At 52.0% G+C, this 529,344-nt stretch overlaps 2 protein-coding genes and 2 long non-coding RNA genes across 26 annotated transcripts; 1 reads left to right on the top strand and 3 right to left on the bottom strand.

Moving 5' to 3' along the window:
- The first annotated feature begins 14,644 nt into the window (after window positions 1-14,644).
- MSI2 (musashi RNA binding protein 2) lies at window positions 14,645-412,043 on the top strand. 23 transcript variants are annotated; one of them, XM_051824830.2, is made up of 15 exons: window positions 14,645-14,896; window positions 15,185-15,225; window positions 15,548-15,629; window positions 16,386-16,470; window positions 20,058-20,099; window positions 158,429-158,521; window positions 270,300-270,348; window positions 334,418-334,500; window positions 352,776-352,890; window positions 362,621-362,695; window positions 380,677-380,700; window positions 382,052-382,114; window positions 402,259-402,467; window positions 404,170-404,242; window positions 406,891-412,043. In XM_051824830.2, the coding sequence occupies exons 1-14, from the start codon at window positions 14,835-14,837 to the stop codon at window positions 404,209-404,211; spliced, it is 1,065 nt and encodes a 354-aa protein (XP_051680790.1). In that variant the 5' UTR covers window positions 14,645-14,834; the 3' UTR covers window positions 404,212-404,242; window positions 406,891-412,043. The 23 variants fall into 23 exon arrangements, with proteins under 23 accessions (XP_051680790.1, XP_051680792.1, XP_051680796.1 ...); XM_051824832.2 differs by having other exon boundaries at window positions 406,949-412,043; XM_051824836.2 differs by having other exon boundaries at window positions 402,313-402,467.
- A 42,538-nt stretch (window positions 412,044-454,581) lies between these two features.
- On the bottom strand, window positions 454,582-455,493 carry CCDC182 (coiled-coil domain containing 182). The gene has a single exon (XM_002719097.5). The coding sequence runs from the start codon at window positions 455,349-455,351 to the stop codon at window positions 454,890-454,892; it is 462 nt and encodes a 153-aa protein (XP_002719143.1). The 5' UTR covers window positions 455,352-455,493; the 3' UTR covers window positions 454,582-454,889.
- A 10,080-nt stretch (window positions 455,494-465,573) lies between these two features.
- LOC108178576 (uncharacterized) lies at window positions 465,574-501,170 on the bottom strand. The gene is made up of 2 exons (XR_011383530.1): window positions 501,123-501,170; window positions 465,574-465,799 (listed from the first exon to the last, which is right to left on the bottom strand). It is a non-coding gene; the product is annotated as an uncharacterized lncRNA (long non-coding RNA).
- LOC138846143 (uncharacterized) lies at window positions 481,851-485,906 on the bottom strand. The gene is made up of 2 exons (XR_011383526.1): window positions 485,745-485,906; window positions 481,851-482,282 (listed from the first exon to the last, which is right to left on the bottom strand). It is a non-coding gene; the product is annotated as an uncharacterized lncRNA (long non-coding RNA).
- Window positions 501,171-529,344: the final 28,174 nt, after the last annotated feature.

Below are 529,344 nucleotides of genomic sequence, written 5' to 3' on the forward strand. Positions count from 1 at the left end.
AGGGCCCTGAACCCCAGAATCTGGGGCTCTGTTAAAGTGAGACGGCTTCTCTTTTGCTCTGCCGGTAGAGGGAACTGAAATGCATAGATGCAAGAAGACGTTCCCAATGTCCACCAGACGAGGGCGCTTATACCCACAGTCCACCAAAGTTGGCATTCCCTATGCCAAAACCGATCCTAGGAACATCCCAACAAGGGTGGAATGAGGCTAGAGCCATGCTGTGGCCATCTCCTATACTATATAAATGGTAAAAAGCAAAGAGTTTTTTTTAAAAGCCCAGTGTTTCCCTAACTAATGTGTAGTTTGTGGGTCTCCGAGTTGTTACCGATAGGTGGTCAAGGTGGGGGACTAGCAGCTGGGTGCTGGGGATGACCCCAGCAAGGCTGCAAGTTCACAAACACATAGAGTGTGTGAGGGGGCTGGGCGGAGCGGCCCTGCCTATTTGCAGCTGTGCTATTTAGATTCCTGTCCTGCAAGGCACGTCCCCGTGGCCATGGGGCACGCCCCAAGGCTGATGGGGAGGGTGAGGGAAGGTGACCGTGGCACCGTGTCAACTGTTTCCAGGTGGAGTTAAAAGTCCTAGCTCTTTTCTTCTGGCGCCCTGGCACCTTTCATCAAGACTTAAGTTGGTGACTGATTAATACATGAGAACTGGAAGATGCAGCCGTGGGGGAAATGGCTTCCAGGTGAAAGAGGCTTGCAGAGCGTGGCTCTTGGGCTGCTCCTGTATGGACTGTGGCCCTCTGTCCTCCATGCTCCTGGCGGCTCTGGGCCATGGCCGGGGGAAGCAGGCAAAGGGCTCCCTAACCACCAAGCAGGGAGGCTGTTTAATAAAATAGTGACCTCCATGTGTAAGAACTGTGGCGGTAGCTAAACACCTTGCAGGGGCACCGACAGCAGCCCTGGCATATTTTTAATGTGAGTGGTAACTTCATGTTTCTCAAGGCCTGTCATTAATGCCTACCATACCCTGAGAGCGCCAGCGTTGGGGGGGGGGCTCGCCAGCCTGGCAGAGGTGTGCCCTGTAGGAGGTTGAAGGCTGCCACTGGAGTCAGGGGGAGATGGGAGAGCCAGCCTCACCACCAAGCCAACCATTTGTGACCCTTCAAGGTCCCCGCCCTGGCTGCACATAGAAGGGTCCTTTGCTATGGCCATCCAGTGAGTGACACTGATTAATTAGGAATCGAACTCTTTCTTTTTAACTGTTACCATTATTGTTCTTTTAAAAAAATATTTATTTTCATCTTATCTGAAAGGCAGAGAGAGCCACACAGACAAAGAGAGATCTTCTATCCATGGTTCACTCCTCAAATGCCTCCAATAGCCAAGACTGAGCCAGGCTGATGCCAGGAGCCAGGAACTCCCTCCATGTCTCCCATGTAGGTGGCAGGGACCCAAGTACATGAACCATCATCTGCTACTTCCCAGGTGCACTTTAGCAGAGAGCTAGATGGGAAGCTGAAGTGGGACTTGAATCCAGGCACTCTAATATGGGATGTGGGTATCCCAATTAACATCCTTACCTACTTGTACCACAATGCTTTCCCAAGTCCAGCCCTTTCTTGGCCAGCTAGACTTGCAGACAACATGTACTTTGGTTGGGTGTGACATTTTTGAGTTGTAGACAGAAGGAAAAAGGAAGAGGGAGTTGAAGTGGAATAAACTCCACAACCCCAACACAGATTTCTAGCTGTATGCAATGTGAAAATGGAAAACAAAAAAGGGAAGAAAAGATAAAAAAAAAAACTGGCTAAACATATTTCAATTTTTCCCCCTTCATTAGGGAGTATTCTTAAAAATTTTTCTTCCACAACGTGGAAAAGCAATAAAAACAGAACAAATTCCTCTATTACTTAAATAAAACAGAAACTTTATGTCTCTAAGTATATCAATGTTAGGAACAAAGTCTACACAAAGATATTGGCATGTCAGATCAGTAAAGCATGTTTGAAAAACATAATTTCACCTTCTGTCAACCTTATGCCCTGTTCCTTTCCGTGTGTGTTTTCACACTTTCCAGACATTTCATAGCTCCAACTATGACTCTGGTAGATAGCGACCATCTTGGCTTTCCCATACTAGACAGACATAGGATCTCTACACACTGGCTTATTTTCTATTTCTTGGAAGAAAACAAACTTGCCCTGATTTCAGAGCATGCTGAGAACCCAGAATTCTTGAGGAAAGAAGGTATTTATGGATTTAAGGGAAATACAAAGGGCCCATTACTTTGATATGTGCGATTTATACTTGGAGAAGTTTTCATGAATAAAAACTCATTTCTGGGGCAGGTATTGCGGTGTAGTGAGTTAAGCTGGGATGCAGGCCTACCTCTGCTTCTGATTCAGCTTCCTGCTAACGTGCCTGGGAGGTAGCCGATGATGGCCCAAGAGCTTGCATTCCTCCCACCCATGTAGCTTCAGTCTGGCCCAGCTCTGGCTGTTGCTAGCATTTGGGAGGTGGATCACTAGAAAAAAGATCTCTCCTCCACCACACCTGACCGAGTGTCTCTCCCTCTCTGTCACTCTGCCTTTCAAGTAAATAAATAAATAACTCTTAAAAATAAACTCATATCACTAAATAATTTCTAGTAAAATATGATTTGCTTTTTGGGTGCATAGTCTGTGTGTTCTCAACGTGAGGTCTGCGGGACTCTGCGAGGCGGATCCGTGAACACATTCTGTAATAATACAGGCACCCGACATGCTGGTGCAATGCAATCCCACACAGTAAATAAAGGGCATGGTGTGGAGAAGAGCAAGTAGAAATTACTCTTGCTTTTCCAGTTGGAAAACATGCTCATGGTTGTTAGTGACTGAGTCAAGACGTTTAAATCATACGCATACTTTTCTGTCTTGACAGTGACCTTTTGTAAGTGTGCAGTGGGGATGAGAAGATGAGCAAAGGCATGCTCTAGAAAGAGCATTTCACTTAATTGAACATGAAATGTGTTGCAATCTGATACCATTAATAATATGCAATCACTACTTTATATCTAATATGCAGTTCATTTGGTCACAGTCTAACTAAAGCCTTCTCTAAATGTTAGCCCAGGAATCCTGTTGCAAACCTATATCCTAAGCAGCTCTTTTTTCAGCAAGCATCCCTGTTTTAGCTACCTTTGTCGTGTAACAAATTACCCTCAAACCATTACCTCACACAGGTTCAAAGGACAGGAATCAGGGACAACTCAGGGGGTGCTTCCTGGCTCAAGGCGCTTCATCGGTCAGAGTTAACAGTCTGCCTGGGGCCACAGGCGCTCTCCTGAGGCAGGGCTAACTCAGAATCCCAGCAAATCAGTTCAGGTTATTGACAGGAAAGGGCGATTCTCCATGTGGGGTCTCCACAGTGCTGCTTGGGCTTCCTCCAGGCATGGCAGCTAGCTTCCCTTTCCTCCACATTCTACCCATCAGAAGCCACTTACATGGCCCACACTCCGCTGTTTGGAGTGTTCAAGAACTTGTGGACGTATTTTAAAACCATCCGATCCGATCCCCTGTGTAGAGCTGGGGCAGTTGAGACAGAGGGTGGCAGTGTGCGACCAGGAAGTCACTTTCCTTCCCCTCTGCTCTGTCGTCCACTTACAACGCACAACAGAGAACCACACCCTGAATCACTGCACACAAACCCAAACTCTCTCTCTCCCACATGTCCCCCATCTTCTATAAGCACCGGGAGGCCTGGCGCGGGGTGAAATGGACATTAGCCAGGAAGGTAGGCATTAGCCTTCCTCGCACCCATCTCCAGCATCTTGAGCGAGAAGCCCTTTCCACAGGCATCATGAAAAAGCTCCAGGAGTCTAGTGGACTGTCACACCGACAGGAGGAACCGCTGCCCCAGGGTCTCCTGGTTCCATTCAGAATAAAGTCTTCCTTTGTGCCAGAGAACATCGTGGGTTCTTGGCCCTCGCTACAATTATCCGGGGGATGTACAGAACAGGTGATGCCTGGGGCTCTCCCCTGGCAAACTAAAAGACATTCTGGGGTGTAGCCCAGGTCTCAGTATGTTTAAGTTCAACCCCGGCTGCACCTGAGACTCACTCAGGGAGCCTTCTCAAAGCCTGCTGCACCCGCCTGTCCCCCAAACCAGTTAAACCCAAGTCTCCTGGCTGGAACCAGGTACCAGTGTTTTTAAAAATGACCCAGATGATTATAACGTATAGCCAAATTGACCTGTTTTTACTTCATTTGAGATCATTCCAATGCTAACTCACCCATAAAGGATTATTTGAAAGAAAAGTTAAAATTTAGATGCCTTAATATTTTAAGAAAAAATGTACTTGAGATGGAAAATATTAAAATTTTGAAATGAGAGATATTAAAAATTAAATGGAAGTGAATTCTATTTCTGGCAAGACAGAGTGACTTGAAAGTTCTCCCACTATAAACCAGCTATAAATACTGGTCAAGGGGTCGGTGCTGTAGCACAGCGGGTTAAGCCACTGTCTGCAGTGCTGGCATTCCATATGGGCGCCAGTTCGAGTCCCGGTTGCTGCACTTTCCACCCAGCTCCCTGCTATTGCACCTGGGAAAGCAGTGGAAGATGGTCCAACTCCTTGGGACCCTGCACCCACGTGGGAGACCTGGAAGAAGCTCCTGGCTCCTGGCTTTGACTTGGCATAGCCCTAGCCTTTGGGGCCACTAGGGAGTGAAACAGCGGATAGAAGATCTCTCTCTCTCTTTCTATGTTTCTCTTCTCTCTGTCTCTGTAACTCTGAATTTCAAATAAATAAATAAATCCTTAAAGAGAAATACTGGTCAAAACGCAGTACACACCCATTGAACTGGGCTTATAGCACAGGAAGGAAAGACTACCCCAAGGTCAGAAGGAAGAGGGAGATGACAGCATGGGTCGCAAGTGAGAGGAGGTGGAGCTGGCCTTGGAAGCATGAGGTCTGAGCTTCAAACCAGGAAGGCCACGAGGCTCAGGCCCATTAAGAGTGGGGAGGTGAAACTGAGAAGCCCCAGTGAAGCTGAAACCCTCAAAAGGCTGACTCACTTTTTTAGTCATTTTTTTAAAAGATCTATTTTATTCATTCGAAAGGCAGAATTACAGAGAGAGGCAGGGACACAGAGAGAGAAAGAGAGATCCTTCCTCCACTGTTTCACTCCCCAAATGGCAGCGACGCCCAGAGCTGAGCTGATCCGAAGCCAGGAGCCAGGTGCTTCTCCTGGTCTCCCATGGGGTGCAGGGCCCGAGCACTTGGGCCATCCTCCACTGCCTTCCCAGGCCACAGCAGAGAGCTGGATCGGAAGAGGAGTAGCCAGGACTGGAACCAGTGCGCATATGGGATGCGGGTGCTGCAGGCTGGGGCTTTAACCCGCTGTGCCACAGCGCCAGCCCAGGCTGACTCATCAGAGCAGTAACCTCCCCCGTGGCACAGGAACATAAGATGTGCCTGTCTTGGCATGGGTTGAGGGTGGGGAGTCCAAGGCCCACAACCCTGCCATTGATGTGAGTCGGGAATAAAATGTATGTGCCACATTCTTGTCTAGGAACTCCAAAGCTGAGAATTAATAAGAAAATACCAACCCAATGTCAGAGTATCTAGGATTCAGATATGATCTCTACAAGCAAGATGTGGTAGACACAAGATTCTCAAAAACTTCAAATGACAGAACTACCAGATGCACGATAAAATGAGTTAAGTTTAACATTTGAAACCATGAGAAAATAACACTATATTAAATGGTATCTATTTGAAATAGAACTAAACAGAATCTCTAGAAATGACATATAGGAGTATAGACATTGAAATGAAAAGTTCACTGGTGGGTTAAATAGCAGACTAGACACAGCTAAAGAAATAACTGCAGATGGATCTGAGCAAACTACCCAGGAAGTAACACACAGAGACGAAGCCAAAGGATGTCTGAAAGATGTGGGGCTGGCACTGTGGCAGGGCGGGTTAAGCCGCCGCCTGTATCACCGGCATCCCACAGGGGCACTGGTTCAAGTTCCAGTTGCTCCACTTCTAATCCAGCTCCCTACTAATGCACCTGGGAAAGCAGTGGAAGATGGCTGAAGTGCTTGGAACCCTGCACCCATGTGGGAGACATGGATGAAGCTCCTGGGTCTGGGCTTTGGTCTGGCCCAGCTCCAGCTGTTGTGGCCATTTGGGGAGTGGAGGGAAGATCTCTCTCTCTCTCTCTCTCTCTCTCTCTCTGTCTCTCCCTTTGTGTAACTCTGCCTTTCAAATAAAATAAATAAATCTTTAAAAAAATAAATAAAAAGAAAGATGCAGAGTGTGTTTGGTAGGAAGAGGAGGTGCGTCACACATCTCAACAGTAGCAGAAGGCAAGAGCGGGAGGGAGCTTTATTTGAAAGTTCACCAAGTGATGAGAAACACGAATATCAAGATTATGGATGTTCCTTTGAATTCTGAATTAGCTAAACAAAAAGAAATTCACACTTAAACATAGCGTAGTAAAAATTCAGGAAATCAAAGGAGAAAATTTTAAAACCCAAGAGAAAAGACCGATTTCCTATAAAGTAATAATGATCAGATTTGAGAGCAAACATCTCAACAGTTGAGAGATAAGAAAACATGGTTTGTGTTTTATTTTATTTTTTTGACAGGCAGAGTGGACAGTGAGAGAGAGAGAGACAGAGAGAAAGGTCTTCCTTTGCTGTTGGTTCACCCTCTAATGGCCGCTGAGGCCGGTGCACTGCTGGCGGCGCACCGCACTGATCCGAAGCCAGGAGCCAGGTACTTCTCCTGGTCTCCCATGGGGTGCAGGGCCCAAGCACTTGGGCCATCCTCCACTGCCCTCCCAGCCACAGCAGAGAGCTGGCCTGGAAGAGGGGCAACCGGGACAGAATCTGGCGCCCCGACCGGGACTAGAACCCGGTGTGCCGGTGCCGCAGGCGGAGGATTAGCCTATTGAGCCTTGGCGCCTGCCACATGGTTTGTTTTTAAAAAGTGCCAGTGTAAACTAATAGTCACTCTAGGGTAGTATGCCCACAGGAACCATCATCCGAGCTGAGAGTGAAATATGATGTTTCTATGTGAATGCAGAGAACACGCCGCCCAGAACCTCCCTGAAAGAACTACTACCAAGTGAGTTTCAGGGGAAAGGGTGTATGTCACAAGGGAGCCAATTCACAAACAGAGGCAAATACAAGCAGTAAGTTATTGTCCATAAAATAACGATTAAAATTAGGGGTCTGTTGAGGCAGTGTTTGGTCTGGCGGTTAAGACACTAGTTTCCCACAGGGGAGTGCTTGGCTTCATGCCTGCTTCCCGTTCCCGATTCCAGCTTCCTGTTAATGTGTACCTTGGGGGGCAGCAAGTAGTGGCTGAAGCAGCTGGGTCCCTGCCACCCACGCAAGAGACCCAGTTTGAGTACCAAGCTCTGGCCAAGTGTGGGCTGCTGCAGGCGGTGGGGGAGTGAAGCAGTGGGTTGGGAACTCTTCTGTCTCTCTATTTCCATGCTTCTCAAGTTAAAACAGTCTTTTTAAATAAAAAAATTAAAGAAAATAGTTTTTTTTTTTTAAATCAGGGGTATACAAATGAGGTGGATCTCAAAGAGCAAGCAGCTATAACACATAAAATGGGAGGAAGTTGCATCATTCGTTGTTTATTGTGTAGTCATACAGGATTTGACCTATTTAGATCAATTATCCATGTTAGAAACTGCAATCACTGAAAGAGTGGAAACAGAAGTTAGAACTCCTAAAATAGTCAAAGAGGAAAAGGGAACAAAGAATTCTTGATCAATCAAAAGAAGAAAGGAAATAAAATCATAAAGCAGAGTGAGAGACATTAAATGAGACTCAAAACATAAATTCCAGAATTTCAGAAATCAATAGAGCGATAGGCTCTCTTACACATTGCTGGTAGGAGTACACACTGGAATCCCACTTGGGGAGACAGCTTACCATTACCTTTTAAAGTTTCACATTACATACTTTATGGCCCAACAATCCCTCCAAAGAGAAAGTCTGACCCACGGATTATTCCCAACAGCAAAAAGCTGGAACAACCCAAAGGTCCACCAAGAGGAGAATGGACAGGCTAAACTGTGAGAGAGAGTCACACCATGGAACATTAGACAGTTATGAAAAAGAACGACCTTCATTACTAACATTGATTCTTAGCCATTTCATGTTGTATACAATAGTAAGTCTCAGAAATTTTTCATGAGGCTTTAAAACAAGTAAAAAACAACAGTATATTATTTTAGTCATTGACATGTGTGATACAACTTTTTTAAAAACAAAAGAATAATGAACAGAAAATTCAGGGGCTGGCTACTTCAGTTGGGGGAAGAGAAGGGCAAGAGCCCATAGGTGAGCTGTTAAGTCACAGTTTTTGTTTTAGTTCTCTGTTTGAAGAGTAAGTTAAAGGTGTTCATCATATCAACAAACAAAATAAAACAGGGCCACCAGTATACCTGATGATGACAGAAAGCTACGCCAGAAATTGTGATCAACATACTTTGTGCCCCTAAGATCTATTTTAAAAATCAGCAAACACAATAAATGTAAATGGACTAAAACTATTAGATAACAGAATAAATGGACAAGAGTCAGCTATATGTAGCTTATAAGATACTTCTTTCCTGAAATGTGAGTGTGTACAAAAGTTAAAGGATGGGAAAAGAGGACCAGGCAAGGGATAACAAAACACAGTTATACCTGCCACACACATAGTAGCCTTTTTTTTTTTTTTTTTTTTTTTTTGGACAGGCAGAGTTAGACAGTGAGAGAGAGAAAGGTCTTCCTTCCATTGGTTCACCCCCAAATGGCTGCTACAGCTGGCGCGCTGCACTGATCCGAAGCCAGGAGCCAGGTGCTTCCTCCTGGTCTCCCATGGGGGTGCAGGGCCCAAGCACTTGGGCCATCTTCCACTGTACTCCCGGGCTACAGCAGAGAGCTGGACTGGAAAAGGAGCAACTGGGACAGAATCCGGTGCCCCGACCAGGACTAGAACCCAGGGTGCTGGCGCCGCAGGCAGAGGATTAGCCAAGTGAGCCACGGCACTGGCCCACACAGTAGCCTTTGAAGCAACAACTACTAGGGGTAATGATCACCTGTACCAATATTAAAGGAAAAATTCACTGAGAAAACAACAAACCACAGCTTGTATGTCCAATAACATATCCTCAAAACTCAAAGCAAAAAGTAAGGAAATAAAAATAAGTTTAAAAAATGCACAATTATAATAGGAAATCTTAAAAATAAAGAGCAAAGTTTGATTTACAGGAGAAACCAACAAAACCAGTCATATAGAAATTTTAATATCCCTCTATAAGTGTCCCCCTATCACTGAACAAGCACATACAATATTAGTAAGGAAACAGAAAATCTGGATAATATAGTTACTAGGCTTACCTAACTGACCCATAGAGACTTCTACACTTAACAATTAAGGCAGACGTGTTCTTTTCAAAATCAAATGAGGAACTTATAAAAATTGACCACACACCAAAGCAAGTTTCAGGAGCAGGTGTTTAGCCTAGTGCTTAGGGTGTCTGTAACTCCACATCAGAGTGCCTGGGTTTCATTCATGACTCCAGCTCCTGCCAGTGCAGACTGGGAAGCAGTGGTGATGGCTCAAATAATTGCATTTCTGTCACCCATGTGGGAGACTTAGATTGCATTTCCAGCCCCTCAGATTTGCTCTGGCCAAGCCAAGGTTGTTCCAGGCATTTGGAAAGTGTACATGTGGATGGGAACTCTCTCATTCTCTCTCTGCCTCTCAAAAAGGCGGGGCGGGGGGGGGGGGCGGCGGCAGCGCTGTAGCATAGTAAGTAAAGCTGCGAACTGCAGTGCCAGCATCCTACATGGGCAGAAGTTCAAGTCCTGGCTGCTCCACTTTTGATCCAGCTCCCTGCTAATGGCCTGGGAAAGCAGTGGAGGATGGATCAAGCAGTGGCGAGCTGGCAAGCCCTCCAGGCATCTAAGTGGGGCGGGTGGAGATGGGCCGACCGTTTCAGAAGCTACTGATGGGCCCTAGGTGGGATGTCTGGGATGCAGGAGCAAGAAGGATGGACTGGAAGGATATTTACAGGATGAAATACACAAACCCTTCCTGCTACCCCGGAAGAAGCTCCTGGCTGCTGGCTTTGGATCAGTTAAGCTCTGGCTATTGCAGCCATTTGGGGAGTGAACCAGAGGATGGAATCTCTCTCTCTCTCTCTCTCTCTCTCTCCATAGCTCTACCTTTCAAATAAATAAATCTTTTCTTTTTAAAAGGACAGATCTCTGGTACAACTGAACCAGATAAGGTAAGATACATATAAAATACTATTTGGAATGAAAAAAAACCTTGACATTATGGATAGATCCAAGCAGAGAGCAAACATAACTCAAAACCATGAGCAGTGTTCTGCCAATACATTTGAAAACCTAGATGGTATGGACAATTTCCTTGAAGAATAAAATATAAAAATGGATCAAAGAAGAAAACAGAAAATATGAGGTTTCTAACCATTAAGAAAATGGAATCAGAGGTGAAAAAAATCAACCAATGAAATATCAATCCTAGACTTTGACCAGCCATTTGACCAGGAAGTTCCGTTAAATAGTAAGGAAACACAGAATTCCAATCTTATACACACTGTTCCAGAAAATGGAAAGAGAAGGAACATTGACCAGTTCACCTTATGAGGCCAGTATGAGGAGGCACAGGCAATACGACTGGGGAAAAGTGCAGCCAGTTTGACTTACGAACAGATACAAGGGGATGGGTAATAAAGCAAGTGATCCCACAGGGGTAGGTACACAGACGGCATTCTGGCAGGTTCATGGTGTACGTACGACTGTTTGAGAAGCTACTGCTGGGCCCTAGGTGGGATGTCTGGGATGCAGGAGCAAGAAGGATGGATTGGAAGGATATTTAGAGGATGAAATCCACAAACCCTCAAGATGGAGCCAAGGAGAGGGTTCAGTGCTGTTGTCTGCAGGGAGCCTAGGTCTACGCACACTGATAGATGGGATTTTAAAAGAGGCTTAGTGGCCAGCACTGTGGTGTAGCAGGTAAAGCCTCCCCCTGCAGTGCCAGCATCCCATATGGGCTGCTGGTTTGAGTCTCAGCTTCTCCATTTCCAATCCAGCTCCCTGCTAATGTGCCTGGGAAAGCAGAGGAAGATGGCCCAGGTCTTTAGGGCCCTGCACTCACGTGGGAAGAATCTCCTGGCTCCTGACTTTGGTCTGGCCCAGTCCTGGCCATTGCGGCCATTTGGAAAGTGAATTGGTGGCTGGAAGATTGATCTCTCTCTCTCTCTAACCCTGACTTTCAGATAAATAAAATAGATCTTAAAAAAATAAATGAATAAAATAGGCTGACTCAGGGGAGAAGAGCATGGGTGTAGTTTTGGACATGCTGAGTTTGAAGTTCCTTCAGTTAGGCTACGTGGAAAGGCTGGGTAAGAAACTGAGCACGGCCCAGAGCTCTTGGGGAAGGTTAGAGCTGCAGATTCTATTTCAGTATGGCATCTGCAGTGGGCGCTATTGAAATCCATCTTACAGGGTCACCCAGGGAGGCAGTGTGGCTGCAGAAGAAAGAAGAGTTGAAGATAAACACCAGGATTGAAAGGAAAGGCAGAGGAGGAGTCAGGATAGAGAGAGAAGGGAAGGGAGCAGGAACAGTCTTGGCATCTGGACACCTAGGCAAGACGGGTTTCCAGAAGTGAGTGTCCAACGATGTCATGAGTTGTTGGCACCTGTTTTTAAAAATATTTATTTATTTGAAATGCAGAGTTAGAGAGAGGCAGAGACAGAGAGAGAAAAAGAGAGAGAGAGTCTTCCATCTGCTGGTTCACTCCTCAAGTGGCCACAATGGCTGGAGTTGAGCTCATCCGAAGCCAGGAGCCAGGAGCCTCTTCTGGATCTCCCATGCAGGTGCAGGGGCCCAAGGACTTGGACCATCTTCTACTGCTTTCCCAGGCCATAGCAGAGAGCTGGATGGTAAGTAGAGCAGCTGGGACCCAAACCAGCACCCATACGGGATGCCTGCACTGCAGGTGCCGGCCCCTAGGAGGTGTTGACACTTTTTAAGGGAAACAGAGCAACACTGTGCCGTTGGGATTCCTCCTGACTCAGGGGCTGCATTAAGAGAGCAAGCTGGAGAAGACATACATCATCACCATCATCATCTATTACTAATAAAGCAGTGCAGAGGGGCAGCATGGGTGGCAACGAACCGCTCGGCATCTTGATTTGGTGGTTACACGGATCCGCATTTGTCAGAACTCACAGGGTTACAGGGAGAGCAAATGTACTGTGTATAAGCTAAACAAGCAAACGCAGCCGGGCCCTGGAGACTTAAGAGCGCTTCCGTTTTCACCAACAATTTTGTCACTGCACTAAGCGCTTGTCCTTCTTGGGGTTCTAATTCAGTTCAGGATTGTTAGCTTGCAAAGGTCTACACCCCTGGAAACAGCACACCACCTGCGCCCTGGGCTGGGAAGCACAGAAGAGACACAGAGGCAGCAGAGACACAGGGCATGGAACCGATGTTCAGAGCCCCTCCTAGGAGCTGACTAGTGGGTGCGGGGAGGATAGCCTGTCACTTTGGTCCCTCCTGTGTAAAATAAGGGAAGTGATTAGGAAAGGCCTTCCCAGCCTGGGATGGTCTAAGGTTCTATTGTGAAAATCCAAAAACATGATTCAATTAGCTCTGTCGTCGGTATTTTGCTATTGAGAATAAATGATCATAATAAACCATCATCTGGCTTTTTCACACATGAGACCCCAGATGATCTGGCAAACACCTTGGAGTGGCGGGAAAACACTCAGGTTTCTAGTTTAAAGCCTTGTAGTGCCTTCCAAAAATCCTAAGTAGTAATGATTGATAACAAACATGACCCATATAGGTTTATAGTGAAAAAGGGACTTTGATAACATTTGTTCATTTCAGCCTTTCACTCCTATTTCATCAATCATGTCAGGGAGGAATTATTCCAATTTAGGGGACAAGGAGAATGAGAGACTGGTCACCTAAGGCTTTGGGTGGTGTTGAGATTTTCCAAATATTCCACTTTCCCAAGACCCACGGTGGATCTGTTGCAGTTTGGTGTCGAGTGCTTTGCATTGTCTCCTAATCCAATGAAAATTAATGGAAAAGTGTTAATTGAGTATCAATTCATGCTTAACATTAATCTGAGCATCTGATGAACCACAACTTTATGTTGCTCCTCATGCCATATTAACTCAGTTTATTGTAATAACCTAAAATAATAAGGAAAATTACATCCGTATTGTTTTAAATACCCCATAAATTGGATCCAGCCTGAATTTGGCCAGTTTGGCATCTGCTGAAATACACAACGCCTTCGGGAAGCTACAGACAGGGTCCTTTTGGAGTTTTCCGGGCGAGGGGACTGGCACCAGCATTTATGTAGCGCCTTCTGTGTGCCGGGACCTGTGTTGTACCACACTGCTCCCAAGGTGGCAGGCGACTCTGAAGCTGCTACCGCAGCTGGCGCCCCAGGTCGCGGAAAGCGGGGTGGTGGTGGTCTTGGGTTACTGCAGCCCCATGCATTTTACCATCTCAGCACAGAAAAGCTGGGTAATTTGAGAATTACAAACTACACAGCGGACGGGTCGGAGAGAGGAGTTTCCTGAAAAAAAAAAAAAAAAAAAAAAAAACCCAACCCCCTCAAACCCCAAAACTTTCCCTGCCATCCTAGAGACGCTCCCAAACTCCTCCTCACTAAAGACAAACTCGCCGGCAGCAAGCCCCGGCCGCCCGACCTCGACCCCCAGGAACCTGTTTTACTGTATTTTTAAAACGCCGTCCGACCCCGGCGGAAGCCCTTTCCCCCCGCACTTTCCAGCCGCTGGAACCGCGTCAGTTTCTCAAAGTTCGAGAATAACCTTTCCCGGGCACGGCTTCGTACCTCTGCCGGGGAAGGGCGGGGAGCCGCGCAGGACGAGCCGGTGGGAAGCGACAGCCGGAGAGAACTTCCAGCGCGCAGGGCCACTAAAGCGGGCGGCCGCGGTGTGTGCCGGAGGGTCTCCGCCCTCCCGAAGCCCGCGACCCTGGGGGGCGTCGGGGCCGCCCGGGGTAGCGCTGGGGTGGGGGGTTGCTCCCGACGTCCTTGACCTAAATTTCCGCGCGGCGGCTGCACACAGCAGGGCGGGCGGCCGGAGCCATCCCCGGATCCCGGCGGCAGGGGCGGCGGCGGCGGCGGCGGCGGCGGCGGCCGGAGCCGGCGAACTTGAATGGAGAGGCCGAAGTCGGGCGGCGGGGGCGGGGGGCGTCCTCGCCCCGGCCCGGGTGCGGGTGTGCGGAGCCGCGGCCCGCGGCGCGGCGCCTCCCCCTCCTCCGATCCACCCGCCCCCCGCAGCCCATGTGATCCGGGGAACGGGTAGGGGGCGCCCCTCCTCGCCCCGCGCCCAGCCGGCCCGGAGGCGGGGTCCCCCTTCGCGCCGCGGGGCTCGCGCGCGCCGCCCCCGTGGGTCCGGCCGCGGGGGGCCGGGCGTGCGCGCGCGGGCAGGCGGGGGCCGCTCCGGGTGCGTGACGTCACCGGCATTGGTTACACGACGTTCTAGAACTCCGCCCCACGTGCGCGGGGAGGAGGGGGAGGCGGAGGAGGAGATGGGGGTGGGGAGGAGGAGGGGGAGAGGTGGGGATGGGCCGGGGGGGGCGGGGACGGGGGGTGTGCGAGGCGGCGGGGCTGAGCTAAGCCGAGCCCACGTGTGACGGCTCTCGCCGCTGCCCCGGCTCCGCCGCTCGCAGAGCGATTCGGAGGAGCCCGGGCGGGGGGGAGGAGGAGGAGGGGGAGGAGGGAGCGGAGATCTCGGGGCTCGGAGCCGGCCGCCGCTCCGCTCCGATCGCTGTGGGGCTCGGCTTTTCGGGGGTGGGGGGGCGGGGGGGCTCCGCTATGGAGGCAAATGGGAGCCAAGGCACCTCGGGCAGCGCCAACGACTCCCAGCACGACCCCGGGTAAGTTTCCAGCCGCTGCCCACCGCGCCGCCGCGGGCTCGCTCTCCTTGCAGCGGCGGGGACGGCGGTGCGCGGCGCCCGGCATCGCCCGCGGCCCCCGGCCCCCCGCGCCCCCGCCGGGGCAGCCGCACACCTTTGGGTCGCGTTTCGCCGCCACCTTCTCCCCCACCCCACCTCCCGGCTCGCGCTCGCCGCTCCCCCCCGCTTTCCTTTTAGCTTTTGTAAGTTACACGTCAAAATGGCCGATCTGACATCGGCGCTCACTTCTGTTATGTTTTCTCCCTCTAGTAAAATGTTTATCGGCGGACTGAGCTGGCAGACCTCACCAGGTAAGGGAGGAAGGGGGGGCGCCCGGGTCCCCCCCTTCTTGGCTTCTTTATTGCTCTTTGTTATCCCGGTGTAGGAGCCCCCTCCCCGCCATTGGCTCCCCACTTCTCCTGTGCAAGGTTATTTTTTTAAATAGCAAATCCTTTCCGAGCCCTCTACGCGACCTCTGTGGCCGAATTCTCCCCGAGTGTGCACAAAATGCGAAAACAAAACAGAATAACCAGAGAAAACTACTTTTGGTTTTTGTCCTTGATCAACATTTGCATTGCTTTTTTTCCCACACCTTCTCCCCCCCCCCCCATCTCTCTCTTTCTCTCTCTACAGATAGCCTTAGAGACTATTTTAGCAAATTTGGAGAAATTAGAGAATGTATGGTCATGAGAGATCCCACTACGAAACGCTCCAGGTAAACCATTCCCTGCTGGATTTTGCCTTTATTTTAGAACAAAGTTTGAGCTTTATTTCTGGAGGTGACTCGGGAAGTAGCTAAGCGGATCTAGCGTGGGGCTCCGGCGCGGGGTGCCGTCTCGGCGTCGCCCCCGCGCCCCTGGAGCCCCCGGGGGTTATTGTGAATTGGGGCCGAACTCCGGAGACGGGGCTCGGGGCTGTGCGCTCTCAGTCATTCTCCCGTCGCTGCTTTTTCTCCTGGTTAATGTGACATTCAGCGTCATTCACTTTCCCCATAGTTTTTTTTTTTTTTTTAAACAAAAAAAAAAAAAAAAAGCAAAACCCCATGTATGCTTCCTGCACACTCCTTGCTCCCCGAACTCCTAAGCCCCCTTGCTAGAAAGGTGAGTGAGTCTCTGCCGAGTGCCGGGCTTTCTTCGGAATAAAACAAAGCGTGAGGAGAGCGGAGGGGAGGAGGAGGAGGAGGAGGAGGAGGAGAGGAAACTGAGGCGGCTCCGGAGGGGAGGCACCGGCCGTTCCCAAGTTGCCGCCGGGGCCCTGCCCCCGTCCCGCTTCCCCCGTTAACCTTGGCTTCCTCGCGTGCGGGGCGCGGGCTGAGGGCCGCGGGCGGGAGGGTGGGGGAGGGGCCCGGCGCGGCCGCCGGGGCAACTTTTGCTCGGCGTTGGGCGTTCGGTCGCCCGCCGCCGCGTCGCTTTCCACGGTGTCACGTTGTCTCGTTTGTCTCCTCTCTCTCCCTCTCTTTGTCTCCTTTCAGAGGCTTCGGCTTCGTCACGTTCGCGGACCCAGCCAGCGTAGATAAAGTGCTAGGTCAGCCCCACCACGAGTTAGATTCCAAGACGGTAGGTGGCTTTCCGTTGTTGTCCTACGCCCCTCTCCGCGAGCGAGCTGGCCGCTGACAGCCCTGTTTAAAGGGACAGCGCCCGCTGTGGCTGCTGCGTGGCGAGAGCCGAGTACTTTTTCCACAGGGCTTGGCGACTTGGCTCCAAAGTTTGCCGCGGCGGCCCGGGCTTGGGGTTCTGGTGTCCGGCGGGCCGGGTCCCGCCGCGGCCTCACGTGCCGCCGCCGGGCCGAGGCCGGGGCCCAGGCCCCAGGAGCTTGGCCGGGGAGCCCGTGCAACTTTTCTTTGTCAGCCGAGCCAATGGCCTCGCGGCAGGCACGGGCTGCGCTGCGCTCGGGGGGCCGGGGCGGCGGGCAGGGGAGAGGGCGCTCGAGAGAGGTCCGGGCAACAGGTCCCTGTGGGGGGGTGGGGGGCTGGGGATGCGGAATGCCGGCTTGGGGGGGGGGGGGAGGAGGCGCTGGCACCCAGATGGCCTGAAATCTAGGGCTGATAAGGCCTGGGGTTTCAAAGTGATTTTTTCTTTCTTTTTTTTCCTCAGATCCTTTCATTTGAGTGTGGGTACTTTGATAGCATTGGGGAGTTTTTCAGACTCTGCACTTGGAGTAGGGGGAGTGGGGTCTCTAGGGAGAGGTTAGAAGCTAGAAAGGAGGGAAGAGTGGGTCCCTCGTAATCCATTTCAGGCAGGGGGCTTAGCCCTGTGGCTCCTGGCTTTGAGTCTACCAGAATTTCCCCACCGTTTTTTGCAGACAGTATCTGCGCCAAACAAGGGCCTGAAATGACACGGGGACAGAGTGCTGGGCCGCTGTGGTGGGGCGCAGGACAAGGTAGAGATGGGGTCCTCGTTCAGGCTGCCCCCCTGAACTTGGACAAGTCGTTCCCTGCCCCTGGGCCTCAGTTTCCTCATCTGTAAGATCAGCAGAATGAGGTGATCTTCCCGGTGCCCTCTGGCTGTTAACTTTGAATGGCAGGGTCGGGAGAAGCAGGCAGCCCTCCCTGCCCTCGACTTGATTTTGCAAACTGGCGCTCTTTCTCTGAGGACAGAGGTCAGGTGTGTGCCCTCCGCCCCCAAGAGAAGGCCCCACACACTGAGGCTGCTTTTATTAGTGGCACTGGGCTTGTCGAAGCTGGTGGCCCTGCCTTTTTGTACTTGCAAATCATTTAATTTCAGGAATCATCATTGATAGAGTGATAACGGACGTCTGAAGAATTCTTTTTTTTCTTGATTTCTTGGCTGGACATTTCGGAAAGCTAGTGCAATGAAAGCGGGCCGTCATTTTTTTTTTAAGGCACGTTCAGGATTTGAGTGTCCAGCCCCTCGGTGCTCCTGAGAGGCAGGATTTTGCTGGTGTGCTGGCTGCCACAGCCGCAGTTTGCCCGCTGCAATTGTTTATGGACTGTTGTGGTCACTATTATTTAGTGTAACCTGGCTTCTGACTTTGTTTCAACGTTCAGTGCAGGAGGCAGGAGGCAGAAGCAGTTGGTTTATTGACATGGAAAGGAGGATCTTGTTTACCGTTACCTTAAAAGCTTTGTTTAGGTAACGGCCATTTCTGTCCAGAATAGTACCCTAGTCTCTTCCTAGAGGACTTGTAGCTACAGTGAGTAGAGCTGTACCTAACTAACTCGTGTTTTAATTTTTGGTAGTTTTCCCTTTTCGTTTGTGTCTACAAAGATAGTTGACAGGGATGTGCAAAAGGTGGGGATTTGCCATGCTTCCCCGGACTGCTCCCCTGCTCCAGAGACGCCAGCCCGCACGCCAGGCGCACCGAGAGCTTTGATCCTGGTGGCCTGTGCTGGGGTCCCCGCACACCACACAGCAGCTCTCAGTTGGCTTTTGGTTTTGCCACTGTAGACTGCTCTGGCAGTACTTCACCTTCCTCATTGCCCCTTACTCGCCCCAGCTCTCGGTCGCTTTCCTGACCTGCTCCTCACCTCTTAGCCCACAAACATGTGCTGGTTGGCTGAAAAAAAAAAAGTCGTTTGGGGGAGCCTCCAGGAAAAGACGTCTCCGTCTTAACTTTGGTGGCCAAAATGGAAAATCCACACCTGTTGTATTTCTCTAGTCTGTGCTCTCTCTCGTCAGTGCTGGCCGCCCCTGTAGATGCAGTCGCGTTAATCTCTACGGAAGGGTAGTTGCCTAGATCAGAGATTTTTTTTGTCTGTTTTAGTTTCTGAAAAGTAATCTCTCATTTCTCAGGTCATGTATAAAGGTAGAGAACACGACGCGGTCTGTAAAGGACCTTAATGAAGGTGGTGAATTTGGGCACATGTTACTGGATTGGGCCTGGAGAGTGTGGGTCAGGGAGCAAGGGACCTCCGATGGGCGGTCTGCCCCTGTGCTTGGTCCAAAGCATTATTCTCTGTGTACCCTCTGTGACAGAACTGAAAACAAGACTCAGACTTACTTTTTTAAAAGGAGCAATTTCCATGTAGAAGCTAAAGCCTATAAATAAATAACTTGTAGCCATATGCATGCCACTCTGCATGTTGAAATTTTACCCAAAGATTTGTGGCATTTAAAAATCTCATGAAAACCAATAATGAACTTTTAAAAAGAGCCATTCCCCTTTTATCTATCCAATAACCTCTTCCACCCTCAAATCAACCTGTTGGATTCAAATGCCTGTGTGGGAACTGTTTTTGAGTTGTAACCTCGTCCCTGATTGAGTCACGTGCCCTGCCTGTTCTTGCTGTTTTTCCATTCAGAGTGAGATTGGAGTAGGGAAGTACCCTACTTGTTGCACCAGATTCTGACTTTTGTGCAGCAATTTTTTTTTACAGCCTTATCATGATGGCTTTTCTTTTCTGATTTAGGTTTATTTTGCTCATGGATTTTTACCCTCTGTGGTTTTTAGAATCCAGGTGGATTTAGCTCATGCTTTCTTTTCTTTTTTTATTCTAACATTTTAAAGAACCCCATCAGATTACATAGTTTTTGACACTTGCTTTTGAAGTATAACTACAGAACAAATTATCTTTTTGATTAATCCTGGGTAACTTTACTTTTGCAAAAATGGTTTAATTCAAGCAGAATGTTACGTTGGCTGCTTACCGGCAGTTTTTAGATGTTGTTGATTCATGTCATTTTTGTAATTCCTTTCCCCTCTTGGTTGTTAGCATCAGAGAGAAGAAAGACCATCCAGTTACCTACTGCTAGCAGACACTTGCATTTAACGTTCACATTATGATTTTTTCCCCCCAATGCTAATGATGCTCCCATCTTTTCTCTCAACCATGCATCGCAAATTAGATGCAGGTACCATTTAATGTTCACTGTCTGTGGAAGAGAAACCTTTGCCTAAATAAGAACACATGATACCTGCTCTGGTTTATTAAGAGCATCACACTCTGGAATGCATGGTATAGAGCAGTTCAGAAAACCTTGCTGTGGTCGTGGCATTTTGGGAGGGATGGCTAAAGTTGCAATCAATTTTTGCAGAACTTTTTTAATTGTCCAAGAAGTTACTAGAAGCTGGGTTATAATATGAGCCTGAGAAATGAGTGATTAATAACTAGGTGACTCATTATATATTTTCTCCTCTCCACAAAGCACTTCATTGACTCTGGCTTTTCCTTTGTTTCCCCCAGATTGACCCCAAAGTTGCATTTCCTCGTCGAGCGCAACCCAAGGTAAGTGGGAGAATCAGTGGTAGGATTATAACAGTCGGAGATGGTGGCAAGCATTGCAGGTTGCAAACAGCCTTGCCGTGACCTGTGGAAACCTGGTGTCTGCTGTTACTTCGGGTGTCAGCGTGTGGCGGTGGAAGTCCAGGCGAGGACTTCCGTGAGATAATCGCAGGTGCCCATGGTAGCCATGCCAAGGTGGGTTCTGAGTGTCCGACTGAGGGCCAGGGACAAGTCTGACCCTAGCAGGAGAACTTGGCTCCGTGCGTTGCAGTATTTATGCGGGCGTTCTATTTTTGTTTTTCAGCACTGCTGAGATCATATCAGGAAAAGTTGAATGTTTCCTTGTGACTGGTTTTCGGAGGCTCCTCTTTTTGAGGCCTGACACCTTGGAGGGTTTTGGGAGAGGAGCAGCATTTAAGTTAACAGTTTGTCTTTTCTGAGCAAAAACAGTTCTGTAGACCCATAGAGCTCTAAGTCTGAGAGCAGAATGCTGAAGGTCTTGGATTCAGGTTGTTTGGCTAAATCAGGGTGCACTTGAAACCAACAGCATAGCTTATTTATGCAGGTGCTGGTGCCTGGGCGGAGAAGTGCTGAAAGCGTCGTAACCTTGTAGGAGTGGGACTACACGACTTGCTTAAAGGTTTGAGCCAGGGCTGCGCTTTTGACAAAGTGTACAGTTAGCGTTTTCATCGAGCTTGCCAGGTGTGGCGAGGAGCCCACAGCTGCACGGAGCCCAAGGCCAAGACTTGAAGGCTTATGGCTTACATGTTCAACTTGCTCATTTTCGCTAGCTTTTTTCTTCCCTGTACAACACTGGCAGAAATAGCTGTCCTGCCTCTGTGGCCTTGACAGTCTACTCGGGAAGGGGGAAAGTTGAAGCTTTTTGTGAGCGAAGGTCATCCCGGGAGAGGGCTGCAGTGGGCTGGGCAGATCTAGTTTCTTTCAGAGTAATGGCTCAAAAGTGGAACCTCTTAATTGTGTGAAAGAAGGAATGGCTTTGCTTATTAATAATGGCTCAGTTGGCCGTCCTGGATGATATGTTGAGAATTTCAGGTCCGGAACCTGCCATGTGATTTAATCCATTCTCTCTTTGGGTCTCTTACATAAATATAATGAAATATTTCCTTGAAGCATTTTTTTTCCTAATGCTTAAGCAAATGATAGGAATTCATGAACCAGCGAGGCTCATTTATTGCTGTACTTATGCAAACTTGGGAATTTGTCTTTACTGCTTCAATTGCTTTCCAAACTTCTCATTGCAGAAGTCTTAAGAGAGTTAGCAGTATTTCCTCTTGAGTTTGGAGGAATTGCTGTTTCTTCCATCCATGTGAACTTCAAATTTCCAGGTTAGTCATTTGATCACTCAGAACCAGGATCAGATTACCCTCGAGGGAAACTGGAAAAATCCCTGACTTGGTCAAACTATGGGTCTGACCTGTTTCCCCTCCCCCAGCTTTTTTTCTTAAAGTAGGCGGGCAATATTTCACTTTAATATACTCGGCTGTTTGGTTTTTCAGTGATGCATTCAACTTGAAAACGAGACGGACTATTTCTCAGACTTGTCAGAGTGTGCATCCATCCTCAACCCTGCATCTGGGATGTTTGTTGGTGAATTTTCAGATTTTCAGATGTGCGTTAACATCACACCAGTTGGGGGGCGGGACTGTTGCTGCGGAGGTCTAGGGATTTAATAATATTATCCTGTGTTTCATGGCACACTTCACTTTGCAAAGGACTCTGGTGTGTATTATCAGTATCTGAATCCCAGCTCATTCTGCATTTGACTGCTGTGCCTGCACTCATCACCACTTTTCAGCCTCAGTTTCTTGGTCTGTGAAATGGGAGTGATGCCGATAGTTCTGTCTAAAGAATGAAATTGCGTGGTATTTGGTGAGGGCTTTGAAACTGATGTATCACTGCCATTATAGTTGGTTTAATCATTGTTATTTGCAGACTTTTGCTGTGAGGATTTGGGCAAATCCTTTAACTTCTCTGAATCTCTGTTTCCCCATCTCGTAGAATTTTTTTTGTGCAGATTAAATAACATTGGAAAGGTAAAGGGCTTTAAAAATGACCTGGTGCATGGCACTACCATTTCAGTGTTCCTTGCTGTGTCTACTGTTTTTTCCTTAGGCTGTCACATCAGTCCTGTGAGAGGTTGAATAATAAGAATGATGTTAATTGAACGTATGTGCTCTGCACTCTTGTTGGAACTTGATGTGTACTGATTCCCGTTCTCACCATAGCCCTGTGAGGTGGGTACTAGAATTATCTCCATCTTGTGATGAGGAAACAGAGGCACAGGCGGGTTGAGAAGTGATGTCAGAGATGCACCCAGAACTGCATCTTTGACTGGTGTGCTATCCTGTGGGGGCACATTGGGAGACGCCCCCACCCTGGCTGTCGGGGAAGAGGACATAGGATCAGAGTGGTCCGTTGGCTGTGAGGAGCGGAGCCATGCTCAGAGTCTCAGGAACTTGAATTTCTGTGTTCTTGGGTATGGTGGACTCCTTCCCCCGCCCCCCGCCCTGCCCCCCACTTCCTGTGATATTATCCCATTGAGGGACACTGTCTGGTCCTTCCTCTCCATCTTGCCCCTCAGGGCATCCTATATGGTTCTGGGGTGGCCCAACCCTAGGAAGGCAGCCTGGGAACTGTTGAGCTGCATGGTGTGGGCATGGGAGCAAATTGGAGATAAGGTGCCTTTCTTCCCCGTCGGTGGTCCCTTTCCACTAAAACTGGGCCCGGTCACCCAGACATCAGACTGAAGTTAGTGTTGGGGGCCACAGCCTGGCTGGTAGGAGTGTAAAACTTGGAGTGAAGTCTTCTTTATCTCCTGTTGATCTCCCTTTGTTGGAACTTCTGTATCTGTGTCTAGGGGTCACAGTGGCAGGGTCAACCTTGCATCTGCTGGTGGCCCTGGTGGGAAGCTTGTAAATGATATGTCAGCAGGCATTTCAGTTAAAATCCATTTCTCTGCTTGCTGGCTGTCCCTCCTTGCCGACACTCGCCGAGAAATCTTCCGTGGAGGTGTTAAAATAAGACTCGAAGAAATTGTGAGCTAGGAGGGAAGAAAACCCGCAGCAGTCCAGGACGGGCTTCATAGGAGTGTGGTCACAATACTGTTTCATGTGTCATATATAGGAAAGTGTTTTGACCATAATTTTAGTGAGCAGCCAGGGGAAGAGTGTAGAGTCGCTCAGTTGGTGTATCACCCTCTGTGATGCGTGCACTCACGTCTCGGGTGAAGGACAACAGGGCTTTATGAACTAGTCCGGACCAACTGCAGACTGGTGGCCGTTAATTAGCGAAGCTCACTTTGATCGGAGGAGAAGATAGGTCCTTTCTGGACCTCCCTATTTCTCCAGATGATTATTTCATTTTGCAAAACATGTAATAAGAGTCTCCCTCACCGCACCGCAGCCCCAACATCTTCTTAAACATTAAACTAACCATGCTGCTCTAAAAAACCTGACTTCATTTGAGGCCATTGGGGAAGTGAGCGTGATGAGGGCCGATCACTCTGTATCTTTTCTTTGTTCCTTTTGGGAAGAAGTGCTGGCTGCCTGCAAGACTTTTGCTTGAGTTTGTAGGTTCTTGCGTGGATGAACCAAGAGACTCGATAAGCTCTTTCTGCAAGAGTAGAGTCTGGGCACAGCTCACCACCTGTCCTACTTGTCCTTGAGCTTGAGAAAACAGTCCCCACTCCTCCTGGTTGCCATACTCCTCCGGAAGTTTTGGAATGGCCAGAACCTTTCTATTTTGACCCCAGGAGATCTCATGTCTTCAACCTGTTTCCAGTTGCCTCCGTTGCCGCTGGGTGACCGTGGGCCAGTCCCTGAAGCCCTGCCACACCTCCTGCTTCCTCCTCTTGGAAAGAGGGAGAGGGCCAGGTGTTTGGTGCAGTGGTGAAGATGCCTATTGGGATGCCTACGTCACACGTTGGGTATCTGGGTTCCGTATGTGCCTCTGCTCTTGACAGCTTCCCGCAAGAGCTCACCCTTAGAGGCAGCAGGTGATGACTCAAGAGTCTGGGTTCCTGGCCCTCACATTGTGGGAAACCTGGATGGAGTTCCTACCTCCGGGCTTCAGCCTCGGCCCAGCCCTTGGCCATTTGGGAGTAAACCGATGGAAAGAAGTTCCCTCTGTCTGTGGCCGTCTACCTCTCAAAAAAACTTCAAAAACTAAAGCCACTAAAAGGATTCTAAGAGTACACGAGGGGCAGGTGCAATGGATTTAGCCACCACTGTGTATGTTTGTATCCCAAATTGGAGTGCCTGGTTTGAGTCCCAGTTACTTCACTTCTGATCCAACTTCCTGCTAGCATGCACCCTGGGAGGCAGCAGGTGGTGGTTCAAGAATGTGAGTCTTTGCCACCCATGTGGGAAATTGGGATGGAAATCTAGACTACTGGCTTCAGCCTGGCCCAACCCTGGCTGTTGTAGGTATTTGAGGAGTGAACCAGTGGATGGACACTTTGTCCCTCTATCTGTCTCAGCCTTTCAAACAAATAAAAATAAACATTAAGAAAAGACAAAGTCCCCGGATTTAAAAAAAAAATAGAAGTAAGAGGGATAATAGAGCACCCATTGTGTGGAGTTATTTTAAAAATGAATGCAAAACTCTTTTCTGGGGCCATGCACAAAATCATGCTCAGCAAATGTTGCTGATATTATTGGAGAATTATTTTAATAGAATTGGAGAATTGACGGTGGTAAAGCAACCTAAGGACAGTGTAAAGCAGACGTACGCTTGCTGAGAGCACGGGGCCGCTGAGGGGCTGCCGGGGAATGAAGGAGTTGGGGCCAGCCTGCCATTTTCACAGCAGAGGCTGCTGCCACCCAGTACAGTTCTGTTCCCTGCTCCAGGTCACACCATTCCATTGAGGCAGGGCCACGCTAGAAGCCAAGTGCCCCTGCCTGGTCCTCTGATGTGGCTGGAAAGTTCTGTCCTCAGCCTGCATCCAGGTTGGTGCCATGGTGGTGCACTCCTTCGTTTGCACGCCGCCCGTTCTGGGGCAGTGGTTTCTTGGCAGCTGCGCCAGGGCCAAGGGTGAGCTTCCCGCACCTGGCCTCCCCACTGTTGCCGTGGGTCGGTCACTCGAGCATCTTGCCATCTTGGATGATGTGCAGCTGTCATCTCAGCAGCCACAGTTAACTGACCTGCTGCTGGGTGTTCTCACTGCCAGCTGGGTGGCGGCCGTGGGGTGTCTGTGCCCCTGCTCCATCACAGCTGGGCCCTTGGAGAATCACAGGCCTAGCTTCTTGTGTGTTGGTGAGTGTGGCTCCGTCCTGTGTTCCCAGTTGGCAGCAGGTGTAGGCTCGAGGAGGAGGAGCACCGTGTCCTACAAATGTCCTTCCCAGGATTTTCTCTTTTCCCCTCTCTTGCACTGTTGTGAAGGTCAGCCTGCTCAGGGGAAGCTGCTGTTTTCCCTGTCAGGTGCATTTCGGCACACCCGTGAGCCTCCCTCTGCCCTCCTGGGAGGGAGGGGAGGAGGAAGAGGAAGCCAGGCTCTGCGGAGCCAGCTGGCTGTCTGGGGGACCCCTTGAGGTGGCATCCATTCTTCAAGGCCCGTTCTGTGGTTTTTAAACCTGAATGCTTGCTGGCTGGAAGCTTTGGGAGCACACACACAGGAGAGGCACAGTTCATCCTCCCTCCCTCTCCTCGTTTGACCTGGTGTGTCCGTTTTACAAGAGCTTGTGTAATCCTCATCAGTTGCTACTTCTGTGCGTGCACCCACTTCTGGGGCCGTTCAGGTAGCCCTCTGTGCTCCCCAGGGCCCATAAGCACAGTCTTAATTTCTGAGCCTCAGTGTTGCAGTTCTTTAGGGTCCACTGTGGGGAGGGGTCTCTGTCAGCTTGTCTCCTACCTCTTCCGCCTTTTGCTGCCTTGAAACTGCGTTCTGTGCCCAGCCTGCCCTTCTGTGGGTCCAGTCTGTGCGTAGCCTTCCCGCCCATCATACAGCTCACCTCTCTTTCAAAGCTCAGCCGAATCCTTACCTTTTCCATGAAGCTGTTCCTGCTCCCTTTGGGAAATATTCACATGTTGCATAACGTTAGGGATGCGTCCCGAGCCCTGTGTCGCTGGGTGATTGCATGCCTATGCGAACCCCATGGAGCCCACTGGGCACACACACGTTCCTGCAGCCAAGATGTCACTCAACCAAGTAATCTTAGGGGAGTCAAGCCATGCACACATACGGTCCTACGTGGATTGAAATGTGGTTATGTGGGGCGTGATTCCTTCCCTGGATTTCCAGAGCACTTTTCTTTGATTTTGACCTTCCAACAATAATAGACTAGTAAACATTTAGTGAGCACATCAGGTATTGTTACATATTCACTCATTTATGCCCTCAGTAAACCTGCCTTTTTTTTTTTTTTTTTTTTTAAGATTTAATTATGGAAAGAGAGAGGGGGAGAGATAGCTTCCATCCACTAGTTCATTCTTCAAATGGCCACAATGACTAGGGCTGGTCCAGGCCAAAGCCAGGAGCCTTGAGTTCCATGTGGGTCTTCCACGTGGGTGGCATGGGTGGCATCCTCTGCTGCTTTCTCAGGCACATTAACAGGGAGCTGGATTGGAAGTGGAGCAGCTGGGACTTGAACCGATGCCTATATGGGATGCTGGTGCTTCAAGCAGCAGCTTAGCTTGCTGCTCACAACACCTGGTTCCAAATGTACACAGTGTGCACACGAGATCTGGGGCCAGAGGGTAGAATAAAGTCCCTGCTGTCTTGGAACTGTCACTCTAGTGGTTCAGTAAGTGGTGAGCTCACAGGGGAGTGCACCATACACCATCAGGCGTGAGCACCAAAGCCGGCTGTGGGGAGGGACCTTCTCTTTCAATCCATTCACCACTTCAGTAGTTCCATAATCATTTACCAAGTTCTGTGCTAGGGACTGTGGCAGGCACTTTGTTCTGATTTTTGTGGCATTTTGGTTCATGCCTTGTTGCCTTCACCGGACAATAAAGTCTAAGAGCACGAGCATATTTTACCAATGAAGAACCTCCCAGCCCTGTTGCATATCCTAGACTTGCATTTAGAGCAAAGGGAGGAACAATTTCCAATGAGATGTGGCTGTCTTCAGCGCTGGTAGCCCCAGGTTGGGATGCAAGGAGGGATGTGAGCAGCTCGCTCACTCAGGGAAGGGCCAGCACTCAGAGAGAAGGAGCTGAGCTGCCTGGAGGAGATGGTCTTTGCCCCAGATCCTGAAGAACAGATAGGAAGGAAAAATGGCAGGAATGCAGCTCTTCCTTCCTGCTGGGAGTGAGGAAAGGTCAGGGTGTGCAGTGTCTCAGAGGGTGTGTGCTACAGCCTGGTCTGAGAGGAGGCTTGGAAAGTGGGCTGGGGCCAGGCTGTGGGAGGCCTTGAGTGGCAGGCGGAGCAAATGAGTGGTGATGTCTTTGGCACGATGGTGCTGAGAATCTGCTGTGTGTGTGTGTGTATGTGTGTGTGTTACATGTACGTGTGCATGCACAGGCTCCTGGGGAGGCTCTGGAGGGTGATCTGAGCTCCTTTGGACCTGTATAGATGTTGGGGTTACTGACACGCCCATGGCTGGCAGCTTCCTGGGACACTTTCCTCACTGGACTTGCAGCTTAAGCTTCGGCCTGACTGTCCTCTGGCTCCAGACCCTTCTTTGGGAGTGGTGCTCTTGACATACTCTCTCTGATCTTTCAGGTGTGGGGCAGCTTACAAGGAGTTCTGTCCTTCTCTTGTGTCCACCATTCACTCTTTTTGTCCTTCTTCATGAGGGACCATGATATAAACAAAATCTCAAGGTTCTGTACTTTGTCCTTGTCTAAGCTGTGATCACGACCTCACCATGTGTAAACAGATGTCCTTTCTCAATATGGAAATCATAGATGGCTTGCAGGATGCCAAAGTGCGTGTGCTTTGGCTCAGATATAAGCACCTGGCCTGTGACTTTGCAGGTGGTGTCTGTGTGGGGTCACCTTTGCTGGTGGTTGCTTTGTGTGGGAAACACACTTTGTAGGAATCATACTCTCTGCTTTCCATGTGGTGCCAGAGATGAGCAGGTGTGGTCTTGGGGCTGAGTCCCTGGTAGAATGTTGCAGCAGTAGCCTTAGTTCACTGGTTCACCTGGGACAGGTGTCCCACTGGGTCCCAGATATGACGTATCTCAGGTCTCCCTCTCATTGGAGGATGGGTAGCACTAACTTTCCAACCAGTGGCAACATACCTTAAGTGTGGTGTCTGGCTGCCATACTTCTTTGTTTTAGTTCTGAGACTGAGTAATTGAAAAGAAAAATCCTAACTCAAACTAACGGCTGTCACAAATTGTGAGCTAGTATGATTGTAGGCACAGTATAAATCTCTGTATCCTCACTCTCCTTTAATTTAATCCTTGCAGTGGTCCTTTGTAGTCTTGCAGTATTATCTCCACTTGACAGAAGGGTAAGCTGAGGCGTGGGAGGGTAAATAGCTTTCCTGGGACCACAGAAATTTTGGGCCAAAATCAGTGTGCTCCCAAGGCCCTGTCCCCCTAACCACTAGGCTCTGCTCTATGTAGTTAGGCTCTACTGTACGCAGTACAAGTAGGATGAGTTTAGATTCTTTCACTTTGCCTGACTGCTATGAAATGCTCAGGCTGAAAAGTAGAACCCGTTTCACTCTGGTCAAGGAACTTCAAGTTACTTTCCACCATCCTTTTTCTGAGAGCCTGTTGAGCGTAGTTAAGTGACACTTCCCCAGCCATACATTTTGAAGAAATCACTTCATGGTGTTGTGCCTCCATTTGTATCTGTTAAATGGGGGAAATCAGCAGTATCTACAGCATCGAATTGTTGAGGGCATTCAATGAGACAACACATCTGAATGGCCCGGGGTGACGTCTGTACCTTGCAGGTGCCTGTAAACGCTGGCTGGTTAGCTGTTGCTGTGCCCAGGATAGCACCAGCCACATCTGGGAGGGCTGTCCCTGGCAGCTCAGGGGTGACTGGCGCAGTTGCCCCCTTCTGGGGGTAATAGATGGAGCAACATCTTGAGACTGGAACATTCTGTTTTGGTGGCTTGGCCCACTCACAGGTCCTGGCTTGCAAGGCAAGATGGCAGGCTCCTTTATCTGGTGGGGTGCCTGGTGGGCATGAGGAATTCATTTCCTGTGCCACGTCTGATGCCTGTGTTTTTGCTGTCCCTGGGAGTGAGGTCCTGGGAAGCCTCTGGGGCAGAGCTGAGGCCTCGCTGTGTGAGAGGACTCCCTGGGAGCCTGCTGTCTCCCAATCTTAGTCTTTATCTGCCTGGGGGTAGTGCCACCCATGACTGATCTGAAAGCATCACATTCATTTATTTGTCACTGCCTGTGACAGGCAAGTTAATGCTAATGGATTCTTTTTTTAGCCTGTTGTCTGGGATGAGTTTCTCCCAAATGTCCTGAAATCGAAGGCATTAGGGGAACGTGTAACTTTTATGTCAGGCGAGGATTTAAAAAGATAAATAGGGTTTTGTGTGCAAGGGCCTTAAATTTAGGTTAGGGGCAAGAGCGGCCAAAGGAGGGGGGTTGTGTTGGGCCAGGCCAGCGTCATCTTTTTAAGAAATCCATTCAGAGCTCTAAATTGCTGTTTCTGTTTCAATTATGTGACAATTTCAAGGGTTTAGAAAAATCTAATAAAGTGGTCTTGATGATGCATTCTGGGCAGAGTGTACTTCAGAAGTTCCAAGGGAATAAATTCGTTGGGGGTCAAGAGATCCTCGCTTAGGCCACCCTGGCCTTCTTACATCTGGGATTTTACATTTTTATTGTTTTGGAGGGCAGGAAGCAGTGTAGGAATGTATTCAGGGCTCCATCAGTATCCTCCACCGAAGTGAATTCCTCTCTGGGCAGTTGCGAATAGTCGGCCCCGGCGATCTTTTTTTTCCCCCTCCTTCTTTTTAAGCTGACATATTGTAAACGACTTTCAGAGCATGATTTGTGTGTGTAGTGATGTTGAATAAAGCACCAAAGAGAAGGCACTGGGGGAGGAGAAGGAGTGAGAAGGGAGGCCCCATAAAAGTTTTTTCTTTGCTCCAATCAAAGCTTTTGATAGTTTCCCAAAGAATAGAGGTTTACAATGGAGGCTGGCTTTGGGGCTACCCACGGGAGCAGAGTGCAGAAAGACTTCGTGTTGCAAAATGTGATGCTGAGTGACATTAATGAGGTGACCGCTGTGGTGGGAGGGAGACGAGGAAGTGGCCAGATTGCCGTTCCCATGGCTCGCTTTCAGCTGAGGGCTCCTGCATGTGTGTGTGTGCACGTACCATTTTGTCCTCTGCCCCTTCCCATGGAAGTTGTAGTCCCAAATGCAGTTCGATTTGCAGCAGAATTCCCCACTGTAGACAGGCTGTGTGTGGTGAGTGCTGGCCTCTGTTTGCACCTGCTGAAAATTCAAATTGTAAACCAGGAAGACTTTAGTTTTACTTTCTAGGTAAAACTGCAGGAGCCTGGGTGGGTGGCAGGTGAGCAGATCTGGGCACTGTTGGAAGAGCTAAGCCAACTGTGTGAAAAGTCAGTATTCTTGCCTCTGGAATGCATTCCAGGGAGAGGGGAAGAGAAAGCCTGTTGGTGTACGGCTTTCTTTCTTTCTTTCTTTCTTTCTTTCTTTCTTTCTTTCTTTCTTTCTTTTTTTGGAACATGCAGGAACTGCTTCTTAAATATTTTGGTGTCTTAGAAAATATTTTGTATTTTCACTTGGTTCATGTACAAGAATTTCCAGGTTTTTTGTTTTTAAAGATTTATTTATTTACTTGAAAGTCAGAGTTATAGAGAGAGAGAAGGAGAGGTCTTCCACCCGCTGGTTCACTTCCCAGTTGGCCGCAATGGCCGGAGCTGTGCCATTCCAAAGCCAGAAGCCAGGAGCTTCCTCTGGGTCTCCCACGTGGGTGCAGGGGCCCAAGGACTTGGGCCATCTTCCACTGCTTTCTCAGGCCATAGCAGAGAGCTGGATCATAAGAGGAACAGTTGGGACACAAACCAGTGCCCATATGGGATGCTGGCACTGCAGGAAGTGGCTTTTCCTATTACGCCACAGCACTGGCCCCGAGGAGTTCCAGTTAACTCAAGAAAAGCTGCAACATTTTGGGTAGACTACCTGGGAAGGGAGTAAGCAAACTCGGCATTGCTGATTTCCTAGATAATACCTTGAAAGTACTTGGCTCTGTTACTCAGGAGGGAAGCCATGCCTTCATCTCCTTCCTGTCATGGCCTTGGCATGCTAACGGTGATAGGAAAATTGCTGGGAGATCTTAAGAAAAAAAGCTGGATAAAGCCGAGGGTGGACTATGGGAGAGGTATGCATAAGTGTGGATTAAAGATGTTTTTACACCAAAATAAACTTAGATTTTGATGTCATTTCCATGAACTTTTAGAAGGACCCATGTACTAATAGAACTTGATTTCTTTCTTTCTTTCTTTCTTTCTTTCTTTCTTTCTTTCTTTCTTTCTTTCTTTCTTTCTTTCTTTCTTTCTTTTGTTGTTGTTGTTGTTGTTGTTGTTTAAATCCCTTTCCACCAGTTCCCTCTGGGATATCTCTGGAATTATAGCTGGAGGCAAACAAACAAACACTGCAACTTATATACGTAAGACTTAATAAGAACCAAGTGGTAGGTTCACCATCTCTTTTGTCTGGGGGAAAAGGGATCAAATTAGGATGCGCGAACCTCGGAAAAAATTGGGCTGCGAATCTCCCCAAGACTGCTCCATGTATATGTTTCCTCCTCTGTTTTCAAAGCCGATAATTGGTTTTGGGAAGAACTTCCGACTTGATTAGGGGGCCCTTAGGAAATTAAAGTGTGTTTGAATTTCACAAGTATAATTTTAATTATACAAATTTTGCATTTTTCACTAGGGAGCCAGGTTCAGAACTTGTTTTCCTGTACTAATAGGGGTAGGAAAGCTGATTATGGCAGAATGCCTTCCTTACGGTGCTTTGAAACTAAAATTCCCTGGATTTGATTCCCATTTTCCCTGGCAGAACATGAGGTTCCGGTCAATGTCCATGCACGTCCCATGTCCCACACGACTGGAGAGCAGGCTGATGTCGTGGGGGTAGGGCGTGAGGGCCTCATTATGAATTTTTCTGCTGCACTTGCTGAAAGAACTCAATTACAGTTGCTCTGAGGCCGAGTCCTGCCTGGGCAGCCTGTGTCTGGCACACTGCCACGTCCACATGTCATGACTGCCTCCCACCACTCTGTCCTGTCGACTCAGTGCCCGTGCAGCTCTGCTGGCTGCCCCTCCTCAACGGGACCCCAAGGGATTGAAGTGAATGGTTCCGAGGGAGTGGTCACCTGAGGTCTTCCCCAACTGTAAAGAGAGCATGGCCCTGAGCACAAGCAGACCCCCTGTGCGTCCCGGGTGGGTCACTGAGTGTATCCCTGGGAAATGACCGTTTGTTTCAGAGCCACACAGATAAAACTCCCAACTGTCAAGGAGGTGCTTGTGGGCTTGAGCTCAAGAATCCTCCATGTTTGCCCCGAACCGAGGCTTCAGTGTGCTGCCTGCATGGACTGCTGACTGCTCGTTCCTCCTGGGAGATACTGAATGGAGCAATTGTTTGTGATGGAGAAATTGTGACCCTGGCTTGTGAGTGACTTAGTGTCATGCAGGTTGGGGCCTTAGAATATGGGAAAACAAAGCTCCAAATGTAGATCTGGTGCAACCTCATCTGCTCACCTTACATTAAAAAATTATTTGAGGGGTAAAGAGACAGAGCTCCCATCCACTGGTTCACTCTCCAAATGCCTCAAACAGCCAGGGCTGGACCAGACTGAAGCCAGGAGCCCTGAATTGAATCCAGATCTCCCATGTAGGTGGCAGGGACCCAATTGCTTGAGACATCACCTGTTGCCTCCCAAGGTCAGCATTAACAGGAAGCTGGAATTGGGAGTCCAAGCACTCCAGTATGAGACACTGGCATCTTAAATGCTAGGACAAACACTTGTAATCATGAACTTACTGTTTTTATCACTTTCTGTTTAGGTGGGATAGTTCATTGGCCTCTGGAACTAGAATCCTTGAGTTTGAATTCTTGCTCTGTTACTTACAAGCTGCATGACCTTGAGCAAGCCATCCAAATCCTCTATACCTTGGTTTTATCATCTGGAAAATGTAGAGAGTGAAAGTGTCTCCTTTATGGTTTGCTGTGAGGGTCGCTTATGCAGGAGTTAACATAATAAAGTGCTTAGACTCGTGTCTGGCCCATAGTGGATTGTGTGAGTTAAGGCTGTGACAGTGTCGTGTCTGGCCCATAGTGGATTGTGTAAAGGCTGTGACAGTGTCAGGACGTCCTGGGGCAAGCTGGGCTGAGTTCTCTGTGCCTGCCTTCTTCAGTAGTTGGAGAAGGGTTGTAAATGCTGCAGTTGACTATGTGTGTATTTTTTTCTTATGAACTTTTGGGAAATGCAAACATACACTAGCACGTGCATGCATGTGTATACATAGGAATGCATTCAGCCTGAGTGGAATTGCATGCAATTTGGCTTCCGACAGGTGCACATGTGGTAATAAATGAAGTCTGTGGTTTGTTGGGATCGTAAGCTTTGGACTCAGAGGGACCTAGTTTGAAACTTGGCACTGCCCCTAACTCTGGGACCTGAAGGAGGTGTCTGAGCCTTTCTGGGCTTCAATTCTGCACCTAAAGCAGTGAGGATGATAGAGTCTTGGAGGTAAGTGGGACAATATGAAGAAGGTACTCAGTGTCTCAGTGAGTCTTGGAAAGTGTTCGTTCATTCCTTCTTTTCTAGATAAAAAAAAAATTTTTTTTAATGTTCTTGAAAAGGGCAAGATCTGGGGCCAGTACTGTGGTGTAGAAGGTTAAGTCTCAGCCTGCAGTGCTGGCATCCCATATGGGCACTGGTTTGTGTCCTGGCTGCTCCACTTCTAATCCACCTCCCTACTAGTGGCCTGGGAAAGCAGTAGAAGATGGTCCAAGTGCTTGGGCCCCTGCACCCACATGGCAGATGCATTAGAAAAGCCTCACTTCCTATTGGCCCAGCTCTGGTTGTTGCGGCAATTTGGGGAATGAACCAGCAGAGGGAAGATCCTCTCTCTTCCCCCTTCTCTCTCCGTATCTCTGCCTTTCAAATAAATAAATTAAAAAAAAAAAAAAAAAAAAAGAGGGGGGCAAGATCCAAGTGTTGTACCCTTGTCTGAGTGGAGAACAACTGGAGTTGGTGGGTAAGTCCCTCAGTGCTAATACAGGAGGGCGGGCCATTGGGGGCAGTCGTCATCTCTCACCTGCACCAAAAGGGCTGGCTCTGGGGCTTCATTTCACAAAACTTGCATTTTCTTTTTTCTTTCTTTCTTTTTTTTTAAAGATTTTATTTATTTATCTGAGAGGTAGAGTTACAGACAGTGAGAGGGAGAGACAGAGAGAAAGGTCTTGCTTCCGTTGGTTCACTCCCCAAATGGCCACAATGGCTGAAGCTGCACCGATCCGAAGCCAGGAGCCAGGTGCTTCTTCCAGGTCTTCCCACGCGGGTGCAGGGGCCTCAGGACTTCTATTGCTTTCCCAGGCCATAGCAGAGAGCTGGACTGGAAGAGGAGCAGCCGGGACTAGAACTGGTACCCATATGGGATGCCAGCGCCACAGGCGGAAGATTAACCTACTGCACCACAGCGCCGGCCCCAAAACCTGCATTTTCTAAGCTGAGGAATTAATTGCATTTACTCAGGAGTCTTAGGCGCTGTCCACAGCTTTGAGTTTCCCTTGTTCCTTTAGGGCTTGGTGGGGACTGGAAGCACTGGGCCAGCTGCTCAGAGGAGTTGGGTGAATGCTTGGAGGGAGGCAGTGACTCCAGGAGGAGAAGAGCCCAGCTCTGGGTGAGGAGAGTAGGCAGGGAAGGTTGGAGAACTTTGGTGGGATGAGAGTTACCATTTTTTAAAAAAGATTTTTTTTTTTTTGACAGGCAGAGTGGACAGTGAGAGAGAGAGAGAGAAAGGTCTTCCTTTGCCGTTGGTTCACCCTCCAATGGCCACCGCGGCCAGTGCACTGCGGCCGGCGCACCGCGCTGATCTGATGGCAGGAGCCAGGTACTTATCCTGGTCTCCCACGGGGTGCAGGACCCAAGCACTTGGGCCATCCTCCACTGCACTCCCTGGCCACAGCAGAGAGCTGGCCTGGAAGAGGGGCAACCGGGACAGAATCTGGCACCCCGACTGGGACTAGAACCCGGTGTGCCGGCGCCGCAAGGTGGAGGATTAGCCTAGTGAGCTGCGGCGCCGGCCCAAAAAAGATTTTATTATATACTTATTTAAAAATGACAGAGACACACACACACACACACACACACAGAGACAAAGGCAGAGACAGAGACAGAGGTCTTCTGTCCACTGATTCATTTCCCAAATGGCCATAACATCCAGGACTAGACCAGGGTGAAGCCAGAAATCAGGAACCTCATCTGGGTCTCCTACGTGAGTGGCAGGGGCCCAAGCCCTAGGGCCATCCTCCACTGCCTTCCCAGGTGCATTAGCAGGAAGCTGGTTGGGAAGCTGAGACTGGAACCAGCACTCTGGCATGGGGTGCTGGCGTTGTGAGTGGCAGCTGAACTTGTTGCACCCAAATGCCACCCCCGAGGGTCGCCTTTTCATAGGAACCTTTGGCTTGGGGATGTGGAACACTAGGTTTTGTTCTCCAAATCTGTGAGCTCCATTGAATGAGTGGGAACAAGTTTCCCAGGGCCCCAGAAAGCAGCCACAGTTCCCAGCCACTTGCTTATGAGATCCACCCCCCAGATCTACTGTCAGGATGGGGAGTGCCCTCAGGGCACTGTGTTGGTCCAGGACTCTGGTCTCTTAGACCGCTGGGTGGGATTTACTGGGTGTTGTAACAGGGGACCAGATTGTGATGCTAAGTGGGTCCAGGGCAGAGATGGGGCGTGTTGAATGCCTGTGTGTGGAGGGTGGGGAGGGAGGAGGAAGCTAGCGGTGGATTACATTGACTAATTATAGGGAAAAAGCCATATTCGCTGCTTCATTAAGTGGTCGCTAGGCTATGAAGCAGTTTATTGTAATTAATGCAGAAAGCAAATAAGTGTTGGGCTTGGCGTGTGGGGTCTTGGGAGCCCCCCTCCCTGTGGTTCTCACTGCTCCCTCATTGCCCTCTGAGGAGAAGCGTTTGGGGGTGCATCCTCTTGGGAAGTCTTTGGCCAGTTTTCTACTGGTGTCTTTGCACAAATAAGGGAGCTCTCCTGCCTGACCTGCTTTGGATCCTCTGTAGGGCTTTTCTGTTTTCTGAGGCGCAAGGAGGGACAACTCACACCATCATTGTTATTCTTGCCACAGTCCTTTTAGTTTCAGCCCATGGACGTGGCGGGTTACACATCCAAGTCCACAGATCACGGGCCGTGTGGAGTTGTGATTGCTTTCCTTGATGATTTCTCGTTCAAATCAGCAGTGCTCTTAATTTTCCAGATGAAGTAGAAAGAAAATTGGAGACTCCCCTCCCGCCCTGTGTCTCTTCATCCGAGGTTTTCTGAGCATGACTTTGATTTGGAGGGTTAATATTAATTAGGAGCCAGCATAGACCTCGGGTGCCTGATGAGGTGGCTTCGACTTTTGTGACACGTGTGGCTCCCTCTCTGCGTGTGCCTGCTTTTTGAGAAAGTTTCTGGGCTTAGAAGCCAAAGGATAGAGAAAGGGGGGGGGGGGACAGAAAGAAGGAAAGAGAGAGAAAGATAGATACAAGGGGCTGACTTCTTTAACAGAGGCATGGCTCATTCCCTTGGTTTCCAAACTGAGTGACACTTGACCACCTCTGAGGCCAGTCCCTGGTTAGTGCCAGGTAACAGGGAGACGCCTCATTTTGTGCTGAGGCTTGAGGTCTTTACGTCCAAGCTTCACCAGTGCTGACTCCGTCTTTTGGGGATGGTGTCAGAAAGGACGAGGACAGAGAGAGCCAGTGAGCCCTGCTGTCCAGGGAAGGGAAAGGAGACCTAGAGAGAGAGGGAGTGAGCGAGCTGCTGTCCTCAGGCTGAGATCTCTCTTCCATGGCCTGCAGGTTGGGATTGGCTTTCTTTTTGAGGGGGTGGTTTACTGCGGGAGGGAAGCTGACTGACCATAGATGTGAATGTTCAAGAAAGAACAGGAGAGACCTTGGAGAAGTGGCCTTGCAGTTTCATGCCTCAGTTTCCCCATCTGCGGGCTGAGGAAGAATGGGGGTGTATATAGGGGGAAGCAGAAGATCTTAGGGTTTAAGAGGATATGCTTTGATGGTTTGTTTTTGGCCTAATAAGTTGCTTTCTGAGTGACCTTGGGGAGTTTACTTTGATAGACCTCAATCCTCCCCATCTGTGTGATGGGCTAATAAAATCTTAGAATCTGCTCTGCAGGGTTGTCGTGGGGTTTCTGTGGGACAGTCTTTGTAAATGGGGGACAGTCTTTGTAACGTGCTTAGCTCCTTTCCTGGGGAGCCCTTCACACTTTAGCCACAGGGGCTGCTCACTGTTTCCAGGTGACAGGGTGATTAGACGGATGTTTCTGGACTGAATGGGGCCGTATCCAGAAACAGCCTGAGTGCTGTAGACTGGCTCTCTGATTTGCACAGAACCTCCTGCGGAGGGAAGGGTTGGGAACTCAGGTGGTGAGGAGCCCCAGGCGGTGACTGGGCACAGATGAGGGGTTCTCAGTGTTGCATAGCAGATGCTCCCTGGCTGCCCTGTGGTGCTTTCCCGAGCAGAGGGAGGTGTGGACTGAGCCATTCCTGATCACCCAGCTTTGGGATCTTGCCTCACTTGGCATCTTAACCACTTCACCGCAAGAGAAGGGGAGGAGGGAGAAGAGGAGGCCCAGTCTCCAGGCGACATGGAAACCCACGTTTGTTTTTGGAACCCTGTCTGGTACTATGTGACATTCAACCGCCTTGCTTGACTGAGGCAGATCAAAGGCCATTTGCTATTTCTGAGTGTTCCTAAGTGTGGTTGGCAGCCAGAGTAGTGTCTTTTTATTACTTTCTTTCCCACTGAGTCCTCTCCGCTCCACCCCCTCCCTTGCTGAGATGGCTTGAAGTAGGCACCTGCACCTGTCTCTTGTGCCTTGTGTTTTCAGCAGGAACTGTCTGAACTTGGGGGAGGGCATGCCCTTTGTGGCCATGTGGATGTGGGGCTGTGGACATCAGCGCTGGTGCGGACATCAGCGCTGGTGTGGACAGTGGGTCCTGTCAGCTGTGTCTCAGCTTCCTTTTCTGGGACAGGCCTGGTGAGGTATTGTGGGTAGGAATAGCCTTGGCCTTGTGGTTGTTACACTATCATTGTTACTTTCTTGCAGGGACGGTAGAAAGAGGGAGTATGAAGGAAGGCAGCTTGCAGAGAGGGGAGGAAGGGGTTTATGCCAACGAGCACAATCCAGGCCGAGTGTTGGACAAAAATAAAGTTGCTCGGGGCCCTCCAGCGATGAAGATCAGACACGAACCAGTCCTCGGGCTGCAGCTCCCAGGCTGCTAGGAAGGCAGGTGTGTCAACAAGGAAGTGCCCTAGAAGGGAAGAGAGGCCATGCACAGGAGGGGCACAGAGGCAGGAGCTAGCAGCGCAGGCCTCAGCAACGCCAGGGAGCAGTTGGGCAGCTGGCCTTCTCAGGGGGTGGGGCATAGTCTTTCTCCAGGGCTGGTGCAGAGCCTGGCAGGGGAAAGATTGATTTGCTCATTATGCAACAAGTGTCTGGCACTGCTGTTCTGAGCCAGGCCCAAAGCTGGGTAGTGGCCATAACAGCTGTGATGAGGGTGACCCAGGCCCTGCCCTGTGGCCTCACATCTGGCAGGGGCACACTTGTGAAAGAACTTACTGCATGAGTTGTCACTGAAGCACAAAGACCCTAAATGCTGTAAAGATGCCTTGGCTGTGGTTATGACCAGGAAACCTGTGCTCTCTAGGGTTAGGAGGAGGCTTCCTGTAGAAAGAACCTTGAGGCTGAGCTTGAAGGGGGCTGAAAGAGTGTGTGTGGGGACAGAAGTGTCAAGGTGCATTCCACAGACCAGGAGAAGCCCGAGTGCTGGAAGGCAGGGGGTGAGGAGGGGAGAGGGCTGACTGGGGCAGGGGGTGGACAGACGCTGCGCCTGTGTCGGGGTTTAGTCTTACACTATTAGGGAGTTAACAAAGGAAGGGAAATGATCAGTTTTGGGTTTTTGACCCCCCTGACTGTGTACAAGGAGACTGGTGATGGGTGCTTTGGGCAGAGGTGAGAGTCAGTAAGGAAGTTATTGTAGTGATCGATGTGATGCTGGATGGCAGACTGGCTCAGTTCTGGGAGGTGGAAATTTGGGAATTGGAGTAACAGCTTGGTGGGTTGGTTAGCTGAGAAGTAGGAGTATTAATAATGGAGTTTTTGGCATACTGGTGAAGATGCCACTTGGGACGCCCCATGTCCCATTCTGGAGGGTCTGGTTCCACTTGCAATGCAGTTTTCCTGCTAATTAACACCCTGGGAAGCAGCAGGTGACAGCTCAAGTAGTTGGGTCCGTATCACCCAAGTGGGAGACGCAGATTGAGCTCCTGGTTTTGGCCTGGCCCAGACCTGGCTCTTGGGGGCATTTGGGGAGTAAACCAGCAGATGGGAGATCTGTTTGTCTCTGTCTCTGACCACTTGCCTCTCACATAAAGAAGATACCTACTAAAGGTGAAAGGCACATGTATCTCTCCCTGGGCCCCCCCTCAGTGAGGCTGGGAATACTGGCACATGTGGGAAACCTAGGAGGGGCAGGGGCCTGGCTCAGGGGGTGGATCTCAGCCCCTCAGCTGGAAGTCTGCAGGCCCTTGATGATGCACCCCAGTTGGTAAACTTTGTTTTGAATGTGCTTGATGCACTTATTTTAAACTACACACATATATTTCTGTACTAAATTATATATACTTAGTAAATCAAATAATAATAAAATAGCATGAGAAAAGAAAAGCTAAACATAAAAGTTCTTTAGCCTCCAAACCTTACTTTGGGGACTGTAGCTTTAGGCCATGGGGTGCCACTAGTGAGTTGGGGCATGAGATGGTAGTGTATTGTGCCCTGGAAATGATCTTGGCATTATCCCACCAGGTACTCAGTGGTGATTCCAGTTTGCTAAGTCTTTGTGAGTGAAGCTCCCTTCTAATGGTGCAGTGGGGCCTGTCCAGAGGGCTGAAGGCCACACTTGGCCAGGAACAGCCAGATTTTATGTTCCGAGCACCATATAGATTGAGGAGTACAGAGTCTGCTCTCCACTACCTGCCCTGCTGTCACCAGCCTGTTCTGAGCCCCTCGGAGCCCCTCTTCCCCTTTCTCTGGAGGGGTGATGATAACACTCTCCTTGTGAGTGCCGATGACTATCTTGGATCTGAAAGCCGGGCAGAACGACTTGTTTCTGTCTTTGTGATCCCAATATTCCTCTCTGTTGACTCTCCCAGTCTCTTCCAACAGGTTCGTGTTGCTGCTTTCACTCTGTCCCTGGGTTCTCTGTCCCAGTCCATTCCACACAGCCCTTCCTACGTGCAGAACCCAAGCTACCCCCTCACCTTGCAAAGAGTGCTGTAAAGAAGTATTGTCTTCCAACAGGCTGCATTTCAGACTTCCCTCAAGTGCAGCCAAGCTCAGTAGAGGCCTAGTGCTGGCTTTGCATGGAAGAAGCAAGTAAGTCAGAGGCGCCCTTTGTGCTTCTGTAAGGCCTTCTGTGGAAAGAGCCTTCTGGAGTCAACAGTTAGGTTCAGCCACAAAAGCCAGAGCTACTTGATGACAGTCCTGCTCTGTGGGATATGTGGGAGACGGATCGGGGCCAAGAAAAGTCCCAAGGATGGCCAGAAGTGGAGGTGGACCAGTCCGAGTGACACATAGCCGTCTGAACTTGCGTCTTGCATCCACGTAGGATGCTCTGTGGGATGAGGCCGGAAGAGCTGACTGAGGGTATCTGTGTTTAGCTTTTGTCCCTGCTTTGACTTGCCTTGGAATCAAAGCCAGGAGACTGGAGTTGTGGCTCCTGGGTTCTGTTCCAGACTGTGTGTGCTTTGTGACCTTGGCATTTGGTTTCTTTGCTTGGGGTCGACAAGTTCATTTCCAGCAAAAAGTGAGATGTGTTTACAGGCCTTTGGTCAGAGGCAGCTCTACAAAGCACCCCCCAGAAGGGCTTTGACAGGACTAGAAAGCAGCCTGGAGGGCAGTGCTGTATTTGCTGGGGACCCTGGGGTATCAGGAGTCTGGAAGTTTCTATCTGTTAGCCTCACTGCTCCTCCGAGGAGTAGGTTTAGTCCTGCACAGAGACAGGGACAGGCCTGAAGAATTCCTGCCCCCTGCTGCATAATAAATCTGATGCTAAAATTAGTGCCGGCCTCCCAAGCCGTAATTCTTGCTGAGATGATAAAGCAGTGCGTGTGTGGCCGGCTTGTCTTTCAGGATCGTGGGATGTCGCTTTATGTCACATAAGTATCCAGGTCCCAGCATCGATTATTTTTTTTTTTAATGACGGCTTCCTCCCTCTCCTCCTCTGTTTTGTAGGGTAGGAATAGGTAGGGCTAGAGAGCTGGCAAGTATTTCACCTTGTCTCTGTCACTGTGGGTAGATGTTCCATGAGCACCCTTCTGAAGGTTTTATAATTGAGTCTTTTACCTCCGTGACAAGATATTACTCACTTTGTCTGGAGCGTGTACTTTCAGCAGAGGGGAGGGGAGGCAAGACTTTTTCTCCTCCAGGGAAACCCGTTGCTGAAGAGGGCCGCCGGTGGTCAGCTGACAATGTTAATCATGGAGAAGGCAGCGGGGACCCTCGGTGCATGACAGGCCTCCTGGTGGGGATTATTTTGCTTTTAAAATAACACATTCAGGGCAAGTGTTATGGCACCATGGGTTAAGCCACCACTTGGGATGCTAGCACCCCGTATCGCAGTGCCTGGGTCAGGTCCCAGCTACTCTGCTTCGGATGCAGCTTCCAGCTGCTGCACCCTCGGAGGCAGCAGATGACAGTTCACAAGTACTTGGGTCCCTGCCATCCATGTGGGAGAAGGCGGGGCTGGAGTAGCAAACTCCTGGATTTGGCTTGGTCCAGCCCCAGCTCTTGCAGGCATTTGGGGAGTGAACCAGCAGATGGAAGATCTCTCTCTCTCTGTCTCTCTGATGTTCAAATAAATAATATAAATACCAAGGTAACAATATGTGTTTACCTTTAACTGCGGATGGCTCTGTCAGGGGTTGTATGTAGTTTTAAATTGCTCATGTCCAGCAACCGTCTGTTATTCTTTAAATGGTAAAATGGTTTTCATCTTGCTGCAGCTGTGCCCTCTGTGGGGGGCTTGTGACCCCCTTCCCTTCCCTGCCAGACTCCCCAGGACTTGTCAAAGGTACCCTGGAGCTGGAGGTGGCTCTGCAGAGTGGCCAGCAGGGAAGTTCATAAGCAGAGGCCACCCAGGGCCTAGCAACAATGTCAGCCTGGGGCTTAAGTGTGCTTCCTTTGTGGGCAGAACCCAGGAGTCAGTTTAGATGGCTGACCCTTCGAGAGTCCATAACATTTGCTACCCAGCTTTCCCCTGCAGCTTCTGGGGGCTTGATTTGTTTGTTATAATCAGAAACAGATTTTGGGCTCCTGACCCATTATAGATGTGTTTGAGACGAATGCCAAGCCTGAAGCCACTTAAAGAGCATGTAAAAATCTATATACATACAAATGGAAGGAAGGAAGAGAGAAAGGAGAGATAGCCTCTTCTAGATCCCCCCAAATCAGAAACACTCCTGAAAGGACAACACGAAACCAAAACAAAAAGAAGAAAAAACCCAGCTCAGGCCTCAAGAAAGCATGAGGAGGGAGAATCTGGCTCCAGAGTCAGCAAAACCGGGGCTCCATCTGGGATGAGCTGCCCGGGGAAGGACACACGTGCTGCCTTCGGGTGCCTGCCTCGCCAGTGACCAGCACCACGCATGTCCCCGGCTCTGGGTGGAGGGCGCAGGTCGCTGGGGGTGCCTGGTGGACATTCACCTTGTGCCCAGTGGGGCTGTGCTTTCCGCCCACATATGGGTATGGATTTCTCTGTATTTGTAAACAATCAGTGCCAACAAAAATAGCCAACTTCAGGCAAAGAAAACGCATTGGAGAGGCTCTCAACAGAGAAGCCCATTGCTCTGATTTTCCGCGTCAGCCCGGCCCAAGGTTTATTTTCCTTTTGAATTCTAAAAAGAGGCCCGCTGAGTTGACCAGTGTCCAAGTGTTGCTTCTTTTCAGCCCTGTTGAGTTTTTTCCCTTTTTTAATGAAAGAGTCAGCTGAGCTGGCTGGGCTGTGCCCTCCGCCCCGCTGCGGTTGTCCTGGTGACGCCTGGCTGCCGAGTGTCCAAGGTGGCCCTCGTTTCAGCTGTCCTTGAGCTCCAGCCCGTGTATGTCCCTGTGTCCCCCCCCCACCCCCGCCCCCATGTTTGCACCGCAGCTGCTGGCCCAGAACTCAAACTGATGTGTCTCTCACTCCAAACAAAAAATAAACCCGAGTGCTCTATGTATGTATTTTAGAGGTGTGTAAGGGAGTGTTTTCTTTTGACAAGTTTGTTCCCTGCAGCTGTGTAGTCACAGTCTGCTTTGAAATCTGGAAAATATATATTTTTAAGTGACTGGGGTAAGCTGGAGTTGATGGGGAGGGGAGATGGGTGTGGTTTGACTGTAATCACATATATAACAGTCTGATCCCAATTTAAAAAAAAAATCATTCCATTAAAATATTGTAAGAGACTGTTACTGAGAAGAAGAAAGTTTTCAAACTGACGGGATTCTTGTTTTTCCTAGTATAGATTTTCTTTTTGTTACCATAGAGTCGAGAAGCGTGGGGCCCAAGGATGCCATCCTCCTCCTCCTCTTCCGCTGGGGAAGGGCTTCTTGGCACAGGTAACCCCTGCATTGACCTTAGCCGAGCCTGCTGGTAGTGGGAGGAGCTCAGGTTGCCTAGACGGTTACCCTGTGCCCTCAGTCAGCTGGAAGAGTGTGTTGGTAACGGTCAGTGCTGGAGCCCTAGGGCTCAGCAGTGGTCAGCTCTTGTGTTTACTCTTTCTTCCAGTCCTCCCCTCTCTGCAAGTCTCTCCTAGGACGAAGCGGGAGTCGTCGTCGGTGCACAGATTGGCTTCATTTCAGAAGTTGTGTGCATCCCTGCATCCAGGCTCAGCTCTTGAGACAAGGACTTGTTCTCGGGAGCAGACCCACTCCAGGACTGGGACGTGCTCCATTCTCAAGGGCAGATAGCAGTGAACTTTCAGAATGGCCAGAGGACCACGGGAGGGAGAATTCTTTGGGTTCAAGGTTACTTATTTTTCTTCCCTCCTGGGGAGAAAGCCTTGCTTTTTGTTTTCTTTTGCTGTCTTCTTTCAACAGCTTAGAGTAAAAAGATTAGCAATGCAACAAACACCAAACAGATGAACAAATCCGGAGGGAGCTCTCCGCGGGCACAGAGATGGTGGCATTGAGGGGGCTGCCTTGCATTTTTGCATTTTCTCATTGAACCACGTTAGCTCAGCTTCCCTGGGTACTCGTGTAATGAGGAGGTGATGATGAGGGGCACTTTTCAGGAGTGTGCACGGGAACGGCTGCCTAGCTGTGAATTATTAGCAGCCTTCAAATAAAGTTTGTGGGAGACCCAGGCAGCCACAGCTGTCTGGGAAGCTTCTGAGCTCTTCATGCTTGTTTTGAGTTCTGTGGCATAGAAACGAACTTTAAAGACACTGACAGGGGCATCTCTCCAAGGAGGTTTCCTGAGAGTTCATTTGTAAATGGAGTCCTATTTCCCCAGCGAGTGTGGTTGATATTTTTTAAAAATATTTATTTATTTATTTAAAAGTCAGAATTAGAGGGAGAGACAGAGACAGAGAGAGATCTTCCATCCACTTGGTTCACTCCTCAGGTGGTTGCAATGGCCAGGGCTGGGCTAGGAGATGGTATCTTCCGGGTCTCCTGCATGGGTGCAGGGGCCCAAGCATTTGGGTCATCCACCGCTGCTTTCCCAGACACATTAGCTTGGAGCTGAATTGGAAATGGAACAGCTGGGTCTCGAACAGGTGCCCATATGGGATGTTGGCACTGCAGGTGGTGGCTTATCTGCTATACCACAGTGCTGGACCCAGGTTACATATTTAGTAATGTTTTCTCATTGCCTATTTTCAGCAAAGGCTGTTAACACTTTCTGTCCTGTAGGTTTTTTTTTTCTTTTTTTGAGATTTATTTATTTGTTTGAAAGGCAGAGTTATAGAAAGAGGAAGAGAGATCTTCCATCCACTGGTTCACTCCCCAAATGACCATAATGGCCAGAACTGGGTGGAGCCGAAGCCAGGAGCTTCTTCTGGGTCTCCAGTGCTGGTGCAGGGGCCCAGACACTTGGGCCCTTCTTCGCTGCTTTCGCAGTTGCATTAGCAGGGAGTTAGATCATAAGTGGAATGTGAACCAGCGCCTAGATGGGATGCCAACATTGCAGGTGGTGGCTTAACCCGCTGTCCCACAGTACCAGCCTCTGTCTTGTAGTTCCGATTTCCTGAGTAGGTGTTTGGATGATGGATGAGGGGTTACATTAAAAAAAAAAAAAAAAAAAAAAAAAAACCAACCTGAAGGATACGCCTTATCCTATGAATCAATACTTTTTTTTTTTAAGATTAATTTATTTATTTGAAAGAGTTATATGGAGAGAGGAGAGGCAGAGAGAGAGAGGTCTTTCATCTGCTGGTTCATTCCCCAATTGGCTACAGAGGCCGGAGTTGCGCCTATTTGAAGCCAGGAGCTTCTTCCAGGTCTTCCCACACGGGTGCAGGGGCCCAAGGACTTGGGCCATCCTCTACTGCTTTCCCAGGCCATAGCAGAGAGCTGGATTGGAAGTGGAGCAGCCAGGTCTTGAACCGGTGCCCATATGGGATGCTGGCGCTTCAGGCCAGGGTGTTAACCCTCTGTGCCACAGCGTCAGCCCCTGGATCAATACTTTTTCATGTAACATGGATAGAGTAGGGTTGGGGACCTGATCTGTTTTATGCCTCTGCCTTTCAGAGGGAGGATAAGAAAAAGGTGCAGTTGTTCCTGTTAGTTACCACGCATGTGTTCTCTCTCTCTTCCCCTCCTCCTTCCTCCTTCTCTCTGCCCCCCCCCCCCCCCCCCCGCTTCCTTTTGTCTGACACCTAATTCCTTGTCCCCTTCCTGGGATTTTTGAGAAAGTTTCACACATGCCCACAGAAACTGGGCTACTTAGTTTTCTCCACTAAAAAGAAACTACTTCGTTTTCTTCTTGTTAAAGGTTTTAGGGGGTGTTTTGCACAATTTTTTGAGTAAAGCTTCTCTGTCTCTTTTGGAAGCTCTGTGTCCTTGTGTTTTCCTCGAGGGTCGCTCCTGGGGGAGCTGCTGGTCTAAATCAGTGTCTGAGAATCATTGGTTCACTAATTGGTCATAATCGAGTCCTGGCTTCCCCCTCCTGCTGAGGACCCTTTTGTGTTCTGCTGTTCTGCAAGGAATTGGGCAGATTTCTGCAGTGTTTAAGAGGTGACCAATAAAAGGGTCCGGCGTGCCACTGTTGCTAAGTGTGCTTCTTGGAGGTGACTGCTTTGTTGGTTTCCGGCCTCCGTAAGCAAGAGGCGGCCACACCAGTGACCTTTCCCACCTAAAACTGCCTGGCCTCCGGTCACAGGTCTGCTGACCCTGGGTGTATTTCCCAGCCTACTTCCCAGGCCTCAACTTAATGTGTTCCTTTCCTAAGTCTAAGTGACCTCCCAGGATATCTGGTCCTTGTTTTTTTAATTGAACAGAGTAGGGAAAAGGTGTGCTTCTAGTGCAGCAGGCGGTGTGGGGAGGAGACCCCAGCGCTGCTCAGTAAGGTGCCAAGGTTAGGCCTAGTAGGCAGAGTGGGTCCTGAGGTGAGGATGAAACACCAGAACAGTGTGGACACAGGAACAAAGCGGAGGCCGAGGGGATGGCCGGCAGAGAAACGGCTTCCGCCGCAGAGATTTTCCAAGCTCCGTTTCTCTTGGTGCTGGAAATTAGAAATAAAAACCCCTTCACTCCATATTCCTGATCTCTCTAAAAACTCTACAGTAAGTGGTCTCCAAAAAGCTCTTTTCTTTTTCCTTTCTGCTTTGTGAATCTGTGTGTGTGCTAAACCTTCATAAGATGACCCCACAAGAAAGCCTGCTTGCTGGGTTTGTGTGGACAGTAAGAGCAGTGGCCACCTGTCCCTTCCATACTTCTTCTGCAGCTGGACTTGGCCTGGGGGAAGGGGTGCCAGGAAGACAGGAGAGCAGGTGGCAGGGTGCTTTTGGGTGGACAACAATCCAGGGGGGTGGTCCTGATTCTGTCTCAGTTGAGTCTGAAGTGGGGGTTCTCCTGGGACTGGGTCGTTGGTCTGTGTTCTGTGTCTGTGTTCCCATTTACCTGGAACCACAGGTGGGTGCAGGAGCCGGAGCTCAGGACTGGGTGCTGGTGGTGTCTCTCTGCCTTTGGGCTCTTACCTGGGGCATTAGAAAGCCACTTCGGGGGTGAGTGTTGGATTTAGCAGTGAAGCCACTGTTCAGGATGCTTGTGTTCCACATTGGAGTGCCTGGACTCATCACCCAGCTCTGGCTCCTGCCTTCTGCTAACGCAGACCCTGGGAGGCAGTGGTGATGGCCCAGGTGGCTCCATTCCTGCCACTCATGTGGGAGACCTGGCTTGATGAGTTCTTGGCTCTTGGCTTAGTCCAGACCCAGCCCTGGCTGCTGCGGGTATGTGAGGAGTAAACTAACAGATGGGAGTGCTCTCACTCTGTTTCTCTGCTTCTTACAATAACGAAGGAAAAGCTCTTTCTCTGCCTTGTTTAAAACTTCACAACTGTAGGCATGGCCAGCCCCCATTCTCAGCCTGCCTTCTGTCATTGATCAACTGTCACTGGGTTCCATTGCAGACCTTGCCTGGAGGGGAGGCAGAATGACTGAGAGTGCTTCAAAACATTCATGGGTAACTGGAATTAACACATCAATTTATTTTAGTGCCCACCCCCCCAACCCCCAGTTTTTCTTTGGAGATACCCCCGGGGTTGAATCTGGCTGTGTGACCCGGCCAAGTTAGATGCCCTCTCTGAGCCTCTTGTGCGTGTCGTGTTGACTGTGGAATGAGGATAGTAGACTTGCCTGTTGGCTGTGGGAACAGTTGCAGCCTTCGTGAGAGCACCTTGCACAGACCTGGCGCCCAGCAGCTGCTTAGTCAGTGTTTGTCATTCAGCCAGTCTAGAGCTAGCTGCTATTGTTCTTTTTGCTTACTTAAGCAATGAGCTTTGGTGTAGTGGGTAAGATGCCACTTAGAACACTTGCATCCCATGTCAGAGTGGCTGGGTTCGAGTTCTGGCTCTGCTCCCAACCCAGCTTCCTGCTGAATGCACACCCTGAGAAGCAGTGGTAATGGCTCCAGTAGTTGGGTCCCTACTACCCACATGGGAGATTCAGATTGAATTCCAGGCTCCCAGCTTTGTCCTGGCGTTGACCTGACTATTGTGGGCATTTAGGGTGTAAACCAGTGGATGGGAGGTGCCCCCCCCCCCCCCCCCCGCGCCTTTCAAATTAAATAAAAGTAAATTTTTTTTTCTTCTTGGGCTAAAAGCCACAGTGCCACATAGGCACCCAGACCCTAGAAGGGTAGTGATGCCCTCCTCTCTTCTCTGGAGAACCCTGACTCCTGCCCCCAGCCCCAGATTCTGCTGAATTGAGGGTCAGTCTCACAGTCCAAGTCCCAGCTTCTCGAGGCTCATCCTCCTGTTCTTTGGCCCCTGCCCAAGAGCAGCATGCACTAGAGACCCGGAGAGGCTGGCTGCAGTCAGTACAGGACCACGGCTCTCAGCGGAGGGTGGCTCTCTGTGTCCAGATGGCAGATGGTGTTGGTTTCTCATTGTTACTTGAGTCCCTGGAGTGGTGGGGAGGGTGGTGATAGACGTGACCATGGAAGACTCTGTGTTCATGTGTCATCACCTTCCATGCTGTAGCCCAGGGTTTTGGCACTGCTGATATTTGGGGCAGGATCAGGAGGAGATGGGGGGTACCTTGAGATGCACGTGCATCCTAGAGGATGCTTAGTAGCACCCTTGGCTACTCGCTAGCTGCCAGTAGTAATCTCTGGATTGCGACCATCAGCAGTGTTGACATTGCCAGTTGTCTCCTGGGGGAGGCAAGTTCACTCCTCATTGTGAATCGTGGGTCTGGCCCCTTCAGTGGCTTGGGTCCCTGAAGGAGAAAGGTTTGTATGTGTTGTGAGGTTCTGTTCTGTGTGGGTTGGAACCTGGGCCGTGAAATACTCCTGGAATTCAAGAGTAAGAAGGCACCAGGAGAAGTTGCCTGGCCCAGGGTCCTACAGGTGACCGCCCAAACGTGCTGGGTTTGATGGCCATTCTCCGTGTTGAAGTGAAAGGGCAGGGAGAGGGCTGTGTGTGCCCGGGCCAGCATCTCTGCAGCTCTTCAAAGTGGGGACTGCTTTGAGCAGAGTGACTTCACACTCCAGGGCTCTTGGTAGTGCTGTGTTGGGCCTCCCGGAGTTTGGTTATGAGCTCCTGAGTTTGATCTGCCCTCTCATCCTGGCACACACGGATTTATCCCTCAGTGCATCACTGAATGGACTTTGATTTGAACTGAATTCATTAAAGCAAAAAGTTTCGCCAGCCTGGACTTTGCCATCCCCATTTCCTTCTTACTCCTCTCTGTCATCTGTCAGATCAGCCTTGAAGGTGCTGTCTGGTGGGTGTGGTTGGCCGGGGATTTTCCTGGGCCCCGACTAAAGGTAAATTATTAAGTGAAAGTTGAATGTCACTGCTCTGCTGGTTAAAAAGTCTGTTATGTGCCATGGGATCTAACGCAGCTCTCTTGCTGAGGAGGAGGAGGAGGGCTGTGAAAAGGCCATGATGTCAGTTTAGTTCCCAGTGATGTGGCTCCCAGGTGGCGGGAATGCAGCCTGCCCTCCGCGTCTTCTGTATGCTTGGGCTTTTGCTAAGCGAGTGAGCAAGGTGCTTGTGAGTTGCGTCAGAGTGAAGCTCAGAGACCAGACCTAGGCGTCACCAGCAAGTTGCCTTGCAGTAGATTAAGATTTTGAACGTGGGGGAACAGGATGGTTTTAATGGGCTGGAAGTGGGGCCACCATGTCTGGGGGACTTTTACCTGCCTTTTATTTGTAACAAAGGCTTGTTGTCCAGTTGGAGTGGGTGTGAGGAACCTGACCTTGGTGAGGCAATAAAAATCTAGTGGTTGAGAGCATAAAGCAGAGGCTGGATTGCCCAGCCAGTTACAAAGGTGGGACATTGGGTTGGTTCTGTCATCTCTGTGACTCAGTTTTCTCATCTGTAAAGTGGGGATGGGTGTAATAGTACCTATTTTGGGGTGGTTGTGAGGGATTAGTGGAAGTAAAAGGCTGAGCCTAGAGCCCTACAGGGGGTAAGGAAGACATTCTCAGTTATGTTATAGATTCTTTGTTGTTTTTTAAGTTTTGTTTTTTTTTTTTTTTTATTTGAAAGGCAGAGATAGAAGGAGAGAGAGAGAGAGAGAGAGAATCTTCCATCCCCAAATGCCTGCAATGGCCCAGGCTGGGTCAGGCCAAAGCCAGGAACCAGGAGCTTCTTCCAGGTCTCCCACATGGGTGCAGGGATGCAAGTACTTGGGCCATCATCCACTGCTTTCCCAATCACATTAACAGAGAGCAGGATTGGAAGTGGAGCCACTGGGACTTGAACTGGTGCCCATATGGGATGCCGGCACTGAAGGTGGAGGCTTAGCCTTCTGTGCCACAGCACCAGCCTGTATGTTGTGGATTCTGCAGTGAGTGGAGAGTTTGTGCCTGAGGTTTTATGATAGAGTTTTTTACTATGCAGCAAAACCCCTGAGCCCTTCCCTGGGTCTGTTGGAATTGGAGTCCCCAGTGTGGGTGCTGAGAGTTTGTGTTTAATCTTCCGGGCCATGCTGGTGCAAGGTGTGTGTAGCAACTTGGCAACTCCTTCATGGCACTGTTTAGATTCTCAGACAATGATCTGCCCCAGTGTCATCACTTGGGGACATGTCCTTCTCCAGCCTAGATTCTCTTGGAGGCCTGTTCTGGATCCCGGGTCAGTATGCTGGGTGTGCATGGCTGCAGGCTGCTCGCAGCCACCCCAGAGTCAGGTCCTGGCTGCATCCTGTTGGTTGGTCTGGGGACAGCACCAGGCCAGAGGACAGTCATCGTCTTTGGTTCATGGAGCGTCCCTATCTGTGTCCCATACCACCCAGTCCTTGCTTTGTCACCATGAGCTAGGGCCTGTCTTGCAGGTTGTGTCATTTCAGTGGGTAACTGGTATGTGTGTGCACGCGTGCAAGAGAAAACATCCAAATGTTTGGGGAGTGTTTTCAGAAAATAGCAAGGAGCAGCTTGCCAAGTGCGCCTGTGTGTTCCTTTCCCTTTGCCTTTTGTGGTGTACATGTGTGATCAGCATCCCGGCATGTTCTGAGATCCAGCTTTGGCTCTCCTTCCCCCAACTGTTCTTCCTTACAGCGGGCAGGCTACAATTCAGCACCAATAATCCTGAGCAATAAATAACCCGGAGAAGATGAATAGCCTTGTGTGGTGGTAAATTAAAGTTGATTTATTACACATAATATATACAGGTGCTCCTAATGTAATTAAGCAGCGAGGCTTTTAGTGCTACAGAATCTGAAAGAAGACCCAAGAAAATTGGGTCTTAATAAGGCTTATTGAAATAACAGCTAAACATGCTGCTTAGTACCATTAGGGATGCTGCAAGAAGCGTCCACTCCACTGCTTTGTCTTCCACGTGGACATGACATGCCTGCCCTGTCGTCAGCGGAGCCTGGGTGTGAGTGAGGGTGTATGGAACTCAAGACCTCCTTAGTACCCTGTTTTCACTAACCTTAGCACCCCATTCTAACCTTAGCACCCTGTTCTAACTAGCCTTAGTACCCTAAGGTTTACTTAAGAGCATAGGCAGAGTGAGCATGAAGGGAGTAGTGAGTTAAGATCCCCAATGTGCCGGAGTCCTGAGGTGGGAATGGGCATGGTACCTGCAGGAGGAGGGGGTTAGTGCAGAGTCAGTACTGGAATAAGAACCCCTCTAGGGTGCTTGTTGGGAAAGGAAGTGGGGTGCCCCTCAGCCCTGGACCTCCACTGCTGGGGTGCTAGGGCTGCTACCACTATAGCCAGGCCCCTTTGTCTCACCCACAGAGGTGGCTCCAGGGTAACCCTTGGGAGCCAGTGGAGTTTCCCACAAAGTGGGAGAGGAGCCTCTTTGGGGCCAGGACGGGTGAAGGAGTTCCTGCAGCCTTTCTGTGAGTTGCCTTAGGGACTTAAGACTTTGGTTGTGGTAGGAAGTGCACACGTACATGGGCCCTCTGAGAAAGGGAGGTGTGTGCCCCGTGAAGAGAACCCACCAGCCCAAACCCCTGATTTCTGGAACCAGGCATGTCAAGGAGAGAATTCTTCACAGTAATATCCTTTTAGGTAATGAGCTGATCTTTCCAACCAAAAATTAGAAATCATTTTCTTGTCGAGGTCCTCTGTTGCGAAACCGAGGGCACTGCAAGAACTTACTGCTTGTGCTCATTGAGGTCACAAAAGGAAAGGCCAGGCTATTTGGTTAGTGATACTGAACGCCTGTGGTTTTCAGAGCCGCTCCTTGGAGGATCAGCGGCGTTGTTTGCTCCAGAACCTGAGGCCCCAGGTGAGGCCGGGGGAGAGGCTCAGGGCCCTGCAGTGGGAAAGGGCTTTTAACCAGACATTCCTGCTTCATCTTGGAGACCCAGACCACAGAGAGGTGCGTGCAGCTCCCATTCCAGCACAGGAGGCAGGCAGGCTCTGGGGCCAGGGCTGTGCGGTGAGCCTCTGGCACGGAGAGCTCACTGCAGAGCCCTTCCCTCTGCCCCAGCCACGCCTCCAGCAGGTGGGGTGCTCAGCTGGACCTTGCCATGACTCGATTATTTGCAGAACTAGAAGAGGCTCAAGGATCTGATCATAATTATTTTTTCCTGAGTATGTAGTACATTCTTGGAATAGGTGATGAGTGCTTTTGTTTTTTTAAAGGAAGAAAGGATGTGAGTTGTTGTAGATGGAGAGGTGACGCATGTTTACTTTCCCTGACGCTTGTTCAGGGAAATGGGAAGAAGTTCTGTGTCACCTTCCAGTGTGTTTGTGCAGCTCTGGGGTTGTGTTTCATCCTGGTGGGGTGGGGCTTGGGGGAGGGGTGTGGAGAAGACCCTGCAGATGACGCCAAGGAAGTCCTCCTGTGGTGGACTTGTTTATTTTTGTCAGATGGAATGAATTCTGGACATGGGAGTCTCCAATTCTGACCAGCAATAAATTGAGTATCTGGTTGACCTTTTTATTCCAGTGATTGGGAAGAGAGCCGGTGCCTCCTTTGTCATAAGTCTTGCTTCATTGTTTCTCGGGTACGGCACTATAGTTGAGTCCTCTTTGAGCATCTGTTTGAGCTTTGATTTAAAAAAAGATATTTATTTATTAGAGAGAGAGACACACACAGAGAGAGGTCTTCCATCTGCTGGTTCACTCCCCAAATGACCATAACGACCAGGGCGGGGCCAGGCTGGAGCCAGGAGCTTCTTCCAGGTCTCCTATGTGGGTGCAGGGGCTCAAGGACTTGGGCCATCTTCTGCTGCTGTCCCAGGTGCATTAGCAGGGAGCTGGAAGCAAAGTGCAGCAGCCAGGACTTGAACGTTGCCCATGTGGAATGTCAGCGCGCAGACAGTGGCTTAACTCACTGCACCACAGCCCTGGCCCCTTGAGCTTTGATTTTTTTTTTTTTTTTAAGGGAAAGTGTTTATTGGGGAACACCCTACAGACCGGAGTGAAGGGGCGGTGAAGGAAAAAGAGAGAAGGAGACTGTGAGAGAGAGACAGAGGAGGGAGAAGAGAGAGGAGAGAGGCCAAGAGAGCGCAGGAGAGAGCACGTGTGCAGGAACAGGCCCTTTTAAAACTTTGCCTGAGGGCAGGCAGGGAAGCTAGAGCAGCGAATCCCATTGGGATGGGGGTGGAGCCTGGCTCAGGTAGCTGGGCCATGTGGCCACCTGGCTACAACTGCACCAGTTTCCTAACATTCCCCTCTTTTGTTTTTTATAAAGCAGGGTTTGTATGGGATTACATTAGTCCCAAAAGTCCAAGAGGGGTAGAGGGACGATGATCTGTCTTTAGAGCTACTTCCTGCTGACATGGGGTGGTAAGGTACTCTTTGCTGGCATGGGGCGATGTCTCAGGCCGCTGTCTCCTGGGTGGGGAGCCAAGTATATCCCTGTAGCAGCATTTGGTTGCTGAAGGCCTTCCTTTGTTCCATTATCACCTGCTGTAAACACTTAGACACTGTAGTATAGAAGACAGGGTGAGAGTAGTAACCAATGATCCTAAGAGTAGCATTAACCAGGTAATAAGAGGATTTTATAGAGAGGAAATGGAGGGGGTCTCTGGACCCTTGTGGGGACAGTTTGATGGATGTAGCTTAAAGCTGATTCCAGCCAAGACTGGGAGAAAGGCCACTAACTTTTGCAGGTAGTGGTGTTTGTCTGTAGAGAAATTCTGAACAATCATACAACATTAAGTGGGGAAGAGGACCATCAGTACACACAGGTTGGGAGTAGAGCCATTGGTGGTAGAGTAGAGGCTATGGTTACAAAGGAATGAAGCTCAAGTGAGCTAGATACAGAGGACAGAGTTGTTATTAGAGGAGCTAAGAAAGGTGCTGTCTAAGCTACAAATAGGTTTTCTGATTGAGAGGCAAATAGAACCTGACAGAAGGGGCTTGATAATAATCAGGTGGGCTTTAAAGCCTTGTAAATTATGAGGCCCAGACTTATCCATCTCTTCATAGGGTACATCCTACAGGAGGTGTGAACCTCCTTGGGGAAGGCACCCTGTTGACTTCCATTACCTAGCTGGCCTGGGCGGAGAGCTGGCCAGGTAAAGGCAAGTGGCAACTCCAACAGGAAATATACAGCTCTGCCTGCAATGTTACTGACCCTACTTGGCCATTTCCTCAGTTGCAGTGGTCACTTTGAAAGCTGGGCCGAGTTAAGGGCTTTTCAGCTTAGAGTCAATAAGATCTGTGGCTCTGACCTGGGCGTCCTTCGACTCCAGGGCAGGTCCATTTTCAGTGATCCAACTCTTGGCAGAGCTGCCAGGGCTCTTCACAAGCTGACTTCTGCTGAAGCGCAGGCTTACCACATTGAAAGCCACTGCAGTGGACTGGCCTGTTGGGTCTCCTTGAGGGCAGATCACTGTACAGAGCAGCCATTAACAGGCCTGCCACCATTGCTTCTGATGCCTAGCTTTCTTTTCCTCCTGGTTTTTGTTAAAGCAGACCAGAGGATGCAATGAGCTTTGATTTTTAAGCACTGGCAGGTGCAGGGGGCAGGTACCTTTTGGAGGCCTATGGCTGATGAGCAAGTTGAGATGTGACACTGGTAAGGGAGCTGTGATGGGAGGAGGTGGAGTTGCGTTTATCCTTAAGACTCTCTTTGCTGCTGCTGTTTCTGAGTGTACCACACACCACTTCCAGGAGCCAGTTGCAGAGTGGCAAGGTGACGAAGTGAGTTCCTATTCACAATGTGATCAGAAACATCTCAGGGCACTGCCAGCTGCAGGGCCAGTAGGGCCCTGTTCTCCTTCCCTGCCTCTCACCCACTCCTTCAAGGCCCCTGGTCTAGTCTTTGAACCATTCTTCCTGAAACCACACGTCAGTGGATTCCTTCTTTGTGCGCCCGAAGGACTCGGCAACTTGGCTGACAAGGAGGCATTTGTGAGTTCAATTCTTCATTCATTATTCATGCAGCTAGGGGTAATTAGCATGTAGTAATGTGGTTTCTGGGGGTGGTGGGGCCGTGTTCATTCATTGAATAAACATTTGTGGATGCCCTGTTCTGGGCAGGGTCCAGGGCATGGGCTGGAGTTACAGGGTGAGGACAGGGCCTCACTTTTGCTGTGCAGTCTGTTGGGGGAAGACAGGTAATCAACAGGTGAAGCGCAGTAAAGGTGTTACAGGACCTGGAAGGGAGGAACCCACGCTGGGAAGAGCCGGGGAGGGCTTCCCAGAGGAAGTGACACTTGATTGGGCCTTGAAGAGTAACTAGGAAAGGATTGAAGAGGGGATAAGGGACGTGCTCATTTTCCAGGGCAGAGAGGTTGTGTGGGGTTTTTGTTTCTTGTGACGGATGGTCCTGCATCTTCCTGTCCCCCACCCCCTCTTCCCGCCCTGAGCCTCCATCTCTGGAGAATTAATGCGCCTTCTGTCCAGCATCTGGTGGCCCTGCCACCCTGCCTGCTCAGGGAGGCAGCTCACAGTTGGCGAGGAGGGGGGAGAGAAGGTTGCGGGCGACTCATCAGGCTCCCTGGGGCTGAAAAGAGAGCCAGCTTCAAAGCCTAGGGCATTTCAGAGATGAGTCGGGTCCCACCCACTGAGCATTTTACACAAATAAGAACCCACTTTCTAGTTCTTCAACAAAAACTTGGCCAGCTTTGGGGAGATTGTTTTGCTTTATTTTCTTTTACAAGTGGGGTTGGTTTTTAAGGGCCATTCATAGAAATGGGCCAAGGTGGTATTAAGGTGGTGGGGTGGGCTGTTGCTGTGTCTCTTGTTTAAACTTCATTTCTCTTTGTTCTAGTCAATGTTTTATTACCGATATGAATCACAGAGGGGCTTGGAGGGAGAGAGGAATGGGTTTCTGTACAAACAGCTGTCTTACTGATTCAATCTACAAAGGAGATTTTATAGCTAAAGTATTTGTTCTTGCTTTAAAAATGCCAAAACAGCACCGTCATTTCCTGAGCTAGAAAGAAGGGTCTTTGAGAATACGGGAGCCTTCTCCCTCCCCCCATTACGAACCTTTGTTGGGGGCAGAAGAAATTCCAGAGGTCTCCCTTTGAACCACTCATTTCTAAAATCATCTCATGTTTGGGGGAGAAAAATTTTCTTTGCAAAGTTTGAGTTACCAGTTCATGCAACCATTTTTTTTTCTTTTATCACATGTGCTGGTTAAAAAATAATAATAATAATCCTCTCTGTTCATCACAGCTGACTACCTGCTTAATGTTTGTGTGTAGATGTTTCATTTTCTTTCTTATGCAAGATTTCATCGTTGCATGATCTGAGATAGTTGGTTGCCCCGAGATTATTAATAAATTGGGACAGTTAATGGTGTGTGATTCAGAGCATACATTTAAAAACAAGTTAGAGTAGAAATAGGTCTTTTACAAAATTAATTTTTTGTGAGGCGCCTCTCTTGAGCCTTTTTTCTGAAGCCAGCTTGCTTTGTAGTGTTCATATATGCCCGATTGCAATTAACATAAATTACTTTTAAATACCAGTTAGTTGCTGTGGAGAGAGGTCAGGGTTGTGGCTGCTTGTGGAGGGTTAACAGGTTTGGTCATTGTCTGGGGTTTTATCTCCCCGCAGATCAAATTCTGTTCCCTTGGAGGCTGGCAGACTGGGTCAAAGATTGCCTTCTTGGATGGGGAGGAGAAGGATTAAGTGTTTGCCTTCATTACCAGGATTTTTTTTTTTTAAAGAAAAACAAAAAAACAAGGAAGAATAAATAATCCTAATATTTTTGCTTATTTAAAAGCAAGTTATATTAAATGTAATGTGGCATCATAGATTGGATCCTGTAACAGAAAAAAGAACATCAGTGGGAAACTTGGTGAAAGCCAAATAAAAAGCCTGCAGTTTCTGTTACTGTTGTCATACTCATGTTAGCTTCTCAGTGTGATAAGCATATTGTGGCTGTGTGAGGTGGGATTCCAGTCCATGGAAGTGGAGTGGAACTGTCCTTGCATTTTGTCTGTGATTCCAAAATTATTTCAAAGTAAACTTAAAAAAAAACCACAACACAGTGTTGTGCAGCAGATGGTTAAGGTGCTGCTGGCAACTCCAGCATTATTAGGAAACTGGCTCAGTTTCGCCAGGTGGCCACATGGCCCAATCTCTGTGGTCAAGTTCCACCCCCATCCTAATGGGATTCGCTGCTCCTGCTTCCCTGCAGTAGACGGTTAAGGTGCTGCCTACAACGCCAGCATTCCCTGTTGGGGCTCCAGTTTGAGTCCTGACTGCTCCACTTCCCATCCAGCTCTCCTGTTAATGCTCCTGGGAAAGCAGCAGAAGATGGCCTGAGTGCTTGGACCCCTTCCACCCACATGGGAGACTAGATGGAGCTCTGGGCTCCTGGCATTGTCCTGGACAAGCCCTGGCTGTTGCAGACATTTTTGGAATGAACCAGCAAATGGAAAATCACTCTTTGCCTCTGCCTTTGTCTCTCTGTCTCTCTCTGTATCTTCCTCTCTCTGCAATTGCCTTTCAAATAACTAAATAAATATTTTCTTTAAAAAAAATAGAGATTGTGTTTGGTTTGTGTACATTTCAAGCGATCCACCTGTGAGAAGGGCGGTAGGGGTGAGGGTGTGCTGGAAGCCCCTGACTCCTGGGCTGTCCCTTTTTCATGCTGTTCATCCTGCTCCTTCTGCACGCAGCGCCCACAGCCCCATAGCAGATACCTTCCCATCCACACACCTTTCTGAAGACTGGTGATCAGCTGAGGCCATCGGCATTTGTTGCCTGCAGTGGACAGCTGGCGTCTTGGGGTGGATACTCTTACTTTCCTGTGAGGACTGGTGGTTGGATTGTTTGTGCTGTCTTGTTCATGCTCTTCCTGTGTGTGCAAGCTCACTGTAGCAGTCAGATTGGAAGCTTCTTTAGAGCTAGAGATTTGTCTCTCTTTAATTAAACAAACAAACAAACAAAATGCCAGCACGAAATAATGCTCATAAGGAAAAAACTAAGCTGGAATTAGAGCATTGCAAGTTAAGGTTCCCCTAGGGTTGTCTCTCCTGCCACTACCACCATGGATGAAATAGAATATATTTCTCCAGATTTTTTTCTGTGTATATTAAAGAATACCTCAGAAAGTTCATGGAAAAAGGAAATTAAAAGAAGTTTGTTCTACATTAGATCAAAATATTTTGAAATTCATGCATAATTTTTTTTTATTTTTCTGCTTTTAAAATAAAGATTTTTTTTATTTATTTGAGAAGTAGAGTGACAGACAGAGAGAGGAAGAGACAGAGCGAAAGTTCTTCTATCCGCTGGTTCTCTCCCCAGATGGCCACAACGTCTGGAGCTGAGCCGATCTGAAGCCAGGAGCTAAGAGCTTCCTCTGGGTCTCCCACGTAGATGCAGGGGCCCACGCACTTGGGCCATCCTCCATTGCTTTCCCAGGCCATGAACAGGGAGCCAGATTAGCAGTGGAGCAGCCAGGTCTCAAACTGGCACTCATGTGGCATGGCAGCATCAAAGGTGGTGGCTTAACCCGCTACGCCACAAGGCTGGCCCCTAGATTTTTTTTTTTTAATAATACACATTTTCCTTGAATCTTTCGAAGAACTCCCATTCACATAAATTTCAAATTTTTGAAATTTGAAACTTTTAATTCCATTTTCCCACAGACTTTTAAAAAACTTATTTGAGAGACTAAGAGAAAGAGAAGGTAGCGAGACAGAGAGAGAATATCTCCAGTCTGCTCATTTACTCCCCAAATGCCCATAATGGCCAGGACTAGGCAGGGCTGAAGCTGGGAGATAAAAGCTCAATCCGGGTCTCTCACATGGGTGGCAGGAAGCCGACCACATCACCACTGCCTCCCACGGCACACATTAACAGGATGCTGGAGTTGGGGGTCAGAGGGAGGCCCTGAACCGAGGCGCTCCACCATGGAATGCAGGCCTCCCAACCGGCGGCTTAACTGTCAGGACGAGGAAGGGCGATGCGGCAGAGGTCGACAGGACAGCTTTCCTTGGCAAGGCGCAGGGCTTCCTCATCTGCCGAGCACCTGGGAGCAGCTGCCTTGAAAGATGCAGTGTGAGGAGCCCAGGACACAGGGTTGTGACTGCAGTGAGAGAGTGAGTCAGGAGAGGGGAGGGTGGGACAGCAGTCCTGTGTGCTTGAGGTGGGTGGAGGCAGGGCTGGCAGCCTATGGTTGATCTGAGATGACCTGAGACTAGGGGGTCTTCAGGGGGAGTAGTGGGGGAGCGCCTTGGGTAGGTAGCCTGTGAACATTTGGCTACCAGTGGCTCCTAGAGCTTCCGGGGTGGCGGTAACTAGTTGTAATTGGAACATTTTGTGAAATGGCAGAGCGAGCGGCACAGGACTGGGGATCTGATTTGTTGGTGTTGACGAGTGCACCGAGTCCTTGAAGAGCTGCTTGCAGAAGGAAGCGTGTGGCACAGGGTCCATCCTGGGATGTGCCCATCTCCTCTGTGTGGGCTGTTCACAGGGGGACCTTCCTTGTCAGGAAAAGCGTCCTGGAGGGCATTATCTGTGCAATTACAACCCTAGTTAGCAATGTGGGATGGATACAGAGAATTTTCTAGAATGGATCTTGCTTCGTCATGTGAATACATTCATTTCCCTTTTGGTTTTGTCTCTCCTCCGTGGAAGTTTGACTTGACTCAAGGGAATGAGATGTTGGTAAGCACTGAGAACCTTAACAAATCCAGTTCTTTAGAGAGAATGAGAGGTCCCAGAGGAAAAAGGATATACTCAGAGGAGAGGACGGTAACTTGAGTTTAATTTTTCTTCCCCACAAATAAAATATTGCAAATGTGGGAATGCCCACCTGTTTGCCAACACCCTTGACACTCCTGTGTGTTTCTGTCCCCTTCACCTCCCTGCACACACTCACCATGGTTTTTTTCATTCAGCTTGGTATTGGTGGCATTCATTCATGTTGACGTGTGCAACTGCAGTTGATTTATTCTCAGCGCTGTGCCGTGTTCGTCGTATGAATGGACGACCACGTGTCCGTTCTCCCCTCAGTAGACGTTGGAGTTGCTGAGGTTTCTCTTTCTGGTCCACCCACGTTGCACTGCTGTGAATATTCCTGTGTATGTCTCCTAGAGTATGTATGTGACAGTTTACTGGAATATAGATCTAGGAGTGGAGTTGCTGAATTGTGAGGTGTGTGCAAATTCAGGTTGATGAGAAATTGTCTTCTATGGGACCCTGCCATGCAGTAGTTGTACCGCAAATAAGATATTATAGTTCCTGTGCCAACAGGTGGTAATATCTGACGTGCAAAGCTTTTCCCAATCATGTGGAATCTTGTGCTTTTGATGTTTTTCACTAATCACTAGTATGGTTGAACATCATGCTTGTTGTGATTTTTTAAAAATGTACTTATTGGGGCTGGTGTTGTGGCGCAGCAGGTTAAGCTTCTGCTTGTGACGGCAGCCCATGTTAGAGTGCCAGTTTGAGTTGTAGCTGCTCTCTTTCTGATCCAGCTCCCTGCTAACGCACCTGGGAAGGCAGTAGAGGATGGCCCAAGTGCTTAGGTCCCTGACACTCACATGGGAGACCTGTTTGGCATTCTGGGCTCTTGGCTTTTGCCTGGCCCATCCCTTGCTGTTGTGGCCATTTGGGAAGTTAACCAGCAGGTGGAAGATCTATCTCTCCCTCTCCCCCACCTTTTCTCTCTGTTGCTCTGCTTTTCAATTATATAGACAAATAAATCTTTAAAAATATTTACGTATTTGAGAGAGAAATATCTGCAATGGCTGTGGTGGCACTGGGCCAGACTAAAGCTGGGAACCAGGGATTTAATCCAGGGTGCCAGGGACCAACTACTTGAATCATCACCTGCTGCATTACAGGGTCCACGGTAGCAGGAAGCTGGTGTCAGGAGCTGGAGCTGCTGTCAAACCCAGGTATTTTGATGTGGGACACAGGTGTCTTAACCATTAAGACAAATGCCTAGTGCTTATTTTTTAGGAAAAGGATTCAGGACACTAAAACACAGTCAGCTTGGGAATGAGTCACACAATGTTTTTTACTTCATCTTGAGACGGGAGTGCCTGCTAGCTTGCTGCATTTTTCTCAGGTTCTGTGTATTACAATTTGAGATCCCCGCCGAGGCCTGATTCTGTTGAGCCTGTACTTTATGAAAGCCCCTGAATGACAGCAAGCTGGCTTTGTCCTCCTTTGATGAGAGCGTGTTGTTCCTCTTAATGTAAATAGGCAAAGAAAGGAGGGTTCAGGCTGGGTCCCTGGGGTGTTTGGTGGTGACAGCCCCTGGGTGAGGGAAGGGCTTTGGGGAATGGTCCCTGGTGAGTACCAGTGCCCAGGATGAGGAAGGGCCGGCTCCCGGTGACGGAGACAAGGAGGGGAGAAATGGGCCAGGATGATGAGAGACCCTGTCAGGGCTGGGCAGGCCCTCTGCAGCACGATAGCCCTTGGATGGTTCCCCAGTCTGTAGGGAGGACCCCGTGATCAGGGAGGACCCCGCCGTGGCTGAGCTTTGCGGGGAGGGCAATCTGGTGTATTCCGCATTCCGGCGAGCACTTTCATGTGGAGATCTTTGATGTTCTGGAAAATGGGCAGGAAAGTCTGCGTGAGCGCTTGGGAAGAGACACTGCCTACGGGGAAAGAATATTCCGTTATGAGAGCCCAGAACCGCCCTGCTTGACATCTGCTGGCTTGGTCAGCTGTTCTAGTGAGCCCATGAGAATTGCAGGCAGAACATAGGCTTGCAGTCCCACATGAAAGCATGTTTAAAAACGCGGTGTTAAGGGGGAATCCAGAGGCCAATGCGGTATTTATAGAAGGACTACAAAGATAACGACACTCTTTGCCTGTGGACCTGCTCCAGGAGGGAACTGGAGAAAATCACAGTAGTTGATTTTGTTTTGTGCGATGGGATAGTGGATTTTTTTTTTTTTAATATTTATTTTTTATTTATTTGAAAGAGTTACAGAGAGGGAAGAGGAGACAGAGAGATCTTCCATTTGCTGGTTCACTCCCCAAGTGGCTGCAACAGCTAGGGCTGGGCCAGGCTGAAGTGGATACAGGGCCCAAGTATTTGGGCCATCTTCCGCTGCTTTCCCAGGCACGTTAGCAGGGAGCTGGATCAGAAGTGGGGCAGCTGGGATTTTACCTGGTGCCCATATGGGATGCTGGCATAGCAGGCAGAGGCTTAACCTGCTATGCCACAATGCTGACCCTGATAGTGGGTGTTTTAAAAAATGCTCATATGATTATAATACAGGAAGATGCTTTTACTAAGATAAGCCCAGACTTTATCAGACCACTCTGATTGCCTGTCAGCACATTTATTTATTGAGTTCCTAACACAATGGCCACTTTGGGGAAGAAGACCTGAGACCCTTCTTGTAAGAAGCACATACACTATTGTGGGGTGCCTGAGCTGTTAAAGCTGGTTAGAGGCATGGGTGTTCTGCAGGGGGCCATGTCATTAGTTGCCCAAGGAGGTGGACCTGAGTTCAGGCTCCCGATGGTTTGGGGAGGTGGCCTGGAGGGAGCTCCTGGAACATGGAGGCCCTGGGTAATAGGAGAGCAGGAATGGTGTCCTGGAGGGAGGGAGGGGAGCAGGAGAGGCAAGGCTAGGAAATGGGGGCCATCTAAGACCTCCTTGGTCATCAGGAGAAGGAATGACTGTTAAGGATGCACACAGAGTTTCTCCCCAAGAGCTCACCCTTGGTCAGGAGTCTGAAGCCATGTTTGGTTAGGTCCTCACTGAGTAGCTGATGAACCTGCTGGCCTCTCTTAAGAACAGTTACATCCTGGTGCATCTGGGGCCACAAGGGGCTCCCACACAGAGGATTTTGGAGCCGTCCTTGGGATCCCAGTTCAGTGTGGCTGGTACGGTGGAGCTCCTGCCGTGTGTTAGGGGTGTTGTGGGACGTGGCGATTCAGCGGAAATACAAGTGGACAAGCCAGGTCTTTGCTTTCAGGGACCTTCAGTCTCAAGGAGGGACAGACATGAAATGGCAGTCACAGGCTAGACAGTGTTAGTGGCAGGCAGAGCACGTGCCTGGGAAGAGGGTGGTCAGCAGCTCTAACCTCCAGAAAGGCCCTTGGTTAGGAGTCAGGGCTAGGAGGTGTGGGCAGGTGCAGAAATTTACAGTGAGAGCCCCAGCAGGGACCCGGGGTCTGTCTAGCAGTACCTCGTTGGTGTTGGAGGAGGAACTTTACTGACCAGTGTGGTCTGTTTCGCCGGGGTCTCGGGGAAAGCCAGGTGTCTGTGGAGCCTGTAGTGTTGAGGACAGGGTAAGAGGAGTACTGTTTTCTCAGGGCCCTTTTCACTTAGCAACACACACTCACCTGGTGCCAGTTGATTCTTCTTCCAAACAAACAGGCTTTGGGAAGACTTAATAAATTAATCTTCCTGGAGAAGAATCTGCAGCAGGGCCAAAGGCTCGGCTAATGTCAAAATGCACGTTGGTCATCGTGCCATGGTTATTGCAGCCAGCTCTGTGCCTTAGACTTTGTTAGTATATAGTTCAGGAAGGGGAGATGAAACGTGGGTTTAAGTCTCGTCCTCACAGCAGCTTGAGGATATATTCCCATTTTACAGATGGGGAGACTAAGACATGGGTTAAAATGGATGGGTTTAAGGTCAGAGCTTCAATTCCGTGTGGCTGAGGGTGCGTATACTGTTCCTTTTCTGCCATTTAGTTGGTGTTCCTTGATCCCCTTCTAGCTGCTTAGAACAGGTAATGTGACCTACAAGACTGTATACACTGTCACTTCTAGCTGGAAAGCCTTTCAGAGCATCTGGACTGTCTGTATTGAAAGAAAATATGGTGATGATTCTGTGTCAAGGTCCAAATGCATTTGCCCCCACAGTGTCTGCTGTCAGCTTCCGGGAGAGCTGGGGAGTGTTTTTTTCTGCCAGGGGCCATGTGGATATTTATAACATCATTCGCGGGCCCTACAACTTGAAAATTAGCCTGCTCTAGAGTTACTGAATTTCAGGGCCTGCCTGGGGTTGCCTTGTCAGAGCCAGACCCAGGAATTTTGTGGGCCTTACAGGGCCTGTAGGCCAGATGTTTCCCATCCCTGCCTAGGACGCATCAGCAAACAAAACTGACAAGGGTCCCAGACCTGGTGGGCCTTTCTTTCTAGCCAGCTCTACAGAGTACAGAGGAGCCTGGCCCCTGCCTCCTCTGGGGGCCTGGAGAAGTGACAGTGGATCAGGTCCCCCCTGGTCCTCTGGCTCATGAGGAGGAGTCTGTCCCTTAACTGTCCCCAGGCCTTCTGGGGCTTAGCGTGCACTGCTGCCAACTGCTGCCTACTTCCTGCTGACTAATGAGAGAGAAAGATTCCTACTGAGATGTGCTTGTTCAAAAGTAAGACTTATCCTGCAGTTTCATGGAACACATGACCTTATGGTGACAGAGTGACGAAACAGAGTCCTGTCTACCTGTTTACATACATCCGTGTCCTTTGTGGATACCTTCCTGCACCCCTTTGTAGTTCTGGTCTAGGTTCTGCACTTGTCTCAAATGAGGAGTAGGTTGGAAGATTCAGGGGCAGTTGTGCCTGTTGTCCTAAAGGGATATGCAGGGGGAGGTTCCTGGTGACTGTCAGTTGCAGCTACACCCTTCTTTTCCTGCTCGTCACTGTTTGGATGTACTGTTCAGATGCTCTGCCACGAACTTTGACAATCCTTAGTCTACACAACAGTGTCTCCCTTTATGAAGATGTTGTGTGAAAAAGCAAGCTGAAGGGCTGGGTGGGTGGTGCTCAGAGGGCTTCACGGGGCTTTTTTAATTAGGGCATCCCCAGAACGCTGATGTGAAGACTTGATCTTTGATAAATCCATTGGCACAGTTGTTGGAGAACGTTTTCAGCTTAAGATACCTGCTTCTGGGGCCAGCATCATGGCATAGTGAGTTAAGCTGCTGCCTGCAATGCCAGCATCCTATATGGGCCCTGGTTTCTGTCCGGTTTGCTCCACTTCCGATCCAACTCCATGCTATTATGCCTGGGAAAGCAGTGGAAGATGGCCCAAGTGCTAGGGACCCTGCCACCCATGTGGGAGACCTGGAAGAAGCTCCTGGCTTTGGCCTGGCCCAGCCCTCGCTGTTGCGACCATTTGGGGAGTGAACCAGTGGGTGGAAGATCTCTCCCCCTCTCTCTGCCTTTCAAATAAATAAATAAATAAATCTTAAAAAAAAAAAAAAGCCTGCTTCTTCCTTGGGTGTCTCGGCACCCTGACTCCTGATGTTCTTTCCCGCTGCGTTTCTGTAACAGTCCTTGTAGCCCTGGGTAGGCTAGCTTATGGTACGCAGTTGTTTGATGAAACTCTAATCTTATTGTTTGTGGATGTTATTAACATCTATAGTTGGTTAACTTTAGGCAATGCAGATGGCCCTTTGTGAGTTGGGGGGGGGGGGCGGGGAAGCTCACTGAGACCTGAAGGGCTTAAGAGCCAAGATTGAGGTTTCCTGAGGAAGAAGCACTCCTGTGAGGTCTGCAGCATAGACACCCTCTCCGGCGTCTTCCAGGCCATTCCTGCCCTGCGGACTTCAGACACAAGACTGCAGCATCAGCTCTACCCAACTGTCCAATCTGCTGGCCTGCCCTACACATTTCAGGCTTCTTGTTAGCCCGCACAGTTGTAAGCCAGTTCCTTAAAAATGTCAGTTAATCTCCCTGTCTCTCTCTCCTTCTCGCTCACTCTTGCTCTTGCTCTCACTCTTGCTCTTGTTGGTTCTGTGTCTTTGGATAATCTTGACTGATGCCTCCCTTGTCATGCGGTTGCTTGCAAGATTGTCTTCCATTTTCCTACTGGACCATAACTTGTCTGAAAGCAGGGACAGTGTTGTTCTCCACTCTATTCCAAGTGTTGTCTGGAGCTGGACACACAGTAGGTGCTTAGTAAGTATCTGAAGAATGAGTGAAGGCATCTGTATTCATTGTTTTCTTTTTTGCTGTCTGTGGTCAGGTCAGCCTGAGCTGGAGTCAGGTCTATCATTGATTAGCTCTTAGATCTCAAGTTCCTCATTCGTAACAGGGAGGGATAGGATTTGCCACCCAGTTGGTTTGAAGGATGAAATGAGGTGATGTGTGTGACATAAAGTGAATCTGTAGTAAATTAAACATTAGCTACTTTTGTGATCATCACCATCATCCTCCTCCAAAGTGGGTTTAAAAAGGAAATGAGATCATGAATAGAGCCTTCGGAGCACATGGCAGAGGGTCATAAGGGGTAGCTCCCTGCTAAGTACCAAGCTCTTTCCTATGCATATTTCCATTAGATTTCATTTCTACTTAAGTCCTATGAAGCAGTTTACGAGGAGGAAGCGGAAGCCTCAGTTAAGTGGCATACCCGGAACTCAGTAGACAGATTTTTATTGTGTGTCTATGTCATGGTTGTATTGAGGCCTGTGTTGGGCTGGCTGCAGTCCCTGTTCTCCTTACTCTTTGTTGTAGTGCTGTAGGAGGGCTGCGTGGTTTTTGACCCTGGTTTCCTCTTTCTTCGCAATTTCATGACCGTCAGCTTCTTCTAGAACTTGCGTACAGCTGTATGGGTTTCCATGGCTTTTCAGGCATCTGTAGACTGAAAAATGGGTTGTTTTTCATGCCAAAGGATTTTGAGAAGTTGGCTGTTGAGAGGTGGGAATGAGGATTCCCACAGAAACAATATCAAAAAGAAGGCTTCAGTTCTTAGGGATGTTTATGAAAGCCACCAGAAGACAGATCTTTTTCCACCTGCTTGCTAATGGCCTGGGAAAAGCAGGGGAAGAGAGCCCAGCCCTGGCTGTTGCAGCCATCCAAGGAGTGAACCAGTGGATGAAAGATCTCTGTCTCTCTCCCTTTCTGTAACTTTCAAATAAATAAATAAATACATCCAAAAGCTATTTTGAGGCCTCAGTCTCCTGTACCTTCCACTGGTGTAGGTAGCACTTTGGGCAGCTCCAGGTGATTTCCCTGGGCTTGGGTGTGGCAGGGTGGGAGGCTGGGAGAGGAAAGACTTTGGCCAGGCAGCCAGCTGCAGCTCTGTCAGGTGGGGTGAAGATGGGCGTCACATTGAGGGACCTCCTTGGACCTTCTGATAGAGCAACTCGGGCTACGTAGCAGGTGCCTGTCTTGAGGTGGCCCCAGGGCCTCAGCCGGCTCACCCACTCCCACCATCACCAGCCCCTCCAACCCTGGCATCTTCTCAGACTAGGGCCTGAGTTTGTGTTAATCATGGAAGGCTCTGGTAAGAGAAAATTTCAGTGCTGCCAGGGAGTGCGATTTAAGTGGGCTCTTTTATTTGTCCCATGGTATCATTGAAGATACTGAAACCCAGAGCCGAGTTCAGTTCCTTGCCCAAGGTCACCAGAGCCATCACCTGGCAGGTTTCCCAGGTGGAGAATCACCTGTGTTTTCATCACAGTGTGGGAATGTCACCTCTACAGCTATGAGCCTGTGCGATCCTACAGGATGGTACCAAACCTTCTTTGGAATATCAATCCTGCTTTTCTGTGGATTGGAGAAAGCCTTTGAAAAGAAATGTTAATCTTCTTTAATAAGTTTAAGTGCACTGCACAGGGGCTGTCATCTGTCCTTCCAGTCCTGTCTTCATCAGGAATGTTAGCCTCCGGTTTGGGACTCAGGAAGTTGTGGTTGTGACCTGTGTCCTGGGTGCTGTGTTTGGAGCGAGCCCTTCTTGTCCTGGGGTTGAGGCCTCCTGGGGGCCAGTTTTATTCTTTTTTCTTAAATTTATTTATTTGAGAGGTAGAATTACAGACAGTGAGAAGAAGAGACAGAGAGAGAGGTCTTCCATCCACTGGTTCACTCCCCAAATGGCCGCAATGGCCAGTGCTGAACCGACCTGAAGTCAGGAGCTTCTTCTGGGTCTCCCATGATGGGTGCAGGGGCTCAAGCACTTGGGCCATCTTCTACTGCTTTCCCAGGCCATAGCAGAGAGCTGGATCGGAAGTGGAGCAGCCGGAACTCAAACCAGTGCCCATAAGGGATGCCGGCACTGCAGGCGGAGGATTAACCTACTGCACCACAGCACTAGCCTCTAGTTTTATTCTGAAATTAAATTGGACTTCCTGGCAACTCCTGTTCCCCCTCTGCCACCAGTCAGCAAGGCCTGTTGGCCACTTGTTCTGTAGCCCTCCTTCAGGGAAACGTGTAATAAAACATGGGTATGTATCGGGGAAGTTGGGCATGTGTCACTTTTTGTGTGTGTTGGAAGAAAGGTGCATGCTGTGAGCATTAGGCAGTGTTTGCACACATAAACATGGATTTAGTCTTCGTGACTTGCTCATCCTGGAGGGGAATTCTTTCTCAGAAAAGCAGGTGTCAGCGCAGATGGTCACATGTAGGTTCCCTGAGTCGCTGGGGAAGGGGAGGCTGTGGGTGCCTTGCTTTGGGAGTCTCCATGGACGACAGCCAGAGGGAGGAGAGAAGAAGTCACGACTCGGTGGCAGGAGAGTTCTTGAGGCCAGAGTGGAGAGCTATTAGTAATCAATAGACTCAGAAGCAACCTGGGCCTGCTGTGAGGCATGGGCAGTTCTGTCCCCTGGCAGGTGCTGATGATGGCTGGCGGGGACTGGGGAGTGTGAAGGGTTCAGGCTGCAGTGAGTGATTTGTGTGTCTTCAGGATGTGTGTGTCTTCAGACCTGGCTCGCTTGCAAGACAGCCAAGGTGCTGTTTCCCTCCTGCTGCCAGGGCCAGCAGGCCTGCTCAGACCCGTGTCCTGCTTCTGCATCCTGGGCTAGGAATCCCTGCATTGCCTCCTGAGGGGGTGCCGCTGGCCTGGGCCCAGGGCCGTTGGCCCATTGCTTGTCTGCCTGAAGGTTCTTCAGCAGGGCACCTGGGAATGACAACAGGCCTGAGAGCTGAGCTCTGTGGAGACTGCACTCCTGTACTTGAAGCACAGGAAGGAACTTCTCTTCCCAAGTGGCGGCGTAGGGGCACTTTGGCCTTGAGCAGGCCTCAGTTTATCTACTGGTACCATGGGGATGTTAATGAGTGCTTTGCCCTCCTGTCTCCCCCACCTGGATGTGGTGCAGACAGAGGCTGGGCAAGGAGAGGCCCAAGAGTTTCTACAGGTCATGTGGCCTCCTTGGAGCCAGACACACCTGAGCTCAAGTCCCTCCTGCCCCCGACTGGGGACCTTGTACAAGTTGCTTGTTCTTGCTCAGCCTTGATTTCCCTGTCAATATAAAGGGAATAATTAAGTATTTTCAATGGAATGGCGATACTTGCCCGACCACGTTTTTGGGAGGATTTGATGAGTTTCTGTGTATCAAATGTCTGTGGCCAAGGACACATGGTGGCTCTTGTTACTGTTACTGTTGTCTGTAGAAAAGAGGGCTTGCAGACCCATCTCCTTGGTGGCTTATTCCTGCGAGCTTTTTGGCACTCACTGAAACCACAGGAGTGCTTTAGCCGTGGGCCCCTTCATGGGCATGTGTGAACCCTCAGGTCTTGGCTGACTTCTCAGTGAAGGATAAAGGGTTACTGAGGCTTTCTCCAACAGCTAGGGGAATAGAGATGCTGCTTTGCCAGGAGCAGGGTTCCCTGGATTTTTTTTCTCCTGTCTTTTTAGAAATTTTTGAATTCTTTGAAAGGCTGAGAGACAGACACAGAGAGATCTCCCATCTGCTGGTTCACTGTCCAGGTACCCCCAACAGCTAGGGCCGGGCCAGGCCAAAGTCTGGAGCTCGGACTTCAATTCTGGTCTCCCATATGGGTGGCCATATGTGCCATCACCTGCTGCCTCCTAGGGTACATACCAGAAGGGAGCTAGAATGGATGCAGAGTAGCTGGGACTGGAACCAGGCACTCCAGTATGGGATGCAGGTGTCCAAAGCAGAGTCTTAACTGCTGCATGAGAGGCTGTTCGGAGTCTGTGAATTTTGAAATCCCATTTTGCAAGGGATTATGGTTGGAAAAGAGGAATTGCAGCAGCCCTGCACGTAGCTCTCAAGAGGTTCTTGGGGAGTTCCTTGCAAGGCACTGTGGATGTTGGGGTTGGTGTACTAAAAGGACCCCTGCCTCCACCTGAGACTGGAGGAGCACATGAGAGCATGCCCGCTTTCTCAGGCTACAGGCCAGTGAGCTTACACCTGGAAGGGCCGTCGAGGGACTAAACACAGTCCCAGCAGCCAGACATCAGCCTGGGAGGGGGTGTGCAGCTTGAGGTAAGGGGTGCCCAGCTCTGCTGTTTTTTTCTGTTGCTTTTTGGTGATGCCTGAAGGCACACCTTTGCAAGAAGAAGAAAGTGCCTTCAGTCTGACTTCTGTGGGGGGGAGTATGGCAGTTCCTGCCTGCAAGCTTCTACACTCCCTTCCCAATTTTTCTTTTGCAAAACTACCAGGTGAAGGAAAACGGGCGAAGGGTGAGTGCTGACTTGGGGATTCGAGGCTGCAGGCTCCCCTGGGGGGCAGGGCTAGGTTGGGACGGATCCCCCAGGAGAGATGCCTGATGAGAGAGAACTGCCGTGCCTGCCAGCCTCCTCACCTTCAGAAGAGCAAGCCCTGCAGTCTACACAGTGGAACGTGACCCCCAAAGAGCAGGTGCCCCTTTCATATTTCAGGTTCCCTGTGAAAAGGACAACAACAACAAAAAATTCCATGAGGATGCCTGGGCTACTCTTTAGAAGCTTGGAGGACACCACAACTTGTAATTTCTCTCCTCTCTGCTGTTGGAACATGAAGGCTTTTGGATTTTATATGCGTGGGAATGAGTGGACCTGTTTTGGATCCTCCTCCCCTGAACAGGTTTCTGGGCACTGCCTTAGTTGCAAGAGGAGTTCAGATTTCCCCTTGGCAAAGGTGAGCTTCCCCTTTCTGATGTCTCTCGTGGGCTGTCAGCCCCGCTGGGGCACACAGCGAGCCCTGTACACAGCAGCCTGTGCACGTGCCTGGCCCTGTGCACGTGCCTGGCCGTAGTCCATGTTCAGACGTTCCTTCTGCCTCTCTTCCGTCTCCTCTCCCAGCAGCAGACGCCCCGGAGGATGGGAAAGCAAGAGTCCCAGTCTGCCCTTCACTCCCGCCCAGGCTTTTGACAAAAGAATTACTTTCTCTTCCTGGTTCTGAATTGTAGACCTTTTGTGTCTTTACTACAAATGTGATAAATGCTAGTCTGCAAAACCAGCTGCCCCTTATGGCTGGGGCAGCATGGTTAACACCTGGCAGTTTGCATTTCAATATGGTGGCATAAAGAAAACTCACACACACAATAAAAACAAAGCCCGACTCAAAGCAGCCATCATTCTTGCCTGTCTTGGGGGGAACAAGAGCAGGGGAGGCTGCCTTGGCCCTGGTGCAGGCAGGGGAATTGGCTTTCTCTCACTTCCATCTGGTCCAAGTTTATCTGCAGGCCTTTTCCATGGGCCATGCCCTGTGCGAGGCATTGGGTGCAGACACAGGTGGGATGGGGTCTCTGCCTCGAGGGGCTCATGAGTAGTTGGGAGTCAGAAAGATAAGCAGGTCAGGAAACCCTGGAGGCACAAAGGATGACCTAAGGGACAGGACTACTGGGGCAGATCGAGCTGCCTCCCAGAGGAGGTGGTGCTTGATTAAAAGATGGGGTGTCTGTCTCCTAGGCTGGGTAGCACAGTGCCACTGACCATCACCAACAGAAGATTATTGTCTCATAGGTCTGGAGGCTGCAAGTCCAAGGTTAAGGATTCCATAGGATAGGTTCCTTGCCGACTTCTGGATTCAGACCTGGGATCTGTTCTGGACCCCTCTCGCCTGTCCATGGTCATTTTCTTCTTGTGTCTTCCCTTCTCATTGGATGTGTTCATGTGTCATGTGTCCACGTGTCTGTCCACGTTTCTTCCACCTCAATGACTCCATTGTAATTTAAATCACTTCTGTAAAGGGACCTATAGTTCAGTCTGGTCACAGTTTGAGGGACTAAGGGCTAGGACAACATAGGGATTTTTGCAGGGGCCACAGTTCAGCCCATAAGATGGTAGGAGGGAGGAGGGATAGCACAGCCACCTAAGAGAATACTGTGTGAGGAGCTGCAAGTGCTGTTGGGTGTGTGAGTGGCCGGTGGCAAGAGATGGGAAAGACAAAATGGGGAGGGTGGTGTGGCGCAGCAGGTTAAACCCCGCTTGGGTTGTTCACGTTTCTCATTGGAGTGCCTGGATTTGAGTCCTGCCTCTGCTTCCAGTTCAGCTTCCTGCCAGTGCACACCCTGAGAGGCAGTGGATGATAGCTCAAGTGCTTGGGTCCTTGCCACCCACAAGGGAGACCTGAATGGAGTTCTGGGCACTTGGCTTTAGCCTGCCATAGTCCTGACAGTGGGGAGTGAACCAGCGATGGGGGCACTCCTCTTCCTCTATCTGTCTTACTCTATTGTTCTGCCTTTCAAATAAAATAATAAACATGAAAAAAAATTTTAAGGCAAAGTAGACAACAAGCCAGAGTTGAGATGGTATTCTAGGGGCTTAAAGGGTTGTGAACCAGCGTTCACTGGGGTCCTGGCAGAGATGCAGAGATGCAGACCTGTGTAGCCAACCTGTGCATTTGAACAAGACACCCCCCCCCCAAGTCAGGTGCACAACACAGTGTGAGAAGTGCTGGTTTAGAGCTGAGGTGCTCAGCCTTGGCTGCAGGTGGGAGTCACCTGAGAGGAATGCAGATGCCTTGACGACTCTGATTGACTTGACCTAGGTGTGCACCAGCTTTGGAGGTTCTTATTGCTCCCCATGTGGTTCTCCTGTGCAGTTGGGTTTGAGGGCTGTGGGGAGCCAGGGGGAGCTTAAAGCAGAGGCTGGGGGGGGGGTGGTGGAAGGTGAGAAAACCGTCTTCTGTCCTCTACCAAGAGCAGGATCTCACGGGCTCTGGAGCCAAAAGCAGTCCTGTCTTACCCCAGTGGCTGAGCACCCCTGCTGCCTTTTGCTTGGGGCAGATTAGCTGCACTCGAGACAGACCTAGGGGACTCTGACTGTGTCTCTGTCACCTTCAGGACACTGGGTGGGGGGGGCGTTTGGCCCTGGCGCTGGCAACATTTCTTCAGCCAGGGAGTTGGGTGGCTGTGAGCCTGTGGGGATAGAGGGGGCAGCTGTGCAGGCATAGGCAAGGAGCCTCAGCCATGTCTTCAGGAAAAAGCCTGCTCACTCCCCATCGCGCCAGGGCTTCTTGAAGCCTGAGCCTCCTGGCCGGGAAGGATGCTTCCCGATGCTGCTGCGTGCACACATAAGCTCTCCAAAGCCCGCTGGTGATAAAGGTGGTCTAGAGAAAACAAACATCAGTGAGAAGGCAAACAAAACCAAACACCCAAACAGCATTTATCCCAGTTTAGCGGCGTGGCGTGGATTAGGCGAGTCACGTGGCCGCCAACTTTCGTTCAATCCTTGGGAGATTTCTTCCGTGGAAATCTTTCGGCAGCTTTGCAATTTTGATTTTCAGTTAATTAGATTTGTGCTGTTTGGGAGACTTGGTTAATGCATTTCACCCCACAGAGCTAATTTGCCTCTGTCTAAATTAGGTCTTTGCGATGGCTCAGGGTGTACACAGGATGTGTGAATGCAGGCTCGCATAGGGTATTGAGAGACCGCTAGACAGTAAACAGCAGAGACCTCTGGAACCAGCACTTGTCATCCTCATCGCTGTTGTGGAATATCTAAGGCCCCTACCCCAGACTGACTGAAGGGCACCGTGTGACTACGTGATGGTCTTGTCCCTGCCCCTGAATTGTCCACCTAGGGCTATAACATTAATGAGAAAAGAAATCTACTTGGAGGGTACAAAGTAGTAGATAATGCTAAGTTATAAATTTATAATCTTGAAACCTCTTAGAGCTGAGGGGTACATTAGGCGCTGTCTTAGCCAGGACCCTACCAGCCCGGAGACCAGCCTTGGGTCATCGGTGCTTTTGAGTTTGGAAAATAACATCCTCTCTCGTGTACACTTGCCCTGCCCCCTCCCCGCCCTCTCCCACACACACTTGCCTCAGGTTTCTGGACGGACAAGTGGAGGGGAGCAAGGTTAATCTGATGGCAAGGATATTTGAGAGGTGACTGTCGGAGCTGAGTGAAGGTCTAGTTGTATGAATTCATTGCAAATTCTGTCCTTCTCCTGTGTCAGAGATTATGACTGTGTGTTAGCGATGTGACGCCAGGACTCATAATTTAATAATTTACATCCTGCTGATCTTCTCAAAAGGCTTTTAGGCAGCAAAAACAAAAAAAAAAAAGGGGGGGGGGAGGACCTATCAGGCTCTTTGTCTCCACAGCTCAACAGGAGTGCTCAAAAGCCATCTGTGAGAGGGGCTGTGTTTTCAGAGCACCTGTCAGTAGTTAGGATCTGTGCTAGTCAGGGGTCACGTGCACACCGAGGCTGGGGGCAGGCAGACGGCTTTTTACCTCCTTTGCTGCCTCTGAGGGTTGAAAGTGGCTTGCCTACTGGAGGACTGCTGATCAGTGGGTGGGCGTGTGCACTCGATTAGCCATGTCTGTCAAGGACTGGGCATGGGATGGCATCTCATTTGCTCTGTGGCCATCCTTTCAGCCTGTACCACCAACAGAGATGAGGATGTGTAGAGAATCCTATTTCAGGCATTTTGAAAAACGAAAGAGACATAACCTCTGTCCTTAGGAAAATTATAGTCCTGTCAGAAAGGTAGAATATATGCACAAAGAATGTGCTCCTAATACTTGAAGAATCACAGTAGGCAGTATTAGCATAACTTAGTGAGAGCAGCCTTTTGAACAGTGTCCCATTTTATGGTTTTGATACGTGGAGTAGGTGGGACAGAAATGAACAGGCGTGGCAGAGAAAGAAGCCCAGACTCTGAGACAGGGACCACACAGCTGCCCACCTGCAGCCAAAGACAGTGTGTGTTCAGGGCAAGGAGCCTCAGCCTGGTATTGTAGGGTGGAAGGCGGGCAGCATGGGGGCCAGACCTTAGAGATGAGGTGGACGGTCTGTTCACAACTGCTGGGTGGCCGTCTCCTCCAGTGTCACTGATGGGAGCCTCTGTCCTTCCAGGCTCTCTCCTGGGTTTGTCTGGGTCTTCCCATGTGCTGGTTTTTTGAGTGGGTGGTCTGAGGGCTCTTGCTGTACTTCAGTGCCCTGGGCCCTGGCCCTGGGGCACTGCTTCAGTTTTCATTTCCTTCACCTCTAGCCATGTTATTAAGGAGGATTTGGAATGGGCCAGAGAACTTGTGGGGTGTTGGGATGCTAAAGTTTTCTTAAGAAGCTTGAGGGGCTGGTGCTGTGGTGCAGCAGGTAAACGCCCTGGCCTGAAGTGCTGGCATCCCATATAGGTACTGGTTCTAGTCCCGGCTGCTCCTCTTCTGACCCAGCTCTCTGCAGTGGCCTGGGAAAGCGTAGAAGATGGCCCAAGTCCTTGGGCTACTGCATCCACGTGGGAGACCCAGAGGAAGCTCCTGGCTCCTGGCTTTGGATCGGCACAACTCTGGTTGTTGTGGCCAATTGGGGAGTGAACCAGCGGATGGAAGACCTCTTTCTCTCTTTCTTTCCTCTCTCTCTGTGTAATTCTGACTTTCAAATAAATAAATGAATCTTAAAAAAAAAAAAAAAAAAAAAAAAAAAGCTTGAGAGGGTATGTGATACCTGGGCCTGAAAAGGTGTTGGAATGGGGAGAGAGAGAGATCCTCTTAACAGTCCCCTGAGTGCAGGTCTCAGAGCAGAAACTTGGCCAAACAGAGAGCTTCCCCTTGTCTGCTTGTTTGTGCTGTTTGCCTGTTCCGTGCAAAGAAGGTGCCACGCTGCAGGAACATCTGTGCTCCTTGGGATTCTGTGGCTGATTTGTTAAATGTAAATTTCCTAATGTAGGTTATGGAGCTGTTGCAGGAGAGGAGGAGGGGAGAGGCCTGGGGGAGCAGCCCTCTCCATTCGACTTCATACTGGTAGCACGTGCTAAGGGAGCCAGTCTCAGCCCTCTGCCTTCATTCAGGTGCGTGGGTTTTGAAAGGATATTTGTCTGGATACAGGGCAGAGAGAGCATGGGCAGTTGCAGCTTGGGACTTGCCTGCTTCAGAGCCTGTCATTGTGCAGCCCAGGGCCTCTTGACCCTGGAGGGTTGAGCCAGTTGCTTAGATGGCTGTGCGAAGGGGTTCAGAAATGGTGCAGAGGGACAAAGTCTGCGCTGACACTGGTGTCTGGGGACCCCTGCTATCATTTTCTGGGGCTTCATGGTTGTCAGTCCATCCCTTCACTTGATGCCAGGCAAGCAGAGACTCAGAGAAGCAAAATGACCTTCTTAAGGTCACACAAGTGGTTTGGTGGGTTGGCATAGAGCCATGGATGTCCAGACTGTCATCGGAAATACAGTATTTCCTCAATTTGAGTTGCATTTTTGTGTCTAAGGAATCGGTGGCCATCTGTCAGAATCGAGTCTTACAACCTGTGGGGCCTCAGATGCAATCCAATATGGTGGGAACTGTTGGCCAAGAGCTTGCTTTCTGTCTAGTTTTGTACAAATTGCTTTGATCATGTTCGTGGGATTGAATCCCAAACAAAACCAAATGCTTTTGAGTTTTTTTTTTTTTAAAACATTCATATCTGGTGTGAAAGCCTTCAAGTCCTCTTTGCAACCCTGCTGCTGGCTGGTGGCAGAGGGGATGCCAAAGCCAGGGTGCCTCTTCCTCCGGGCAGGCAGAGGGGCTTGCTGCTGCTGCAGGACCCCAGGGTGTTCCTCAGTGGGAGCCTCTAGTGTGATTCCATGGGAGGCTGCCCAGCCCTCCCCAGCAGCCCCTTTCCAGGGCAGCCTCTTGCTCTCAGCTTCTCTGGGAGGACAATGCTCTCTCCCTTTGAGTGGTCACCAGGCTGCCGCCTGCGCATTCTCTGGACACTCCTTGCTGAACTGTGTTGCGATCGAAAGAAACACAATTACTCTCCGAGACTCAAGGGCAATTGTGAACACTTGCAGTCTGCCTTCTTGTTCAATACTTGCCTGGAGTGTCTCTCTCTCGAGAGGGCTGGAAAGGCATCTCTGGGTGGGGAATGAGCTATATGGCGGGCTCTGTCACAGCCTTGAGGATGGGCTGCTTTTTGGCTCTCCTGCCCGAGGAGGAGCATTCTTTTTTTAGGCGCTAATGTGGGGACTTGGATCCCGAGCAGAGGTGATGTCTCGCCTCCTTCAGGTGCAAGCCAATTTGTAGAAAGGTAATCGGGAGGATGGTTAGGTATGCTGAAGCCGTTTGGAGAATCCTCCAAGGAGAAGACCTGAGAGGGAGGCGCCGTCAGAAGTTCCTGTGCTGCTTGCCAGTTTGCAGAGTGCTTGGAGGTAATGTTTTAAGACAGTTGGGGAGGGTCAAAGGTTCCTGCCCTTAGAGTCTCATCAAAGAGCTCAGTGGTACCCAGAGGGGATGGATAATTCTTCCAGAATTCTCAGTCTTCAGCCTTCTCTGTTTTTTGCTCATTGAAATAGGCAGGCTGGTTTAGGGATAGCTCTAATCCTTGGCCTAAGGTGCAGACAGAGGGATGGACTGAGGAGAGCTTTGCTGGCTTTGCAGTCAAGCAAGCAGGGCCCTGAAGAAGGGGACCCCAGAGGGAGGGAGGGACATGTTCACAAAGGGCTGTGATGTGTAGCCATTTTCTAGAGATGGAAAACAGACACTGGGGCCTCCCACCAGCCCGCCCCCGGCCATGCTGCTCTCCTTGCTCCCTCTTGCCCCTTGCCCTGCCCTCCTGCCTGCACTGGGGAGAACAGTTCATCATTCTCTTACTCTGGACCGAAGGGGGAGCTATGGATTTGGAGTCTTGGGGAGGGGGGTGGTTCTTTTGGCTTCCCGTGGACCCTAAGCCCTCTGAATGTGGCTTGGCTGGACAGGCTGGGATCAGTGACCAGGACTCTCCCAGTTCAGCTTTGGAGACAGTGGTGTTCTTTGCGTCCCACCCCTGCTCCCAAGCCTCACCTCAGCTGCTGCAGGATACCACGGAGCAGATAGGGATGGCCATTATGACCACTTTGCAAGCTGCCACTCAGAACCGTAGATCAGAATTAGAGGGGAAAAAAAATAGAGAAAAACAATCGAAGGAAGCCCCCACCCCTACCTCCTGTGATAGCCCAGCATGCTAGCATTCCATCCAGTATATTAGTTGTGGCAAAATCCCAGCTCCTCTGGAGACAGACAGCTTGGCTACACCCAAGTCCTGCTGAGCTTGCTTCTGGACCTGGCCGGGGAGTTTCCTGCAGTGGTGGCAGTGGGGAGGGGTTTGTCTTCCAGCTTGCATCTGCTCACCTGGGCAGCCTGCACACCTGGGAGCCATGTGTTTGTGCTGACGAAGTCGTGGGGAGAGAGGCTGAGCTGCAGAGGAAGACTGAGGTCAGACGAGGAAGGAAGGACAGTGGTGTTAGTGTTCTTTCTCCACTACCTTTGGGGCAGGCTGGGTGGCTTGCTCCCTGTGGGTGGCGGGGCAGGGTCTGTCTTGTTCACAGCTGTGCCTGCAGAGCTGGTGAGTATTTCTGAGGGCTGTTTCCAAGGGAAGGAGAAAGTGCTCATGGCTCTGGCTGTACAGGTATCCGCTGCACTTTCTGGTCAGGGCTTGGCACTCAGAGTCTGGTTAGAAGAACCAGAGTGGAAATGTTTTATTCCTGTTTCAGGAAAAGGCAAGAAAAATATTTGGTCCCATCATCAAAGTGGAAATTTAAGTCAATGACAATGGAAACTATTTCTGGCCATTTACAGGGAGGAGGGTGTGGGTTAACTCCAGCAGGGTGGAAGAATTCAAGCACTGTAAATTTTAGGGGTGAAATAGCAGCACAGAAATAAAAACTCCCCAAGGAAATGTAAACCAGCCTTTAATCAAACATAAACAGCAAACCATGTAGCGTTTTCCCATCCCCAGCCCACAGGTATTTTGCCCACGAGGACGTGGCTGCCCAGGGGGCGGTCTCAGACTTTCGTCCCTTCTTCTCCAAAGGGTGCTGTCGACAGCCAACCACTTCGGGGAGCGTGCGGCAGCTGCCGATCTGGAGATCGGCTCTACCCTCTGTTTTCAAGCCAGAAAACCCAGTTGTATTGGTTGCAGGTCTCTGGATCAGTCTGACCCCTAGAAAGTTCCCAGGTAAAAGTACAGGGTGGGCAGTGCCTTGTGCAGAGCCCAGCTGGGAGTCGCGGGCTGTGTTGCCAGGAACAGGCTCGGAAGGAAGCAGTGGAATAATCTGGGGTGTGCGGAGGGCATGTGGATGCAGTCAGATAGCGGAGGCCTTCGGAAAGCACGTGGACGGTGGGCGTTTAGCCTGGCAGTTAGGACACTGGTTAAGATGCCCACGTCCTACTCCAGAGTGCTTGGGTTTGATGCCTGACTCTGGCTTGTGACTCCAGCTTCCAGCTAATGTAGACCTTAAGGGGGCAGGGGTGAGAGCTCTAGTGATTGGGTTCCTACCACCTATGTGGGAGACCTGAATTGTGTGCCCAGCTCTTGGCTGTTGTGGGCGTTTAGGGAATGAACCAGCTATCGGGAGATGTCTGTTTGTCCTATTGTCTTTCCGACTTTCAAATAAATATTTCAAAAAAGTTCACAGAAAAATGTAGATTATGAAGAAAATTATACAGGATTTTAAGAGCTTTGTGTGCCAAAATAAGCTTAGCATTTAATTTTATTTTTTCAAGAACTTTGTTTTTTTAAAGATTTATTTCATTTTACTTGAAAGGCAGTACAACAGAGAGGGAGAGAGGGAGATCTTCCGTTCACTGGTTCATTCCCCAAATGGTCATGAAGGTCAGGGCTGACAGAGGTTGAAGCCAGGAGTCAGGAATTCCATCTACGTCTCTCACGTGTGCGGCAGAGGCCCAAGCACTCGGACCATCTTCTGCTGCCTTCCCAGCCGCTTTAGCAGGGGGCTGGATCAGAAATGGGGCAACTGAGACTCAAACTGGTGCTCACATGGGCTGTTGGTGTTGCAGGTAGCGGCTTACCCTGCTGTGCCACAAGGCTGATCCCTTTCCATGAACTCTAACACACTCTCATAAGTTGTGCGACGCTGGGTGATGAACACACAGGGTTTAATCTCAGTACTTTTATCAATCTCGGTACTTTTTTGAAAGTTTAAAAAGTCTGTTGTAAGAGTCAGAAAGTAAAAGAAAACCCCAGGGTTTCCTCCCCTGGACATTACCTGCTTGTATCAAGAGTGTTTCCTCATCCTTTCTACTCAGACTGACTCCACAGAAGTTCAGGTCTTGCATTGTGCAGGAAAGTGGAGAAGAAGGGACAGAGCTTTGACTGGGAGCTTTGCTTTATCCCGTGGGCTCTGGGAAATGCAAGTCTGAGAAGCAGGTTTGATTTTTCCCAGCTCTGGAGTCGGTCTGAACTCAGTGAGCATCCAGGGACACAAGGGAGGCCAGCTGGGCACTTTTGGCTGCTCCCAGAGACCCATGCTCCCACACCAGTGACCCTAGCTGCTGACCCTGCAGCCTCCCATTGAGGTGTGCTTCCTCCAGGGGACAGGCACCTTGCCTCCCTGCTGGGCTAGGGTTTGGTTCCCTAAGCAACTGGTGCTACACGCCCAGCAGCGTGGAGGGACAGTTGTTCAGGCTGCTATCTCGTAGCCTCACCAGGAGAAAATCAGAAGGGATAGAAGCAGACGAGTATCTCCCATTGTGGGGCTTCATGAGACGTTTTGGTGGACTGGGGCGGCTGTTTGTGGCCCGAAGAGCCTGTTCCTGTGAAAGGACACGTAGTCTTTGAATTTGTCACCTAACGTCTCATCCTTGTTCCTGTCAGCTCAGGAGCTGGTTTTCTTGTTGGTGATGGCCTGGTTTACCAGGTCATGATTTTGCAGTTGTTCTGTTTTGGGCATTGTTAGGTGCCGATCAGAAGAGGAACAGGTAGTGCCTGTCCTTAAGGATTCTTAGGAGGTGTCTGAGGTCTGGGCCTTGAGTCACTACATGGTCCTTGCTGGCCACCTCTGCCCTGTCTGCTGTGGTCCCCTCAGTTCCCTGACAGTGCAGCAGTATATTTGTCTGCACTGCTTTCTTAGCCCTTGGCTTTTTCATTTCTGGAGGAGCCAGCAGGTGAGGCGGACGAAGGGCGGCAAGTGAGACGGGAAGATCTGCAGGCTTCCAAATGGCCGTTCCCCGGGGCCTGTGGATGCTTGCACGTGTTGCCACCTGAAACCGCCTTCTGCCTGGCTTCGGGTGCATGCTTTGTTTTCTTTTGGCTTTATCTGTCCAGAGCAGTAGTGGCCGTTTCAGGAATGGGTGGTTTCAGGTCCTATGTAGGCTGGGCCATCACCTCCTCACCCAGTGTCCCCTGGTCTCCCTTCTTGGCCCTTGTGGCTCACAAGGGTATGTGTCAGGCACTGTCCCTACCTCTCTGACCCATTGCTTCTTTGATTCTCCGGGACTGGGACTGACTCACTCCACATACACCTGACCGGTATACTTTGCCAACCCACTTGTGACCTGGAGGAGGGGGGAGAGGGGTGAGTCAGAAGGAGGACTGGTACAGCTCGGGTTCTAGTGCTGATAACATAGCCACTTGGTCATTTGGTGCATCTAAAAGTGCTGTCTAGAAAGGGGCTTGTGTGAGCCCTTTGCTGCAATGTGTGTGGGCCCTCTTGGCACCGTTACCCTGCCTTGCACCATTAGGAGGTCGCATCTGTGCACCAGGCCAGCATTTGGTTCCTGTTTTTAACTCTGCTGCCTGAATTGGCATTGTCACCTCTTCCCTGACTGATGGACCATTTTCCCAACTGGGCACCCTTCTCCTGCTCTGTCTCTTCCTGTTCATTTACCAGAGGTTTTTTTTTTTTTTTTTTTTTTTTTTTAATAAAAGTGCAAAGCTGATCCTATTCTCCCCAGTTTCCAGTTCTTCAGGGGCTCCCCATGGCCTGCAACACCAAGTGTGAGTTCTTCAGGCTCTGATTGCCTCATTTTTAGCCTCTCCTCTTGCTTCTCATGCACATGTATCTTGGCATACCCCATGACCGGTTTGCTGTTCCTGAACACTCTTTATTGGTTCCTGCCTCCTCGCTTTGCATCTCAGAGTCCCTCTGCCAGGTACTCCGTCTGCCCTGACCATTAGGTTCCTATTGCTCCTTTAAGTTTCAGCCTAAACTGTGCTTTTACTTTTTCTTTTTCTTTTTCTTGTTCTTTTCTTTTCTGCTGAGTCTCCTGTCACTCCCCATGTGGTTGTCCACAGCTTTTGTTAGCTCCTTGCCTCCTCCTTGCCATATAATGCAGGTGTATAGACCCCAGTCTGCAATTGTGATACCCCTAAAGTTCTGAAAACTGAGTTTCTTTGTAAACCCACATGGCTGCCTTGTCTGACCTGAGCTATCTTGAGACACTTTGTGCTATTTCTTGAGCCTGCTTAGTGACACTGTACATAGATTTTGCTGAAGAAATCCCCAAACATGGGATAGATGTTTGGCACAGTAATTGAGCTGCTGGTCAGGATGCCCATATCCCGGATTCGAGGCCTGTCTCCAATTCTGATTCCAGCTTCCTGACAAAGCACATTTTTACAAGTAGCAGGTGATTGCTCAAGTACTTGGGACCCACATGGGAGACCCAGATTGAATTCTGGGTTCCTACCTTCAGCGTGGTCCAGCTTTTGCAGCTGTCCCGCATTTGGAGACAGAACCAATGGATGAAAGATCTGTCTTGTCTGTTTCTTTCTCTGTTTGCTTTTTAAATTTAAAAGAAAAAAAGAAAGAAAATCCAGCATGTTTGCACACAGGTGCTGTTCCAAGTCCTGGGGAGTGTTGCAGAGATGGGTGCTATGTAATATGTGGTATATGCACCTGTTTCCTGTCCTAAATCCAAATCTCTTTGGCATAAAAACTTTAGAGAAGGGATTCATGCACCTGTATGTATTTACTGTATGTATTTACCCACTGGAGGGGTAAGGGCCGTGGGTAGTCCTGGTCAATATTACTATGTTTCCTTAGAGTCAGTGGCACTGTCAGATAAATAGCCAGGAAACATTTATTGAATGAATGGATAATAATAGCCGACATTTATTAACATTTATGAAGTACTTGCTATATGTCAGGGCATGTTCTTAAATGCTTTACTTACTTTCACTCATTTAATCTTTATAGCAGCCCAAAAGAAGGAATTCATTTGTGTTTTATAGGTGACAGGAGATTGAGGCACTTGCAGGGTCATATAGCTGGGAATTGGAAAGATGAGATTTGGATTCAAGAGGCCTGAATTTTATTTTTAATTTTTTAAAAAGATTTATTTATTTGAAAGTCACAGTTAGAGAGGGGGAGACAGAACCATTTGCTGGTTCACTCACAGCATTGGAATGGTCCTGCTCATCTGACAACATTTTCAAAAAGATTTATTCATTTATTTGAAAGGCAGAGTGACACACAACAAACACACACATATGAACACACTCACACACAGTTTTTCCATCTGCTGATTCGCTCAATAAATGGCTGCAACAGCTAGAGCTGGGCCAGGCTGAAGCGAGGAGCCAAGAACTCCTTCTGGGTCTTCCCCATGAGTGGCAGGGGCCTGAGCACTTGGGCCATCCTCCCCCACTTTCCCAGGCACATTAGCAGGGAGCCAGATCAGAAGAAGAGTAGCTGAGGTTCAAACCAGCACTTTGATATGGGATGTGGGCATCCCAAGCAGTGGTCCAACCTGCTGTACCACAGTGCTGGCCCATTTGAGAGCAGTTTTGATTGTGTGATAAAAGTGATTGAATGTGGGAGTTAAGAAAGAAAAATTCTCCAGTGGGTATTGAGTGTTTCACTGAGTGCCAAATGGAACTTGGCACTTAAAGAAATAGACTGCCGATAGAAGCGATCATTGTCTTCACGATCATCTTGTCCAACATCTGTGAGGCCCGGAGAGGGAATATGACTCTTCTAAGGCCGCAGCTACTGCAGGGACCCAAATCTGATACCCTTCTTGGTGCCCTTTCTCTTGCACTGGGGGTACCTGGAGTGCGCACTGAGTTGTTCCATACCCTTTGGCCCAGAACCATGGAGACTCTGCCCTTGGTGGTTAGCCTGCCAGCTAAACAGATGATTTGTGAGTTGGTAGCAGACAAACTTTTAGAACACAAGAAGGGTTCTGCTCAACACATGCTTGCTTTGTGGCATCAAGGGGGAGAGTATGGTATTGGAACAGGGCAGAGGAGTGACACTTTTCTTTGTTCCTCTGTGAGTTTGATGTAGACAAAACAGGATTAATTATGTCTATTTCGTTAGTTAGAGTGGTGACTGTTTTTAAATCTTGTCACAAAGCTGGAGCCACTCCAAGATGCCTCTGAGGTCACTGGTTGATGCCTTTGGCTTGCAGAGGCCCTAGGTTTCAAGCCAGGTGTGGGGACCTGCAGTGTAGACTTTTGCCCTTAATGGCTTGTATGGCCTCTTTCTCCCTGTCTCTCTCATTCTGTCACTTTACCTTACAAATAAATAACATAATCTTAAAGACAAAGTTGGATCGCATTATACATGTAGCTTCCATTATTGAATTAGACCTACTGTAGAAAACCCATAATTTTCTAACTTGCTTCCTGTGCCATTTTCACCCTCTGCACACACCTCAGTGTTTCCAGAGGCTTCTGTGTTGCAGTGTTTGGCTGCAACCTAACTGAAGGAATCCTCTGTGGCTGGACAACTGGGAGGTGCAGGTCTGCCTTGGCAAACAGTGTGACAGTAAATATCTTTGAGTAGCCATTTTTTTTTTGAAAACCCTCTTGTTTGATTATAGCCTGAGAAGGCATGCAACTCTGTGGAATTGCTAGAGTAGAGTTTGATACATTTCACCAGCTCCTGTGAGTTCTAGCCATCTTGCTGATTCCTCAGTCATTAGGATTTGGGGCTCTCTGGTTGGAATATCAACTCGTTATAATTACAGTTTTGGCGAATGATTAAGAAAATAGGTCTCACGCAGGCTGAGGGGCTGGGTAATCCTGAACTGGGGGTATCCAAGGCATGTGTCGTGAGAGGCATCCCTGGTGATGAGATACCTGTGGGACACTGGGAACAGTGTTACCTGCCCCCTTACAGGCATGCTGCAAAACAGGTCTGCGTTGTGTAGAAATATGATTACTAGAGGTTTTCAGCATCTCCAGCTACACTGGGTAAAAGCTGTGTTTCCTGTGGGTTGTAAAAGACAAATAAATTTTTTAAACAGGTAAATAGTTGTATTTTTGCAGTCCCAGAGCATGTTCTTTTTATTTTTATTTATTTATTTATTTTTGACAAGCAGAGTTAGACAGTGAGAGAGAAAGAGACAGAGAGTTATAGACAGTGAGAGAGATAGAGAGAAAGGTCTTCCCTTCGTTGATTTACTCCTCCAATGGCCGCCACGGCTGGCACTGAGCCGATCTGAAGCCAGGAGCCAGGTGTCCCCTACCGGTCTCCCATGCAGGTGCAGGGACCCATGCACTTGGGCCATCTTCTGCTGGCCTTCCCGGGCCACAGCAGAGAGCTGGACTGGAAGAGGAGCAACCGGGACTAGAACCCGGGATGCCGGCGCCACAGGTGGAGGGCCAGCCAAGTGAGCCACGGCGCTGGCCCAGAGCATGGGTTCTGTCCTTCACACTCAGTGTTCAGCACTCAGTGATTGAGTTTCCTTCAACAATAGCCCTGTGTGGGAGGCACATCTCAGCCCTCATTGAGGGGAGTAGCCTGGTTGATCCCAGCTCGGAAACGTGTCATTTTTCAACCATCTGGGTGGGCCAGGCACCCGTAGGGTTGACCAGGAGTCTGTGTTTGGTGGGTAGAGGGGCCTTCCTCAAAGACTTACTGACCCGAGGTGGTCACAAAGGCCCTGTCCAGCCTCCCTCGCTCCTCCCTGGAGTTTGCGTCTCTTGTGAGGGGCTTATGTGCACAGCGGGCCCGTCCCGGCCAGCAGGCTGCTTCAGACCTAATCCAATCAGAACCCTCATTTTCTGACTTACGTCATTTTGTAGAATGGGCGCAGAGGCTCCTGGGAAAAGCTGCCTGGCCTCCTGTTAGTTTTAAGATGTGTTGATAAAATTAGAAGCTATGCTGAACAGATGAATATGAAATGGAACTTGCTTATTAAATTTTTTTTTCTTTTTTGGCCAGATAGCCTTATTTAACCTTTCAATGTGTTGGAGGTTGGTGGCCTTTGCCTATGGCATCTTCATGGAAAAAGTTCTAAATATAGCTCCTGTTTGTTGTTGAATAATGACTCTGAAGGGCGGGTGGTAGGGTTTCTAGCTTCGTGCAGTCAGCGAACTGCACGGAAGACCTGGTCCTTGGGCTATTCACTGTGCCTCTGGGTCTGGGGCCTGCTCAGTGCAGTGCCTGCCTCTCTTGTCCTTCTTCTCCCCACTGGTACCCCCCGAGTAGCCTCTAATTAATGCTTGACTTGTAAACAGGTGAAAGACACCTGTGTAATCCAGGTGTCCCACATCTGTAGTTCTTGGGTGCCCTTGTGATCAGTGATCTTGCTATAGCATGGAAGTGGCTGCATAGTTTCCCCAGAAAATCCACTTGGGCTATATTCTGTTTCAAGAGAGCATCATGGTGTGGTACAGTGAACACTGGCCCGCATGTGACCTTGGATTCATGTTTCTAGGGCATGTGGCCTTGAGCAAGACTTTGATTTCTGTGTTTGGCTAAAAAACCAGTTTGGGATTGGATTCTGTTTCTTGCCTTGCCCAAAGAGGTTCTGTTCTGTTCTGTATGCAAGTGGTTCAAACTAAACAGTAAAACTTCTTGGAGGAAAATGGGCCCAGGACGCCCCATGTGGTTTTCCCTCCCACGTATCCACGTGGCTTCTTGATGATCCCTCCAGGAGATGCAGACCTGTGCTTTGGGTGGGACTGTCACCCCGTGAGGTTCCTGGCTGAGTCTTGTGGGGGCTGATCATTGGAACAGCTGTGGCTTTCTTTTGCTACTTCCCAGCAAGACCTGCATGTCCTTGGGGGCACATTTCTGCAACGCAGATGTGGTAGAAAGAGGCAGGGGTGCCTGCTGTGCAACCCACCTTTGTAGTCACCTACATCAGTGCTCTGCAGTTCTCGGGCCCGGGCTTCAATCACTGAAGGCTGGACCCGTGGAGGAGAGCAAGTTTTATTTGATTCTCCCTTCTGACAGGTTGTACCCTCGCACAGTCACCTAAGTCTTTGTGTGACATTGCCTGCTCTTGGGTTGCTTGTAATGTGATTGAGATTTTTAAAATGTCAAAAAGCCCATGAGAATCTTTGTCTCCTACCTTCACTGTACTCTTTTCTTACACTGGATGAAATAATTCTGTGGAAATGCAGTAATAGCGAAAGTTTAGTTTTCTCCATGGAACCAGTAAACTTTTCTCTTTTTGATACAGATAGCTAATTGTGTTGCCCTTTTTACTTGGACTCTGGGAAGCTTAGGTCCAAAGTAGGGAAAAGTTGCAGTTGTTGGTCTTGTTATTGTTGTCTTTCTAATACCTCCTTTTTAGGGGCCTGATGTCCTTCAGTTTTTTTTTTTTTTTTTTTTTTTTTGACAGGCAGAGTGGACAGTGAGAGAGAGAGACAGAGAGAGAAAGGTCTTCCTTTTGCCGTTGGTTCACCCTCCAATGGCCGCCGCTGCAGCCGGCGCACCGCGCTGATCCTGGCAGGAGCCAGGAGCCAGGTGCTTTTTCCTGGTCTCCCATGGGGTGCAGGGCCCAAGCACCTGGGCCATCCTCCACTGCACTCCCTGGCCATAGCAGAGAGCTGGCCTGGAAGAGGGGCAACCGGGACAGAATCCGGCGCCCCAACCGGGACTAGAACCCGGTGTGCCGGCGCCGCAAGGTGGAGGATTAGCCTATTGAGCCACGGCGCCGGCGTCCTTCAGTTTTAATTTTGTTGTTGCTTTTGTGTCTCTTGTTGGTCATTTCAGAGCTTTTGTGTTAAGAGGTAGGTTAAGAATACTTTAGAAACAAACACATAAAAAAATGAAAAAACCTGAGGCTTTCATGCTGTTAGAAAAGCTTTAGAATGGGAACATATTTAGAGGGTAGGGGAGAGAGAGAGAGATTAGCATAGTATTTAAGAGCATGGATTCAGGAGCCAGACTGCTAGGGCTCAAATCCTCACTCTGTCACTTATGGCCTGTGTGACCCTGGGCTAGCTCCTCAGTTTCCCCATCTGTGGGGAATGTGTGGGGAGAGGCTCTCCCTCCTGGGGATGCTGTGAGGATTAGATGAGTTGATGCGTGTGCCCCTCAGAAATGTGTTGAGCACGTGTCCACAGCACTGGCAAATTACTCGTGTTATTTCTTCCACTCCTCTGGAAGTTTCACAGTAGCATTTGAACTCTGGAGTCATGTTCTTCCAACTCTTACTTTTTAACAGACATTCTTTTCCTGGTAAAATTAGCCGAGGTGTGGTTTGTACCTTCCAACATGTTTTTTAATCAGAAAGAGAAGAAGATTTGCCCTGTAGGTTTGGCACTCCTGCCCAAACAATCAGGAAAAAAATGAAGTACCTTCTCTTTTCTCCAGCTGCCGTGTGTGGCTTGTCCAGCCCAAGCTGACCACATGGCTTGGTGGCAAGGGCTCCACCCAACTCCATCCCCTCCCAAGGCCGTTTGTTCCTTTGGGCGTCCATTTCCCTTCCGTCCCACAGGAAACCTGTCCACTCTGTTCCCTCCCAGAAAGCAGGAGCCTCTCTGCTGTCCTCCCATCTCGTTGACCGCTCTGCAGCAGCTTGAGGGCACAGGGTCGAATGGAGATTGAAGCCTTTGCTGCTTTGTGTATTTCTGGAGTTGGAAATAAAACAACCGGGTTGGGGAAGGCTTAGAATGGAGCGGGTTTTGATTCCTGTGTCTTCCCTACTCTGTGATGGTGGCAAAATGCTGATAAAGCCTGAGAGCAGATGAAACACAGCAGCTTGTCAGGGTCCCCTGCCGTCTGGGTTTGTGGTGATTAAGAGCAGCAGAGCCTCACAGCTTGCCCTGGAGGGCCAGCAGAGGATGGCCTGGGCACGGGGGAGCACTCTGCACCCGGCACTCACTCCCCAGGAGCTCATTAAAGTGCTCCCTCTGTGGGCTGAGCTGGAGCCACAGGGTTTGGGAAGAGAAACTAAGGCTGGTAGGCGACCCAGAATTGTGAATTCAGTGGCAACAAAAGCAGACAGACTTGGGGCAAGTAAAGTGTTTTGTTGTTAGGTGTTGCCCTGTAGTTATCCCACGTTCTTGTAGTTTTAAAATAAGCATCTCTTTGTCTGCTAGCTGCCACCATGCCATGGTTGCACATCTGATTTCATGACTACTCTTGCACTGCATGGAGCCCAGCAATGCCAGGGCATGTTTTCTGGACCTGTGCTGGCTTTGTGGGTGCTTCTGGTGTCCCCTCCCCCAAACCATGGCTGCCATTTCCTTGAGAACTCAGCAAGGGCGAGCTGCTAGGTTCTCCTCTGAGGTGGATCACGTAATGACAGGGTGATGACATTCTAACAACATGGGGACATGCTGGTAGCCTAGACTCTAAGCTGCTTTGCCATCGTCAAGACTTTGACAGCAGTGAGCTGGCCACCACCCTGTCTGTCTGCCCGTCAGCAGCTCCCAGACTGGGGCAGACCAGCCACTCTGTGCTGGGAAACCCCAGAAAAACATGGGCAGCCTGTTGTCTTGTCCAATTATTGGGACATTGAATTCTGCCCAGAGTCTCAGAGGTCTGTTTTCAATTGTCCTCCCCTGGTTTGTCCAACCTGAAGATGGAAGATAATGTTTATATTTATCTTACATTTGTATTTTTGCATTTATCTTCAGGTATCTTATATTTGAGAGGTAAATATATGGACATACCTAAAACATCTAATAGAAGCAGTATATATATTTTAATTTATCTTAAAATGTGTTATATTTGAGTGTCAAATATATGTATTTTAATGCATTAACTAAATCTGCCAGGGGCTGGCAAACCACAACATGTGGGCCAAATCTAGCCCTCCACCTGTTTTCACAAATAAAGCTTTATTGAAACCCTGCCACACATACTGGTTTATGCATTGTCTGTGGCTGCTACCATACTGCAGCATTAGAGTTGAATAGCTGTGATGGACATCATGAGGAACACAAAGTCAGGTGCTTGCTGAATGGCCCTGAAAGGTTGCTGACTCTTGACACAGGTAATGAGCATACTGTATGTAGGAACTGGGATGCAGCTGTGAAACCCAAGCAGCTATGTACATAACAGGTCCATTAGTGATAAGTGCTATGAAATAATAAAGCAGCGAAACCAGAATGGGGTAAGAGGGATTTTTGTAGGTTGGGTGGTCAGCCAGCTGTGGCAGAGGGCACAGTGATGGCAGAGGCCTGCAGGCAGAATCTTAATTGTGTGCGGAGTAGCAAGAAGGCCCGTTGGACAGGCAGGGAGATCAGTTCATGAAAGACCCTGATAAGGACTGGGTGTTCTGTCTGCCAGGGGAAAGCCACAGTGGGGCTTGAGCAGACAGATGGACAAGAGTAGACTTAAACCTGGCAGGACCTCCAGTAGCTGGGAGGAGTGGGGATAGTAGAGGGGCCAAGGTGATACCAAAGACGGCAGCTGGGAGCTGCTGTGCTTGTCCAAGACCAGGGTGGGGGTGGAGTGGGGCAAAGTGGCTGGATTCCAGCTGTGTCTTGAAGGTCTAGCCCCTGAGCTGTGCTGGCGCTGGCGCCGTGGATGTGTGGGGAGAGAATCAAGAGTAAGGCCAAGGCTTCTGGCCAGAGCAGAGAAGACCTTTTCCTCTGATGGGGAAGACCAGGGGAAATTGCTTTGGAGGTGAAAGTCAGTGTTCTTTCCGATGTCCCTTCCCCCAGCTGTCTGCCTCCCCTACTCATTGCCTTTAGGAGAGAGATGCAGAAATCACTCCATCTACTTATACTACTTTGTTCAGAGTAATACCGGATTTGAGCAGTGGTTAATTCACCTGGATCACAAATAGGAGAATTTGTACCAAAGCTGAATTTGTACCAAAGCTGTCGGGAAATATTTACAGGTCCATGCTGAGACCTACTTCTTATGCACAGTTGGATGTTTGTAAAATTCACGTGCATTTACTTAATGTATATAATATGGCGGCATGTCTGTTTTTTTTTCCTTGAAAAAGCTGTTAATAGGTATTACATCCTATGATTAACATGCAGGAATTGAGGAGATATTATAGGAACCGCACAGGAACCATATTGAGGATTTATATGTTAGGAATTAGTATTAGTTATCTACTGCTGCATAGCAAATTGCCTCAAAATCTGGCAACTTCAGATGGCAAACATTTAGTGTTTCACAGGGTATCTGAGGGTCAGGAGTCTGGAGCGGGCGTGTCAGCTCAGGGTCTCTGCTGGGGCTGCAGGTATCTGGGGGCTTTCTGCGACTGGAGGATCTGCTTCCCAGCTGCCTGAGGGTTGTTGGCCAGAGGCTTGGTTGCTTTCCACAGCAGCCTGCCCAGAGGCCACCCACACCTGCCTCCCCCCAGGCCTTAATGACCACACTTTCTTTCAGCTCTTCAGACCCTCTTCTCAGCTGGTGCTTTACTCCAGGCTTCCAGGTGAGGACACTGAAACGCGGGGAGATCAGTCAGCGCATCCTCGATGTGCATGAGGTCTGCTGATGGACTGGAACACCACCCTGGACGAGACCGAGGCTGCAGGGGCCTGACATTGCAGAATTGGCTCCAGGACCCCCTTTTGCGAGTGGGGCTTTACTCTTGAGCTTTCGGGTGGTTAGCAATATTGCTTTCCCTGTGAGGGGTCACAGCTTTTCCCTGTCTTTGAGACTCCTTTTGTTTTCAGCTACCGATCCTCACTCCCTCCTGTTCTCTGTCTTTCCTCCTGGCTGGGCCTCTCAGAGGCGGCTGGTCCCCCTGGGAAGGCGCTTGCCTGTGTCGCCAGCCGGTCCTGAGGCTCAGGGACGGTGAGGGTCCCGGGGGGCTGCTGCTGTTGTGTTTACCACCTTGGCAACGGTGGCTGGTGCTGGCACCACCGCTGCGTCCTTGGCTAGGCCGTGACAGGGTCGGGGGGCCCCCCTTCACATCATGAGTGGGTCTTGTGCCAAGTCCAGACAGTGGCTGCTTTCTTTCTAGAAGTCAAGGTTATTAATGTTTTTTTTTTTTCCTAAATTGGAAAATGAATGCCTGCTCCTTACAGAAGATTCAAGTCATATAGAAAAGTGCAAAAAAATGAATGTTTTACTCTGTTATTATATTTAAAGTCAGAATTGGAAAAACCCCAGACTTGGGTTTGTACTGTGACACTTATATTTTTGCTTATGTGTATATTTTTATTCTACTCTTGTTTAATTATTTAACTTTGTATTAATTTTTACATATCACTAGATGTTTGTGAAAACATAATTTTTAATTGCTACATGACATTCCATCATCTCAGTGTAAAATACAGAATCTTTTATTTTCGATATATTTTAAATACACCTTACCGTCAAGGGTGAGATGGATATGGGTTTGAACTTACACCACAAAGGATTACATGAGGCAGAGGGGAGGAGAGCATGACGTAAAGTTAGAGGGCCTGGATTTGAGTCTCAGTTTTGCTACGTGGGAAAATTTTTTAAATTCCAAGCCTCTATTCCCTAACCTGTAATGTGTGGGTCACAGTGTGTGCCTTACAGTTGTGAGGATAAAGTGAGGTAACATCTGAACAAATCTTTCACAACTGCAAGTTGGATTATTTTTGTTAAAGATCCTGGTTCTGTGTGTTCATATCTTTCATCTGCTCAGTCCACTCGAACTTTGTTAGAATCATGGTATTTGAATGGGCATTTAAATGGGTCTTTAAATCATGGTATTATTATTTAAGAGGCAGAGAGAAAGAGAGGGCACATCCCCATCTGCTGGTTCATTTTCCCAAATGCCTGCACTGAGGCAGAAGCTGAGAGCCGAGAGCCCAGCACTCCATCCAGGTCTCCCACGTGGGTGGCAGGGATCCAACCACTTTAGATATCCCCTGCTTCCTTTCAGGGTCTGCATTAGCAGGAAGCTGGAGCCAGGAGCCAGGACTCAAACCCAGGCGCTCTGATGTGGGGTGCAGATGTCCCAGCCAGTGGCTTAATCACTAGGCCAAACGCCTGCCCCTAGAAGCTCTGTTGAAGGGGGTTATGCGTTAGTTGGGAGGAGTGATCAGGGGCATGGGCTTAGTTGGATGACTGTCCCTTTAGAAAGCCAAGAGCCGAGCCTGGTGGAGGTGGCCCCAGGATGTTTTAGTGGCAGAGAGGAGACAGGCACAAGGGGCAGGCCCTGGGGAGTCACTGTGGTGTGGGGTTTCAGGGCCAGCGCTGGTGCTGGAAGAGGTGCTGAGGTTCAGCTTGACACTGAACAGGGTTGCTCTGAGAATTGGATGGGTTCTGGGAGATCGCCTTCCCAGGCTCACCGTGGTGAGAAGAGGAGAATGAGCTTGGGGGAAGGAGCCTCTCTGTAGAATTCCAGATGCATAGGCGGTGATGGCATGATGGTGTGCTCTGCAGGGGGACGCAGCCTCTAACTGTCTCCCACCTTTGTGGTTGTGCCTGGCTTCTCTATGGGGAAGAACATGGGAGTCACACTGGTCATGAGTTAAGAGAGCTGCACGGGGGAGTTAGGGCCTGGCTCACCAGTTGCTGTGAGGAGAGCGTGCATCTGCATCTAGGAGCTGGTGAGTGGGAACATTTAAACGTTGTTTATTTTGGTCCTCTTAGCCATCTCTGCCTTAGGAGGTAGCATCGTGCGGAAGGCCTCACCTCGCTTATCCCTGCTGTCTTCTCAGTACCTTGGAGGCTGTTGGAGATGCAGGAGGTATTCAATAAATGAGTGCTGGGTGAGTAGCCTCGGAGAGAAAAATGCTAAAAGAAAGGGCAGCTAGACCAGACACTTTTGCAGGGAGATGCAAAGATGGGTTAGAGTCGGGACACCGGGGACCTGAAGAGCAGGGCAATCCAGGTTCCAGCCTTTCCCTCCCAGTTGTGTCACCTGATTGCATTTTACTCCTCTGACAAAAGGGTATGCTCACTCTGCATGGGCTGCGGACACCAGTGATAATGTGTATGCCCTGTGGCCTGGTAGACAGCATCCCAGTGGGTTTGAGTCCTTGCTCCTGAGCTTTCTGCTAGGTCATGGGTACCATCATCACTTGGCAAACAGAGGAGCCACAGGAGTTCATTGGCTGCAAAATGTAGGACCTGTAGGCATTCCCTGCCCGTATTTCTAACCTGGTGTCCATGAGAGCATAAATAAAGGAGAGAGCTCGGTGGGCACTGCGTAGACTTGTTGCATCTCAGCTGCTGGGGGACCCTGAAGGCTGCGTGATTCAGAGCCAACCTCTATCTTGAGGATTCATTCATTCACTGACCTGGGGATGCTATATTATTGGTGCCAAGACCTCTGTTCCCATTTGGGTTCCTGCCAGGGATTTTGCCTCCAGGCTGTGGTTTTAGGGTGGGTAATTGAGCCCTCCAGGAAGCAGGTGATGTGGGGTGAGCAGTCTGTGCTGACTGACTGCCCTCCCTCCCTCCTCCCCTCCCTGCCTTCACCCCCAGCAGCTGCTGAAATGGTTGAAATGGGACCCGCCCCTTTGTCTTCCCTGTCTCCTTTGCCAGGAGAGTCCTTTATTTGTTCCTTTAATGCAGCCGGCCTCTGAAGATCCTTTCCAGATCAATTTGGCTTGTCAGGGGTGCCAGGCTTAAGTTTTCAGGCTTCTAAAGGAGAGGGGGGGAGGGGTGTGCTGGGGATCAGACTCAGCTTCTCTTTGTGGCTTTCAGAAGAAAATCACGCACGTTAAAATAAATGATGCAAATATCTGTATTTGATGTATCAAAGAGACAAATGGCATAAATGCAGATTATAGGGTATTCCTTAGAACTGTCCATCACACAGGCGTTCCTGGGGAGGGCGAGGGAGCAGAAGCCAGGCAGGCACCAGCCGCTCCACGAGCAGTGGCTTCGCTTCTGGGCAGCCTCCAGTGGGGCAGGCGGGGAGCATATTTAGGTCATTGTCTCATGGATGAATTCAGGACCATGTTGGAAGCGGACTGGTTTTCCGAGTATCTCGTGGTACCTGCACACTTACAGACGTAAATGCTATTTCCTTCTTCTGTCTGTTCCACGTGGACTGGCGCTGCCTCTGTCTCCACTTTTGTGATTCCATTTCCCTTTCTGGAAGGGCTGGCAGATTCCTGGGCTCTGCCGTCGTGGATGGTGATCCATGCTGGAGGGGGGCTTCCCCTGCCCCTCCTGGTTCTCGGCCTTTCCCTTTGCCCACTGCTGTGATGTCAGGAAGCATTGAGGAGTTAACTGTTGCCTTCCTGTGCTAAGAGGAGTCAGTGGCACTGGGCTGCCGCCGTCCATGTGGCTCTGTGTTGCTGTCCATGTGGGTTTGGTACTCATGGCTCTGGGAGTTGTCGCTCCCCGTCTTCGTGGAGGAACGACACAGGACCCTGCGCTGTTCTTTTGTCTGCTCGGCCCTCCCCGGGTTTGCTGCTGGTTCTTCCCGGGTTGGCTACTATCCCTTCCACCTCCGTGGAAGGGCGGCTCCCCCTGCCACTTTCCCCACTTCCGCGGGGGAGCGGCACACTGCCGGCCGGCTCTCTCGGGGGCTGCTCAGGTGTTCCTTCAGATAGATGTTCCTCGTGCATGTTGTCTCTCTCCTCCTTTATAGTCCTCTTCCACCAATCCCAACTCTGCTACCCACACGCCGAGTACGCTGCTCTCCTCCAATCAGGAGCAGGTCCTGCTGTTTATTGGTTGAACTGGAGGCAGCTGTGTAGAAGCTGTTTCCTCCTCTCCCAGCGCCATATTGTGGGAGAGCAGATGCATAGAATAAGTCTTAATTCCAGTAACTTAGTCTAGTCCGAGTTGCTCCCAGTTGCTCCCCACAGGAGTCTTTCCCAGCCTCCCTTGCTTTGCTTGGTGTGTGGTCAAGGTCGTGGTGTCCTGGGAAGAGGTGTCCCCAGCCAAGACTGATCCCAAGGCCCCGGTGTGGTGGTGGTCTTCCAAGAGCCCGTCTGTGGACGGGAGTGGGCTTGACCACTTTTAAAGAGGGCCTGCTCAAAAGTGGGTGGCAAGGGTGTTGGAGCCCAGCTCCCCTAGGTTCATTGTGGGTTCTGGCCTTTCCTAACTCGCAGATGCTGTGGGATCCAAGTAACATGTCGTGGCCATTTGCCATAGGCTAGTGTCCATGATGTCTCGCGTGCTCACACCAGTGATTTGAGAAAGCTGTCATTCTCTCATGTTCTACAGGGTTTCACGAGGCACAGGTTCCTATAACTCTAAGGGACAGACCTTTATGCAAACCAGTGGCCTCTGCCTCCACATCTGCCATTGCCATCACCACCTTGCATTGTCTTTGCTGCTGGGCTGTGACTTGTCTGTGCCACTTGTCACCTCTCAGAGCCTCCAACAGAGGTGTCCCCATACCACAGGGCTTTGGAGGCCAGCAGGAGATGCAATGTTATGGGTCAGGCTTGCCCCTCACTGGGAACCTGGCGTATTCCCCTGGGGTGAAGTGTTGGGCATGAGAAACAAGGGACATTGCTGCTAGCCTGGCAGCCATGATGTCAGGACTGGAAAAGGAGACTGTGGGGGACCCCCACCGTTATGACTTGATCATTTCACCCCAGATGTCTTCTCGGCAGTGGCTTGTGGTTCTGGGGGCCAGGATGGATGGTGAGAAGCTTCTTCCTGGAGAGGGACCTGTAGTGAGAGATGGTGTCAGGCAGACACTAGGTCCAGATTGCAGTAGAGATTGGGAACGTATCCTTCTGATGCTGGGCAGGTATGGAATGGGCCCTGGAGATGGGAACCAGTGCACCCTGTGCTGAGACTTCTGAGATCCAGGTAGTTTTCTCATTGTGGCTGAGTCTACCAATAGGGGCCTGGCCCTGGTCACCCAGAAGTGGGATTTGCATTTCTCCTAAATATCCATTCTTCTCCCAGTCCATCCAAGTGGCGGGAGTCAAATGTGCTCAGTAGGTACATTGTAGAGAAATTCAGGTGCTGCCTGGAGACCTGTTGAGTGCAAGAGTGCAGAGAGGGACTCCCCACTCAGAACAGGGACCAGGGTGAATCAGGGAAGGAGGCCAAGTCAGGAAAGAGTCTGGAAGGATGTGGAAACCAGAGGAAAAAACTGCAAAGGTGGTGCTGGCAGCTCAAGGTGGTCCCGGCATCAGCTGGGAGCTGCTAGAAGTGCAGTAGCTCAAACTGCACCGGCCCTGGGGTGGCTCTGCATCCCCTCCAGCTTGCTGGAGTTGCAGGTGCACAGCAAGTCTGGGAAACCTGGCCCTGGCCTGCTTTTGCAGCTGAGAGGAACTGCAATATACCCTGCCACCTAACTGCCTGAATTTTTGAAGAAGGTGTTTTTAGAAGATTGAAATGAGAGCTTTACTAAACAAAGTGGCGTGGAGTACCTGAAGGAGGGGCGGGGCTGAGTGTTTGCTGAGTTGGTTCTCACCCAGGGCCACCTGCTTGGGGTCCCTACGTTCTCAGCGTCCAGGATGCATGTGCTGCTAGGATCCTATTGTCCGTCCGCTGGTCCACCTGTCTGCCAGGGTGAGCCTTTCTCTCTTCTCTGTTCTCATTCCCTGGTACATTATGTTGAGAACACTCCTTTTTGGGAGAGCATTTGTAGCAAGTGGGAGCTGGGGGTAAATTGCTTTGTTGTCCACTTTTGCTTTTCTTGCTTATATTGTTCACTTTAATGTGCTCTTTCTTTTCTTGCTTTATTTTTCTGGATAATGGCAAAATCACTGCTTGTGGGTACCGCCACAGTTAATACAAAAAAGCTCTTTGAAAAGAGCTTTATCTGAGCACAAAGTACTTGGAATTGAAGACCCCCAGGGATGTGCCTCTATCACTCATCTTTCGTCTCTCCTCCCTCTTCCTTCTCTCTCCTTTCTTTTCTTCTCCCTTTTCTTGTCACCCTCTTCCTCGCCCTCTCTGTCTTCTTTCTCTTTTCTTCATTCAAACTTGCAGTGGAACCAGAGTGAGCTACATATTGCCCTATTTTCAGCTGATTTGCATGTTAGAGAGAGCAGAGTAATTGGTGTTTAACCAGAACAAAAGAGGATCTGTTTTCTAAAAGAAAAAGAATTTTTGAAGTGGACCCCATTGCATCTACTGCCTTTGTCTCTCCTCTCATTAGGAATTGAATAGGATGGCCTCATAATGAGAATGTGGGAGCTACTGCTTTGCTTATGATACTTTTGACGCTAATTGGTTTGAATATTATATTTGATGTACATCTGAGGATGTTGGCAAAACACCTCTTTGGGATATGGGCCCCCTGATCCCACTTTGGGAGGAGGCTGGGCCGTGGGGGGCAGTGTTGGAACTGTTTCCTGCTGGGTTGAATGCTCTGAGGGGCCACCCCTGCACTGGATCCTTTTGCACATCTTCAGGTTGGCCTGATGGGGTGAAGGAGGTCTGTGGGTGTTGTCCTCGTGAGGTCTGGAGGACCAAGCCTGTTGGAAACGTCTGTGGCCAGCAATTTGACTTCTAGTGGAGGAATACTGTCTAGTCATTGATTTGTGGTATTTTAGCAAGGACATGAATTTGAAAAATGGCTCTTCCTTTTGGTCAGCGTGAGAAAGTATAAATCCAGGCTAGGAAATTGGCAGGGTAGCAGCTGAAAACTTCCAGGTCATCTGTTCTTTGTTTCATATGGTTCTTTTCCTTGTAGAGTTTTCCAGCCTCTGATGGTATTATATAATTTTGTGAAAATTAAGGGAAGTTTGGAAGATGTTCACTAATGTCTCAGTAACCACAAAACTGTCTCTATAAAAAGTAGACAGTAAAATGCCACTGTATAAACTGAAAAAATAGAAGCCGAACATTAGTCCTAATGATATCACTCTCCAGGGGTGGGGAATGTCCGGCATAGAATCATTTGGTGTGTCCCTGCCAAGGCCACCACAGACGGGACTCAAAATTCAATAAATCTACAGTAGGCTGATTTTAAGTTGATAATTTTGTATGGCCTCTGAATGATGTCATAAATATCCACATGACCCTTGGCACAAAGAAGGTTCCTCACCTGTGCAGCAATAACTTTTAAATCTTAGTCTTTCACCCAGTCTTTTGCCATTCCAATTCCTGCTTAAACACAAACACAAATCCTAGAATCCATTGATTACTTTGGGGATTGTGTTTCAGTAAATGATTATTTAATCATACCAATTAAAGGGCTCTGTGACCTAGATTCCTTTTGTGAGGTCACTGAAGTTGGCAAAAGTTCAATATCATCTTGAAAAATCTGATACCCGACAAGAAAGAGATGCAGGTCATGATGACTTCCCTCAAAACAAGTGATTGACACAAATTTTACTGTGTGCATGCACATGTGCATGCCTGCAAGACTTTGTGTTTCTGCAGAGTCTGTGTGATGGCATGGACTGAGCTGTCAGGACCCACTTTGGGGATGAGGAGCCAGCAGAGTGTAGGAGGGAATGAGCAGAGGGCGCTACTGAGCTGGGATGTGGCGTTCTCAGCTCTTCCCTCTCCCCTTCTTTCTAATTTCTGCTTGGAAATAATGTCAAACTTAGAGAAAATATCTTCAAGAAGAAGTACAGAGAACACTCCTATATCCCCACACTTCAGAAGTTCATGGGAGAAATGAAATTATGAGGTAAGCTTATGCTAGTGCAAACATTTTGTGAAATGGGTACATTTTTGTTTTCAAAATATTCATTTTCACAAACTTTTGAAGACTCCCTGTCTGCATGGAGTTTTGAAATTCTTTGCACCAAAATAAGTTCATCTTTTAATTCCATTTTCCCCATGAACTATTTGAAGTATCCTCATGTCTTTTGTCAACATTTTACCCCCTGTACTCAATCAGTTGTTTGCTTTTCCTCTGTGTAGGCAATGACTATATATGTCATTATCCTTTACTCCTAAACACAGTTGCTAACAATGAAGGCATTCCTTTTCCTTTTCCTAACTACAATATTGTTATAAACTTGAGAAATTATCATCCACGGCCCTTTTTTGTGATCTGTCATCAGAATTCTAATTTTGTCAGTTGACCCTGTATGTCCTTTATAGATTTTTTGTTTGTTTGTTTCCCCTTACATAGGATATAATGGATAATTGGGTATGACATTTTGGTTTTTATGTCTCTTTAGTCTGTTTTAATCTGGAATATTTCCTCAGTCTTTCTCTACCTTTTGTGAAGTTGCCGTTTATAAAGAATATAACCCTTGCTCCACCCTCGCCCCTCCACCTGTAGGACATTCTTGTCCAGAGTTTCCTCATGACTAGACTTTAAGTTGTGCCTTCCTGGCCAGGTATGACCTGCTTGTGTGTGTCTTTCCTAGGATGTCACATCTGGAGGCACTTGATGTCCACCTGCCTCTCGCTGATCTCCTGGTCAAGGTGTTAGATGGATACGCAGTCTGAGGAGAGGGTTTCAGATAGTCATGCCTCTCCTCAGAACTGCCAAGTAGAGTTAGCCTTCACTGGGGAGTCTTGCCTGATGCCCTCTGCTGTGATGGCTACAGAATGAGTTTCCAACCTCTGCACTCACCCATGTTCACTGGTTGGCACTGGTGTTGTGTTGTAAGCAAGCTAGAGACTTCCTTCTTTCCCACCTTTAAAAAAATGTATTTCTATTACAAGGGGACTTCCAAAAGTTCCTGGGAAAGTAGAATTTAAAAATGCATTTATTTTGGTGCAAAAAAATGTGAAATCATGCATACTTATACATATGGCATGCTATTATTGCAGCAATTTGTGTCATCACTGTATAAATTTGGTGCTCCAATTGCTGTGAATTTGACTAGTGGGAGGACCCTCCTTTCCCCTCCTCCTCCCCCCTCCAACATTTTTTTGAAGCTTTTCTGTCTGGCTCTTCTTGTGTCTCTCTTGCCCCAGATCTGGAGTTCATCATTTTTCAAAGGAGATGTTTTTCCTTCCATGGGGAGTGGGTTTAGAGCTCAAGGTGCACGTGTTGACTGAAGCATCTTTGTTCATCATTCCTGGGATGTCTTTGCTTCTAAGCCATGTCAGTGGAGAGATGTAGGATGAAGATGGGTGTTTTCCTATGGAAGTACACGTGTGCAGTACACACACCTGCCTTGGAAAGTGTGTGTTCCCACCAACGCCCCAGTTGGCAGTTCTTTTGCTCAGGCTTCTCGCGTGCCTCCCCCTGTGTACTCAAACAGCCTTTGTTGCATGGTGAGTACCCTGGCTCTCAACGTCAGCACATGTCCTGGTTTGAAAGGTCCTGTAATGCACCTAAAATACACGCAGGTGCTGAGGTCCTGCTTGTAGCCCCCGTCCTGCCCTGCCCCATCCCACTCCGCCCCATCCCTTGCTAAGTGCCATGCACATGTAGTCAAATCCTGGGTTCCTAAGTACTTGGGCTGCCGCTCCTCACCCCACCCCCCTTTCATTGTGGTTATGGTTTGCTTTCAATTTCAAGTTTTTTTCCCTTCTCCCTTTTCATCTTGGTTAATTCAATTTCATTTAACGTGTGTTTAAATTTACCCAGAGAACTGCTATTCCCATCTCCTCTCCCCTGAGAGAGCAGCAGTTGCAGTGTTTTTGGTCTGTCTTGTATTTCCTTGTTAAAGATAAGCAAACGTATCAGGGGCCTTCAAACAGTTCATGGAAAATACTCTCTTTTCCATTTTCTAGGAACTTTGGGAAGGCCTCTCGTATGTCTGCTTTCTCATTTCTCCTCCTTTCTTATGCAGAAGGTAGCCAGGCAGCTAGTCTGAAGGCTTCTTTTTATTTTATAGTTAACTAAAGCCATAATTTATTGCAGTTCTCGGAGCTGCTTCTTACTGTTCTCCTGTTCTGTGCCAGGATCCAATCAGGGCACCACGTCACAGTCAGCTGTCTTGTCTCTCTTGTTACCTGTCCCTTGATTGTGACAGTTACATGGTGTTTTCTATTACTACATATAAATATAAAAAGAAACATTTGCAAATATAAATATATGTCATTATAAAAAGTAGGTGGTAATTGGAGTAGAAAGAAGAAGGTCAAAGGTGAGAGGTGAAAAGATGGTAAGTTCCACCCTGCTCTGTGGCACAATGGATGGTGCATTGGAGTTGAGCTGAGCCTGAGCTGGTGAAAAAATGTTCAGTTCCTTATCGCCCGATGTTCCCTTTCACCTGTGTGGTTTTGCCATGTCCTCATGCCACATGTATTATGATTTATTATTTTTCCTTATGTTGATTGACTTTATGGCCATAAGAACATTTTAAACAAAGATTATTTATTTGAAAGGTAGAGTCACAGAGTGGGGGAGGGGAGACAGAGATTGTCGATCCACTAGTTCATTCCCCAATGGCTGCAACAGTGATGGGCTGGGCCAGACTAAAGTCAGGAGCCTGGAACTCCATCCGGGTCTCCCACATGGATGGCAGGGGTCCAACCACTTGGGCTGTGTGCTGCTGCTTTCCCAGGCACATTAGCAGGAAGCTGGACCAGAAGTGGAGCAGCTGGGACTGAGGCTCATATGGTGCTCTTATATGAGGGATGCCAGTGTGGCAGGTATCAGATTAACCTGCTGTGCCACAACACCGGTCCCCGTTAAGAACATTTTATGAGAAATTGCTACACAAGGGAAACCATTATTACCTGTCCACTTGCATTTCTTGAGAATTGCATAAAAAGGATAACCTTGTGAAGTTATAAAGTTTAACTGTGGTGATCCCTTTTAATATTTATTTTTCGCAGAATTGTAAACAAGTAATAATACAGGGTTGGGGCGGGGGATTCTGGTTTTTTTTCTTAGTGAGGAGGTAAACCCATTAAATTTATGGACTGGGCCTCTCAGGGATTTGAGAAAGTGCTGTATTTTATAGGGGAATAAAATAAAAATGTGAATAACTACTATCCGAGATAGATGAGGTCCATCCTTTTAAGACCAAGAAATATTCTTTCTGTTGTTGTTGTTTGAATTATTAATAGAACATTTTACAAAGTTCCTATTTTAGCTAAATTCAAACAATATACAAAATAGTGCAGAGTATGTATATGTATGTGGGTGTATGAACATTAAATTCACTGTGGTTGCCTTTAAGAGAATGTCGTATAGATCCAGGGCCACATCTTGGCCATAGCAAACACATACCAGTTATGTGTGTATCTGTGTCACGGGGTTCCAAATGGGAAATTTGCCAGCATTTTCCTGTAGCCAACCCCTTAATTAGGCAGCCAGGAGTCAATACTCCTATTCACCATTGTTCCTGGAAGTGAGTTACAGCAGCCGGGGCCCTTCCCACTTGTTCTTACACTGCCATAAATAATAAGGATCTGACATGTTCTGGATTCTAGAAAGGAAGTGGGAATTAATGGAGTTGATTCCACAGTGGACCATCTTATCACAATTTGAATTTTGAGGTCTGTAGTCCATAATAACTCTTTAAAAATTATCTTAGCTATTATTTTTTAAAATAATGAGCATGACATGAGAACAGCACTTTGCTAATTCTAAGGGACACCGAGGTGCAGGTTTGCCTGCCATCCTGCCTGGGGCTCTCCCTGCTTTCCAGCCTTGAGTCCCCGTGTGCAGACCCTCCCTGTAGGTGACATGTGGTGCAGCTGTACACTCTTCTGTCTGGCTTGTCTCACCTGGTGTTAAACCTGCACCATGTTTCGCATGCTGCAGCTGTTTTGTCTTCAGGATTGTGGGTGGGATGTTCTGTGGGGTTACCTCCTGGAAGCAAAGAAGTGGAATTTTCTCCTGGGGTTTCTGTCCTGGCAGAGTCAGTTGCCTTGTCTCCAGCTTCCAAATGAGACCTGCTTCAGTGGAATTAGCTGGACTCGATGTCACCCATCCCTGCTCAGGGCATCTGAAGTCCTTCAGTCAGTTTCAGGACAGTGAGTTTCCACACATCTGACCGTTCCTTTTGTCTTTCATTCACTGAGCCAGTACTCATAAACCAGCCATGTCCTGCACCTGACCCTGACCCTGACCCTGGCCTGGGCTGGCTGTGAGGACCTTTCTGGAACTTATGGTGTGCACAGTTCCCTGTGCTTTGCTGCTTGTCCAGCCCTGCCTTGTCTACTTGTGGATGTTCACCTGTAGTAGAAGGTGACATTGTTATGAAAACAGTCTAGAATCTTTTTGTCCTTCCTGAATGTTCAGTTTTTGCATGCTTTGGTGCCTTGGTAGTTGATTAGCTAGCTTGCAGTGCTTCTCACAGCTGCCTGCGCATTCCTGTGGTCCTGAGCATGAGGACTGAGACTGGGGGCTGAGGTGGGAGTCACAGCAGGTAAGCAGGTAGTGGTAGGCGTCTCGGCTGCTGCCCCGTGGACTAGGGCCACTGCTCACTCCCAGGAGTTGCAATGTTCAGATCACTTTTGCACTCAGGGAAGACACCTAGCATTCTTAAGTCAGTGTCCATCTCCTCCTCTCAGGGTACTGTGGTTTCTTAGCTTACTGCTGCTATTTGAATTGGGAAAGATCATGCACATTAACTCTTGCAGGTGTGCCTGTTGACCTTGTACATCAAATTATGGACTGAAAAGCTGAGTCAAGGGTCTCACGTCCTGGCCAGCTGGCTAAGGAGATGTGTTGGGGCACAGAGAAGCCTTCCTGAAGTTTCTGAAGTAGGCACAGCTGTCATGGAGTGCCAGGAGTAGAAAAACCCCCTTGGAGTGTCTCACTCCTTCTTGGTTCCTGGCCTACCACTGCCTTGCTCCATCCCCAGATTGGAGGTTTGAGATAGGGGATCCAACCTTTTCCCCTGAAAAAACCCTTCTTCTACTCTTGGAATTCTCCTCTGTCTACTTTCCTCTTCTTTTTGGTGGTATTGATGCCTGACTCCTGATCCAGCAGCCTGGGGACACCCAGGGGGTGTGGGCTTGTGGGCACATGTGCCCTTGAGCTCAGTGGAGGGGTAGGGAGGCAGCCCTGGAGAAGAATATAGGAAAATCATAGATTGTCCATTTGGCACAGCTGGGGAGAAGCATTTACATCTTCTTAATGAACAGTTGTAAGTGCTCCTGACAGTGATTGAGGAAATATGGGAAAGCTCCTAGCATATGTGTCCATTGTCCATCCTGGAGGGAAGAAGAAAGAAGAGGAAAAATGAAGTGCTTGGATAATCCGCATCAGAAGTGCTGACTGTGTGCATTTGTGTCTGAGCTCCACATAAGGACTACCAGTACTACAAATACTTACACAGACTGATAGATCACCTTTGATCAGCTTTATTACAGTAGTCAACTTGATACACAGGTGTGCTGCTTTCCAGCCTCTCTACTCACGACCAGGAACAACAAAGCGAAGTTAACACAGGTGAACTTTAAAAAATTATTCTGCTTGAAGCACTTTGCCGCCAATTTCAGGAACATTTATTTTTTAAACCCATAGGGAGGAGTAGGAAGCTAAGAAGTATATATTTTTTTAATCGAAGAAAATTCTAGAATCCAGTAGTCCATGGATATTTCTTGAATGCCCCCTCCTCCTGTGCTTTTTGGAAGAATCAAGGCCCAGCTCATGCCGCTAGTAGATGTCACTGAATGGAATCATGCTGACTGATGCCACATGAATTATAAATGAACCATATGGAACCACTTTATATTAAGCAACTTACGTGTTCCAATGATGGTTGTTTAGGTTGTAATCTTCTCAAAATTTGCCGTTAATGATTGGTGTGTTTTCACCTGAGGTTGTTAATGCTCCAAAGCCTGTTGTTAACAGAGCCAGAGGTAGGGGTGTGTGTGTGTTCATAGAGGGATATTACTCTGAATGATATTTCATGGTCTGTTAGCTTTTATTTTTATTTTTTTGCCTTAGATTTCAGACATAGAGCTCTGGTTAGCCTTTTAGAGATTGTGTTTATTTGTCCTAAGTGAATGCTAGTGTTCAGTTTGTCTAAGGAAGGGGTGTGTCTGGAAACATATGAAGTGTTGGATGGACTCACCATGGGATTGGCCTTTAGAGACTGCTCAGGGCTTGCGGAGTAAGTCCAGATGGTTAGCACTGCCCAGCAGGCTGCCGATGCTGTGCCCCTCACCTCTAGCCTGCTGCATCTCCTTGTCACAGGTGGCTGTCCTGAGCTCCTGGCAGGTCCCTGCTCAAGCTGGCTGCTTGTGCTTCAGTAACTTTGCAGCTGGGCTCCCTGGCTGGGTGCTCTGCTTACTCTACCTTGCTTGGTCACTTTGAGCATCACCTGCTCTGTGAGCTTCCCCTTGTCCTCTCTCCCTTCTCCTCCTAAGCCTAGTAGGTTGTGCTTGTCTCTGTCAACCCCCATAACATTTGTTAGACATTTTGGGGAACACGTTAGGTCGTGGAAGTGTGTGTGTAGGTGGCAGGTTGTGTTTTCCAGGGGTGTATGTGTATGTGTGTGTGTGTGTGTGTCTGGAAGCTTGTAGTTAAAATGCTTGGAGGAGGGGACTGTTGTAGGTGAGGTAAATATTCAAGGATGGGGCTGGCCTTGTGTAGTTGGTAAGGTCACAGCCTGCGATGCTGGCATCCCATATGGGCACCAGTTTGAGGACTGGCTGCTCCACTTCTGATCCAGCTCCGTGTTGATGGTGCCTGGGAAAGCAGTGAAGGATGGCCCATGTGCTTGGGCTCCTGCACCCACCTGAGAGACCCAGAAGAAGCTCCTGGCTCTTGGCTTTGGCTTGGCCCAGCCACAGCCATTTGGGGGGTGAACTAGTGAATGGAAGACCTCTCTATCTCTCCCCCTCTCTCTGTATCTCTGCCTTTCAACGAATGAATAAATCTTCAAGAGAGAGAGAGAGAGAGAGAGAGAGAGAGATCTGAGTTCTCATGTATGGGATTAATGCCTTTATTAAAAAAAAAAAAAAGATTGAAGAGATGTTGAAGCCCCCAGGGGTTAGCAGCAGGGCTAAGCAGGAACCATCTGGAGGTTGGAAAGAGTGAGATTCAGTCCCTAAAAGGAGCTGTGGTGAGGATAAAAGGACATAACTTCCCCAGCTTCTCTTCTCATCTCCTGACTGTGACTTCCATTGGTCAAACTAACTTGAAAGTGAGAGAGCCCAGGAGACCTGGTTGATCTTGCAAGACACAGAGCTTGGAGGAAAGGAGCAGATGAGGGTTTGGAGGGTCAGACTTCTCCAGAAGTGTAATCTCAGGGCATCAGCCACATATTACTCACTCTCATGTTCCCAGGTTCTTCTGGGTCCCTGGGCTCAGTCCATACCTCTGGCCACCACAGGTCAGCACAACATTCAAGCAAACGCGGACAGCTTGTGTAGCTTAGGACAAATCTGTGACCCCCCTCTTATGTCCAACTCAGGAGATCACAACTTCTGGAGTCCCCACTGAACTGGCTCAGTGCCTGATGCGAGGTGTGTGAGCACCATAGACATGTTGATGGAATGAATGGATGAGCCAGAGCACGGAGGAAGGAGTGTATCCCTTTCAGATGAGGAAGGTGGTGTAGGAGGCATCTGAATGTGAGTCCCCGCAAAGTAGGAATGGGGTCTTTGGTGATGTTAAGTCATGAACCTGAATGGTTTCTTTAATAGGCACCCTCTGACATTCACCACTGCGTGCATTCTTGGGCCTCTGTCTCTTCTTTAGGACCCAAGGCCGCTTTGACATTTTCCTCACATACAGAAACATGTGGCCGTCCATCCTGTTTACGGTGAGTCCCTCTGATCTGCAGCGGATCTGTGGATAGCGCTGAACCCTAGCTGATGTGAACCATGTCTTTGCCTGTACTTCAGTAACTATGATAAAGTTTAATTTATAAAACTAGATGCAGTAAAAGATGAATAATAATAACTCATAGTAAAATGGAACAATTTTAACAATATGTTAACCAAAGTAGTGGAGGCAAAACCAGAGATGATGGAAGAGAGGAATGACAAGAGGTTACTTACTACTGCATTATTTTGATTTCTGGATTTTTAACAAGAATTTAAAAGAGAGAAAGGCAGCTGAAGAGAGGCTCCCAGATGATGGACGGTGAAACCCTTGTTCCTGGTGGAACCAGGTTTTGTCGGCCTGGCCCACTGGCAGCTCAGTGTCTCTGCTTGCTCTTCCAGGTTCACATGGTCTGTGATTCTAGCAGGAGGTGTTGAGGGGCCCTGGATGGGAGACAAGGCACAGGGTCAATGGAATAAATGTCCCAATCCTGGAATAGCTGTTGCTTGCAAAGGCTGGACTGAGTTTTGGGTCTCAAAGGAGTCATTTTCCTGTCTTCCGACGTCTTATTCTTTTCATGGTCTGTGTGACTTGGACTTGGATGGAGTCCCGTGGGCTCCCTGTTTGCTCTGGCCAAAGGGGCTCTTCTAGTGCCTCCTCTTAGCCTGCTTCAGCCCTCCTGGGCACTTAGCAATTTCACAGGGTGGTATTAAGGATCAGGGTGTGGACAGCAAGAAATTAGTAATGACTGGACTGAGTGAGGGTGACTTGTAATTTTAAAGAAATGCTTAAAAATTAATTGGTCCTAGATTTCTCTGCTCTGTAGCTTTATCCTGCTGAAGCCAGAAAGAAAAGTAAAGATGGACAGTTTCCCACTGTGACGCCTTTTATTTCTGGAAAGTTGAGTCATTTAATGATGATTTGAATATCAACAGCCCTCTGGCCCATCTTCCCCAGACAGCTCCCGGAAATGTGCCGTCTTCCAGAGAAAGACACGTCTCGTTCCTTTGGTTTTCTGGCAATTCCACTAGAGTCTGGGCTCCTGGTGTTTCCTGGATCATTAATGGACTTTGCTGGCCAAGGTGGGAGTGGGTTTCGACCTTGGCCTTATACTCCTGTTTCAGTCATCATTAGACACGCTGTGGGCAGAATTGGGGCAGGTGTGGCCGTGCCTCTGCCCTGGGTGGAGGCGTATTGATTGATTGGACAGTGCTCCAAAGTGCTGCTGTATTTTCTTGAGGTTATATGAACAACTTCAGAGTCCCAGAGGACCTGGAGAGGCCTATGTGTAATGGCAGACTTGGGACACTGATGCATAGTTCAGTTAGGCACAAAGAGGGGAGCCCCTAGGAGATTCTGAGGTATAATGTCAACTGCTACTTGCTTCTTTAGAGAGTGGGTGATGCTGGAGATGTCATTTCTCCTGTAGGGCTGTTTGCTGAGCTCCAATGTTGAGTTCCCCTGCAGGGTCTTTGGATTTAAGAGCTTTCAGTAAATTGAAGACTGCATCTGTCCCAGGACCTTAAGAGTGATGCATGACCTGTCCGGTGGTTTCCTCATTAACTGTCCTGGGTGGTCTTTGGGGTCAGGCTGGCCTGTTAAGTCATTCCCTCCTACCTCCCACAACCCCCATAGTTGGTCTAGAGCAGAAGTGGGCAAACTCTTTTTTCCTGTTTGTGAAAGGACCAGATGGTAAATATTTCAGGCTTTGCAGGCCAAGAGGCAATATTGAGAATATGATGCAGCAACTTATGTAAAGAGAGAACAGAGTTACACACAGCTTTCCCTGATGAAATCCGAACTACAACTAAAATGGACTTCAGTAAGTTTGGTGGACAACTGAATTAAAAGATAAGTTTGTTTCAGTGCAGAAAAATTTAAAAATCCATGCATGTGATTGGTCTTAAGAAGTTCATGGTGGTGAGGTATGGGGAGTGGCCATTGTGGCACACCTTCTAAGCACATGTAAGATCTCTATCTCTTTCTTTAACTCTACCTTTCAAATAAATAAATAAATAAATCTTTTTTAAAAGTTCATGGAAAATGCATATGATGGAAAAACTGTGCATGGATTTCAAAGGTGTTTTACATTAATACAAAGTTTTCAGTTCTGGTTTTCCATGAACCTTTGGAAGTGTCCTTATATTATTAAATTAAAAAATTTTATTCAAAAGGCAGAGTTAGAAAGGGAGAGTGAGATACACAGAAATCTTCCATCTGCTGGTTCTCTCCCCAGATGGCTGCAACAGGTAGGGCTTGGCTGGGCTAGGCTGGAGCCAGGAGCTTCATCCAAGTTTCCCATGTGGTTGTAGGGTCCCAAGCACTTGGGCCATCTTTCACTGCTTTCCCAGGCAGTTAGCAGGAAGCTAGATCAGAAGTGGAGCAGCTGGGACTCGAACTGGTGCCCATTTGGGATGCCAGTGTTATAAGTGGTGGTGTAACTCACTGTGCCACAACTCCAGCCCCTTGGGCACAACTCATTTTAGTAATACAGTTTTGCTAATGAGAAAAATGCATGGTATAATGTTTTGCCAATCGTTATATGCCAAACAGATGCCACTGCCTATTATCAAACCAAATATCAGTTTGTCTATCAAGTAAAATCTGTACTTGGTTTGCAGTTCCTGTGGAAGCAGACTGCAGGCTGTGGTTTGGCCACCATTGGTCAGTAGTATGACACTGGTGAACTTGGTTTTGGGGTGGGAAGTTCAGGAAAATGGCATGACCAGGATCTATTGATTCAACAAATAGTGGCGGCCGTTTCTGCGGCTCAATAAGCTAATCCTCCGCCTGCAGCGCCGGCACACTGGGTTCTAGTCCCCGTCGGGGCGCCAGATTCTGTCCCAGTTGCCCCTCTTCCAGGCCAGCTCTCTGCTATGGCCTGGGAGTGCAGTGGAGGATGACCCAGGTACTTGGGCCCTGCACCCCATGGGAGACCAGGAGAGGTACCTGGCTCCTGCCTTCGGATCAGCGCGGTGCGCCGGCTGCTGTGTGCTGGCCGCGGCAGCCATTGGAGTGTGAACCAACGGAAGGAAGACCTTTCTCTCTGTCTCTCTGTCTCTCTCACTGTCCACTCTGCTTGTCAAAAACAAAACAAAACCAAAAACAAATAGTGGGGCAGAGAGGCGGGACACTGGAGATAGAGAAACGAACAAGATAATCAAGGCCAGGGCCCTGAGAGAGCTTGTATTCCAGTGGGAGAGATGAGAGGTGACTGCTGGACAGAAAGGAGGAGAGCATGGAGGTGACACCAGAAATGTTGAGGGGCATTTTTCTAGGAAGCTGTTGTTGCTTAACTGTGTCCCACAAAAGTTCACACATTGAAATCTCTTCAAACTCATGTGTAAATGATGTTTCGGGTGAGGCCTTTGAGAGGTAACTCAGGTTAGATGAGGTCATTGAAGGTAGGGCCCCACAGTTGGCATTGGTTTTTCTATAAAAGGAGGAGACTTGAGCCAGCACACCTGCTCTGTCTTACCCTCTGAGACCTTCTGCCCTGTTGTCAGGATGCAGCAGGAAGGCCCTCCTCTGATGCTGAGCAGGCCCCAAAGCCTTGCTTTGGACTTTCAGACTTCAGACTTGTGAGACAGATAATCGTCTATCCTTGATCAGTTGCCCAGTCTCAGGTATTTTGTGATAGCAATGGAAACAGACTAAGGCAGAGGTGATACTTGGATAGAGATCTGGATTACCAGAAGGAATGTGCCGTGGAAGCCTTGGGTGAGTCAGCAGCAGAGACCGTGTCTTGAGGCAGGAGCAAAACTCAGTGAGTCAGGCCAGCAGGGTGTATGGGGTGAGAGCGATGGGAAGGAGGCGGGAGCCTATAGGAGGAACCCCGAGAAGCTTGTGATGCTGGGATGCATGAAGCAGGGTGTGATGTCCTATGATTAACTGTTGAGGTTGCTTCCGCTGCTGGCCAAAGAGTAGATGACTGTACATGGCAAGGGTGGGAGTGGCTTGGGGCCATCAAACTGAGTGTTTAGAATGGAGACATACAGTCTGTGGTCAGCCAGTCTTTAAGATTGTCTTTGTGTCCTATGTCAGGATCTTTTTGGCTCCAAATGATCCAACCAGGGTGAGCTCAAGGAGAAAAGGGAATATGTTGGCCACTGTGACTGTGAAGTGAAGTTTTCCTGGCTTTATCTCAGCTGGTTCCAGGGGTCCAATGATGTCATCCTGGTTCTGTTTCTCATCTCTTCCCCCTTTTCCTTCTCTCTGGTTGGCCCCATTTCCTCTTCTGCAGATGAATGTTCCTATGAGTTGGAGATGATGGCATGAGGATCTTGGATTCATATCCTAGCCTGGCAGTCCCAGCAGAAATGTTCCTGTCTGCTGTCAGTGTCTGCATATCACCTTCAGGGATGTTTATGGATGGGTCTTGGTCCAGTCTCTGATTGACAGTGTAATTGAGTTGGTTCCCCCAAAGCAGAGTTGGTGACCAGACAGAACCATTATGTCGAATGGGCTGTCCTCTTGGGTCTCCTGATTTTTCCCTTCTTTTCTCTTCTTGGGGCCTTCCTGTTGGGGTTGTGCACTAACACTCAAGTGAGGCTGGCGTCTTGCTTCTCAAAGCACACTTACCTCCTCCGCTGACGTGTTGGTGCTTCCTCAACACAATCAGATTCTTCTGCTCCAAGGGCTGGGTCAAACCCCTCCCTGTCCTGGCAATGCTGTTTTGAGAAGCAGTGGGGCAGGGAGGGCCTGGCTGGGTTCCAGGTTCTGTTCTGCTTCTAAATAACTTGTCCAGGTCCCTGGACATGCCCACTTAACCTTCTGGGACTTGGTTTCCTTACTGTTGGTCACTGGGTTGCTGGGTGGGTTAACCGTACTTAGTGGATATGAAGTGCCCTTTAGATGAGAGCTGTTAATTATATTTTAATTTTAATTCTTGCTGCCCATACATACCCCCTTACATAAATTCTTTCTGGTGGACGTGTTTCTTGATTTCTTTATCTTCTTTTAGACATTTATGATCGGTTTGGACCCCTAAGCAGATATGCTTGGGTGGGGATCCTGACATGGGAAAACCACCCCAGATTCAAACAAGTTGTATTCTGTGTGTCAGCCATAAGCACTCTTAGTAATTTGACATAGGCATTCTGCTAGATTGACAAAGAAGAAAAGACGACAGGTTCCGTATTGATAAGATTTCAGCAAGACTCAAAAAAAAGGAGAAGAGAAAACACAAAACTTAATGCATTCCTGTGTAATGCCTTGGTTCCTAGTTCCTTAATTAGGCCTGTGGTTTAGCAGAGTGCACCGGCTCAATACGCAGATGGTTTTTATGTAAAAATATTTTTTCAAATGTTAATTTCCAGTGACTGATGTTCTCTGCCTAAATCATTTTCCATTGTTTGTGTTTGATAAGAACTGTATTTGAACTGCTCCTTTATAAGTTAGAGTCTTTTGTAATGGGATTTAACTTAGTGGTTTTACAGGTGTGTGAAAATGTTAAGCTGTGTATTGTACTTAAGAGTTTGAAAATTCTTAGTTGCAGCTAATTTAAGAAAAAAATTAAAACAGGTGATTAGCAGCTGCTTTCGTTTTGAATGCCCTTGCCTTGGGGTTTTGTGTTTGCTTATTCGTGTGCAGATTGGTGGGGCTATTTTGGAGCAGTTGAGCCCAGGCAGCTTTGCACCTCCTGGCCAGCTGCCCCAGCCCATTCAGGAGACCCTTCCCCAGTTCCATCCCTAATGATTCAGGCCTTCCTGAGAAAACAAAGCAGGCCTGGCCCCATTTCTCCTTGAGGACAGCCTTGTTCACTGCCACAAAGGCCTTCTCTCCTCCTCCCCAGGCACAGGCACTGTCTCTTTGGGCTGCCAAGAACTGCGGGCCCCACTCCTACCCCTTCTGAACTTCTGGTCTCCCTGGTGACAGCCTCTGGAGAACCCCCAAGGCCTCCCGGGTCTGCCACCTGTAGGGGAAACCTCAGGAAGTGGGTGGTGTGACCTTGGAAGGAAGGGGCTTGGGGGGGAGCGGTGGACTCTGGGCTTTGCAGCTGGATCCGGCGCCCAAGAATCTTGTTCAAGCAGCACGCAGAGACCTCCCCGCTCCCTTGCTCTGCCCCCAGACCTCATGTGTTCTTGGCACTGGTGGGTCGTGTTTGCTCAGCCCTGGTCAGTGAGCTTGCCAGGACGAGGAGAGCTCTGCACAGGCCACTGCCGCTTACTTATTAACGATGACGCCAGTGGGAGCTGTACCACCAGCTCCTCTTCCTGGCCCCTGTGGCTGCATCCTGCTCACTTGAAGGTGAAGTCACAACCTGCCGGACTTGATTTTTCAGTTGAGGGGCTTTTGTGTTGTGTCTTTCTTTACCCAGTAAGAGGAGTGTGCCTCACCGCATTGATCAGGAAATACAGGGAGAGAAAATCCTCGAGAGGGGCATTGTTTGTGAAGGACTGAGGGTGCTTTGCTATTTTTCTTGACAGAGGGTTTGTTGGCCTTAACTCTGACCTTGGTGGGCTTGATAACTCAGCCAGGATTCCTGTCCATCCTGCCTCCTTGCAGGCGTCAGTATGTCACACCCAGCTGTCCTGCTGCTGTCTCCAGTGGCCCTCGGTGAATCCTGCCGAGAGGTAGCACATGGGGCTGCCGGTCAGAGACCCACGGCAGGTTTGTTTTTAAAAGAGGTCACCAGGTTTCTGGTTACAACCTTGGCAAGCCTTGCCCCTGAAGAAACGCATCACTGAAAAATAGAGAGCAAAGGAAGGAAGAGAAAGTCCATGGTGTGTGTGTGTGTGCATGTGCGCACGTGCACCATATGTAGGAGTAGGGAGGGGTGGTTTGTGGGGGCCCTTGGTTTTTCTGGACAGCATTTTGTAACCTGTAAAACCAGAGTGGCTGCAGGCATTTTTCTACAGGCTGGTTCCAGTCCTGGGCTGCAGTTGGCTTTGCTGAAGGCTTCTGTGAAGTTGAAGGTGAAGTGTCGGCCAGATAACCAATTGGCTGACTCCCATCTATCCCTGGAGCTGCATTGGTGCAGTCTGTGTGGAGGCAAGGCTCTGTCCCTTTGGAGGAAGGAGTGTCTTTCTCTGATGCACACAGTGTCTTCCTAGAAGCTGGTGGCCACTGTAGGAAGTCATCACTCAGGCACCAGGATCTTTCAGAAAAGTGAGATTGGAGACAGTTGGGTACCAAAGTGATCTGCAAGGAAGGTGAATATGGGGTGTGGGATCCTACTCAGCAGAGTGTGGAGGGCATCTTGGAGACTGTGCAAATGAGTGGGCTCAGTGAGATCGAAGGACAAAAGGTCACAGCAGTGAATTTGTGAATGCCACAAGTACAAAGCTTGAGGAAAATGAGAGTGCTGATCTTCATAGCACTCCTCACAGTTTTCTAGAAGTTACTCCGTCTTTAATGTAGCATTTGTTGAGACCTAAATATGTCCAGGAAGATGGTAGGTAAAATCAAGGCGGCGGCCAGGCTAGAGTTCTTGGAGGGTGTCCCTAGGGCTTGCCGATTGGTTTTATGGAGGGCAGCTGTGGGCAACCAGGGAGGTCCCCGGATGCCAGTGTCCCTCAGGTCATGGATGGGAGAGGATGGGAACTGCCTTCCCAGCAACAGTTCCTACTCACTCCTACAGCCATTCCCAGAGGAGTAGTTTTGCTTTTAATCTCCTTGCTCTGGTTTTCAGAACCCCTTCAGTTCCAGTGCTTGAGGTGGGGGTGGGAAACATCTCTGTTGAGAACCAACAAGTCAGAAGCAATTTGAGCCTGCACTGTGGCACATCTTTGTTCTGATGCTGTGTGGCTGTAGGGGAGGTAGAACAGGTGGATAGTGAGGAGCAAGGGCATCAAACTCAGAATCACAAGAACCCCAAATCCAGCCCCCAGCTTCCAGCATTCTGCTCAGGGACTTGCATGCGTGTGCCTCTTTTTGTATTGAGAAAAGCTGGAGTTCCATTGTTAACAGTGTTGGATGGGAGGGTGTGTGCCTGATCTGGTGGCTGTGGGCCGCTGTTGGCACCTAAATCTTGGGGTCCTGGCAGCTGTAGCCTACACTGCCTCCTGCCTTTGGGAAACCCCTATGGCTGAGGCCTGCACTGACGCCCTGCTTTGCCCCTGGTGATCCCCACTACCATTTCCTTTATGGTTGGTTTACTCCGCTTTCTCTCACAGTGAATATAGCTTTTGATTCCTTTAGGCATGTTCTCCTAGTCACTGCCTCAGCCTGTTGCTTGCAGTGCTAACCTCCCCACCCCATGCGGTGTCACCTTTGTTTGTAATTTGGGGCATTCTGGGAAATTCCTCTTGGGCTACTCAGAGGGCCTGGCCTTCCATCTTCCCTGTTAGAACATCCCCGCATCTGTCTGGGGTCAGCACCAGAGAAGTGCAGCAGATGCTGTTTCTAGAAAATTCTTCGGGGAGGCAGTGGCTCCTGAAAGCCGGTGAAGAGGCTCTGGATAAGAGACCCATGTTTCGCTGTGATGAGGGCTGCGAAGCCAGACAGGCCTCAACTGAGGCATTAGGTTGAGGGACTGGGCTGATGTCCCATGCTTGTGCCTGTTTGTGTATTGGTGCAGTTTGTCCTCGTCCTCACTTGAGGCACAGGGATGTCACAGTGGAAACTTTTCTCTTGCCTTTTCCCACCTTCTCTGTTCCTCTGCTACATAGAAAGGGCACTAAGGGCTCTCACTGCTGGGTTTTGGCTTCACTGGGGAGAACCACAAGGGCCAGGGAGAGGAACACAGTGGGGAGGCTTTGAGTCCACTTCCAGTTGCAGATCCCACAAGCTCCTTGTTCCCACATGGTCTTCTGGCCCCTGAGGACCTCAGGATCCCAAACTAGTTTAATCTGGTAGGCCTGAGGTGAGCGCTGTTTCTGAATGTTCTTGCAAACTCATCAAGAGAACATGTTAGGGCCAGTGTTGTGGCTTAATGGGTTAAGCCGCCACCTGCAACACTGGCATCCCCTTTCAGAGCACCAATTTGAGTCCTGCTGCTCTACTTGTGATCCAACTTCGTGCTAATGTAACTGGAGAGGGAGCAGAGGATGGCCCATGTTCTTGGACCCTGCCACCCATGCTGGAGCTCTGGGCTCCTGGCTTCAGCCTGAACCAGCCCTGGTTATTGTAGCCTTTTGGGAAATGAACCAGCAGAAGGAAGCTTTCTCTCCTTCCCACTCCATCCCCCTACCCCTTCATCACTCTGCCAGGAGCCCAGAACTGTATCATGGGTGGTGGCAAGTGTCCAAGCCCTTGGGCCATCTTCTGCTGCTTTCCCAGGTGCATTAGCAGGAAGCTGAATCAGAAGTGGAGCAGCCAGGACTTGAAACCAACACTCGTATGGGATGCTGGCATCATAGGCTGAGGCTTAACCCACTGTGCCATGATGCCAGTCTCATAAATAAATCTTTTTTTAAAAAAGAGAGAGAACATGTTAGAATTATAATTTATGCACAGGAAGTGATTCTTCTCTAGTTTCTTAGTTCTATTAAATTTTAAATATCTGACTGCTTCCACAGAAGAAAAATTTTAGAGTATGGGAAAAGTGAATATAACATTTTGTTCTATATTAAAAGTTAATATAAGACAGAGCAGGAGGCCAAGACAAATGTCTTCTCTTTTCTTCATTTTGTGGTGTAATTGACCCTGCCTGCCTCCACAAGACTTAATATTCATTCAGCAGAGGCTAATTACAGGGTGCGGCAGTGCCACATGGGTAAGGTGAGGATGCAGATTTCTATGTGAACTGCCTAATTCCGATGGTTATAACTTGTCCATAAAATTTGCTACGCAAAGTAACAAGTGGAATATTAACTCAGCTGCATCTGGGACTGGGGCTTCTTCCATCTGCTTCCATTCTGAAGAGCTCTCGGCTGAAGTGAATGAGGTGATGGTTGTGAACAGGTGATCTACTTTATGAACCCAGAATGCAAGCATAGGTGAAGCCTGCCTAACATAAGATCCCATCACAGGTCACCTTATATATTTGTATGCTCATCCTACAGAGGTAGAATAATTAAATTCCATTTTCTTATTTATTCTGCAAATTGTCTTTGCAAAAAATTGGAAAATACAGAAAGGTGAGCTCTCCTGCAAGGGACAGAGTTTACCTCTGGCATTGGGAGACCTGGGTATCAGGAAGGGGCATTCTTGGTGACCTATAACCTTGACTTAAAAATTCTAGAACTCAGCACCCCCTGTCCTTTAAAAAAAAAAAAAAAAAAAAACACCTTGATTTATTTATTTGCAAGTCAGTAGAGAGAGAGAGAGAGAGAGAGAGAGAGACATCTTCCATCCACTGGTTCACTCCCCAAATGGCCACAATGGCCAGGATCTTCATCTAGGTCTCCTATGTAGGTGTAGGGGTTCAAGCTCTTGGGCCATCTTCCACTGCTTTCCCAGGTGCATTAACAGGGAGCTGGGTGGATGAAGAGCAGCCAGACTCGAACTGGCACCCATATGGGATGCTGGTGCTACAGACTGCGCCACAGTGCTGCCCCCTCAGTAACCCCTTGACTCTAGCCAGGGCTTAGAACTGTGAATGGACCCTGGAACCCTCTGGCACCCGTTGATGGCAGGATCTCTGTAAACAAAATGAGGGTGACTTTGAGTTGTCAGAGAATGAATGTAGAAACCAAATTGCAGTTTATAGAAGCAGAGCTGGGTGCAGACATTTACATTCAATAGAAATTTCCATTTCCATTTAAATTTTTGCTCTATAATCATGTTGGCTATGAGAAGTCTTTACTTGTGTCTGGGGAAACAGCAGGCTTTTCTTCCTAAACCTAGGATCCTGTGGTGTTCTCGGGACTAACGCTTACAGGATGGTCTGAAAGGGAGATGGGGAAGTCGGTTATCTCTAGTTACCCTCCCCACGTGGACATTAATATCTGGCCCAATTCTGTTTGCCCGGTGAGTTTATGGCTCGCTAAGTGACTGCTGTAATGATCCATTGACTGTGGCAGCTATACTTCCTGAGAATTTTATTTTATAGTTCTGAAGTTTTAGCCCATAAATCTTTGAACTTGAGGTTTTGAGTTAGAGGAGCTATGTGGTTCTAGGAAAAAAAAAATTGCCAAGTTTCTTTTTCAATCCTGTTAGTAGTGGTACATCCCCCCAAGCTTTAATTTCCTTACAGACTACCCCTCTGATATTTCTTACTTGAAAAAAAATCCATAGTAAAGTGTTTGTCTTCATGTAATACCACTTGTAAAATATTTATTAAAAAAAAAAATCTAGAGAGGGCAGTGTTCAGCCCAAGTGCATGAATCACAACTGCAAAACCGCCATGTAGAAGTGCAGGCTGGCGGAACTCTATTGCTGGTGGGACTGCCAAGTGGTACAAACTGCCATGGAAAACGGTATGGCGGTTTTACAAAAATGACACGGAAGATTCCTGGACGATCCTGCAGCTCCACTTCTGATCATGTCCATGAAAGATTTGAAGGCAGAAGCTTGAGCAGCTGCTTGGTCACCAATACTCATTGCAGCAGTATTCACAATAGCTAAAACATAGAAGCCACTTAAATTTCCATTAACAGGTGAATGGATAAACAAGATGTGGTGTATATGTATCCTGGACTATTACTCAGCCTTAAAAAGGAAGGAAATTCTGAAACATGCTGAACTATGGGTGAATCTTAAAGAGGCACTACTAAGTGAAATAAGGCAATCACAAAAGGAGAAATGATGAGTGGTTCTTCTTGTATGAGGTTCTAGAGTAATCATATCTACAGAGACAGAAGAGGGATCGGTGGTTGTAGGTTACAACTACTGTGTCACCTTAAAAACATAGTAAATGGAGGTTGATGGGAAGCCCTGTGTGGGTGGGGATCGTTCTCTCTGTCAAACTGGGAGGTGAGAAACAGGTCTTTGGCACACGCAGCCTTGTCAGAAAGGCCAACTGCAATCCTCCAGCTCGTTGGCACCCAGGACCCTCCTGGTTGGGACCCTTTTCCCTGTTCTGACCTGCGTTTGCCATGTAGGTGGTGGTTTTGGAAACAGGAGCGGCTGCTACCTGCAACCTGTGTTCTTGGTTGCTTTCTATGATAATTATTGTGTTCTATTTTAAGCTACTCCTTGGCATTTGGGCACCTTTTGGGATTCTGTTTCGTTAACTCTCTCGGTGAGATACAATAACAGAAGACAAAAGGAGTGTGTGTGTGTGTGTGTGTGTGTGTGTGTGGGTTCAGGATAAGGGGCCCAAGGCTGGGCTGGTTGAGTTTGAGACTTCGGCCCTCCATTGCAGTAGCAGTCTTGATTCCCTCTGGGTGAAGACTGAGGATAGACGAGGCTTAAAAGAAAACAAAATACATATTTTTCCTCTGCCCTGGAAACACGCTTGGCTCCAGCACAGCAGGTGGCCCAGGAACTCAATCTGGGGAAGGCATCAGTGCTTTCAGTGCAATCAAAGTTAAGTGCAGAAATTTAATTAAACGGCATCAAGGATGGCAGAAACTTTGTAAAGCTGCGGTGCATTGTCAGATTCAACAATTATTTCAAGGAACACAATCCACAGATGGCGTCTAATTGATAAATTAAGGTTCTGCTTCTCTAATGGGCTTGCGCTGAAGCCCGTTTCACACCCATACAATAACCATCACCTTCATGGTACCCCCTTGACCCATTCCTGCTCCTTCACCTCAGTGCGTCACTCTCCCAGACAATACCCTGGAAGCATTGGACTGGGTGGGAGGAGCCTGCAGCACCTATCCCCGAGAGCCCCAAGTCCCCATGTGGGCTGGAATCTTGTCCCACGGTAAGATTTCTTTGGGCCTGGGTATCCTTTCTGCTCTGCTAGCCCTGGGTATGTTGCTCAGAGATTCCCGAGTTATTTATTTATTCATTTTTTTTACTTTTTCCTTTTCAGCACTGTTGGCTTTTATCCACCATGGCATAAGAGTTTTTACCCCAAACAAAAGTCTGAATTTATTTATTCTTAAAAAAAAAAAAAAACACTACTGTTTTTCAGACCTTGTGGTGCTTCCTGTCTGTTAACAGTAGGTCCCCAACTAACTTTTATTTCATAAGAAAATATTTACCATCTCCAAAGATCTAGCCATGTTCAGAGGAATGTGTCCTGTGCTGAGACTTAATTTAAAAAACAAAATAAAAAAAAAAACACACAAAGGTCTTAAATATTTACTAGGACTTTATTTCTCAGATGAGAAAATGGAGGTATAGTTGTTTTACACGGCCTGCATTGGGCTGAACTTGGTGGAATCCGGTTTCTAGAGATGGAGGAGGGGCTTTTAAGCCCATCTGGGCTGCTCCTTTTAAAGGATGATGCCATTCATTCATTCATTCATCCCACCCACAAATGTGCATTTCGTACCTATTCCTGCTTTTCTGATTGCTGAGAGGTGAAAGAAGACACTATTCCTGCCTATGTGGTGCCTACAAGGAAGTGTGGGGGACAGACCCTACCCTGACTCCCCAGGTCAATGTGTCAGCACAGCTGTGACAAGTGCTCTGGAGGCAGAGTGGAGGGTGACCTGAGAGTATGGCAAAAGGGCATCTCTCGGGAGGTGTCAGGAGTGCTGTAGCATCCGAGGGACGACAGGACAGAGACAGTGTGTATTAGACAGCCTTTGGTTACTGTAAGGAAATATCCTAGGCAAGCTGTCTTCTAAAGGAAAGCGGTCTAGTTCAACCAACAGTTCTGGAGGGTCCGAGTCTAAACAGTGTTATAGAGGCTTTGGTGAGGGCCCCCTTGGCTGCATCACATCAGTGTGGGAGTATGTCTGTCTGTACCTCTGTGGTCTCTCCTAATGAAGCCACAGAATCTGCTCACAAGACAGCTGACAGTCCTGACAGCTGAATCCAAAGGCCCCCACCCCTGCACACCATGTCTGGATTAAGTTCCTGCCCTCTTAGGATTGCTCACATGAGACTTTGAGCACCAAGCTCCTGTAGGAGTTGGGGGCGAGTATCCACACCCTAGCAGAGTTGAATCAGGACGGGTGGGAAGAACTCCCTTGAAAGGGGTCGTGAGTTCACAACCATAATGTGCTAGAGGGGCTAAAAGGAGACCACGGGAGGGGGCAATGGCATGAGAGAGGCTGGCACTGAGCGCACACAGGGTGTTGCGGTGGTTGAGCACTTAACATATCCTGGTGCTGTTCATAGCGTGAATCAACCCATCCTGTCCAACCTTTATTTTATTCCTGGATGGATCTCAATACCTTCTGCAGTATCTGGCTCTCAGTAGAGTCTCAGTAAGTGTTTGTTGAATGAATGAGTGAGTCCTCCCAACAAGGAGTGGTGTCGTGCTGACCTTTCAGTTGGGGAAGGGGAGGCCGGAGGGTTGGGGAAGGGGAAGCCAGAGGCCGCTGGTGTTGCCAAGTCCAGTTGCCCCAGCTCAGTTGCTGCTGGCAGGGTTGGTTTCTGTGCTGGAGTCTGTCTCCCAACCTTGTCCTGCTCCTCTCTTCTCCCCTGCCCTGAAGGGATGATATGTGTGAACCACTTTGTGTTCTCATCCTTGATAGTAAGAAGTAAGAAAAAAAAAATTCTTGACTTTTCTTTCTACCCATGTGATAGTTCATGGTGGAGAGGGCCATGTTTAAAATGGAAGCTTTGCGAAAGCATCCCAGGGGCCAGACTTCACGAAGTAACCTTGGCCTTGCCTTTGCAGGGTCCTCTGTCTTCCAGTGGTAAAGCAGAGGGGGGCGGGCAGCAGGGAGGGGGAGCACAGGGGGCCGGCCGGATTTACTTGTTTGTTTGTTTGTTTCAGAAGAAAAACTCTGGGGAATGCCGTGGTAGCACTCTTGCTGATGACTTTGTTCTTGGCGGTGGCGTGGGTGGCTGTTGCAATTCCGTGGAGTGTACAGAGGCGGGATCCTGTGGCGGTGATGCCAGATGATGTCGTTGAATGACTGTTGGCTGTTTGTTTGCTCGTGTGTCGTTACCAGCACAGTGTTCCTGAGTCTGGAGGCATGGGTAGAGTCTATCCCCCTCCTCCCCCATATCTAAATATATCCAGCGAGTCAATCAGACTTGGCAGGCATCAGGTCTGTGGCTGTCAGATTGCGTTTGCCTTGGAGCCTCTGAACCATTGGCTCGTTTTCCCAGTGTATTCACACAGTGATATCCAAATCAGGCTTGCAAAGGCACACCCAGGTAGGGGCCTATGAGGCCACATTTTGGTTGGAAAGTGACATTGTTGTCCAGGCAAAGCCACCTTGGGAAGAGTAGCTTCAGGCTCAGGGAACAGGATACATTTTCCTGCATTGTGATTTAAGAAGTATTTTTTTTTTAAGATTTATTTTATTTATTTGAAAGAGTTATAGAGAGAGGTAGAGATAGAGAGAGAGGTCTTCCATTCACTGATTCATTCCCCAAATTGCCACAATGGCCAGAGCTGCACCCATCTGAAGCCAGGAGCCAGGAGCTTCATCCAGATCTCCCACGTGGGTGCAGGGGCCCAAGGACTTGGATCATCTTCTACTGCTTTCCCAGGCCATAGCAAAGATCTGGATTGGAAGAGGAGCACCCAGGACTAGAACTGGCGCCCATATGGTATGCCGGCGCTTCAGGCCAGGGTGTTAACCTGCTGCACCACAGCGCTGGGCCCAGTATCTTTGTTTTTCAATTTAAGTTGTATCAGGAGAGAAATGAACCCCTGTCGGCTGGTAGGAGTCACCGGAAAGCATCGCAGGTAGAAGTGGGGGTGACTGGGAGAGGAATGTGGGAAGTGCAGACATAGTAGGGGCACTTTTACAGGGCTTTATTTTTTTTTAAGATTTTATTTATTTATTTAAAAGAGTTCCAGAGAGAGAGAGAAAGAGATATCCTCAGTCTACTGGTTCACTTTCCAAGTGGCCACAAGGGCCAGGGCTGAGCCAGGCTGAAGCCAGGAGCTTCATCCCGTTCTCCCACGTGGGTGGCAAGGGTCCAAGCATTTGCGCCAGCCTCTGCTGCTTTTCCCAGGCTATCAACAGGGAAGTGGGTTGGAAGCGGAGCAGCCATACTCGACTGGCATCCATATGGGATGCCAGCTTTGCAGGCAGTGACTTTACCAGCTACGCCACAGTGCTAGCCCCTATGCAGGACATTTTGAGAACTGGCTACTAGGATGGGCTTGGCCAAGTGTACAGGAGGAGGCTCAGGCCTCACAGGGGCCTTGGCTTCCATGGCCTGGCCTGTTCCACTGGGCCCGAACCACCCCTTTTCTCAGCGCTGCTTCAGGCTTCTTCTGTCACCTAGGAGCCGCACGCTTGGCTCCTGGGTTCTTCCCTGGGGACTTGTTAAGGGGCGTCTGTGGCAAGCGAATCAGATCTATGAGGTACTCTGGATCTCCAGGGAGCAACCTTTTATAAATGTCCTGTGTGTGCCCCTCCCGAGTTGCTCATCAGCAGGGACATTTTGCACCAGGTGGGGCTTGGGTTGTGCTTGGCCTGTGCATGAAGGAACCCATGCTACTGCTGGACCATGACACTCTGTGTGTTTTGGAGGCCTGGCTAGAGATGGTGAGGAGGACACGTTCTCCTCCAATGATGGGGAGGGAGCCATAGCTGGTTTCAGAGAGGGGGAGGTTAAAGGCGATTCCCCAGAAACACAAGAAGTATGTAAGGTACAGGCTCTGCCCCTGAGCAGCTCCTGGGAGACAAGAAACACAGATACACAAATGAATGGACTAGAACAGTGGTTCCCAAATTGGAACCCTTTCAAGGGGTGTGTGAGGTCAGTCTTTCTTCATAATAACAGTAAGGCTCTTTCTTTTTCACTGTCATCCTGTTGTGATTATACAGTGGGATTTTCCTGGGGCCACAAGACCTGTGTTGCCATTCTTGTTCTCCTGGCTAGTGGGGTGGGGGGTGGGGGGCAGTTAATGGTCTCAGCCATTGTAACACTTGCAGCCCACATCGGAGTACCTGAGTTCAAGTCCCAACTCCAGCTCCTGATTACTGCTTCCTGCTAATGTGGGCCCTGGGAGGCAGCAATGACAGCTCAAGAACTGGGTCCCTGCCACCTATACAGCAGACCTGGAGTAAGTTACCAGCTCCTCGCTTCAGCCTGGCTCAGCCTCAACCATTGTGGGCATTCAGGGAGTAAAGCAGTGGATGGGAACTGTCTGTCTCAATGTGAATTCCCAATATAGTAAATATAAATAGGCATAACACATAAATAAAAATTTTTGATAGTGTTTTTCTTTTCTTTTTTTTTTTTAAAGGTGGAGAGTAAGTGAGCTCCCATCTTCTGGTTCACCCCCAAATGCCCACAACAGTCAGGGCTAGGCCAACCCAAAGCCAGGAGCTAGGAACTCCATCTGGATCTCCCATGTAGATAGCAAGAACCCAGTTACTTGGGCCATCATCTGCTGCTTCCCAGGCGCGTTAGCAGAATCTCAGTTGAAAGTGAAGCTGAGACCTCAAGCACTCCAGAAGGTGATACAGGCACCCCAGGTGGCAGCTTAATCCACTGAAACACAACTCTTGCTCTGGTTCTTGCTTTTTTGTTGTGACACCAGTAAGTTTGAGAACCATGGAATCAGAATGTAGACTGATGAGTGGGAAGTTGGAGTTGTGTGCTAGGTACTGAGATAGCACAGCCCTAGGGGCAGGTAGCAGTTGCTGGTGGGTGAGCCTGGGAGGAGCTTGTCAGGGCAGACTTTCAAGAGGAGTTGTTTTCTAGGGCTGGGGGTTTGGTGCAGTGGTTAAGACACTGCTTGGGATGCCAGCATGCCATTTTGGAGGGCTTGGGTTCTAGTCCCAGCTCTGCCTCCAACTGCAGCTTTCTGCTAATGCACACCCTGGGAGGCAGCAGGTGATGGCTCAAGTAGTTGGTCCCAGCCACCCATGTGGGAGACCTGGATTGAGTTCCAGGCTCCTGGCTTCAGCCTGGCCCAGAGCTGGTAGTTGTTGGCATTTGAAGAGTGAATAAATAGATGGACGATCTCTCTCCTTCTCTGTCTCTTTCTCTATCTCCCTCTGCCTTTCAAATAAAAAATAAATAAAAAAGAAGAGCTGCCTTCTTCTGTAGGCTTTGATGAATGAATAGAAATTTACCAGAGAGACAGGAAGGGCAAAGCATTGCAGAAAGAAGGGACAGTGTGCATGAAAGAACTGGCAGGTGAAGCTGATGGCATATCACCGTTCCTCCCCGGCCTGTGTGGGAAAGAAGCAGTTTCTCACTGTTCTCATCCTGGATCATCCCGACAAGGGCTTTCCAGGTTGAGCTCCACCCCAGGGTCATGTGGTGAGGTTTCTTTAGTTTCTAGTGAAACTGCTTTTCAGGTCTGCTTTGGCTCTACTGGTGGATTGGTAGCACTGTTTGCCTCTGGCATTGGGAATGACAGTTTCTAGTTTCGTTGTTGTTGAGAGTGACATCACAGTAGTCCCCGCAGCAAAGCAAGATCATGCCACCCTGTTGGCCGTGTCAGTATTGCAGCATGTGTCACTGGACGCCTGCCATTGCTTCCTCATTCCATCCACCAAGGCAGAGTGGGGAAATGGACAAGAATGCACTGTTGATAAGAAGTACAGTTCAGGGACTGGATTCTGAGCAGTCTCTTGCCACTGAGCTGCCTGGCCTTAAGAAGGGTCTCTATGTCTCTGAGCCTGTTGGGTCTCCAGGAATAAAAGCGGTTGGATAGGCTCTATTTAATGGACATGCGTAAATCTGCTGGGGAAAAGCACCTTCCTGTTGATGAGTAGTTGCCTCCCAGTTTTCTTCCTAGGGTATGCCATGGAGTACCTTGCCAGCTGCTCTAGGTTTTGCAGAGGAATATCCTGCAATGTTCAGGTTAAGTGTATAGACAGCTTCTGAACCACGCAGGAGGGGACAGGGGAATGGACCCTCATCTGTGTCAGGTGCAGATCTGAGGGTTTTGAGTCATCTCGTTAAATGCTCGCACCATTCCTGTAAGTGTGCACTCTCATCCCACTTCATAGTTGGAAAAACAGAGGTACAGGGAGGTCACCTTAATTTGCCCAAGACCACACTGAATTCAGGTGTTCCAGCTTCTGTTGTTGACACTCTATCCTGAGTCTCTGGGGAGGGAGAGGGCCCTGGTCTCAGATGCTTCAGAGTAAAGAAAGCCAGACTGACTCCACCTCTTCCTTTCTTAACAAGAATACAAGACAGAATAAAGGGCCCAGGAATAAAATATTGTTAACCAGACTGGTAAATCAATTGACTAATTAAAATTCAAACGCCTTAAAACACTGTTGCTGGGTTAATTGTAAACCAGCATCCAAATGTTAAAAGTTGCCTGGCCCCTGGGTTTGAATTATTAACTGAGTGAGTTAATTTCCAGCCACGGGTTTGGGTAGCTGTGAGAGCCGGTGGTTAGCATGAGGGGAGTTTGTGCGCCCTTTCCTGCTCAGGCCTGCCTTGGCGCCACGGTCTTGCTGTCATTGCTGCTGTTTGCATTTTTAATCAGAATATCTTAAGCATTTAGTCAGAACTTCACAGATTTGGAGATTGGGGGAAAAGGATAGTTTGAGTCAGTCTGGGGTTGGATTGCATACATCTTTCCAGAGGGAGGAGATGCCGGTCTGTTTTGCAATATCACGGAATTCGGGTGGGGAGGAGGGCTGTTTTACAAGTCCTTTCAGCTTCCAGAGTTGGACCTGAGGCTGCTGCCTCACCCACCTGCTGCTCCCCAGCCCCCTTGATCTTCCTTTCTGCCCCAAGGGACCAGTGTCCTGGGGTCAGTGTTTCCTTTGGCCCCAAGAGACCAAGGTTCTGGGGTTTGGTTTGGGAGCTGTAGGACATGCAGTCGCGGCTGGTCAACTCCGGATGTCTGTTAGGTTTAAAGGAGAGGTTGCGCTAGATCTGCTTTGGTGATGAGATAAAGATAAAGCCCCTCCAGCACTGGCTGAACCCACTTACTTTCCATGAGCTGTCTGGGCTCACGGATCGTGCCAGGAGCATGATGGATCCTTTGCCTAGGGAGATGTTCAGTGCCACAGCCACAGAGGGCTTCGCCTGGTACCTGGAGGTGAGTGACTTTGCAGAGAGAAAAAAACTCTGTGGAGGTCGGAAAACAGACAGGCCTTCAATGATAATGGTACGATTTCAGCAGGCTTTCTATAGCATTTCAGAGTTCTTTACAAGACGAACATATTTGCTATCAGGAGAGTCCAGTGAGGTCAGACAGACAGTTGCTGTTTTATATATGACACACATGGGTAGGCTCAGACACTTCCCTATGTGTTACTGTTTTCTTGTTAATTTGCTAAATGGGCTTTAAAAAAGGAGATAAATGTAAATTTCAGTGCCATAAAATAGTCACATTTCAAATGCTGGTGACTCCATTAATTAATTAAAAAACAGCATAAAATACCACTCCAGTCACAAACATGGCAAGTGCATACTGTTTGTTCTCTCAGTTGATGGGGTAACATTACAAGATTGGTCGGTGATAAAAAGCGCTTTCGACTCCAACTTGGACATTTGCAGAAAGGAGAGACTTGGGCAGTTGTTTATTTAGAACATTGATTACCGCTTCTGCCCTGTTCCTCTAATTACAAACCCTTGGGGAAATTTTGGAAAACCACCAGAACTAGGTAAAAAGATCCCTCTGACCCTGTTATGTGTAATTTAGAGATAACCATCATTCACATTTTGGTGCATTTTTTTCCCATTCTTTGTTCATGACAACAAAGCAAAACAAACAAAAACGCTAACCCATACACACATGTATGCACGCACAAACATTGTCTGCTAACTTGCTGTTGTAACTATACCATGAATATTTTTAAAAAGATTTTATTTATTTGAGAGAGAGAGTTACAGAGAGAAGGGTTTTCCATCCACTGGCTCACTCCCCAGATGGCCACAATGGCTGAAGCTGGGTGGATCTGATCCAAAGCCAGGAGCCAGGAGTCTCATCTGGGTCTCCCACATGGGTGCAGGGACCCAAGGACTTGGGCCATCTTCTACTGCTTTCCCAGGCCATAGCAGAGAGCTGGATTGGAAGAGGAGCATCCAGGACATGAACCAGCACCCATACGAGATACTGGCGCCGCAGGCTGAGGCTTAACCCACTACACCACAGCACTGACCCCACCATGAATATTTTCCTCATGTCATTTACTATTTTTTATGGTGTAGTTCTTATTATCTACGTGGTATCATAACTTATTATTATACTTTACTTGACCAAAGCCATTATTGAATAATTAGTTGGTAAAGATTCATAACTATTATAAATTAACACTTTGGAATACACTTGTACTTAGTTTCTTAACATCTCTGTTTGCCTCCTTACAACATATACCTAGATGTGGGATTTTGGGTTTAAAAATTCTGGATATTTTAACAATATATGAGTGTGTGTATACACACACTGTATAAAATTGTATCTCATCATCAGAGATTTTATGTAAAATCCTTTAAAAACATCCATATATATGTGTACTTACATATACTCTCAGAAGATATTCTTGTCTTTATTTTGCCTTTGTAAGGGTAATGGTACTACTTTATATACTCATCAAAAGTGTGGACATTAACTTAATTTTAAAGAAATTAACTGGTGTTTATAAAAGTGATATATGTTTATAGTGGATGTTTTTATTTGTGTAAGAGAGTAAGGCTTAGTTTTTCAAAGGCTGGTGTTTCTTGGTTCAGTGTGGACCAAACGGGCCCTCCTCGCTGCAGTTTGGCAAGCTTTCTCATTAGGGCTTGCTGTTTACCTTCCTGCTTATCTTTGACACACTGACCTGCGCACCTGTGTATCTTATTTGGTTAACATTTACCCAAGTTTGGGCATGGAAATAGTTTTCCTCTGAATCAGAGCCTTTAGCATAACCATTCCAAGAAACAACCACACAGATGGAGAAGGGAAGACAGGAGTTTTTACCCATCAGGTTAAGAAGTATGGCAGGCTTGGTGCTGTGGCGTAGCAGGTAAGGCTACCAGCTGCAGTGCCAGGTTCTCATTCAAATCTCAGCTGCTCCACTTCTGATCCAGCTCTCTGCTATGGCCTGGGAAAGCAGTGGAAAATGGCCCATGTCCTTGGGCCCCTGCACCTGCCTGGGAGACCCAGAAGAAGCTTTTGGCTTCTGGTTTTGGATTGGCCCAACTCTGGCCGTTGTGGCCATTTGGGGAGTGAACCAGTGGATGGAAGACCCCCTCCTCCTGCCCTACCTCTGTCTCTGCCTCTCTGTATCTCTGCCTTTCAAATAAATAAATAAATCTTTAAAGAAATGGGGCAGCTTTGTGTAAAGTGTCAGGAAATCTGAATGTTAGAAGGAGACCTGAGTGGGTGGACGTTGTGGTGCAGCGGGTTAAGCCACTTCTTGTGAGACTCACATTCCATAGCAGAGAGCTGGGTACAGTCCTGACACCTCCACTTTCCATCTGGCCCAGCTCATGTGTCCTGGGAGGCAGTGGGTGATGCTTCCAGTACTTGGGCTCCTCCCACCTACATGGGTATGAAGTTCCTGGCTCCTGGCTTCAGCCTGGCCCAGCCCCATTGTGGCATCTGGGGAGTGAACCAGTGGATGGAAGATTCTCTTTCTCTTTCTTGCATTTCAAGTAGATAAAGATAAATACACATAGAAAAAAAGAAATGAGACTCAGAATCTCACCATGCAGAGATAACCATAGTCAATATGTATCAGTGTTGACATAGTTCCTGTTTTGGAGGAAAGCAGTACATGCAAATCAATATAGATTTTAAAAACAAACTGTGCCTGTGTTCTGTTTTGTTTTACAAAAAATGGGCGAGTGCTTTCTGTTGTAAGAAACAAACAGTACAGAAACCAGTACTGCCAAGGGTCCTTTCTAGAAGAATCTGTGAAGGGCGTTAGTTTTCACCCTGCCTCACCTGCCCTTGCCACAGTGGATCCCATTCTTAAAGGAAATGTGCAGCTCAAGGTGGGCGTGGAGTTCCTTCGTTAGAGGCCTGCTGTGTTCCAGAGCCTGGTTTGAAAGCCACTTCTCAAGGCAGAAGTAGGACAAGTGTTGTTTTTCCCTAGTGAGAGACACCAATCATATTGACTAATTAATTACAATAATAAATTCAAAATTGTGTAAAAGTAAAGGGCATCTGGATTTAAAACCCCCTGATGGTGGGCATGTTCGGGACCCTGGAGAGCTTGTGGTTTCACCCTCTTGAGATAACTTGAGGCCCAGTAAGCAGGAGTAGCTTGCCCAGGTCAATCAGCCAGTTAAAAACAAGACTGAAATTTCAGGTTCTGGTTTACGTCTCTTTGTTTTTAAAGGAAGATAGTGATCTATTTATAAAAGCATGAACAAAGGCCACGTTTAGGTCTGGTTTCAGATGCAGAGAGCTGAACCCACTTCAGTCTAGTTTAAACAGAATGGAATTTGTTTGAGGGCATTCATACGCTTGCAGAAACCAGAGGAAGAGCCTAGGGACCTTTTAGGAGCTACCTTCTGAGCCAGTGCAGCAAATCTGGGCAGCTGCCGCATCTTCTGGGAGCCCCCTCCAAGTTGGGAAGGAGGCAGCACAGCTGCCAGGTTCAGGACTAGAACCCACTGGCCTGATCGGGAAGGCTCCCCGGCTATGGCCTTGCTACAGTCTGCTCCAGTAAACTGGAGTCACTGGAGCCGCAGGAATAACCGGACACTGCCCTGGCCAGTCTGCTGCTCAGAGGAAGCAGCAAAACGCCACCAGTTCCCCTTCATCCTCGTGCCATCTGTAGGTTTCCAGATCCTGCCTAATACAGCGTCACGGGGAGGAGGTTGGAATGGGTGCTGGACACCAGTGTGCCGAGTCTACTCAGCAACTTAGGAAGCACATCAACGGATGAGAAATGTGCTTGAGTTCTAGGCTAATGGCTACAGAAGGCAGGCTAGCAGAGAAGCAAAACCTCCCTCCCCCGGAAAAAAAGCAAAACAGCTGGATAATTATACAAAAACATGGAGGGCAAAGAGGCTGGGTCCAGAAGCATACGGTCATAGGGTGGCAGTGCTGCTTTGGACCGTTTTAGGGTGCGTCAGTTGAAGTTGTGCTGTGTTTTTGCAACCGGAGGCACGAGTGGTATGTGGTAACTGTAATTAATGTGACTGACATTCAGTTCAGGCCCAGATCCAGCCTGAGGATCATTTCCTGTGCAGCCAGTTGAAGAACTTGTATCTTCATATTTGTCACTAAAAATTTAGTTTTCTCATTTTTTATCCTGCCCCTTTTCTGGTGTTGTTTCCTTCATACTCTTCCTACTAAGTTCCCTCTCAGAAATGCAGAATTTAGTGGTGGGCATTTGGCCTAGTGGTTAAGATGCTGGTTAAGATGAGTGGTTCAGGTGCCCATGTCCCACGTTGGAGTGCCTGGGTTCAATACCCAGCTCCACTCGTGCTAAGCAGGCTCTAGGAGCCAGTTGTATTGGCTTAGGTAATTGGGTGCCTGCCGCTCATGCCACATGACAGACCCAGATTGAGCTCCCAGCTCTTGGCTGCAGGCCGTCCCACCCCAAGCGGCTGTGGGTATTTGGTGGAGTGAACTAGTAGATGGTAGCAGCCCTCTGTCTCTCTGCCTCTCACATTTAAAAAATTTAAAACTTTTAAGATGCCAGTCTCCAATCCAGAGGTGTTTAGGTTGTGCACACTTAACATTTGTGATGTGTGTTAGGCAAGAGGGCAAACAGGACACAAGTCCTGCACACAGTGTGAAGGATCATCCTGGTCTCCACAGCTCTAGCATCTCTGGAGAATCCCAGGGCTCTCCTGAAAACTCCCTGTCAGATCCAGTGTATTCCCGGTCACTGCCTGCTTCCCGGCATGGCAGCTGAGTGCCTAGTATTTACACAACTCCACTTTTAGATTTGGCTGGTTTAATGTAGCACCTTTACTGAACTGTGAGACTGATTCAGGAGCATGCAGCGTGATTCAGTAGAAGTGAGGCTTTCGGGAGAAGAAGGAAGAGAGTCAGGATCAGAAATTCAGTGCAACGATCAGTGACGTCAGTGCCCAGCCAGCAGGTCTCAGCAACCTGCGCGATCATGCCTGGGGGAGAAGGGCAGAGCAAGGGACAGGGGATGGGACACCGCAGAAAATAACCCAGAGGCGTTTGGTTTTCTGTTCAGGGCGCTGGTGCCCTGCTGGAAAGCAGTTGCTGGGCGTATGGAAGTGGAGTTGGGATTCAGGGTTCAGTGCTGATGACAGTGGTGGTTTAGGCGCCACCAAAGAGGACAGGAGCTTGTGGGGTGTGGAGTGGCGCTGCTCAGCCTGACAGGGCTTCTTGGAATAGCCGAGGTGGAGGAGAACGTGATGTCACATTATCACATCCTCTCCTTAAGAATTCAGGAATGACTCAAGGCGGTGTACTTAAGGCCCGCCCTTCGAGAGTAAAGGCGCAGAGGCCACTCTGGGGGACTGGGGTTGGGGGGGCCTTAGGTGCAGCGTCCTGGTGGGAGTGAGGTATATGTACAGTACAAATAGGAGGTGAGTACAGAGATCTGGGCAGCTCCCTTCCCCTTCCTTCTGTGCCTGTGGCCGGCCAGCCAAGCACATCTGTCCCCCCAGCCAGGGCACACCAGCCCCCTTTGTTGCTTCCTGATCTGACTACCCAGGAGCAGCAGGCTGAGTCAGCCTGTCCCGCCTTTGAACTTGTGCTCGCCTGCTTGCTTTAATTAGATGATATGTGAGTTTGCTTATCTTCCTGAGCAATTTCTCTCTCGGTGATCAGCTATTGACGCCAGTATGGGATTAGAGTCTCTGCTCTCTGGTTTCCCATGGGGCCCTGTTACAGGGTGTCTGAGATAGGAATCCTGTGTGTTGGAGCTTGGGGGGTGGGCGAGTTGCTTGGCAACAGGTAAGCAATGCCTTTTCAGGTTTGTAAAGCACATTCACGTACCATCTGATCTGATCCTTGCAGCAAAGCCACAAAATATTGCAGGGATATTGTCCCATTTCATAGATGCGGAAAGTAAAGCTCCACGAGAAGTGCCTTGCTCAGGGCTAAACAGCGAGCAGGCAGGCGGCAGAACTGGGACCTAATGCAGGTATGGATCCAGTTCATTGCTGTATACACTTAGTTTCCAGTGAGGATTTATTATCGATACTGTTCCTTCCCACAAGTGTTTTCCGAAGTCACAGGTCACAGCATGACATAGGACCACCGCCCCCCAGTGCTGCATTCTCTACTGCCAGCACTCAGACCCCTACTGTCCCAAGCAAGGAGTTCCCAAAAGTCACCATATGGTGGGTCAAGAACTGACACTGAGACCGTGACCTCCATTCAGGGTTCTGTGTTCCAGTGCTGGAGAAACTTCTGCTAGGTGACTTCACTGGTGCTCTGGTTTCTAAGGTCATCATTGTCTTTTAATTTTTATTCATTTATTTATTTTATTTTAGAGTCAGAAACAAAGACAGAGCTCTCATATTTGCTAGTTTATTCTCCAAATGTCTGCCATAGCCAGGACTGGACCAGGCCAAAGCCAGCAGCCAGGAACTCAACCCCTGTCTCTCACACGTTTGGTGGGGACCCAGCTGCCCGAGCCATTACCTGCTGCCTCCCAAGGTGTGCGTCAGCAGGAAGCTGGGATTGGAGCAGAGTTGGGACTTGAACCCAGGACGTCTGATGAGGAATGTTATCTAAGCGAGCACCCCAGCTGCTGTGCCAGGTTGTGCTTTTTCACAGCCTGGAATTAGGCAGCAGAAATAAATATTCTGAGGCTGGTGGTTATCTTCCTAACCCCCAGCCAGCTGATTGGCTAAGTATTAACTTTTCCCAATCTACATCTTCAGCTTTTGGGGAAGTGACATTTCCATTGCTTTCCACTATCATGAGTCTCTGCCATTTTCCTTAGCACACACTTGCTGCAAAGACCTGCCTTCGAATATGGAACCCCACACACACCCCAGGGAGGGGAAGCATGTGGCTATTCTAGGTGTCGTTTTGCTCCAGAACTGCATTTAAAAAAAAAAAAAAGATTTATTTTTTGAAAGGCTGAATTACAGATAGAGAGGGATAGCTGGAGAGAGATCTTCCATTCGTTGGTTCACTCTCTAAATAGCTACAATAGCAAAAGCCAGGAGCTTCTCCTGGGTCTCCCCTGTGTGTGCAGGGACCCAAGGACTTGGACCATTTTCTGCTGCTTTCCCAGGCCATTGACAAGGAGCTGGATCAGAAGTGGAGCAGCCAGGACATGAACTGGCACCCATATGGCATCTTGGTATACTGGTGTGGCAGCCAGAGGCTTAATCGGCTGTACCATAATGTGATCGGTCCCCAGAATTTTTTTTTTTTTAAGTTACTGGGAATGGAGTCAGAGAAGGCGCAAATGGATCAAGGCTAATCTCAGCTCTTGGTTTCTGATGATCTTTAACTGTGACTTGAATCAGGGCCAGCAATTCACTCTCATTGCATCACTGGTGCTGGCCACTCAGTTGGGATTCCACGTTGGGAAAGGGCAGGGACTCTGGGGCTCTGGACAGGTGAGCAGGGCTGCTGGACAGTTTGGTCCAGCAGTGTTTGTGGAGTGCCTGCTGTGGGCAGGGCCGTGTGCCTTGCCATTGTGCCGGTGACTATTCATCTCTCCCGTGAGTGCATCATGTGCATCTGACCATTAACACACTCCTGACTCCCAGGATTCAGCAAATGCCGCAGTGTCCTCCTCTTTACTGAAGGGCAGCTAGTTTGTTTTAGTGAGTGGGAGCAGGAAGGGGGTGGAACTAGATAAAGTCCCTCATCCTGTGACTTCATCGCTGCCTGAGAGACTGGGGCCTTGTTGGAATTTCTTACTGAATCTCAGTCAGCCTCCATGTCTATGGGTTCTACATCCATGGATTCAACCAACCATGGATTGAAAATATGTAGGAAAAAAATTACATCTGGATTGAACATGCCGTTGCTTAAGCAATTCATTGTAACAAGTATTTACATAGCATTCATGTTGTGACAGGTAACACAGAAATGATGGAGTGCTCAGGAGGATGTGCCTGGGTTGTATGCAAATACTGTAGCCACCCCCCCCCCTTTTTTTTTTTTATAGATTTCTTTATTTATTTGAAAGGTAGAGTTAACAGAGAGGCAGAGGCAGAGAGAGAGTGTGTGTGAGAGAGAGAGATCTTCCATCCACTGGTTCACTCCCCAAATGGCTGCAACGGCAGGAGCTGGGCCGATCTGGAGCCAGGAGCCAGGAGCTTCTTCTGGGTCTCCCACGTGGGTTCATCTTCTACTGCTTTCCCAGGCCACAGCAGAGAGCTGGATTGGAAGTGGAGCAGCTGGGTCTTGAACCAGCGTCCATATGGGATGCATGCACTGCAGGTAGTGGCTTTACTGACTAGGCCACAGTGCCGGGCCCAATGCTAGGCTGTTTTAAGGGACTCAAGTGTCCTTTTGGGATCTGAGAGGAGTTGCAGAGTCAATCCCCTGTGGATACCAAGAATTGACCCTACTCTCTTAGTTTCTTTTTTAGCTTACCGGGTTTAGGAGTGTTGGTGTTTCAGGCTATGAGTGTGGGTCACTTGGAAAGAGGGTTCCCAAATGAAGCAGTCTCTTGTGAGGAAAGCTGCACTCTTTTTTTCTCACACCCCTAAGGTCCCAGAATGTGACCCGTTGTGAGTGGCCAAGCTGTGGCCTGTGTGGAACGCCCCAAGCCTGGCAATGCTCCGACAGGGTCAACCACAACTGCCCTCTTCATGTTGCCGTCCCGTGTTCGCAGATGTCCTGCAGACTCACGGGAAGCAGTTATTTTACTCCCCATTTCCTCATCAAACGTCCTCACCCCAGCCCCTTCTGACCCCAACCCTAACACCTTCCCTCGTACACTTGTTGTTATCTTGTGTGGCTCTGTTCTTGGTTCACCCCACTTCTCCCAACTTCTGAGGCCTGGTATTTTGAAAGTAACGTAGCAAAACCACCACCTGTCTCTGCTACACAATCTGCTTTCCCTAAACCTTTCTGCGGCTCAAAGTTCCGTTTGCCCGCCCGCCCTGGGCTGGGGGAGCTGTGGGCTCTCCCAGGCGTTTTACGGAAGGGTGTCTTTATTCAATTGGACTGTTGCTATTATGTGGCAAAGCATTCAATAAAAATCGTGATTTATGAGACGTGTGTGGCTGTGGTTGTTTTTTCATTTTCTTTCTTTCTTTCTTTCTTCTTCTTCTTTTTTTTTTTTTTTTCTGCTTTGTCATCTATCAGGGAGAGAAAAGCCAGGCCTGATAATTTCTTGGCACATCCTGTGTTCAGTTGAGAATGTCAGCTGTCGGCCTGTCAGGAAGTTACTTCTCAGATTGACTTCTCCCTCCTTTTACCTCTTGCCACAGTCTAGTCCTGCTGCGGCGACAGGCCCCACTGTGTCCTGCAGCCTGGCGATAAGGGGACGCTGGACATTATGGGGAGAAGAGTGTGGCCCCCACGTGGCCCTGACCCTCTCACACCCTCCTCCCCGGCCCTCCTGCAGCCACATGTTCATTGGTTGTCAGGGCCTTCCAGAGCCGTCTTTGTCTAGAGTACTGCCCATATTCAGTCTTCTTCCTCTTCCAGCCTGGCTGCCTTAGAAATCCCTTTTTTCCTTCCCTTTCTTTTCTCCTCCTCTCTTTCTTTCCTGCAAAGTATGTGCATATCAGATAAAAGGCTCTGGAATAGAGGGCCCAGCATATTGGCTATCTGCTGCTGGAACTAGGCTAACTGGAGGTAGAAACAAGTTGTCACAAGGGTGCCCGTGGTGGGGGGCAGGAGGGGCCTGAGCCCCAGGAAATGCTGGGTTGACTTTTGCCGCCTTGCACTCCTTTTATTAGCTGTTGACTGAAATGCCGCCCACGGTAGTGTGAGCCACATTGTGCCCTGCATAGTAAGCGCCTGGTTAAGCCCCCGTTTGGCATCTGCAGTGGCTGCACACTGAACCCCCAGAGGGTGCATAAATGCATCCGTAGCCTGCTGCCGCCGCAGGTAACCAAGTGGGGCTGTGAGCACAAGCCTGCAGAACTTGAGCAGGTGTGCGCCTCTTCGAGTCAGTCGTGGCTTCTGAGGTGCAGCCAGCTGTACTCTGGTTTTGGTCAGGAGCTCTGCTCACCAGCAGGGTAGGATCTTGGAAGACCCGCATCTTTCTGGCCTGCTCAGAGAGTAAAGTTAGGGCAGACTAATGAATGAGTCTAGAGACGTCCACCAGTCTGACTGATGCAAGATCTAATCAGAGAGGGTGAGGGGGTTCACATTTTATTGTGTGAAACGCATTGGTCTTTGAGCTTCCTCACTGCCCCCTCCCCCCACTGAGCAAAGGGCGGTTTACCGTCTAGTTGTTCACAGCCTCAGAAGGCCAGGGGACTGTGTGCTTTGGATTTGCACGCCCGCCGGCTCCAAGGGTGAGGAGTTGCCTGGTCCGCCTGCTGCCCCCACGCCTGTCTCCGACTGTGCGTCCGCTTCCTGTGGTGGCATTGCCCGTCAGGAGCTCTCTTCCAGTTGCCTCCAGAGCTTTCTGTGTCTCTGCTCCCTTCTCCAGGTTGCATGCACCTTGCTGCTGACCTGCCTGGAATCTGGCCTCATGCAGCCCTTCCAGCTCAGTTCACACATGACTCCTCAGATGACCCCCTGGCCTCTCCACCTGTGGGTCCTTGTACTCCAGGCTTCCGGGGTACTCTCCATTCAGTTTGCCTTTAACAAACCCACCCATTTATAAAGGGTCTCAGGTATCTCTGTCTTCCTGAAGCCACTCCTACTTTTGTCCTTTCTCCCCCTGGCAGCAGCCCTCACCTCTGAGCCCCCTCTCCTGGGTTTTTAATGACTGGTTAGTATGTCTTTGTTCCTGGTCCCTCTTGTTCCTGTCCAATGTGCCTCACTGGTGGGTTACATGTTGAGGGCAAGGACTGTCCATGTCACTGCTGTCCAATAGGACTTTCTGTGATGAAAAAAATGCTCATTCCAAGGCATGTGGCCCCTGAACATTTGAAATGTGGCTAGGGGAACTGAACTGTTCATGGTACATAAGTTCAGCTAATTTAAGTCTGTGTGGTAGCCACTGTGGCTGGTGGCTGTCATCTTGGTCATTGAAGATGTGCCTCTCACGTGTCTTCAGGTCTTTGCACTGTGCTCTGCCCACAAGCAAAGCCTGATAAATACTGTGGAATGAAGCAGGGATCAGGATTGGAGTTAGTTAGCAAGTGTGTCCCTTGCCTATTTTCCATGCAGTTTGATTTTTAAGTTCTGAGATGATAGACTTGAGCACTGCCAATGCTTTAGGGGATACGGAGATGAATAAGAGATGGTCTCTGCCTTCAAGGAGCTTAACCCTAATGGGTAAGTACCTAGTGATCATAGGAAGTAGGAAGAAGTGAGGTGTCACTATTCAGAAATGGTTTATATGCTGTGTGGCTATAGAGAAAGGAGTCATGGATAGTGATTGAAGGGGGCTGGGAGATGATTTAGAATGTTCAACCATTCAGCAGATACTTATTTATTTATGGCTCAGGAGGTGGGCATATATCTGTGAACCAAACACATAGCATTCCTGGCCTCACGAAGCTTATGGTGGGAGGGAGACAGGTGATAAATAACAGTAAGTAAATTACAGAGTGTATTAGAAGATGAAAAGCCAGGAGAGAGTCCAGAGAGTGCTGGGGTGGGGGGTGGGGTTGACGTGCTAAACAGGGTGATCCAGGAAGGCCAGGGGTGAAGGGGTCGTGTGAGCGAAGACATTTGTACTGAGGCTGAGGCTTTGGAGACGTGTGATAGGAGCAAAGACGGGGCAGGATATTCCTGGATGAAGGGCAGCTTGAATGCAGGCCTGGGGCGTGGCAGGGTGTGCAGTGGTCAGAGCTGGTGCTCAGAGGACAGGAGGAAGAGCAGGAAGATAAGGCTGGTCATTCAGGGCTTTGAAGATGGCACTGATGGCTTTCTATGTCTCTGCAGATGTCTTTTCTGCCTGTTCACAACATTGCCCCTCCTACTGCCCCACAGTGGTCCTAGTGTATTGCTTCTGCTCATCCCATAGGGGTTCGTTTCGCTTCTCAGAAATTGTGCTGATTAAGAGATGCAAATGTCCTATGAGGAGATTTTGGGAAAGACACAATGTGGTAAGCTGAGGTCTTCCCTGGGGGTAGTTGTAACACTGCCTCTTTTTTTTTTTTTTAAGATTTATTTTATTTATTATTTAAAGTCAGAATTACACAGAGAGAGGAGAGGCAGAGAGAGAGAGAGAGAGAGAGAGGTCTTCCATCTGCTGGTTCACTCCCCAATTGGCTGCAACGGACAGAACTGCGCAGATCTGAAGCCAGGATCCAGGATCCAGGAGCTTCTTCCGGGTCTCCCATGTGGGTACAGGGGCCCAAGGAGTTGGGCCATCTTCCACTGCTATCCCAAGCCATAGCAGAGAGCTGGATAGGAAGTGGAGCAGCTGGGTCTCGAACCAGCGCCCATAAGGGATGCTGGTGCTTTAGGCCAGGGCGTTAACCCGCTGCACCACAGCGCCTGCCCGCCTCTTAACTTGTTTCTGAGTCTCTGTGCAAAATGAGTATGCTGCTGGGTCTCAAGAGGCTCAGGCCCTGTGTTGTAGCTCCTTCCTTTGACTTGGATCAGCAGTGGGACATGGAAGCCTCTGGGGAGCAGGGGGCTGTCAGCAGCAGGAATAAGGGAGAAGAAAGAGGAGGACGGGGTTTGCTAAGTGTGGAGAGAATGTTTCATTTCCCACGAAGTGCAAAGACCTGGAGACTGATGGCTGGATAGGATATGTGTTGACCTGACCTGCTGATGCTGCTTGGAGAACAACTCCGCATGATGATCAAAGTTTCAGATGTATCCTGAGTTTTAAGAATTCTGATTTTTAAGTATTTATTTATTTGAAAGGTTGAGAAACAGAGAAAGAGATGGACACAGACAGACAGACATTGAAATATTCCATCTGGTGGTTCATTCCCTAAAGGCCTGCAATATTCAGGACTGGGCCAGCTGAAGCCAAGGGAGAGAAACTGCATCCAGGTCTCCCATGTGGGTGGCAGGGACTCAACTACTGAACTCCCAGCTGCTGCTTGCCAGGGTGTGCCTTAGCAGGAGTTGGGATCACAGGCAGAGCTGAGACTTGAGCCCAGGCTACCCAGTATGGGATGCACTTGTCCCAAGTGGCATCTTAACCTCCACATCAAATGCCAACCCCAAGAATTAAAATTTTGCCTGGGAAGAGAAGGAAGACATTTGCCAAGGACAAGAAAAGGCTGTGGGGCCAGTGCTATGGCTCCCTCGGTTAATCCTCCGCCTGTGGTGCCAGCATCCCATATGGGCGCTGGGTTCTAGTCCTGGTTGTTCCTCTTCCAGTCCAGCTCTCTGTTGTGGCCCAGGAAGGCAGTGGAGGATGGCCCAAGTGCTTGGGCTCCTGTAGCTGCATGGGAGACCCGGAAGAAGCTCCTGGCTCCTGGCTTCGGATCGATGGAGCTCCGGCTGTAGTGGCCATTTGAGGGGTGAACCAACGGAAGGAAGACCTTTCTCTTTGTCTCTTTCTCTCACTGTCTAACTCTGTCAAATAAATTTAAAAATTTTTTAAAAAGAGAAAGGCTGTTAAAATAGATGGCTTAGAGGCTGGTGCTGTGGTGTAGCCGGTAAAGCCGCCACTTGCAGTTCCAGTATCCCATATGGGCACTGGTTCAAGTTCCAGCTGCTCCACTTCTGATCTGGCTCCCTACCGATGTGCCTGGGAAAGCAATGGAGGGTGGCCTGGGTCCTTGGGTCCCTGCACCCATGTGGGAGACTAGGAGGAAGCTCTTGGCCCCTGGCTCCTGGCTTTGGATTGGCTCCAGCCGTTGCAGCCATTTGGGGAATGAACTAATGGATGGAAGACCTCTCTCTGTCTCTACTTTCTCTGTAACTCTGTCTTTCAAATAAATAAAATAAATCTTTAAAAAAAATGGCTTATCTTCTTATTGACATCTATAGTCGTAACAGATATTAAAAAATAGTAAAGTTTCACCTCAAGGGTGGAAACCTTTAAACCTTTTAAAATTAACCAAATTGACCACTGCAAGCACAGCCGTTGTGCCTTGGGGACATTGTCGCGATTGTGGGTGAATCTTCCAATGCTGGTTGTGAGTTGTCTCATGACTAACCAGTGGCTGCCAAGTCACTTTAGGGCTTGGCACCCTAGAGTTTGCTGGGAGAACAGCTCAGAGCGCAGCTCCGAGTTTGCTGGTGAGCTGCCCTTAGAATGCTAGACTGGGCACCACCCCGACCGTCCTGAGACCAGGACCCAGTGAAGTGTATAGCTGATTCCTCATCTTATAAGCATCTTTTTTGCTGCTGGATGCTGTTGACCAGCCCCTTCTGTTTGGAATGCCCTAGCTTCTGTGCTGCAGGTACTGTTATTCTATAACCAAGTACCTCCAGATTGAGCATCTCCAAGCAACCACTTTATTATGCTCGTGGGAGCTGTGGGTCAGGAGTGTGGATGGAGGATGGTAATGATGGCTGGTTTCTGTTTTCCCATGCCTGGGACCACAGCTGGGAAGACTTGAAATTTGAGAGTGGCTGGAGCACAAGGGGCTGGAATCAACTGAAGGCTTGTTCACGCATGTGTTTGGCACCTGCTCCTCTGTATGGTTGGGCTTCCTTACAACATGGTGGCTTCAGAGGAGTGGGACTTCTTGCTTACTGGTGGTTGCTCAGGGCTTCAGGTGTAAGCTGGAAGCCACAGTACCTTTATCAGCCACCCAGACTTGGGAGTCATACCATACCTTCTGCTGTACTCTATTGCTTGAAGCAGTCACAGGCTCATCGGACTCAAGGTCAAGGGGCGTAGACTATGGAACCATGTGTCTCAGCTGGCACAGTAGTTTCTCCTGCTTCTCTCCTTTAGTGTCTTTTGCTTTGGATCTCCAAAAGATACTGGATTCCTCCTGAGTCTTATTTTTCTTGTAGCCCACCCTCTGAAAACATCCACCCCCTGATTTTAGTGGCTCCCTACACATTGGTGAATTCCACCTGGGTCATCTGTCCTGGCTTTCTCGTTGGTGTCAGAACAAATACACACATTGTCCTGTGGCACTGTGAGTGGAACGTCCCCAGAGGGAACACACGCATTTTCTCTGCACACCTGCTTCTGAGTTCCCTACCTCAGCTGATGACACCACCGTCCGCTCAGCCACCCAGTACATTCAAGACTCCTTTCTCTTCCTCATTTCTGTGTCTGGCCATTTATGTAGTCTTGGTGGTTTTGTCTTCTCTTGTATATGTTGTCCTGCTGTGTTATGCAAAAAGGTCCTTGCTTTATTTACTTCAGGGTCCCCTCACATTGAACTGTTATGAAAAGCTCCTTTCCACCCCTCAGATCATCCTGTACAGAATGACTTACCCGAAGCACAAAGCTAAGCATGTTAGTCCCCTATTTAAAACCAGTGACTGTTCCCCGCAGTCAGTAGCATGCAGTCTGCTTGGGGATGGTCTTGGTTGTGGTCTCCTTGGCTCTGTCCTTGTCACCCATCAGCTTCTCCTTTCCTCTTGATTTCTGGAAAACTCCTGTTCATCCTGTCAAGTGCCTCCTCTCTGAAGCCTTCCCAGGCTCTGCTCCCTCTGTCTCTCTTATGTACCCCGCCATTGTGTATATTTTTCAGGCCTCTGGGACATCTCCCAGGGCACAGGACTAAATGTTTAGTTTGGGGTCCAGGACCTCATAGAGACTAGGGTGATGTTGAATAGAATTAATCAGGGAAATTGTCACAGAATCTCTGAACACCAGTGGTTTGAGGATTCTCCCTATTATACTTGACCTTTTAATTGACTTACTGTTAACAGTCACCAAGTGTCCTTTTTATACATAAAGATGCCCGCTGTGTGTGTCTAAGACTAGGGAAGGTGAATGGGGCCTGCAAGATCAGCCCTTTCTCCTTGTGTCCCGAGTGGCTGTGGAGAACTTTGACTTTGGTTCTTCTTAGGAACAAAGTCTTTTATCTGCTTTAGAAGCTCATGCTCAGCTTAGCAACAAAGAGTGGTTGGAATTACCCAAGGGAAAAGAGAGGAGATGAGGAAATAAGGTGCCAGGGACCTTGACCCATCAAATTAATTTGGAGCAGGGAACACTCAGGTCCTCAGTAGTTCAACTGATATGTAACTCGAGAGAGAGACAGAGGGAGAGAGAGAGAGAGAGAGAGACAGAGAAATCTTTCATCTGCTGGTTCACTCCCTAAATGACTGCAATAGCCAGGGTGGAACAGGCAGAAACCAGGAGCCAGGAATCTCATCTGGGTCTCCCACATGGGTGGCAGGGGCCCAAGTACTTGGGCCATTTTCCACTTCTTATCCCTGGCCATTAGCAGGGAGCTGGATTGGAAGTGAAGCAGCCAGGACATGAAACGCCATGCATGGGGGATGCTGGTGTGGCAGGTGGTGGCTTTACCTACTATGCCACAATGCCAACTCCCAATTAATGTTAATTGAGTGACTCCTGTGTACAAGGTCTTCTTTTAGGAGCTAAGAATACAGGGCTAAACAAAACTGACAAAGTTCCTTAACTTCCATCTGGAAGAAACCATGGCTCTCCTGCCTCATGGAACTTTCTCTCTGGGTAGAGTGGGAGCATCCTGACTGCAGCTGATGGGCCTCTGCGTTCCTTGTATGTAGCAGTCCCATGTATGTAGCAGACACTCAACAGATGCTTGTAGAGGGAGTGAATGAGTACTGCTTGTACAAATGAGGTTTAACCAGGCGGATTTTTCTTCCTTTTGGGAAGAGAACTAGATTTGATTCCTCTCCTGTCAGGTGTGGGGAGATTTCCCTGTAGAAGCCCCAGGTCTTCCAGGCAGAAGTGCCCCGCAGAGAGAGCCACGTGCTGTTGGCCGGGCTGTGTGTGATTTGACGGCCCTCCAGAGTCAGCTACAAAATGAGCCTGCCATGTTCTGGCCGACAGCTACTGGTCCCCTGTTGCCTCTTTGCCTCAATAAACAGCCAGGCCAGACCAGTTAGCCAGGTGGGGCGCATGGGGGAACGTAGCTTTCCCTTTTCTCTTTTTCACTGTTTGGTTGGCCGAGTGCAAGTGTTTTAAATAGAACAGACATTGTGGCTATAAAACATCTGTAACACTGCACATTTAGTAAAGTTCCTGGCAGGCCGAGGTTTGATTGGTGATTTTTTTTTCTGTGTCTGTTGTTGCCTTTTCTCTTCTGTTTATCCCACTGGAAAATAAAGTTTTCTTTTATGTGAAGATTTATAGAAATATGTTCCTGGCACGAAGTGAGCGTGGATGGATTAGGATGTTGGTGTAGCAGAGAAATATTACCTCTGTGGCATGGGCAGCTTTATCTCTCACACAGAATGGCCTTCGTAATGTGCAGCCATCTATTCTTTTGAGGGTAAGGAGCAGCTGAGGTTATAGCAGATAAAGATGCAGCCTTGCATGGAGACAGCCTTTGTTTTCCTAAAGCATCTTTAGTCCCTAGAATGCCACATTTGCCAAGAGCTGTTGCTGGAGGTGGCCTGGCTCAGGGTGGTGTCCACAAAAATCCAAGTGCAATAGAATTGATAATAATTAGTTGTTACATGTCCAGAGTGTGCTTTGTGCCTCTTCCAAGTGCCTTTCCTTCTTTGTGTGCTCTGTGATGCAGGCAGGGATGGTTTGATCCCTATTCACAGACAGAGAACAGAGGTGAAGTCACTGGCAGGGTAGGAAGGTAGCTGGGAGAGAGAAGAGTCGCTTAGTGGGTGTCTCTTGTTCCAACCCCGTGCCAGGCATATTTCATGTGCTAGCTCTTTTAATCCAGTTTTGTAGAGGAAGAAACTGGAGTTGAGAGGTATTCAGGTGCTTTAGTCACGTAGTAGACACATGGCAGCACAGGATTTCTCAAGATCCTCTGCTTTCTACTGTATCACTCAGCCTGCCTGGGGTGCTGAGATTGGAATCCAACCTTCCCATCTGAAAAGTGTCAGATCTGGTATTCTTTGCAGCTTCCAAGGCCCTCCTGGGTTTAGAAAAATCACCTCCCATATTTTGAGGAGGTGAGCCATTCGTTCAAAAGCAGAGAGACTTGCTCATGATTTTGGCTTCTCTTACCACAAACAGTTCTTTGAGTCTCCCCATTTCCTTGAAGGGAAGTTACTTGTAGGGGGAGGAAAGGATCAGATCGGCACAACCTGGCTGGGGTGGGGGAGGGTGTGTGTGCATGTCTTGCTTTCCTTGACAGGCACTATTTATGACCTAACAGATGGCCAAGTGTGTTTCCCAAGACCATTGTGCAAAGGGTGCCATGTGCTTATCTCACTTTCTGCCTCCCCTCGCCGCCCTGCCTCTACCTTCCCTCCCACCACTGCCTGTTTCTGGGAGAGTAGCATGGCAGAGCAGGAGATGTGGACAGGAGAGCTGACCCCAGGTCACAGGCTGGTCATGAGGACTGACGTCCAGAGATCTTCCTATCAGTCCATCCCTTTCTTTTTTTTGCCCACGTCTCCTGGCCAACATCGAAGCATTAAAATAACCCAGGCTTCCCACCTTCCCCATGCTCAATGGCCCTGTTTTTTCCTATCAAGCAGGTTAAAAGTTGCTTCTGTTTGAGCCCTGCCTCCCTGGCCTGACCTACAGGGCCCTCCTTGTTCAGCCTGGGCGGCTCTGCTCCATGTATTCCATAGCCCCTTTACTGCTGTCTTCTGGAACCACTAGCAGACCTCAGAGGGAGACCTTTTCCCCTTTCTCTCCTCTCTAACCGCTGCTGAGCTTCACACCACAGGTCTTGCCTAGCCCTGTACCCCTAAAACTCTATGATGCTACAGACAACACAGTTTTCCCTTGACATTGAGTGTTGTTGGAGCAGAGATAAGGTCTGTGACTTTACATCCACTGAGCCTAGCATCATGCTTGGCATATAGTAGGTCCTCAAAACATGTTTGAAGAGAGAAGAAGTGAATGATTGTGACTTGCTCTTACCCCCTTGGTCATCATTCTTGCTCTGCTGGGATTCAGCACGTGTTTCTGGAGCACCTACTGTGTGCTGGTGCAGTAACGTCCTCATCTCTTGGGATGGTCACAGCAGCTCCATGACATGGGTGGGGGCTGTGCTGGGGCTCAAGGCTGCCATCCCTGGGAGACCCTAGACTCCATCTGCCCCCTTCCGCCTTTTGTCCCCTCATGCTCAGAAAGGGCAGCCTTGCTGTTGTTGGGGCCCCCTGGCAGAAGCAGCTGCCTGGAGAGCTCTGGCTGCACATCAGAATCTTCTGGGGAGTGTTGGAAAAATCCTGCTGCTGGACCTCACTGTGGAGCGATGACATGAGGATCCCCAGGCTGGGGCCTGGGCATCAGTGGGTTCTAGGCATCCTCAAGGCCAAGCCGCTCTGCACCAGGGCTGAGCAGCCCTGCACTGTGAGAGCGTCAGCGCCTCGCAGCCTCTCCACACCGTGTGGATTAAGTGAAACCTGCTCATCAGGAACTGATTGCCTGCACATCTGAAATATGGTAATGAAGGTAATCAAGGCTAAGGGTTAAGGCTGCCGTTCTTCTCCTGAAATCAGCTGGAGGGTTTGGGGGCTGGGACACCTTGACTCGAGAGCCTGCGTACCAGCAATGGTTTTGTTCTCCCTCTACCCAGAAGAGCAGGTCAGATTGCTGCTGATGGGAATAGGCCTCGCTCTTGTAGGTGGCTCCCCGCTCATGGGAAGGGTGGGTTCCAGAATCCCCGCCTTGAGCAGTCTTCCGTGGGAGACAGTGGTACCCTCGGAAGCTCCTGACCAGCATGGCTTCACCTGACTTCTCCCCAGCCTGGCATCTCAGCCCGGCCCTTGACGGTCCCTAAACTGTTGTTGAGGGAAGGACTGGGGCCCTGTAAGGTAGTGGGTAAAGGAGTAGGGCTCTACTTCTGGGTCCAAGGAACTTTGAACTTCAGGGTAGAAACCTGTCCTCTGGTAGTTGTTACCCAGACAACCTGAAATGTTTGGTGACAAGCGCCATTGGGTGGTGGCAAGTTCTGAACTTATCACCATGGCTGGTGTCACTGCCTGTGCTTGGACTGGCTTCTGGTGAGAAGAGCTGGAGCCAGAGGGAGAGGCCCCGAGGAAGCTGTGTACTTCAGGACTTAGGCTCGGGGACTGGGTTTCCTTGGTGTCTCTGGAGGGTGGTGTCTTGTTGGAGAGACTTGGTGTCTGTTAGAGGATGTACAGTCTTCTCAGTTCCCCTGTCACAGGCATTATCTGTCCATGTTAGTTAGGCCAGGGTATTATGTGCAATTATAGAAGGGGAGAGCAGAGACCAGCATTGTGGCACAGCAGGTTAAGCTACCACCTGCAACACTGCCAATTCGAGTCCCAGCTGCTCCACTTCTGATCTAGCTCCCTGCTACTGTACCTGGGAAAGCAGTGGAAGATGGCCCAAGTGCTTGAGCTCCTGAATCCTGGCTTTGGCCTGACCCAGCCCCAATCATCATGGCCATTTGGGCAGAGAACCAGTAGATGGAAGATGTCTCTGTCTCTCCCTCTCTGTCCCTCTGACTTTCAAATCAATCAATCAATCTTAGGAAAGCAAGGGGAGAGTGAGGCTCAGACTTGAACTGACCTTATCTATTTAACCTGATTCAGTTATTTAGCATGTCTTAGTGTATACAGATAGGCTGGAAAAAAACTAGTGGACAAGTATCAGATAATTTAAACTTAGAACTGTTTGGTTCGGATCACTTCTCTTCTCTTGACACTTCTGTGCTGTAGCCAGGGACCCCAGAACTGTCCATGTTGCTGTTTCCAGGGTCCTCTCTGTTGCCGTGGGTCATCCTGTGCTTTGTCAGAGGAGTTCCCCCAGGGGCACATTGGGCTCTCACTATGGAGTGACAGGTCCCAGCCCCAGTACCCTATCTGCCTCTTTCTTTGCCCATCTTTCTCAGCCTGTCAAGCAGCAGCCATGGAAGCTTCTCTTCTGTCTGCAGACTTGCTCAGCTTCCTCACAGATTGAGGAATTTAATTTTGCCTAATACCACCATCTTGAGGTATTGGTTGTCATTTGAACACAGGTCAAGTCTTGGGGCCTTCCCCGCGGTGAGTCCAGCTGATCGTGTGGCGAGCACTGGCGGGTCAGGGGCCCCAGGAAGGATGGAGTGACAGGTAAACCACCTGTGGACTCAGGGCAGCCCTGACAGCAGCCAGCCCCCTCGCTCAGCCTCTGCTGACGCGGACGTCACCATCCTTAATTTCCTGTGCCTTGCGAGGCAGTGCTCATCTCTGTACCTTTTTCTCTTACCAGCCCCTCCCACCGCCCCGCAAGCCCCCGATAGGAATCAGTGCTACTGTCTAGCATATTACTCTCTGATACTGATCTGTGGACAGGTCACCGTGCGGCTGCAGCTTCCTGCCCAAGGGTAAGAGGAAGGAGCATTTTTAAAATGAGTCTGGGAGGGAGCCAGGCAGAGGGCTGAGTGAGGAGGGGCCTGTGCTCCCTGCCCAGGCCTCCTGACAACGTCATCACAAGATTACCTTCTCCCATAGGTGAATTGTTGTTTTAATCAGAGGTAGTGTTAATACCTGTGTCGTGTAATTGTGTGTAAATTACAGCCCAGCTCCACATAGATGATGGCTATTTTTTTCCCTCCTAATTTTAAAGCTGTTTAGAGGGAATGCCAAATTAGAACCTGAACCCTAGTGCTCCCTAGATGATAGCTATAGGCTGGGAGGAAGAGCTCAGAGAAACCTTTGAGGTTTTTTGTTGTCAGTTCCTCCAAAGTTGAGCTCTGCGATTGGCAACATAAAAGATTGTTACACCCTTTCCCAGTGGGCAGCTATGGGTGACTTGGAACACATGGGGTCAGCAGAGGGAGCAGCAGAGAGGATGTACTTTCTTGGGTGTTTGGGATAATTCTGAGCCCTGGTCTCATTCATAAACTTGGCCTAGGGATCTCTCTAGCCTGTCTGTATTTTAGAGTGTGTGGGGAGGGGAGGAGGAAGGAGATAGTTTAATTGAAGTATAATTCAAATACCTTATAATTATCTATTTATTTTTAAAAAGTATTTATCTTCTGTTTATTTGAAAGGCAGAGACAGAGACAGACACACAGAGGTGTTCCATCCAGTGTTTCATTCCCCTAATGCCTATAATAGCCAGGCCTGGGCCAAGCCAACTCCAGGAATCAGGAACTCAACCCAGATCTCCCATGCGGATGGCAGAGATCCAAGTACTTGAGTCATCACATGCTGCCTCCCAAGGTGCAGATTAGCAGGAGACTAGAAACAGAATCGGAGCTGGGATTTTTTTTATTTTACTTGAAAGTCAGAGTTACACAGAGAGAGGAGAGGCAGAGAGAGGGAGAAAGGTCTTCCATCCGATGGTTCTCTCTCCAATTGGCCACAATGGCCAGAACTGCACCGATCCGAAACCAGGAGCCAGGAAGTTCTTCTGGGTCTCCCACACGGTCTCAGGGGCCCAAGGACTTGTGTCATCTTCTACTGCTTTCCCAGGCCACAGCAGAGAGCTAGATCAGAAGTGGAGCAGCCAGGTCTTTAACTGGCACCCATAAGGGATGCTGGCGCTTCAGGCCAGGGCGTTAACCTGCTGCGCCACAGCGCCGGCCCCAGGATCTGGGACTTGAACCTAGGCTCCGATATAAGATGGTGAAATCTCAGCCAACATCTTAGCTACTGTGCTAGATGCATATCTCAGTTACACACTTAAATGTATAATTCAGTGGGTTCTATTATATTCAGATATGTGCACCCGTTGCCGCAGTCAATTTTAACATTTTTATCACCGCAAGAAGAAACCACATACCTTTTAGCCATCACCACCCCCAGTAGGCAACTACTGTCTGCAGAGTTTTCAAAAAGTTAATGGAAAATGCATATTATGGGGCTGCCGCTGTGGTGTACCAGGTAAAGCTGCTGCCTGCAGTGCCAGGTTCCTGTATGGGTGCTGTTCAAAACTAACTGCTGCACTTATCATCCAACTCTCTGCTATGGCCTGCGAAAGCAGTAGAAGATGGCCCAAGTCCTTGGGTCCGTGCGCCCATGTGGGAGATCTGGAAGAAGCTCCAGGATCCTGGTTTAGGATTGGCCCAGGTCTGGCTGTTGTGGCCATCTAGGGAGTGAACCAGTGGATGGAAGATTCTCTCTCTCTCTCTGCCTCTACCTCTCTATAACTCTGCCTTTCAAATAAATAAATATTAAAAAGAAAAAGATGCATATTATGAAATTAACTCAGCATGGATTCTGGACCTGTTTTGTATTAAAACTTATCTTTTAATTCCTTTTTCCCATGAACTTTTAGAAGTGCCTTTGTGCCTTCTATCTCTATAGATTTCCTTACCATGGGCTTTTATATAAATGGAGCTATGTAATAGGTGGTCTTTTGTGACTGGCATCTTTCACTTAGCATTGCTGTTTTCACAGTTCATCCATGTTGTAGCAAGAGACAGCATTTCATTCATTTTTATGGCTGCCTAGTATTCTGCCCCGTGGTTCTACCATATGGTGTTTAATCATTCAGGTGTGGTGGATTTTGCGTGGTTCCACTTTTTGGCTGTGATGAGCAGTGCTGCTGTGAACATTTGGGTGGAAGTTTTGGTAGAAGTATGCTTGACTTTCTCCTGGGTACATACCTCTGTATGTGGCATTGCTGGGTAAATGGTAACTGAGGAACTGCTAGACTTTTCTAAAGAAGCTGGACTCTTACATTCCCACCAGCAAAATCTGGCCTGTTGTTTTTGTGTCTTTCCTTCAAAATTGAAAAAGAAGAGGTCAGACTGGTTCCTCACCATGCCCCCACTTCTCGCCTTTCCCCGTCTTTCTGTTGAGAGGAAGATTTTAAACACCAGCACAAATGAACGGTGTCAGTGGAAAGGGCAAGAATTTTAAAAAATGTTTTTATTTGCGAGTGAGAGCAAGGTAGTGCTCGAATCCTCTGGTCCACTCAGCAGTTCCTCGGGCTGCTGTGACAAGTCCCTGTACCTGGGAGCTTACGTAACAGGCATGCCTCTGATGGCGGCAGTGCTGGCTCCTTTGAGAGCCTCTGCAGGAGGAACTGACCCATGCCTCTCCCCAGGCCTCTCCCCAGTGCCAGCAATCCTTGGTCCTCCTTGGACTGTGGACGCATCAGCCCAAGCTCTGCTTCCATCTTCCCATAGCCCCTTCTTTGTGTCTTAAAGGACGCCAGTTGCTGGCTGTAGGTCCCACCCCACATCTAGTATGGCTTCCTTTCAAGATCCTTAAGTATTTAATAAGTAAAGATACTGTTTATTTCCATGGGGCAGGAGCTGTGGCACAACTGGTAAAGCTGCTGCCTGTGACACCCATCCCATATGGGCACTGGTTTGTGTCCTGGCTGCTCCATTTCCAATCCAGCTCCCTGCTGATGGCCTAGGAAGAGCAGCAGAAGATGGCCCAAGTCCTTGGGCCCCTGCACCCACGTGAGAGATGTAGATGAAACTCCTGGCTCCTGGCTTCAGCCTGACCCAGCCCTGGCCATTGTGACCATCTGGGCAGTGAACTAGCAGGTGGAAGATTCTCTCTCTCTCTCTCTCTCTCTCCCTCTCTCCCTCTCTCCCTCTCTGTCTATAACTCTGCCTTTCAAATAAATAAATAGTTTTTTTTTTTACGAGACCCTGTTTTCAAATCAGATCTCCCTCTGAGAATCTTAGTGGGCCTGGGATTGAGGAGGACTGTGTTCAGTGCACCACAGTGCCTTTTCCATATTTGATCCTAGAAATATTGGGAGAAGATTCCCAGTATCTGATCAACATTCTGATTTTGCATACTGGATTCAGATGTGATGAAGGGATCAGTAGTGGTGGTGATGGTGACAGTGCTGGTGGTAGTAACAGTGGCTGTTTCCTGTTGTGGGAAAGGAAGGGAAAAAATCCTGGGAGAGATGAGGACTTCAGAGGATATGTCCTTTGGAAGAAACGTCCCAGGAAATGGAACCCTGGATGTGGGAAGTTGTGGGGCTGCAGTTGGTATCTTTGCCATATAAGGCTTGGGGCTGAATTCTGCAGTGCAGAATAACAAGGGGGAAAGTGCATGGTGGAAAATGCCCTGGGATTCATCCCAGATTCTGAATCTGCTGAGTGCTTTTGTTCATCAGTGATGCTTGCTTGATTGTTTTCGGTGTAATGAATGGGTCCCAAGGACACTGTCTGCCTGACTACTCACCTTGCCTTTCATTGGCACACAGGTCATCTCAATGGGACTTGATTTTTCATCTGCATGGTAGGCAGCATGGACTGAAAGGCTGCGGGGTCCCAGCCAGTGGTAGCGTTGCAGCATCTTCCCTGGGCTCTCTGCAGGTGAGAGTGCACCTGTAAACCAGCCCATGTTCCTGGGCAGCGAACCTGACACAGATCTTTTCCTTAAGGTGACTTAGAATGTTTCAGGAGCATGATCATAGCAAAAGTTGATTGGATTTCCCTGGACCCCTCTCATACCCATTTTGTTCTCTCCAGAGCCATTTCCTGCCTCACCACGTATTTGTCAGGATTAAGAAATATTCACATGGTTTTTCATTCTACCCCCAACCACACACACACACATACACATACTTGTGGTAATAACTACTATCTTTGGGCCAGTGCTGTTGGAGCTAAGTTTTTCCTTTCAGGATCTTTTAAAAAATAATTTGTTTTCTGAACTCCTCTCTCCCTGCTCTGCTTTCAACACACACAGGCACACAAACACCCTGTTTGCCTTATCCTATTTTATAAAAATATAAATACTGGCCCTACTCTGACTATTTCAGATGGAAGCACATTTTTTAAAAGGGAACTTTTTAGAGTTTCATAAAAGAGCCAGCTGTCTGGTTCGAGGCAGGAAGGCGGAGTGTGCTTTGCAGCTCTAGTTAGCTGCTGGCTTTGGCCAGTTTGTGTGTGTAAACAGCAATTTTCTGAACTGGCATGGGTGCTGGGGTTTTCTTTGTGGAGCCAAGGGGTGTGTGGAGAGCAGTGGTCTTTAGTTAAATTACGGGTCTAGATGCAAAGCTCCACAGCAGTGATACTTGAATTTTAGGTACACACGGCCAGGAGTATGCACACCCACACACGTCATTTCCCAGGGTGATACCCTCAGCCTCAGAGGGCCATCTGCTGGGAGGGGTTGTCCCAACTGGCACAGGCCCCTGGAGTAGGGATCTGGCGTCTGATGAGGGGAAGAACTCACGTGACAGATCACTTCCTTCATGGATTTTGGTGTGAGCTCTGTCTGGGGATATGTAGATGGTTCTTTCTGGTTCTGGATGTACTGGGGCCCTCTGAGCCTCTGGGGTGCAGCTGCCAGCTTTCCTGTACTGCAGTGGGTAGGGCCCTGTACCAATGTGAAGACTGGGGATAGAAAGCAGTTACCAAGAGGACCTAACAGAGGATGAAAACAGAAATGGCTCTCTTCACTGGTGGGTGGAGAGGACTTTTTATAATGCAAAGGTGTATAGGGGCAGGTGCTTACTCTTTCTAAGGCTGGAAGAAGGTTAAAGCACCTAGAGTGCTGGATGGTACCTGCAGCAATGAGAAGCCAAGACTGAAAAGTGGGACTGGAGTTACCTGGGACACGTACACACATCCACATGTGCACGTGCAGACACACACATGTGCACGCGAACCTTGTCTAGTACTGATGAGCAATTGAAGCTCTTCATTTAGCTCCACTGAGAGGCTGTACACCCGCCTGTGTCCTTTTCTGGCTCCTCCCCAGCCATGCAGATGGAAGGGATAAGAAGAGAAGGCTGTGCGACTCTAGGGTCCTCTGCCTCCTGCAGTCCTCACTAGAATGCAAACCCTCCAGCAGTCCACAGTCTTTTTGGCCAAAGCAGACCACTCCCCCTCCCTGAGTGCGTGCACCCCTGGTGAGAGGGGTCACCGTGCTCGTCTCCAGAAGCTGAGACATGGGTGAGCAGTGTTGCCCAGCTGCCCTCTGGGATTCTTGCATGTGGAAGGCTCTGAGAAAGCCAGCCTCACTGTAGTGCCATGAGGAAGAGTGGGCTTCATCACGCAAGCCAGCTGGTCCTGCACAGGATGTTGTAGCAACTCCAGCACTTTGGTGCACAGCCTGGGGCCTGGTATTTCTCATCCTGCTGAGAAAAAAAAAGTGTTTTAAAGGCTTTTTTGGGACTGAGTAGATTTATGGCTGGTGTCTGCCTCTGTCTTTAGGGCTCTCCCTAGGCATGTTTATGACTATGAGGCAAGAGTGAAAGGTGTTAGGAAGTGCCCTTTTCATTTAGCCTGTTACTGGGGAATAAACATCCTGTTGACTTCTGTACTGGGAGAGAAAACACGGTGGGCGTTGACTTCTCAGGGTCCACAGGAGCGTTTGGCACAGAGATAAGGGCTGCGCTGTACCCACCTGCCTCTGAACAACGCGTCAATGAGACCATGGGGTTCCCTGTTTAGGATGCCTCTCCAGAGTTTCTTTAAGTTGAAAATTCCACTAGTGCATGTTTGCAGATCACGTTAGTGTTTCTTTATAGATATTTCATTACTTGGCTGGGGTAAAACATAAAAAAGGAATGAAAACTCTAAAATGAAGCTATTGGGAGTCTTTGCCCCATCTGAAATCACCGAGGGATGTAGAAAAGTGTTTTTGACATTGTAGTGGCAGAGAATGGCACAATAGGAGTTGATATTTCAACTTTTTATAGAATGTATTCTATCCCACGTTTATTCTGAACTTGAAGGATGAATTTAGGAGCTGACTTTGGATTCAGTTACAGTGGCCATTTATTGTCTACACGGTACTCCACTAGACACTTTGACATATGCCATTTAATTTATCCCTAATAGGAACCTTGTGTGTTGGGCTAATTATTATATCTCCGTTTTATAGCGTATTAAACTCCACATTCTATTAGAATGTAAGCTGTAGCACCTAGCACTTAATGTGTCTGTTGAATGAATACATTAAGAAGGTTACATTAGTAACATTTGGCAGTTGCTGAGTGCAGGGAGAGGTTTAGATCTAGAGAAGACTCGATGGAGTTTTACTGTTCCTGTGAACCTTGTTACACAAGGGAGCTGTCAGGAGTGTGGGAGAGGGAGCTGGGTGGCAAGAAGCAAGAGTAAGGTGCCCTGGTTAATGAGAGGTCCTTGGCGCTTCACAGATATGGACACTGATGGGATCTTCAGGGAGTGTCCTCGTGTATATCATCTAATCCTCCATTCATCTGAAAAGAGATGAGAAAAAGTAAACCACAGCTTTAAACACATGAGCAAATCTCCGTATGGCTCTCAGAGGCAATGGAAGACAGTGGCAGGCAGTGTGCAGTCACCAGGATGATGTCTCTTAGAGTAGAAAGACCGTTACAAGGATGTTCCAGTTTGGGGTCAGCCTGTGTGCTCTGGTGACATGGCCCTGATGGGAGCTGCCAAGCTCAGGCATGAGCTCTGGGAAGCCTCTCACCATCACGGCCATCACGGCCAGCACACTCGTGGATTTGTTTGGGAACTCTGGTCCAGCTCCTTGCAGTGCAGAGGAGAAGATGAAGAACAGAGGGTGTGAGTCCCATCCAGGGTCACACCCAGAGCTTAGACATTAGACACAGATGCCAGGTGTCCTGTGCCTTTCAGACTCCTGCTGGTCACCTCTGCCACCCTGGTGTCGCTCAGCTGAGGCTGTCCGTTGGGGGTGGCTGGGTTCATTTAGTCACTTGGGAAATGTGTGAGGAGGCTCAGTGAGGAAGCGATCCGGGCAGCCGTGGTCCCTAAACCGAGGCATCCTGCATCGGGACACGCTAGAGCCGCGGGACATCGTGTGTTTCGTCTCTGTGGCCAAACTGGTGAGGTCTAGCACCCACTGAATGTCTCAAGCTTTTACTTGGACATTGAAACCAAAATACCCTGACATATTGCTCATACCAAGTCTCCAGAATGAAGTTTATTTCCTTAACTTTTGGCTCCTCCATGTAAGATTTTTTGACTCCTTTTTTGAACACTTTCATTATTGTTTAAAAAAGATTTATTCATTTATTTGAAAGGCAGAGTTACAGAGAGAGAGCACAAGAGACAGAATCATCCACTGGTTCACTCCACAAATGCCCACAACGATGGGAGTTGGAGCTTCATTCAGGTTTCCCATGTAGGTGCAAGGGCCCAAGCAGCTGGACCATTCTCTGCTGCTCTCCCAGGCACACCAGCAAGGAGCTGGATCAGAAATGGAACAGCTGGGGCTCAAACCAGCTCCCAAATAGGATACTGGTGTCTCAAGCAGTGGCCCCACCTGCTATGCCACAACTCTGGCCCCCCTACATTTTTTTAATTAGTTCAAGTATTTACTTACTTGACAGGCAGAGATGGAGGGGAGGGACTCTTCCATCTATTGGTTCACTCCACTAATGACCACAATGGCTGGGGCTGGGCCAGGCTAGAGCTAAGAACCCAGAACTCACTCTGGCACTCCCACATGGGTGGCAAGGGCCCAAGTACTTGGGAACCTCTTCTGCCTTCCCAGGCACATTGGCGGGGAGCTGGATAGGAACGGGAGCAGCCAGAACTGGAAACAGCTCTCCGATATGGGATGCTGGCATTGTGGCAGTGACTTAACCCGCTGTGCCACAACGTTGACCCCTGAACAGTTTATATTATTTAATTTCCTTCTCCTTTTGCTCTAGGACTGGTAGGGGGTGGGGAGCACTCTGAAATGGAGTTACATGTGCTTACTTTTGCGTGTATCACAGCGCTCGCTCACGTGGGCTTGAGCATGCCTCAGCCTGTGCTTGGGGTTGTGGTGGGGAGGAATCTAAGAGGAATCAGGAGCTGAGCGTCTGGAGAAGGAAGTCGTACAGCCGACGGACATGGAGAGTGGGGAGAGGAGGACCGGGGAGATTTCAGAAAGGGAGGAGCTGTCCTTGTTGGGGACAGTCAACAGCTCCGTCTGCTGAGCTTTAGAGAAGGCTGTGGGACCATGGTTACAGCTGACCGTGGGAAGATCAGAGGGTAGGGGGCCATTCCCAGAAAGGCTACATGAACCAAAGCACAGTGTGGAGATTAGCTGAGCATGACTAGGGTGTGGATCAGGTGAAGATGGGGGTTGGAGGGTGGAGAGCAGAGCTCGCAGAGGGGTTCCTGGGTGTGATGTCGCTTCCCGTCCTGTCTGGAGACATTTGCCAGCTCCTGGAGGAGCCCCGTGTAGATGGTACACACGTGGTTGTGAATTACCTGTGCGTCTCTTTTGATGGGTTTTGTGGATATTTTCTGCACAGCAGATTTTAGGCATGTTCTGTTTTGTTTGCGTCTCTGAGGGTCAAACCAGCTTGAAGGTCATTTGCTACTACTGCATCCCAGCGAAGCTCTGGGCTACAGCCACAGAGGCCCTAAAGGCCCTCCTGCTGGTGGCATTGCAGGATGGGCAGAGCCCTGGTTTCCGGAGTCCTTCCACAAGCACAGGGCCTGCTCCATGCGTCTTGGATGGGCCTGACCTTGCCCAGAAAAGTGTGGGGTGTGGCTTGTTTCCATAGTTTTGCAAACACAGTTCCGAATAATGCGGTTAACCCATGCCCTTCTCTTGTCCCTTCTTGCAGATGGTCACAAGAACAAAGAAGATATTTGTAGGCGGATTATCTGCGAACACTGTTGTGGAAGATGTCAAGCAATATTTTGAGCAGTTTGGAAAGGTAAGCATGGCGTGAGGTCGGATCGCATACCCAGAAGGGACCTCCAACTTGGCTGCTGCTGTGGCCTCTGCCTCAGCCACAGCCGCGTCCTTCAGAAACACGTCCTTGAAGTTGGCCGTCATGATTTAAGTGAAACTCGGCAGGAGTCGGGCTGGGAGTCTGGCTTGTAGTCGGCGTGGTGCCCTGGGTGGCTGCGGCAGCAGACAGAGTGGCCTTTCAGTGCAGTGCTGCTGGCATTTGCTGGCCACGTGGGGCGCTGGGCTAGGAGCTGGCAGGGGCAGAGCTGGGGAGGCACGCTGGGCTGTGACTCACAGGGCAGCAGCTCCCGTAGAAGCTGCTGGAGGCCTGTGGGTTGGCGCTGGGCTTCCAGGTCCTGTGCCTTTCTGGAACATGCCCGCGGAGATGGGGCTCCCCAAGGTCCTTGGCAGCTGAACCCTACCCTGTCAAGTGCCCAAGGAGGCTTTGGGAAGATGCAGGGACTGCACCTGTCTGCGTTCCTGACCTGAGAGTCTGTGACACAGCAGGGGAATCATCTCCTGGACTGTGTTGCTAGAAGAGGCGGGACCTACACGAGTCCCCACATCAGCCAGGAGACAGTGGTGGAGAAGAGGTGTGTGTGACAGGCAGAGACGGATAGACAGATGGAATGTATAACTGTGGTCTGGCTGGTGGGGGAGTTGAGTGGGTTCTTTCCCCTGGATGGCCCTGTTGCCCTGGGGGGCTGACCCTTGCTGGCTTCTGTGTGGTCTTGTTCCTCTGGTCTTGGGGAAATGGCAGGAGCAGGTGCTGGCAAGTGAGTGGCTGAGCTACATCTTTGAGTAGTTGTGGGTGTTGTCCTAAGGCCCCGGTGCGGGTCTGTTCCCTTCTGTATAGGCCTCCATCTTCCCTGCTGAACAGCTGATGTGGCAGAGCAGCCCAGCCATCCTGAGAAAACATGGCACCTGCCCTAAGCAACCTCACTCATTCCCTGCCCCCGCAGTGACTTTCCTGCTTGTCGTGGGTGGTACAATCACACTGCTGCGAGTTGGCCAGCCCGAAGGCTCTGTGCTTTCCATCAGTTCGCCCAGGGCAATGGACAGCTAGGCCTCTGTGCTCAGGTGTGTCTGTTTGCGAGCTACTCTCTGGGAAGATGGCCGTGACCTTTATTTAGCCTCAGAATGGAGATTTCTCTCTGTCTTTGGTGTTAATGAATTTCTGCATGGATGGGAGACCATGCAACAAAGAGAAGCCAGTGTCCTCCAGCCTGGCCCTGCACTCAGAGGTCACCGAGCGACCCTTCCAGGTCAGTTTTGAAAGGTACCTTCCCCCATGGCCTTTCCTGGCATTGCCAGGTGGGGGCTGATGCATTCTAGCAGGTTCTAAAGTATACCTTAGTGTGTTGTTGACCACGTGTGCTTCCCCCTTCAAGACCGATTTAGAGCACACTGCCCCCACCCTGCCTGGGGAGAGGGATTGGAAATAATGCAATGCGACAAGTCCAGCCTGCAGCATGGAAAGCTCTGGAGGGTGAGCCTGCTTGGCTCTCTTTCTGCCTACAAAACAAGTCCAGGGGTGGTGTTTGCAAGCCTGAGGTGGGATTTCCTCTTGCTGGCCCTAACCTGCCCTGGAATCTCCTGGGCCTGTCTGTGGGTATTGGGGAAGTTGACGCTGCCCAGCTGGGCTGTTAGAATATTCCAAACAGGCTCACGCTTGCCAATGCACAGCACATCTCTCTGTGCCTCCAACCTTGTGTTTCTCTCTCTCTTTCTTCTTCTTTCTCTTTTTGTTCTCTGTTCTTCATGAACACTGGTAGTTGTGACCCAGGACAGTGAGCCAGCACTGTCAGCAGTAAGATACTCTGGATGCTTGGGCCTTGACCACAGTGGCCACCATCCCTGCCATGAAAACAGTTGGCCTTTTGTACAGGAAGTGGTCATAGACCGTCTTCCCTGGCATGGCACTTGTCCATTCTTGGGCTGCCCGGTTCATTCTGCCATGACGTTAGTGGATGCCGGCAGGACCGGTAAACTTAGCAAGTGCTTTGTGAAAGGACTGAGGAGGCTTTGAATGTGTCAGAACCCTGGCGATCTCTGCTCATGCCTGTGTGGCTTATTTCAACCATATGCTGTGTAACGTGTTGTCTGGTCTGCCTGCAGAATGGCCGGCTTCTTTTTGGGCTGGCAATTGGTGTCCCATTTGTAGCCCAGTGGGAAGGATCCATTCCCTTTTAGCATTCTGGTCTAATTCATTGGAATCTGGAATGTTCAGAGTAGGGGAGCAAAATATACTCACATGAAACATAAAGTATACTTTTACATGCATGAAATAGACTCTCATACAGAGTATACTTAGGAAGTATACTCATATATGCATGAAGTATGCTAGTGCATGAAGTGTGTTTGCATACATGAAATATACTCTCACATACATTAAATATACTACTACATACTTGAAGTGTACTCCCACATTAATGAATATATACTAACACACACAAAGTATACTTACAGCAGGTATCAGAATATGCATGAAGTTTACTCATATACATGACGTATATGAACACATGAAGCATATCAACACCAAGATATACTAATATTCCAGAAGTATACTCACATGCACACACACGAAGCATACTTACACACACTTGCATAAAAGTATACTCACATATGCACACATATGTAAAGTTGTTTGGGGCTGTCTTCAAGCCAGTTGCAGATTTTATCATTTACGGTGTTGGCTACTGGGCCAGGCCTTTGACTTATATTGTCTTAGTTCTTCTCTGGGGGGAGTGGTGTTGCCCATGGTGTGGGTTGTTAAATGGGCTCTCTCTTTGATTCCTGGCCATGGCCCCCTGAGGGGGAGAGCTGGATGCAGACTCCCACTCCAGGCTTGTCTGTAACAGAACCTGAACTCTGCATCTTGTTCCAACTGCTGCTCAGCCCTCAGGATGGACTTACGGTGGGGAGGGTGTAAAGAGCAGATAGATGGTAGTGACCTTCAGTGTGCTCAGGGCCAGTGCTGGAGACCTGGATGCACATCACCTTCTTCCACCCTGCACAGCAGATATGGGAGGGAGGTGGACATGGAAGGGCAGGGCGCTGAGTTTCACCAGTGGTCACCCAGGTGAGGCTGATGGAAAACAGAGCTCATCCTCTCCTTCCTGCTTCTCAAACTAGAACTTTGCACCTTCCCTGGGCTCCCTGCAGGGTGTGCCATCGTTTTTTCAGATGTCCCTCGATGTCCTCTGTCCCCTTTCCTGCTTCCCATCCTGCCTGAGTTGGCAGTGGCTTCTGCTGCTTATCCCAGGTAGCAGTCAGGATGGAGAACATAGCTATCGGGGCTGAGTTGTGGGAGCATAAATACGTCATGACTGCAGCAGAGTGGGCACCGAGTGACACCCTGAGAGTTCTATTTTTTCTTTAAAGAATTATTTATTTATTCAGGGTGAGACAGAGAGCCTTCCATCCACTGATTCACTTCCCAAATGCCCACAACAGCCAGGCCTGGGCCAGGCCGGAGCCATGAGCCCAGAATGCCATTCAGGGACCCTGTGTGTTTGACAGGAACCCAAGCATGTAGGCCATGATCCACTGCCTTCCCAGGAGTGTTAGCAGGAAGCTGGATCAGAAGTGGAGCAGTCAGGACTCAAACCAGGGACTCTGACATGGGATGTGGCTGTCCCAAATGGCCACAGTGTGTACCCCCACTGAAAGCCTTAAATAACACAGGTAATTACATGATCCTTATGCTCAAGATGAGATCATGAGGCAGGGCCATCGTTGCAGGCCTCTGCTGACTTCGATGGACCGCCTCACCTCTAGGCAGCTGTCTGGGCTGTCCTTGGAGGAGAATAAAGGCAAAGGTAATCCCGACCTGCTAGGCTGACAGTGGACTGACACCCCCCACCCCCCCAAGCCGTGACACTTTGACAAGTTCTTTGCTGGCCTCAGTTTCTCTTCTGAGGGAAGGGGTTAGACAACTCTTTAAATATTTGTGGCTTTGCAAACCCCCTAGTACCTGTTACTGGCACTTGCATCTGCTGCTGTAGTGTAAAAGCAGCCATCGCCAACTTGTAAGCAGATGCTCTGTTTGTGTTTCAATAAAACTTTATGTAAGCCAGAGTTGACACCTGCACTGAATTACTCCTAAGGTTAGTTTTAAGCTTGAAAGGTTGTCATGTAGAAAACAGATAAATAGATAATGATAATCTGGGTGTCTATAGACTACACCCAAAGCAATGCATTCTCAGTAGTAGTGAGCATGGTCTATAATCAGCAAGACAGTCTTAACCATGTTCATGTTTATTTCTGGACTTTGTGATGCACAAACAGTGTAGGGATTCTTTATTTGGAAAAGGCCACTATTTATAAGCTGGAGTCTTTAGCCTATGAGTAAAACCCAGAAAAACCCTACAGTATTTTCATCTCCCTGCTGCACGTGCTAGATCTAAATCTGTGAAACTCGGAGTTGTGAGGCTCAGACGTTACAGTGAGGACAGTTGTGTTGATGGAGAGAGTGACGTGTGCCCGAGGCTAATGCTTTACTCCATTTTCGGATGTGCTTCTTGAGAGTGGCATGTTATGTAGGCAGCAGATCTGTTGGGTCCGTGATGCAGCTGATGGCCAGAAAGATGATGTTGTCCGAGATCAAATAGCCTCTGCTGGGCCGAACCAGGAGGGTCGCTTGCTTCTGTGCGACCTGCACCTTGCCCCTTTCACCATGTATAAAACTCTGCCTCTCACTTTGCCAAGAACCAGCCGCCTCCTCAGAGGGAACCAGTTTCGTTCATTTGTCAAAAACGCTGATATTCAGTAATTTATTTTGCTGCCTTGGGTTTCTTACTGGACGTTATCTGTGTGCATGACTTCATCCAGCCAGGAGTGATGTATCTAGACTGTTCTAGAAAATGGCAGGTAAGTGATGGCTGAGATACACCCAGACGATGGATTGCCCTGTTCACCACGGTTCTGCCTGCAAAGCCCCCCGGAAGAGTGCAGCTTGGTAATTAAAATGCACCAGATCAAAGGAACTCCACGTCCACGGGTTTCCTCCTTCTCCTTCTCCCCTCTAGGCCCCTCCTTCGAGTACCCGGTCTCTTAAATTCTCACTTATAGGATTTTGGAGATCAAAAAAGGCCTTTAAACTTAATGAATTCTCGACTTCATCCTGGATGGAGCTGTTCCGTACCTTTCAGCTGTTCCCCACCATGATAGGGCTGCCCGGTGCGGGGCTGGCTGGGTGAGTCTCACTTTATAGAACTCCCATGAAAGCGCGCTGCCCGCGTGTGGAGGCTTCCAATTATACTTCACATGGTGAACTGTGTAATTAGTTTGGAAGACTTATGCTTAGTCATTGGTTTATCCTAATCGGCTTTGGCTTTTCCCAACAACAAAGTGAGCTTATTTTGCTAAGCTGAACCGACTCTGCACCCTTTGTTCCTGTCTTTTATTGTCTCATTCCTTTCATTCTGTTTTACTGCCAAAGTTCTGTTTCATTAGGCCTACAAGTCATTTCCAATTCAGTGGGCTGCTACAATCCGCCTTTATCACTGGCCTGCCCTGGTTCCCATGTCCCTTCTGGGCCAGTGCCCGAGTTTGCAGTTGGACAAGAGGGGTTTAACCCCTTCCTGTGCCGGTCTCTCAGTGGGGTGGGTGGAAAGAAGAGTCCTCCAAAGAAACCCCTGGAAAATCACAGCTCTTGGGGCTGTGCCAGGCTCTGGGCACCCTTGGTGTTGGAGTCGGGCCATGTGTGCGCCTATCAAAGTGAACTTGAACTCCAGAGAGTGGTGCTTGGAGACGTTTTGGAAAAACTAAAAAATGGAAAACAAGAATAAGTTGGCTTCTTCGTACCATGAGGATGAGATCTCATTTATTCTGTGGAGGTGTGGGAGAGGGGAGGGTGCTCAGCAGGGCTTATGCTCTGAGCAAGTATTTGATACCTGTTGTTTGCTAGCTGCAGGTTTCAGGTACAGGTATGACTGTGGTATGTCCACAGCTGCTGCTCAGATCCTGCTTTTGGTATCGCATGTGGGAGGAGAAAGATCTCTGAAGGAAAATATTATAAAGCCTTTGAAATGTGGAAGGCCAGTGATTTGTGAGAAAATACGTAAGCCAATTGCCCTACTCCTGGCTGTGGACTGTGACCCGGAGGCAGAAATGGCTCCCTTCCCAAAGTGAGCCGTGTGCTGTGCAGGGAGGCCTGCAAAACAGAAGTCCTGTGTGTGCTGCTGGACACTAAGCCCCTTGAGGTGCATGCCTCCCTAAGTGGTCTGTGCAGGTGGGGGGACTGAGAAGTGGTCAGCGGGCCCCGGCCTCACCCACCACCTGCCCCACCTCTCTCTGGATGATCTCCCTATCCCTAAGGCCCTCTTCGGTTCCAACTGTGGGGTGGACCTGGAAGGGCTGTTCCCCACTTCTTGGCCAGCTGTGTTGAAGGCCTCTGTTGTGAAGTGTTCATCCCTGCAGGGCCAGAGCGAGGCCTGCAGTGCTCTGGGTGTCACTCATTGTGTCTGGTTTGTCTGTCTCTCCCTTCACAGGTGTCTCACACAGGGTGGGGACTGCGTGTGCCCTGTGATCCCTGGCTGAGCTGCTCATTGGGAAGAGTTGAGGTTTAATTTTTTTTTTTTTTTTTTGGTTGGGGGAGAATGTGGCCTCCTCTGCTTTCCTCCCCGCCGCCCCCCCCCCCCCCCCCCAGCCAGGTGGCAGCAAGCAAACATGCTTTCCCCTGGGGTAACAGGATCCCGGGGCTTCACAGGTAAACCCTCCCGCTAAACAACCTTGTGTTTTCCCTGTGAACATGTCCTCCCTGGAGCAATTCTGCTCCCACCCACCTGGACTCAGAAACAGGCTGAGTGCTCTAACCTCACCTCTCCTAAATCTTCAGCATGTGGCTTCTCAAAGGGGCTCCTGAAATAGTGAGTCTTTAGGAAAACTTCCCATTTCCCTTTTAGTGTATAAAATACAGCCAGCTGTCGTGAGGCGAAGGCCTCAGACGTTATTATTGCCCTGTTAACAGTGCTTTAAAGTCTCCGGATAGAAAAAGAGGCTGCCTTCCGGGTGGCAAGCTGGAACACTTGCAGGTTATGCTAATGAATGCCAGTTGGGTTGCCTAGAAGGTAGATGAACAAGGCCCCAGCTCCCTGGCCTTGCTGTGTGTCTGTGTTTCCCAGTGTGGTTTAGCCTTCATTTTTCTGCTGGTTCAGGAAGAGGGAAGCCTTGGGCACAAAGGAGTTAATGAGCCTGGTGCGGGAGGCAGTGCAGAGAAGCAAGAAAGCACTTCCAGGCTCACCTTCCCAGAGTCCTCTGCAGAGGTCATTGACAATAGAGTTGTTAGCATGAGAAAGAAAGCCTTTCTCTCCCTCCACTGAAAATGCCCCAGAAATCGTGGCTCAGGCCTGTGCCAGGGGGTGCGAGGGGTGGTTCTTACCAGAGAGAAAGCTCAGTTCATTAGACTTGGCATGGAACTCGAGCTCCATTGTGGGGTGGAGTGAACATTGATATGGAGATTCCTGCCGGGCCCCCGCCCATCAGTTGGGGTACCCTGTTACATGAGTCCTGTATGCTTTTCTTTCTTCTTTCTTGGTCAGATTCGAATTAGTCTCTCCATAGAAAGGCCAGTTCTGTCCTCTTACTGCCCTTACATCTTTACAGCACTGTGTATACTCGGGTTTGGTGTTTGCAAATTAGCTCCAAGTGGGCTGCCAGTCTGTACTTCCATTCGAAGCTGTGATAGTGGGAGCCTCAGGAAAAAAAATGTTAATATGCAGGAAAAGGCAGAAGGGTTGTGTCTCTGACTGTTGCTAACCTCACCAGTGCCTTTAAAAGCAATCATGAGGCACACGGCTGATATTTAATAGCTTTTAGCTGATTATTTTTCTTCTCCTCCTCTTTCTTTTCTATCCAAGTTGACCTGGGTGTACTTGAGCGGAAATGAAGTCATCCAAATGCTGAATTAGAATAATCACAGGCCTCTAAGAATGAAATGGAAGCAGAGATTAAATGGTGGCGGGAGAGCTGGAATTAATAAGCGCCAGGCAAACTTTGCATAAGATAAGTAGGAAATAGGGTAGACTGGATGTGTGTGTGCCGTTTGCAGTTTCCCCTGCCCTGTGTTGTCCGAGTCGAGTCCTGTTGCTGGCAGAGAGGGCCGTGGTTTCCTTGAAGTCCGCGTACCTTCTTCTCAGCCTAGGTGATGACCCTTTCTCCGTTGTGGGATGTTTGTGCGACCGTGATGCTTCCAGGACAAAAGAATCTGGGGGAGATGATTGCCTGTTGAAAGTAGGGGGTGGGGGACAGATGGAAGAGGATGAGAGTCTGGGTCATCCTACGTGGCAGGCAGACTTAGTATTATGGGCGGATTCCTGCTTGTGTAGAGAAGCTGGGACAGGATGAAGGAAGGGTGCCTGGCTGTCCCCATTTGCCTGGGACTGTGAGGGGGTCCCTGGGGCTGGGGCTTGTGAACCAAAATGAATCAGTATCCTTAAATAGTGGAGAGGCGAGAGAAGTCAGGACAGTTGGCCTGGCACCCTTAACCGGTCAGAGCCTTCCATGGCCACCTCCAGACAGATTGACAGATTCCTTCCGGCGTGTTCCTAACTTCATACCTATTTACCTGTGCCTTCTTGCTGTAACCCAGCAACGGGGCCGAGCCAGTCCTGGATTTGCATGACAGGCCAGTAAGCATTCTGTGAGCAAGTGGGCAGTGTGTGAAAGGAAGGCAGGAGGGACAGACCTATAGTCATGGCTCATCACTGACACAGGCTCCTGCAGGCACCTAACTTGGGGCACTTTCAACAGGAATTATTTCTGTGTCTCTTGGAAATAGAAATTCCGCCCCAGTGCAGTCAGTGCGAAGTGAGCTGCTTGTGGTTAAAGAACAAAATAAGGATTTAATTAGATTAACAAGCCCAGCAGTGGTTTGTTTACAGGAAGCCGTTTTTTGGTGGTCTGTTGTAGGAGATGTCCTTTGTGCCGGGGGATTAGTTGTAAGTTAAAGATTTTTGGTTGCTGAGGTCTTTTGATTGTCTTGTGTCACTGGTGGCTGACTTGTTTATGGAGTGTTAGAATTTGAAAAAACAATTTAAGGTGTTTTCCATGTAAGGAAAAAGTAGATGAGAGTGTGGACTGCTCCCAGACAGAGGCCCTGACCTTCCTCCAGCTCTCCTGGGGGCGGCAGAAGGACTGGGCAGACTACAGGGAGCCCAAGTGTTGGAGCTCTTAGCAAGAGAGCTGCAGATGCTCTGATACCCAAACAGACATTTTTCAATTTTAATCCTTTAAAAAAAAAACCACTCCACTTCTCTTACCAATAGACCTGTTTTAGTAGCAAAAAAGACACTGTGGTCACAGCAGTCTGTCCCAGTAAGCTGGCACCTGTGTTGCAAATTCAAGGACTCTGCTCACCCGAACCTTCCTGTCCTAACTGCACCAGCAACTCCATGAAACTGTTCAGTTGGGGAAGAAGACTGGGGCAGTGTAAATGACTTGTTCAAGACCCTTCAGCCAGCTGGCCATGGTTCCTCAGTTTACTTCCTGGCCTTCTGGTGAAGAATCCTGGGTTTTAACTGGCTCTGAGCTGTTGGTGCTGGGGCTGTCCCTTTGGGGTCATGTGGTGTCCTGCCCAGCAGTTGGCAATGCCAGAAACCACTATGGCACATTTTCCAGGAGGATGACTTTTAGGTTATAGTTGTTTGTTTAAAACATATTATATTAGAATAAATATTATGGCACAGCATGCAAAATTGGTTTTGAAAAGTGGTGCAACTTCAAGACACATTAGGGTAGCCACTGGCTGCACCAGCCTCTACTCTTGGTCATTCTGGGCTGTCCCTTGGTCTCCTTGACCGTTAGGAGTACTTGGGTAGCACAGTTGAGAAGTGCTGCTATTTACTGTGTAGCATGGGATTGGCAAACCTTTTCTGTACAGGGCCAGATAATAACTGTTTTTAGTTTTGTAGCCCAGATGGTCTATTACAAACACTAACTCTGCCATTGTGTCACAACAGCCAAAGACAATATGAAAATAAATGGTTGTGGCTGTGTTCCAATAAAACTTTATTTACAAAAGCCAAGAGGCTGCCAGATCCGATCCTCAGGCCCCGGGTTTAGTGTAATAAGGGCAGGGTGGTTTATACTCAGACTACCTGGTGTCAAACCCAGCTCATCTATTTACTATACTAGCTCTGTAACACTGGACAGGTCATTTCACTTCTTACTACCTCAGCTTATCTATCTGCAAAATGGGGTAACTGTGGTAGGTACTTAATACCCAGGATTGCATGGGATTTAAATGAGCTGGTGCTCTTTAGTAGTTCTTAGTATCGTCCCAGAAGCAGAATAATTGCTTAATCAATTTTTTATAAAGATTTATCTATTTATTTGAAAGGCAGAGTTATAGAGAGGCAGAGGAGAGAGAGAGAGGGGTCTTCCATTCGCTGGTTCACTCCCCAAATGGCTGCAGTGGCTGCAGCTGGGCCAATCTGAAGCCAGGAGCCAGGAGCCTCTTCTGGGTCTCCCATGTGAGTTCAGGGGCCCAAGGACTTGGGCCATCTTCTATTGCATTCCCAGGCCATAGCAGAGGGCTGGATCAGAAGTGGAGCAGCCAGGACTCAAACTGGTGCCCATATGGGATGCCAGTGCTGCAGGTGGCAGCTTTACCCGCTACACCACAGCGCCAACCCCACTTAAGCAATGTTAAAAACATTGGCTGTTGTGCTTGTGACCTCTGAGACCAGGTCCTCTAGAGTTCCATCTCCAGCCCTCTCCGGTAGTGTAATTCCAGTGCAGCCGCCTCTGTATAAACATGTGTATGTGCACGTGTGCACACACGCACACACTTCCGTCTTGCCCATCTGTCCTGGGATGAGCTTACCGCTCTGTTCTAGCCCCAGCCTGGGGATGATGCACCTGGCGAGCCCTTCCTGAACCTTCTCTGCAGGAAGCTGTGGAAGGTTTGATGGGATGCACCCCAGGCTCACTGCTGCTGGCAGCGTGTACATGCGACCTTCAGGCTGCTCTAGCCTTCAGGGATGGTGTTGAACTGATGGGGCCAGTCAACAGTTCTGTGTGGGCCTTGCTGGTGAATGCTTCACACCTTTTTTTTTTTTTTATAATTAAACCGTTTTTTGAGATGGTGGAGGATGTTGTCTAGAAATTGTCTCAGTGTTGTTTAATCGATTTTTATTAAGATTTACGTGGTATATTCATCCAGTCACCTGCTTATTGCATTTATTTTGCCTCTTGGGAGAGCGTTTCACATCCTCATTTAAGATTTCCTTTTGCCTTACCTGTGATTCTAATAAGCTTGGTTTTCTGGCTTTTGAAATTATAGCAGATATTAATGGTGGGAAACTGTTAATAAACTCATGGAGGAGAACCAAGAGTCGCAAGTGAGCAGCTCGGTGTTGCAAGGCCGTTTAGTGCGGGGGAGCAGCCATCCTTCCTCGTTAGGCCTGGAAAGCTCAGCCTCTACAGCTTCCTGCATCATTCCTTTGCTCATTGACTAATTCAGCAGAGCTTGATCATCTTCTTGAAGGCTCACACTGAGCTAGGAATGGTGGCACATCAGGAGTGAAACCCACAAGATCCCTGCCTCCTCAGAGCTGAAGCATGTGTGGGAGGGCGGAGAACCAGGCACAGGTAAATGAGTAGATCATGAAAGTGATCACAAAGTGTATCATAAGAAAAACAAACCAGGCACCAAGAGAACCCATAGTGGGAATATGAAAGACGGAATCTTGGTTTATGAAGGAGAAAGTCAAGGGCGATGTCTGGTGCAGCCACTAAGCAGCTGATAGGGACATCTGGGCCCGCAAGGAAGTGCCTGGGTTTGCTGCTCGCCTCCAGCTCCTGACTCCCGCTTCCTGCCACTGCAGACCCTGACCATGTGGGCATTTAGGGGTGGACCAGCAGATGGGAGCACTCTCCCTGGTTCTATTTCTCTCTGTCTCAAAACAGAGGAAAAACAATCAAATACGTGGAGCCTCTTTGCTCCCGCACTAGTGTGAATTCCGCCAGGGTGGGGCTGGGTCTGTCACTCCCGGTGCAGCGGCAGGGCTAGCCTGGATTGTAGCTGGTGCTCAGCACATGGTGGTGGAATGGATGGCCCCTCGGTGTCCGAGGGTGGGGCCAGAGGAAGGAGTGCCAAATGGTAAAAATTAGAATTGTGCTTTTAAAAACAGGCCTTTGAGAGAAATAGTTCTCTGGAGCAGTGCTGGAGAAGGAAGCCACCGTTCCTCTGGAGTAAATTTGTTATTTCCACTGAAGGAAAAGCTTCCGAGAACTAAAGGAGCATCTAGGCAGGGGACCCTGGGCAGCGAGGCCCTTTCCAGAGCTGGTGGATTCTCAGCGGCTGTGGGTGTCGAGGGGCCACCCAGCAGCCCAGCGATCGGTGGTGTGTTGGGGTGCGAGGAGGGTAAACTCTGAGGAGTGCTGCTTGTGTTACCTTATCTGCCCTGCTCATTTTTTGCTGTTGCACCTGCCAAATGGGAGCTGTTGAGTGTGGAGTCTATGGGGTGCAGAAGCCATGAGTGTCTGATGGGTCTCCATTGGTAGGCGCCCTGATCTTCCACGAGGGGAACTAAGCAAGCATTGGGTTCCTTCCTTCTCCCCTGTAGCCCCGCAAGCCTTGCTCTCTGATGCTGAGCCAGGCTGGAGGAGGAAAGCTGCCCAGCACCTTTGGATGGCAGCACACATCTCTCTGACCTGGGCAGTGTGGCTGTGGATGGGCAGGAGGTGTTGCTGGGTGCATTTTTCCTTCTCAAAAGAATAGAGTGCCACCGAGGGTGCTTACTGCAAGACACACGGGAGCTGTCTGGGCTGAGGCAGCCCCAGTCTGGACTTCGGAATCAGGTGAGCCTGGACCTGAGTCCCGATGTTACCGTTCATTAGCAGCATTGTGATTGTGGGCAGTTGATTGACCTGTCCTGAGCCTTGTTTCTCCTTTGATAAGTGGGGATACAGTTTCATTTAAAGGTGGCTGAGGGCATGAGGAGAGACAGGTTACCCTGTGTCTGCACCCCCCTTTCCCTCTCTGCTTGTGTCTCCATCTCTCTCTCCCCTGTGTGTCTGAACTCCCAAATTGCTGACTTGCACCAGGTTTGCTCACCCTGACAAACTCCCTACTTTCATCTGCACAAAGCCATCTCCTCTATAGCAAATGGAGGGTTGTTGAATATTTTAGGGGCTCATTTCTCAGTCACTCCCATTCCCTCTGCCCCTTTCCCTCCGCAGCCATCAGCTCCGTGACAAATCCCGCATCTGAGATCGTGCTAGATTGAACCCAGCTGGAGCTACTGTAGGGGGAGGCCGATGGGAGGATTTGGCTTTTTTTCCTCGTATGCTAATGAAGTGAATATGGCAAGGAGTCACAATATTTTCTTTCCCAGCAAAGAAATGTTGTAGTAGGAGCAACAGCATGCAGGGGAAGCAAATGTGATCTTCCTGGATTCTCTCAAGGGAGGAATAGGACAAATTGTCAGCTTCTGTTGAGAAGATAATGCTCTCACTATGATAAATGCCAAGTTCCTATTGAAAACCCCCATCTTAATGGTGGCGTCCCCAAGTGCTCGGCGTACGCCTGGCGGCAGAGGCCTTCGGCACGGGGAAGCCGGTGTTTGTAGGGGGTTTGTTTTTGTTTGCGAGGAGAAATCAGCTTAAAGCAAATGAGACAGTGCATTAAAAATGTTCTTTTAAGGAAGCTTTATAAAGCTAACTGGAGTGCTCCCGCACAGCCTGCTCTTAAAACACACCTATGGGGAGACTTCTACTCTCAATAAATATTTCTTGCATTTGACTCAGATTATAGGAGACACATGAGACTGGAAAGCTGCCTAAAATAATTTTCCCTCCCATAGGAAGTCACTCCTGTAATTCACTTGCAAGTTATTTCCAAAGGCTTGTTCTGATAGAAATTGCTGTCTTCTTGTGGGCTGAGATTTTTCTGGTACTTCTGTCTGTAACATCCCTGCTCTACAAGGGTGTGTCTGGTTGTGTTTTGTTGAGCACACACCCTCCCTTGAAGCGCTTCTCAGGTTTAGTTGGCTTTTGGGAGTGCTTTCTGTTGATTGCTCTTAGCCACACTGGTGTAGCTGGTCTGCCCCAGGCATTGCTGGGGGCGGAGGGGCATCTGGGTTTGGGTGGATGGTGGGGGCGCGGCACAGTACAGGAGCCCTAAGGATACTGGAGACCACGGGAACAGCAGGAAGGAGGAGAAGGGTCTCTGTCAGCTGACGTGGAGAGACCCTGAGATGGTGGGGCTTCTCCAGCCATCCATGCCCTCAGTAGCTCAGTTCTAGATTTTTAGGTACCACTCTGGGCTCAGAGAGGTGAAGACAGAGAAGGCCCCATCCCCAAGGGGTAGGCAGTCAAGGAGTGGAAATTCCAGGGAAATCCAAGTGCAGTGGGGGAAAGAGAGGAGGAGCCTGCCAGCTGTCACTGGCACTCTACCTCTGCCATCTCCTGCATTCCCTGCCGCTGCCTTGGAAAGCAGATCAGGTCTTCCTTTGCTTCAGGGCCAGCCTGAGCACTGACCTGGGGAAGCTGCTTGACCAGGGGCCTGTTCTGGGTTCTGCAGAGGACCAGTGTTGGTGTGGAGGGTGGCAGGAGGCGCACGATGTGACTTGCTCCACACCCCTGGGAGGCACTGCCCTGCCTGTGCCTATGCAGGTTGCCCACATCGGCGGACTTGAAATCGTGAGGCTGATCTTGCTATGAGCTAGAGGGCAGGGAGGGAGGCTGTTGTAGTCGAGATGTCTGTGTTCACTCTGCCCAACCATGTCAGCTGCTGAGGATATACCCAGGGTTCTTCTTCCTGCCATGTGTCATTTCCTCTCTGAGATCTTGCTCCCCCACAGCTTCCAGAACCCACAAGGCAGGTTTATTTGCTTGTTTGAGCCAGGAGTGCAACAGTGGACCTGAAGGAACGGCAGCCTGGGGGTCTCGGGTGTAATTCCATCTCGTTATTGTGTCTCAGGTACATTTAAGATGGCATCTGCTAGAGAAGGGATTTATCAACCCCAGGAGACTGACAAAGGTGACTCCTCAGGAATACCTAGGACATAATGAAACTGAAGACCGTGGAAGTTTGTCTAGTGTCCCAAATCGAATGTATTAATTCTAGATACTTTAAGAAATCGCATGTATTTTCATATGTATGAGTCCTCGGCATGTAGGGATTTTAGAGTTGTTATTTATATGATTCCCATTGCTAGCACCCTGTTTATCTAGACTTGGGGCTGACAAACTTGGTCTGTAAAGGGCCAGACAGCAAATCTTTGGGACTCTGTAGGCCATCGTCTAAGTCCCAGCCGCTCAGTTCTGCTATTGCAACCAGAAAGCAGCCACAGACAGCATTCAAATGAATGGGCATGTGGGTGAGTTCTAGTTAGCTTTTATTTACAAAAACAGGTGGCAGGTTGGATCAGGGCTGCTGCCCTCAAGTTGCTATCCCCTGCTGTAGGTACTCTCGGTCTTCAATTTGAATCTCAAAGGAAGCAATGATTTCGTATAAGTGAATACTTTTTTTTAAAGGTCAGTCATAAACTGATATGAGGACATAGCATTTGGTATGCTAGTTCTTTTAATGTAGCCGTATATCAGAAAGGGACATCAAGTCAAGAAATTTTTGAAAACCAAGCAGACAAGGGGGTCTTCAAAAGACTCATGGAGGATGCATACTATGGACAAACTTTGCATGGAATTCAGAGAGATTCGTGGCACTGTTAATTCCATTTTCCATGAACTTTTTGAGGTACTGTTGTATAAAGACCAGGCAAGGTAGAGCAGACGTGAGCCCTGGCCAGTCACATGAGGAGCGTGGCAGTGGACAGGCAAGGGGTGAAGATCCTGGGGTCTTGCTTTTAACGGGTCATAGGTTCTGTTGTTCAGGGGCAAGTGCTCTCTGTGGCTGTGGCAGCCACATGCCAGAGCTGAGCCCACAAGCATGTCTGAAAGGCTTGCTCGTCATGCACCACGTGTCCGTTCACCTTCCTGATTGTGGAGGCCAAGAAGGAAACTCTGGGCAGCTTCGTGTCCCGGATCCTTGGCTGGGCTACCTTGTACCTGTGAGCTAATTCTGCTATCATCATCTGTCTAGAAGAAGAAAAACCCAGATCCACGTGGATTCTCTTGCACTCCTTAGGTCTGTAAAAATGCAGTGACATCAGCGACGTGTTAACGTGAATGTGGAAATTTACACTTGGAAAAATTTTTATATGAAACCTGTATTGAAAATTCAGGTAAACATTTACACGCTACAAAGAGCTATATATTTAATATCTGAAAAAACTCAATTTGATGCAAGCTGCTTATTTTGCCATTGTGTTCACGTGGGCTGAGGTTCTTAGTATGAAATGTAATTTACACAAATTAGGCCAAGGCAGGTAGAGTGTGAAATTGAATGGATGCCTTGATTTCTGTATTCTCTAGTAAAATTTGTCATTTTTGTCCTAGGAACTTTGAAATATGTTTTTTTTTCAAACAGCAAAGAAGTTCTTACTGGTTAAGAACGTGAACCAGCCTTAATTACAGACTGAAGAGGCATGTTTCACTGGGTTTTCTGGCTAAATATTAGAGTCAGCCCCAGCTGGGTTACCAGTAGAGGTAGAAAATTTAGGATTTGACATGACATATTATGCTTGTTTTTCAATCCCATGGACCAAGCCATTTAATAGCTTTGGCTGTGACCAGAACAGGTTGGGGTTCCTAGCTGTGTAGACCCAGAAGGGGCTTTGGGGGCCATTTTACAGATGAAACAACCTCAGCTCAAGAGTAATGCTGTGACATCCACACCTTAGCTGCTGCCTCCTTCCAAGGACAGTTGTCAGAGTCCTGTGTCCTTGTGTCAGCCATTGCAGTGAGAAAGGGTCAGATATGGGGGCTCCTGGCTTGACTGATAATCCGAGAGGAAGGAGCAACCCACATGCTCAGAAGGGACCCTGCTGGCCAGCTGAGAGGCCACATTAGCAGAGTTTAACAAAAGCAGAGGTGATTTAACCTGACCTTGTCAGCAGCTCGTGAGCCGTCCATGTCGGATCCCATCTGCTGGGTCCTCGGGCGGCGCTGTAGACCAGCCGCCGCTAGCAGGGAGTCAGGTTGCACCTGCAGGGTCTAGGACATCTGTGGTTGCATTTGATCAGCAAGGTAGACCGGGGTCAGCCCTGCTGACTTTGGAGTGAATCATTTCTGTCAAATAACTAGCAGCTGATGTTCGAGGTGCTCCGAAAAATGAGTTATGGGCTCTTGTGATTTTTATTTGTCTGTGGTGGCTTGGGTGGCATTTATCTCTCTGGTCCCTGCTGTCCCCGCCTCCCCAGCCTTTGTCTCCATCTGAGTCAGCATGACATGGTTTGAAAATTGCCTGTTTGGCTTTTAATGATGATTAATGTCCATAGCCATGTTTCAAATTTAGGCTCTCTTGAAGAGGCTCCGAGACTGTTACCAGGAGCAACCTGCTGAAGGAGTCGATGGCGTAGAGCGGGCCGGGCCCTCCGGGCCCTCCCCTGCTCCAGCCCGAATTAGATTCCTCCATCCTCCCTGCAGTGCCTGCGGGCCCTTCCCGGGTCTTTGGCACAAGGAGCCGCATCTGAGCAGATGGGAAAGGCCCTCTTGGTCTCTGTGTTCTTGTCTCCCAAGGGGGTACCTGGAATGGACCCTCTGTCTTGCGCCTTCCTCCCTCTCCCCAAATCAGGGAGGCCAACGAGGAGCCTCATCTCCTCAACAGCAGGTGCCTGTCATCTATCTGAAGATAGTTGCCAACATCTGGTACAATTGCCTCGGCAAACGCAGTAACAAGGCGGCCCGCGGTTCAATCGCAGAGCGAGCATCGCCGCTTTAATGATAACAAGCTGCTGGCCTCCCCTCTGAGATGAATGCATCTCACAGATGTTTGTCTAGTTTTGGCAATCGTATCACACTGTAGCTTTGGTGATTATGCTCAACTGGAGACTATTACAATAAAAGAAGTTTGAACTTGTTCCATTTTTACATCCCACCCCCTTCTCCCCTGTTCTGAGGTGTAATTTATATCAATGGCTATAATATTGGTTCCATTACTGAGGCCTCTTTCCTTTTTATTATGTCGGCAGAGCAGCAGCTTATAGCCTGGCTTCCTCCACAGGTTAATGTGTTTAGCTACATCAACGCTTTTAATGTCCACGCTTAATGGCCCCGTGGCAGTCCTCTCACCCTCCATCCACAGGAGTGTTGACACTGGGAGGCCGTGTGATTGCGCCAACTTAGTATCTCCAGCTGTAGATTGTTATGGCCGGTGCCTGTGTGCAGGGAGTGACCTGGGTCACGTAGACGCCTAGTGCATGTACAGGGGTGAGTGGATGGGAAGAAGAGGTTCTACCAGAAGGTAACAGAAAAACACCAGGCCTGCATGTGCAGAACTTCCCTGACATTCTTCCTGCTCTACTTCCTCCTCCTAAGCCGGTTCAGTAGACTCCTGTTGGAATAGAATAAATGCAAATCACATTGTGGTCAAATGGCATATGGAGTACCATCGGGCAGTTATGGCTGCAGCCCTCAGTTTTTTGGGCTTTAGTATTACACAGTGGTATAATATTTAGTACTGTTTCGTATTACACAGCTCTACGATCATAGCTCTGTGTGTGGAATTTGAAAGACACTGTCAATCCATTCAGATCCTGCTTAGTGCTGGTACTTCTCAGATTTTTTTTTTTTTTTTTTTTTTTTTTGACAGGCAGAGTGGACAGTGAGAGAGAGAGACAGAGAGAAAGGTCTTCCTTTTGCGTTGGTTCACCCTCCAATGGCCGCCGCAGCCGGCGCGCTGCGGCCGGCGCACCGCGCTGATCCGATGGCAGGAGCCAGGTACTTCTCCTGGTCTCCCATGGGGGGTCCACTGCACTCCCTGGCCACAGCAGAGAGCTGGCCTGGAAGAGGGGCAACCGGGACAGAATCCGGCGCCCCGACCGGGGCTAGAACCCGGTGTGCCGGCGCCACAAGGCGGAGGATTAGCCTAGTGAGCCGCGGCGCCGGCCCTCAGATATTCTTAGTAGCAGATGTCATTAATTGCATCTCCCCTGTGCTGATTGCTTTTTTGCAATATGAAAAGTTCATGGCAGATGTGTATCATGAAAAAGCTACCTGTGGAGGCCAACACTGTGGTGCAGCGGATTAAAGCCCTGGTCTGCAGCGCCAGCATCCCATGTGGGCACCAGTTCAAGTCCTGACTGCTCCACTTCCGATCCAGCTCTCTGCTATGGCCTGAGAAAGCAGAGAGGATGGCCCAAGTCCTTGGGCCCCTGCACCTGTGTGGGGGACCCAGAGGAAGCTCCTGGCTCCTGGCTTCGGATCAGCTCAACTCTGGCCATTGCAATCATTTGGAGAGTGAACCAGAAGATGGAAGGCCTCTCTCTCTCTGGATCTACCTCTCTCTGTAACTGTCTTTCAAATAAATAAAAATAAATCTTAAAAAAAAAAAAAAGAAAGAAAAAGCTATCTGTGGATTTAAAGTTTTTTGGTTTTTTTTTTTTTTTTTTTTGCAGCAAAACACAACTTATCTGTTATTTGGTTTTTCCATTAACTTTACAAGTAACCTTGTGCATAAATACATCAGTTTTATAGTAGCCTTGTGAGGTAGGTGTTCTTGTGTCCATTATCACAGATGAGGAAAACGAGGCTTGGGTGCCAAGCTGCCAAAAGACAGCGGAAGATTTCAGTCCAGTAAACTCCAAACCCGTGCTATTTCTCCCGTGGTCATTGTCATTTCGAATCCTGCTTGGCACCTGAATTGATGTCATGGAAAAATCTGCCCATCCAAGATGTGCCATATCCTGTACCTAGGTACTGGATAAATCACCATCCACACTTAATGTTTAAGCCTTCTTTCGTTTTAATTTGGACATTACATTGTCAAGGATTAGGGAGCATGGTTTTGGTAAGGTGTTATTTTTGGCCTCAGGCTTACGAACGGGTGAGTCAGCTTGGCTGTGGGTGTGTCATTAGTGGCAGGGCATCACGTGTTCTTTTCCTCAGCCAGAAATAGACACTGGTCTCTGTGCTGGTGACATTCGGGTGCATGTGCGTGTGTATGTGCGTGTGTGTTTGTGTGTGTGGAGGGCTCTGGGCCATTGGCACTGGGGTAGGAACCCCCTGCAAGAAACCGTCTCACCTTGGCCTCTGGACAGGACACTATTCTGTAAAGAGTTCTTCATATTCGTGGTTTTAGTCTGATAGGGAGAGGAAAAACTTACACTGAAAAGTTAAAATAAGATAATCTTTAAAAAAGAAAAGATTTATTTATTTGAAAAGCAGAATGACAGAATGGCTGGAAAGGTCAGGGCTGGGCCAGGCTGAAACCAGGAGCCCGGAACTCCATCCAGGTCTCCCGTGTGAGTGGCGGGAGTCCAAGCAGTTGGGCCATCTTCAGCTACTTTTCCCAAGTGCATTACCCGGGAGCTGGATTGGAAGTAGAGTGGCCAGGGCTCAACCTGCTGCTTGTCTTGGATTGCTGGTGTCATAGGTGGTGGCTTAACTTGCAGTGCCACAACGCCGATCCCAGAAGAGAATAATCTTTTTTTGCTACATACGAAAATAAAAATCATGTAATAGCTCAGGAAAAATACTAGTTCTCAGAAGTAGCCCAAAGTGTGAAGCCTGAAATCCAGCAGATAATCGGAGACTTGGAGACACGGCCTTTGCCATCAAAACTAGGTTCGAGTGTATGCTTTTAACCTGGGCCATACATGGCCATGGGAAAAGCCCCACACAGAAACGTAAAAGACCTGCTAATGCCTTTTCTGCCCTGGGGCAGCACTGACTTTCTTGGGGCCTTGGCTGTCCCTTCTATAAATTTCAGATTTATAGGCATTGAATGACATTTGGGGTTCGTTCCAGCCTCAGAGTTGCAGTCTCTTGGCTGGGATCTGCTTGTGGTTTTCCACGAGTGAAGTGTCTGTTTTGTGGATCACCACTGCCAGCTTCCTTCTGTGTCTGACCTAGATCCCAAGTTGGCCAGAGTCAGGTTACACCAAGCCTAATTTGCTATTTGGGGGTCTCCTCCTTGACCTCCCTGCTTCAGCACGGGTCTCTGCTGCCAGTAGTCATACACAAATTTTTGCATACCCACCAGAAGTTGGACATGAGGGTTCCCCACCCCCTCCTCCCTGCCCCTCCTTCCCAGGGAGTTCCTCCTTTTGGATGCTAGGAGCCAAACCACCAAAATGCAGCAAAGACATGTGGTGCAGCTTTTTCCAGTTTCTCTCTTGCAGTAGTTACAATATTATTAAAAATCCATTAAATTTTAATGTACCCTATAAAATATGTGCTCTTGTGAAAGCAAGCACAGATAATTATTTCTGATGAATAAACCAAGAGGACAAGAATGTATGAAGTTCATGCCGCAGCATTCAGTTTTTACTGTAGACATCTCCTACAGGAGCCGTGGCTGTGATGTTCCAGCTGGCCTTGTGGAGGAACCCTGAACTCTCCGGGGGGTTTTCAGAGCTTGTTATTACAGGGAGAGAAGAGCCATGTGTAGCAGATGCCTTCTGTTCAGCTCTTCAAAGCAGACAGCAAGGGACTGAACCAGTCGGGAGGAGAACAGCACTGTCCCCAGTACCCCAGGGTACTTGGGGCATCAGGGCAGACCCACAGCCATCTGAGGTCTTTCTGCCTGGTGGCCTGCACTCCTGAGCTAGTTTCTTTGCTTGTCCCAAATGGAGGATGGTCTTTCTGTCTTTGGGGCTTGTTGGGAGGAGCCTGTGCCTGGCTCAGGGGCAGTTCTGACGTGTGGGCTCCCTCTTCTCATCCCTTTGCTTTTCTTCCAAGGATCCTCAGGAACTTCTCTCACAACTCCAGACAGAGCTGCCTCCTGGTCCATGTAGCGTGAGGCCTGGGAGCTGTGAACGCATGACTTTGTCTGGTGTCACAGCTCGCTGGGCTCAGGACCTCCCCATATGTTCCTGAGGTGGTGACTCTCACGTTGTTTCCCAAAGGCTGCACCCGGCGGGGGGATCGTGCGGTCCCTGGTCAGCAGGCCCCTGTCCCTTGTGCTAGGGCTGCCTGTGGCTACTGCCCTTGATGAGGACTCAAGGCCAGGCAGCCTGTCCCCTGGCTTGGAGGTGAGGTGGCTTCGGACCTGGGAAGGAGCCCAGCCCAGCAAACCTTCCTGGGGTTCTATTCATGGCAGGTGGTGCCTGGGAGCCGACACCTGATCTGCTTTGCAGGTTTATGAGGTCTAACTTACTTTTCAGGGTCTATCCCTGCAGGAGGTAGACATAACTCAAGAGGTGCACCAAGCCTTTTTTTCCCAGGGTGGCAGAGATACATTACCCTCACACTCAGTCCTGCTCAGTGTCCTCTTTCTCAGAGGGGACGGCCCGTGCTACATGGAGGTGTTCTAGAATATTCCACAAACTAGAATTGAGACTGAGCTGCTAGGATCAGCACCAAATTTTGGGTGATCTATAAGGTTTATTTTTTAACAGCATTATGATTTTGTTTGAAGGTTGGGCTGCTGTCTGCAACACTGGCATATAGGTATGCTGGTTCAAGTCCCAGCTGCTCTGCTTCTAATCAGCTCCTTGCTAATGTGCAGGGAAGGCAGTGGATGATAGCCCAAGTACCCCTGCCACCCAGATGGGAGACCCGGAAGGAGTTCCTGGCTCCTGGCTTCAGCCTGGCCTAGCCTGGACCATGGCAGCCATTCGGGGAGTGAAACAGCAGAAGGAAGATCTCTTTCCTCTCTCCCTGCTTCTCTCCTTCCCTCTCTCTCCCTGTCTTTCCCTGTTTGTCACTCTTTCAGATAAGTAAAATAAACCTTTTTTTAAAAAAGACATCAACAACATTAAATATAGAAGTAAATAAATAATTAACATATCCCCTCATGGTCCATGGCCCTGGTTATGTGCTGGCGCCGGCACGTTAAGTGTTAAATGTGGTACGTAGACTCTTATGTAAATTGGGATCCTTCCTGATGCTTGTCAGATGACATCTTCCATTCCACAGTATTCCAGAGACATTTTCCCATGTCCGTGTGCCCTGCGCGGTCCTATCTGATGCCTTCATTGTTTCTGTGATATCGCTGTGCTGTGATTGACAGGCTCAGACTCTCAGTTAGGGACATTTAGGTTGTTGTCAGTATCATCATTATTTGGTATTATAACCAGTGCTGTCAGGACCGCCCTCATGAATGCGTTTCTCCCCTGCTCCCGCTATACTTTTGACCCAACAATTCATTTACAAGAGGGAGATAATGATACATTTTACAATATGCTATTTATTGCCAAACTGCCCCACAGGGAGGTTGTACTAATTTAGATTTCTACCAGGGAAGGCAGCGTGAGTGTAAACGTTGCTGAGCTTTGGTCTTCATATGTTTATGTCCATGTTTTTCTGAAATTTACATTTCTCTGAAATTTGTCACATGAAACATTTACAGAAGATGCGCTGAAGAGGCAGAACCCATTTTACCTTGACTTTCAAATGGTTTTACACCTCTCTCTGCTCCCCGATGATCTGTGAAGTCCTGAATTGTTTTGACTGATTGTGATTTGGGCAGCAGAATTTTAGGACAGAATAAGAGTTGCATGTAAGTTTCGGATTATCATCTTGAACCAGAAACGGCAGAAGATAACATGTTTTCAAATGGACATATTCGGTCCGGCATTTTAATGGGTTTTGATCATTGTTCCTAGCCCCATCCCAGTTTTGTCCTAGAAAGGATGTAACTAAAGATCAGTGGTGACTTTTCCTTCCTGTGCTGCATGTGGCAATGGGGTCCTGCCTGTGCATGTGTCACCATTCTTACTTAAATTTTGCATTGCTCTTCTAAGACAAAGGTTCAGCCTCTTACCTGTTCTCTCTTCTCACTGAGTGGGGACTGCAGAGAGCTGCTTTTGTGTGTGTCCCTCTGGTATGTGGTACAATAGGTACTCAGGTTGCGTTTTGTGATTTTTCTCCCATTACAAGGTTTGAGTTGACGTTAGATGGTCTTTGAGAGTCAACTTTTTTAAAAAGTCTTTTGTCCATTTTAATTTACTTAGTGAAAGGAATATATGTGGGGCTGAGGTGTCTCCACCACTGTGGGAGCCATGGGTGGAACACATGGGGCAGGTGAGGAGTGGATTTCCCTACAGTGTCTAGAATGTTGGGAGGGGGCTCAGGGCGCAGGTGTGGGGTACACATTGTCTTCTTCATCTTCTGTTACCTTTGGCATCTGTGTGTGATGGAAACCTTCTCCAGAGAGGCTGCAAGCTTGCAGCAGCCTCACTTCACTAGCGGTCTGCATGCTTTTCTGCCTTGCAGGGAAGGTTTTAGCGAGGCATGGCCTGTTGGAAGTGTTTGGCGAAGGGATTAAGAGGACGCAAACTCCATCCATGGTCAGGAAAGCGAGCAGTGCCAGATGCCCACAGCACCCAAAGCTTCTGAATTCTATGATCAGTGCTGCCATGGCTAAGCCAGGGCACAGGTAGAGGTCACGGGACAGGACTACCTGATTGCTTCGAAGGCACATCCAGCTCAGCTCAGTGTATGTGGCTCCTCCTAAAGTGGGGAGCCATTTGGTCCCAGTTCTTGGAGTGGCTGCAAAGCAGGACAGACCCTATAGTCCTGGCTTCAGGTGGGTTGGCTCCTCTAAATGGTTCCTGCCCTGCAGTTTGCTCTGATTCACACAGCCCCCAAGTACGCAGCATTGCTCCAGGATCTCTGGCGGGGGAAAGGCTGGCCCTGGCTTTGGACTCGTGTGTGTGTGTGTGTGTGTGTGTGTGTGATTAACTTCGGTAGTTTTGTCCTGATAAGAGGAGGAAAAGCTGATGGCATGCTGTCAGACACCAGGAGAGGTGTTTTCATGGGGTGATGTTTGTGCTGATGACCCAGTGACTCTTGCCGCCGCCGTCCTTCCTGACTGGATGTTTTTGGAGCTTCCATCCACTCACCCGGCGTCCTGGGAGGCTGTGATGAAGTGAGGACCATCTGTCAGGAACCAGATAGCAAGGACGTCTGTAGCACACTGAAGGTTGTCCTGGGTGAACCAGCAAAGCCTGGACTCCCGCCTCCCATCACTGACTGGGCTGCTGGGTAGGAGGAGTCATAGCTGGGGGTGTTGTCATCCTCAGAAAATTAAGCCAACACAGCAGCAACCCCCAGGTCATTCACATTCCTTGGAGAATGTTCTAAAAAGAATTAGGTAGGAATAGCTAAGCCAGAGAGAGCGTTTGTCTTCTCATCCTGGAGAGCCAGCTACGGTTGGCAGTTTGGGGCTGTCTGTTGCACATCTGCTCTGCGGTGGTCACGCTGGTGGTGAACATGGGCCCTGGAGGCAGGCAGGCCCGCCGCCTGTTTGTGGCCCCATCACTTCCTACTGTGTGACCTTGGACAAATGGTGTGTAAGGTACTGGTATGGTAGAACGTGTATTATAAGATCTGGGGTCTAACAGGGGACACATGCCTATGAGTCCTTAGCAGAGGACCCCACACACAGTGCCTGCTTCCTGTGAGTTTCATTTGAATCAAATATGCCTTCTTATTTGTAAGAATGGGACTCCCTCCAGTGTCTGAGGTTGTTAGCAAATGACCACGAACAAAAGTAACTGCACTCTGCCCATCCCTCAGAAATTCTGACACCACCAAGAAAAGTCACTTCCAATGTTAACATGATGCATTTTTTAAAAAGATTTTATTTATTTATTTGATAGGTAGAGTTACAGACAGTGAGAGAGACAGAGAGAAAGGTCTTCCTTCCGTTGGTTCACCCCTCATATGGCTGCTACGGCCAGCACTGCGCCGATCTGAAGCCAGGAGCCAGGTACTTCCTTCTGGTCTCCCATGTGGGTGCAGGGGCCCAAGCACTTGGGCCATCCTCCACTGCCATCCCGGGCCGCAGCAGAGAGCTGGACTGGAAGAGGAGCAGCCAGGACTAGAACCCGGTACCCATATGGGATGCCGGCGCCGTAGGCAGAGGATTAACCAAGTGAGCCATGGCAATGGCCCTAACATGATGCACTTTTAATGGTAAACGCCATCATTTTGCTGCAGAGTCATTAGGCATGAATGGCAAACTGTTCACGTCACTGATTGCAATATATTAGTATTGCTTTTGAATGTTTTTCTCCAGCTAAACCCTGGCCTGCCTTCTTTCTCTTCTGTGGTTTCTTAGTCTTGGTACTGAGTGTAGATGGTATTGCTGTGGGCATTTTTCTTGAGGACAGGGGTTCTGACTTCTTCCTTGTACCCAATGTCTGGCACATTGGGGCTCAAGATATGCCAGTAATCTAGGAAGCTGCCTGTGTGTTCATTACTGAACAGGTCTTCAGCTAACACAGAGAACCCTGTGGTGTTGGCCTGTTTTTATTGGGTTTCCTTTTTTGTACCTGACCTTTACCCTTCATATTCTTCTCCTTTTTTTTTTTTTTTTTTTTTAGATTTATTTTATTTATTTGAAAGGCAAAGTTACACAGAGAGGTAGAGACAGAGAGATCTTCCATCCACTGGCTCGCTCCCCAAATGGCAGCAACAGCTAGAGCTGGGCTGATCTGGGCCAGTCCGAAGCTAGGAGCCAGGAATTTCGTCCAGATCTCCCATGCCTGTGTAGGGGCCTAAGCACTTGGGCCATCTTCTGCTGCTTTCCAAGGCCATAGCAGAGAGCTGAATCGGAAGTGGAGCAGCTGGGATTCAAACTGGCACCCATATGGGATGTCCGCACTGTAGGCCAGGGCTTTAACCTGCTGTGCCACAGTGCTGGTCCCACCCTCATCTTCCCATGTCAGATTCCAGGGCTATACTCAACAGCTTCTATCCTGCCGTACTGGGAAAAATGGAGGCCATGGAGCAAGGTCATGGTGACAGTTGGGTGAGAGGTCAAAGGATAGAGCAGGAGGCAACTGTGGTCGTTTGGCTGTGTGAAGGATCTGGGTTGATTGCCCTGCCCACCTCTTCTGCTTGGATTTGCTTTGCCTCTGCCTATGAAGCCTGTGTCTGGAAACTGTGCTGTTTATTCCACTGTTAGAAAAGTGCCCCCGATTACTGAAACCCATCCAACGTCCAGTGCTGGCTGATCACAGCCCTCCCTCATTGGTGAGCTGGAGGGCCCTGGAGGCAGTGAAGGCCCTGTAGTGGTGCGTCCTGCTAGCACTTGTGTGTGGGCCCACCCCAGCAGGTCCCTCTTGGCTGCACTGGGTCTGGGTGTCTCGTTCTGCACCTCACCTCACCCAGGGGAACTTCTGCTGAGGTCTGGCTGGTCTTGGGTTGGATCTGGCACTTGTGGCTGTGTGTCCCTGGCCTCTCTGACCTCCTTGTCAAAGTGAGAACAGTCTTCTACCTCCCATGTGCTGGGCAGGCTTAGCAGAGAGAATTTATGCAGAGCCTCTGTCACAATTCCTGTGCTTACTCGGTGATGATGGTCATCAAGCTGTTTGGGGTATTTTAGCATGTCTGGTACCAGCCATCATCATGGAAAGTTCTAGCTAACCTTGGGTCAGCTGGAGAGTCCCCACCCACCTGTTGGCATTACTCTCCCTGATAGTGTAATGTTAACCGACTACTCTTAGTTAAAGGCAGTGCGTCTGTAAGCTCCAAGTGACCATATTACCTGCCCATCCAGCTTTCACTGGGCCTCATTCCTGATCTGGGCATTGTGTAGTGACACAACATCAGTTTTTAATCAATAGGCTGTCTTGCTGGTGAGCCCCAGGGAGGTTGCCCCATAGATCAGGTGTAGCCTTCGCTAGTCCTCTAAGAAGGGGAAGATGTTTTCATGCTCGCACTAAATCTGTGAGTTGCTCGTTTCCTCCTTGCTGTTGTGGTGTCTCCTCCCCATTCGCTCATCATGGCCCTCCTGTCTTGAACACTCGCTCCTTCACCTTTCTGTAGGTGGTACAGGCTTACAGGCTCGAAGCCCAGTCTGCTCTCTGATGCTCAGGGCCAGGCACTCCTGAGATGAGAAATCAAGAATGGTTGAGAATGGGCCACCAGCTACCTGGGGCTGAGGAGGCCCCTGAGATACTAAATAGAGCCTAGATGCCATCAGCCCCTTGTTGCCCTGCTTATGGGTGTCTGCACCATCCTTTGAATTTGCAAGTAGTGGCAGCTGCAGGAGCAGGAGGCCAGGTGTGCCGTGGCATGATCAGTGTGGCACATCATGTCATGCACCATGCATCTGGGTTGCTGGGTGCAGGCCAACGGCACCTGTGGCCTGGAAGGGAAGAACCCCCAACACGAGAAGGCAGAGGCATCAGAACAACTCCCCAGCACTCTCTGAGCACAGACGGGGGAGTGCGGCCATGCCGGCTTCCTGACAATCACATTGCTTCTCTGGCCTTTCTGCCTCGGGGAAGACTTGGCTGCAGTGGAACAGTGCTGGGACCACAGGTCTGGTGGGCCTCCTTCCGGCTCTGCAGCAAGCAAGTTCTGACTTGTTGGGAAGGCTGGGAGGGTTGCTGCTTGGCACCCTGCCCATGCTGGTGACTGCTGCACCTGGGCGAATCTGCCAGTGGTTCTGTACCCAGACACTTCCTTGGAGCTCAGGCTTAGCTGGGTGCTGGCTGCAGGATCGGGCATGGGGAGCAGGCTTCCCTCTGTCCCCGTGTCCCCTTGCAGCTCCAGTGTGTTCCTGCTAAGCCGTGCCTTTCTCCCCTCAGTGCGTTCAGCCTTTAATTGTGACTATTAATCACAGCGAGTTGTGCCACACTTCGTAACCCTTCCATTAAATATTAAGCTTTAAAAAAAAGTGGACCTATCTTAATTGAATTATTGAATTACCAGGCACTTAATGTGGCTCTGGTGGATGAGAGTCACAGACTTCCATGTAGGGAAGGACCTTGGCTTCCTCGTCTGTGACATGGAACCCCTGTGAGGCCCGAGGAGTCAAGCGGCTTGCTGGAGGTGGATGGCCCAGGTGGGCCGTGAGCCGGCATCTCCTCCCATGCCTCCGCTGCTGTCCCCTCGTGTAGTAGGTTCAGTTCCTGGCACCTGGTCATTTTCAGGTCCTACTACATGTGTCTTTCTGGTCGTTCTCGGCATTAGCATTGGGTTTGGGGGTGGCAGTCACATCCAGGCATTGAAGGGCTGCCTCTCTCTGGAATCTGGCAGGTGTCCATGGGCTGCAGTGCATGCTGGGGCTTACCCTTGTCCTCGATTCCTTGTCCAGTGCTGTTCATCCCTGGAGCCCCTTTATGCTCTTGCCTCAGCCACCATCCCTCTTTCCTGCAGTTTCTACCTGAAGCCTGCGCTTCTTCCCACCCAATGCCTGTACCCAGACTGCCAGCCAGTTCCATTTCAATGTTCCAGGCCCCTCTGCAGGTCTGATCTCCTGCCCTGAATGCCTGTCTGGGAGAACAGTGTTGCTATTGACAGCTCGTCCTGATTCATTCCTGGAGACCGATGTCCATCTGCTAAGTGACTCCTGTGTTCCCCCTCTCTGTCCTGCCAGAAGCCCCCCTCCTAAGCCAGGCTGAACCACTCCTGCTTCCCAAGATGACCGCTGTTGTGTTCCCTCTTGCTGGCCCTCTGCACCAGACGCGTCTTCCTTAAACCTTGTTTGTGCTGAATAGCCCTCTGCTCCCCAGCTTGCAGTGGCTCCCTCTTTCCTGCCACAGCAAACTGCAGCCCTCTGGACTCAGCCCACACAGATGGCCTTGCTGTGGGACAGACACCACACCCAGAGCTGCCGCCTTCCTGCGGTGGAGTGATGCTGGAGAGAGGCTCGGAGACTGCAGGTGCCCCTCTCAGGTCCCAGACTGAGCTGATGGGTATGCTGTGTTGAATAATGTCTCCTCCCAAATCCCTATCAGCCTGGTACCTCAGAATGTGGCCTGATTTGGAAGTGGGATCTTTTTAGATGTAGTTAACACAGGGTCATACTGGATTAGAGTGGACCCGCCTGCAGTAATGGAGTCTCCTTCTAAGAAGAGAGAATTTGGACACAGCATACACATGGAGGGGCAGCAGAGGGGAGGAATCGTGGGCAGCTGCTGAAAGTGGGAGAGGCACATGCATGGATGCTGAGAACTGGCCGAAGTCCTCGCCCCTGTCGACACCTTGTTTCCAGACTTAGGTGAGGTAGCAGCTTTCTGGTGTTTGAAGCCACCCAGCAGGCAGGACGGCCGTCCCTCCTTATCCAGAGGCACCTGGTTCCAGGACCTCCGCACACACGCAGAACCGTGATGCTCACGTCCCTGTGCAGACAGGCGTAGTAGGAGCCCATCCTCCCACACATTGAAACTATCTTTGGATGACTTACAATGCCTAACGTGGTGTAAGTGCTATGTAAATACACATTGACGATACTGTCTAAGGAATAGTGACATGAAAAGGGCTTGTACATGTTTAGTACTGGCAGGATGTTTTTGACTCGTGGCTGGTTGAATCCATGGATGTGGGACCCATGGTTGTGGTGACTGCCCCTGGAAACCAGCAGAGTGGGGGAATGACTGAAGACCAGGTCTCCTAATTCTGAGACCAGGGATCGTTTCCCTGTTTGCAGTCACCCACCCCTGCCTGACCTTTTGGACTCGCTAATGGGGACACTCATCAGGAAGTAGGAGCTGGGACCCTTCCCCGGAAGCACCTCTTCCTCGCGTGTCTTGTTCACTGGCCCTCTTGTCCTTTGTGCTGTTCATTCCCATGCTCACCTTCTCTTTTCTCAAGACACTGTTTTTTAGCGGTGTAAGTTTTTCCATTTTAATCTTATTTTTCTGGAATGGGTACAATGCAAATAAGGTTTTTAAATTTATCTTTAAAAATATGTTGGCCAGCACCGCGGCTCAATAAGCTAATCCTCCACCTGCGGCGCCGGCACTCCAGGTTCTAGCCCCGGTCGGGGCGCCAGATTCTGTCCCGGTTGCCCCTCTTCCAGGCCAGCTCTCTGCTGTGGCCCAGGAGTGCAGTGAGGATGGCCCAAGTCTTTGGGCCCTGTACCTGCATGGGAGACCAGGAGAAGCACCTGGCTCCGTTCTTCAGATCAGCACGGTGCACTGGCTGCAGTGGCCATTGGAGGGTGAACCAACGGTAAAGGAAGACCTTTCTCCCTGTCTCTCTCTCTCACTGTCCACTCTGCCTGTCAAAAAAAAATAATAATAAAAATAAAAATATTGGGCCAGCGCCGCGGCTCAATAGGCTAATCCTCCGCCTGCGGTGCTGGCATCCCATATGGGTGCCGGATTCTGTCCCGGTTGCTGCTCTTCCAGGCCAGCTCTCTGCTGTGGCCCAGGAAGGCAGTGGAGGATGGGCCAAGTCCTTGGGCCCTGCACCCACATGGGAGACCAGGAGAGGCACCTGGCTGCTGGCTTTGGATCAGCTCAGTGCACCAGCTACAGCGCACCAGCCGCAGCAGCCTTTGGGGGATGAACCAACGGCAAAGGAAGACCTTTCTCTCTGTCTCTCTCACTGTCCACTCTGCCTGTCAAAATAAATAAATAAATAAAAGCATGTTACTGTATTTTATTTGAAATGCAGAGAAAGAGAGAGAGATATCTTCCATTCTGCAGTCATTTCCCAAATGCTTGTAACAGTCAACACTGGGCCAGGCTGAAGTCAGAAGCCAGAATCTCAATCTGGGTCTCCCACGTGGATGACAAGGAACCAGTCATGTCAGCCATCACTGCTCCCTCCCAGGGTGTGCATTATTAGGAAACTGAAACCTAGAGCCGACTCAGGCAGTGTGGTATGGGATGCGGGCATCCCAAGTAGCATCTTCACTGCTACACTGATGGACAGAGTTGTATATGTTTATGGGATACAGTAACACTATATTGATGTCACAATACATATATGCATTACAGAATGGTCAAATTAGGCTAATTTATATATTTGTTGCCTCACATAATTTCTTTGTGATGAAAATATGTAAAATACATGTTAATATTCAGTTTAACACCATGCCATGCAGAATGTATTCTTCCACGTGGCTGAAACTTTGTGCCTTTGGCCAACATCCTGGGCCCCTCCGTCCACCGCTGCTTCCCTTTGATCCTCTGGCAATCCCCATCAGACTCTCTTTCTTCTCCCTACGTTCTGCTGAGATGGATCCCACATGTGTTTTTTCTTTCTGTGCCTGGCTTCTGCTTCTCTTTGTCTTTCATTCAACATTTGCTTATTTATTTATTCAAAAGACAGAGTGTCAGAAAGGGAGGGAGAAAGGGAGAAAAAAGAAGGGAGATCTTGCATGCACTGGTTCATTCACCAAATGTCCACAACAGGCAGGGCTGGGCCAGGAACTCCATCCTGGCCTCCCACATGGGTGGCAGGGACCCAAGTGCTTGAGCCGTCACTTGCTGCTTCCCAGGTGTGTTTGCAGGAAGCTGGGTCGGAAGTGTGGGGTAACCGACATTCAAGTTGGCACTCTGATATGGGATCAGGCGTTCCCAGTGGCTGCTTAACCCGTTGTGCCACAGCACCCACCCGTGCCTGGCTTCTTTCACTCAGCATAATATACTCTAGAGTTATCTGTGTTGTCAAAATGTCTGAATTTCCTTTTTTTGGTTTTTCTTCTTTAAAAAATTTACCCATTTACTTACTTGAGAGACAGAGATACAGAAACGGTGGACAGAGATAGCTCCCCTACCACTTACTCCCTCCCCAAATACCTTCAACACCTAGGGCTGGGCCAGACTGAAGCCAGGAACCAGGAACCCAATCCAGGTCTCCCACACGAGTGGCAGGAATCGAGTTATTTGAGCCATCAACACAGCCTGCTAGTGTCCGTATTAGCAGGAAGGCAGAGTCACTGCCTGCTAGCTAACTGCCTACTCCTGAATTTTGTTCCGAGCTCCATGGAAAGCTGTTGGAAGGTTTTCAGGAAGTGAGAACATGCGTGTGTGTAGAGGTCCCTTAGGCCATTGTGCAGAGACTGGATGATGGTGAGCTGGGACAAAAGTGAGCGGGCATCGTTGCCCTAGCCCGGTTCTTGGGCTGGACATCCCCAATCACTGCCTCCCTCCCTTGGGCCACTCTTGCGCTGAAAGTCAATACAGCAGGCTCTGCGTTTGATTAGAAAATTGTTTTTCTGTCTTGAAGGGGTCTCCCCAGCTGGGGAGCACCTCAGGGCTGAGTTGGTGCGCGTGCAGGTCCTTTGGCATGCCTCACAGTCCTTGATGATGATTTCGTGTCTCTTTGGAAGGGACCGTGTAATGGGTTCCTGTTTTACATGGCATTGTCTGAAGGGGGAGGGCTAAGTCTGTCCCATTGCTGTGCCACATTGTGGCTTCAGACGGGGTTAGCCACCGTGCTCCACACATGCGGAACTGCAGCTCTGAGGGGTGGTGGGACATGGAGTAAGGATTGGAGCCTGGGTCTGCTGGACCACGGAACCTGCCATGTCTTCTTCCCTGCACCACAGTGCTGCTGGCGGAGGTGTAGTTCTTGGAAGGGGAGTGCATGTCTGGGAAATCTGAACATTCCTGATGGACTCCAGAAGCCAGCATTACTAACAGCGTAGGGGTTTCAAGCTTTGACGTGAGGTGAGCCTGGGAGCAAATCCTGGCGTGGCCCTGGGCGAGTGACTTAGCTTCCGTGGGTCTCGGTCTGCTGATCTGTAAGACAGGGAGAAAAGTGCTTTACTGGGATGAGACAGAGAGTACATGAGAATGTTTATGAAAGGGGCGTAGAATACACGGAACGCGTGTTTAGTAAAAATTTGCTGTGATAACAGAGCCTGGGGATACATTATGGAGGAAGAACAAATGTGTGTTCGCAGAATTCTGGGGAAAATGGTTGTCCTTGCGTTCTGGGTATTGAGTTTTCTTGAAGAGGGCAGACAAAAGAAAATGGATTTCCAGGTGGGTGGATGAAGTGGGCCTGGTTCTGCTGAGGTGGGCCTTGGCAGCCCTGGAAAGGGAAGTGAGAGATTCGAAGCACCTGGACAGGGAGTCCTGAGTGTGGGCGGCCCATCCTAAAGAGGGGTGTCAGCAAGGGGAGAGCGGGCAGAATTGGAACATTCAATCCAAGCCTGAACATGGAAGTGAAGAGTTATCCATTGCCAAGGGTGTTCCAGTGAAGCCACTCTTCTGAAAATGATGGCGATGAATCATAAAATCATAAAGGTTTTAGAATTGAAGGACCAAGGAGAGCACGTGGCCCTGTCCGAGGTCAGACGGGGTTATTTTGCAGGCAGAAATGAGCTCTGGGAGTGCTCAGGTTTGGGCGAAGAGATTGCCTGCACCCTTCCTGTCCCTTCTGGGCTGGCTCCAGCAGCTCACCTCTCCCTGCTGGATTCAGGGGCAGGGAAGACACTTGCAACCTGCAGCCCGGTGTGTACGTCGTGGGTGAATCACCAGGGTGGAGCTGAGATGCTTGGGTGGTGGCTAACGTGTCTGCTGAGCGGTGGCAGAAATGTGCCTTCATCTGTTTGACCAGACTGGAAATGAAAAAAGACGACTGCCGGATCTCACTTCTTGGGGATGCCTTGATCAACGGCATTGTGTACACTTTGGGGCAGGAACTTTACTTTCTGATTTATTTTCCATCCTAACTCATTTCTTCATCTATTTTTATCAGGTTGTAGTTATTTTTGTAAGACATTTTCAATCTCTTTTGGAACAAAGTGAGGCAGAAATAAATAAATGAAGTCTCTTGGCTTTTGCTCCCAGGTCATTGGAACTGTAACTCAATGCACCAGACCTCTTTGATGCCAATAATGGACTTGGGTCGGGTCAAAACTCATTCCAGCTCAGGGAGGGGCCAGTGGGATGGCTATGCATGGGGACCCAGCTAGGGACTGAACCAGGCAATAAAATAGGGAGAACTTGCAGGCGGGGGCTGGAGGGAGGAGAGAAGCAAACGCACTCAGCAGACAGCAGATAGAATCCATGTTCACTGCAGTGAAGCTTTCTTGCAACTTTTGTCCTTGGCTCTGTCTCTTCCTCCCTGTGGAGCTGGGATGTGTTGTTCTGGCTCAGTCTCCAGACAGAAATAAGGCAAGATGTGGGGAGTGGGAAAAAGAGAACACTGCAAGTTCACAGGATTCTGCTCCCCACTTTCTATATGGACCACACTCTTCCCCAGGAGGCCCAGCTAAAAATAAGGTAGCATGATGCTTTTCTTTATTCTAGTTAGCAAATTTATCAGGTGCTTGCTGCTATGGGGAGGAAGGCCGTCAAGTCATGGTCTGGCTCTCATGGGTCCTCATCTCACTGGGAGAGACCAACACCAGACAGACACACGCACATGCACATACACCATGGGCCTTCACAGATTGCCCTAGGTGCTTTGAAGGGGAACTCAGTGTGTTCTCTGAGAGGGAGACACAAATCTTTCTGTGGACGGAGATGACATGGGAGGCCCTCTCTGATGAGGTTGAGCCGCCATATCTCCCCCCAGCCTCTACCTCCTCTGCTCTCTGCCCAGTCGCAGCTGGTGGAGGCGGGGGGCGTGGCCTGTGCTGGGACACCTGCATGTCTAGCAAGGGAGAATTGGTGAGGGCAGGACTAACTTCCCGCAGCAGGCTTCCCTCTCCCCATCTGGGCCACCTGTCCCAGAAACAGCCGGGTCCCTGGGGGCAGCCCTCCTGGGGTTACAATAACGGGTGCCAGTTTCTCAGAAAAGGCTGTGGCCATGGAGATAAGACCACAGTGACAAGGGAGCCATAAGTTGTTACCTGCGCCCTTTGGTCTCCCCTGCTCCCTCCATCCTCTCCTTCCTGAGCCAGTGGGGTTGGATTTAGCCACAGGGTTTCTGTCCGCGGGATGGAGCCGCAGCTGGCTTTTCTGGCGGCTGGGCGTAATCACTGAGATGCAGAAGCCTGATAGCAGGCATCAATTTAATTTCTGTTGCTCCGTGACAAGGGGGGGTGGGGAACAGGAAGGTCAGGACTATTTTGAAAGCCACAGTTCAGTTAAGAAAATAAAACACTCCCTCTAAGGAATTTTTAAAAAGGCAGTATTGGGGTGGAGGGTAGAATGAGAGAAGAGCAGGGCAGAGACACATGGCTAGGCACCCAGGGCTTTCTCAGGAGAGGGGTGCTGGGCTCTGCATTCAGGCATGTGGCAGAGCAGAGGGCACCTTTGTTAGGTGGGAGTCTCCCAAGACCCCTGTCAAGGTCCAGTTCTCTCCTGCTGGTTGTCAGGTTGTCGCTGGACAAGTGTCAGCTCCCAGCCAGCTTTGGTTGCTTGGACCCAGTCTGTGGAATTAACAGGATTTTGTGGGGTGGGGTTTTGCAAACCTGAATGAGAAGTCCCACTCCCTGCCACGTTTTGGCATTTCCTGGTGGAACTGTGACACGCCGGACTCGGGACTCAGAGGCTCTGCTGATGGCGCCTCCTTAGCTGATGGCATAGGTCACATACTTGGAGGGGAACCTAGACCCTCCTCTGCAACATCATGGAGGCCTCCCTGGAGGCAACTCCCTTTGTCCAGTGGAGGCAGCTGCTGCAGGGCCTGTGCCAGTTGCCAGGGAGGTGGGCCTTGACTTGAAGGAGCTCACAGCTCAGACGGAGGCCCAGACACAGTACCATTCCCTAAGAATCTGGGAATTGTCAGTTTCCAGGATTCATCATTGATGGCCCAAAGTTTTAGGTCCGTGTGGAAGGACCAGAGGGGCAAGTTAGCGATGAACAGAAACTGAAGATTTGCAACCCATTGAGAACGGGGTGCCTGGCATCTAAATGTTGGTCACATATTCTTGATGCCATAAACGTGGTTGAGTGCAGATCACAGCTCAAAGCTATGTGCCAATCTGGCAGTTAGAGCCATGTGGTAACCTTGTGGCGGGGGGTGGGGTCCATTCTGGCTACGAGTTAGTGCCAGTCGGGTCTCCTGGACCGTGGCTGGTGGTCAGGGTGAGTGTCTGTTCTCCCCAGAGTGCAGTGGTTGTTTCAGCTGTGGGCCACCTGCTAGCCGTGGAAGGCAATTTGCACCGTGCTTGGAAGGGTGGCAAGGCAGGGCTCATTCTAACTGTGAGCTGGCCCAGTGGGGACGGGTGCTTGTGTACTAGCAGAGGTCTGCCGTGGAAGCTGGGCAGTCAGCTGGGGCCAGCTGCCACCTGCCTGCCGGGACACAGGAAGCCAGGCCCCTCATTCCTCTTCAGACATCTTCGTGTTTGTCATTCTTGTGACTTGGAAGCACCTGTGGGCATCTGCAGGCTTTGCATCAATCAAACCTCATTTATCACAGTCTTACCCAGAGTGTGCTCTGTGTGTGTGTGTTGGGGGTGGGAGGGAGCACATGGTATGCCTGCCGAGCTCAGCTGGGTCAGAGCTGGGCTGTCTGTGAAGCAGCTAGCCAAAAAGAGATTTAGAAGAGACAGGCCTCAACCATTGCTAAAGGCCAGAGAGCTTGACTCAAGAGCTGGTCATCTTAAAAATGAGCAGGTCTATTTATAATTGAGCAAACTGCCGTGTGCCTTTAGTGAATGGCAGGTGTGTGGGTGCACATACCCTGTGTATTGAATGTGTACGTGTGTGTTGATTTAGATGCCCTGGGCTGTTGGTGTGGACGTACTTTCCTGGCTTCCCAATAGAAGTGCGGTGGTGGGAAAGCAAGCTTTGTCCTGGTTCCCTGGGCCTCCAGGAGACCAGAGCTGCCCTTGTTTAAGCCCGAGAGGTAGTGTCACTGGTATTTTAGAGCTGTAGAAATACATGTGCCACCGGCCCCGGCGTGAAGCCCATGTAGGTGCGGGACTCATCACCAGCTTCTTGTCGGGGGCCACCTGGCTGCATGGGCTGCAGCTCTGGCAGGCAGGCTCCTGTCAACACTGCCCCCTGCTGCTCCCCTGGGGTGTGGGCACCTGGCCTGGCTGGAGACAGATGCTTTCAGGCAGCATGGTCTCTTGTGGGTGGCAGTGACGCTGCTAACCCATGAATGTGAGGATGGAGCCTGTATGTTTTATTTCCATTGACGGGGATGCGTTTGCAGAGTCACCCACACCTCGCCTGGGCTGGTGACTCATGGGGACAAGATGACTGAGGGGGGAGGGAGTCCCTCTCCTTCCTGGGGCCAAGGCTGAGGCTTTTTCGTACATTGGTGCTAGTTTTCCACCCCAAGGCTCTCAAGAAAGGCACTGGGCCATGCCCTTGCCTCTCCTGCAGTCAGGCCCGCAGCCCTCCACACCCTTGCCTTGGGAAGTGGCCCCAGGCCCTGCACACTGCTGGCTCTGTCACTCATCACACGCCCGACAGCCTGAGCTGGGTTTTGACCAAAGGGTGGTGGACTTCTTGGAAGAGTGTGAAAGTGTCATCAGCAGGCAGACACAGCCCTGCAGTCTGCAGTCCCTGGAGCTGGGTCTGGTGCTCAGCTTCGCAAACTGGTGATTTTGTAAATACCTAAGAGAAGTGGGGCTTTGCTTCCCCCTTGGCCTCTCCTGAGGGCGCTTCTGCTTGTGGAATACAACCACAGTCCCAGCTTCCGGGGTCAAGATGGAAAGCGAGAGGGACTGTTGGAAGAGGCCCTGGAAGGTCTTGAGGATGGGCCAGGTGGGAGTGAGGAGGGGCCAGGGGAGGGTTGCCAGATTCCCTTTCCTTTCTTCCAGCCAGTTGTGCAGAGTGGCCTCTCCTGTGGGTGTGGGCTGTCTTGGGCAGATGATGCCAAAGCTGGAAGCTTGGGATAGGAGAGCCTGGCAGTGCTTTCCCAATTGGCCCTCGTCCAAGTAGGAGGGGTGAGGAAAGGTGGAAATGCAGGAGATACAGTCCTCCTTTCTGAGCTGCTCCTTCCCAGCCCTGGGGACACAGGGACATAGAAGGCAGGGGCTTCAGGGCCTTTGAATGCCTTCTGTCTATCTGTCCCATCCCAGTGAGAAAACCCAACTGAGCTCATTGCTGGGGCTTAGGGGAGGTAGGCTGTCTGGGACTTTCAGGTTCAAGGTGACTTAGGTTTGGCATTGGCCAGGGGGGAGAGGAGGACCACCTCCTCTACTCACCTCAAGGTACAGCATCTCCGTTGGTCCACATGTTCAGTGGCAGCAGCTGTTGGTGCTGACTAATGAGCCTCCTGGCAGCTGCACTGGCACACGTGGCTCAGGCAGAAACTGCTGCTCCGTAGCCTCCTGCCTGTACCCCAACTGCCGGGAGCTCTGAGAGGGTGCTGTGGGGGCAGAGCCTAGCAGTTGGTGCCTCCTGGATGCCCGGGCACAGGGCAGGTCAGCCCGCATCCTGCAAAGGGGTATCCCCGTGCCTAGCAGGGGCCTCTATGGGCCAGGAATGAGACAAGTTGGGAGCTGCTGAAACTTAAAGCACATGGGCCCTCTGCCTTCTGCCTTTGGCTGTTCTGCCCTCCTATCGCTGGCCCCTGTCCCTCCATTGGGCAAAGCATTTCTACCTCTCTGAGCCTCAGTTTCCTCAGGGGCAAAATGGGAACCTTATTGCCTCTGCCTTGTTGTGAGGATAGCATGAGAGCTCAGGGGGACATTCCCAGCATGGGGACAGTGAGTCCCAGCAGGTGTCACTCTGCTTTCTTCCTTGTTGAAAAACTGGGTTGGTGCCTCTTTCCTATATAAACCTAGTGGTGTTTGTATCATCCTATTGGATGCTTCTGGAACTGTAGTATCTGGAACTTGTATCTGTTGGTCCTGGTAGGAATGGGCAAGCTGGGGAAAAATAAAGGAAACGAAGTGGAGGAGCTAAACACTCACTGATTCCTGCCTCTTGCCCCTCTCCCTAAGCCTGTTCACTTTCAAATCTTGGAAGGGGCCTTGTGGGGCCAGGCTCCACCAAGCACCGTGGCCTTGCTGACCAGTGGCCAGGCCTCCTCTGCCTGATACCCACAGCTGCTGTTCACGGGGTGTTTGCCACGCACTGCTGATACCCTCAGGAGGCAGTCTGTTCCCCGCTGCAGGCTGCAGGCAGGAACACAGGGCTGCATGTGAAGAAGAGCGCCTCACTCAGCACATTGTCTGCAGAGCCACGTGGGGACCCAGATCTGCTGGCAGGCTACTCTGCTTCTGTGCTGGGAGCCCCGTCCCCGGAAGAGCAGGAGTCACAGCCATGCTGGTTGTCTGAGGCGTGGCTTGCCCTCTGGGTGGTGTGACGTTGAACGGGACCCAGGCAGGAAAGCTGGCCTTGGCAAGTGCGTCTGCAGTGATAGTGTGGCCCTGCCTGGGCCGCTGCTGTCTTTAAGCCTCTCGACCTGCTCTGTGTCAAGCTCCAGTTTCTTCAAGGCTCGGATAACACAGCGCTGTGCTCAGGACCCTTTCATCCTTGAAACCATAGGATCCGTCTCTGCTCCTGGCATTCACGGGGCACAGTGCCCCCTCTTATCCCCACAATCTTATTTTTTTTTTATTTGACAGTGAGAGAGAGAGACAGAGAGAGAAAGGTCCTCCTTCCGTTGGTTCACTCCCCAAATGGCCACCACAGCCGGCGCTGCGCCAATCCAAAGCCAGGAGCCAGGTGCTTCTTCGTGGTCTCCCATGCGGGTGCAGGGCTCAAGCACTTGGGCCATCCTCCACTGCCTTCCTGGGCCACAGCAGAGAGCTGGACTGGAAGAGGAGCAATCGGTACTAGAACCTGGCGCCCATATGGGATGCCAGTGCTGCAGGCGGAGGATTAACCAAGTGAGCCATGGCGCCAGCCCCCTCCCCACAATCTTAAACTGGACTGGGTTGCTTGCGTCAGATGAGTAGCTGATGTTGGGGCTGTTATCATAGAAATTCCCCCACTGAACATTTTCCCCAGGACGCACAGTCAGTGTCCCAAAGACAGCTTTCTCAGTTAAACCTGCCCGGCTCCAGAGTGGTGGCCGCAGACTTCCTGGTAAATACCCCTGGGCCAGGAATGCGTTTGTGAAATTTTTAGGAGCTGATCCCAGAAAAGCTGCAGCCTCCCCCTCCAGGTCACCCCGCCCTGTGTTTGTGTCTAGGGATGAAATGTGCGAAGGAAGATGTTAGCTCCCGAAATGAGACATTTTGTACACTACGTACAAGCCTTTCATGTGACATTGAAGTCAGACGCTGAGCTGTCAGATGCTGAGGTTTGAAGTTGAAAGTTGACTTTACCCCCTGTAGCGACTGAGTTCTGTGTCAGCCCGAATTTCAATTTCCCAGGGTTTTTGCGTGTCTACAACTCAGCCTGGTGTGGAGGGCACCTGTGTTTGGAGGGAGGGGGTGCGTGTGTGTGTGGTGTTGTTTGTTGTTTCCTTGTTTGTTTTTTTCATGGTTAGGGGAGGGATGGGTTAGTTACAGGGCAAGGGGGTACTTAGCCATTTATTCCTTTTGCTAGGTTTAATTGTGTAAAGATTATAATGCATACAAACGTCTGTAATTAGGGGACTTGGTTCTGTTAGACAGTGTTTTAGTGAAGAAAATTACAGTGTTCATAAGCCGGTGGAGGAGGAGGCAGCATATATTAACATGCAACTAGTTTTTGGTAGTTCTCACTGTGTGTCTTCCAGTGCTCCCTGGATGGAGCTCCCTTAATCCCAGCCCCACTCAGTCCCTGCTCCCCTGGCGTCCTGAGCAGAACCTGTAGTTTTCAGGATATCGAGCCTTTTTCTAGGGGCTTCAGAGACCAAACTTCATTCCACGACAAAACAAATTTCCTCCATTTTTGACGTCCGTGTCTTGGACTACCTACTGTGTGCAGGCGCTGTTCCAGGCTTCGGAGACATAGACGTGAACGGGACAGTAAGCTCTGTGCTCTGGTGAAGTGTGTGATCTAATAGAGGGCTGCACTGCTCATGAGAAACCAACCAGCGAAAATACGACTCCAGATACTGATTGCTGTGGAGACAAATGGAATGGGGTGTTAAGTTGGTGAGGGACCAGGGGTAACAGTGGGCCAAGTGCAAGTGTGAAAGTGTTGATTTTTTAAAAAAGATTTGTTTTAAATTTATTTTAAAGGCAGAGTGACAGAGAGAGAGAGAGATTCTTCTACCCACTGGTTTTTCCTGAGGTGGCTACAATGCTCAGGGTTGGGCCAGGCTGAAGGCAGGAGCCAGGAACTCCATCCGGGTCTCCCTTGTGGTGGCAGGGACCCAAGCACGTGGGCCATCTTCTCCTATCTTCCGAGGCATGTTAGCCGGGAGTTGGATAGGAAGTGGAGCAGCCAGGACTCCGACTGGCACTCTGATATGGGATGCCAACATTGCAAGAAGTGGCTTAACCCACTGCGCCACAGCCCTGGCCTCAGGGAGGGTGTTAATTTACCAGAGCTGACAGAGCTGCCCCTCTGAGGCATGTGACAGTCCCAGGATAGGGATTTGCAGGTGACTGTCCTGGCCTGTGTCGTTTGCAAGGTAAGAATCAGCTTTGTGAGTTCAGGGGCTGGATGAGAGGGTGGTAGAGCTGGAGGATGGGAGCTCTAGGCTGTAAAAGAGGAGGGCTCATTCATTCCACCTGAAGACGAGAAACATGGGCTCTGAAGGCTGAGGGAGAGTGCTGTAGCACAGATGAAAATAGCAAAGGCATCCCAGCACGCGGGCAGAAGGCACAGTATGTTAGGCGAGTGCTGGTGATCTGTGGTAGCAAGAGAAGAACCTTTTAGGAAGAAGAACTGGTGTCAGTCTGGGGCAGGCCTGGAAGCTTTGGGCTTTGTTGTGTCGTTGCTAGATGGTATCATAAAAGTTGAGTCCAGAAAACCCAAGTGCTGCAGAGAGATCTGTCATCGCCCTTAACCACTCTGAAGCCCACTCACAGCTTTCCGGTTCTAAACTTGAAATCCCGTTGCTCTGGAAGGAGTGGACCTGCTACGGGGGGCCCAGCCATGTTTCTTCTGGCTCCCACTGTCACTTGAGCAGGGCCTGGCTGACCATCTGTGCACTGGAGCTCCTGATCAGATGACGAGCACATGGAGTGACACTGGGCGTCTCAGGTTTTATAGCCAGGCTCCCAGTAGCCCCTTCCCCCTCACCGTCCAGCAGGAGTCGCTCCCTTGTGGCTTGCACAGTCCAGCATCTGCATCCCTGCCTCTGCTGCTCTGGAATCGCAAGCTTAGCTTCTGGTCATCCATGTCCTTCTTCCCACTCCCGTGGGCAGTTTACTTCTGGTTCTAAGTCTCCGGCACCAAGAAGCACATCGTGTGAAACATCATGGCCGTGTCTCTCCTAGCGGGTTTGGGCAGACGATCAGTTTGGATTTCAGCTGGAGGGGAGCAGAGATGAAATCACCGGTTACCAACAACGAGGCAGGCATTTTGTGCCGCTTCTCCTGTGCACGGTGCCAGGGCTCTTTGTGGGCACGCTCAGTCTGGTCGTGCCCGAAGGCGATTTGCTAGGATGAAATAGACCTCCCTAATTGTTTGTGGCGTGGTAAAAGAATGTCATGAGCATTCATTTGCCCAAGCCCAGAGTGTGTGAGCAGGAACTTTCTTTTCCGTGAAGACTTCTGTGATAAACAGCTTAGATGCTCTGAGAAAAATGAACGAAACTATTTTAACAATCATGCACTTGTAGGTAATTTACTGAGGACAATTAAAAAGCTCTAAAACTCATCTGTGAGGCAGGAGGAACAGGAAGCGTGTGCATGGCAGGTTCTGGCAGGGAGCCCGCCCATAGGTTAGTGGAAGAGGTTCCTGGTCCCTCACCCTCGTTAGAACCTAGCGATGGCAGGAAGAACCGGCGGAGCTGTGACCGCAAACCTGTGCACTGGCTCCCTATTTCCTGAAGACACACAGACGGGCGGGCTGCTGAGGGCTGACTCGGATCTCCAAGGCCTCCCTGGAGAGCTACTGCCCTTCACCTTCCCAGGGACACAGGTGTGCCTGTTCCTGGGCCTCACTTTCAGGCCTGTGGGATAACATGTGGTTGTTAGACTTTGATGGTTCTAGCTCTCAGAGCTTCAAAACCAAGCGAGAGGCAAAAGAGGAAACCTAGAGGAATTAAGGTGGTGTTGTCCTGGCATCTTTAGCCACCTACCAGCGTGAACCTTAGGCTGGCCTCTGTGTTACCGTCCTGACCCTCCGTTTCCTCGTCTGTACGATGGGAGGATGGGTAGGAGTCAGTGGTGGATCAGAGCAAGAACCACGTGAGATCATGCATACACAAGTTTGCTATGGTGTCTGGTGTGTGTGTAGAGAGTGTTCAGTGTTTAATATTCTTGGGCATCATTATTGCATTGTTGGTTGAAGGCCAAGACGGGGTTAAAACCTAGATAGCCAACTCTGAAGCCAGTGCGCTTTGCAAGATGTCCCCAACACCAACCCACCCTGAACATCCCCCTTGACCCAGTGGACTTTGTTTACAGAAATGCCAACATCATGCCCTGTTAGAGCTCCCCCTGGACTTGGTGGGGCTCCTCCTGGTCTCCTCTGCATCCCCAGCTCTTCTCCACTGCTGCCCGGGCCCAGGGCCTGGAGTGGCAGTCCCTTCACATGTGTGCAGCGCTGGGATTGCCAGGATTGGTTTCTCTGCTGGTTTGTGACCCACAGAAGCTTTGACCTTGTTGGCTAGACCCACGGCTTCTCAGTCATAGGTTTATTTAACGTGGCGTAAGGCGCACACCACTCTCTGGGGAGCCGCCTCGTTGTATTTTGCTTTCCCCAGGCTTGATCACCGACACGTGCGTTAAGTATCCCTTACAGATGTATGCATCTGTCGGCAAGAAGTCATCTTTAGTCCCCATGCTGACGAGGGAGGGAAATGAAGTGTTTTAGCTCCGACACGTCAGACACGACAGATTTTTTTCCCTTCCCGTGCTGCAAATGAGCAGTGAAAAATTACTCGCTTTTGCTATTAAAAGCCGTAGAGACTGCAAAAAATAGTAAATTATAGAGACATTATCAAAGTTTATAGGCACTAGACTTTGACCTTCGGCAAATTCAACATTGGAAGGGAACAGGGTTTTCTTTTCTTTCTTAAGAACGAAAAATGAGAAGGAGGAAAAGGATTTATTTCCTTCTGTGGCTGAAGCAGCAGCAGATGGAAATGGCATTCCCCAGCTTAAGAAAAAGAAAAAATGCTTTGTTAAATGACAAAGTAACACAGTAAGTGTGTCTCCGTGGGGATAAAAAGCACTAAAGCCATACAGAAAAGGTAAAAGTCCCTTTTTGCATGGCTCCACGCCACCCCTCCCCCCGCCCCACTTGTCCTTATTTTGGTGACTATTGGGACAGAATTGTGTCTGTGCATCTGTATACTCTTTTGTACACTCAGAAAATCACAGCGCATTGTTTTGGTTTTGCAGGCTTCTGACTTCCCAAAACGTCTCGGCTCACCTTTTCCTTTATGTTTTCCATAGACTTAGCTCAAAAAAGAAGGGTGGATTGCATAGACCCGTGCCTTTGTTTTTAAAGTGAGGTGCCTGGCGGTGGTGCTTGCGCCTTCTCTCCTGCTCTCCTGGGGCGATTGTTAGTGATCCGGGTCAGGATTGAGATGGGTGATTGAAGAGGCAAGTGAGTATCCAGAGGGAGAAAAGTGGTAGGGACTAACTGAGTGCTAGGTATTTAGATCGGGCTTCCTTTGCCTGTAGCTAGATCCTGACTTGCTCCTGAGCTAGGGACGTTTGAAACTGTCCGTGGCGGCTTTGAGATGTCAGTGCGTGAGACCGCGGGTGTGGCACAGACCTGGCAGATGCCCTTGTGCTGGAACACACGAGTCAGCAGGCGTGAGCAGTGGCGTTTGAGGAAGACACCTTCAAAGACCTGGTGGTTATTCTGAAATGGCAGGCTCTTGGGGGGTTTTCCGAAAGAAATTCCCTCCATCCCACTTGTCCTGTGACATCTCCGCAGCGTCAGGGGCCAGCCTGGGGCCTGGTGTCCCTGGACAGTGAGACTTCACCCATTTTCTGAGTGCAGAGGTGTTTGCTGGCTGCTGCGGAACCTTCACAGAGAGCGGCTCCCTCATCTAATTCTCGCCTGCTTCTGCCTCTCCTCTGAGGCCAGCAGAGAAAATTGCGTTGGTGCTTTGCTGCTCTCTGCGACTCGAGGTGGGAAGTGGATGCCGCAGACCCTTGTGCTTCGGGAGCTGCAGCGAGCCGGGCACAGCTGTCTGACCTGGCTGACTCTTCCTCGCATCCTTGTTAAGCGACAGTCTTTAAACTCGTCACAGCTGCCGCCCAGCAGCGGTGGCTTGGGCCTTTGAGATGGAGGGGAAGGTACAGGGGCCAGTGTGTCACCTGTCAGCCAGTTGTCTGGGCCCCAGAGTGAAGCCATGGGTGAGAAGAACTGCAGGCATCAGAGTGATGTGAAGTGGGAAGCCAAGTTTTGCTGGCTATCCCCGTGAGTGATGTCCCTTCTCTTTCTGTCCTCAAGAGTAGCCCTCCCATGGCCTCAGGTCCATCTGCCCTGAGGCTGACCCCCTCATTCATCGGTGGGCAGACTCGGTAAGACACAACCTTCACAGGTGGTACCTTGTTAGCCAGGGTTGCTGTCTGGGACAGGTGTGGCTGGGGGCTTCAGGCCTTTTTCACTGGGGTCCTTGGGACCATGCCTCGTGCTGCCCTTTCTTCACTGGGACAGGAAGGACCATCTGCTCTGGCGGGGGCCTGAGACATACCCTCTCAGCCTGAAGGGACCACAGGAACCCCTCCCTCCTCACAGAGGAGATGCCTCTGACCCAGGTCGCCTTGCCTGTGAGCGTGCAGCAGCAGATCAGGATGAGAAGCCAGACCTTCTGTGCCCGCTTGCGTGTGCCACACCCCAGGCCAGATCCCTTGGCTGGGGCTCCTGGGCCCTCAAGGGGCAGCCAAGTTATCACAGTGGTCATTCAGTCATGGATAGATTAGGATCATTACATGTGGCCTGTCTTCCCTGGACTTAGGGGAAAAAATCAGGAGGGCTTTGCACTTGAAAAGGGTGGTCTGTGAGATGGTTCTAATCTGAAGTGTTTCAGGGCCTCTTGGGACAGTTCATGGCACTAGCTATCCCTTCTGTCACTGTCTGAGTGATGAGTACTGCAGACTACATCCCTGAGGCTCCCTGGTGGCCAGCGGTCAGTCGGGGACACTTGATTTCTTTGCTTATCTCAACCTAGGCGGGAGGCGAAGCGAGAAGCTGAGTCCCAACCCCAGGACAGCAGCTGGTGCGAAGCCAAGCACTTGCGTGTGCAGAACACAGCCTGTGAGCCAGGCTCACCTCTACATCAGCACATTAAACCTCACTGTCGTCCTCAGGCTAGGTACCACCGTTTGTCCCATCTTACACATGAGGAAATGGAGGCCCAGAGAGGTCAAGTGACTTACATGAAGTCACACAGCTGTGAGTTAGCGGTACCAGGATTCAAACTGTGTGGTCCCAGGGCTCCTGCCTTTATCTCCCTTCTCACTAAACACTATTTGGATGAGTTCCTGCACTGGGCAGAAAGGGCTGCGTGGCTCTGTGTTCTGTTATCCAGTTAGGGGCCACCGAAGCTGACACTCGGAGGGGGACTGTCTTCCACAGAGCATAGCCCTTGGTGAAGTGAGCAGCACCAGGAACAGAATGGAGAGGACCATCTCTCCCTGGGAGCTCTCTGCATCTTGAGCACATCCCCTAAGTGTGCTATTGAACTCAAGGAGCCTGGGGCCCCTGAGGCTTGATGCGTGCCTTTGGCAGCCCGTGAGATGAGCACAGGTGGTTAGTCGGACCCCCTCCTTCCTGTGTCGCGGTGACGTGCCCGTGTGCCATGGCCATGTGCTTCCAGGTACTGGTAGGTCAGCCGTGGGCGGTTCCAGCCTGTCCCCTTTCCTTCCAGCTGCCAGTGGCATGTTTCTCAAGATCTGCTTCAGCCTGGGTCTCTGGCTTTGGACCTCGGCCAGGGCCGAGAGTAGCTCTTCAGAGACGAGCAGCCCAGGGGGCGTGCAGCTTCTCGCCAGGTGGAAGCCGGCGGAGAGGTAACAGCCTGGCTCGTGGCTCCAGGTGGGGCTGACACTGGTCTCTCGGTACCAGCCCTGTCTGCCACTGCTCCTGCAGTGGGAAAGGAAGTCCTGGCTGTAACCCTATTTCTGCCGTGACTGTGAGGCTGCTCGGTGACCTCTGAGAGCCTGGGTTTCCCCACCTGCCCTGTGAGGTTCTCATGAAGCTCCCCACGTGCATTCAGGTGCGTGGGAGACGCTCAGGGACTGTGCGTTCCCTCCTCACACTTCCTCCTGGGGCTGGGGCGGGGGTCGGGTGCTGCGGCTTCCTTTTCTTCCAGAGGATAGCAGTGTCTGCTGCAGCCCATGTGTGCAATGCCCGCTGTGGCGACTCAGCCCGGCAGAGGGCTTTGTGGTCACCTCCTGAACAATGTGGTGAAGGCCCTGCCCCCACCTCTCACATCAGGAGCCGTGGTCACGGTCAGACCGCTTGGCCGCAATCCTGAGCCTTGAGACAGGGGACTGGAAGCCATCGCTTGTGAATTAACATGTTCCTCCTGTCCTTGGCTTTTGTGAGAGCCCACTTCCTACACGGCCGTTTGTGTGTGTGTTAGCCGCCTGCGAGGGTGGGCAGTGCTCGGCCCTTGTCCTCTGCCCGCCTGGCTCATGGAGCAGTTATGAATTAAAGATCACAGCCGCCAAAGAGAAGATCATCTTTAAAAACAAGCACAGTTCCCGCTCCGCGTGCCCCCTGAGTGTTTAGGTTTTCGTGTATAGTGAGTCCAAAACAAACAGAGATGTTCTTGGGGGAGGTGGTGAGCTGGGACTAGAGACAGCAGGAGAACCAGGGCAGCAGAGGGGATGCCGGGGAGAGCCAGGGGTGGCAGCTCTGTGGCGTGTGTTTTGAGAAGCAGAGGCTTGGAGTGCTCGGCAGAGTGACCTTGGGACACCCGTGGCGTCATCTCCACCTCACCCCCGTACACACACCTGCACACTCATGCACATGTGCACTCCCATTCCCATCCCAGCTGAAGCTCGTGTGTGGCTGTTAAGCACAAACCCTCTGGTCAGAGCTCAAGAGACTGCTTGGGGCAGAGGTGCAGGAGAAGCCTCCTCAGAAAATGTATTATGTGCACAGCTGCACATGGAGGTGGACCAGATGCCCAAGAGAGACAGCCTCAACACGCCCACCTAAGGCAGACACCATGAAGGTAAGGGATTTCTGGGCAGCAGAGTAAAAACTTCCAGCCACCACCACTGCTGGAAAGCAGCAGTCACCCATGTGTCTGAGCTTTTCCCCAGGGGGTACAAAGGTGTCGGAGAGCAGCTCTTGCCCTCGGCAGGGAGCACCGAGGGCAGGCTGGGAGGGATGAGTTCAGAGCGGTTTTATATCTGTGCTTCCTCTCAGCCTGCCTACATCTCTGGGAGGGAGTGAGGGCACCAGTGGGATTTCCTGGGTCTAGAGGCTTAGTCTGGGTCTGGGTCAAAGACTCTACCAAGAGCTGTGCTTACAGGCACACTTGGGCCTGATCCCCAGGCCTGCTGCCTTGGGATCAACAGAACATCACCAAGGAAAGAGAAACAGTGATGTGGTTCCCAGGGCCACTTTATCTTCAGGGTTTATTTTGGGCAGATGCTCGCCTTCCAGGTCATCCTGAGCCATTTAAGCTTCCTTGGCAGGAGAACTTATCTGAATAGCCAAGGCCCCCTGGGCCCGGAGCAGGGCACAGTAGTTTCCCACCCATTCTCCACCCACCCTGGGTCTTGTGATCTTATTGACATCCCATTTGGAAGGTTCCTGGTGGCTGGGGCGTAGGAGAAGGAGAAGTTTAGCAGTCTCTTATAAGACCTCCAGTTTTAAAATGTGCATGCAATCAGACTGACCACCTCTGCCAAGTTCACCATTTCTCTGTGCAGAATGAGACTGTGGATGAAGGACTGGACATTTTCCCCAAGGCGTTGAGAGGTATAAGGAGACACAAGGACTCCCTGGCCAAAAACATGTAGCAACAGCTGAATTAAAAACATTTCCTCAGTGCAGACCTTCTCAGAGTCTTTACTCTGCTTACAAATTCTGAGTTTCTAAGGGCAGGTTAGTATAGGTAGTGACTCCTAAATATATTTGGCCTTAAACTTTCTGTAAGACTCTCACAGGCCTAAGGACAGACTCTTTAAAGCCCTCCCCCTTGGGGGCTTCTCATTTTCTGACAGTGAAATGACTGAAGTTATCAGAGTGGTTTCTAATATTTCTTCACTTCTTTTTACATTAACTTTTTTCCTAGAGATCCTCCATCCTGTGTGTCCCTCTTGAAAGCCAATTGGTCAACCAATATTGATGAATTCTGACTTAATACATTGAGCCAGATGGATAGTTCTGTATTAATTTGGTATATGAATATTTATCAGATACATGAATGAAATAAATCAACCCTATATATATGTACATATTTATATTGTGTAGACACTCGTGTAGATGTCTGCACACACACAAACACACACACACAACTCAATAGCTATCAGAGATTCTGGTCAACCAGTGTTGTTAGGCTTTAAGTAAAAAAACAGAACTCTGGGGGCAGGTGTTTAGCCTAATACTGAAGACACTTACATCTCACCTTCATTCCATTCCCAGCTATGGCTCCTCCTCCTACCACTGCAGACCCTTCGAGGCAATGATATGGCTCAAGTAATTGAGCTCCTGCCACACACATGGGAGACCTGGATTGAGTTCCCAGCTCACAGCTTTGATCAAACCCAATGCTGTCTCTTTCTCTCACTTACTCTCAAATAAATTTAAATTAAAAAAAAAAAAGGCCAAGACTTTTGGGTGTGCAATGTCTACATGGCTCAGTTCATTGTTGATTACTTCTCTAGGGGTACAGAGGCTCTGGGAACCACTGGAGGCAGACCTGAGGAGCCCTTGCCCAGCTCTGATATGCTCTGTGTCCATTGCCTTGCTGCTCAGCCTGGCCACACCACTGCAGAAACTCCAACACAGATCCAGGCTCTTCACTGCCGCTGATGCAGCCCCCTGAACTGGGTGGAGTGTGCTGGAAGCACCCTGTGTTGGCTGGGGGAGGATGAGTTAAGAACCTGCCGCCCACCCCCTGCCCCGGCTCTGGGTCACCTACACCAAGTGCATGTGCTGGGCAGTGTGCAGTGGGTCACTGTAGCAGCTCCTTTCCACCAGGGCTGAGTGATCTCGGCCCAGCCTGTACGGGTGGTTCTCTCTCATCTCTCTGAAGCGTGCTTGCCTCTGTGAGAGCAGGACAGAAGCTGAGCCAAGGTCTCTGCCATTCTCCCTTCTTCTCCCATTTAATGGGTGTTGAGTAAAACTTGAGTTCAGGGTGTTAGTGTGGCACAGAAGTTCAGCTGTTCCAGGAACTGGCCTGAATATTTCTCACAAGCATCCTGGTGATATTTTAAAGGCTGCCTTTGTTTTGGATGTGGGCATCGTCAACTCTGCTTTACTTTTGGGGAGTAGGAGTAGGGAGGAAGTGAGGCCAGAGAAGGGGAGACAGAGCTGGAGAATGTGATACAGGGCCCTTGCCCTGCCCATGGTCCAAGTCTTCAGAAAGAGGCATCCAGAGAACTGTTACAGGAGGGAGAGACTTGAACCCTGTGCTGTGGCTATGATTCTCCAAGGTCAGAACCCTGTGCAGCCCTGACCTTTGACCCTAGCTTCAGGTCCAGAGCCCACCTCTGGTTCCCAGGGAAAGGAGCTGGGCTGTAATCCTAATGCTTGTTGATGAGTTTTTCAATGACTGCCATCACACACATGCCTGTGTTTTTCTGTTTCTTCTTGCACCAGTTGGGCCTGCCCAGGCACCAGACACACTGCTGGGTTCTGGAGACAGTAAGGTACTGCCATGCAGAACGAGGACTGCAAGTAGCACACGATGAAGAGAAGAGCGCTATGCAGAGTCAGGCAGGCTCATCCGTGGGGAGCATTAGAGGACGGGAGACCTGTACGGGGCCGTGGGGACCACTCACATGACTCATATTCAGCTGGCAGGAAGGGGGTGGCCGGGGGTCCAGAGTAAAGGAGCAGTAGGTGCCAAGGCCAGGAGGGGTGACTCTGTGTGTGATGTTGGAGAACTGCCAGCCATTTGCTGTGGATGCAGGGAATGACAACACAGAGCCAGGGAGTGACAGCAGGTGGCAGGGCCAGGACTCCCAAGGTGCCATGAAGCTTGTATTTGATCCGGTGGGAACGCAGCTGTGGTGTCCATAGGCCTCGCAGTTGAGCTGGGAAGAGGGAGGGGCTGGGCTTTCTAGGTAGAGGGTGGGGTCTATGCACAGGCGGTGAGGTGGCCTGAGAGGTCAGACTGTGTTCTTGGGGGAGTGGCAGCCCCTGGTATGCCCAGGACCTGCTTGGCCAAATGGTGAGGGGTGAAGCAGGAAGCCGTGTGACTCCTCCACCACGCCCACCACTGAGCCCAGCACTGAGGATCACTCTCAGCACAGGCTGCACCCTCTGGGTGGGGGCATCGGTGGAAGGTTAGATGGTCTCCTTGCCTGGCAGCTCCCATTTCCTCTGTGGCCCGCTGGCTGCACCCTGCCCTTGACCCAGCCACAGGGTGAACCACACACGTCACATGGCTGCAGCGTCCTCACCCAGTCCTGGCTCAGCTCGGCGTACCAACTGCTTTCTGCCCATTCCCAGAGGGCCGCATGGTCATTGCAGGCAGCTGTTCTGTGGTAATTAGCCCACGCCTTACAGGTTCAATGACTCATTGTCTTAAATTTTAATAAGTACAGAAAAACAGAGTGCTGATTTATTAAAAATTAATCCTCCTAAGAGGTCACTGCAGCAGAGGGGTTTGGAAGGAAGGAAGGAAGGAAGGAAGCATGGGGAATGTGCGCGGCAGCAGGAACCTTCCCCTGCCAGGGCCGGGCCAGGGCCCCGCTGGCCGCCGGGGACAGCAGGGCACAGCCTGAGCCCTCCCCGCAGTCAAGGTTGGGCCCTGAGAAGGAGACGCAGCTGGTACGGAGTTCTCTCTCCTCCTCTTTCCTCCCTGCTTCTCCCCATCCCCTTCTGTGGTCATTTGCTGGGGCTGAGAGGGTGCTGTGGTGGTGGGAGTGGCTGCCCCACAGTCCTGCAGGCAAGGATCTGAGGTCCAGGTGCGGGCAGTCTGTTCCTTCTGTGGACTGCAGGGAGACTTGCAGGCCTCTAGCCCAGCTCCTGGCCGGGTGCTAGTGACCTGCGACCCCTGCCTTCGTCTCCACGTGGCCGTCTCCTGGTGTGTCTCTGGGCAGATGTTCCTTCTCTCAGGAACAAGTCCTAGTGGACCAGGGGCCCTTCCTTCCTGGTGGGACCTTGTCTTAATTACACTCACACCAACCCTGTTTCCAAATAAGGTCACATTCCAAGGCTCTGGAAGATGACAGCCTATTGGTTTTCTAGTACCGCCCGTCCTTTCTCTGACTCTGCCTTCCCTGACACCCCCATTCTCTGCTCTCTCCCTTCGTGTCTCCATAGCTGCCTCTCCTTTGGTGGCCTTACTGCTCACTTTTTATCTAGGTCACAAACACCTACCAGAGATGGTGGATGCCTTCTTTGTGCCCACTTGCGCCTTGCCTTCTGTAGGATGGGCACTGTGCCCACCTGAGCCCAGAACACCTCCCCTTGCTGACTTGAGGTTCCCCTGTTGTTCTCTGCCAACAGTTTTGCTCTGGGAGGCTAAGGAAGTTCCCAGTGTGGGGTCCAGTTGCACACAGAAGGTGTGGGTGTGGACAGTCTGAATGTTGGAGAGAGCTTTTCTTTCTGTCAATCAAAAATATTCCAGTGCTGGGCAGGGACAGCCCCTGCAGAAGCCTTGTCACTGAAAGCATTTCCTCTTCCAAGGTCATCAATTCAGCCAAAGTGCACAGCTAGCCGAGTTGAAATTCAACAAGAGGGGAATGTTGGCCCCCAAAGCATCATGGGCCATTAAGTCTGTAATGTAGCAGAGGCCTCTGGGTAGCCCGAGTTCCTTCCTTCCTGGTTGGTTGCAGGGATGCCAGTGTGTCCTGTTATGCTCAGGGCCGTGCCCACAAGCACCTGCTTTCCAGGTGTTGCTGCTGCTTGGAGGCCTGTGTGGACGTTGCGGGGATGCCAAGGAGCCTGGTGACACCGCTTGGTTCCCAGGCCTGCCATAGCTCTCCGAATGTGGGGGCTGCAGTTTTCATTCATAGCAGTGAGTGCTCGTCTTCCTCTCTGACCTGAGTGGCCTGGGGCCACTCATCCTCCCCTTCACTCAGTCCAGGGCTCGCCAAGGATGACTGCCCCACCTCCAGCATCATGCTAAAGTGGCAAGGGCCATGGGCAGGGAGGGCAGAGCCTGCATTTGACTGGGACTCAGTTTTGAAATGACTGGGAGCTGTTTGTTCTTGGGGAATTTCCAGCTTGAGTAAAACCTAGAGGCTTCTCAGGGTTTTGAGAAAGCCCCCTCCCCCCCAACACGCCAGTCTCCAGCACTTCACTTCCCTCCCCTCTGTGCAGGCCTCTTCCTTCCCACCCAGACCCTGGTCGCCCACAGCCCCAGGGCCTTTGCCCTACCCTCTCTGTCAGGTGGTTCTCTGCCTTACATGGTTCTGCTGTGGTCAGGATTCCCCCTTGACTGCCCAGTCCAGCCACGTCTCTGTGAGCTCCACCATGCCAGCTGCCCTCCAGCCCCCTGCTCTGCTCCTAGTCGTGCTGTGCGAAAGTGGGTGCAGTCTAGCATGCCCGCTCCCCTGCCCCTGTGTAGTCAGGCTCCCCCCATCCTTGTACACAGTTCTGCTGGCCGAGCCTCTCTGGCTTCCCAACAGGTTGTCCTCTCTTTGTGGCTTCTTTGACACTTTTTGTATTCTTCAGTGGACACTCCGCATACAGAACAGGTTACACCCTGCAGAGCTCCCGTCCTTGCCTCCCTGGGTGTTTAGTGTGGCTCACTTTCTCAGGCATATGTATCTTCAGGAAATATCCTCTGGGCTCACAGTGGTTCTGTCACCTTGGTTCATGTTTTAGGGGGTGAGGTGGGGTTGAGTGAGAAAGGAAAAATGGACTGCGATGGGCAGGGGCAGAGCTCTTAGAAGTGGAAGCAAAATGGGCGAATGGACCACCTTGCCACAGGTGTGTGGGTCTCTGGCAAGGGGTCAGGTGGGGAGGCATAGTTATGTCTGCTTCTCTGGGGAAGGGAGCAAGGAGGAGGAAGGTGGTGCGTCCCTGGGTCTGAGCCAGGATCTTGGGGGCAGGTTGGCCAGCCCCTGACACAGCCCTGATGCCCTTGGTGCACTCCTGGGAGTGCCTGGAGGGCCAGCCTGCAGAGCCTCCCGAGCCAGACCTTCAGAAAGTCCTTGGTTCTAAGTACAAAACAGTCCCTCTCTTTGTGGGATGAGGCAGAGCCCTGTGAACAGTACCCACCTGGCGGGAAATGCTGTTTGGGAAAGTATGTTGTAGCTTCCCTCTTACCTGGTATGACTTCCTTCCTGTTGGCTTGTCTTCTCCTATCCTTCCCCTCCTCCCTGCTACAGGAATATATCTCATAGAAAAAAAAAATTTCTTAAGTTTTTTTTTTAAATTTTATGTGTTTGAAAGGTGGTGGTAGAAGAGAGATCTTTCATATGCTGGTTCACTCCCAAATGCCCACAACAGCCAGGGCTGGGCCAGCTTAAAGCTGGGAGCCAGGGACTCAATCTAGGTCTCTCACATGGGTGACAGGGCCCCAAGTGCTTGACCATCACCTGCTGCCTCCTGGGGTACGCATTTGCTGGAAGCTGGAATGGACAGCAAAGCTGGGACCGAAGCCCAGAGACTCTGGTGTAGGATGCAGGTGTCCCGCACAACAGCCTAACCCCTGTGCCAAACACCTGTTCCCTCCCTTTCCTTTTTGTTGCAGTGGCCAAGTGTGGTTGCAAGAGTGCAATATTATCATTATCCTTGTCCAGACTGCCCTATCTGTTTCGCATACTGAGATGACTTGTTCTGCAAACCTAAGGAAGCCCAGGGAGAGAAGCTCCCTTACCACAGCAGTGGGGGAAATGAAATGGCTCCCTGCCTGGGTTTCTTTGGAAACTGTTTTGCTTTTCTTTTCTGCATGAAACAAGTTGCTCTTGATGCCCACTGACTGTTGGACTGAGGGGTCCCCCTCCTGGGGTGCAGTGGAAGAGAGGGGAAGGGGATGGAGGAGGCTGCTGTAGCAGGCCTCCTGCTAACAGCGCCACCTCTGACTGAGGCCTTCGCCGAAGCCCACAGGCAGGTGTTGACCCTCAAGGGGCCGCAGAGTCCAGGAGACAGCACTGTCCTCTTGCGGGAGGATGGTGCTGGGGCCGCGGCTGTGCCCTTCCCAGCCTCCATGGCCTTCCCTTCCTGAATTCCGCCCTTTCTCCCCCCATCTTCCCCTTCCTTCCCCCTTGGTGGTGGTGTTGCATGCCAGAAACACAGGCAAGCACACAGGCTTCTGGAAGACTCCAGAGTGCAGTGGAACGTGAAGCTTCATTGCCAGGCTTCCTGAGACTGTGGCTCCGCTCTGAGCCCTGCATGAGGGTCCTCATGTCTATTAGGCAGCAAACGCTTTCATGGCTTTGGAATCATAAGGTTGATTTGAAAAATTGGCACCTAATGGCTTACAACTGGAATAAATTTCCTGAAATTGGACCTCAGAGGGAGTCGTGGGTGCAGGCAAGGCGGCCTCTCCCCAGCTCAGTGCACAGTGCTCTATGAAGGCGCTGTGAGATCAGAGGGCCCCTCCCCATTCTGGGAGAGGCCCTGTCACTCTTCATTTCTCAATTTGGACCCAACATTCAGTGGCAGCAACTGTGGGGAGGCTTCTGACTGGAATTTCTCCCCACTGGCCTTTAAAAGGCCAGGGCCTGAGAATTCCTGAAAAATTAATGGGGTCTCTGTGGGTTCTTTGCACTTGCTGGTACCCTGGCCTCTCCCAGGCCCACCGTGGCTTCCAGGCATAATAGCTGCTCAGCAGCTGGTCTTTTGTATGCAAATATGACCTAAAGGAGTACGGGAGGCAGCCTTCTATTGTTGCCAGAGACTGTGCGATTTCAAACAGACAGGCGGCTTTTAAAATATTCCAGACAGATATTGAAAATGTCAGCAGCGGGTTTCTCCCACTTACTCCTTGCCCAGCTCTTCTTTTCCTCTCTCCCTCCCCCTGCCATCCTCCCCACCATAAAATATAATCAAAAAGCTGGTAAATAATTTAAGGAATTGCCTCAAAGGATTTGCAGACTAGAAAGAGGCTCCCTTCTCTGGTTTTAAGTTGGGAGAAACTGTTTTCATTTTTTTTCCCCCAAGATATTTAAAATATTCAGGAGTGTCCCACAGGGTCCTGAACTCATAAGTGTCTGCATTTTTCTCACTGTACTCTCATCCCCCCTTTCTTTATTGATTTTTTTAAGGTTGCTGTCAGCAACATTTAGGTCCAACTTTCAAATGAAAATTGTATTTCAGATATTGGTCTTAGGTCAGACCAACCTGAGGTCTATTGTGTTCATCAGAGTTCTGTGCCCCCTGCTCTTTAGTTTAACGAGAGGGCGGAGTGAAATCCTGGCCACTGTGATTTTTCATCCTCTTAACTGTGTTCAGAGGGGTCCCTTACCTTGCCAGCAGAAGGGAGGCGTGGGGTTTTCTGTGTGGAGTCACTGCATGTCTTCTTCCAGAAAATTATCAGGCAGCCAGGACTGGACCTTCAGGCCTGAGGAAGGGAGAGGGGTGGTCAGCCATCTGTAGAGCCTAAAGGGCAGACTGGGGTGGGCGTGCACAGATGGGACAACCTCAGGTCAGCCCCATCCCCACCCCTGAAGACAGGCATTGCCCCTCGCAGAACTCCGAGTGTGAGTGCGTCTCTGTATTCTGGCAGTCCTGGGGTCGGGAGGCTGGCTGATCTGGAGGGCATGGTTGCGCCTGGGATGTGGTAGGTTCTTGATAAGTATTGGTGGATACATGGATGGAAGGATGGGTGGATGGGAGGGAGCAGGAAGGAGTGTGAATGGATGGATGAATGAAAGGAGGGACAGATGTGTGGCTAGAAAGACAGATGAAGAGTGGATGGATGCAAGGAAGAAAGGACAGGTGGAAAGATGGTAGGAAGGACGGAAGAATTGGGTACTGGTTTCTCCTTTAGTATTTGTTCTCTCTTTTTTTATGCAATCAGAGGACATTCCTTGGCCTTGCTTCTGGATGCTGGAGAAAGTGAGCTAGGTTGCTGGTGATGGAATCCTGTCACTGTCCTATCCTCTGAATACTTACAGGTGCTACCACTGGCCCTCCACAAAGACTGTTCTCCTAGCCAGTCAGGCATGACCTCTTTCCTCTGTGTAGGACCTGCATACTGCATGGGTACTCCCTGGCTCATGATTAGGGTATCTGGCCAAAGACTTCTGCCAGAGAGCCAGATGTATCCTCTCTAGGTTCAGCCAACAAAGGTCACCTCCTTGGCACTGTGCTAACATGTGGCTTTAAGCCTGGACGTGGGCCTAGGAGGCAGATGGAACTGGTTTTGAGTTTCTGTTGCCACCACTGACTACCTGTGTCACTCATCCAAGCCTCAGTTTCTTCATCTGTAAAATGGGGAAAGAGTCTTGCTGAAAGTGTTGTGAGGGTTAACTAAGATGATGCACACAAAGTCTTAGAAGCAAGCAGCGGCCAGCACCTTGCCGGGAAGTGCAGCGTGTATGGCATTTCCGAGGGGATGGCTGTCTCCTGCAGCAGAGAGATGATGAGTCCTGGGCAGCCGAGCTGTCATCACATCTGGGGGACAGGTTCTGTTGAGCACGGTGATACCTAGCACATGGGCCTCCGTAGCCCAATCTGGGCATCCTGTGTGCCCCGTTGCTGCTCATGCAAGGACTGCGGAGGATGGGGAGCCCTGGGGAGCTCCTAAACGTTGGCCTGGGAGGAGTCCTTAGCTGACCTCTCTCCTGGACACTGGAGGCTCTTGGAAGTGACCCGAGGCCCTAACCTCTCCCTTGCAGCGTCAGTGTGCGTGCCCTCCAGGGTTAGACCCCAGACCAGCTCCCCCTTTTGTTTCTGCCTTGGAGAGAGGCTGCTCTCACATCGGTAACAGCCCCAAGAGCCTCTCTGTGCTCCGAATCCAGAACGGCTCTGGCCTTGTCAAATCTCTGGAGCCTTCCAGGGAAGCAGAAGTTCTGCACTTGAGCCTCGTCCCCGAGCTCCTGCTCTTTTCTATTTCAAAGCTCTGGAGAAGGGAGGTTCGAAGTCCATGATCTGTAAGCATAAAGGATTCTTAAACTAAACAAGAAAACCAATTATTTTTCTAACTGCTTTACTCCTTCAAATCTTTCACTGTAATGGAGATTTAGGGCCCATCACAGTCGGGCTATTATTTCTGTGTAAACAGTGTCATGCCCTATTGCACCAGGCAAACAGTCAATTTTTTCCATTACACTTAGACACAGATGACGAGGGTGCCACTCTGATGGGCTCCCGCACAGGTCTTGGTGGGCAGGAAGCACGTGACCGTGGCTGGAGGTGAGAAAAGGGTTAAGCCTTACAGAAGATTTGGGCTCTTCCTGGGGGTCACATCCTCTGCTCCAGAGCTGTATTCATGCTCTGGCATGTGGACCTCCCATGCCCAGAGCAGGGAGGCTGGGGGAGAGGGAAGAGCTGATGGGACATTCGGGCCCCCACTTGGAGGGCAGGAGCTCAAAGCATTGTTGAAAGTGGTGAGGTGCGGTGCATTGGCAGTGTCCTGGCTTCTCCCTTCTTCCGGGCAGTTCTGCCCGTGCATCTTCTAAAGTGCACTTTGCATTCCAGTACTGGTAACTCTGGGATAAGGTCCAGGCAGCCATGTGCCTCCTGGGCCTGTTCTACACCTACCTGGTGCCTGTGCCTCTCCAGCACCTACCCCCTTGCAGTTCTCGGGTGCTGCCCTGTGGCATCATGTTCTTCGCCTGGAATGTCCCTCCTGCCTCTTCATCCCCCAGGCCCCAGCTCAGAGCCATTGTCATGTGGGGAGCTCCGACTCTCTCTCAGTGCTCTTGTCTACAAAATGGGGCTAACTGGAGTACCTGCTTGTTAGCGCTGATGTGAGGGTAAATGAGGTAACAGCGCATGTGAAGAGCACAGGGCCTGGTGCACAGTGACCAAGTTAGTGTTAGCTGTTGTCATTCTCTCTGTGGGACTCGTGCCCCATTGGCTGTGTCTGAGCTTGCTTCCAGCCTTTTTCCGGGCCTTTCTTAGAGCAGAGATTGGGGAGCTCATGCGGGATGTGTCCACACGGTGGCTGGACAGGAGACCCTCTGGATGGTGGCTGCGCCTTTGGATTAGGTTGTCCTCAAGCCTTCAAGCCCCTCTCTCCCTTATGCCACCTGCTGAGCCTGTGCATTGTCATCTATGTTGACCTTTAGCTCGGTGCAGGGTTTCTTGACTCTATCTGACTCTGCTCACGGACTGGGCTCAATGATCCGGGGCACCGATGGAGACATGTGTACAAGCGCTGGCTGCACTTACAGGCCACCTGGTTCAAATAGTGCATTCAGTCTGTTCCCTAACCCCATGAGAAAAGCCGGGCTGGTCTCGCTCCCCTTGTTTTTCTAGGGAGCAGCTCAAGACATACAGCTGCAGGAGCTGATGCACCAGTACCTTCTTAGCCTTGCCTCTGCAGAAGGCTTCGGGGTCCACTCTTGCCCCACAGCATGGGCTCCCTGGGGAGCCATCCATTACTTCTGGAGGTGAGGAGAGGGGCAGTGTCTTCAGCACAAAATGCCTGGTTCATTTTTTCACTGGGACCTCAGAGACTTCCTCCTGTGGTGTTGTCCTCCAGGTCTAGAGGAGTGAGCCAGGGCACAGGGACAGGGCAGCTGAGGTGCAGCCTCTGTCTTTGAGCTGTTGGCAGATCCCAGATCAGGGGTAGGGGAGACTCCAGGAAGGGATCAAAGCTGCTGCAGGTTCTGGCCTGTAAGCACGCCCTGCGTTGAGCAAGGCCTGAGAGCTGGAATGAAAGATCCTCACAAAAGGCCAACCAGGAGGGGATCATCACCCACAAACGGAGTCTTCTAGGAGAGCCGTATGAGGCCTAAGTGAGAATCAGTGCCCCTGCAGCTTGGTGAACACACCCGAATTAGTTCCAGGCTCTACCTGCATGTGGTGGAGGTGGCAAGAGCACAGGATGTGACCTGCTTGCTTTTCCTTTTGCTACTTCAGGGAGAAGGCCAGCGGTCTTCTTGGTGAAGGAGGTCCCAAGGACACCCCAGCCACCATAGGTGGCAGTACCTTCTGACCTCTAGAATAGAGGTCTTTTATTTGAGATTTTATTTATTTATTTGAAAGGCAGAGTTGGGGGGGGGGTTTGGGAGGAGTCGGGGAGGGAGAGAGAGAGAGCAAGCAAGCGAGCAAGCTTCTGTCTGCTGATTCACTCCCCAAATGGCTGCAACTGCCAGGGCTGAGCCAGGCTGAAGCCAGGATCCAGGAGCTTCTTCCGGGTCTCCCAAGTGGGTGGCAGGGGCTCAAGCACTTGGGCCATCTTCTGCTGCTTTACCAGGTGCATTAGCAGGGAACTGAATCAGAAATATTGAAGCCAGGTCTCAAACCTGCGACCACAGGGGATGCTGGTGTTGCTGTGCCACAGTGTGGGTCCCGGGTGGGGTGGTGTCTTATGACCTCTAAAAACTGAAGGTGATGAGAAGGGAGGGGTCTGCATGGCGTCGAGGGCACAGCACACTGTCTGGAGGTTAGGAACTGCCATTGGAGTCAGCTGTATCTGAGAGTGAGTACTAGCTCTGTACTAGCCTTGACCTTGAGCCAAGTCCCTTAATCTTTCTGAGCCTTATTTTGCTCATCTATGAAGTGGAAGTAATAATAGTCATAACAATAGAATCTGTTGTCCCTGGGGTATCTCGAGGTTAAGATGAGGCAGCGGGTCTGAAGCACTTAACTTGCCCTCAGTACCTAGGCAAACATTGCAGTGTCATGACGGGGGTGGCTGCTGATGCCACCACAAGCCCCGCCTGGGACCCCACAGTGGGTTCTGCCTTCAGGCATTTCTTTCCCACACACAGGGCACCATCTACCTCTGGATTCTCCCATGAAGCCACTTTTGCATTAAGTGACCTTGGACGCTAAGGGGCGAATCCCCTTCCCTTCCCAGCTTGGGCTGCCTGTGTAGGGATTTGCTCGTGGGTTTTGTCTGCAATGCATAATGTATATGCATGTGTGAGTCTGTGTGTGCGCCCCCCCCCCCACGGATGTATATATAACTCATTCCCCAAAGAGAGATTTATTTCAAGGAACAAATGCTTCTGGTTAGCTTCTGTGTGGATCTGATCCAGCCCCAAGCCGTTGCCATGAGTAGAATTCATTGACGGCAAAAGGAAATGAAAACAAACGTTCCCTGACATAGGGCATTTCCGCTAGGGGCCTCTGGGAATTCTCCTCTTCTATTAAAATATCTACCAAATTGGACAGAGGAACTTGGCAGCCACAGCCTGAGCTCTTTAATTGTTTCTGTGGGGACAGTATGGGCAGATGCAGTGCCCTGGCCTCTCTTCCGGAACCTTCCTCTCGCCACTGAAGGAGGAAGGGGGGTGTTCCAAGATGGGCGGGGATGGCTGGGGGCTCCTGGAATCCAGCTAGTGCACCCCTCGTCTGCAGGTGCCCAGGAGAGCGTGCCTTCTTCTTGGCCCTGTGGAAGCTGCGCTTTGTCCATTCCGAGGGGGAGCTGGCCTGGAGCGCACATTCCTGAGATGGTCTGAAGCCTTCCGCTTAGCCCAGCCGACGGAATATGAATATGGTTTTGATCACAAGCAGCTGAAGGGAGCTGCCCCAGACTTCTTAGGATCTGGCTGGGATTTTTGCCTTTTTTTTTTTCCTTCCTGCTCCTCCTCTTCCTTATGGGTAACATGTTTCTCTTATGAATGATTTTGCTTCAGGGGACAGAGTTCAGGACGAAGGCAGCTGATGGGATGCAGGAGCCGTCACGCAAAGTTGCAGAAAATTTGCTGATCCGTAGCACCCAGGGCTGAGTCTTCCAGCCTTATCCTTAGAACTGGGCCTGGGGTCATGTTGCCTGTGGCCTCCAGGTGCGTGCTGGTCATCACCACAGTTGGTTGCTGGTGCCAGGTGCATTCATGTGTTCACCATCTCTAATCCTTCTGTGGGGCCGTTATGTCCCTGTTGTACCCACATGGAAGCCATGTCTCAGCCAAGTGAAAGATCCTATCCTGAGTGACACAGCCAGCAAGTGCCAGAGCCATTCAACTCAGGCAGGTCAGATGCTCAGCCAGGGTTTCTCACCTTGGCCCCTGCCTTTGTGGGCCAGGTGATTCTTTGTTGGACGCTGTCCTGCGCCTTATAGGATGTCTCCCAGTGTCTCTGGCCTCCACCCACCCACTGGATGCCAGTAGCACCCTCACCCCCAGGCATGGCACTCAAAATTGTCTCCAGACCAGAGTCCTCTGGTTGAGAGCCATAGCTTGAAACCTGTGTTCTCTCTTCTTACCTGATGCCTGCCCCGTGCCTTGTGGCTCAATGTGAAGATAGGCCTCTGTGTGTTTTTGAATGCTAAGGTGATCAGTGGATGTCTCATGTGCCTGATCAACCATTGCCCCTGCTTGTTCGACAGCCAGACCATCTCTGTGTACTGAGAATCTTCTATGTAAGGGGCTCAGTGAGGTGCTGGAGCCCAGCACACAGCTGCGAGCAAGGGCTTCATTACTGTGTCCAGGAGCTTCGGGATTTCCCAAAAAGGCAAGGAAAGGCTTCTGCTCTCCCAGAATCCAGTCCCGTGAGACCCCTCTTCAACCTACCCCCAAACCAGGCCTTCCAGATGCTCACTTTGGGTTCTTGGATGGGCAGATGGTGAGGTCCATGGTGTGTGTTGGGGCTGCTCTGAGTCGAAGGAACAGCGTTCCTGTGTGTCGGTTCACTGTGCCTAGGACCTGATAGGCCGTGTGCAGCTTCTGAAGTGACCTCTCCCCCCAACCTATCCCCATTACTGCATAGTGTGTCTCATTTCTGAAAACCCAGACTTTTTTTTCATCTCTCACTGTTTTTGGAAATCTGCCTTTAAAACAAACACACGAAGAAATGCTCTTGGGCCTTTGCCTTTGTAGTTTCAATTAATTGGTGCCAAAAATATCTGCTGGTGCCACCCATAACCTCACTGCTCAGGGTGTGCCAGACCCCTGGAGAGACTCAAATTCCATGGGAGTCATTTCTAAGGAACCCCATAGAGGAGCATGTCCTGTGTGTGCTTGCATGTCTATACATGTGTGTACACAGGCACATGTGCACACACACACACACACACACAGAAGAGAACCTCAGGTTGTTCATTGTTCTCCTTTAAGGATTCCAAGAAGGCTTTCACAAGCCCCCTGTCTGCTGGCCCTTCCTCTCCCCAGAAATCCTTGCTTAAGTCTCCAGGCTCAACAACAACAAAGAACAAAGCCAGACTCTCCCCCTCCCGACAGTGTCAGCTGTGAACTGGAGATCTGAATAGCCTTTAAAATTGTTTTATTGTTGTCAGCGCTGCAGAATGGTGTGTAATCTCTGTGTCCTGGAGGGTCTTTAATTGGCACAAAGGACAGTTGAGGCGGCATCCTGTAGGAGGTTTGTCACGCAAATGGTTAGTGCCTGCCACTCACGCTGCACAGGGCTATCCACGCTGATTTGCATCCACAGCTCCCTCTGCTTAATAGCCTTGCTTGTTTCCTGGGGCTCCCTGAGCAGAAGTCGAGGGAAGATGAGACTCCCCTCCCTTCTTCTGCATCCACACTGTATTCCAACCATCTGGAACCTTCTGGCATCTTCCTCTGCTCCTGGGTGTGTGTGTGTGTGTGTGTGTGTATGTGTGTGGAGAAGTCCAGGGTGCAGGATGGGTCCCTCAGGTAGACACAAGCCTTCTGCTGTTCAACTGTTTTGTATTTAGTTCAGAGTGGGGGATCTGGAATGGCCGGCCTTGGCACAGATCACAGACAGGAGGCCACCCTCTTGCTAACCTGCGTCAGTTAGGGGGATGCCAGCTGGTGGAACAACTCGACTTCCAAGTGTCATCAGTGCTTTTCACACAAGAAGTTGATTTCTTGCTCCCTGCCAGTTCCGCATGGAGGTTCCTAGTTGTTATTTCTCGCACACTGGGGTCCAGGTTCTTTCTTTCTGGGCTTTAGTGTGCAGGGCACTTGAGCAACTGTAGGGATCTAGTACCTCATTTAATGTGCACAGCAGCTCTGGGAAAATGAGAGTGTTCTTGGTTTTGCGAGTGAGAAAAGTGAGAGTCAGAGAGGTGGAGTTACTTGTTGGGTGTCACAGGGGAGCGTCATCAACCCGGGCTGCACAGCCAAGGAGGGGAAAATCTCGTTTTCTCCCAACTGCCAGGCACAAGGCACTTGGGTAGCAGAGTGTGTCCTTCCCACCTTCTCCACTTAAAACCTGAAAAACAAGATTCTTTCTGTTCTTGGCCTCAACCCCATGTGGCCAGAGCCCCAGCTTAGCAGGTCTTTGACATGGGGGCTTTGCTCAGAATGGGCTGGAGGAGTTCTGCTTTGGCAAGGCAGGATAGGGTCAGGGGAGGAATCCTGGGTGTGTATGTGTGTGTCTAGGGTTGGGGAGGCAGGAGCTGTTTACCTGGGCTCTGGAGAGAGAAACACAGCATGTGGGCCCCCCTGAAGGAGCGTCTTGACAAGCAGGGCTTTCTCCTGACACAGCTGCCTGCTAATGGATTCAGAGTGCGGCGGCTCCGGCGAAAGCCGACTGCCAGCGAGCCCGGCTGCTCCCGGCACTTGACACTGCCCATCAGGAGTGGCTCTCCTTCTGACGCCCTGCACTGCTCCGGACATGGCCTGCATCAAACAGCAGAGAAGGGGGTTATCCAAATCCTATCCCCGAGTGTCTCCTAGAATGTTCTTCCTCCTGTCTGTCTCCCTCCAGCCAGCAGAGTGACATTGATGTCTATAGGGAGAATGGGATTGGGACCCCCACCCCACCCCTGCAGTGGCTGTACACTTCCTGCAGAGCTTCCTGAATGTGGCTTTTTCTGTGCACTGATGCAGACCCACCTGGTGGGAGTCGAGTCAGCCAGGGACTGCCCCCCATGGGAGGCCTTGCTTTGTATGCTGTGGGTTCAGAGGGTTGGCAAAAAGAACAGCCCCTGGGAACTCAAGGGCTCTTGGGGAAGCTTTCTCTTAGACATTGGGGGTTTGTCACCCTGGTGGGTGACTCCTGGCAGAAAGGTAGGGAACACGTGGCAATCGTAAGTAGGAGGCCTTCGAAGACTGGAAGACGATGGACTGTCATAGCCCTGGCTTAGCCGCCCACTACCCTCTCCTGTAGCAGCCTGGAATGCAGAGTGAGCTGTGGCTGTTCCCCCTCTGCTTCCTGCAGGGTTGCTGGCTGGAGCTCAGGAGGTAGATGGAGGAGCAGAAAGTGTGGGGCCCCAGGGCCTCTGCCCAGCCTGCTCCTCTGTAGACTTGCCCGTCCTGAGAAGCTTCCGCAGTCTCCTCACTGGCTCTGCAAGCCTTTCAACAGCACATGTGCCAGGCTGGCCACCTTGATGATGGGCCCACTGGTGGATGGCCAGGAGCCATCAAGCAGTCCACACAAGTGGCCCCTTCTTCAGCTTTGAGGAAGTTGGCCTCTACTGAAGAGATGGAGCCATTTGACTAGACAGGTGATTCCCAGTGAGCCCCAGGGAATGGAGTCCCCCAGGCCCTGTTGCTCCCATGTACATCCTTCAAGGTATTTTCCTGGGGATGGACGTTTGTCACAGTGGTTGAGATGCTGCTGCATCCCACGTTGGAGTGCTAGAGTTTGACTTCTGGCTGTGTTCCTGAGTCCATCTTCTTGCTAGGAGGAAGCAAATGACAGCTCAAGTACTCGGGTCCTTGTTACCCACATGGGAGACCCAGATTAAGTTCCCTGTTCCTGGCTTCAGCCTGGTTCACCCCTGCCTGTTGTGAGCATCTGAGTGAACCCGTAAATAGAAGATCTCTGTTTGTCTCTATCTCTGATACTCTGCTTTCAAATACATTTTTTTAAACTTTTATTTTTAAAGGTATTTTCCTGGTACAAAAGCTCAGGTTTAGTCCCATAATAGAGATGCCTCTATTACTGAATTCTTGTGTTTTGTTCCAAATTACAGGACTTGCTGCCTTTGGATGCACTGCCAAATATTTTAGTTTCTTTTCTCAAAAAGGAAAGGCCACAGGCCTCTGAAGCAGAATGTTATCTGCTCCCCAAAACTAAATGAGACAGATTGCCACTGACGTCTCTGCGACTTTCAAGGCCAGCACCTAGATCATCAGGCTTCTGAATTCCCATGTGGAGCCGGAGATGTGAGGAGAGCCAGCGTGACTCCCTGACTGCCCTGGGAGAAGCACAACGTTGTGCTCAGCGTTGGGAGGAGTTCAGGGCTCTGCACTGGGTTTTAGTGCAGAGCAGCCTGGCTTTTGGCCTTGACAAGAGGCCAAGACATTTGTGCCCTTCACTACAATACAGATTTCATTTTTTTTTTTTTTTTGGACAGGCAGAGTGGATAGTGAGAGAGAGACAGAGAGAAAGGTCTTCCTTTTTGCAGTTGGTTCACCCTCCAATGGCTGCCCCGGCCGGCGCACTGCGCTGATCCAAAGGCAGGAGCCAGGTGCTTCTCCTGGTCTCCCATGGGATGCAGGGCCCAAGCACTTGGGCCATCCTCCACTGCCTTCCCGGGCCACAGCAGAGAGCTGGACTGGAAGAGGGGCAACCGGGAAAGAATCCGGCAGCCCGACTGGGACTAGAACCCAGTGTGCCGGCGCTGCTAGGTGGAGGATTAGCCTATTGAGCCGCAGCGCTGGCTACAATACAGATTTCTTCTCTTTAGAAAACGAGCAAGGACTCAAGTGGTTAATCCTTTCAGAGAGTGGCAACTTGGACTCTGCTGCATTCATTCATTCATTCATTCATTCCTGTGGTCACTGAGCTTCTGCTGTGTGCCCTTGTCCTTCTGGGCACCAGGGATGCATCAATTTTCTTATTTTTTTAATTTATTTGAAAGACAGGGTCGCACAGAGAGAGAGAGAGAGATATCTGTTCACTGGTTCCCTCCAGGGAATGGCCAGGGCTGGGCCAAAGCTAGGAGCCAGGAGCTTCATTTGGGTTTCCCACATGGGTGCAGGGGCCGAAGCACTTGGGCCATCTTTCACTGCTTTCCGAGGCCATTAACAGGGAGCAGGATGGGAAGTGGAGCAGCAGGGACATGAACCGGTGCCCATATGAGACGCTGGCACTGCAGGTGGCGGCTTAACCCACTGCACCATGGCCCCAGCCTCTATTCATTTTCAAAACAGAACTCCAGACTTCATGGAGCTTCTGTACCAGGGAATGCTGCCAGCCAAGCAGGTAGAAGACAGTGTGGGCAGAAAGTGGTAGAGTACTCCACTCCAGCTCTCCTGGAGAGCCCTGGGCACCCTCGGCTCCTGGGCCCGTGGGGAACTGAGAGCAACAGGGATATTGCATCCTGAGTCCCACACTCCCAAGTCATTTGGTGAGGATGTGCTTTGGAAAACCTCAGGATAGTGGGAATGGCACCCTCTTCATTGAGATCTGCAGGTGGGGAAAGCATAGTTTTCCTTGGAGCCCAAGGTCTTCCTGGGTCTCTACACCTGGCCTTTTGGTCTTAACTCCTCTGGACTCTGTGATCCTGATTGCAGTGGGTTGTTCTTTCCCAGGTTAGTTTTCTCACCTCTGCTTTGGGTAAAATACCCCCAATGCCCCATTTTTACATTTAAATTTTAATATATTTATATATACTTATATATGTATTAAAAGATTTATTTATTTGAAAGGCAGAGTGATAAAGAGACAGATCTTCCATTCATTGGTCCACTCCTTAAATGCCCACGATAGCTGGGGTTGGGCCAGGCCAAAGCCAAGAACCAGGAGCTCCATGCAGGTCTTCCACATTGGGCGGTAAGAACCAAGGTACTTGAGCTATCACCTACTGCTTTCCAGGCACATTAGCAGGAAGCTGGATTGGAAGCAGAGGTGAGACTCCATCTGAGGCACTCCCATAGGAGATGCAGGCATCCCAAGCACAGCTTAAGGCTCTGTGCCACAACCTCCGCTTCTCATATTATATTTGATTTTGAATGAATCAGCACGTATTTCAAAGAGAGGGAGGGACACATCAGAAGTGTCAGGATCAGGGATTTTGTTTTTCAAGTAAAGCAAAGTATTGGTGAAGGGCTCAGGTGCATCCGCACACATTGAAACTACTGAACTTTCGGTTCTTCTTTGGTTTTGTTGGGTCCTTATGGCCACGTCTCAACTGCCGTTAGCAAACTCAACTATGTACTAGACATAAATCTTCTCAAGTCTTTGGCATATATGATCCATTTGATACTTGATGATGGATGTGAGAAGTAGCAGTCTAATTTTTACATGTGAAGAAACTGAGGCTTGTACGCCATGTCTGAGGTCCTGGCAGCATCCACCTGCAGGCCAGAACAACTGAAATGCCAGTAATTCTCCCAATTCCCACTACCAGCCCACTGTGGGGTCAGTCTCCAGGGCAAAGGGCTGTTTCACATATGTGCTTGGCAAGATTAAGATACGATGAATTAATGATAGCACCTCTCAACTGTTAAAAACAAACTGAATAAGTAAACAAAAGAAAAGTGCAACTTCTTTAGCATTTCCTAAGCCAGCAAACAGAGGGACAGTCTCCAACCAGCAGTGTGAGCTTTCAAGCTGGGGAAGGAATTTCTTACCACTTTCATCACAATTCCTTCCCCTAACCTTTGAATAATGTATTCAGAATTTTGGAGCTGGATCACCTGAACAGGACCTAACAGGCCTACCTCTGCCCCTGCTTGGCTGGGTTTTAGACTTAAGCTCAGAGGTGCTGCACTATAAACAGACAACGAGAAGAGACTTAGCCCCCAGATCCTGTGTTCTTGGAACTGTCACATTCTACCTTTGGGGACAAGCTGTCCTAATCGTGGTGCCCTGAAGTTTGCACAGATGACTTCGGCAAGTCCGTTTTCATGCCGGCCTTAACCCGCATCCCAGTCCCAGAACCATGAGGTCAAGGAGGTGACCTTAGCCTCAGCCCTAAAAGTGATATGGACACTTCCAGAGTTTCCTCCGTAGTGGCCTACTGAGAGAAAGGAGAGGGTTTGTGTTGCCAGTGGCCTTTAGGATTGGAAGGCTGAATATCACCTTGGTAGGTAAATGTTGAGGATTTCAGAGGCTTCTTTAAAAGGTAGTAGTCAGCTCACAGCATGGGAGAGAGACCCATTTGCTCTAGGTTGTGCGCTTCTGCAAGGATGTCCCCCAGGCCCTTAGCCATTCTGCATGGGAGGAAATCTGGGTTGTCGGTGTCTGAGTGCTAAAGCCTGCGTTTCCCCATACTTGGTGGGTGCTTCTCCCAGCTTCATTTCCTGGAGAAGATTGTGGAGCTGCTGCCAGCACTGAGTGCATTGCAAAAGGATACATCCATTCTGCTGAAAAGCACAGAACCAAAATACTCTGTAACCTATTCCACCCAATAAATAAGTCAGCAAATAAGCCTGCTTTCATTGTATTGTCTTCTTCATAAATATCCTTTAAATTGAAGCTGAGTGACAAGATGGGTTTCTGCCACTAAAATGGTATCACTGATGATATTGAGAGAGCCTCTAAAATACCACAATTGTCATTGAAACTATACTTTGCCGCTTTTTCGCCCCTGCTCCCTTGGCTGGTAACTAGGTCTCTTTGGAAATTTTTAAAGTGACAATTGGTAGGTTGTAGCCCATATTTCTTCCCTATAATACATCTGAATGCCACTCAACTCTGCCTTGATTGGTTCCAAATGGCCCAAGGAAGACAAAACATTTCATTTGGAAATGTACAGCCTCTTGGAGGTCACTTGCTCCCTAACATTTACACCTTTCCACAAGGGGCAAGAGCAAGGCAGAAGTGCTAAGACTTTGGCCTCTCGGAGACAGAGCTGCCATCGGAATCCATCTACACCTGTTGGCCAGAGTTCAGGGTTGTATGTGCTTATTAGATTCACCGTTATTCAGCTTGATTGCAGCTTTTACACAGAGACATTAAGACATGGCTGGGAGAGATAATAGAACTATAAATTACAAGACTGGTTCTTATGAAATCAGTAAATTATTCATGAAACAGTTTGCTCCTTGTTGACTTTGTGTTGCTAGGACACCTCCAGATGGACGTAAGTCCATCCACCAGTCCAACCAGGGGCTGTGCACAGATGCAGAAATCCTATTGGAAGATGGATCATGCATTGCATTCAACCCTGGACAACATGATAAATTGCCTTTTATCTGGCAAATTCCAGGGAGATCTGGAGACTGAAAGAGAGATCTCACAGTGGCTAATGTGTCTTGGAAGAGATCCAGTTGTCTCAGGGTTTGAGTCAGAATCTGTTTAAGAACACGTTAAGAACGCACTGTCTTGGAGTGGTGTGCCTGTCTCCTGAGATGTTGGCAACACGGGAGGCTCGCAGTTGCTTTGGCGTCCATGCTACAGTAAATGCCTGACTGCATTTATTATTTTGATGGGCAAAGAAAACTGCCTGCCGACACAACAGTCATGCTCCTTTCTGAGTTCTTCCCAGCCTTACCTTTGTGGTCCTTATCTGCATTTACAGTTTGGTGGTGTGCTGCTTGTTCACTTACTCTACTTAGGTTTCCTAGCATTTGTGTTTAATGGAGTTGAAGGGAGTTTGGGTTTAAGGGGAGATAGGAGACTTAGTGTTGCTGTTGGCAGTGACATTGGTGGCCATTTGACCCTGGAGAAGTTCCTTCCTCCACTTGTGGGAAGCATGAGGAGCTTGGCTGCATGATTTGAGGATCCTTTCCTTCTCCTCCTACCGATCCCCTGTGTTGGACGGCAGTGTTGTTATGGGGACCGCTGTAGGTCATCTGAGTGTGCCTGCCTTTGGAGAGTCAGGGCCAGACCTCCCAGAGGCATTGGCTGTGTGGACTTTCCAGTGAGTGAGACTATTAAGAATTTCATAGTTCATTCTGACAGCTTGATATATGGAGTGGTTTTGCATGGCATCTGTGGAGGGATAGACTGAAAAGGAAGCTTTTTCTGAGAGAGCCTGGCAACGTGTGTGTGCTAGGGCATTTTCCCCTCCAATCAAAGTTGAAAACTTTCCTCTAAAGGACAGCAACGGCCACCTAAGGCGGTATCCTTGCTTATTTGGTTGTGTTGACCACCGTCTCTTCATTTCTGCTCTCGGCTTCTGTGGCCTCATAGTGCTGAGAGTCAGTATTAATGTTAATACTATGGAGCAGGACCCTTTCTAACGCGTGTTGCCTGTGTTAGTGTCTAGTTAGGGGAAAGAAACCGTGCCAGGTATTTGTACAGAAAGAGTTCAAGAAAAGGATTGTTAATGGGACAAGCAGTTAACCAGGTGAGTGAAAGGCTACAAGGACAGTCTGTCATTAGGGTGCATCTGCATCCAAATCACCTACAGGGCTTTACTTAAATACAGATTGCTGGGCCCCACCCCAGAGTATCTGGGGCCCTACACTATTCACTGTTCCTAGCAAGTTTTCAGAGAGTGCTGACGTGGTTGGCTTGGGGTCATGCCCTGGAGATCCATTGCTGCAAGGTACTATGGAGCCAGCTGCTGCAGGGGCAGCCACCTCCCCTGCCCTGCCCCAGGCTGGCGAGGCGGGAATGACTCCAACGGAGGAGTTTGGAGGAGATGCTTGTGTCTCCAAGGGGACAGCCCTGAAGTGTTGGAATAAACTGCAGACTGGATTCAGCTGGCCAGTGTGGAAGGCACTGACTGCCAGGATGAGGCACTGCTGGGGTGCTGCTCACAGGAGCCACAGTTACGGGAGGCTGATGGGAAGGAACAAGACCCTTATTCCTCCTCCAGCCTCTGTGGCTCCCTCGGGCACCCCCTATTGGCAGATCCTGGCTGGAAGTCAGTCCCAAGCCTGGGTGCAAAACCTGGTATAGATGGATGGGTTTGGAGCTGAAAGCTGGTTTTATGAATGGGAAAACTGAGACACTCTGTTAGTCTCCAAACTTACAGGTGGCAGGGCAGGGTTTGAACCCAGGTTGCTGGCTTGAGAGCCCTCGCTGAACCCCTCCCCAAGTCTGCTGGACTCTTTGGCTGTCTGCATTCCTTTCCATTATTGGTTGCGGCTCTTCTCTTGTCCTCAAGGTAGACATTAGGGCTTCATCTCCTCACATGTCTCCCTCCACCTTCACTCCAGTGTCGCCTTTATGTGAATGGGTGGGTACACATCTACCTCCACCGTTGACTGCTTTGGGGGCTGGGGGAATACCAAGCTTGGAAGTGCAGTGATCATCTAGATCATTTAGTCTAGAAAGTTCAGGGAGAGACAAGAAAGAGTTGAGATTATCTATGGAACATTCTAGACTAAATGTCTTTTCTCCCTCCCACTTTGGTATTATCAGTCTCAAGAGCTTCCTCCCTTCTGATGACTGGGGAGTCTGTTCTATTTAGACTGGCTCAGTGGCGGCCTTCCTGCCTTTTTTACTTTTCCTCTACCCAGTGTATCTAGTGCTCTGCCATCAGCAGACGGGTTCATGTAACACCTCTGCCTGACCACGCTGCTGGTTCCTCTGGCCTGCCCGCATGGAGCCAAGGCCCTCAGAAAGCAGGTGCCTTTACTGCGTCGTGGTTGGTCGTCTGATGTGTATGCTCCCGTTTCCTTTGCCATCGTTCAGCCTTCTGCAGCCCCAGTGAGTGCTGGTGGCTCATCTGACTCGTTCTGGTCTCTCTGAGATCCCCTAAGGTTGTTGGGACAACTCCCACGTCAGAAATGCTACCATTTCACTCCATGAGAACTCTCACCTTTCTTGAAGACCAAATTCTAATGCCAGCCATGTCACACTGCCCTCCTAGGTTTTACAGATGCATACAGTCTCTCCTTTCTGTAGCCCCACCCTTGTATTTTGTCCACGCCTCTCCTGTGCAGGTGTCCTCTGGCCACTGGCAGGTGAGCTTTGTCCAGGATGACTCACATCTTCTCAGGGATCCTCATGAGAGTCCGCCTGTAACGTGGGCTTATTGCAGAACTAAGCACTTTCTGGGTCAAGTGTGTGTTTCCTGAGTGGCTCTTCCCCAGAATAGCCTTTCTACCCAGCTTCCCAACAGGTAGGCCTGGACAGCTCTAGTCTCAGGAAGAGTGGACTGACTGTGAAGCCACAGGCCACACTGTTGATTTCGGCACATATTCTACAGCAGGGATGGGGAACGCCTTCATCTGCAGGCAGGACTCGAAATTCAGTAAATCTATAGCAGGCTAATTTTTAAGTTGATAATTTTGTATGGCCCATGAATGATGTTACAGATATCCAAATGGCCCTTGGCAGAAAAAAGATTCCCCAGCCCAGTTCTGCAGTGAGAAGCAGAGGCCTTGCCCATCTGTTGGATGGGCATTGGTGTCTACCAAATGGAGAGTTTTAAATTCTTGCATTTCTAAAGATTGCTTGATGCATATGTGATGCTTTCTTGGGTCTGTGTTGGTCTTTTAATTTCTGCAGCTTGCCTAATATCCAGAAAAACAAATTCATTTCCATAAAAAGAAACAAAGCGTTGTGCTTGGGGCAGCCACGCACAGGAGAGGAGAAATGGTGACAGTTCTGGCACATGTGCCTCGCAAAGCATGGAGCTGTTCTGGGGCGAAGGGCCCTGCAGGGGTCCAGGCTGTCTGGGAAATAGAGTTCAGCAGGTTCCCTTCCTGCAGACCTTGGAGAGCCTTCAATAGGGGAGGGTGAGCTTCCTTGATCTCCAGCTGCATGCTGAGTGCCCCAGATGAAGTGGGCTTGATCACAGGAGGGTCATGTCATGAAACGAAGGCTCCTTGGAGCATGCCACCCTGTGTGCCAGGGGGCTCCGGTGAGCAGGGCTTCAGGCTGAGGGCGTCAGTGAGTAGAGGAGGCTATCGGGGAAATGGGAGCAAAGTGCGCACCTGCGTGCTGTGCACTCCACACCTGAAGGCTGAGACACCCACACACCAGCTCCGCTGTCCTCCCTCCTTCAGAGCCATGGGTGCTGTGGGTGTAGGGGTGTCTTTTTCCAGCCAGACTTATTCCCCCAGCCACCTCCCAAGTGCGCAGTGTCAGAATAACAGCTTCTGCTGCTTCGGAAATGAGTGTTCTCCACTCATGCAAATGACTCTATGACTTTGAACACCCGTGTGGGTGGGAACGGTGTCTCAGCTGCCCAGTGGTGAAGGAGGAACATCACAGGATTTTTTTTTTTCTCCTGGCAATTGCAGACAATACCCTTCCTCTAATCAACAGGTTCACACGCGTTTTCTGAGAACCAGAAATGAATGTATAAGGGGCTCCCCTAGCCTTGTAGAATTAGAGCGGAGATAGTGCTTTCTTTTCACTTTAGTTAATCCAAATGAGTTGAGTCTTGCCCTATAGGGAGGGGCAAGGCAAAACAGAAACCCAGCCGGGCAAAAACAAAGCTTTCTTACTGCCAAAATAGGTCTCTGAAAACAGTCTGGGTCACTGGAATTATGCAAGAAGTAACGTTTCTATAACCTCTGTCACAGAGAACCTGAGAGTGACTTCTTCCCTTTATATGCAAATCTATGGGATTTGTGTCACACGTGTTTGATGGTGGGAAGGCTGCTTGTCTGCTCTGGGCAAGTTCTCTGTGAGGCAGTCAGTTCTGAGCTTGGTCATTCGTTCTGAGTTGGGAGCATATAAGTGGTAGCCAATCCTGAGTATGGACATGGAAATCAGTGTGAAAGAGCTTTCTGATTGTCTTCTCTGATATTTCAATGTATTGCCAGACTGAGGCCTCAGCCTGCCCAAAGCTGCACCAGGGCTATAAAGATAAACAAAGCCACCCTGCCTGTGCCTGCAGGGCCTGTGCAGTCTAGTGGGTAAGACAGTGACAGACACCATGATGCAAGGAGAATACTGGGTGCATGCAGAAGAGCAGGAGAAGTCTCCAGCCAGGTCGGGGGGGGGGGGGGCGGGGGAGGCTGACATTTGAGCTAGACTTGAAGGCTAGTTTGCATTTCATTTTTAAACAGTATTTATTTATTTATTTGAAAAGCAGAGTTGCAGAGAGGGACAGACAAAGAGAGATATTGCCATCACTGGTTTACTCTCCAAATGCCTGCAACAGGCAGAGATGGGCTGGACCAAAGTCAGGAGCCAGGAATTCCACTCCAGTATCCCACATGGGACCCAAGTACCTAGGGGAGCCAAGTACTTGAGCCATTATCTGCTGCCTCCCCAGGGAAGGCTGGATCAGAAGCAGAGCTGGGACTTCATTCCAGGCACTCCTATATAGGATGTGGGCATCCTAGCTGGAGGCTTAACCTGCAGTACCACGCCACCCCAGCAGACGGAGAGGATGATATGGGAATTGCAAGGAGACTTATGATCCCAGTGTAAGCAGGGGAGTACGGTGAGAGAGAAGACCAGGAGTGTGCTCCACGGAGCCAGCTCATGAGACTGAAAACCAGATACCCGTGGGCCCTGATGCCATGCTAGGAGTCCTGCTTGACTTTTGGGACCCAGCCAAGTGCTCTGAGCAGGGGAGGGGCATGGTCAGATCCTGCCCCTGAGTGCCCCATCTTGGTGGTACCAGAACCTCCCAAAAACATTGCTTGGCTCGCTCTCTCTCTCTCACTTTCTTTATATTGGCTCTTATCCCCACCACGTGTCCCTCAAGTAACAAAACTTCCCTTGACCTTCAGCCTTGGCCTGCTCAGGTCCATCCTGTATGTGCTGCCAGAGGATGACTCTGCCTGAGTCCCCTGGCAAAGCCAATGAGGCCCTTCTGGGTGTGGTTACCAGGGCCCTGCCTTCCCACACCCCTGGCTCTCGCCACACCAAACTCGACACCAAACTTCCCTCTCCTCTGTCTCTTTAAACGGGCTAAGTTCTCTGCTTGAAACTCTTTTTCTTGTGATCCCCTCATATCTATCCCTAGACCACCAGACCCTTGACGTCCTGCCAAGCCCTCCTCCTCCTCCTCCCTTCCTCCCTCACCTGGTGCATTTGCTGGTGTCCCCTCCCTCTGTTCCCATGACACTTTGTGATCCACTCTGTGCCTTCCCATGACTTTTTTTTTTTCTATCCACCATGTCATTGGATTGGAAGCTCCTCCTAGGGCTTAGCTCTGTGCCAGGCCCATGATAGGCCCCTCATAAATGTGTGTGTGTGTGTGTGTGTGTATGTTGGGGGACATTGAGGGGGGTGTTGGGAGGGAATAGAAGGGCAAAGGAAGGAGGAAGTCCAGCACAGCAGCCCAAGCCACCTTCATTTGTCCCCATAATCCTGCTGATCCCAGAGTTGGCCTCATGTCTCTGGAGAGTACTACTAAGATCACTGGAGAAAACAAGGGAAAAACTCACTTGTACCTAACCACACCACCTCCTCCTCTTGTCCCAGGAGGAAATGCTATTTCCATACAGTTTAAACATCCGCCTTCTCGACATCCACAGAAGCCTGGCTGAGTAATGAAAGATAATCAGCAATGGGTTGAAACCCTGTCTCCGTGGACAGGTCTTTTTTCCTACTGTCATATTTAACTCCACCTACCCTGGGGGCCTTTGCAGTTGGTGGGGGTGCGTAGAGGCTTGCTGGTTCTTCTCCTCTCGTTTTTTTTTAGGGGTGCAGTGATACACACTTTGCACTTTTCAGAGCCAGAATCGTGGTTAGAAATGTGTTCAGATCCTGGACAATGACAGCACGTCTGAGCTGGCAGAGTGCAGACGTGGTTGGGGAGTGGAGAAGTGCTGGCAGGGAGCTCCGAGTGCCCTTCCCAGGAGAGCTTCTCTGTGCCGAATAAAGGCACTGCCAGAAGCCAGCCAGTGGCCTGAGGCTTCTGCTCTCAGCTCTGGCCCAGCGAGGCAGCCCCTTCACGCTCATTTATGTGTCATCAGAGCCATTAAGGGTCATTAAGAGCCCTGGGTTCTGCTCCCAGCTCTGCTGCCAACTAACCAGTTAATGGCCTTGGGCAAACCGCATGGCTGCTGGGGCCCAGGTAGCCCTCATCTGCCAGAGGAAGGAGTTGGATGAGACCTCTAGAGGCTGTCCATCCAGCTTCCTGATCCGGCAAGCCTGTGGGGTTGGCAGTGGGTTCTGAGGGAGCTTCTCGAGGGCATATGTGCCATCAGGAAGGGTGAGCACCGCAAGGGCAAGGAGGGAGGTGGCTGTAGGCTGAGTCACTGCCCATAGAGCTTATGGAGAAGAGGAAGGGAGGGAGGGATAGGCGCAGCAGTCCTTGAACTTGAGCCAGTGGTCCCAGGGTTCGGAGCACAAGCTCCAGAATTCTCAGTTGGCCCAGGGAGGTTTCTGGCTCAGGCTGGTCCCTCAGTGGACAGAGCCCCTATAAGGATAGCTGGTCTGGCCGAGCTTTCCCAGGACTGCTGTGGTTTTTGTGCCCAAGAGGGCTCAGCCAGCATTAGTCCATCTTCTGTCTTCTGAGTCCTCTTCCCCGAACTCTTCCTTAGTACGTCCTGGCCCTTCTTGGTTAATTACCAGCAGTAGGAGCGTCTGTGTGCCCAGCACCATGCTGGAGCTACTGTGTCACCACCCAACACCTGCCCTTCTAATTGTGTGCTGACCTGTGGGCACTCAGGGAAGATAAGGCCATGGACTCAGAAGGCTGTTGACCTCTGTATATGACAGCTCCATTGTGCAGATGGAAAAGCCTTTACTAGGAAACAGGGCTTGGGGAAGAAGAAGCAGAAAAGCAAAAAATGCACCTGTTTGGGAGTGGCAGTCTCTGGGTACTGCACCTGTGTGATGCCCCCTATTACTTGAGGAAAGAGGGGCTGGGGTGGGCAGGAGGATGGAATGTGACTGGGATGTTTGGGTGATAGGATCTTAGGAATGAATTGGATTTGCTTTACATTCTAATGGGAGACTCATGGACTTAGGAAAGCCCTCTAGCTTCTACTTTGGGAACAAGAATGCACTAATGACAGCCAGCTGTGATAGAAAGGTCATGGATGCCAGAGCTCCCCCGAGGCAAGCTCTGCAATTTCCCGAACCTCAATTTCCTCATCTGCAAAGTGGGTTTTGCTGAGCTTGTCTGGAAGCGCTGTGGTAGTGGCACAGATGAAAGGACGTACATACAGCTCCTGGCACACGAGAAATGGTCGTCCTTTGGCGTGGTTAGGCTCTCCTTTGGGGCGCCATCTCATAAACCTAATACCCCCACGTCTGGCTCTGTTGTTGACATCTCACCAAGCAGCCCCCAGGCCGGCAGGCTTCTCCTTGGCCAGGGCCTTGTGTTCAGCTGCTCGGGTCTCCTGTGGCAAGGGTTCTGCCGACATGCTCTAATTAGAGCCTGCAGAGTTGGGGACAGGCTAAGCTGTGTCTCATGCTGATGGGTGACGGCTGCTTTGAAAGCCACCCTCCCTCATCCAGAGAGAGCTTGTGGTTGCCTGTGTGAGTGGCCAGGGAACGAAGGAACACAGTGACTGTCCTGGTTCCCAAAGCACAGCACTTACCCTTGACAGAGTAGCCACGTTTGACGCCATGGCTCATGTTTCAAGATAGCAGAGGCCCCGAGGTAACCCTGATCTTGGTCAGATGCTCTGATTGGTTTCCCTGGGGCACATATAATGGGACTTTTGTTATGTAGCTTGCCTGCCCCCTTTACCAGTTCCAGTCTTCTGGGTAGTCCTGAGGGACCCACAGGCCTTCTGGGGGAATGTTTGAATTCTTTGCCTGCTCCTTCCTCCCCTCCTTTCTCCTCCACTGTTTTCTCTTTTCCTTACCAGTGTCAGCAGCTTAGTACAAGGAAGCAGTCACTTAGAATGGCTCAGACACCGTGGAGCCAAGACAGCCTGTGCCAAGTACCTGGCCAGTGTTCCGGAAGGGAGGGCGGATGGGCAGGAGGTACCCACTGCCCCTCGTGGGCTGTCGCACTCGCGGCTCCTCGCTGTCCTGGTGCCTGAATAGAGGGCTGTTTGCGCTGGGATCTCAGGAGTGCCCCTGCGCTGTGGTTGGCTCTGATTCTCCTGTGGAGGGACCGCGCCTGCACCTTCCTGTTTCCTGTCCTTATCTCAAGACTACACGTGAGGCCCCTGTGAGCAGGGGAGTTAGAGAAGGCGGATCGTGGAGCAATGCATGATGGGAACTGGGAGTCCAGGGTGTGTACTCCTAAGAAACCCAGACCCTTCGTAGTCAGCATGTGGCAGAACCTTGGCCCTGGCATCAGAGATAGTTTTCAGGTTAGCTGAGAGGCCAGGAAGCAGCCTAGGAGAACACCTAGCGAAGAGGCAGCCAGCCCGGGCTTCAGTATTTGTAGCTAAAGATAGACCTCGGATGCGTGGAACGTGGGCAGAGTGCAGCTTCTGGTACAGACCTCCAGCAGCCTAGGCCTCAGTCTTGGCCGGGTGGGGTGTCCTTTGGAGGTCCCTGGGGTCTGAGGGGAGTGGATTTCGGGGTGACAGAGTGGCTGCTGATCCTCACTGCTGACTCAGGAACCTTGAGCGGTCCAGCAGGAGGAAGATCAACTCTGTGATGGTGGTGGGAGTGGGGGTGGGGGTGATTTTTTTTCCTAAGCCTTCCATTCAGGTCTAATGATGGGCATGGGAAGCCTTTCTAGTATGGCGGTTTTGCTTCAGTTTTCCTCCCTGGGTGGCGAGTTCATGGCACTGGCCAGGAGGAGGATGAGCATTGCCCTTAGAGTGATCATTTTGCCCTTTGAAAACGTGTGCCTCCTCTGAGTGCAGTATTAGCGTTGTAATTTGCTCCTGATACTACCTAAATCGGTTGTGATTAAGGCTTTTTCTTTATTTTTTTGTGAAACCAGGTTTGCTACCTGGAGATCACATATTAACAAAGATGAAAAAGATAGTGCCTGATTTATAATGTTCTGAATCGCTTAAGTCCTTCATTTGTAATTCTCGACAGTATTTCCCTAGGAAAGCGAGGCATCTGTTCTGTCGTCAGGGTCTCAGTAATCCCCGTGAAAAACGGGAGAAGGATTTGTGAGACATCCTCCGTGAGCGTTGGAGGTGATGGACAAGTGAAAATTGGGGCAGTGTAAATTACCGAGTCCCTTTCGTCCCTCTGTTACTTTCACTGCAGCAGTACTGTATTGGATAAGTCTTCTCCGACCCTCTAAGGTCAAGGAGTCAGGAAATAAAAACCTTGTAGCTTTTGACCTAATCAATCCTGAGGGTTCTCAGATAGATGGCTAAGTCTTTGGCAGACATTGCTGGATGTTGGGAGGCAGGCAGGTCTGCGGGGAGTGGGATGGTCGTTTTTGATCAGTATTGAGGAAGTAACAGTAGCTGCTGGGTTAAGTGGTGCCTCTTTCGCATGTATTTGACATGCCCAGGAAGTTTTGTGGATGGGAGGGGAGTCTGTTTGAATCCTTCATCTTTTGGGGGCTTCTTGGCTCTTCCTCCAGTTTCTGTTGACTTCCCACTTCGGGAGCTCAAAAATTGAGCTGGCACTGACTGTGGGTGCTGGGAGAACTCAGGCTCCTGTTGTCGGGAGGAGATCTAATTGGGTTCTAGACTTGTGTCCCAGCCGTGCCACTGGAATTCTGAGGACCAGTCCCTGGGGCTCTGAAGACGAGGTGGGCACCTCGAAGACCAGGAGAGTGTTCATCTCTCCTCTGTCCTCTGCCTGTGGTTGCCTTGAAGGAACTGGGGAAGAGGGAGCTGCAGAGGTGTTTATGTGATTTGCATCTGACTGAGGAAAGGTGAAAGAAATGACTGTCATTATACCTGGGGATTGGGACTGGTCTCATGAAAGAATCCGATTGCATGGTTGATAACATCTGGTCGCATTGTTGCTCTAAAGGGAAAAAGAAGGACAAGATGAATGAAGTCACTGCCCTCACTTGCCCCTTCCTCATTCTTTTCTTCTTTGGTTGTTAAAAAGTAGCACAAATATCAATAAAGAGGCTGCCTGTTCAGGTGTCAGTCAAGGAACACTTGCCGTGAGGTCGTACCTGCCACACGGGCATCCTGCATGGCCTGCGTTTGGCTTGTACCATGTTGGCATTTGTACCCCATTGTACCCAAAGTCCCTCCCACCAGGTGAGGGCATTCAGGATCCCGGGATAGATGGGAAATGGTCTTTTATTAAAAGATTTACTTTATTTATTTGAAAGGCAGAGTGGGAAAGAGATCTTCTGTCCACTGGTTCGGGCCCCAAATGGCCACAACAGCCAGGTCTGGTCGAGGCCAAAGGCAGAAGCCAGGATCTCCAATCAGGTCTCCCACATGGGTGGCAGGAGCCCAAGCACTTGGGCCATCATCTACTGCTTTCCCAGGTGCACTAGCAGGGGCTGGATCAGAAGTGGAGCAGCTGGGACTCCAGCTGGCACTTGTGTTCAGGAAGGTACTTACCCTGCTGTACCACGCTGGCCCAGGGGAATGTCTGGCATGGACTGGAGATTGGACGTCCTGGGGTAGATGTCCTGCAGCTGCCCAGCCTGCACTGAGATGGGCTCTGCAGTTCCCACCCTAAGAGGGCATCTTCGTGCCCCTTCCGCATGGGTGTGAAAGGGATCAGCGGACTGCGTGGCAGGCAGAGCAGGGAAGGTTTTCACCCTGTTATTATTCAGGGGACGAAGGTAAGAGGTTTGCCTGAGCCTGGGAGCAAGAGCCTCCCAACTGCGAACCTGCGTGCTGTGGGCCCTTCCAAAAGAGCAGTGCCCCCATGGAATGTGCTCGTGCCCACTCGTGCTATAAAGCAGCCAGGGTTATTGTCATGGCCCTCTTCACAGATGAGGTGACCAGGGCTGAGGGAGGTAAAAGAATAGAGAGCAGTCATTCTTTTGGTCAGAGCAATGTTCACCTCGTGACATTTCATTACCGTCTGCAGGAAGGGAGACCTGTTGCAATGCAACCTCTTGATGGGACAGAGAGGACAACTTGAGGGCCAAGAGATTTCTGATGGGCCTAGGCCCAGTTTGGGCCTGCAGACATCTCTGTGATGCCGCAGTACCTCCATGGAGAATAATGTTTTGGTCTTGTCTGGTGCCAGGAGGCAGGCTGTGGACCCAGAGCAGGGTGGAGAATGTTCTAGAAGAAGGGTGGGTTGTTGAGCCGGTGCCGCGGCTCACTAGGCTAATCCTCCGCCTTGCGGCGCCAGCATACCGAGTTCTAGTCCCAGTCAGGGTGCCGGATTCTGTCCCAGTTGCCCCTCTTCCAGGCCAGCTCTCTGCTGTGGCCAGGGAGTGCAGTGGAGGATGGCCCAAGTGCTTGGGCCCTGCACCCCATGGGAGACCAGGATAAGTACCTGGCTCCTGTTATCGGCAGCGCAGTGCGCAGGCCGCAGCGCGCCAGCCGTGGCGGCCATTGGAGGGTGAACCAACGGCAAAAGGAAAGACCTTTTTCTCTGTCTCTCTCTCTCACTGTCCACTCTGCCTGTCAAAAAAAAAAAAAAAAAAAAAGGGTGGGTTGTGAGGGTTGTGTGGGTGATGCCCCATAAGGTCCTGTGTTTGGTCAGAGCAGTGAAGGTTGCATCCTTAGCCTTAGAGGGAATCTTGTTCCTCTGCACAGAATAACTTGGGCTGAGCACCTCTCTCATGCTAGGCACTGTTCCAGTTCCATTTGCACCTGCTCTTTAATCCGCTCAGCAGTGCTGAGGAAGAGGTACCAGCCTCTTTTCCTCAGTTTAGGCAACCGAGGCTGAGTGAATTGAAGGAACTTGTTCTGGGCCCGCACCTGGACTGTGGCAGTGCCACCTGGTCATTCAGCAAGCATTCAGCCTGCGCCATGTGCCAAGCACCCTGTGGGAGGCAGGCACCCGTCAGCGAGCACAACAGAAACAAATCCCGGCTGTTGCCGAGCTGACTTCAAGGCAAGGGAAATGTACAATAAATAGCAGACATGACACAGAAGGAATTACGTGGCGCATCAGGAAATGGTAAAAACTGGTGAAAAGAGCAGGGTCAGGGAGGCCGGGAGCTGTTGTATGTCGCCCAGTCAGGGTGGCCCAGTCAGGGTGGCCAGTCAGGGTGGAAGAGGTGAGAGAATAAGCCCTACCAGATCCCCACGTGGGTCTGCCCCGATGCCCTCCTTCCAGGAAGACACACAGGCCCAGGGAGTGGAAGGACTCGGCCAAGGTCACCCCCTCACTGAATTAGTGTCCAAACAGGGCAAGAGCCTGGGATTCTCACAGCTCCCCTGGAACGCTGCACTCGGCTTCTCCATCTCCCCAGCACACCTGGACTTTGTCTTCTTGACCTGTCTTCGGTCCCTGTGCCTCCTCTCCCCAGCTTCCACAGCCCTGGACACCACTGTCCATGGCCTTGATGTCTGGTGTATCCCTCGCTAGCCCCAGAGTCTCCCTGTCTCTTCTTTCCTGAAAAAAACACATGCATCCTTTCCCACCAGCATCCCGCACCCTGAGTGGGGAATGAATGCTTGCTTTATTGGAAGAGATCTTCCGCTGTCATTTTTGATATCTTCTGTTTTTGTATGCAGGAATGCAGAGCACAATTAGAATACAGTTATATATCCTCATAGTTATTAAAGCTTGGATTAACATGACATAAAGTTTTGTCTGGGGAGTCTTTTGCTATGGCTCAGGGAGCATTTTTTGTGACAGTAATAGGCTACAGTTAATATACTTGAATGATACTAGAATCTGTGTTATAAGGCAGAACAAAAGGGGTTTATCTGAAGCTGAAATACAAAGGTGGAATTATCACTGCGAACGATCCACAGAGATCTGGGCTTAATTACTGTCGCCTGTGTCATTTCGGCATACTATGGGTAGTTACTGGAGCAGACTAGGAGTGCAGGAGGGCCAGGGTGTCAATCACTCGGGGGATGCCTGGACTCCCACCCTTTCTGAGCACCACGCTGGCTGCCTACCCTACAGATCCATGGAAGTGGGGACCTATGGCATCTACTATATGATGCACCCAGGTTTTATAATGTTTCTGCCAAGTGTTTTTCATGACCACCACCCCCATCCCACCTTGAATCTGATTGTTTAGGTCCCCTGCCTGGCCTCCTGGCCCTGTCATACCCTCCATGCGGCTGATGAACGGGCTGATCCACTGATTGCGTTTTATCAACCCAGTGCTGCCGCTGCTGCTACCTTCCAGAACCTAATTGTTTTGACAAGCGGAGGAGGCGAGCTAATGTGCTCTGTCAGCCATTTGGTTGCAGTGCCCTGCTGTGGCCAGCCCAGGTGTCCAGCCATAAACGGGAGCACTCAGGTAAACCGCTTCCCCATCTGCTCCTAGAGGACGGAGTGTGGCAGCCTGGGAGGCAGGGGCGCCTGGCAGCCCTCTGCCCCCCTGCTCCAGTGCCCTCCTCATCCAGCAGGGTCTGGAGTCAAGTCAAAAGGATGAGGGCTGGAAACACGGAAGCTCACGCCTGAGCAGGGGCAGGGCACCCAGAGGCTGGCAGAAACGCTGCTTTATAGCGACCGTAATCCTCTTATTATGTTTTTTGGTATTATCCACCTGCCAGGTATACAATTACAACTTGTTTTGTTGGTGGCTAAATACAGCTTTCATCCTCACCCTTACTGTTAGCTGGGAGAGACGCGGGCATTTTCAGTGGTCAGCGTTGCCTTTGGGTCCTTTGAGATGGCGCTTTTCCTGCTGCACTTGTCTTCTGAGAGCTTGTCACACCGAGTCTTTTGAAAAAGCTGCTCCAAGTGGCCCCGCTTTGAAATCAAGGCAAAGAAGCAGGTCTCAGCCAGGCAGCTGTGGGCAGGAAGAGGGGGGCATGGCGGCGAGCGGAGAGGGTGGGGAGGTGTGGCATTTCTGCTCAAGGTCACGTGGCCGGGAAGTCAGGAGGGCAGGGTTTGAGACGAAGTCTTTGTGTGTAGAGGCCATGCTGTTCACCTTGGCCTGTAGGTTTTAAAGTACGACCCTCTGAATATCTGGTCACAGAGAACACTGGGCCCTCACAGCAGAGGAAGATCTGCACCCCCCTCCACTCCCTGAACTACTGAAGCACGTGCGCCAGTGTGAGGTCAGCAGGTGTGAGCACATGGGCTCACAGATGCTTGGGAGCTGCTGCACTGTCCACTCCAGCCCTGCCGTTCCTGTGGAGGCCTGTGATGCGTTTGGGCACCCTGTGTCCCCCAGGTACTCTGCATCCCAGGAGAGTGTCCCTGGTCTGTTATACTGCAGCGGGCTGGCATGACAGGAAGTAGGATCAGTGATCTCAGATTACATTGGAGCCAAAGGGAACACGTGGCATTTTCTTCACGAGTCCCATTTTATAAACAAGAGAACTGATACTTCAAGTAGGAGAAAGCCCTGTGCCCAAGCACGTGTGTTCACAGCAGAGCTCATCCTGATGGCTGTAGCCCCCACTGAAAAAAGTGTTAACCTTTGCCTTTCCATTGCTAAGATGATTTGAAAGAAGGGTTGGTTTTAATTAGAATAAACACAGTATTTTTCTTGCTGCAACAAGGTCTTCAAAGGGAAAAAAAAAAATCTCAATACCCCAATTATGCCAGAGCGTTCCCGGTCCCATCCAGGAGTAATTAAAAAATACAGCTGACGCTTGTTCGCTCACTTGTTTTTAAATGAATAGCTAAGTATCTGTCAAGATGATGAGCGCCAAGGCTGCCTCCGGCCTTGCAATCTCAATTTGCTCCCAGGAAGTACGGTGACGAGGATGCAAAAGCCGTGGTTTTGAGTTGGGGGCCACCTGGACGTCGGGTGCGTGCATTTTGTGGTTGGTGGACGTCATTGCCCGACCCCCGTGCCAAGGTGCCAGGTGGAAGTCCAGACTGTGGCGTACCAAGTCTCCTCGATGCTTGTATTCTCATCGCACTCCTCGGGGAATCCACTTCTCTGCAACAAGTGCCTGCTGCCGCGTGTTAAGGTTTTGAGGATCTTTGCATAGAATTAGCTTGGCTTTGTTAGGGGCTAGCCTCTCCTTGCAGGTCGCTCTGCTTTCAGAGGGTGCTGCCAGGGGAACTGAGATGTCATTTTGCATAATGACACTATTCATGTGGTGGCAGTGGGGCTTTTCTCCCAGAGGCTAAGGGTGAATCTGGATGGGTTGTTTTCACCCCCTCCCCAACACGCATGCCTTCCTCAAGACAAAATCAAGGGCAAACTTGAAGATGTAGTCACCGGGAAAGGCATTATAGCTTCCGTACTCTTTCATGTGCACTCCTCCGTGTGCCGCATGCTTTCTTATAGCTGGTGCTCCAGTTATCTAACGATGTGTAATAAACCATCCAAAAGTGCCTCGGCTTGAAGCAGCCACGTCATTGGATTCTCTCTCGTGGAGACTGTGGATCAAGAATTTGGGAAGGTGTCCACTGTTCTGGCAGGGAGTGGCTGATAAGGTCACGGTCAGAGGTGGCTGGAATGAGAGCAGTGAGAGGGCGGACCAGGTCTCGGCTCTCGTTCTCTTTGCACAAGTTGCTTTGCACTTCCTCACATCATGGCTCCTTACACAGCCACTTAGGGCCTCAGGACAAGCTCCTGAGCCTGGCAGGAAGTGTCTGCATGTTTTTCTGACCTCGCCTCAAAGGCACATGCCTAAGTGAGTCCCGGACTCCACTGGACTAAGAGGGAGGAAACCTGGGTTGTACCTCTGGTTGGAGGCACACCAGGGTCACACCGGAGGTAGCATGTGGGGTGCCACATTTAGGCATGTGGAAGAGAGCAGAGGTATTCATTGTCACTACTTCAGGAACTAGAACAGTGAAGCCAGAGAGCAGTGGCATCTGCCTGAGGTCACTCAGTGACTTGATGGTCAGTGGAACCCTTTGAGTTTCATGAAGGACGCGGCAAGGAGGAAGAAGGCAACGATGGACTGGGAGGGGACACTCAGGTGTCGCTCACACCAGAGGACAGGGTGACACCTTGTTTTCTATACCACAGACTTTCAGTGCTGGGCAGTGGGGGGGGGGGGTGCCCGAGGGGGAGAGGAGTACTCTCTAGAGGAAGAGACCAGAAGTGAAGCGTGTGTGCCTCTGGCCCCAAGCCCTTGACCACCCTTCTCGTGTCCCAGATGGTGGCCGGCCACTGGGTGTTGGCTGTGTTGTGTGGAGCTCCTCTCCAACACTTGTCACAGATTTGCTCTTAATGTGTTTATTGCCATGCACACTGCACCGGCAATTCTTGTGTGCTCATCCAGCTTAGACTGAGCCAAGAAGGCACATCAGCAAGACCCTGACTCCTCCCACCCACAGCCCTAGGCCAGGCCCCCAGAGGGGTCTCATGGAACTGGCTCAGCCCCCAGGGCTGGCCTCACCCCAGCACCCTCATCTGTGCACAGAGTGTTACTAGATTTTCTCGGTGCATAAAACGTGCTGGAGCACTTGGGAAAGTTCTTGGGCTTGCATGAATGCACAGAGTGTATGTCTAGCAATGCGCCTTTCCACGCTACCGTCAGGGTTAGCCTGAGTTCAGCCTTCGGCAATGAGACAGACGAGGAGTAGCCCCTACTCTCGAGGATTTTATTCACGGGTTCAGAGAAAGTGTGCCCCTGTATGCAGGCATCACGGGTCTTGGGGTTTTCAGGAGGTTCAGGTGTCCTTAACCAGACACGGTTAAGGTAGCTGCTGCCACTGCACAGCCCTGCAGAGCAGTCGTTTATCAAAGGTGAACATTAAGTTCAGAGCTTACAGTAGAGACCGTTGGTCAGTCCAGGCCCTAAGAGGGTGCTGCCTTTCAGGAGTAAGAAATCTGCTCCTGCTTTTGGCCTGGGCTGCAGACAGATGCAGAGTACAAGGCATAGCATGGCTTACTGTAGCTTTGGGGTACTCCAATGGCATCTTGGAAGGAGACCCCAATGGAGAAAGAGAAGGGGTGGGGTGACTGAGAGGGCTAAGACCAAGTTAGTGTTTCTGGAATACTCTGTGTGCAGCAGGCGGGTCACACGTGACGCCTGGCTCACTGCCACATTTGGTTGCCTGAGTATTGCTTTCCCTGTGCAGGCAATGTAGTGCCCAGTTTAAGCATGTGGCTTTTTTTTTTTTTTTTTTTTTGACAGGCAGAGTTAAACAGTGAGAGAGAGAGACAGAGAGAAAGGTCTTCCTTCCATTGGTTCACTCCCCAAATGGCCACCACGGCCGGCGCTGCGCCGATCCAAAGGCAAGAGCCAGGTGCTTCCTCCTGGTCTCCCATGCAGGTGTAGGGCTCAAGCACTTGGGCCATCCTTCACTGCCTTCCCGGGCCACAGCAGAGAGCTGGACTGGAAGAGGAGCAACTGGGACAGAATCTGGCACCCCAATCGGGTCTAGATTCCCGAGGTACCGGCACTGCAGGCGGAGGATTAACCTAGTGAGCCACGGCGCCGGCCAGCACGTGGCTTTAATGATTGGGTTTAAATCCAGGCTCTGCTCTTCGTGAATGGGTTACGTTTACCCAAATTATTCAACCCCTTGGACCCTGGTATCCTCATTTACAAGCAAAGATGATAACAATAGCACCTCCTTTGAAGGTATCCTGGGAGAACTGAACTTCACAACTGTGTAATGCCTACCCCAGTGTCAGGCGGACAGTCACTGTGTAAGAGTGGGCTGCTGTTGTCATTGGTGGTGGTGGTATGTGTTAACAACCCAAGTGGTGGGGACAGAGAGTAAAGGGGGTTGCTTTGTCACATGTTAATCACCGGTTATTATTCTGCCCTCCCAGGAAGGTCTGGGCTCCAGGCTTAGGTTTCCCAGCACCTAATGCTGGGTCAGTCATTGCTGTAGTCAGAAGGTTCTGAAGAGGTTGGGTGAGTGTGAGTGTGTGTGTGCATATGTGCGTGCAGGTGTGCACATATCATGAGCCTGCCGCCTACCCTTTGCCTGGACCCTGAAGGTTGGGCTCCCCCAACCTTCCAGCCCACCTCCCGTGGCTTTGTGTGGCTGTGGGAACAGATGCACAGCGGGTGGCTTGAGTCTGGGCTCCTGCTTGCTTTCCAAACCCTGAGCTCCTGTTTATGACTAATTGCTTTGTTTGTTCTGTATGAGACACTTAATTTTTTTTCAGTGATTTACTCCTCTTTGTAATTAGGTATAGTGATTAGAATCTTGTTCCTATTACAATGGGGTTCTCCTTTTCATTCATGCACACTCACCAGGCCTGTCCCTGTCTGTTGCATTGATTGTCCCCAATTGGCTTTTCCCAAGCTGTCATATAAATCACAGGTCAGGGGTGGCTTAGAAACTGATGGGAGTCTGTGGAGTCGGAGAGAGCCGACTGGGAGTTGTGTTAGGTCCAGCCGTGCACTTGGAAGTGAAGTCTCAATAATTCTGAGCACAAGGGGTTGGAAAATTACTTGAATACAGGTTCTTTACTGTATCCTACTCCCTACGTAATTCATTTTTAAAAAAATATTAAATTTACGTATACTATTTTGATAGAAAAGGTATGGAAAATAATGTTAAAATGATAACAATGGTGATGTGTATTTTCTTCTTTTTGCTCACTGGCAGTTTCTGATACATGCATATAACGTGTGTATTAAGAAATAAACTGTTTTCCGAGCCCTCCTCTGTAGCAGATTAGGCACGGCACATTGTCAGCTAGCCCAAGGTCACTCTGCACATCAGCACAAGAGCCTGGGTCTTTCACGTCCCAGAGCAATTGCACAGAGCCCACAGCTGCCCTTCCTCTGTCAGTCTGTCAGAGAAGTCATCGAGCCTTCCGTCTGGGGTCCAGAGCAGAGCGGGTGTGGGGTATGGCTTCTGTTTGCTGGGGGCTTGCACTTTAGGGAGTGGTTTGCTTATGGAGGCTGTTTATTGAGCCCTTCTCTTTCCTTGACCATGACTCTGACCTCTTGGATTCCCCAGCCTAGGGTGTCTCCTCCCAGCTACTTCCCCTCCTGTGGTTCACTGCTGCCTCCGGGGCCTGTGTCTGGCCATAATGGCCTCACAAGACAGCCATGGGAGCCAGTTCCCCAGGATCTCTTCATGGATTTCCTGTGGTCTTACTTTTGTTTTCATGCTCTCCATAATAAGCAAAGGGGCTGGAGGGTGCTCAGTGCGGTGGACTGGACAGAGGGGTGTGTGGCTGTGGGGGACCTAGAAGCGAGAGACTGGAAGGCAGAGGTGGGCCTAGGGCCATGAATGCTTCCCTCTGAGCAGACAGGGATGTGGAAGGTGTGCAGTGATCCTTAGGAGAAGGAACCAGGCCGCGCTGAGTGGGTTCTGCAGAGGGCAGTGATCCCAGGAGAGCAGTCCTGCTGGTTGATACATGGTGACAAGGTCCTGAAGTCAAGAGGGAGGTAGAGAAAATAAGGAAAGGCAGTCAGGATCGCTTCAAGGGAGGCAATATCCCCTACCCTCAGGGCCCCATAGAGGCAGAAGTCACAGAGTCCCAAGCCTTTTACCTAGGATGACAATCTCTTCACACTTTTTTATTTTTTTAATTTGACAGGTAGAGTTATAGACACAAAGAGAGAGAGACAGAGAGAAAGGTCTTCCTTCTGTTGGTTCACCCCCCCAAATGGCTGCCACGGCTGGAGCTGTGCCAATCCGAAGCCAGGAGCCAGGTTTTTCTTCCTGGTCTCCCATACAGGTGCAGGGGCCCGAGGACTTGGGCCATCCTCCACTGCCCTCCCAGGCCACAGCAGAGAGCTGGACTGGAAGAGGAGCAACCAGGACTAGAATCTGGTGCCACAGGCAGAGGATTAACCAAGTAAGCCACGGCGCCGGCCCACACCTTTTTTTTTTTTTAAATATTTATTTATTTATTTGAAAGTCATAGTTACAGAGAGAGAGAGACAGAGAGAGAGGTCTTCCATCCGCTGGTTCACTCCCAAATGGCCACAACGGCCAGTGCTGGGCCAGGCTGAAGCCAGGAGCCAGGGTCTTCATGAGGGTCTTCCATATGGGTTCAGGGGCCCAAGCACTTGGCCCATCATCCAATGCTCTTCCCAGGCCATTAACAGGGAACTGGACTGGAAGTGGAGTAGCCAGGAATTGAACTGGTGCCCATATGGGCTGCGGGACTTTACCCATTATGGCACAACGTTGCCTCCTCTTTACATCTTTTCCATCTTAACTAAGCACTTAGCAGGCACTGTGGGTGTACATTTTAGAGTTGTAGGTGTGACAGCAAAAGTAGCATGAATTTCTTTTTCCTTCTTCACAATTTCCTGGATAGGTTAATTCTTACTGTAAATGTTAGCAACCTCAACTTATGATTTTTTTTATTAAGTCAAGAACTTTCAGGTCTTTGCTTAAAAGGAAGCACTGCACAGCTTTTCTTTGACATATCCAAATAGCTAGAATTACTGGCCTTGTGTTTTGGGACCATTACTAAATCAAATGAGGGTCACTTGAACACAAGCCTGTGATACTGCGTAGTTGATCTGGTAATTGGGGCATCTGTCTAGTGAGTAACAGGCAGGTGGTGTATACAGCATGGGAACACTGGATGGAGGGATGATTCCTATCCTGGGTGGGTTAGTACTGATTTCATCATTCTGCTCAGAATACTGCTCAATTTAAAACTCATGAATTGTTTCTTTCTGGAGTTCCGTTTCATAGTTTTGGACCATGGTTGACCACAGGTAGCTGAAACTGCTTGAAGTGAAAACACAGGTGAGGGAGGCTCTGTCACAGAGTGAGGCAGGTAGACAAAAGGGCACCATGGGAGATGGGAAAGTGGAGTTGGGGAGAGGGTGTGCAGGGCAGTGCTAAGATGCGCTGGGATGTGAGGTCCCAGAATATCCACATGGCAGGAAACCAATGACAGAGAAGTGAGGCTGGTGCTGGGGACAGACATGGGAGATGACCCCAGGGAAGTGGGTATCTGTGTTCTTACAAGGAGGTGAGCTCAGATGGAGAGAGGCAGGTGGGTGATACAGCAGGGTGACTGACAACTTGGAGAGTTTTCGAGTGGGAGAAGAGAGAGAGGAGCCAGGGAAGGTTGCAGAGAGGGTAATAGAGCACCTGGGCCTAGAAATTTGGGGAACAAGAGCAGGCATAATGGGAGGTGGGGATTGGGGATAAACTCTTGAGTTTTTCCAGGCATATTTTCCTATTTAGTTAAAAAGGAGGTGTAGTTTTCCTGGCTTGAACAAATGAACGAGGTAAACCATCATTCCCTAATAGACTCAGATGCTCCTTGCCTTGCAAAACAAAGTGGCTTCTGTTACACAAGGAGAGCAAGCCTAGAGCAGGTGAGATTTTAGGTCAGGGAGATGGTTCTTACTTGGTGCGATTGGGCAACGTCTTGACCTGGAGTGGCCGTGTCAGATGCTTGTTCAAGTGTTGGAGAGTGAATGAGTTGGGGGGGGGGGGCAAGGTGAAACAGTCAGGAAATGGAAGCAGTTCTCTGCCTTTCCTTGGCTGTAGGTTCTTTCTCCAGAAGCAGAGAGAAGCTTAAATGGGTTTCCCTTCACAGGGAAAGCATAGTTCTGGTCTGTAGCTGAGATGTTTCTAAATACAACAGCCTTCCTTTTTGCCTCCTCTCCTGAGACTCCGTCCTCCTTCCTGCCGGCCCCCCTCCAGCCTCTCTTTAAAATAGACTTTCATGCATGAGGAAGCATCCTAATGTAATACTCTTATCGGCTCACTTACCCAGCGGGCGTTTACAGAGACAGTGGGCAGGCCTCTGAGATCTCTGTGCAGCGGAGGGTGGCCACGCTCTTTCCAGACAACCCTACCTGAATCTGTCCAGGGCAGGACCCTCGTGGGGCCACTGGCACCACGAGAGCCTCCGTCTCTGGGTCCTTCCCTTTGGAGGGCGTGGACCCATCTTTCTTTGCGTCTGACCTGTCCTCTGCTCGTCTCCCTTGTGATAAGCCGTGGATGCAGGAGTGTCTTAAAGATGCAGGAAAACCTATGGGGTGATTCCGCCTCATTTGGTAGATGAGCGGGCTAGGTAATGTTCCGCTGTGTATTTGTATGCCCAGAGATGTGGTAAAGATGCCTGATGGCCTCTTCTCATTTTCCAGATGGCTCACAAGTGGGTAAACATTGCCCCTGTCTTGGGCTGTGGGCACTCTCTCTGGTTTGCTACTGATGCAGTGGCATCCGGGAGCATGAGCAGTCTTGTCACTGTCCCTGAGAGCAGTTGTTGTGCCTTAGGGTATCCTCTCTGGACTTTCAGGAGACTGGGGAGCTGGTGGCACCTGCTGGAGCAGGCCCTGTGGCCCTAGGAGCTCTACCGTGCATTCCAGAGCAGCTGGGACATCTACATGTATGTAGCCCCTTTGATGAGAGTTGAGCTAAACTGGAGCCTGATTTTCAGGCTTCCAGTGTCTTCCCTGTGAATAGGTGTTGGGGACAGCAAGGGTTAGACAGGGCATCTCAGGCAGTCCAACTTCAGACAGCTACGAAGTGGGTGGAAATGGGTGTGTGTGTGTGTGTGTGTGTGTGTGTGTGTGATGGAGCTGGAGGCATCTCCGGGTGATGTCCAGGCACTTGTGAGTCCAGCCGGGACTCCTGAACCCCCGTGTGTATGGTAAACACATGTGGGAGATGCTGATTTTGTTGTATGTGGAGACAGTGAACATGTTCTGAGCATTGGATCCATAATTTACCTGTTAGTGGGCTAGAGAGGATTCATCTTGGCTCCTGCTCTGATCTTACCTTCAAAATTCTTTACCGTTGAGTCAGCCTTTCTCAGTGTCTATCCATGTGTTCCTCCTCTCTGTCCCCGTGTGTGTCCCTCCCTGGCCTCACAGAGACCAGAAGCATTGACAGCAGAGCTACCTCCTTTAGATGTGATGTGTCCCCTTCCAAGTGGGAGTCTGTGTGCTCCTTCCAGAGATCCTGCCTTTGCTCTGAGCATTTTCAAAGCTTCCACTGTGAACTCAGATTCAGGCTCTGGCATTTTCTTCTGAATATCCTCACTGGTGATAAATCTTTGGCCTTTGAAAGTGGATGTGATTTTTGGAAACTATTGCCAGCCTCAGCTCCAGATGACTTGTGGCCAAGATTCATTATGCTGTTTTTGGACCCAAATGTAGGAGGGACTATAAAATAATAAGACTAGTTGTCTTGCCTGGCTTGGGAACCAACCAGCAGAACCCCCTCAAAAAAAAAAAAATGTCAAGTCTTAATGAATAAAGACAGGGCTTCCACAGTGATTTCTGTGACGGGGACGAGGACCACTTGGTGTCCATCCTGGGTGTCCGTTTATCGGGCACCAAGGCAGAGGCTGTATCTTATTCCATCCTCGCATGTTACACGTGGGACTGAGTCAGCTGATAGGAGTGTGGGGAGATAGTGAAGACATGGAAGGTAGCACAGGAGCTGCAGACATGGCTGCCTGTGGCAGCTCCAGGGGCCAGCACAGAGGGAGGCCACCTTGGGTATGTCAGCATTCCTTCTCCTGTAGGCAGTGATTGGCTGGTAGCTCTGGAAAGGAACCCGCATCAGGCTGGGGGCCCTTCTGCCTTGTCTGCCGGGCCCCCACCCCAGGCCACACTCTGGGACTGCACCACTCCACCTGTACCCCTAGACTTCAGGCCCTGCAGTGCCCAGAACTAGTGGTATCGATGCTGGCATCCTGCCCCCCAGGAACATTAAACCCCTCTACTGCTTGAGTGACCAAGAATATGAAGACTCAAATGACAGGAAGCTTACAAATCATTTTAAAATGATGAATGCAGAATCCGTTTGAGTGTTAAACTTCAGGGTCCTCAACAGAATTTGGAAGGTTCAGTGCTGGCTGTGTAGAAGTCTGGCTGGAGGCATTTCTTACAGGGAGAGGAATCATATCATAGGGCATCAAAATCCCACTTTGGAAGGCCTCCTCTCTAGCCTGTATGGAGACAACACAGCTCTCCCCAGCCGCCCAACACACATAAGCGTGCACACATACCACACACCAGCCCAGCAGGCTGGGTGGGTGATAGGTGTCAGGATCCTGGAGATGCAGGGCACCTGCTGATGGCAGCCAGTGTTTGGGGAGAGGCCACCTGCACCTGGCTAGATCATGTGCTTAAGGAGTCATGTTCCCAGTGCTCTTGTCAGTGCAGCACAAGGCTGTCCCCTGTGCCATCCATTAGGGCAGAATCCCAAGTACAGTATCATCTTGCATGGGAAACAGTCCCTGGGTTCCAGGTGAGGGTACACCTGAGTCACTTTGGCACTAAGCCATAGCAGAAATGGACAGGGATCCTCAGGCAGTCCAGCCTCCATCTTCCAGACTGAGAGATGGGCCTTGCCTCTTAAGGTTGTTGAGGGTTCATGGGCAGACCTTTGAAAAGCATTCGGAGAGGAATTGGAAGTGCCCAATACTGCTGTTTCGTGTGTGGGTGTGGAAGCAGCCTTGGAGAAGGCTTCTGATGGACAGCACCATCAGGCTAGCGAGGGGGCCATTTCAGCCAACCAGAGGGTTGCTCTTAAACATTCCTGTCTCCCATGGGAAGGTGGAGGGAGGAGAATTCTGAAAGTCATTCATCTGCCTGCATTACTTGGCCCACGGGGAGTATGAGACGTGAAGCCAGGCTGCCGGGCCAGGCTGGGGGTGCCCCTGTTTTCTTTGGTGCCTTCTCTGCTCTTCTCGAAGCTCTCCATCCTTCAAGGCCTGTGTTATTCCTAAGGCTTTTTGGCCAACTAGAGGTTTCTCTGTCGCCCTTGTCCCAGCACCCCATGTCTTCTGGTTTAAATATCACGTTCAGCTTGCCTCTGACACCGGGCATGAGGGCAGCTGCTGTGTGCTGGCAATAGGGGCTGGGACCACCATGTATTTGTTGGTTGTAAGTTCATTCTTCTGTTGGGCTGTCACCACACTACTGGGTTTGCATAGTGTCTCCCTGGAGGATGCACAGTGTCTTGGATGTTGAGTTGCCTGTAAACCCTTTGCAGGTTGATGTGGATATCCCAGGGTGGGGAGAATGCCTGGCCCCTGTGCCCTCATGATTAGGCAGTAGGGGGTCTCATGGGGAATGGCAGCCTGTCTTTCTGCCCCAGTATTTTTTTTTTTTTTTTTTTTTTGAGAGGCAGAGTCTGACAGTGAGAGAGAGAGAGAGACAGAGAGAAAGATCTTCCTTTGTTGGTTCATCCCCCAAAATGGCCGCTACGGCCAGTGCTGTGCCAATCCAAAGCCAGGAGCCAGGTGCTTCCTTCTGGTCTCCCATGCGGGTGAGGGGCCCAAGCACGTGGGCCATCCTCCACTGAACTCCCGGGCCACAGCAGAGAGCTGGGCTGGAAGAGGAGCAACCGGGACAGAACTGGCACCCCAACCGAGACTAGAACCTGGGATGCCAGTGCCACAGGCAGAGGATTAGCCTATTGAGCTGCAGCGCCGGCCACTGCCCCAGTATAGCAACTGGCTGATATGCTCTTGCTACCCCTCTTCTCCATTCTAAATTATTTATTTTATTTTATTTGAAAGGAAGATAGATGGAGACAGAAAGATCTTCTGTCCTCTGGTTTACTCCCTAAATGTCCACAATATCCGGTTGGGTCAATCCAAAGCTCAGAACTCAATCTAGGTCTCCCTTGTAGATAGCAGGCGTTTTAGCTCAGTGTGTGTCTAGACTCTGCACAGGAATTAACCTCTGTAGTGTCCCTAACAGCACTGTGAAGCAGGTGCCATCATAGAGGTGACATATTGGAGGCACAGAAAGGTTTAGTGACCTGCCCAAGGCTCTAGGGAATAGTGGAGCTGGAATCTGAGCCCAGGGAGTCTGGCTCCCGAGTGTCTGGCTTCTCCCACTTGTCAGCATGGCTCAGACTTTTTATCAGCAGAGCTGGGACTAGGCCCAGCTAGTTCTCTGGTGAACACTGCTTGTGGACACATGCATCATTGGAGGAGTAACCACGATGCCTTTTAAACATGTAGAATCCAACGGTGTCTGCAAACAGGTAGCATTCTACAATGGACAGTGGTACAGGCCCATTATCACGTTTGCCATCTGATTTGAAACTGGTGATGGTTGAGGGGCAGGGGTTCCTTGATTCTAGTACCTCCAAGAAGCCTGACTGTCTGGGCTGTCACACCCCTTGCCCTACTCCTTGTGATTCTCCTGTGTGGCCCAGAGCAGTTTCCTGAGTGCCACACAATGCCTGAGGCTTTGAGGCATCTCAGCCCTGGAAGTTTCTGTGGTTCTTTTACCTTTTAACTGCCAAGGGCCATCTGGATATTCATAACATCATTTGTAAGCCTTAAAAAATTATCGACTTAAAAATTAGCCTGCTATAGATTTATTGAGTTTCAAGTCCCTTCTGCAGTGATTGTGTGGTCCCTACTTTTGCTGGAACATCCCCAGCCTGGAGCTACAAGGATAAAGAGTGTGAGTGTGAGGGGTTAGGAGCAATTTCATGAAAAACAGAAAGAAAGGTAAATAAATTAGCCAGGAGTCTTCCTGAGACATCATTGGCGAAAGAGGAACATGCAAGGAGGAGAGGCAGGCTTCCTCTTGCTCATTCGTAAGTTCTGCTGTAAGGGAACCTTAGGCTTGATGGGGAAAGAGCTGTTCACCAGTCTGGCTCGCAGCAAGCATTTGTCTCTGTTAATTTACATGGGGAAGGGCAGCAAGTGTGCGGGAGAGGGCTGCTGGCCCAATACTGTTTCACAGGGGTATTTAAAGTAACAGCCGCTGACATGGTGTACTAGCAGCTAGGAGATTTTCCTGCTTCAGAAAGTGAAAGAGTGTATGAGTTATACAACACATATCAGATATTTGAGGCATTAGGGTGCAGCAAATGGAAGATTTCAGTAAGTCACAGAGTCTCCTGTGGAGTTAGAAAGTCAGCAAGCGGAAGGGCGGCAGGAGTGGGCCAGCGGGCACAGCGCAGGTGTTCCGTGTGGCCTGTCATCCTTGTTTAATTCCCTTTTCCCTGGTCCCAATTTGAATTGCCAAAATATGTTAGATTGCAGTGCGTTATTTCATTTGCCTGCTTTGTAATTCCTCTTTACCCCAAACAGATGAAAAACATGGCACTAAAGCAAATTGACAGCTCTTGAAATGAGAAAGATCTTTATCCTTCAGAGTGTTGATGTAGAAATAAATGAAAGAGAAGCGTGCTTGTTGGGTCTTGAAACAGCTTGAATTGGTACTTTTTTTTTTTTTGAGGGTAGATTGTGGGCTTTCCCCTCAGCCTTTTGTCCCCTTTAGGGAGTTGTGTGGCTTGAGTTTGAAGCAGAGGGTTGGTTATTCTGTCAATATTCAGCTATAGAGATCTGGGTCATGAGTCAGACACAGACACAGGAGTAAGCCAGAGGTGTACAACCAGGGGTCAAAAGAAGGAACGTGGGGTCCTCAGGTTGACTTGGGTACATAGGCACTGTGGGCTCCCAACCCCCAGTCACCCAGCCCCTGCTTCCTTCTTGCTGTTGGAAGCCCCTGTGACAAGTGTGGATACAGCATCTTTTGTTTCTCCTAAATATTAGTAATTATAATTTGTTTTGTATGTGAAACATCTCAAAACATAGAAGATTTGTGTCAAAAACTAAAAGCCTTGATGGCTTAAAAAGGAAAAATTGGAAACCACTGGATTGGGTGGCTCTTTTCTATATACTGTTTTTTTCTTTACCCTGCAAAATCTTTTTGAAGCTCAACCACAAGCACCTCGAGCGCTTATTTTTGTCTTAGTTACTCTAGTAGGTTCTAGGTCAGGCAGAGGAACTGTGCACTGAGTTTCCTGCACACTCAGGAAGGGGCGCAGATGAGGCGGTGAGGGCGTGAGGACAGGTACACCAGGGCTAAACACAAGAAGTGGCCAGGAGGCTCTGCGCTTCCTCTTTCCCTGTACCTCCCTCATGTCCACTTTATCCAAATGGAGGGAAATTAGGGCATAACTGTTGGCATTATAAACTGATCTGCCATGGGGTTTTTTGAAATAACGAGCCCCCTTGTGGTTTCTTTTTATGAGTAGTATACATTTTTATTTTTACATAGTTTAGAACTCATAAGAAGTTGTAAAAACAGTATAAAGAGCACTTGGGCACTCTTTCTCCAACTTCCCATAATAATAACTCCCATAACCATAGCCATTTAAACCCAGAAACTGCTGCTGGCACATCATCTCCTTGCAGGTGGCCTTCTGTGTGTGTCTGTGTGTGTGCACACATGTATAGCTCTTGGAAGTTTTATACATTTCCTTCACAGTCACGCCCTTCCCATACCCCAGCCCCTGGCAACCGCTGATGATAATTTTGTCATCTTGAAAATATTACAGAAATGGAATCGTAGTGTACCTAATCAACCTTTGAAGTTAACTTTTTTCCGTCTAATTCCCTTGAGATCCCTCCAACTTGTATGCCAGTAGGTCTTTTTTTTTTTTCTCCAGACAGAGAGAGAGAGAGAGAGAGAGAGAGAGAGAGCGCAGATGAATATGCTATCTTCCATCCAATGGTTCACTTCCCAAATGCCCACAAAAGCCAGGGCTGTGTGGGACTGAAGCCAGGAGCCAGGAATTCCATAGGATTTCCCATGTGGATGGCCGGGACTTAAATACTTGAACCATTGTCTGCTTCCCAGGCACATTAATAGGGAGCTGAGTTGGAAGCAGAGTAGCAAGGACTTGAGTCAGCACTTCAATAGACCGCCCCAGTCTATTTCCTTTCTTTGTGAAGAGTGTCCCATTGTAAGGATGTCCAACTTTGTTTTTCCATTCCCCTTGGGTTTCTAAATTACTATTTGTTTGCAAGAGGCTCGTGGCAGCACAGTATACCAAGCCAGGTACACTTGGGAGGTTACAGTTCACTCATCTACACTGATTTCCCTAACCTGGAATGGGTGGTCATTGACTCAAATGCTGTCATTCCATAATCCCACCCTCATCTAACACATGCTTGTTAGATGCAGTGTGTACTGACCATAGCGTAGGGCAGCCATTTGCTAGTGGTCGGATGTTGACCCATATTTTATGTCAATAACCTCTACTTCTCAGGGCCAGGGGAAAGGATAACAGGATCAAACTGAGTGGCTCCAGAAAGCCTTGCCCACGATGGTGCATAGGTGGAAATGATGGGATGGGACTTGAACCCAGGACTTGTGATGCCACGGCAGGTTCTTGTTACTCTTCCTGAAGCATCTTAGTCCCTCAGAGCCAGTTTACTCCTCTGGAAAACGAGTGGGCTGGACTCGCATCTCTTTGGTCTTTCCCACGCAAAGATTTTACGATCCTCTTCAAATAAGTAACTTTGCCCGGTGACCACATCCTCCAACCTGTCACTGCACTTGCACTTTGTTCTCAGTGGCATTCTGCCAGCTGCTTGGGGGAGCTGTTTGGGGAATTTAAAAGGAACAAAGTAGAATTCCTTTTAAACATAGTCTAACTTAAGGCCTCCGACAGGGTCTTTGAGTCAGGCCTGGAACTGAGCAGCCCATGGCATCAATGACCCAGGACTCTGGGAGTGTCAAGAGGGTGGCGAAGATGAGCCCACAAAAGGCGGAAGGAGCAGGGACTTTGTTTTTGTCATCAAAGCCCCATGAAGACGCCTTGGGGTGAGGGTGGCACTTGGTGCTCTGGCTCAGGAGCCCAGTGCTGCCCAGTTCACAGAATTCTGCCCTGTGCCACAGTCAGCTGTGGAGCAGAGGATGCTGCTATTTTGGGTGTCTCAGTGCCACTGCCACTGAGATCAGGCCTGAGCAGCTTGGCCGAGGGGGTGGGGCAGCTGCTGTTAGTCTTTGAAGCCCCAGGAAGGGTTCAAAGGCGCCTTGGAGAAGGGATTCCTGCGCTGGGTGGGAAGTGGAACTGTGACCTCTGAGTCACTTCTGACTTCAGAGACTGTGGTTCTGAGATGAAGGAGCTTCCTCTCTCCTCCTGTTACTACCATCTACCCCAGGACCTGGCTAGGGTCATCAGAAATGCACATGGCCTCTCCCTTCCCCTTGCAGCCAAAGTCAGTGGTGGGCTCTGGGATCTGAGAGACCATCCAAATGCATAAAGGAATGGAGAAGGATATGGGGGGCCTCCCATAGGAAGGCACCAGCACCATGACAGGGGGGTGTCAGAAAACCCCAGGGTCAGGCTAAACCCACAGTCTTCTCATCTGACTTTGCCGGCAGATGAGTCCTGATGCATAAATGTGCCACCTAAACTCCCCTCTCCCTCTCTCACCGTCCTTGCCTGCCAGCCTGCTACAGCGGGCAGCATAGATGCTCTCTGAAACCCTGTCTGAAGGACCCACACACTCGTAGTTCCTGCCCTGGGGCTTCCAAACCCCTGTCATCCAGCCACGAATTTGCCCACCCTGTTCTCCGGGCAGTAGGAAGCTGCAAGTGGCCCAGGGAATTGAAATTGGCATTGGAACTGAGACCTTCCAGGTTCACAGAACCTTTGCTGCATCCTCTCTGCCTCCCTGGAGCAGAAGGCTGCAGCCACGCTTGTCATCGGCCGAGATTGCATTGGCCACAGGAGATGCGGATGATTTTTCCATTTGGTCCTGATGTTTATTTCATGCCCATCAATATCAGCCCGGATCCGGACAGATGAGTTGGTTATTTACAGGCTGTGCGTTTTTCACACTTGGTAATTAGAACCCCTTCGCCTGTTCGGTCAGAGTCGTGGAGATCCATTTCGGCAATTAGCAGTTTAGTATTTATTTAATGGGAATGCAAGAGAATGTTACGGCGCATCAGTGCTCCGCTAATGATCTGCCTCTCTCCTCTGGAGCTGGCGGGTATGGGCCTTTTTCACGGTAGGTAAGGCCTAATGGGGAGAGGTGGGGGGGGGGGGGCATTAGGCAGCCTGCCCTGCCCAGCCCCCAAGCACACACACTTACATGCATGTAGGCATGCACGCATGCACACACTCACAACCAGTGCTGTAACAGGCCCCAGATATCCAGAGCACGGCAGTTGCCACTCAAGGAACTTCACACAAGAGGCCGTTAGGCCAGATGCCACTTGCATGTGACAGCTGTCAGCCCGCTGGATCCAACTGCTTCTCCTCAAGCAGCTCCTGCTGGCCTCTTGCTGGGTCCCTTTCCCACTTGCCTCCCTTCCGGTGCCTCCTGCTCGCCAAGCCCCAGCTCAGATACACCCAGAGACAGCCACCTGTCTGCCCATCCAGGATGGTGCTGGGGCCCAGGACTTTGCCTGCTCATGCAGGGTGAAGCCCCTCCCTAGTCGTACCTGGCCCCAACTGATTCTTGCTTCCCTAGTGCAGTTTCCTGGTAGGGTTGCCAGGGCTGCTCCTGTTAGCAGCTGACCCATCTGCACTGGGAAAATGCAGGGCATTGAGTGTGGCTCCTGGTTTAACTGTAGAATGTACACGAGTATGTGTGTACACATGCCCCCCACCCCAGCATGGCTCAACCAGGAGGTTGCCAGGTGGGGTAGAGAAGGGGGCCAGTACCTCTTAGGATGCTAGATATTCATTCCCTGGCCTCCATCATGGTTCTGTGAAGGGAGATTGCCTTGGAGTTCTTTGTGCTCACTGCACAGTGTGGACTCACATGGGCCAGACCCTTAGTCCCCTACCAGTTCCAGCTCTGCTGCCAGCTTGTCTCATGACTGTGGAGGGCCTGGTGATCTGGCAATTAGAATTCCCCCAACTAAAGTTGGGACTCCACTCCCCAGTATCCACCTTTTTCCTCTACTGCTCTTCTGACTCTGCCAGGGTGATATACATCCATTTCAAGATTCCCTAATTGCCTAAGCCTTCAATAGGGTTGTTTTTTAAAAAAAAATTTATTTATTTGAAAATCAGAGTTAGAAAGCGAGAGGAAGAGTCAGAAAGAGAGAGCTCCTCTATACAGTGGTTCACTCTCCAGGTGGCTACAATGGCCAAATCTAGGAACTAGGAGCTTCATCGGGTCTCCCATGTGAGTGCTGGGGCTCAAATACTTGTGCCATATTCTGCTGCTTTTCCCAGACCGTAATCAGGGATCTGGATCAGAAGTGGAGCGGCTGGGACACAAACTGGTGCCCATATAGAATGCTGGTGTCCCAGGCCACGGCTTTACCTGCCATGCCACAATGCCAGACCTTTGGGTAGCATGTTAGTTCATCCAACAGACAATGGTACAACACTAAGCTCTAGAGACTTAAAATACAAAGCACAATTAAGGGAGGCCAGTAGAAGAAGTAGGGACATGTCTGGTTTTAAATACTGGCTCGATAGTTTGCTACATATGAGAGCCTAGACATCACTTAGTCTCCATGAACCACAATCTCCTCACCTATAAAATGGGTATGATAATATCTACCTCGGAGTTATTGGAAGAATTAAATGAGCTTTGCAAATTGCCTATTAAGCTCTAATAATGGTGGCTGTTACAGCAATCATTATTTTGAGGGAGATAAGGCATTTAGTGACTTAGAGTCTGAAATGCACTTGTGGAATCAGAATCCCTGTGCGGAAGGTTGTGCCTCTGTGTAGGGGAAATGTCTCAGTCTCCTTGGGATGGTTGCCTGGAGACCCACGCACTTCAGTTCCCATGAGCAGGTGTCCCTTTGTGAAATTCATAGTGCTCTCTGAGAAACACTGGCGTTTTGTTTTGTTTTCCTTGAGTTCAGTGGGAAAATAGAGGTGGGCATTTGGCACAGTTTCTAAGATGCCTTTTGGGATGCACACATCCTACATCAGAGTGCATAGGTTTGAGTCCTGGCTGCACTCCCAGTTGCAGCTTTCTGCTGATGTATACCCTGGGAGGCACCTGTGATGACTCAGGTAGTTGGGTCCCAGCCACACATATGGGGGACACAGGTTGTGTGCCTGGCTTCTGGCTTTCATCCTGGTCCAGTCCTGGCCATTGCGGCCATTTGGTTTTGTTTGTTTGTTTGTTTGTTTTTAAGATTTATTTATTTATTTGAAAGCCAGAGTTACAAAGAGAGAGGAGAGGCAGAGAGAGAGGTCTTCCATCTGATGGTTCACTCCTCAATTGGCTGCAACGGCAGGAACTGCACCGATCCGAAGCCAAAAGCTTCTTTTGGGTCCCTTACATGGGTACAGAGACCCAAGGACCTGGGCCATCTTCTACTGCTTTCCCAGGCCATAGCAGAGAGCTGGATCGGAAGTGGAGCAGCCTGGTCTCTAACCGGCGGCCATATGGGATGCGGATGCTTAAGGCCACGGCATTAACCCACTGCACCACAGCGCCGGCCCCGCATTGCAGCCATTTGGGGGAGTGAACCAGTAGATTGAAGATTGATTCTGTCTGTCTGTCTGTCTCTCTCTCTCTCTCTCTCTTTCTCTGTGTGGGTGTGGGTGTGGGTGTGTTTCTGTAAGTCTGCCCTTCAAACAAATAAATAAATCTTTAAAAAAAAAAGTGGGTGGGCCAGCATTGTGGCATAGCAGATAAAGCAGCCACCTGCTGCAGTGCCAGCATCCCACGTGGGCATTTCTTTGTGTCCCAGCTACTCTACTTTGGATCCAGCTGCCTGCTGATCTGCCTGGGAAAGCAATGGGTGATGGTGCAGGTGTTTGGGCCCCTGCACCCACATGGGAGACCTGGAAGGAGCTCCTGGCTCTTGGCTTTGGCTTGGCCCACCACTGGCCATTGCAGCCATCGGAGGAGTGAACCAAAGCATTGAAGATCGATCTCTCTGTGTCTCAATTTCTCTCTCTTCTCTCTCTCTCTCTTTCTCTAACTCTAACTCAGAGTCTTCTCTGAAGAATTTAGGAAATGGATGTAATGCCACTGAACTGCATGCTAAGAAAATGGTTAAAATAGTAAATTTTGTGTTACATATATTTTATCACAATTAAATAAAAAGAGTTCAGGAGAAACTAAGCCTATTGCTCTTATGCAATAAACCAAACCTGCCTGGCTGGGAACCAACAAGCTTTGCAATAGTTGCAAACCAGAGTTGTGTGGTCTTGGGAATGAAGGGGTGATGTCTGCAGCCGCGGCAGCACCAGAATGGAAGCTCCAAGGGTGCCTCCATGTGGTGGAGCCCTCCAGGGCTGAAGACTTCGACACTCAGCTGCCCAAGACGACAAGAACCTGTGATGAGGCAGGAAGCCCGGGGCTCACACAGCAAGCTTGGGACTCACAAGAGCAGCCTCTGAGCCCTGGACCTGGTGCCTGCCAGCTCTGGGACGACCAGTGGGGAGATAGAAGCTCAGAGAGTTTGTACTGCCCCCTGTCTCAAGGGGCTGTTGTGAGGACCAGAGCAATAAACACACGTGTGACTGTGGGCAAATTTTAAAGTCTTCATTTGGCTTTCTTCAGGTTCCCTGTTCAGTTTTCAGTCCTCCTGAGCTGCTGCAGGACAGGGCCGTGGCTTTCTTGCTCCAAGGCCAAGAGAAGATGCAGAGAGCCCTGTGGGAACCGCATGCTGTGAGGAGCCTGCTGGTCCTGCCTTCTCTGGGGGACAGTTTGTGCTCTTTAGGCAGCCAAGGGCCCATCTCTGCACACTGCTGCTGGGATTCAGGCTTGGCACCACCACACCAAGCCGTTCCGGGCAGCGGCTGTCAGCTGGGGCTGCTCCTGCATCGCTGCGAGCTCCCTCCAACAGGGTGCTGTGCCTGAGGCCAGAGTGTGGCCCCGCAGCAGGCCGCTGGAACACCCTTCAGCCAAGGCTGAAAGCCACCCATGGAGACTCCCGTGTGCACTCCTGGGGTTTCCGGCCTGCCGCCCCTTCTGTCCTGTTCTTCCTCTTGGGCAGTGATTAAAGGACGGGCCACCTACACTTTTTGCAAAGCAGGAACAGACTGGAAAGTGCCACATCAGAAACCTAAACACCTTTCCGGAGCTTTGCGGCAGGAACCAATGGTGCCTTTGTCCAGGCTGGCAGGGGAAGAAGCATAGTATACAGTGCTTTTCCATGTTCTGGAATAATCCTGGGACTGGGCAGCTCTTGTCTTCTGCACAGGCTCCAGCATCATGTCCTGGGCAGTCCTGCCATGTCTGCAAGTCTCTGCTGTTGCGGCTTTAGTGCCTGGAGTTCAGAGAGCATCGTAAGGCCTATGAGGCCCTATGCACTATGGCATCATGGGTATTGCATTTGAAGGTGTTTGTTTATCACTAGAAGCCCTTGAGTGGGAGCAGGAAGAGAAATTCAGGGGCACTTGTTCTGGGGGAGTTTAAAGAGCTGGGTTTCTTTTCTTCCCTTCGCCTCCCTCCTTGTATTTGACCCGATAATTTAAGGATCGCTGGAAGTGCCGTTTCCTGCTTTGTTCTTGATATGTGTGGTGTGTGGGTGTGTGTATTTGTATCCCGGGAGGAGAAGGAAATTTCCCAGGGCGTGTGTGGACCACAGCAAAGCTCTGGAACAGCCTCACAGAGCAGAGTCTGCACAGCACCCGCGGGGGAGTGGATGCTACCAGATGTTCTCCCAGGAGCCTCTGCTGTCCGCGTTAGCATTCTGGGCAGGAAGGCTTTATGAATGGGTCTCAGCAGCCAGCCCTACAATCCCTTCCATTCACAGATGGGAGCCTAAGGACGGAGCAGGGAAGTGACTTGTCCTCAGTGAGCCCCTGGGGGAGCCAGGATTAGAACCAGGGCTCTCCCCAGGCTTCAGGCCACACTGCCTGTCCCGCTCGGCTGCGCCCTGCACCTGCTCGGTTGTCACCAGCAACTCTTTCCCCTTTAGCCATCTCCTGGGAACAGGTTTTCTGTATCTCAGGTCAGTTTGGCATCACTCACCTACCATGTGCTTGGGAAGCCAAAACTGCAAAATCTTGGGCATAAGAGGCAGTGAGCAGCTGGGGGGGCATACTCTAGGATCACACTGTTTGGCCAACCGACTGGACACATGGGATGTTTGAGTTCCCTTTATATAGTGAGTGTCTTTGTTGCATTGCCACTCAAGGTTTCCTATTTGGCCAGCACAAGCGCTAGACTGGCTAGTCTGACCTCTGGATCCGGTCAGCACCATCTGGTTCCTTCTAAAGTCACCCAGCAAGAATGTCTGGCTCACAGTAAATCTTTCAACTCATTAGGAAGTGGGTTTACTCATTCATTAAATGAATTAGGATTAGAGAGGCATCACCCACTGGCCTGAGTGGTAATTATGGTGGATTTTCGTGGTGCTCATGTAGTGAGGAATGTGTTGCCAGTTCCTCTTGGTGCTTCCAGGATCTTTGTCTCCAGCCTTGCTGCCAGGGCAGGATTTATGTGAAGTCCCTTCACATCCTGTGTTCCATTTGGGATGTTCTGCCTGGAATGTGGTGCCAGGTAGCTTAATACTCAGTTCAAAACTATCACTTCTCCTGCCCCTTTTCTTGTGCCCAGTTTATGCTCCTGTATTATTTGAGACTCTATATCTTCTGAATGTATGCTTTTTTTTTTTTTTTTTTTTTTTTTTAGAAACAGGGACCTCAGTGAAAGTAACTTTCACATTATCTGGGAGTGACTGCTGATCTTGGCTGGCCTCACTTGTCTGTGTTGGGGATGACTGGCTGTCACCTGATCCATCACTGAGCATCTGGGGAGACTTGGCTCTGCTCCACATGTCTCCTGCCTCTCACCCTCCAGCAGGCTAGCTTGGACATGCCTTTCTCATGGTGATGGCAGAAGTGTGAGAGAAAGCAAGCAGAACGTGCAAATCCTCATGAGGCTAGGGCCAGGAGGGACCCCCTCCCCATTCTCTCCGTTGACCACCATAAATCAAGATCAGATTCAAGGGATAGGGAGAGTAGCCTCAGACTTATGGGTAAAGCGTATGGGACGCTATTGCCATCTGTGGCACCATAGACCTATGTAGTCTGCATCTGATTTGTGCTTGGTTGATATTGTGCCCGTGGTGAATGCCAATACATGTGTGTTGCAGAAAAGTCACTAGAGTCTCCACTGCTGGATCTTCTAATCATGGCTGGGTTGGCTGTGTGTTGCAGGCATAGGCAGGAGTTTATCTTTAGGAGGAAAGTTTTTGTATCATCCCAGTAGAATTTGCACTCTTCCTGTCTTGGATTCCAAGGCAGATTGGTTGCCTCTAAGAAATCCCTCTGCTTGTCATTGTTTCCTCGTGGGTGCCACCCTCCCCATGTTCAGGACCCTAGAATGTAAACGTTGGGGAGAAGGGGAGTAAAGAGAGGGAGAAGTGTTGCCACGCCAGAGTGGGTCAGTCACATCCGGAAGAGCAGTGGTGTTCCACGTGTTGAGCACTGAGCGTGTTGCAGAGGTGGAAGCGGCTCCTGCCCTTTGACCTTTGCTCTTTCTCATCCTTAGAGTCACACATGGGAGAGTGTGCTCTTTCTTGCTGGCAGCCACATCAGCTGGTACTTGTTAGAAATGAGAATACAACCAAGTCTGAGATCTGTGGCTTAATACCCACTCCAGTGGTTCAGTTCCAGGCGGGGGTGGGGTGGGGGGTGGGTTTGAGCAGCCTCACTGCTCCAACCTGCTGCCTCTCACACTTCTGAGAAGTCTTGGTGTCAGGACAGAGACGAGGGTGTCCCGTTCCCAGCCATTTCACCTAAAAATCATTTTGCTTTTTCCATCACAAAGATGCACTGCTCAAGATGCATTGTGAGCCTGCCACAAGTTACTGCAAGGTTGGAGTAAGCTCCTTCTCCCAGAACAGACTGAGCTGGTGCCAGGACACGGGACCAAGCTGGTAGGGGTGCAGACACGTCCTGTTCTTCTCTCTCCCTTAGGGGACCCAAGGCTGCTAGGGCTTGGTAGAAAGAAATCTGTAAGACAGGTAAGGGCTTCAGCAGCACAAAATAAATAGCAGCGTTAATCCTAAGGATGAGGATTGAGGCAGTGTTTAACAAAGGTTAACGGTGTTCTCTACGCAATGAGAAGAGCTCTCTTCCCAGCCCCCTTGGCCTGCATGTTAATGTGGGCGATTACACAGCCAGCCAGTCTACCTGGGACGTGGACTGAGCACCGGAGACCGAGGGAGCTATCGGTTTGCTGGCTCCCGGGCTGAATACCAGCCACCTCCACTGTGCCCTTCGGTTCCCTTTGAGGGAGCCCCACACAGGCCGCTTGTGTTTGATTCACATAGAACCGTGAGAAACAGTCCCGCATGCGAGGCTGTGTTTTCTTTCTATTCAGTCTTTGTATATTCAAATTCTTCTGGTTTCAGCTCTTGCTGTTCTGCCAGATTCCATCGCGTTGATGGCTTCTCTGAATTAATAAGTGTTTTCGCAATCACTGAAAAGTTTTCTCCCTCCAAGCACTGGGACTTATCCATATTGATTTTCTCCCTCTTTTCTCTCTCCTTTCTAGCTGCTTCTTAGATGTTGCATTTTGTAAAGTGCTAATAGAATTTTTCTTTCGCCCTGACACTTTATCTATTCAGGAGGTCTTTGCGAGTCCTATTGTACCACTGGACTATAGAGGAGAGAGCTCTATTCTTTGCCACAATGGCCGCCCTAAAAACATATACAGACCCTCCCCCACACTCACCAGGGTGGACTGAGTGCTGAAAGGGCGGGAGGAACAAGCCTCTGTTCAAAGGGGGCTTTGAAAATTCTTTTTTTTTTTTTTTAATTTCAAAATATTTCTTTCCTAAGGGGATCTGAGTCTCTGTACCAAAACGTGGCCAGCCCCAAAGTAAGGCTCTTTCCCTTACTGTTAGCATTTCACCTCAATAAGGATTTGGCAAACATCTTAGGAAATCCGGAGACGGGTGTGAAGCAGATGTTACCTTCAGGCTGCACCCCTGCTCACCTGCACCCAAGGTGTTGGAATTCTTCTGGGGTCCCAGGTTCTGTCCCAGTGTAACTGCTCTGGGTACAGACACACCAGTTTCTGTTCCCATGGGAGGCAGATGGCTGGCCCCATATGTGTGGCTTCAGCAGGTGCCTGGAGGACTCCTCAGCCTGCCTGGGATGGGGGGGGGGGGGGGGACTGGAGAGGGAGCCCTGCTGAAGCCCTCTCCAGCACAGCATCAGCTTCTGTCCACCTGGTGCCCGAGAGGGCAGCTGCCTGCTGGAGGAGTCCCCAGACAAGACCATTTTCCTCCCAGTCACTGACTTCAGACATGGGGACCAGAAGGGCAAGGCCCCAGGAGCCTGTTTGTTCAGGTTCCGTTGCTTAGCAACCAAAGGGGGCCCTGACTCGTAGGATTTCTAAGCTAGGCTCCGCACTCCAAGGCTGTGACTGTCCTGCCTCTCCTCTTCCATGGTTCCCTCGATGTTGCTCTCCCCCCACTATGTGTGAGAGCATCTGGAAATAGATTTGTCTAGAGGTGCGCCTTAGGCCTCCTCCTATTGCCTCACTCAGTGACCTCCCCTCCATCAGAGTGTGGTCTAGGAGGGGTGAGGAAGGGCTTGCCCATGAGTCTCAGTCCTTTGCTGTGAGCCTGGGAGTGCAAATCAACAGTGCTGGCTCCTTCCCAGCCACACCCAGTGTGCCCCATGCTCCGAGGTGGCTTCAAGGTCAAAGTGCTCTGGCTAGAGGTTTTACCTTCCCACAACCATGGGGTTGTATTGCATTTTTATGGCCAACCTTGAGCCCAAAATGAAGAGGTCAGGTTGCTCACCTGGCTGGACCAGGTGCCATCCCCAGGTGAGCAGCTAATTGGTTAGGACAAACCCTGTGCTAAACGTGTGTGTATGTAAAAGAAAGGATTGCATCCTAAATGAAGAGTGGGTTCTGAAGCCAGATCTATTTAATTCAGTGTGTGTTTTTGGAGATCTATGTAGGAATTGAGTGCAGAGCCTGAGATCTTACAGCTGCAGACACCCAGAAGGGTTGCAGGATGTGTGGGGAGTCTCTGCAAGGGATTCCGATGAGAGGCAGAGGGTGCCCGGGGCTTTTCTCCTTTGTGGTGTCTCTGTGAAGGCCTCCCTTCAGTGTATTAGTTTGTCGGAGTGTCTCGCACTGGGCAGCTTTAACAACAGAACTCTCTCCTCAGAGTTCTGGAGGCCAGAAGTCGCAAGTCGAGGTATAGCAGGGCTGATTTCTTCTGGGCTGTGCCTCTCCTTAATGTGTGGATGCTCTCCTCTCCCTATATGGGCACGCAGTGTGTGTGTGTGTGTGTGTGTGTGTGTGTGTGTATGTATCCCTCCATCTACTCTCCTCTTCCTGTAAGGGCACCAGTCCCATTGGGCTCAGGTCCCCCTGACCTACTTCACATTAATTACTTTTGTGAAGCTCCTGTCTCCAAATAAAGTCCCAGTCCAAGTTATCGGGGGTCAGGACTTCAACACAGGAATTTGGGGGATGCAGTTCAGCCCGTAATCCATACGTCAGAGTGCCATGGTTAGTATCTGTAAACAATCTAAATGTCCACCAGGGCAGAAGGAAATAAGTGGTGGCATCTTCATGAACTCCTCTGCAGCAGTCAAGGTCGTATTCCTGCTGCAGTGTCCCGGGAGTGCTTTGCAGTATTCTAATGTTACATGCATGAAGTGGGGGAAATGCCACATATAAAGGGAAATAGGCCAGATGTTGATTAGCTGTGGTTGTACTGGGTAGGAAAGACAAGCATTTTTTTTTTCTTCTTAGCATTTAAAAAACTATATTCTTTAGTGAGCAACTATTACTTTTGTGATGGAAACCACTCCAAAGCACTCTTGTCACACTGCATGCACACGCAGCATAGCTGGGTTTGTGTGTTTTGTTGACACTCCTAAGGCAGTCTGTCTTCTCTGTCTGTCTTGCAGGTGGAAGATGCGATGCTGATGTTTGACAAAACTACCAACAGGCACAGAGGTAAGATCCCCCTCGCCGGGCCTCCATCTCTTCTCAACTCCAAACCCCTTGGCAAAAGAGCCACTGAAGAGTCCAGAGTCGAGCAGGTGCTGGTGACCACGAGTTGAAATTGTGCATGAGTGGGGTCCATGGTGACACAAAAGTCCAAATACCAGGTGGTTACAAAACCATTACCTTTTGGCTTGGAAGCTGTGGTCTCCTGATGCAGCCGTGCCCAGCACATACATGCAGATCAACCCACTTAATCCTGGCTTTCTTAGTCCCTTGCTAACCTCAGCGCTAAGTGATCCAAGTGGAAATTATTCATAGCAATTACTCAATTGAGTTCTCAATTTGCATTGAAGGAGATGGTTTAAAAGCAGACTGTCAATCTAAAGAGAGAGAGAGAGAGAGAACACTCAGATGCATCTCAGGTTCGTTGGCTATATACGGTGATTACAGACTTGGAACCCCCCCCCCCCCAGTGCCTCTGGGACAGTTAGAGGGAGGTACTCGTTTTTGTGTTTTCTCCTGTGCGCCTGCTGTCCAATCTGTGCTATCAACCTGGGGTCTGGGAGCCTTTGAAATGACAACAAAATGTTGTGTGTTGTCACTTTTCTTGGGAGAGGTCCTTAGCTTTGAACAGATTGTCACAGGGAATCTGAACTCATTCCTCAATTCCTCTCCCTCTCCCTACCCCAAAAGAGCATGTTAACACTATCGCTTTAAAAAGAAAAATGAGAGAAATCTAGAAAATTCTCCCCAGAGGTAATAGACTCATAGGCAGTTGTGACTTAGTGATCTCTTCTGTTGTCTGGAAGCCCCAGGTTCTGGGGGGCTCCTGTGACCAGAGCCTTGGAAGGGATGTGGCAGGGAAGGGTGTGGGGCATCCTTGAGAGAGGGGGCAGCGAGTGAGCAGTATTCCCGTGGCACTTGGATTGCATTTAGATGTTTCTCGAGTTGTTTACATTCCTGCTGTCACCTGTGATTAGAAGCAGTTCCCCTGCGCAGACTGTGTGTCTTTCCTGTTTGGAGAACACAGGCTGAGTGAGAGAGAGGAAGGAGGGAGTGGGAGTCGTGGCTGGCGGGAGTGGGAGAAGGAGAGTCTGTGAGGAGTGTGCCTGGTGGTCTGGTTTCTCCTCTTTGCATCTGCAGCATGCTCGCGGTGGGGAGACGGAGGGCTAGGCGATGGGAGCATCAGGGGGTGCTTGTGGAGGGAAGAGGTGGGCGGGGTGGAGGTGAGTAGAGGGGAGAGCAAGCATGTGCAGAATGATTAACTTTGCCCACTGCCCTGCCTTGGACAGAGCCGTGAGAGTGGGCACTCACACTTCCCCTCCATTGCTGCCCACCTTGTGCGTCTGGCAGGGGCGGAGGGTGGGGTCTGAAGCTTGACTCCCACAGAGGCTTCTGAGTGCACCTTCACAGCAGCCTGGCGCATTGGCTGTGACTTTGGGAAAATCACATCACTGCTTTATACCTCGGTTTATTCATCTGTAAAATGGGGATAGCAATCATACCTCCCTCTGGGATTGTTTGGAGAGTGCTACACAAAACCAAGGTCAGCCGTGCATAAGCGTAAGCTCTCATCTTTTTCTCTGTCATCACTTCCATGGTGTGGATGGGGAGACTGAGGCTCAGAGGGGGCTCACTCATGCACCCTAGGTTCCAGCAGGGACTCAAAGCCAAAGCTGCTGGTTCCAAGTTTGGCGCTTTCTCTGGTATGTCCAGGTAGGGAGGGGTTTGTTTGGAAGAGCATTTTCACCTGTTTATTTTCAGTGTGGGTGACACCACCCAAAGGTGGTACCCAGTGCCCAAAATCCTGGAAGATTCTTGTGTGGTTTCTAGGCCATACTGTGGTCCTTGGAAGTCCAGTGAAGGGGAAGGTATTTTCTGATCTCTTAGTATCAGGCACCGTGCCAGGGGCTTCCACAGGTGTCACCCTGTCATCAAGCCTTACAGCTGAGCAAGACCAAAAGCCAAATCCAGGAGCCAGGAGCTTCATCTGGGTCTCCCACATGGCCACCTTTTGCTGCTTTCCCAGGCCATTAGCAGGGAGTTACAAATGGAGCAGCCGGGACTTGAACTGGCACCCACATGGGATGCTGGTGTCACAGGCAGAATTAATCCGCTGTGCTACAGCACTGGCCCCAGGTCCCAGGACATTAAAACAGGAGCAGCACCCTGCAGGGGTTCTGCCTGGGAGAGAGAAGACAAGTGGGACAGTGTGCCAAGAAGTCCCCATCCCCTTTCCTCCTGCTGCCACCACCCCTGGGCTCTCTCTGTGTAGGTGCAGCCCTGGCCTATATGGGTTGTCCAAGGTCTCAAAACAGCCAAGCAAGAATCTCCTTGGGAACTGGGTGGAGAAGCTGTGATAATACTCAGAAGTTAGTGAACTCAACCTCAGCGAGGGAAATATTACTTGTAAATGAGCGGACTGCAACAGAAGCACAAATCATGTGCATGGAGGAATGGGCCCTGCCTCCGGGCTGATGAGCGTGCACTTGGAATCAAGAGGTAACAATGAAGGCAGGGTCTTCCTGCAGCCCCCTTGCCCCAGCCCTACTGCCACCTCCTCAGCTTCCTGTTTTCCATGATCTTATCAGGAGGAAGGTGCTGCAGTGGCAGAGGATGATCCCTTGCTGGTTGGCACTGCCTGCAGCGCTTCTTAAAGAGGCCCAGCCCATTCACCCCCAGTTGATGTCACAGCACAGGCTCGGCACCTCTCCATCAAGGTTGCCCAGCCCTGTGGGGCAGCCTGGGTGAGGATTCGTCCTCAGCACCAGGCCTTTCTTCCTTTGTTTGTGTACCCTTGGAGCTCTGACCCCTGCTGTTTGGGGACAACTACAGGGCCAGACTCTGGAGACACACCTGCAACCTGCTGACCTTGCTTCTTGTTGATCCCTGTGAAGGCAGGGTTGCCCTCAGGTGCATCTGCATGGCAGTTGACTTCCCCTGTCCACAGAGCCATCAGGCTGGGCCTCACTAGCTCTGGGGAGAGAATCCAGGAGATAAAGAGCCCTCCAAAGAGGGTGTTGTCCCCCCAAGCAGCCTCAGCCTCCCTGAGAGTGGACCATCCAAGTGTGGGGTCGTCTGGTCTTCTCTTCAGAGCCTGGCCCTCCTTGTAGCTGCCTGAATTTCTTCTTTCTGAATTGCTCAGGTTCTTCATCTAGAAAATATAGGAGCTGGGAGTAAAGAGCCCCAGGGCCTGATAGTTCTGGCTTTTAGCTTTCTTTTTCTTCTTTTGAAAGGCAAAGAGGGGGGTAGTGGGGAGAGAGGGCGAAAGAGATCTTCCATCCACTCTCCAAGTACTCAAAACCATCAGGGGTGGGCCAGGCCAAAGCCGGGAGCCTGGAACTGCATCTGGGTCTCCCACATGGGTGGCAGGGACCTAAGCACTTGAGCCATCACCTGCTGCTTTCCAGGGTCCACGTTAGCAGGAAGGTGGGTTGGAAGTAGAGCCCGGACTGAAACCCAGGCATTTTGATAGGGGATGTACTGCCAAACACCTGTCCCATGACTTTCAGCTTTTCAGGGCAAGAAGGTTTAAGATGAATTCTGGGTGGGTGGGTTGTTGTTTGGTTGGTTTGCTGGTTTTAATAACCAGGCGGAGGGTGAGCAGTCATTGCAGGGGATTCGTGAGGAAGTGTCTGTGCTCAGTCAGGCAAGCCGACAGAGAAGCCAGCCTGTGACTCCCACTGGGATGGGCTGGGCCCCCTGTCCCAGCTTGGGGGTGGCAGCTACCCTTTCTGTCTACATGATCAGCCACTGGGTACAGCCCACCTATGAAGCTGGCATGACCCAGGCTTCCTCCCACTGGACATCCTGGGGAGGCCATCTTCTGGCCATGTTCCCGGCATGGAGCGCTGTGGTGACATCAGAGGTTTCCGCTTGTCTAACCAGCCACGTTAACCATCTTGGAAGCAGCGGCCCGTGTGCTCTGGGCATTTATATAGCTGACACTGAGCTGGCCCAGGATCTGCAGACACCATCACATCCGAATGACAGGCAGCCACGTGTGAGCTGAGCTGCGTGGGGTCAGAGCAGCGCTGGGATGCCCACCCAGTGGGAAACTAAGGCACACTGCGTGGCAGATTGCTGCAGCCAGACAGGAGCTGAGCTAGCAGTGGAAGCTAGGAGCCATCCTTGCCCTGCCCTTCACTTCATCCTGGGGTCTTCCATGAGATAATTAGTGCCAAGGTGGGGGTTGGGGGCCGGGTGGATGTCCAGTTTTCTGAGTCTATTGCATTTGCTTGCTCAAAGTTGTTAGAGATGGTCTGAAAAACACTAGGCTGATCGTCAAAGGATTTAGTCACTGGGGGAATGTTTGTTGCTTTCTCCTTGCAAAAGTCAGATAAGATCTTGAACTCAGCATTAGGTATTGATCCTAGGGTAGAGAGGGAAGCATCCACAAGGTGCTGTCCTGATTTGCTCTTTTGTTGGCAGGAGGCAAGGGAGGCGGAGGGTGAAGATAGGATGCTCAGGTCTCCCCTCTGCACAGCCTCAGCACTGTTTGTGAAAATGAACTGTGGATCCATTGGCTGCTAAAGTACATCTTCCACTCACCTCCTTCTTGGGGGAGGGAGCCCCTCAACACCAGTCACTCCAGGCGAGCCCAGCTGCTCCTCTCTTGGACCTCGGGCCCCCGGTTCCTGGACCCTCCCCGCCTGGCTGGGAGGCTCTGCAGCTCATCCTGTGGCCTAGGGAGGTAGGCTGCAGAGGGAGTGGTTCTGGCTGAGGACACCCCTGAGGCCTCCATTACCCAGCAGCCCATTGGCTGGGGAGCATTGCCGGAGGCAGAGGCCCAGGACACAGGAGAGCAAAGTCAAGCTGACGTGATGGATGACTCCTCTCCCACCAGTGAGCGGGCCCTCATGACGTGTGATGCTAATGACCCTGGAGATGGATAGCAGCTCCGACACAGTCACTGCCGCACCTCCCACCCCCAGGAGGGCCCCTTCCCTGTATCAACCTCAGCCTCTCAGGCAGGTTTTGTGAGGCACAGCGAACACCAGCAGCAACAGAGTCTTGGACAGAGGGCTCCTCTGACCGGGAGGCACTGGCGTGGGCAGACCTAGCAGGGGGAGGAACTCTGCAAGCTGTCCTCAAGGCCATCGCCAGGAGAGCTTGGCTTCTCCCTGGAGGCTTGCTCATAGTCTCCCTCCGAAAAGTAGCTGGCCCAAGTTTAAAGTCTTTGTCATTTGCATAATCAGTTTATTTATTAAAATGGTGCCAGGAAGATGTAACTGAAACTCTGATAGAAGATAATGCCTTTCTGAGGAGAAAAAACAGCCCTTAATGTCTTGAATACCTGCCAGACGCTCACTTTTGAAATTGACCTCTGAAGTCCAAATTGACTCTTTTATGTGTGCTCTATAAGGATGACTGCGAATTGCACTGTGATTATTTGTTTATCGGTGCCTGTTTCTCAAAGGGAGGGGGAGGGTAAAGAGCCTCACAAAGGCGTAAATTAAATTTAAAAAATTTTAAAGCATTCCTTCATTGATGAGTATGGGATGTCAAAGATTGTGTGTGCTTTTCCTGATGAGATGCTAACATTTTGACTTGACTTACCTAGGGAAGAAGTTGGGATTTATTTAATTTTTGAAAATTTATTTGAAAGGCAGAGTGACAGAAGGAGACAGAGAGAGAGAGAGAGAGAGAGGAGAGAGATATCTTCCATCTGCTTGTTCACTTCCCAGACAGCCACAATGGCCAGGGTTAGGTCAGGCCAAAGCCAGGAACCCAGAACTCCATCTGGGCTTCACATGTGGGTGGCAGGGGGCCAAGCACTTGGGCCATCTTCCGCTTTCCCAGGTTTATTAGCCAGGAGTTAGGAGAAGCAGAGCCGCTGGGACTTGAATCAGCACTCTGATGTGGGATGTAGGTGTCACAGGTGGTGGCTTAACCCACTGTGCCACAGTGCCAACCCCAGAAGCTGGGGTTTATAAGCTATATAAGCTTACACTTTATAAGCTCTAAGTGTAATTTTGTGGCATGGAGGCAGAAGTGTGTTTGACAGAGGGATTGCAGTTGGGTGGGGTAGAAGGCTGAAGGGTGTGTGGAAGGACAGCTAGCCGTGACAGCTGTGCTAATGTGACGAGGAAGCACCCTGTAACATACAGTGTCCCCGGTGCTGTCTGAGGTCTGCAGTGAGGTTAGGACAGGTCTCCCTTGCTGGAATTGTGCCCATGAAACTCTTCTGCCTCTCCATCCTGCTCATGTCCTTTGTGCTGGCTGCTGGTGGACCCGTTCAGTGCTCCCCAAGTCTGAGATGTGTTGAATGGGTTTATTGGAAACTTATAAATCAATGGTTGGTCATTATTGGTATTGCTCCTAATTCTGCACCTGAATTAGGAGGCAGCTGACAAGCGTGCAGCTAGTGTGATCACCATCGGCAGTTGAGAGTCTGGGCCTCGCAGAGCCTTCAGTCTGGTCCGTGCTGCAGTGTGGCCCACTGAGCTCTCTCCTATACAGGGCACAAGGTCTTGATGGCATTAGCGAAGATCCTTCCCAGAGCAGACACCATGGGGTCATGTGGGGCAACTGTCAAAGACACTGCCAAACTGAGTGTAGGAAAGGATGGTCGGAGTGGGGTAGGAGCTCAGTGGGATTGCTCTCCTCCAGTCCAGCTTGTATGAAAGAGGCCTCAGGGGAAGGAGAGGGAGGGAGGCGTGAATCACTGCCTTTGGGTGCTTGAAGAGTTCCGAGCAGGCTGGAAACCAGGCATGCTTGCATTAGAAAGAGGAAGAACTGCCAAGTCCAGCAGCGGCGAGAGGTGGACCAGAGCCCCAGCTCTCGTGGTTGTCGTGGAGCTCATTCTAACGTTAGGGCTGCCTGCGGGGGGGGGGGGGGGGGCATGCTCGTGCGCACCCACCCCTGGCCCTTGCAGCTTCAGCCCCAGTCCCTGTGACTTGGCAGCAATGGAGGCGAACGGAAGGGGCCTGGGTAGAGAGTGGCAGCCCCCACCCGAGCCATCTCTCCAGGACCAGCCCCGGGAGATGTCTGCACATTTTATTTTCTCCTTAAATAAACACCATTAGCTTTCACGAGAAATTGGTGCAAACATGACCTCACAAATAACTAATTAGAAGGGCAGGGTTGAAGGGGAATGTGAATTTAAAAACATGGAGAGGAGACCATTAAAGATTCCTGTAGATGTCCCAGCTCTGGCTGCGTTGATCCTGAACCTTAATTTTATTTCTGACAGGAAAGCAAGGAGTGTGCTTTCATTTTTTTCCCCCCTGAGCTAACTCAATTCCGGAAGCACCCATTCCGGCGCTGTCTCTTGAGATATTAATCAACACAGCAGCTTGGTTTCTGTTCACCTGCTTTGCTTTGTAGGCGCAGAGTAACTGGGAGCCCTCGCATCCCTAGCAACAGGGCTGGGGGCTGGGGGCTGGGGATGCCCAGGGCCACAGGAAGCCAGAATTTGGCATCCTGGTCAAGCTGCCTTTTTTTTTTTTTTTTTTAAGCTCAAGGATAAATTCTAGACTTCTTTGCTGGGGAATAAAGGCTCTGGCACCAGAGGAGGTTGAGCTAAGAGGCCTTCCTGGCCTCCCCCTGGCTGCGGCCCCCAGAAGTAGAAAGGGAGTGGGCTCGGGGTCAGCTACTTCATTGACCCAGAAATGGTTTTTGTAGAGAGGGACAATGAGTCTTTTGTTGGGCACTGTCCCCAGAGAGCCCCAGGCTCTGCCTCTCATTGCGAGTTTGAGGATCTCAGCGAAAGCAGTATGCAGTGGAGACCTTGGTGACCTGATTAAAAGCAACCCATTTCTTAGCATCCCTTGGTTCTAGGTGAAGGGTCTCCAGAAGCCATGGGTGGCTGCCCCCCCTGGTGGGACCTCACGTTTCTAGTGGAGCCCTGGCAATTATGCAGCTCTGGCCGACAGCTTCTGTTTTGAGCCATACAGGTCAGGAGACATGCTAGTCCCTCTGTGACTTTGTGTGGCGTGTATGCATACACACACACACGCATTCACAGAGCCTTGGTTTTAGACCTGGCCACACTTGGTGTCCAAGCCCAGCTTTCTCATGGGCAAGATCTCAGATGAGTTCCTGAAGGGCTCTGGGCCCTTCACTCACTTCTGGAGGAGATGCACCTGCTCTGTGTGTGGGCTTGGAGCACACAGTGAGTGGGTGCGCTCAGTGCCCTTGTTCTTCGCCATCCTCCTTAAACAAAACCATTGGCTTGGCCTCTTCAGGCAAACAAAGTAAAATCTCTGGATTTTTGGGACCCTTGTCTTTAGGAAGAGAACTTTTTTGTGGATGTTGTTCCTTCCGCTGGCACATAGCTGGCATGTGCAGAAATGACTTCTGAAAGAATATCTGAAACTTTGGTAGAGGAGTTAGAATGTATAGGAAAGAGCACATACCCTGGGCCAGTGTTTGCCTCTCTGTGGCTTCATAGCTGTGTGAATCAGATTTCTAATCTAGAAGATAAGAAGATGTCCTTGAGTTAGCCTGGGGCTTATGCCGTTTAATCAGTATAAGGGGCATGGAACCATCTCTGGCCATAACAAGCACTCAGATGGCTCATGCACATGTGTGTGTCCTCAGAGATGCAAATATTCGTCTACAGAAATTGGTGTTGCGGCAGGAGTTGTGGTGTGGCAGGTAAAGTCTCCGCCTGTGACCCTGGCATCCCATATGGACATCAGTTTGTGTCCCAGCTGCTCCAATTCCAATCTAGCTCCCTGCTAATAGCCTGGAAAAGCAGCAGATCATGGCCCAAGAACCTGAGCCCCTGCACCCATGTGAGAAACCTGGGGGAAGCTCCTGGTTCCTGGCTTTGGCCTGGCCCAGCCATGGTTGTTGTGGCCGTCTGGGGACTGAACCAGTGGGTGGAAGATTGCTCTCTCTCCCCTCTTCTCTGTCACTCTACCTTTCAAAATAAATAAACAAATCCTTAACCAAAATAAATAAATAAATAAATCAGTGTTAGCTTCTGGGGAAGAGGATTGAGTGACCAGAAGTACAGAGAAAAGGGGATATTTTTCAGTGTGTAGTCAGTCACCTTTGTGCATTCATACCCCATTCAAACATTCGCTTGTCCAGTGTAAGCTTTTAAAATTCATTCCCATTTGAATGATTAGTGAAGCCATCTATTAACATCCAAGAGAATTTTCCCAAGAAAACAATCCACCCCACCCATCGCCCTAACACAGTATAGTGTCACTTCTGTCTTGTTCCTGATGTGGACATAAATATCTTTAAAGGGCTTTTCTGTACATCAAGTGGAGTCTCCTACCGTGGGCCGTGCCCCATCTGGGTTTCCCGGCCCACCAGGGAGCAGGGAGGAGCCCTACCCACGCCAACAAGACGTGGTTATATGCAGCTGAGCACCTTCCCCTGGGAGCCACCTCTGCCTTTTTCTTTCCATAAACAGGTCGGATAGATAGATGAGGATTCCCATGGTCGTATCTCCTCTTCCCAGACAATGTGCTATTATTAGAATAGCCAGGCTGGCCCCAGACAGCAAAGAAGCCTGGTTTGCTCCGGTTCATCTGAGCCCAGAGGCGTGAAAGGTCAGAACAGGGAGGCCCTCCATCCCTGAAGTTCCAAGTGCTTCTTAATTAAAGAAAAACATGAAACTTAAAGCATTTTCTTACCCCTGAGTTGTGACTCATACACACGTGGGTACCTGCCCCAGCATGGCAGGTACAGAATCCTCCTCTGCTTCCACATTGCTTCTAGCTCGTGCGTCGAGGCCACCCCAAGCTGGGGAAGTGTCTAGGCCGAGTGGCATGGGGGAAGAGCCCAGGGTCACCCCCCGGGTTCATGTGCCGAGCTGCTGCTCCTCAGCTCTGTGACTCAGAGAAGTTCTCAGCCTTCGCTGAGCTTTCTCATCTGTTACATGAGGCTGCCGTTCTCCACTGGTGAACTTGGGAGGGTTAAAGTAAGATCGTTTGTGTGAAGCCTCTGACTTCTGAGAGACTAGTGATAAATGTTCATGTTATTATGGTCCAGTTAACTGCTGTTATCTTAACTACCAATGAGAATGCTGGCACTGTGCTTTCTCAGGGAGTGGGAGCCGAAGCTCCCCAATGGGAGAGAGTGGGCACCCTCACAGGCTGTTAGCGGGTGCTGTCAAGCATCCCCCATTGAAGGGTGTTAGGAGTTGACCTGTGTCCTCCAAGTAGATAGGCTGCACCCCAGTATCTGAGAATGTGACCTTACTGGAAATAGGGTCTTTGGAGATGTAAGTAAGATGTGACCTTACTGGAGTAGATTTACCCAATGAGACTCGTGTCCATATCAGAAGGGATGTGTGAAGGGAAGCCCACAGGGCCAGGGCCATGTGGCCTTGGAGGCAGAGACTAGAGTGATGCAGCTGCAAGCCCAGGATTGCTGGCACCACCTGAAGCTGAGAGAAAGTCATGGAGCAGGTCTGCTCTTCCAAGAGAGCAGGACTCAGCCAACACCTTGAGTATAGGCTTCGAGCTTCCAGAACTGAGACGGAGGAAGTCCCTGGTGCTTTAAGCCCCTGCTGTGGTCCTTCAGCACTGGGAGTTATTCCAGAGGGCAGAGTGCCTTCTGCTGTACCTGTGTCCATGCTCACCCTGGGCTGGGAGTCCTGGTGGCCCAGCATGGTCTCTCTTGCACTTCTGTCTCTCCTCCTCCCCCAGCAGAATGGTGTGCAAGAGAAAAGACCTTTTACGTAACTGAGAACACAGCCCCCAAATCCTGATTTGGTTCACACACCTTACCCAAGTCCCATTAGCAGAAGATCACCCTGAAATAACTCTGAGGTTTACTTTTCAATTTAGTAGGGGTGGGTGTCGTGGCACGGCAGGTTAAGCCGCTGCTAGGGACACCTGCATCGTGGCTACTCTACTTCTGCTCCATACATTCTGCTCATAAATTCCGCAAGGCAGCAGATGATGGCCGAGGTGCTTGAGCCCCTGCCACCCACACGGTAAACCTGGAGAGAGTTTCAGACTCAGCTCTGGCTGGCCCAGTCCTGGCTGTCGCAAGCGTTTGAGGAGTGAACCAGCAAATGAAGATCGCTCCCTCTATCTCTCTTTCTCCTTCTCTCTCTCTCTCTTCTCTCTATCTCTGCTGTTCAAGTAGATGAGAATAAATCAATAAACATTTAACCTGATTTTAAATTCAGTGGCCTCTGAGGCTCAGTCATTTGTGAATAAGCTAAGGAATAAGCAGTACAATTAGGAGCGGTCAGAATCCTCAACTCCAGCGATGCAAACCATGCTCACTAGAAAGCTGTTTCCAGCTGGTTCGTTCAGCTTGGCTATTTTAGGGAAGTAATGCCCCCCCCCCCCCAAAAGAAAGAAGAGTACAAGAGGAAAGAAGAAAGTAAACAGGACTTCGGAGAGCATGTGTGTATGCAAAACACACCTCGGCGTCCTTACATACCTGCCTCTGCTTCCACCCTGCGGAAATAGAAGAAAACCCAGCAAGACGACACACTGAACTTCAAAGGCTGCCAAAGCACACTTCTTGATTTCTTGCTGTTGTCCCAGAAACCCTTTCATTCGGGAACATTTGCCAAATTCACTCCCACAGTGACTTTCAAGCTAAATGATTGCAGCGGAGGGTCAAGATGGTAACACCTACAGGTCCCTGGTTGTAAGAGCACAGTGGGCACGGCGGTAATGAGTAATTAGAGCGCTTGCGTGCGTGTGCTTCCAGCCTCGACCGTGGCACAGACAGTCCTCTGCGGGGATCAGAGTGGGGTGCCCCGAACACTCCCTGCACATTTGGCGCACATGGAGGCTCCATGGCTCCTGTTTTGTGTGTCTCCTGCTACCCTGGCGAGCTCCCTGTGTAGGAACCGTGGTGGACTCAGCCCCACCAGGAAGGTTAGGAGAAGAACCGGTCTCATTAGCTTGCACAGTGAAGCAGAGAAGGGACTCTCCCCAGGTCCATCTCTTCCCCTGCTCTCTGAGTTGGAATTTAGAGTTCACCAACGACCCCATAGCTGCAAACTCCTGTGGCTAACTCCCAGACTTGCTCCTGCCAAGAGGGGGTTGGATGGGAAGCCCGGCACCAGACACTCCTGTGATGAACGCTTGCTGGGCTAGGTGGGTGGTTTGCACCTGGCCACACATCAGAATCACCTGGGGAGTTCTTAAGGCATTTTGATATCTGGGTCCCACCCTAGATCAACTGAAATTTGAGGATGGGGCTCTGGTGCTGGAAAATTTGAACTTTGTTCATCTCCCCAGCTGATGCATAGTCTGGGTTAAGAACTCCTCAGTCACACAATGTCTAAGAACCCTTCCAGCTTTACTTTTTTTTTTTTTTTTTTTTTTTTTTTTTTTTTTTTGTAAGATTTATTTAATTGAAAGGCAGAGTTAGAGAGAGAGAGAGAAAGAGAAAGACCTTCCATCCCTGGTTCACTCCTCAAATAGCTGCAAAGGCTGGGGCTCTGCCAAGCCCAAGCCAGGATCCAGGAGCTTCTTCCCAGTCTCCCACATGGGTACAGGGGCACAGGAACTTGGGCCATCCTCTACTGCTTTCCCTGGCACATTATAATGGAGATGGATTGGAAATGGAGTGGCCAGGACTCAAACCAGCACTCATGTGGGGTGCTGGTGCTAAAGGCAATGGCTTTACTTCAAAACCTACTGAAGTAGGGATGCTAGCTGTTCCACCCAGGCCTTTGATCCTGACCTGTATCTGGGCAACCTGGACGCTGGGCTGGAAGCCCCTTCCCCTTGGCAGGTGCCCCAGTGTTAAGCTGGAAGGTGGAGATGGCTCCTCCAGGGTGACCCTTTGTAAATGACAAGGTCAGTTCCACTGGGTGTTGTGCTTATGGCTTTTTGCAGTTTTCCTTTGTGACACTTTTCAGTCTTTAATGATAGCTGTTTGTGTGATTACCTGAGTTGTGTCTGTGTCCTCTACCCTGCACCTCCAGGGCCTAGCCAGTAACATTGTTCTGTGACGAGGGACGGTGGCCAGAAAGGTGGCTTCTCCCTTGGCCTCTTCATCCTTCCTGTGGCTGAACCCTGAGGTTCCTGCTACTTCTGCCATCTCAGCTTCCTCTACTCTATACTTTCCCCTGGCTATAAGAACCTCTGCCACATGTCGGGGGTGGGGGGGGGCCGTTGGGAGGAGAGTGGCAGAGTTACAGGTGTTTTCCGGAGAGGGCTTTGGAAAACTGCAGAGAAAGAGGTTGGGGAAACACTGGTTCTTTTCCGGCATCTTCAGAAGGAACTCAGAAGAAGAGTGAGTCTTCTTGCTCTAATTGCTTAAAAAAAAAAAAAAATAGAAAATACTGTTGGTGTCACAGCTGTCGCTTACGGCTGATTTGGAAGAAAGAGCAAAAGTATTTGATTTAAAAAAAAAAAAAAAAAAAAAAAACACAAATCTGTCCCGCACTTCTGCCTTGGACCTTTGTGCCTGGTGCAGCCCTGGTGAGCTGGGGTAAGCTGTGCTTTGGTCAGGGGTCTGGCCCAGGGCTTAAATATGGATGTACTTCCCTGTCAGGGCTTACATGTGCTTACAGGTAGAGTTCTGAATTTTTTCTCCATTCTAAAATCACCGCCTTTCTTGGAGTCTTTTAGTCAAGTTGAAGCATTTGTCCTGGAAACAGATTTCCCAACAGCCAGTATATTTATGTTTAAACTGTTCTGGAAACACCTGGAAATTTTTCTGAGCAACAATAAGGAAAAGTAGTCTGAAAATTATGGTTTCATTTGCTCCCTTCTCCCACGCCATCTTACCATTTAAAGAAATGGGCAAAGTGTACAAAGGAAGCTTTGTATTTTGCCCATAGTGCTAATCCTGTTTTGCAACAGATATGCATATCAACAATACTCAATGATTTCCCTTTATGTTATTTTTAGAACTCTGGCTTTTCATGGACAATTGAATCATCCCATGGCAAATAGGAAATCATCTAATTGCATGTTTTTATTTATTGTGAATCTGCAGGTAGGCCTCAGAGAGAGTGGTGGACATCTCTAAAAAGTGAGAATCAACAACATCATGATTTTATTTATTTTTTTGTTTACTGAAAGCTTTGTGGACACTTTGGGCTGCATCTGAGCTCTGTGTGCAGCGTGTGAGCGCTGCTCATGGGCTCTCTGTGCTCATTGGTTGTTTGTGCATAGACTGGAGAGTATGGGACACGTTTGGATCGGATGTGGCTCTCAATGGGTTTTATAAAATAAATTGGAATCAAAGATACATAAAGAATCAAATTAGAAAAATGAGCCCCTGCTCCTGTTTTCTTTGACTTTATTTCAGGCTTGTGGTTTCTTTATTGTGGCACTCACTGAAATCCCTGTTAGCCAAGTGGCTAGCTTTTCCCAGATGGTAGGAGCAGCTTCCACAAAGTGGTTCAGGTCAGAAATGGCGCTGCCTGCGTTTGTCTCCTTTTTTCCTCCTTATATGTTTTTAGTGTGTTTATTATTATTTGAGAGGGACAGAAAGAGAACTCTCATCTGCTGGCTCACTCCCCAAAAGTCCACAGGGCTAGTGCTGGGCCAGGGCTGTGCCAAGAGCTAGAAACTCAATACAGGTTTCCCACATGAGTGACAGGGGCTCACTGACTTGAGCCGCACCACGGCTGCCTCTCAGTGTCGGCAGTAGCAAGGAACTGGAGTCAGGAATCAAACCCGGGCAGTCGAATGTGAGACACAGGCAGCATCTTAAGACCTGAGCCAAGCACCTCCCCTTTTCCTTTTTTTATGAGGTTCTTGGTGAAATGTGGGAGGTGAGGCACGGCAGGTAGCCTGGCAGATCTGGCTGCTGCCAGGGCAGTAGCAGCTGGGGTGGGAAGGGGAGAGCAGCTGTGATTGTGTTTATTAGTCATTCCGTGAAGAAATTGATTTGATAAATAATAAAGCAGTGATATTAGCAACACATGCTAGCAGGTCAGACGCCTTGGATGAAAACCCCCAGTTAAGAGTATGTAATGGTTTGACAATATATGTGCCTTCTGAAAACATCCTATTTTAAAATGGAAATTGCACGTTCATGCAATTCTTAGCAAATATGCCAAGATCATTACCAAAGGGAGCGTGGCTATCTGAAGGATGATCTTTCTATTTAATTTGGCCTCTACCCTCCCCCTTTCAGGCGATGCTTAAACTCACTTTGTTTCCCTGTCCTTGCCTTTTCATTTTGTTAACTGTTTTGATTTGTAAAATACTATGCCTCACACCACATTCCTTTATGATGATTTACTGTGCTGTTCTTATCTTTCACCTTAAATCCTTGATAAGAGCAGTTTAAAAATGAAATTGCTACCTGACACTATTATAAAATCCTGGCTGGCAGCCAGGGGAGAAATAGGAGCTGGGGGCAGGGAGGTGGGGGGGTGGAGAGGAAAAAGGAGGCTGAGTTAAGAGAAAGGAAAGATTTTTAAAAGAACTATGCAGCACTTTTTCAACCCTGAAGCCTTTTTTTTTAATGGAGCATTAACACAGCCTTGTCAGTGTCCTTCGCTGTTACGTAGGGACCCTGGGGTGGGCAGTGGGTGCCTGCAACAGTGAGAGGTGCATAAGATTCTGCATGGAAGATCAAACTCTTGCATATTCTTTGTGGTAGACGTATGGGTGCATGGATGGATGGATGGATGGGAGGGAGGAAGGAAGGACAGACAGACAGGCAGACGGACTGACCATTTAAATCAGCCACCATGTTTATAGCTTGGAGCTCATGCCCTTCCTGGCTCTAGACACCCGTTCATTCCAAATGCATCAAAGGAGAATCTCTTCTTAAGTTGCTCACAGCAGCCACAGTGGCTAACTTACTGAGAGAGAGACAGTTTTTTGGTGTGTGTTTGGCCGTGTTTTGTGTCTAAGGGTCTCCGTGTGCGAGGCGTCTGAATTTGCAAGCCCTTTGCGTTCTGACACAGTGGTTTCGATATCAGAAATGACCCCTGCCTACTTCAGTTTAATAAATTTGTCTTTAATTCGTGGGACTTGGAGAAGGTGGCCATTCTCTACCCGTAATGGGGCTCGTTAGCACATCTGTGCTCTGCCTGGCACTCTTGTTATCGTGATGACGACTGGGGGACTTAAGTCTGGATGGTTGAATAACAGGTTTCCCGGTGCCTGGCAGAGAAGGGCGTGTGTAATGACCGTGATCTTGTGCAGGAATAACCGTGGCTCCCAGCTTATCTGGCATGGGCATTATTATATCAGCGTCGCCCAAAGTGCCATTTGCAAAGACCTGGTGCTTACTGTCCTGGATTACTGGAGGCGGGAGGGCAAGGCTGCAGAAGGGACACTTCACTGAGCTGCAGCTGCTGGGTGCCCCAGCCAGCGGGAGGCCCCTGAGCATCGCCAGCGACTCTGGAGTGATTGGGCCCAGTTTATCACATACCTCATGAAAATATAATCCACCAGCAAAAATGACTGCTTTTGGAAACCGTCTTGTCTCTTTTGAGTCGAGACTGGAGACGACCAGACAAGGTTCGTTGGTGACGAATAAAGAAACATTACTTTCTGAACACAATCTTCTGTTACCAGTCACTTCTCAGCAGACATTCAATCAAAATGCTAATAGCAGTGGCAACAAGGGAGCACGGTTATTGTAATACTAATTGATTGGTTGGGGGGTGGGTTTTGATAAGTGCGGCTGAAGATTTCTGAAATATGATTCTCTTTAATTACTGTGATGCTAATAAAAATGAACAAATGATTTAATGATGATTTCCTGGGTAATGGCTTCGAGATTTTGTTAGAGTTTAAAATGAGATAGGGTGGAAATGCACTAGACAAATTGGGCCCTGCCGGGTGGCCTTGCTTTACCCAACCCAGGCCCTGGGACTCGGATCCACAATGTCCTCAGAAGGCTATATGGGATGGCAGTAAGGGTCTCTCCTTGGTTGTGAGGGATGGTCAGGTGGTGGGTGGGTTGCAGCTTGGAGTCGTTCTGTTTTTTGGGAGTGGGGGCTGGGTTGCCCACATCCATCCAGGTGTTCAGTAGGATCCCCCAGGGTGGGCAAGAGGCAGCCTCTGCCTGTGGGCAGCGTGAACCTCCCATCCCAACAGAGGTACGTCCTGTGCTTGAGGCTCTGGGCTCCCTGCTCCACCTCATAACCAGTCTGTCCTGGGCACCTCCGTGTTCCGGACACTGTGCCATTCTTGCTGTGCTACAAGGAACAAGGAGACAAATCCTGGCCCTCCATGAACTCCTGTTCTTTGGGAGGAAGGAACATCTCAGAAGTTCAGGAACGACTAAGAGCTCAGAAGACCAAGTAGGGACATACTGGAAAGGGGCCCGGGCATAGCTTATGTAGGTAGAGTTGCAAGTGGGCTCCCAAAGAGTAGGCATTTGAATTGGGAGGCAGAGAACTTGGGGGGAAGGCGTGACAAGGAGCCAGTCATGGCAAGAGTGAGGACCTGACAGGTATGTTGGCAGGATGAGGGGAAGGAGACTGGGAGAGCTGAGTGGGAGAGGCAGGTAGAGGCTGGGTTAGGAAGGCTTGGTGGGCTAGACCAGATGATTGGGGGTCGCAAGGACAGAGGCATATGGTATGTGCTTTTAATAGGTACCACTGGCTCCTGCACTGAGGCCGGAGGGCAGGCCAAGCAGGAAAGCCAGCTGAAGTTCATAGCCGAAGTGCAGTGAGAGCAACGGCCGCTTAGGTAACGCTTCAGCAGCAGGACTGGGGAGAGGCGGTGGCACGCAGAGGCACAGGGTGTTCTAATGGGGGGGGGGGGTATGGGGGATGGCATGGGGGAGAGTAATAAGAGATGACTCCAGGTTCCATTCCGGGGTTGAGCAGCTTGGGAGGCAGTGCTGCTGGGTAATGGAGGCCACTTCCGTGGCTGGAATTCATTTTAAGAAAAAAAAAAAAAAAAAACAAATTCTATTTCAAATTCCCGTCGGAATCCATGTTGGTAAACGGAGATACAGAAAGTGTAGCCCCCAAGGAAAGTATCCTTGGAGACTTGGAATAATGCCCCCAGTGGTTTTTGCATAAGCCTCTATAAGGAAGGGATGGTGTCAGGGCGACCCTGAGCAGCGTTTCCTGTCCACATGGTAGATGTGAAACTAGGGGGTGAGGACTGGCCCCCAAGCCCTGCGGTGTTTCTGGGGGTCTGTGTGGGAGTCAGCTTGTAATCAAAGCGCTTGGGCAGCAGTCTCCCACAGGGGAGAGATCCCATGGGTGTGGAGGTCCCGAGTGTGTCCAAGGGAGCTGTCTGGGCTCACTGTGAGCGTCCTAGGAGACAGACCCTGAGCCTGGAGCCCTGGCCACCCCCAGCTTCTTCCAGCCTCCCCGGAGTCTCGGGTTTGTCGGGCTCAGCCTGTACAGAGGGCCTCACCCTTTGTGCCTCTGACCATACAGCTTCTACGTGGGGCTCCCAGGGGTGGGTGCAGCTATGACAAATTAATTGGTTAAAAAACGCAGAAATGAGATTTGTGTTGTTGGGGTAGGAGCAGGGGCTTAATTGGGGCGGAGCAGCAGTGCTGGCCTGCCTTTCAATTTGTCAAGCTTTCTTTCAAAAGATCTGCCAAAGAAGAAAGGGTAATTAATAGGCTTGAAGTCATTTCCGATGTGTCAGGATTTCTGCCTTGCTTCTGAGTGATAATGTTGGCCAGCCCGGCCCCTGGGGAGCCTTCCGTCTTATTAACTTGTCTGGGAGAAACAGGGAGTGGGGACAGCTTGGGCCAGTGGGTGACGGGAAATAAAGATCTGTGGTGTGGTGAGCTGCAAACCCCAGGGCCCCGTAACTTTGCAGTGGGGGCTGGGAGCAGTGGGGGAGGGGAAGCCCGGCAGGAAGGCAGAGTCCATAGTTTCCCAGGTCACCTGGTGGGTCTCGCCAAGGGACCCCCATCCAGCAGCAGTGCTTTTCACGAATATCATGTAGGGGCTCGGCCATCTCTATGTGTGTTCACCTCTCTGTCCCTTTCACCTCTCACTGATCCTTTAGAAAAAAAAGTCATCTCCCAGCAACGAAGTCTTTGGGTGCTGCAGGAGTTTCTGTGCCCACAGGTAGACCCCCAACTTTGGACTTTTCCAAAGACAGGGCTATGGAAGAGCCTCTGTTTGAAGTGCCTCATTGTGCATGGCTCCAGCTGACTGCCAGTCGTGTGTGCCTGCGCCTGCCCTGTGGTCTGGGAAAAGAAGCTCACCCCAGTTTTGCAGCAGTTGGGTTCAGCTACACATTGCCTGTCATGGGCTACTGTTGGGCACTTGAGGTTTGGTTGAGTGTACGGAGAAGGAATTTGCTCTCCCTTTGGCTAGTGGTTTTCACCACCACGAGCCTTTGCAATAGCTCTTTGCCCTTCTACCCTCCACATCTGCCGCCTCTGTCCTCAGCCGTAAGACAATTCAGCTGTGAGAACGGAGGGCCCCGTGTGTACTGGGTTGCCACCGAATGGGTGAATGACGGCTGCTGACTTTGTGAGGCTCTGCTAAAGCTGCTTGGTGCAGTCTCACATTTAATGTTGACAGTCCGACCACTCCATCTGCCGGGGTGGGGGGTGACTGATACTCCGAGAGGTTATGTAACTTGACCAAGGGCGCACAGCCAGTGTGAGGCCGAGGGTGGGATTTGAGCCCAGGAATCCTGTTTGATGGGCGCTCCTGGACCTCCAGGCTCCTGCCTCAGGGCCCAGGGGCAGTGCCTCTGTTGTTAGCTGATGCCCATGGCCCTGCTGAACTAACAGAAGCATTCACATGAGGCGTGGAAACCAGCCCGTAGTGGGGCCACTTGTGTTTGCCGGGTGGGCACTTGAGACCTGGGATTGGCCTGTGGACTCTGGAACGGGAGCAGCAGCTTCACTGACTGCGGTCATCTCCAAGGAGGGGAAGCCACCTGCTTCCTCTGCCCCATCTCCAGCCTCAGGTGTTGGTCAGCACCGTCTTAGGCAATTAGAAGTAGTCCTACTGAGAAGTAGGACTGAGAGTAAACGGCACAGACCAGTGCCTCCTGTAAGGGCTGTCGGTGTGGGGGAAGGCGGGGTGGCTTCCAAAACGGCTCTGAGCTTGAACTTAGCGGCCGGCTGGCGGGGGCCTCGCTCCTGCCGGGTCCCCAGTGACCTGCAGGCCCGCTGCAAGCACCTGTCCCCTTGACGCACACCCTCTGGGCTTTTTCCTCTCCTTTGTCAGAAGTGCTTAAGAAGTGAAAGTGGAGTCACAAAGGAAACCTGGAGAGGTGATGCCGGCTTGGGCTGGAGGCAAGCTCCTCCACAGGCTTTCTGTTGTTGTCAATAGCGAGGAGTAGGTTTGCAGGGTCACAGGGAAGGAACACGTGTGTTTTCTTTCTCCCCACCCCCCACCCCCCAGCCTCTTTGCACCTTTTCTTTTTTCAAAAGTCATTTTTGGGACAGGATCAAAAGTTAGGCTGAAATCCTGACTAATTCCCTGTCCTTTCTTCTTAAATCTGCTCTTCCCTCTATCCTTCCCTCTTGGATAGGTTTGGAGCCCGGCTGGAATGTTGGACCTGTTCCTCCTGGGAAAGAGAGGACGTTCAGGACATTGTCCCCCTTGCCTGAGGATGCTCAGAGCAGGGGCGCATGCCTGTGTCTGGGGCCTGCTGAACCCCAGTCTCACCTCGCGGAGTTTCTCAGTAGCCATTTTTCTGTTAAAACTTAAGAGTCGGAATTGGTGGAGGGGGGCAGTCAGGATGAAGATGCGTCTTAGGAGGCTGATGAAAGAGAAAGAGTGGTTATTATTCACCGGAGCAGCTCTGTCCAGTGAGCGAGCTTCTTTCAGCGGGTGTTCCGTGGTTTCTGCACAGGGGTTGAGAACTCAGAGCGAGTCACTCGCGCAGCGCTTCCTGGGAAGGCAGGGGTGTCTGAGTTCTGGGCCTGTAGGTCAGTGGGCTGGCCATAGAGGGGGCGGCTGCATCTCTCAGACTCAGTGAGGTTGCTGTCTCCGCGAGGGCTCGCCTTCCTTGTCCACACTCCATCTGAATTCTTCCTGCTCATCTGCCAATTGAGAGTCGGGCCCTCCTCGGACTGCTGGGGGTGTCAGACTGGCCACAGAATCCGGGGAGGGCTGCCGAGGCTGTGTACGGGGCACCGGGCGCAGGTGTGTGGAGAAGGCATATTGGCTCAGCCTGGGACGAGACAGGATTGGATTGGAAATTGCTTTTCAGCCCAGGGTAGAAATGAGGTGCGTGAGGCACACTGGATGCTGCTAAGTCTGCCCTCCCCCACTGTGCCCAAGGGCCACACATGGCCACACACTGGCGGCCTCCACCCCCGCCCCACAGCCCCTCTGCCACCTGCTGCTGAGCGCTTCGCTTTCCTGGGCAGGTGTTGAGGTTAATAACAAGACGCGTCCCAGTCGGCCGTTGCTTGAGAGGCTCCTCACCAAGCTCTGAAGGCAGCAGGGAAAGGATTGCAAGGGATCCCGGTCGGCAGAGCTGAAACCAGTCTGCTGCCGGGCCAGGCTGGGCGGGGGGTGGGGGGTGGGGGTTGTGCGCCAGTGGCCCTGTGGAAAGAGGGGACAGGCAGCCGTTGCTGCCGGAGCACTCACGTGAGTTCCATCCCATCGTGTCGTTCATCTGCCCAGGGGCTTGGCTCCTCCCTGCCACTGCTGCACTTGGGTTGTTGTACTGTGAAGAGGCCTGCACCCAGCATGCCAAGCACCCAGGCATGTGACCTACAGCACACCTGCCCGTGTAGTGCCCCAGGCCTGTGAGGGGACCATCCTCCACCTCCTCATCAGGCCATCTGGCCGTGAGGTTTTTCCAGCTAATGCCGTGGAGTAACCTACCTACCCTGGGGGAGTTGTAGTGGTTTCGAGTTCAGAGTCACATTGGTTTGCTGGTCTGCAGTTCCTCACTCCCACTCTGGGAGGGTCCTGGCAACTGAGCTTGGCTCTATGTCTTCTGCTTGTCTCTGAGCATGAGGGCAGCCAGCACCTGCTCCCAACCCTGACCCCCAACTCATTGCCCTGCTTCATCCAGGCCCTGGGTCTTCTGCCTATTTGGAGACCCGCCAGCCTGGGCCCCGAAATACCAGGACCAGACACTAGGTGTCGCTAGTCTGCTCCTGCCTTCGTCCCTGAAGTCCTGGCTGAGGGATTTTGCTGTGCCCTGAGTGTCTTGTGAGCCCTGTTGCCCAGCGACAGCACCCTAGGTTGGAGGGAGGGACTCTGGGAGTTTCCTCAGGTTCATGGAGAGCTTGTGTTCTGTGTTCCCACAGCCAGAAGGGTTACTGCTGGCTTCTGGTTCTCTAGCCTCTGAGCCTGCTTAAGCATTGTGAGACAGCTCAAGTATTTTTAGAAGGAAGCTGGGACCACCAGTAATCGCATCACTGTTGAGTTGTTTGGAATTTACAGAGTAGGAGAGCTAAGCTGTCCTACATATTGTTTTGTTTCGTCTTAATTTTTATTTACTACAGAGAGATAGACAGACAGACAGATACACAGAGTTCCCATCAGCGGTTTCACTCTCCAAATGCCCACAGCAGCCAGGGCTGAGCCAGGCCAAAGTCAGGAACCAGGAACTCAATCCGGGTGTCCCACATGGATGGCAGGGACCGTCACCTGCTGCCTTCCAGGGTGGGCATCAGCAGGGAGCTAGAACTCGAACCCAGGCACTCTGCTGGTATGTGATACAGTTGTCCAAGTGAGTGCCTGAGCCTGACCGGGAGGCCAAATGCCCACCCCTGTCCCAGGTTTGGGGCCAGGCAGTCTTCTCCTTGGAGAGACTGCTACTAGTCTTTGAATAACGCTACCACACCAAAAGAAGAAAAGGGATCTCAGAGGAACGCCATAGGAAATAATGGGAGATGCCTGGTTTATGGAGAAGTAGCATAGGAAGTTGCCAGCTTGAAAATGCAACATGTGACACCCCCCTGCCAAGGCCAAGTTCTTAATGGCTCCTGCACTTGCACTGCACAGCCTAATTGAAGTGGACTGATGAGCGAGAGCACTGCGTTGGGGCTGCGGGGGTTGTCAAGGCTCGGCCAGCTCAAAACCACCCGTTTGAAAGCTGCTTAGAAAACCGAAATAAATGTTAGTGTCATTTTTCACTTGTGTAATTTTTCAGAATTCAGCCACAGGTCTTCCTGGACCCCTGGCTGGGCTTGGCTTTTTTTTTCCTAGGCTGGAATGAAAGATGAAAGAAACGTTTATTTGGTAGGAGGGGGAATTGGACATTGAGCCACGTTTGAATGATGTTAAGGAAACCATTTCTTCCCCCATCCCTGCTTGTGCTTTGGCGCTGACTTTGAAAAACCTTCCAAGACAGGCAGAGGCTAAGGGGATAGGGAGCTTTCTGGAGCTTAGGTTTGATTTTTTTTTTAATATACTGGAAATCTATCTCAGCTGTGAATCATCTCATCACGGAGGGGCAGCGAGGAGGGTGCACGGGTAAGCCGGCCCGCGGGCCTTTGTGGCCATCCTCCCTCCTGGCCAGGAGATAACAGTTTCTGAAAGTCCTGTGTTTATCGCGAGAGAGCAGCGTGGTCGGAGAGGCAGTGAGGAAAGCGCCAGCAGCCCTTGTCTGATGGATGGGTTGCAAACTTTCCTTGTGAAGCAGAGGCGGCCCACAAGTTTGTCTCTTTCAAGAGGAAGAAGAAATTTAAAGTGACGCTCCAGAGAGATAAGTCTCGCCGGCTGGTGCTTCATGTAGGCTTGACAATTCTAGGAGGGCCCTGCAAATGGCAGAGGCCTCAATCTCCACCCCCCTTACGGGCTCCCTAACTAGAGAGGTTTGGAAAGCTTAAGGGGATTAATGCTCTTTAAACCTCTGCACCGCTTCCTGCTCCTCCTGGGATCCGGGTGCTAATAAAGATGTACCAGCTCAGAAAGCCTAGTAAACACTGCTCTGTTGCCACGGCAACAGGCGAAACAAGACCGATGCAGAGTATTGCTAACAAGAGTCCTTATGATCAAGAGTTTAAGGAGGGGGGAAGAAACGGTTCTTAAACATGCAGAGAGTCTTGGCAAGGTAATTAGACTGGGTGCTCTCAGAGTAAATTTATAGTTTTACGGAGCCTTACTAGAGAGCCCTGTGGCTCGCAAAGTTGCCCTCGATCAAGTACAGTGAACAGCGTCATCGCCAAGAGCCGCCAGCATCTGCTGCCACTTGCTCTGGCGAAGCCGGGGCCACCGCGTCCTGGGACACCTTTCCCCCTCCGCCTCTCGGCAAGCAGTCGCTCTGTGTGCGCATGCACACTTGCTTGCCTGGGAAGTGTGGCAGAGCTCTATTTTGTGCCTCCTTGGTGTTGAAAGCCACGAGGGAGTGTTCTGCACTGCCTCACACCTGGGGTGTCCCTGTTACCGGTAAGCCTGCTGGGCGGCGGCTACCTCGGATCAGAAGCTCTCCCTCCGCCTGGGCACTTCCCTTGCTTTATCTCATCACCTTCGGGCTGAGCCTGTGTGGTGCAGCTGTTGTTATGCCCATTGCTCAGATGAAGCAGCAACAGGGTTTAGGAACTTGCCCGTGGGGACACAGGCAGGCAGTAGCAGAACAGCGGTTTGAACTCAGGCGTGACTAAAGCCAGGGTTGTGACAGGGCTACCCGGAGCCTCCCTTCCTGTTGCTGTCACTGGGATTCTGGAGTCGAGAGCAGTGCCTGCCGCCCCTGCTGGGATTTTTTTGCCTGAGACTGCCCAGGGAGCCGGGGCCTCCACTCTTGTGCTCCTCCTCCCTCTCCTCCCTTGTGTTTGGCATTGTGTGGACCCTTACAGGACTGAAGCCGTCCATGCATGGTGGGTGAGAAGTAGGCAGTGTGGGAAGGCACGATCACCAGCCAGAGAGGCCCTAGACTGGCCTTCTCACTGGTACCCCTTCCTGGGTGATGGTGCCCAGCTGCTCAGGCCACAGCCCAGGCATTATCCTCAGTCCCTCTGCCCACTGGTGGCTATCCTGTATACCATGCAGCTCTGACTTTCCCTGTCCTTGTCTCTGCCACCATGCCCTGCTGCAGCACCCATCACCTCGCCCTGGCCACTGCAGCAACCATTGGGTGTCCCTGTCTCCAGCACTCCCATCCACGCAGTGGGGCCTTTCTGAGCTGTTGTCTCTGATCACATCATGTTTGGTGGCTTCCCATCCAGGCACCCCACCGTGGTGGCATCCTTTGAGGTGCTGCTGGATCAAGCCTTTCCCAGCATCCTGGGCTGCATGCTCAGTATGTCCTGTATGCTCCTTGGTCGCCAGGTTCATCTCAACTTGTAATTCCCCCCCTGCCCCCGCCTTTGACAAACTCCCAAAGGCCTCCAGAGGGGCCCCAGTCCCCCTCTGAGCATCCGCTGTCACTGCTTGCTCACTGTGGCTCCCTTACTTTCTATGAGTAGGAAACTGTTCTGTTCCTCTGGGTGTCCCCAGAAACGGGGACATGATAGGTACTCGGTGTGTGTTTATTAACTAGAAGACTGATAGTGTGCCTCACCAGATTGCTATGGCAACAGATGTTGCCATCTTTAGAGGTCTCAAGGTCATCCAATTCCCTTGCTGGAGCCCCACCTGGACTATCCGCCTCACTGCATCCAGGACAGGCAGCCCAGCCTCCGGCCTGTCGTGTCAGTTAAACCCCACGTCCCAGAGCCACTTTACATTCTCAGTGATAATGGGAACACATTGCTGGAGTTCTATTGCTTGTAAATTCCTCTTAGGCTGGTAAACTTGGTGCCAGATTGGAATTGAAGTGGGGACATTGTCCAGCACCCATCAAGAAGGTCATGGTAGACGTTGAAGGGTTCTTTTTCTCCTTCCCCACAGTATCGGTTTTCTTATTGAATTGGGGAAGAAATAGCGATTGATTAAGTTGCAATGGAGCTTGTCCTAAAAGGAAATGATTGATCATCCGTTTAGGTCTGGCTTGCTGGCTTCCCCTGCCCCACTCCTGATTTCCCTGGCCACTTTTTCAATTACCAACTGTATTTAGCTTGGTTTGCTTGCTGTAACTCATTTCCCCTTCTTCCAAGATCTGCAGGGAAGTTGTAATGTAATGTTGAAGTAGTGACATCTAATTATTTCCCCAGGACATCAGTTAGAAATGCAAGAATACATCTTCCTTGAGGTGGACAGGCGGGGCGGGGAGTGAGGGCAGAGCTGCAGCCGCATCCGTCTTGCCAGTGGGGAGAGAGCTCAGGGCGAGGTTGGCATCACAGCCTTCTGGTTTCTGGACTTAGAGCACTCTATCCTGGAGCCCTTGTGGAGCGGAGGTCGTGGGATTGAGTTTCCAAGTGTACTGATGGGCAGGTTGACCTGTTGCCACAAAGTGAGCTTAAGCAGCCTTCGGCACTAGCGAGGCGTGAGGTCTTGCAGAGCTGTTTGTGTTCCTTTCACTCCTGTCTTTCAAGTCTCTTAGCATCTAGAAAGTAGTTTCCCCTGCCCGGTTGTGATGGCTTGAGATCCTCCCAATGATACTATACAGGGAAGGAGAAATTAAATTAGCATCTGTGTTGAGCCTCCCAAATTAATCTGTGTGCAGCATCTGGTGTCTACTGAGTTCATGGTCATGACTGCCTTCAGAGTAGACATGTGGGCCATGTGGGTTCCCCATTTCCCAGGTGCAGGGACTTATCCAGGATCACTCAGTTATGGGAACCCACGTTGGCACCCCTTGTCCCTGCTTGAGGAGTGGACTGTTGAGAAGAGAGCAGGTAGGGTGGCAGGTGATGCACCCTAGCAACACCTTCCTGGGGAATATTGAGTGAGAGGCGCACCACAGGCCCACCAGGCAGGGGAGACTTTTGTGGTCTAGATGGAGGCAGGCTGGCCTGTGTTGGGGTAGGCGGGCCTGGTGGAACTTGTGTTCTGCCCCTGGCTCCCTCCAGAGAGGGAGAGAGATGCTGCCTAGTGTATTCTTCCCAACTGGTTGTGAACTAAGCCACGCCACCTCTTTTTGGATGGGATGAGACCATTAATATTCCAGGAAAACACAGTACTTTTCAGGAGCTGGAGGTCTTTCCTAAAATGTCGTGTTGGAGTCTTCAGGCTCAGCCCTGGACCCACACCCCCTGACCCTGTTCTTCCTAACTCTAGTGAAAAGTGTGTTTTTGGATGAATTCAGCAGTGCAACACCCCCAGCCACTTCCAGGTCACTGCTCACTGTGTACCTGGTGAGGTCTGGTTTCCCAGAGAGAACCCAGGGACAGGCTCACTGGGGTGATCGCTGGGCCCCTGCAGCCCTGGGCTGGGATGCCCGCCCCCCCAACCTCACCTTTGTCCCCTGCAAGCCACTCCCCAGTGGGGATGGGGAGCAGAAGTCTCAGAGAGTCTCTTGGGAGTACAAATTCCAAAACTGAAGAGGGAGAACAGCCCCAGTTTTGGTCGGAGTTAATGAGGTGAAGCAGCAGAACTGTTTTCCTGCGCATCGCATGTTTCTTCCAAGCCGTTCAGGTCTGTCCGCACCAAGGTGCCTCACCCAGTGGATTGTCAGCATTCCAGGAACCACCGTCCCGGGCCCCGGGGCACCTCCTGGGCAGCAGCTGACTGCGCCCTCCCACCTGCCCTCCTGGTAGATTGGAGTGGCATCTCGCATGACAACCCCTTCCCGTCACGCGAGAGTGCTCGGGCTGGAGCTTGCTGGCCGCTGGCACGGAGAGCTGACCACAGTGAAAGGGGAAGGACGTGCTGGGATTCCGGAGGGAAACTTCTGGCAGTTACAGTCCCGGCGTGGTAGGCGCCTCCGTAATTACACCTCTCCAGCAGGGCCGTCTCCAGTCACCACGCAGCCATCTGAGGGAGGACGGCTCTAAAAATGGCCCCGAGAAAGTCTTTTTAACGAGGCAGTTACCGATCCACAGTTATAAATAGTGTCTTTCCAACCAGTGACAAAGCCGGCCGGCTCCCCTTTCCGGCTCTGCTGTTGGGGCCCTGTGTGCTGGAGCGAGTGAGAGAGTGAGGGCAGGAGTGTCCGTGCTCACCCAAAGACTTTAAACCCTCAGAGAACCCAGCAACCCAGTAAGGCCCACCTGCTCGCGTGGAGGTAGGGACAAGGCCCAAGCTGTTGGTGGAAATGCACCTTCCTGGGGTGTAAGAACAGAAAGCCAGCACTCCCGGCCGGTCGCTCCCCCTCTCCCTCAGGCCCCTCCCATGCCCTTCTGCCAGTTGTTAAAGCCCCAGCAGGGAGCGAAGGCAGGCCTACTAAAGAGGGACAGAACTTTCCAGTACTTCTCAGTTGGCCTGGCATGTGTCACCACCTCAGAGTTCTCCGATGTTATTTTGTCCATGCTCTTTCTGCATCAGAAGCATAAAAAGAAGATTATGTAGTGACCCACACAGGCGTGGATAGCAGCAGCGCTGCAAAGTGGCACAGGTTCTGTCCTGAACACCTGCTGGGGGAAGCTGGGGCTTGTGAGGACGACACTGGGAAGTTCCAAGCCGGGGACGTGGGGAGACGCAGAAGATGAGAGGTCTGATGTTCTTATCAGCCCCCTCTCCTGCCCCACCCTCCTCCCTGGACTCCTCCATCCAAGCCAGCTGCAGCCCCGTTGCCACACAAGCTTTCCTGGTTGGGGTCTGCTGGACAGGGGCAGCCTTGGGGGAAGATGAGGGCCCAGTGATTCTGGCTCCAGCCTCCCAGAGTTTCTCAGCCCTGCCTGCACCCATGCGTCATCCTAGTGGTGAGCACACAGTTCCCCCAAAAGCCACCGACGAGGCGGGCACCAGGGGAGGGGAACTGCAGGGGTGCCTGTCCCTGCTCTCTGGTTTTGTTCCTGCTCCTGCCCACCCCCCTGCCCTGGGCGTCTAAATCTAGGGCACCTCTCTGTCTCCTGCTCACAGCCAGTTGGTGTCTACCAAACAGCTGAAGCATCTGGACATCTGGAGAGGGTCTGGCTACAATGACCCAGGGGTCAACGTCCTCCCAGGATGCCCCCATGCCCCTTCCAAGGTGGGGCCATGAAGCAGGAGCAGGTGCCTCAAACCTGGTCCAGGCCACCCTCTTGGTGTAACTTCTTAGCCATGATTCTCTTGGTGTAACTCCTTAGCCATGATCAGTTAGTGGGGCTTAAACTCCATTCTTCGGCACAAGACCGTGGGTTTTCTGAGGACCCCTGGCCATCTGAATTTTGTTCAGAATCTGCCACGTTAGCAGGTTTTAAAGTAGAAATACATGTGGGGCCAGCGCTGTGACACAGTGGGTTAACGCCCTGGCCTGAGGCACCGGCATCCCATATGGGCGCCTGTTCGAGTCCTGGCTGCTCCTCTTCTGATCCATCTCTCTGCTGTGGCCTGGGAAAGCAGTAGAAGATGGCCCACGTCCTTGGGCCCCTGCACCCACCTGGGAGACCCAGAAGAAGCTCCTGGCTCCTGGCTTTGGATCGGCATAGCTCCAGCCATTATGGCCATCTGGGGAGTGAACCAGCGGATGGAAGACCTCTCTCTCTTTCTCTGCCTCTCTCTGTAGCTCTGTCTTTCAAATAAATAAGTCTTAAAAAAAAAAAAAAAGTAGAAACACATGTAATTATGGAGGACTGGGGCTGGGGCACAGAGGAGATGCTGAAAACTGCCGTTTGCTCTCTCGGCACAGCAGTCGTAAAGAACGCCTTTTGCTGCCCGGAAGCGGCTCGCTGTGTGACAACGTCTTCGTAAGGTGCTCTGTGGCTGCCTTCTCTAACAAACTTCGGGGGGCAACTTTGCTCTTGAAATTGGTGGTGGGGGGAGTGTCCTAAGCCCTTTCCCAGGAACTTCAGGGGTTGGGGACTAGCAGGATCCTGTGTCCCGCCCTGGGCATTCCACAAGGCCCCCCTAGGGATTTACAGGGTGTGCTTCATGGGCACTGTCCACACATCTTCTCTCTGCACTCTTTCTCTCCTGCCTCCAAACCCCCACTTTCTGAGAGAAGAGTGGTTAGGCGACAAGGAGTCTGACACCAGCCTGCTCACCTGTGGAAACACTGGCTGTTGCTCTGCCGTGCTCCAAGCCATCTTGGGCGATTACAGAACCCCTCTGAAGATCTGACTCCTCACCTGCAGAGTGGAGGAACCGTGACTCCTGCCTCCCGGAGAGCTAAGAGGAGTGGTTGAGATAGATGAGACCAATGGAAGCCCTCAGCAGAGGAGGTTGCCACCTGCACTGCCATGCCTGGCCAGTTGGCTTAGGGCATTGATCTCAGCCAAGAACTGAGTTGTAGGGTTCTGTTCTGTGAGTACCTAGGAAGGAAGCAGATCAGTAATGCCCCAACAGAAGTGGACTATGAGCGCAGAAAGCCCACCGCCCTCCCTGGCACACAGCAGCTGCTGGGCTGCTGGATGGCAGTGGTGGCTTTCCAGGACCCACTGAGCCATGAGGCAAATGGTGATGAGGCCAGTGCTTTGGCCACGGGAGAACCCACCCAAGGTTGATATGCATGTCCAGGGCATCAAGTGTGCAAAGCCTCTTGCCCAGCCGCCATTAGTCCCTGAGCAGTGATGCGGAGATCCCCCTCGACCCAGAAGAAAGCAGGCAAGGCAGTAGGAGCACAGCCCCAGGTGGGAGCAGCCCGCATGGCAGATCTGTGGGGAGGCACATTGTTTAGTCTTGCCCACCTCCTCCAAACACAGTATGTCTGTGGCAGCTTTGCCCAAGTTCCGGTCCTTGAGTCAGACCCAGGCAGGCCTGAGATCACACGGACATCTGCTCCTGGTTGCCAGCACACCCTACTGTGGGCAGTGTCTGCCCGTTATCTCAGGGGGGTCAGATTCTCTCCCTGCCCCCACCCCCCGCCAACACACACACACACACACACACACACACACACCCCTGCCCTTTCAGCCAAGCTGCAAGCAAGCAGAATAAACTGTTTGCCTGGTTGCTTCTGTCATCTTCTGGGTTCCTCCCTGGGTAGGAGGCATGGGTAGGAAGGCTGCATGGAGCAGGAGAGTTGGGGGGAGGACAGGAAGGTAGGAGCCGACAGCCTGGTGCTTGGGAGTCACAGTGCATGTCCCAAGGGGCAGCTTTTGCGGCCTGTCTCCAGGCACCCAGAACTTCAGAGTCCTGGAGGTTGCCTTCCTAAGCCAAGAGTGACAGCAACATTCCTGTTTGAAAGATGAGGAAACTGGGGGTGGTGCAGTGGGTTGAGCCACCCCCTGCGATACTGGCATCCCCATGGACACCAGTTCTAGTCCTGGCTGCTCTACTTCTGATCCAGCTCCCTGCTGATGTGCCTGGGAGTGTAGCAGAAGATGGACCAATGCTTGGGTCCCTTTTACCCATGTGGAAGACCTGGAAAAAGCTCTTGGCTTCAGCCTTGCCCTGCCCCAGACATTGCTGTCATTTGAGCAGTGAGCTAATGGATGGACAATCTTTCTCCTTCTGTAATTCTGCCTTTTAAATAAATAAACAAATCTTATAAAAGAAAGAACGATGAGGAAGCCACCACCCAGAGAGGATTGGTTGTGTCATGATTTGTATAACAGACCTGGATTCAAATACTGATTTTTTTCCATGTGCTGTGTGTGTAAGCCACTTAACCACTCTGAGCCTTGATTTCCTTCTCTTTAAAATGGGAATAAGAATACTTCTTCATATGGTGATTGCTGTAGATTCAGTGAAGGAGCATATAGAAAGATCCTGATACATAGGAGTATTCACTAATAGGCAACTGTTTTGTCAGCTATCCATCCTTCCATCTGCTCATCTGTCCATCTTCACATCCATCCATCTACCTGCCCATCCATTCATTCCATCAATCCTTACATCCATCCATCTGCCTGCCCATCCATCCATCCATCTACCCAACCAGTAAACAGTGATTGAGCCCCTATGGTATGCCAGGCCCAGTGCATCCTAGAAGTTCAGAGATGGATCCTAGCCTGGAAGCATGTGTGTCTAGAGACATCCATCAGGTCATAACTACCTGGGTTTGTAGATTTCTCTTCTGTGGGTCCTTTGTACCCAGAGGGTACAAAGTCTTCTGGCAGAGACATGGGTTTGCTGGTCCCAGGCTAGCCCCCACCCTGGATGCTGGCCTGGGTGTGGTTGCATGTTCTTGCTACCTTTGCTTGTGGCCTGACACTGAGACTTTTGCTCTTCTGGGTGACAGGAGGTACCGAGCTGTGAACCACAGCCCTTCTTAGGGCTGTACTGTCAATGGTGAGTGTCAGCAACTCCCGGCTTTCCAGTAGAATGCACCACTGCTGTACAGCCAGCTTTCTGGAAAAGGGAGAAGGGTCATCTTTTAGAAATACTGTATTGTGGAAAAGATACATGTGGTTTTTTTTTTTTTTAAGATTTATTTTATTTATTTGAAAGACAGAGTTACAGAGAAAGGTAGAGAGAGAGAGAGGTAGGTCTTCCATCCACTGGTTCACTCCCCAGATGTCTACAACAGCCGGAGCTGCACCGAACCAAAGCCAGGAGCCAGGAGCTTCTTCCAGGTCTCCCACGTGGGTACAGGGGCCCAAGGACTTGGGCCATCTTCTGCTGCTATCCCAGGCCATAGCAGAGAGCTGGATCAGAAGAGGAGCAGCCAGGACTAGAACCGGCACCTATATGAGATGCTAGCGCTTCAGGCCAGGGCGTTAATCTGCTGCGCCACAGCGCCAGCCCCAGATACATGTGTTCTCACTGCACCAGTGTAAAAGGCACAGTCACTTTAAGCACCAACAGGCAGCCTGGTTCGAGTTCTCAGAGCCCTTACTAATGGATAGATTGGCTTTGCTGTGTGAATTGCACAGGGCATGTTTCATGCCAGTGGCTACAGCCTTAGAAGCTTCTGGAGGGACTGATCTGTTCCTCACACTGGCTCCCATGGAGAGTTACATTCCTCTCTAGCCCAGTGCTTGGGACCATTTAACCTGTGCTGGGCACCTCACTGGCATTCACTCAGCCAGGCTTTCCCATGGCCCTGTGAGATCAGGACCCCTTTTACAGATGGAAAAGCAGAGAGCAGTGAAAACACTCGTCTGAGAGCCCAGGGCCTGGCTTAGGAACCAAAACTACCCCCGCCCATTGCACCACCAGCTTTTATAAACAGCCTAACGCTGGAGAAAACGCAGCCCATGCCTGGTAATCTCCAGGCCTTCCAGATGTGGCCTGAGGCCTTCCAGAATTCATTGCATGGCTAACACAGCGTGTTAGTGGTGCGCTCTGGCTCGCACACACACAGCCTCTTGCACAGATGGTCCCTGGTCCCAAAGTAGAGGTTTTGTGTTTTCCTTTCATCTCCCACCTTCCCAGCCACAGGCCTGCCACCCTCCCCAAGGATGCTGTGATGAAGGGTTTGCAAAAATCCCATTGTCTGGCCTGTGACATGCTCAGCTGAACGGTCCATCTGAGCCAGGCTAGGCCTGGGCTCCACCTGTGACACGCCTTGCGGTTCCCAAGCGTCACCCGGTGAATAGGATGTCCTTTCTGGCAGGGCCCCCTGTATCTGGCTGCAGTCGATCACGTTGTGCTTAGGACACAAAGGCCCTGTGTCCCCAGCTGCCTGCCCTCTCTGCCTGTGTGGGGGCATGCCATGTGTTTGTGGATCTCTCGCTGCACTGGGGCAGATGGCTGGGTTTGAGGGCAATGGTAATTAAGAACTACCCAGGGGCCGGCGCCACGGCTCACTAGGCTAATCCTCGGCCTGTGGCACCAGTACCCTGGGTTCTAGTCCCGGTTGGGGCGCCAGATTCTGTCCCGGTTGCTCCTCTTCCAGTCCAGCTCTCTGCTGTGGCCCGGGAAGGCAGTGGAGGATGGCCCAAGTCCTTGGGCCCTGCACCCGCAGGGGAGACTGGGAGGAAGCACCTGGCTCCTGGCTTTGGATCAGCGCAGTGCGCCTGCTGTAGTGGCCATTTGGGGGGTGAACCAATGGAAGGAAGACCTTTCTCTGTGTGTGTGTCTCTCTCACTAACTCTGCCTGTAAAAAAAATAATAATCCCCAGGAGCTAACAGAGTTAACAGACTTAGAAGCCCAGAGTCACCCATGACCAGGTGTCATGTGGCTCCTACAACCCAGTTGTCAGTGGTAGTGCCTAGGCTTGTGCCCCTTGCCCCTTGCCCTCAGATGCTTTTCCTTTATCAGCTGGGGGCTTTCTGGATGTGTGGCCCCATCTACTACTGGGGGATGCTTTGAGGAACCTGGCCTTCAGTGGGTCCAAGCAGGATGGACTGGAAACCCCCATAGAGTCCAGAAGGTTGGGGTGATGGTGATGGCAGGGCCATGAGGTTAGAGCCCCCTCAAAGGCCATGTTGACCTGGGTGTCCAAAGTCTGTGCTGCAGCCTGAGTCCTGGGTGGGATCCCAGGGAGCCCCTCCCCTAAAGCGAAACCACTTAGCATGTGTACAAAGTGGGCAGCCAGCCCCTGCCCCTCGCACGCTGCCTAGGTGTATGAAGCATGGTAGTCTCCTTAAACATGTGACTGGTGGTAAATTACATGGCATCTCATTTGCTCATTCAACAAACAGGGCAGGCTCACAGTAGGCACCGAGTCATAACCTAGTGAACCCCTGCTGCGCTCTTTGCCACCATTTACAAACAGCCTTTAATTCCCTGAACAGAGGTGACATCTGTGTATGTGTTGTTTTCACCAACTTCGTTAACAACACCAGTTTGTGGAGTCCCCAGCTGTGCCAGGTGCTGTCCTGAGCCACCTCACCTACCTGACTGTTCCATTTCTCAGGACACTGAGATTCAGAGGTGGTTACTTGCTGAAGACCACACAGTGTGCTTTCAGGGTGCTCTGCCCCAGGAGCCAGGACCCCTGGTATTGAGCTGTGCTGTCATGCCCTGCATCTTAGGGTTTTTGTGTGAGCCACAGTGCCTGGTCCTGTGCCTGGACAGCTCTGATGCCTCTGGAGGAGGTGATAGTGACGGATGTGCCATTTTCTGTAGGGTAAGCATAGCATCTGGAGCCTCATGGTTCACTTCCAGCCAGCCCTGGTCCTCATACCATCTCATCCTGCCTGCTGGTTTCCAGCACACCAGGCTTCCAGAGGCCTCCCTGGCTGTGCGGCTGCCCAATTTCCACCTGCAATGTTTTTGTTTTTTTGTTTTTTTGTTTTTTTTCTCCTTTGGTGCTTGGAAGCCCCATCTCCCTGTGCAAGGCTCCACTTGTGTGCACAGACACACGAGTGTATGGGTGTACGGCACCATCCAGGAGGGAAGCCATCCTGTGATCTTACACGTTCTCCCTCCTTCCGTGCCAGCCCAGTGCAGTCTGGCTGCTTTTGTGCCACTTTTATTTGCCTGTCCCTCTCTCACCAAGGACAGCGATTACTCCGAAGATGAGACACGTTTCCTTTCCAACCCCTCAGGACTAGCACTGTGCCTGGCACCTCACCCAGCCTCAGCAGACAGCCCTGGGGTTGAGCAGTGGATTCTGTCTGCGTAGGCTTCACAAGTAGAGGAGGGAAAGCACTTGAGGCGGTGTCCCCTTCCTGCTAGTCTCCTCTTTCTCAGGCTCCCTGGGTCTGCTGAAAATTGGCTGTAGTCATGAGACACCCCTGTTGCCTCCTAAGTAACATCTGTTTACTTTCCCAGGGAGAGTAGCAATTTATGATGAGTGAAAGAAGCGAAAATTCCTTCTTTTCCTTAAGCTGCCTGCACAGGGCAGCTGTGGCACTTGGGCAAATCCCCAAAGATGTCCGACAGACGAGAGAAATCAGGGACTGTGTGAAGACACAGCGTCGGCAGATAGGGTTCAAGGTGGAGCGGCCTCGTGGGCTTTCTCCTCATCTGGAGGAGTGGAGAGGTGGCCGGAGGGACTGAGACGCAGGGCTTGTGTACCGCTCAGGCCTTGTGGGAGGAGCCGCTGTTCTCAGGGAGCAAGACCCGGCTCCGATGTGGAAGCAAACACAGCAGAGTGATGCGCACTTGAGGCGTAATGCAAGTTAATTCTTTCTGGCACAGCCCCAGATATCTTGATTAAATAGCCTGTGAAGTGCTGAGATATCTTGATAATGTGCGCTTTACATTTGATTATATAATCAATTATGTTTCTCCTAATAAAATTCAAAGTGAGCTAAAAAAGCCATGAGGAGGCCACATATCAAAAGAAGTCTCGGAGTAAGCCAGCTCTCGGCGCCCTGCCTGGGACACGGTGTCCACGGAAACCGAAGCCGGGCATCTGCGGGATTCACCTGCGCCACTGTCCCTGGAGCTCACTACACCTGTGTTTCTAGCAGGCAGGCACAGAGTAGGCTATCATTTCAAGGCACAAAAAAACAGCACAGCATTGCCCTTTGAGACAAAAATGGTTTGATACGGCCTGTAACTGAGCGAATGGGGATTTGGCTCATTTAGCGAAGCTCACGGCAGAAGTGAGGAAAGAACTAACTCTGTGGAGCCTGGCTTGCCCGGGAGGCTGCTACCAATCTGGTCGGGGCCGCCAGTCGGTTTATGAAACAATGGGAGGAGCGGCGTCTGGGGGCTCACTGGGGGCCTTGCGCAGCCAATTAGGGGAGTTGCTGGGTGGCTTTCTCTGGCTGCCTCTGCAGCAGCTGTACCCGCTGGGCAGGTGGCAGGATTTAATAGAAGGGCATGCTCAGACGCGTTCTTCCAAGGAGCGTAGGGAATGGACCCAAGGCTGCCTCCCTTCGATCCCTGGAAGGTGCCATCTCTCCTAGGACACTTGCATGTAGCAGGGAGCTGGGAGGCGTGGGGGACAACAGCTCATTCGTTTTAGCGGACACAAGGGTCTGTTGCAAACAAAGCGTTCTGTCCCGCAGACAAGCTGCTGCGCAGTTTTGTTTCCGTTTAAAACATTGCTATCAACCAGTTGGAATATAAGCCCGGAGTATCGCAGGGAGTAATCTAATTAGTATGAAGTCAATTCAGTTGCTCCTTTTGTATCTCGTGATTAAATAAGTGGGGAAAATGGCTTGAAAATTAGGTGCTAGAACGACCCAATTACATTTCTGTAGCTTTTTGTATTCAATTTCATAAACAATTTTGCTCTTCGCTGGTTAATCAGTGAATGCCTTTTTCCAGTTTGAAAAGCACTTTTGAAATTATAATGCAATTAAATTGTGTGTGGATGTTCTGGCATAGCGAGTGTGAAAGCCGGGGGCTTGGCAGGCCGCCATGTTGTACCTTGACTGTAATGAGTCCCTAGGCTGGCAGCTTGCGAGTGTCATTCATAATAGTGTCCGTGCTGGGTTCCTGTACAGTACAGCTGCCTTAACCAGCAGCTCACCAGCCACTGCCGGGCCTCTTGCAAGTGGGCTTGTGTGCCTTGTGCAGCCGGCCTGAGCCCACAAGCGAATGTCGAGCTGCTCCTAAGGCCTGCTGACACGTCGGAGACGGGTGTCTTCCTGGTGGATGAGGCCTGAAGATGGTCCACTCCCCTGTCCCCTGCCGAGGGTGGGATGACTGTGTCCTCGTCCTGCTGGCTGGCATGACTGCCTTCTCTGTCTACAGTTTGAACAGGTTAGGGGAAGGGGAAAGGAAGAGAACAGACGGTTTGGACCCCTTGTTGGTGTCCAGCCTTACAGTAATGCCTTCACTAAATCCTTACAGTAGCCTTGCAAGAGATGCATCGTTACCCCCGAGTTTATCTCTGAAACCTGTGTCTCTTGAGTCTGTGCAGCAAGAGGACACACTGAAATAAAGGCTGGGGCGCTGGGTGCAGGAGTGTGGCGGGAGCTCCCTGCACTCTGGGGAAGGGAGAACGTGAGCCTTTCCTGTGCTGCGGGCATGCCTTTGCGGGGGGTGGGGTCTGGAAACATTTTAAATGATCTCACCCAAAATCCTTGTTTGATTTTGTCTCCACTCCTGTAGACATTTCAGTGTGAGTTGGGATCACTGGTGACACGTGGGAACAGGATACAAGATAGTGCTCTAGGCTGGGAGGAGGAAGATCCCGGGGTAATGATGGCCGTGGCGTAGTCCACTTACTGGAGTCCTTTTCCAGCCTGAAAATCTTGCCCCAGTCAGCAGCAAAGCCACCCTGGCCTCAGTGACTTGGGATGTGACACCCATAAAGGCAGACCAGGAAGGGCCTCCCAGCAGGAGGCGGGGAAATCCTGCTAGGACTTTCCTGGTGACTTTAAAAGGCTCAGCTCCCGACAGTTAACACCTGGCTCCAGCCTCTAATCCCCCTTGCTCCCTGTTGCTGCTTTTTCCTGACGGGAGCCTTCACACTAAACCTGGTTTACTGGAAATGAGTGTTACGCAGCTCCTAGAGGGCCCTTTTCAGCACATTGCTTTGGGTCACACTTGCCCTGCGTTCTCAAGCAAGGGGAGTACCTGTGGCCTGGTTATTGTGATGCCTGCTGAGTGACAGCCACAGGCTTTACCCCCAGATGGGCTTCCAGGAGGCTGGCGGGCTGTGAGGGTGTTTATTGGCGAGAGAAGTGGTCGGGAGGTAGAAACGAGCAGCACACCTGGGCCTGGCTGGGGAGGGCTGGAAGGGAGGCAGAAGGTGAAATCTACTGAGCTATTTTGGACTTGGGAAGACTGTTTGATGTTGCAGCCTCTTTTTAAAAGCGTTTTGGCTACGTGCCTGGGAGATCTTGGGTCAGGTGCAACATCTGTTTTGCAGTAAAGCTCAGCAAAGCTTGGGTGGGAAGGTGAATGGGGTGGGACAGTGGATTAGAGAGAGGAGGGGAGATAGGGCTCCTGGGACTGCGCTTAGCTTGAGCTGGGAAGCATGCTGGTAACTGCTAGCATGTGCTTCTAATCATGCTCTTGCCAGATGGAGAGTGGAGGGGCCTTGCCTGAAAGTCCCCTGATGGGGAGCAAGTAGCTTCGCGTTGGAATCGGGCTCTGGCTTCCTTGCCAGGTGTTTGCTGCTTCCTTAGAACATCTGGAGGGAGGATGGCAAAAGAGACACCCCTGCACCCGCCTGGAGGCTTGGGGACAGCTGCGCTGCTGGACATCCTGGTCATGAAAGGAGCCACGCGAATGCTCTGGAATGACCCCTCCCCGCACAGGTCCTCGCCCACCCCAGGCTCAGAACTCCCGAGGCTGCGTCCTAGGCCCCCAAGCCAGCCCCTTGCATGCCTGGGCTGCTCAGGCTCCTGTTTCTGGAGACCAGCAGGATTTTTTTCAGGCTGCTCAGGGGAAAAGGCAAAAGGAACAGGAAGAGGACAAGCCTACTCTTGACTTGACCTCTGGTCCAAAATGAAAAGATGCAAAATGCCTTTGAAGGAAGTGGTATCCTAAACCAGTGAACCTTCTAGAAATTCCATGAGAGTCTCACAAGGAAAACCTGAGCCCAAACAAATGAGGGTGGGACCCCTCCTGCTACCCTGCTCTTCCTTCTGGTGTGTGGCGAGATGATTCTCCTGGCAGAAGGAATCCAGTGCAGTGCAGAAAACCCTCCGATGGCAGTGCAGGGACCAGTGTTTGGGTCCCTGACAGTCTGCTGTAAGCCAGGCCAAATGGCCAGCCTCAGGGAGAACCAAGTAGGGCACCCAGGCAGAGGAGGGTTATCAAACAGGCCTACCTGCCCTGAGAGTTGGAGTGAGGTCCTTGGTGTGAACTGGAGCCAGGTGCCAACACACCCACAAGAACTCTTACTGAGCAAACCATAAGGGTGCCATGGGGTGCTTGGATGATGGATTATTACACACCTGTGAAAATGATGCTTGCAGGGAGGTTTTAAATGTCATGTGGAAATGCTGATGACGTAATACTGCATGAAAAACCTGCAACATTGATGCATACTATGAATCACCTGAGGGTCACCTTCGGAGCTCTTTAAGAATACCTGTGCTCGGGCACCACCTCAGGCCAAGTACATCAGAGTCTCTGAGGGTGGGGCCTGGATAGCCCTGTCTTGTATGGCAGGTGCAGCCCACGCTGAAAGTAGTTACGGTATGGTAGTGGCATGGAGCAAGAGAAATTCTCCAGACTGCTGCCTGTGGTTTCTTCCTGTGGATCCGTATGGAGGGGAATGCAGAGTCAAGTCTGTGCCTGAATCATTTGTGCGTTTTTCAGGGTTTTGCAGGGAGCCTGAAAGTCTCTGTGAGAAGGGGGCCCCACTGCTGGTCATTGCACGTGGTGCCAGACACCACGTCAGGCCCTGTGCTGCAACCCAGGCCGTGGGAGTCTCTGGATTTGGGAATTCACCTTGGTGCTGGCAGCAGCAAGGCCAAATGCCTACTCAGAAGTTTGTGAGAAACACGGATGAGCCTGTGCCTGTGCATGTGGCCTGAGTTCATGGTCATCAGAGCGGACAGGTCACGAGCCATGTGTGCTCAGAGCAGCCCCAGCTGGAGCAGGGTTCCCCACAGATTGGTGGACAGGTTTGTGAGGCCTGGCTGGGCGGACTTTCCTCCCAGTTCCAGGAAAAAGGCCTTTGAGGGAGCAGGGATGGCCTCAGTTGGCCCGTCCCCCTACCGTTTTGGACCAAGCAGGAGCCACAGGGTGAGGTCAGGCCTCCCACCTGGTCTGGCTAGTCCAGCTGCTGGACCCCAGGGCAGGAGCATGCAATCAGCTGTCATCAGCCGCCCTGTTGGTGTATCGAGTCCAGCTCCAAGCTTCTGAGCAGAGCGACAGGATGCTGAGAGCGGTTCATGTCTCAGGCTATGGCAGCTCTAACCAGGAGTCCGGCTTTCGCCCAGTCCTGACATCATTCTGTCATTGAGCTCCGAGGAACCAGAGGCAGGGATCGCATCGCTAAGCTTTGCCTGTCACTGTAGGAGGAGGGGCAGGCCGTCCCCAGCAAAGGGGAGAATCAGTCCACAGCCAGCCTTGGCCGCCTGCTTCGTCTTCTCTCTCGCCGTCCCACCCAGGGCCCGAGGAGTTCTAGCAGCCACTGGGGCATATCTGTCAGAGAAGGTGGTAGTGTCCCTGGCCTGTACTCACATACCTCTGGGTGCTGGATATGTGATGAGAGGCACGGCGGGCCTCTGCCTCTTGTCCTTGTCATAGGATTCTCGGTGTGACCAAAGTCAAGGGTCACCCAGTCTATGCCTCGATTTCCTCTTGGGGTAGTAATGATCCCCTTTTGAGATAACCTCATTGAATGATTGCAAGGATAAAGTGAAATAACCTATAGGAATGGTTCTGAAAAGACAGTGGTAAAAGAAATAATAACAGTAATTATAATAATGACACACTGAGAGCGAATCTCAGACCCCCAGCAGTCGTTTTGCTCTCTGCTTCCAGACAGGCAGGTGAGCAGCTTATGCCAAACAGGAAAGCCGATGCTTGCTACAGCTCAAGCCCCCGGAAATCAGGGGAGCGTCCCAAACCCTCCCTTTGCAGGTGCCCATTTCCTACCAGGTCTTCTCGACCTGCCCACAGCTTCCCTGCAGGCGCCCGGAACAAAGTGCTGTATAATTAGGGCAAATAGTTGTGCCTCCCCGCTTTGGTGGGTGACAGGGGAGGGAGAGGCTGGGAAGTGAATCAGGAGCTCTGAAGAGTAAATCAGCAGATTGTAGCAGGTAAGGGCAGGTGACCCTAACAGGTGTGTGCGGCAGAATCGAGTCCTCACGCCAGAGCTTGCTGGGTAGCGGTGAAGGATTTGGCATCACTGAGGAGGAATGTCACAGGTTCGGATGAGGATTCGGAGGTTTAATCAGCAAAGCTATTTGGGTCCCAGTGAGTCTCACTGTGAGGATTATTTTGAGCTTCTCCCTGTTCCGGAAACGTCGAGTTCACTAAGCAAGCTGGTATTTGGCGCCAGCAGCCTGGAAAAGAGCAAGGACTTGCCACGGGAGCCTCCGGGCTTACAGGACTTTGCATGGCCCTGGAGACCAAGGCTGGTGCCCAGCAGTGTTTCTGGGGCATGATCTTATAATTCTAGCTTCCGTGAACTTGGCTTTTGGGAGACCAATCTGTTTGCTGTTTTCCTAAAGGAAATCTGTCCTGAATTAGAGCTGTTCTATAGTTGCTTATCTGTGTGTTTCATCACCTTGAGGCATGGCTGATTCAACCTCAGGTACCCCCTGGCACATAAGTGGGTGCTAAACCAATGTTGATTGTATCAGTGGAAGCTAGCACTTTAGGGGGAACGTGGTACCTTCCCTGCACAGAGGCCTCCTTGCCCCAGAGCTGTCATGTCTGCCATGGAGGCTGCACCCTCCAGCTCCGGGCAGAGAGCTGGTCTTGCTGACCTCAGTATGTCAGCATGGCGCCACATTTGGATAGCACCTGCTCCCCTGGCGCCCTGAGTGAGAGGAGTCTGGATTTAGGTTCTGTTATAAATGCTATTTTTAACGAAGCTGAGTGGGGACCTGGCTGAGGTGGCTGTAACATGGCTATTTGGTGACTGGCAGAGGGTAACAGAGGCATTCTCATGGAATCGCCATGCAAGCATGGCATGCCTGGAAACCCAGTCTGAGGGCTCCAGATGGGCACAGTGGCCTGGGACTGAGAATGGGCAGGACCTTCCTGATTGGCCTCGCACTCGTGTCCAGCAAAGGCCAGGGCAATCTCCTGGGCACCTCTACACCAAGTTCTAGGGGACTAGTGGTGACCGCTGTCACATCTGCACTTATTTTTCAGCATTGGTTACTAGTTTTTGTAAAGATCCTGGCTTACAGTTCACAAATGCATTGATCCTTCTAGCAACTTTATGAAGCAATGATATTACAATAGCAATAGATAATGATAGTGTTAATAACCAGCGACTTCTGCATATTGATCCTTTGGCATGAGTCATGCCCTGTGCAAAGTGCTCTCCTACATTGACTTATTAATAAGACAAGGAGAGAGGATTTTACTAGGATTTCCATTTTTCAGGTTCATTCAGTCATTTGACAGATTTTTATGGGGTGCAGTTTCTAGGCACAAAGAATGAAGTGAACCATGCCGATTGAAATCTGCCCTTGAGGAGGAGGCTGAGCCCATTGGAGGTCATGTGGGTTGTTCAGGGTGATAAAGCCGTGGGGATGGGCCAAGCGTGAGTTCGCTCTTACTCCAGGCCCCCTGAGCATCCTGGGCCACCACACTTACCAGCAAGGACGGCCCGTCAGTCACTGCCCCCGTCCTTATCTGGCTGCATGGCCAGGGCCGTGTTAGGGCTGAGCCTGCCATTCTGGTTGCCCTTTCAGGGACTGGTGGAGAAGAAAGCCCAGGCTTTAGGGACGGACAGCCCTGGGCTTGCATCCTAGCTCGGTGACTCACTGATGGAGAGAGGCCATGGCAAGTGACTTCCTCCTCCTCATTTGTCAGAATGGGATAATATTACCTGCCCTTGAGGGCAGGCTTGAAGGACTAGAGGTCGTGCAGAGGATTGGCTTGGATAGGACTCGTGTTTAGAATCAGTGGTGGTTGCGGGTCGGGGAGGAAAGTTGGCTCATCCTGGAGGAGAGCAAGTCAGGAGCTGGCCCTGCCCTGCCTCAGTAGGCCAGGATTTTGTGGCCTTGGATTGGGAAATACTCTCCAGCCCCAGCCTCCATCTCCTCCATCCTGGCCCCAGCAATGCTTCTGGTGCCCCAAGGGACTGAATGGCCAAGGCCTTTACTTAGCTGCTGGCGTCTGTGCTGAGGCCTGCACCACTGCCAGTTTCTTCCCCGTCACTGTTGGTTATGTCCCTTTACAAGCCAGTGAAACTAAATAAGCAAGTCCATTAGATCCTGAGGCTGGCAGAAAACCAGAAGCTAAGAACAGAATACAAGGCTGTCGTACATCTGTGGCCCTGGCCATGGATGGGAACAGCTCTCAGAAGGATGGGCCGTGGGGCAGAGAGGCCTCCCAGGGATCGGTGCCCAGCTCCCAGGTTAAGAACATTGTTCTGGGGACCGACGCCGTGGCTCACTTGGTTAATCCTCCGCCTGTGGTGCTCGCATCCCATATGGGCGCCAATTCTAGTCCCGGTTGCTCCTATTCTAGTCCAGCTCTTTGCTGTGACCTGTGAAAGCAGTAGAAGATGGCACAAGTCCTTGGACCCCTGCACCCGCGTGGGAGACCAGGAAGAAGCTCCTGGCTCCTGGCTTCGGATCAGCGGAGCTCTGTCTGTCGCAGCCATTTGGGGAGTGAACCAACGGAGGGAAGACCTTTCTCTCTGTCTCTCTCTCTCTCACTGTCTGTAATTCTATCTGATAGATAGATAGATAAGCAAACAAACAAAAAAACATTGTTCTGGGGCCAGCACTGTGGCATAGCAGGTAAAGCCGCCACCTGCAGTGCCAGCATCCTGTATGTGTACCGGTTGGAGTCCCAGCTGCTCCACTTCTGATCCAGCTCTTTGCTATGGCCTGGGAAAGCAGTAGAAGATGGCCCAAGTCCTTAGGCCCCTGCGCACCTGTGGGAGACCTGGAAGAAGCTCCTGGCTCCTGGCTTCAGATCGGCACAGCTCCGGCTGTTGCAGCCATCTGGGGAGTGAACCAGCAGATGGAAAACCTCTTTCTCTCTCTCTCCCCCTCTCTCCCTTTCCTCCTCTCTCCCTCTCTCCCTCTCTCCCTCTCTCCCTTCCTCTCCCTCTCCCTCTCCCTCTCTCTGCCTCTGCCTCTACCTTTCTCTGTAACTCTGCCTTTCAAATAACTAAATAAATCTAAAAAAAAAAAAAGCAGTGAACATTGTTCTGGGTCTTCTCTCCCTAGCGATGAGCCTCCAGAGGCCATCCCCAGCCTTTCTCTTAGACAGTTGCCATACTGGAAAGAGGCTGGGTATGTCACATGGGACATGGCGTTCTGCATGCAGGCATGGCAGTGGACATCCTGGGTAAAGGGAACTCTCCCCTGAATGTGGGCTCTATCTTAGCCGCTGCCTTCTGTCTTCCACCAAGCTCAGCGGTGCATCTAGCTCATCCATCTTCGAAGCTGAGTAGTGTAGTTAGCTCTCAGTCCTCAGACAAATGCTGCATTATCCTATTTTTAAAAGTCCCAGCTGGAGTAGAGTCCTGTCCTGGCTGCCTGCTGGCTGGTGCCACCTCTTCCATGGCAGCTCATTCCAGGAGAAGCAGGGATTGGGAGCGCCAAGGCTCGGTCTGGTTGGCAGCCTCTGCAGCGCTGTTTATCCTCAGTGTTCTCGCACCCTGTCTTGGTGGTGGAAGTGGCAAAACCAAAGTTGACTTGGCTGGGTGTGGCTGTTCACTGGGAGCAGAGTGAATCTGCTGCAGTTTCATCTTTCCGTCGCCGTGTGGCAATGCCCAGCCACTGGCACCCGGAGGAATGGGAGCGTCACCAAAGCCTGTGCAGGTGGGCTTGCCCGAGGAGGAAGATGGCTGGGTGTGGCCAGGCCCGAGGTTCCTGCAGTCGATTTCCGCCTGCTCTTTCTCAGTGTTCTTACTCTTCTGCACCTCAGACCTCCAGCTGAGCAGATTCTGCCCTCTGGGACAAGGCTGTGGGTGGAAATTGGAAAAGAAGGCGCTGATGGATGGAGGAAGGAGCCAAGATTCTTTTTCTCTGCTTTATACTTGCTCTGGTCCTGACTGGCCTCTGGTCATCCCTGACTCGGTCTTGAGAAAGAACGTCATTTGTATGTGAGAGAGGAGACTGAAGGTCGTGCTCTGAAGCCATTCATTCCTGGGGTCAGTATTTCTTGAGCAGTGTTCTGCTGGCACCCACCGAGGGCATGGGACATGGTAGTGCCCAAGGCCAGCAGAATTCCGGGGCCACGCCCACAGTCACTGCCTTCTTTCACACCGGCAGTGGGCACTGTGGTTGTGTGTTTTCCCCAACCTTGAAAGTGGAGTCTGGGTCTTACTCTGCGTTGTATCCTGAGGGTTCAGGAGACAGCAGGTATGCAATGAGTGTTTCTCATAGGGATAAATGTTTTTCATAGTTTCTAGGACCAAAGTATTACTTGTAGAATCAGAAAATTCCAACTAAAGTTTATTTATGCTCTAAAGAAAGGCAAACAAATGAAGGTTGGATAGTGCACGATTTGGGTATGTGGGTCGTACTTGATCCTGCACTGTGTTGAAGGCAGCCAGGTGACGGAGCTGCTGAGGAAGCCACCAGGGGCAGCCTGCACAGAAGGGAGCGTGTGCAGAGCATTGCTGGACCCCATGCGGAGTATCATGCTTATTGGGGCGTCCTGTGTTAGGAGGGACACTGACAATGTGGACTACATCAGAGGAAATCTCTTGGTTACGGGAGGAATTTTTGAGGGGGCAGAAGAGATGAGAATAAGAACCAAGACAGCTGTGTTGGCTCCTGGGGCTCTTGATGGCCTATTGCAGGCCTTGAATGACAGGACCGAGAGGGAGGAGAGAGAGGCTGGCGCTGGAAGGAAGAATTCAGCAACATTGCAAGAAGCCCAACTCTTTATTTATTTACTTGAAAGAGTGACAGACGGGGAGGGAGGGAGAAAAAGAGATTTTCCATCTGCTGATTCACTGTCTAAAAGCCCACAACAGCTGGGGCTGGGCCAGGCTGTAGCCAGGAGCTGGGAATTCCATCCGGGTCTCCCATGTGGGCAACAGGGACCCAAGTACATGGGCCATCATCTTCCACCTCCCAGGTGCATTGCCAGAAAACTGGATTGGAAGCAGAGACGCCAGGGCTTGAACCAGGCACTTTGGTATGGAATTCAGGCATCCAAGCAGTGGCCTAACCTGCTGTGCCACAGCGCCCACCCCGAGAAGCCTCCCTCTTAAAGTCACTGTCTTTATGGAATGCCAAGGGGTGCAAGGAGGCAGGACCAGGGCTGCTTTGCCAACCCCACATGGGCCCAGCTTTAGGAAAAGCCCACCCTGGCCCTCACTGTCTCATTTCCAGACCAGTGGAGTCCAATCAAGAATGTTTCAGAATTCTTAGGAGATTGTTTTGTAAGCCCTGGTCTCTCAAGTAGCTACTGGCTTAGTTACCAGTTATTTACCATCATACTCAATGTGTGACAGACAAGCCAGAGAAAAGCAGGAAACAAAAAACAAATAATCATTTTAAAATTACCCCAAACCCTTGGAGATGGTAGGAGGAGCCCCTCCCTGCCGGAGATGATTAGCACAGAGAAAGCTCTTCCTGGAGTCTTGATGTAGGCCCAGAGGAGAAGTAGATTTTTACTTAAGGAGAAGGGCTGTAACCTGGGCTGTGCAAGAGCACAGCAGGTACCTAGTGGAAGGGGCTCTTCATTCATTTGGTCTCCTGTGTGGGTGGCAAGGAAGCATTGCTGCACACTGCTCTCCCTCCTTCACAGTGGGCCACTGGCTCCTCCAGAGACTGTTGGGATAACATCTCTTTCCTCGCCCACCACCTGCAAGCAAAGCTTTGGAGAAACAGCCAAGAGCTCCTTGAAGAGAGGGCTTGGCTCCCCTCCCCACGTGCAGAAATCCCATTACTCGGGAGGAGGATTGTGAAGCTCCACTCCGCTGCCGCTGCGCTGTGGGCTGCTCTTCTCGCTTGGCCCCCTTGTCTATCTGCGGGGAAGGCGAACATCTAGATATTAAAGCTTTAAGAACCCATAAATTGGAGTCGCCTCTGCCGGTGACAGCCCCAGCTCTCGCCCACAACGCTCGACATGATCCAGGGGGCTTACGGGTGTCTGAGTGCTTCTCTGAAGCAAATGAAGGCGCTTAGTTAGGGGACGCGTGGAAGGGCATTGTTTGTTCTGGGCACCACGGCGGCACTGGGAGGATCATTGCTAAATTATCCATCCTCTGCTCCAGCCGTCCATCCGCAGACGCGGGGCGCAGGGCCCCGCGGGTAGGAGCTGCGGGCACGGACGGCTCCTGCTGGCCTGGCCTTTCTGCCTGAAAGGTGGCAGCGTGTGGGGGCAGGTATCAGCCCTTCTCCAGAAAGCCTAGCACTAACTGGAGACACAAGGGATGCCCAGGGGACAGAAGAGGGAGGGTGTCACCGAGGTAGAGTGACAAACATTTGCTTGTAGCAAAACAAGAGTCTAAGCTGGGGAGGCTCCTAATGACAGCTTGGGGACGTTGTGTGCTGTGTCCTTGGGGGGCATCGGCGGGGGCCAGGGTGATTAGTTCCCTTGCTGCCTGGCACCAGCCCAGTACCGCTCTTCGATATCAAGTTTTATAAGTGTGGAACAACAGCAAATCATCAGAAGCCTCCTGGGAGTAGTAGGTGGGTGGTGGCGGAGGACCTGCGCCCTCCTCTTGCATAAACCCATCTTTTCAGCTCAGGTACCTTTATTTCCCATAGTAAATGGAGAATGGCGGGGGGTGGGGTGGGGTTTGCGTCTCGGAAAGTTGCTGTATTGTTCATCTGTTATTAGGCAGAAGTCTTAGCACCAGGCTGGCTGCTCGCATGCCTCCTTGTGAGCATGGGATGGAATTAGGCATCATGAATAAAAACTGCTGTCAACATGCATCGGTTTCAGAACATCGGAGCATATGGTATGTGATTATCTGTATTGTCAAGTGCAATAAAGTGAATTTGGATATAATAAAGAATGTAATATTTTAGAAATTCGGTAATAAACTAAGGAAAGGATGACAGCTGAGGTTCCTTAAGGCCCCACACACAGAGAAGCTGAAGTTCGTGGTGTCTGCGGCCGGCGCAGCTGTCTGTGCGCCGCGATCCTCAAGTTGAGGAACGCTCCGCTGGCTCTCGGCTGCCTTCTCTGGAGAACGCAGAGATGGCCTGGCCCCTGGGTTTGACGGTGGGAGCAGGCGGTGGAGACACAGGCCTTGCCATCTCACTTGACCTACAGTGGAAACACCCAGCTCCAGTGAAGGGCAGCCCTGTGCAGGGCAGCCGTCCGCACTCTCTCCTGGGGAGTCAGCCCTCAACCGGGCTCCGCCGCCCCTCAACCTTTGATCGATAGAAAAGGTGCTGCTCAAGCGCTAGGATCCTGGGCAGCTTGCCCTTGGAGGCGGCTGCTTTCTGGAGACGTCACCCCACAGGCTCAGTGTTAAGTCGTTTCAGCAAGGCACCGTGAGTGGGAAAATAGCCCTCCAGGGAGGCACGCGTGCATCAGCATCTGACCCCACCTAGGAGCTGTACTAAACTTCCAGTGCACCTCCTTTCAATGCTGTAATGTTGTTTCAGTAGTGCGGTAATTTGTCCCATTTTATGGATGCAAAACCAAGGCACAGCTGAGCAGTGCCAAGCCCAAGACCCAGACTCTTCCCAGTCACAATCTCTTCACAAATAAGGGGCCTCTTCACCATCACAGAACACAGATAATACCCGACACTCCAGAAGGCCCATCCCAAGAAGCTTTTCAAATACTAGATACATGGAGCCTTGCATGAATGTTCCAGAAAGAAAATGCAGCCAGTTAACACACTCTCTTCTTTCTAGAGGCTGCTCTGTGTTCCTTATTTTTTTGGACTTGTACTTTACTGTGATTTGTGCTTTCCAGCTCCGGCAGGGTGAACCCATTTGTCATCACCCCATTTGCCTTGTCTCTGCCCCTGTCTTCCTCCTGGAAGTGTGCTGATGAAGGGGAAGCAGAAATGCCTTACATTTTGTGTATCTGAGCCCCAGGCTGCACCTGGATCCCAGGCTCCCAACTTGAGCACTTGCCCCAGCTTTCTGTAGGCCTGGATGTGGTCTCGTCCTCATTCCTGCCCCCTCCTGCCCCCTCCAGCCCCAGCTTCACATGCTGGACTTGCTGGCTGCCCAGCCAGGCTGGCTGGTTCATTATCAAGCGTGCAGAACTGGGAGCACCACCGTCAGGCCCTGCTAAAGTAATTTGGACGTTTGGGAAGAGACAAGACATTTAGTGCATTTCATGCCTGGATGCCTTTCTAATTCCCAGGACGGGGTTGGGGGAGGTCTGAGTAAGCCTCTGGCCTAGGTTTCCAGTAGCGATGACAGCAGGGTAACTCCAAAATTACATCCAAGTCGCTTGGCTCTGGCACTTGGCAGTAGACCCCACTGGGGCCAGTACCATTGCTATCAACATTTATTGATCACAAAGATATTTGCACGTCTCAGCTCGTGGCTCATTGACTCCAAGCAATATTGGGTACAAAATCCTTACTTAAAGACGATGGCTTTGTGCAGGTGTAGCGATAGGAGCTCGCACTATCTCCTTTAAAACTCCGAGCAGCCCTGTTCCTGTTTCACAGGACGGGACCCGTGGTCAGGGAGGTGGATGGTTTGCAGTCCCACAGTGGGAAAAGCAGCTCATCCAGGATTTGTGCCACATCCTCAAATCGGAGTCCGGGGCCCTCCCAGTTGTCCCTGAGCCTCTCTGGTCTGCCTTAGGGAGGATGTGTTTTCTCCTTACCCACCCAAATCCCTCCCACGCAGGCCCTTTTGAGTGACTTCAGCCAGAGACACAGCCTGAGTCCCTGTCTGTGGCTTCCCCCTTTCTGTGCGCTCAGCAGCTGCACAGGGGCTGAGGGTGAACCCCCAGAAACCGTTCTGTCTTTGCTTTAGATCCCAAGGGTTGCCCCTGAAGACCACCCCCACCCATGGAGGAGCTGATGAAATTGAACTGAATGCTTCTAATGATCTGTGAATGTATTAATCCTTCTCTCTGTTAATTAACAATATGATAAAACCGGCATTTCGAAAGTCAGCGCTTAACACATGTTTTAGCAATTATGTACTTAGTGGTTTGGATTCAGAATGCTAATAGAATAAAATTTTAATGAAGATACAATGCTATGAAAACTGTATCAAGAAGAGCGCAGGTATGGCTGCTCTGAAAGTGCAAGAGGCTGGTCCTTGGTTTGAAGGGGTAGGCCCCCCAGTCTATGCCACCCAGCCTGGGAGACCCAGGAAATTTTGGGATTGGCTGCTTCTTAGGTCCCATGAATCTCCTATCCAAAGGCCCCTCTTTGGGTGTGGGGAGGAGTCAGTAGCTGGCAGCCCCTGAAGTGACCTCCTTCTACCCTGCCCCAGGCTTTTAGTAGCCTCGCTGACTATGGGTTAGCCTCAGAACTAGAGTCCATGGCATCACACATACCCCCCATCCCCTGGGACAAGAACCTCCAGAACTTGTTAATTATGCAGAAAAAAAGTAGCATGCAGCCCTGTATATATCTACTTTAATTTTCTATGTATGTCCATGTACCTCTATGTTATTAAATCATGCATATTATAAAAGCTGCAGAAATAGGAGTATAGTAGAATATATTTTAAATAAGCTATATTTAGATTTTCATTTATTATTAATACATGTTTATAGTAAGAGCAATGTGAACAAGGTTGGATTCTGAGTTCTGCTTATTGGGATTCTTAGCTTTAATGCCCAGCATCCCTGAAAGTAGTCCCCACTGGATCCACAGATCACAGCACAAGGAGCACGTTCTCTGTGCTGACTAAATCATCGTACTAATTTTTGAAACCCATCCTCCAATTATGCAAAGGATTTTGTTGAAATTCCGCTTGTAAATTTCCATCTTCCCTGATGTCAATCAGTCCTTCATGCAGGCTAATCAAGTGGTGCATTTTGGTATTTTTCACAAATGGGTTCAAAATCCACTGAAATGTTTCACCTTTAAAAAAAAAAAAAAGCCCTTACAGTTTTGCCTCTGCATTTTAAAAGTTTGCCCAGATGAGAGCTTTTGTAGGTGACCCAGTTCCAGCAATGTAAGCAACAGAATCACCTCTAACAATAGAAATATTTTCCAAACGTTTGTTTTCAAAGTGCTGGCTTTGCAGTATCAGTTCCTGTTGAAAAGCAGGTTCTCCCTCACTCACCTGGTTACTGCCTCTCCCGTGTGACCACATCACATGGAGGAGGTGAGATCCGAGGTGGCCAGCAGGATGTGTCTTGTTGGTGGCTGGTGCTGTCATGGTGCCTAGACTTTCAATCCATGTTCTCTTTGCCATTTGCTCGTTGTGTGTCTTGGTGGTCACTGAACCCATACATCTGTGTGCTGATCACAGATGTGCACACCCAGGCCCAGCTGTGCTCGCAGCAAGTGACGGGGTAAGGTGTCCCTCTGGCCTCGGCCCTGTCATTACGTTGCCTACTGCTTGAAACAAGCATCCCTGTGACGTGGAAATGTGAAGGCACTGGAACCACTCGGTCCATGTTATTTTTAGAAGAAAAATAGAGTAGACATTGTTTTTTCTTCTCCAACGTTAATTTCTTTTTAAATTCATTTTCATTTTTGTTTTGAAAGGCAGAGAGAGAGATGGAAGGAGATCCTCCATCCATTGGTTCCCTCCCCATGGCCACAACAGCCAAGAATGGGCCAGGCTAACGCCAGGAACCAGTTACTCTACCCAGATCTCCAACATGGGTGACAGGGACCCAGGCACCTCAGCCAGCATCTGCTGCCTCCCACGTGCACGTTAGCAGGAGTCTGAGTGGGACGCAAGGCGGGACTTGTCACCCTGCACTCTGTGGGATGTGGGTGTCCCAAGTGGCAGCCTAGCAGCTGCGCCAAACGCCCATCCCTCGTGGTGCTTCTTAACCCGAACTCTATTCCTGAATCATCTGGGAGATTTGGAAACAGAGATGCTGGAGCGCAGCCCCAGACCCCGCGCAATCCTGAGGATAGGAGCCGGGCATCGCAGTGTTTGAAATCCTAGGTGATTTCTGATGTAACACTCACTATTGAGAACTACTGTTCCAGAACAGTGCTTCTGAAATTTAAATTTGCATAAAAATCACCCAGAGGGAGCTTGTTAGAATACAGACTTAACTTCCCTGGGGCCAGGGTAGGGCCTGGGACTCGGCATGTCCAAGTTCACAGGCAGTGCCGATGCTGCTGGTCGGGAGAGCACCCCCTAGACTGCAGGAGGTGGCCCTGCAGCCTCTCTACCACCTCCCTCCTCCCCACTCCTCAGGCCTTGCCAGAGGTGGTTAGGGAGCAGCCCAGGCTCCCTCCCAGCACAGCTGCAAAACCAGCCAGGCTGCCTGGGCTGCTGTCTCCACTTCTTAGAGAGATCTGGCCTCCAGATGTTAAGAGCAGTTCCTTAACAGCCAGAAAAATAAAATGAAGTGCGCCAGACCCCGCCCCGCGGTAAGTGCGTGTATCTCACACAGACCGCTGCGCGGTCAGAGGCAACTGAGGGGTGGCCGCCAGCCCACACGCTCCAGTGAGGCCCTCTGGCAGGCAGCACAGCCAGCAGGGTCAGAGATGCCGGCAGAAGTGACCCCTCTGCAGGGGAGTGGAGGGAGCGGCAGGCATCCAGCCAGGGCTCTGTCAGTTGGGACTATTCTGAAACCATACCTCATAATAAAAGCCATATAATCTGTGGCCGTGCTGAAAACCTGCTTCCAAGTAGTGGTTTTCTGATGGACTTTTAGAACCTCATGTGTGGCCAGTAAACATTCCTTGAGAACTTGCTAGATGGGAGGCGCGTGGGCATCTGTGGAGGGTGAGTGCGGGGGCACAGGGCCAGTGTGGCTGCTCCCTGCCCAGCCAGCACAGGGCGTGACAGTGTGACACTCAAGAGTGGCATGTGGTTTTTAAATTTTTTTGTTTATTTTTTCTTTTACCAAACAGATGCATACTAGGGTCTTTTTTTTTTTTTTAAAGATTTATTTATTTATTTGAAAGGCAGAGTTACAGAGAGGCAGAGTCAGGGAGAGAGAGGTCTTCCATGCTCTGGTTCGTTCCCCACATGGCCACAACAGCCACAGCTGCACCGATACGAAGCCAGGAGCTTCTTCCGGGTCTCCCACATGGGTGCAGGAGCCCAAGGACTTGGGTCATCTTCTACTGCTTTCCCAGGCTACAGGATCGGAAGTGGAGCAGCCGGTACTCGAACCAGCACCCATATGGGATGCTGGCACTGCAGGCAGTGGCTTTACCCGCTATGCCACAGCACAAGTAGGGTCTTTCTAAGTGACAAGATGACCTAGGAATTCACCGTGCGACTTGTCTCACCTCTGCCTGTCCTGAATCTTGTTCCCACCAGGAGAGCTGGTCAAGCACAGGGGTCACCTCCCTGACAGATGTGTCCATGGATTCTAGTGAGGGAGGCTCAGGACAGAGGCAAGGGTTAGGGTGTGTGGAGATGGAAACCGGCAGGGCAGAGGCCATAGGAAGTCCCATCTGATTGATGGGAGGAGGTGGCAAAGCCCTCCCAGGTTCAGTGTTTTCAGGCAGTCTTCCTGGATGGGGAGTTGAAGATACTTGAGGGTCAGAGTGGTTGAAAGACCTGCTCGGAGTCACACGGCCAGTTGTTCCTGGAGCGGATTTGAGCTCACACCTTTCTGGCTCCAAAGTCCAAGCCCATTTCCAGCCCACAGCAGGGGCATCGAGCAGACTGAAACTCCCTCTTACCTTCTAGGTTGCTCACTGAGCAGACAGGGCTGGAGTGTCACAGAAGGCGACAGAGTTGAAACCCACTCTTTCTCAGGACGTGGCTCAGGACACCAACCCTCAGATACCCACCTCTTTTGGGAAAGGTGTCCAGTTGGAGCCCCGTGTCCCCTGAGCCTGAAGGCCATGCCTGTGCAGGTGGGGCCCTTGAAGCCGCTCGGGGGCTCTGTGGTTTCTAGAGCATATGCGGAGGCGGTACGTCCCCGTGCCCTTGCTCCAGCTGCACGCACGACCTCTGCCGCCTCTGCCCCGCTGGGCGCACACCGCAGCCCTGGCACCTTCTGCCGGGGTCCTGATCCGAGCCAGTTGTCTAGCGATTTAATTTGGTGAATTTACCACTGCGTCCCAGAGTTTATATTGGCACTTAACAGCAGTAATATGTGTCTCTCTCGCCAAGAACTGACTATTTTCCCGACCAAGATGGAACACCACGCACAAAAAATAGGTTTGTGAACTAATCTGCTGCCCTGACAAGTGTCATTCACAGAATCGCTGCTGTAGAGCGCACTTGGAATTAAATGAGGTTGGGGTTGTCTGGCCGGATCACAGGTGCTTTTTCCCGCTCCGTTAACAAGAGTCTGGGATGAGACTGTTTCTCTGCAGCCTCAGGCACTTTGAAATCACACTATCAGTATTCACGGCAGGTGCCTCTCTTAGAAAAATGGTTTGGGGATGGATGGATGCATGGAGGTCTCTCTCGCTCTACCCCCACTGAGTGTCTCTCTCTCTCCCCCTCCCTTTCTTTCTCTTCCTTTCCAGCCTCCCTCTCCTTTCCGGGGTGGTGTCTGCAGGACCCCTGCCCCTCTGTCCTCCTTCTGATGACATAACAGCTCTCTACACACCCAGGCTCAGGGAGGGTCCCCAGCAGCTTTTAAAAAAAAATCTCCCAGTACCTAAATGCCTGTTTGAAATGCCAAAGTAGAACTTCATGGCTTTTGTGTATATATTGGATCCAAGTAAACCACCAATACCTCTGGGAGTGGAAGCGAAATCTGTCATTTACACTTTAGTATGAACCGGGAGACTGGGAGATAGCACATCTCCTGAATCTGCCTTGGGTGAGGGCTGCCTGTGAAAGGGATGTCAAAGACTTCCTAAAAATACATTTCGTTTCTCAATTCATGGGAGAAGAACCCAGAAAATTCTCTTTCTTACAGACTGTTCTAGAATCTCTTACCAGATGGTTTCTGTTTGGCTCATCCTGAATTGGGAAGCATGGGGCAGGAGTCAGACTTTTGTCAGTATCACAATTACCAGAGGCTTGGGTCAAAAATGCAGATGTCTGGGCAATACCCACAGAGACCCGGATGGAGACACATGGAGCCCAGGCACCTGCATTTTGACAGTCCCTTCCCCCATCAGCAGACTCTGCTGCAGGGACCACACCCAGAAACACTGGTTTAGAGGCTTTCACTTTCCCCTTAGTGTATGGTCTGGGAGTATCCCTAAATGGTCCCCAGATTACAGTGGCCACATGGAAAAACTGCCTGGCATTAGGAAGATTTATCCTCCCACGTCAAGGTCAGGTGCTGGCCAGAGCGTCCTCCAGCTGGGAAGGGGAAGCAAGGCACCTTTCCCTCTGGCAAACGTCACCCACTTCGCTGGATGGTTCTTTAAAAGGGAATTCAGTCCCGTGTACTTGGCAGGGAGCTGGACTGGAGAGACGACAATGCCACTCCTGGGATCTGGTTCCCCACACACCTGAGATTGTTCCCCTCCTGGTTCCCAACTTGCCCGGCCCCCCAACAGTGGCTGGAGAGGCGCAGGTGTGGGCTGACTCTGAGCCCAGTTCTGCCTGCCGGTGAAGCGGGGTGCGGGAATAAAAAGGCCCGAGTTGGTTCACACCCATCGCCGCCTTGCCTGTGCCCGAGCCACTTGTAATTCCCCACAGCCCCAGCCAGCTCCGCAAGGCAGAAAGAAATATGATCAGGCAAGTTGAGCAAATAAATTAAACTAAGTGTCAACTTTTCTTGTTTCTCTCCTCATTATTAAGAGGTGGAATGGGGCTCGTTTATCAAGCAGGGGGAGAAATTAATTGACACGGCTTTAATACCATGATGTCTGGCGTGTCTGGTCACATTCCTTCATTTTTTTGGAAAGGCATTTTATTATAGTTTACAGCAACCAGCTGCCAAACTACTGGTGTAAACGAGGAAGCAGGTGCATGAAGGATGCTGTGATGCCACCCCGGAGGGGACACGGCAGGGAGGAGGAGGGCTGGGGCAGGGAAGAAGAAGGCTGTGGGAGCTGAGGGGGGGGGAAGGGGGGCGGGCCAGAGGGGCGGACGGCAGGCTCCACGCATCCATTGCTGGCTTGTTGGGCTTCCTCCAAGGAGGGTGGTAGCAAGAGCCTGCCTCTGAGGGCCTTCTGGCCTGCACATCTTTGTCCTCACCAGCTTTGTTCAGCCCCAAGGCCGAGTATGTCCCACGTGGGTCAGCAGGCCTGCCCTTGTTCTTTGTTCTTGATAAAGCTGGGGAACTAAGTGCCGCTCTGTGCATCCCTCTGGGACCACTGACTCCTGCGAGAGCCTGTTGGCTGCAGGAATTCTCTAGCATTCACACTCCTGATCCAGCTCTGCTTCAGCCAGATCTGTGGTTGCAAAAGTCCAGGGACGCCACTCAGCCCGTGCCCATCCCAGGTCGGACTGGCAGAGGGCATGCTTCATTGTTTCCCTGCATTCAAGTCCTTGTTTAGTGCCTCCCCCACCTGCCTGTAGGTTTAAGGAATCAGACACAAGAGGCCACAGGGGAGGCAGGTATGTAACCAGAATGGGCAGACACAGCTTCCTCACATGCTCGCCTTGCCCTCTCCTGCCAGGCGGAGAGAGGGTGATGGCCTGGTGCCTCCTGTCAGGTGTGTGCCCACAGGCAACAGCGATGAGGCGGGGTTGCAGAGCCAGGGTTGGGACGAGTTCAGAATCCCTGAGTGTGGAGTAGTTCACCTTCACAGGAAGGGAGTGGGGCTGCAGTGGAGAGCACTCGGGGTCCTTGTTGGGCCTCAGCTGTTCATCTGTACACTGGGAGAAGTCACTCCTGCCTCACAGGTGGAGGGGTGTGGGTGGAATGAGATGACTAAGGCACTGGTGCACTGTTTCTTGCTGACGTTAGTATTAGCATGTGGACTGGAAATAAGTAGGCACGTTGGGATGCCAGGCATCCATCCCTGCCTAGGTGGCCAAAGACTTTGTCACCTTGCCGAAGTGCACCTCACCAGACCTCGCCCGACTGCGCCCCACCCTCGCCCCGCTGCCTCATGTCTGAGAGTACTCAGGAAATTGCTGGCAGCTCAGACTGGATTTCACTGAAGTCAGGGTATTGTGCAGCCAGAATCCCAAAGCAGCCATCCATAATCAGAAACTTGGCATTTCTTTTGGAAATGCAGCTTGTTTTTTCCTTGGAACCAATCAGTCTTGTGAATTATATTCTCCTTAGGGCAAACCCAGGGCCCGTGAAGCCACTCCTGTCCCTGCTGAGCGTTTGCACGCTGCTCATCTCCTCTGTGCCTGGGTGAGCCCACGGGGGCCTAGAATCTTCTCCATTTAGGGCTGCAAGACAACTGATTTGCCAAACCTGCTGTAACCTGGAGAGGTAGCTCAGAAATATTTTTTTTAATATTTTGTTTATTTGATGACTTATTTATTTATTTGAAAGTTAGAATTACAGAGAGAGAGAGACAGAGAGAGAAACCTTCCATCTGGTTATTCACTCCCCAGATGGCCACAAAACCCAGAGCTGGTCCAGGTCAAAGCCAGGGGCCAAGAGCTTCATCAGGGTCTCCCACATGGGTGGCAGGGGCCCAAACACTTGGGCTGTCTTCCTCTGCTTTTCCAAGGCCATTAGCAAAGAGCTGGATTGGAAGTAGAGCGGAGAACAACCATTGCCCATATGAAATGTTAGTGTTGCAAGTGGCAGCTTTACCCACTATGGCACACCACCAGCTGCCAAAATTATTTATTTATTTTAAAGGCAAAGGAACAAATATAGATGGAGAGAGAGAGAGAGAATATGAATCTTCCATCTGCTGGCAGCTAGTTCACTCCCCCATATGTCTGTAACAGCTAGGGCTGGTCCAGGTGAAACCAGAAGCCAGGAACTCCATCTGGGTCTCCCATGTGGATAGCAGGGGTCCAAATATTTGGACCATCCTCTGCTGTCCTCCAGGAGTATTTGCAGGGAGCCGGATCAGAAGTAGAGCAGCCAGAACTCGAACCAGTGTTCCATGGGATGCTAGTGTGGCAAATGACAACTTGACCCACTGCTCCACAATGCCAGCTCTGGCTCAGAAATACTCTGAGTCGGGGTGGGAAGGGGCACCCTAGGTGAAATGTTGCTCATGCACACACGGTCACCTGGGGTCAACTCCTGGCGATGAAGCACACAGACCGCCATGCCTCCATCTGAACCCTTGCTGATCCAAGGGAGACCCTGACCACCTGCCCCAGAAAAGCAGGGTGGGGCCATGTGAAACTACAACCCCCAGGTTCAAGGGGGTTGCCTTAGAGACAAGGTAGAGTGGCACATAAGAGACAATTCAAAAGTGCTCCCACACCCCCACCAAGGAGTTGCTGTTGAAGCCGGAAGCAGCCCATGGATACTGCTGCTTTCCCCAGCACTGGGTTAATAGCGTGAGTTATAAATATTCTTACATACACATTCCTTAAATTCCTCATGGGATGCTCAGAATAAATTTGACAGCCTTTTTTTTTCCTGCCTCTTTTTTTTTCTCCCTCCATTAACCAAGTGTGTTAACTCCTGACTTGCATTGATTTTCACTGAAGACGCATTCAGCTCTGTGTGATAGCCTCTTAGTTCATTGACCTCTGTGATAAGAAAAAGACATTATTTTAGAGGCTAGGAGGAAGCTAGTTCCATTTTTCCCTTCTTAACCTTAAAAAGAAAAAAGAAAGAAAACCTCTGTAAGTTAAGTACAAGGACTGTGCCTGTTGTTTCACTCTTGAGCTATCTTATTTTCAGACTCCTGTTCTCTTCCTCTGTGTGTGTGTTTTTGTAGCTGTGCATTGTTGACATGAATATTCAGTTTTGTCCATTTGAATGAAAGAGGGTTAAATGTGTCTCCCTTTAGTGCCTATCTCTTAAGTAGAGCTTATTATAGCTTCATTCAAGAGAATTTCACTTTTAAATGCTCCCTGTCAACTGCTATCCTATTTATATCTAAATCCCTTTGTGTTTGGGATTAACTTTCTGTCACCTTCTTTGTCCCACTTTTTCTGGCTCCTAGAGACCCTCGGAAGTGGGGGTGCAGTTAAGGTGGGAAGTTAGGAGAGGCCGGGCAGGTGCTGCTTTGCTGAGGTCAGTTGAGAAGGGTCTCGGGGGGAGCTGGTCTGTTGTCCCGCCATGTTTTGCCCCTTTGTTGCTGCAGCACCTCCGATGATTAGTCTTGGGGTTCCCCTGCTCTGAGTGGCGGCCTAAGTGGGTTTCAATACCTGGGGAGGAGGGCTCTGGCTCCAGGAGGTGCCTTCAGACTAGAGGAGGTGAGAAATAGAGCAGGGGGTTCATGGGAGCCCCCTGCCCCCACCAAGAGCCCTGGTGGAGTTGCCGGCCCTCAGGTCGGCCTGCTGTGCAGGGCCGGGAGAAGCCAGGGCATCTCCAGGTGCCAATAGCTTGTTCAGGCCGTGCGTGTGAGTGAGAACTGTGTTCCTCTTACCATGCCTCCTTTGGATAGCCTTGGTGAAGCTGTGTTTCTGATTCTCTCTGGGGCCCTCTCTCGGGAAAATCTGGGGAGAAATAAACCTTACTTCCCAACCCCAGCCCACCCAGGCCTCCACACTAGCGGCTCTTTCCAAGGACTGAGATGCCTCAAGGACACTGGGCTAAGGGAGATTCATGAAAGAACAAACGCTGTGGCTTCCCCACCTAGGAGGTGCCTGGCATGGACGTGTTCACAGCAAAGCAGAACAGGGGGTCTCAGGGGAGAGGGAATGGGGCATGAGGGCTCAGCAGGTACCGAGTTTTAGTTGGAGATGATGAAAAAAGCCTAAGAGATGGGGGGAGGGGGTGCTGGCTGCACACTACAGGGGTACCTGATGACGCCGGGTTGGACGCTGAATTTTATGTTCATTTCAATTAAATTTTATATTCATTTCAATTATTTCAATTAAAAAAGACAATGATGCAAACAAAGATGTCTTGCACCCCCAAGTTTCTGCTCCTGTGGTTTTTGTCCTTCATTCCTCAGTTTATTTAGGGTGTTGCCCACCCAGTGAGTCACTCGCTTTTTGTAAACGATAATGCACCTGCGAGATAAAAATGATTATACATTAAGGAATAACACTTATTGATAATTAAGTGTTTCTTTGCCTCTTTGCTTCCCCCAAATGGAATAAATAAATATTTTAGACATAATCAAGTTTGTTTGCTCTATTCAGGCCAAACAGACAGGGATGTTGAAACAATATAGATCTTTAAAAATCTGCAAATGAGTCTTGGCATCACCGAATTGTTATGCGTCCAGGGTACACAGGCCTGAAATCCAGGCTATCTCTTTTAATCAGGAAAATCATTTTTGTGATCCTTGTATTTTGAGTCCTGTGGGGTTAAGGGAAGGGACCAGCCGGGAGAACATCAGAGTGAGAATCTGAAATGCTGCGTGGAGTCCTGCCCCAGCCCATCCCGGTGTGACAGTCTGCATTTTAATGCCAGTCTCCTAGCTGGGCTGGGCTTCCTCCTGTCTGCAGAGTGGCCCAGGGTGAGAAATCGGGGTGGCAGAGTCCTGAGTGGACTGAGCCACGGGTGAAGACGGTGATTGGCACGGTAGACCAGGCAGGAGTCCAGCAGCAGGAGCTTGACCTTGGCCCCACCCCATCTCCTCGCATTGATGGGCTCACCCTTGGCTTTGGTTCCAGGACTGAAAGTGTGTGCTTCACAGCAGGGTCCGCTGGCTCATGGGGAGGTGGTCCTGTGCTGGCACTGACTTGGTATTCTTTCTGAGAGCCAGACTGGGTTCTGTTCATTGTCTACACTCTGCTGTCCTCTGACCAGAGGGTCACGATTGAGCGAGTCAGCAGGCCTGGCAGGAGGAGGTGCTGCGGGGCCCACGGCTGTGGACAGCAGACACCTGTGACCTCACCATCTCAGTGCCCTGCGTCTGCCACAGCACATTACAAGCTTGGTGCCTTAAAACAACACACACTGTTCCCTTCCTCCAGGGGTTCTTGGGGACAATCTGTCCTTGCCTCATCCAGCTTCCGGTGGCTCCAGATGGCCTCGGGTTATGGCTGCAGGATTCCACTCTGCCTGCCTCTCTTATGGCCTCTCTGTGCTTCTCTGTGTCTTAAATCTCCCTTTCCTTTCTCTTGTAAGGACACTTACCATTAAATCTACCTTAAATCCAGGATAATCTGTCCTGGGATCCTTAACTTGCAAACACCTCCCTCAAATAAGGTCAAAATCATGGTGCTGGGGGTTAGGACATGGATATGTATTTGAAGGGCTACTGTTGACCCTGTACACTGCCCTGATTAGCGGTGAGGTCCCCTAAAAACTGGCCCAGTCTGGAAAAGTACTTAGATTTGGGACCAGGCCAGAGAGATGGCCTTCAAAAGCAGGTGAGACCTTGAGAGGCCCACAGGCTAGAGGTGAGGGTGGGGAGGGAGGGCTGGGTCCCCCTGAGGGCATCCTCTGGCAGCTGCTGCTTATGGAGACCTGGTCTACTTGCCCTCTGTAGCTGCCCCACTGGCACAGGTGCAGCCAGGCAGGCATCCGGGGAGCGGGGGGGGGGGGGGGGGGCATGGCAGTGACTCACATGGATCCGCAGGATGCGCAGAGCCTCAGCACCATGTGGGGACCTGGAGAGAGTGAGGCTGCACTCTGCCCTTGATTCCTGTGTCCTCTGCGGTGCCGCCCCTCCCTCCCTGGGGCTCTGGAAGGCCTGAGGTCTTCATCCCTGCGTGTGGGCTCAAGGAGAAGGAGATTGGTCAGAAAGATACAGGTCCCCAGCTGTGTGCTCCAGGGGTGCAGAGTTTACCATGATGGTTTTCACACCCCTCTCAACCCAGGCTGATGGCAGCTGACCGGAGGAGGGCCAGCTGGACCCATCCCCAGAAACCGCAGGTGCTTGAAGAAGGCCTAAGAGCAGAGAGAAGTATCTGAGGACTCTCAGTGGATGTGGCTCTCAGGGGTCTGAGGACCGAGAGATGGAGATGGAGATGCCCAAAGAGAGGGACCCAGTCTTGTAGTTCTACAGGGACCCAGTTTGAGGGTGTGTGTGTGTGTGTGTGTGTGCGTGTGTATGTTGGGGGGAAGTGTTTGCATAAACCTGGGGGAAGACTTTTCATTGGACCTCATTTTAAACAGCATGTCATGCCTGATGCCTGCTTTAGGCCTGTGTCATTACTGAGGACCCAGCTTTCCTGGTGAGGCCGAGACAGACTTACCTACCAGCTTTGAGCTCCGGCAGCCAATACCTGTTTTCCTCTTTATGGCTTGACTGGCATCTACTCTAGATGTCGGTAGTAGGCGGGGCCCCCTGTGCTGGGAACATGGGCTTGGTATTTGGAGTGTGGTAATAAATGACCTGTGATAAAAATGAAGATTTGTGCATGGCCCTTGCCTTCTGGAAATTGAGAGCAAGAGGTGGCCTTTTTTTCATTCTATTCTTGAAGAATCTTCTAGGCTCTGCAGGAGCTATGATGTGGGAGCTCCATGGATCAGCGCCTTGGTCCCTGGTGCTTCTTGGAAGATGGTGGTGGGAGAGGTAGATCCATGAGCTGGAGGGGCTTGAGCAATTCCGACTTGACTTTGGGCTGCTGGGACCCAAAGCAGATGCAGAAGCTCGCAAAGAAAGCATCTGTGTTTTACTCTTTGATGGGAAACACCAGTTCTCAGGATGTGAAAGCAGCCAGTGTTTTCTTTGCATTCGGTTTGTCTAGCTCTGGATTCCACCAGCTTACATCTCTGGGGAGGAGAGTGTCTTGGTAATCAGGGTCCCTGAACAAAGCAACCCAGCTCTTAAGCAGCAGCAGTTCATCTCTCTCCATTCTGGAGGCTGGAGGGCTGAGGTCAGGGCGCCAGCACGGGCAGTTCTGGTGAGGGCGCCCTTCCTGGCTGCAGGTGGCCGCCTTCTCGTTGTGTCCTCATGGGACAGAGAACACTGAAGCTCCCGAGTCTTAGTAAGGAGTGGGCAGCTAATCACGTTCTGGGGTCTCCATTCTTCAGAGCTGGTCACCTCCCCGAGGCCTCCTGTTATAGTCATATTGGTAGTGAGGATCTCAATATAGAAATCTGGGGAATGGGGCAACACACAAAAACACATACACTTCAGTCTACAGCAGGACCTTACAAATCCTGCCTCGGGTTAGAATCTAAGGGAGGGGACCCAGCGTCCACTCGCACCGCTTTAATTGACAGATGTCAAATAGAGACTCAGAGAGGGGAAGTGGCTCCCCAGGACTGCACATAAATTAGGTGCGGAGTCAGAACGGGCACCCAGCGCTCCTGCCTCCTGTCAGCACATCCACACCACTGCCTGTGTTTCCTGTACATCAGTGCTAACTGCTGCTGTGTTCTTCCCGAGAGGGGGTGTGCCCCTGCGTGTGGGTCCATGTGGCTTGCAGAGCAAGGGTCCCAGATGGGGCCGCCCGCTGGAAAGGCCGCCAGGGGCAGGAAGAGAAGAAAGGCAGGGGCAGGGGGGCAGGGAGAGGCGCTCAGCAAGCGGAGCCGCAGCCAGCTGCCAGGCTTCTTCAGTGCAGCTCATCCAGCAAGCCAGTCTCCAGCCGCGTAAATACAGTGGATAGCTGACGGGCTGACAGCAGGCTTCAAACAGCCTTAAACTGCCCCAGATCCACCGCGCTTTTGAAGCAGCAGTGGAAAAAGGATGCCTGCGCAGAACAGAGGCCTGGAACTTTTAATAGTTTCTTCTGGGCCTCAGGATGTCCTGATGAGGTATTAGAGGAAGTAATTCAGGAAGAAAAGGACAAATCGCCTCCTCCCTCCGGAGGCCGACCCGAGGGCTGGCGAGAACGGCCCCGCGGTGAGGAGCCCGCCCGCCTGCCTCCCTGCGCTCCGGCCCTTGTCAATAACAGACAAGGAAATGTCTTTTTTGCTTCCGGGCACATGTCAGCCGCGCAGTGCCCGCCGCATGTGGGTGCAGTCATTAGCTTTTCCGCGCTGTTGGAAGGGTGCTGGGTACAAGTGAGAAATCATTGCCTCATCCTCCAGGCCGTCCTAGGACCGGCCCACCTACCCGCTGCCCAGAGGCCTGGGCAGGCTGCAGGACCAGGGGAGGAGCGTGGGGCCCGCAGGATCCGCACTCACCCCTCCTCTCTGTTTTCTCCTTTCCCTGTTTCCTTCAGGGTTCGGCTTTGTCACTTTTGAGAATGAAGACGTTGTGGAGAAAGTCTGTGAGATTCATTTCCATGAAATCAATAATAAAATGGTAAGTCTCTGGGAGGGGGAGCTGAGGCGGGTTGGCCTTGGTCATGCCGGTGGGCAGTGGGCGGGCTGGGCACCAGCACAGGCTTCGGCCCCGGGACAGTGGAATTGTTTGGGAGAGGTCGACAAACTTGGTCTGTAAACAGACAGACGGCCAACACCGTTAGTCTTGTGGCCACCCCAGGGGCAGCACAGCGGCTCGGTTCTGCTGCTGTAAGGAGCGCCTGTGGCCCGGGCTGCGATGCTTCATTTATGGTCATTAAAAGTTGGATTTCTCACAACATTCTTGTTTCACATGATAGCACATTTTTAACTATTTAAGAATGTAAAATCCGTCTTTAGCTCTTGGACTTGACAAAAACCAGAGGCTGATGTAATCTCAGGGTCAGACTTCATCAACTTCTGGTTTAGGATATGCTTTCGATGTTTGGCTTTTTAAAAAAAAAAAAATATTTGAAAGAGTGATGGACGGACAGAGATTGTCTGTCCACTGCTACACTCCCCAAAGGCTGGGCCAGGCTAAAGCTGGGAGCCCAGCCACTTGAGCCATCCATCACCTGCTGCCTCCCAGGGTGTGCATTAGCTGGAAGCTGGAATTTTGGGAATGGAGCCAGGACTTGAACCCAGGCATTCCCATACAGGATGCAGGCATTCTAAGTGGTACCTGAACCTCTAGACCAAGTACCCACCCACCCCACCCCACCCCCATGTTTGCCTTTTTTTTTTTTTTTTTTTTTTTTTTTGACAGGCAGAGTGGACAGTGAGAGAGAGACAGAGAGAGAGAAAGGTCTTCCTTTGCCGCTGGTTCACCCTCCAATGGCCGCCGCTGCAGCCGGCGCACCGCGCTGATCCTGGCAGGAGCCAGGAGCCAGGTGCTTTTCCTGGTCTCCCATGGGGTGCAGGGCCCAAGCACCTGGGCCATCCTCCACTGCACTCCCTGGCCATAGCAGAGAGCTGGCCTGGAAGAGGGGCAACCGGGACAGAATCCGGCGCCCCAACCGGGACTAGAACCCAGTTTGCCGGCGCCGCAAGGTGGAGGATTAGCCTATTGAGCCACGGCGCCGGCATGTTTGCCTTTTAAGGAGTGTATCCTATATAGGAAGTTGACCATACTAGGAGGTTTCTCTTTGAGCCCGTTGGGTCAGTAACATTCCACCTTTCAGCAGATTCCTGCCCTCACAAGCAAGGCCACCATCCCCATGGCCCTGGAAAGTTTCTCTTCCCGCCACAGCAGCCTGGAGATGGAGGGCAGTTGGGCTATGGGAAGGCTGGCCTGCTGGAGAAGTGGCCACCAGAGGGCACCATGCCGTGGGCAGCACGTGCCTACGGCGAGTGAAGTGTCCAACTCTGTCCTTCAGGCTGAGTTAGGGGGTTGGTTCCAGGAAGATGAAAGCCCAGTAGGTGTTCCTGGAGCCACCAGCAGGTCCCAAGGAGCAAATACATTTTGGTTGGCCAGCAGGGCCTCCAGCCCCAAGAGAAGAGGGAGGGGAAATTTGTGTTTCAATCACAGCTGTAACTTTGATATTTTCTCTCTTTTGTCCAAACACCGCCTGCTTCTGAAACTTGCATTCAGATATGCATTGTATATGGGTCTGATGTGTGTTCACCAACTTTAAATTCAATAATGGAGCTTTTAGTGTGGATAAGATCAAAGCAATCTACTTAGCATGTGTGCTGCAGGCCTGACTCAATATTTGACTTGCTAATTTTTTCCCAGGGCACTAAAATAATATTGTTCATATTGTTCCTAGCCATCATATGCATCTGAAATGAAAGTATCCCTTCTGTGCATGCTGTATGTTGGCGGCGCCAGGGCAGGCGTTAAGATGGTGCAGGCGAGATAAGTGGGTAGAGACAGCGCAGGTCTCCTGCCTGGGCTTTCTCTGTCCCTAGATGGCAGGGCCTCCGTGTCTGGACTTCTCTCTCTTAGTAGGTTACTGCTTTCTATTTTTAGAACTAGAGAGATAGGGGACTTCTCTACCTGTGTCCAGTGCCTAGATGCCTTGTTTATCCCAGGCAGAGTGTGCTATTGACAGACACTCTGCTGAAGACTGCCAGAAGTGCAAGGGGTGGGGGAGGGGGCAGCAGGCAGTGCTGGCAGGAGCCCTTCCCGCCCTGCCAGGCCTTAACGGTTCATTGGGAAAGGCTCGCTGCAGACTGGCAAGAGACAGCTCCGTGTGCCACGCTGCGCCTCTGTGCAGCCCTTCGCTGCTGCTGGGCTTTGAACCAAGCCTGAGATAGCTGGGGAAGGACTTCATCCTCCGCACTGCTCCAGTGGGGAAACTGAGGCCCTGTGGCCCATGCCCCCAGGGCTACCCAGGGAGTAAAGGAGCATGGGTCCTGAGCCTGGTGGCTGCCGGGTGAACTGTGTAGACACTGGTGTGAGCCCAGGCCCGGGAGGTGGACCCCCAGATGACTTCCATGCTGGAAGGCAGAGTTTCAGTCCCAGAAGGAACCCGGAGAGGTATGCAGCCGCGCGCCCCGTTGTTTGCCATGTGTCGCCTCTTCTTGCACCCAGGTCAGAGGCTCACCCAGGTCAGAGGCAAGTGCAGTGTGAGGGTTTCTGTGTTCTTTGGGATCTAAAGCTAGTGCTTGATCTTTATTAGAATAAGTGACAGTGGAAGTAGACAGAAAGTGGGCGGCGGTGTGGATGGGGTGGCTAGGACCTCAGGCTTTGGAGGTGTGGACCAGGTTCCCAGTCCCTGGTGATGGGCTCTGCGGGGAAGAACTTAGGGGCCCCGGGAGGTGCTCTGGCCGAAGTCACTGGTCCTTGCCAGGCTGCACTGGTGATGTGTCACCTCACTGGGTTGTTGGAGATGGGCCAGATGCTGGGGGCAAAGGGCCTCACACAGTGCCTGCACAGGGTGTGGGCTTGAGAAACGGTAACTCTGGCCATTGTCCACACTGTTGTTACTCAGAAATCCTCCAGCCAACTCCCTTGCTCCGGAGGGGGACGGAAGGGAAAGGGAGCTGGTAGAAGAGCCAGGAGCCTGAACTGTTTGGGATCCTCCAGTCCTGGTTTCTCCTTTGGAGATCCAAAGGAAAGGAGATGAAATGTGCTGTGGACAGAATTTAAATGCAAGACCTGGAGACTGCCCAGAGCAGCACAGATGACTGTCAGCACATCCATCTGTAGGAGCCTTTTTCTTTTTTTTTTTTTTAAGACTCTATCTTTCAAATAAAGTTACAGAGAAAGGGAGAGACAGAGAGAAAGGTCTTCTTTCCATTGGTTCACTCCCCAGATGGCTGCAATGGCCAGAGCTGGGCCGATCCAAAGCCAGGAGCCAGCAACTTCCTCTGGGTCTCCCAGGCAGGTGTAGGGGCCCAAGCACTTGGGCCATCTTCTACTGCTTTCTCAGGCCATAGCAGAGAGCTGGATGGGAAGAGGAGCAGCCAGGACTTGAACTGGCGCCCATATGGGATGCCGGTGCTGCAGGGCGAGGCTTAGCCTACTATGCCACAGTGCTGGCCTCTGTAGGAGCCTTTCTTAAACCGGCCTGTGTTGTGAAGCTGGGAGGCGTGACCTCCTGGCACCCTCATCATCTCCCTGGGTGCTGTGTAGGTGCGCACAGCACAGCATGTGGCTGTCTCCCCCTCACTCCCACCTCCACATGCCCGGGACTTCGGTTTTCTCATATTCACAGGTATGGAGTAGTTAGTCACAGACAGGACTGGGCCTGTGGTTGAGTCGCGTGTGCCTTCTCTGCCTAACCAACCACCGTGTAAATAACTGAGGTGAACAGGATTCACTGAGGGGCTGTGAGGCTGTGAGGCTGCATAGCTCCCAGAGCCAGCCCATCTGATTGGCTGCTGAACCTTCTGGCATTTTTAAATGAAGGCCCTGCTCACCCACGAGAGCCAGCAGCAAGCATGAGAGTGCTTCTGCCTGCCCAGCCCCGGGGTAGCTGTGTTTGAGAAGCTAGGGTCCTCCTAGAAGCCCTGCCCTTTAAGGAGGTCACCTGCAGGGTGTGGTGGCAAGGGGATGGCCAGAAAGACCTCCATGACACCTCTTACACAGAGATCCAACAAAGGTAACGCTTTGGGTTGCAAGCTTGGCCCCAGGCCACACAGTCTGGAAGGGGTAGCCCCAGAATTCAGGCACTGGCAGCTCTGCTCTGGGGCTCGTGTTTGCTTTGCCTACAGGGTTATACTTCCTCTCTGGGACTAAAGGGCCCTTAGTGGCCATGTGCAGGACTCCTGCCTTCCAAGGCCGCTTAGGGCCCCATCACCATCAGCAGTCTCGCGGCCTCTGTGAGTCCTTTTTGTCCTAAGAGTAGGGCAGAGGAGGTGCACTTGCTCAGAGCCAGAGCCCCTGCTAGAGCGAGAGGCCCACTGAGCGTGGGTTTCTGGGCTCCAGATCAGCTGCCCATCTCCAGGCCTCTGCCTCCACTGCCCAGAGGCATGTAAGCAAGGGGCCTGGGTCGGGAACTGGCTGCCACCTGAGACCAGGACTGACCCCTGAGAGCCGACTCAGCCCCTTTTGCAGTCTTGGCAGGGCCGAGTGCAATACCAGTGGTTCTTTATCAATAAACGCGTGCACGGAGCCAGAGAAGGGCTGCTCTGGCCGCTCCGCAAGCTGCGGGGGCGGGTGCCGCTAATAAGGCCCCCCGCCGGTGCCCTGATTGAAGCAGCCCTGAGCAGCAGCCGCACTGGCTTGATTAGTCACCAGAGCCCAGCCCCCACGCTGCCTCCCGAGGAGCCAGGGAGCTGGGGGGTGGGAGATGCAGAGGGAAAAGGAGCCAGCTCCACATTCCCAAAAAACCTGGCCCAGCCCCCACTTTAAAACCATGTTGTCGGGGATGTGGTAAGAACCTGGGCCGCAGCTGATTCAACAGGGCAGTCACTACACGCCAGCTTGGGGGAGGCGCTTCCTGTGCTGCTTCCTCATGGCATCCAGGGGAGGGGTCCTTCCCCGTTTTACAGAGGAGGCTGCTGCACCCGCTGCCCACATGGGCACACCTCATGCTGGAGGAAACGGGGTTATCTGCTTTACACCAGGGCTGCTGCTGCTGGACTCCACTAAGTAGTCCTTTTCCTCATTCCTTAAAGGTGATTGCATCAGCAGAAACGTGCTAAGCTGCTTGTGAGCGCACCCGCCTTGGTCGCCAGTTGTCCTGGGGCGACAGGCTGTCTGGACGCTGGTGAACAGGGTGTGTGTCCTGGCAGCCGTGGCAGCTCTGAGAGCTAGTCAGGAATGCAGAGTCTTAGGCCCCATGCCAGACCCCGGGATCTGCATGCCAACCGATGCCCAGTGATTTGTGTGCACATCAAGGATGGCTGCTAATGACAGATAATGTGGGACCTGCAGGTCATCCATCATCCAGCTTCAGAGGAAGGGACCTGGGAGGGAGGGGAGCATAGAGCCCAGATGAGCTGGATCCGGCTGGACCTGGTGCCTGTGTCCACAGATGCTTCTCTCTTCATGGTCAGAGAGAGGCTGGATCTCCCAGGAGAAACACTCAGTGCCAGGAACTCCCCTCCACACCAGTCTGCCCACTACCTCGGGGCAGGTTTGGAGCATTGATGGTTGAAGGTATGTGAGGCACATCTATTGGGGGAAGAAGGGCTGGGTTCTCTTTCTCTCTCTCTCTGTCTTTTTAAGTTTTCCTCATTTATTTACTTGAAAGGCAGAGGGACAGAGATCTTTCATCTGCTGGCTCACTCCCCAAATGCCTGCAATATAGGGGCTAGACCAGGCAGAAGCCAGGAGCCCAGAACTCCTTCTGGGTCTCCTGTGTGAGAGGTAGGGACCCAACCACTTGCCATCACCTGCCACCTCCCAGGGTGTGCGTTAGCAGGAAGCTGAATCAGAATCAGAGGAGCTGGGACTTGAACTCAGGCACTCCAATATGAGATGCAGGCATTGCAAGCCACATCTTAACCCGTTGAACCAGACAAATGCCTGCTCTGGGGCTGGATCCTCTTGTGTGATGTGCTCATGTCCCCAGTTCCACTACTGAGTATTCCATAAACAGAGGAGCAGCCCACCTGTCTCCACCTGCCTCCCTCTCTGTGAAATGGAAAGGTTGGGGATCACTGTCCTCGCCACTTATATATGGCCCTGGGTCAGGAAGGTGGGAAGGTACCACCTGTTCTGTCACAGGCTTTGTAGGTGGGGCCTGGCAAGAACCCACCCTCCTGAAAACACCCTTGGTAACTGTATTTCCTTGCCTTGATCTGAGCCAAGGGCCAACAGACTTTCTGTAAAGTGTAAACGTTAGAGGCTTTGAGGACTGTATGGCCTTGGTGGCAACACATGAGCTCAGCTCTTGCAGCAGACACAGTGACAGGCAGTGTGTAAAGGAACGGTGTGGCTGCGTCCTAATGAAGCCTCACTCTCAAGAGCGGGCGGCAGCAGCGATCGGTTATTCTAACTCTGCAAGCCCAGTCAGGCTGCTGCCTGTCTCAAGGGCCTGAGGGTGGGCTCGCAGCCCAGTGGTCAGCCAGGGTCCGGTTCCCTACTGAGTCAGCATCTTACCCAGAGGCAGAGTAGGAAGATGGGGTATCCCATCAGACACTGGCGTTTAGGATAGCAGCCAGGGGAGATCATTAGAGCCTGTCTTTGTAGGGAGACCTCAAGCCCAGAGCAGGTGGTGCGTGAAGCAGCAGACAGGGTAGGTGCTGTCAACCCAAGAGGCCTTCTTGGCAGAAGGTGCCATGAACTCTCCCTGCCAAGTACCCCCCGGTGCACTGCTGCTTAGTAGCTTTATGGCCTCAGCCAAGGGCCTGAACTCTGCTTCAGCTCCCCAGCCCCCTCTTGGAGAGCGGGTCAGGATGGTGGCTGCCCACCTCAGAGACGCCGTGACTTAGGACTTAACAGAGGGTTTGGGTCCGAGCCAGGCATGGCGTGCCCTGTCAGAGTGACAGCCCTTCTTACTATCATCGTCATCATCATCTTTATTCTTAGAAACATTTTGTTGGAGCAAAGGTGGGAGTAGAGGGTGGGTGTGTGGGACCAGGGCAGGACTGAGTCCTAAGTCTCCCTGGGGGCTGGCCAGGGCGGGGGGGCGGGGATGTCTTCTCTGTGGCAGTGGCTGGAGGTGGTCCCCAGAGAGAAGATGTATATCTTTCAGAGCAGAACAAGAGGGGCCCAGAGGTGGAATTTCCTAGGTCCCAGAAAAGCTGAGTCAGAACCGTTCAGCTGAATCATCCTTTGGGGAGAACCCAGAAAACCCGCTCTCTGAGCAAAGCCAGGTAAGATCCCAGGCCTTGCTGCCATCTGCCCAGGGCACAGCTGAGGGCTTAATCCTCAGAGCAGGGACTCTGGGGAGGCAAGGGCAGGACAACGCGAGAAGAGTCCTGAGCTGGCCTCTGGGACTCAGGACTGCAGTGCGGAGTCAAACATCCACAGAGGGCAGCCCAGGCTCGGATGGCATCTGTCCTCTGCCCCCGGCAGGGCACCCCATGGCCAGGCTCGCATCCCCTCCTTCTGGCTGCTCCTCCTTAGCCTCAAAACCTTGAGAACTTGGTCAGGAACCAGCCCCGAAGTGGTGGTGGTGCTGGTGCTGGAGTGAGTAATGTGTGTGGAATAAACTGGGCTTCTGTGTTCATGATCCTATTTGTAGCATCATTCTCACTCGTAAGCTAATTTAAGCCATCTATTCTGTGTCTGTTGCCATTTATAAAATGAGAATGTCAAATGCAATATTAAACAAGCAGGATGAAGGCAAAAAAGGAAATGCCAGAGAGGCATTTAATAAATGAATCCCGCGTTTACGTGGGCGAGGGAGAGATCCTGGCCATGCATCACCCACGCACGTGTGCACACGCCGTCTGTGTGCGCGATGCCTTAATGAGAGCTGGGGGGGGGGGGGGTAGGCCCGGGGGAGGGGGCGGATGGCTTGGCGGTGAATGTTTCTTGCTTTTCAGGCAGAAGGAATTTTGCCTGCAGGGAGGTGGCCTCCTAGTCGCCTGGCTGTGGCTCGGTTGCCCTTCACATGTCCTCTGGCAGGGTGGGTGCAGGGAGGATGAGTGTCCTGTGTGTGTGTCTCAGCACCCAGCCCCTCGGGGCTTTTACCACACGTGCTATCACTGCGTGCCCCCAGCCCCACCCACGGACTGCATGGTGCTGAGAGGGGACCGTGGAGCCCACTGGAAGGGGCTGCTGTTCCCCTTCTCATCTGCTCACGCTCCAGGGCCTTAACTTTTGTCCCTGGGTCTTCCCTTGACCTCTTCACAAAGCTGCTCAGCCTGACATGCAGGGAGGTTGGAGCTGCTGCTCCAGCCCCACCTTTTCATCTTTCAGATAAGGTAGGACCTGTGCAGGGCCTCTGCAGAGCCCGCCACGCTGGTTGGGATAAACACCTCCCACCCCCCATCCTTGGGCAGAATGTGGGCACCTGCTGGAGGCTGAGGTTTCCCGTCACTTTGAAATGCCCTTGCAGGCTCCCAGAAATGACAGAACAGCTGCTGCTGCCACCATCAGCTTTTTCCCCAAATAGTGCAGCCTGCGACGCTCCCATTGTGCACCTTGCTGGCAGGAGCAGGGGGATGGGCACCTACCTGGCTGGGAGGGCTGGCGGAGATGAGGGAGAGGAGCAGCAGCAGGACTGTGCCGAGAGCCTACCAGGCTACCAGGCTGCGGCTGGGGGCTGCTCCCTGTCTTCCTCTTTACTCTCTGGCTTTTGGGATGGAGGCAAACCTAGATGTGAACTTGGCTTGTCCCCTTCAGAGGCACCCATGCCCCGTGCAGAGCAAGGTCAGGTGCAACCCTCCCAGCTCTCTCCAATGCCAGCATTTGATAGGATGAACTCACTCACCACAGCCCTAAGCAGGTAGGTACGGCCGCTCTGATTTATAGATGAGAAAATTGAGCGTAGAGAAGCGAGAGTCAGCCTGTCGCAGCTTTGAGAGCTGGCAGGTGGAGCCAGGTTCTAAGCTCAGAGCCCCTGCCAGTAAGCCGGATGTGGTGTGGCAGGCAGGACCCTGCCTCCCCTGGGATCTGGGAAGGGAGGGCAGCTGTCGTTCCTGAAGCACGTGTCTCATACAGTGTTGGGGCGCAGCTCCTCTCTGCCCACTGCACGGCCTGGACTCCGCACCCGGGAGGGAAGAGCTGCCCCTCACTGTCTTCATCTTGGGTCCATGTTGGTCCTGCCTGGCCCATCACAGGTGTTCAGGTTTACAGCTGTGGTGACCTTCTTCACCTTGTTTTAATAAAACAGAGAGCAGAGGAAACTGTAAGTGAAATTAATTCCGGAAGTTAGAATTGGGAATGGACTACGCCTTGAGGGCTGGGTGGAGGCAGGGCCTGGGAGGGCAGGCCCTGGAGTGGGAGAGGGGCTCTGATGCTGGCAAACCTGGGGGCTGTGCGTGGTGATCTTGGTTTCGCCAGCTTGTTCTCCAGAGCCTCGTTTTCCTTACTTGCTGTAAGTGCGGGACTGATAGCACTGTCCTGCAGAGGAATCAGGCTGTGAGCTCAGTGAGAGAGCTCGGCAGAGTGGACGTACTCTGAGGACTTGTGCATACCAGGCGCTGTTGGTGGCATCCACTGTGTGCACATGTTCCATGTCCTGTGAAGCATAGCTTGTATGGGTGTATGCATGCACACGTGGGCACACACGACACTGGGGGGTGTGACTGCCTAGCATATGGATGGTGCTCAGTGGACCAGGTGCTCTTTCCTCCCCAAGGTGATCCTGCTGAGTCAGGATTATAATTCCGACAGAATTCCGGTGCTTTTCACAGCAAGTCTGGACAAGCACATGTCCCACTGGCGGCCTTCACCCTCCCTAAGCTGGCATTTCCGCTGCGGCTTTTGCAGTCTGTGGTTGGGTCATCCCATAGCCATTAGAGCCTTTTTTGTGATAGAGCAAGACACATTCTCGTGTATAGGTGGGTCCCCTGGAGCTTGGCCACACGCTGGTCCCTGTCCATAAGGACAGTGCCTGATTGTGCTGAGTGGGAAAGAGAGGAGGTGAGCAGAACGTGGAAGTCCCGTCTGCTCACTGCCCCAGGCTGGGAAGCTCGCCGCGTTTGCAGAGGGCAGCAGAGCTGGCACAGTGAGGGTGAGTTTGCACTTGCCCTGTGTGTAAGCACCCTTCCCCGACGGGCTCCAGTCATCCAAGCACAGCTGCCAGGATTTCTGGAGGTATGGTCACTGCCTGCCTCTCTCTACCACACACACACACAAGATGGTGTCTCCCCGAGCCCTGTGCACTCATGCTGGCGTGAGTCCATCCTGGCCCTGGGCACGCAGCATCACTCGAGGGAGTCAGAGCTTGGGAACGTGTGTCAGAACTGAGAAGGGGTGATGCCCCGTGTGTCTGTCTCACAGGGCCTGCCTCTCTCCGCAGCTCTCTCTGGTGGGTGCTGGTGTGCGTGCCACCCCCTCAGCTCATTACTCCGGAAGCTTCCATCTCCAGCTCTCATTCAACAGCTGTCTGCCGACAGGGCCAGCTTCCTGGTGTGAGGCCTGGGCAGTCACGTGGACTCAAACTGCTTTCGCAGCCTGCTCTTGCCGTGGGCGTATTGTGGCACACAGACCCCTCCCCCTCACTCTGCGATGGGCCCCGCGTGTTCTGGTAGCCGGGCCTGGGCCAGGCACGATGGGTGCAGCCTGGTAGGACCGTGCAGGCTGCACTGAAGGAGCTTGCGCTGTGTGTGTTTCCTTGCTCTGCAGCTTCCTTCAAGGGGCAGGTCTGCTCTGAAACCTTAGAAACCTGCAGGAGCCCCAGGAAGGAGCCATGGGTCTTCATTTGAAAGTCATCCCCCCTTCCCTTTTCTCTTTCCCTCGACGGCCCTCGGGGCCCAATAGCCAGAGGAAGTGTTCCGCTTGAGACTGCAGAGAAGCAGTGTTAGCCTGGAATCAACCAGACTGGCAGCGAGGGGCCCAGCTAGTCTTGGGCAAGACCAGGCAGACCCCTGGGATCTGTAAGGAAGATACCCACGGAGGAAGCTGCAGGACTCCTGCCCCGAGCCCTCGCTGCCTTCCCCTGCTCCGGCCAGCCACGTGGTCAGACCTCTGGCCGAGACTGCCCTCTGAGCACAGGGGGTTTTATCCTGTGCAGTGGGCCTCCCTGCCCTGGGGGGGAGGTGTGGTTTCAGACTGCACCAGAGCTGCAGTCCCTGTCTGCAGACAACAGAGCTTCCTTGTCCTGGGCGCTCCTCCGGGGGCCCAGGGGCAGGGCTTGGGTTTCCCTCGGGCCCCCAAGGCCACAGGCTGACTGGGGCCATCTGTGTACAGATGAGCATGTGTCCATCCTAGCAGTGAGGTTACAGGGCCAGTGCAGCCACTTCGAGTCCCTGCAGGAAGACTGTCCCCACAGAAGCACAGCACCTTCTCGGGAAGTTGATGTGAAGCATCACCCCCACCTTCCTGTTAGAGAGGGCAGTGCAAGACCCACCCCCCTGGCATGACTGTAGGGCCGTGACTGTAGGCAGACCTGGGTTCAATCCCTAGGATTCAAAGCCCCCAGCCCACTGCACACAGCCTGGGTCTGCACCGCACACGCGGTATCTGAAGTCTGGGCCTCAGTTTCCCATTCTAGGACTTGAGCATGTCGCTGTAAATTGGATGCATTGATAAACTAGGAAGAGGGAAGGTAGATGAAAGTATCATATCAGTGTTAGATGTCTGAAGACTAGAAACTGTGCCCTCTGTCTAGAAACACACACCATGATGTATGCAACTCACTCTTACACAGAAAAAGGGTACGTAGAGATACGGGCACAGAATGTGTGCAGGTGATGAGGAAGCAGAGGCAGTGTCAGCGCAGGGTGAATCTGGGTAGAGGAGCCACAGGTGTTTTTTTGTGCCATCCTCGTGGCTTTTCTGTATGTTTGAGATGATGTCTGCATAAAAAGAAGCAGCAAGCCTCCTGGCTGGGCTGCTTGGGATGCTATGGGAAGAGGAACCCCACCCCCAACAAGTACCCAAGCGTTCGTGCCCCCAGGTGCAGCCACCACTGCACCCAGCCTTTGCCATGACCTCTGGAGGAGCCAACTGCGCCTTGGGTACCTGTCCCAGAGTTCGAGAGGTTCCTCTGGGTCATTATTCTGAACTTGTAATGTGAGGACTCCCAGGGAGCCACACCCTCCCCTGTTTGTCTTGCAAAGCAGCATATTTGGAGAATGAAATTCTAAAACACCTCCCAGTTGTCTCATGGGGGTGGGAGGGGTCACACTCCTGGTACTTGGGGCCTGGTGTGCCTTTGCTTTGTGGCTTTGTCAGCTGTGCGTCGTGGAAATGGCGACCTAGTCTCTCTGGTGTGTGAGCCGCTGGTCACAGGTGGCCCCCGGGGCAGTCTTAGAAGCACAAGTCCATGTGGCATGGCCTGCAAGCTCTCCTGGCCCTCCAGTCTGTTTGCTTTCATCTGGCAGGCCGTGTGGGAAGCCATTGGTGCAGGAGACTCAGGGCTGGGACTTGGAGGATTTCCTTCCCCGAGCCTTGGCCCATCCCAAGGCTGCCCTGTCGAGAGCACTCGAAGGAGCTTTGCCTTTGGGTATGGGGTGGTGAGCCTTTACCATAAATGAGGTCTCAGCAGAAGGTGCCAAAGTAGCTGCAGCGAGAGGCCTGGTCACCATGAGCCCCACAGTGGAGACCCAGCGAGGCCTTTGCAGGGCTGCAATGGAAGGGTGCTCCCCTCCCCTGCCCCCTGTCCCACCATGAGAGCAGCCCTCAGTACCTGAGAGCACAGCCAGCCAAGTGCCAAGGTGCACAGGGCCTACCTGCTCTCTGCTCATCCAGAGGTGGTCCCTACAGCCTAGGCTTCCGGCCCATCCCCCACTGGATGTGGGCTGCCCAGGGGCCCCGGCAGAATGTGGTGGAGGAAGCGGCGCCGTTTAATCCCTGGGCTAGGTTAAAAGGAGCCCATGTTGCAGCTTTTGCTGGAGGCTCCAGGGATGCTCCTGTTGGGACATCTGTCTTGGAGCATAGCATGCTCACAGTGAGAGGACCACAAGCTGTGAAGGAGCCATGGGTCCCGCCCCCCGTCAGCAGTCCCAGCTGCACCAGCACTGACCTCCAGCCTGGCCACGGCTTTCTTTGGCTCCAGTCCCAGCCACCCCCATGAGGGCTGAGCGGGAGCCCAGCAGGGTGCAGAGCCTTGAGGCAGAGTGGGCCCCTCAATACGAGAGTGGTTTGTTACATAGTGGTTGGCATCTGGGACATGGTGTGAGGCCACCTGACCCAAGTTCCTGGCCAGGGCCGTGGAAATAGACTAGTTTCTCTCATGTGGGTTCTGCCTTTAACCCCGGTTGCCCGGCCAAGCTCTCTGGCTTGTACAGGGCCCGGGGGCGGGGGGGGGGGGGGGGTCGTGGGGTTGGGTGACCCAAATACGGTGGAACCCAAAAGGCTCTGGAGGCTGACACAGCAGGAGTGCGGGCAGTGGATGTGCGAGTGCTTGCATCAGTGTGAAGAGAACAACGGAGCGAGGGCTCGGGTGGGGAGAGATGTGCCTTACTTATCCCCATATTCCCCAGCGCCTAGGCACATGGACTCTCCAGGAGCAGGGGACTGCGTGGGCAAAGCCTCCTGGTTCTGTGAAGTTTTCCCAGAAGCCTCAGCACAGACCAGACCAGGCTCCCTCCAGCCACTGTTGCCTTTCCCTGCTGATCAAATGCCCAGGCCAGGTCAGGATTCCCCAGAGAGTGCATACACCATGGCCCATGGCCTTGGGGAGCCCTCACCATTGACAGGTAGGCGGCTGACTGAGCCCTCACAGTTCCCACTGCCCACCGCACCTGGCAAAGACAAAGCAGAATGAAACGGTGCTGCCAGCCTTGTTCAGCGAGAGGCAGAGTAGGTGGGTTTGTTTAAAATACTCCCATTACAGTCAGTTAACCTTTATGTTCCCTAAATGAAAATTGTATAAACCTGAAATTTTCGTTGATCATGTTGCCTAGGAACAGGCAGCAGGTTTTCCTAAGACAATGCCATAGATTGTCACCAATAGGGCTATTAGAAAGTGAGCCGGTTAGCGATATTATTCCCCATCCTGGTGTTGCCTTGGGTAATTATCTGTCTGCCTGTACAGGGCACGCCTATCTTCCCAGACTCCGGCAGGTTCATGCAAATGAGGCGTCACAGCCTGCCTCCCTCCTGGCCCCTGCGATGGAGGCCTGGGGTCCTGGGCCAGTTGTCACCCCTGGAAGCCCATGGTGGATGGATTTATTTCTGTTTAATCACCTTCGCCCCCTGCTTGTCATGATGGTGACTCTCAGAGCCCTACCACTGACTGTTACATCATCTTAAGAAAAGCAGAAAACTTGGGAAATAAATAACGGCAAAACGCGCAATGAAAATTAAAAACACAAAGTAGCTCTAAGACAACTTTAGGATGTCCTTTTTAGTATTTTTTCTTTATATGATATCTACGTGTGTACATATGCATACATACATTCATGTTTTTCTTTATATGGTATGTTTATTTTTGAAAAGGTCTCTGTAACTTGCTTTTTTCCTCTTGTAGTGAGGGTGACAAGCTGTCCTGGTTTGCCTGGGCTGAGAAGTTTCTCAGGACTGATCTATGTCATTATTGACATGCTTTTCCATAGCTCCACAGTGTACAACCACTGTGGATGAACTCTGTTCAGCTTGGGGTATAGGCATTTGCTGTAGCCGTTAAGACGCTGCTTGGTTGGCCGGCGCCGTGCCTCAATAAGCTAATCCTCCACCTGCGGCGCCGGCACACCAGGTTCTAGTCCCGGTCAGGGTGCTGGATTCTGTCCTGGTCGCTCCTCTTCTTGTCCAGCTCTCTGTTGTGGCCTGGGAGTGAGGTGGAGGATAGCCCAAGTCCTTGGGCCCTGCACCCACATGGGAGACCAGGAGAAGCACCTGACTCCTGGCTTCGGATCAGCACAGTGCACCGGCCACAGCAGCCATTGGAGGGTGAACCAACGGAAAAGGAAGACCTTTCTCTCTGTCTCTCTCTCTCTCTCTCACTGTCCACTCTACCTGTCAAAAATAAATAAATAAATAATAATAATTAAAAAAGACGCTGCTTGGGCTGCCCACACCCTATATCAGAATGCCTGAGTTGAAGTCTCAGCTCTACTTCTGATCCAGCTCCCTGCTAATGTGCCTGGGATAGCAGCAGAGGGTGGCCCAAGTGTTTGGGCCCCTGCACCTATGTGGGAGACCCAAAAGAAGCTCCTGCTCCTGGCTTCGGTCTGGCCCAACCTAGCTATTACAGCCATTTGAGGAGTGAACCATTTGGGGAAGATCTCTTATGGTGTTTCTCTCTCTCCTTCTCTCTCTCTCTCTCTCTCTCTCTCTCTCTGTAACTCTGCCCTTCAAGTAAATTTTTTAAAAACAAATTTAAAAAAATTATAATTAATGCTGTGGTGAATAACTTCAACCATATGTTCTTGCAGAATAAATTCCTACAAGTAAGAGTAAGATTATTAGGTCACAGGATATATACATGGCATTTGCTGTGTTAGCAAATATATCAAGAAAAATATATACCAATATGAAAAACATATGCCAGTTTCTACCCCTCCCCCATCCCTCCAAGGCCCCTTACAGCAAACAGTACTTTCATCACTGTCTGTGTGATAGGTGAAAAATACGTCTTATCCCAAATGGGGACTGTGTGTGCACATCAGCCATTTGTAAATTGCCTGTTTCTGTCTCCTACCCATTTCTTTTTCAGGAACCTCATCTCTTGCCCTTTAGTCTTTAAAAGTCCTTACAGGGCAGGCATTGAGGCACAGAAGGTTAAGCTGATAAGGCTTGTGATGCCCCCATCCCATATCAGAGTGCCAGTGCGAGTCCCAGCTCTGCTTCAGCTCCAACTTCCTGCTAACGCATCCTGCGATGGCTCAGAGGATGGCCCAAGTACTTGGGCCTCTGCCACCCATGTGTGAGACGTGGACAGAGTTCCTTGCTCCTGGCTTTGGCCTGGCCCAGCCCTGGCTATTACAAGCATCTTAGGAGTAAGCAAGTGGATAGAAAATCGATCTCTCTACCCACCTCATGCCTTTCAAGTAGATGAAAAATGAAAATAAGCAAGAATAAACATTTTAAAAAGATAAGCTCCCTTTAAAAAAATTAAAACCTCTTGTATTAACCATATCAGTCATTAATATTGAGCTATTTTTCCCGTTTTTTAAGACATTTGTGATTATCATTCTTTTTTTTTTTAAAGGTTTTATTCATTTATTTATTTGCAAGATAGAGTTACAGAGAGAGAGGGAGAGACAGAGAAAGGTCTTCGATCTGGTGGTTCACTCCCCAAACCGCCACAACAGTCAGATCTGGGCCAATCCGAAGCCAGGAGCCAGGAGCTGCTTCTGGGTCTCCCACGCGGATGCAGGGGCCCAAGCACTTGGGCCATCCTCCACTGCTTTCCCAGGCTATAGCAGAGAGCTGGATCGGAGGAGGAGCAGCCAGGACTCAAACCAGTGCCCATATGAGATGCTGGCCCTACAGGCAGAGGATTAACCTGTGCCACAGCACTGGCCCCCGATTATCATTCTTTAAAGTGTAAGAGTAATAGAAGGGTATTTGTGGGAAATGGAATTAAAAGGTAAGTTTATTTGGGAACAGAGATTTTTGAAATCAGTGCATATGAAGAGTTTCCAAAAAGTTTGTGGCAATGTGTATTATGAAAAAATTGTGTATGGATTTCAAATGTCTTGTGCCAAAATAATCTTAACATTTAATTCCACCTCTCCATAAACTCCCAGAAGTACCTGCAGACCTGTTATCTGGGGTCTTTGAAAAAGAGATTTGCCATTTTTGATAGGTATCTCCCTAAGCTTGGTCACTAAAATACTTTCAAAAGTATTTGGGATGAGAGATTTCTCCAAAATGGCTAACTCACATAGGTCCCTTTTGGAAACAATGGACACTGTACACATTTTTAACTTTGCCTTGGTGTCTCCGACACGCTGTAAACAGTAGTAATTTTCTGTGTTACGGTGCTACCTTCAGCAGCTGTTGCCCTACGAAGAGCTTTTGCTTCTGTGCCGTATGCCCTGACTGCTTTTTAAATAAGATACCTGGTTTTTGTGTCTCTCCCGTCACTACCAGGCTGTCACACCATCACTTTGGCTGCCGTAAGCATTCCTGCCTTCCCCCACCACATCCTGTCTTCATCAGCAGTGCTTGCTAAATTTATCTGTAAACCAGAAGTCAGTGAGTGCTGAGCGAGAACTTGAGGCGCTGGAGTCGGACGGTGCAGGCCGCGGGGTTACTTTTTCCCCCAGGCTTGTATCGCGTGGGGTTGAGGTGGTTCAGTAAGGGCCCCTGGGGGGTGTGAGTGCAATAGGCTTCAGGCATTTGGGAGGCAGAAGCGAAAGAGGAAAGATTCGCAGGCACTTGCAGATGCGGCTGCACAGTGAGGCCCCGCAGTACAGATGGACAGCGTCGGTGTTTAATCCTCTCACTGCTCTCAGGAGCGGGGTGGCGTAGGCTTTGTGCAAGTGGCTTCTCTGACCTAGAAATTGTAAAGATCTGGCTTCTAGGCCAGCACCTGCGGGGCACGGCTGTCCACGTGTAACCCAGGCCTCTGATGCTCAGTTTGCTCGTCTGTGATGGGGAGCTACAACTAAATGGCCTATTTTATTTATTTTTATGTATTTCTTGGAGACAGAGAGACAGACAAAAGAGCTCCCACCTGCTGGTTCACTCCCCAGATGGCCGCAACAAGAAGGGCTGGGCCAAGGCCAAAGGCAGGAGCCTGGAGCACAATCCATGGCTCCTATGTGGGAGGCAGGACCCCATTCGCTTGGGCCGTCACTGCTGCCTCCCAGGGACTGCAGCAGTAGGAAGCTGGAGTCAGGAGCCAAAAGCCAGGCCCTCCAGCGTGGGACACAGGTGTGCTAACCCGCATCTTAACCACTAGGCCAAATGCCGGGCCCTGGCTTGTCTGCGTCAGAATCACACGGCCTCATGTGAAGTCTCTGGCCCAAAGGGTTGTCAGAGGAACTTGTAAAGAGCCAAGCAGCGGCAAGGGATTGTTGTTGTTGTTGTTGTTGTCATTGTTGTTGTTGTTGTTCACAGCCGCCTCCAGCAGCCCTCAGCTGCCTCCTTAGCCATGCTGCTTCCGCACAGGCCTCAGTCTGAGCCCGACCTCCGTGTGTGTCCCCCCCTTACGTCCTTGCCGTCCTTCCAGAACCCAATTTCATCCTTGTAGGTTTTTCCGCAGCAAGATTTGCACAAGTGGCGTGTTTTCTTAAATATTTATTTTGCAGGCCATTTACTCAGCATGGCTATTTTTACAGTGAGTAAGGAGCAAGGCTAAAAATAACTTAGCCCATAACCAGATCAGTCCTGCATTTGACATTTGCGGGGAATTCATTTGCATCTCATTTGTTCTCCTTTCTGTTTAACAGGTAGAATGTAAGAAAGCACAGCCTAAGGAAGTCATGTTCCCACCTGGGACGAGAGGCCGGGCCCGGGGACTGCCTTACACCATGGACGCATTCATGCTGGGCATGGGGATGCTTGGTAGGTCGGGGCGGGAGCCCAGGGGTGGCGGCGGACGGGAGGGCAGGGGACACCTGGACGCCCCCTGGTCATGCGCCATTGAACTAGCTGCTTGAAATGCCTAAGCCTCAGTTTCCTTTTCTGCACTTAAGGATGACAGTTCTCCTCTTTCTAAGACCATTGTGATGATTACATGAACTCACACATATGTAGTCACACACACACACACAGAAAGGGACATAAAAGTTCGTGGAAACATGGAATTGAAAGGTAAGTTTAGGTGCAAAAAATGTTAAGCCATGCATGGTTTATTCATGATAGGCGTTGTCCATGGGCTTTTGGACCCTGTGTGTGTGTGTGTGTGTGTGTGTACACATACGAGTATTTGTCTTCCCTCATGCCTGGCTCAGAGGTTACTTGGTACTGTTTCATCTACTCTGAAGAAGGGAAGGTCTCCCTAGGCCTCCGCCTCCTGGGCTGGTGACCTCTGACCCCAGGCTGGCTTAACTTGGGAGGCTAAGGCTATGTTTTCTAAAACTTGGGTGAGGAGGGGGGAAGTCCTGAGGGTGGGCGATAATCCTGTCTATTTAAATGATTAACATTTTTCTCTTGGGATATCAAAATTTGCATTTAAATGGATGTTTTAAATAGGCTGTTTTACTCTTTATTTGCAAAAAAAAAAAAAGATAAAAGACAAAGTGTGTTTGTTCTGACTAAAAATGATCTCTCCTGGCTTTTAGAGAAATTGAGTTGCATGTTATGCCCCCTTCCTCAAAGGTATCTCTGTCCACCCTGCGTAGATAATTGAAAATCTCACCGCTTAAATGGCATGAAAGATGGGGAGAGCGGCAGAGATGCGCGATGGTGCGGTCGCAGCAATAATTAGAAATCTCAAGGCGAGAGAACGGTGTTTTAGTGCAAGTTATTGTGTGTCGGGAAAATACTAATTAAATGGGATAAATGGTAGTTAATGGTGAAATTCCATTCAGGCACATGAGCTGTCTGGTGTTAATGGGTTTTCATTCGGTTTGGCTGCGAGTCTCTCTTCCATATTGTTTGATAAGCTCTTTATGTGTTTTCAGATCTGCTGTTTAAATCATTCCTGGCTTCATTTTAAATGTATGAAACTTTGCCTGGTCTTACAAAGAATTGTGTCTACATGCTTGTCTTGTGGAAATAGCAGGGGCAGGTAAAGCTATTTGTAGGGACTTCAGAAAATGGAGCAAGACAGCACGAGGATCTGAAAAATGGCCGGAGTGTTCATTCTTCTCAAATTAACTTCTGTGGTTTAACAGTTTCAAAGAATACTCTGATTCTAATTCTTCAAAAATTGGGGAGATGATTCTAAAACTTAGGTGGAAGAAGAAACCCATGAGAACATTTTTTAAAAAGGGGAATGAGAAGAGTAGTTCTATCCTATACCAGAACATAAAACAAAGCGATAGTAATTAAAACAGTATGGTACACAGGAATGTATCTGTTGATAGAAAGCATTAAACAGTCTAAATATATATATAGATATATATGGATATGTGTATATCCATATACATATCGGATATACATATATACATATATATGGATATATATATATATTCATATAAAAGATTTATTCAAAAGGCAGAATAACAGAGAGAGGGAGAGACAGACAGAACCTCTCCTCCAATCTGGGATGCTTGGCATCACAAGCAGATTAACCCCCTATGTCACAAAGCTGGCTCCTAAACTAAATATAAGTACCTGCCATTATTATTTTTAAATGATTTGAAAAAATCAGAATGACTACATGGCTGACCATAAAGAATAACTTACTGGTCTTTATGTTGCATATCAAAAGAAACTCTACCAGAATTAATAGCTTTAAATGTTGAAGTCAAACCTGCAAGAAACAGGGCTCACCTCCTTGCTACGTGCTGGCTTTTGGCTTCTTGGATTTAACATGGGTGTCACAGCCCTCAGATGTAAAGTGGCAGACTTTCCAGGATCCAGGGTTCAGGAAGTGCCCTAGCTCTGCCTTTGCACCCTAGGAAGAATGAGCCAGTTTGCATCTGGGCAGAGAGCTATGGAGTGAAGCCAGCTTGGCTCATGTGCACGGGCACAGCTGTGTTCAACATCCCAAACTCCTAGCACCCAAGCCTGGATCCCTACACACAGGAGCACCCACTGGTTTCCTAATGTGAGCCATGGCAGGAGTGGGGGCAGGAGACATTCACTAGGCAATGGTCTCTGAGCACTGGCTGCCTGCCCAGCCCAGGCAGGACCGGCCCCATGTGACAGCTCATCACGCCGATACTTAATTGATCACAGTAGCGCTGCAGGGGCTCTTAGGAGCATGGGGAAGCAGGGCACCCCTCCTGGTGGAAGTTCATTTCATCAGGAAGGAGAAGGTTGTGCAAGCCAGGAGCCTTCCATTCACAAGGAGCAGCCTCGGGAAGGGACAGTCTAATCATGGGAGGCCAAGAGGCTCCAAGGCTGGCTGGGCAGCCAGTGGCCCCCTTCTGAAAGCACCTGCTGAGGTGACAGGGGATGTGCGTGGTCCCTGGGCTTCTGCAGCTGCCACCTGCCTGTCTCCTGCTTACTGGGAGATGGAGATGGGATGCGGTCCAGGTGCTTACTCGTCTGCCTGATACTTCCCAGTCCTCCAGCACTCCTGGCTGTGACTTCCTGGGCCATGGCAAAGAAGTGATTGTTAGTTAAAAATATCGTAGTTCATCCTTGAGTTATACCAGCCCCACCCCTGCCCCACTGCTTAAGGCTTTTGCCTACAGTAACTCTGGTTGAGACAGAGACCCCATCCAGTCCACCCCTAGGATGAACAGGTCTTCCCTCTCCCCCAAAAGAAGAAAGAGAGTGCTTTGGATGGAATTGATGGTGCCAGCCCTGGCTACAGCAGGCCTTCAGCAAGGGAGGGCAGGGTCCAGGGAAGAGAGCTCAGGACTTCAGCTGTGTGGCTTGGGGCAGGTAGCTTAGCCTCTCTGTTCTTCCTTGACCCCATCCATGGCGTAATGATCTCGCTTCGTGGAGTTGTTGGAGGATAAATGGAAACATGTGTTGTCTGGAAGATGCTGTCTTTTGTCAGATCTAGGATGCAATGGCTACTAAGACACAGTCTTGGTGTGCCATTCAGAAAGGACAAGATGTGCTGTGAATTATGTTGTAGGAAGCTCCCTCATCACATTGACTGGAGATAAGTCCCACTTTCAGAAATGCTCAAGTGAGGAAAAGTGTGTGACGTGAATCAACAAGATCCAGTAATGGGAGCAACAGCAAAGCAGGCTCCCTGGGCAGATCATCCACCGTGTAGGTGTCCGACACCCTACCACTGCCCCTGGCCGAGAACCTGGGTAGACCCATGAATGAGACCCGTGCTGTGGCCTAGGCAGCCCCTCCTGCATTCAGGGCCCTTGGATCATCCTTGAGTTGTGGCCACCCACAAAGATCCGTATGCTGGGCTCCAGGCCACATCTGCCCCAAGCCCTCCCGGATTCCCCAGCCTCTACGGGATCCAGGTGGCTGCTGAGCTTGGTCTCCACAGAGGTCCCAAGGGTGTCCCCAGCCACAGGCCAGCTCAGCCTAAGCAAAAGAGAGGAGTCAGGCCTAGAGCACTCAGGGAATGGAGTCATGGGCTCAAGGTCTGGGTGTCTGTTGTCCCCCAGCCAGGCCTCCATCCCCTGCGAGCCTTCCCCGGTGCACTCCCGTGAGCTCCCTGGCTGCCATCGTTTTGCCCATTGGCACAGCCGGGCACGGGGGCCTGTGGAATCTCTGGGCTAGGACACCACCATGTGGCATGCTGTGACTGAAGCCCTTGGCTCCATCATCTGATTCTACTTCCCTCTCGTTAGTGGGCCTCTTCCCTCCAAAGTGGCCATGTGGCACTGGCAGAGCCTTAGTCCTCTGGTGAGATGACCTGACATCAGTCCTGGGACCACTGCCATTGTCGCCAATGATAATTTGGCTGATGAACTTGGCTCCAGTAGAAAAACATTTTTTAGCAGTGTATTAATGAATGAAATAAGGTTTCAGTGGTTAAATTTTTATTGCTGAAAGAGCAGAAAATTAGTAGCACTTCTAGGGATTTTTTTTTTTTAATTCAGACCATAAACCATTAAAATGTTAATATTCGTTCACCAAGTATTTGCTGAGTACTTACTAAGGGGCAGGTGTTGTCCTACACTCCAAGGATGCGGCAGAGAGCAGGCCCTCTGCTCTCGGAGCTGTCACTCCAGCAAGGGGTCTGAGACAGTCCACAGGGTGCACCGGAAGGGACGTTGGGCACCTTGGAGCTAATTTCTAAGCATCCTGTAAGATTTCCTACGTACTTTCGGAGGGCTCATCAAAGGAAGCTGCTGAGTGTCTAGTTGCCAAGTTGCTCTGTTTTGATCTCTCTGGATATGGCTGCAAATATCCCTGGGGAAAACCTACACCTGTTTTGATCCTAGCTTTCCCAGTCTTTGCTAGGATCATAGAAGAATCAGTCCAATGGGAATTCCTTAAGGAAGCAGGAGAGAAGATGAGGGTTTATCCTGAAACTAGGTCTCCTCCCTTTGACCCAGACAAAACCCAAATCAACTGAAACCCTTACAGCAGGTGTTTTTGTAGCTTCGTGGGGTTCATTGCCTTGCCACGTGGGAGCCAAGAATCTACCCTGTCCAGCTGCCTGCAGTAGAATCTGTAGTTTTGCTTTATGAAGGCAGACTTCATAAAAGCAAACGCATGATGATCGTTGATATATTTGATTGCCGTGAGCTCTCTCTGCCCTCCGCCACATTGCCCCAAGCCTTTACCCCTGCTGGCCTCATGGGCTCATGCTGCTTATTTAACACCATGGTGGAGAAACGGCACACTGCTACGGCCTTGCAGGAGCACTTCACACTGGCGGGCCAGGAAATGAGAGGTTCTGACCAGTTGAGGCACTGGAGCCAAGAGCATTCTTATTTTTTCTTTCTTTCTTTTTTTTATTTTTCTTTTTTATTTCTTTGAAAGGCAGTGACAGAGAGAAAAAGGTCTTCCATCTGCTGGTTCACTCCCCAGATGGCTGCAGTGGCTAAGGCTGGGCCAGGCCAACACCAGCAGCCAGATTGGGCTCAGCTTGGGCCATCCTCCGCTGTTTTCCCAGGCCATTAGCAGTGAGCTGGATCGGAAGTAGAGCAGATGGGACTCAAACTGGCAGCCACGCGGGATGCCGGCACTGCAGGCAGCAGCGTAACCCACTACGCCACAGCACCAGCCCCCAAAAGCATTCTTAACTGTGCTCTCCTGAGAAGCCCCCATGAAATCCTGACCCAGCAGTCCTCAGCTTTAATCCCCTCTGAAATGAAAGTTAAAAAAAATTAAAGATTTAAAAATGAAGCCAGTCCTTGTTGAGAAGACCTGTGAGAAGAACGGGCTGGCTGGCACTAACAGACCAGAAGGAGGTGGAGTGGATCTTAGAACCGTGCCTCTAGAGACACGTTTTTCATTGCCCATGAGGTCTGTCCTTCCCAACAGTGCTGCTTGGGGTGTTCCCAGGGAAGGCCTCACTGGCTTGGCTGTTTCCTGGTGACCAGAGAAGACTCGGAATTCCAATCTTCATTGTCACTCAGGGCAGCAAGGCCACCGAACTGCAGGGGTGAGAGAGCCCTGCGTGCACCTGTTCGTGTGGTTGCCCCGGCCGCATTGCACGCCAGCTGGTAAGCACTGCACCCACGGCTTACACCACTGAGGAACCCAGATTCTCCTTGGAGCTCACTGTCATTCAGTTTAAATTGGACAGCACAGTCTGGAGGGGAGCCCTGAAGCTCAGGCTGGTCCTGGGGGCAGGCGCCTTTGTAGACTTCGGCCTGTGTGTCCTTCCCAGGAAGAGCTCTTGGGCTTGGTGTTTTGTCTGTTTGCAGAAGGCGTGGAGCTGACGCGGAGCCCCAGGCAACGCTCTGCATGTCACAGAGCAGCTGTGTCACACGCTGGCGGCTCCCTGGGTAAACAGCCCTTCTCTCTTGTCTCTTTCAAGTCAGGGGCCTGGTGGGAGCAGTTTTCCGTGACTCTGAGTGGCTGCGTCACAGGCCCTGAGGGAGGATGAGTCACGGACCTGTCTCCAATGCAGACATCTCAAGGGCTGGAGCAAAGACCCAGAACCTCAATTCTGAGAACCCCACCAGCATCCCCAGAATGGGGCCCAGAAAGAGCTCACTGGCAGACCCAGATTCTGATGACGGTGTCTGAAGTTTGCTCCCACGATAGAAGAACCAGGTCTGTGAGGAAGGGGCCCTGCCAGGCAAAAGCTAGATTCTTTTTTTTTCAGTTTAGTGACAAGAGATAATTACTGTGGGATTGATCAGGCATCCAGAGTACTGGAGCAAAGAAATTGTGCAGTGGCCAGCGCAGGAGGGGCCCAGCTGCTAGTGGAAGCGGTGGCCGGGTCACCCCAGCGTAACGTGGCGTGATGGAGCGTCCACGTGGGTCTGCTGTAATGCGCTATTGATATGCAGCCAGCCAATTTCCCCCGTGTGGCTGGGGCTGCGAGCTGTTGGAGCAGAGCTGGGCTGCATAGCAGCAAATGAAGAGGAAAATTGAAGTAATGTTGTATTATAAATTTATAATTTCATCTGCCTGACCTAGAAGATGTTCTGTGATGGGGAGTGGAGATGAGATCCCCCGCTCTGGCCCGTGCTGCCTTCTCATTTTCCTCATCCAGGAGACATGGATGTCTCCGAGAAGAGTGGGGTGAGGCCCAAAGCCGGGGTGAACTTCATCACACTTTTCTTCCTTGTTGAAGACTCTCAGGTCTGGCTGGAAGGGTACAGTCGTGTCATCCTGGCCGCCTGCGTGCTGGGAGGACTGGCCATTCCGCTGTGCCATGCTGAGGGAGGGGCACACACTTGCTGTCTTATTACTACTAAAATATGTAAGATTCCAGCTCTGGGGCTAGGGGCGAAGGAGCCATTTTCGGCAGTGAAGCCCCTAGGCAGCGGTGATTTGGCCGCTTGTGTATAATCCGTATATCGATATTGTTGAAATAATGGTCTAAGAGATCTAGTGCTGAAAAGGCCTGACTTGAAAGCAGGTGATTAATTTGGAGGTGTATTGAGCCACCCAGCCATGAAGCAAACAGCAAGGAAGGAGCCAGAGCGCATGTGGCCCTTGAAGATGTCCGGGTCCCAGGCGCTGTTTGCTCCCCTTCCACTCCTCTCCCCATGAGGGACCTGCACCCAGCGTCCCCCTGGGCTCTTCAGTTCTCAGTTGGTGCAGAGCTGCTGAGTAATTCTGTCTTGCCTGGGCAACCCTCTCCAGAGAGATCGCCCGTCTGGGCAATGGAGCCGGTGTCGGGCCCTGTTGAAGTTGACAGGGCAGCTGGCAGGGCTTTCACTGTGACTGCGGACTTGGGAAGGCTCTGGCTGAACCAGGGAGAGGAGCGCCAGCTGGTCTCTGGGGAATCTGGGAAATCCCTGCTTGGAGGGTCCTGCAAGACTTCCACGGGCAGAGAGACACAGCTCCGAGAGAACAGGGAAGACCCCTGTCTTAGATCAGGTCAATGGGAGCAAAGCCCCATAGACTTGGGTGGTTTACAGTGCTGGAGGCCGGGAAGGCCAAGAGGAAGCACTGGCAGATCTGCAGCTGACGGGGGCCTGCGTCCGTATGGGGGATGCCCTCTCACTTGTGTCCTTAGGTTTCGGATGAGGCGAGAGTCTCTCTGTGGCCCCTGTTTCAAAGAGCATTCACTCTCCTGACCCAATCACCTCCCAAAGACCCTGCCTCCTAGCACCATCAGGTTGGGGGGTGAGGATTTCAGCACAGGAATTCCAAGAGGGCACCAGCATTGCAACCGTAACAACAGCCATAACATGGGCATGATCTCAGGCCAGAGACAGCCCTGGCACCGAAATCTCCTGACCTCCAGACAAGTGCACTTCGGGTGTGATGGCAGGCCCATCAGCATCCAGGAGGCAATGCCAGCATCCAGGAGAAAGTGAGGAATGGGGGGGCCCATCTCTGCACTGCTGAGGCACAGCAGCTCCGAGTGGGCAGCGGGAAGACAAGCCAAGTCTGACTCACGATGCCTGGGCACAAACGAGGTGGGAATTGGCGATCCCTTCCTCACATCCTCACTTGCATGGCCAGCGAGCACGTGCTGTGATGTGAGAGGACCCGCCCGCTGGGAGGTGGATGCTGAGAACCTGGCAGGTGTTTGTAGGGAAGTGCAGAGGCAGGTGTGGGAAGAGGTCACTGCTGGCCTCATCACTGGGGAGCCTGGAGCCGGCCGTAAATCCACCCACAGAAGGAACTTCCTGCCAGCATTTTGGTGGTAAACAGCAGAAGCAGCACTGACAGCTGTGAACGCGGAGGAAATCATCAGAAGGAACTTGGCCAGGGCACAGAATTGTCGGGAAGCCTGGAAAACAGGAAGCGGCCAGGTGGGCCGAGCCACAGCCCCCACCAGAGACAGCCCGGAGGCGACCTGGACAGGGGCCACTGTCACCACCCCCTGGGTGCTGGATCCTGCTGCTGGGGCCAGAATGGACACTGAGCCACAGCCTCCTCCCTGCCCCACTAAACCAGAGGCAGATCCCCAGGGAGGCTTCTGGTGGCCCTACCCCGGTGTCCTGCCTGCCACACTCTGGAGGTGCAGGAGAGAGGCCGGCGCAGCTTCCATGTTGGGGCAGGCCTCTCCCCAAGGTTCACGCCTAGGGAGGGAGGTCAGGTGCAAAATGCGAAAACAGCCACACGTTGGCCCCTCACCGGTCAGAGCCAAGGCCATGTGCGTGGTGGCAACAGGGTGGCCTGTGGTGGTCTGTAAGGCATGAGTGTACCTTGGCGTCCATACCTAGTGTAGAATGAGGCAAAGTGAGCCCACAGAGGTAGGAGAGAGGAGACCACGGGTCTCCTGAGGCCAAGAAGGCCACGCTGGCCTCTCTTGTAGTCAGAATCGGAGGCAAGGATGTGATGAGTGAGGTCTGAGTGGGCGCAGTGACTCGCTGAGATCCGGAGGGACAGTTCACTGGGCGTTAACAACAGATCGGGGGCTGTCACACCAAGACTCGCCAGCACGGCTTCCTGTTGGCCCTGCACCGGGCTGTGGCGGTTTCCACGGCACTCCCTGGTTATCTGCTGAGATGGACCCGGAAGCAGGTGCAGGCCCTGAAATGCATGTAGGAAAAGCGCCCCCAGGCCTCTGAGTGTGGGCCACGCTCCATGTGCATAATTTAGCACAGGCAGCCCCTCACCAGTCCCCAGGGGTCTCTCAAAGCTCTCGGCATCTCCGCAGAATGTCTGTGCTGCGTCCCCGGGCTGTCGCTCGTTAGGCCTGGCATTCCCAGAGGCGCAAGGTCAGCCCTGAGTCTGGCCACTCATCTGCCGCCCCCAAGTGCCCATCTGCAGGGCGCTGGCCCTGTTGCCCACTGCCGAGGGAGGAGGCATGTCGAGGACTTTAATCTCTACTGTCAACAGCTGTAAGGTAGAATACACTCAGGTAAGCTCTCCAAATGTCAGAGCCAGGCATGGCCTCGTGGTCGGTGCTAATGCGTGGCATTTACTCTGCAGGTTCAAGAAAGTGCATGGACTTCGGCGGGGCGGGGGTCTGGCTGCCCAAATACAGGTTGATTGCCAGCAGGCTGCAAGCAGCACCCCCGGCCGCCCAAGGCTCTGGGTAAAGACCCTCCCAGGAGACGAGTGCTTTTGTGAAGGAAAAGCCCTGCGGCTGTGCCTCCCTGTCACCTGCCCTGGCAGGGCACCCAGGCCTGGGACGGCGGCACTGATGGAGCTCTGTCTTTCTGTGTTCAAGGCTACCCCAACTTTGTGGCAACCTATGGCCGCGGCTACCCCGGATTCGCTCCTAGCTACGGCTATCAGTTCCCAGGTGAGTGGCCGGTTCTCCCGGTGCTGGGGAAACCTGGGAGGTGGGCTGCACTGGGAGGGTGGGGGGATATGGAATGACCCCAGAAAGGAATGCAGCTCACTCTGATGCCTCACTTATGAGATGACTCGAATGTGCTAGCTTTCAAGTCCACTCAAGTCCACGGTCAGGATGCAGCTCATTTCTGATGCAGTGAAGTTCGTGAGAGTGGCGGCTTTTAATGAGAGAGGGAAAGAATGAAGAATGGAGGCAGGAGGCCCCCGCTGCTCACCCTCTTTTCCTGAATCCTGCTGGGGACTGAGTTCTAGGCCCAGGGTTCTCTTCCCCCCTCGCCCACCCCACTGCGTGCCTGCTGCCTGTGGCCTCGCTGACCTCCCCGCCTTCCTGTCCTCCCTTCCTCTCCGTCCTCCCCTCCTTTCCTTCTCCAGCCGGCTTTGCTGCCCGTGTGCTGTGTGCTGGTGTTGTGCTGCTGGCGTTGGGAGGCTGTCCAGTCCGGGCGGGGCTGTTTTCCCTTTCCCTCTGTGTGTGCATCGGAAGCTGGCGGCAGAACCCACCGCGATGCCCACTCGCTGAGGCTGCTGCCACTCCAAGGCAGTTGGCAGGCCCGAGAGCAGGACGGATGGGTGTGGGCTCAGAGGGCTGGGTGCTAAGGGAAGCCATGTTTGAGGAGAGGCCACTGGGGAGCTGGACGTCAGTGGGGGTGGACCGTGAGGCTTCTGGGGAAGGCGTTAGGAGCAGAACCTGTGCTCTGCCGGCTGCCTGCTGGGGGAGGGAGGGGCTTTGTCGCCGACCCGGGAGAGGGGAACTGGGGTTGGGCTTCAGGCAGAGTTTCCCGCCGTTGTCATCTTGTCCAGACTTGGCCTGGGAGCATCATAGGTGTGATCTGGTGCTGTGAGGCTGCTGAGCCAGAGAAGGGAGTGCTTGGCTTGGCCTTGGCCTCAGCCCGAGCTCTGGGACCAAGAAAATATTTGGGACACTGAGAGCCGTGCCCTGTGCTGAAGAGCTCCCTTGACCCGCTCTGGGAGCCCAAACTCTTGTCCTGGCTCCAACACCAGGTGGCCCAGAGGCTGGGGCAGGTCACCTGCCTTCTCTGGGCCTTGCTGTCTCTTCTGTAGATGGGGGCTGAGGTCTCTCCAGTTGTGTGGGTCACAGGACAGGGGTTGCAAGCTAGAGGCTCCCATAAGAGTGTCCCTTAGGACAGGAATGGTTTCTCAACTGGAAGGGGCCCCAGCAAGATCCCTGCGCTGCACTTGGGGAGCCTGCAGCATGGGGCTGTGTGCAGGCCGGCACTGTCCTGAGGTCTTCCCCACCTGTCCACACGACCCCAGGGCACACAGGTAGGAAACCATCTGCAGGGAGTCACGGCCAGTAAGAGGCAGCAGTCCCGGTGGCAGCCACCACACTCGCCATCACCTGGTGTCCATTTAGCCACTAAATGAGATTTAAAGTAATTAAATGGAAAGGAAAGTGCAGTTCTGAGCCGTATTAGCCCAGTGCTTTCCAACCACTTGTTAGCCACACGTGTGGCCCTCAGCGTGCTGCTTGTCCCAGAAGGGCAGAGGTGAGGGATCTCAATGTGGGTCAGTTCAGGGTGCGACATGGAAGGTGCCCTGCTCCGGCCTCTGTCTCACCTGAGAGCCTGCCCTTGGGGCGTCCCCCGAGAGCCAACTCAGAAAACACCGGGTAGAGCTCTGTGGCCACGCCCTGGCTCCCACAGCCGTGCAAGAATGGCCCAGCCGAGACTTTGCAGAGTGGAATGGGGTCCCCCAGATGGCCAGCCCTTCACCAAAAGCCAGGGCTTCGGGAGCTGGGGGTTGGCAGTGCGCTGGGTGTGAACGGGACAGAACGCAGGCATTGCAGCGTTCTGGGAGCAGCTCCCTGGCACAGGGGAGTCAGCGGTTCTGTTCTCTCGACCAGCAGACTGCCCAGTGCCCGTCCTCCCCGTTCACTCCCTGGACACCTCTGGTTTCTCTTAACCCATGGCCAGAAAGGGGCCACCAGAGGCCTTGAGAGTCCAGCCACGTGCTCTCAAGGAGGGTAGAGTGCTAGTGACCCCAGGTACCCCTGGGGCTGGACCTAGCTGCCCAGCCCCCTCAGTGGGGAGCCAGGCTGGTAGCGGAGTTCGTCTTGCTCCTGACCTCAGCCCTAGAGAAGCTGGGCCAAGCACAGCCTTGGCTCCATCGCCTGCCCCAGTGCCCCCAAGCACCTCTGAAGCTGAGCAGGCCCCTGTTCCAGCCAAGAGCTCAGGGAGGGCTGCTCCCTGTAGAACCCTCTAGAACTTGGCCCCTCCTTGGCCTGAGGGGCAGAGCAGCTGGGGATTGCTTGCATCATCTCTTGCCTCGTGCCAGTGAGGAGTGAGGGTCCCACCAGACCTGCCAAGCACAGAGCGAGGCTCGGAGCTGGGATCACTTGACCACCCCTCCTACCCAACCCTGGCCCCCTGTCAGGTTGCTTGCATGACCCCTCCCCCTGGCTGGGGATCCTGTGACTTGGGGAAGTCAGCACAGCCGTCTCATCACCACCACCCTGTCCTGATGTTATTTTCTTTGTGGTCTCCCCATGCAGGTTCCTCAGCATTTACCCACTTCCCACCCCGGCCCCTCCCAGCCCCGGGCTGAGGCCCTCCTCACAAGGCTGAGAACAATGCCCACCCAAGTCCTTGGGAGAGGCCTAGACTCTCCACACTGTCCGTGTTCATTCTGCAGCCACACAGCCTGCGTCCTGCAGGGGACGACAGTCCCGGTCTCCTGACAGGGAGGCCTCCTCCTCGCCTGTACACCCCGATTGGCACAGGGTCTAGATGTCACTGTCAGTGGAGCATCTTAGCCCTGTGATGGGGGCCACGGCAGGCCCTCCTTAGCTATGGTCGGTGCGCAGCATGCTGGCCCCTGCCCACCTTCGTGGTTCTCTGAGAATACATGGGATGTTCCGGGAGAGGAGGCCACACCCCTTTGGGTAATATTAACAGTGGGCATTGGGTCTTTGCAGAAAGCCTGGGCAGTGCCAGCTTTGGGAAACCTCCCCCTTCCCGAGCCCAGGCGCCTGCCCGGACCCAGGCCTGGGGTCGGCCGTCAGTCTTGAGTCATGAAGATGGTGGTCTGTGGTCTGCTCTGCTTCCTATCCCCTGCCCCTGGGCTTCCCATTTCAGGTTAATCTGTTAATTTCTGTTCTTATTTCACTTTGCAGACTATTTGCCGATTTCACAAGACTTAATTTTTATCAACTAGCTCTTAAGAGAGGCATAACAAATGGGGCTTGCTACCATTTCTAGAGAGAGGATGCAGGCCTGGCCCAGCCTGGGCCACCCCAGCTGCTGTGCCCACTGAGACTGTTCTAGCTGCCCATGTGAATGGATGCTTTTCACCCCCTCATGTTTAATCCCTGGCAGGCTCACTGCCCCGCCCCGTTGTTTTCTAAGTTCCATTCTCCATCGCCTTCCCACGTTGCGTCTCGTGTGCATTGTGGCCGCCTCCTCCCACCACTTCCCCAGAACTTCTCACAAGCTCTGGAGCCTCTTCAGGGAGACGGTGTCAAGTTTCTGTAAATAGTGACCAGTGGGGCACTTCTGGAGGTGAGCTTTTCAGTGCCAGCGGCCTAGAGACTTGCAGCTGTGTGACCTGGAGCCCGTATGTCCTGTGGTGGACACTAGCAAAAGCGAACACACACACACAGACTCTTCTCGAAGGACGTGGAAAACCTAGTTTGCAAGAGCAGCCGTCTAAAGGTGATCTGATTGTCACTGGGGCCTCTCGGTGGCTGTTGCCGTGAACGTGTGCAGAGTCACCCAGGCACTGCCACCTGCCAGGCACATGGGCACAGGTCCACACGGACCCCTCCTTCCCCAGCCTTACCTCCCGCACATTCTGAGCAGAGAGCCCTCCCTGTTCAGGCCTCTTGCCAAGGCTGGCACCGCTGACAGTTGCCTCCAAAAGGCTCTTTGCCCGTGTTCCTGACCCGCTCTGCTTTGCTGTTTGACATCCCCCCACCCCCACCCCGCTCTCTTGTGTTAATGGCTGCGGCTCAGTGGGACCTCGAGAGTCACGCCTTTGTCTGTGCTCATGGTTTGTGCTCATGGTTTGTGACCAGCGTGGCCCCTGAACGTAGGCGACGCGAGCGAGCCCACGGTCCAATGTCCGTGTCCTCGCCGCCCAGTGTGCACACTTTGACTCATCTCATTAAAGACGCTCAATGTAATAAGTGCTTAGTTTCCTTTTATTTCCCTGTAGGCAATTTCATGAACACTTCTTTTTTTTATTCAGAATAACAAAAATCTGTGTGGCCTTTGTCCCGAGCCTCTTCTGTCTTGGTTTGCTATGAGTTGCTTTGCTTTGGTGAACTTGCCCTGGTGCGCTTGCCTCACAGATGCCTTAGCCGTTGTGAATTTCCTCATCTCTGTAAATAGTTCATCTGTGCTTCTCCCTAATGACGTTTCATTTTTCCCCCTGTAAGCAACCGAGGTAGAAAATAAATTGTTTACCACGGACATGCTGTGTGCTGCCGTCTCTCAGCTGACAGGGTCCTGCTCTTCGCTCCGGGGGAGCTGGATGCACTAAATAACCAGCCCTAGTCACAGCCTCATGCGGTTCCCAAAAGCATGCACGCTCCCCCTGGCTGCTGCCTGCTCCCAGCCCTCCCTGCTTCCTGGAGCCCCCGGGGCTGGCGCGAGGTGCTCTGTCCCCCAGCCGAGCGGCGGGGCGTCTGCCTGCCACGGCTGTGCTCTCGCCCTGGCGCCCCTTCCTCTGCCTGCACTCCCGCCCTCACGTGAAAGCGGCACGGGGGCCTCGGGAGCCCCTCGTTTCTGTGCAGCAGGCGTGTCGGGCGCCCATACCTGCGCTCGTGCGTGTGTGGAGGGGCACGTGGCTTGCTGTCCTGACTCCCTGAAGCAGTGCAGGTTGAAGGAGGCACCTGTGGTGCAATGGAGATGTTGCTGGATGTGAAACCTGAGGACCTCATCTCCAGGGCCCGCTTGGCCATCTGGGAGCCATCATGTGGCCTGGAGCAGGCTGCATGGCCCGCTGAACCCTGGGAATGATGTGGAGTTTTCGTAAAGTGGGCATCAGTGCTCTGGTCAAGCCCTCTCTCCAGAGTGGTTGTCCAGTCCTTGTCACCCACCGTGGACCTGCCCGCTGTCAGACCAGCCTGTCAGAGAAAGGAGTGATGCAGGCTCCCAGTTGAAGCAGAGGGTTGTTGGGACTTCCTGCTGAGCCTCATGCCCCATCCTTTCCCTTCCCGGCCTCCCCACAGGGTGCCTCAGGCCCTGGATTAGGCGTGAGTAAGACTCCTTCAAGGTGCTTGGCCCCATAGAGTGTCGTGGGGCAGGTGCTCCGAGGGGGGAGCTCTGTGCTCCGAGGAGACCAGGGTGGGCCGCTCATTCAGCGTGCCTCTAGAGAAGGTGATGTCAGACTAGATCCTTAAAAAGTCACTTGCGATTAGCTGGGTAATGAGAAGCAAGTGTATCCCAGGCAGAGAAACGACATTCTTAGAAACTGAATCAGGTAGTTTCAAGAAAGAAAGAAAACACAGAAGTTAGTAATCAAACACAAAACAAGAAATGATAGTATAAACAAATGAAGTATTTGTTTATCTCTCCCACATAAAAGAATCCTGCATGTGGCCCCATAATGTTAGGCATCAGGGTTTCTTGGCCTATGCTCTTCAGCATAAGACACCACTTCATAGTATGAGGAGGCTGCTCAAGCACCAGCCATCACATAGGCAGTCCATAAGAATGTACTTCTTCCCTTTAGTAACATTTCTTAGAAGTCAATTGTAACACTCTGCTTGGATACCTTTGGTTAGAACTTAGTCATGTGGCCAGTTTCCGCTACAAGGAAATATCAAAAAAGCCTTATTCCAGAAATGCCTTTGTACCAGACTAAGGAAGAAGGAAAGAACAGACACTAGGGGACACTTGGCCATTTCTGCTGCAGACCCTAGGGAGCAGGCACCACAGGCTTCGGAGGTGTGAGCATTTCAGAGTTGGGGAGCTTGAGGCGAGACAGTGGGGCTGTGCCTCAGGGTTGGGAAATGTGAGTTTATCCCAGAGATGAAGTGTTTTCAGAGGGTTTTAAGTGGAGGATGAGGGGTCAGACTTCCAAAGTGAGCCGAGGGGTATGGAGAGGCGGTGGGGTAGGGTTAGTGAAGAAGCTACAAGGGTGAGTTTTTTGCATCCCTGCCTTATACTCTCTCGGCCCCTTCCTCTCTCCCTGCCTTGGCCTGGCTGGGGATCCTTTGGGGTCTTTGGGCTCTGCCAGAGGTAGCAGGATTAATATGGTTCCAACCACCAAAAAGTGTTTGGGCCAAAGTCTCATCAGCTGACAGTGGCCTCCACTGGGTACTTGGGGCAACCAGGAGAGCCAGGCCAACATCTCATGGCTCAGCACACATGCCTCCCCCCCCCTCCCGGACACTGTATGCTAACAGCAGGGGCAGTGCAGGTTCCCAAATGGGGTGGGGGTACCTTCCCTGGCCATCTCAGTTCTCAGTTGGACTCTGGTTCTGGAAGTGCCAGTCTGTACCCCCACCTCTTCAGCGGTGGAGAACAGGTTTCATGTCAGCTGCGATGTTGACTGGAGTCTGGCTACAGGATGATTTTGAGGCCCATGCATAGCCCAGCACAAAGGAAGGCTATGGTTAAGAGATGCTAAACAGCCGCTGCTGCGTCAGAACTCACAGCTGCCTGCCCTGTGCTTGGTCTCGTGTACGTTGGTCTGACGGTGATCTTTGGTGCCAGTGATTTTGGGTTGCTGTGAAAGACAGCCATTCTGGGTTTCACACGGTGAGGAGGGGCCGCCACGCAGGGCTGCCCTGTTCCCCTGAAGGGGAAGCCAGCACGGCCCATCAGTTGCGGGGGCTGCTGCAGGTAAGCGTAGTGGTCTGTCTGATCCTGAAGGCGGGGCTCAAAGGCGGACGGCCCAGGAGTGGAGGAGGGTGACTGAGGAGGGCAGCCCAGGCGTGGGCAAGGGCTGCCTCCCGCACAGCCCTGCCCCCCACCTGTCCAACGTTCAGGATATGCTGATAGAGACATCCTGCCTGCGAGGGGTCCCTGGGCCACCACAGGGAGCGATTGCAGCCCACCCAAGGGACAGAGAGCCCCTCTGAGCGTTCTACCCTCTCTGGCTTGGTCCTTGGAGGGAAGGAGCCCCCGAGGTCTCGGCAGCCCTGTCGGGAAGAGGGAAGGCAGTCCCGGGGTGCCGCGGTGCAATCACAGGCCCAGGGGCCTAGGAGGGCGCCTCATCTGGGTGCAGACTTCAACCCCACAGCTCTTCCTCCTGTGAAGGTCTGAGGGGCTGTTTCCTCACCCTCCGCCCAGAAACACTCAGCCTGGGAGCCTTCACAGGCTGCCCGGCGGGGCGGGTTCTCAGCCCTGCCCGCGCTGCTGCTTCCCCTTGGGCTCCAGGCTGGAGCGAGCCGGTGAGCAGCAGCTGGCCTCTCAACAGGGAGTCGGGAAACCGGTCCTAAAATGCCGGGACAGGATGGCTGGCTTGCCAGGGCAGTGGCCGTGACCTTGGGCTCACACACCCCAGGGCCCACTGAGTTGCGGCACCATGGGCGGAAGTGCCCCTTTGCAGGGGGGTTCCCTGCCGACACTGCCCATGCATCTGCCTCATCGCCAGCTCCCTAATCCCTGCGGCCCTGTCTCTAGGGATTACCCTCCCCCCGGCCTGGATGATGGCCACAGCCAGGTCTTAACTCGCAGGCCAGTTCCGGGCCTGAGCCAGCCCACCCCTGTACCACCTGTGTCCTTGGGGCTTAGCCTCTCCTTTGAATATTAACAGCAAGCTTAGTGAGGAAAACCTGGCCACTGGCGTAGAAGGTGAAGCACAATTGAGCAGCACAGCCCAGATCCCTGGGCCTGGTGCGAGGCATGGAGCAGGCTGTGTCCCATGCCCGTCCCTCGGGGTGGAGGAGCAGAAGCGGCTGTATTTGCAGATGAGAACAGAGCCGTGTCTAACAGGCACTTGATAAACGCGCAGGGATGCATCGGTGTGGTCTGAGCTGACAGGGGTCACAGGTTCTGCTCTCTGCATAAATACAGGGAATGGGACTGAGGGAGCACTCGGCTCCCGCAGGAAGCCCCGAGCACCTGGGCTCAGGCAGGACGTCAGGCCAGCGCTTGCCCTTGGCTTGCTGGGAGAGGGGAGTCACCTCTGGGCCTTTGTTTGCCCTGTCTGTCAAATGGGAATGCTGCTGGGACCAGGCACAGTCTAGAGCTTCAGGAAAGGTTAGGGTGTGTCCACAGCATGGGGCCTGTACGAGGAGCAAAGCAGCAGCGGGTTCCAGCCAGCACTGGCCAGGAGCGGTCACGGTTTCCATTCCTCACTCTGGGCTGGGAACTCGGTGCCCACCAGATCCTGCCCCCCACCCCTACCCCAGCACTGCTGTCCAAGGCTCCCCCCATACCTCGTTAGGTGCCTGTACCACCAGCCCCACAAAGTCCCCATTAAGTCTGCCAGCAGGAACTTAATCACCTTTCTCCCAGCTTTCAGTTTTCATTTCCATCAGCAGAAGCAAGTGAAAGGCTGCAGCTTAAAAAACAAAACAATGAAAACCCATCAATTACTCCAGGTGTGAAATTCTACTTAGACAGCAGCGCCAGACTGGGCTTAGGCAGCTGCTGTCTTTCCCCAACAGCCAAGGACAAAGCAGGAGGCCAAGGCACGCCCCACCCCCTTCCCTGGAGACCTCCCCGGCTGCACCCGGCCTGCTCTTTGTGCCTCAGTCAGGGCAACAGCGCCCTTCCCACAGCCTGCTGGAGGCAGTCCCGGAGCACAGGGACACCGGGAGCGCCGGTCCAGCCTGGGGGGCCGTCCTGGACAGCCAGATGGGCTCAGTGCTGGTCTAGCCAGTGCGACCACAGAGCTGTGCACAGGGTCCTGAGTGAGCACAGAGGAGGGAGCCTGGAGGGAGGGCAGTCTGGGCTCCATCTGGGCTGCTGCGATGGACCAGCGGGCTCTGGGTGGCTAACACCACGGGGGACATGTCGCTCACAGCTCCTGAGGCTAGGAAGGCCCAGGTCCAGGCTCCAGGAGAGGCCAGCTGGCTCTCTGGGGTCCCTTACAGGCCACTGATCACCTCCCCAATACCCCACCTCCTGATACCATCGCCTTGGGGTGCGAATTGGAGCTTATGGATGTTGGTGGCTGCTGGCGGAGCCACAAGCATCTGGATCCCAGCAGGCACCCTCTGAGCTGGACTGTCAAGTGCAGGTAGAAGCTCGCCAGGCAGGTGTAGAGGCCGCGACAGAGCGCAGACACGGCACTCCTCGTGTGCCTGCCCCCTTTGGTTCCATAGCGGCCATCTGAGCTATGACAGCCTGCTCCTGAGCAGAGACAGCTCAACATTGCTGGTGCCATTTCTCTCCAGACCCAGGGCAGTCCAGGCAGACAGTGAGCGGGCACGTTGATCCCACTCTTCCCATAGAGGGCGTCTATCGACACCCCTGGGCAGGCCCAGTGGCTGTGGTGCTGGCACTGGATTCCTGGCCTAGACAAGCCCACTCTGAGACAGAGAGCTGGGCATAGGCTGCTGTCTCTCCCATGGAGGCCCCGCTGCCCCACTCTGGGCCAGGCAGGTGCTCGGCTGGCCCAGGACACCGTGGGTTTGCAGAGGGGGTCTGGGCCAGCCGTGCTCTTGAGCAGCACCCACACAGGGCCTCTCTGGTCTTTCTTCTACCTCCAGGCCCAGCCCTGAGCATGCTGGGGATTCAGGCAAGGTGGGAACACACATCTTTCCCCTGTCCCTTGCGTGTGTCCACACATCCTCCACGTATCCCTCTTGCTCAGCTTCATACATTGACCACATACCTCACACTCACACCTCCCATCACAGGCCCTGCACTAAGCGCGAGGGACGCGGTGGCGAACGAGGGAGCCCTGCCCCTGTCCTGGCAAGGTGCTTGCCGGGGCCAGAGGAGCTCGCAGGATTTCACCCCACGGAAGGACCAGAAAGGTTCCTCTGGGCCCCCTCCTACAGGAGGCAGGAGCAGCTGCAGGAGGTCTATTGGGGGACCAATACGTTAGGGTGAGAGGGCCGTCGAGAGGATCGGCCTGGCTGACCAGCGCGGGCCCTGGGCTCCGGGATCCACATCCACACCGACAGTGACCTCATCACAGGGTCATGGCCACCCCAGCCAGACCCTCCCTGAGCTGCCAGCAATCTGCCCCACCAGGGGTAGAACTTGTACTTGACAGAAAATGAACGCTTATCACTCACCAGTGAATTATAAATGTTATCTGTTACAGCCCCTTGCAAGTGAATGTCATGTAAATTAATAGGATTTTTAGAATAGGAAGGCACCAGAGGGATTTCTCAGCTCTGCTACTGTTATTACCTTGGGCAATAATAATAAAAATAGAAATAAAAGTTACGACTCCACTTACTCTGCACTGAGCACCTGACGCTGCCGTCTCAGTCTTCATGGCAGCTCGGTGTTTAAGGAGACGTCGTTAGTGGCGTTGGCACGGAGCGCGAAGAGGCCACAGGAAAGTGTGGGAGGTGGGATGTTCTCCACCGTGCTGTTGACCCCCATTGTCCTGTGTCCTTTAACCCCACTAGACCTAGTGCCCCTCATGCATTACGTGGGAGTAGCAGCGTCTTTCTTGTCGGGCGGCACTGGGGAAACCTCATGGCCGTGGCAAACGCTCAGATGGCAGCCGCTGCTGGTACTGTTAGTATAAGGATTCTGTCCCCATTATCAAGGTCAAGCTCGCTGCCAAGGGAGGAAAGTGAGGCGTAGATGAGGTTGATCTATGTCCATCCCCTTTACCAGGGCTGGCATGCAGTGGTGGGACCTACAGGCTGTGCAGATTCGTAGGTATTTCTGTGTTCGCTGGTGAACAGCTGCTTTCTTTGCGTCTCAAAAGCACCCTACCTCCACCAGGGCTTCCCCCCAAGGCCCCCTGACCACCTGCTGGTGCCCAGTACTGCAGAGTTTATCCATGGACATCCTGTCTCAGGAGACTCAAGGGAGGCGCGTTTCCCTCTTTGGGAGAAGGAACTTGAGATCCCCGGTGCTCCTCTGCTCCACTGGGGCCAGGGGCCGAGCTTGGGGGTTCTCAGCACAAAGCCAGGTACTCAGGGCTTGAGCATTTGCTGTCCTGGCCTGCAGAGGGAGCTGTCCGAGGGCTGGGGACCCTTCTGTGCAGCATCCACGTGCAGGCTCGTGTGGATTGCAGCCAGGGAAGGAAGCAGGCTCTGGAAAGAGGCTGCTCACAGAGTTTGGGTTTAAGTGGTTCAGGAGCAGGCCCTGTGGGAGGAAGCAAGCTAGTGACTGCTTCTCGGGCAAACGGGCATTTGAAGTTCCGGGGAAAGGCAGAGGTGGACGGTGAGCACGGTGGTCTGTGCCGACACCCATCGGTGCAGGGGGGGCAAGCGTCTCAGACACAGAAACAGACACTGTGTGAGAAGTGGGGCGGGTGGGTGTGTGCAGGGGCTGGGGGCGTGGAAGGAAGACCCCATCGCCTGCTGAGGCCTCCGTAGAAACCATAGTCTGAAATCTCTTCCCTTTGAAGGTCTCGGTCTCCAAGTGATGGGTGACCACTGTTCTGCAGGGAAGTGGGGTCCCTGGCCTGTCCAGGAGCCATATGCCGCTGGCTCAGGACAGCAGGGGCTAGCTTTGGCATGGACTCCATGTGGCCATTCTCCGTTTGAAGTCCCACTGGAGAGACAGGGGGCAGGGGTGGGGTAAACAGTGCCAATGTGGGGCCAGGTACGGAGCTCTTGGAATGTGCCAGCCTCCTGATGCCGGCCCTCTGGCCAGCACTGCAGGGTAACCTCACCTCGTCCCCAAGGGCCTGCATGGTGGTGCCAAGGGTGAACGAGGCTTGGACTCCCCAGGGCTTCAGGGGCCAAGGATGGACAGGACTTGAGGGGCCTGTGTGTGTCTTGGTCATGCTTCCCAGGACCTAGCTCAGTAACTTTTATTACTGGCTTGAAAAGGTGAGACCTCTGGGGGCCAGGTCAAGATCACAGCCATGGGAAGAAACTGATCGGCCACCCCCATGCTCCTGTCCCTGAGGACAGAATCCTGTGCTTGCTGTCTCCATCTTCATCCAGGTAGTTATAAAGAGACCTTAAAGCAGCCATAGCCCAAGGCCTGGCTGAAGCTAGACGAGTCTGAGGCACAGGCGCCCTGCCTTCTCCATGGCGGAGGGAGCCACAGCCTCTTTTAGCCCAAGGCCCAGCTTCCCCTTTCTGGGGAGTTGGTTTATGTGCAGCCCCCTACCCCCAATCCGGGGCCAGCAACTGGGGAGCTTCAGCTTACAGCAGTGGCTGCCACGCAGTAGGCACTCAGGCCAGGGGCTGTGGATTGGTGTGGAGTAAGGAATCCCGCTGCCAGTGTTGTCAGATGTTTGGGAAGCACGAGGTGCCTGCTGTCCCATGGGAGGGATCCGGTAATTCAGGAGGAAAAAGGGCCCCAGGGGAAGGATGCTGGGCCAACTTGCTGCTTCCTGCCTCCCAAGAGAGTCCAGGCCTGGAACGAACAGTACCTTGGGCAGTGTTCTCAGCTCCAACTGCACATTAGGATTCTCTGGGGAGCTTTTCCAACTTCTATTGTCCAGGCTGCACCCCAGACAGATTCAATCAGGATCTCCAGGGGTAGGGACCAAGCATGAGGGTAATTTTTAAGCTCCCCAGGGGATTCACTGTGCAGCCAGTTTGAGATCATGGCTTCCTGGAAGAGGGGAGGGGAGGTGGGAGGAACAGGCCCGGCACGCCCAGCACACTGGCCCTGTGGGTCTGGTGCACCTGTGAGGGTGGGTGAAGGTCCGAGTACCCTCCGCCGTCCCTTTGCAGCCCTGACTCCACCTCTTGAGCAGTGAGCCAGGCTCAGACTGAGGACAAAGCCCATTCCGGAGCTGCTGCACCCTTCAGCAAGGTGACAGGCAGCAGGTGCACACAGAAGGGGGTACAGTGGCACCAGGCACTCTGTTCTGTTCCCCCAGTGCCTCCATGTCAGAAGGAACCTGCAGACAAACGCCTCCCGCCCCTGGCCTGGCACCCAGGTTCTGAAAGTTTCCTTGGCGTTTCCCAGGAGAGCTCCCTGCCGTCTCTCTTAGGCTTCCAGAAACCTCTCATCCAAGCTGAGGTGCCCTCACAAGTTCTTGTCAAGGGTGGCTACACAGTGCACCTGCCCTTCATTCCCATCGAAGAATCCAAAGGGGTGCTGGTTTTTCAGAAATGGAGTTGGTTGTACTGTTGAAACTTGCTGGGCTGTAATTTTTGAGCCATCATTGTTTTGGGTACTAGCACCACAAGGGCTCTGGCCCCCAGCACCTCTGTCCTCCCTTAGGCAACAGGGACGACCCAGGGGCCAGGCCGGAGCAGCCCACTCATATCCCTCGCCAGCGGGCAGGCCTCACCCCTGCCCTCGCTCTTGGTCCCTTGGACCCCTCCTCTCTGGAAGGCCAGTTGCCAGTTTCTAGGAGACTCATTTTCTTGGTGATGGCCAAGGGCTGAAGGTGAGGCTGCCCCCATGCAGAGCCCCCAGCTGCATGCTCGCTGTGGGAGTCCCCTGGGGGAGATGCTGTTGCCCACTCCCGGACTGTCAGGCTTGCTCCTGCAAAGGTCTGCGTCATTGCGTTCCCATTTTGAATGGCAGGAACTTGGGGTTTGGTGTGGCTTTTGTTTCGAGTGGACACGCACCAGCTTCCTCTGAAGCCGAATTTTACAGCTTAATCACATCAGTGTGTCCCTGGGGTTATCAATTTGACCCTCAGATGTGAACCCCTGAGTCCTCCCATTCCAAAAATGCATGACCTATCTTTTCTCCACCCTCACCCATCTGCAGCCATGGCCCTCTCTTGTCTGCGCAAAAGTCAGCCCTGTGGATTTCCTTTTTTTTTTTTTTTTTTTTGACAGGCAGAGTGGACAGTGAGAGAGAGAGAGAGACAGAGAGAAAGGTCTTCCTTTTGCTGATGGTTCACCCTCCAATGGCCGCCGCGGCCGGCATGCTGCGGCCGGTGCACCACGCTGATCCGAAGGCAGGAGCCAGGTACTTATCCTGGTCTCCCATGGGGTGCAGGGCCCAAGGACTTGGGCCATCCTCCACTGCACTCCCTGGCCACAGCAGAGAGCTGGCCTGGAAGAGGGGCGACCGGGACAGAATCCGGCGCCCCGACCAGGACTAGAACCCGTGTGTCAGCGCTGCAAGGCAGAGGATTAGCCTATTGAACCACGGCGCTGGCGCCCTGTGGATTTCCTTAAAGGGACGTGGCCCTGCCGCCCCAAGCAGGAGCCTCCTGGGCCAGCCAGGATGACAGGTGGCAGTGTTTCCAAACTCTTGGCGGACGTGTTTCCTACATTCTGGGTGACAGTTTCTCCTTTCTGTTGCTTATTTTTGAGTGTTTGGATTCAGCGAAGGAACATTGGGTTTAGCCAAGAACGTCTGAGGTTTCTATAGAAATCGCTGGTGGCGAGAGGGAAGGGGGTGGAGAATGCATTAAGCAAGCACAGCGTAGGAGAAGTGGCGTTGCACAGGGCCCCTTGGGCCTGGGGCTGCCTGTTCCAAGAGACGCTTTTACAGGGCTCCTTCAGCACTGGAGCCGTGAGGTGCTGCTACAGATGTCTCTGCCCTCCTCTTGGTGAGAGGGGCACTCAGGGGGCCGCCGACCCATCCGAGGTCGTAGAAGTAAAGTAGTGATTGAGCCAGAGGCAGACCCCGGGCAGTCCATGCCCCTGCCGTCACTTCTCACACCAAGCAGGGGAGAGGAGTGGAGGGGCAGGCTTGCAGCAGCAGGCAGTATGCCCTAGGAGCGTACTACAACCTGAGAGCCCTGCCCCAGGCTGCCTGCTCTGTGCATCAGGATCGTCCAGAAGGCCCCTGAAACATGCCGGTCTTCCTGAGGCTGCCGGTTGGGCCGGAGCCAGTATGACTGTGCCCTGCTGCTCGGGTGCAGACACCGGATCCACCGCAGTCTTGAGAGAGGCCCTTCCCTCGCACAAGGTGCAGGGGCTGGCAGACTGCGGATGTGCGCTGGGACTTCCCTTTTTCAGCGTTTTAAATGTCTTTAAGCCACAGCTTTTGAACCTTGACCAGACCCTGGGATGTCCTGGGCAGCTTTGAAAGATCCCAACATTCAGGCTGCCCTGCAGACCCAATGGATGGGAAGTGCCCAGGTGGGACCCAGGTGCCTGCATCCGTTAAAGCTCCCAGAGGGGTTCCAGTGAACAGCCAGGGTGGGAATCAGTGCACCAGGCAGAGCGCCCCCTGGCTGCAGCAGCCCTGCCCTGGCCCACTCCCACGGGCATCTGAGTTTGCTGCCGCTTGGTGGAGGATCGTGGGGCGGAGAGGCTGCTGACCCCTACAGTGTGCTACACCCGTGCGGCCTGACGTCATCTGGCTCTCGCTGAATGGGGGGGGGGGGGGGGCGGTGCTGTGGGGTAGATCCTAAATGGGATGTGTGGCTGAGTCCCTGCCCAGCGTGACAGACTGGATGTGCATGAAACAGGCAGAAAACTGGCACCACGTAGATGTGACATCATGCAATTCTCAAAAAAAAAGTGACTTTGACTTTGAGCTTGCAGTAAAGTCTCAGAGCTGTGCAGGTGCAACCAAGTGTCTCGTTCACTGTCAGTGGGATGGCGACGCTCTCCACTTAGAGGAGTCACTGGCCCCAGAGTTGTGTTAGCATCTGCCTCTTAGGCTGGGAGAGCTTGTGCAGGTCACCTTGCCTGCCTCCTTGCAGAGAGGGGAGTTCCTCAGGGCTCAGAGAAGTACACGAGCATCCCCAAGTCGCACAACAAAGAAGAGGGCAGCAGGGCTGCAGGCTGAGCTGTGCCGCCCCATGGGCCTGCCTTCTCCTGCAGGAGCTCCAGGCCTTTGGGTCTGGCCCCCGTTAAATCCCGAAGCTCCTGCAGCAGGTGGTGCTTTGGCTGTGCCTGGACTTCATTTTCTCGTAGCCAGGCATCCTCTTGTTGAATGTGAGGTTTCCAGGCGGGAGGAACACACTGCATTCCTGGTACCCGACTTCCCGAGTAGCCAACCTGGGGCTCCCAGAGGCTCTGAGATCCCCTCCGTCTTGCTGGGTTTCCTCTCAGCATACAGAAGGCCTTAGGTCTGGATGATAGCATCCCAGCTGAACCCAACGCGTGTTCTGATTTTGAGCTATGGGAACATAGCTCCCCAAAACAGACATGATGAAGTTGGGAGGTGAGGAGGGGTTGCAGACTGCTGATGTCAGTGAGGAGGGATCTGGGCCCCTGGCTGTGACCGTGGCTTCCATCCTAGAGAAAGCAGAACTCCCCACATGGGAAGGACCCTGTCCTGCTGACCGGGCTGCTGGCTGGGCAGAGGCCTGGTGGCCACCTCATAGTGACAGCTAACACTCATTTAAGCTAACTCACTGCCAGGCGTTCGTCTGTGCATTTTGCTTATGTTAACTCTGCATTAATATCGTCATCCTCCTTATGGATGGGGACAGCAGGGCACCGAGAGAGTAAGTCATTTGCCCAGAGTGACAGCCAGTGACAGAGCCAGGATGGGTACCCAGGCCAGCTCCAAGTCTGTGTGCTCTCTGCCGCATGTGCTAACCTGGCTCGCAAGGGGTCTGCCGCCCGTCTCATGCATTGCCCCAGAAGCCGTGTGGTGGAGGGGGTCCCCGTTGCACTTCCCCCAGTAGCAGGCATGGCTGTCAGTCATTTTGTACCGTGAGCAGTAAGTAAGGTGCTAGAGTGGCTGTGGGCGCACGGCGCCAGGGAGCTCCACCACAACTTGTCCTCAGCCCTATCGGAAGTCCTGAACCTGGCCAGACCACCTGCCTGATCCCCTGCACTCCTCCCCAGGAGAGCTCTGCCCTGGTTTCCCAGGGAGGCGGCCTGTCCTGGGGACCTGCTGAAAATAGGGCCCGGGGCGGGGGTGGGGTGAGGGATTGGTGAGGCTTCTCTTCCTTGGAGGAGTGTTTTCACCAGGGGCCTCCTATGCAGGGCCTGTCCCAGAGACAGGCTGCACCCCAGTCCTGGCAGCTCCAGGCTCAGGCCACCATGACTGCGCAGCTGCGGCCTGTGGCAGCCCCAGGACACACAGAGTTTCCCTGTATCTGTGCTCAGCCGTCTGCCAATGGGGAACATATCTGGGGTGACAGTGGAGGCTGCACAGCAGGGGCAGTGGCCGTGAGGACAGCGGGATGCTGGTGCAGGCACTCTCCTCCCCTGCTGGGGACATGGGAGGGGGGGCTGGTGTCTCAGAAGGAGGGGCAACGACAGTGTGGGGGTGCTGCTGGCTCTGGCTCTCCCCCTCAGCACCCCTCTCGCCCCTGTGGCCCCAGCTTAGCCTCCGTGTTGTTGTTGATGGTGGAGATGAGCCTGCAGCCCTCAGCAGTGTCAGATGCTCCCTCTCCGGCAGGAACCTTTATCTGAGATTAAGGATAATGGATTTCCTCTCCTGGACCAGTTTTGTTTTGCTTTTCCCTTCCTCTTTGTCTCAGACTTTGGGTCCAAAACGCACTCAACTCCAGAAGATAAACTTTTTGTGACCGAGTCCTTGTGTGGCCCACACTCCCCACCCCCAGTCCTGCTCCTCCTGCCTCCCCACCGCTGCGTTGCCCTTTGTGCTTCCAAGGAAACCTGGAGAGAGGGTGCGAAAGGACCACTTGCCCTTCCTCCTCTCCCCAACCTGCTTCCCCCTCCTCCTCCTGCATCCCCTGAGCCCTGCTCCGCACCTGCAGCAGGAGCCCAGGTGGGCCGAGGGCCGGGACAGGGGAATAACATCACTTCTTCCTTATTTTCCTTCAGCAATTTCCGCCAGCACCCACCTCTTCAGAAATCTAGATCCTGCCCAGAAGACATGGGGAGAGGACGTGGCGGGGGGTCCCCTCCTCCGCCTCCCTCTGGGTTCACTGCCACCGCCACCCTCTGGGGAAGGGAGCGGCCTCCAGGCCGGAGCGCGTGGTCTTCATGGGAGCTGGGAGACCCCTGCCCGCGGCAGCCAGGGACAACCGCGTGCATTTATTTCACCTGGATCTTTCTTTTTCCCCCTCCAACAGCCCTATTACCATATTTAAATGCAAGTATGTCTCTCTCGTTGCCGTTTTCAGTAGCCTAGCTGACCTTCTAGAGTAGCTTTGTTCCGTTCAACTCTCCCTTCAGTAGTACCGTGTAGCTAGGCCCATAGGCTTAGAATGTAGTGGGCTTCTAGTTCGCTCTGTCTGGGGGAACTCTCTCTCCTTCCTCCTCTGCTCCCTGCCCTCACAGTGCATGTCTTCCTCCCTCGTGTCTCGGAGAAACCCCCCACTCCACCCCCACCCCCGGTCTGGAAGGCTCAGTGCCTGGCATTGAGCAGCTCTGGTGGGGCTGCTTGTAAAGTTTGCGGCTGGCTTCTGACACATCCTTAAAGCCACAGTCATTGTCAAGGGGTCTTGCAGTCAGGCCTCCAAGTGTGCCTGGAAGGCAGAGAATGGTTGTGTGTGTGTGTCTCAGCATGTGCCTCTGTGTGCACCTGCTGGTGGCCAGAAGCCCAGAGGCCGGCAGGCACTTGGTCCCCTTGGCCCCCTTGGTCTGTTATGGGGACAGCCTTACTGTCCAGAGCGTTTTCAGAGGGCACAGCCTTGATGAAGAAGGACCCCAGAGACCCCCTGGAGACCCTCCAATACCAGCTTCCTCTGGGCTGGGGGCTTCAGGCAGAGGAGCCACATCTGAGTCCCCATAATTGCTGGAGGAAGTCAGGGTACAGATCCAACAATGCTGCGGGGCTTACCCCACACCCAGCCCTGCAGCCCCCTACTGCTCCCCACTCCGGCTCCACAGGTGTACACTGTACACAGTCCCCTGGGATACACACACACACAGACACACACACACTCACGCACACACACTCAGACTGAGGACTAGTGAGCTGCTGTCGGGAAGTTTTGACAAGTCTCAAGTGCAGAGGCGTGGAGGAGAGCTGGAGGTGAGCCGTGTCCCGGCCGAGTGCCCATTCTGTCAGGAGGCCGTGCCTGCTGCCTCCCGCCTGTGGCCATGGCTGAGCACACAGCCCAGACCCCCTGCAAGGAAGGAGCCGCCGCTGGCCAGCCCAGCCATGCGTGGCCCTGTTGTCGCCACAGCCCCCTGGGAGCCACCACGCGTCCGTCAGTGCGGGGTCGGCACAGCCCTGGGCCTCGGGGAAGATGCCCTTCATACTCTCCAGTGGTTTCTGAGGGTCTCTTAGGGCCAGTGTCTGGGGTGACAGGCTCACCTAACCATGCTGTGCCTTCCAGAAGCCTAAACGCCGCAGGTCCACGCCTCCTCACCCCCATCCCCAGGCTGCCGTGCAGGTCCCTCCCCCACGCCTGTCCTGTGTGTGGAGGGGTGGGGCTGTGGGGCCCGGGACACAGGCCCCGCAGGGCCCCCTCCTGACTGCCAACCCCCCTCTCTCCACAGGCTTCCCGGCGGCGGCCTACGGACCAGTGGCGGCGGCAGCAGTGGCAGCGGCCCGCGGATCAGGTAGGGAGGTGTATGGGACAGGCGGCTCCCAGGCATGCCCAGTGTGCGGGGCAAGATAAAGGCGCTGTGGGTCTGTGTGGCTGCCTCTGTCCAACACTCCTCTCACCACAGCCCGGGCGGGGGGCGGGGAGGGTGGCCCCCAGAAGGAGAAAACTCAGGTTTTGACTGTGGACCTCCCCCACCCCGACCTGCACACCAGGGGTCATTCGCCTCCCTGGCTTTTGCTGGTTCCTTAGATTCCCTTCCTCGGGCTCTAACCCAGCTGGGGGAGGAGTGAGGGTGTCCCCTCAGCCCCTGCTGCCCTTGGCAGGTGGCCTTGCTGATCGGCTGAACCTCAGGGCCCTTGCAGGCCAGGTGGGGCAACCCTGGTCCTGCTGCCTCCTAGTGTGTGAGTGAGGCTCCTGGGCTGCCTCGGCCACCGGGCTCGGGCTTTCCCTCCCAGAGGTCGCCCCAGGCCTTCTGCCTCCAGTAGAACCTCTTAGAGGCCGCAGCCCCCCCAGATAACACGGGGGCTCTCGGCAGCGTGGTGGGGCTGCGCCAGGACTGGGGCAGGTCCCTGCGGTCCGTCTGTCCTCCCAGAGGGCGCCGGGAGCCTCCCCAGCCCACTCTGCCCTCAGCTCAGCAGCCTTGGCTTGCACCTGTGTCCCACACCCCGTGGGCAGGGCCTGGAGCACCCCGGGAGGCGCTTAGTGGGATGGAGCGGGGCTCTGAGGAGGGTGGGGCCGGGCGGGGGTCTGGTGAGGGCACCAGGAAGTGGAGCATCAGAGGCCCGGAGAGCATATGTCAGGGAGCTGAGCCCTTGGTGGAGAGCACCTGGCACGGTGAGGCCCATTAGAAAACGTCAGTCAAAAATCCGTTCCATGCAAACTGGCACTGCCTCGGAGCTACAAAGGACCCCCTCCCCTGACCATCCCCTGGGGTTGTATTTGGAGGGGTCAGGGGATTCCTGGGGGCTGCTGGGGGGCAGTTCGCCAGAGAACTGGCAGGCGGGCGGACTCCAGGCAGACGTGTCCTAGGCTTCACCCGCCATGGCAGTCTCCAGCTGTCCCACCTGCTCTCTGGCCAGTGTCCCTCAGCCACCCCATCCCCCCGCCCCCGGGCCCTGGGCGCAGGTGCACAGCTGCCTCGTGTCTCCCTGTTCCGTTTGATTTGTTTTTATCTTGAGTGCTTTTTGGTATCAAGACAAAAAAGCCTCCTCAGCCCTATCTGTGCCTGGGTTGGGGATAGAGGGGAGTGGGGGAGGGTCTGGGTGGGGGTGGGGGAAAGATTTCAAAGAAACCAAAAAAAAAAAAAAAAAAAAAACCTTTGAGATTTTTGAGTGTTGCTGGTTGTGGTTTTCTCCGTTCAGTTCCTCTCTTTTTGTAACTTGGATTATGAAACTAAACTTTAACCCGAAATTAACCCTGCCTTTCTCCCCACCCACCCCGTTCTCCTTGACTTCATGGCAAGTTTAAAGGGCAGCATGGGGTTCTTTGCCAGTCGGAGAGCGGTCTCCGCACCCTGCCACCCCTGCCCTCTCACAGACCCCTCCCCCAAGTCGGACGGGAATCCCACCCTCCCCCCTAACTCCTAACCCGCAAGGTCATCTCCAGCCACGCATTTTTTTTCCAGGCTCAGTGGTGTTTTATTTGTAGCCATCTCCATCGGGAGCGACATCTCCCCCAGGCCATCCTAGGTCAGCCATGCTCATTGCTGCACTGTTAGTGAATCGTATTCAGGAGTGTGCTTCTCGACCACCTGCCCTACACCAGCCTGGGCCAGTGCAAGGAGTAAATCCTCATCTCCGAGGTGCCCACCCCTGGGCTGCCTGGGGTGCACGGGTGTGAGGCGGTAACTAGATGGAACCCACGGAGGTCAGAGCACCACCTGGGCTGGAAGACACCAGCCCACAGGTAGATTAGGGACCCTGGCCCCACTTTTGGACCTGGACAGGTAGGGGGACTGTCACCTCCCTCCCTCTGGAAAGCCATCTAGACTCCAAGCCTGATGGGTTGGCCAGTCATCTGCCTGGGGCGGGCCCTCAGAAGCAGGAGCTCTTGGCTGGGAACCAAGAGGGCCCATTGTGCATGGGTCGGGGCACCAGCCCCAGCAGCCCCACCCCACCCACCTCTCCTCTCCCCAGGGATAAGGGTGCTCCTCCAGCCTCCTGACAAGCAGCCTCAGCTGCTGGAGTCTGTTGAATCCCGCCTTGAGTCTGGTACCATGATGCACCTGTCAGGTGACCCCAAGCAGGCAGCATGGCCCCTGTTCCTCAGGGCACTCGGGCATGGCTTAGGGATTAGGGACCTCCAAGAAGGCCTCCTTTTTGCCTCTCGTTTTTGACTAGCTCCATCATTTTGGTTTTATTTCTCCCCCTTCCATGACGACTTCCAGAAGTGAAGTAGCACCTGCTGAGGGCTGTGGGGTGGGAGGCAGCTTCAGTTTCGCTTAGAATGACAGCTTGTATCCGTCAAGGCTACGGTGTCAGGGTAGGAGGTCCGGGGGCCTTGAGCTCTGCGCCCACCTCGGCCCACTCCTCTGGGCCAGCCTGCCCTTTTCCTAACTCCCCCAGGACCTGAGCAGAGCAGGGCTCAGGCGACCCCCCCCCCCCCTCCACCGGGAGGTCCTGGCCGACTCCTAGATAACTTCACTATCAGTGGTCACTTTTCTTTTTCCTTCACCTGGTAGTTTGAAATGTCATCTTTTCTTGTGCTCAGTCGAGAGTTTGTTTGTTTATTTTGATCGTGTTCATTCAGTTCCAGTGGCCCCATCATGTCCTACCCCAAAACCTAAATCCAGTTCGGGAGGTGTCTCCCCCACACCCCTCATCACCACCCCCACTGGCGAGGGAAGTGGTTCAGATCCGCAGCCTGTTGTGTTTCGGGGAGATGCTGCCAGCGGGTCCATGGATCAGCCCCCGGCAGCCCCGTCCTGCCCAGCCCGGCCCCGGCCCCAGCCAGGACCCCTTACTGTTCTTTATACTTGCCAGCTTTATTCCTGTCTAGTTTCGTGAGCGCCCGACGTGTGGTGAGTGTGAGCAGTCATGTTTCTGTTGTCTTTTCTCTTGCTTGGTTGGGGCTGCGGTGAGAGTGGCTCTGAGGCATACTTTCCTGCCTCTCTTACACTAGGATCTGCACACCTCCTCTCAAACACTCTTCTGAGCACGCTCAGCGGGAAGGTTTGTCCACACCTATTAATCCTCTCTCAGTGTCCAGCTTCCTGTTAGTACCAGCTGGTTTGCATGTTTTTGCTTGTTCAGATGAAACAGTTCAAGAAACAAACTCATATCCAACTCTCGAGAAATGTCTTTTTTTGTACACTTTCGTTTTCGATTTTTTTTTATTAGTTACAACTCCAAAACACCTGTTGTCCAGTAAAACATTTCACACCTCCCCTGCCTGTTCTTAGAGTGTATGTATCTGTGGGACTGAACTAAATGCATGCACTGTAGTAGATGTCCTGGTAGCTGTAGCAGTAGTTGTAGAACATGCATTGTTGAGTTGATATTACAGGGTTCCCAACGGCTCGGCACAGCACGGCCGGCTGCAGGGGAGGCGGGGGCCAGGAAGAGAAGGGGCTCCATCTTGTCCACGTCGCCAAGGGGCTTGGATCCATGTTCTCGCCATCAGCCACCACCACCTCCCCTCACGCTCCCTGCTCCCCCAGTCCAGAACTGGGTCACCACCCCCAGCGCGAGCCTCCTCCACCAAGATCTCTGTGGACAGGGTCCAGCTAGCGGGACCAAGAATGGAACCGGGAGTGGAAGGAGTCGTAAAGCTCTCCCATGTTTTCGTCTTCCTCACGCTGTTCTTGAGCAGAGCGGATCTTTTCTTGTCTCTGAAGGCTGCTGGTCATGGCCCCGCAAGCCCCTCCAGCCCTTGGGGTACTGCCAGTCAGCCCTCAGGCAGCCCTGTGTGTAGATCTGCCCCTGGGGTGGAGGGGAAGTGTGACCTGGTAAGGAAGGGATTGAGCTGTGCTCAGCCTGGCTCTGCAGACAGGAAGTGCACTTGGTCCTGGTGACAGGTGTGGCCTGTTCTTACTGTGGGTGAAGTAAGAGGCCGGTGGGGTGAGAGGGGTGACAGCCCTAGTGTGGAGATGGGTGACAGGCCAGCTTCATGGGGAGGGAAGGGAGGGGCAGGCTTCGAGCAGGGGAGGGGGGAGGCCACTCAGTTTACCTCCACCTCCCCAAAAAGGCTTCCTATAGGGGGGAGGAGCAGTGAGTCCTGCAGCCTTTGCCCTCGCCTAAGGGCAGGTACAGTCAGTCATCTTTGGATACTGGTTTCCCTTCATTTGTGGTGCTGAGCCCGTGACTGGGGCAGAGGAGTCTGGGGGCTTTAGGACACGCCCCTGTTCTTTGCAAACTGATGCGAAGGGAAGTAGAACTTGCCTCCTGGGGTCTACTCTATAAGTCAGGGTGTGGGTGCCGGCCCTGAGCCCTTAGGGTGCACTGTTGTTGGGAGACGAGCGGATGAAGAGCTCAGAGAGTCTGTGAAGTCCCCCCACAGAAGTGCTGTGATGGCGCCAAGTGGTAGCTCCACAGAAAGAAGCTGTGGCCGTGGGTGGCAGACGGGAGCTGGGCCACCTGCCACTAGACAGAATGAGGGCGCCCAGGCCCAGGCCAAGAAATCTGGGAGGAGCTGTCCTTCTGGCTCGGCCTTCGTCGGGGGGGGGGGGGGGGGGGGGAGGGAATGGCTGGAGCCGCCAGGCTCCCTGGCTGCAGAAGCTGCACATTGACCTGAGGCTGGGGAGGGGGAGAAGAGCATAGGAACAGAAGGCAGGGGGAGCAGGAAACCCCCTCCCCCCGGCCTACATCCTCGGTCTGGCTCTGCTGCTCTGCGGCTAGAAATCCTCCACGCTCCAGCTGAGGCAGGTGAAACGAGCAAAAGGAAAATGCAAGCCACGGGTAGAATTCGCAGTTTACAGAACCTGCCATGGGGGGAAGAACAGGTCTCAAGAGGCGAACGCACCCCTCCCGCCCACTTCGAAATGGTCCTGTGTTCCCAGCACCAGCCTGTGCCCTGTGGGCCGTGTTGACATGGAGGGGTAAGGACGTCCCACCTGTTCTTCCAATAGCTGGAAGGATCCTGGAGCCAGGTCCCCGCAGCCTAAGCTCTGGGGTTCCCAGGGGTTGCCTGCAAAAAGCAGCTCTTGAAGGTTTGCCTTGTGCCAGGCGCCAAGTAGTATAAAGGCAGGGCAACGCTTGTCTGACAGCGGTCTGAGCATGTGGTTCTGCCTCCTGAATGTCCCTGTTTCCTGGTTGTTCTCGCCTGAAAATGACCACCGTCAGCTCCATTGTCCAAAGGAGAGTGGATCGCTGTGTGCTTCTGCTTCTGAAGTTGGCACTCCTGCACCGCCAGCAGCAAGGCCTCATTGAGAGTTGGGGGGACGGAAGGCAGCATGGCCAGCTCTGTCCCCGCCGGGGCCTCTGGGGCCGTACACCCAAGGTGGCCCATCTCTGTAGGGTACGGGGACACCCTCTCAGTAGGTTAGAACCACCTCTGTGGCCCCGGAATAGGGCCAGCACGAAGACCCAGAGGGAGAGCGAATCCATGAGTGCGTAGGACCAGCTGCCATCACCTGAGTGCACTTCTCGGGCCACCGCCTTGTGTTCTGGGGATGGACACCCTGTTTCCCACTTTGTCACTGAAAGTTTCATGTCTGGGAGAGCCAGGGCTTTCCCCATGAGGAGTCCAGCCTTGGATTTCAGTGACTCCAGTGAATTTCCAATAATGTGCGGAGCTGCCCACTGCTGACCTCAGCTCCATTCATTTCCAAGGGCTTTCGGACCAGCCCTGTTGAGGATAAAATACATCAGCTCCAATCAATAATTTTGTAATAGAAATACTGTGCACTTAATAAATCAACTCTAGTGAAATTAGTGACTCGCCTTGAAGCCCAGACCTAAGTATAAGTTAATCCTAAAGTGAATGGAGTCGGGGAATGTTAATGGTCTTTTAAATCAGTGGAATGATTTTCAGTGGCTGACACATCCCTGCCTGTTCCCCGAACCCGCTGGCCCTCGCTCTCCTGCTGGCTCAGGAGCCCAGGCCCAGCCATCTGGAATAAGTGTGGGAAGTGTGGCAGTGCCCTTGCTAGCTCACCGAGCCTGGTGATCACAGCAGAGAGGGGCCGGGATACCCGCTCCCTGCACCCTGGGCTGGGTGGGGGCATGGCAGGGTCCGAGAGGCCCCAAAAGCTGAATCGTGCCCGAGTGTGTTATGCTTCCTTCCACTTCTGCAGGGCTTTGGCCGTTGTGGGACACTGTCACGTCTGTTGCCGCGGCTACCCCATGAGAACAGGCAGGAAGGAAGATGTCTGTGCCTTGGTTTTACCTGTGGGTTTGCTTTCCTGAGAAGACGTGGCTACAGAACGGTTCCATGAATTAGCCAGTCCCAGACTTGGTTACCTGGGGAGCACAGCTTTGGTCAAGGGAGAGGAGTCCTGGGCTTAAACCCAGGTCTGTGGCCTCCTTCCGGTTGCCCTGCAGAGGAGCCCTGCCTGTCCACAAAGGAGGCCCAGCACAAGCAGGAATGGGAGATGAGTGTGTGTTGGGGGGCGAGGGGTGCTTGGGCAGCCTCCGTCTCCAGCCTGGGACCAAACGGTCTGATCTTGGCTACATATATTCCAGAACTGGGGTGCAGATGTGCATAGAGTTTCATTTGATAAATATGTATTAAGTCTGTAACAGAAGTGATCATCATGGCAAATGCTGAACTAGGCCTGAGTCAAGGGTGTTTTTAACTGCATCAGAAAACCCAGCTCAGCACAGGTCAGTGTTACAACAGCATTTGTGGGCTGACATCCTGGAAGCTCCACAGACAGGCGGGCTTCATGTGCAGGTTGCTCAGGGCTCTTTTTCTACAGTTGTCTTAGCTCTGCCTTCTGTCTCATTTCAGTATTGTCTTTCCTCATGGTGGCAAAATGGCCACAGTAGTTTCTAGCATCACACCATCCTGTCTAGAAGAGGAGGCAGGTCAAGTGCTCTGAAATTCTAGCCAAAGTCCAGAGCTTCTGCTGCTTGGCCAAAGCCTCGGCTACATGACCCAGTCCCTGAGGATGGGCCCCAACTCCCCTCTAAACCCACTGGTTCTTATAGCAGGTAGAAGGTCGGATTCCCAAAGAACACACGGGTGCTGGTAAGAGGGAGAGAGGCAGAGAGGACTGGCAGCTTCCCACCGCAGCCCTGAAAGTTCAGTGCAGCATTCCGAGCACTGGTTGTGCCCTCCAGGACCTCACGGCCTAGCATGGAGACCAGGAGTAATGGCAGTACGATGCCATAGCACAGAGGAGGGCGTGACTGGCTTTAGGAAGCCAGGGAAGGCTTCACAGGGGAGTGACAAACGGGAGCTCCCACGGGGCCAAGGAGAATAGCGCGTGCAAAGCCACCAGAGCCCAGAACAGTAGAATGAATGCGAAGCCCTGCAGACGGTTCATTCTTGCAGGAGAATAAAATACAATGGGGAAGAGAAAGCAGCTGGAGCCAGAGAGCCGGGCAGAGCAAGAGCAGGGGTTCCTTGGTACCATGCTAAAGGGCCTGGATTCACACGGCAGCCAGGAGCCGTGGAGAGGCCTGCAACCAGGAAGTGATATCAGACTTGCATGTTAGGCAAACTTTGATAGGCTGTCCGGAGTGGATTATAGACAGAGGGAGCACTGGAGGCAGGTGGAGAAGTTATGCATAATTCATGTCTGTCATAAGCACCTGCTCTACGTGGGTAGGTGGCTGCCCAGTAAGCAGGGGGGTCCTTTTGCTCTTACTTGTTAGATGGTTGACTCTGGCTCAGCCTCGAGGGAAGGGAAGGGATGCAGAATTCAGTGTCACGGGCCTTGCCTTCCACCAGCTCCCACTCTCCTGAGGAGGATGAAGCAGGCAGTCCACGGAAGAGCTCGCCTCTAGGAAGTGTGCATTCTCGCGTGCTCAGAGCACGCTCAGCCAACAGGGAAGCTCAGTGGAGGTGGCAAGACGGCGGCACTGGGGGACTAGGAGTAGGGTGCCGTGTGCTGGGCTGTTGGGGGTAGGCTTGAGAGCTGGAGATGGACAGAACTCGGGGAGACCTTGGGAGCCAGGTCCATGTCGGGGGGTGAGGCAACTTCGTATCCTCATGGCAGGGACACCTGGCCGTGGCCCCTCGGAGGCACCATGGCCCTGAGTTTATGACCTGGAGCAAGGGGTGGGGGGCACTGAGGCGTGGAGAAGGCAGGCACAGGAGGGACCCTGAGACAGGGACTCCACCTTAGATTCCTAACTCTCCCTTGTTCACCGCCTGCTGGAGGTGGCTGGTTCCCATTCCTTTTTTTTTTTTTTTTTTTTTTTTTTTTTTTTTTTTTTTTTGACAGGCAGAGTTAGACAGTGAGAGAGAGAGACAGAGAGAAAGGTCTTCCTTTTCCGTTGGTTCACCCCCCAAATGGCCGCTACGGCCGGCACGCTGCACCGATCCGAAGCCAGGAACCAGGTGCTTCTCCTGGTCTCCCATGCGGGTGCAGGGCCCAAGGACTTGGTCCATCCTCCACTGCACTCCCAGGCCACAGCAGAGAGCTGGACTGGAAGAGGAGCAACCGGGACAGAATCTGGCACCCCAATCGGGACTAGAACCCAGGGTTCCGGCGCCGCAGGCAGAGGATTAGTCAAGTGAGCCGCGGCGCCGGCCCGGTTCCCATTCCTTTGCCCTTGGGGTGGCCACTGCCCAGCTCCTTTCTGCTAATCCATTTCTCCCCTTCTTTGTCTTTGCTCCCTCCCTTAAAACCTAGCTCTTCCTGCCAGGGAGCCACACCCGAATAACCTTCCTGCGCGCCCTTCCCTTGTGCTGGGTCCTGAGTGAAAGGCAAACTTATGTATGAGTTTGTGGAATATATTTGCATGTATCTCGGGTGGTACCTGCCTTCCCCAACAACACAAGCCACCAGTCCTCCAGAGGCAGCCTCAACCCCATCCTCACACTTAATGCAGGTGGATAAGCACTTTGCAACAAGACAGCTGGAAAATACAGGGACCCTTTGTCCTGCAAGCTTGTTAATATTAATTAAAAAAAAAAAAAAAAAGAGGCTTCCTCTTTCCAGCTTGGGCTCCTGCAGTACAGGAGGTGACCAAATAGTGCTTTCCCAACTGCTGTGATTGGCTTTGGGAATTAGGCTGGCCACAGGATGGCCTGAGGATGAGTGTGCCCCTGTGCATCTCAAAATTCACACCCACCTGGGAGCTCCCTTAAAGGAAGGATGCCTTAGATATAGTTGACAGAATGCTGGAGACCCTTCCCAATTTTAATACAAATAATGATGACAAAAAGGCTTTAATAATACTAGCTCACCTCTATGAGTAAGCCAGATGCTGTGCCAACTCCACCTGCCTTAGCCCACTGAAGTCTCATCACCCTTGCTAGCAGACGCTGTTATTCCCATTCTCAGGAGTTGAAAGCTGTGGCTTAGAAAGGATGGCAGCTCATCTGCAGTGTCCTAGGGTTGTGTCCTTGTCTAGCTGTCCACCTGTCAGCAGATGCCCCGTGGTTCCCACCCAGACTGTCAGTTCAGCCCCCTCAACTCAATTCTTGATAGCCTTCCGGGAGGAGAACACCCCAGATCCTTAACCAGTGGCCCCGGGAGGCCGCACAGGGTTGGGTGCACCTGCTTCTGCCTTTACCTCACGGTACTGCCGGCTTTGACAAACATTGCTCATATGACTTGTAGTCCCTGAAGCCATTCTGACCACTGGCAAGACAAAGGAGGCCCAGAAGAGGCGGGGTCGGAGGAAAGGGAGTTATTTGAAAGGAACCTTCGGTGGAAACAAGGCTGAAGGAGGTTAGGCACTGCCCCAAAGACGCCCGGCAACAGAGCTGGGGAGGGTGTCGGTGGGGAGGCAGCGGGTCTCCGAAGGGGTGAGTCAACGTCTCTTCCTGTGTGCTGCTAGGGCCGCGTCTGGAAGGTCGCTGGGAAGCGCGGCCCAGCCCGGCCTCTGGGAGATGATTGGCTGCCCGGTTGCTGGGGCTTTGCTTTGGGCCATTGGCGGAGGGGGAGGCGGGGCCGTGGGCCGAAGCCTCGAGTTCCTTAGCCAATCCCTCTTCAGGGAGGCTGGCCTCCCGGTACCATGGCAACAGCGAGCTGGGGCTCATTTGTTTTGTAGATAAGTAATTACTACACAATTAGAGAAAGCTAAAAATAAAGGAGCCCTTTGTTCCCGGTTACTTAATATTAATAAAACGGTCTGTCCAGGTGTGTGGTAAACAATTACTGCGGACCCGCGTGCCTGTGGCAGGGAAAGGCGCGCACACTTCCCCGGTTCTCCTGGAACCCGGAGAGGACCGGCTTCCCGGCCCCCGCCCGGTGGAGAGGCTGAGCCTTGCAGGCTCCGGGACCCAGGACGCCCAGCAGTCGGCCTCAGAGAGGTGCTGGCCCCAGGGAGAAAAGACCCAAAGGACAGCAGCAAAACTAGGAAACGTGGACCCGTGTGGGAGGAGACCCCTGCCTGGCTCGCTTCTTGCCGTGCGTCCAAGGCGCGCCACGGCCTGTCCTTGGACGGGGAAAGCAGTGACTGACAACACCCGAAAATCTGCAAGGAGCAGGTGGCAAGAAAGCCAGGGCCTTCCCACTGATAGGAATCCTGATGGGGATGCACTGTTTAATGCGTGAAGGCAATGGAAGGAGCAGAAATAATTACAGAATTGTGTATCATTTTAAAAACCTACTGTCAGATTTCCAGCCTCGTGTGCGGTTTGGCTTTCTGTGAGGATGGTGTTATTAATAGTAGCTGATCTGAGCGTGGGGCCAGCCCCGTGGGTCTTGAGCTTGGCTGCCTGTTAGAATCACCTGGGGAGTTCTTAGACATCCCAGCGGCCGGCCTCACAGCAGCCCCATCAAAGCAGCGTGTGGCAAGGTGGGCGGGCCCCAGGCGAGTCCAGCGTGTCCCCGTGGGCTCAGGTACTGCCAGGCTCTTGATGCACCTGTGGACCATCTCTGGGTTCACTCTGGGGTCTCTAGCCTGAGGGCAGTCTCCTGCCAGCCTCAGGTCCTCTCAGCATGGTCAGGAGGGCCGCCCTCCAGGGCTGGCTAAGGGGTCTTTGTCCTCCCAGAGTGAACGTCCTGCCTCCCTGGAGGACAGGCCTGTCCGGGCTGAGGTTAACGAGCACACACATGGACCCAGCAGCCTAGAGCAGACACAGGCAGGGAAGCAGCCACACTCCTGGACTGTCTGACGAATGAGGGCCTTTTGGTGAGGTCGGAGTTTGTTTGTTATTAAAGACCTAATTAGAAACATGAGAGGGAGCTGAATGGCTGTGTGCTTGGCTAATTAGTGACATGTATGCGCCCGCTTTGAACTTCAAGGACACGGAGCTATTAGCACTTACATCAAAAATGGATTAAACTTCTGTGCCTTTGTAATCGTTAAAGACAGCCTGCTCGAGTGGAAAGGCTTTTGTACGGGTCCTCAAGCGGCTGCCCCTCAGGCATCCTCCCACCCACCCGCTGGCTGCTGGATGTGAGTGGGCAGGCAGTGCCATTCAGTCCGTCTCTGGCGTCCCGGCTCCCCACAGGACGCCCCCCGCGCGAGGGGGCTTTTGAGACTTAGGTCAGCCCTCTTGACGTCCCGCTGGGTCCGGGTCCCAGTGAGGGCCCAGGCTTGGCCAAGGACTTGCTCCCTGGGGTCAGGCTGTGCCTGCCACACGAGACAGAGTACTGCCTCTCTTCTGGGTGCCACACCACATCCCAGGAGACAGTACACTGCTTTGCAGAATTACTGGGGTCACGCCCCTGCTGGAGAGAAAGCAAGGGACATCTTTTAAACTGGGCCAGAGCAGCGTAATGCAGTTTAGAAATCGTGCCTTCAAGCTGGAGCTGGCTTCTGTCATGGGACACTGGCTGACACTGAGCCCTTGACTTCCTCACCTGTAATGCAGGTCATAAAGCCAATCCTGCAAGTTGTTGGTCACATGAGACACGATGATGTGAAACACCTGCCGGCGCACCTTGCAGTGTGGCAGCTGCTCAGGAAGTGGGTGTCCCCTCCGAAGCCACAGCTCCTAGGATGTGTGCTTCCTGTCTGGTTGGCTCTCGCCTCCCAAGCTCTCTGTTCCCACCAGTATGAGGCTTCCCTCCGCCTCACCCATCCTCACAGGGACAGGGTAATTCTTCCATAGCTTTTCATTGTGCCATTAGGCTGGCCTTGGATATAATAGTGAGGTTTTTTGTTTGTTTGTTTGTTTTAAGATTTATTTATTTGAAAGGCAGAGTTACAGAGAGGCAGAGAGAGAGAAAGAGAAGTCTTCCATCTACTGATTCACTCCCCTAATGGCCCCAGTGGCCAGAGCTGCACTAATCTGAAGCCAGGAGCTTCTTCTGGGTCTCCCACGTGGGTGCAGGGGCCCAAAGGACGGGCCATCTTCTACTGCTTTCCCAGGCCATAGCAGAGAGCTGGATCGAAAGTGGAGCAGCCGGGACTCGAACCAGCACCTGGATGCTGGCACTGCAGACAGTGGCTTTACCCTCTATGCCACAGCACTAGTCCCCATCATAGTGTTTTCATAGTAGTTTGTAGTGCAGAAAACATACATTGGGCAGGCAACGGGAAGAATCCCCAGACACCAGCAAAGATCTGAGCACTGTGGCTGGGGGTGGGTAGGGATGTGGCTTTCAGGGTGCAGGGGAGGGAGGGAGGGAGGGTGCACACAGAAGCCTGGCTGCATGAGAGAGGGCTGGGGCAAGACTGGTTTCTTCTGTGAGAAGAGAGAGGGGGATGTGCCTCACTGACAAAGGCAGCCACTAGACCAAAACAAGCAAGAGACACTCTGGGAATTAAACCGGAAGTGACTTGGCACCACCGAACTGTTTGTCAAGAGGGAGGAGGGAGCACTTGCTGGGCAGCATGCTCCCTGTCTGCTCCCTTGGCCTGAGAGGAGCAGAGAGCCTGGTATCCCCCCAGGGCTGTGGGCACAGCTGCTGGGTGGCTCAGTGCAGCATTTCCTGGGTGCTGTGGTTCCTGGAGGAGCTCCTTGTCTGTTCTTGCGAGTTCCATCCTGTGTGTGCCTGGAGCCTGAAGCTGAGGTAACCTGGGGATGAGGCCGCAGGATGTTAGTGTTACAGCGCCGCCTGCCTCAGCCAAGCCGTAAACATCCGTCTCTGGGCTGGCTTCCCCCTCGTCTGCCAGAGCCTGCAGAGGCTCAGGGCGAAGGCTGCTGGGGAGAGACCAGGAACTCAGAGCCCGCCCAGTCACCAAGCAGGACCCTCGTGCCTGCATCATGGCCTGGCCCTCCCCGGGGCCCTTCTCCTCTCCCTACCTGGAAACATGCAAACAAGCTTGGTCCCTTGAGGCCCCTGGAGAACTTGGAACCCAACCTTGGCCCTAACGAGTTCCCTCGTTGCCCTCCTAACAAGAGCCTGCTTTCTTTGGCCAGCAGGCTCAGATCCACTCACGGCTCCTCCGTCCCCAGAGTTTGTACCGCGAGCAGCGGTCAGTCAGCCCCTGGTTCCCATCCTCCCCCTCCCACCCTCCCTGCATGGCCTGGGCCTCTGTGGCTTGAGGCACTCTCATGGAGCTGGGGCGGGACTGATATACATCAAGGCCGAAAGGACATCGTCCTGGCCACCACGCCTTCCTCCGAGGGGTCCCGCTGGGACGTTGAGGCTTTGTCTGATCAAGTGAGATCCCTCTGCTTCACCACTGCCCAGTTACGTGAGGGGTTTGGAGCCAGCAAATACTGACATCCTCTCTTGAGGCCGGAAGTTAGACCCTGCTGCCCACCTGGCCCCAGGTCTCGGTGTCTTATGCCCCTCAGTCTCCTCCTGGAGACGCCCACGCTAACTGCAGTGTCTGGAGCAGGTCAAGTGTTGAGAGAACAAGCAGAAACTGTCGTCTTAGCATAAGACCGTCGTGAGAGGACTTGCATTCACTACCTGTGCTGTGTGCCCGTCGGGACGGGCTCAGCACTGATACCCGGCTGAGTGTTTGCCTCTCTGTGTTGCCTCTTGTGGTAGGTGGACAGAATGAAAAGGAACTACCTTCCTGTTGCTCTCTCTGCCTCTCGTTATAAATATTCATTTATTTATTTGAAAAGTAAAGTTGGAGGGAGAGAGAAAGAGATTGTCTATCCGCTGGTTCACTTGGTTTGAGCTGGGCCAGACCAAAGCCAAGACCTTAGAACTCTGTCTGGGTCTCCCACATGGGTGCAGGGCCCTATGGTCTTCCGCCATCTTCCTCTGCTTTCCCAGGTGCATTAGCAGGGAGCTGGATCAAAAGTGGAAGCCAGGACTCGAACCAGCGCCCACATGGGATGCCTGCATCACAGGCAGTGGCTTAACCCATTTGGCTACAATGCCAGCCCCTCCTGCTACTCTCTCAGTCTTCCCCCAGTTTTACACCGTTGGTCCCCTTCCCTTTTTTTTATTTATTTATTTTTTTATTTTTGACAAGCAGAGTGGACAGTGAGAGAGAGAGACAGAGAGAAAGGTCTTCCTTTGCCGTTGGTTCACCCTCCAATGGCCGCCGCGGCCGGCACGCTGCGGCCAGCGCACCGCGCTGATCCGATGGCAGGAGCCAGGTACTTATCCTGGTCTCCCATGGGGTGCAGGGCCCAAGCACCTGGGCCATCCTCCACTGCACTCCCAGGCCACAGCAAAGAGCTGGCCTGGACGAGGGGCAACCGGGACTAGAACCCGGTGTGCCGGCGCCGCAAGGCGGAGGATTAGCCTAGTGAGCCGCGGCGCCGGCCTCCCTTCCCTTCTGAAATAGCCTGAATTTCAGTAGAGCTTTAAGCAATAATATCATGTATAAAATTGATCGTCCCTGCATCTGGGACCCTGAACTGATTGGATTTTAATTTAGCATCTTACAGTTTTCCCAGGCTGGGTGTAATTGCTGGCCATGTCTATCTCACCCACCTTCAGCCCAGACTGTAGTCTGGAGGGGAGCTTGATCTAGGGTCCCAGGAGCAAAGCCTGCCGGGCAGACTCTGGAGTATCACCCCACCACACTCCGCTCCAGTCGGGCGAGATGATCCACCACGGGTCCTCCCACTATCAGAAACAGATTCATCTTTTCATGTTGATCTTTCCTCTTCGCCCGTCTTCAGTGGGTGCCACCCTCAGGGGACACGGTAAGGAAGCCGCCACATGGGGGCCCCACCCCTGGTCCCCAGGAAGGACCTGGAGAGAAGACCCCGTGCAGGTTCCCGCATGGACGGGCAGCCCAGCACCCACTGGACGTCTGCGGTCCGGGAGGAGAGGGAGGTCCGGGAGGAGAGGGAGGAGAGCGTGCCGCCTGAGTGGGAACTCCGGGGCTGTGGGAGCCTGACAGCTCCTGCCAGGATTTCCTTGCTGAGGGTGGAGACACAGCCCTGCTAGTGTGGGTTGTTTAGTCAAGGCAGACAGAAGCCGGACACAGGCAAGATCCGAAGGTGGAGATGAGGGACGCTGCCCTCCAGCAGCCCCCTAAAACCCACTGTGATGGCTAACACAGCCTCTGCCCCTGGGGACTCACACACAGGCTCATGATCGCACCTGCTCTCTGTCCCCACCCTGTCGGGGACCAGGGCCACGATACCAGTCAGCCCAAACTGCCTTCCACCTGGCTCGGAAATGCACAGTGGGATTAGCTGTGTCTGGGCAGCGCCTTCCCTCTGGGCTGCCCTTGGTGAGGACTCCCCCAACCCCAGCAGCAGGGCGGGGAGTGCACCAGCTCCCCCTCCCCCACTGGAAATGCAGCCCACCCCGGGCAGAGTTCCCCAGTGCAGAGGCTTGAAAGGGTCTTGAGTGCGGGCCTTGCCCAGTGTATACCTGAGCTCCGCCAAATCAGAGCTGGGTCTCAGGCTAGAACTCGAGGGGCCCCTGGCTTGTCCCAGAGATGTGGGCTGCCGCTCGCCATGTGGAAGGGATTTTGTTACCGGTCCCTCTCTCTGGTTTCTTCAGAGGCCCTAGGGTCTCAGGCTCTGGCTTTCAGCCCTTCGGTCCTGTGGGATCGCTTAGGGACCACACGAGGTATCTAGGCAGCCACGCCTGTTTTCCGCATCACCTGTGAGGCTGCTCTGACTCCTGCCATTGCCCCACCCTTGGTAACTGAGTCCCCCGGCGGCCACTTCTGAGCCCTCATGAGCAGAGCTGCTGGCAGGTGGCGCCCAAGGCAGCAGGTGTGCCCCTGGCTTGTTTCAGAACCCGGAAAAGGCAGGGACAGGTGCCCGTGAGCCTCGAGCCCGGGCCTGGCAGGTGAGGTGCAAAGCCTGCAGCATTCATCTCTGCCTGAGGGAGTCTGGGATAGGTCAGCCATTAGGGTCTCTTCTGATGGGCCGGAAGTCCCTCCTTGGATCCCCTGCAGTGCTTCCAGCTGTTATCCCAAGCATCTCCTCCTGCCACCTCCAGTGAGGTTTGGGGTCCTTGCTCCCCACTCCCAGCAGCCCTTTCTTCAGGTGCGGGATGGTGGAAGGCGCCAGACAGATGAGCTGATCCTTTGATGTGTGTGCATGTGCTGCATCTCTCTGTCAGATTTGCTGAAGTCTGCATATGGTACTTGCCTCCTTGGGCTGTACCTTCACAACCCTTTCAAAACAAGGGGTATTTGCTTTACCCCTGACGAGTTACAGAGCACCCTGTTGTGCTCACAGCAGCCCGGTGAGTCAGGCTGGCTGAGGAAGGCGCCACTCCCACATCACAAACGAGGACCGGACTGCGGAGGGCTGGGCTGCACGGGCAGGGCCGGGGCCACACTCAGGCCGTCTGACTCCAAGTCCAGTGCTCCCTTTGTCTGCACCGTGGCTGCCTTCCTGAGGCTCTGCCTGGCCTGCGATGGCCCAGAGGATGCAGGGATGGGGGAGGGCTAAAGAGGAACCTGCACAGGACTAAACCACTGCTATGGACGGGTCCCAGAGTGAGCCTGCCCACCATGGTGAACCCCAGACTGCCAGCCTGGCACAGGGCTTGCCCCAAGCCACAGCTTCTGCTGCCAAGGTGTTTGCACAACATTGTCCTCTTCAGGGATGGCAGTCGTAACATCCAGTTTTAAGAATCTCAGCACGGTCTATTCAGTGAGATTTCTTCCCTCCCTACGCACACCACACGCCCAAGCTGGGCAGTGCACAAGGTGCCCTTGCCCATTAACAGGGATGTCCCCTGCCCTCTTCCTGACCCCTGTACTGGTGTGTGGGACCCTTTCTGGCCCCTCAAAATGAGTCTCCGGTCTGGGGCAAAGTGCTATCCTTGGTTCCCGACAGATTATTGAACATTGACTGGAAAGTGGCTTCCACAGACGCCCTCGGGCCAGGGCCTGAACCTCAGGGGTCTGCTCCTCCACCCCCTGCCTCCTTCCTCAAGGCCGCTTAGAGGCAGAGGGAATCCTCAGATGAGCACCCTCTCTCCCTACTGAATGTCCAGTCCCTATTCAGGACGTGGAGCTACGCTGACTTCCACCACAAAGGTGGTCAGTGTGCCCCTGGTGCCTTCCCACTGCCACCAACAGCTGCTGACAAGTTCCTGCCAGGAGCCAGACCCTCTCCCTCCTATGCAGCCAGGGTGTGGCTCTCCTTCCAGTCCCACGCAGCTTTCAGGGGGTGTGATCCCAAGCCTGGAGCGTGTGTTCTGGAGCGGCCTGGGTCTTCTGCTCAAGGAGACAGAGGCCAGTGTGGACTGTGGGGCATAGAGGCCCTCACGCCGCTGTGTCGCAACCCCGGGTAGTGCAGGTTCCACTACCAGAAACCTAGAGAAGGGGTCCCAGTGGGAACTGGGTATTTATTGTCTGCAGAGTGCGCCCTCTAGTGGGGACCCGGAAACCCACTGTTCTGCCCCTGGCCGGGTTGGAGGGTGGGGGTAGCTGCAAGGTGTGATGAGCAAGTGTGGGTTCTAACAGGGTACCTTCTCCGTGGTGATGTTAATGTCGTTGGGTGGCAGATGACTGAGCAGGGAGGGTGACAGAGGCCGAAGGAGCGCTGCTTGCTGTGGAGTTGCTCCTGCCTCTGCACAGAGGAACGGCGGAGGCTGCCAGGGATGGGTGGAACACTCATTTCTGCACGGCATCTTTCAGTGGGTGCTCCACGTCCTGTCTGCGAGGCCGCTGCCTCTGGCTCTTCTGCTAGAAGAAGTTGCTACCAACACCTGCCTTCTCCCCTCCCCTGGATAGGAGAGCCTGCCCAGTGTCTGCCTGCATCCATATCAGGCCAATAGAGAAAGAAGCCTCCCTCCCCCCCAAAAAAATCTTTTTCTCTCTCTTACCCTGTGGCTCCCTGTCCCCACCCTACCCTGTTACCTTAGAACAGAGCCGGGTGCTTTGCAGAGGGAGGTGTCCACCTGCCTGGGTAAACCAGGAGTCCACTGTGTGAGCCTTTTGCATTTTCCTGAACCACAAAAAGAAAGCGTGTTTGAGCAAGATAATAGTCTGCCTTTTGACCGTCTCGCTTGCTGTTGGCCTCCATGAGTTATGTGCAAGTTCAATCTTCTATATTCAAAAATCCCTTTTGTCCACCGGCACAGTCCCAAATAACGCGTTCACTGGCACTCAGCTTCTGTGATTTCTTTTCTCTCTTCAACCTGCTCTCTCCACTGGCCGGAGTCAGCATCAAAGGGGCTCACGTTGGGGCTCTATGCCCCAAGGGCGTCTGGAGGCAGCGGTCTCCAGTGTTCTGCGGCCCCAGCTTGGTTTGGTCTCCTTTGTGCCTTCCTGTCCCCTCTCGGTCTCCTGCCAGCCTGGCCCCAGCATATCTTCAGTCTCTGCTCACCCCTGTGACAGGTGGGTGGAAGCCAAGCCACTTCAGTGAGGGCCTGTGCCCGGTGGGTGTGACCCAGCTCTGCTGGTGCCAGGGCAGAGGGGAGGTGCCAAGGAGACAGAAGGAAGCAGCACTCACGGCGGGGAGCGGCTGCTCCAGTTGCCGTTCAGTGGGGCCCAGAAGTGGCCGGCCCCAGATTCGCCTTGATGTTTACAAATCTGGGGGAGCTGACTTTTACAATTAAAATAATAATAATTTTGTTTCCATTTTGAGAAAGAAAATAAAGGTCAAGCTATTAAGGGGTCAGTAAATGTGAGACAGAATTAGCCTGGTAGACAGGGAGTCGCTGGGGAGGGAGCGAGGGGCCTGGGGAGGCTGGGGGGGGGCCAGAGGCAGTGTCACCTGCTGTGGCCCCTCCTCCAGCACAGCCCCCCTTCCCTGGATGCCCCAGGTGCATTCGGAGCCTTCTCCCTGGGGCACAGCGGCGAAGCAGGCGCTGCCGTCAGCTGCGCTCTCTCTCTGAGTCGACCCGTCCGGTACTCTGCATTGATGCTTCTTGTCTTTTTTTTTTTTTTTTTTTTAACAAAAGGAAATAAAAAGGTTAAACCCCCTTTCCTTCTGCTGCAGGAGGTGAGTGTGTGGGTGCCTGTAGGACCCCTGGCTCCCCCCCAAGCCTTGCCCAGCCGTAGGTCTTCCATCCCCACCCCCCACTCCATCCCCTGCTCTCCACCCCCCACCCCCGAAGGAACCCCTCCGCCGCCATCATTACTGTTGTGTTCAGATGCCCAGCCTCTCATGACATCTCCCATCCTCCGACCACGGCCACGCCAGCGTCGACGGCTTTCATGCAGGGATGGACATGGGCCGGGTGGGAGGGAGGGAGTAGCCAGTGGGGCGGGGGGAGGGGCGATACAAAATAGATTTACTTTGAAAAAAAAAAATTTATCATTTAATGGATCCAAAACAAAAAAGAAAAAAAAAGTACAACATACACACTAAAAAAAAATCAAAAATCCCCTCCCCAAATATTTTTTTTCCTGGACACAAATTGCTTTGTTTCCTATCACATTTTAATATCAATATTAACACAATGTGTAGTCTAAAACTAGTTCCTTTGTAGTTTGCATGGGATGTGAATGCTGTCTCAGCGTGCCCAGATAGAAGACTGCATGAGCATCAGTTCAGATGTGGAAACAAGTCTCTCTCTCTTCCATATATCTCTCTATTTCTATTGTGATAATTCGGTGGGCAGTACAGCACCTCCGGTTGGTTACGTAGTGTGTTGAATGATTGTTTTCCTCTTCTCTATTTTCGGAGCTCCGAGCTTCTTAGTCGTAGCCTGGGCTGAGTCTTCTGAGTCCCTGCTGATGTTTTCGCATGGCCTTGGTTGAGTGTTAGAAGTTGGGCCTCAGCTGTTTTTCTCGAGTGTTTGGCTTGTATTGACCGGTGCATGCCTGGCTTCTGGCCTCATACCCAGCTCTATTCTCTGCACACCAGTCCTGAATAGCTACAGTGCTCAACCGAATTTTGGCGCGCCCGCTTCCCCGGCAGGCTCCAACCCGGCGCGGCCCGGAGGCTTCCCGGGGGCCAACAGCCCAGGACCGGTCGCCGATCTCTACGGCCCTGCCAGCCAGGACTCCGGAGTGGGGAATTACATAAGCGCGGCCAGCCCTCAGCCGGGCTCCGGCTTCGGCCACGGCATTGCTGTAAGTACCTGCCTCCCCGGCCCTCCTGCCTCCCACTTCCTGCCCCACTCCTTGGGGCCCTTGGGGAGGCTGTGCCAGCAAAACCCAGAATCGGGGCCGGGGGTGGGGGCAAGGACCGCGAGCCCCCTCCCGCGTCATGCCAGCTGCGAGGGCTGAAGCCGCTCCGTCTGGAGCACCTCCTGTGTGGTCGTGATGGAGCGGAAGGAGCAAGGGCAGTTCAGGTTCACGTCACCACTCCATCCCCTCCGGTCCGGGCGGCCTGGAGCCACTTACATAACCTTTGCCCAGCTGCAGAATGCCTTCCTCAAAGGAGTGGGTGAGAATTCAGGGGAGCCGTCCGTGCCACCTGCCGGCGCGTAGGAGGTCCACAGGAGGCCGCAGTTCCTGATGCCCACTTTCTAAAGATGGTCACATGGGCTGGGAAGTGCCACCGCCCCACCACAAGGCAGCAGCCCCCGTCCCGTGGCAGCCCCGGTGCCCGGGAGGTGTTGTGGGGTGCGTGCCCCCTCCCAGGTGGTCCCCTCTGCTAATGTTTCTTACAGTGCCCAGGTTCCAAATAAGTTCCCACTCAGTTCTTTAGCTGCGCCCCCTGCAGGCCAGATGCATTGGACATTTGTAATGCTCTGTGGTTCTATAATCTGACTAATCCAGGCAATGGAGATTTGCTTAACAGATTTGCATGCTGTTTTCAGATTGTATTGTTCCTCTCCTCCCAGTGTGTGTGAGCATGAACATGCCTGAGCCCACTCGCTCGCTGCCCCTTCCGTTTTGGAAACAGAAAACCAGCTAGCCTCTGCCCTGGCCAGCCACACCATTTTGGAGGCAGCTGGGTGTTGAGCTGAGATGGGAGTGTTTGCCGCCCGTGGTCACATCTCCCTGGGACTCCATTTTGGGGAGGCAGAGATGAGCCCTGCCCTGGGGAGAACAAAGCATGTGCAGACTTCTGGGACGCCAGGGTGGCCCTACTCGTGCCCCCTGGCGTCGGAAGCCCCGTACACACAGCCTTGTTGGTGTTGATGCACACACACACACACACACACACACGCGCTCTTGAGTGCAATGCTGCCAGCACTGGCCTCTACAGTCTGGGTCCTCGTTCAGTGCCACCCGCAAGCCAAGATGACTCGAGTTCGATGAGTCTGATCCCACCGACCCACTGCCGTCCCCAGTCCAGAATGCGTTGGTTCAGCAGAGAGCTACATCACCTTAGGACACAATTAATTGCCATTTTCAGAGTCCAGAAACACAGAGTCCAGAAACATTAGCTCTCGAAAACCTGGGTCTTCTGACTTGTGTGCCACAGTGTACGCCCTGGTTTGTCTGCACTTGGATTTCTTCTCCCCAGCCTGAGCCATTGAGACCGTGGACAGAGACCCTTATCTTTGCCCTCAGGGCAACCGTGCCCCTCATTTTTGGGCACGAGCCCCCCTTTCCCACCACGTACCCATACACTCCTCCGAGACTGGCTCTTGGTTTCCCTGGAGAAGCAGGCAGGCTGGGGGGAGGGGAGGGGGTGGGGCTGGAAGGTGGGGGCTGAGGGGATGTACCGCCCCCAGCCCCCGGTGGCACCCGCAGGGTCTCAGAGCTGCATATTCATGCTGGCAACCACAGACTAGCCCTCCAGATCATTTCCTCTCCCAGAAAATGACAATCTGTTCCCATGGATAGCACACTGATGACCTTAACAATTGTGCAATTTTAGGGACCTTTGATTGCAACGGCCTTTACAAATGGATACCATTGAGCAGGTGCTTTCGTTGCCATCCCGCCCTGAGGTATTACCGTCTCTGCCATGTGTGTCCGCCCTGCCGGCCTGTCCGTACATGTATGTGCCCTGGTCATACATGGACGCGCATGCCCCTGTCTCGCCACATCGACATTCCCTCTCTCCTCTCTCTGGCCTTCTGCGCGGGGTGAAGGGGTGGGGGCCAAAACAAATCCAGTCTTTTCATTTCTCACCCCTTCCTCCGGCTTTTAATCATGATCCCCCACCATTCTCACTGCCCCCACTCTCTTTTTATTTTTCTCTCATGATTGGGTTCTTTTGATTCCTTTTCTGTATCTCGCATATCCCTCATCTTTCTGTCTTGAAATGCAATCAAAAGCGTGGGAAACTGGAAGGAGATCTTGCGTGCCTGGCGGCAGATACTGGCTTTTGGTCATGACATGCACCCACCTGCGGGTCACTGGGCCACCTCAGCAGCCCGGAGCTCACTGGCAGCTCAGTCAATGGGGTGCAAGCAAACAGCCAGATGCCATCTTTTAGTGAAAAGAAAACATTTTTGCCAGTAACCACTGAGTGATTATCCAGATTACGGCACAAGAAGCAAATTAAATTAGCGCCATCACCTGCATAGCATGGATTTGGATCCCTGCCAGTTTCCTAACCTTTCAACTGAGCTCAAGTTCATGAAACCTTTTTGAAATCATTTTAACGGGGATGTGGCGGTGGGGATGACGGGAGGGGGGAGGTCGGAGGAGACTAGAGGCCGGGGCAGTAGGGGAGCAAGCCTGTCGCCATATTCTTGTTGGAAAATGAGCGTCTGTCTTTCCGGGGGAGGACGGCAGGAGAGGAGGGGCTGTGCTCGCGAGAGCCTGGGTGTGCACTGTGGTTGCACAGTCATCCGGGAGGCTGGACGAAGGCCTGTCTCTTTGGAAGCGAGAGAGTAACCGTGAGGCCTGGAATGGGTGCCCCTTGGACAGTCTCCCACTGGGTCAGGAGAGCCTTCTATCCTTGGAGTTGAGACCTAGGAGAAGTCAGCCAGGCCAGACGCCAATCAGCCACTTTGGGTTTGTAGAAGGGGATTGCTCCCAGCCCTGGGCCAGCCAGGATTCTGTAGGGTGTGGCCCCTGGGGGCGGGGGCGCCCAGGTTGAGTTGAGCTCCACAAATCTTGAGTTTCTCTAATGGTGCTGCTAAGGAATCACCTCCACTAACGCAACCGCCTCTCCTAACCAAATAAACCATGTGCGTGACCCCTCCCAGCCTCGCCTCACCTCTCTTGGAGCGCTGACCCAGCCATGGCTGGCCAGAGCCAGAGGCCACTAACAGTGTGAAGGAGAGCTACTCGCTACTAATGAAGCTGGGCGTTGGGGCCCAGGGATGGCCAGGGTCCTCAGAGTGGGGACAAGATCGCCGGGATCTTGGAGACTGACGATGGCTCCAGCCGCTCACGGGGGCAGATGCAGAGGAGGTTAAGTAGTGACTGGGCATAGCAGCTGCTCTGCGGACCCGTGGCTCCGCCCTCCCCTGGGAAAGGGAGGCAGGGCGGGGCTCCCAGCCCACCATCCCCAGGCCTCTACCACCTTCCCTTCCCCAGGACTCAGTTTCCAGAGAAGGAAGAAGCAGGCAAAAGAGTAGCCCAGGGAGTGGAGTGGCCGTGCAGTTAAGACAGGTCCAGCACACATTCTGTGACCTGACCTTTAGAGCCAATCACTATAAGAGATGCCCAGACCCAAGGTCAGTTTGGGGAGGCTCAGTTAGTGAGTCTTGCCTCCAGGGCCCCTTTTTGTTTCCTATAACCAAAACTGGTTACTTGCTGTGTATTTTGTTTTTTTTGTGTCCTGACTTTCCCTCCTTGCTATATGATTTTTTTAAAAGATTGATTGATTTGAAAGACAGAGTGACAGAAAGAGAGAGGGAGGGTCAGAAGAAATCTTCTTCCATCCACTGGTTCACTCTCCCAGATGGCTGCACCAGCCAGGTCTGGGCCAGGCTGAAGCCGGGAGGAGCCAAGAACTCCATCTGGGTCTCCTATGTGGGTGGCAGGGGCCCGAGCATTTGGATCTTCTTCCGCTGCCTTCCCAGGCCAGGGAGCAGGAAGCCGGATCTAAAGCAGAGCAGCCAGGATTGAAGCCACCCCTCTGGTAGGGGACTCTGGTGGGGGGAGCAGCAGCTTAACCTGCTGCACCACAACACCAGCCCCTATAATATGATTTTTTTTAGTACAAACTGTTAATCACTAGCATTCATTGATTGGTACTTGGTAAAGGCAGAGGCTTTTTTTTTTTTTTTTTTTTTTTTTTTTTTGGAAAGCATGTAGGTCTGGAAACAGAAGTTCAACAGAAAACCACCTGTGGTCAGGGTGCACATTGGCCCCTCTGCCCAAAACCCCAGCGCGGCCGCATCTGCCTCCCAACCTCAAGAGTTCTGCAGCCCTAGGACAGGATCAGTAGGATGTGCCTAGAGCAGCCTTCTCCCCGGCCTCGGGTGGGCACTGTTAGAGGGCCAGTCTCCCAGGCTGGGATCTCAGGAAGTTGGGCTAGCCCCGCCCTGTTCACAGGTCCTCCCCAGCCTGGCCTAGCCTTTTTCGAAAGCTCTAGCTAAGGCGCCGTCATCAGCCGTGCACCTGCCTGACCTTCTCTCTCCTCCCACCCCTACTTTCTGTTCTCTTCCTGCCACACCTGACCTTGCCTGCCCTGCAGAGCATACCTGGATGTCCAGGCAAGACTGGGCGAAGTTTCTGAGTGGTCCTTTGTTTAGGTGATGCCCTCGGACCTGGAACCCCACCAGCCTCACTCCTCATCCCAACCAGAGATGGCTCACTTCGGACGGAGGGTTGGCTACATCTCATCATCTCACGATTCTGCTGTAATATAAGACAACAGCTTTTAAATGTGTATATAACCCATGATTTTGGTTTTGTTCTGTTTTGTTTTTCTTGATGGTTTCCCATTCCCTCCTCTCTCCCCCCAACCCCTCCTTTTAAATCTCTCTGAATCACGTTTGGTAGTGATTTTGACTTAGTGTAGGGGTCACATAGCTTTAATATCTAGTTAAAAGCTAACCATAGTACAGCTGTTATATTAAGGAGTTTTTTTTTTCTTTCAAAAGATTCTTTTGGGGCTTGTTTTGATTCTGTTCTCACTTTTAAAGGATGCTGAGATGGTAATATTACTCTCAATGTTTTGGTACCGGTTCGGAGACTCTGAAATGTCAGGTAGAACCTGGCACACACTGAAGCGACGTTGTGGCGTGGGGAGCAGGAGGCGGGCCTGCGCCTTCTCCTGTGCGCTGTAGAAGTGAGCTGTAATAGGCTGATGACCAGACTGTAGCATTTCCTTTGTGTGATGTCTCTTTGTTAACCTGAGTATATCTATTTTCGGCAATAAGGTAAGGACGACAATGTTTTGGAGTGTCCTCCTTTTCTATAAGTGCTTTTTTTTTTCCTGTTGAAAGAGGTGATATTATAAGGTTTTTTGCAATTGTGAATTCTAAAAGAGAAAATGTTGTAAATACAATTCCATTAACTACATAGAAACTATAAAGAAAGAGAGAATCAAAAATATTTTTGTGAGGGCGTCGGTCCCAGGCAGTTTGGTGCTCCGTGGAAGGAGGAGGGGAGGGGAGCTGGACGAAGTGGGTGACGGAGCCGGGAGCAGCCAGCTGCCGGGCAGCCCCAGGAACCGCGAGAACACTGCTGAGCGCCTTGTCTGCGTGAGAGGCCTGTATTAGGATCCTACCAGCCTGTTAACCTCTCGTCTGTGCACAGCTTCAAATGTTACTGTCTAGTTAGATTTTTATTTAAAATATGAAAAACTGCTTTTCCCAAGACGTTTTTTAAAAAAAAAAAAACAAAGCTACAATTTTAATATTTAACATATTTAAAGTTTCAAAGCACACCTGTTTGGCTTGGGTGGAGGGGGTGGGGGGGCCTTCTTTTTCAGTCTTAATTTTTAAAGATTTGATCATTTTCTATTGTCCGATCATTTCAGCGCCTCCAAAGGTCTTTAGGACACTCTGCCTGTCTTCACCGCGCCCCCCCCCCACCTCGCCCCCCAACCCCACTCTGGGGGCCGTGGGTCATACCACCCTTTCTCCATCCACTTTCTATTTACAAATTAGGAAAGCAACCTTTGGGTTTATATATTTTTTTTAATACCTCAGTGCTGCAAGTATCACCAGAGAGGCTATGAAAGAAAAAATTTTTTTTAATTTATTATAGATGTAAACAGAATTTTAAAAATAAAAAGTATAAACATCACTGCACTGTGACTGGTGGGAAAAATGGACAGTTTCCTGTTTGCACATGCTTGACATTTGGCTGTTATAATATATGGTCCTCGGTCGGGGAAAGATACTTCTGATGAAGGATATTTTTTAATTTAACTTTTTTTTAAATGTTGGTAATAGGTCGGCAACAGCAACTATAGAAGTACAACTCAATAGATGGCATTAAAACATATTGTAGTGTGGATATATATTTTTTTCTTTTTTAAAATGTGATATTGACGTTTTATTAATATTTTTTAAATTGTTACGTTTATAAATTTGGTACTTAAGGCACAGCCAGTATGAGACACTGAATGCGACATTTATTATAAAGAGCTGCTGCACTCCTATTTTTATAAATTTTACTAACAAAGTAGACTAATGTAGACATTCGCAGACACAGTAGGGCAGACACGTCTTCAGATGACGAACTGCAAAATGCTAACTCAGAAAGGAAGAAGAAAAGCCTTTTTTAATTCTACTTAAATAGCAACAACATAAAAAAAATCATGTCCTTTGTTTTCATGTCAGGTTGTTTGGTGACAGTTTTGGGTTTCTTTGGGATTTTCTTTCTTTATTTCTTTTTTCTTTCTTTCTTTCTTTCTTTTTTTTTTTTAATTTCCAAACAACCAGATTAAATAAAATGCTGAACGCTTTTAAAATCTCAAAACTTGTTCAAGTGATAAAATAACAGAAGTTTTATTAAAAAAGAAAAAAAAGAACAAAAAGAGACAGTAAATCCCCAGGAACGCGATCTAGCCTCGGGGATGGACGGCTCTTGGGTCCGCGTTCGTGTCTAGTGACTCCCCTTCCTCTGCATCCCTCACAGCCTCCTAGAAGACTCTGTTGATCATTGTCTATTAGTAATGTCTGCAGTGGCTGTCTTGTAAGCGTGCTGTCCTGGTACTAGTGCAGTGACTTTTTTTCTCCTCTTTCTTCTAGTACATATTGATAGGTATAATGTAATTAAGGTTTAAAAAAATTAGACATAGTTACTCAGATTTAGGACCAGTAAGGATAGAACTTTCTCTTATTTATGGAAAAAAAAATTGCTAATAATTTTGGGGCAGTTGTTTCCTTTAATTCTTTTTTTTTTTTTTTTTTCAATTTCAAGTTTAAGTTTATTTTCGCTGATCTGATGTGGTTTCAACTAACCCAAGGTCTCACCACATTCAAATGCCGGCCGACTCTGCGGCGTTTTGTAGATCCCCACCCCCCTTCTCTGCAAAGGGGCGTGCCATACTACCTTAAATGCTAATGCTAGATATGCAAAACTGGATTTTTTTAATTTATTTTTTAAAAGAGGGAGGCATGGTATATTAAAATGATTTTACTAAGAGAAAAAAAATATTTTTTTAAGAATGCTCAGAAGAAATTGATAATCTGTGTGAATATGTTTTAGATGTTTATATACCTTTTGAAGAGACCCAGTAGCCCATAGCACAAATCTTGTGGAAATCTGACATGTTTCAATGTGGCTACCTAGGTCAAGGTTCACGTGAGTCCCCCCACCCCCTCATCTAGAAGTCCATTTTGAAACATTTTTGTAAATTCTTTTAGCACTGATGTTCAGCCTTGTCTTTGTTTCGGTTGAGCTCAATGGCACTCTTGGGCACCACCTTTCGCCTTCTTCCCTGGGGGAGGAACGCTCCCGGCTGATGGCTTTTCCTGGAATTACCAAGGAGCCACCAGGGGTCTCTCTGGCTTCCAGATCCGTCTGCCTGAGACCCCTGACCTCCTGTCCTGAGCAGAGCCAGTGGCATTGGCTCCCGGGCCCATTCCTGGTTCTTCCAGTCCTCGGGGCTGGCGGAGGGGACCAAGCCGCCCGCCTCCTCGCCCAGAGCCCTCGCAGACTGGGTTTGTGGCCTTCCTCGTGCACCGGGTAGGAAAACCCAACAGCCTCGCGCTCTAGCCTGGGCGCCCGTTGGCTTGATTCAGACGAAGCCCCCACAGGCCTTTGCGTTTTTATCCTTCATAGCCATCATCTTAATTTGAACTCGTAGCTTGGACTTTAAGGTAGCATGGCTCTGCTGCTGTGGCTCGTTTCACTGCGCAGCGCTTCACAGCCAGTGAGTGTTGCACACATCTTGCTAGACTAGTAGAAAAATCATTGGGTAATTGTTGCTTCTAATGACCTGAAAGGTGTTCGGTTTTCGTTTTTTGCTTTTGTTTTGTTTTGTTTTGCTTTGTTTTTGTTTTGTTTCTTGAGTTTCTGATTTTTTTTTTTTTTTTGGAGGGGGGTTTCTTTTTCATTTGGGGATTTTGGAAAAAAATAAAAAGAGATTATTTTTGGTTCCAAATAGAAAAACAAAACCTATTTTGATCTTTAGTGCAAACGAGGGCTAGGGACTTAGCCTCCACCACCACACTGCTTCATTCTGCCATTCACTCACTGCAGCAGATTCAAGAATAAAGCAATATGGTTTACTACATTTTTTATCAAAGGTCAGCCATGCTTTCTGTATTATATTGCATATGAAGTTGTTTACAAAAGAGACACTAACTCATGCTTCTCTTTATCAGTTGGAAGTGGCACACAGGAACAGAGGGGGACTGGGGGGGTGGGGGAGGGGAGATTTTTTTCTCGAATGTGCTTCACCAGCCAGGCCATCTTCCAAGGAAAGCACCAGCCAGGGGGGCGGCAGGCAGAGAAGAGGGCCAGGCTGCAGGCGAGCGCATGCAAGAGAGACACTGGCGAGTTCCCTACCCTCACCCCAAAGCAGAAGTCAGCTTCGCCCAGTCCTGGGCACAGACACTACACAAGGACATGCTGGAAGTTAAGCAATACTTTAATACTGTAATATGTTCGTTTTCTTTTTTCTTTCTTTCTTTGTTTTTCACCAAAAAAAAAAAAAAAAGAGGTAAACTAAAGTACAAAAGCATATATTTTAAATAAAATACCAAACCCACCCCTCTCGGGGAGCGCCCTTGATCCACCCCCTCGGCTCTCAGATCATCAGAATGTGTGTCTCAGACAGGAAGGACCTTCGTTTCCAGGAGCCAGGGGCACGAGGGGAGAGGGGAACGGGGACCGAGAGACGAAGGCTCCGGAGCCTGCGCGGGGCTCCTACTACTGTATTCTGTACATACTGTACCATCCCGTGTGGAAGCTGTGAGCGGCCTCTCAGTACTGTGGCTAGCCGATCTGCCTTTCACGGTGTGTTGTAAACTCGGAATTCCATATGTAATAGGATGCAAGTCTAAGCGTTTCATGTGGACATCAATGTATCTCAATAAAACTTTCCCTAGCACTGTGGCTGACCTCACCCATACTTTTATACTTTAGTATGAAACTGATGAGAACTTTGGTAGTGAGTATTTTTTTTATATATATACATATATATGTATCTATCTATATATATATCTCAAGCATCTTTCAGGTCTTTGTGTGTGGCTTTCTTAAAGCCCTGTTGTAAAAAATTACTATGTGGATGGCAGTCTCTCACATCACAGATGTGGAAAGTATAATTTTATATTTGTATTTTCAAATAAATAAGTTTGTGAAAGGTTTCCATCCTCTACTGTGGTCCAGAAATCAATGTGTTTGTCTGACAAAAAAAAAATAAATAAAATAAACTGTTTTGAACAGAGTTGTTGGGTGTTCTTTCACTCAAGGAGGAAGAGGAGGGCTGGAGTGGGGGCTGGGTCACACCTACCTCCCCTCCCACTCAGGATGAACCCTTGGTCAAGGGCCTTCTATGGGACCAGCGTCGCAGCTCACTAGGCTAATCCTCCACCTGCCGCGCCGGTACCCCAGTTCTAGTCCCAGTTGGGGCACTGGATTCTGTCCCGGTTGCTCCTCTTCCAGTCCAGCTCTCTGCTGTGGCCCGGGAGTGCAGTGGAGGATGGCCCAAGTGCTTGGGCCCTGCACCCGCATGGGAGACCAGGGGGAAGCGCCTGGTTCCTGGCTTCGGATCAGCACAGTGCACCAGCTGTAGCGGCCATTTGGGGGGTGAACCAACAGAAGGAAGACCTTTCTCTCTGTCTCTCTCTCTCTCACTGTCTAACTCTCTGCCTGTCAAAAAAAAAAGGGGGGGCCTTCTATGGAACCTAATGTGTGCAGGGACAAGAGAGGACTGGACGGGGGAGCCGGCCAGAGAGTTGGGGGTGCTCAGAACCCATGGGTAGGCCACACACACATCACAGGTTGGCAGATGAAACCAAATATAGGAAGAGTGTGGAAAGAGCTGTCAATGAAAATGATAGGAGGCCATTGTTTGGGATGAAGCTTCTTCCTGCTGGGCCCCAGCAAACCAGACTAAAAATCAAAATGGCGTCACTGGTGCCAAAGTTCCACAGCACCGGAACGGAAGGCAAACCTTGCACAAGACAGAAGGTGGTAAACAGCCACACTGCCCAGACAGGATGGTTCTCGCTTCACCCTCACACCCAAAACGTAACCCAGAATGTCAACTAAGCAATCATTTTTCTCTTGTTCTGTCTCCCTGGTCCCATCTTACAAGGAAAATGGCTTTGAAATAACCGATTGGTTTTTGTTCTTTGTCTCTGCTATTTTTTTTTAAAGCTCTCTGTCTATAAAACCAACATCTTCTGTTCAAGATTGTTCACAGGGGTGGGGAACATCTGGCCCACAGCCTGTGGAAGACTCACAGAATCCTTAGGTCTGACCCTCCAAGGCAACCACAGGCAGGACTCACAACTCAATAAATCTGTAGCAGGCTTAATTTTTTTAAGTTGAGAATTTTGTGTGGCCCACAATGATGTTATAAATGACCAAATGGCCGGCGCCGCGGCTCACTAGGCTAATCCTCCACCTAGCGGCGCCGGCACACCGGGTTCTAGTCCCGGTCGGGGCGCCAGATTCTGTCCCGGTTGCCCCTCTTCCAGGCCAGCTCTCTGCTGTGGCCAGGGAGTGCAGTGGAGGATGGCCCAGGTGCTTGGGCCCTGCACCCCATGGGAGACTAGGAAAAGCACCTGGCTCCTGGCTCCTGCCATCAGATCAGCGCGGTGTGCCGGCCGCAGCGGCCATTGAAGGGTGAACCAACGGCAAAGGAAGACCTTTCTCTCTGTCTCTCTCTCTCACTGTCCACTCTGCCTGTCAAAAAATAAAAAAATAAATGACCAAATGGCCCTTGCAGAGAAAAAGTTCCCCACCCCTGATCGGAACCGTTATTCTATTTTATGGAATGAAGTCTTGCCCAATTCTAGAATCAAAAATAAAGCCGGTGATGTATAATAAATTGCTGTGATGTTGTGCTTTGCTGGAGCTAAGAGGCACTCCCGGCTGGGGGCCTCAGCTGGTTACCAGCAGCATGAGGGAGAAGGCACCAGACTAAAGGTGTTGACTCTGGAGGAGGGGTCTGGAAAGGTGTTAGGAAGCCTGGCCTCTGCTCTCAAGGAGTGCAAAGCTTTGCCTGATGGAAACAATTAGAATCACAAAACTCAAGATGCAGAGAGAGATCATGTACAATACTTCCCACGTTCGACCAAACAATTGTGAGAAAATGAACACGGAGTCTACTCGGCAGACCTGGGAGTAAGAGCAGAGGTGTGAGCTGAGCCACGTCTCTGTAGCTCTTTCTCCTGGGCCCCAGGAAGAACCTAGAGCCTGGGACTTGGCTTTGTTGGGTCCTTGCTCCAGCTTCCAGTTCCTGCTCATAACGACTTTATCTTAGGGGTGTTCAGGTGCCCTCTTTCACTGAGGCGGGGACAGAAGAGGCCCCAGGGTGCCCACAGGCAAAGCAGCAGCACTCCACGGTGTCTCCTTTGCAAAACTCCAAGCCTGCAAAGTAAAAAGGACCCCATGTGGGGTCTTAGGAATTGCAGTTCTAGGGACTGAGGGTCAGATTGCTCTGAGTCAGTGTTTTGAGGCCTGGAAAGGTGGGAGCATGAGTGGGCTATTGGATGGTCTTTGCTGTTGTTAAAGATTTATGTATTTATTTATTTGAGAGGCAGAGTTACAGACAAAGATAGGGAGAGACAGAGAGAAAGGTCTCCCATCCACTGGTTCACTCCCCAAATGGCCGCAATGCCTGGAGCTGGGCCGATCAGGAGCCAGGAGCTTCTGGGTCTCCCATGTGGGTGCAGGGGCCTAAGCTCTTGGGCCATCTTCAGCTGCTTTCCCAGGCCATTAGCAGAGAGCTGGATTGGAAGTAGAGCAGCGAGGACTTGAACCAGTGCCTGTATGGGATGCCAGCACTGCAGGTGGAGGCTTAACCTGCTACGCCACAGCGCCAGTCCCATTGGCTATTGAATATTGAGAAGGAATAGATGCTGGGTGACCCGTAAGCATAAAGGAAAGAATGTACAAGCAGAATGGAAATTTCCATACGAGACTGCTAATTGGTGATGTACATCTTGAGCCTCTGGGACAGTATAATCTTTCAGGTCCTTCCAGGTGCCTGCAGGCCAAGGGTAGGGGTGGCAGAGTTCACATTCCAGGCCGCCCTGAAGTCAGGCCCGAGCCCTGCTGCCTGACGGTCTGCTTTCAACGTGCCCTTCGTTCTGATTTTAACACTCCTTACAGTGTTGGAGAACAAGGCAGGAGAGTGGGATCCCAGCTGCTCCACGGAAGTCAAAGACCATGGGAGCTGATCTGAGAAATCTCTTCTGGGCCCGTGGTCCAGGGATGGGGAGGAGGCCCCCTGGGCCATCCTCTTCCTCCTAATTGCTCTCAAGGAAGGGGAGGCCCAGCCCCTGGCCAGGAGCCTGAGGAGAGAGACCGCAGGGAGCAGGAGCACCCACCGTGTGCCCACAGGTGGTGCGGTTAGTCCTGCAGGTATCTACCTGTTAATACTCACAGGGTAGGCAACGTGCCTACGGCCGCACAAAACAGTCTCATCTTCAGGACATCTTTCTCCTGGGGGTCCAGTCTGCCGACAAATATCACCAGTGACCAGTGTGCCTGAGGGTGGGGACTTGGGGGTGAAGCCTCTCAGTGCAGTGCCCGCTGGAACCAACGAAGTGAGCCCCGAAAAGAATATTAATCCAGAGAAAAACTCCAGTGTTCTAGTGTTTCATGGAGACACCCTAAGACACAGAAAGTAAATCAGCAAAGCCAGGAAGAGAAGTTAAACAGCAGTGTAAGATAAACATGCAAAGTAGGATGGGAGGAGGGAGTTCAAGCCAATCCGCCTTTATGTAAATATCAATGGATTTCGTTTTCTACCATTACATAATAGACAGGTGTATGTGTTTAGAGAAATACAAAACCTGCTTATGTGCTGTGTACAGAAACACAGAGTCACAAGGCTGGAAATAAAGGGGTGACAAAGAGAAAATAGGCAAAGATAAACAAAAGGGGCAAGAATTGAGGAGGAATTTAAGGTTAAAAGCACTCAACAGGATGTTATATCGTGACAAAAGACACAGGCTATTAAGGAGACCCAGTGGCAACAAACACTATGCCTCAGTCACTACAGGAACTGAAGATTTAGAAGCCTGTAAAAATGCAAAGAGAACTTGATGAAAAATACCAATATAACCATAGAGACATTAATGTACCTCTCTCTGAGCCAGGTATACTTAACAAACAAAAATACAGACAGAATTGTATGATATAATTGGTAGAACAAACCTCCTGCCTCCATATAGTCTTTGTATGGAGAATGGACTTCTTATCAGTGTATAGTTAGTGATTTTGGGAACATACACAAAAATCAAATTTTGGAGTGTTACACTGTACTCTGGTCAGCACTTGGTGTTGTTAGGCTGTTGTTCTGATGCATGTGTGGTTTTAATTTGTATTTCTCTAATGAGTAATTTTTTTTATTTTTTTATTATTTTTTTTTTTGACAGGTAGAGTGGACAGTGAGAGAGAGAGACAGAGAGAAAGGTCTTCCTTTGCCGTTGGTTCACCCTCCAATGGCCGCCGCGGCCGGCGCGCTGCGGCCGGCGCGCTGCGGCCGGCGCTCCGCGCTGATCCGGTGGCAGGAGCCAGGTGCTTTTCCTGGTCTCCCATGGGGTGCAGGGCCCAAGCACCTGGGCCATCCTCCACTGCACTCCCTGGCCACAGCAGAGAGCTGGCCTGGAAGAGGGGCAACCGGGACAGAATCCGGCGCCCCAACCGGGACTAGAACCCGGTGTGCCGGCGCCGCTAGGCGGAGGATTAGCCTAGTGAGCCGCGGCGCCGGCCTCTCTAATGAGTAATGATCTTGAGCATCCTTTTGTGTGCAGTTAGAAACCCTAATGTCTTCTTTGGTGAAGTATTTGTTCAAATCTTTTGCCCAAATTTCTATAATTGGGTTACTATGTTATTGATTTTTTTTTAAGATTTATTTTTTGTTTTTTGAAAGAGTAACAGGAAGTGAGGGAGAGACAGAGAGAGATCTTCTGTCTACTGATTCACTCTCCAGATGGCTACAACAGCCATAGCTAGGCCAGGCTGAGCCAGGAGCCCACATATACTTGGGCCATCCTCTGCTGCTTTCCCAGGCACGTTAGCAGAGAGCTGGATGGGAAGTGGAGCAGCAGAGACTCATATGTGAAGCAGGCATCTCAGGCAACAATTTAACCCACTGCACCACAATGTGGGCCACTCTTACAATAAAGTTTCAAAGGTGTATTTTCCAAATACAAGTCCTTTATCTGATACGTGCCTGCAAATATTTTCCCAGCCTTTGACTTGTCCTTTTATTATCTTTACAATATCTTTCAAAGAGCAAAATTTCTTATACTTTATGAAATCTAATTTACCAATCTTTGTCATGGATTATGCTCTTTGTGTCATATCTACAGAATCTTTGTCTAAGTCTAACTCAAGAACACAAAGTGGTCTATATATTCTTCTATTTTTTTTTTTTTTTTTTTTGGACAGGCAGAGTGGACAGTGAGAGAGAGAGAGACAGAGAGAAAGGTCTTCCTTTTGCCGTTGGTTCACCCTCCAATGGCCGCCACGGCTGGCGCGCTGCAGCTGGCGCACTGTGCTGATCCGAAGGCAGGAGCCAGGTGCTTCTCCTGGTCTCCCATGGGGTGCAGGGCCCAAGCACCTGGGCCATCCTCCACTGCACTCCCGGGCCACAGCAGAGAGCTGGCCTGGAAGAGGGGCAACCGGGATAGAATCCAGTGCCCTGACCAGGACTAGAACCCGGTGTGCCGGCGCCGCTAGGTGGAGGATTAGCCTAGTGAGCCGCGGCGCCGGCCTATATATTCTTCTACAAGTTCAATAGTTTTGCATTTTACATTTAGGTATGTGGTCCATTTTGAGTTAACTTTTATATATAATGTGAAGTATAAATTGAGATTCATTTATTCCACATATTGAAATCCAACTGTTCCAGAACTATTTGTTGAAAGGAATATCACTTATCTATTGAATTGAATTGCCTGTCAAAGATCAACTGACCACATTCGTGTAGGTCTTGTAACCTCTGTCCTGTTCTGCTTATCTGTATGTCTTTGTTGTATTTATATAGTATTAGAATCAGGTGCACTTACTCCATCAAGTTTGGTCTTCTATTTCATTGTTGTTTGGCTGCTGTAGTTCCTTTGTTTTCCATGTAAATTATGGAATGATTTTACTGATTTTTATAAGAAAATCTGGCTAGGATTTTGATTATGATTGTGTCAAATCTATAGGTCAAATTTTTTTTTTTTTTGACAGGCAGAGTGGACAGTGAGAGAGAGAGAGACAGAGAGAAAGGTCTTCCTTTTGCCGTTGGTTCACCCTCCAATGGCCGCCGCGGCCAGCACACTGCAGCCGGCGTACCGCGCTGATCCAAAGGCAGGAGCCAGGTGCTTCTCCTGGTCTCCCAGGGGGTGCAGGGCCCAAGGACTTGGGCCATCCTCCACTGCCTTCCCGGGCCACAGCAGAGAGCTGGCCTGGAAGAGGGGCAACGGGGACAGAATCCGGCGCCCTGACCGGGACTAGAACCCGGTGTGCCGGCGCCGCAAGTGGAGGATTAGCCTAGTGAGCCGCGGCGCCGGCCTATAGGTCAATTTTAACAGAATTGACATCAGAATATTCCATAGAATTGACATAGAATCTTACAAACTAACTGTAAACATGGGATTTATCTCCATTTATTAGAGTTTTATTCATCTCATCAGTAGTTTTGTTGTTTGCAGCATATAGATATTGAACATGGATAACTTAGGTATAAATTCCACAAACTGTGTTCTAGATCTACATGCTGCAAACAACACAGTAAATTCAAGCACCATTTTCAATTTACAGTTGGAACCATTCATATATAGAAATATACTTAAGATTCGTATTTTGTATAAATGAATTTTTAAAAAGACTTTTTGCTTGAGATAGAATTCTTGGTTGACTGTTTTTGTTTTGTTTCAGCGCTGTAAAGATGTCAGGCTATCTTCTTCCAGCTTGCATAGTTCCAGTGATAAATCTACGGTTATTCTTTTTTTTTTCAAGATTTTATTTATTTATTTGAGAGGTACCATTGCAGTCAGAGGGAGAGACAGAGGGAAAGTTCCTCCATCTTCTGGTTTCACTCGCCAGCTGGCCATAACAGCCGGAGCTGGGCCAATCCGAAGCCAGGAGCCAGGAGCCTCCTCCAGGTCTCCCACGCAGGTGCAGGAGCCCAAGGATTTGGGCCATCCTCTACTGCTTTCCCAGGCCATAGCAGAGAGCTGGATGGGAAGAGGAGCTGCTGGGACTTGCACTGGCGTCCATATGGATACCGGCACTGCAGGCAGAGGCTTAGCCCACTACACCACAGCACCAGCTCCAATGTTACCCTTTTTAAATTTTACATCTTTTTATCTTCATTTTGGTGTTCAGCAGTTGGAATATGATGTGTCTCAATGTTTGTATCTTTCACAGTGTTTTTCTTTGATTTATTCTGTGTGAAGTTCTTTGAACTTCTTCCATCTATGTTTCGATGTCTTTCATTATTTTAGAGACATTCTCATTCCCTATTTCTTAAAGTACATCTTCTGCCCCATTCTCTTTCTCTTCTCCTTCTGGGATTTCAGTTACAAGTATGTTTGACCATTTGCTGTTACTCCACTCTTCTTCCTCGGTTTTTCCATTCTCTTTTTCTGTGCAGTCTGTTTGATTTGTATTGCGCTTTTCCAAGTTCCTTTGACCCCTTTTTTCAATGGTGTCAGGCCTATTGTTCAGCTGTCAAAGGTATTCTTTTCTGTAGCTATTCTTTCCACTGGCATGTCTGTTTGCCTCTTTCCTGGAGTTTTCCTCTCTCTCTACTGAACTGTCACATCTATTTGTTTATAATTTTTTGATCTTTTCCACAATAACCTTTAACATTGCACTTGCATATTCCAGTTTTCCTGTCTGATAGTGTCAACATCTGGATCACGTTTGAATCTGCTAGTTTTCATTGCTTTGGTTTTTTAAAAATATTTTTAAAAGATTTTTATTTTATTTATTTGAAAAGCAGAGTTGCAGAGAGAGAGAGACAGGGAGAGCGAGAGCAGGAGAGAGAGCGAGCTTCCAGGATGCTGGTTCATTCCCCAAATGGCCGCAACAACAGGGCTGGGCGATGCCGGAGCCAGGAGCCAGGAGCTTCTTCCAGGTCTCCCATGTGGGTGCAGGGGTTCAAGCACTGGGCCATCCTCCACTGCTTTCCTAGGCACACTAGCAGGGAGCTGGATCAGAAGTGGAGTAGCCAGGACTCAAACCAACACCCATATGGGATGACAGTGCTACAGGCAGGGGCTTTAACCCACTGAGCCACAGGGCTGGCCTCTTGCTTTATTTTTTACTGCCATTTTATCATGCATTTTAATGTCTTTTAATTAAAAGTCAAAGATCATCTTTAGAACAGTGGAGACTGAACAAACTCTGTATGCCACTTGTTTCTCTAGGCCAGGGGTTTGCAAACTATGGACTATTGTCCAAATCAGGTCCGTTGCCTATTTCTGTGTGGCTTTTGAGTTGAGAAGGGTTCTTATATTTTTAAATGTTTGATTAGAAAGCAAAGTAACAATATAGTTTTATAATACAAAAAAAGTACATGAAACTTGAACTTCTTCTTCTTTTTTTTTTTTTTTTTTTTTTTTTTGACAGGCAGAGTGGACAGTGAGAGAGAGAGAGACAGACAGACAGGTCTTCCTTTTGCCGTTGGTTCACCCTCCAATGGCCGCCGCGGCTGGCGCGCTGCAGCCGGCACACCGTGCTGATCCGATGGCAGGAGCCAGGTACTTATCCTGGTCTCCCATGGGGTGCAGGGCCCAAGCACCTGGGCCATCCTCCACTGCACTCCCTGGCCACAGCAGAGAGCTGGCCTGGAAAAGGGGCAACCGGGACAGAATCCGGCGCCCTGACCAGGACTAGAACCCGTTGTGCTGGCGCCGCTAGGCGGAGGATTAGCCTAGTGAGCCGCGGCGCCGGCCAAAACTTGAACTTCAATGTCTATAAAAATTTTATTAGAAGACAGCCATATTGGGAGCTGGCACCATGGCTCACTTGATTAATCCTCTGCCTTGCGGTGCTGGCATCCCATATGGGCGCAGGGTTCTAGTCCCGGTTGCTCCTCTTCCAGTCCAGCTCTCTGCTGTGGCCCAGGAAAGCAGTGGAGGATGGCACAAGTGCTTAGGTCCTGCACCCACATGGGAGACCAGGAGGAAGCACCTGGCTCCTGGCTTCGGATTGGCGCAATGTGCCGGCTGTGGCGGCCATTTGGGGAATGAACCAATGGAAGGGAGACCTTTCTCTCTGTCTCTCTCTCTCTCACACTATTTAACTCTATCTGTCAAAAAAAAAAAAAGACAGCCATACTTGTTTGTTCACGCATTGTCTATGGATAATTACCAGCTTCAGCCACAGTTGAATAGTTGCAGCTGAGACCACATGGTCTACAAAGTCTAAAATATTTACTAGCAAATATTTACAGATAAGGCTTGTCTATCCCTGCTGGAGAAAGAAGTTGGCCTGGCTTTGGCTTCTGCCGCTGTGGGTTTGGGTTTTACCTTCAGTCCATCACCAGCTTCATGAGTTTGTTCTCGGGGGGAAGCTGTGGCCAAGGGTTTTCTCGGCGCCCCTGCTTCGGTCTTGGCACGAGGACTCCCTCGTGCACCTGTGCTTCTCCCTGTGAGCCTGGGTGGCGGTGACGTAGGAGATTCCAATGGGCTGGGCCCAGCATAATTTCCTTCCCTTTTCCAGAGGGTTAAGGCTGTTGTTCTGTGGGGTTTAACATCCAGTCTAGGACTAATGTTTTCCATGCTACAGGAGGAGGGTAATGAGCAGTTTTGCCCCTTTTTTTTGCAAAATACCTTTTGGGAGAAGGCTGAGTAAAAGTAAAGATTCGTGTGTGCATCCGAAGTGTGTTCACGCTGAAGCCATCCCGGACCCTTACCGCAGCCTGGGAGGTAGGCAGACCAGAGTAACTCCGTAGTGTGTGCCATTGCCTTGGACTCCTGGCCCATCTGGGTGCTTGACTCTCCTGGTCCTCCTGGATCCGCACAGCCTCAGAGGCAGTGAGTACTCAGTGCCTAAAGATAACGGAGAACTCGTGCAGCAAGAATTTCCACCTAACATAAGTGCTGTAATTATGTCAAATCGAAAGCTGAGCACAAAATACGGAAAATCTTTGGAGGGGTGAACTGAACTCTTCGGTTGTATTGAGAAAAAAATCAGCAAATCGCCACCTATTGTCGCTGAAAAGAACCTTTGAGAACATCTAGCTCACCTCCTTCCCTTAACGAATGAAACGGTCAAGGCTCCCAGAGAAGAAACACAGCAAAGGTCAGGTACCAAGTTAGGGCCGGGAACCGGTGAAGTTCAAGGCTTCCGTGCAGGGTGTGGGAGCCCTGCTGGAGGGAAGAGCTCCAGGCTTGCTCCTACTGCTAACCAGGTGTGTGGCCCAGCGAGCGGCCGACTCACTCTCACTGTCCCCTGCCCTGCCTCTCTCCCAGGAGCTAAATCAGCTGAGGGTCCCATGGCTCTCTGGTAAGCATTAAGCCTTTCCTGAGGCATGAGGTTAGTACCCTTAGGAGGCCACAAATCATGGCGACCTGGGGACCATGGCGGGGCTGTTCTGGGAGTTCCCAGCTATGCTAGGTGTCAACTGAGCGATGCTGCATTCCCCTCCCCCACCCGGGTCCACAGCCAGCTCCCCACTCCCCGGTTCTCCACTCCCGCCTGACCCCTGCTGCCGGTGTGTCTCCCCCCACCCGCCACAGCAGCAGCCTCGTCTTCCCCTGACCTTCGTCCTGCTCTGGCCATTGCTCCAGAAATCTAGAACTCTCTCTCACAGGTTCTGCCTGCACTGTCCCACTCACCGGGCCTTTGGCCAGCTTGGGTCTGTTCTTCGAGGTCTGGGCCACCCTCCTGCACTCCTCCATGGTTTCGTGCCTCTCTCTGCTTCTCTTATAAATGTTCCTAGTTTTATTGCATTTTGATGGATGCATGTGGGTGGATTTCAACATTCGAAATGGCGTTGGGAGAAAAGTCTCCTCTCAGCGTGTCCCTCAGCAACCTGGTTCTTCTCACAGGCGATCTTTCAGTTTCTTGCAGAAGATTCTAGAAGTACCCACATATACGAGGAAGCGTGTGTGTGTGTGTGTGTGGACTCTAGCTGAGTCAGCCATCCCTGGGGTCCCAAGGCTCCGCCTGTCTTCCCCCGCAGGATCATCTGTAAGGGCTCCCCCACCTTCTACGACTTCATCCCCTTTCAGAGTCTGGAAGTGCGAAGGAACGGCTCTTTGCAATTCTCTCTGTGTCTTGTGCTCAGCCGCCAATGTGCCTAAGGGGGATTTTTAGGTACTGAAACCTTCGCCTCAACTATTACAACCTCTGCAGTTTTGAAGGGTTCAATATTTACCTCCCCCCCACCCCCGCAAGATGCTGGCCCCTTCACTTGGCCTGGCAGTTCTTCTTGGATGATCAGAGTTGGTTTCAGAGCGGTGACCCACCCTACACAGAAGCCTTGGCTGTTTCCTCTCCCCATGGGATTCGACTGCTGGGCAAGCCAAAGGTGACGGCAGGAACAGACGCCTCCCTGCGCGCACCCCTCCGTCTGCCGGTGGCCTTCCAAAGACGGCTGGGGGCCAGGGAGTGCCCCTCAGGAGAGGGGCCGGGGCCGAGGCCGCACCGGCCAGCCTGGCTCTCTGCTTGCCCCCGCCAGCCCTCCCGCGGGTCTCTGGTTAATTGCTGTGACATATCGGTGGGCACTCTCCGAGGCGAGAGCGCGCGAGCCAACCCGCAGCATCCCAGCTCAGCAATCATCGCTGATTAAAAACTAGTTACAAAGCAATGAAGATGGAATCCTGCATTAACCAGATGACCCCGTCCGTGGCCAGGCCCAGATAGATGGGAGTGATTATGAAGGCATCACTTACAACGTCGGCAAATGTTAAGAGCTGTTTGAATTTCCAGGAGATTTACGGGGCAGTGACAGTGTTTGGCTGCATGGGACTCTGGCTCTTTGCTCGGTTCCCAGATGTGCTTGTGTGTTTCTGGGCTCCTGTGGGCTCGCAGCGCATTCGGAGTGGCCTGGCTGGGCCGGGCTCTTCCGCGGGTTTAATCTGAATACGCTGGCTTGTATAAAGTAGGCAGTTATCACGTTGCCAGTTTTCAGAGAATCTGAATAGCTCGGCCACACTTAACACCGAAACTGTCCTGATCATAATTTAATCTTGCTTGAATGATTCAAAAGGCACTTGGAAGTCTTGCCCTAATCAGTCGTGGCTGGGAATAGCAGAACTTGATATTGAAGAACTGTGGAAGTGCCCATCGGAGCATCGGGTAAAGTAAATGACGAGACCCAGAGGAGGCAGCTGGGACGTGTGCCGGGGCGTGTGCGAGCGTGGTGCAGGGTGAGGTCTACCCTGGCTGACCGTGACATCATCACGGTCAGGGAAGGACCCCTTCAAAAAGCCCGCCCCCTCCCGGCTCCCACCTGCTCCCAAGACAGATTTGGTCTCTGCCAGCTTGGGCGTCACTTGAACAGATTTGGAGTCACGGGTGAAGAAAATGGTTCTGCCCAGGAGCCCAAGATGGACTCCCCATTAGCAGGCTAAAGAGAAACGAGGTGAGAGGGAGAAGAGAGGCAAGAACTGGGTTTGGAGGGTGCGTGTGTGTGTGTGTGCCTGTGAGAGAGAAATGGATACCAGCACCTGCCTCATCAGGTCGCTGTGAGATCTCAGAGGCCCACACGCTTGGCTGTGGACCGAATGCATTCCCCCAACTCCTGTATTGAAGTCTAAATCCCCAATGCAATGGCACTTGGAGGTGGGGGCCAGGGGAGGGGATCAGGCCATGAGGCGGAGGCCTGGTGAGCGGGACCCCAGAGAGGGCTGCCTTGCCCTCCCAGCGAGAGGGCACCATCTGGAATTGGGCCTCACCAGACTTGGCCCTGAAGGGGCTGTGACCTTAACCTTAACCGTCCCAGCCCCCGGAACTATGAGAGGTGGACGCCTGTCATTTAGAGCATCCAGGATCCCATGTTCTGTTTTAGCAGCCTGGGCAGACCAAGACACGAGCATGTGTTCTCTCTCTCTCTTGAAATAAAATTTTGATGGAGTCACCAGCAGGGATTTTTTAAAATCACTTGAGAGATTTCCACAGCCTTTCAATAATATGTGGCTGTAAGGCACGCATTGAGTACACCTCCCTGGCTTTGAGAACCGTGCCTTTTAGGGTCAGAGACCTTCTTCCAGATGCCCCTCCCCCCACCCGATCCCAGAAGTGATTCCCAGCAGCAGGGTCAGCCAGGTGCTGCGCCGGCCCCGGAAGTCCCGCGGTGACAGGATGGCTGTGACCCACGGAGCAGGCAGGGCCAGAGGTGTGGACGCCAGAGCCCGTGAGGGGCTCGCACACGGGAGTTCTTACCCCGAGTCCCTGTAGCCTTCAGGAACCACAGCCCACACGGCAGCCATGGAGGTGAGAAACCAATCTACTACGTTGGCTGGGTCTTTTGCTCAATATAGTCGAGAGTATTGTTTGCGAAATGGACAGTGGCTTTGGCAGGAATGAAGGGGAGGGGTTCTTCCTCCCGTTCAGAGGGAGTGATTTCCCTTTCGGGAGAGGCAGCCCCCGGTGGCAGATGGCACTTGGCCTCAGCTTGCCTTTACGTCATCCCGTTCATCGGGATCACACGTGTGAGAGCCGAACTCGGCCTCTGGCCACGCCACTACGTCCTTTCCCAAATACACAGTCATTCCCAAATACTCACACCTCAAAATCATTTTCTTTTACGATAATTACTTTACACGTGATCGCCCCTATTACACAGCGTTACAGTTTGGTCACAACACCAGCCGCTGTGTACGTCCATCATGCTGCATGCACGATTGCTCTCAGGTTTGTCAGGGATGTGTTCTGTGTTTTTACCTCTAAAGAGGGTCTTGGGGCCGGTGCTGTGCCGCAGCAGGTTAACGCCCTGGCCTGAAGTGCAGGCATCCCATATGGACGCTGGTTCGAGACCCGGCTGCTCCACTTGCGATCCAGCTCTCTGCTGTGACCTGGGAAAGCAGTAGAAGGTGGCCCAAGTCCTTGGGCCTCTGCACCCGTGTGGGAGACCCGGAAGAAGCTCCTGGCTCCTGGCTTCGGATCGGCACAGCTCCGGCTGTTGCGGCCAATTGGGGAGTGAACCAGCGGATGGAAGACCTCTCTCTCTCTCTCTCTCTCTCTCTCTCTCTCTCTCTCTCTCCGCCTCTCCTCTCTCTCTGTGTGTAACTTTGACTTTCAAATAAATAAAATAAATCTTTAAAAGAAAAAAAAAAAAGAGGGCCTTGGGTTTGCTAGAGCTGAGGCAGGCAGGCTCCCGGACTACTGCTTAATTCCTAGGAAGGCTTCCAGACCCTTCCATCTGGTCCATCTCAGCTCCAGCCTAGCACGCTGCACCACGGTTTCCCCAGTACAAACAGTTCGAGGTGCCGGTGCAGGCGCAGGAGCTGTGCAGGTGTTGCCCTCCCTGCAATGGCTGAGACTGCCCGCCCCGGTGGCCAAAATCCACCACACTGGCCTTTGTTAGGCCTCCCACGTGATACCCACGTGAGAACAGGTCCATGCATGGTAGGCCCTACATTCCAACGTGTAGAATGAATGGACCACCTGGCGGAGCTCAGGCCCACCCCTCCGAAGCATTTCCTGTGTGCCCAGGGCCAGCTGTGGCTCCAGAACTCCCAGAATTCCTGTTGATTCTGCACAGCTGGGCGGACCTGTGAGTCTGCCTTGTCCTGTGTCCCGCCCACGTGGGCTGCAGAGTCAGCTCCGTGCCTGCCTCAGCGGCTGCTTCTGTGGAATGGGAATCGTGGTGCCAGCCGTGCCACACACGGGGTGGGCTTCCTAAGGGCCCCCCATGCTTTGCCACGAAGAAGAGGAGGCTTGGGATGGCACTTCCGCTTCCCCTCCCTTGAGCACTCCTGAGGAACAGCCCCTCCTGCCCCACTGCCCCCACCCCTGACCTGGGACACTGAGCTACCCCCCCCCCCCCCCAACGATCGATGGGCCTTTTCTTTGCTTCCTTTCTGCCCTGTTGGGAGCCTCCAGGATGAGCCCAGCTGGCCCGTCTGGCTTCAGAGCCTGTCCTGGGAGGGAGGGAGCTGGCACCTCCCTCCCCAGCGAGAGGCTCCACCCCCTGGCACCCCGCACTGCCTCGCTCCATCCTCAGGCAGCTCTTCCCTCAGGAATGGAGTGACAGCCACACTCCAGGGAACCGAGCTGGTGACACAGAATTCTGTGCAGTGACCCACAGCGACAGAGGAGCCTCTGCCTGGGAGCCCAGCAGGGGCTGGGGGCGGGGCCCGGTACAGGGAGGGGGATGCACACAGTCTCAGGACTGTGGGCTCCTGCTCAGTTGTCTCCTAGCCTCCTGCTCCCATTAGCAGTCTGGACGCTGAAAATGACCTTCTCTTGCCATCTCCTTGCCCGCTCAGGGCCTCCCTTTCCCGGGCATGCAGTGGCCTGCAGCCTGGGTGTCTGCCCACCTGCTCTGCCACTCCCACCTAACTGCCCGCAGTTTCCCAAGCAGGGGACAGCGCCTGGCTCTGTCCTGTGGTTCCCGCTGCTCCCCTTGCCTGCAGGGTCCTTGGTCTGCAACACCTTCCCCAGGTCGTCCTGGGGCCTCTTGGGGAAGCCTCTGCTGGTGCCCCAGTGATGGGAGCGGCCCAGCCTGGGGCTCCCTCAGCCCCGAGCGACCCTGCAGCCTGCGGCGCGGGCAGCTTTGCCTGTCCAGGCTCCTGTGGGCACAGGTGGCCCACGGCTCCTGTTTCTGTGTCTCCAGCTCTTGGCCGGGAGCCAGGCAGAAACTCACCACTCACAGAACACATGTTGGCTTCAGTGACATCTGATAGAGGGTTCCTTTTCTCACCCAAAGAAATCTCATATATTAGGATTACATGGGAATTTACATACCCAGGAATCATGCATATCTGGTTTGCTTTTTTTAGTTATAACTTTATTGAGAAAGAATTCATATAACCACACACTTCACCCATTTTTAGTATATTTTAGTGTATTCATGGACGCGTGCAAGTCTCACCACGGTCTGGTGGATGGAAGGTCTCTCTCTCTCTGTCTCTCCCTCTCTCTTTGTAACTCTGCCTTTCAAGTAAATAAAATAAATTTTACAAACATGTTTAGAGTAGTGCAGGCACCACAAGCTTGAGGTTCTGCAGTATCAAAGCTCTAGTCACTTCAGAATTATTCCTATCAAGGTTCTATAATTAGAATATAGGCTTTCAGCTATAGCAAAGCCCCTAAAATAGCAATAATATAGAGTTCTCACTTAATAGTTGTTGTATGAGGGGTCTTAAAAAATTCATGGCAAGTTTTAGCTGACAGTAAGCTAATTTTGGTGCAAACATTGTTTTGAAAGCCAGGCACGGGTGTTTCACAATGCGCATTTGCCCTGAATTTTCTGAAGACCCCCCACCACCACCACCATGCAAGCTCCGTGGCTGATGCGATGGCTCCGTGGTGCCAGGGACATAGCTCTTTGCCTCTCGCTCCTCCAGCCCCCTGGACATATGGCTTCCAGCTTGTGATCCAGACAGCTGCCCCAGACACTGTCAACACGTGCCCGTGCCCGTGCCCGCCAGCCAGGAGACAAGGAGAGAGCAGGCGCCAGAAGTCGCACGTGTACTTCTGCAGCACGGATGGCTTAGCTGCCGCGAAAACTGCGAGCTATAGTCTCTCACGTAAAGGCAGGTGCTCAACTGAAATGTGGATTCCATAACTAGAGGGAAGAGGAGAGAGCAGGATATGGAGGGAGCTGTCAGGTCCTCCGAACAATGATCCCAAACATCCTAGGAGCCACGCACTTCTGCCAGCAAATTTCTCCCCGTGATAATGCTTCTTAAAGTTTGGGATAAAATCAAGTGCCTAACTAAGAGTCTATATAGACAAGAAAACAGAAAAGGAATTCTACAATTTACCTATGGGGAAAATATTAATTTCAATATAGTCAAATCTGTCCCTTAGCAGTTCTGTCTTTGATTCATTGTCGAGAAAGGCATTTTGCACTTGCGTTGAAACAGGTGTTCCGCTTGACTTCTGCAGGTTTTTCTATACCATTTGTTTTTTCTTTTATATCCAAAATTCTTGTTGACTAGTGTGAGGGAACTAAGGTTACAAATTGCCAATCAGTAGGGTCATATCCAGGACAGACGACATTGCACAGCATGCCCCGTGACCAAGGTTATCCAAAACAAGTTCAAGTCTTTGTGTTGGTGGAGGATTTAGTACAGCACAGGCTCTCGGCCAGTATCTCAGGGGAGGCCCAGCTCTTGATTTCTAAGGGACAGCGGAATAAGGAGATAAATCACAAACAAATCCATGCCATCAAGTATGAGCTGTGCATTCTCCAAGGAGGTGACACTGGGGTTGTGTATGGAGAGACCACAGGGGGACCTTCCAGGTCAACCAGGGGGCGGCGGCTGCATTTCAGGGCAAGTTGCTTTAAGTCTCTGAGTCCTGGTTTCTCCATCTAGACCCGCAGGGCAGTGCCTCACTTACAGGCACACTGCTGGGATTCAGGGATGGGACCTGGGCGGGAGTCTTGGGTTCTGCTTGTTGTGCAGCAGGGCAGCAACCTAAAGAGCATCGTCCCCTGCCCTGGCAGGAGCTCCAGCGTCCCTGGTGTCATGAGTCCTCTGCTCTTCGTTCTCTGAACTGGGGCAGCCGAGACTTGCAAGCAGCTCAAGGCTTCGTGAGGAAGAAGGTTGAAGGCAACCAAACAAAGGCCCTAAATAGCTGGTCAGGGTGAGCAGTGAGAGGAAGCTGAGCACCCCGGGACGCAGACCGGGTCACCTGAACAGTCGCCGCTGGAGGCAGACCCAGCCCCTGCCGCAGAGTTGCTCTGGGGGGCAGAGTCCTAGCGGCTGGTTCCCTGCCCGTGGGCAAGTCCCTTCCCTCATCTGAGAGTGGATTCTTCTGGCTCCAGGACGTTCAGAGCGTTCTCTCTCCATGGTCCCGAGCGAGCCCAGGGGTGAAGACAGGGAAAGGTGGACAAGGACCTGTAGGGCGTCCGTCCCAAATCTGATGGAGTCTCCTTGCCAGCTGTCCCATCGTCAGGCCCTCGGGCCAGCAGTTGCCATGGAGTGTGGACTCGAAGGCATGTTGCTATAATAAGACGTGTTTATTTGAGTACGAAGGTCAGGGAGTTAAGTAGTTGGTATTCCAGTCGTATAGAGTCGTTTGCACAGTGTCACTAATAATTAAAGGGGGTTTTGACTAATCTAGTTGCTCTTCCTAAATATACTCTGCTCAAGAAACTCATCAAAGCAGCGAAGTAATCTTTGAGGTTATTAATCTCCTCTGCTTCACAGCTGGGGCAAATTTATTTGCTTGAATTAGCATGTAATAAACTTATAATAAAGCTGCCAGGGCCCCAGCCTGGCCGAGAGTAGCTCCGTGCAATGGGTAGTTACAACCTGGAAATGGCGTGCCAGTCCCTGGGCTGTCACTGCAGGCCGGTGGGCTGTCCCCAGAGACGGTGCAGAGAGGGGGCCATCAGGATGGAGCTGAAGGGAGCTTTGCAGGCTGCCGAGACACCCTCCTCATCTCTGCCCCTCCTCACTGCAAAGGCAAGGAAACCCAAGCTCAGAGAGGGAGGGGTGTGGCTGCAGTCAGTGAGGCGGCCATGGCGAAGCCAGGTGAAAACCCAGGGGGAGGTGTGGTTCCCCGTCCACCTCTGCTCGGAGCCAGCAGCCCTCGCGGTCGGGAGGCCGGGAGGCCGGGGTTCGCCATTCAGGTCCTGCTAAGGAGCCCTGTCGCGTCCCCTCCTTCCCGTTTCTGTGCCCCTCTTCCTTGATGCCCTTCCAGCATTTACAAAGTCACAGTCATTTTTTTTCTCAAGTCATGGGTAATAAAAATAGAATGAGTGATCGCTGGCAGTCTCGATGCTCTCCGAGATGGAGAGCCACAGACTTAGGCTGCGTCCTTGCTGTTTCTGGAGGGCAGAGAGACTAAGTGACTCGCCCAAGGCCACACAGCTCCTGAGCTCGGGGTCTCCTTCCTACATTGCGGATGCACGTTCTGGGATCGGGGTGGCTCCCGAGTTTTCCCATATCACTTTCTTTTTTTTTTTAATATTTATTTATTTATTTGAAAGTCAGAGTTACACACAGAGAGAGGAGAGGCAGAGAGAGAGAGAGAGGTCTTCCATCCGATGGTTCACTCTCCAGATGGCTGCAACGGCCAGAGCTGCGCCGATCTGAAGCCAGGAGCCAGGAGCTTCTTCTGGGTCTCCCACATGGGTGCAGGGGCCCAAGGACTTGGGCCATCTTCTACTGCTGCCCCAGGCCATAGCAGAGAGCTGGATCAGAGGAGGAGCTGCCAGGACTAGAACCGGCACCCATATGGGATGCCTGCGCTTCAGGCCAGGGCATTAACCCGCTGTGCCACAGCGCTGGCCCCTGGGGAGTCCCTTTGATTCAGCCTAGGTTAATAATCCTTTGCAATTTTTTTTCTTTTATTTTAGAGGTAGAGAAAGGTCTTCCTTCTGTTGGTTCATTCCCCAAATGGCCGCTACGGACCAGCACTGCGCCAATCCGAAGCCAGGAACCAGGTGCTTATCCTGGTCTCCCATGTGGGTGCACGGCCCAAGAATTTGGGCCATCTTCTACTGCTTTCCCAGGCCACAGCAGAGAGCTGGATCAGAAATGGAGCAGCTGGTACTCCAACCTGGGCCCATTATGGGATGCCGACACTGCAGGCAGAGGCTTTACCCACTACGCCACAGCGCCGGCCTCAGTGTTGTTTAATGAGAAAGGAAAAACAGTGGCAGGCATTCGGCCTACAGATTAAGCTGCTGGATGGGGCGCCCATATCCTGTTCGAGGCCGGGCTCTGTCTCCAGATCCCAGCTTTCTGCTATTGCTCCCTGGGAGACAGCAGGTGATGGCTCCAGTTCTTGGGTTCCTACCACCCACAGTGGAAAGCCTGGAATTCAGTTCCCGGCTACCAGCTTGGGCCCAGTCCAGTCCTGGCCATTGAGGCCACCTGGGGAGTGGCCAGTGGAGGACACCTCTGTCTGTCTCTCTGCCAAACAGGAGCCTAAGCAGGGGTGTGTGGGCTCTGACGGAGTCACCAGACCCCCTCGCAAGCTTGCAGCAGGCTCCATGAGAATAAGGAGCAGGACCCACGTCGCCTTGCGCAGTCACAGGCTTGCCATTACGAGCACCTGCTGCTTTCTCACATATTAGAAGAACTAGGAAAAAACTGGTAACATGCTTCAAACTGTTTCAAAGGGATACTTTAATGATAGTATATGTTTACAGCCATGGAAAACAAACAAATTATGCCTGGCAAATAGGAAGCCGGTACGCTAAGGGGCACACGTTTCAGAGGTGGGTGTTTCCAGACTTCCCACGAAGAACAGGCCTGCATTGTGTTGGGAAAACAACCTAAAAGTGTTTATTTCGGGAAAGACGAAGAAGAAAAGGAGGGAGGGGGAGGGGGGAGGAGGGAGGAGGGCCAGAGACGCGACCCCACATACGTGCAGCCAGAGGAGCCTGTCTTCGGAGGCGTTCCTGTCCACAGACACAGAAGGAAGACGCTCGGGGGCAGTGACAGAACCTCGGCCAGGCATCTTGCAGGGCTCCTAGAGAGGGGAACAGAGCTGAGTTATTGACAGCCCGTATTCTGGTGTTTAGAAGAAAACGAAACATCAGACCCGGGGAGTGACAGTCTGGCCAGATGGAGGCCAATCGCTGGCGAGCTGCCGAGAGTGAGGCCCCACAGACCGGCACGCGGGGCTCCCAGAAGCCAGGCTGAGTCCACCCCACCGAGCCCCCCTCCCGGAGGCATTGCGACCAAGGAGGGGTCCTGGGAGTGAGACATTGGTCAATGTGCTCAGGCCCAGAGAAGGCAGGTGCTGCCAGCCCGGTGAGACCGGCTCCCAGGCCCCCGCCTGCTCGGCAGCCGTCTCTGGCAACTCCAGGCTGAGTCCTTGACCTCAGGCCCTTCCCCAGCAACTGGCGTGAAGCAGAATGGAAGACGTGCTTATCAAATTTGCAGTTGACACAAAGCCGGAGGGATTGTTAATAGAAAGGAAGGTAGGAGCAAGATTCAAAACCAGCTTGACAGGTTGAAATAATGGGCTGGGAGCATGCAAAAGGGATCAATGTAAATTCCTGCGTTTAGGTTTTTAAAAAATGTTCCATACACATCAGACGCGGGGAAGAAGGCGCAGACGCAGAGAAGAAAGCTGGGCAGAGGCCTCCTTCGAGAGGAAGAAGAAAGGAAAGAAAATGGCGTTTACAAAGTGACCCGGACGCTGCACGGGATGCCGCAAATGCTGGCGGCACCATCGCGGAGTCCATTTCACAGATGGCAAAACTGAGGCTTGCTGATGTGATTGAGTTGTTCGTATCAAGCTATTGGGGGAATCATATTAAGCTAACTACAAACGTGTGGAGTCAGAATTAAATTCAGGTTTTTCTGAATTAGGGTTAGGGTTAATGTCCCCAGGGCTAATGTCCTGTCCCTCCCCTGCCCCAGGAGATAAATCCTTGATTAATCTAAGCTAATCCCAGGAATTCCTTCTCCCCACCAGGAATGGGTTTGAAAATGGCTCATCATCCAATTTTGGCCAAGGAGATGCTGGAGGAGAATATGTTGGGAAAGTGTTCCCCTCCTGCTTAGCAAGTGTTGGGACAGCCGCTTAGCCTAGTGGGTGAGACCGGTTAGGGTGCCTGGGTTGTACTTCAGAGCATCTGGGATCACCTCCTGGCTCCAGGTTCTGATTCCAGCTTCTTGCTGATGCAGACCCTGGGAGGCACCACAGAGGCCTCAAATAGCTGTGTTCCTGCCACCCACGTGGGAGACCTGGGTTGAGTTCCTGGCTCCTGGCTTCAGCCCTGGCCCAGCCCCAACCATCACAGACTTGTAGGGGCTGAACCCAGGGATGAGCCCACTCTCTCTCTCTCTCAAATCTATAACGTTTTCTTAAAAAGAATCCCAGAAACACCTCCACCTGCCCCTCTTCCACTCCCAAGTGTTGTTAGAATGTGAAGTCTGGAACGGCGGCAGCCGTGTGTGTACCTGGAGGAATCTGGCATTAGATGATCAGCCACACACCAAGGATCTAGGGTGGCGAGATGGCACCGTCTGAGGCCACCCCACTTTAGGACGTCTCTTAACTGTTCCAGCCCCTTCTGCTTGGGTGTTTGGTCACGTTTCCAGACCTGGGGCGTCCCCTCCACTGGCCCCCACCCAGCCAAGCATGTCGGTTCATGTCCTAGGGTCAGTGGAGACCACGGTGAGGAAGGCAGGCAAGAAGCTTGCTCCCTGGAGCTTAGGTTCTGCCAAGTTCAAGTTCTTCATGATCAAGGCCTTCCTACCTTTCCAGCCTCATCACCTGCCACTCCCGTGCCTTTGCACCTGCTGCCTCTGCCTCTGTCACCCGGCCACCAGCTCCCCTTTGGAACTTTGCCCTCTACCTCCCCCGGTGGGAGTGGGTCGCGCCTTCTCCTTTGCCCTGGACCTCAGGATTTTTGTTGAATGGATAAATGAAACATTTGGGAAAAGGGAGAGTTGGGCCAGAAGACAGGAGGCCCTCGGGCCTGAAAAGGAGGACGCCCCCTGAGGGGCGACCTGCTCGGACGACTGCAGGGATCTTATTTGCAAGCTTAAAACTCCTGCCCAGCATTAGTTGTTGAGTGTGAACAGTCACACAGTCGCTCCCCCTGCCACGCAGGGGCGGCGGCCCCTCTGTCTGATCAAGGGCTGTCGGGAGTGATTGATGGGCTCCCGCCGGACAGCAAGCCCCACTCTCCTCCTGACAGCACGAGTGATCGCCGAGCGGAAACTGACCCCGGCTGACACCCTCAGCTTAAAATATCTCTGTTTCTCTGCAGCCCAGATAAAGTAGCTGTCGCACTAACAGGAAGGGCTCCCCTCGGGGGGCTGCTGGCGAGGAAGGGACTGGCGAGGAGGGAGCCCCTGATGTCAGGCTCCGCTGGAGGCTACACGGAGAGGACCCCAAGACACTGGCCCTGGACGAGCTGTCTGCAGGGACTGCTGTGTGTCCGGCCTCTCAAGCCGGGCAGGAGGACCGGATGCCGGCACCTGCACTGGGAAGCACTGTGTGCATGGAGGGGCCGGCGGTGCTGGGTTCGGTTTAGACCAACAAGAGCTGGCGCTGTGGTGTCGCGGGTTAAGCTGCTGCCTGCAGTGCCCACATCCCACATGGGCACCAGTTCGAGTCCCAGCTGCTCTACTTCCGATTCAGTTCTCGGCTAAAAGCAGTGGGAGATGGCCCAAGTGCTTGCTTGGGCCCCTGCCACCCATATGGGAGACTCGGATGGAGTTCCAGACTCCTGGCCGTCCCACCATTTGGGGAGTGAACCAGTAGATGGAAGATCTCTTTCTCTCTCTCTCTCTCTCTCTCTCTCTCTCTCTCTCTTTCTCTGTGTGTGTGTGTGTGTGTGTATGTGTGTGTGTGTGTCTCTCTCCCCCCATATATATATATATATGTATATATATTTGCCTTTCAAATAAATAAATAATATATAGATTTTAAAAACTATACCAAGAGTAACCTAGGGACACTCAAAGGATGCACCGATCCTGCTATGGCGGTGGACTGGGGCACCCCATGTGTGAGGGGTTGAACTATGTCCCCCAGAGCTGGCACACTGCAGGCCTAGCTCTCAGGGTCTCAGAGTGTGCCTTTATTTGGAAAGAGGGTCGTGGCTGGTAAGGTGTTACTGGCAGGCCTTCCCCCGATGTGCCGGAGCCATTATAAGAGAGAAGATGGCCGGCGCCGCGGCTCACTAGGCTAATCCTCCGCTTGTGGCGCCGGCACACCGGGTTCTAGTCCCGGTCGGGGCGCTGGATTCTGTCCCAGTTGCCCCTCTTCCAGGCCAGCTCTCTGCTGTGGCCAGGGAGTACAGTGGAGGATGGCCCAAGTACTTGGGCCCTGCACCCTCACGGGAGACCAGGAGAAGCACCTGGCTCCTGGCTTCGGATCCAGCGCAGTGCGCCGGCCGTGGCGGCCATTGGAGGGTGAACCAACGGCAAAGGAAGACCTTTCTCTCTGTCTCTCTCTCTCACTGTCCACTCTGCCTGTTAAAAAAAAAAAAAAGAAGAAGAAGAAGAGAGAAGACAACAAGGCAGAAGCTGAGGCCACAGCTCCCCGTGAGGGACACACGGATGGGCAGCTGCCTGGAGCTGGGAGGAGCGAGGAAGGGCTCTCCACCCAGGTTCCAAGGGAGCAAGGACAGAGCAGCCGGGGCGTCAGTATTTGGGACATCAGCCACATGGCACGGTAGGCAGAGCAGGTGTATTATCCCCACGGGAGGGACGGTGAAGCCGAGGCCCCTGTGGGAGAACGCGATCCTATCTGAACCCAGTGTGTGCTGCTTTGCTGCAGCAGCCCTAAGAAACTGACCCGCCGAGCTTGGCAACAGTGGGCGTGCTCGCTCAGGAAGAGACCCTGCAGACAGGGAACCTGCCACAAGTCGTGGCACATGGAGCGTGCAGGACAGGAAGATGCTGTGGCTAGCAAAGGGCAGGGGGCTCAGGACGCTCTCCTGCCCTCACTGGCCCTGGTGTCAGATCAGAATACCGCCTCCTCGCCGGGGAGTAGCTGAGAGGTCATGGTGAACAGGAACTGGGCAGCCGTCAGGGTGGCCCAGGAAGGGGCATGGGCGGGACTGGCCTCGGACACTCTGGCCCCGGGTGGCAGGAGGAAGAGGGAAATTCAGTCTGTGAGCCAGACAGTGGGGACTTCTGAATCCACGGGTAGCCAGCTTGTCTGCGGCTTCTGTGTGTGCCCTGAGCTGCCCCCCGCCCCGTGCCCTGGGTCCATTAATATGTGTCACCCCTCTGCAAGTCTGTCTGACTCGCACAGGACCCCGTAAATATTTGTTGACTCCGTGAAGAAGTAAGATCCTGGAGAGAGGGACCCAGCTGGGGGGGAGGGGGCGGAGCTTGAGAGAAAAAAATCCCAGGCCAGGACCACCTAGGGTGGAGCCTCAGTCCCGGGCACCCCCAGGCTCTGCAGGCTGCCCGGGAGCCACAGGCAGATTGCAGCCAGACAGAGCCTCCCTGTCTCCAGGCCAGGCCTCACCGTCTGCACTGCAGATGGCCTGAGTTCCCAGCATGCCTTCTGCCCCGCGCCCTTCCCCAGGTTCACGGCCTCCCTGACCTCAGCACCAGGGTCTCTAGGGATGTATCCACAGGGAGCTGGGTCGGCCCGGAAGCCTGGGAGTGGGGCTGGGCCGGCGGCTGGGCGGAGCTAACGAGGACAAGGGCAGCCAGGGCCCGCCAGACGCGCAGCCGGCAGGCCTGTCGCGGGCCCTGCGCGGCCTCCTGCGACGGGGACGCACGCGAGGCTGTAATTATAGCTTGTCACTCACGCGCCTTCCCCGGGAGACGCCAGGCCTGCGGAGGAAATGAAACTCTGGCTTCAGATGGCTCCTTCGGTGTGTCGGGAAACTTCAAACTCACACACAGTAATATCCGGAACTGCGGCAGGCTGCCTCCTGGTGGGGCTCGGCGTGGCCCCTGCCCCATGCAGGGCCCCGCAGTGAGCTCACTCCCGCCATGGGCTGCGATAGCCCCCACAAGAGGCAGCTCCAGGCTGCCCATCCTGACAGGATGCACAGTGACTGGCTCAAGGTCACCCCGCAAGGGGGACGGCAGAGCTGTGGGCGGGGCTCCGCTGTGGGCTCTTCTGTCTCTATGGAGGCGGCCCCCCGGGGCAAAGCCCCCAGGCCGCCGCCATCAGACGGCTGATCCCCTCTTGCTGTCTGCTTAGGCGCTCTGGCGGTGTAAATGGCCCCACAAGGTGCTCACGCCAGCCCCCGTGAACTGCTCATGGTCAGGATCCACACTTTCCTTTCAAGGTCACGCAGCTGGAACCGGACTTGCGCCCAGACCACCCCACGTCAGAGCCCCACGTGCTTTCCCTATACCCGGTCCCTAGATAACAGGGCGGAAGACCCTGAGCTGGGTCTGTGCAGAGGCCCTGGTGCTCTGGCGGGGTTGGCCGTGGGGGTGGGGTGCGGCCCGCTGAGTTCCGGTGGGCAGGTTCACATCCTCTGCTCCCAGGCCTTGGTTTTCAACCTGCAGAATGGACTCAGGTTAGGCTCTGAAGGGGCTTGGAGCTGATACGACCCAGAGCAGCAGGAGGCACGCAGAGCCCTTCCCAGCTGCTGGGCCAAACCCACTGCAGCCTCGGGGCAGCTTCCCAGAGCCACCAACGCCACACACACACACACGCACACGCACACGCACACGCACACGCACAGGCACGTGGCAGGAGGCAGCTTTGCACTTCCTCAGCCTCCGGGCACATCGCACAGGAACAGGTCCCTTAGGCCTGGGAGCCTCAGCTTCCTCACCTGCCCCCCTGCAGGAGCAGGAGCGGGAGCAGGGTCCCAGGTGCCCTAAAGTGTGTGGGTGTAGACAGGCCTGGTGAGGTGGTGGGCAGGGTTGAGGAGGAGCTCTCCGGCCCATGGCTGGGTCTCCCACTTCCGGTGAGTCTGGCCCCTGGACTGTGAGCTCCACCAGCACTTCTCAGTTTCTAGCCTTGTAGGTAACTAGAGGCTGGCAGGGGCTGGAGTCAGCTGTACCTCTCCCCCTGGGAAGGCTGGGCTCTGGCTAGCAGGTTCCTGCTCAGGACAGAAGGCTCCAGGCATTCCACACACCTCCCACCCGTCAGTGCACTGCTCCTGTCCCAAGGCGGGAGTGCTCCGAGGAGCCCCGGGGCAAGTAGGGGGAGAGATGGCGGGGTCTCCAGGGTGGGAGAGCAGGGTCTCTGCAGCCTGGGGTCTGGGGCAGCCGTGTTGCCAGTGCCGACAGCCTTTGAGGAGGAAGCTGAGACTCTTGGCAGGGGCTGCAGACCGGGGCTGCTCTGCCCACGGGGGTGGAGGCGAACAAGGAGGGGCTGGGCCCACCTCTGAGTGGGACCCTCAGGGGCCATGGAGCACGGGAAGGGAGGGAAGCAGCAGGGCTGCCTGCCCCCATGCGGGAACGGCACGCAGCTCGTGCGGTCACCACTCCGCCAGGCGGCCTTGACTCCGGTTCACCCGCCAAGGGAGCTGCACTTGTCCCCAGCAGCTCAGACTACGGAGGTCCCCACCCTTGTCTGACAGAGGCGGGGATCTTCCCCAAGGGCACACAGTGCTAGTCACCAGAGACCCAGTCCACTGCATGGCCGCAGGCTGCGAGAAGGAGGTGGCATCCAAACAGGAGGTGAGAAAACACCATCTCCAAGCCCGGGTGAGCAACAGCCAACTTGGCCTCCGGCAGGGAGACCGAGGGCTCCAACTGTCCCCTGTCTTGTCCATCTCGCACTGAGCCTCAGTTTGAGCTTCTCTCATGTCCCCACCGTGGCCATGGCTGCTTCTGAGCTGAGGGAAGCAGGCAGCAGGCCAGGGCGAGGCCAGAAACTCCTGGAAGCACAGAGTTGCGCACACGTGCACGCTGGGGCCGGTGTCCACGCTCGTGGATACAAGGACAGCGAGCAGGTGTCTGTGTGCAACGTGCAGCTGGAAGAACCCACTCTTGACAAGCTGCCACGGGGCTTTCCAAGGCATCCCCCGGGCCCAGGGCTGGCAGACCTAGACAGAGGGGCTTGTTGCTCCGCCTCGGGCAGAAGACAGGAAGACGCATCCGCCGGGACTGGCTGGCAGAAGCCCTGCAGCTCCCACAGCCTCAGATACCAGCACTTCTGACAGCTGTCCCCAAGGCCCAGGCGAGCCACCTCTGCAGCTAAGCTAAGCCACTCTGTCACTGCAGGAGGGGTGCAGGCCCAGGATGGACAGAGGGAAAGCACTCTGGGGAAAACAGGAGCCTGTCTTCCGGTCCTTGCACGCCTCTCCCACAAACTTGCCCTTCACTAACTGTGTACTGCACGGGGCTGACTGCAAGGGAGCATCGGTGCAGGTGCAGGTGGGACAAAGGCGCGGGGGCCTGGACAGGAAGGGGAGGAAGTCCAAGAAAGCTTTGGCAAGAGCTGAGTCTGACAAGAAGGGGTGAGTGGGTAGATCAGAGGGGTGTGACCCAAGGGAGGGACAGGGGAGTGAGCCAGGCAGGAACTGGGGAACGGCATGCTGGCCTTACTGGGGCGAGCTCAGAGGGTGTGGCCAGGAACGGCAGAAATCGAGGCTGGGGAGGAGGTGGGGCTCGGGCTGCGGAGCCTGGATGAGCTTCCGGGATGACGCACAGCGCGATGAGCACAGCCTATGGTCCCTGCTTGGAGCATCCTCCTTGGGCCTTCCCCCTTTGGAGGGTGCTGCCTCTTTCCCGGCCGTGTGCTGCCAAAGGTACCCCAGGGCTCACACTGTCCTGTGGCCCTGTCCAATGTCCCCCTCAGCCCCGGAAGCCCAGTGCATGCAGCTTGGCTCTCTCCCACCCACCACCCTCAGCCAGGGCAGCTGCAATGACGCCCCCTCGCTAAGGGCTCCTAGGGGGCACCTGAGCCTGGAGCTGGCAGGGGAGAGCTGTGTGAACAGGGCACTCTCAGAAGTCAGCTCATACACCTGGGACTGGCGGCTGTCTCAGAGCACCCCGTGCCCAAGAAGCACAGGGCCACTCCTCTCTCTCTTGACTGACAGGCACTGAAGGAGACAGATCCGAGGGCCCCGATGGGATTGTCCACTCCAATCCCATTCATTCTTCCCTGCACCTGCTTACGTGTGGCCCGCCTCAACCCCTTGCGAAAGCTCCTCCTTGGATCCCAGTCTCTGACACTCACCCCTCTCCTCTCCTCACCTGCCCCAGCACCTGAGGACATGATCACATTTGGCCTTGCTTCCCACAGGAAGGAACCATTTCTGGTAGGAGGTGGGGATGGGCTAGCAAGCCCAGGACCCCATTTGTACGAGAGGAACACTGGAGAGTAGCACCAGGCCAGTAATGGTGGAGGCTGGTGTGCCGCTCCACGCCACCTGCGCGAGCCCCAGGTTCTCCCACAGACTCTGTTTCTGCAGCTGTTCAGGCGACCACTGCACTAGCACCTCACTGCGTCATGGCAGTGCAACCTCCGACAGCCACGCTGGGCCCTGCACCAGGCTTTAGGAGAGAACGGCTCACCGACAGGGTCCTGGAGGCAGAGCAGTGTCCACGGTGGGGCCGTGCAGGAAGCAGCCATGCCAAAGACGGACAGAAAGCTACGGAGGTACCGCTGCAAACCCTAACTGGGTCCGAGGCTAGCGTTCCAGTCCCGTCCTCGGAGGCATTGGGGTTGGAAGATTTGCAGGTAATGTTCCTTCACTACTGGGGGAGAGAAGGGAGACACTAGTGTACACACACACTCACACACACATACACACACGCACACACACAAATTCACACACACACGCACACATTCACACACACACATTCATTCACACACTCACACACACAAATTCACACACTCACTCAAATTCACACACACACCACACATATTCACACACACACATTCACACACTCACACACACACACATTCACACACACACACCCTGCCCACACATAGTGCTCTTGCTTCCACTCTTTTTACAATCTCTTTCGTTTTTCATTTTTCTTTTTAATTAAAAAATATGTATTTATTTACTTAGTTGAAAGGCAGAGTTACAGAGAGACAGGGAGAGAGAGAGAGAGATCTTCCATCTGGTGGTTCACTCCCCAAATGGCTGGGGCTGGGCCAGGCCAAAGCCAGGAGCCAGGAGCTTCTTCCAGGTCTCCTACATGGGTGCAGGGCCCAAGCACTTGGACCATCTTCTGGTGCTTTCCCATGGGCATCAGGAGGGAACTGGATCGGAAGCAGAGCAACCAGGACTTGAACCAGCGCCCAAATGGGATGCCAACACCACAGGCGAAGGCTTTACCTGCTGCACCACAGCGTTCAGCACTGGTCCCTTTACAGATACCTCTAGCCTCTCTCAATCTCACTTTCTTCACTTGTGAAATGCAGGTGACAATTGAGTACAACAGTGACTTTGAATCAGGACTTTGGGGGTCCGTGTTGTGGTGTAGCAGGTAAAGCTGCCGCCTGCGACGCCAGCATCCCATGTGGGCACTGATTCAAGTCTTGGCTGCTCCAATTCCCACCAGCTCCCTGCCAATTCACCTGGGAAAGCAGTGGAAGATGGCCCAAGTGCCTGGGTCCCTGCACCCCCATGGGAGACCCGGATGAAGCTCCTGCCTTTGGCCTGACCCAGCGCCTGCTGTTGTGGCCATCTGGGGAATGAACCAGAGGATGGAAGATCTCTCTTTCTGCCTTCTCTGTCTCTCTGTAACTCTTCCTCTTATTTAAATAAAACAAAAAAAGAATTACCCCAAAATGAGACCTAGTACCACGACAGCTATTCCCCACGCCTCCTCCTTCCCCTCCAGCCCCGGCAACCACCCTGCCCACTTCCGGTCTCCACGGAGTCACCCGTGCAAGACACCGCAGATAAGCAGAAGGCCTGACCTCCCAGGGCTGACTCCCTGACTTGACAGTGATTTCACGGTTCGTCCGTGTGGCAGTACATGTAGCCACACGTCATTCCTTCCTGCAGCTGACTCATAGGCCGTCTTCAGATGTGCCGCAGGTTGCTTGCACATCCACCTGCCGATGGGACGGGTCTGCCTTTTGGTTATCGTGGAGAGAGCTGCAATGCCATTCACGTAAGGTGCTTGACAGCCGCTCTCAATTCCTCTGGGTCTACACCCAAAAAAGAATGGCTGGGTCATGTGACAAGTCCACGTCTGACTATCAGAGGAACCCCGTTTCCCTTGTTCTTAAAACATATTCGCAGGGTGGTGCTGTTTTGGGTCAGTGCCCGGAAGCCCTAGCGACAGCGACCTCATGCACGGTGCAACCCCAGTGAGTGGCTTCTGTCGCTCTCCTTTTGTTCCTGAATCCCATAACCATTGACCGCGCCCAGGATCAGGAGTTATGTGGGATGCTAGATAGACATATGGATGGAGAAGATGTAAAGTATCTATAAAACGTATGTCTATATTTTTATGGACATGGAAATGCATCCCCAGGGCCCCTTCCCGCTCACACTTCGCAATGGTTCCCTCCTGCCTCTGGGCTGGTGTGTCCTTCACAGGCAGAAGACAAAGGGCCTGCTCTCCTCCCCCAAGCCCGGCTCCCCAGGAGGCTGCGGGCTCACGGCCCCCCACCCGAATCAGTTCAGACCACCTATTTCAGATCTGTCGGCTCTTATAAACGTAGCCGCGTACCCGCAAAGTGAGATAAAATGGCACTGTGATTAGTGTGTGTGTGCGTGCGAATGCTTATGTGTTCCCGTCCCGTTCCTTCTGTAAAGATTAATACATCAGAGCAAACACTTGCGAAAGGAAGAATAAAAACACCCCACAACCGGGTCCAATTCTCCAGACATTCAATAACCAAATGTCACCCACATGGTAGGCAATAAAATAAAGATATATGCTCAGCAGAGGCAACATAAACATGATGTATATTTTGAAGTTGGAAAACAGAACAGTGACATAAAAATAACACCCGGTGGCAAATTCAGGAAAGAGACCTTTTTAGAACGAGGCATTCCTTGGGGCTGCCACTCTTGAAATATCGCAGCGTCTCCAACAGCAAGCAGGTTGACTTACATCTGACAGGAGCCCCTCGTGTGATGAGGGCCTGGGAATTCTCGCCAGCACTCCCACGCCAAGGCAGCACCTGTCTCTGCCTCCCCACCGCCTCGGGCTGCTGGCTCCACGCCCTTGGCGGCTCCAGAATCCTGCACTTTTCAGGGTCCTTCACAGGCGTGAGTCCCTCTGATCTCTGCAGCCCGCCTCTGAGGCTGCCATGTGTCACTATCACCATTTTAAATGTATGCACGTATTATTGTATTTTAAAGGCAGAGACAAATAGATATCTTCCATCTGGTGGTTCACTCCCTAAATATTTGCCCACGACAGCCAGGGTTGGGCCAGGCAAAAGCCAGGAGCCAGGAACTCAATCTATGTTTCCCACATGGGTGGGTGGCAGGAACCCGAGTATTTGAGCCATCTTCCGCTGCCTCCCAGGGTGTGTGTTAGCAGGCAGCTGGAATCAAAAGTAGAGCCAGGACCCGGAACTCGGATATGGAACGCAGGTGCCCCACGTGGTATCTTAACTGCTACGCCAAACACCAACCTTTATTATTTCCACTTTATAGATGAGGAAACAGAGACCTTAAAGTGGTCTCAGAGGGGCTGGCGTTGTGGCACAGTGGATTAATCCTCTGTCTGCCGCGCCAGCATCCAATATGGGCACAGGTTCACGGCCCGGCTGCTTCTCTTCCGATCCAGCTCTCTGCTGTGACCTGGGAATGCAGTAGAAGATGGCCCAAATCCTTGGGCCCCTGCACCCACGTGGGAGACCTGGAAGAAGCTCCAGGCTCCTGGCTTCAGGTGGGCCCAGCTCCAACCATTGTGGCCATTTGGGGAGGGAACCAGTGGATGGAAGACCTCTTTCTCTTTCTCCCCCTCTCTTTCTGTAACTTTACCTCTCAAATAAACAAATCTTTAATACACACACACACACACTTTTTGCAAGTCTTCGTGTCTGAGAGTCTAACTAGACAATGGAAGTCTGATCGCCTAAGTGAAGTGAGGCCTCAAGGTGAGACCCCCAGGGCTGAAATGCAATGGATAGAAAAGAGCTTCCAATTATGTGTCCCCAGGCAAGTCACTCAGCCTCTCTGAGTTTGAACAGAGTGCAGCTAGATGTACCATACGCGCTGTCTGGCTCCAAGAGGCTGTCCGTGTGTCTAGAACAAAACTCAGCATTGCTCCTGGAAAGCCCTGCGTGGCCTTCAGAGGGGTCAGTGAAGGACCCACGATGGGCTGCCGATCCCCATGTGTTCCTGGGGAGAGGGTCCTGTCTCAGGAGCACAAGCCTGGACACCTTGAGCTTCTCCTCTGCTCAATGAGGAATCTGGACTCCATGATGTTGAGAGATCAATGTCACATCCAGGGCTACCCTGGCTACCTGGCACGCTGTGTGGAGACAAACAAAAATGAATCTGCATCCAATGCAAGAGAAAAAAAAGGGCTGGGATTGATTAGTGTGATGTCTGCCACAGGTGAGGGCTGGAGGCAGGTGGGCAGGGAATTTCCGCCCCTGGAGTAGATCCTCTAAGTTCTTTCCGAACCTGACACCCATCCTCTGTGAGCAGCACACAGAAAACTGGGAGAATCAGAGTTCCCGGTGCACAGGAAGCAGAACTTGGCTTGTTCAACTGTTTTTATATTATCCATGGCTTGAGTTTGAATAATCTGTCCCCTGATACCACTGTATTTCAGAAATTGCTACCTAAGGCAAATTCTCCACTTTTAAACTCATTTCCTGAGTGGGTCTTTTTAAGCCCCACATTAAATATTGATCTGCCCTGGAGAGATCTAATTTATTTAGTGGAGACATGTTTGACTCCAGCAGAACTGTCAAACCCAGAAACAGGGCCATACCCCTCCTGAAGCAATAACCATCCAGGATGGTGACAGACGAGCCAAGGACACTGCGATCAGCCTCTCCCCGCTCTCTGAGTCTCGGGGACGGAACCTGCCTTCCCGGTCTCACCCCAGACTGGCGGAGCTGCTCTGACAACCTTGCCTGTGGGGCTGGATGTGAGAAAGCCGAGCTGTCCCCCGCACAGGCCACACGGTCCCCTACTGCGGCTCTGAGTCCTGCTGGCCCAGCCAGGGGCAACACAGGAACCTCTTCCACTTGGCTCCCAGTGTGCGCTGTTTCTGGGTGCGGCGCTGCTGCCCTCTGACTGCACACTCTGTAACCCCCTCCCTCGATTCCGGAGTCTGCCTCAGGAACACGGACCCCCGTTTTAAACCTTGGCCTCAAGGAGGCACATTGGTGGTCTCCTAGAGGAATCCCCCCTGCTTGTGCTTGTTAGCATGACTCCAGTGAGGGGGTGGGAAGGGAGGGGAGAGAGGGAGAGAGAGAGGGAAAGAGGGAGAGAGACAGAGGGAGAGAGAGAGACGGAGAGGGAGAGAAGGAGAGAGAGAAACGGAGAGCAAGAGAGGGAGAGAGAGAGAGAGAGGGAGAGGAAGAGAGAGAGAGGGAGAGGGAGAGAGGGAGAGAGAGATGGAGAGGGAGAGAGGGAGACAGAGAGGGAGAGAGGGAGACAGAGAGGGATAGAGGGAGGGAGAGAGTCGGAGAGGGAGAGAGGGAGTCAGAGAGGGAGAGAGAGAGAGACGGAGAGGGAGAGAGGAAGAGAGGGGAAGAAGAGAGAGAGGAGGGATTCAGCCTGCCACCAGCAGAGGATAAAGCCCCATACCCCACACAACCAGCATAGTGTACACGGTGGATGGGGAGATTCTGAATCCCAATCTGGCCTCTGCCTTGGGCACAGAGTCCCTCGCTTCCACCCCTTTGACTCTGGCTTGATCCTGCCTTATTTCCGTGATCACCAGTCTTCCAAGTGCAAATGCCAGGCTTCCCTTCTGGGTTGCTGACAACATCTGTTTGGGGCCCAGCAAACCGGAGTCCCTGAAGCAAGGAACACAGCCGATCTTGGGTTAGGGACCACAGTGCAATTAAGCATCACAGTTAATTATCCTGCCGTACCTGCGTCCCCTCCAGTAGCTCACCCAACGACACTCTGAGCCAATGTCATTCCCTCATGAGCAGGATGGGGACACTGAGGCTCTGGGTTTGCAGCCACCGCTCACACATCACTAATTAAAGCCAAACAGCATTGGAGACATGTTCCTAAGTCCCACTCGCTGGGTTTCGAATGTTCGATAGCCATGCCTGGCTCAGGGAGACAACAGAACTGTATGTAGGACGATCTGTCATGTCATTGCCGAATGCCCCCCTGGTCAGCGCTGTGAGGGATACAGTAACACCCATGCAGAAACGGAAATGGGCTCTCCTTTCTCTCCTGCTGCAGCAGGAATTCAAAAGGAAGGGGCTGGGTGGGCAAGGGGCAGCCTTTGGGAGGGCACGGCAGAGACAATCCCCGCGGCCGCCTCCTGGCCACCCGGCAGCTGTCACCGGCTCCTCGCGTCTCCTGCTGTGCACCCCGGGAGGGATCTCCTAGGGCTGGCAGAGCCCCCTCCTGTGTCTCAGGAGAAGGGCTGTGAAGCGCACCATTTGGGCCCAATGCTTTATACCTATTGTTAAGCTCCTGGCACTTCTCGCCAAGACGGTGGAGGTCGAGCAAGGTCACAGCTCTGTGGTTTGATCCAGTCGACAAATGTGACACACCTATTCAGGTGAGTCTCTGGGGCACTTCTGACATGTGTAACCTAAGCAGTGTCTGGATCTCATGTGATTCCAGAATGTCTACAAACTAAAAACCATTTAAAAGAACTCCCGTCCTGAGGCTGGGGCTGTGGTGCAGCCGGTTGAGCGGTTGCCTGCAATGCTGGCATCCCATATGAGCAGCAGTTCAAGTCCCTACAGCTCTGCTTCTGATCCAGCTCCCTGCTAATGTGCCTGGGGAAGCAGTGGAAGATGGCTCAAGTGCTTGGGTTCCTGCACTCATGTGGGAGACCTGGAGAAAGCTCCAGGCTTTGGTTCTGCCCAGCCCCGGCCATTGTGGCCATCTGGGAAGTGAACCAGCAGATAGAATATCTCTTGCTGTCTCTCTGTAACTCTGCTTTTTCAAATACATAAAAATATCTTTTTTAAGAAAGGCAGAAGCAGAGAGAGAGAGAGAGACAGAGGTCTTTCATTTGCTGTTTCACTCCCAAGATGGCTGCAACAGCTGGAGCTGGGCTGATCCAAAACCAGGAGCTTTTTCCAGGTCTCCCACATGGTGAAGGAGCCCAAGGACTTGGGCCATCTTCCACTGCTTTCCCAGGCCATAGCAGGGAGCTGGATCAGAAGTGGAGCAGCCAAGACTCAAATCAGTGTCGATATGGAATGCCGGCACTGCAGGCAGCAGCTTTACCCACTAGGCCACAGTGCCTGGTCTCTAAATATATCTTTAAAATAAATAAATCTGAAAAAAGAGAACCTATCTTTACTTGAAATCTCAATATTAAATGAGATTTGAATTGTAAATCATAGCATCATTTCTCTTTTCTCTGTATATTTGAACTTACACTTCATTTTTAAGCAGCTTCATTGAGATAGAACTCACATAGCGTGTAACTAGCCTATTGAAAACACATAGTAACTTTAGAATATGTTTGTCCTCACACTCCTGGGCACCTGCTCTGCTTCTCCTCCCCACCCCACCTGAGCAGCCACTACACTGCATCTATGGATTTGCCTACTCTGAATAGTCCGCAGGCATGAGGTTGCATGACAGCGCCTTTTTTGTCTCGTTTCCCTCCCGGCTCCGCCATGGGGCTGCCTGCAACTGTACTTTACTCCTTTTATCGCCGTCATGGCCCGCGTGTGGATGCACCACCTTTTACGTAGCCGTTCACCGGCCGGGGGCCAGTCGAGGGGTTTGTCCTTTGGGGCTGTCCTGAGCAGCGCTGCTCTGAACGTGCGTGTCCGAGCCTTGGCGTGGGCCTGTGTTTGCCTTCCTCTCGGATTGAGCCTGCGGCCGGGAATGCTAATCCTAGGGTAACTCTACCAAGTCCAGCAATGGCCGGAGTGTCTCCCACAGTGCCTGCGCCATTCTGCATTCCTACCCCAGCATGAAGGTTTCCGTTTCCCACGTCTTCGCTGGCACTGGCTGTGGCCTATGGTAGATACGGCAGCGAGCTGTGACTCGCGTGTCTCGTATGAGGAAGGGTGTCGGCGTCTTCTTAATGTGCGTGTTGTCCATTTGTCCTCCTTCTTGGAAGGTCTGTTCGGATCCTGGCTAGCTTTTTAGTTATCTTTTTAAGTTGTGAAACACCTTTATATATTTTTAATACAAGTTCCTTATCAGATGTACGACTTGTAAATATACCCTTCCATTCTGGGAGCTGTCTTTTCACTCCCTTGATAGGTTCATTTGCAGGGAAAAAAAGTCATTTTAAAAAAAGATTTATTTGAGAGGCAGTTACCTCTGGGCCTCTTTGGCCTTCTCCCCTCTGACACTGGGGGAGTGGCCGAGTCTCCTGCGTGAGCCACGCCCAGGGAAAGTCCCTGGAGACGGACACCCAGTGAGTGCCAGGAGAGATGCCGAGGCTCACTGCCCTTCACGCGCCCTTCACATGCGGCAGAGGCTCACGGGGCGGATTGGATCGGATCAGCAGGAGTGAAGCCACCTCCAGATCCAGAGCTTTGCTTCCCACCACGGCTCCGCCCAGACACCCCTCCCCCAGAGCACTCTCCCTCCTAACCCTGGCTGTCTGTTAAGTGGGAAAGATACGGCTGAGGCTGGGGAGCTGGGGTTAGTTTCCGTCCCAAGCCAAGCACTGCGGGTTTGTCTTTTCTGCCTCCCAGCCATCTGGCCGCTCGCCTAAGTGTCCCAGTGTACAGCAGACCCAGCACTGGGGGTCCCAGGGAGGGACCCTGAGCCGCCACGGGCCGTCCTGTGATGGAGCCACCTGCAGGAGACCTCCACAGCCCTCTCACTGCTGGGAGAAAACCTTTGAGAACTGGGGCCCTTGGCAGGGAGAGCCGCCTGCTATTTGGTCTTCTATTAGTCCTTGCTTTTCAGAGGCAGGGAGCCGGTGGGCTGCTCAGCTTTGCTGTTCACGGCTGGGAGGAAGAGGGCTGGAGAAAGCCGCCTCCTCCTGGCTCCCTGACCTGTCACGGGGTTTCCTCTGGCCTCTAGCACGGGCTCTGGCTGTGTGTCGTGGCCTAATCGGCAACCCCAGCTGTCCACAGAGCTCTCAAGAGTTGCTCAGGGGGCCGGCGCCGTGGCTCACTAGGCTAATCCTCTGCCTTGCGGCGCCGGCACACTGGGTTCTAGTCCCGGTCAGGGTGCCAGATTCTGTCCCAGTTGCCCTTCTTCCGGGCCAGCTCTCTGCTATGACCCGGGAGTGCAGTGGAGGATGGCCCAAGTGCTTGGGTCCTGCACTCCATGGGAGATCAGGAGAAGCACCTGGCTCCTGCCTTCAGATCAGCACGGTGTGCTGGCTGCAACGCACTGGCCGTGGCGGCCATTGGAGGGTGAACCAACGGCAAAAGGAAGACCTTTCTCTCTGTCTCTCTCTCTCTCTCACTGTCCACTCTGCCTGTCAAGAAAAAAAAAAAAAAAAAGAGAGAGAGAGAGAGTTGCTCAGAAACCTGCTGTCAACTTGAGGGGTGGGCGAGGACCAGGGAGTAGGGACAGGCGCTGAGCACCAGGCCAAGCCCTTCCTGCACCACAGCCTGGCCCCAGCTGCCACTGCCTTCCTTGGGCGCCGCCTTCCTGTGGCTCGCCTCCCCGCAGCCTCCCTGCATTCCTTGTCTCAAGCCAAGTGACCAACCCTACCCAGTCTGCCCAGAACTGAGAGGGCTCCCGCCAGGCAGGAACCCCCATTGTAAAACCAGGACAGTCGCAGGTAAACCTGGACGGTGACACCTGACTCTTGTGGACTGCATCTCCAAGACTGGCTGCCTGTTTTCAAGGGCTGATGGGTTTCAAAGTTTCTGTGGCACCCTTTGGGTCATCCTAAGCTTCCGAATTCCAGGCAGATAAGGGCGGAGCAAATGAAGGCATAGAGTCTGTGCCCGTGGCACCATGACGTCCCTCTGCACCTGCCTCCAGCCCACGTCCCCAACGCAGACTTCCATCCATGCTTCCTGCAGCCACGTGATGGCCCCTACCCTGCACAGCCCTTGAGCTGTCCCATCTCCCGGAACGCTCGTCTTCCTGGCCATCAATTAAGTTGGAATGGCTGAGGCTGAGGTTGTGGCCGCAGGGGTTGGTTACCGTCCAACAGGCAACCTCACAAACAGAGCTTGGTTTTGTTCAGATATTGGGTCATTGACTTGTCAGGCCCAGGCGCTGGGGTGTGGGGCTGTTTTTCCGTTTTGCTCATAATCAGTTTGGGGTGGGCAAGTGACCCAGGTCTGGCCAAAGAAATGTCACAGGAGAGTCACCAGGGAATTCTGAAAAAAGAATTTCTCCTTTGATTTAAAAAAAAAAAAAAAAAAAAGGAAGCTTGCAAAGAAAAGTCTGACACTTCTTTCCTGTTTTGCAAGTGGTTGAGCAATGACACAATTTTGGAGTTCCTGAAGCCATCACGTGACCATGGGATTGGGAGCAAGGGGAGAGGAAAGAGACAGACAAATGCCAACCCTGTGGCATAGAAGCCCACCAGAGGACACTGTCGGGGTCTCCAGGTAGATCACCTGCCCGCACCTGGACAGGTGTGCACCTGTGCCCTCCAGAAAACTCTGGCTCTTCCTGCAGACTTCCTCATCGTCATCCCCACGAGGGACTCACCTGGGGACCAACCTCCGGGGACCTCCCAGCAAAGGGAGCCCAGACCATCGCGCCAAGTCCCTTGTTTGGTACGGGGTGGTGATCAAGATTCAGAGCTCTGCAGTGTTGCTGTCTACTCCTAGGCAAACTGCTTAGCCTCTCTGCCCCAGCTTCTCCCTCTGTCCTGGGGACAACAGCGCCTAGCTCGCATAGTTACATGTCAAGTGCATCTGACATTGTGTTGTGGGGCCCCAAGGCCACCCTCAGGTTCAGGGATGCCCTCAAACTCACAGCTGTTATTACACTCATGGTTACACAGTTGATTCCAGCTGAAAGATAAAAATCTGAGGGGCCTGCACTGTGGCATAGCAGATGCCTGAAATGCCAGTATCCCATATGGGTGCCAGTTCCAGTCCTGGCTGCTCCACATCCAATCCATGCACCTGGGAAAGTAGCAGAGGATGGCCCAAGTCCTTGGGCTCCTGCACTCATATGGGAGACCTGGAAGAAGCTCCTGGCTTCTGGCTTCAGATTGACCCAGCCCTGGCCATTGCAGCCATTTGGGGAGTGAACCAGCAGATGGAAGATTCTCTCTCTCTCTCTCTCTCTCTCTCTCTCTCTCTCTCTCTCCCTCTCTCTGTTTGTAACCCTACCTTTCAAATAAATAAATATGTTTTAAATAAAGATTGAGATCAACGCAAGTGAAAAGTGCATCGGGCAGAGTGCAGGAGGGGCCAGGAACACGTGTCTCAGGGCAGCTGTGGGGAAAATGCTTAACAATCCCAGCCACGAAGTGTGACAACAGACACAGGCTTGGCAGGCAGGAAGTGCGTCTGAGCCTTGGGGGCAGCTTTTGTCCGTGGAGCACCCACGTGGCTGACCTTGGTTCTTCAGTCTCTAGCTCCCCAGAGGTCAACCTGATACAGCTGGACCCAGGGCCCTCCCATAAATCACATCCTTAGCATAAACTCTGCTGCGGCTCCCTGTCCTGGAGAACAAAGACTCGTTTATCAGTGGCACACGCGGGCGTCTGGAGGTTGTCTCCCAGGAGCTGGTCAAGGGCCAGATCCTCCTCTGAAATGCTGCAGGTCTCCCAGGATGCTCCCACCCCAGACCTGCTGGGTCGGACACGGCCTGGAGTGCACACCTGTGTTATTTGTGTTTCTTTTTTTTTTTTTTTTTTTTAAAGTTCATTTACTTATTTGAAAGTCAGAGTTACACAGAAAGAGAAGGAGAGGCAGAGAGAGAGAGAAGTCTTCCATCTGGTGGTTCACTCCCCAATTGACTGCAACGGCTGAAGCTATGCCTATCTAAAGCCAGGAGCCAGGAGCCAGGAGCTTCTTCCCGGTCTCCCACACGGGTGCAAGGGCCCAAGACCTTGGGCCATCTTCTACTGCTTTTCTAGGCCATAGCAGAGAGCTGGGTCGGAAGTGGAGCAGCCAGGACTCGAACCGGCACCCATAAGGGAGGCCAGCACTGCAGGCCAGGGCGCTAACCCGCTGCGCCACAGCAGCCACCCCCTTGTGTTTCTGAAGAAGGGCTGCAGTCCGTCTTCACCACCTGGACCGCCCTGTGGAATGAGGTGGCTTCAGACTGAGTCTTCCCCTCATTCCCTTACTTCCCACGCCCCTCGCATGGAGGAGACTCCTCCAGGCCAGGAGGGCTCCTGAGCTCTCCTTCTCTTCCCTGACACTGCCCAGGAAGGAGGAGCGAGTTTCTGGTTTGGGGGCCTTGGGAGAAAGGTCCCTTCTTACACAGCACATTCTACAGATGGGTCCCCCAGGGACCTGCGGCTGCCCACCACTGCTAGCGGTGTGCCTGGAAACCAGGCTGAGGGCTGAGGTCGGAACAGGCCCCTAAACCACCTGCTCAAGCAGGGTTGCCCCCAAGGAAGGCCACGCTTTGCATAGCCCAGCCCCCAAGGAAGGCCATGATTTGCATTTGCCCGGCTCCCCTGTGTGTCCCGCCTCTGGCCCTGGCACAGGCGTGGAGAATATTCATTAGCTCTGTCCAGCTCCAAAGCATACTCTGTGCTCCCCACGTTTGCCAGAGCGTGACTGGGTCTCCCGCCAGGGTCCCCGGGTCCTTCAGCTCTGCCCCCTCCTCAGGATTCCCTGGCTCGTGTCCATCCTCTGGACACACGCCAGGCTTCCTAGGACCCGGTCAAGACATTGGACCAGGACTAAACACAGAAGGCTCCAGGGGTGATCGGACTGTCACCCATTATGAATCTCCACTCAGAACCCCACCTGGGCCATCGCACGGCATGCGGGAGCTGTCGTTCATGCCAGTGCTTCTCCATAGAAACCAGCACAGAACCAGTTTGCTCCGCAAAGGGCAAAGGGGTGTTTCAAAACCTCGACTTCTTAGCTGAGTTTCACGCACAGGCACCCCGTCCCCAGCAAGGGCCAGGGGTGCAGCACTCACCCTCCCCAAACGAGTTCTCCCCAATTCCAGGGCTCTGTTTTATCCACTCAAGAAGCGTTTATCAGATTCCCCAAGGCTTCCCAAAATACCACTGAGAGGTAAAGGGCGCAGACATTCCTAGGTCCAAATTTCAACTGGACCAGCTGTGTGACCTTGCGCAAGTTCCTCAGCTTCTCTGAGCTGCGGTTTCCTCCGCCCGCATCTTAAAGCCGAGTTCCTACTAGTATCTACCTTCCAAGGGCCCCGGGGTGGCACCTGGGACACATCGCATTCTTGCTAACTTAGAGCAGCACTATTGCTGTTGCTAGCATTACCGTGAAACTGCCTAAAGTTAGAGGAGGCGCCCCTGTGGGAGAGGTGATTGACGGGTGGCTGAATGCAAATGAACTGTAAGTCAAGTCCTTTTGAAAAGGTCCACTGGGGGTTCCGGAAGTTGGCGTTGGATTTGGAGAGAGTCTGTGGAAGACAGAGGAGGGAGCATGCGGCCACAGTGGCGGGTCAGAGGGCATGAAACGGCACAGGGGACACAGGGACCAACACTGCCCAGGCCCGCAGGCACCTCGCTTCTGGGCAGCATTTTGCAGGACCAGAGAAAGAACACCGGCATCAATGAGACGCATGGCTAATTGAAAATAAAAGACGCATTGACAACGATGGGGCCCCCAAGGCATCGGGGTGACAACTGCAGTCCCGCAGAAGAGTGGGCTCATGCCCGGAGGGGAAGGTATTAGTGCCCGGCGTGGTGTCCTGGACTTGAACCATGGTCCTGCCACTTCCTAGAGCAGAGACCCTGTGGTCAGCTTCCTGCTTTGTACTGGGGAGAAAACATTCCCCTGCAAGGTGCCTGTGGAGGTGAGGGGGAGGGGATGTTTGTGGCCTGGATCAAACCCGGAGCTCGGTGGCCCTACGTCCCTGGCCCGTCTTGGTTGGTGTCGCATCAGCACACCCCCAAAGCTCAGTTCCACCTTGAGAGTCCTGCTGAGCCACGCCACTGTGATTGGGAGGAAGCAGAGGTGGGCACGCAGCAAGGAGAGGTGAGCGGTGACCTCGCAGGGCAAAGGCAGACGGGAAAGCCAGGCCCGGGAGGCTGAGCCTTGCAGACGTGGGCACACGAGGCAACCCAACGCAGTGGACCTCGCAGTAAGTCACGAGCGCCTTGCGTCATTGACAGAAAGGTAGATCTGTTGAACACAATCAATTTAAGAATATTTTTAAAATGCTGTACATGTTACTCCTACAAACAGGAAACCGTTCAGGGTGCAAGTTACGGATGTCTGGCCCAGGATGGGGTGCCTCCCTCCTAGAGGAGGCTGGGTAAATGCAAGCTCACTAACAAAACCACAGTGGGGTCTCCTTGCTTCTCAGCAACGTGTTGTCGTGGTAGAAGGAAAGCAGTGGAGAATGGGGAGAGGGAAGCAAGTGGGACTTAGGGCTCGTCCTTCCACTCAAAACCAACCCACCCGGCTCGCGGCTGGTGCAGTGCAGGCGGCTCAGTCGGCCTGGCCCTTCCTGGCGGCGCCCGGCCCGGGGCGACTCCTGGCCAGCAGCAGGTGCTCCAGCCGCTGGCAGTGCTCCCGGAGCTGCTTCTCGCGCGGCAGCAGGAAGGTGAGGACCTTGTTGCGCACAACCCCGCGGTCCTCCTCCTCCCTCAGCCGCCGCTTCACCCGGGCGGCCTGCTCCTCCTGCTGCGCCAGGGCGCCGTTCATCCTGCCGAAGGCGTCTTCCAGGAAATGGATGGCCTTCAGCGCCTCCTTCTTGAAGTCCGCCAGCTCCCGTTGCACCCCAGCCACCTTCTGCTGCAGGGTCTCCAAGCTGGCTGGCGGGGGGAGGCAGGAAGGCCAGGACTGGGACAGGGAGAAGTCTCCAGACTGGAGGCCCGTCTCCACCATCTTCTTCCCTTGTAAGGTGTTCACCTTCATGAGAATGGATGCTGCCTGGTAGGGGGGCTCCATGGGTCTCGTCCCGCTTGGACAGAGAGGGAGCCAGGAGCTCAGCCAGACCAGAGAGATTTTTGGGCTAGAGACGCAGTCTTTTGCAGTGGAGAGATCCCATGCCTTGTGACCTCAGAACGCCTTCAGCCAATCAGGAAGAGAACTACACTCTGCTCATTTGCATGTTGTAGCCTCCTTGGTTGGTTGCCTAGAGCTTTGCTCATCTACCCCAGTCGCCTTCTGAGATGTGGATTCTCATCCATTCATCGCCCTTCTAGAACCAGAGCTCAAGTTCTGTTTTAGCCCAAGGGACAACTCAAGTTCCAGGGCAGGGAAGCACACCAGCCAGCACAAGGCAGGCCAGGCCCACTGGCCTCCAAGACTTGTTGGTCTCCCACACTAGCAAGGGGCCTGGATGGCCTTGGGACGGCGCTGGGTTTAAGTTTCTTACCAGTAAAGAAAGCAAGGACATTGCTAGAGATGACATCAGGTCCCTCTTCTAGCTCCAAAATTCTAAAAGACTAATTTCCTACAATGATGCCAGAATCCTAGACAATCCTAGGAATTTTGATAGAAGGACTTACATTTTGACGTGTGGTCCACAGCGGTGGCTGATTTTAGCCGGCATAGGGGCTTCCAGTGGATACTTGCTGAGGGCTCCCTGTGTACGCGAAGCAGGGATCACGTGTGAGCAAGGCAGTGCGCCCCCGCTTCAGTTCATGTTTCTGTTGCTGTAACAGCATCCCCGAGACTGAATAGTTAATAGAGAAACAAGGTTGGCTGTGGCTCACGGTTCTGGAGTCGGAAGTCCAAGGTAGGGCGGCCCCAGCTGCTCAGCTTCAGGTGAGGGCCTGGGGTAGAAAGGGCAAGAGGACAGGTACAAAAAAGAGAGCAGGCCCCATTCCCATGGTAGATAACCCGTCCCCACGGGAAAGGCATTATCTGTCAGGAGGGCTGTGTCTGCAAGACAGACACCTCCCCGCATCGCTGCTTTAAGGAATTAAGACGTGACAACGACAAACCACAGCAGGCCCCCAACATCTGTGACTTGTGATGAACAGGAGGAAGAACACACAGAAAGATACATCTTGCACTTTCTGCCTGAGTGTTGTGACAAAGCAAAGTGTCTAGTCACTTCACATCTGGTTTCGTCAGGAGCAACGTTCCGCCTTGCAGAACTCAATCTCCGGGCTGGCCCTCTCTTCTGGGCTCCAGATCTAAATGTCTCCCCGACAGTGAGCGACAGACTCGGCCCACCCAAGGTTGAATGGGTCGTCTCTTCACCCAAATTCTTCCAATCTGGCTGTTCGGATTAGTGCCGCCAACCACAGCCGCAGCCACACAAGAAACCTGGTGCCAGGGCTTGAATGGTTGAGCCCCCCAGACCCAGGTGGAAACAGAATTGCCATGAAGCAGTCAGGCGGGTGTGAGCGAGTGGATCAAGGCCGTTGTCGCAGCCCTGGGGTCCTGGTGAAGGGCGGAGCGCTCTCCCTTTGTCTCTCGCCCTCTTTGTGCTTCTGCTGAGTGCCGCCTTCCGCTGCAAGATGGCCCAGCAAGAAGGCCTTGTCAGACGCCAGCACCTTAACCTTGGACCTCCCAGCCTCTTGAACGGGAAGGAAATACATTTCTGTTCTTTATAAATCACCTAGATTGGGGCCAGCACCATGGCACAGTGAAATGGGCTGCTGCCTACAGCGCCAGCATCCCATATGGGCACCGGTTCAAGTCCCGGCTGCTCCAGTTCTGATCCAGCTCTCTGCTAATGCATGTAGGAACACAGCAGAGGATGACCCAGGTGCTCGGGCTCCTGCACCCACGTGGGAGACCTGGAGGTCCAGATTGGCCCAGCTCCAACCAGTGCAGCCATTTGAGGAGTGAACCAACAGATGCAAGATCTCTCTCTCTCTCTCTGCCTCTCCCTCTCTGTAATTCTGTCTTTCAAAGAAATAAATAAATTTAAAATTTTATTACAGTAGCAGAAAGTGAACTAAGCCACCAGCACTCAACCCAGATGGCTCCACGTCAGTGACTCCAAGTCTCGCAGAATCCACTGTCTGAACCCTGGAGCATCAGCTCCTCCCCTTGCACTCGAGGGCTCTGTCTCAGCTGCCCCTACCTTCCTGCATCTCAGCCTCCGTCTGTATCCAGGGCACAATCCAGCCGTGGTGCTGTGTGGGAGAGGTGAAGCTCTGGGAGAGCTGCTGCTGACTTCGTGGCGTGAGCACTCCCACCACAGCCAGTTTCAAGCCACCGACACGACACCCCTGGGAAGGCCCGCACGAGCAGCCCTCCTGCCCTCGTGCAGCCAATGTCCCATGAGGGCCCCAGGCCAGGGAGGAGGGCGCTTCCCGCTCCGAAATGCAGACTGACCAGTGTAGAAGGCCTTGCAAGAAGGCTCGTGGATAAACGAAGGTGACATTTTGAATCACAAGGTGAGAGAAGCAGCTCCAGCAACAGAGACAGTGTTTGCTGGAAAGAGCACTGTTTTAGGAGTCGGGCAGTCGGGAGTCTGGAATTGCTGTGTGACCCCAGCTGAGCTGCCTCCCCTCTCTGGACCTCGTCCTTTGGTTGAAAGGTGAGAAGGTGACCTCCTGGCAGGTGTCTGAGAAGCACAGCATCCATGCAGTCCACTTGCTGCCTTCTCCCTCTGTTGCTTACAACCTGGGCCTTCCAGGTCCCTGAGGCTCCAGTAAACTCCATGAGGGCAGGGACTGTGTGTTTCTCCCCCTGGGTACCCTCAGGTGTCCTGCCTGCTGCCCTGCGCACAATGGCTCTCAGGAACCTAGATAAAATCAAATTCATTTCCAGAGGTAGCTATTGTATCCCGGCCACCCCTGGTTTCCTGCTGACATGATGACACCTACTGGTCATAGGGGAAACCGCAACCTCCTGATTCCAGGCGGGGCTGGGGGAGAGGGTAATACCGTGTGGTGTGGGGTGCGTTAGGGGTACGTGGGCATGTGGGGCAGAGTAGGTTCTCAAAAAACATTTCTTGAACCAACAAAAGGAAGGATGTGTCTGTCCTGTAGTCTGTCATTTTCATTTTGAGTGTTTTTCTGTTTCTGTCTCTTTTTCTGATTTTCTGTCTCTGTCTCCCACAGGGAGTGGTGGAAGTCTGAACCAGCGCTGTAGAAGAAAAGCAGCAGATGCCAAACTGAAGGACAGGCACTGGGCCTGGCAATGAAGCTGCCCGTATCCCACACTGGAGTCCCTGGGTTTGATACCTGCCTCTGGCTTCTTCTTCTTTTTTCTTTCTTTCTTTCTTTCTTTCTTTCTTTCTTTCTTTCTTTCTTTCTTTCTTTCTTTCTTTCCTTCCTTCCTTCCTTCCTTCCTTCCTTCCTTCCTTCCTTCCTTCCTTCCTTCCTTCCTTTTCTTTTTTTTAAGTCAGAGTTAGAAAGAGAAGGAGACGCAGAGAGAGAGAGAGAGGTCTTCCATCTGCTGGTTCACTCCCCAGATGGCTGCAACAGCCAGAGCTGTGCCGATCCAAAGCCAGGAGCTTCTTCAGGGTCTCCCATGCAGGTGCAGGGGCCTAAGCAATTGAGACATCGTCTACTGCTTTCCCAGGCCATAGCAGAGAGTTGGATTGGAAGTGGAGCAGCCGGGACTCAAACTGGCTCCCGTATGGGATGCCGGCACTGCAGACGACGACTTTACCCACTAAGCCACAGGGCTGGCTGGGTTCTGACTCCAGCTTCCTGCCAATGCCGACCGTAGGAGGCAGCACTGGGGCTCAAGCAGTTGGGTTCCTGCCACCCTGTGGGAGACCCAGATTGTGACGCTGGCTCCTGGCTTTTGGCCCAGCCCTGCTGCAGCTGACAGAAGCGCGCTCTCCCTCTCCTCTCTCATTTGTTCTTTCTGTGTCTCTTAAATAATTTTTTTAAAAAGTCAGAATGCAAGTACCAATTTCTCGGTTTCCCTGCTGCTTGAATGGGGCTTCAGTTCCCTTCTCAGGGCCAGGGGGAGGGCAGGCCAGCAGTCCTCGCACCTGCAGCATCATCTCCGCGAGTCCAGATACCTGCAGTCAGCCAGGGTCTGAAAACATTAAATGGAGAATCCCAGGGTAGACAATTCCTCACTTTTACACCATGTGCCGTTGTGAGAAGCACGGCGAAGTCTCACACTGCCCTTGTCCCGGCCGGGGTGGGAACCTTCCCTTCTCCAACAGGTCCACAGCATGCGCACGCGCACTGCCTGCCTGCTCGTCACGTGACGGCCCTCTCGGTGATGAGATGGACCATCCCCGGCTTGTGTTCAAAGAGTCTTCCTTTCACGGGGTGATGCCTCCCCAGCCTGGCAGTTTAGATATGCCACAGAGCAGCTGTTAAGTGCTTCCTTTAAGTGAAAGACGTGAAAGTTCTTGACTTAGAGAGTCGTATGCTGCAATTGCTAAGTCTACAGTAAGTTGCTGCTGTTAATCTCTTACTGTACCTAGTTGATAAATTTGATCACAGGCTTGTGTGAATGGGAAAAACGTAGTATATCCAGCGTTCAATACTCCCCACATTCCAGGCATCCTCTGGAAGTCTTGGAATGTGGCCCCATGCATGGCGTAGGGGCCACTGTGTCTCCCAGGAGCCACAGCACAGGCTGAGAGCAGGTGAACGCTGTCCCCAGAGGGCCCCAGGTCTGGATACCGCTGAGCCCTCGGGGCAGTGTCCTCATCAGGGCCCCGCAAGGCGCCTGTCCTGAACGAGCTCCCAGCCGTCTCACAGTTAGTCTCCTTCCGGGTATCCAGGGAAGAACGAAGGTCGATCTTCTTGCCCCCTTCAAGACAGCAAGAGAAATGGATTCTCCCCTCTCCCGGCAAGTGCTCTCAACTGCACGGTCGAGGCTTTCCCTGCGCCCGCTCCAGCGACTCCCAGCCTCTCCACGTCTGGGGTGATGGGGGTGTGGGCAGGGGGCGTGTCAGCCCCAGGAGACCCAGGAGAGTGGTCCACCTGCATGGATGGGTGCTGTGAGTAGAGGGTGTGTTCTCGGAGTGCCCCCCCACCCCCACCCCACCCCACCCCCGCACCATCGCTGCTGGGTCCTGTCGCTGGAAACCGCCCGTTTTCCCCAGCCCCGCCCCTGCCCCGCCCCTGCCCCCAACAGCTTTCAGCTCTGCACAGGAAATTTAGGATCAGGACAGGGGCCACGGCAGGGGTGTGCTCCTTCGTGCCCCATTTTCAGGGGAAGGAGCCCCTCAGAAGCTAGGCTCTCTCCGCATCCTATCAGTAGGAAGCCACTCTGGGCCGTTTCCAGCGCAATCCCTGGCTGCCCGGGGCCACGGAGCTCCTGCAGCTGGCTCACAGCAGTCGTTCCCTTCCTGCGACTGCGCCTCGGGCCTCCCAGCACACAGCTCAATCTGGGTTCTACCTCGAGCAAGAAAGGGGAGGCTGCGCGCCCAGCTGTGTCCTCCACAAAGAGCTGCGACACTGCGAGAGAAGACCCAGTGAAAGGACCCTGCCCTCCCCAAATGGAACTGCCAGGGGCAGCTTTCAGTCTGTCGGGAAACAGGCTTCAAGTCCCTTAAAATGGGGCTATCTCGCTCAGTCCCCAGGGGAAAAAATTACAAACAAAAAAAAAATCAGAGTAAACTGTTAGAAACCCCAAAGACCATTTGACTGGACAGTTTTAAAGGAAATAAGACAGCTAATGGGGGCTGGCACTGTGGCATAGCAGGTGAGGCTGCCGCCTGCAGTGCCGACATTCCCATATGGGTGCCAGTTCGAATCCTGGCTGCTCCACTTCTGATCCAGCTCTCTGCTATAGCCTGGGAAAGCAGAAGAAGATGGCCCAAGTCCTTGGGCCCCTACACCATGTGGGAGACCCAGAAGAAGCTCCTGGCTCCTGGCTTCGGATCAGCGCAGCTCCAGCTGTTGTGGCTAGTTGGAGAGTGAACCAGCGATGGAAGAACTCTCTCTCTCTCTCTCTCTGCCTCTCTTTCTCTCTGTGTGTAACGCTTTCAAATTAATCAATAAATCTTAAAAAAAAAAAAAAAAAGACAGCTGATGGCCCTACTCATTTTTTTCCCAGAAACCCCTGGCCATGGGCCTCCCATGGCAGCTTCCCTGGCCTAGATGAAGAGACTGCTATACCTCCAATGTCTTCCCTCATGTGTCCATAAAGGTCTTCTGTCCATCCATGAACGCATCAGCCCACCCACCCATCCACCTGTCCATCCATCCACCCATCAACCCATCCATCCATCCACCCATCCATCTACCCATCCATGCATCCATGCATCAACCCATCCATCCATACATACATCCACCTATCCACCCATCCATTTATCCATCCATCATCAGCCCATCCATCCATCTATCCATCCATCTGTCCACCCACCCATCCATCCACCCATCCATCATCTACCCATCCATCTGTTCATCCATGTATCCACCTACCCATCCATCCATCCATCCACCCATCCGTCTATCCATCTGTCCATTCATCCATCCATCCATCCACCCAGCCACCCATCCATCCATCATCAGCCCATCCATCTATCCATCCATGTATCCACCTACCCATCCATTTGTCCATCTATCCATCCATCCACTTGCTTATTCAATGACATGCACTGAGTACCTACCCTGTGTATGCTGAGTCAAGCCACAGGGATTCGAGAGAGTGAACAAGACAGAGAAGGTCCCGTCCCGGGCAGCTGGCATTTCCATGCAAGGAGACAGGTGGTAAAGTTAGCAATCAACACCACGGATGATTTGGGTGGTGCTAAATCCACAGGGCAACAAGCCGGGCCACACTACGAAAGCCTGCTGGGGTGGGGGCAATGCTCCAGTAGGAACAACAATGAGAAAGGCCTGGGGCAGGAATGGGCTGGGGGAACCTGGAGGGGCTGAAGGCGCTGGGGAGCTCTGGGCTGGGCCCTGCAGGCCCCAGCATGGGGGCAGGTGTTGATCTCCCCAAGTACCATGCAAGGACCATCCAGGGCTGCTCCAGCTGGCATTCTGTCTGGGGAATGGGGACAAGGCTGGGGAGGGGGTGGGGACCAGGATCAAGAACAAAACTTGGTGCTGTTCGCTGTGATTAATTAACCCAGCGCCAGAGCCCAAGGCTCAGTGCTAAAAATACCTGCTTCCCTCTGAGATGCGGCAGCTGCCACCCAGCCGCTTCTACCCGTACCATTTGTCACAGTTTGACACTGCTAAGGAGTGTCCACGGGGCTGTGTGTCTGTAAGAAGCGGGCTCGCCCACAGCCCACCAGCCAGCCGGTGCTCAGGCGCCATCCAGGGCACTTTCTACCTGACTCAACTCCCACGTCCGAGCCCTGCCTTCACCACCCAAGGTGCACCTGCCACCTGCCCCCTGCTGGCCTCCCGCCTGAGCCTCTCCTCCCGAACTCTCGCCCGGAGCGGGGAGCCAGTGCGTTCTCTGGGGCAGGAGTACATACTGGAGGCGGTGTCTCACAGCACAGCAACCCTGCCACTCAGACGGGAATCAACAACCAGAGGCCCTGCCAGCGCAGAGCAGAGCGGCACTTTAATTAAAATGTGCAAAGCATCCTGATGGGAGCGGATCTGGACAGGAGCAGCACAGGCCGGCCCGGCCCTGGAATTGGCCCTTCTCCAGCCAGGCGGGGCCGGGCCAGCCAGGAGGGCCCTCCCAAGCACACAGGGGAGTGGCAATGTCTGGGATGCACCATCACCCACTCCAGCGGGCACTGAACTTAGCCAGCAAGAGCGTTTGCGTGAAAGAGAGGCCAGAGCCAGGCATGGGCAGGCTGAGAGGGCTTGGTGATGCCAGTCGGATGAGTGGAATATTCTAGCCCCACTCGCAACACTAATTTTCTTAAAGGACCCACTGCGAAGCTGATCTGCAGACCTTCACGGAAACGCTTTAGCAAAGCCATCTGCATTTTCCAGACCTCCAAGCTCCCCGAGTTTGCTGTCTTTCTACGCCGAGAGGAAGAGCAGTGGAGACTGCGTCGAGCACAGGTGTGAGCAGTGTTTTACGCAAAGCTTGTGCAAGATCAGAACAAAAAAGATTGTTTCTGGGACAAGATTTTCAGTTTTGCTTTTTAAAATAGTTCTTTATACACTTATCTATTTTATTTGAAAGGCAAACACAGAGAGAGCGCTGCCATCCACTGGTTCACTCCCTAAAAGCCTGCAACAGCCAGGGTTGGGCCAGGTGGAAGCCAAGAGCAAGATAACGCAATTCAAGTCTCCCACCTGGGTGGCAGGAACCCAGCTCCTTGAGCCAGCACCCATTGCCTCCCAGGGTGCGCATTGGCAGGAAGCTGGACTGGAGGGCAGGGCTGGGGCTGGAACCCAGGCACTCCGATAGGGGGCGGGCAGGCTTCCACGTGACAGCTTATCCACTGCACCAAACACCTAGCCTAAGTTCCTAATCAGGAAATGCAATATTTGCTCACTGTTTCCAGCATCCTTTACGCACTTGCCCCCACCCTTGAAGAAATGTGTGGCCTGGACTGAAATGTCAGAATTTGTGCGGTACTGTGTACTGTGCGCTCACTCAGGCTCGGGCCCTGGGCACACTTGCTGCACAGCGACATAGCCTGTGGGAGTGTGGAGACCCTGAGCCCAAAGCAGAGAACAAGACAAGAGCGCCATCAGGAGTTCCTAGTTCTGGGGGAGTCGGGGGGTAGGGGTGCGTTCAGGTGGGAGCCTCTGGGGGAGAATTGAGCGGCAGGAGGGGTGGTGGGCACCGCGTGTTGTATAAACAACTGATTCTCCGTTGCAGTCCCAGCCTCCCGAGGACAGCAGAGTGGAGAGGGACCCCACCACCACCTCTGGGCTCCCAAACCATCCGCACGCACAGAGACCAGTCGCTCCCGCCAGCCTGCACCCCGCCAGCCAGGGACAGAGCCCGGAGCTGCATGCTGGGTGTCAGGCTGAATTACGGGCGCTTAAAAACCAAATCTTCCCCTTCCTGGGTTTCTTAACTGTCTGCCTGGTGAGGCCCAGAGATTACTGGTGACAGACACCAGGGCCTGCCTGGCTGTTCCAGACAGATGAGCTTTGAGCACTTGGAAAACTCCAGACACCGGGAATCCTAATGATGAATAATGAGCTCAAACCGTCGGCAAGTTACCCCACACCCAGCGCTGGGGACACACACCGCTCCCCGGCAAGTGAGGAGCGCCTAGGCCCGGGAGAGCAGGGAACACTCATCTAGCATCTTGAGAAAGAGCTTGACCCTGACTCCTACGCCCACCCCAGCTCTGCCCTGAGTCCTGCTGGCTCACAAACGCGGCAGAGATGTTTCTAGGTGCTGGGCACTTAGCTGTCACAAGAGTTGAACTGGTCTGCCTCATGGTCAGACATTGTTTTCCTACCCAAGAGTAGAGTCTCCTCATTCAGTCACTCGCCGTCACACATTTAGTGAATGACTGAGTTATTCCAGCCATGGTGCTGGAGGCTCAGGATAGAAGACAGGGCCCCTGTCAGACATGGAGACATGGGATCAGACATGGAGACATGGGGTCAGACATGGAGACATGGGATCAGACATGGAGACATGGGGTCAGACATGGAGACGTGGGATCAGACATGGAGACATGCCATCTGACATGGAGACATGCCATACCATTGAACATGGAGACACGGGATCAGACATGGAGACAGGGGTCAGACATGGAGACACGGGTCAGACGGGGAGACAGGGGTCAGACATGGAGACACTGGATCAGACATGGAGCCATGCCATCACACATGGAGACATGCCATGCCATCAGACATGGAGACGTGGGATCAGACATGGAGCCATGCCATTGGACATGGAGACATGGGGTCAGACATGGAGACACAGGGTCAGACATGGAGACACGGGGTCAGACATGGAAACACAGGATCAGACACAGAGACACTGGATCAGACATGGAAACATGGGATCAGACATGGAGACAGTCTCGCAGGTCCAGCACCACACAGCTGGACTTGACCTATCCTGCCAGTAGCAGGGACACAGAGCAGGCTTGGGGTGGAACTCGAAAGGTCCACTGTGCCTGCGTGCGAGTCACCAGTCCTGAGTGATACTGTGCCATGGCTCCTGGGATGTCCAATTGCCTGACCCTGGGGCGCGACGGAACGTGAGTTCCACCTCGAGGCCTCCACCTTGAACCCCCCTTTTGGCTTCACAGGAGCGTGCACCCAGTGGAAACTTTGGCACGCATTGGCGTCATCCCTGCAGATGGTTACCACGTCACTGCTAAGGTCTGATCTCATCCAAGAGATTCTAACTCAGAAGTCCTGAGGGACTGGAGTTAGGGTGATCAAGCGGCTTTCATTCTTTTTAAAGGTTTATTTGTTTATTAATTTGAAAGTCAGAGTTATAAGGAAAGAGGAGGAGACAGAGAGAGAGAGAGGGAGAGAGACAGAGAGAGATCTTTCATCCACTGGTTAACTCTCCAAGTGGCCACAGCCTCCAGTCTATTTCTTGATTGAATGTCTTGCTTGCTCAGACTCTCATCCGGCATTCTGCTCATTGCATCCGAACACACCACAGGCCTAGAAATCAATGTCTATGTGTTAGTTTTTTAAAGATGTATTTATTTATTTATTTTTATTATTTATGTATTTATTTACGGGATGCTGGCACTGCAGGTGGCAGCTTTACCCGCTGTGCCACAGCACCGGCCCTGATTTCAATGTCTTTAACAAGATCACCCAGATCACTCCTGTGGTGGAACAAGAAGGCCATGCCAAGGTGGCCACTGGCAAGCGAGTGTCAGTTACTCAGGAATGGCTTTGAAACCCACCTGGCAACGGAGCCTGCCTGGCAACAGGCTGTGATTGGTTGGGGCATAGACCGCCCCTTGACCAGATTGGCTGGTCTTGGCTATATAAGATGTGGTTCCAACTGTAATAAACGAGTCTGCGGACTGCTCATCTCAAGCCTGCTTTCACCTGACTCCCGGGGTCTGTATGGTGACTCCGCCACTCTTGTCCCCACCACGCTGCTCCTCTCAGAAACCAATCCACTGCAACATTGTTGAGAAATCAACGTAACAACTCCACCGCCCATTCTGTAGCTAATCCAGTGGTTCTCAGACCATAGCCCTGGGGAACTTGTTGGAAACTCCCAGGTCCCACCCAGACCTCCTGGATCAGCCCCTCCCAGGAGGGGTTCAGCATCTGTGTCTCAACAAAGCCCTCGAGAAGATTCTGAGGATTCCCAAAGTTAAGAATCACTGCAGTAATCAATACCCCAGACCTCCAAACACTTCCAGGTGGGGCTTTGCTAATTGTTTGCTTGAGAGACTCAGAGTGCTCCTATGCACGGTTTGCTACCCAGGTACCCACAACGGCTAGGACTGGGGCAGGGCTGAAGCTGGGAGCCAGGAACTCAACCCAGGTTCCCCTGGCTGGGCTGCACTCCAGGTCTCGCTGCTGCCTCCTGGAGTGCGCATTAGCAGGAAGCTGGGGTCAGGGGGCGGAGAGAGGGACCAGAGCCAGGGATGGCACTCAGGCACTCTAATGTGAGCCCAGGGCATCTTAATCAGTAAACGGCCAGCCCCGGTGGGACTTTGAAGCCTGACCCGTGTGGCAGCAGCTTCCTTTTATGACCGGACAACGGAAGCAGCGTGCTTCTCACCTTCTGAGACTTGTCTCCTGCTCCTCCGCTCCCCTCCCCAGGTGTCTCACACTCGCTGAATGCCTGGGCCGGATTTCCCGAGCCTGGGCTGTGCTGTTCAACAGCCAGAAAGTGAAGGAGCAGGGTGGGGTGTGGAGAGAGTTCTTTGCAGTCAGGCTGGGCCAGAGCAGGAGGCAGACCTGGTCAACGCTGTCATCGGGGAGGAGGGAGCGTCCCAGTGCCCCTGGACCCCGGCTGAGCTGTGACGGCCTTCAGGGACTCCCCGTCCCCAGACACCTGCGTGGCCAGGCAGCCGCCCGGGAGGAAGAGGAGGAAGGTGTGTCCTGACTGCCTGTTTATTTCCTAGGAAGTTACATAATGTGTTCGATACAATGAGTTACTCCAAACCTCGGGAAGAGTCCAAAGGCGGACTTCCTAAGACATGGGGTATCCACTCTCCTTTTGCTGGAGAAGACAAAATCGAGGCCCTAATGACGCCTCCTCCCTGCAGTGCTTTCTTCAACCATAATCTGTAGCATCTCACATGAGCTCCTGAATTTTGTTATTCTGCTTTCACAACTGAACACACTGTGAACTGATTATCCAGTGGGCATCACGTTGTAAATAATGTATTAAACAATTAATAGGGGCAGGTGGTGTAGCACAGCAGGGAAGCCACCACTTGCACTGCTGACATCACATATTCGAGTGCCAGCTCTGGTTCTGACCATTCGCTTCTGATCCAGCTTCCAGCTGCTGCATACCCAGGGAGGAGGCCAATGGCGGCTCAAGTGCTTGGGCCCCTGCCACCCACATGGGAGACCAGGATGGAGTCTCTTGGCTTTGGCCTGGCCCCATCCTGGCTGTTGGGAAGGGACCCAGTGGATGGAAAGTCTCTGTCTTGGGGCCAGCGCTGTGCCCAAGCGGGTGAAGGCACTGCCTGTAGTGCCGGCATCCCATATGGGTGCCAGTTCAAGTCCCAGCTGCTCCACTTCCTATCCAGCTCTCTGCTATGGCCTGGGAAAGGAGAAGATGGCCCAAGTCCTTGGGCCCCTGGACCCCCGTGGGAGACCAGGAAGAAGCTCCTGGCTCCTGGCTTCAGATCGGCACAGCTCTAGCCATTGCGGCCAACTGAGGAGTGGACCAGTGGATGAAAGACCTTTATCTCTTTCTCTCTCTCTGTCTCCCTCTTCCTCTCTCTTTCCATTACTCTGACTTTCAAGTAGATGAAAATAATTTTTAATTAACATTTAAAAAAAGTAATAATGCAGGTAAGCATTGTGGCACAGTGGGTTAAGCCACGACTTAGGACAGTCACAGCCCATAACAGGAGTACCCAGGACTGTCTCGCCTCTTCTGAACCAGCTCCCTGCTAATGCACGTCCTGGGAGGTAGTGAATGATGGCCTAAGGAGCCACACCCTTGCCACCCACGTGGGAGACCCAGATGGAATTCCTGGTTCTTGACTTTGGCCAGGCCCTATCCTACCTGTTGAGGAACGAACCAGAGGATGGAAAAGTTTTCTCTCTCTCTCTCTATCATCTGCCTTTCAAAAATAAATAAATTTAGCAAATGAATAATAGTAATAACTGAACAGCCACAAGCCCAGGCACCTCCCAGGCCTCATCTCTGTCCCGGCTGAATCAGGCTTATGAACCTTGTGATAGCTTAAACCCTTGCACCACTTCTGTGTGGGGTCCAAGCCGGCAGCACTGCCACCTCCGCTGTGCTGGCCAGCAGGCTGCTGGGAGGCTGAGCAGGCTGTTCACCAGCTGAGATCTGAAACCAAATGCAGCCCGCAGGAGGCGTACCCTGGCTCTGAAATGTGTAGAGTGGGGGCTACGCCCAGGCCCTGCCTCTCCTCGCTCATCAGGTATCCGTGTGTCTCCAGCTCCTGCTGCCACTGGGCTTGGGTCAGGCTCCGTCCCCGAGGGCCGCCCCCAGGTGCCATCCCCAGTAGGGCAGATGCACGTCCAGCTGTCCAGCTCCGGTTGCTCTTTGTCATGGATCCTCCCTTGGTTGATGCTGAATGGGATGAACATTTTCTTGGCTGTCATCATTGGGTTGTTATTACAACTGAGGTCTGGGCACCAAATGGTCCCTCTCCGTGAGATGATCTCATGAGGTCGCTACTGAGGGTGTGCTGGTCGGGGAAGCAATAAGCCAGGAAGAAGCAAAAAGCAGAGAGGAACACGCCAGGCTACCTTAGCAGCCATCCTGTTAAGGGGACACATCCCAGACAGCAGCCCAGAGGGCTAAGCAGAGAAGACCCAAGCCAAGTTCAAGGCTGTGCTTGCAGCCAGGTCCCTGGAGCCAAGCAGTCTCTCTCCTCCACCTCCCGAATGTCACCCGGACCCGGGGTGGGTGGGGGTGGGGGTGGGGTGGCTCACCTCCGACAGCCCCTCTCCCTTCCAGAAACAGGAACGCTTTCCCACCACAAGGCGGGGAAACTCCAGCCCACCCTGATCTTGGGAACCCGAGGACAGGCCGGAAAGCCTCCTTCATCAGGTTCCAGGCTCCAAGACCACAGCCAGAGATGACAGGTCAGCCAAGGTCGGCGAAGCCTCCAGGGAGTGGCAGGGGAGGCACTTGGGAGCCACTGTGTTCTCAGGGCAGCTCCCAGGGAGTGGTACAAACCGAGAAATCCCACACAGCCCAGGGCCCCTCCCCCAGACACACGGCCACAGAGGAACAAAGTCCGGGGAATCAATCAGGCCCGGCTGGCCGCTCCCCTCGCCCGCGTCCCTGCCGGGGAGGTCAGGGTTCACATCAAGTGCCATTCATCATGCTCCTGGGGCCGGGGGCTTATTGGACAGTCCTATTAATCAGAGGCCTATCACAACCACAGCCTGGCTGGGCCGCCATTGTCCCGCTCCTCACCTATCATAGAGAGATTAGATTATCAGTGACAACTCAGACACCCTTTGAGTCACAGGAAAGCCGGGGAATGGGGTTGCCTTTATTTTTTTTTATTTATCCTCCTGATTTGAGGATGAGCTGTTTCTTGTCTTGTCACACTGCATCCTTTTCTTCCAAGAATCAGCTTTAAGAATCCAATTTGTCAAACTGGACAATCATTGGCAAATCCATAAAATAAAATTTAAAAAAAAGCCTTCAGCGACTTTATCAAAAACGGTCAAATAAAGCAGAGGGCTTTCAATGGGGCCTGAAAGGGTTAGGAAATAAGTTGCACTGGGCACCAATTAATCTCTGAAAAGCAGGGGTTTTGGGGAAAGGAGCCAGAGGGAGATGCGTCCAGAAAAGGATGCTGGGAACCCACGCAGGTGCGGCCTGTCCATCACCTGGGCCTCCATCCCTCTGCCAGACCTGACACCCAAAAGAATGAGATGGCGTCAAGCTTCCTCCTAACTTTCCACCAACCAGGGGCAGCAGCAGCAGCAAAACGAGACAACAGCCAAACCCCCAGCAGACCAGGGCAGAGCAGCGCAGAGAACTTGGTTCCCCACCTCTCCAAGTAACCAGCAGGTGCTGAGCCCTCCCCGGGTGAGCAGGAGGCACGTTTAGGCAGGATGGGACCAGGGCCTTGGTGACCCCAGGTCCAGGGCTGCTCGCCCCGATGCCTGGAGTCAGGGCAGCAGGCTGCAGGTCAGCCCGTGTGGCGAGGTGAGCACTCCAACGAGGCTGCATGGAGAGGGAAGTTCAAGTCCATCAAGTCTTCTAGGCTTCAGGAGATCCCAGAGACCTGGATTTCTATGTGAACCCTCCCAGTTGTAAGTATTGACAACGTCTTCAAATTGTTTTGTAACAAATTACCATGCACACCAAACAAAATCTATAGCAGGTCCAGTCTGGCCCCAGGCCTAGGGTTTGTGACCTAATCCACCTGCACATCAGGACGAAGGGACCCGGAGAAGCTGATAACCGCAGAGTTCACACACTGCCAGAGGGAGAGCCAGCCCGAGAGCGTGGGTCCGCTTCCAGCCCAGTGCTCTCTGCTCCAGACCTGAATGTATCACACGCATGTGACCTCTCGGCAGGTGCATCCTTCCGGAGCAAAAGTAAGGACTAAGAGGACCACCTCGACCCACACGTCCGCTGTGAAACAGAAGGGGCTGAACTCAAGTCCCGAGTGGCTGTAGTTATACCCTTGAGACCACGTTCCTCTTCCCACCTGCCAAATGAGCTCTGAGTGACTCCCTGTGAGCGCTCCGAAGGGCTGTGGCAGAGGCTGCTCCCTGTTATGGCTCTGAGCTGCAAGCTCTGTGTGGATGCATTATCCGCTTGGCCAAAGCAAAAAACGGAGGCAGGGGAGCCAAATTACCTTTCCAAATCCCAGCTCTTGCCTCTTACCGGCTGTGTGACTTCAATCCAGTTACTCGACTTCTCTGGCCCTCAATGTCGTCTTTTTCATCATGGGGACAACAAACCTCAAGAGACTGCTGTTTCGTAGGACACAGCCTGCCACAAGTTGTCGTTCTATAATGTAACCATGCTTTCTTTCCTCTTTAGTGATGTCTGGTATTGAGACACAGCATTTTAGAAACTGGAGCCCACGAGACCCTTAGCAAGCACTCAAGTTCAATTGTCCCAGCACAGAGAGAAAGACACAGAAGGCCAGAAACGGGAAAGAGTTCATTTTCTATAGCAAGTGCATTCCTGCCACCATGGTTCGCTTCCACCACGTCCACAGCCCGGCACCAAGCACTTTGTTTTCCTACTGTGACCTCGTTGGAAAGAAGGACAGTTTCTGTTATAAATGTATTTAAAAGCAAAGCCAGATGAGGCTTTAGGCTCCCAAACAGCTCAGCAACATCAGCATAGCCGACGCCGTCTACCCTGTCCACTCCCGCGCTCATTAAAGAAAGATTTGTGAGACGTCTCGGGCCGCATTTGTCCGCTGCCAGTCTGTGACCAGCTTCATTTTCGAAAAGAATTGTTCCCCCAAGGCAGTCTGTGATCATTAGCGAGAGGCTGAGCCTCAGAGCAATCTCTGTGTTTTGGGAAAGACGCCGCATGTAGCATCGTGGTCAAGGCAGTTGATCATTTGTGAAAATGGGACACTTGAACGTGTTAACTGTTGACTAAGCTTGACAGGTATCATGTCTGCCCTGATTAGGTGATTAATTAAAGACCGCTAGAGGTGTCAGCGTGGCGTGAAAGGCCCGGATGTGTTGCTAGATAGATTTGGAGACCAATCCTGACTCCTCACTTGGCTCCAAGGCCTTCGGCGAACTTCTTAAACTCCCCGAGTCTCCGTTTACCGGGGTGAGAAATGAGGGCAGTAAAACCTCTTGTGTAGGACGCGGTGAGAATTCAACGGGAGATGTATGAGCACAGGCAGCGTGAGAGGGCTTCCTGCGGCCACGGCCCCTCCAGAGAGACAGCTGTGTGCCCCTGCGCGGACAGGCACTCACTCTCTTGCCGGGTGGCTTGTTGAGTGCTCAAGGCCAATTCAGGCCGAGGGCCAATGACCAACAAGAGGAGGAACCATGAACGCCTTCAGGCTTTGTGCTCCTGTTTAAGCTTCTGCTCTCAAAGCCTGTGGCTGAGTTGGTTAAATAAGAGTCCGCCACCCTACCGGGAGCTGAGTTGGAATCCTAGGTGGGAGCCCAGCTATTTCACTGTAGGCTGCTGTTGGTTCAGGGATCTCTGCAAAAGCCCGCCATCCGGAACGTGAGGCATCTTCCCAAGGATCCACAGGCTGTTCGGGGACACCCCAGGGGCCACAGCCCAGGCAGCCCAGTGGACAGCTCTGGCCCACGCCTCCTGCCCAGGGGCACCATTCACGAGAATGGCAGCTTGAAGATGATTGACGGCACTGCTAAGGAGGCGTCAAAGTGGGAGTGTGACACCGGCCCTGCACCCAACACTGACAGCCCAGATGCCGAGCTAAACACGACGCTTGAAGCGCCTCTCACACCAGCCCTGTGAGGTAGCTCTGATCCGTGCCACAGCCGAGAACCCCGAGAAGCTAGGTGGGGGCCAGCCTTGAAAGCATGGCGCCCGCGTTCCCACCTGCTGGCCACACGGCCTCTCCAGATGCTCCTGATGGTTCTACCGCGCCGACAGGAGAAGCCCGGCTGCCACGTCTGCACCCCGTCCCAACCTGCAGCAAAACTCACCTTCGGCCTGGCAAGGATACGCTTAGGAGCAGAGCCCCTGCTTCCTTCCTGAGGCCCTTTCTCTTGCTCCTCCAGGAGGAGGTCACCCAGGCCGGGGTTCTAGCCCTGCAAAACCCACTCACGCATGCGCACAAATCGCAAGCTGCAAATCCTGGTACTCAGCCCAGGCTGGCTGTGGTGGTGGGGGTGAGGGAGTAAGGGTTAACCTCTCTTTCTACTCTTGACCCCTCCACTCCCCACTTCTACTCCCCCACCTCTACTCCCCGGCACCCACAGCTCTGCCCCCTGCTGGGCTGTTGGAGCTATGAGGAACAAGTGCACCTCCCACCCACTTCCAGTGTTGTGTTGTTGGCGTTGAAGACTCTCACACAAAGTGCTGTTTGGGTTTGGGCAAGAAGAAAGGGAGAGAGGCGGAGCTGCGGCCTGCAGTGAGCGCATTGGCAATGAGGAGAGAAACTCGGGGCCGGAGCAGCAGATGACGGATGCGTAAGCTTTCAGCCACCAGAAATTGCGGCGCCCCCACCCCCCACCCCGCACTTAATAAAAGCTGACAGCCCGCATTGTTCTGCCGAGACAAGGTACGCTGCATCCCAGCGATAGAGCCAGGAGAGCCCAGGGACAAAGGCACCGGCCCGCGGAGGGGGCCGCAAAGGGGCAAAAAAATAAAGAGTGGGGGCTGGCGGGGGGGCCCTGGCAGGAGACCCTGGGAACGGCAGCCGCTGACAGCGGAGACCAGGAGCTCCAGATGGCTTTTTGTCTCGATGCAATAAAAAATGTAATCTGACAGGCACTGGGATGGGATGGGGAACAAAAGTGTGCGGGTAGAGGGGGATGGAGGGGGGGCGGGCAGGATTGGGCCGGGTTAAAGGTATCGGGACTCTGGAAGACAGAACAAAGTGGCAATGTCTTCAAGCAATTGTGCACTTGCAAATGAAGTGGGAGTACAGAGGTGCTCCTCAGGGACTAAGCCAGGGATGAAGCCAGGGACGAAGCCAGTTGTTTTCTGGTATGGGCAGGGGGACAGGGAGTGGACACTTACTGGGTGTTTAGCCCCAGAAAGAAGGTGATAACTTTTCCAATTAACCGCGACGCTGGCTCCTTCAACCCACACCCTCCTGTCCCCACCGCCCTGCACCCCAAGTTGTGAAGGGGTGATGCAGAGGTACGGGGCTTCCTGGTGCAGTTTAGGCGGAAAGTTCTGAGCTCCTTCGCATGGCACAGACGCCCTGCAGGAGAGCAGCTGCTGCCTGAGTGTGGCTCTCACAGGGGCGCCCTCCCACCTGCTTCCCCAGGAGCGCGCAGACGCCAGGGAGCAGCGGCACCCCCGTGGCCTCTGATGAGGCTGTCGCTTTTTATTAAGTAATCTCGGCCTTTCAAATCACTGCGTGTTTTCTTCCCAAAGGTCTCGGTTGCTGTGCGGGCCCAGCACACTGCAGGCTCCTGATAAATATTAAACAGCGGATGCTGGTGCTGTCTCCAGCGTTCACTAAGGGACGACTTGTCACCCAGGGGACGGACCCCACTCTAGAGCTATGGCGTGCTTATCGCTGGGGGTACTGAGGCAGGAAGTAGCACAGGAGACCTCGTGGATGTCAGCAGGAGCCTCTTAGAGAGACAAAAACGATAGAGCTGGGAAAGCCGAGTTCTGGTGACGATGTGCAGACACAGGCGCTGTCACGTGGTGCTGGAGGAAATGGAAACCCGGCAATCCCAGGAACCCAGGCCACGGCAAGAGAAGTACGCAACGTGGTCGGCGTGAGGGCCTTGGTAGCCACGCGGTTCCTAACACCAGGAGACATGGTCTTGTATCCCTCACTGGGGAATCACACGGGACCCCCTTTGAATGGAATACTCTGCGGCAATTGAGAAACGCGGAGCAAGAGCACGGTGGTGGAGACAGTGCTCGGGACGCCTGCATCCCGCACTGCAGTGCCTGGTGCAGTCCCAGCTCTGCACCTGATCCAGCTTTCCTCTAATGCGCATGCCGGGAGGCAGCAGCAGACGATGGCTCAAGTAGCCACCCCATGGGAGACCCAGATGGAGTTGTGAGCTTTTGAGAAGTGAACCAGCAGATGGCAATTCTCCCCTGCCTCCCTGCCACGGGGCCTTTCAAATAAATCTTTAAAAAAATTTTAATGAAGTAAATCTACACTTACTGATATGGAAAGACCATTAAAAGATTGTTATAAGAAAGAAAACTGATGAAAAAAACAGCACATGCAACATGATAGCCCGTTTAAGCATCAGTGCACAGGCGGCGGCTCCCTTTGGAGGATTTAGGCAAAAAGACGCTGGGAAGAGGATTGCAAGAGGCACTTTAACATTTTACTATTTAATTTTTTTTTAAGATTTACTTATTTATTTGAAAGACAGAGTTACAGAGGGGCAGAAGCAGAGAGAGAGAGAGACAGACAGAGAGAGGTCTTCCAATTGCTGGTTCACTCCCCAAGGGGTCACAACGGCAGGGGCTGCTCTGATCTGAAGCCAGGAGTCTTCTCAGGTCTCCCACGTGGGTGCAGGGGCCCAAGGACTTGGGCCATCCTCTACTGCTTTCCCAGGCCATAGCAGAGAGCTGGATGGGAAGTGGAGCAGCCAGGACTCAAATCAGCGCCCATATGGGGATGCCAGCACTGCAGGTGGCAACATTACCCGCTATGCCACAGTGCCTGCCCCACTATTTAATTTATAAAGAAAATGCACATTAACTCACATAATTTAAAAATGAAGATATCCATTCAACAAGCACCAGTGTGTATTGAGTGTGGACTTTGGGGTGTGATCAGGCCTTGAGCCCCTGTTCTGCCTCTGTTGGTTTACGACTTGGGGCAGAGTGCTGGGGGAGCAATGGTACCTGCCCCACAGGGTTGTTGAAAGAGTTAGACGACCTATGCATAGAAAAGCCCCATGCCTGGCACACACTCAGTGCTCAACAGAACCTGGCACTTAGCATGCAGTGGACCAAGTGCCTCCAAGTGTCTCTTGGGGCTGAGGGAGGGAGGTGGGATAGGCAGCAAAAGATGAGCTCCAGTGCCCAGTGAGCAAACATCTGCAAAGTCTCCTCAGTGCTGGGGAGACCTGTAGACCCTGGAAACGAGGGGCTCCAACTCTGTGCAACTTCCTCTTTGTCTCTGGGCCAAACAGGTGTAGGTGGAGTTTTGTTATCCCTGTGTTGTCTGAATTCAGGTAACAGGGACAAGGGACAAGGGTGGGCTGGTGCTGTAGCTTAGCGGATAAAGCTGTTGCCTGCAGTGCAGGCATCCCATAAGGGCTCTGGCTTAAGTCCCAGCTGCTCCACTTCCCATCCAGCTCTCTGCTATGGCCTGGGAAAGCAGTAGAAGATGGCCCAAGTCCTTGGGCCCCTGCACCCACGTGGGAGACCTGGAAGAAGCTCCTGGCTCCTGGCTTCAGATCAGAGCAACTCCTGCCATTGTGGCCACCTGGGGAGTGAACCAGCAATTGGAAGACCTCTCTCTCTCTCTCTCTCGCTCTGACTCTCCTTCTCTTTCTGTGTAACTTTGACTTTCAAATAAATAAATAAATCTTAAAACACACACACACACACACACACACAGGGACAGGGGTTTGAACTAGGAGCTCCCCCGCCAATGTTAGATGAGCGGTTCCCTTGGCAACAAGAAGGGGCAGGATGCCTCCCTGCGTGGGGCTCTGGGAGCTGGAGCTTCCAGGGCAGTCTCAATTCTTGGCCATCAAGGGCCTTCACCCTCCTGTGGTGTGACTTCCTGTCCCAGGACAGGTTAGGGAGGCTAGGAAGGGTGCAGGGGAGGTGGTAGTGAGAGGGCAACAGCACCAAACTCAGCTCAGGGGAGGGCGGAGGAGCTCTGATGTTAGATAGTGCGGTGGGGTAACTGTAGACCATCATGTTGATCACACACTGCAAAGTAACCACGAGGTTCTCAGCTATAAGAAAGGACAATATTTGAGGAGGTGGGAATGCCAATCACCCTGACTCAACCATCACCCATTTGTGCATGGATTGAATTGCAAATACTGCACCCCATAAATAAGTACAAATACTGTATGTCCACTTACCAGAAAGAAAGGTAGGTCAGAAAGCCACCCCCGGAGCCAGAGATTGAGCAGACAGAAGGGGCTGACTCACTGGTTTGTGCTTTTAAGTCTATGTTGAAGGGCTGAATGAAAAATAGAGAATTTGGGGCCGGTGCAGTGGAACAGTGAATTAAAGCCCTGGCCTGAAGCGCCGGCAACCCATATGAGCATCGGTTCTAGTCCCGGCTGCTCCTCTTCCACTACAGCTCTCTGCTATGGCCTGGGAAAGCAGCACAAGATGGCCTAAGTCCTTGGGTCCCTGTGCCCACGTGGGAGACCAGGAAGAAGCTCCTGGTTCCTGGCTTCAGATCGGTGCAGCTCCAGCCATCTGGGGAGTGAACCAGTGGATGGAAGACCTCTCTCTCTCTCTCTCTACCTCTCTCTGTAACTCTGTCTTCCAAATAAATAAAATAAATCTTTAAAAAAAAAAAATAGAGAAGTTAGATTCACTAAGACAGCAGGGTGTGTCCTGGTACTGAGGCCCTCACATGGGACTGGGAGAGGTGCACGCAGTGGTCCCTTGGGTCTCTATTTTATTCTGAGGACACAGAGCCCAGAGAAGGTGACGGACGCCCTGGAGATGCCTGGCAAGGGGGTGGCCCAGGCAGTCGGATGTGGAGTTTCTGGACCAGCGCCGTCTCAGAGACAAAGAGAACCACACACGTAATTTAAAATCATTAAGTAGCCACCCTAATGAGTAAAAAAAAAAACTTGCGAAGTTAATTGTAATAATACGTTTCATTGAACCTAATATATCTAAAATATTATTCAGTGTGGAATCTATATAAAAATTACTGAGATGTCTTACAGTGTTCTTTTTCATACTAAAGTTTCAAAAATCTGCTGTGTATTTTACCCTTATAGCTCAAGAGCACTTCAGAAGCTTCCTAGGAAATGGAATTACAAAACAAGTTTATTTTGGTGCAAAAATTTTTGAAATCCATGCACACGAGGGGTCTTCAAAAAGTTGCTGGAAAACACAGGCTGTGAAAAAAATGCATGGATTTCAAACTTCTTTCTTGTTTCAAAATAAACTTCTCTTTGCATTCTGCTGTTCAGTGAACTTTTTGAAGTGCCCTTGTAGATAGAAACAAGGACCAGGCACATGTCAAGTGCTTGACAGCTGGTGGCCAGTGGCCTCTGTGTTGGACAGTGCAGCGCTAGGCTTCTGGCCAGGTCAGTTTCCTTCAAGGGCCTGGCCACAAGCACAGGGCACCTGTGCGTTGGAGTCCGGCTGGGTGGGTCCAGGTCAGTGGGCTCAGGAAAGGCAGCTGTGACCCAGGTGGTACAAGGCATGTCAGCAAGGGGGAGCTAAGGCACTGGGTCACCAAACATTAGAAGCCAAGGGGAGGCCGGCGCCGTGGCTCACTAGGTTAATCCTCCGCCTGCGACACCAGCATCCCATATGGGCTCCAGTTCTAGTCCCGGTTGCTCCTCTTCCAGTCCAGCTCTCTGCCATGGCCCGGGAAAGCAGTGGAGGATGACCCAAGTCCTTGGGCCCTGCACCTGCATGGGAGACTAGGAAGAAGCACCTGGCTCCTGGCTTTGGATCGGCGTAGCTCCGGCCATAGCGGCCATTTGGGGGGTGAACCAATGGAAGGAAGACCTGTCTCTCTCTCTCTTACCGTCCAACTCTATTTGTCAAAAAAAAAAAAAAAAAAGACGCCAAGGTGATGCAGGGGCTGGGCTTTTGGTGCACTGGTTTAGAAGCCTTCATTGCCAAAGTGCTTGGGTTCAAGTCCTAGCTCTGCTCCTGATTCCTCCTAAAGCAGACCCTGGGGGGCAGCAGTGATGGTTCAAGTAGTAGAATCCCTGTCCCCCAACAGGTGGGCTGTCACTTTGATTTGCAAATGAAACAAACTTAAAAAGAAAGCCACACAGCTGGGGAGTGGCTGAGCTAGAGTTCAAGGCACCAGCTGGAGAGGGTGGGTGGAGGAGCAGGAAGGGAGAGAGGAGGCATGAGGGGCAGAGGCCGGGGCCCTGCTCACTCTGCCTGCACAGGGAAGGGGACTACCCCCTTGCTGGTTCATTGCCATGGCTCATTGCCATGTAGACGAACACCCTGCAACAGACAGAGGACTGTGGAGGGGATTTCACAGCGGAAGACTTCTTACACATCCCGGGAGGCCAGAGCACCTGTGGTCGACTCCCCATGGCTCACCTCCAGGAAAATGATCTGCTGATAGCTGACACTAGCAGTTACCATTAGGGAAATTAATGGATGCGAGACAGTCAAGTGTTAGTACAACTCCCATTCCTATGAGGGGGATTTGCAGTCTCAAGATTAATTAAGGTTGGGGCCAGCACTGTGGCATAGTGAGTTAAGCTGCCCCCTGTAGCACCAACATCCCATATGGGCACCGGTTCGAGTCCTGGCTGCTCCACTTCTGACCCAGCTCCCTGCTAATGCCCTAGGAAAACAGTGGAAGATGGCCTTAGCACGTGGGCCCCTGCACCCATGTGGGAGACCTGGAAGAAGCTCTTGGATCGTGGCTTTGGCCTGGCCCAGCCCTGGCTGTTGCAGCCGTTTGGAGAGTGAACCAGTGGATAGAAGATTGTCTCTCTCTCTCTCTCTCTCTCTCTCTCTAACTCTGCCTTTCAAAAGAAATAAAATTAATCTTAAAAAAAAAAAAAAAAAAAAAAGAATAACCAAGGCAAAATAGGACCGCATTGTAGTCAGTGGGACTTAGACTGGACAAGAGGAATAAATCCCAGATGTCACAACCGAGAAGGCCGAGTGGGCCCAAAGAGCCAGTGCAGTTTCTGTAGGGCTCAAAGGGAGGTGCAGGCAGCGGTCTTGGAAGGGGGATCGAAGGCTGCAGACCCGCATGTGGGCTGGGGTGGGCAGGGGACACCGCAGAGATGCTCACTACAGGATTCCAGGACAAGGCATAGGTGAAGGTCAGCAGAGGACTAAGATGTACCAGCAAACCAAACTTAATCCTTTCAGGCATGCTCTAGAACAAGCCTTGACCCACAGGGCTCAGGGCTATTCTGCGACCTGGAGGCACGGGCGTGGTGCTCTGGGCAGGGTTTTCCAGGAAAGAGAAGGCATTTCCGGGAATTTGGTGACTGCCTGTTTTTCTGGCCTTTTTAGGAAGTCTCGGAGGTGTCATGGTGTCAGGCGCATGATAGGAGTGGTGGTGTCAGTCATGGTCATTTTATTAGGATGATGTTATATTGGGCTATAGGTCACCACGTGGATGTGATTGGCAGCCATGTTGGGTCTTTTGGCCAGCGCTGGTTCTGGGCGGCAGCTTTGCTACCACAGTGATTTGGGGATCTGGACATGGGGAGTGTTAGAGACAACCCTGGTGGGGGAACAATGACGTATTCCCTCCTCTCCTCTCCCTGATCCCTGACTGCCTCCTTACCTGTAAGAGGGGTAGCTCAGATGGCCTCTTGGAATTCTCAACTGGAAGGTCATTTGGTTGAAGAGTCACTAAAAGCCCATCAGTGGTCCATTCTTCTCATTCAAGCATCATAGAACCAAGGTCATGGCCATCCAGCCCAGAGCTGGCGTAGGCACAGGGTGGGAGAGTGGGGTGGGGAATGGGATTCTACAGCTGCGCCCAGCTTCCTGGCTCTGATGCCCCTTCTCACCCTTGGTGGGAGCAGGAATGGGCTGAGGAACCTTCACAGCCGTAACGCAGGAGGATTCATTACCCTGGCTAACCTGCTCGGAGATCCCGAGAGGAGGGCGCTAGCAAGGGCCAACAGCGTCAGAGTGATGATGGCTGTTAGGATTACATTGTTGTTATTATGTTTGCTCTCTCAACCCTTAAATCACACTCCATCTCACAATCGCTTGCATTTTATGTAATTATAGCTTATATAGGTAACAAATGGATGTTTCTCCAGGCCTGTATGCCTCCTGCATACATTAATTTGCTTGATTGGTTCTCCACTGGGTGTGCTTTGTTCCCCTCCACCCACCCCCCTTTCCAGCCCAGCTCGAATAGAAAAATTAATGAGTGTTAACACCTTGCGAAGTGGGCTGTGCCTCGGGAATACCTCAGGTGCACTCTGGGTTTTAAATCCGCACATGCAGAGGTTTCCTAACGGTTATGCAAAGGTTAACAAACAATTAATATGTTGACTCAGTGTGCTAAATCTGTTTACCCAATCTTTGCCATCTAAAGGCCATTAGCATCAGCCTCAACTCTTTACATTGATTTCTCTCTTTCCTAACCCACCCCCACTCTGCTCCTGGAATAATTTGGGTGGAAAAAAAGAAAAAAAAATCCCAAACTGGGAGCAGTGCGTATCTCTAGGAAGTCTGGGACTCATGGCGACCTAAGGCTCAAACCCTCAGCAGTCCCACTGGACGTGGCCAAGGGGGCCGGACGCTTCGAGGAGAAACGCAGGGCGGGAGGCTTCTCTGCCTGTTCACCACGAGTGAGATGTGAGTTAGGCTCCTTGGGTGGAAAACCCGAGTTGAAATTTATTCATCAAACTGAAGCGTTAAACCGGAAAATACCCACCAGTTGCCTGAGCTGCCTGGCCCCAGAGTTTGGTCCCAGGTTTCTGTTCTTACATGGTAGGCGCACGCATTGAGCCAGGTTCACACAGCACAGATGGCTGTGTGGTTATCAAGCACGTGGAAATTCGGGCAAGACGTCACTGAAAACAGAAGAAGGCCCGGTAACAACAGCTGTGATCACTGATTAGGAGGTGCCTTTCATGCCCCCCCTCGTGGTATCCATGTGCAGGGAGAAACAAACAGCGGGGCTGTTCGTCACTCTCCCTACCGTGGCCCTAAAGCATAAGCTCACCCCATCTTTTAAAAAATTTTTGTATTTGTTTTCATTGATTTGAAAGACAAAGAGAGATCTTTCCATCTACTGGTTCACCCCACAAAAGCCCAAAACATCCAGAGCTGGGGCAGGCCAAAGTCAGGAGCCCAGGCACTCCATCTGGATCTCGTGTGCCTACCCCCACAGCAAGGGCTTCTTTAGAGAGAGAGGGAGAGATGGGGGTGGGGAGCTGCTGGATGTAAGGGGAAGAGGGGGAGAGACTTGGAAACGTTCAGAGGGCACCGGGTGGCACCTGACACAGCCGCCGAGACCTGGCTGGCTCCTCCCCTCCCGCTCAGTCCTTCCATCCGGGCCAGGTGAAGGCAGCGCTCACGTGGGGAAGGAGGACCCTGAGAGCCAGGGAAGACCCTGCTGGCCCCACGCCTGTGCCCACAGGCCGAGCCGAGAGATCCAGAGGTTATCAGGCGCACGAGAGTCCGATACGAGACGGGGACTTGGCATCTTCCGACCTGCGGGAGCGAGACGCCTAATTAGTACATGGATTCGGGGAAAGCAAACCTGAACCCCCGGAGCCCTTGTGCAGGGGAGGGGGGAGACTGCAGGGGCGCTCCGCTCGCTGCCTCCCCAGCCCAGCACATGCAGCCCTGGTCACGCCGCAGTTCCGTGTCTTCTATTACATTGGCATGACTTCTATAAAGAGGGAGAAAGAAACTCTATTAAAAAGGAAAAAAAAAAAAAGAGCTTTTGCACTCTGGCTTTCAAAGTCTTCAGACTGATGAGGAGGTGCCCTGACAGGAGCCTGGACTGAGCAGGGAGGGGGCAGGGAGGTGCACCCCCGGGAATGGGGGCAGCTGTCTTCCAGGCTGTGTGTCTAGAGAGGACTAACAGACGACAGCGCGGCAGCTCCCAAGGACTTCAGCCGCCCGCACGGCAGCGCCCAGGGACCCGGTCCCAGAAGACACACCTGGCATTTGGAGAATACTAAAGTATTCCTCTAGCATAAGCACATTCTTTCTTGCCAATTCTGCCCCGTCCTCAGTCACACAGGAGAGAGACCTGGGGGTGGGGGAAGCCTCCGCGGTGAGGGAGAGCTCTCAGTGGGGAGTCCCAGTGAGTCCAGAGCTTCTGAATGCAGACCAAGGCCTCCGAAGGAGGGGAATAGCATCATTGCTTTAAAGCAATGCCACGCGGATGATGGGCAGAAAGCAAAGACGAAAGAAGCTGCACCGTGCCCTCGGAGCCATGCACATGTTTTGTGCACCGATTTCCTCTTTAAAAACAGGGGGGAGATGAGGTCACGTGGGGAGGGGCTCGCCTGCAGCCAGCCCCGCTGGGTGTGCTCATGGATGGCCAAGGTGACTGCTCCGCGGAAAGACACGGTGAGGACAGAGCCGAAGGTCCCCCCTGGAGAGGTTGCCAGTGGCTGATGGTTAGCCTGTGTGGAAGCCAGGCCCTGTCCACGCAGCAGGGATGGCCTGAGGAAGAGAGGCTGGGCACCGACCTGATGGGGGGCGGAAGCGCGGGGTGGGGCCGTATCCGTGCCTGAGCCTTGGAGCTGCAGCTGTGTCTCCCTCTTCCCACATCCTCAGCCCTGAGGGCAACAGCGGGGCCTGATGGGAGGAGCGTGGGGCCCCCGAGTGGTGGAAAACACCTCTAGCTGTCAGGGAAGAGGGGCGCAGGCTCCTGTCTTGTGGAGGTTTCTCGTTTACAGCTGCGTCTCAGTTCTAACCCACACGCCTTGTGCCAACCAACCGAGGGCACTGCCATTCTCAGAGAGGGAGGGCAGGAGAAAGGCCCCTTGCAGGCAGAAAGCAAGGCCCAGAGAGGTATAGTCTCTGCACAAAAGCCAAGGTGGGGTGGGCGGCCAAGGAGAAAACCCCAAGTCCCCTCATTTCTCCTCCTTTCTTAATTAGAATCCCATTTGTAAGCCAAGCCCTGCCGTTCTGTCGCCCTTAATGGCTCGTTTCTATTCCCGTCCGATCCTCACCCTATTATCTTTTGCAATATTCAGGAGCTTCGGCAACGGAGGGGTCCACGGCGCCCTGAGACCGCCTGTCCCTCCTCCGTCTTTTTAAATATTTCAGTCGCTCCCACTCCTGATTTTCGCATTTCGATTTCCTGTGGCACAGGACATTTATCTTGGTCACTCGATCAAGTTCTGCCCGGTTCTCCCGCGCCCCTTATCTTTCCAGCTCGGGGCTCGCTGAGAATGCCCGCGCTATCTCTGCAGCCGGTGTGCTGCACGGGGACGTGTACGGCAGGACAGGGTGGAGGGGGAGAGCTCAGGGGACGGCTTGCTCGCAGGGTAGCCACACAGTGCCAGCCTCCCACGGAGGATGTGGAATGGGGCTGCTGGCTCAGCCCCTCTCCTGGCCCTGCGCCATGAACAGCTGCGCCTCCCACTTCCCACGTGCCACGCCAGCCTGCCGTTTCTGGAGGATCGGGAGACATGGGAAAGCGCCCAACAGAACCCCAAAAGCAATGTCTGTGGGGAGAATTGCAGCCTTGCTGCTGGCATCCGGAGGTGCTCCCTCGTGCCTTGTTGCTTCCCGCCGAGCAGATCAGAGCGTGGGACAGTGGCACGGGAAAGTGTGCTCTTTTTTTTCTTTCAGATGTATTTATTTAATTGAGGAGGCAGAGTTATAGAGACAGAGAGAGAGAGAGAGAGAGAGAGAGACAGAGACAGACAGAAAGAGACAGAGAGGTCTTCTATCCGCAGGTTCACTCCCCAAATGGCCACAATGGCCAAAGATAGGCCAACATGAAGCCAGGACCCAGGAGCCAAGAGCTTCTTCCAGGTCTCCCATGTGGGTGCAGGGTCCCAAGGACTTGGGCCATCTCCTACTGCTTTCCCAGGCCATAGCAGAGAGCTGGATTGGAAGTGGAACAGCAGGGACTAGAACCAGCATCCACAAGGAAGCCAGTACCGCAGGCAGAGGCTTAGCCTTCTACGCCACAGCGCTGCCCCCTCAAAGTGTGTTTTTATTACAGAGCACAGCTGGACCCCGAACCAACTCTGCCCCTGGCAGCCTCCTGACCATCCCGAGCTCCTCAGCTCCAGGGGTCCGAGGGCTTGGCCGGCTGCTCGCCCGCTGGGAGAGGACAGGATGTTCCTCCTGGGCCTCCAGCTGGCTGCTCGCCCACCAACCGGAAACCTCACGGTGACTCTCCTCCCCATTTGCTAGGAACTTCACTGTGCGTGACCTCACTATTAATATCTCGCTGTGAGTGCCCCCCCACACACAGCGCGTCGTTGTTAGGAGCCCTGATGGCCGGTCAGCCCACAGGGACGCAGACCAAAACCAGCAGTCCTCTGCTTCGGCTTCATGTCTTGTCGAATCTGTTCAGAACCCACAGGTACCTCGGGCCCTGCTCCTCAAAGAACATAAAGACTCCGCCCTCCGCTCTGCTCCCTGGAAGGTCGCCCCCCCCACACATGAAGTTGATAAGGAAAACGCTCCCTTCCCCCCGGGTTCTCTCCTCCCTCTGGCCCAGTCCCTCCCCTCACTGGTTTCCACGTCCGTCCAATGCCTGGCACCTGTTTCAGTCGTTTCCTCCCCTGGCATTCGGTGACTCTGGGATTAGGGGATAGGGAGTGAGGTGGGCATTTAGAGCCTTCCAGAAGGGTTTCTCTGAGCAAACCTCGTGTGTGTCCTGAGAGAGGCTCCGGTATCTTTTCTGAGGCTTTAACACTTAGGAATTACTTATCTTCCTCTAAGAGAAACCTGATGGGTGTGGCCTCAACTAGACGGAGATTTCTTATTTCTCTCTCATCTTCTACCAAAGCAAGCCAGTCCAGCAGCAGCTCTCCCAGAGCTGACCTGGCAGCTTCCAGACCCTTCTGTGCTACTGCACCATCCTCAGCACATGGCTTCCACCCACCAGGCGGCCTCGCTGGGGCTGCTGCCGCTCCAGGCATCGTGTTTGTATCCAAGCAGCAGGAAAGAAACAGCAGGAGAGCTTTCACTTACTTCTGCAGGAGACGGAGCCTGCACTCTGCCACCGAGGCACGTTGTCTAGAGCCCAAGAAGAAAAGCAGAACAGACGCACGTTGGGCAGTCGGGGAGCGGCAAGGGGTGGGGGCGCAGAGTCAGCTGCCGTCACTTCAAGTCCTTCTGCCACTGGCCGCCAGCTGCTGGAGTGTGGGCTCTGTCCATGTGCTCATCTAATCTGATGCAACGGGAGGATCCATGGCAGTGACCTCATCGCTGGCAACGCTCTAATTGACTCATTACTGGAGGACTGTGCAAGGATCTGCAATGCTCTGGTGCATGAAAGCACGCAATAAACAGATCTCTGCTTTGCTTAGGCCTGTTAAGAAATGCTGGTCCACGGGGCCGGCGGCGTGGCGCAGTAGGTTAATCCTCCGCCTGCAGCACTGGCATCCCGTATGGGCGCCGGTTCTAGTCCCAGCTGCTCCTCTTCCCATCCAGCTCTCTGCTGTGGCCTGGGAAAGCAGTGGAAGATGGCCCAAGTCCTTGGGCCCCTACACCCACGTGGGAGACTTGGAAGAAGTGCCTGGCTTCGGATCAGCCCAGATCCAGCTGTTGCAGCCATTTGAGAGGTGAACCAACAGAAGGAAGACCTGCGTCTCTCCCTCTCACTGTCTGTAACTCTACCTCTCAAATAAAATAAATAAATAAAGCAATGCTGGTCTTTGTTCTTCCTCTGCCTCTGATGGCATTGCTGACGCAACGAATGGTGGCCCTGCTTGGTCTGCACGCTGCCAGGAGGAAGACTTGTGCTAGGGGTCAGCTGAGGGTGAGGGTCAGAGAAAAGCTGCAAGCATCCCTTTTCTAAAAGTCTTATTTATTTAAGAGGCAGAGAGAGAGAGAGAGAGAGAGAGAGAGAGAGGTCTTCTATCTGCTGGTTCACTCTCCAATTGCCTGCAGCAGCCAGTGCTGGGCCAGGCTGAAGTCAGAACCCAGCACTCCACCTGGGCCTCCCATGGGGTGGCAGGAACTCATCTCCTGCTCCCAGCTGCATTAGCAGGGAGCGGGGTGGGAAATAGGGGGAGGGGCCTGGACGCAATCCCAGGCTCTCCAGTGTGGGCGTGGGCGTCCCAAGCAGCACCACACCTGTCCTACAGGTGTCTCTCTCACAGCTTGCCCTCTCCCAGGGTCACTGTGGCTGCCCCGTCATCGTCCGCTCCCTCTTCCCGCGGGCAGGACCATGGTGCAGGGAGACAGAGGAAGTGCGCACACAGTGCTTCCGTAGCCTCCCATGTTTTCAGTTTTTATTTACGTGCTTGTTTATCTTATTTGAAATGCAGAGAAGCAGGCAGATTTCTCCCATCTGCTGGTTCATCCCTCAAACGCTCCCAGCAGCCTGGGCTGGGCCAGGCTGAAGTTGCCTCCAAGGGTGCGCATTGGCAGGAAGCCAGAATCGGGAAGGGCGTGGGACTTGAACCCAAGCACTCTGATACGAGATGCAGGCACCCCAAGCAGCGTCTTCACCCCTGCACCAAATGCCCACTCCTCTCCATAGCCTTTCTATCTGTCTCAGCCCAAAGTCCAGCAGTGGAAACACCAGCCCTGCCAACTAATCCTTGTCAAGGATAATTGCAGCTGACTCCACCCAGTGGCCCAGGGCATCCCCTTGGCCTCACCCCCAAGGGATTTATAGTCCAGAACAGGAGTCAGCAGGCCAAATCCAGTCTTACTGGAGTCTTACTGGACCACAGCTTGTGTTTGCGTAGCATCTGCGGCTGCCGGGCCACTGTGGTGGGAGAGCGCAGTGGCTGCGGCAGAGACGGACGGCAGAGAGCCTCAAACTCTCACCATCTGGCTCTACACAGAGGAAGCTCGCCTCCCTCCGCTCCAGGAGCATGCAGGAGCCCGTGTTTGAAAATACCAACAGGTGCACGTAATCGGAGACTGCCCCGCAGTGTGGGGTGTGGAGGTAACGGAAGACCTTGGAGAACCTGGAGCTGGCAGCCGGCCGTGGGTATGGACACAGACGGGGAGTAGCGCAGAATGAGGCTACGGCCAAACAGGACCTCAGCCTGGTCGGCAATGCTTTATGGTGCAAGAGCTGACTTGGGTGTAGTCAAAGAGTAATTTTTAAAAGAGTTTATTGATTGCTGGGAAGATCTGATGTGTTTAACACCCTTATAGATTCCTAATAAAGTGTAAATTAGTATAACCCTTATGGAAAGCAATTTGGAAAAATAAATCAAGAATCTGAAACACGCTCCCGCTCTTGGCCTCAATTCCACTTCTGGGAATCCTTCCTAAGGTGATAAACTAAAATGTCAGAAAATCTCTATGCACAAATATGTGTATTGTGATATGACTCCCAGTAGGAAAAAGCTAGAACCACATAGATGATCAATCACTTAGGAGTAAATAATTATGTTATATGAGATAATATGGTAGAGAAATTGAAATGATATTCACAAAGAGTTTATAAATAATAGAGCCTCTAACATTAAAAAAATAAATAAACCAGGAAGTGGGCCCCCGTGAGACACCAAATCTGCCACCACCTTGATCTTGCACTTGGCAGGTTCCAGAACTGAGAGACATCTCTGCTGTTGGTGAGGCCTGTAGTGTGCTGTTACAGCAGCCCGGACAGGTGGCTCGGAGAGTCCATGGGAACACAAGAGAGGAGGGAGAGCCGAGAGGAAAGGGCCACACTCACACCTGCTCCTGACACTGGCGGCCCAGAAGCACGCTGCGTGCACGGCTCAGCCACAGGCAGCCTCCACCCTGCCCAGTCCTCTGCCACCAGCAACCTCACGGGTGGGCTGCCCCCTCCCCACCCCACAGACTGAGCTGTCAGCTCCCTCTAGGGCTGGGATTGGGCTTATCAGCATCCCCTCACCGGTCTCAGCAGAGAGGGAGAGAAGATGGCAGACAGCGGCACCACGGATGAGCGGGAAGCCTGGGCGGGGGGACCCTTCATTTTCTCCAGGGGCTGTTGACTCCCCGGGACCCCTGCCTCCTGAATGCTGTCCTCTGGCTCAGACCTGCCCAGGCCTGAAACCTCCAGGCAAACCCCTGCCTCTGGCGCCCTGTTCTCTCCCAGCAGCAGTGATACCCATTTGGGCTTCTCTCCCCTTACCCTTAAAAAAAAATTAAGCTGGGGTCTCAATCCACGCAGTATTTTGGGAGGGTACCAAGAGGCCAGGCCGACATCCAAGCAGGGCAGTGGGCATGCAAGTCCCAGCCCCCAGCACTGGGGTCCTGGGATCCGGGCTGCACCCTGACAGCCACCCGACCTTGAGCAAGGCGTGCATTTTTCCAAGCCCCAGTGCCTCATTCATAGAAGAGGGGAGAGCTGGTCATCCAAGGAGCATTGCTGAAAACATCAGGAATACCTGTTGATAGGCCCCACGCATAACTGGCACAGAGCAAATCCTCCTAAAAGGTTGCTCTTATTCACAGCAATTACATCTTCGGGGTGTCCGGGCAGCATGAAGGGCAGCCGTCCGGAAAGGGCGGCCGGCCCTGCACGTCTTCCAAAGCAAAGGGGATCAGGGGTTCTGCTTACAAGTCTCTGACGCCCGGGCCCTCAGGAAGCGGCTCAACTCCAGGCATCCCTCCCGCCTCCCCCGGGGCCCTGGGCAGCCCTGCCCGGCCTTGCAGGCCTGAGGCTGTCCTGAGCTCCCGTGGACAAGGAGAGCGGGCACTGCTGGAACCTGCAACCGTCCATCTGCTAATTACTCACAAAGGGACCTACGACATCCCCGCTGCTCTTGTCGGAGCAGCCAGGACACGGTTCCCTGACACTGAGCTTCCCGTGTGTTTGAGCTTCATCTCTTCAACGCAGTGACAAGGCCCTGGAGGGCGAGGCCGCCACCACCAACGCCACCCACCGCCGTCTCTGCCCCCGCCTTGCCTTCAGCAGGTGAGCAATGCTCACTTGCCCACGTTGCAGTTTTGTGTTAGTGGGGAGACGCAGCTCTGATTGGCAGGCGCCAGGGCGAATAGATGCAGCCCTCACCGCAGCGGGACGGCGCTGGGTGAGGAAGCATCCGAAGTGGACGGGCAGTGTGAAGACTCTGCAGCTGGAGGGGCTGTGTGGCCCCCACTGCTTCTGTGCCCGTCAAGGGGGCCGGGTGCGGGGCAGAGCCGTGCTCCCAACTCCAGGACCCGATATGTGTCTGGGGTGATGCTAGGACACTGACCACTTCCTGCTACTCCTGCGGCGCCCCTGGGAGTCCCCAGGACCAGCCACCCCAGGGCAGCCAGACTTCATCAGGAAGCCCGAGGGCTGCCGGCCGAGGCAGAGGGGCCACACGGCAGAGCCAAATCTGGATTCATTTGGAAGCGGGAGCATCTGCTCCCGGCTCCTCCCTCACATCTCCGCTCCCTGGAGTGAGCTGCCCATCAGTAAGGGCTATGGCGCCTCGCGAGCAGCGGGAGCAGCTGTGTCCCCGCCCTCCCCCTGTGGCCTGGGGCTCCTGTGGTCAAGGCAGCGGCAGTCACGTGCAGCTGACAGCTGTGGTGGCGCCCACCACATGGCTTCCTTTTGATTCTGGTCCTCCCCTGGGACGGCTGCCCCTCCCCTGCCACCAGGCACAGACGACAGTGATGTCCTTGGAGAAGGGGCTGAGGGGGTGGGGCGAGGTTGACACCTGCTCCTCCCCTCACCCTCTCCTGTGACTTTCTCTTCAAAGCCACAGGAGGGTGCTTCCCTCTTTGCCGCATTTCTGCATACCATGAATCTGAGTTTCAGAATTCTGAGGAATTCATTTTCCACCCCCACCCCCACCCCCACAGTTCCCGAGGTTGGGATCTTAGAAAGAAGTCAGCTCAGAAAGGAACTCAGGCATGAAAACCGATGTTTGCTGAGCCCCCACTGAGCAGCAGGCCTGAGCTACCCATCTCCTAACGGGACTCCAGGGTACAGCGAGGGCTGTAGCCCACTGGTCCCCTCCTCTGGGCCCTCACATCAAAACCTCCAGACTAAGGACCTCTCACCTCCATCCCATCCCTATCCCAGGACGCTTTCATGAATTTCTTTTTTTTTTTTTTTAATTTTATTTATTTATTTTTTGACAGGCAGAGTGGACAGTGAGAGAGAGAGACAGAGAGAAAGGTCTTCCTTTTCCATTGGTTCACTCTCCAATGGCCGCCGCGGCCGGCGCACCGCGCTGATCCGATGGTCTCCCATGGGGTGCAGGGCCCAAGGACTTGGGCCATCCTCCACTGCACTCCCGGGCCACAGCAGAAGGCTGGCCTGGAAGAGGGGCAACCGGGACAGAATCCGGCGCCCCGACCGGGACTAGAACCCGGTGTGCCGGCGCCGCAAGGCGGAGGATTAGCCTAGTGAGCCACAGCGCCGGCCCGTCGCTTTCATGAATTTCATCAAGAGGTTCTTGCAGCTCCTGGGGACACAGCTGTGCCCAGAGGCAGCAGCAATACACTGCCAAGGGGGAAAGTCCCCAGGGTTGGGCGTGGTTGGGGAGGCTGTGGACTCTGCAGTCTGGAGCTGGGGCCCGTCTTGTCCGAGAGCGCCCCCTGCTGCTCTAGTCCAGCGGGTGTCGCACAGCTCAGACACCGGGCGTGCATCAGCACGCAGGAGGGCCTCCAGCAGCTCATCCCTGAGCTACTGTCCACAGTGTGGCAGGCCCTGCTTGGCCACTCAGCCCAGCAGAAAGAAGATGCGGGGGCAGCACTGGGGCTCAGCGGGTTGCCACTTTGGAGATCCATGTCCCATATGGGAGCAGCAGTTCAATCCAATCCAATTCCCTGCTAATTAGCCTGGAAGGGTACTTGGGCCCCGTCACTCCTGTGGGAGATCGGGATAGAGTTCCAGGCTCCTGGCTTCAGGCTTCAGCCTGGCCAAGCCCCAGGTGTGGATATTTGGGGAGTGAACCAGCAGATGGAAGATCTCTCTCTCTCTTTTTCTCTCTGTAACTCTGCCTTTCAAATAAATAAATCTTCAAAAGAAAGAGAGAGAGAAGGAAAGAGAAGGGAAGGGAAGGGGAGGGGAGGGGAGGGGAGGGGAGGGGAGGGGAGGGGAGGGGAAGAAGTGAGGGGAGGGGAGAAAAAAAGAAAAGCAAAGAAGGCAGGGGGTGCCGTCTCTGTACTGACACCTGTCCCTAGTGGCCAAGGACCTGTGGCAGCCCCTCAGCAGGGGCAACTGTGTCTCAGTTGAGAGACTGCAGACTGGTTTGGAACCCAGCACCCTCCTGCCGGACCCTGGGCGTACGGCTTCACCTCTGCAGTTTCTGTTTCCTCGTCATTAGACTGAGCTCCATCACAGCGTGGTTCGAAGGGGATAATTCACAAGACGCGCACGCTAAGCTTCCAGTCCTGGGAACTTGCTGTTGATGCAGGGGACACCGCTGTGACCATGCGATAAGAGAGCGACTCACACGGTCTCGTGGACAAAAGTCAGGGGATTTGTTGTTAAAAGGCATTTGATCTGATCTAGCTCCACGGGCATATTTGAGGGAAACAATTTAGCCTAAAGGGGAAACAAATGCCAGAGACATCCACAGAAACATCAACCACAGACAATTACTGAGCACATTGATCTGTGCTCCGAGCTGTACAATAAAGGAAAGTTATGTTTCAGACGCTCTGGCCTGTGTTATCAGTTTTTCCCTCTGTGCTGGGTTTGAGCTAGTAACTACACACGTGCTGAAATACCCCCCATATAAAAAGCAGACCAAAAAAAGAGCCCAATTCCCTAGCTCCCTGCAGCCAGACCCCTTGCCCCAAATTTCTTTCCCCTCCTGTATGGCCAGATGTCTCAGACATGCTCAGGGACTGCACCTCCCGGCCCTGCTGTTAGCTCTCAGACCCGCTGAATCGGGTGTTTGCCCCGGTCTGCTCCACCTGCCCTTGTCAAGGTTGCCATGACCTCCACAGCTCATCCAAAGGTGCGTCCCACACTGCATCACTCTGCCCACCAGCAGCACGGGCGTAACAAACGGGGCTCCTTATTCCCCTTTCTCTGTCGTTCCCATGTTAGCCGTGGCAACGTCACATTCCCCGTCACTCGGGTCCAACCCCGTGGTCACCCTGGGTCTCTCCTCCTTCCACCCCTTCCACCAATCCACCAGTGAGTCCGGTGCACGCTGCCTTCGCAATGCGCCTAGAATCTGACTACTTCCTGAATTCGCCGCTGCCCCAGCCCAAGCTTCAGCCTCCTGCTGGCTGCTGTTCCAGCTTCTACCCATGTTCCCCTGCTTTAGCAGGTAGAATGCTTTCTAACAAACGTCAAATCAAGAGACCCCTTGACTTAAACTTTTCTCACCGAGAATGAAATGCAAGGCCCTTCCGTGGCCCACAGGACTGTGTGTGACCTTGCCCCCGGCTCACAGCAGTGCTCGGTAAATGCATATTGGCTGCAGGAATGGTTTGGTCCACACGGGAGACCCCCACCTCGTGACTCGTGGTCAAGGACCCCAGGCCAGCCTCCACACAGACCTGAGAGTTGTCCTCACGACTCCGTGCTTTGCCTGTCACCAATAGCCCATGAGACAGGCCTGGAACTGGAACAGGAGTCATAACGCCTCAGCCGTCTCCAAATAGTGATTACATAAAGCCTGAGTGTTCTAATGTAATACGGTTTCTTTTACGTCTGGCTTGGCCAATGTGGTTTCCTTTTTGTCCATTGTCGGAACAGAGAACAAACCTGAGAAACCAACCAGTCTAGGTTTTCTCTCTGCTCTGCCAGGTCATCAGTCTCTCGCTCACTGCCCAGACTTAACATTCAAAGAAATGAGCATTGAGGTAATGGCAGCTGTGGCTGGGAGGGCCCTGGTTGTTTCTAGTAGCGCTCCTAAGTTAAGTAAGATGCACTTGACCTTGCAGAACCTTGGGAGGAAGATGGCCAATGCTTCCGAATGGGAACGCAAAATCCTTTTCTACGTGGACCCCAGGTTTCACCCTGACTTCACATGTAAATCCCCTTCTTGATTGTGACTTCTTTCATTCATTTAACAGGGATTTGACTGGAGAGACAGCAACGTAAGTTCACAATTATTTTACGTGTGCCAGTGTCACCAGCATTGTCACATCACTGTCGTCAGCATCACCACTGTCATCACTGCCGTCGTCATTGTCACTGTGGTTACCACCGTCATCGCCTCCACCTCCTACCCTGGCTCCCTTCCCACCTGACGAGTTAACCGCGACACCTCTGGGTCCTTTCTCTAGGTCTACGCACAATCTAATGCCTCTTCACGCTTCATTTTTCTGGTGGTCCCCAGATTCCCAAATTTTTGCTGCGAAGGCACTTTTCCCCACAAGACTAACTCAGCTCTCAAAGTTGACTTAAAGTTGGGGAGCACTCCCTCAGCCCCCAGCCACAGCTGCACGTGGTAACAACATGAGGAGGACAGAACTGCCTCCCCCAACCCGCCGTGGGTGCTGCCAGCCACCTGGTGGGCACCAGCGGGATCCTGCTTGCTTTTTTTTCCACTCTCAATGCTCACAGCTGTCTACTTCCCTCGTCACATACCTCCGGAAAGAGGTGGGGGGTGGTCAGATACTTGTAAATATTTTAAGTTCCTTTTCTTCCTCTCCTAACATCAAAAGAAGCAGGGGGCGAGGGAGGGGATATTTTTTCTCCTTCCGAGTAGAGTTTAAGTTGGCAAAAGCTGCACCAGCGTTTGTTCTGTCTCCGAGGGAGGTAGGAATGGTGGATTCGTTGGCCGGAGAACTGGACCGGCGGGCGCTTAACCCCTTCGTGCAGGTCCCTCCAGCTCCCCTAGGACATCGAGAAACGTGAAAAGAACCTGAGCCAGGAGTCTCTGAGGTGGCCGAGGCAGTGTGGGGACCCAGTGGGGCCCAGCTTGGGCAGTTGGTTTCTGCACTGCTGCAGGGCCTTCAAGGGAACTGTTCCAGAGGCAAGGGGTCAGGCCTCAGCGGCCTGAGAGGAGGCTGGGAGAAGATAAGGCAAGGACGGGCCTCAAGCACAGATCGCAGGGCAAGACCGCATTACAGCACGGACAGGCTAGATGGAGGGGCTGCTGTGTTGGAAGCTTTGACGTTTCTAAGTGAGCAGGGAAATGTTCACTACAGAAGGTGTGGTCCGCAGGGGCCGGTGCCGTGGCTCACTTGATTAATCCTCTGCCTGCGGTGCCGGCATCCCATATGGGCACTAGTAGCCGGGTTCTAGTCCCAGTTGCTCCTCTTCCGGTCCAGCTCTCTGCTGTGGCCCAGGAGTGCAGTGGAGGATGGCCCAAGTGCCTGGGCCCTGCACCCGCATGGGAGACCAGGAGGAAGAACCTGGCTCCTGGCTTCAGATCAGCTCAGCGCTGGCCGTAGCGGCCATTTGGGGAGTGAAAAAATGGAGGGAAGACCTTTCTCTCTGTCTCTCTCTCTCTCACTGTCTATAACTCTACCTGTCAAATAAATAATAATAATAACAATAATAGAAAAAGGTGTGGTCCAAGGGACAATATTACTCAAAATTTGAAGACTCAGATCAGAACGTTTGTGGGAGTATAAATTCCAGTAACATCAGTGAAAAGCAAATTGGCTAAATGAGTCAAGGTCACAAAAATAGCCATCATCTTTGACCCAGGAAGCCCACTTCGGGGCTTGGAGCCTAAGGAAAGCACTCCAGAGACAGAAGATGCTTGCGGCGGTGCTGTTGATAAAGCAAAAATGGACACAGCCCAGCTGCCCACATGTAGGGGAGGATGAGATAAGTAAGCAAGACTTCTTCTTTTTTAAAAGATTTTTTTTTAATTTATTTGAGAGCCAGAGTTACAGACAGAGAGAGAGAGGTCCTCCATCTGCTGGTTCACTCCCCAAATGGCCACATCGACTAGAGCTGGGCAGATCTGAAGGCAGGAGCTCCCTCTGGGTCTCCCACGTGGGTGCAGGGGCCCAAGCACTTGGGCCATTTTCCGCTGCCTTTCCAGGTTGTAAGCAGAGAGCTGGACTGGAAGAGGAGCAGCCGGGACACAGACCGTCACCCACACAGGATGCCGGCGCCGCAGGCCGAGGCCCAGCCCACTGCACCACAGCACCGGCCCCAGCAAGAGCTTCCTGAGGCCTCCCTGGCCCCTTCGCCTCTTGTGAAGAGTAGGCAGTGACACAAAAACCTCCATTGCTTTAAAATCTGTGGACACTGAGGCTGGCGCTGTGGTGCAGTGGGTTAATCCTCCACCTGTAGTGCCGTCATCCCAAATGTGTGCTGGTTCAAGTCCCAGCTGCTCCTCTTTCTATCCAGCTCTCTGCTGTGGCCTGGGAAAGCAGCAGAAGATGGCCCACATGCTTGGGCCCCTGCACCCACATGGGAGACCTGGAAGAAGCTCCTGGCTCCTGGCTTCAGATTGGCCCAGCTCTGGCTGTTGCTGCTATTTGAGGAGTGAACCAGCAGATGGAAGACCTCTCTTTTTCTGTCTGTAACTCACTGTTTGTAACTCTACCTTCTCAAATAAATAAATAAAATCATTTAAAAATCTATGGATACTAGACTTCCAAGAACTGGTATGAGATGAAGACTGCATTTAAAAATAAAAGCAAGAGGCTGAGCATTTAGCCTAGTGGTTAAGATGTCTGCATTCCACACTGGAGTGCCTGGGTTTGGTTTCCAGCTCTGGCTCCTGCCTCCAGGTTCCTGCCAATGCATGCCTGGCAGGCAGCAGTGATGGCACAGGTAAGGGTCCCTGCTACCACATGGAGGTTTTTTGTTTTTTTTTTTTGTTTTTTTTTTTTTGACAGGCAGAGTGGACAGTGAGAGAGAGAGACAGAGAGAAAGGTCTTCCTTTGCCGTTGGTTCACCCTCCAATGGCCGCCGCGGCCGGCGCGCTGCGGCCGGCGCACCGCGCTGATCCGATGGCAGGAGCCAGGAGCCAGGTGCTTTTCCTGGTCTCCCATGGGGTGCAGGGCCCAAGCACCTGGGCCATCCTCCACTGCACTCCCTGGCCACAGCAGAGGGCTGGCCTGGAAGAGGGGCAACCGGGACAGAATCCGGCGCCCCGACCGGGACTAGAACCCGGTGTGCCGGCGCCGCTAGGCGGAGGATTAGCCTAGTGAGCCGTGGCGCCGGCCCCACATGGAGGTTTGCAATGAGTTCTGAGCTCCTGCCTTTGGACATGGCCCAGCCCTGGCCATTGCTGACACTTGATGAGTGAACCAGCAAATAGTTCTCTTTCTTGGGGCCGGCATCCCATATGGGTGCCAGTTCATGTCCCAGATGCTCCACTTCCAATCCATCTCCCTGCTAATGTACCTGGGAAAGCAGCGGAAGATGGCCCACGTCCTTGGGCCCCTCAACCCATGTGGGAGACCTGGAAAAAGCTCCTGGCTTTGATCTGGCCCAGCCCGAGCTGTTGCAGCCATCTAGGAAGTGAGCCAGCAGATGGAAGGTCTCCCTGTCTCTCCTTCACCCTCTATAACTCTGACTTTCAAATAAGTAAATAAATCTTTAAAAAAAAAAAAAAGTTCTCTTTCTCCCTGTCTCTCAATTCAAGTGATTAAATAAAAAAAGTAAATAAAAATACATTTCTCAAATAAGTAAATTAAAATATTTTTAAACCAGTGGACTAGCATGATGAAAATGTTCATGTTGGTGAAAGGACAGGGTGTTTTGTTTTGTTTTCTCTCCTTCCTCCTCTTTTGTACTTTCCAGGAGTTCCCTAATGGAGTGCTTCGTTCATTCTAAAATGTATGTGGAAGAGAAAAAGGCCAAGAATGGCCGTGCCAGTACTGAAGAACAATGTTGGAATTACACTGTAAACAGCGAGACCTGTTATAAAGCTATAATAATTAAGACAGTGTGGTTTGAAGAGCAGAATGGAAAAGAGAATCAAGAAACAGACATCCGCTTAGACAATGGGCCAACTGATTTATAACAAAGATGACCCCGCTGGGCTGGGCGTTGTGACACCACAGAATAAGCCACCACTTCGGACGCCTGCATCCCCTGTCAGGTGCCTGGGATCGGGTCCCGCCTCCACTTCCAATCCAGCTTCCTGCTGATGCATCCGGGAGGCAGCAGGTGATGGTGCAGGTCCTGAGGCCCCTGCCCATCCTTTCCCATGCGGGAAAGCTGGATGGAGCCCCTGGCTGTTGGCTTTGGCCTGGCCCAGCTCCAGTTGTCGCAGGCATCTGGGAAGTGAACCAGCAGGTGGAAGATCCCTCTCTCTGTCTGTCTGCCTTTCCCTCTCCCTCTGTCACTCTGTCTTTCAGATTAATAAATAAAACTTAAAAAAAAAAAAAAAGATGATACTGTAGTCTGGTGGAGAAGGCTATTTTCCAAAAACCGTGCTAAGTTTATTGTGTGTTCATATTAAAGTGAACCTTGACCCTTCCTAACACATGTACACAAAACAGAACTAAATATGAAACATGAAAGCACGGTGACCTTAAAAGGAAACGTGGGGGAGGAGGAGTTTTAAAATGCTTTGGAAGGAAGCAGAACACACGAAGCAGAACGCGTCAGCTTAGCGTGAGCCCACACTGTGCTAAGGATACAAAAACAAGCCGGAAAACCTGAACGCGACCTAAGTGACGGCAGTGGAAGTGCAGAGTCCCGGGAAGATTCTCCAAGCTGTGCTCCCCAGTGGCCAAGGAGAGTGCTGCATTGCGCTCTCAGCAAAGGAGTGTTTTTACGAAGTACTAAGGTATGGCATAAGACCGGAAAATGCACACATCTTGAGTCTACAAGTTTGAGAAATTTTCAGAAACCGAATGCATGTGCCAGCGCCCATATCAAACTATTGGCTGGCACCCGCGGCTCAGTAGGCTAATCTTCTGCCTAGCGGTGCCGGCACACCAGGTTCTAGTCCCAGTCGGGGCGCCGGATTCTGTCCCGGTTGCCCCTTTTCCAGGCCAGCTCTCTGCTGTGGCCCGGGAAGGCAGTGGAGGATGGCCCAGGTGCTTGGGCCCTGCACCCCATGGGAGACCAGGAGAAGCACCTGGCTCCTGCCTTCGGATAGGCGCGGTGCGCTGGCTGTGGCGGCCATTGGAGGGTGAACCAACGGTAAAGGAAGACCTTTCTCTCTGTCTCTCTCTCTCACTGTCCACTCTGCCTGTCGAAAAAAAAAAGAAAGAAAAGAAAAAGAAACAAACAAACTATGACCTGCACCGACGCCCTTTCACCCCTGCTGCCGGCTAGCCCTGCACCTTTCAGGACTCGCCCCCTAACACCATACAATAGTCTTCCCTGGAGCCATGGCGTGTGTTTCTTGTGTCTAGCTTCTTTTTTTTTAATTTTTAATTTTTATTTATTTATTTATTTATTTATTTTTATTTTTTGACAGGCAGAGTGGACAGTGAGAGAGAGACAGAGAGAAAGGTCTTCCTTTTGCCATTGGTTCACCCTCCAATGGCTGCCACTGATCCGATGGCAGGAGCCAGGAGCCAGGTACTTATCCTGGTCTCCCATGGGGTGTAGGGCCCAAGCACTTGGGCCATCCTCCACTGCACTCCCTGGCCACAGCAGAGAGCTGGCCTGGGAGAGGGGCAACCGGGACAGAATCCAGTGCCCTGACCGGGACTAGAACCCGGTGTGCCGGCGCCTCAAGGCGGAGGATTAGCCTAGTGAGCCGCAGCGCCGGCAGCTGTGTCTAGCTTCTTTTAATTCCACTGTCAGAGAATACACTCTGTATGATTTCAATCCTTTTAAAGTTATTAATTCTTATTTTATTGCCAAGTATATGGTCTGCTTGGTGAAGATCCCATGTAGTTGAAAACACAATTTATTGTTATATTGTTCAGCACATATGCATGGTTCTACAAATATCGATTAGGCTGTTGTGGTTAATAGCGGTTGAGTTTTCCAGAGCCTTACTGATTTCCTGTTTCTTTTCCCTGTCAATCACTCACCATTGCCAATGGCCACTTCTCTAAGTTGGTGCTTCCTGTATTGGAGGCTGCCACCAGGTGTGTTCAGCTTCAGAATTGTTTTGTGTTTAAGCTGTTTCCCGATAAAACTAAAACAAAATATAACTAAAACTTGCCACTTTGTTTTTTCATAAATTTGGACTTTTTTAGCAAAAGAGAAACAGAGATGAGCAAAAGACCTAGAGTGACAGCAGTCTGTCATAATCTCTTCTCTGCAGAGTTGAGCGGCGGCGCCGTATTAAAACGTGACTTTCACAACGTTTTCCACGCAGGTTGTAATGAGCCTTTTCCCCGTCATTATAATTCTTCCGCATTATTTTTAATGGTAACATCATACTCATGAATGACCGTTGAGAAATTAATTTCACATTACCTCTCTCACTTGAATCTTACAGATGCCCAATCATGATCATCTCCTTTTCAACTTTTTCCATTTGTTCTATGAGTTTCCACTACAGGTCTTCTTGGCAAGAGCTCCGCACCTGCCTCCAAAGCACAGGTGCGAAAGCTTCACAGGGAGGGGCCTCGGTCGCCCTGGAGCTGCTCCCCCCGTCAACAGGCACCCGCTGCATACTCTTTGGAAACGTCTGGAACTGGGCACCCACCTGAGTGTATTGTCATCTTTCTTCAGACACCATTCTGAACACCAGTGGGACCTAATTTCTTTCACAGATATTTTGTTAGGGCAAGGCCCTTAGGGAGCCCTTCCTCTGCCATACTTGGCGCCTTGGGTGGGCTCCATCCCCTCAATCCCCTCTGCCCCCTTTCACCAGCCGCACCTCTGTGCACTGACAACTTGCACCGATGACTTCCGGAAGATCCAACCTGGGCCCGGAGGCTGCTTCACTCTGGGAATTTGACACTTGCCCAGAGTACAGAGCCCACCGCCTCTGATTCAAGGGTGGACCTTGACCGCCCCCTGGGATCAGGGTGAGCCTGGGACCTGAAACCTGACCTTTGCCCGGCTGCTTTCCTCCCCTCTCCTGCTTCTTTGAGTCTCCAGATTTTTCCGGAAAGCAGGTCTTTCATAAATCACTTGCTCTGGAACCCTCGACCCAGACTCTCCTTTCATATAAGACAAAAAGTCTAAGATGCCGGAATTGCAGTTGTAAAGCCAAAGAGATGAGAGGAGAGCTATTCAGTTAACAGCTTCAGGCCAAACCACCCGCAGCAGCAGCAACCACAATCCCACCCACACTCCTAAACACGCCTCAGGACAGCCGTCACCGCCTGTCACACCCCGCTTCCAACCCAACCAACAACCCAAGCAACACGTATTCCTCCTGCGGCCTCTTGTCCCACATCTGCCTTCTGCCACATCTCCTGGAGCCTCTGTAGTGGCTCACAGAAACCCAATTATTTCAGAGATCTCTTGACTCAACAGGTAGAACCTAACCCTAAGACAGCATCCACGTCCCACCCACAGCACGACTCAAGACTCAACATAGATTCCTCCCCAGCTAACCCCTACACTCATCACCCTCCACCTTCCAAGCTTGAGAAACCAACACGGTGAATTTTAGAACAACTTGTCACCTGAACGTCTGTGTTGGCACTAAAAGACTAATAAAGGTTTTTACTCACTTTACCGAGGAAGTCACAGCAGAGGTCTTTGTTAAAGGAACCCCACCTGTGTGTTTAAAATAAAATTACAAAAATGTTACCCCAGAATTGACCTGAAGCAGCTTTCCAGAAATAACGTTTCCCAAAAAAGCGATGTCCCCAGGTATCAGCTCAGTGACTGAAGCAGAGGAATTCCCGTGCGTGGAAGAAGCTTTCTCCCGGCCCCTGGTGTGCCTGAGCTTTCCCCAAGCCCCCTGGATGGTACCCTGGAGGGAGTTGCCATGGCGACCACAGACGGTGCCCTCCCAGTAGGTCAGGCTCAGGAGAGAGTGTGGCTGAAAACCAGGGGCGTGCTCCCCTCCGACAGTCAAGAGCCGGGCAGGTTCGCCTGGTTCCCAAGTGTGTGTCCCCAGAGCAAGGGGGGCGAGGCCTGAGGGGCTCTCACTGACTGATTCACTGCTGAAGTTCACAGATACGAAGAGAAGGCTGCTGCCTACGTAAATGATGCTGGCTCTGATCCCAGGATCCACACCCACTTAACCCGGGGGGGAGATAAAATGCACTCTCACGTTTGTTTAATTAGCTCATTTGAATAGAAGAGAAGCCACAGAGAGGGACAAACAGAGCTGAAGGCAGGAACTGGCACAAGCGAGTCCTTCCTCCCACCCTTAACAAGGAGACCCGGCTGAACCCCTTCCTCACACCTTTGTTCCCCGATGCGACTGCTACTTGTAATTACAAAACGAGTGCGCGCAACAACACAGACCTCTAAAGTAGGGTCTCCCTTCCTTCCCTCCAGCTCAGGCCACCGGAGGTCCTGACTCCGAACATCCTGGAGTGTGCAACCTTCCGGATCTCTCTTTGAGATCATTTACGAATGCCCAGTGTGCCTCCCACACACCTACAACATCGCCTTGCTACTTGCTTTCGCTTTTGCTGCTCACATCACGGCATCAGAGGATATGACCTGGAAGACCAGGCCAACATCTGCGGGTCCAGGGCTGGGTGCAAGGGCAGAGCAGCGGGGACTCTAAACCAACACTCCAGGCATTGGCTTACCCTGCCGCCATTATTTCTACAGCATACACCCCCAAAATGTGTGCTGCTGGGCCCATAGATATGTTCACCTTTAATCCCAATAGTCACCTTAAGATCACTTGGCTGGGCCAGCGCTGTGGTGCAGTGCGTTAACGCCCAGGCCTGAAGTGTCGGCATCCCATATGGGCGCTGGTTCTAGTCCTGGCTGCTCCTCTTCCAATCCAGCTCTCTGCTGTGGCCTGGGAAAGCAGTAGAAGATGGCCCGGGTGCTTGGGCCCCTGCACCCATGTGGGAGACCCGGAAGAAGGTCAAGGCTCCTGGCTTCCAACCGGCACAGCTCCGGACGTTGCGTCCATCTGGGGAGTGAATCATCAGATGGAAGACCTCTCTCTCTCTCTCTGCCTCTCCTCTCTCTGTGTTACTCTTTCAAATAAATAAATAAATCTTTAAAAAAAAAAAAAAGATCACTTTGCCAAACGGATCCAGAAATTCACACCCACATTAGTTATGTATGAGAGTCCTGTTGACCCACGCACTTGACAGCCTGGATAGTACTGGCCTTTAATTTTTGCCAAGCTGATAAGTGGTGTGAATTGTTTTATCTTGCTCCCGCACCACCCCTCGTGTCTTTCATTTGCTTATGGCCATTTGCATTCTCTCATCTGTAAAATGTTTGCTCGAGGCCTTTAGCCATGCTTCCTTTTTTAAACTTTTGTCCTTTTCAGATCAGGCTTTGCAATGGCGATACTATTTCATGTCTGCCATATGTATTGTCATTGTCGGCTTTCTGATTGGGGAGGCCCATCGTTTGTGTCCCTCTTCTGTCAGTTCCACTTGTGAGCACCAGTTTTCACTGTTGTTTCTGACTCAGTGGGCAAGAACGCGGGGCTGGAAGAAAGCACGCCAGAACGTCCAATGGCGAGCGGAGAGGAGGCCGTGGTAACCGGAGCGGCATCCCGGGAAGCTGGGGACGAAGCTGGACAGCACCAGCATCTGTCACACTTTTTCTTTTCTTCCATTCAGTCGTTTTTGTTTGATTGTGGTAAGAACACTGCACAGGAGGTCCAGCCCCTGAGCAAAGGCAGGGTGCCGGCTGCTGCCCTGCGGCCGCTCCGGCTGCTCCGTGGCGTGGCGGGTCTCCACAGCTGCTGCATCTGGCTTCACCTGGAACCCTCAGACCTGGTAGAGAGAGGAGAGAGGCTTTTCCAGGATCCAATTAGATTAAACGGTCCTCCTCCTCGTAGAATGAAGCTCTTCTCCCATGTCCCCCCCCTTTTTTTTTAAAAAAAGAGATTTATTTATCTATTTATTTATTTGAAAGTCAGAGTTATAGAAGTAGAGAGCGAAAGAGAGGTCTTCCATCCACTGGTTCACACCCCAGATGGCCACAGCAGCCGGAACTGGGTTGATCTGAACTCAGGAGCTTGGACCTTCTTCCAGGTCTCCCACACAGGTGCAGGGGACCAAGTACTTGGGTCATCTTCCACTGCTTTCCCAGCTACAGCAGGGAGCTGGATTGGAAGAGGAGCAGCCGGGACTAGAACCAGCACCCACATGGGATGCCGGCACTGCAGACAGCGGCTTTACCCACTAGGCCACAGCGTTGGCCCCTGCCATGTCTCTTTAAGTGGCTCACTCCTACTCATTCTTCAAAACTCAACTCAAACACCCACCCCTCCAGAAAGCCTTCCTGGATCTGCTCACGCTGACCTGGATGCCCTCAGGTGTGTACTCCGTCTTAGCACCTGTCACATCACACCCTACCCCTAGACCGGGGGCTCCTCCACAGCTGACCCTCTCAAAGCACATGCACATCCCAGGGCCACACACAGGTAAAAGAACAAGAACAAATGCAGCCACTTTCCTTGGCATCCATGATCCAGGCCTCACCGTGATCAGAATCTAGCTGAGGTGCAACAACCAAGGCTGGGGTCATAACCATGGGAGCAATTACACCTAAGCTGAGTATTACGAAACAGAGTCTACATGTTCTAGAAGCCCTGGGCTGGGAGTGAGAGGGTGCAAGGATGCCACAGAGGCTGTGGGACTTGACCTGGAGCTTGGGGCAGGGGCAGCGGGAGAAGCAGCAAGGGTGGCCATTGTGTGTGCTGACAGAGAATGGAGAATGGGCAGAGGCACTGGGAAGAAGCCCCAGGTGAGAGAAGCAGTGTGAAGGCTAACGGGGCCAGAACAGGGTCTGTGCTGGAAGAAGAGGAACCCAAGTTGGACAGCATCCAACTTCCCAGCAGGCCATTTCCAATGCTGCCTCCCCAGACCCTGTGAGCGATTGTGGGCCCCTAAATCTACTCCCAAGATGTGCTGTGGCACAGCAGGTTAAACTTCAGCCTGCAGAGCCAGCATCCCATATAGGTGCCGGTTCGAGTCCCGGCTGCTCTTCTTCTACTCCAGCTCCCTGTTAATGTGCCTGGGAAAAGCAGGAGAAGATGGCCCAAGTCCTTGGGCCCCTGTACCCACGTGGGAGACCCAGAAGAAGCTCCTGGCTTCGGATCAGCCCAGCTCTAGCTGTTGTGGCCATTGGGGAGTGAAGGTGCAAATGGAAGATCTCTCTCTCTGTAACTCTGTCTTTCAAATAAATAAATTAAAAAAAAAATATATAGTGTGTCCCTGAGCCTCTCTCTAAATCCTGAGCTCCTGATCTGGAGTGTGATTGGCAGAATGCCCCCCCCCCAGGCTCTCCCCACACACAGATGTCCTTGTCCTAATCCTTGGAAGCTGTGACTATGTTGCATTACAAGCCAGAGGGGATTTGAGGCTGCAAATGGAATTAAGGTTGTTAATCTACTGACATCAAAACGGAGTGTCTGGATTATTCCCGTGCACCCAGTGGGATCACATGGACCTTGGAAGTGGAACTGAAGCTGGGGGTCAGAGGGAGATCAGAGGGTCCCAGGGAGAGGCGCTGGCTTGCCGTGACTGGTCCTGAAAATGGAGATGGGAGGCAACAAGCCAAGGACTGCAGGAGGGTTCTGGAAACTGCAAAAAGCAGGGAAACAGATTCTCCCCGAGCCCCCGGGAGGGCCTGGCACTGCCAGCACCTGGACTTCAGCCCGGTGAGACCTGCTTCAGGCTCCTGATCTACAAGGCCATGAGATGAGGAATCCATATGGTTCAAGCCACCAGGCGGAAGTAACCATTACAACAACGGGAAACTGAAGGAGGGACCTACACGTGTGTCTCACCTGTGACTGTGAGTGAATTTCAAAATGTCCATGAAAGATAGGATTAAGAGATAGCTGTATCTGGGGGGAGAAAGTCCGAAACCCATCCATACAATGGGTCTTCAAAAAGTTCATAAAAAACTAAGCATGGATTTCAAAACTTTTTCCACCCAAGTAAGAGAATCTGTAATGCCCTTTTCCCACCACCTTTGTGAAGTACCCTGGAACATCCACACAGAACCCGGCTCTGTTTACTGAGGTGCACAAAAAATGCTTCTTCAGCAAAATCGCATAATGAACTCCTCACGTCTCGGACAACACCACCCACGTGCTGCCAGCCGCAGGCTCCAGGCCAGGTTGTTCCCTAGCGCAGGCTGCCTTCTTGCTATTACAAACAATCCCAGAGCAAACATCTTTCTTCTGTTTTGGAAGCAATTTGTTCATCCCCAGTGGAATTCCTGGGTCAAAGGGGACACGCATTTTTGGTGGCCCTTTGCCCATTTAGCCCTACTTCCACACCCACACTTCTGATGTAAGAAATCACCCCTCCCACCCCCACCCCACACTTAAACTTGTTCCTGCTCGGATAGCAAGCCCTGGGAAAGCTCTGGCCCCTGAAATGGAGGTGCGCCCCCACTGCAGAGCAGAGGCGCTGGGTGTTGTATCGGTGGTGGCCAGAGTGACTTCTCAGCCGCCGGAGAGTTCCCTGGGGATAATGCTGACCCAGGAGTGAGGAACCTAACACGTCCCTACTTTATTCTCTCTGCAGTTGCAATGAGGGATTTTTTCTTTTTTTAAGAGTTGCAAGAGACGATTGGCCTGTGTTCAGGAAGCTGGTAATTTTCCAGTTCCCAAATAGGTAGCCTGGGAATTGTCACTGACTGACCCAGAGGGAACGCAGGTTTATTTAAAGGTCTGATTCATTTTTTTTCCTTTGCCATAGACTGGTAGTTCTTTTAATTTGGTTCCTTCGTCAGTGTTTTTGCTTATTTCTGTTGTCTGTGTTGATTGGGTTTTGTTTTTAATGAGTCCTTTGTTGACTGTGCTAATAAGAGCATCCTAGATGCCAGGAAATCGGTAATTTTCCACCTGGTTCCCTCCACGGGACAGGCAGAGCTCCGGGCTCCAGCTCCCCTCGGGGCCCACCGTCTCCCGGACTCGAGGAGAAGTAAGCCCGTGCTTGCCTCCGTCTCCTGCTCACTTGCTGTGCGGGGCCGGGGGGGGGGGGGGGGGGGGCTCTGTCCCAGCGCCGAGAGGCTGCTGGGTAGGAATGGGGCCACCAGGGCCCCTGGGCAGTTTGGAAGTGAAGCTCCCAGGGACTGGGCTCCGCATTAGGCACCACCTGCAACCCTTTCTGGCCCTGGTTTCTCCTCTCTCCCTCTCTTCCCAGCCTGGCGCTCCCAGGGCAATGGGGCAGAGCCCTGTGCCCCTGAAGTTGAAGCCTGAGGCCCTCGAAGGTGCTGGTGCTGAGGAACGGCCAAGGCCAAGGCCTCTGGCCCCCAGAGAGCATCACCGGAGCCTGGCTCTTCCCCAGCCTTCCCTCGTGACTTGGGGCCCTCGGCTTCCTGGGTCTCAGTTCTCCGTCTGTGAATGGTCAAGCCAGCTTGCTCCCCGGAGAGCGAGCACACTGTGAGCCTCAGAACAAGCTCCCCCTCTCCCCTACCCGCCCCCCTTCCCTGGCCGAGGTAGCCGCTGAGGCAGCTGACAGAGCGAGGCCTGACCCCAGCAGGCCAGGACCCTCCACCCACCCTGACAAGGGCTGGCCGGGCCTGTCGGCCTCCCGGCGGGGCCCCAGGCGAGGCTGCAGCCGGTGAACTTCCTTTGGCACTTGGAGGCTCCCCGAGGAGGGTTCATGAGACCGCAGCAGGAAATGAGGAACATATTTTTAAATCAGGAGGGGAAGCAATGTCTTTTGTGTCAGCCGAGTGGCCTGGATCCAGGGCTGAGAGACTGCAGCGCGCTTCTCCTCACAGACAGCAGGTGCTCTTCGAGATGTGGTTATGGCAACAAAATAAATGATGGATAATTGCTTTTGTGACAACTTGCCAATTAAATTAGACTCAGCAGAATAACATAATGACAATTTGTTATGCTCCGGTGGGCACTAACATACCAATCATAATTAAATGCTATGACTGAAATAGAATACCACTCAACGCAGGAATATATAACCCCAATTCCCTCTCGGTGAAACATTATAGGTTGAGGCTTGATTTTAATTTCTGGAAGATAATGGCATTAGCCCATAGCCGAGTGGCTTTGTGGAGAGGGCTGTGTGGAGGGGAGAAGCAGAAGGAAACACCCAGGGGGCCGAACTCCAAGGGCAGGGAGAATTGTTGAGGAGCTGGCTCCACCCGCTGGGGCTGCGCCTGGTTCTGCCCACGGAGGAGGAAGGCTGGGCATGGCTTCTGCGGTCGCACGGCCCGAGCCGCCACAGCTCCAAGCCCCTCAGGCTAGAATGTTCCAGGGCACGCGAGAGTGAGAGGCCTGGATCACATGTGATGATAACGGGGAGCTTCCTGTCTGCTCTGGGTCTGCTTCGGTCCTAACGCGTGTTCCCCTCGCAAGCCTCCGCCACAGGGAGGAACCCGCCCGGGAGGAGGGGCCGGCTCAGAATCACTGCTGGGCAGTCCAGACCCTGAGCCACCGCCTTCCCAGGCCTTCTGCTGTGCATCTGCCCTGCCGCTCTCTCCAGACTCTCCCGGCCGCACGCACGCGGCGATGAGGCCGCCGACACCAGGGAAGGAAGCCAGGAAGCCGAGACCACCGTCTGCTCCGCCCGTAGACTCCCCGCCTTCCCAGACCCCGCCTCCCTGGTCATAGCTGCTGGGCCCAGAGTGATCAGCTCACTCAAGGCGGGCCAGTCACACTCTTCTGCTAGAGACTTAGCCACTGCGCTACCGAGCCAGCCCAGAGAACGGTCCTGAAGGTCGTACGGATGCTTGAGGGCTGCTCTACGCTATAACATACATGTAGAAAACGGGCTGCACCGTGTTGTGATACGCACACAGTCCGTGCAGCATGTAAAGGCTACAACTCATCTGTCGAAAACTTGACCCGGACTGGGTATTCTAGGTACTGATTTGTATTCTAGCCTTAATATCTTTATTGATGTCTTCATCTCAAACCATCCCATAAAAGACCTGAGATAGCTTTTTAAAATATCAAGTAACAGTAATTCAGTTTGCTGTTTTTAAACTTAAGAAGAGAGTCCTATCCAGAAAAAGGATCAGATAACTGATCTTTTTAAATGTAATCATGCAAAAACAAATCACATAATGCTGAAGTGTTTGAGATAAAAACTGCCCGCCTGGGGCCAGGGTCAGCTGGTCAAGCAGTCGCTTGGGACACTGGCATCCCATATGAGCTCCAGTTCGTGTCCTGGCTGCTCCACTTCTGAACCAGATCTCTGTTAATGAGCCTGGAAAAGCAACAGAGGATGGCTCAAGTCCTTGGGCCTCTTGCCCCGACGTGGGAGACCGAGAAGAAGCTCCGGGCTTCTGGCTTCAGCCTGGCCCAGCCCTGGCCACAAGGCCATTTGGGAAGTGAACCAGCAGAGACGGGAGATTCTGTGTGTGTGTGTGTGTGTGCCTCTTTCTCTGTAACTCTTTCAAATAAACAAAAATAAATCTTTAAAATAAAAACATATACAAGAGGCATGCATTTCTTCTCTCTTAAAAGCGGCTTCTATGTGATAAATTCCTAAAGGAATGGGGGCCAGCATTGTGGTATTGCAGATAAAGCCACCACCTGTGACACTGGCATTCCATATGGGCGCCGTGCCGGGTTTGTGTCCCTGTTGCTCTACTTTTGATCCAGCTCCCTGCTGATGCACCTGGGAAAACAGCAGAGGGTGGCCCAAGGGCTTGAGCCCCTGCCACCCATGTGGGAGACCAGAAGAAGCTCCTGGCTCCTGGCTCCTGGCTTCGGCCTGTGGAGTTCAGTTATGAGTAATTAATTCAAACCCCAAGTTAGCTTAGAGTAAGTACATTTGGAGTTAAGACTTAGTAGTGTGTAGTATGTTAAGATTAAGTGATATAAAATATGGGGCAACATATTAAAGTCAAAAAAGCTGAATCTTGGTCTCAGGAGCTTTTAGGACCTGTTGCGAGAACCGCCGTTCCTCCATGACAGGCTTTATTTTAAGCCAAAAAAAAAAAAAAAGACAGGCCTGAGGGTACGGGAGTGAAACTGTTCCTGGAATTTAGATTCTTCCACATTCCTGCGTGACGCCTAGCTCCTGAATTGCTCAAACGCACCAGTGAAATACATAAGGAATAAGGAACTCGCCTACGTGTGCAGTGACGTATGTACTTGTTTACTCGAGTGCATAAACATGCTGGGAGGGGGAGGGCCGGGGCTTCTCGCCTCAGCACTGCGCTATGTTGTAGGTGCCAGTAAGAGCCCCAGCTAGCTGGTAATAAACCCTCTTGCTGTTGCATCCAGCCTGCCTTTTGTGAGTTGTTTTGGGGAGGGTCTCAAACCAGACACAACAGGCCTAGCCCAGCCCTAGCTGTTGCAGGCATTTGGGGAGTGAACCAGCAGAAGGAAGCGCTCTCTCTCTCTCTCATCTCTCCATCTTTCTGTAATTCTGTCTTTCAAATACTAAGTAAATAGTTTTTTTTTTTTTTTTTGACAGGCAGAGTGGACAGTGAGAGAGAGAGACAGAGAGAAAGGTCTTCCTTTGCCGTTGGTTCACCCTCCAATGGCTGCCGCGGCCGGCGCACCACGCTGATCCGATGGCAGGAGCCAGGAGCCAGGTGCTTTTCCTGGTCTCCCATGGGGTGCAGGGCCCAAGCACCTGGGCCATCCTCCACTGCACTCCCTGGCCACAGCAGAGAGCTGGCCTGGAAGAGGGGCAACCGGGACAGAATCCGGCGCCCCAACCGGGACTAGAACCCGGTGTGCCGGCGCCGCTAGGCGGAGGATTAGCCTAGTGAGCCGCGGCGCCGGCCTAAATAAATAGTTTTTAAAATTCCTATTTTTTCTTTCTTTTTTATTTTTTTTTACATTTTATTTAATGAATGCATTTTTTCATATATACAACTTAGGAATATGGTGGTTCTTTCCCCCCTACACCCCCCAACTCCCATCCCACCTCCCTCTCCCTCTCCCATTTCCTTCTTCATCATGGTTCATTTTTAGTTTGACTTTGTATACAGAGGACCAACTCCATGCTAAGCATAGACTTCAACAATTTGCGCACACACACACACACACACACAACACATAGAGTACAGTTTGGGGAGAGAATTTGCAGTCGATTCTCATATTACAATTCAATAGGGACAGAAAATAAAATTCCTAAAGGCATAATTTCCGGATTGGGTAAATGTATTTTAAATTTGACTGCAGTTGTCAAATTCTGCTTCACAAATGTTGTAGCAAGCTTAGCTTCATTACCTCTGTGTGCCTTTTTACCTGTATCCTTGCAAACACAAACAACCTCTTTAACTTTTGCCATTATGGATGCTCACTTTCTGTCAAGTGTATCTGTTACAAATATTTTCTTTCGTTCTTCAATTGTGTGGTGTTTTTCACCACACGGAGCTTGTCCGTGTTGGTGGCTTGTTTGTTGGTTGGTTGGGTTCTAATCCAAACTTCTTTTCCTTCTGTCTTCTGGATTTCTGGTCATGCTCAAAAAAGGTCCTATATTTTCTTCTAGTACTTTTATGGTTTTAATTTTTATTTTTAGGTAGTTAATCCATCTGGGTTTGGTACCAGAATTTAAATTTCCCTACAAGTCACAACTTATCCCCAAGCCTGTTTAGGTAATAGCCCTTCCTTCACTCACTGAAGTGAGATGCAATTTTTGGCAGACACTGTAACACCCCAGACACATGGGCTTTCTCTCTCTCTCGCTCTCTCTCTTTTTTTTTTTTTTTAAGATTTATTCATTTATTTGAAAGTCAGAGTTACACAGAGAGAGAAAGAGAGAGAGAGAGAGAGAGGTCTTCCATCCGCTGGGTCCCTCCCCAAATGGTCGCAAGGGCCAGAGCTGCACTGATCCGAAGCCAGGAGCCAGGAGTTTCTTGAGGGTCTCCCACATGGGTGCAGGGGCCCAGGTACTTGGGCCATCTTCTACTGCTTTCCCAGGCCATAGCAGAGAGCTGGATAGGAAGTGGAGCAGCCAGGACTAGAACCGGTGCCCATATGGGATGCCAGTGCTGCAGGTGGCGGCTTTACCTGCTATATCACAATGCCGGCCTCTCTCTCTCTCTCTCTTTTTATTTTTAAAATTTATTAATTTATTAATTAATTTATTTGAAAGGCAGAGTTACAGAGAGGCAGAGGCAGATAGAGGAACACGGGCTTTTTCTTGACCCCTCCCTAACTGGCTATCTCTATACCTGTATCATGCTGGTTTTTTTTTTTTTTTTTAAGATCATCTATTTGAAAGTCAGATTTACACAGAGAGAGGAGAGGCAGAGAGAGAAAGAGATCTTCCATCTGCTGGTTCACTCCCCAGATGGCTGCAACGGCCAGAGCTGTGCGGATCCGAAGCCAGGAGCCAGGAACTTCTTCCGGGTCTCCCACGTGGGTGCAGGGGCCCAAGGACTTCGTTGCTTTATAACACGTGCTGGGCAGTAGACCATGTCACAGCCCTGTATCTCACAACCCCATTGGCTAGTCTCCCGATCTCACCCTCCCAGCTCCACTCCTGTTTGTCTTCCTGTTGGGCAGAGCCTTTGACTCCGACCTACCTACTCCCCGTGTCTCGCCAGCATCCCAGCCACTTCCTGCTCTCCCCGGAGGGGGGGGGCACAACTCCTCTCTCAGGGCCATTCTGTAACCCACTCCCTTGCGCCCGTGAGACCTGGCACTTCCAGACTGGCCCCACCCACTGAAGCTGGCCTGCAGGGTTGGGATTGGAGACCGTCTTCAATGCCAGGAGGACACTTCCAGCTCAAACTCCCACTGGCTGCACTTCCATAAAACAGACTTCGTGCAGGAACGACCAGGGACATGGGACAAATAAAATCACAGGATAGCTGGTGGATCAGAAAAGGTGTTTTTGCTGTTTTTTTAAAGAGTGGTAACATCTTTCCCAGGGTCCACCCCTCTCTGTCCCCTACAGAGATGCGGGCAGGAAACATTAGAGGACCCTGCTGTCCAAGAGTCCAGCAGGTCTAGGAAGACCCTGTCTCCGTGTAGCTGACTGGTCAACCTGAACTCTCTGCCCTTTCTTGATCCTCAGTCCCCAGGGACACCAGGGCCAGCACTAAGGTGAAGCCAGAGCCAGTTCTGCACTGGTAGAGCCCTGGGATGAGTGACGCTGACACCTGTGCCCTGGGCGCCTCGCCTGCCCAGCTGGCTCCTTGGGACCCATGTGGTGGGGACTGACTGCGCTCTCCCGCCCAGACCCCTCCGCCCCTGCTGCCATTGGCAGCACCATCCGGGGACGATGGCTCAGTGCTGCGTTCTCCTCTGGGAATCAGTCTGACCTCAGGGAGCTGCTCCGTCCCAAATGACACCCCTTCCAGGGGGGTGGCTCCAGGCCAAGGCCTGGTGGGACCGGAGCAGGTGCGGGCTGTTGACCTGGATGACCCAGCAGACTCTCTGGCACTGGAGGTGTCCATGATGGGAAGAGAGACCCCAGAGGGTTTCTGGGGATCCCCAACAGAATGATGTCACAGACCTGGGGTTCTGAAGGCACGCTGTCCGCAGGAAAAATGACACGACCGTGAAGCAGCAGCTCCCGGGATCCTGCTGGGCTCTGGTAGAGATGCAACTTCTGATCAAGTGACCTCTCCCTCTCCCCGCCACCTCCCAGTGACCAGGCACTGAAGCTGCCCATCGTGAGCAAGGTTCTAACAGACTCACTGAGTCCCAAGGGCAGGCCAGCCCAGCGGCCATCTGTGAGAAGACGCCCATGGTTTGCTCAGGATCAACATCAAGAAGCTGTATGGGGCAGTAGGTTAATCCTCCACCTGCTGCGCCCGCATCCCATATGGGCACCGGTTCTAGTCTGCTCCTCTTCCAATCCAGCTCTCTGCTATGGCCTGGGAAAGCAGTAGAGGATGGCCCAACCGCTTGGGCCCCTGCACCCACATGGGAGACCAGGAAGAAGCACCTGGCTCCTGGCTTTGGATCAGCATAGCTCCAGCCATTGTGGCCATTTGGGGAGTGAACCAACGGAAACAAGACCTTTCTCTCTGTCGCTCCCTCTCACTGTCTGTAACTTTACCTCTCAAATAAATAAATAAATAAAATCTTTTTTTTTTTTAAAGAAGCTATATGAACAGGCAGCCCAGACCCCCAGGTGCACATCACCATCACCCTGGCCCCTCTGCGCCAGCCCACATCTGTGGCTGCAGGAGTGGTGCGGATGTGGCAGCATGCCCAGGGATACTGGTGCTCAGTGGAGGCAGGAAGGGGTGGTTGGCACTTGGATGACACGCTGGGGCATTTCTTGGTGTTCCCATCCCCGGCTTTGGCGATAAATGGACAAGTCCAGCATCAAGGCTCAAAAAATGTGAAGGCCAAATGGCCAGAACCCACGGGAGGGTCTGGGTCCCTCCATCAAACGCGCCTTTTAGACGAGCAGAGACGGGAGCCACGGGTAAGAAGAATCCAACGTGAAGAGGACCTTCATGTCAGAGCCTTTTAAAAGTGGGGGGAGTATTTGTTTGAAAGGCAGAATGATGGAGAGAGAGGAGGGATGGGTGGAGAGAGAGATCTTCCATCCACTGGTTCCCTCCCCAAATGCCCACACCAGCCTGGCCAAAGACAGGAGCCTGGAACTCCATCTGGGTCTCTTACACGGATGGCAGGGGCCCAGGTGCTTGGGCCGCTGCCTGCTGCCTCCCCAGGAGGCATTGGCAGGGAGCTGGATGGGAAACACACGCAGCTGGGGCTCAACGCCCTGCACACGGACGCCCAAGCAGTGGCCTCCGCGCTGCCCCACAAGCCAGGTTAGAGGCCCGAACTCTAATGCAGTGTGGGGCCGAGGTTCACCCCACTAGGCCTTCTCTTGCCAGTTGCCCCAAAAAGCAAAGCCAACTACACTTCTGGAGAAGCCATCTGAGTCGGGGCAAATTCAAGCGCGATCAGCAGGTGCACCTCAGGGTGACAGCCACAGATTCTGGCCAGCCAGACCCCCTCCACAGGCCCACGCGCCCAGCTCCAGAGGCTGAGAACACAGCTTGGGGACGGCCTGGCACTCACTGGACACTCCAGGAGATGGCCCTGCTCAAGGCCTGGCTGCTGGGGACTGCAAAGGCCCAGGCCTCTACTTGGAACAAATGTGAAAGGCCATCCCTGCCCCAGAGCTCCTGGGGGACTGGCGGCAGCCCCAAGGCCAGTCTTCTCCCTCTGCCCTGCCCTGCCCTGCCTTCCTGCTCCTGCAGACACTCCTGAGCTACGTGCTGCCTGCAGCTGCTCAGCTCAGAGGCTGTTTCCAGGGGCCCGACCTTGGCAGCTGCCCAAGCTCAGCCCAACATATGCGGAACCCAAACGGGGCTGACCCAGTCCCTTGACACCAGGGACCCCAGCACCTGCCCAGTGATCTGTCCATCAATGGCTGAGCCTCAGAGTGATCTTCATCTGGGTCATTTCTAACCTGGCCCCTCGTGCTGGGGTGGAGGAAATCACCCCAAAGCAGAAGAATGCGGCCCACTCCACACCTCATTCATCACACCCCTCGGGCACCCTTCTTCCCTCCTTGGAACCATCGGGCTCAGGCAGATGGTAAGGAATAATACAAAACCTTCAGCAAGACAAGGACAAATCCAGGGACCTCTGCTGGGGACACAACCAGGCTTGTCCTACTGAGGGGAAAGGGATGGGCTCGCCAGGGAGTCTGTGCTACACAGGAGCGCTCTTAGGAAAAATGCAGAGAAAAATGCAGGATTCAGGCTGATTGATTGACAGACAACCCAATTTTTAATCTGGACATCTTTAATGAATTCTGCAATGCGGGATTATCAATCTTATCTCACCTGGGTTTCTCCCTTTCTCTGGGAGCTGGCCTTGATTTTAGAGGCCAGAATAAGTGGCTCCTCTATCAAAAGACTCCCCGTGGCGCAGCCCTGAGTCAGTCCCCAGGAGCCAAGTTTCATCCACTTTTCATGGGATGAGAGTTTTTCTGACTAGTTACACGCTAGGCAATTAATCTTTTTACAGAAAGCCTCCTGGATTTAAATGCAAGCAAAACGCACAGGCCCACTTCACCCACACGCAGTAATGGCTGCTCCCAGAAGCGAACACCGCAGCGGCAGGTCTCACGTGTGGACCGGATGCTGAGTTCCTAACATCCAGGGGCTCTCTGGACTCTCACAATAGGCCCCGAGACCTTCAGGAATCTGCCCAAGATGACAAGATGCCCAGCACAACACAACCTGCATTTCCCACTGTGATGTCACATTCACACGTCCTGAGATTGTCAGCCACGTACGTCATCACCACATCACAACAGGAGAGTCACTTGCATCTCCGACTTCAATGCTCACCTATCAAACCGCCTGTTTGCTACAGAGATTTACCAGTCTGAAGCCACATTCTCTCCTTTTTTGTGGGATGTGGATAGAGTATATTTTCTATTATCTGCTTTCAAGTTTTTTTACTCAGTGGGCTTAAAGGCAGGTGGCTGGGTCCCTGTCACCCATGTGGGAAACTCAGGTTGAGTTCCCAGTTCCTGGCTTCAGCTTGGCCCAGACACTGGCCACTGCGAGCATTTGGGGAGTAACCCGTAGATGGAGCATCTCTCTCAATCTCTCTCCCTCTCTTACCTTTTTTCTCCCCCTCTCAAACAAATAAAATAAAGTTTATAATACACATATTCTACACCTTATGCAGCTTTTATTGTCTCCAGTGGGTGGACAGGTTGGTTCAGATAAGTTAGCCTCAAGCAACTGACTCAGACCAAATCTGGGCTCCTACTAACAAGTCTTCAAAAACACCCAAAGTTTGATTAATATGTCTTAAAACAAAATAACCTGTTTTCCAGTGGACACATATTTAATTCTGCTTTCTGAGGTCTGACAGTCACAGAAGGTGAGCTTTCTGTGGTCTGAAGGTCACACTTCAGGGTTGGGGGTGGGGAAGGAAGCGCCTTAGCATCTCCCGCAGCAGCAGGTGCCCTGGCAGCCATGCACCCTGGGGCAGGGAACCCGCTCGCGGCTGCTCTCCTCATCAGCAAAGCGAGAGCGAGGACGCCCACCACGCCTGGCCACGGTGTTGTCACGTGGATCGAATGAGGCTCAGCACACTCTGTGTCCCTGAGATGCTGGAGTCCTCACAGCCCTCCCGCGCTGCCCTCTACCTGCCCGCACGTGTAGCCAGCCGAGGAGAAGCCCTGAGCCCCGGTTAGTTGACGACCGCACTGAATCACTCCATTCCAGGGGTCTGAATGCCGGCGACATGATCTGAAGGCCCGAAAGGCAGGCCTCTGGGGTTCTCTCTCCCTTCATTCACTCTGCAACCTACACATTGAAAGGAGGACAAAAATCCAGACGTGGGAAGGGCCAGGAGATCCCCCCGACAAAAGGTACCCCTGCAGCCACGTGGCAAGTTGTGCTGTTATGCTAGAGCGCGAGGCTGTTGGAAAATAATCAAAAATTCTCTCAGGAAGCCCAATTACATTTTTACATCAAGAATCAAAACGCTGGGGCTGCAGCCTTCAGCCCATCACTCACAAACCTTTTATCCTGTAATTAAGCCAGAGCTGCTGCTGGGCTAACTCCTCCCTGAACGACACCACCCTTCGAGCCAGCCGTGTGTCGGGAGACGACTTCACTCCAATGATCTATTACGCCGATACATCACCGCGGTGCGCTGCCTCCTTAATGATTTATCCATAACACATCATCAGAGTGAGGCACACTTTAATATATTGCTCAGGAAGTCCGGGGTGACCAAGGGAGAGAGCCACAAACAGCGGCCGGCCGAGCCATTGCCCTGACGTGGCGGCTGTCGCACTGGGCTCTCCCTCCCTAAACAAACGTTTACATGGGCGGGAGGGCTCCTGTGCTGGCCAGATTTCACAACATGAAGACCCGTGACCTTACAAAGTCCTATACACCCAGAGCAGAAAGGCCCCTCCTACGTAATAGGAGGTTGGGGGGGGGGGGGCGGCGTTGTGGCGTAGCAGGTTAAGCCGCCACTTGCAACGCTAGCATCTCATACTGAAGTGCTGGTTCGAGTCCTGGCTGCTCCACTTCCAACCCTGTTCCCTGCTAAAGTGCCTGGGAAAGCAGCCCAAGGTGACTCAAGCACTTGGGTCCCTGGATGAAGCTCTTGGCTCTTGTTTTTGACTGGGCCTAGCCCCACCCATTGCAGCCATTCTAGGAATAAATCAGTGGATGAAAGATATTTCAGGGCCGCTGCTGTGGAACAGCAGGTAGAGCCACCACCTGCAGTGCCGACATCCCATATGGGCGCCGGTTCGAATCCCGGCTGCTCCACTTCCTATCCAGCTCCCTGCTGGTGTGCCAGAAGCCTTCGGATCAGCCCAACTCCAGCTGTTCCAGCCATTTGGGGAGTGAATCAGCAGATGGAAGATCTCTCTCTCTCTCTCTCTCTCTGCCTCTCTGTAACTCCACCTTTCAAATAAATAAATAAATAATATATCTCTCTGTCTCCCCTCCCCCCAACACTCTGTCTTTCAAATAAATAAAATAAACCTTCTTTAAAAAAATAAGCTGTGGAGTTCACTCTCCTGCACCTGCCATTCCTAAGAATTTCCTTTGGGGCCAGCACTGATAAACCAAACAATTCGCCCAAGGTCATGGGACTAGTAAAAGGCAGAGCTCGGGTTTGAACCAAAAATGCAGTCAGGCTCCAGGGCCGCACACTTAAACACATGCACATGCGTCTACTCTCACAGAAGAGTCCTACACAGCAGTGCACACTGGAACCAGAGCTACCTGCAGCAGCACAGCCTGTCTTGAAAGAACATTCTTGAGGGACTAGCGCTGTGGCATAGTGGGTCAAGCTGCCGCTTGCAACACCAGCATCCCATATGAGCACCGTGAGCACCAGTCCAAGTCCCAACTCCTCTGCTGCCGGTCCAACTTTCTGTTCATGTGCCTGGGAAGGCAGCGGATGATGGCCCAAGTGCTGTGTCCTTGCCACCCATGTGGGAGACCCGGATGGAGTTCCTGGCTCCTGCCATGGTCAGACCTGGTTGTTGCAGCTGTTTGGGGAGTGAACAAGCAGATGGAAAATCTGTTTCTCCTTCCCTCTCTCTCTCACTCTGCCTTTAAAAAAAAAAAAAAAAAAGTTCATGTATTTATCTGAAAGGCAGAGTAACACAAAGAGAGGGAGAAGGAAGGGAGACAGAGAGAGGTTTTCCTTCTTCTGGTTCACTCCCCAAATGGCTGAAACAGCCAGAGCTGGGCTGATCCAAAGCCAGGAGCTTCTTCTGCATCTCCCACAGGGATGCAGGGGCCCAAGGAGTTGGGCCTTCCTCTGCTGCTTTCCCAGGCATGCTAGCCTGGAGCCAGATCAGAAGGTAGCAGCCAGGACTTGAACTGGTGTCCGTATGAGATGCTGGCATTGCAGGTGGCGGCTTTACCCGCTATGCCATAGCGTCGGGCCCTCCGGCTTTCAAATAAACAAATCTCTTTTTTTAACAAAAGAGAGAAAGAGAGAAAAAGAGAAAGAAGGAAAGAAGGAAAGAAGGAAAGAAGGAAAGAAGGAAAGAAGGAAAGAAGGAAAGAAAGAAAGAAAGAAAGAAAGAAAGAAAGAAAGAAAGAAAGAAAGAAAGAAAGAAAGAGAGAGAAATGGAAGGAAGGAAACTATTCAGTAAAAAGATCAAATTACAGACTGATATACAGAGGATGAAACTACTTATATAATGTTACTGTGTGTTTGTTGGAGGTGCACATATTTGTGGAAAAAGTATTTTCCAAATGGGAAGAACGGACACGGATGCAGGGAGACGTTGTCCATGAGGACGGGGAGGAAGGAGGGGCGGTCAGGGCCGGACACCCAGAGGCTCATCTGGTTTCGCCTGATGCCTTGGGCCAGGTGGTGGGCTCGTGGATGTGTGCTATATATTCTGTGTGACTTCTGTGTGCCTCCACTATTTCCTAATAATTGGAGGCAAGGCCACCAGCAACTTGTACCGCAGAGCTAGCGTGGCTGCGAAATGAGCTCTGGGTTTGGCTTCCTCGCAGCCACCGCCGAGGGAGAAACGGAGACGCCAGGTCTCCAAGTCCCGGAAAGGAAGGCGCTCTCACTGTTCGGAAGCATCACAGTTCCCCTCGACTAAGACGGGAAAGGGACACCTCCCCTGGGTCTTCGCAGAAGAAACAATGGGTAACAACATCCCAAAGGAAAAACCCATTTCCCAGCCGTCTCTGAGGCATGCCGATGGCTCCTTGTCACGGCCGGATTCGGAAGCAGCTGTCCCCAGAGGACCTGTCTCTGCCGCCAGGATGAGGACATGTGCAGAGAGAGTTACAGAGGAAGCCGTGCTGTTCCCGGGGGCCAGGTGACCTAAGTCTGGTGACCTAAGACTGACCTAAGTCTCCCAGCTCTGCAGCCGGCAGCTGTGGACGCCACCAGGCCCTCTGCAGCCACAGAGGAGAGAGGACAGGGCCAGCAGCAGTGGCCTCAGCGTGTGAGAGCCTCACAGAGCTGTGCTGATCCAAAGCCAGGCCCTGGGTGCACCTGTCGTGTGTTTAAACCTTCGCTTCTTATGCTTATCTTACAACCAAGCAGGGAGTCGTGAGGTTGTTGGCTGTTCAACAGATCAAAGCCTAGGTAGAGCAGGAAAAGGAATCCGTGTTGAGTCTCCTCAAGCTGCCGTCCAGACTGCTACAAACCGAGTACCTTACGACAACGGAAATTCATTCTCTCACGGTTCTGAGGCCACGGGTCCAGCACCAGGGGGCCGGCCTAGCTGAGCGCCCCCTGCAGGCTCTGGGGAGGCTCCTTGCTGCACCTTCCAGCTTCTGGTGGTGGCCAGCATCCCCTGGCTTGTAGCTGCAAACCCCGCCTCCACGCAGCCGCCTTCCCTCTGCGTGTGCGCCTGTTCCCCCATCTCCCTGGCCCGACCACGCCATCAGTCACGGGCCTTGGGGCCCACCCGGGTCCAGCAGGACCTCATTTAACTTGATGACAACTGCAAAGCTCTTGTTTCCGAGCAAGACCACAGGGGCAGGCACCGGGAATGAGAGCTTCAGTGTACATTTGGGGAGGACCCAATTCAAACCGAAACCGAGCCTTCCTTAGGGTTGCTAGACAGAGGAACGCAAATGGAAGTGCATCCCGCTGGAGCCGAGAGGCAGTGAGTGAGGCTGGAGAAGAAGGACATGGTGGTGGGAGCTGGTCACCTGGCGCTGTGAAGGGGTCCCTCAAACACACGACACCAGAGAAGCCGGGGACAGGGCTGGAGCGGGGACCTGGGGGAGGGGCAGAGAGCCTGCTCTGAGGCTGAGAGGAAGCTTGCAGAGGGACTGAGTCTTCGGCAGAACGCAAGGCTGGGGCTGGGGCTGACGACGGCGTTGTGCTGGCGTGAGAAAGGGCCTGATCTCTCAGAGAGCAGGCTGAAGTCGGGAGGAAGAGGGGGCGTGTCTACAGTGCGTTCAGTGCCGCAGAGCACGGGTGAGCAAATGCCACACACACCTGTGTGCAGGCCCCAGGATGGACACGTGCAGATCGCTGTAAGGTCTCTCTGCCGTCGGGAGCTTTTCCACTTCCAAGACTAGAAAGTGAAGGCGGCGGCGGGGGGAGGCCGGCACTGTGGCACAGTGGGTTAACCCACCACTGCAATGCAAGCGCCACTCCTGGCTGCTCCAGCTTCCTGCTAATGCACCTGGGAAAGCAGTAAAAAATGGCCCAAGTGCTGGGGCCCCTGCATCCACAAGGGAGACCCAGATAAAGTTCCAGGCTCCTGGCTTCAGGCTGGCCCAATCCCAGCCATTGCAGCCATTTAAGAGTGATCCAGGCCAGTGCTGCGGCTCACTAGGCTAATCCTCTGCCTGCGGCACTGGCACCCCAGGTTTTAGTCCTGGTTGGGGCGCCGGATTCTGTCCCGGTTGCCCCTCTTCCAGTCCAGCTCTCTGCTGTGGCCCGGGAAGGCAGTGGAGGATGGCCCAGGTCCTTGGGCCCTGCACCCCATGGGAGACCAGGAGAAGCACCTGGCTCCTGGCTTCGGATTGGCGCAGTGCGCCAGCCGTAGCATCCATTTTGGGGGTAAACCAATGAAAGGAAGACCTTTCTCTCTGTCTCTCTCTCTCACTGTCTAACTCTGTCAAAAAAAAAAAAAAAAAAAAGTGAACCAGCAGAGAGAAGATCGACCCCTCTTTCTCTCTGTCTCGGTCTCTCCCTCTCTCTGTAACTTTGCCTATCAAATAAATGAAATAAAAAAAATTTTGGGCCGGCACCGCGGCTCACTAGGCTAATCCTCTGCCTTGCGGTGCTGGCACACTGGGTTCTAGTCCCGGTCGGGGCGCCGGATTCTGTCCCGGTTGCCCCTCTTCCAGGCCAGCTCTCTGCTGTGGCCCGGGAGTGCAGTGGAGGATGGCCCAAGTGCTTGGGCCCTGCACCCCATGGGAGACCAGGAGAAGCACCTGGCTCCTGGCTTCAGATCAGCGCGGTGCGCCGGCCACGGCGGCCATTGGAGGGTGAACCAACGGCAAAAGGAAGACCTTTCTCTCTCTCTCTCTCACTGTCCACTCTGCCTGTCAAAAAAAAAAAAAATTTTAAGGTGAAAAGGGTGTAGGCATTTGGCACAGCAGTTAAGACACCGCTTGGGACTCCCACCTCCCGTATCAGAATGCCTGGTTCAAGTCCCGGCTCCTCTGCTTCTGATCCTGGGAGGCAGGGGGCGATGGTTCAAATACTAGTGCCCCTCGTGACCCACGTGGGAGACCTTGAGCCTGGCCTGGATCTGGCTGTTGTGGGCATCTGAGGAGTGAACCCGTGGGTGGGAGATCTCTATCTGTCCCTTCTTCTGTCCCTCTGTATCTCTGCCTTCCCAATAAAACGAAAATAGATAAAACCTAGAAAAAAGAGAAGTGAAGAGATCTGGAGTAAGTCTCCAGCAAGCCCTGCGGCATGCTTGTTCTCTTTATCCTTGTAGCCCCTCCCGGGGCCACGACCCCAAAGAACAGAACTTTCGGGACCTTGGAGCTCAACCCCTCATTTTGCAAATGGCTGACGACTTAGCAAAGTCACACAGCTGCTTAGCGGCCAAGAGGGCCCTACCTGGTGCTTCTACTGCTGCACACCGTCCTCCGCCTCATTTTTGGAGTGAAGGAGCTACTTCTCAGTTCCGGTACAGGGTGGAGCCACACAGAGCCTTGGTAATGCAGGCAGTGCCTGTGGGTCACTGGGTTCCTGTGTAAGACACCTCAATTTGAACCTGAAAGATCTCTTCTCTTCCATATCACGGTCAAGTCCACCCAAGTCCTTGAGACCTTACAGGAGTCCCTCTGGAGTTTGGCTGTGTGCACGTCAGCAGAGCTACAAACTTCTGTCCTCTGCTCTTCATCAATATCAGCTGCAAGTGGCCATGGCTCAGGGGACCCCAGTCCCGTGCTGAGAGCTGTGTGAATTTGACCTTGGGCTCTGCAGGTGTCGGAGGGGTTCCCTTAATGAGCCTGTGAACGAGCAGCCCCAGCCCTGAGAAGCTGCTGTGGCCCACTAGCTCAAGAGACAGGTGGCCTGTAGGCTCCAGGACTGTGGGACGTTCTAGTGTCCCTTGTCCCCCGGCACTCCGGCACTGGACACCCCTTACTCGTGTGGCCCGTCTTCTACAATAGCTTTCTTTTCTCTCACGCCTGAGGGTGGGAAGTCGGGGATGCGGCAGTGATGCCTGGCCACAAGCCTACTGTTCTCAGGTGTTAAAGTGGAGTTTCTCTGGGTTGAGGCCCAGCCCTTCTTCTAACCCTGAGGGCCCCCGTGGGTGTGGCTGGACTGGGAAGCCAGGAGGGGTGGCTCTGCATCCTCAGGGGCCCAGGGAGTCAAACCCCACCCCCGCCCAGACGCTGGGCGTAAAAAGGATGCCCCGCCCATGCCTACGCGGCGGCCCCTGGCTCCAGGCAGCAAGGGGAGTGGAAGTCCATTGGGGGCTGGCCAGAGTGAGCTGCATGCCAGGCTAGTTGCCCACGGGAGGCGGGGCGCTCCAGCTGGGCAGTGCGGCTGGAGTCTGGGAGGCTGGGATGACTCACCGATCCCCCCCACCCCCGCTCAGAGATGACCCTCAGCGCCCAGGGGACCGCGGAAGAGCCGTGGGTACTCACTGCAGAATTCAGGGTTAGGCGGGGCTGGGAAGCTGGCCGCCTCTGCCAGTGGCTGTGGCTCTCCAAGCCGCTGTGTCCCCAGCTCTGCAGGGCCTCGCACACAGGAGGCTACGGGGTGTACAGAGCTCTCCCACAGCCAGGAGTTTGCACCCCAAAATGCACTTGGTGCTAATATTCTCATTCCCGTGTTAGAGATGAGGAAACCATGCATGTGTTCATTCACTCGCTCCACGAATACACTTTCCAGAATCCCCCGGGGGTCTGTGTGACGGCACAGCGGGTTGAGCCACCACCCGCGACACCGGCATCCCTTAGCAGTCTCTGCTGGAGCCCTGGCTGCTCCACTTCCGATCCAGCCGCCTGCTGATGCACCAGGGAGGCAGCGGGTGAAGGCTCACACGGTGGAGCCCCTGCCACCCATGCGGGAGACCAGGATGGAGCTCCAGGCTCCTGGCTTCAGCCTGGCCCACTCCTGGCCATTGCAGCTATTTGGGGGGTGAACCAGTGGATGGAGGACCTCTCTCCCCACTCCCCCCTTCTCTGTAACTCTGCGTTTCAAATAAATAAGATAAAAATATTTTTTAAAAGAACTTATTGAGTTTCAGATTCCAGGCTGGGCTCAGATATGGCTCAAAATGGTGCAGTGACTTGTCTGACTGCAGCATAAGGATTCAAACCCAGTTCTTTAGGCTTGTTTCTCAGTCAGCCACAAAGGAGGCACGCATGGCGCGCCTGTTCCTCTGGCCTGCACCCCAAGGACCCAGAGGCAGCTAGCCTCTGTGAAAACGGAGGGTTTGGGGCCCTGCACGCCCCACTCCTGCTCTGCCTGCACAAAAGTGCCACAGGGCAGGCAGGGGAGCAGCAGTGAGGACGAAAGAAAAGAGGAAGACATGGTCTGCTACACACACACACACACACGTGCACACACACACGTGCACACACACACGCACAAGCATACCGCCTCAGAGAAACTAAATGGATGCAGGTTTTTCCGTGAACCCTCCCAGAGCTGGGTAAGTTCCCAGAGCCATGGAGTCCCAAGATGTTGTTTGTTTTTTCTCCTTTGCTTTTTAAAAATAGTAACCAACTGTTGGGCGCTGGAAGGCGGTGGCAAGACTGGGGGTGGGGACTGGCTGGTGGCAGGGGACATGGCACCGTTTTTTGCTTCTCCTTCGTTTCCACCCAGGGCACAGCCCCGGCGGCCCGGCGGGCCCAGCAGTGGCAAGGGCCTTCCTCTCGGTGCTCACAGCGACCCCGCAGGGCAGGCGCTCGTGGTCCTACTTCACAGGCAAGGCGCCCCCCCACGGCACGGGCAAAGCAGCGGGCCAGGGCCTCCGAGCACCCGGCAGGTGTGGCGGGACAGGGCGGGCATGCCCTGTCCCAGACCGGGCCTCCGGGGGCCCGGCAGGTATAGCTCCCTCCTCCCAGGCTCCCCCGCAGGCCTCCGCCGTTCGTCGCGTGGCCCGCCCCTCCCGTCTCCAGTCATTTCACAAGGACACTCACCAACCTTGAAAGGCAAGGTGCCCCGAGGCGCGGGGACGGAACGCGCGGCGTGGGGCAGCGCGGGGGTGCAGCGCCATCTAGCGGTGCCGCGTCCCTTTGCGTCCCGGGCAGTGACATTTCAGACAATCAATAGCTCATTATTAACCATGATCACAACCTGATGTTTACTTTGGGAGAAATGCTGGGCAGCAAGGGAGACACACGCACTTTGCTGCGTGTTTCCCAGGCCTGCGGTTCTAAATGCCACAGTGACTATTAAACAGTGTCCTGGCCGCGGGCAGCGGGCGGGAGCCCAGATGGATCGAGTATCTTTTTCATCTGAGCTGCTCACCAAAAACAAAGCATCCACCGAAGCCGCTGACCTTTCGCTAACTGCTGGAAGGAAAATGCTTGATAAATAATAAATAGACCCCTCCTGGATGCTGCTTAGAACCGCCTTTTAATTAAAAGGACGGAGCAACCCGAAGGTCAGGAAACTGACATTTATTTAAGTCGCAGTCCACAAGAAGCATCCGCTGAGGATAAAACTCGACTTGAAACGCGTTTTCCGTTGTCAGCTAGCAGTCCACAGAAGTCCCCTCCCCGGAATCTGCGAGGAGGAAGGTGGCGGCAGACAAAACACTTAACTTCCTGGCTCTGCCGCCTGCCCCTAGCAACACTCCCTTCCCCACTGCCGCGATCGCAGACGCTGCTCCAGGCCTGGCCTCGTCCAATCAGAGCAGCGCCTGCCGCACCGAGCGAGCGCTACCCCAGGAGCGACACAAAAGCCATTTCCCGTCTTTGCCACAGGAGGGCAGGTGCCCTTCTCTGCCAGCCCAAGGTGACCTCAGCCAAGGTGCTCACTGAACCTGCTCGGGCACCCCTCATCTCACCGAGCACAGCCGAAGGCTGGGAGCACAGGACTAACGCACGCAGCCAGAGCCACACCCGCACCTCGGGCTGCTCTCAGCGGAGCTTGGGAACACAGAGAGAGCAGGCAGACAAGGACGGCCTGGAAGCCGCGGGCCCCTCCCGCCCTCTCCTTCCCTGTGCCGCACTGGGTCCTACACCCTCATTCCCAGGTGCTCAGAACACTGCCAGCCCAGCCCCGCCCGGGTCAGGTGTGGTAACAGCCAAGAGCCGAGAAGAACGGATGAGGCCCAACAGCTGTGTCCCCAGGGGCAGAGGCAGACACCGGTGGGAGCCACAGAAAATCCTGACATCCCACTGGAATAACTTGGTTTTTTAAAAAGAAGTCTGCTGGGGCCGGCGCCATGGTGTAGTGAGTAAAGCCGCCACCTGTGGGACCAGCATCCCAAATGGGTACCGGTTCCTGCCCGGGCTGCTCTACTTCAGATCCAGCTCCCTGCTAATGGCCTGGGGGAGCAGCGGAGGACGGCTCAAGCGCTTGGGCCCCTGCACCCACGTGGGAGACCTGGATGAGGCTCCAGGCTTCCAGTGGGCCCAGCCCTGGCTGTTTCAACCATGTGGGGAGTGAACCAGCAGATGGCAGGTATCTCTCTCTCTCTCCAACTCAGCCCTTAAATAAATAGGCAAAATCTTTTATAAAAATCTGCTGAATGCTTCTAAGTGGCGAGCTGTCATTTATTCTGAGAGAGAGGCATCATTTTAACCAGATTGGGAATCCCTGAGACGCAGACGACTCAGGAATGCCACGTCCGTGGTCACGGAACGCCACACAGAGCATTAGACAGAACTGCAAGAATACCTAGGCTGGGGCCAGTGCTGGGGTGGGTTGAGCGGCCACTTGTCATGCTGGCACCCCGTATCAGAGTGCTGGTTCGAGACCCAGCTTCTCCACTTCCAATGCAGCTCCCTGCTAATGCACCTAGGAAAGCAGATGGCCCAAGTGCTTGGGACCCCTGCCACCCACGTGGGAGACCCAGATGGAGTTCCTCCTGGCTCCTGGCTTCAGCGTGGCCCAGCCCTGGCTGTTGCAGCCTTTTGAGGAGTGAACCAGCAGGTGGAAGATCTGACAGCCTTTCAATTAAGTAGATTAATACATACATCAGGCTGGGTTTTTAAGCCGCCCATCAGGGACCAGATCTACCCAACAAAAGCAAAGACAGAGCAAAGACAGACTGTCATCGAGTGGCGAGTCCAGGACTCAGGAAACCCAGGGTTGGGATGAATGAAGACGTGGGTCGCCAGCCTTCTCATTCCCTCTGTCCTTGAACTGAGCGCCTTCGGCTGGCCGGCCTCCACCCTCCTGTGTCTTTCTCCACTCCCCCTGGAGACTCGTCCGTTGTCCCCCTGCAAAGCCCAGCCCCGTACCGGGCCTTTCTCCCTTCCTCCCAGACACCCATCCGGAACACAGCTTCACAGGCTGAGACTAGAAGCTGTCTTCTTTTTTTTTTTTTTTTTTTTTTTTTTTTATTTTTGACAGGCAGAGTGGACAGTGAGAGAGAGAGAGACAGAGAGAGAAAGGTCTTCCTTTGCCGTTGGTTCACCCTCCAATGGCCGCCGCTGCAGCCGGCGCACCGCGCTGATCCGATGGCAGGAGCCAGGATCCAGGTGCTTTTCCTGGTCTCCCATGGGGTGCAGGGCCCAAGCACCTGGGCCATCCTCCACTGCACTCCCTGGCCATAGCAGAGAGCTGGCCTGGAAGAGGGGCAACCGGGACAGAATCCGGCGCCCCGACCGGGACTAGAACCCGGTGTGCCGGCGCCGCAAGGTGGAGGATTAGCCTAGTGAGCCACGGCGCCGGCTCGAAGCTGTCTTCTGAGAGCACCCGTTCCTCTCCCCCACGTGTGGCCGGCTGCTGGTGACACTGCTCGTCTTCCGGCCTCCTCTTTGGTCCTCTCCCCTCCCTCCTGCCCATCCCCGCCCCCATTCTTGGAATCAAGTCGATCCTAGGCACATCCCCCTTCCCCGCTCCAACTTTCCTGCACTGAACTCCTCCGTGCTGTCAAGGCCTCCGCGGCCCCACCCCACCCTGTCTGTTCAGCCCATGTCCTGTTCAAGACAGTAACAACCCACCCGCCACACACATCACGAAGGAGCTCTGCATTCAGTATCTCGACTGATCCCTACAGTGCTCCCTGGAAGCCAGAGGCACACAGTCCTGACTGTGAAGGCTGGGCAACACGGGAGCAGGCGCAAGCTCACACCAGGACCACTGGCGCGCCCAGAACCAGAACCCAGACGTGTACCTCGCCAGGCCCAAGAGGTCTGCTCGGACAGGTCTACTGCTTCCGTGGACACCAAGAATCTGTGCCCTCCTTTACGCATTCATTCTTCCCTTGAACCAAGGCCTCAGCCAATCAGGCCCAGGCGGGCCCACCCCAGGGAAATGCCTCGCAAGCTAGCGGTCTCTGGGCGTGGTAAGGGACTGATGCTTGGTTTCAACATGTTCCATGCAGTTGGCGTTTGAAGCCCGCAGTGACAAGGAGCGTGTTCCTGGCAGAAGACACAGCTCACACTTCAACCACGCCCGCCCACGGGGCTCCCAGGACTCCCAGCCCGCTCCAGGGCCCTCACCCTCTGGACCCTACCCCTGTGCCCGTGATAGTGGGGGAGTCTGGCTGCTTCCGCTCACTCTTGTCTTCTCAACTCAACTTGATCTTCAGAATGTGGTCACATTTCCATTCTCTGGAAGAACACTATGGGGCCTGGTGACAGCTTTGTTCCAACTGTGGGTCTAGTTCTGAATTCCCCAAGGAAGTGTCACACCTTTCACTACGCTTGGATCGCTGAGACTCAACATAAAGAGGCCTCCATGCTGGTGCCGGGACTCACTTGGCTAATCCTCCGCCTGCGGCGCTGGTACCCTGGGTTCTAGTCCCGGTTGGGGCGCCAGATTCTGTCCCGGTTGCTCCTCTTCCAGTCCAGCTCTCTGGACTGCTGTGGCCGGGAAGGCAGTGGAGGATGGCCCAAGTGCTTGGGCCCTGCACCCGCATGGGAGACCAGAAGGAAGCACCTGGATCCTGGCTTCAGATCTGCACAGCGCGCTGGCCATAGTGGCCATTTGGGAAGTGAACCAACAGAAGGAAGACCATTCTGTCTCTCTCACTGTCTAACTCTGTCAAATAAATAAATAAATAAAGCAGCCTCCAAGTGCCGGCAGCTCCCAGGACTGCCTCTCCTCACAGTCCCAGTCACACTGAGCGGGATCAGGACGTTCATCTGTCCTAGCAGCCAAAGGTGCTGAAGACACCTTCTGTCCCACAACTGAGTGCCTGGCTTTGATCCCTGGCTCCAGCTTCCTGCCTAATGCACACCCTGGCTGGCTCCGAGTGCTTGGGCTCCTGTCATTCACGTGGGAGACCTGGGCTGAGTCCGTGGCTGCCAGCAGAGCTCAGCTCCACCCAGCCCCCGCTGCTGCGGGCA

Source organism: Oryctolagus cuniculus, chromosome 17, assembly GCF_964237555.1.
Source record: "Oryctolagus cuniculus chromosome 17, mOryCun1.1, whole genome shotgun sequence".
Classification (NCBI taxonomy): domain Eukaryota; kingdom Metazoa; phylum Chordata; class Mammalia; order Lagomorpha; family Leporidae; genus Oryctolagus; species Oryctolagus cuniculus.

What these genes read in the sequence shown, in the direction of transcription:
- MSI2 (XM_051824827.2), top strand. Translation starts at nt 14,835, where the DNA reads ATGGAGGCAAATGGGAGCCAAGGCACCTCGGGCAGCGCCAACGACTCC. An exon ending in GACTCCCAGCACGACCCCGG is followed by an intron (nt 14,897 to 15,184) that starts GTAAGTTTCCAG and finishes TTCTCCCTCTAG; the next exon opens with TAAAATGTTTATCGGCGGAC. An exon ending in AACTACCAACAGGCACAGAG is followed by an intron (nt 270,349 to 334,417) that starts GTAAGATCCCCC and finishes TGTTTCCTTCAG; the next exon opens with GGTTCGGCTTTGTCACTTTT.
- CCDC182 (XM_002719097.5), bottom strand. Translation starts at nt 455,351, where the DNA reads ATGGAGCCCCCCTACCAGGCAGCATCCATTCTCATGAAGGTGAACACC.